Below are 476,841 nucleotides of genomic sequence, written 5' to 3' on the forward strand. Positions count from 1 at the left end.
CATTTTCGTCAGTGTAGTGGAGAACTTGGCACAGGCAACATCTTCAAGCTTTTTTTTCAAAGTAATGGAAATGTCAGTTTGTCATCAGCCTCTTACAGAGTGGTTTGCCTTCAATAAATGCTCACAAAGTATTTCTTGGAATTTTAAAGCACCATTATCACCATGTCTTAATTTTAGGAAAAATGCATATGCTGCAGCTTCTAGAATTCATTCTATGCTTTTAAACTTTATCCCTCAAACTTCATTAACAAGAAAACCATGATGTTTAGCTGGAATTATGCTTGACACTCCATTGCTCCCATTGTCTAAAGTACCTTTATACCTTTGGCTGCATAGTTTGGATACCACTCCCTTGTGGTGGTTACACTAGCCCAGCATACATGAAGGAATGAGTCTTTAAGAAATAGGATATATTGAAAATGAATCTTTTCTATGGGGAAAATTACCTTCACTCTAGCACAGTTTCACAGGTTGTTTTGAGTCTTAGGCTGTTATATCATCAGCCTGTGTGTAAATTCATCCCAGATATATGGCCAGGGAAGAATGAAAACACCCTTCGTATCATCAAATAAGTTACATAAATAAAATATGAATTAATTTAAAAATTATCCATTTTTAAATTCAGTTACCAAATGGAACAAGTCGAAGTCATCCGTGGGTTGATATTTCTTTCCACTGGTGAGGCTGATGATACCCACTCATAAACATTTAATTCATGAGCTGTTCAGTTAGCCACACTTATAGATATCATAATTAATTGATGCTTATGACATTGTATTTCTTCATACAACTAATATTTTGATAAATCCTGTTATAAAAGAATATTGGAACACTCCAGCGATATGAGATGGTGTGATAACACTGTAGCCAGAATTATTCATTCCTTCACCGCTGTTACCCTAAAACTGTCAAAGTTATTCAATTTACTACAGCCAGCCTTATACCCAATAGTGCAGAATTAAAGAGACAACAGCACCTTTTGCTACTGATACCAGTGATCATGAATTTGCCAAGATATTTATCTGTTGTCATTGTATGGACTCACAAAGCTAATATTGATTCTTACCCATGCCTTGCTGATTGAAAAAATAGTCTTAGGGCTGACGCAGACCATTAATTTCACACTCAGTCTCTGCCCTGGAGATTTTCAAGATGATGGCCAATCACATTTAGAGGAAGAAAATGAACAGCCCATGTGACATACTGGAGGAGTATTAATTAACCTTTAATACTTATTATTAATTTCCATAAAAACTAGTCACACAATACATGAAAAAAATTGATTATTTTGTTCTTAAAAAGGTACCCCTGTGAATTCCCCAGCACTGGACTAATTTTATATATATATATACATACACACACATACATACATATACTCATCTTTACAAATACCTTTTGTAATACATTAATTGTAAGAGGATTATTTGTATTGCAGGCTATATTGACCAATACTGTTTGGTGTAAACACTTGGAGTACATTGTAGATAAACATTGATTATGTGCCTGCCTTTTTCATTTGTGTATTGTGGCACGTCCAATACTTTTGATGAGCAGCAAAAACCTAATAATATGAATCCAAGGGTTTTTAAAGAAATAAACACAAACAGAAAATAAAGCAATTTAGATAAAGTGTACAACATTACACTTGCTGTACACTCCTGAACAGACTTGTTACAACTCACCATAAATTAGGCAAACAATGAAATAATGATTCCACAATAGAAAAAAAAGTGATCAAGTGCTCTTACATTTAAAAAAACTTGACTTGCATTCATCCATTAGTGTTTGGGATTTATCCCTGCTGAGCTGCAAAATCTGAATTGCCAATATTAATTTTTCAATTCTATCATCCACCCTGTGTTATTTACTTGCATCAACTACTTTTATCTGACAGATTATAATTATACAGAAATTCATTACTCTGACTGATCTCAACAATATGTTCCACTGTGGCTTGGGGCTACGACTGTGGTCTAGTGATAAAACAAGAAATAAAGTAGTTTGGTGCCAGTACATTTTCCCATGTTGTCATTGAATCATGTTTAATAGCTTCCTTCATGGCAGTTTTACCAATTTACTTGCAATGACACCCCTTTCACCTCATGGTTCCAGATGCCCCAAAGCTTTATGTGAATGACTTACTAACACACATGCTGTTTAAAAAAGGCATTTTTCATTTCCCCAGTTCACTTTTTGTAGGCTGCATTGCAATTAATATTTACAGTTTACCATAATGCATAATAATGAGCAAACAGTCTCATTATACCCCAGCTTTCATAAATGAATGACATTCTATTAGATTATGACTCATTAGTATTAATAAGTCCCTTTAATGAACTGCAAAATGGTGAAATCTATTGCCATTCCAATTAACTTTACAGTTTAAGAGTGTGTTCATGGATAGATCCTCACAAGCCATAGTCTGTGTCAAAGTTAATTATTTGAAACCATGAAGATGTTAGACACAGGCTTACTTTTTGTAATTGTTGTAAGTTCTCATTGTTTTGAACCGGTCAGCAAACGTAAAGACCAGTCTATATAAATTTCATGTGAAGCACGTGTGTTATTCATTCTGATGATGTCGCAGAATAACAAAGTTCCAGCAGGATTTTGCTCTGTTAAGAGCATGGAACCTGCAGTCATACTGGCATAGTTACACAATTACACTGAAAGTTGAGCTTTGAGCAGAAATCACGTATTTTTGTAAATGTTCATTGGGATCAGTAAATACTGTTTTAACATTTATTATTTTTGGCAAACTTTTTTTAAAAATCACATTTTAATTACGACTACAGTAGGAACATAAGAATTGCTAGATGAAAAAAGATCAAGCTCTAGTTCACCTTCTGCCATCCTGGTAGTTGCATAATGGAGTTGTTGACCAATCAATCAATTAATCTACAATAGACTCTGACAAATAGTGAAAGCTTTGGGAACCATAGGTCCAAAGTCACCTGTTCCTCCCAAGCTATATTTAGCATATGTCATGTCTTAAATTACTGATATACTGTATCCCAAAATATTATTTTCTGAAAGAAATATATCTAATTTGCACTATCTGCTTCCACCATCTCCCTAGGGAGTCTGTTCCATAGATTTACTGAAATAATGTTTCTGCAGATTAGTTCTGAATTTACCCAATTCAAGTTCAGGCTGTGTGCTGTGGTTCTACTGCTCTGGACAAGGTGAAACAGCTTGCCATGGTCATATTAGAATCCAAATACAGCAATCATATGACCTCTCAACCAAGAACATGCCCAATTTACATGATTGCTCCTCATAATCCAATCCCTCCAGCCCCTCAATCTTTCTGGTTGCTCTTTTCTGTATCCTTTGAACAGCTGCAATATCCTTTCTGTACTGAGGGGACCAGAACTGTACACAGTATTCTAAGTGCAGTCCCACCAATGATTTATAAAGTGGCAGGATTACCTTACTATTTCGGCTCAATATTACCCTTTTAATACATCCCAACGTCTGATTTACTTTACTCACTGCCACTGAGCATTGTTGCGATTAGTCGAGTCTGTGTGCGAGGTTAGTTAGGAGTGGGTAGCGTTGAGAAAGCACATTTTTAAACGATTTTATATATGTACACACACAAACCCTTATGCTAGTGTCCCCATATATTGACAATCACATTCGGATGGTGTGCATCAATTGGTCAATAACTATTCAGATTTGCCACCTTAACATAGTGGAAAGCGTTCGTATAAACTCTAGCGTGTTATATTACAGCGACAATTGCTATAATGAGTGGCATATTGGCGGTATTTTAAAAAGCCCCAATTTAAGTGCAGACTCAGGCTGTAGAGTAAATGTATTGAAGTCCCAAAATGCTCCTCAAGAGTCTGCTCGCGCACAGAGATCTGAAGTGAATTGTTCCTTATTCACAATCTCTAAACGTTTTGTAAGAGATATTAGCTTTTGAAAACTGCAGTATTTTACACATTTCCTTAATACATCCTGTTGCATTTTAATTGATGACTGTCAACTGTTGTTTAATGTATCACAGGACTATTTACTAAAACGTCATCTTCTTGTGACGCCTACTTTGTTCCTTATACATTTTACAAAAATCAATGGGAAATACAATTAGAAATGATGAATAGACAGCAGCTCAGATTAATCTTAAAATAATTGATTTTATAAGTAACATTTGACGTGCCATCAGGACATCGAACCATTGAGTGTCCGAGTGCAACGTATTGAAGAACAACTAAACATCAATTTTCCCACATTTCCCTGGCGATTCTAGGAGAATATAAATACCATGTCTTAATGGAAACATTGATATTTTGTTTCAAGGAACCTATAACAGGATGCACCTGCAAACTCGAAATGTAACTCCGCAACTTTAAAGCTGCCAGTAATATATCTTTCAGTGGAGCACGCACACCAGATCGCACACGCAATTGTAGTCATACAGTATAATGTTTCTGGATCCTGGGTTGAATTACTGTCCAACTATCCCTGGTTAGTATACAGGCACTATTTCTGGATCATTTGGGGGTTTGTAATGATCCCTGATGCTTCACAGTGTCCGTTATAAAAAGTGCAGCGAGTTCCTGGCGTTGATGCACACCAGCTTTAAGCAAAAGTTAAATTACTTAAATCAAAAAGCAGAAAAGCCTTTCACACCTCAACAGCCGATTCTGTACGTAAGTTTTTAAATACCATTTTTTGTTTTGTCACAATGCTGGCAATAGCTACAACTAGTGCACAGTCATTCATCAACTGACTGTACATCCAATCCGCCGAGACTGCCGGGCAGAGCCCCCGGGGAAAATCATCTACAAAGATACCAGCCTTAGATTTTCTTTTAAAGATATTTCCTATGCGGAAAGGCGTATATTACTGGCGGGAGGAAATGGTAATTGACAACTTGACTAATTTCTGGCTTTAGCAGACAGTCTCGCTTTAAGACGCGGTGCTACTTCCAATGAAGAAAGATGCATGAAATTCAAACAGTGATAAGTACGAGAGGGGGCAAGGACAGTGCAAGCAGCTTTCTTTTTGGATTCGGGTGAAAAGAGAGCGAAAAAGGACGGCTTGCTGTTTTGTATTAGTTAGTCTCCTTATCTGGTCGCTTTTAATAACGAATTAACGTGGTAGGACTATATCGACTTTCTCAAGTGAAATGCATCGAGAGGGATGATTGGGAGGTGAGAAGGAGCGGGATGCTGCTGGCGTCCTTGACAGGGTAAGTGACAGCCATTCCTCGCCTGCTCTAAACGCTGCATGGATATAATCCGTGGTCGGGCTTCCTGTGAAAGTTCATGGTTCACATTTCACTGTAACGAGGGAATGCTTGTGACCGTGACGGAGGAGGCCACTCCATCTCCCCGATGAGCCCTCTCCCCGGGGCGGTCAGCGCTCACACCTCTCTCTGCCCCCTCCCCCCCCCCCCCCATTCCAGGTAAGAACCGACCGACCGAGTGGCGGGAGAATCAAAGGCCAGAGCCGGTGGGCGCGGGAAACAATCCGAAAGAGCTCTGGACACTGAGGTGATGGGTTTTATCCGTTTATATTGGCAGAATGGGGTCAGGGGAAAGATTGGAGCTTAAAAAAGAAGTGAGGGAAGGGAGGGGAGTTTCGTAGTCCAGTCAGAACTAAATTAATTCATCTTAAACGATTGAAATATGACTTCATTAATACCCAATAAATAAATCGACCCCCCAACCCCTTCCACTTGGTCACATAGTAAACTTGTGTTAGTTACAAGGTCTGATAATAAGGACATTTCTCTGTCAACTTTGACATGCAGATTTACTCTTTGACCCCAATATAACTGGTAGCTGGTCCCGTGCTGACAAGGATGGGCACTAAAGTTCCTGGTGAACGGATTGTGCTGGTGAGGACGCGATGCGTTGGGTCATTCCGCTCGTTCAGTTAAATGTCTAGTGGATGCAGTTTATTTCGGAGAAGCGGAGGGGATGTTGATGAAGGAAGGTGCTGAGGCATACGCTTTGCATACTGGTCAGGAAGGGGGTCCTTTGGGGGAAAAGGTAGAGAGCACAAATGTGCAGATCGCCCTTTGGGTCGGGAGTGATGGCAGGACCGAGGTGTAAGCCGACGGCTTCAGGACGCTGCTGCTGAACACCATGCGCCCCCCGTCAGAGCGAATGATGCTCACTCGAATCGTCCCGACTCCCGCTTCTCAGCATCTGAGCAGTGTTCAGCACTGGTCTCTCACCAAGCAGCTCTGGAAAATTTTCTGGGAATACCTCCTGTCACAGAATTGGTGAGACGTAGCCAAAAGAAACGGCAGCTACTTCCGGGGGCTAATCTGATCTTTCGGTTCATTTTCAGATGACTTGTATTTGCCCTTTTTAATAACCAGGACTACCTACGGAGCCGAATAAAGTGATGTCCCGTCTGTTCTGGAAATGCCTCCACTCGGAACATGAGAGCAAATAATGCCAAGTATTTTCTGATAAACAATTACTCTGTTGCAATTTTGATGGGGAAAGCAGTGATGAAGAATCGGTAGCTGCAGCATTCCCACACATTCGTCTGTTCCCCATAGGTGAGTAGTAAACGCGTAGGAGGGCACCGATCCTCGAACAGGCTCCCTCCCAGCTTTTAAACCCAGTTTGCCAATCGGCAAGAAACGAACAAGCAAATGTTTATTTATAAACTTTCTCGGCAGGTACTCGGTTAGCCACCGACCGGGACTGAGCCCGGGGTTTTGCCTGAAATCTTGCTCTGCTTGATATACAGGGTTTTTTTTTTATTTCAGCATTAAAGCTTGTAGTTTGCTAGGTGCTGCAGTTTCCGAGAACTGAAGGCAGTGTAAGTTTATTTAATACTTCCTGCTTTGCAGAGAGACGCGATGGTATCTACAATGCCTGTGCTCCTGTATATCTGGATAACAGCCTGCGCCTTGGTGTTCAGTCACGGAGCTCTTCGACCGACACTTGAGCAACTTTATCTCCACCGGCCAGGTAAGAGCACTTTCGGCTGTGTGTACAGGTAACCCGTAATCGGGGACGGAGGGCGAGAGTCCCGCCAAACAATGGCAAGGGTCACATCTGACCCGATTTCTCTTGGAGGTGACTGATGGCAGTTGCACTGGAATAAGGAGGCGGGCGGGATTGGGAATGAACTTTTAGTGCATTTACCACAGTGTATTTTCAGGAAACAGGTAGGGTGTAAATGAATGGAAAGATCCAGAGACATTGCTGGAAGGACGAGCTGTGAGTCACACTGGTCGGGACAGCGTACGGTGGGAGTGACGCAAATAGATGGGAAGAATTTGGGAAGGACCGCGGCCAGGGGAAAGGCTTGATGGGGGGGGAGGAGGAAAGCTGGAGAGAATTAAAATGCTGGAGCACTAGGAAGAATCAGCAGACATGCAGTGAGTGGCGGGTGGATCAAAGCGCCACCGATAGATTTATTTTGTGTGTGATGCTCTACATGCCCGAAGAGGCCCCTTTGTAACGGGGACAGACTGAGAGCTGGGCATGCGGAGCGAAACGGGAAGATGACAAATGTCTGGGTGCAGCACCGCGTTCAAAGCATCACAGCTCGAAGCTCAGCGCTTCCTCCTATGAATCTCCGGCAGACAGCCGCTCTGCACCAAGAATTACTGAGATTGATGACATTCAAATCCCATGCAGCCCCTTCCAATCTCCCAAGATGTAATCTACTACATTGACAGATGAGTGGAATTTGACGTGACGTAGATCCCATTCAAATCGCCCTCCACCTGTACAGTAAAGAAGCGAGTGGCAGTTCAATGCTAACCCATTGGTGCCAGCTCAATCTCTGATGTCAAATCACCAGGACCGTGTAGGCGCCTGTGCCACGCACGGAGATGGATCAAGCAACGGATGTAAACCCTTCTGAGTAAGAACCTTCCGTCACAAAAAAAAATCACACAACAGGGGCCGATGGTGACTGATCGATGACAACAGTGTACTCACAGTGCATTTGTTCCAACAGATAGACCTCTTTAAAACAGAGTCCGCGAATAAAGAGCTTCAATTAAAATATTAAAAAGGTCGGCATTGCATTTGTGAGAGGTTTTACTATATCTGAACTACAGGTTACATGTTATATAATAATCTGTAAAAGGAAAATGTAATGAAAAGAAATATACTATAACTGATGCTACTCAAAGCATTGGAAATAGCAAGATCAGAAGGTTGCAATTTGCAGAGTAAACTGGGTGCGAGTGATAATCTAATGAGCCCCCCCTGATCGACGTTATCGATTTTCTCGCATTAGGCGGGATTGGTTTGTATTGACATCACATGTCCGCACAGCCACAAGAAACTTTGTACAACGGGATTTAGCTGGGGAAATAATCGGCGACTGTTGTCCAGTAAAGCTTCGTAGTTTTATTAGAATAACAACATTTTAATGTGCCTTATTTAGCATCGTAAATGTCCTCTCCGCCCAATAAAAACAGGCTTCAAATGTTTACAGAATACCAGACAAGTATGAAGCAACATGTAGAATAGCAAATACTGCAACCATGTTAACTAACGTGTAACTATTGCATGACAAATGGGTAATTGGTGAGATCTTTACAGTCATAAGATATCCTCAAGAAATAGAAAATAAAGCTGGCAAAGTAATTGGTACGGGCAGATTAAACTTTTCTGTTTCTATCACTGATATGATGGAACATGTTATAAAACCGTACTTCCCCGTATATGTGCGCCTATATATACACATATAGATCAATATATTTGCGTCATCGAGGTCCAAGCTGTACAACTTAATCTACACGAATCTACATATTGAAGACAATTACTGCTGCTAATATAGTTCAGATTATCAATTAGGACATTTGATGAGAATCACGTTCACTTACCTTCTAAACTAAAAATGTCAGGGTTCCCATCACCTTTTCGCAACGAGAATCAATGAGAAAATCGAGTCTGAGATAAACTGGATTTACAAACACCCCATACTAGTGCACTGAGGTATCAGAGTGAGGCCTGGAAACCGATGCGATTTTCTCTGTTAACGCAATAAAAAAGGCAGAGGAGTATTCAGCTTCGTGCAGAAAGTTTGAGGTAATCAAAGAACGAAACTGTAAAACTTAAAAACCACCAGCATTCGTTCATGACGTGCCTGCCTGCTACCTGTAACTCCGGCGGGGGGACGCCGAGCAATGTGGAGCGCTGCTACCTGGGCGGATTCATGTGAAAGATTCCCTGAAATACTTTTTCCCTCCAACGACGTAAGTCAGCCGTGCCCAACTTGTCCCATTGTCAAAATTATACGGCCACGTTGACATTCACTATGACAAATGATATCATTACAAAAGCCCTATATATTTGTTTGCACCGAAGGATATATTTTAATTATACACAATATTTGGCAATAAGTTACAAGGCAATTTTTCAACCAGCAGTTCTGATGATGCCATAACTTCCAATAAATCACAGAGTAAATTATATTCACTGCCATGGTATTATAGATGAAAGGGTATCAAGACTAATGGTGATTTAGGGGTCTGAAGGAGTTTGGCATCATGTAACAAGTGCTGTACTGTTAACATTTTGTGGAGTCACTTCTGGCCAACTTCAGTAAGGGGCTGCAGCTAAGCAGTCCAACTAGCAACCTGCCCGTTTCCTAGTCAGTTAATGGGATAGAAAGGGTGGGTTGATTTTCTAATCTATCACTGTGCCTGACCTTGAGTCAGAAGAGGTATGTGGAACTCCTTGCATTGAGGGTTAGGGCATTCTTGTGTGACAGTCAGTGGGGGGAGTAAATTGAAACAGCATTTAAAATAAAGCAGATACAGTCCTAAAAAGATTATTCTATCAATGCTTTGATTCATAATCTTGGATTCATTCTATGTATTTAGATTTGAGAGACAGTAGGAGAGTTTTGTTTTTACGCAGAGGCTGTGAAATGCACTATCGGAGTTAGTGATTGAAGCAGAGACCATGTCAACATTTAAGAATAGGTTAGATAGGTGGTTAAAGGAAAGGGGAATAAAAGGATATAGAACAGGGTGGAGACATGGGATTAGGATTACTGTTTGTGTGGAGGATAAACACCGATGCAGACTGGTTGGATCGAATATCCTGTTTCTGTATTGTAATTGCTATGTCATTCTTTGTAATTCTACATATTGCCTATATACAGGGTTACTGATCCACTAACATAAAATGTGATGCCACCGTGGTTCAAATAGCGGGTACATAAACCATCCCAGGAATTTTTAAAAATACTTTTAGTAGATGGAATAATCTCATTCCCAGAAGCACCATTTGGTTATATTGTATAGAATAAAACCAGCTGTAGTGTGTTGCAAGGACGTAATACATAATAGGATTGAGGTGATGTTAATAGTCACTCCTGTTTCACTGTGATAGCAAATGACTTGATTATTTCCTTAATATGTTTGCAGTGATTACGACAAAATTGTTACATCTTCAGTGTGGATTTCATCATGCATCAACAACACTGAGCACAGATGTTTACTGCATATACTAAAAAGTAATAACTATGACTTCAAATATAATCTTGTCTCCAAGTTCAGATGACAATTCGAAATTTAAATTTTCCTGTTGATATTATGAACACATTGAAGAGAATATTACTTTGCAATCGCTCTCAGGTATCCATTATTCTCAATATGATATTTTTCAAGACGTTTTAATTAGGGATTAACAAATCAAAGTTTAGACTCGCTCACTTTAGAGATCAGGCACAGTATTTTATCATAAATGCTTACCAATCAGAACTTAGAAAGTTTTCCTGGGTAGTAGAGAATCAGTGCCATATGATTACAATTTTACAAAGGTGATTTTGTGGCAGTAAAATAGACTATCAGCTCAGAAAGGCTTGAAGTTATTTTGAGACCTCTTGTCATTGAAAACATCTTGCATGTTGGAAATAGTTAAGTGATTATTGCATCATAATGACATTACAATTGAAAACAAACAAAGTATGTGATGGTAGGCAACAACAAACTTGCATTTATATATAGCACCTTTAACATGGTAAAACATTCCAAGGACTTCACAGGAGCGCAATCTGCCAAAAAAATTGACACCGAGCCAAAGAAGGAGATATTAGGACAGGTGACCTAAAGCTTGGTCAAAGAGGTGGGTTTTAAGGAGGGTCTTAAAGGAGGTGGAGAGGTTTAGGGATGGAATTCCAGAGTTTAGGGCCTAGACATCTGAAGCCACGGCCGCCAATGGTGGGGCAAAGGAAGTCGGGGATGCACAATAAGCAGGTCTGGAGGAATGTAGAGTTCTAAAAGGGTTGTAGGTCTGGAGGAGATTTCAGAGATAGGGAGGGACGAGGCCATAGAGGAATTTGAACACCAGGATGAAAATTTTAAATTTGAGGCATTGGTGGACCAGGAGCCAATGCAGGTCACTGAGCAAAGGGGTAATGGGTGAGTGGGACTTGGTGCGAGTTAGGAATCAGGCAGCAGAGTTTTGGATGAGCTCAAGCTTATGGAGGGTGGAAGATGGGAGGCTGGCCAGGAGAGCGTTGGAATAAGTCTGGAGGTGACAAAATCAGTGTGATACTATAAGTGAAGATGGCAGGATAACTTGTATGTGTCCAATCCATGAGTTGGTTATAATCAGCCTCAGTGGGAATATTTATCATGCCTCACTGCTGAAGCTGCTTTGTGAAGTCATACCAGTGAAAATCTGACTTGTCGGCGGTGTTTTTTCATTTCATTGTTATAAAGAGTGAACACAATAGCTTTTGTTTATTTTTATCTGTGTTTAATTTTTATCTGTGTTTAATTTTAAAGATTTAGCATGTGATAGCATGCCAATAAACCAAGAGATACCGGTGAGTGTAATAAAAAGCTCCTCTGCACATTTAAGAGATAAACTATTACATTCAAGCATCTGATTGTCGAGAGTGGTGACACACAGTGACGGCCTTAGAATGTGTATCAGAAGCAGTACCACACAAATTGTTCATCTGGAACTGCTGGCTCTGTTTGCTTTTGCACAAGCTTCAAATTTTTTTAATGAAACTAAAGTGTTTCATGTTGGAAAAGAAACCTTGAGTTTTGTCTTTTCCTTGAATCAGCTCTCTGTCCCTAAAACAGTGTTAAATATGTTGGAACATTTATTACCATATTCCCTGTTCTTTATTGCTTTGCATGTTGGAATTCCTATGTTTATTGGTTAATTAGATTTTGCTTACAACTCTGATAGATACTGAATATATCAGGACAGCAGCATATGATAGAAAGCTCCACAATTGAGGCTGACCAAATGACTTTATTGGTAACCTAGTCCACAAGTGGTTATAGTTACCCAACCGTAGAAATATTTATTCTATCTAATACAGGCATCTAATGATTATCGCACATGTCCAATTGGCTGAGCCAACTGAATAATTCTTGAGTGATATAGTCTCAAGAACACTATAACACAAAATCTGCTTGTTTGATAAATATTATCCCTAATAGTCGCATGTTATATACTGTACATGGCTAATGTCTAAAATGTTAGAAAACGCTTTATAACACAATATAAACAAAGCAGATGTGCTGGCAGATTGATATGATGCAGCGTAAAATATGATGAATGTCACACAACCGTTTGCAGCATATTCATTGGTGGCTGTGGAATTGCTGAGGCAATGTTTGCTCTGCGGCAAGTGATTCATTATAGCATATAGATGTTTTTGAAACAGCTGTTAGACTTTACATTGGCAGTGCAATTCTTGCAGTCTTATATAAGGAGGAAAATTTCAGAAAAAGTTATATCTCATGCTGTCTAATAGGCAGCTTATGGTATAAATTTAGTTTCATTCAGTGTTAGAACGTTTCGTTATTCTGTAGCAGAGTTGCTGCTGTCAATTCAAAAGAATCACAGGAGCTAAAATATACTAAAACATTAAAAAAATACATTTAATGGCAATAATGAACGCGTGTGAAGGATATAAGGACAAGTGTAGACATAGACTACTGTGTCTATACTTATATAGAATACTATAGTTCCTGTGTTCTGAGAGCAAGAAAACATTGTCTTATGGAATATAACGACTCAGAGTTGGATTATATGAATTGAAATGTTGCTTATCTTTGAGAATCAGGGAGAAATTTCACAGTTTTAATGTCTTGAAAGTTTTATTTAATCTTTTATTTATCTCTCGCAGCAAATTGGAGGCAGTCCATGGCTGTATGGATTGTACATCGTCCCTTGGAAGGGGCAGGCTTGATGGTTTATATGTTTTTATTTCTTAGTCTATACTTATGAACTGAAGACTGCTGTCTGTTTTAACACTGGGCTTCTTCTTCTGGCAAATGGTAGCTGATGATTCTTTCTACTTCTACTAAGTGAAATATTTTCGCAATGGTATTAGATCATGGGAAAGATGACTTAAGAATTATACTCTTTGATCGTCTTCTCTACTTGTCGCCTTGTGTGCTCTGTCTATGAGAGTGAGGTGAAGCATCTTAGTGTAAAAGAAATAATGGAGAAAGAGGTGATCGAGATGTGCAGGAAGATACTTTAATCTTACCATTTGGTGCTAAATGGTCTTGTTCTCTAAGTAGATTATTTGTTCCACTAAATTATCATATTTTCTCACATTCTAAGATCTCAATGACATGAGAATCTTTTCAGTTTGTCTTCGACGCTCTGCATTCCTAAAGAGTCACTTTAATAACTGACTTTCATTATCTTTTATAATGTATTTATCTGATGTCGTGGCAACACATGCTGTTGCACCTCACGATATGTCATAAATGGGACCAACAGCCGTATACACAAACCCGGGTATTTGGAAGTCAGGTGTTTTATACTGTAAAATATTAGCAAAAAAAGGAAAATTGTAGCAAATAAAGTGGAAATGGCATTGATATCACTAATTTTTTTTTAATCTTCTCTTAGAAGAATCTCAAGCAAATTTGAATCCCAGGAAAATTATATTTGACAGATCCTTTATAATTGACCGATTACATTAACTGTTTTGGTGCTGTCCATGGTTCCAAATACAGCCCTCCTCTCAATAAATCTAGCTTTCCAGTGTAGCACACATACAATTTATTACGGATCAAGTGAAGCCATTTGTCAGTGTTCAAAATATCCCGATGCTCTGATCAGTTAGTAGAATCGTAGGCAATGTTATGGCTCCTTCTATGTCAAGTTGTCTTCTCTCATATCCTTAGCACTCGCTTAGGGAGAGTAAGAGTGACAAAAATGTACCATTTGTTTACAGCTTTAAAATAATTGACATGTCTCTGCAGAATCTAATGTAGACATTAACATTGTTGAAATGTTAGATGTGAATATGTTAGAATTATAAATTAATAAATCGTGCAACAAATATTAATGACCCCAGAAATAATTGATCCTATCTTAGCTAATTCCCTTAAATAAATGAAAATGATATTTCTATGATGCTCATCCACTTAAAGGAGCCATACACATTTTAAAATGCAAATTTAATGCACCCTTCCCTGAGCAAACAGTTTTCTTAAATATTTTAACAATTTTTATGAATATAATTGGGAGAATTTATTTCCCAATTTAGTGGGTTACAGATTAGCTGGTGTGACAAAATCAATAGTGGGGCCTGTTTTACCTGTCCGTTAGTATACTATATACTGCTAAGGAAATGAGGCCAGATGATAAGTGAAGTGAAATTGTGCAGACATTGTTTATTTAATCTCCACCTGCAAAATAATCTTCCTAGGAGTGCTACCCAATTTCCAATTTGAATTTTTAAAAACATGTATATTTTTATTTGGTAGGCTGCTGATGGAAGAATCACGATATGAGTGCATTTGACACAAACAATCCAAATAACGGTCCATCATGGTCATATTTCTGTCAAAGTTTCATTGTTAGGAAAATAGAGATGTCAGAGGCTATACGTCTAAAGTTGAATTACTTCTCAGACAATAGTATTAAGTTTCACCTGTTAGAAAAATCAGTTGTGTTGTTTACTCACTGGTGCTTTGCATTCATGAAAGTAATCCATTTCTGTTAAGAGTGGTACTTGTCCCCGAGGTATAGGTTTTGTGGTCGAATTTGATCTAAAATAGCATAGGTACAGACGCTATTGTGATGGCACTACAGATAGGGTCTAGGAGTAATTATGCATAAGGCAATACTTTGTTATTCATGAAGCAAAGAAAAATATTGGCATATTTTGGTGAATTCCTTTTCATTGTATTTTGAACCATTCTGATTTTTAAAAAATGTATTTACGGTCGTTAGTCTGGAAAATGTACATTCGGTATATAATTTGTTAATGATAACAAGCTTGTCAATATAATCAATGACAATGGAATATGCACAAAGTTATGTGGAAGAAAAATAGCACAACAAGTTTGTAAAGTACAATAGGCACAATTCCTAATAATAATGTTTTAAAGTTGAGACTCCTGTAATGGGAGCAGAGTCATGCTTTAAACAGAAACATTTTTATATTTTTCTTTTTTATGGCTTTGGATGAATAGAGCAATGTGTTTTGAAATTGACTTTAATTAGCCGTATTTTAAGAGCTCTTTCGTCTTAGTGTGGGAAGGTGGCCAACCTTAGATAGTGGTACTACCTGGTCAATTTCTGATTAGGTCAAGTTTGGGTCATCATATGTTCGAAGTGTTAATGTATGCAAGCTCACAGTTTGGGAGAAAACAGTCCTCGGGGTGAATTTTCAACCAGTTACATCACCACTGATAGTGTGAACTGGGCAAATGAAATCACAATTATGGGCAGAGACTGTTCCCACTGGATCTCCACTAATTCAGCACATAGTGACTATTTCCAACAGTTCTGTCACCCATATTACATGATAGCCTCTTTTAAGTATTAAAATGGGCATGTAATGTATGCAAATGAATGCATGCACAGGTTCCCGGCATATGTATCAAGAATCCAATAGGCACACAGCCTGTCTCGATAAAATGGCCTTTTGTGGGTTATTAGGATGTTGGCTGTTGAAAACATTTAAATGGCAGCTGCCATTTTTGTCAGGCCAATTTTATAAGACTCCAGAAAAGGATTTTTTTGGTGTGTTTTTCTGTTAGCCAACTTACTTGAGGTCACTTTTTATACTGCCAATTTCAATTGGTGCAATTTATATTGATACCATAGATTACCTGTAGAAATCCTGTTCTACTTTGGAGGAGGAGGGTGGGTGTGTGGTGGGGGGGGGTGGGGACATCAGCAACATCAATCAATCTGCAGTACAGAGATGTATTAAACAGATGACTGATGCCTTGTTTACCAAAGTAAGCAATTACATCACTTTCCCCATGGTCAACTGACAACAGCATGAAAGAAAGAAAAAACTTGTGTCTATATAGCAATTTATTATGCCTCAGTTTAACAACTCAGCCAAAAGAAGTTCCAACAATGCAGCACTCCATTAGTACTGCACTGAAGTGTCAGCCTGGATCATGTGCTCAAGTCCTGGAATGGGGCTAGTGAACCTTGAACTTTTTCCAAAAGGCAAGATTCCCAAAAGTGCAAGGCATAACTGATGGCATCCATGTTGTATTATGGTTTCCTGTCCACAATGGCTTTGCCTTCATGAGCCACAAAGGCTACCGCTACATGAATTTTCAGCTATTCTGTAACATCAGCACAGGAGCAAGCGTCTTTTTGCTTGTTCCCAGGCAGCAGTCATGATGTTTTCATTTTAAATAATCCACCTTGTCCCCATTATTTGACCCACAAAGTTGAATGCAAGGTAAACTAATTTGAGACCAAGGATACCTTCTTGAGCTCTGGCTAATGAAATCTCCATGATGTCTACAAACAGCTGCTGGGCATAGATACAAAGGAGTGAATGCTGCTACCAGAATAATTATTGAACACGCCATAAACATGTTGAAACAATGCTGGGCAGATCAGATACTGTCCTATTATTTAGGCAAAAGTTTCCAGGAACATCGTGGTCTGCTGCATGATGCAAAACTTCATGATCCTAAAAGGCATATTGAATTTTTTGAGGAGGTAATAAGGAGGGTCAATGAGGGTAATGAGTTTGATGTAGTCTACATGGATTTTAGCAAGGCTTTTGACAAGGTCCCACATGGCAGACTGGTCAAAAAGTACAAGCCCATGGGATCCAAGGGAAAGTGGCAAGTTGGATCCAAAATTGGCTCAGTGGCAGGAAGCAAAGGGGTAATGGTCGACGGGTGTTTTTATGACTGGAAGGCTGTTTCCAGTGGGATTCCACGGGGCTCAGTACTAGGTTCCTTGCTTTTTATGGTATATATTAATGATTTGGACTTAAATGTAGGGGGCATGATTAAGAAGTTTACAGATGATACAAAAATTGGCCGTGTGGTTGATAGTGAGGAGGAAAGCTGTAGACTGTAGGAAGATATTAATGGACTGGTCAGGTGGACAGAAAAGTGACAAATGGAATTTAATACGGAGAAGTGTGAGGTAATGCATTTGAGGAGGGCAAACAAGGCAAGGGAATACAAAATAAATGGGAGGATCCTGAGAGGTGTAGAGGAAGAGAGGGACCTTGGAGTGCATGCCCACAGATCCCTGAAGGTAGCAGGACAGGTAGATAAGGTGGTTAAGGAGGCATACAGAATACTTTCCTTTATTAGCTGAGGCATAGAATATAAGAGCAGGGAGGTTATGCTAGAACTGTATAAAACACTAGTTAAGCCACAGCTTGAGTTTTGCATACAGATCTGGTCACCACATTACAGGAAGGATGTAATTGCACTAGAGAGGGTACAGAGGAGATTTATGAGGATGTTGCCAGGAATGGAGAATTTTAGCTATGAGGAAAGATGGGATAGGCTGGGGTCATTTTCTTTGGAACAGAGGAGGCTGAGGGGTGATTTAATTGAGGTGTACAAAATTACAAGGGACCTAGATAGAGTGGATAGGTAAGACCTTTTTCCTTAGCAGAGAGGTCAATAACTAAGGGGCATAGATTTAAAATGATCGGTAGAGGGGAGCTGAGGAAATGTTTTTCCACCCAGAGGGTGGTAGCGATCTGGAACTCACTACCTGAAAGGGTGGGAGAGGCAGATACCCTCATCACATTTAAAAAGTACCTGGATATGCACCTGAAGTGCCATAACCTACAAGGCTATGGACCAAGTACTGGAAAGTGAGATTAGGTTGGGTAGCTCATTTTCAGCTGGCGCTGATGTGATGGGCCGAATGGCCTCCTTGTGTGCCATAAATTTTCTATGATTCTATTGAGCACCCATAGGAGGCGGACAACCAGTCATTGCAGACAGATGAAGATGATGAGCTGGTGGAGCTAGAAGCTCCTACTTCTGAAATTCCTATGGTGGCTTCTCCAACTATATGCCAGACTCGTTGCCTGGGATTGATAAAATTACCCAATAATGTCATGTTGGGTACCTTGGCTGACTTGATGAAATCTGTAAACTTCTTCCTAACTTGCTTCTAGGTGCTGTGAATTTTTGACTCAGCACTGACGTGCATCATTTCTTTCCATCATGTATTCTGTGTTGTTCATCTATGTGGCTGATGCTCTAGGCTGCCAAAGACGCCCTCACTTAATTGGCACCTGAAGCATTGGTGAATCGTGGTCACTTGGTATACCTGCTCTGGAAGCTGACATTTTGACACTAACATTAACAGCAAAATTTTATTTAGTTTGTCCATCAAAAATTAACCTCTCCTTCAAAATCATGCTGCAGGACCTTAAATTCTGCAGTAGCACCAGATTTCCTGTCTGTCTCCAGTCAGCGGCATTATGCCAATTTGGGACTTGCTCAAATTATTACAATGAAACTGATTCCAGAAGTCAGTGAGTGATAATTCTCCTCCAATCAGATCCACACAGGGGCCCCAAATCAGTGTTATTGTCTTTAATGCTGAACCATCAAGAAGTTTTATTCCAGTTCAAATTCCAATGTGAATTGTTTATACCTTAGTGGGTGTGAGACCTCAGTGTGTGTCAGATTGGTCATTGACATACCCTGTCCCTACTATGCCATAATGTGTTTGTTGATATCTGAGAAAATTGTATAAGAGCAGACTGTTTTCTCTGAAGATTTTGGTTCCCTGCTTTGCACTACCCATTCCACGTGAGACAGTGAAGAAACACTACACTGGGGAGGGGTGGGGGGTCATCGTTCACATAATATTTTATCAGAGGCTCAGTTAAAAGATTCTGGAAAGAATTTCAAACCTTTTAGCTTGTTATTTTTGGAAGAATTTAAGTATTGTGCAAGTCAAGTATTGCACTACCGGTTACTTGCTCGTGTGTCTTTTCTTCTGTGTAATTATCTTGCTTTTAAATAAATTGAACTATAAATTTTAGCTTGAATGTTTGACAGTGTGATATTTACTAACTTTTGAAGTGGACAGGAGAATGTGGTGATCATCCCATATAGTCTTCAATGAAAAGTACTTTGGTAAAAGGGTAATTGTTGAAATAATGCACATTGATGCTGGAATGATTATCATCAATAGTCTCAACCATTTTCATACCCATCTTTTTTTCTAAAGATAAAAAAAATCTCCAACTCTTTTTTTATTAAGAGACTAAAACCTTATTGAAAAGGCCTTCTTAGGGTGAACTACATGTATATTATGTTTTCTGAATTAGTACCCTCTAAGAGGAATTCTGAAGGCTTCTACTGTTGTGGTGAGCATCAGTGTTATGTACTGCCATATACACTTGAGGCTAAATGCCCAAATACTAATCTGTACTTGCTTGTGAATGTTTTTAAGGATGAGTGAAAGTTTGTCGGTTAACAAAAGATTATATCAGAAATGTCAATGAACTTATTACGAAAACTATTTATTTTAAATGTTGGTGCCACTTTCAGGAATTCGGACAAAAAACTGAGGTTCTTGTGAAACTGGCACAGCCTGACCATTTGTCTGAAGCATTTAAAGTTGCTCAGGTGAAAAGCTGGCCTAATGGTTCACTGATGTACTTCTGTTGCATGACCTTAATATATCTGATCCTGGGTCTTAGTTTCCTTTAATACTGGCACCATTTTAAACATCATGACAGTTGGGGCAAGTCACTGGCCCTCACAGACTTTAAGGAACTTATGGAATCATATATCCCTGTCTGAATCAACTTCATCCTTCAATGCCTGTGCTAGTGTGCAGCTTGGGATTATTGCAGAAATCAAAGCATTATGTAAGAGAGACTTTGGTGTGAGATCTCGAACGCATATTAAATGACTATTTGAAATTTAAAAAAAGTTGCATTTATAGAGCGCCTTTTAGAACTTCAGGATGTCCTAAAGCACTTCACAACCAATTGCGTACTTTTGAAATGCAATCACTGTTGTAATGTAGGGAAACACAGCAGACCATTTGCACAAGGTCTCACAAAAAACAATGAGACAAATGACCAGATAATCTGTTTTAGTGACGTTGATTGAGGGATAAATGTTGGGCAGGACATCGGGAGAATTCTTGTGCTCTTCAAATACTGAACCTTCCGCCTCAAAGGCGAGAGTGCTGCCACTGAGCCAAGGCTGTGCTGTAAAGTGGTAAAGGTGTCTACTTCACGTATCCACAAGATATTATCTTCCATGAAAGCCTGACTAAAACCTCATACAAGATAGATATATGGCTCCATGATTGGAATTTTGTGGTCCCAGCAGTGTGTTGGAAAGGAGTGGTGGGAGAAGGCACTTAGTAATGTATCATTTGGTGATGGATGATGCGGTGCCTGTTTTGGGAGATGATTCAGATGCAGGTCTAAACTGTCAATGAAAATTGCATGGAAACATTTCTCTCAGTTTTCCCAATAGAAATGCCATTGCTTTTAGACCTGCGACAATTGTTGGGGGCGCCTGCTCTTCAGCTAAAATGATCAGTTGCTGGGATTCAGCTACGTAGTCCAGGTTGAAAAGGTTTGTACATGCACCATGTTTAGAGTAAGGAATGTTTTTCTTTATTTAGCCCCTGTCATGTTTTAGGATTTTTTGACAGGGGAGAAGGCAGCTAGGTATGAAGTGTATTTGGTTGGACCTGTAGTTGTGTGACCTTTGAGTGTACTGCCAATGTTGTCGATTTTCTTCTTTGGAATAAAGAAATGTTCTGGACCAGAAATTACCATTTTGGTCTATCTGGCCAGCCCAAGAGTTCAAAATTAGAACTAAATCCCTCAATTGATTTTCTTGCTTCTGCAATATAAACATTTTTATTTTTGTGTGTTTATTGCAGAGCTTTATAGTCATAGTAAATTAAATGAGAGGTTTTGATAGAGTAGATAGGGAGAAACTGTTGCCACCGGCAGTAGGGTCGGTAACCAGAGGGCACAGATTTAAGATAATTGGCAAAAATATCAGGGGGCAGATGAGGAGAAATTGTTTTATGCAGTGAGTTGTTATGATCTGGAAGGGTGGTGGAAGCGGATTCAATAGTAATTTTCAAAGGGAATTGGATATATACTTGAAAAGGAGAAAGTTGCAGGGGTATGGGAAAAGACCAGGGGAGTGGGACTAATTGGATAGCTCTTTCTGTGCTGTATGATCCTATGATTCTAAATATAGGCAGAGTTGAAACGTAATTAGTTTAGTGTTTTGTTCTGGCATGTTTTGAATCATTCCGGACTGTAAATGTTCAGATAGTCTCCTCAATGAGACTCAATTTTGTGCAGTAAGATGAGAATTGAGACTATTTTGTGAGCCAGTGCTGGTATGGAAAAGTGGGCAGTTACTCAGCAGCTGAAGTGAGGTTTGCAGCATAGCTGAGACTAAGATCACAACCAGATTTTGTAACATGAGCGAGGTTAGGACCAGCAGATGGAGGAAGCATCTCTCATGAAAACAGACGGTATACAAATGTGCCTTTGGTAATCAACTGACCAGAAGTGCATCAAATGTAGTTTCTTGTAAGATTTTTTTGCCAACTCTATTTGGTAATTGTTTACTTCTATTTTGTGCTTGGCAACTTGTCATACAAGTTAACCCTCCGATAGTCACAAGGATGGGAAGGATCACCCGTTAGACTTCACAGATGCAGACAATCTTTCCATTCAGACGTATACTTGTCTTTAGTACACTTGAATCTAAATAGCTGTGACTGTATTAATTGCTTTTAAGGAGAGAGTTCAAGTGTATTGCTTGAGGATTACAAATGATTGAACATATTTTGTGGGTTTATTACATTTTAGAGACCATTTGAATAAGCTGAGGGAAAAGCATTATTGGTTGAAATATGTAATTAGCATTCCATTTATAACAATGCACAACAATAGTGGGCATGACATTAGAAGAAGAGATCAAAAAAGATGTAAAGACATTTAAGATAGAAGGGGGGGAGATAATTGATAAACTAATCAAGCTTAGAGAGGATAAAACCCCTGGACCGGATGGATTGCACCCACGCATATAGAAAGAAGTTAGGAAGATATAGCAGAGGCACTATTACATATATATAAAAATTGATTAGAAAAGGGAATAGTGCCAGAGGACTGGCGGACAACTAATGTTATTTCTATATTTAAAAAGGGAAATAGAATAAGTCCAGGGAACTATAGACCAGTTAGCTTAACTTCGATGGCAGGAAAGATAATGGAATCTTTATTCTAAGATGTAATAGAAAAACATCTAGAGAATGAAAATATAATAAAGGGCCAGCTAGTGCTGGTAATAGTTCTACTGCTGTCATTTACAGCTACTCCTGATCAATCTTTTGTTTCTTAACCTGTCCCATTACCACCTTCCTTGCCTTGCACCATCATCCTTTTTGTCATTTAATCACTCCTGCCCTCTACCCTATCACAGACCTTCCCTTTTATTCTTTCCTGCCCTCCCCTCCCTCCCCCCGCCTCCTTTCCCTGGCTCTGTACTTCCTCAAAAAGGTTAACTCTTTTAACATCTTCCAGTTCTGACGAAAGGTCTTCGACCTGAAACGTTAACACTTTCTTTCTCCACAGATGCTGCCTGACTTGCTGAGCTTCTCCAGCATTTTCTATTTTTATTTCAGATTTCCAGCATCCGCAGTATTTGGCTTTTGGTATAATAAAGAGCAGTCAGCAAGGATTTCAGAAGGGAAAGTCATGCTTATTGAATTCTTTAAAGAAGTAACAGAACAAGTAGACAAGGGTAATGCAGTAGATGTTATATATTTGGATTTTCAAAAGGCCTTCGATAAGGTACTGCATTGTAAACTCATGACTAGGGTCAGAGCATGTGGAGTCAGGGAGCAGAATGGATAGCAAGCTGGCTACAAAACAGACAACAGAGAGTAGGGGTTAAGGGTAGCTACTCAGACTGGCAAAAGATGAGAAGTGGTGTTCCATGGGGATCCGTGCTGGGACCACTGTTGTTCACAATTTGCATTAATGATTTGGACTCAGGAATCAGAAGTACAATTTCAAAATTTGCAGATGACACCAAATTGGCGGTGTAGTTAATACAAAGGAAGAATGCATCAAAATGCAAGAAGACATTAATAAACTTGCAGAATGGGTGTGTAATTGGCAAATGAATTTCAGTATATATAAGTGTGAGGTGGTGCATTTTGGTAGTAATAAGGAGGCCACGTACTGCCTGGATAATAGTCTAAATAGGGTAGAGGAGCAAAGGGATCTTGGGGGTACAGATACTCAAATCACTAAAAGTGGAGACGCAGGTAAATAACGTCACAAAAAAGGCAAACCAAACACTGGGGTTCATTTCTAGAGGGATTGATTTGAAAAGTAGAGAAGTTATGTTAAACTTGTATAGAACCTTGTTTAGACCACACTTGGAGTACTGTGCACAGTTCTGGTCTCCATGTTATAAAAATGATAGAGGCATTGGAGAAGGTGCAAAAAAGAGTCACAAGGATGACATCAGAAACTGAGCGGATATAATTATTAGGAAAGACTAAACATGCTGGGGCTCTTTTCTTTAGAAAAGAGAAGGCTGAGGGTAGACCTGCTAGAGGTCTTTAAGATAATGAAAGGGTTTGATAGGATAGATGTAGAGAAAATGTTTCCATTTGTGGAGGAGTCCAAAACTAGAGGTCATAAATATAAGATAGTCACTAATAAATCCAATAGGGAATTCAGGAGAAACTTTTTTACCCAAAGAGTGCTAAGAATGTGGAACGCGCTACCACAAGGAGGCAAATAGCAGAGATGCATTTACAGGGAAGCTAGATAAGCACATGAGGAGGAAAGGAATAGAAGGATATGCTGATAGGGTGAGTTGAAGTAGGGAGGCAGGAGGCTTGTGTGGAGCATAAACGCTGGCATAGACCAGTTGGGCTGAATGGCCTGTTTCTGTGCTGTAGACTCGATATAATTCGATGTTACTGTAACAATGAATTTCTGGAAAATAATACCAAATATCTGCAATTTACAGAAAAGACTTGTAAGTATTAATATAAGCAGCAAATGAAACAATACTTCATTTTGGCTGTGCAAGTACTCAAAGCATTTTCACGTGATTTTTTTTACAGCAAATTTGTATATATCGGTGGGAAAAAAAATCAATTAAGATTTTCACTGGCAAATCTAGCAGGAGGTCTAGACCACAAAATACTAAATGCAATGATTTCCCCATAGACATATGAATTTTTCAATTTAACATAGGTCATTTATGAGGCCCAAGAACGACTCCAGAATGTTAATAGCTTTGATGGAAAGCACGGTATTCTAATTTAACATTTTACATTAACAGCTATTATTTTAAATTTACATAAACGTCCGTTTGATTTTTTTTTGAGCCAGTATTGGGTTGCAGGAGAGTTGAAGTCCTGGCCATAGTACATTCATCTTCTTGGATACGTTTCTCCAAAATATGACAGGATTGTGCTGATGAGAGTCTGATTTTCTTTACTATCGGGTTTATTCTGCCTTCTTCTAACATGACTTATTTAAGACTTTGCTTTGATGAAAGTGAATTAGGAGGCATTAGTAAAACTATTTTTGGCACATGATTGCTTTTACAAGCAGCCGCATTTGAATTCTAACCCCCCAGGGTATAATAAAGATGTATTGATATCATCCATTTTGCCCAGGTGAAGGACAAAACAGCATCAAAATATTGCTTAATATATATTACATACCCAGCAATATCCTTGTGTAGTTATCCTAAATTATATTCCTTTAATTCAAAAGTAACTCAAATACACACCAAAATGACAAGGTTTCCAAGATCTAAACAAAAGAAAACACTTGAATATTTGATTAATTATATTTACCAGTGTTGAAATTATGTTTAGTTTTAAAGTCTGAATTGATGAGCCAACAGGAGATAGGCAGAATGTTTTGCCTTCCAGTTTCATCCTGAATAAATACAATGAGACAATCAGATACCAGTCTTTCACCTATTTAATAAAAATATAACTTGTACGTACTCACCAAAATTCAAATCCTATTCTTGGGTATTTCTTCATTCCATAATATTGCACAAATATAATTCTAAAAGCCGGTTGCTTTCAGAGTGATGAATAGTATCAGCGTACAATACTACTTTTGATTTTTCCAGTTTAAAGTTAGTTGAACTAGTAACTTAAACAGGTTTAAAGTGTGCACATGGAATTGATAAATAAAAGTAAGGATCTGTATTTGAAACAAACCTTGCAGCTAAACTTGTTAGAAACCTATTAGGTGTAACTATCCTCAATTAAACTGCAAGAACAGTGAAGCAATGACAATCAGTAGTAATGATAGATAGACAGAATACTGGTATGAAATGAATTAATTGAGCAGAAACTGATAAGAGTTCAGATTTTTGCCCCCCATTTAACAGATGTGTAAGCTTAATTCTCTGATGCAAGTAATATCTGACAGCCTCAGTTAATGGTTTGAAGCCACATCCTTATTTGCAGTTTTTATTGCCTGATAATAAATTAAACAGGATCCTTTTTATGCATGCAGTTCATTTTTAAGCAGTTGATAACTGACTAAACTGCGAAGAGGTGTTGAGTGTTGCATCATGCTCAAATGCTGCTTTTATTTCTGAAATTTTTTAAAGGCAAAGTTCCCTTCAAAGATCTAGTTTACAGGGTTAAACCATTGTATCTTCTCAAGCAAAGACGAAAGTGTCATCTGAAAACAACAGGGCAATAGCAAATAAATAGATAAAATCTCCACTGACCCTTCCATGGTGTGTCTTTTGGTGTCTTGCTTTGAGAAGTCTGCAGTAAAAGAAATGGAAACTATTCATAAAGTTTAACTAGTGCTAAATGGAAAGGTACCCTATTGTGCAAGAAAATGCTTAACATAAATTATGATCTAATTAACATTTGCATAATGATATAGACGTCCTACTGCTTGTAGTGCTAATTAGCAAATGACAAATGAGTAAGCATTAATATTTCATTAAGATCTAAGGTACTATAAGAAAGATTCAAAATGAAAAATAAAACTGGCCTGAACAACATGCCTGCAAAAAATATATTATGGACAAATGTTTAATATATTTTTGTTGGTGTTATTCTTTCTGGATTTATACCTTTTCTCCCTTAATATTTACTGATTAAAATAATTACTTTCTCCATTTTAATCATTCTGATGAATAGTTAAAGTCCACAATTCATCAAACAGATCTGCCTCAATATTATACAATTCCCAAAGGGTAGTTTATAAAAGCTAATACTACAAGAAAACTAGTCATAATTAAAATTACATTAGATATTATTTATTATTAACCTACATCAAAACAGAAGAGCTGTAATATTACAAAAATAATAAAGCAAAGACATATTCAAATTAGGTCAGTTATACTTTTGCATTGATTCAATGAACTTTTGGTTTTGCATAATGTGGTTTATCTTAAGTGTATTTTTCAAGTTGCATTGAAACAAACAGTGTAACATCATCCCGAGGATGCTTCAGCTCTGCACTGGCCTCAGTATAACTACAACTGGTGCAAAACAAACTTTAAAAAATTCCAGCAGATGTGTTAGACCACCTGGGAACATTTCATTTTTCTTTTAGCCTTTTAATATTGTCTTTTGCTAATATTAAATTTTACTGATACTTAATTGCCAGTATATGAAATAGTAGACACGTCTAAGCACATATGCACATAGTTCTGTTTTCCTTGCCCAGAGAGCAATGAGAAGTCAAGGTATAACTTTGGTATGCCACCTCTGTATGGCTCTGGTACTTGTAGTCTAATTTGCCTTAAAGTACTTAGCCTTATCATAACCATAGAGCGATGCATTCTCTCCGAGATACTGAATGATATTAACACGCCTTTTAATCTACATGGTATTTTACTACTTCTGGCCAGAATATAAACAAATTGGATCACCTTTCTTTACAACCTAGTTATTAACCAATAGCAACAAAACCTACACCAAAATGAATATTTGGAGACTTTCCTTACTATTAAGTATTTTTGGAAGTTTCGGAACATTTTACTGTTAATGTTTGTTGTAATATTGAGGACGGCCTCAACCAGGATCTTGGGACCCATGAGGACGGCCTCAACCGGGATCTTGGGTTCATGTCACGCTACATGTAACCCCACCAGCGGGAAAAAAAGGTTATCTATTTTTAATACAACTGGTCATTCTCTCTCTTTCTCTTCCTTTCGGATGTTTCTCTCTCTCTCTCTCTGTCTTTGGTTCTGGCCGTTTGTATATTCGGTAGTCTTGTATCTAATGTCGCTCTGTCTGAACACTATTCAATTCCTTTGATTGCCTTGATAATGGGCAGTTGGAAAGATTATCTGTAATCACCAGGCATTGTTCTCTGTCTATATATGCGGTAACTTTCAAGGAATTCCACACTCACCTGACGAAGGAGAAAGCCTCGGAAAGCTTGTGATTTTCAAATAAAACTGTTGGACTATAACCTGGTGTTGTAAGATTCCTTACATTTGTACACCCCAGTCCATCACTGGCATCTCCACATCATATCAAAAACCAACTAACAGACACAAAGAAGCATTGAAGGGATGATTTAAGTCCTTCTGTATGAATATCTTTATTATCAAATGCCTCATTTGCAAGTGGAAGTTGGTAGATATTTGCATAATTACGAAGAAGGTAAATAAATAATGCACTAAAAGTCTTTGTTAGAAAATGACATATCAAAATTATCTGTTTTCCTACAAAATACATCAGCATAGGTTTTCTACGTCCCCCCATCAACTGTTTTTTTTAATGGCAGCCGAAGGGCAGAAGGCAACTTGGTGATGGGCTCTGTTTTGTCTCTGCCTCCATGTTATTTTCCATGGCCAAAGCTTGCCGGGGCAAACTACACTAGCCCGTACATGGGCAGATGAACAGTAAAGACCATCCCAAGTATGGCATCCTAGTGATTATGATACTGGGCTAATAACCCAGAGGTTTTAAGTTTAAATCCTGCCGTGGCAAGTTGTGAAGTTGAATTCAATAAATCTGGTAATTTGTAGTCTAGATCCAGAAAATGACCATGAAAGTTTCTGGATTGTCATAAAGTCCCAACAGATTCAGTAATGCCTTTCAGAAAGGGAACCTGCCACCCCTACCCAGTTTGGGCCTAAATGGTATTCCAGTCCACATTACATGGTTGATTCTTAATACCTTTAGGGTAACTACCGGCAGGTAATTTATAGGTTAGCTAGGTTAATACTGCCTTGCCAATGTCATCCACATCCTAACAACAAGTACGTTAAAAAAAAATGAAAATAAGAGAAACGCAACTTCTGCCTTTTCTCATGCCAGGAATTGATGTAGTAAAAGCATATAGACACGACGGAAGTGACAGCTGTTGTCCTCACAACAAGGTGAAAAATATATAGAAAAAGACATAATTCAATAACCCACAATACTCAGAAGCCACTGACAGTAGAATGGCTAAGAAATGTTAACTCTTCACTGTTAAGAATGTATTTACTCATTCACTGTAAACTTTTCCTTTCAAATAATGGTGAATATATTTTTGAAAGACTTGAGATATCCTATTTTTTCAACATAACTTCTTGTCACCTCGATGAAAAGGAGATGGTCTTCTACTCCAAGAATGCCAATATTTGTCACCAGCATGAGCACAGTAGGGCAATCTTGACCTAAGTGGGTTACTTGGGTACCAAACAAAGTATATACTAAAAGCTGATATGCCAGTACTTGCCTTCACCATCTGCAACTTAAGTCAGAAGATAATTATGTTCATGTCTCAAAATTGACCTTTATGCATGAAGGTCAATTTTGACCTGCATCATAAGAAAAACAACAACACTTTGATACTCTTTCAAATATGACGTCTATGGGATGGGAGAATATGATAGATTAGAAATGGTCCCAAATAAAGTGTACAGTAACAGCAATTTTTGAGATCTGAGTCTTACTATGAAAATGTAACTTTGATAATGAGCAGTTACAGAATCTGAATGAATCTCAGAAATCATGGTTGTACAAGATAATGTTAATAGGTTTAGAAGTTTAACTATATCAAGGAACTGGAGATATTGTTTATGAGCAGATTGGCGCCTAACAGGAATCTATTTCCCACAGTGATCATTGTTAGATAATTAAATAATGTGAGAAGAAAACATTCTATATAGAATTCCTAAGAGGTAGAGTTCCTAAGATAATTTGGTCAAATGGAAAACTTGAAATGTTTTTCGAATGTTTGCAAACATTTGAATTGATTAAACAATTAATTGAAAGGAAAATTGAAGAATAAGCAAATGATGGAAGATTTAGACTATTTTGAACATTTTTCTACTAAGCTCTGAAAAAGCTTATTGAATATTTTGTTGGTACAGTATTTCTTCAGAGCAAAGCAGCTATTTGAAAATCCTCTACAAAGGTACAGTCAGAGATGAAACACATGCTTAAAACTGAGTCTGCCACAATGTTGATTGAAGATAAATCATTGGGGAGAGAACTGGCATCATGTACCTTCCCTAAATTCTTGGGAAAAACCCAGAGACTGGTCTCGGTGTTCAGAAGGAAGTCATTAGAATCATTCACTGTCTGTAGAATACCAGGGAAGTTTCCCCTTGATCACCATGAGTGGACAGATCAGATACATCTATCCATTTCAGTATGTCATTCCAGAGGTGTCTCTTTGAATTAGTGATGGAGAAGGGAGCCAGATGACAAAATCAATCTTCTGGTCCTTGTCACAGGAAAATCATAAAATGCTGGCCTGACGATTGTTGAATGTTAAAGGCAAGATGTGGGTCTTTGAACATTGTTTAACCAATGCAGCACACAAAGCAAATGGCCTAAGTTTTACAACTAGGTTTACAAATATATGTACTATGAATAAGATAGCTGACATAATTTTGTACCAAGACTCTTGTAGGCCTAACTTAACATCCATGTGTTTTTTTTCAAATATAATAGATCCATTTTACGGCTATGTGATATTCTGTAACCTTTCACAAAATAAGGATTGTGTATGCCTTCCTTACTTATGGAAAACCTATATAATGCACCCTTTTTTATAACAGAATTTTTCATGACTCCAAAAACACCATTATCAATTACATCTGTTGTTTATGGTTTAATTTTACTTAAAATGGATAAAGGTAATTGTTACTTATACCTTTTGCCCAATTCACTTTTTTGTTTGAAAACATAATTATGCCTTGTGGGACCAAAGGAATCTTTATTTCCGATACTATCAACGCAATCCACATTTCTCAAGATAACAATTAAAATATTAGTTCACTGGTTACCAAAATGACATGAGTACAGTATATTGTTTAGATTCCCATCCCTTTCCTTAGAAAGTATCCAATAGATTATTTCCCTTGCACTATTGCATCAATTCAAATTTCTAGACATGCTTTGTAAAGGCATCTCTTTTCAGTGATTTATATTTTTTACAGGCTTAAGTCATGCAAGTAATAAGAGACGAGGCAAAATGTAATGAAGTGACATGACTAATGTTATAAAATTACCAATTTAATTATAAGCAATGAGCCTCTGAGAAATTCAGCGCCTAATCTAAGTATTTTACCACAAATAGCCAGGTTTAGAAAGTACATTTGCTGTAAGAGTCTGAGGGCTCAATTTTCGCACCTGCGATCAGGTGCATTCGTGGCAGGGGGGCTGCGAAAATCCGGGATTCCCGGGGTGGGTCTGGAGCCCCCGCATGTGGGACTCCCGCCGGCAATTAAAGCTGGCGGGGTGCCACTTAAAGTACTTACAGGTACTTCAGGTTGTTTACAGACCTGATTGACTTGATATTTTAGGAGGGGTGGGATTTTGAAATGAACTGAGACTGTTTCCCGTACTGGGGGAAACACTCCCAGTTCAAATGGACGTGTTGCAGCCATCAGCCTGTGGCAGCTGCAAAGGTCCATTTGACAGGTGTGGGGGGGAGACCCTCACTCATTGTAGGAGGCCACTCTGTCACTTTGGACAAAGTTTGGCCTCCACCACCCTCCTCCTAACAATAAAATTCACAAACTTGCAACTTCAACCCCGGTGTGCAGACCCCCTCAAACTTCCGGATGGGGGCCGCCGTAGCTGCAGTCATGACCTCCTCGGAGGGCGAACAGCATCACCGGCCTCACCGGCCACGCCGTCCACCTCTGACACGTGGAGCTCCACAACACAGTGCAGTGACACATCCACCTGCACAGCAGGAGGGAGAGCTACCACAGAGAGAGATGCGTCGCAGAGGGCACTACCCTCGCCACAGGGTCCACAGACTGAGGCTCAGCTTCCTGGACCTCTCTGAGCAGCAGTGCACACGGAGGCTCAGAGTCACTCGACATATACTCGTGGACATCTGCAGCCTCCTTCATGCTGAGCTGCACCCGGCTGGCCCAAGCACCACCTTCTTACCTGTCGCTGTCAAAGTCACCACTGCCCTCAACAACTTCTCCTCCGCATCCTTCCAGGGTGCCACCAGGGACATTGCTGACGTCTCCCAGTCGTCTGCACAAAAGAGCCCTGCAAATACACCTACACCCACTCTGCAGTGACACAATGGGTGGCATCAAGTGTGTGTGTTCATGGTGAACCTCATGAAAGGGACCTATTCCACAAGCCAGTCAAGAATGGGCAAGACGTGGCAGTAGTGGTGATAATAATAAGATTTATTGTGCATGTGAAATAAAACAAATATAAATAAAAAACATGACAAATCGTCAGACACCCTTGTGCATTCCCTTTGTGCTCACAAAACCTTCGGCTTGCGTTTCCGGGAACCCCTACGTGGTGCTACCCCTGTGGCTTCAGCAGAGGTTGTGGCAGGTTGCTCTTGTCCATGCCCTGACCGATGAGATGCTTTGGGCTGATGCCCTCTGGGTTTGGGTGCCCGTGAGGGCCCCTCCAAAGACTGCTCCACCTGCACCTGTGCAGGGGCAGACTCGGCCACCTGGAAAGGGGGCAGCATTGCGGATACTGGTTGAGAGGGGGGCAACGGGTGAGACTTGGAAGCGCTTTGAGTGGCATCCCCACTTCCATGTCCCCTTTCACCATCATCCCTCTCCTGGCCCAGGCCCACATCACTCCTTCCACCCTGCTGGGCTGCAGTTTGGAGGACTTGTGTGAGGCCTTGCAAGGCCACGTGTAAAGTATCTGTCAGCCTGTTCAAGGCGGCAGAATGTTGCTCACCCTGAATCCGAACGGCCATTGTCAGGGCCTGAATGGACTCATTGAGCCGTGCTTGACACTCGAGGGAGGCTAGCCTTTCCTCCATCGCAGACATTCCCACACCTACCCCGACACTATCTCAGAGATGCCTTCACATCCCTGCGACACTATCTCGGAGATACCCTACTGTACCTGTGCCACCATTCCCCTCATGCAGGAGTTGGACTCCTCCATCCTCTGCGCGATTGTGGAGAGTGCGCGTGGCACCTCTTCCAGTACCTCGGCAACGTGCTGCTGCCCCTCGATGACTCTCCTTTTCATGGCTGGCCCCCAGGGTTCAGCATCTGGGTCCAGCTGAGCAGAGCCTGGAGAAGAGTGCTCCCACCGACGCGGACTCTCCACGGCTGCCCCTGCCACCAGAGTCTGCTGGTGCTTACGTGTGTGGTGACTCACCATGTGCAAGCCCAACTAAGTGAGGATGGGAACCTATCGAGGTGTATGTATCTGTGCTGGTGGATGCATGGCTCAGATGTGACGATGGACCCTCAGAGGCCGGCAGGTCCTCTGAGGAATTGTCCTCCACGGTCACGGTGCTCGCAGATGGCCCTGCAAGAGAACAGAAAGCAATATTTAGCATGTGGACAGATGTTGAGGTGCTGCAGATGCCAAGTGATGCTAAGATCATTCACTATCATGAGTGCTGAGTGTTAGCTTTCTGTAACCGGCCGCTTGTGCAATCCCAGCCTCAGCATCCGCCACGGACAGGCACTCCAGTGTGCGGCTGATGACCAATGCCTGCTGCTCCGCGTCCGTTAGGACCACCTGGTGTCGCGGGCCCCCTCCGGTCCGTGCCCTCTCCCGGGCGTTCTGGCATCTCTTCTACTACCAAGGCAAAACACAGAGGCGTGATTGAGTGATGGTTGCATGGTGAGCCGCTGCATACATTGGTGTGGGTGGGGTTGAGCATGAGGGAGATGCATGGGAGGGTGCATGTGCAACATAGCCATGAGATTGTATGAAGATTGGGTTGCGTGGTAGTGTTCGAATGGGGACAGGGGCGATGAGTACGTGCAGGCAAGGTGAGGATGATAGTTGAGTGGATATGAGGAGTGATGCGAGAGCGTTGTGGTGGCAGTGCAGAAGGGGTTGTGTGGTGGTGGAGGTGATGTGGAAGACGGAGTGTTGGAAAATGCGTAAGTATACTCACTTTGCCTGACCTGGTTAGGTCATTAAATCTCTTCCTGCACTGGACCCAGGTTCATGGCACATTGCCGCTGCTGGTGACCTCATCGGCCACCTCCAGCCAGGCCTTCTTCCTGGTGGAGGGAGGGCACTTTCTCCCATCAAACAGGAAAAAGATTTCCCTCCTCCTCCTCACCCCATCCAGCAGCAGCTGGAATGAGGAGCCTGAAAATCTTGGGGCAGCCTTCCCTCTGGCCTGCTCCATAGTTCAGCATTGGTTGTTTGCTGCAGGAGGAACATTGGTGGACTGCCCCTTTAAATAGGGCTCCTCCAGCTGACAGACCTTACTGCGCATGCGCAGTCAGCCCACCGCGCAGCTTACCAGCGGGAAACCCGGAAGCAAAGGTAAGTTGTTCCAATTACCCTGCGATTGCATGCGGAGCACACTGATTTCACTGGGCGCATTACCCACGCGCCCAGTCGACCCCCCCCTCTGAGAACCCGCCGCCCTGCTAATATCGAGCCCCGAGTGTACCAATAATTCTTGACACTGTTAGGAATCAAAACACAGCTCAGACTATTTATAAATTTGTCATGATACTTGAATTGTCTATTCTTTGGAATTGTGATGCCAATTTATATCTTCGGGTAAGTTGCATTGTTAGATTAACACGCAAACAAATGAAAATGACTGGCAGGAAAAGACCAGCTGCTTTATCGAGCCTGTCCCACACAGTCATGGGACAATTAAGCATCATGACTCCCCCCAATGCCCATATACACCAGGAGCTATATAATCTCCTGGGAGAGGTAAAAAAAAAAGGTTTCAAAAAAACTAGCGGGAGCAAAAGATTTCTGGGAAATTCCTCTCCGACTTCCAAAGGCGATCAAAACGTGTTCCAGGAGACCATAGTGATCATGAAGCATATTATCCAACGTCCCACCTACCTTTTGTACACAGCAATATTGGTGTAAGCCAGGAATGCATCAGATCCCTTTTAAACATTTTCAGTGAATCTGAACTCACTGCACAAGCCACAACTTGTTCCAGAGGTCATTGACCCTTTGCAGAAAGAAAAACCTCCTGTCATCTAACCCAGTCCTTTGCTGATGTAACTTATATGCATGGTCCCTGGTTCTCCGTGACCTATCTAATTCAAATAGTCTATGCACATGACACAGTCCAATCTCATCGCATTTAGATCTGATTGTAGTCTTTGTTTCTTAGTCAAGGTTTTAACACCAGCAAAAATGCTTGTGTTATCCCCAAACTTGCTGACAGTTCCTCCAATGTCTTTATCCATATCATTATTATAGATAGTAAAGAGCAGCAGTTCTAATACCGTTCCCTGCGGTACTCCATTAGTAACTGGTCTTCATGCAGAACCACTACCATTAATAGTAACCCTCCTCCTATGAGAATGCACCAATTCCTTATCCACCTTAGGATCTGCCCTCCAATCTCACAGTAAATTAGTCTTTGTGTGACACCTTGTCACAAGCTTTTTGAAAATCCAAGTACACTATGTCGACCGGGCTACTTGCATTCACCAACCTCATCAAAAATTAAACGAGTCAGACGTGACCTTTTCCAGAAGCCATATGGAGAATCTCGACTAACCCCTTCTCTGTCCAGATGCTGATACGTAGTATCTCTAATCCCTTTTAGCAACCTGCCTATTACTGGAGTCAAGTTAATGGGTCTATAATTTACCAATTCTGACGTGTACACACATTAGCCTCCCTCCAGTCCATGGAAACAACCCCTGACTCTAGCGAGCTGTTAAATACATAAGCAAGGGGCTCATAGTACACCTCTTTGGGCATCCTCAGGTGAATGCCACCAGGATTAGCAGCCCTATCTGATACCCGATATTTTTTCCTGGATTACATCTGCATCCACTTTGACATTTACAACTTTAGCATCAACTGTATATAGCATTAATGGCAACTGAGCATAGTCTACTGGAGTGAAGATTGATACAAAGCAGCCATTTAAAACCTCTGCCAGGTCCTGGGAGTTCAACTGAATCTGCCATGAGGTATCCTTTAACAGCCCTATATGGTCTTTTACTGGCCTCTGATTCCTAACGTTGCTACTGCAGTTATTCACTAAACTTTTGGCTGCTCTAACAGTGGCTTTTGTTGGCTTTAGATGAGATTGGCACTTATCCCTGTCCTCCTGAGTTATTTTCTTTTAGTCTGTAAAAGTATATTTGCTTAAGTCAGATTTGTCCTTGCATATGACCAGTTTTACCATATGCCCTTTTTTGACTCTAGGGACAAACATGGCTTCCTTTTCATCAGAATGGTTTTAAAGGTTTTTCTTTTGTGTTGGTAATTTTCCCTCCTAGTAGGGTCGCCTAATCGACCCACTTCAAGTCCGTTGCCATTTATGCAATTATGCTGACCTGCAACTAATAATAAAAAGCAATTGAGCAACCCACTATATTTAGTACTGAATTAGGAGACAGGAAGCTATTTTAACAATGAGAAGACAGCCAACATGCTTTAATTAGCTATATCCCCTACCGTAGCATTGAACATAATCCTAGTGATCATCAACTGTCTGCTCACCTCCCTCCATTAAGCTTAGTATTGGGGTAGAAGCTGCTCAGGACTAATCCAAATAACTGGAGAAAATTCATAACAGTTAGGAGATTATAAAAGTTTATCTTTAAAATTCTAATTCTAACTGTTTCACAAGAGCAGCTCTTTAATAATGCTCAATGACAAATCTTTTACAGTTGGTTCCTTAGCCTGGTCTTTTCAGGCATAGTTTCACATATATTCCTGATCGCTGGAATTTAAGTCTTGGATCTTGCAAGGTTTTGCCCAGATGCTCTCAGAGCCTCACAACCGAGTTGACTTCAACTGTTAACATTAACTTCACTGTCTTAATTCAACTGACCTCCAATGGAATTTTAAAAAATCTTTCAACTCATTTTAAGAAGAGCAAGCTTTATTATTGCCAATTTATTATGAAAGCACCCAGCTGATCAGTGATTTGATCTGGCCTCCAGATACCTAAGTCATATCACCACATGGGGTTTTACTAATCTTGTGTTTTTTTAATAAATGTTTTAGTCCAAGTTAATTGTGTTTTTTAACCATTGAAATGTAGCCTTGCTTTTCTGAATCTGATGGTAAATCTGATGTTACAGCAGTTAGCAAACTGGCTAGGATGAGACATTTTTAGATCTACTGGAGTATTATTTGCCCTATTTAGATAAATGTTTTTTTAATTTACTTTTCATGTTGCTTCTTTGTGGTGATAGAAATATAGATGCAATATTAAGTTTATGTTGACAACTTGGAATTTGTCTTTAACCCAAACGTCTTTCCAGCAATTAATGATGGCTGACCATTCAAATCAGATTTTAATAGTCTATCTATTGATTTTTAATAATCAGTATCAATCATCTTATTTATGCAAAGCATGAGATGTGATGTATGCGTAACCTTGGTCTCTGACCAAGCCCCCTCATATAAAATGGCCCATTGAGGGTTAATTAGGAGTTTTATTTTTCTGTGTTCGAATAAGTTGTTGAACTGTCTTAAAACAGAAAACTTATGTTTTCCAATTTTGACATTCTGTGCCATTTTAGATTTTGTGTGTTTATCTGTTGTAAAAGTAGACAACATACAATTTTAGTAATACAAATAAAGGTGGTACAACTGCTAAACTCCTTAGAAGGGATTGTCTTCATTTAAATACTGTAAATGAATCCGTCCCCTTTATATCTCCATATGATGTATCCATTGTGTGGATCATTGGAGATCAAACGTTATAGCTCGGTGATTAGTTTGCTGGGGAACATTTACCTTGGGCAAATTAAGCAAATGAGTAATATATGTATAATAATGTAATATGTTGCTGACTTGCAGCAGATTGTACCTCTGTTGTATTGTCACTTCTCTGATTTATTTTCCTACCTCCAGTTTTAGTTTGCTTTGCCGTACTGTATTACCTGCTAGCATAAATTTAGACATATTTAGACATGACCATTTTTCATCTTTGTGCCTATTTCACAAGCTTGGGTTGCATAACCTGAGCAGCACGCCGTGCTGATGTACTCAGTGTGATTTAATTTCATCTACAGTTGTAAAATGTGAAGAAGTGATTTCTAAGGTTTAATATGGGTCTGTCAAGATGTCATACAAATATCTCAATAACTACTGATTATAGTGCCATAAAACATCCACTTGATTGGCTGTGATGTGTTAGCTACAATGGGGTGTGCCACTCTAGTCAAATGCAACGCGTAAACACATGGCACAGAACTCAATACCCTGCTGCTACTGCTCACAGGCAATTCTAAAATTCAATTTAGTTTCTGCAATGTGCAGCGTTCCACTGTAAAATGTACTGAATTTTAAAATGTATCCAGTTACAGAAATCAAAATGAACATCATATTTGTGAAAGCTTAAAAACGCAAATTAGTTTTAACGAATGTCCGAAGCATTTACATTCATTACAACTACTTTGTTTTCTAATTATTTTTAAGCTTTGTGTGAGTATTTGAGTTTAAAAATAGTCCTACCGATTTTTATTCAAATGTTAATCACAAAACTGTGTCTATTACCTACTGATGCTTCACCATGTTGACATTTTGTTGGGTTATCTAGTGTAAGTGATAGAGCACTTGCTTCCGAAACAGATTGCCCTGGATGATTGGAGTCTGAAAACAACCTTCTCATGAATATACTTGTCATTGTTAACATAAGTTTGACATCATTCTTTATCATTAAGTTATATACAGTTTCATGAGAGGAGAGGTTATAAATTTAGTGTACAACTGGTGCTTAACTGTTCGATCTGAGTTGAGTTTCTGACCCTGTGAGCTCCCCATCGCAAAGACCAGCTACTTCCATATCTGCACCATTGCCCACCTCTGCCCCTAATTCAGTCAATCTGCTGCTGAAACCCTTATTTATGTCTTTCTCATCTCCAGACTCGATTACGCCTATACTCTCCTGGATGACATTCCCATCCTCCACCTTCCATAAACTTGAGCTCATCCAAATGCTACCCATATCTTCCACATCAAGTATCATTTGCCCATCACCCGTATCCTCAATGACCTACATTGGCTCCTGGTCTCCCAACACCTCAAATTTAAAATTCTCAACCTGTGTTTAAATCCCTCCATGCTTCGCTCCTCCCTATCTCTGTAACCTCCTCCAGTGCTATAACCCTCCCCCTGAAGTGATAATGAAGAAACGGCAATATATTAAGAGTAAGGATGGTGTGTGACATGGAGGGGAACTTGAAGGTGATGGCTTTCCAATGCACCTGCTGCCCTTGGCCTAAGTGGTGGAAGTTTGAGAGGTGCTGCCGAAGAAGCCTTGGCGAGTTGCTGCAGTGCATCCTGTAGGTAGTACACACTGCAGCCAAGGTATGCCAGTGGTGGAGGGGGTGCATCTTTAGGCTAGTGGGTGAGGTGCCAATTAAACGGGCTGCTTTATCCTGGATGGTGTCAAGTGTCTTGACTGTTGCAGCTGCACCCATCCAGGCAAGTGGCGAGTATTCCGTCTTACTCTTGACTTGTGCCTTGTAGGTGGTGGAGAGGGTTTGGGGAGTTAGGAGGTGAGTCACTCACCACAGAATACCCAGCCTTTGACATGCTTTAGTAGCCATGGTATTTATGTGGTTGGTCCAGTTCCCCCCTCCCTTTACCCCACTATTGGCAGCAGTGCCTTCAGTTACCTAGGTCCCACACTCTGGAATTCCCACTCAAGACCCTCCACCTCTCTACTTCCCTCTCCTCCTCCTTTAAAACCAGCCTTTTTGACTGAGCTGTTAGCCACCCCTCCTAATCTCCTTTGGCTGGGTGTCCATTTTCTCCTAACGCAACTGTGTAGCACCATGAGACTTTATCAACATGAAGACACGATGCAAGTTGTGTTGTTAACACAGTAAATGCTGTGAAAAGTAAGCAAAAACAACCATTTTGAATGATCTGTGACGGGTTGAATCATAAATTCTATTTGATATCTAACTATAAACAAAACTATCTGGGTGATCAATAATAGCGGATGCACAGCATCAGGTTCAGTGTGAATTTTGACTTTGAAATGGTTATCCCATATCTACCTTTAATTCCTATACCACAGTCGATCAGCCTAATTAAAAACAGATATTTTTGTAGCTTTGCATACTTTCAAAGAGTTAAGTGTTATGATGGTTTAATGTAGAGATAAGGCAGTTATGCAGTAAACATATCAGAGAAAGATTTCCTCTGGTTACGATGCGTTAGCGACATTGCAAACCTTGGAGGAAGATTTCCCATGTTTCATACTTCTAGCAAAATTGTAAGTACATTCTAAAAAAATGGATTTATGATTTTGCTGTAAATAGCAATCTGAGAAAATCTTCCTCCTGTGCTTATGATGCTGCTAACACAAAAAACAGAGAAAATCGTCCATTATGGAAAATGCATGGTCATTATGCCAAAGATTTCCATCATAAAATGACATAAGATTGGTTCAGTGCCAGTAGACTAAAATATCAACTTGGGTAAAGGGTCCTGTACATGCTATCTCAATATGCATCTAATATCTTCAGTGCTAAGCACAAATTAGTACTGGAAACATAGATTGCTAGGCATTCATAGAGAAAAGGCTCCATACTGTAAATTTAGATGCCTGTAATTGCTTTTGAAATATAGTTTCAATATTTGGACATTAAAAATGCAAACATCTAGAATATAATTTGTATTAACATTATTCAGAAATTAATATTTTCCCTATAGGTTAGTGAATGCAATGTGATAAATTAAGCATCCTTGTGGAAAAAAATAAATCACATTTTAAAAGCCATATTAAACACAAAAATTCTGAGAGCATCATTGCACAAAATAGCACAGGAGCAGGAGTTAGGCCCCATATGGGTCATGAAGAGAGAGGGGGGCTGGAAAATACGTGGTGGGTAATTTTGACTTTATGCGGATAGTGTACAATGGAGATAGTGAATTAGCAATCCATTTTACACCACTCACAATTTTAATTTCCATTGAAGTCAAAATTGGGAGCGATGTAAAACGGGCTGCCGATTCGCTATTGCCTGTTTTACACTATCGCACAAAGGCAAACTTACCCCTGTGGAGTGGGGTGGGAAGAGAGGACAGGGTATGAAGAGGCACTAGAAGGGTGGGGAAGGGAGATGGGAGCCAGAAAATACTTATAAGAGACACAAAGACTTGGTGCAGAATATAAAACCTGTTGCCTAAAAGGGCAATGGGAGCACTGGAAGAAGGAGGCAAGCTAGGTGAAAAGGATGGCCACCAGATCGAAGAAACAAGTGGCAAACTTCAGGGAGCATGTCCTCGTAATGGAATTATGGAGCAGGAGGGACGGTGAGTTAGGAATTGGAGGTCAGAAACCCACCAAGAATCGTGGTACACCCTTTGTGGAGACAGGTGGCTGTGTCAGTAATTGCTACCTCCTTAAAGCCCAGGACCCCTTTGCATTGCAGGCAGAAGTTAACAACCTCACCAGAACAGCCAAGGTAAGCTCCCTGCTCCCCCTGATCTTCCCTTGAAGTTTCTTTATGTGTAGCACTCCTAAGTTCATTTCCCAGAGGAGTCCGAGATGAAAATGGAATCTCATAGTGAGGAACAGAAGCTCTGCAGAAGTTCCTAGCTCCCAAGCCTGTGGACTCAGATCTCTGGGGTCCTGCTCTAAGAAGAAGGATGTTGGATATGCACCACATTTGCATCAAGGTACTGATTACCATCCTGGAGGACCAGAAACAGATGACAGGTGTCACATCATGGTCCAATGCCATTCTTAGTGTCAATATCCAAGAAGGATTTGAGACGGATCAACACTACTTTGAGTGAGTGGTGACACCATGAATATCTGCATCTGTCCTCCTGACTGTGATGCCTCCAACTCTCAATGTTGCTTGTAGCCTGAAATGGGTATAAGTACAGTAGTGCTGAATAAAAGCACAAAGAATTACTGCTTGCTAGGATTACGAAGACCCGTGCTAAGAAACACATGGGGCTCGATTTTACCGTCGGGTTTCCTGTGGGTTTCCAGCGGGGGGGCCCCGAAAATCCCGATATCCAGTCACATGACCGGATCGCGCCACGATCCCGCCCACTTCTGGGTTCCCCGATGACGTGCGGGGGTGCGTGCGTGGCCCCCGCTGGTGGGAATCCCGCAGGCAATTAAAGCCAGTGGGATGCCACTTGAGGTTATTTATTTTGCTTGTTTAGGTCATTAACTGACCTGATTAAGGGACTGTGTGTGATTTTGGGGAAACATGGGACTGTTTCACACACTGGGGGAAACAGTCCTAGTTGAACTGGACGTGTTGCAGCCATCAGCCTGTGGCAGCTGCAAAGGTCCATTTGACAGGTGGGGGGGGGGGGGGTGGGGGAGACCCTCACCCATTGCAGGAGGCCGCTCTGCCACTTGGGACAAAGTGTGGCCTCCACCACCCCCCTCCGGACGGTCACAGTCACCAACCTGCACACTCACCCCGGGGTCCGGAGACATGTGCCTACCTTGCGGACCCCCTCAGATGTCCATATTGCGGATGGGGGCCGCCGTAGCTGCAGTCATGACCCCCTGGGAGGGCGAACAGCATCACCAGCCTCGCCATCCACGCCGTCCACCTCTGACACGTGGAGCTCCACAACAGAGTGCTGTGACACATCCACCTGTACAGCAGGAGGGAGGGCTACCGCAGAGAGAGACGCGTCGCAGAGGGCACTACCCTCGCCACAGGGTCCACAGACCGAGGCACAGCTCCCCGGACCTCTCCGAGCAGCAGTGCACATGGAGTCGCAGATTCACTCGACATGTAGTCGTGGACATCTGCAGCCTCTTTCATGCCGAGCTGCTCCTGGCTGGCCCCAGCACCAACTGCTTACCTGTCGCTGCCAAAGTCACCACTGCCCTCCACAACTTCTCCTCCGCATCCTTCCAGGGTGCAGCCGGGTACACCGCCGATGTCTCTCAGTCGTCTGCGTGGAAGAGCCCTGCAAATACACCTGCACCTACTCTGCAGTAACACGATGGGTGGCATCAGTGGTGGCTCCTCATAGTGATACCCAGGAGCGGGCATTATTGGACACAACAGACAGGATTCGGGGAGACATGGCAGTGGTGGTGCCAATATAATGTGTGATGTTTGTTGCTCCGAAATTCAATATAGGTAACACCCATGGCAAACCCTCAGACACCCTTGTGCACCCCCTTCATGCTCACGACACGTTTGCCTTACGCTGCCTACTGCACATATGTGATGCATGCCCTGTGGCTGCAGCACAGGTGGTGGCAGGTTGAGTGAGGCTGGCCGTGAGGGAGATGCACGAGAGGGTGAGTATGGGATAGAGCCATGAGATTGTATGAGGATTGGGTTGAGTGGTAGTGGCGGGGTGAGTACTCGCGAGGTGAGTAGGTGCAGGTAAGATGAGGATGAGGTTTAAGTGGGTATGAGGGGTGATGTGACAGAGTAGTGTTGGCGGTGCCGAAGGAGATGTGGGGTGGGGGCAGTGTTGTGGCAGACGGAGTGTAGGGGAAAGACTACGTGTTCTCACTGTGGCTGACCTACTGAGGTCATTGGAGCGCCTCCTGCACTGTATGCAGGTGGGCGATATGTTGGTGGTGCAGGTGACCCCCTCTGCCACCTCGAGCCAGGCCTTCTTGGTGGCAGAGGCAGGCCGCTTCCTCCCACCCGCCGGGTGGAAGATCTCTGTCCCCCCCCTCCTCCTCACCCCAACTGATGATATCTGGGGTGAGGCATCATTAAACTGAGAGCAGCCTTCCCCCTGGGCTGCTCCATGCTGTAATTTGTTCCATTGGTTGCAGCATCTGTCAGTGGAGGACTGCCCCTTTAACTAGAGAGCCTCCAGCTGACAGATCGTACTGCGCATGCGCAGCCCGCCCGACGCGCAGACCAGCAGCGCAGAGCCCGGAGGAGCAGGTAATTGAATCCCATTAGTGTGTTGCCTGCTACGATCGCGCGGGCAACCCACTAATTTCACCGGGCGCGTTGACCACGCTCCCGAAACCCAACCCGTCGGAAACCCGCAGGCCTGCTAAAATCAGGCCCATGCAGTTTTGCACACAAGAGGGAATAGAAATGGGAAGCACACCCTAAACTCCCATTCTGTAACTTCATTTTGTTTTTCTTTTTAAACAACACATAAAATTGTCCTACTTCAAGACAAGTGACTTCAATGGCCAGCTATAAGGATAAAGTTTTTCTCTCTCCTGCCAACTCCACAGCTGACTGAACAAACTTGTCGGCACTTAAACCAATTAACAGGACATAAGGGTGACTGTAAAAAGTAAAACTAGCATTATTACAAGTGTGTCATGATTGGCTGGCTGTTTTATCTACCCACTATCAAATTCATATTTTACAAATCCTTGCAGGAAAGTTGCTGCTAGCTGCAATTTTAATTGGCAGGTGTTTAAAATGTTCTTACTAAAATACCAAAAAAAAATCCTGTTGACCTTGAAGTTATCCTGTGAGATACTAGCATATGAATGTTTAAGATGCTTGCATGGAATTTTCTCCTGCTATTTTGACAGAAGCATTAACCACTTATTTTAAGTTTCCATTAAAATAGTAAAGGAAAGAATGTCAAACAAATCAGTTAAGCATTCATATGATAGTATCCCATGGTATAATTTCAAGGCCGTAGTTCTTTACTTGAATCTCTTGTGTTATGTAAGCTTATGATTCTGCCTAACTTTTCCATTATTTTAGAGAACTTTGAATGGATTTTGGGCACAAAATACATATTTCTAATCTAATTACTTCTAATCTAAAATTTGAATGCATACTGCAATGCTTTAATATGAAAAGCCATGTCAAAAATGGTCTCCAGAAATGTTTCCTGATCACCGTGGGATTTTTGGGAGACAATTTTCCGATGAATGGAAAAAAAATGTTTAAAACAACAACAATTATTTGCATTTATATAGCGTCTTTAACATAGTCGGACAAGCAGTGTGACAAATGAGAGACAGTGGAGGGATCGAGACAGGTGGTGGTGAGGTAGAGCTGGGTGTCGTCAGTGTACATGTGGAATCTGATGTGTTTTTGGATGATGTCGCCGAGGGGCAGCATGTAAATGAGAAATAGGAGGGGGCAAAGGATAGATCCTTGGGGGACTCCAGAGGTAACGGTGTGGGAACGGGATGAGAAGCCATTGCAGGTGATTCTCTGGCTACGACTAGATGGATAAGAATGGAACCAGGTGAGCGCAGTCCCACCCAGCTGAACGACAGAGGAGAGGCGTTGGAGGAGGATGGTGTGGTCAACTGTATCAAAGGCTGCAGACAGGTTGAGGAGGATGAGGGGGGAATAGTTCACCATGGTCACAGTTACATAGGATGTCATTTGTGATGTTGATAAAGGTCGTTTCAGTACTGTGGCAGGGGCAGAAACCTGAATGGAGAGATTCAAACATGGAGTTGCAGAATTTTTTATTTTGATCAGAATAGGAGGCTTAGTCTTTTTATAGTACATCCTCCAAATTAATATAAATAAGCTTGGCCTGAACCTTAATTACTATGTGTTCTGTAGCACACCTAGATGCTGATAATGGGTTTTCATTAGAACTAACTACTCCGGCTGCCAGTTGGAATTTTTTGGAGTACATTACAATTTTATTTGGAAGGAAGCGGTCTCTGCTCCATCCCAAAAAATCATTACATTTTAAACTCTGCATCTGTTTGACGTGACAGATGTTAAGTTGTTTCTAATAGAATTCAGATTTTATAATGGCAAAATGAAATAAAACAAGTATGTAAGAACTTATAGTTAAAAGGAAAAATGGTCAATTATTCTTTCTGACTTGAACATTCCAAATATGGTGATTACAGTGCTTATTGCAGCCTGATGCTACATTATAGCACTAATTCATTGCTGCTTTGAGATCTGACTTACTAACATTTTGTTTCATTTTGCAATGTTTCTGCAGGTATTTCAATCTATTTTTATGAGTTGTGAATTTTATTATAATTATCTATGTATGGGAGACATTCTGGGCTAGAAATTGGGCTGTGTAGAGCCCATTGTTTCAGTGCTACGCGGCCTCCCGAAGTGCCAAGATGGCGTCTTGGCTGCGCACGCACATTACCAGCGTGACATGCGCCAGACGCCATCTTTGTATAGGTATTTGCACTTGTAAAGTAGGGAAAAAATGCGTATAGTGTGCAACGCTGATTTAAAGTGATAGACTCATTTTGGGACTTAACGCTCAACTCAACGCAGTGTCTTAACCATGCACAGCTGAACATGTCTTAAACGGCCCGGAGGACCCCCCTACCAGCGCTATTTAAAGGAAACATGCAGGCGTTGCAGTTTAGTTGCTGAATTATTGCTTCTGGCTGCTGGTAGAATAGGACATGTTTTTTGAAGCTCCCTATACTTACTGAGAGTTGCTACAGTACATTTGAGAGTGGTTTGGCACGTACTTACTGCCTTACAGTTCGGAAAGTTACAACCGTGGTTGAACAACATTCCTGGTAACCATGGGTGGTCTGCTAGGGCTCTCGGTGGGCATTGATCACAACTGGGCGCGTACAGAGAGGCCACGCAGAGCAGGTCAAGCTGCGCGAGAGGGAGGAGGAGGCGGCGCAGGGCACTGAGCAGGAAGCCGTATCCAATGAGGGCCTTCTGGGACCAATTTTCTTGTCTCAACATGAGCAAGGAGCATTGCATCCGATGGCTGAGGTTCACCAAGGAGGCTGTGAAGTAGATCTATCAACTGGTATGGCCACAACTACAGCCTCAGAGCAGGGCAAGGACAGCATTGCCTGTGGCTGTGAATATCACCGTGGCGCTGAACTTCTACGGCTCAGGGTTATTTCAAGCCTCTGCTGGTAATATGTGCAACATCTCGCAGTGTGCAGTGCACTGCTGCATAAGGGAGGTCACAGACACACTGTATCAGATGAGGAACAGGTTCATCACTTTCCCTTTTGACAGAGACAAGCAGAATGAGTGAGCACGGTGGGGTTCGCTTGCATTGCTGGCGTCCCCATGGTGCAGGGTGCCATTGACTGCATGCACATTGCCCCTGCATGCCCCGCATATCAACACGGCCATCTTCGTCAACCGAAAGGGCTTCCACTCCCTGAACGTGCGGCAGGTGTGCGACCACACGCATTGAATCATGGAGGTCGATGGCTGCTACCCTGGGAACAGTCACAGCGCCTTTGTTATGCAGCAGTCCAACGTGCCAGCTATCTTTCACCCGGCTTAGCAAGTCAAAGGCTGGCTACTGAGTGACAAGGGCTATCCCCTCCCGCCATGGCTCATTACTTTTCTCAGGAAGCCATGCACATGTGCACAGCAGGCCTACAATGAGAGCCATGCCAGCCACGTGTAATGTCGTGGAGCACAACATAGGCCTCCTAAAACAACGCTTCCACTGCCTGGACCATTCTGGAGGAGCCCTCCAGTACTCCGCTGAGCAAATGGGAAGATTCGTGGTAGTACGCTGCATGCTCCACAACCTTGCCATCATGAGGGACCACCCCTTCCTGCCGATGATGGGAGAAGACCCTGCGCCGGAGGCTGAGGAGGAGGAGGTAGAGGAAGAGGAGGAGGAGGAAGAGCAAGAGGAGGAGGAGGAAGAGGCTGAGGGGGAGGAGCCGGAGGAGGAAATGAAGGAAGACACAAGGGTGCAACAGGGTATACATGCCTTGTCTGCCAGGGCTGTGCGTGCTCGCCTGATCCTTGCCCGCTATCAATAATGTCAACTACATCCCCCAACTCACCAACAGTCCGACACTCCCCACCTGTCCGCTCCCACATGACCATCAAATCGCCCTCCTTCTGATTACGCATTGGTTTCACCCTCAGCTCATCGCACAAATTAAAACCACCACCAATTGCAAATTCAAAGTCACATTTATCAATGAACAAAACAAATTATGGAAACAGAACAGAACTATTCACCCTTGAGCATTGCCTTAGTGCCTTTTGTTCATGTGCCTTTACCTATCCCAGTGCTCCTACGAGGTGCAGCCCCAGTGGCTGGAGCATGGGTGGTGGGAGGCTGCTGGCCTTCAATGGAGGAGTGTGCAGATGGCCTTGGAGGACGACCTGGAGCAGTTCTGGGCCGGGAGGGCCCAGCTTCAGACTGCACCATCTCAGCATGGGCTGCAGCAGTCTGGCCTGGCTGGCCGACAGGCAACAACATGCACACTGGCAGAGTGGCAAGGGTGGGATCAGGAATGCTGTCGTCCTGAGAGAGGCAGCAAGTCCGACTGCCATGCTGCCACTGCCACTCTCCCGGGGCGACGCCTCAGCAATCCTGGTGATCAGCTGAAGAACGGATTGCTGGAGTGCTGTAACACCCTGGAAGCCCTGTTCCACAGTGGTCCCCACAGCCACGATAGCAGCAGTCTAAGCTTCCATTGCAGCAGTCTGAGCTGCAACTGTAGCTTGCAGACCTTTGATGACGTCGGTTTTTGCTGCAATGGAAGCTGCGACATCGGCCATCAGGCGCTGCATCATAGTGGGTTCCACAGATGTGCTGATGCAGGTGACCACCCATTCCATGTGGAAAGGATGGGCTCTAAGCTCTGTGCAAAGCCAGGCCAAATTGGAGCTGGACTCCTCCATGCCCCTTGTCATTGTGCGCAGGCTTTCTGGCAAGCTTTCCAGTGCTCCAAACATTTGGTGGTGTAAGCTCATCGGCCGTCTTCCGTAGCCTGGCCCATCGAAGGCCTCATCTGATTCCTCTACAGCAGAACTAGTGAGCGACCTCGCCCTCTGACGAGCTGGCACCTATGGCATCCACTCCCTGCACCACCCCCCCGCCCCGGCTCCTGTGCGCTTGTGCCCAGTGTCTCACCATGTGCAGATCCCTCCTCTAACCTAGCCTCTGAAGGACACGTAGTTTCAGTCTCTGAGCTGGTGGATCAGAATGTCAGATTGAGTGACGGTGTGCATTCAGTGTCCCCCTCCTCCTCCTCCTCCTCCTCCTTATCCTCGGATGATGCCGCCATGTGTTCTTGGGTATCTGCAATGACAAAGGAAAACAGGTTGAGTTGTCGAGCGGGGAGAAGAGCAAGTAAGACGTGCGCGCAGACAGCATCTGCAGCACATGAGTCAGAAAAGATTATGAGAGGTGGGAGATGTGGGAAACGAGAAGGAGCATTAGATATGTGGAGACCCCCTTCATCGGGATCTCCAGCGTGGCATGTGGTCACGGCTGCAGCGACAGCCCAGCCAATGACCTGAAGCACAGTCTCCTCCAAGGGGGTGAGGACGTGTAGGTGTGCCTGTCCTCCCTCAGGTCTGTCCTGCTGCTGGCTGTTATGCGCCTCCTTCTCCTGCAAGACAGAGAGCAGTGTGTCAGTAAGTATCCTGCAAGGTGTCTGGGTGATATGCCTGTCATGGTCGAATAGCTGCCAGTGTATGCGTGTGACCTGTGAGTGGTGGTTGTGTGGCCTGCAAGTGTGGTACTATGTGTGGGTGAGATGAAGCATTGCATATGGATGGGCATTGTTTGTTGGTGGGTGGGTGACGGGGGGTGCGATGCATGGAGCAGTGTTGCAGTTGGTAGAATGTGCCACTTGACACTTGCATTCACTCACCTTGACTACTCATGTCAAGTTGTTGAACTTCTTTCGGCACTGCACCCACGTGCTCCTGGCCTTGACTTCCTGTGCCACAGCCTCCAATTCCTGCGGAGCTGGAGTCTGGAGGGTCTCCTGTCACCCTGCGGGTACATGTTGACCCTTCTTTCGTCCACCTCCTCCACCAGGGCCTCCAGTGCATCATCAGAGAAGCGTGGGGCCCGCTCTCGCGCCGCTCCTGCCATCCTTCCGGCTATCTTTCCCTCCTCTGAGTGGACTGTGCATGTCCCATTTAAAATGTGTACCTGCATCTTTAAGAGGTGCAGGATGCCAATGATGTGCACTGAGCAAGCCCCATTTCAGGCTTCCTCATTCTTCGTGCAGCCTCTCAGCAGCATGAGTAGCACTGGCTGCACGGAGCTATCTTTGTAAGCTCGCAATTCAGCTGCCTGCATAGGGGCCATCGGGCGTGGGTTAATAGCGGATCGCGCTTCCTACGCCCGATAATAGGCCTTATCGAATTTTTCGCCCTCTGTTCTAAGGATTAGCCAGAACTGAACCACGATAAAAATTCTCACATCTTGAACAGAGTCAGTCTTCATTACCTTCTTATTAATTTTATTTCTTTTATTATCGGCCATAAAATGTCACTTCCACGGAAGTACATGATGTACTAAAACAGCAATGGTGAAACCATCCTGTCTGCGGCTGTTAAGACTGTTTGGGCAGGAATGCACGATAATTACCTGGATTTACAACTAAATGCTAGCGGAGATCTAGCTGCATTTTCATGACTTTATTTAATATTGGTGGTAGGTTAAATCATCCAGCAGAGTAGCAAAAGTAAACGTTGGTCCCTTAGAGGCTGAGACAGGAGAAATTATAATGGGGAATAAGGAAATGGCAGAGACCTTAAACAAATATTTTGTATCTGTTTTCACGGTAGAAGACACAAAAAGCATAACAGAAATAGTGGGGAGCCCAGGGGCTAATGAGAGTGAGGAACTTAAAGTAATTAATATTAGCAGAGAAAAAGTACTGGAGAAATTAATGAGAATAAAAGCCAATAAATCCCCTGGACCTGAGGGCCTACATCCGAGGGTTCTAAAAGAGGGGACTGCAGAGATAGTGGATGCATTGGTTGTGATCTTCCAAAATTCTCTAGATTCTAGAACGGTCCCAGTGGATTGGAAGGTATCAAAAGTAACCCCGCTATTCAATATAGGAGGGAGACAGAAAACATGGAACTACAGGCCAGTTAGCCTGACATCTGTCGTCGGGAAAATGCTGGAATCTATTATTAAGTAAGTGGCAACAGGGTACTTAGAAAATCATAATATGATTAAACAGAGCCAACATGGTTTTATGAAAGGGAAATCGTGTTTGATAAATCTATTAGAGTTTTTTTGAGGATGTAACTAGCAGGATAGATAAAGGGAAACCAGTGGATCTAGTATGTTTAGATTTTCAAAAGGCATTCGATAAGGTGCCACATAAAAGGTTGTTATGCGAGATAAGGGCTCGTGGAATTGGGGTTAATATATTAGCATGGATAGAGGATTGGTTAACAGACAGAAAACAGAGAATAGGGATAAACGGGTCATTTTCAGGTTGGCAGGATGTAACTAGTGGGGTGCCATAGGGATTGGTGCTTGGGCCTCAGCTATTTACAATCTATATTAATGACTTAGATGAGGGGACCAAGTATAATGTATCAAAGTTTGCTGACGATACAAAGCTAGGTGAGAAAGTAAGCAGTGAGGAGGACACAGAGTCTGCAAAGGGATATAGACAGGTTAAGTGGTCAAGAAGGTGGCAGATGGAGTTTAAATGTGGGGAAATGTGAGGTTATTCACTTTGGTAGGAAGAACCGAAAAGTAGAATATTTTTTAAATGGTGAGAAACTATTAAATGTTGATGTTCAGACAGATTTGGGTGTCCTCGCACAAGAAACACAAAAATTTAGCATGCAGGTACAGCAAGCAACCAGGAAGGCAAATGGTGTGTTGGCCTTTATTGCAAAGGGGTTGGAGTGCAAGAGTAAGGAAGGCTTACTACAATTGTACAGGGCTTTGGTTAGACCTCACCTGAAGTACTGTGTACAGTTTTGTTCTCCTTATCAAAGGAAGGATATACTTGCCTTAGAGGCAATGCAATGGAGGTTCACTAGATTGATTCCTGGGATGAGAGGGTTGTCCTATGAGGAGAGATTGAGTAGAATGGGCCTATATTCTCTGGAGTTTAGAAGAATGAGAGGTGATCTCATTGAAACATATAAGATTCTGAGGAGGCTGGACAGGTTAGATGCTGAGAGGTTGTTGCCCCTAGCTGGAGAGTCTAAAACTAGGGGGCATACTCACAGGATACGGGGTTGGCCATTTAAGACTGAGATGAGGAGGAATTTCTTCACTCAGAGGGTTGTGAATCTTTGGAATTCTCTACCCCAGAGGGCTGTGGATGCTGAGTCGTTGAGTATATTCAAGGCTGAGATAGATAGATTTTTGGACTCTGGGGGAATGAAGGGATATGGGAATTGGGCGGGAAAGTGGAGTTGAGGTTGAAGATCAGCCATGATCTTCTTGAATGGCGGAACAGTCTCGAGGGGCTGTATGGCCTACTCCTGCTTCTATTTCTTATGTTCTTATGTTGTTAACATTTGTACAATTAAATTTAAAAACAAACACAAATGAGTCATGTAACTTTGGTAGTCAGCTAGACTTAACTTTTGATAGTGGCAGAAGGAAACTAGCACATGAAACTCCATAAGTCATGTTTAATAGAGCAGGAGCATAATATTTTAGAATTTGCTAAAAGAGGCTATCATTCGATTAAAAACTGAAATGGCAATAGCGAGTGAGCCTCAAACGACCCAGACTCAAAATTGCCCCTCCTTACCCCAACTATTCAAAGTTGTACAGTAAATGGCAGGAAGCAGCTAAATGACCACGTAATTGGTCTGCAAGGCCAAAGGTGAAGCTGCACCACACAAAACAAAAATATTTCTTCAACTTTTCTCCATGAGCAAGGAGGAAGCACATTCCAACTAGCCTTCTAATTCTGATAAGTTTCATTTTACCAGCATACATATGTCTTTCACTGCTTAAAGCATTAACCTCAAGTAATTTAGATTAAGATGCTGTAGATGCCAAGTCAGGAATACTCTCCACTTGCCTGGATGAGTGCAGCTCCAACAACACTCAAGAAGCTCGACACCATCCAGGACAAAGCAGCCCGCTTGATTGGCACCCCATCCACCACCCTAAACATTCATTCCCTCAACCACCAGCGCATTGTGGCTGCAGTGCGTACCATCTACAAGATACATTGCAGCAACTCGCCAAGGCTTCTTTAACAGCACCTCTCAAACCCCCAATCTCTACCACCTAGAAGGACAAGGGCAGCAGACGCGTGGGAACACCGCCACCTGCACATTCCCCTCCGTCACACAATCCTGACTTGGAAATATATCACCCCCAGTCCATCACCGGCATCTCCACATCATGGAAATATATCGCCATTCCTTCATCGTCGCTGGGTCAAAATCGTGGAACTCCCTTCCAAACAGCACTGTGAGAGTAAATTCACCACATGGACTGCAACAGTTCAAGAAGGCAGCTCATCACCACCTTCTCAAGGGCAATTAGGGATGAACAATAAGTACTGGCCCTGCTAGTGCAAACATCAGCGAACATCCCCATTTCTGACCTTATGATGGAGGGAAGGTCATTGATGAAGCAACTGAAGATGGTTGGGCCTTGGACACTGCCCTGAGGAACTCCTGCAGCAATGTCCTGGGGCTGAGATGATTGGCCTCCAACAACCACTACCATCTTCCTTTGTGCTAGGTATGACTCCACCCACTGAAGAGTTTTCCCCCTGATTCCCATTGACTTCAATTTTACTAGGGCTCCTTGGTGCCACACTCGGTCAAATGCTGCCTTGATGTCAAGGGCAGTCACTCCCACTTCACCTCTGGAATTCAGCTCTTTTATCCATGTTTGGACCAAGGCTGTAATGAGGTCTGGAGCCGAGTGGTCCTGGCGGAACCCAAACTGAGCATCGGTGAGCAGGTTATTGGTGAGTAAGTGCTGCTTGATAGCACTGTCGACGACACCTTCCATCACTTTGCTGATGATTGAGAGTAGACTGATGGGGCAGTAATTGGCTGGATTGGATTTGTCCTGCTTTTTGTGGACAGGACATACCTGGGCAATTTTCCACATTGTCAGGTAGATGCCAGTAGCTGTACTGGAACAGCTTGGCTAGAGGCGCAGCTAGTTCTGGAGCACAAGTCTTCAGCACTACAGCCGGGATGTTGTTGAGGCCCATAGCCTTTGCTGTATCCAGTTAACTTAGCCATTTCCTGATTTCACGTGGAGTGAATCAAATTGGCTGAAGACTGGCTTCTGTGATGGTGGGGATATCGGGAGGAGGCCAAGATGGATCATCCACTTGGCACTTCTGGCTGAAGATGGTTGCAAACGCTTCAGCCTTGTCTTTTGCACTCATGTGCTGGACTCTGCCATCATTGAGGATGGGGATGTTTGCAGAGCCTCCTCCTCCCGTTAGTTGTTTAATTGTCCACCACCATTCACCACCATTCAAACTCGCCAAACATAGAGGACTAGGCTTTCTGTTCCTCATCCCGTTGATTTTTTTTTGTTGGTAAATTGGGGATGGGCAGGGCCTGAAGGATGTTTCAATTTTTTGGGGACTGGTTTCACTGGGGCACAGCACATCCACCCATATGTGGGTTGGCAAATCGCAACAGTATGTCAATGAAGGAAAAACAGCCTTCATCGTGCTTCCTGCCATTTGCACGGTTTAAGCACTGGATGTAAGGGTGACTGTTTGTCCCAAGGGTCCAACCTTTCAATCGGCAGAAGGTGAAGGAGAAACCTTTTTGCAGCCATGGCCTTTGCATACCCTCAGGAATCACTGTCTTGCACAGGTTGGTGGAAGGGGATTTTTTTTAAAGAAAACAGTATTTTGCAGACAGTATTAAGGCTGCATCAAAACTCTGTCCTATTTCAGCAGAACTCCCCACCAGAAGCTGAGGACACCTCCAATAGGATAAGTACCCTCAGACCAGAGAGTGCCTGGGCTGCTCATGTGGAACACCTCAACCCAAAACATGCAACCCACATCAAGTGGGGATGTAAAGCCTTGGCTAAAATGTCTGAGGGACTGGGGCACCTAAAATGTAATTACTATGTAGTCTGGTTTCAATCAGCTACATAGAGGTCTACATCTTTGGATCATAGTTAAAATTGGCTAGCCACAGTAATCTGCACAGGTTGGCTATAATCATTCTGTTAACCACTTGAGGCTACCACTTGCCATTTTACTCTGCACAGCTAAGATGCTACCAGTCATGCTTGGGAAACATAACAGAATTGTCAGGACAGCCTTCGTTGTAACTATGATGCCATCACCTGTCTTCGGAACGAACCATTTCAAGGATCCTTGTATGGATGGCACCTCCCTAAAGTTTTACTTTAAGTTGTGTTTTGTATTCTATTAGTGTAAGCCACACTGAAACTAATAACCAATCCTTTCTTTTCATAATATAGTTTTGTTTATTTTTCCTCTTATTATTGACTCTTTAAATAAATAGTGTTGTTTTTCATTACTTCTACCTCATTATTCTTTATTCTTTTTCCTTTTTAACTTACGATTATGATTTAAAAAATAAATTAAAACATATTAGAGCGGCAGTGTGCCAAGGAGGCTCACGACCTTGATGTTTTTTGTTGGACTATTTTGATGAATGCTTTTATCCTTTGGGTCCCATTTCCTTAATATCCACATTTAGAAGATGACTGATCTTGTGCTTAAATCATCAAAATAGGTGGATAAATTGTAATTTCTTTTTGCTGTTTCTTTAAGAATACTATCGTATACTTTAATTACTGTTGCAACTTTGGAAAGTTACACATTTCTCACAAATCCCAAAACTACTGTGATGCTGAATGTTAATAAATTACAATAGCTTTTCAAATCATACTATTTTCATGTTTAGTGTAAGTTAAGTAGCAAATGTGCAAACTAGTAATTTCTCTTATAGAGGAGAAATATTAAACCTTATTTCAAATGCACTTTAATTGCAATTTGTTTAACACGCTGGTGTGAATTTATTAGTGGGCATATTTTAGTCTCCTTTGTCCTTTAATAATTGGGTTCAATTGGTGATTTTCTACTTGGGCAGTAATACATTATGCCTACAATTAATTAGCAGTGCTAAATGCAACTTAATGGCATTTTGTATTTGTAATTACAATTAAAAATACGACATTTACAAGACGACAATTCCATTCCAAAGATTTTGGAGTGAGTGTACTACCAGAATTCAGTATCATTCTGCATGCAAATTCTGTTTACTCAACAATAATTCCTAATATATATGAGAGAGTAATGCTTAAATTGTAACCCATTTCTTCACTAGTTAAGTACTAAAGTTTTGTTTGCTTTGCCCTAGTTCACTAACTAAATCATGATGGCTTGTTTTGTTGGCCTAGTTTGTTCTATATTCTTGGCACTTTATGTATTTCATTTAATTATGTCAGGTACCTACCTATGGTGCACTTCAGAATGATGGTATACTTCAGGAATCCCATGAGCAAGCATCACTGACAGCTGACAGACAAGGGCCCAATTTTACAGAGGCAATTTGGGCCAGCATTAGTTTGACTTTAAATATGTCTCTTTGGGCCTATGAGGATATTTGCATATTATAATCCTTTGTGACATAATTTAAGTAAAACAATTGTTCTTAAATGCATCTTGTATCTTGACATGTCAAAGCTGCAATTTTGAACTTGGAACCTTCCCTCTGATTTATTCTGTGGGGAAATAGTCCATTTGTCTCCTAGGATTTTTGTCCTATCATCTTTTTTTTGTCATAATACTTTAAATTTGAATCTCTCTATGGCATGTATTGTCCTCAACTGAATGAACAAATGAGCAGTTCGCCTTTGCCAATGCTGTTCTGAACTTGGACACGAGGATATGAGATGGCTTCCTTTCTAGTTTTCCAGTCACTTCTTAGCCTCCATCTTATGCATGTTTAGGACAGCACAGCTGAGATTGATTACACATTCTGAGGAAGATGAGTCACTGAACCCAAGATCTCGTGTGATATAATGCAATGGGGTTTCAATATTGAGATTCACCTGATTGATGTGATAAGTTCCACTATTGGCGTTATAGTGTAACTTCTCCTATCCATCAACAGCTTGGTGCTTCCACTAAAATGATTTTAAAAATATTTTATTTTATTTTCAACCACATATGTATCAAACACAAACAAGTGGAGTCCAATAAAGTCTAAATAAGCCCCTTTGGACTGTGTGGCATACAGCAACCAGCAATAGGGCACAGTTGGGCAGCAAAGCAAATCGATTTAACATTGAATAGTAATTGAATACTGGTTTTGATTAATCATGTATAGACTGTGAATTGTAGCACTTTTATTAAGCACTGCAGAAAGCGCAAATACAGATGCATAAAAATGCATCTTGACTAAATCCAAAATAATAATTACTGAAAGCTCTAACTATAAAAAGAGGTACAGTATGTAAATTATCTAAACAAGAAGTCAAGACTGTACATATTAATTTCTCACAAAATAGTAGTGGTGTAAATTATCTGTATGCTGCAGGACAAAGGTTGTCTTATGAATGTAAATAAGATTGAGGAGTCCTGTGGAGATTAATTGAAAATAATTAAACCGTGACCTTTATCCACTGTGAATCAGATAATGAAACTTATCTCGAAGCACAGTTGCAGTTGCGGAGCTATTAATTTTTTTTTAAATTCTGAAATTTCAAGAATAAAATCTAATTTCTAGCTTGAGATGGAGACAGATATTTTAAATAAAGATAATTCATCTTTTCCTTAAGCAGCTGTTGCAGTCACATGCACTTTGTCTGCTATTCTGAGTAATCTAGAAGTCCCTTAAGTCTTTACAGTCCTGTTGTCCTACACAATTTTTTCTGTGTTTTCAGCTGAAGGACTTACTGTGCAAATGTGAGACCGAGGACCAAGCTGGGAGATGGATTTGTGACAAAGAGGGGAAATGTTTGCAGGAAAGCACAGTTCTGACCTATCATTTAGCAGGTTTCAGGACAAGTCAGGCTCATTCTCTCACATGAAAATCTGATTAGGAACAGGCTTGGAGGTTTTAGTAATAGGTGTAGACTGAGATGCTGAAATAATCCCTGGGACACAATAGTTCCTCTGCTGTTAGGGACACGGAGCAGGGAAAGGATGGCGTTGCATCTGAATGGCAGTGGAAAATGTTGAGTAGCAGAGATGTGAGAAAGGACAAGTAATCTGGAGCTCTGTTTGATTACTTTTAAGCATTGGGAATACTTGTGCAGAACTTTCAGATTAAATGGGTGTAATATTGTCTACAACAAAGTAGAGCAGGGCTATCCAAACTTTTCCTCTTAGAGGCTTATTGTGAGGCCTAGAGGGCCTCGTATAAACAGTTTCAATGCAAAATACTGAATTTTCTTATTTCTATGAATATGTATTTCAAATAAATATGTTGTTTGAAATACAAATTCATAGGAATAAGAAAGTTTTCAAAAATTGAGACTATTTTGAACAGTAGAATGATTACCTTTATCTCTGCAGTTCTGCACTGATGATGTTTCCAGACATACAAATAATCAACTATTAATGAAAAGCAAATAAAGAATATGACTTGATTTGTGATGTGGTACATATGCGGGTCAAGCAGAGCTGGAGATTTTGTAATAGATAACTGCCTCTGGATTTGAGTGATCCCCTTTCCTTCATAGCATGCATTGAGACAGCTCTCATGGATATGAAAGTCGGGTGGGTTCTGTAACGGGCAGACGATCCACTCTGGTGGTTTACCACCCAAGTGATGATGATGAAAATTATCCGTGGGGCTTGAACCCTCAAGCTTGTGACTCGAGGGTGAGAGTGCTACCACTGAGCAAGGCTGATGCTTGTTGGGAATAAATGGGCCTTTTTCTGGGTGGCAGGCAGTGACTAGTGGGGTGCCGCAGGGATCAGTGCTAGGGCCCCAGCTGTTCACAATATATATCAATGATTTGGATGAAGGAGCTGAATGTAACATTTCCAAGTTTGCAGACGACACAAAGCCGGGGTGGAATGTGAGCTGTGAGGAGGATGCAAAGAGGCTCCAATGTGATTTAGACAAGTTGGGTGAGTGGGCAAGAACATGGCAGATGCAGTATAATGTGGATAAATGTGAGGTTATCCATTTGGTTGTAAAAACAGAAAGACAGATTATTATCTGAAAGGTGATAGATTGGGAAAAGGGGAGGTGCAATGAGACCTGGATGTCCTTGTATACCAATCGCTGAAAGCGAGCATTCAGATGTAGCAAGCAGTTAGGAAGGCGAATGGTATGTTAGCATTCATTGCAAGAGGATTTGATTACAGGAACAGGGATGTCTTACTGCTGTTGTACAGGGCCTTGGTGAGACCACATCTGGAGTATTGTGTGCAGTTTTGGGGCTCAATGTTACCAGGGCTGCGGGTTCGCGGCAGTGGGGGCCACGCGCCCGGCAAAATCAGTCTGCCCCCCGCGCGATCGCAGCCTAATTGGATTCACTTACCTGGTCTTCCGGGTTCCCCACTGCTGATCTGCGCGTCGGGCGGGCTGCGCATGCGCAGCATAGGCTGTCAGCTGGAGGAGCTCTATTTAAAGGGGCAGTCCTCCACTGATAGATGCTGCAACAAATAGCAAAAATTACAGCATAGAGCAGCCCAGGGGGAAGGCTGCTCCCAGTTTAATGATGCCTCACTCCAGGTATCATTAGATGGGGTGAGGAGGAGGGGGAGGACAGAGATCTTCCCCCCCCGGCAGGCGGGAGGAAGCGGCCTGCCTCTGCCACCAGGAAGGCCTGGCTCGAGGTGGCAGAGGAGGTCACCTGCACCACCAACATATCGCCCACCTGCATACAGTGCAGGAGGCGCTCCACTGACCTAAGTAGGTCAGCCAAAGTGAGTACACTTACTCATTCCCCTACACTCCATCTGCCACATCACCGCCCCCACCCCACATCTCCTTCTGCACTGCCAACACTACTCTGTCACATCACCCCTCATACCCATTCAAAGCTCATCCTCATCTTACCTGCACTTACTCACCTCGCCAGTACTCATCCCGCCACTACCACTCAACCCAATCCTCATACAATCTCATGGCTCTATCTCATACTCACCCTCTCGTGCATCTCTTTCACAGTCAGCCTCACTCAACCTGCCACTACCAGTGCTGCAGCCACAGGGCATGCATCACATATGTGCAGTAGGCAGCGTAAGGCAAACGTGTCGTGAGCATGAAGGGGATGCACAAGGGTGTCTGAGGGTTTGTCATGGTTTTTACTTATATTGAATTTCTGACCAACTCGCATTACATATTATATTGGCACCACTAATGCCATGCCTTTGCGAATCTTGTCTGGTTTGTGCAATAATGCCCTTTCCTGAGGATCACAATGAAGACCCACAACTGATGACACCCATTGTGTCACTGCAGAGTGGGTGTAGATGTATTTGCAGGGCTCTTTTGTGCAGACGACTGAGAGACGTCGGCGATGTCCCCGGTGGCACCCTGGAAGGATGCGGAGGAGAAGTTGTTGAGGGCAGTGGTGACTTTGACAGCGACAGGTAAGAAGATGGTGCTCGGGCCAGCCGGGAGCAGCTCGGCATGAAGGAGGCTGCAGATGTCCACGACTTCATGTCGAGTGACTCTGAGCCTCCCTGTGCACTGCTGCTCAGAGAGGTCCAGGAAGCTGAGCCTCGGTCTGTGGACCCTGTGGTGAGGGTAGTGCCCTCTGCGACGCATCTCTCTCTGCGGTTGCCCTCCCTCCTGCTGTACAGGTGGATGTGTCACAGCACTCTGTTGTGGAGCTCCACGTATCAGAGGTGGACGGCGTGGCCGGTAATGCTGTTGAGGCTGGTGATGCTGTTCGCCCTCCGAGGAGGTCATGACTGCAGCTACGGCGGCCCCCATCCGGAAGATGTACATCTGAGGGGGTCCGCAAGGTAGGTACATGTCTCTGGACCCCGAGGTAAGTGTGCAAGTTGGTGAATTTTCTTGTCAGGAGGAGGGTGGTGGAGGCCAAACTTTGTCTCTGTGTTTGGCGGTCAAGTAAATTTTGGTGATGTTTGTGTCAGGAGCACATTCCGATGTTGCATTCCAAGTGTGAGTGGGGGTTTGATGTGGGTGCATGGATACACAGGTCCACTCAGCATCAGGACTGACAGATCAACTGAAGATCCTGTGCTTCTAAATATTAAAACACAGAAGCAGTAGGAACTGTGATTGAGAAATGAGTTGATCTGCATGACCTGACAAAGCTGCCAAGGGCTCCAGAGGGAAAAATATATGCAATATTAAATAGGTTGCCTTCTGCTATAATCGCTAACTCTGTGGGTTAACTCCAGTATCAATCAAGGCTGCAATTCCTCAGTCCCAATGGTCTATGTAGGATCAGCTGTCCATCAAATGGAGCAGTTATTCGCGGACCAGATGGCCATGCCCCAAGGACTATATTTTGGATACCTTTGGACTAGATTTCATGTGGTCTGTAGAAGATGGGCCAAATGGCCTTTTCTAGTTTTGTGCTTCATGTTCTTAACTAAATTATGGCCAGCAGATATTAATTTACAACATTAAAGAGGCAGTGAATATGAAAACTAGTTAAATATGAATTTTGTTTTGTTTTCTTTTCTTTATCAAAATGTGAAATTCAATGATATAAAAATTTGAATCTGCAGTATTTTGCAGATTTTTGTGTAGAAAAACTATTCTAAGTTTTAAAAAAAATAATCGTTGTTATCTTTTATGAAATTCTAACCCCATTAAGTGAAGCCTTGGCTCAGTGGTAGCACTCTTGCCTCTGAGTCAGGTAGTCATGGGTTCCAGCACATAATCCAGGTTGACACTTTCGTACAATACTGAGGGAATGCTGCGTTGTTGGACGAGCCATTTTTTAGAGGCCCTGTCTGCTATCTCAGGTGGATATAAAAGGCACTACTTGAAGAAGAGGGGAATTGCCATTGGCCAAGATTTGCCCCTCAAGCAACATCACTAAAAACAGATTAGCTGGTCATTTATCTTACAGCTGTTTTTGGGACCTTACTGCAAATTGGCCATTGTATTTCCCTACATTATAACAATGACTGCATTTCAAAAGTACTTCATTGGCTGAGAAGTGCTTTTGGACAACCTGAAGTCATGAAAGGCCTTATAAATGCAAGTTTTTCTTTCTATTTGTACCAAAGTACAGGTGTTATCTTATTGCTTGTGGTTTTGGGTCCTGAATGGAAGTTTCAAAATTGAATACTCTCTTGGGTATACTGGACAATATGTGCTCCTTCCATCCTTCTCGGTTACTCATCCTTGCCTCATGATTTTTTTTTAATATTGAACTAATTAATGCAGACAACTGCTCGAAAGCTGGCTCGGCTTCCACTGGCTTCATCAAGTCTATGGGACAAAAAGTAAATAATACAAGATCACTGCAGCCTGGAGGCTGCTTAAGTATAATACAAAGCTACCAAGTGTTACTGCAACACTGGCCTACCAAGTCAAAATAGCAACCCAGCCAATGCAACTCTATAGATAATAATTAATGATGTGGAGATACCTTCGGGTAAGCGTACTCCAAGGCGGCCTTCGAGACTCACGACAACGCAAAATCGTCAAGCAGAAATTGATAGCCAAGTTCCGCACCCATGAGGACGGCCTCAACCGGGATCTTGGGTTCATGTCACGCTACACGTTACCCCACCAGCGAACAAATGTTATCTGTTTTTAATATAATGGGTCATTTGCTGGCTTTCTCTGCCTTCCGGATGTTTCTGCCTCTCTCTGTTTTTTTTTCCTGTTTGTTTTTTTGTTGAATGTGTATTCGGGGGTTCTGCAGGTGACACCTCTCTGTCTGAACACGGTGATTGCCTTGGCAACGGGCAGTTGCAGGGGCAGTCTGTAAACACCATGTATTGTTCTGTGATGTATAAATGCGTAGGCTTCAAGGAGCTCCTGAACATTTACCTGACGAAGGAGGAAGCCTCCGAAAGCTTGTGAATTTAAAATAAAATTGCTGGACTATAACTTGGTGTTGTAAAATTGTTTACGATAATAATTAAGGAATGTTTCATAACTGAGCCAAAAAAGTACTCTCAGATGCGATGAGAACAAATTAGTTTACCAATAGAATAATTGCCATAAATAGAGAGCGTTTACATTTTCATTCAGCGATGCTGAATTTGATTAAATGCTCTTATCAAGTTCCATCATTATATCGATATTACCCCCCTCCCCACCCCCATTGACGAACGGGAGAGTTAAAAATTAAAAATCGCAAAAAGCAACCCCAACCCACTGTGTACGTGCCTGCTGCCATTTTTACGGTGGCAGATTGTGGCTGTGTCCACGTCCTGCTCTCGAGAGGTGGGACACTTCATTATAATATTTAAATCAGGCTCCCACAGTGCAGTTGGGAACCTGATTTAAATTTAAGGCTGGCTGGCTTGGTTTCCCAGGGCTTGGGAAACCTGGCAGCGAAATGGAGACGGGAGCTGCAGGATCAAGCAGTTAGCACTCCTTATGGGCCAGGAGGAGCAGGTATGCTACCCCTGGCCCCTCAAGCTAACCTTCTGCTGATTGCAGCCTCTTCTCACTGCTGCAATCGGCCGACCCCGCCCCTCCAAACCCAATCTTTGCCTCCTTCCCTCCTGATTGCCAGGCTCCGACACCCCTTCCCCATCCACCAAACTCCAATCTTTGCCTCCCACCCTCCCGATTGGGAAGGAGGGAGGTGGGGGTGGGAAGGCTCTGACCTTCCCACCTCCACCAAGCCCCGTCTCCAACGATCCCCAGCTATGGCCTTCTACTGCTGGCTTTCCCACCCGGCAGCCAGCCAGCCTGTCAATCTGTCGGGTGAGAAACAGAATTAAAAAATGATAATGAGGTCCTGCCGTTAAATTCAGCAGGACCTCCGCGTTCCCGGGATCTCTGGCATTCCCTGCTCCCTCTCTGCAAATATCGGGGCCTATAATTCAGATCTTCAATAAGTATTTAAAAGCACCTTTCTTTGAAAACATCAGTAAAATGCCAGATTAGTATTTGCATCATCAGTACTTGTGTATAGAATGTCAAACTGTCTTCCCGAATGAAAACTTATTGTTTAATAGTACTTTGGGAATCACAGTCAAAGGTGTATGTGCCTATTGCTTAATTGCCATATTTAAAATATTAAATTGCAGAAGACTTCTCTCTGAATTATTGTGATAGTTAAGCACCACCACACTTTATTTCCCAGGTATTAGAGCCACAGATGCTATTTACTAGCCCATCTGTGATGGCAGATGTGTTGGATATAAATTGTGAATGAAATTGATGAATCTCCTCATTAAAGGTTGGGGAAAAAGTCTAGTAATCAACAACTTACATCTCCCTTCCAAATATCCAAGTGGCACATTTACCAGGATTTACTTTCTATAGTAAATGTGAAGGGTTTATGATTTACAATCCATATTTGGTTATAAAAAGAGAATCTTGTGGTCACACAGCAATCTATTCTGCGACTGTTTTCAAAGATTTACAAATTGTTTTAAACCTTCCCAGTTTACCGGTTTAACAAACAATGATTACTAGAAATGCATTTTTGCCCTCTTGTTACCAGGTGCTTTTTATCAGTTAAAGGAATAGGTTTTAGCCAAATAAGTAGATATTCCTTATCTTAATTTCCTTAAAGTGTTTCTTAAAGGTCTCGCTTGCCTTGGCGAGGAATACAGACAGCTGGTCTCTAACCAGAAGTCCTCCTCTCTACATGAATTCACCAAAATGAGAAAATGTAGCATTTATCTACATTCCAAACCAGTCTTGAAGACTTATTTCAAATGCAAATAAGAAGTCACACTGTGCCTATTAAATTACATTCTATTTTCACTACTGAAGTCTGAGGTTGATTTCATTCTAGGCAACTCAGCAAAAATGTGACCATATTTGTCATTGCAGCATCAAGTAGGAAAGCATACAGTTTTTCTGACCATTTTTTGGCCTGCAAAGCTACTCAAAATTCTTTCACTGCATCACCTCAGCCTTTGCTTAGCCAGTGGATCTTATTTTCCCCCAGTAGATCATTATAGTTATCAGATACGTCATACGTGTGCTGTAAACCTGACTCAGATCAATGATCTCGATCACCATTTGCATAACATCTTTGTGATAATGTGTTCCCCAAGCCCTCCTATTGGACAAACTCATTATTGTGACAGATAACTTTTACATCATGTCAATATTCATAAGCGATATGAAACTAGTCATTCACTTCAACAAATCTTCACCTGCAACATGATTTTAGATAGGAATCGGTATTAGCAGATTCTCAGTGTTATTAACTTGGAAAGAATTACATTTCTACAGCATCTTTCAAGTCCTCAGGATGTCCCAAATTGTCTTCACAGCCAATGAATTACTGTTGTAATGTAAAGAAATGTTGCAGTCAACTCACACACACCAAGATCCCACAAACAGCAATAAGATGTGAGCACATAATCTGCTTCAGTGGTGTTGGTTGAGGGATAAATGTGGACCAAAACACCAGGAGAACTCCCCTGTTCTTCTTTGAATAGTGCCACAGGACACAGAGGGCAGACGGGGCCTCAGTTTATCTTCTCAGCCGAAAGACAGCAGGTCTGAAGTGTTAGCCTAGATGACGTGCTCAAAGTCTCTGGAGTGGGACACCAACTCACAGCCTTCTGACTTACAGGCAAGAGTGCTACCAATGAGCCAAGGCTGACAGTTAATATAAAACTAGAAAAGATTTCAGAGTTTCAAAACAGGTGCTGTGTATTAATCTGCCATTTTTACACACTGCACTTCCTGTACTAAATGTTGGATACAAAGCTACAGCAATACTGATACAAAAAGAATATTCAATGGGGCAATTTTCAGTGTTGTACAACTTCTCTACAGGAATACAAAATGTCCTTTTTTGTCAAATGCTAATGTCCAAAATTGCTGGACACTCACTGACTTGATTAAAGGTTTCTGCAATACCTCTCATCCTCAACAAACAGCGCCTTTACTGTTGCCCCATCTACTCTTTGATCATGTCTGTGTCAGGTATCAGTTTTCTAAAATCCACATAACATTCACTGTTTTAATTGCTTTTTCCATTGTATTCAATAGCACATTTATGCAAGCTGCTTTCAATTCTAAAATTTTGTGTAACATGCAAATAGATTCTTGTGGATACTGTCGGTCAAAATCTGCACATTTTGTGCTGTGGTGTGGTTTCATGTTTGTATTCTTCACAACAGTGATAGTTTCCAGAAAGATCATCCATAATAGTCAAAGATTTGATCACTAAAACCAAACAATGTGGTTTGCATCATCTACTTTTTTTTATTTTCTATTGATATCATCTGCTTTTGAGTTGTTGCCTCAATGTAAAATCTGGGAACACCTGAGGATAATCATATGACCTTGTCGACAGGAAATGATCCATCCCATGTAGCAGACAGAACTCGGAAAGGTTCTCCATTTAGTTTGCGGTGTTGTGGTACCATTCTTTCAACATGTCCAAGAAGCTTATTTCTTTATTGGCCATTCAAAATGAATTTGTTTCAATTACCTTATTTTGATTGCACCTGACATAGAGAAACAGATGCTTTAAAGTATATTAAATGACCACATTCAGTAAGTTCTGTATGTTGTCAACTGTGAGGCTGAAGCTCAAGCTGTTTCTGCAAGTCATCAGCACCCTGAATTGTGTTACCCACAACACGCTTCAGAGCAATTCTTATTTTATGTAGTATTTCATCCATATATTGCCTTGCCACTTAGTTATGTTGCTGTGAGGTTAAGTTGGGTTATAATTTCGCACTGATGTGTGGGGTCTGTTCAGTTTGCTATTGTCGAGCATAAAAGTGAATTCAAGTCACCTGATCAGATGAGAGTGTCTACAACAGCTGGAACAAAAGTCTGTATATCACAACTGGTGAACAGTAACGGTCAGAGATACAGAAATGTTTTTTCTCTACTGTTATGAACCATTATGTAAAAGCAGTAGATGCTGTACTATACTAATGGTTTGTGCATTTTAGCACATTTCATAAGAGTCTACATAAATCAGCAACATAAATCATATCCTTTAACTAACCCCTATTGAAAGAGCAGATTACATACAATGTAATAATAATACCTTTTTACTCTGCTTGCCGGAGGAGCCTCCAATTTCCATTCACTCCAGGATCTTTTTGGATATTGTATTTAACAGTAGTACTATAAAGAAATTTCAATTCAATCATTCTTATAAAATGGATTGTTGTACTACCATACTTCCATACTTCAGACAGACAGATGATTAATATCTTCCACGGTTCAAGTTTTCTTTCTCTGAACTTTCTCCACTGGTAATTGAAAGACTATTCAATGCAAAAAAAATTGGGTTGGTAATAGAAAATTCCATTTAAGAGAAAGCACGCTGACTAACCCAAAAAAGAATCAGTGGACAGACCAGAACTCATTTTGTGCTAAATTTAAAGGCTAATGCTTTGTATGTAGGCTTGCTAATATGTTATTGATTTTAAATATACTGAAGATTAAGTTTAAATTTTTTACTTGCCTGTATGATTCAGAAATGAAGGTCAGAAGGGATTCAAATAGCTCAGTGATTCTTTGCTCATCAGTTGTTTTGAGGTCTGACCTTCTGTTAAGCTCTTTTCAGCTTAACTCTGGACTTTATGACATTAGTGTGATGAAATATGGATGAATTCATAAATTGAAACCTGGCAGAAAGGAAACAAGAAATTGACCTCCTTTAACTTGAATCAAACAATTTAAGTTATTAGGAGAATACATACCCATACAACACTGGAAAAGTGTTTTCGGCCATGTTTTTAATTTTTTTTATTGTAGTTGTACTTCAGTTACAGTACATCATACATTCACATTGTTTCCATAGTGTACGGCATATATGGTACAATGTACAGTATACAGTATGTCAGATGGTGAGCCTAGAAGAATAGCTTTCAGATCTGGTACATGATTTGGTACCTTGGTGTAGCTGCCTATTACATTAATGTTTACTGGTATTTTGGCTCCAATCGATAGTTTGTGAGCTTTAACAGTCAGATGGGTTACCACATGTCCCTCTCAAATAGTGCCTAGGTTATATTGCTGGCATTGCTAATAGACCAAGAAAAGGACCACATTTCGGAGAATTTTCTGAGTCTTTGCAAGTATGTGATTTTTGTCCAACAAGGCTGTTTTCCATAGTGTTTTAACCCGCATTGGCCAGGTTTGGGGAAGGGGACTATCTATCACTATCTCATTTTTCAGGCACTATAATTCAGCAGTTAGAACAAAACTCAGGAGTTTGTCCATTGTCAAACCGGACCTTTTGTCTTTGTGTCAATACAGTTTATGTCTCTTGAAATGTGGATGGTTTTTCAACTTGGCTGCCTGAGAAATTATGTTTCAGGCTAGAGTGTCTCTAAGATCTGATTTTCTATGTCAAGCAGTTAAATAATCTGGCATTGGTGCATAAATTGGTACCAATAAAATGTTACACACAAAAATATATGACAGAATGTAAAGGAACAAAAATTCATGTACAAGGCAATAGTTTGCATCAAGGCGAATTGCAATTTTATTCAAAGCCATTTTGATGGCTTTCATTACCACACTTGATTGAAGGAAGGGCTTCATTAGATAGAAAAAAATGCAAACTTTCTTTGATGCATTAAACAATGAATCTCATAAAACTGCAAGCAAATATCAGGCATTTGAAAAGCATGCTTGGATTTGATTCTATCAATCATGCATATGTGCACATCTCTAAACAAAATTGGTGCACAGAAGTGCGTGGATGTGGTTTTTAAGTGATTATTCAATTCAGTGGAGTGGATTACATTCATAATTATTTCCTGGCAGAAGTAACTTTGTGAATAAACTGTCAAATTTGAAAATTAAGTTATTTTATTGCACATTGAAAATCATAAATCTCAAAACAATAGAGCCAATGCTCTTAACAAGGAAGTGTTTACAACTGAAATGGGTTTAAAAATATGAAGTTCAAAATCCTCAAGTAGGCCTGATGGCTCAGTTCGTGAGTGCACTGCCTAGTGTGGAACCTATTCAGGTTTGATAGTTGGTTTCTGCTCAGTGGTTGGGGTACTGCCATTGGTCTCTGTATGCTTGGTGAGGGGGAGACAAAATCAGGCAGGGTTCCCACTCCTGATCGCTATGTGGTGAGATCTATTGGAAACTATTCAAGTGTGGACATTAGGGATGGATATGCCTAGTCTTGCCCTTCATTTCACCCTCAGTCACTTTATCAACTCTGACTGTACAGCTTCATACGCAAAGAATGGCCCCTCAGAGAAAAATGGTGCCCATGGAACTGTACCCCAGCAAGTGTAACTCATCATGAGAAGAGGAGAGGAAATTGGACGAGACTCTTGTTTAGATGCTTTATTCTGGATTTATTTCTTTTTTAAATGTGCACATAGATTAACAGAGAGCAACCTTGTAGAGATTTGCTGAAATAAACATACCACTCATACTCATTGTGAGATAATAATCTGATTTACACTCTGAAACAAATAATTGTAATTCCATAATTTTGGTTCAATAAGTACTTTGTTTGATGGGTTAAAGCAAGAGTCGCTATAAAGTTAAGTGGTGAGACCAACATTTTAATCCTATGAAAATTAATACAAAATTCATTTATATCCCAGCGCTGAATGAAAATCACATTACTAGATAAACAATTATTCTCTAAAATATTACTTTTATGCTTGGATTTTAGACAAGATACATTGGTTGGGTGAGGGAGGAGGGTGAATGTAAACGTTCAGGTCTGAATTATACAAATTTTAACCTGTAGAATTAAATAGTTGGTTATTAAAATTTCATGAATTGGTTTAAAACTGAAAAAGAGAACACAGTGATATAACAAAGTGACATTGTAATTTCTATTCCAGCTGCATGATGGAATTATTAATAATTGAAAGGATGCCAATACATTGGTGGCCTCAGAATGTAGGGTAATTAACAGCACTGAATTGTTACCACCACTTTTTAAAGAAGCAGTGGCTTTAGTGAGAAACATAAAATACAAAAATAACAACCAAGGGTCTAATGAGAGTGAGGAACTTAAAGTAATTATGATTAGTAAAGAAAAAGTACTGGAGAAATTAATGGGACTAAAAGCCGACAAGTCCCCTGGACCTGACAGCCTACATCCTAGGTTTTAGAAAAGGTGGCTGCAGAGATAATGGGCTCAATTTTACCACCCGCTATCGGGTGCGTTTCCCGCGGGGGGGCTCCGAAAATCGGAGAATCCCGGCGCGGTAGCGGAGCCCGCCCCGAACTCGCGGACTTCCGGGTTCCCCGCTGACGCGCCGGCGTGCGCGCGCAGCCCCCGCTGGTGGGAATCCCGCAGGCAATTAAAGCCAGCGGGATGCCACTTGACAATATTTAGTTCGGTATTTCAGGTCATTAACTGACCTGATTAAGGGACTATGTGGGATTTTAGAACAAAATGGGACTGTTTCCCACACTGGGGGAAACACTCCCAGCTCGAATGGACGTGTTGCAGCCGTCAGCTTGTGGCAGCTGCAAAGATCCATATGACAGGTGGTGGGGGAGACCCTCACCCATTGCAGGAGGCCACTCCGTCACTTGGGACAAAGTTTGGCCCCCACCACCCTCCTCCTGACAGTCAAAGTCACCAACCTGCACACGTACCCCGGGGTCCGGAGGCATGTACCTACCTTGCGGACCCCCTCAGATGTACATCTTCCGGATGGGGGCCGCCGTAGCTGCAGTCATGACCTCCTCGGAGGGCGAACAGCATCACCAGCCTCACCAGCCTCGCCATCCACGCCGTCCACCTCTGACACGTGGAGCTCCACAACAGAGCGCTGTGACACATCCACCTGTACAGCAGGAGGGAGGGCTACCACAGAGAGAGATGCATCGCAGAGGGCACTACCCTCGCCACAGGGTCCACAGACCGAGGCTCAGCCTCCTGGACCTCTCTGAGCAGCAGTGCACACGGAGGCTCAGAGTCACTTGACATGTAGCCATGGACATCTGCAGCCTCTTTCATGCCGAGCTGCTCCTGGCTGGCCCGAGCACCATCTTCTTACCTGTCGCTGTCAAAGTCATCACTGCCCTCCACAACTTCTCCTCCGCATCCTTCCAGGGTGCAACCGGGGACATCGCCGATGTCTCTCAGTCGTCTGCGCAGAAGAGCCCTGCAAATACACCTACACCCACTCTGCAGTGACACAATGGGTGGCATCAGTGGTGGGTCCTCATAGTGATACCCAGGAGCGGGCATTATTGCACAAACCAGACAGGATTCGCGAAGACATGGCAGTAGTGGTGCCAATATAATGTGTGATGTGAGTTGTCCTGAAATTCAATATAAGTAACACCCATGACAAACCCTCAAACACCCTTGTGCATCCCCTTCATGCTCACGACACGTTTGCCTTACGCTGCCTACTGCACATATGTGATGCATGCCCTGTGGCTGCAGCACAGGTTGTGGCAGGTTGAGTGAGGCTGGCCATGAGAGAGATGCACGAGAGGGTGAGTATGGGATAGAGCCATGAGATTGTATGAGGATTGGGTTGCGTGGTAGTGGCGGGATGAGTACTGGCAAGGTGAGTAAGTGCAGGTAAGATGAGGATGGGGTTTGGGTGGGTATGAGGGGTGATGTGACAGAGTAGTGTTGGCAGTGCCGAAGGAGATGTGGGGTGGGGGCAGTGCTGTGGCAGACGGAGTGTAGGGGAAAGACTACGTGTACTCACTGTGGCTGACCTACTGAGGTCATTGGACCGCCTCCTGCACTGCGTGCAGGTGGGCGATATGTTGGTGGCGCAGGTGACCCCCTCTGCCACCTCGAGCCAGGCCTTCCTGGTGGCGGAGGCGGGCCGCTTCCTCCCGCCCGCCGGGTGGAAGATCTCTGTCCTCCCCCTCCTCCTCACCCCATGTATTGATACCTGGAGTGAGGCATCATTAAACTGGGAGCAGCCTTCCCCCTGGGCTGCTCCATGGAGTCATCTTTGCTATTTGTTGCAGCATCTGTCAGTGGAAGACTGCCCCTTTAAATAGAGCGCCTCCAGCTGACAGATCTTACTGCGCATGCGCAGCCCGCCCGACGCACAGATCAGCAGCTGGGAACCCAGAGGAGCAGGTAAGTGGATCCAATTAGTGGTTTGCCTGCTACGATCGCGCAGGAAACCCACTAATTTCACTGGGCGCGTTACCCACGCGCCCGATAGCCCACCCACCGAGAACCCGCAGCCCTGCTAACATCGGGCCCAATGGATGCATTGGTTTTGATCTTCTAGAATTCCCTTGATTCTAGAATGGTCCCTGTGGATTGGAAAGTGGCAAATGCAAACCCGCTATTCAAGAAAGGAGGGAGAGAGAAAACAGGGAACTATAGGCCAGTTAGCCTGACATCAGTAGTAGGAAAAATGCTAGAATCTATTATTAAGGAAGTGATAACAGGGCACTTAGAAAATCATAATATGATTAGGAAGAGTCAACATAGTTTTATGAAAGGGAAATCTTCTGTGACAAATCTATTAGAGATTTTTGAGGAAGTAACTAGCAGGGTAGATTAAGGGAAGCCAGTGGATGTAGTATATTTGGATTTTCAAAAAGCATTCGATAAGCTGCCACACAAAAGGTTGTTACACATGGTTAGGACTCACGGAGTTGGGGGTAATATATTAGCATGGATTGAGGATTGGTTAATGGACAGAAAACAGAGAGTAGGAATAAACAGGTCATTTTCGGGTTGTCAGGTTGTAACTAGTGGGGTGACGCAAGGATTTAAAATCTATATTAATGACTTAGATGAAAAGACTGAGTGTAATGTTAGGTTTGCTGACAATGCAAAAGTAGGTGGGAAAGTTAGCTGTGAGGAGGACACAGAGGCTGCAAAGGGATAAAGACAGATTAAGTAAGTGGGGGAGAAGGTGGCAGATGGAGTATAATGTGGGGAAATGTGAAATTATCCACTTTGGTAGGACAAATAGAAAAGCAGAATTTTTTTAAAAGGTAAGAGACTAAGAAATGTTAGTAGTCAGAGGGATTTGGGTGTCCTTGTACACAAATCACAGAAAGTTAACATGCAGGTACAGCAAGCAATTAGGAAGGCAAATGGTATGTTAGCCTGGAGTGTAAGAGTAAAGAGGTCTCTGCAATTATATAGGACTCTGGTGAGACCACACCTGGAGTAATGTGTACAGTCTTGGTCTCCTTACCTAAGGAAGAATATACTTGCCTTAGAGGGGGTGCAACGAAGGTTCATTAGATTGATTCCTGGAATGAGACAGTTATCCCATGAGGAGAGATTGAGTAGACTGGGCCTATATTCTCTGGAGTTTATAAGAATGAGAGGTGATCTCATTGAAACGTATAAAATTCTTAGAGGGCTTGACAGGGTGGATGCTGAGAGGCTGTTTCCCCTGGCTGGAGAGTCTAGAACTAGGGGTCATAGTCTCAAGATAAGGGGTCGGCCATTTAGGACCGAGATGAGAAAAAATTTCTTCACTCAGAGGGTTGTGAATCTTTGAAATTCTCTACCCCAGAGGCTGTGGATGCTCAGTCGTTGGGTGTATTCAAAACTGGGATTGATAGGTTTTTGCACATTAAGGGAATCAAGGGAAATGGGGATAGGGCTGGAAAGTGGGATTAAGGTCAAAGATCAGCCATGATCTTATTGAATGGCGGAGCAGGCTCGATGGGCCATATGGCCTACTCCTGCTCCTATTTCTTATGTTCTTAACAACCCATTATTCCTTTATGATGTTATTGTGACAAAAATGACATGCAACTATTCTCTGTCTCTGGTGACAAAGACTGTGGTTGATTGAAGTAATGTTTATTGATATTCGACACATAGTGACAACATTGTTAACAAGTCAGATTTCAGCATTTCCTGTTCACAATATCTTGCCTTACAAAGAAACAGTAAACTTAGCCATAGACTTTCTGACTCACTGGTCATTGAAACTCAGAGAAAAGACCAAATGTGATGACTGCACTTTGCATAATTAGTAGCTTAATAGAGTATCATTAATGTTTAAGACATGTGTGGTTATTTTCTACCAATTAGCATTTGATTTATTTATTAGTAGTGAATGTCTAGATTTCACACTGATCTTATTGTGGCAATTTAAATGTTTTTTTTACAGTTTTAATGAATTAATTATCTCTCTGCTTTCTTTTTCACAGCCCAGTTATTCAGGTGACACTTTTATTTTGTTGAAAAATGATGGTTTTGAAATCTTCAAAATAAAATATGAAAATTGAAGTATATAATCATAAAAATATTTTTTCATATATGATTGCAGTCGTTAAATTATTTACAATTATATCTAATAAGATGTACAAACCACAATTATTCAAATGGTCATTATACTGGAGAAGTATCATTACAAATCAGGAAATGCAAATAAATTAAAGCATTTAAGTGGAAGTTGGGGTTAGGCAGTTTTATTATCAAATAATACACTATTTGCAATCAATATTGTTTTGTAGCATTAGAATTAACTTAGTACAGAAAACCCAATATTTCTTTTATATTTTACTTTCAAGTGTTAATGCTGACAATTCAGCAATCTAGTAGGTCCAAGTAAAACAATAAACACAATTTTATAATTAAAAGACACTCGGTTATGGCCTTCTACATTTTTATATATGCTATTCCTTTTATTTTGGTGAACAGTGAGGGAAGTTAACATTGGAAAATGGATCTTTTTCTCATTTTGTGCGTTGAGCACTCACAGGTCAGGTACAATATGGTTAAACGCAGAGTACAGCAGGTAAAAGCAGAGAATCCAGAAGTGTGTTTCTCAATGTGACTTTTTTCATTTCTCAAACCATCCATCCTGCAGGAGCAGTTTTATGCACTGGGCTAATGCCCATTGAGTTTCAAAAGAACCCTCAGTGGAGACTTTCATTCCAACAGCCTGGGCTGGATTTGAACCCAAGTCCAGCGGCCTAACCCACTACACTGTTCAACACTCCAATACTGCAGTTTCTTTTTGCTTTAGATTTCACCTTTTAATTCAGTATAGGGTGGAAGAGCAAAAGTTACAATATGAACACTTATTAAACTCTACCATTCCTCTTGATCCAATGTATACATAAATCAAAACATGTTACCTCGCACTGGTTAGGTTCACAGACTGATCCAACAGTTTCTTTTTGCTTTCTCTCACCAACATACCCTAGTTTATCGGCATAATGTTCTTATTTTTTCGTTAAGTTGAGTTCTCTAGGACTTGTCTCATCAGATACTGCCATTCCCATCCATCAGAACTATCAAACTTGATTGCTTTACGCAATTTGAAAATGTTCTACGATAATGATTGTCAGGGCTGGTGTCCAATATGGGCCTAGCTCAGTCATTTCAAGGCATTGGGCAGTCTTTGAAAGAAGATCTGTGATAATTAAATTCAAAGCAAAGAGCACTGCTTTTTCTGGCCTGATCTCTAAGGAGTTCATGGAGAAGTACTGACTCCGCCTATGGCTCAGTTGGTAAGCATTGCCTGGTGTGGAACTTATTCAAATAGTCCATAAAAGTCCCGAGTTTGATTCCGGTCTGCAGTGAGTCATCTGATTTTAGCTGCAGTAATATAACGGTGCAACAATTTGGCTTCACTGCCTCTGGATTTGGAAGGAAAAAGAATACAGCTGAGGTTCCTGTTCCCAATTGGTAACCAATGCCATATCTTGGAAAGTATGCATGTGTAGATGGAGGATGAGTACAGGATTTTGCTTGGCCACAATGACAGCCATAGGAAAATACCTGCTAATGCTCACTAACTAGATTCAAAAATGAAGAATGGCCTCTTGTGCGAGGTACTGGAGCGCAGCTGTATGTCTGTGGAACTAGAACTCAGTCTGAATCAGCTCATTCAGGAGAGGAAAGCAGGGGGAATCATAAAGGAAAAATACAAAAACAATATTTACAATATTATCATAATCTCATGTAGTCCCTATGCATCATAAAGGAAAAGTGGGTGAATGATACAAGTTTCAGGTCTGCCTTAGATATTTTCTAGGTTACAGTCGTGGTAGTCGTTCTTGAAAGTAGTCTGAGTGTTTTACATTCAGGAGTGTGCCTGTTCTGCCCAATGTCTAACTATATGATGCGTGACCCAGGGGTGTAACATTAGGACCCCTTGTGATCTTAAACCGAATATCAAATAAGAACATAAGAAATAGGAGCAGGAGTAGGCCAATCGGCCCCTCGAGCCTGCTCTGCCATTCAATAAGATCATGGCTGATCTGATCCTAACCTCAAATCTAAATTCATGTCCAATTTCCTGCCCGCTCCCCGTAACCCCTAATTCCCTTTACTTCTAGGAAACTGTCTATTTCTGTTGTAAATTTATTTAATGATGTAGCTTCCACAGCTTCCTGGGGCAGCAAATTCCACAGACCTACTACCCTCTGAGTGAAGAAGTTTCTCCTTATCTCAGTTTTGAAAGAGCAGTCCCTTATTCTAAGATTATGCCCCCTCATTCTAGTTTCACCCATCCTTGGGAACATCCTTACCGCATCCACCCGATCAAGCCCCTTCACAATCTTATATGTTTCAATAAGATCGCCTCTCATTCTTCTGAACTCCAATGAGTAGAGTCCCAATCTACTCAACCCCCAGGTCCCTTTGTACTGCAGTACTTTCCAGTTTCTCGCCATTAAGATAATAACTTGCTCTCTGATTTTTCCTGCCAAAGTGCATAACCTCACATTTTCCAATATTGTATTGCATCTGCCAAATCTCTGCCCACTCACCCAGCCTGTCAATATCCCCTTGTAGGTTTTTTATGTCCTCCTCACTCTCTACTTTCCCTCCCATCTTTGTATCATCTGCGAACTTTGATATGTTACACTCGGTCCCCTCCTCCAAATCATTAATATAGATTGTAAAGAGTTGGGGACCCAGCACTGACCCCTGTGGAACACCACTGGCTACTGGTTGCCAGTCTGAGTATGCACCATTTATCCCAACTCTCTGCTTCCTGTTAGATAACCCATGCCAGAATATTACCCCCAATCCAGTGATTCTTTATCTTGAGCAATAATCTTTTATGTGCCCTTGTTCACTTCTCCAAACTTTCCAAACGTGGACTTTGAAACACTTGGTGAGACAAAGCCAGATACAAATCATTAAGCTGCAAACAGCAAGTGAATGTATAGAATTACAGTCAAAATAAATTCAAATTACTTAGCTCAATCTCACTTCTTTCTTTGAAAAATAATAAACCACATTCTCTGCCCCTTTTGTAGACTGACTGACTTGTTCTTTGCATTACTTTTTTTTTCAAACTGATTCTAACTGCACAATCTTACCACCTGTATCATAGTTTCTTGTTTAAAAATGTTCCTGCCCATATATCTGTTTGTCGTTTCTCGATGCTCCCAATGAATGGGCTATGACACTGACTTCTCCCTTGTCGTTAATTTACCAATCAGTCTGCCAATAAAACTGGATATCTCTCCACCACACTCATTCTCCCCCGGCCCCCCACCTTCCAGTTTTGGGTTTAAAGAAATAATTTCCTGCTAATCTCAAAATAAATGAGGGCCATCCTGGAATGGGCCTCGGAAGAGACAATTGACAGTGCATCAGTTTGGAATCGATTGAGTTGTGACATTCCAAAGGTTGGCCCATCTGGCTTTAATGCACATCTTCAATGCCTGCAGCCTATGGCTTCTTTTTAAACCTGTGCAAATTCTGTTTCCTAAATCAATCCCTAAATTCTTTCCACAAATAATTTTTTTAATCAAATGTCCTGAAACTTAACAATGACATTGAGCAGAAAGTATCATAACTAGGTTCCTTGTGATTCCTTTAGGCTTTGAGTGACCAGTCTGTTATTTAACAAGACTAAGATTAATTCAAATTGTTTGTTTCCTTCAGAACTGGGATTATATCTTCAATTCACTGGTTGGGTGGTTTGTAGGCCTCTTGAGAATTTGGAAACATTATTAAACGGTTAATTTCATGGACTAATACCCATAATGTGCAATGAAACGTTGTTCTCTGCAATTTTACATTCAACACACATTGTATATGCAAAAAATATAATAATCGCGCTGCTTCCAGACCATTCAAATCCTCCATGCATTGTACCTCTGAGGCACTGTCATAAATAATGGTGGAATGCATATTTGCACTTACAGATCTTATGGCACTATTTGGAAAAAAAATAAGGAGTTCTCCTGCTATTCTGGCTAATATTGCACCATTAATAAACACAACAAAAAAAGATTAACTGGTCATTCATCTCATTGCTGTTCATGGGACATTGCAAGTAGGCAAAATGGCTGCTGCATTCACCTACATAACAGTGACTACACTTGAAAGCAATTCATTGTGTGCGAAGCACTTTGAGGCATTTCTGAGAGAAGTAATAAGACATTATATAAATGCAAGTTCTTTCTTCCTTTCTTTAATTCCTTGTATGTTGAGTTCCAATCATAAGAAAGCACCAATGATAGGTCGAGCCTTTCTAAGACAGTTTCACGCATTTCCTTGTGGCCAGCTGTAGGTTGTCATTGGCAGAGATCTAGACGATGTCTGGTTGCCTGACGTCTTGGCCTAGTGTGCTGCGTGGTATGGAGCAAAAAACCTTGCCACAAAAAAACAAATTTCAGTAGGAGGAAATTAAACTTTTTTTTTACACTTTTTTTCTAATATGGAGGAAAGCATAATAACATTGCTGCAGACTCAACACTTAGATAAGGTAACTTATCAAAATCTCATTGTATAGGTGCTCATTTGACACAAGAAAACAAATGAGTGCAATTTTCTCATTGTGCTAGCATCTCATTGTAAACAAATAATTTTGACCGAATCAAATCTGCTGCAACATTGTGACAAATAAATGATACAGCAGATATTTTTAAATATCCTCAATAATGAAGTACCCTCATTTTTGCCCTTCTATTCTGAAATGCTTTGGTTCACCATTTCCATTCTAATCTATAAGCATAAATGCAAAAGGTGAGATAACGTGATTTTAGAACATACTAGATAAATTACACCAATTTGACAACGTTAAAACAATCCGTATCTTTACCGTAGATAATATAACAGCAGAAAAAGCAATACGGCAGGTCCTTCTGTAGCTCACAATTTTAAATAGCAATAAATTGTTTTAATGTCTTCTGACGTACAGTGCCCCCTGGCAAATGCACTAGTGAAGATTACAATGTCTGGAAGAGAGAAATTAATTTTCCGTAATATTTTATTTGATAAAGATAGGCTATCAGGGGCAAATAAATCATCTTGCAGAGTCTTTGGGCTTACGTGATGACATAAACATTGCAACTGTTTAAAACCTAGTGATATTTCTTTATAAGTGTGATACCAAAGTCTAAAAATGTAATGTTCTGGTTCTCTGCTGATCAAATTAGCACTGGATGCTACATAGGAACACAGAATGGAAGGATGAGAAACGTTATCGCTGTATCGGACTCTCTCTGTCTTTCAGGTCCATTTCCAATCTGATTTTTCATATTTTTCCTATCCCTATCCCAAATCCTTTTTATAGCTTTCATTTTTTTTCCCCAATTCCTTTTGAACACATCATTTAAAAAAAATCCTAGATATAATTTCCCTAGCCTCTACTGCCCAATAATCTAAAATCCAGAACCATTGTTCATAGCATCATGGTATGGTACAGCGCAGGAAGAGGCCAATTGGCCCATCGTGCCTGTGCCGGCTCTTTGAAAGAGCTATCCAATTAGTGCCACTCCCTTGCTCTTTCCCCATAGTCCTGTAAATGTTTTCCCTTCAAATATTTATCCAATTCCCTTTTGAAAATTACTAATGGATCTGCTTTCACCACCCTTTCAGGCAGTGCATTCCAGATCATAACAACTCGTTGCGTTAAAAAAATTGTTTCCTCATATTGCCTCTGGCTCTTTTGCCAATCACCTTAAATCTGTGTCTTTTGGTTACTGACATTTCTGCCATTGGAACAATTTCTCCTTATTTACTCTATCAAAACTGTTCATGATTTTGAACATCTCTATCGAATCTCCTCTTAACCTTCTCTGCTCTGAGGAGAACAACCCCAGCTTCTCCTGTCTATCCACGTAACTGAAATCCCTCATCCCTGGTACCATTCTAGTAAACCTCTTCTGCACCCTCTCTAAGGCTTGATATCCTTCCCAAAGCGTGGTTTCTAGAATTGAACACGATACTCCAGCTGAGGCCTAACCAGTGTTTAATAAAGGTTTAGCATAACTTCCTTGCTTTTATACTCTATGGGGGTGATTTTAGGAGGCAATTGTGGGGGCGGGGGTCTCCGAAAATCCCATTTGGGTTTGGAAGCCGGCTCCAACCCGCCGACTTCCGAGTTTCCCAGGGACCCACCTATGTGCACGTGGGTGACCCGAAAACAGAAGCCTCGCCAGCAATTAAAGCCGGCGGGATGACAGTTAGAGTCAAATGTACCTCATTGAGGTACTTAAGGCACTTTACCTGCCATAGATTAAATACTTAGAACGATTTTTAACTTACCTGGGCGGCTTGCCCACCGCTTCTGATTCACACCTGGTGAAACAAGACATGAAGGGCCGGATCAGGGAACAAGAAACTAAAGAAATTAAATAAAAAACCATGGAAGTGAAAACACTAAATGAACCTACCTTTTGATGTCTCCCGCTCCGATGTCCGATGTCTCCCACTCTGATGTCCCCTTCTTTACCCCCCCTCAGATGTCCCCTTCTTTACCCCCCCTCAGATGTCCCCTTCTTTACCCCCCTCAGATGTCCCCTTCTTCACCCCCCTCAGATGTCCCCTTCTTTACCCCCCTCAGATGTCCCCTTCTTTACCCCCCTCAGATGTCCCCTTCTTTACCCCCCTCAGATGTCCCCTTCTTTACCCCCCTCAGATGTCCCCTTCTTTACCCCCCCCAGATGTCCCCTTCTTTACCCCCCTCAGATGTCCCCCTCTTCGCCCCCCCTCAGATGTCCCCCTCTTCGCCCCCCCTCAGATGTCCCCCTCTTCGCCCCCCCTCAGATGTCCCCCTCTTCGCCCCCCCTCAGATGTCCCCCTCTTCGCCCCCTTCAGATGTCCCCCTCTTCGCCCCCCCCCTCAGATGTCCCCCTCTTCGCCCCCCCCCTCAGATGTCCCCCTCTTCGCCCCCCCCTCAGATGTCCCCCTCTTCGCCCCCCCCCTCAGATGTCCCCCTCTTCGCCCCCCCCCTCAGATGTCCCCCTCTTCGCCCCCCCCCTCAGATGTCCCCCTCTTCGCCCCCCCCCTCAGATGTCCCCCTCTTCGCCCCCCCCCTCAGATGTCCCCCTCTTCGCCCCCCCCCTCAGATGTCCCCCTCTTCGCCCCCCCCCCTCAGATGTCCCCCTCTTCGCCCCCCCCCCTCAGATGTCCCCCTCTTCGCCCCTCTCAGATGTCCCCCTCTTCGCCCCCCACCCCCGGTCTTCCAGTCCAGCGCTGGATGACGTCTCACTCTCTCTCTTTCTCGCCGCCCCCCCCCCCCCCCGCCACTGCGTTGCAGCTCCCGAGAGCAGCCAGAATGTCAATCAGGCTAGCTGCCGGGCGCGAAACCCAGAGAGGATGTTAATCATCATCAATCAACATGTGAACGCGTCGTTATCGGTAGGTTTTGTTCGTGCAGGTTTACCACGCGCACCTTCTGCTACCAACCCGCCACCATTGTAAAATCGAGCCCTATGCCTGTATTAATAAAGCCCAGGATGCCATATGCTTCTTTAATAACCTTCTCTTGTCCAGCCACCTTCAAAGATATCTGCACTCTCTTCAAAGATTCCTGCACTCCCTTCAAAATTGTACCATTTAGTTTATATGGCCTCTCCTCATTCTTCCTACCAAAATGTATCACTTCACACTTTTCTGTGTTAAATTTCATCTGCTATGTGTATGCCCATTTCACCAGTTTGTTTATGTCCTCCTGAGGCCTGTTACTATCTTCCGCATTGTTTTCTACATTTCCGAGTTTCATGTCATCTGCAAACTTTGAAATTATACTCTGCATACCAAAGTCCAGGTCATTAATATATATCGAAAAGAGCAATTGTCCTAATACTGACCCCTGGGGAACACCACTGTATACTTCCCTCCACTCTGAAAAACAACCGTTCACCACTGCTCTCTGCCTTCTGTCCCTTAGCCAATTTTGTATCCACGCTGCCACTGTCTGTTTATTCCCATGAGCTTTAATTTTGCTAACAAGTCTATTACTTTATCAAATGCCTTTTGAAAGTTCATACACAACATCAACCGCACTACCCTCATCAACCTTCTCAGTTACTTCATCAAAGAACTCAATCAAGTTAGTCAAACACGATTTTCCTTCAACAAATCCGTGCTGATTTTCATTTATTGGCCCATACTTTTCCAAGTGCCAATTAATTTTGTCCCGGATTATTGTGTCTAAAAGTTTCCCCATCGCCGACGTTAGACTGACTGGCCTGTAATTGCCGGGTTTATCCCTCTCCCCTTTTTTGAACAGGGGTGTAACATTTGCAATCCTCCACTCTTTTGGCATTGCCACCATATCTAAGGAGGATTGGAAGATTGTGGCCAGAGCCTCTGCAATTTCCACCCTTACTTCCCTCATTAACCTAGGATGCATCCCATCTGGACTGGGTGACTTTTCTACTTTGAGTACTGCTAATCTTTCAAGTACATCCTCTTTATTTTTATCGTATCCAATATCGCTACTACCTCTTTATTTACTGTTACATTGGCAGCATCCTCTTCTCCAGTGAAGACCGATGCAAAGTATTCATTTAGTACCTCAACCATACCCTCTCCCTCTATAAGAAGATCTCTTTTTTTTGTCCCTAATCATACCCACCCTTCCTTGACTACCCTTTTACTATTTATAAGTTTATAAAAGACTTTTGGATTCCCTTTTATGTTAGCCACTAATCTATTCTCATACTCTCTCTTTGCACCCCTTATTTCCTTTTTTAGATATCCTCTGTATTTTCTCTATTCAGCCTGGTTCTCTACTGTATTATGAACCTTTCATCCGTCATAAGCCTCCTTTTCCTGTTTCATTTTAATTTCTACATCTTTAATCATCCAGGGAGCTCTAGCTTTGGATGCCCTTCCTCTCCCCCTCATGGGAATGTGTCTACTCTGTACCCGAACCATCTCCTCTTTGAAGGCTTTCATTGTTCAATTACTGTTTTGCCTACCAATTTTTGATTCCAATCTACCTGGGCAAGATCCTTTTTACTCACTGAAATTAGCTCTCCTCCAGTTAAGTATTTTTACGCTTAATTGTTCCTTGTCCTTTTCCATAACTATTTAAACCTGATGATAGTATGATCACTGTTCCCCAAATGCTCCCTCACTTCCCCTGCTTTATTCCCCAGAACTAGATCCAGCATTGCTTCCTTCTGGCCTGGAAACATACTGATCAAGAAAGTTTTCTCGTACACTTTTCAGGAATTCCTCCCCCTCTTTGCCCTTTACTCTGTTACTATCCCAATCTATTTTGGGATAATTGAAGTCCCCTATTATCACTACTCTATATTCCTCACATCTTTCTGTAATTTATCTGCAAACTACAGGCCAGTTAGCTTAACATCTGTCATGGAGAAAATGCTAGAATCTATTATTAAGGAGGTTATAGCAGGGCACTTAGAAAATCTCAATGCAATCAGGCAGAGTCAACACGGCTTTGTGAAAGGAAATCGTGTTTGACTAACTTATTAGAGTTCTTTGAGGAAGTAACAAGCAACGTGGATAAAGGGGATCCTGTGGATGTGGTGTACTTGGATTTCCAGAAGGCATTTGACAAGGTGCCACATCAAAGGCTGCTACACAAAGTAAGAGCTCATCGCTTAAGGGGTAACATATTAGCATGGATAAAGGATTGGTTAGCTAACAGAAAACAGAGAGTTGGCATAAATGGGTCATTTTCAGGTTGGCAAGAAGTAATGACTAGTGCCACAGGGATCAGTGCTGGAGCATCAACTATTTACAATCTATATCAATGACTTGGATGAAGGGACCGAATGTATGGTTGCTAAATTTGCTGATGACACAAAGGTAGGTAGGAAAGTAAGTTGTGAAGAGGGCATAAGGAGTCTACAAAGGGATATAGATAGGTTAAATGAGTGGGCAAAAATTTGGCAGATGGAGTATAATGTGGGAAAATGTGAATTTGTCCACTTTGGCAGGAGGAATAAAAAAGCAGTATATTATTTAAATGGAGAGAGATTGCAGAACTTTGAGGTACAGAGGGATCTGGGTGTCCTAGTACATGAATCACAAGAAGTTAGTATGCAAGTACAGCAAGTGATTAGGAAGGCAAATGGAATGTTGTCATTTATTGCAAGGGGAATGGAATATAAAAGTAGAGATGTTTTGCTACAGTTGTACAGGGCATTGGTGAGACCACATCTAGAATACTGTGTGCAGTTTTGGTCTCCTTATTTAAGAAAGAACATAATTTCTTCAGAGGTGATTCAGAGAAGGTTCACTCGACTGATTCCTGGGATGAAGGGGTTATCTTATGACGATAGGTTGGACAAGTTGGGTCTGTATACATTGGAGTTTAGAAGAATGAGAGGTGATCTTATTGAAACATATATGAACCTGAGGGGACTTGAAGGGGTAGATGCTGAGAGGATGTTTCCCCTTGTGGGAGAGACTAGAACTAGGGGACACCATTTAAAAATATGGGGTCTCCTATTTAAGATGGAGATGAGGAGAATTTTTTTCTCTCAGAAGATCATGAGTCTGTGGAACTCCCTTCCCCAGAGAGCGGTGGAGGCAGGGTCATTGAATATTTTAAAGGCTGAGTTAGATAGATTCCTGATTAACAAGGGAGTCAAAGGTTATGGTAGGTAGACGGGAGAGTAGGGTTGAGGTCACAATCAGATCAGCCATGATCTTATCAAATGGCAGAGCAGGCTCGAGGGGCTGAATGGCCTACTCCTGCTCTTAATTCGTATGTTCGTATTTTCTCCTCTATCGCCTTTGGTGGCCTATAGTAGCGTAATAGCCCCACTATTGTTCCTTAATTCTAACCAAATGGATTCTGTCTTTGATCTCTCAACTACATCATCCCTTTCCAATGCTATAATAGTTTATTTGATCAATATTGCCACCCCCCTCCTTTCTTTCCTACCCTATCTTTCCTGAATATCTTGTAGCCAGGAATATTAAATCCCCAATCCGCCCTTCTTTGAGCCAAGTTTCTTTTATTATCACTATATCATAGTCCCAAGTGGACACTTGTAGCTCACCAACCTTATTTACCACGCTATGTGCATTTACGCGCATGCGCTCCAAACTCAGCTTAGACTGCCTCGCATTTGCCCTCTGTCTGATCCCTTTATTTCTGAACCATTCTTTACTCTGGTGCTATTTGTCTCTCCCAGTCCTCTGTGCACCTTGTTTCTCCTCTCTAATGTTTCATCCTAGTGCTCATCCCCTTGTCACCTTTTTGGAATCCATCCCATTGCCTTTTTGTGCATCAGTTTTCTTTTTATATGTACAGTGACCATATCTAGTGCTGGTGCAAGGGAGCACAATTTCAGGCCTGTAATGACTTTTTCCAGTGGTTGTACAATTTCAGTACTTACATTCCTTTTCTACCTTCTTATTCAATATTAAATAGTTTTGGGGATTCATTTGGCCAGTCACTAAGTCACTATAGACATTTTTGAATGTTATCCCATTCCTCTGAACATCCTGCTTTCTTACCAAACTTTACATCATCTATTTGATTTTCAATAACTTCATCCAGCTCATTTTCAAATGTTTTGAACAGAGAACCCAGAACTAATCTTTTGGGTGCTTCACTAGTCATAGCTGACGGATGAGAAACACTATTATTGATCACCAATCTATTAAGTTTCCAATTTACACATCCTTCTTTATTCTACGAACTTTCATTTCACTTACAAATCTTTTAGGCATCTTATCAAATGCTTCCTGAAAGTCAAGATATTTGATATCTGCTGCATTATCATCACCCATGAATTCTGTTACATCGTCAAAGAATTTCAATAAATCTGACACCTGACTTTCATAAACCAATGCTTTGCAATTATTCTGTTCACCCTCTTTAAACATGTTTGAATTGGTTTCTTTATAATTGACTCCAATATTTTCTCCCCCCCACTGTAGATGTCAAGTTAACAGGCTTATAATTTTCAGCATCATGCTTCATAATAATTGGAAAATGTTCCAGTTTTCTAGTAGCATTCTTTAATGCAGTAAAATGCAGCAACTTTCTGTCGCAGGTTCTGCTTATTCCTACTCTAATTTCTTTAACTATTACATGGCTGTTTTTTCTGACAAGTGGCACTTTGTTATGCAGCAGTTTTGATTTTTGACTGCTAATTTACTGGGGGAAGATTATAATCACCAGAAAGTTACAGTAGACAAAGGGGCAAGGCCATTGTCTGAGTGATGGAAGAACCTTTGACCTCTGATTTCACTCAATGTTATTTTGTGCTGAGGTATTCACTGTGGTGGAGATATTTTAATGTGAACTGAATTATTTAAGTTTAAGAAAAACTGAATTAAGTGTATGGGAGGCACACTCCTGGGGCTTTTTTCCTGTTTGGCAGCAGTTCCTTTATTTACTATTGGTAGGCCTTATAGAATATCTTCCAAAACCTAACCTGTTCATTTTCCTCACTAGTACCCGCAAACAGAATGAACGTTCCAATAGGCTGATATTTGCCCTACAGAATTCATGGGTTTCTATATCCATGTTCCTGGTGTAGTTAAAAAGCTGATCATCTCACAGGAATTTGTCCCATTTTTTGTTATTTTGCCAGTTTTTAAAATTATTCAAATGGCTGGTTAGAGCTATGCTGTGGTGAGCTGTGTAGCTCCTAAGATACGAATTAGATCCATTTCTAATTGACTTTGTTCCCAGTCTTTGTTAGATTGAACAAAAGAGAAAGAAATCATGTGGCAGGTCACCATGCATTTCAACCCTCGCCTTATAGATCAGTCCAAGCACTTGCCTGAGTTTTTGTGATTGCTCCCTACCATAGGTACTTGTGAAAGAGGAAAGACTAGGAACCTGATGGGTAGATATTATCAATATACTTCGGTGACAAATGTGACTGCTAACAGTGACACTATTCTTGAGAAATTCCATTTGGTAGCTCTTCCCATCCCTAAGGAATTGTGTTAGAAAAAGGTATTGAGGTTGAGTTACTCATCTTTGTGATCAGGAATTGAATCAAAGTCCAGCTTGCCAAGAATAGAAACGGCCTACAGCTTTGGATCTTACAGGTTGCTTGAACTTTGTCACTGAAATTATTAAAGTTTTAATTGGTAATTTTTTCTATAAAAATCAAGTGATATTACTTCAAGGTGATCGATGTAGCCAACGTCTTGCTATTGACATTGAACAAAAGTAAAAGCACACCAAGCTCTTCAAAAATATAAAAATTGTTTTTTTCATACAAAAATAGTGCCATGGATGTTGGTGTAATCTCTCTCTGAGGTGCAGACTTGTTCATTTGTCATTATTAGCCTCATCCATCTGTGTGGTGTAGACATGCTAATGATTCATTAACATATTATAGAAAACATTCTAATCAGTGTTTCTAACCTTTAAATGTTTCTAAATGCCACACAGCCCTTGGAGATGTTGCTCATGCTCTACTTGGGGATCACATGACTATTTTGTCTTATTTGTTGTCATAGAAAAAAGTACTTCACCAACTACCAGCAACCATGCACTGTCACTTAAAAAGGAAAAAGAAATATGAATAAAGCAGTGAATTCTTTATCACGGACAGTTAAGCTCTCTATTCCTGATTAATTAATTCCTGTAAATTTCACTATTCCATACACTTGTGACATTTTCAGTATTACCATCCCTCACCTTGATAAACACATACATGCACACCAAAATATTTAGAAACGAAATAAAATAATGCACTAGCTGGCCGGCCTGCACAGTTTTTAAAATTATATTCTTCATCACTAGCAAACATATAATGCTCAAACTGATTGCTACCATGACTTAATATCCAGAATAAGGAAAGTTCAGAATGTTAACCGTTACAGCCAACTTTCAATGAGCGGATCTGTTGGTGGTGGGACCGATTTTCAAAAAACAATTCTTTTCAATTATGAGAATACTGTCGATTTCACATCTAATTATGGGTGTGTTGGAACATTCTGATGACCAAAGTATCTCAGTGTTAATATCACATAGATGTGCACACTAAAGATCAGCATTGATTGATTTACAATGTGTTAATTGCAGTCCTTTTAGCACAGCAGTGACCAGCTTGCAGCACACAGACCATATACGACCCTTTTTAATACTCAAATGTGGCTGTTAAACCTCAGTGGCTCTCTGGGTGGCTGTAGAAGTGGAAGGCACTGCACTCAGAGCAGGGAACATATTTTCTGTGAGTTTGCAAGAGAGTTTTAAGACCTACACTTCGTGGGGAGGGCTGCTGGAATTTACCGGTGAACAGGACTGGCATATCCAAGTTGCCAGCATTATCCGCAGAGCAGAGAACAGCAGGCACGGTGAGAGAGCAGTGCGCCAAGGGAGCCATGGCATTGATAGAAAAGCAGCAAAGAAATGAGTGAAATCTGATGACTTTGTTGTGGATCAAGGTCAAGATAATTTTAACTTCAAACATATGACTTGTTGCCGATAATGGTTTGGGGGAATTTCAGGCTTAACAATGCTGCTGTGCTGAAATTTTCTGAGATGTCAAGTACTGTTTAATTGGATTCTTTTTTGAGGGTAGGGAGTGAACCGAAGCCTATTGTGAAATAATGTGTTTATTAAATAAAAAGTAATTTAAAAAAAAAACACTTTCAAGCTATGAACTACTCTTTACCTGTCCAATTTGATGTAATAATGAGTTGTCCTTGGAATAGATGCGGGTAAAAGACAAATGAGGTGAAATCATGTAGGCTGTGCCAGGCTCGTGTTATAAAGATGCTGGTCCCCTTTATGCAACCATGGTCAAGGGTGTGCCATGAAGTGGCTTAAAAACGTTGGTGCTGAATTGAATATTGGAGTTCCCAGCTATGAGATGAATATCGAAATATCAAACCTGCTGCCCTATGCCTGGTTTTCTATGTTTAGTCCCACCTGTGTGTGAATAATTTTTTTCAACTCTCCAACATGTGAAATCAGAGTACAAATCTGTTCTGACTGACGTTCACATTTCAAAATTCATGCACAATGGAGTTAGAGAGAAAGAAAGAACTTGCATTTACGGAGTGCCTTTCACGACCAGAGAATATCCCAAAATGTTTTACAGCCAATGAAGTACTTTTTGAAGTGTAGTCACTGTTGTAATGTAGGCAACGCTGCAGCCAATTTGTGCACAGCAAGGTCCCACAAATAGCATTGAAATAAATGACCAGATCATTTGTCTTTTTTGGGTGTTGGCTGAGGGATATATGTTGGCCAGGACACCGGGAGAATTCCCTTGCTCCTCTTTGAATGGTGCCTTGGGATCTTTTACGTCCACTTGAGAGAGCAGACAGGGCCTCAGTTTAATGCCTCATCCGAAAGATAGCACCTCTTGACAGTGTAGTACTCCCTCAGTGCTGCACTGAAGTGTCAGCCTGGATTATGTATTCAAGTCTCTAGTTGTATTGTTCATATAAATTGATTTGTGTGCCTGACTAACTAAGATAATGCAAATATTTTTGCTGTAGGTACAGTGAGATTATCATTGGTCACACTGCTACTATTTACTAATGTTACATTTTATTATCAGAAATTATTTAATTTTGTTTCTTATTAATTCTTATTGTTAATTCCTGGGATAACTGCATTTTTTGGAAACAAATGAGCATTAATTTAAAAAAATAGCTGAATTTCTATTGTCACAAATCTACTGAACAATAAGTGCCATAAGCTACACTGAAAAATGTTTACTAATTTATCTAGTAATATATTGTAATTTCAGGCACTTTGATCGTAATGGAATGTTACAAACTGCAGGTTCTCTTGGTGTTGCTCCTGAATATAAATTGTCTGACCTCTGTGGAGTTGACGATAGCAGAGATCCACTTTTGGATTCATTTTCCTAGGATCCCAGCTGTAATCCAAGACACTAAATTTGTTTGTGTTAGGGGTGCTAAAATTATTAATTCACCCCCTCCCTCCTCCTCGCCTCTTCTCCCCCTCCCCCAGAAAAATATAATGGCAAGTTTTGTAAATGGAGTTCAAAGATCCCTGATTGTTTGGAAATACCGGTACCTTGAATTTACTATGTATTCTTCCACAAGTATCATACCATTTGTATATTGATATCACAAAGTACATAGAAGGACTTCCCAAAACATGTATAGCAATGTAATTCTTCGTCTCTTCCTTCAAAAAAATCACTCACATTGATAGTAGCCTTGCCTTCCACAAAATTAATGGTAATGAATTTAAAGTTTATTCACTAATGTTCCTTTGAGTCTTCAACAATTAGAAACCCAACGGTAGTAATACTTAAACAGGGGTTAGATCACTAATGAAGAACTAATAAGAACATTGGTAATTATTTTAGGATGGATTACCTGACAGGCTTTGCTATAGATTTCTATATGGGAAATACTGATTTTAGTGAATTTCTAATGATACAGAGTTGAATACCTTTTGACTGGTTTGCACTGAATCAAATGAAACTGAAAAACTGAGCCATGGCTAGTTTGCTTAGTCCAAGTTCTTCTCAAAGTACGAATGTTATCATCCAACATTAGAAGCTATGATTAAGTGGACTTAACAATTCAACAATTGAAGGAAACAATTGAATTGAAATCTTCATTCAGCTTCCTCCTTATAGTGCAGGATCTGTCCTTCGTCCAATTGGTCCTTGGGAGTCACATGCAGAAGTTAATGTTATAACCATGCTTTTTGAAATATAATTGGCTATTCCTCTTCTCTTTAAAGGAGGCTTCCAGATTGTGATGTTAATAGTTAATGATCCAGCTTTATATTTTCATGTTGTACGCATAAGTTCAGAGGTCTGCAACTTTCTGAACTTCAAAGGACTTGATCCAACAAATGTAAAAGAACACTTGAACTGACAATCAGCAAGTGAAAAGTATCTGCTTTGGACTCTAACTCGACCTCAACTTCCATACTTTCAACAAACATATTGCTTTATTTTAATAATTAACCACTGTTGTGTCCAAAAATGCTGACAGTGTAACTTCTGAGCTAAATAATGTCTCTTGTCGCCTTTGCATTTTAAAGCTCAAAAACAATATCTACAACTCTAGTTGGCATCATTAAAATCCCACAATGATCTTCTTGTGTCACCAAATCTAGGGACATACGTCTCCTGCTGGTTCCAGCCAACCCTGATGTCTCCAGTTCTGATTAACATGAAGAAGTTCTCAATTGGCACTGATCTCTCAGCTTCTATATTAGTGTTGACTCTGAGCAGATAAGCTTGAACTCGAGGCCCCACTCCCAATTTTTTTATCTCTTTCAACTCTTCAGCACTGGTCCTCCTCCAATTATTTTATCCTACTCTTAAGGCCCTATTCTAATAGCAGTAAAGTCCCTTAGGCAGGTAACTGAATCGATTTTTTTGAATACATCTGCAGCTCCTCGATTTCAATTTCAACCTGTCTTCACAGATCAAGCCTCCACCAGTGGTGGTCACTGGTACTAAGAGTGCTTCTATCAGCATTGCCCCTTGACTTAGCAGGTATGGTTGCCCAAACCCTTAAGATTAAGCACCTTGGTTATCTGTTGGATAATAGTCATCTCACATTTCTCCTTCTCTTTACAGCGCCAGGGTCTGAAGAATCTATTACCTCATTTCTAGGCCTCAATGTCCAATAGCTCCCTTTCACATACCAGCTCCTTTGCTTTGATTACAGAATACCATCAGCATGAGTGATTGATGGCCTGCCCTTTTCACAGATACAAAGATTACCATATGCATTTCTTCTTTCCCTCTAATCCAAAAAATTCTGAAAGCTAGAGCAGAGGGGGTGACCAGGATACTAATAACCCTTTATTGGCCAAGCAATATGTTATCGTTTGCCATTCTTTCTCTCACCCATGATTCCCTTTCCATTCTCAACAGCTGATATTTGTTCTCCTTACTTCATGGTCAAGTTTCTCCCTCAGACCCTGACATGCTCCTGGCCTGGCAATTGAGAATTCCCACTTGACCTAACAAGGTTTCTTGGGTCAGGTGGTAGATACTCTAATGGTCCATCTGATCTCCTGGACTGATTTCGATGGCCTGAGAGGGTCAGAAAGGAATTGTTTCCCTTATTGGTCCTGTTTTTTTTTCTCTTTTTTTGCCTCTCCCAGGAGATCACGTGGCTGCGTGGGGTGGTGTGGGGTGGGGGGGGGGGGGGGGGGGAAATGAAGGAAGTGAGGAAGTGTTTAGTTATGATGCTTTGGCCATCATGTGTTTGGGGCAGGCTTGATGGACCAACTGGTCTTTTCCTGCCCATCAATTTTGTATGTTCATCATGAACACCTGTAGAGCATCCACTATCAAAAGCAGAAAATGGAAAATGAAAAACATTTGTCTGAAGGTGTTGCACTCAATTGGTCAGTCAGTATTTATTGGGGCAGAAATTGCTCGGAGTGACGAACCAACACTGCTCGCTGCTCCATAATTTTATACTAACCCACTAACTTACCGTGGTCTTTTGTTTGGGCACTTCCTCAAATAGGAAGTGGAGAAGAGCCCAGTGTCAGTTCAAGCAACACTAGGACCCTGGGAAAAGCAAGAGGATCACACACTCCCCTCGACTAATCAGATCGCAGCATTTTTGACATGCTGCATTAACTGTCTCTGCCAGCTTGGAACGTTAAATCAGGAAATGAAAGGTGCAAAATTAAAATCAATGTAAAACAGGTATAGACAGTGGAAAAAAGAAAGGGTAAGAAATAATTTAATTAAATAAAAGATACAGAAGGGAAAAGTAAAAAAAAAGTTTTAATTTTTCAATGTAACTTTTTTTAATTACCTAAAACTATTAAAATAAGGAGTAATGAGACTCCACATTTTTAAAAGTTAATTTTTAGTTATTTGGCAGTCATTAAGACCTTCCGTGCTGTTAAAACTTTGTTTAGACCTGGTATTTTTAAACGTACCTGTTGTGAGGGGTAATTGGTTTCTTTCCAGCTGGGCAGGTGAGCAAGTTGGAGCTTTTTCAATGATTTCTCTGATTGTAGCGGGTGATATACCTTTAATGCGAAGAGTGCTTATCGCCAGCGAACCACTATGAGCAAGTTCCGGATTTTATTGCACATGTGCGAACACTGGAACCTGCTCTTCCATTTCGCCACTAACAACAGTGAGCACTGTTCAGCTCATTGTTATTTCGCAAGCAATTTCTGCCCCATCATGTTAGCTTTTAGAGTTTGTTTCAAGTTGGTTTGAAACCCAGTTCTCTTGAGGCTCAAATCGCTGCCATTTTGTTTTTCCATGAACTCCTACTTTCTAGTTTATTAATGGATTACCCATTGGCATCCTGTTTTATGAAGGCTATCTGGAAATTATGTCCACCTAGGCCTTAGTTAGCTCTGAATTGGGACCTTAATTTAGTTTTACAAAAAATAATGTGCCCCCCTTTAAACCATTAGCTGCATGTAATCTCAAGTTTCTTTGTTGGAAATCTGTGCTGCTATTAGCATTAGTTTCAGTATTTAGAATGAATGAATGGCAGGTTCTTACCATATACTAAATCTACCTTATTTGTTCCCTGACCAGATATTTCTCGGACCCCATCCTAAATTCTTACCAAGGGTTGCGTCTCACTTTACTTTAAGACAGGAAATCGTGATTCCATCATTTCATACCTCCCCATGAATCCAACTGGGAACAATAGCTTCATTGTCTCAATGCCTGTAGAACCCCTCTGTTTTGTGACAATTGTTCATCTCCTACGGCACTAAGACCTTTGCAAAACCATTATAAACAGCGCAGTTAAATAATTGATGGAAAGTATCATATGCTGTTATCATTTGGAAAAAGGACCCAGGAATACGATTAAATGCTATTCTATACAATCCACAGTCACAGATTGGGTTTCTCCCAGTCACATCATGGGCTTTTCCCAGTGAAGTGTCCACTGATGCTGTCTGTAAGGTCACAATGAGGATCAATCCCCACATGTTCATGAAGTGCTGTTTCATGGATTTATCAGCTTCCTAAAATCTAACCTTTGGCAGATTCATCCCACCAGAAAATGTTGAAACCATTGTAGAGGCTTCTCTCCTCCTAATTGCTTTTAATTTTGGTATAGTCTTGCAGTGTGTGCAGTTTGCTGACTGAAGAAGAAAGATAGATTCCCTACCTTGGTAGAGTCTTCTTCATTGTTTGAATGGATGCATTCTCCACACACTGCACCCTCTCTGTCCACCCTTACAGGCTCCAATAGGATTGTTCAATTCCAAGTCGGGGTATACTGCCTAATTAGATTCTATAGCTATAGGTCAAAATGAACTGATAATCAGGTACCTAAGCCTGTCACATCTCAATGAGTGTGCTTATGGCATCATCTTCTGCAATGTTGAGGATATCACTCCCCAGGACTAATTGGAAGAGAGACATACCCCATAATGTGTGCAGAATGCACCTATTTGAAGAATGAAGAACACTCTTTCAAGGTACGTAATTTAGCTTTCTACACCATTCCCCCACCAACAAAATAATTATTCCTGTAAAAACTAATGAGTAGCCAAGGTGTGTAATTTCCCTATTGCAATACTATTCAAATCTAACAAATTTGCATAAGTCCCTAAAACACACACTGTAGACTAATGGCATGACACAGACAGATATTTGATTTTTGTATGTGAACAATGTAGTTTTTAGAGCTTTTGAAAATAATGCATAGATGCTTGACATTAATGCATTATTCAACATTTTCTCGTTGCATAATTTGTAACATCATTTTCTAGTTTTATTTCTCTAATTCGTGATCTAATTCAGTACACCATATTAAGTAAATGATTTGGCAATAATGCAATCAAATCAAAAAATAATATTTTTTAATATTTTAAGGAAAACAATTCAACACTTGGACATTACCCCCGAATCTGCTAGAATAATATAACAATGCTGAATAATTACAGACCTCTCCAGCAAGTTAGCGACCAAGAAGCTTTCATGTCGCAGGACTGCGTGTCAGTCAATCTGGTTTTGAATCTAATTAGGTTCTTCTTAGCATTCTAGTCTAAGGTATAATGAGAAAATGCAATGTGATGTGATGCAAAATAGTGCAACACAATCCTGACTATGGGGAGAAACCTGGAAATAGAGTATTGTGCAGAAACATTGAATGCTACCTGATTACATCCATTGTGTTGACTAATAATGAATTAATGCAAATAATCTGATAGAAACTGCTTATTTGGGATTGACATGTTTCATCATCAAGAACAGATGAGCATCTAACCTGCAAGTGGTTAGACGATCGCTTTAAACCGAATTACTGAAATGTTTTTTGTGGATTTAAATTGAATCTGCAAGATACACTTTTGAGCTAAAATCGTTGTCCATTAGTTGTGTTCTGTCCTAGGGCAGATCCTAATTCAAGTCTCACACATGAGATTCTTCAGCCACTTACTGGGGAAGAGTTGCTGAGGTGGTTTCTCATTGACTTCCTCATGGGTTTCTTTCTTTGGAATACCTAATCCTAGACGGGCTGCAACCAAGGCTAAAGAGTACCATCTACCCTTTATGATGAGGGGAGTGGGGTGGGGGGCCATAGTTGGACATCAATTCAGTATTCAGAACTGACCCACTAGGGTTGTCTGGAATGTGACTTGTACCCAACCTTTCTGACAGAGGTGAGAAGACTACCACTGAGCCAGTGGTCACTCCATCTGGATGTGAGTACCCCGCTGGATGTCAACACAGTAATTGACATGTTCCACCGGGGCAGGAACATTGCGAAGGAGGGGTTAAAATCAGGCGGGTCGACTTACCAGCCAGAGATCACTTCATTCCCAACTGGCACCATTTTCTCTTCACCGACTTTCAAGTTGGCTGAGGTTCCCACTACAGGTAGCCGGGGCCTAATTGAAATGTAAAAGTCACGACCCAATTACATCATCGGCACTGCAATGCTATTTTAACGACAATTCGGCAAGGGGAGGCCTGCCCGGTAGCAAACCCATCAGAGAAACCTAGTGGGAAGCAGCAAAGTGACCAGGAGAAGCCAAGGTAAGTTTTATTTTTTAATCTTTGAGAGGATTCCTTGGGGGCTACTTGCCAGGGCTGTCTGGAGTGGGGCTCGCAACCATCACCTTCTCATTCAGAAGTGGGAATGCCTCCACTAAGCCAGAAGTTCACTCCAAAATCACCATAGTAATAAATTTTCTTCTCTTGACATATGACAACTCTTTGGATAGTGATAAGCTAATGCCCATTCTTCTTACGTACAATTTCAAAACCCATCCTAGAATTAGGATGAAACATTGCCTAAACTTGTTGGTTAGCCCTTCCATATGGGTGCAGAATTAATGGGCATCCAGATGGCATGTGCTCTTCTCCCATTAGCACTAGAAAGACAATGCTACAAAATTAAACTAGTGATGAACTAAACCTGTATGGGCCCAACCTTTTGGTGCATCCTCCCAGTACTGGAAACAAGATAGCATATCAATGCTGGACTACCACATCCTCAAAAAGGAGTGCTGTGGTTGCTCTTCATTTTCATGAATTATCAGATGGAAGAGAGGGACTGCCAATAGAATGACAATTCTACTCTTATGTCGGGCTCCAGCCTGTCCTTTCAGAAATTTCTAAATACATCCTGTTCTATTTCTGCCGAGCATTCACCTGACCATTTATACAGACGGACAAGTGAATTGGAAATCAAGCTGTTTTATGGGGCTCAATTTTAAAATGGAAGTGCGGGTGCGTTGGGGACGGGCAAAGAAAATCGTGCTTTTTTTGGAGCGAGCAGAAATCCCAGCTCCATCACGCTGAAGAACGTGTACGAACCAGAGTCATCTGGGTGTGCACGCCGTTCCTGGACCCAGAAGTCCCAGGACGATATTTAAACCAACAATTCAAATACTTAAAATACTTGAAATGTGCATGAATGTGATTTATTATGCTGGCAAGCAATTTCAACGCTACCTCAGTGTGTTTCCTGTGCTGTGTGAAACACGTCATGGTGAAGGAGTCGTGTTTCAGCCAGCAGCCATTTGGACATTTAAATGCCTGTTTCACAGATGGGGATAAAAAGTGAGTTATTGCAGCAGGGCACTCAGTTCTCTCAGACAAACTTTTGGCTGGGAGATCTTTGCATTTAGACTGAAAATTCTTGGTTTCCGCTCAGAGTTGTTCTGTTTGCACATATGTACCAACTTTTCGGACCCCATCAAACTGACACCATCAGGATGGGGGGGGGGCGCGATGGCTACATTCACCACTACATCCAAGGTCGAGCAACATCACCATCCTCGCCAGGCACAGCGTGCACTTCCTCCACTTGGAGCTCCACAACACAGTGCTGCGCCACAGGCACCTGCACAAGAGCACAGAGGGGAACAACAGAGGGAGCAACATCGCAGGAGGCACTACCCTCGTCAGAGGGTCTACAGACTGAGGCTCTGCTTCCTGGACTTCTCTGAGAAGCAGTGCATACAGAGGCTGAGAGTGAGTCGCCAGGTGGTCGCAGACATCTGCAGCCTCCTTCATGCCGAGCTGCTCCCAGCTGGGCCTGGCGGCATCTCATTACCTGTCGCTGTTAAAGTCACCACTGCCCTCAACTTCTTCACCTCCGGATCATTCCAGGCTGCCACTGTTGACATCGCCGGGGTCTCTCAGTCGTCTGCACAGCAGTGCATAAGGCAGGTCACCGACGGCTTATTTCGCAGGGCCTCGCAATAAGTCAACTTCCCCATGGACGACCTCAGCCAGACGACTTCCTTCGGGTACAGGGTGCAATCGATTGCACACATGTAGCAATTCGAGTACCTCCACACGAGCCAGGACTGTTCATCAACAGAAAGGAGTATCACCCCATCAACGTTCAGCTCATTTGTGACCACTGCAAAAGATTTCTTCACGTTTGCGCAGATTCCCTGGCAGCTGCCACGATTCGTTCATTCTCAGGGAATCCAACATCCCGGGCCTCTTCCATGCACCGAACACCCTTAAGAGCTGGCTCCTCAGGGACAAGGGATACCCCCTGCACATGTGATTTGTGACACATCTGAGGAACCCCATCAGCGAGCAATAACTTCACTACAATGACAGCCTATTCGCCACATCTATAATTGAACATGCAGGAGGACTGCTGAAGATGCGATTTTGGTGCCTCGATCATTCTGGGGGAGCGCTTTAATATGCACCAGTGAGAGTGGGTCGCATTATAGTAGTGTGTTGTGTCCTGTACAACATTGCGCAACATAGAGGGGTACCGGTTGAGGAGGCCCCATCCCCTCACTCACCATCCACATCTGCCATCCACATTGATGAGGAGGAGGAGGAGGAGGAACCCATGGGCAGAGCAGCAGCTCACCTGGCTGCTCGTGAGGCCAGGAAATCACTCATCATGGTTCTCATAAGATCAGAAAGTGAGAAGAGAAGAGTCCAGTCCTCACACCACCTGGAAAGACCAGCGCCAACACCAAATGCCACCCCCCCCGGCACATAACAGTCCCTCAACTACACAAACACCCACTGTAAAGCATCATGTGTCGCTGTTCATGATGTAGCACGTGAAAGGGTGCTATCACAAAAGCCAGTCAAGAATGGGCAAGACATGGCAGCAATGGTGACAATGATAACATTTAATGTGGCTTTAACAAAAACCAAATATAAATGAAAAACATGACCATTTGTCAGACATCCTTGAGCATACTGTTCGTGGTCACAAATCCTTAGCCTTTCTCTTCCTCCCGCTTCTACGTGGTGCATCCCCTATGGCTGCAGCAGAGGTAGTGGCAGGTTGCTCGTGTCCATGGCTGGACTGCTTAGATGTTTTCGGCCTACACCCTCTGGGTTTTGGAGCTTGTGAGGGTCCCTCCAAAGACTGCTGCACCTGCACCTGTGCAGGGGCTGACTCAGCCACCTTGAGAGGAGGCAGCAGTGCGGGTACTGGTTGAGAGTGGGGCAACGGGTGAGACATGGAAGCGTTTTGAGTGGCGTCGCCACTTCCATGTCCCCTTTTACCATCATCCCTCTCCCGGGCCAGGCCCACATCACTCCTACCACCCTGCTGGAGAACAGTTAGGAGGACAGATGCTTTGGAAGCCCAGTTGTAAAGTTTCTATCTGCCTGTTTAATACGGCAGAATGTTGTTCACCGTGAATCCGAACGGTCGTTGTCAGGGCCTGAATGGACTCATTTGTGAGCTGTGCTTGAAGCTCAATTGAGGCTAGCCTTCTCTCCATCGCAGACATTCCCGCACTTACCTGCGACACTATCTCAGACAGTTGCTCACATCTCTGTGACACTATCTCAGAGATTCCCTCCCGTACGTGTGCTACCATTCCACTAATGCTGGAGTTGGACTCCTCCATCCTCTGCGCTATTGTGGAGAGTGTGCATGGCACCTGTTCCAGTACCTCGCAAATGTGCTGCTGTCCCTCGAACATTCTCCTTTTAAAGGATGGCCCCTGGGGTTCAGCATCTGCGTTCAGCTGAGCAGAACCTGTGGAGGAGTGCGCCCACCGATGTGGACTCTCCACAGCCACCAGTGTCTGCTTGTGCTCACTTGTGTGTGGTGACTCATCAGGTGCCAATCCAACTGACTACTAGGACCCATCGAGGTGTGAATATCTGCGCCAGTGGATGGCTCGCTTAGAGGTGATGGTGCACCCTTAGAGGTCGGCTGATCCTCTGAGGAATAGCCCTCTGCCATCACTGCGGTCGTTTAAGGGCCTGTAAGAGAACAGAAGGCAATATTAAGCATCATCACAGATGTATCATGTTGCGATGAGCAAAGTGAGGTGTTCCACATTGCAACCTTTGTTAACATCAATTCATGTTGTGTTTGATGAATGTTAAAGTTGTGTCACCAGACGTTTGGGGGTGCCAGTCTTGGCATCCCCGACGGACAGGCACTTGAGAGTGCGACTGATCTGTAGGGCCTCTTCCTCCGCGTCTGTGAGGACCACTATTTGTTGTGACCCCCCTCCAGTCCTCGCCCTCTCGCGTGCATTTTGCGCTGTCTTCTAGAAGAGGAGAAAGTACAGACGTGTGTGAGTGAGGGTGAAGTGGCCAACCGATGAATGCATTGCTTAGTGTGAGGCTGACCTTGAATGATGTGCATCAGAGGGTGACTATGAGGCAGAGACATCACATTGGATCAGGATTGCGGTGAGTGGTAGTGGTGGGGTCACAAATGGGGAGGTCAGGAAGTGCAGGTAAGTTGAGGATGAGCCTTAAGTGGGTGTGAGGAGTGATGTGATGGAGTAGTCTTGGCAGTGCAGAATGAGTTGGGGATAGGGTGATGTGCAACACGGAATGTAGGAGAATCAGTAAGTGTACTCACTTTTGCTGACCTAGTTAGGTCATTGAAACGCTTCTTGCACTGGACCCAAGTGCGGGATATGTTGCTTCTGCTCGTGACCTCCTCTGCCACCTTGAGCCAGGCCTTGGTGGCAGAGGCAGGGCACTTCCTCCTGTTGACTGGGTAAAATAGTTCCCTCCTCCTCCTCACCCCGGCCAGTAGCAGCTGAAGTGAGGCATCGCTGAATCTTGGAGCAGCCTTGCCCCTGTGCTGCTCCATTGTGTCTTTTGGCATTTTGCTCCAGCAAAATCCATTGGAGCAATGGCCCTTTAAATGCAGATGCTCCAGCTGACAGCCTGTCACGTGGGTGCGCAGTCCGCCCACTGCACAGCTTTCGGACGGCAAACCTGGAAACAAGATTAATGGCCACCAATTAAGTCACGATCACATGGGGAAGGTAAGTTTTTATTAGTCGGGTTTACCCTGTGCCCATTGACACCCCCCCCACCGCTGCCATCCCGCTGCCCTTTTAAAATCGAGCCCTTGAATTCTTGTTTTTGGACCTATGTCTCAATTCTTTATTTGTTCTCCAACCCATTCTAATAGGATATCACAAAGGTGAGCAATTCTGACAATGCTACTTTTCTTTTTGGTGGCCTGCTTTCTATTTCTGCAATGACTCTTCCTTTTGTGAGTTGTATTAATTTCCTCTGTGTAACTTTGGTCACTGTTCCCCAGGGAGCTCATCCTATTTATCAAGTGCTGGGTCAGCACGTGTAGGCGTTGATGCCATACCAGCTATGGAATACTCAACCAACCAATTTCTAACCTGGAGACATATGAAGAAAATTGCAAATGCTGGAAATCTGAAATAGAAATAGAAGTGTACAGCAAACTAGTCAGTATCTGAAAGAGTAAGATAGCTTAACAATTCAGGGGAGCCCTTCATCAGAACTAACCTTTTTGATTTTTAATAAGCAGTACCATAGCTTTGAATTCCTTTGTCTGCTATTTTAACAAAGGTCTAACCCATTTAACATAAATGGATGAACACCTCCATTAAAATAGCAAAGGAATTGTTTATGAACGCATGAAGCATTTGTACACTAATATTCACCCTGTGTAATTTCAAGCCCTGTATTTTTATGTTTCAATTTTGTAGATGTCAAATGTAGGAAAATATGTTCACCGATTGAAAACTGAAAGCAAAATTCAGTACTCAAGCTTATGTTTTATATAAGGCCTTTGTAATAAAAATTTAAATGATTACATTTGCAACTCATTAAACGTGACTCCGAAGATGTAGTATTGCTTACAAGTGTGTGCAGACTATTTGTGCAGTCTAATTAAAAGGCTCTCATTAAAAAAGAAATAACTGACAATTAATACGAAAAATCATTCCAAAAACCTATGTAAGTAGGATCATTCCCTATATTATTTTATGTCTAACCTCCTGTTGGGTCCCAGTGGTAGCAGTCAGTCATTTAGAAAATTCCTGCTGCAAGAATCTTCCATGTAATTTAAGGGAGTGAAATAAGGCTGGTGGGTCTGTTCCCGCCCCTTCCCAACATGCTTACATCACTGCAGTACTTTGTATTCATGATTTCTTTATGGAAAACAGTGACTAGAGGCAGAAATATATCTCGGGAGTCAGTGGGCTATTTCAATACACATACTTTGCAGTTACATTTAAATTACACTTTTATTTCAAAACCACAATTTGCAATAAGAAGAACGCTAAATCCGTAACCAAAGCAGAAGGTTCCTCATCAATGCAAAGCTCTGACCAATATTTGAAAAAAAATATTTGTGAAATTTCAAGTACTGCAGGATTTTCATTATAGTGTTGGTGTCTGATAGGCATGCCTTTCTTAAAATATATCTTATAGAATTCTAAAGCTTTTTTGTTTTCAATACATCAGGCTTCATTGATTATCACTGCATCCATATGCTACATACAGCCACATAAATTGATTTTCAGAAGCATTTACTGCAAGTGTCATAAGAGATATGACAAAATACAATAGGACAATCTGAAGCCTGCAATACAAAAGGGCAAAATGAGTTTGCAATTCTTTGGAATTGCCTATAATTTTCACATGTATGCTCAATTTGGTTCCTCCGATCCAACCATTCATTTGAATCAAACAGAAAGTAATACATCAAATCTATTGAAAAGTCAATCTGTTTATATTTCAGAAGCAACTTTTAGGTAAACTGCAATGCTCCGATAGGTAGAACTAAGAACTTTGGGAGTATCAAATTAATGCTATTTCTGCAATAAATGCATAACATAGCAAATATATATCATAGAATCATACTGCACAGAAGGAGGCCATTCGGCCCATTGTGTCCGTGCCGGCTCTTTGAAAGAACCATCCAAATTTCTCCTTTTCAAGTATATATCCAATACTCTTGAAAGTTACTATTGAATCTGCTTCCACCACCATTTCAACTAGTGCATTCCAGATAGGTAAAAAAACTTATCTTCATTTCTCCCCTGGATTTTTTGCCAATTATCTTAAATCTGTGTCCTCTGGTTACTGGCCCTCCTGCTAATGGAAACATTTTCTCCCCATCTACTCTGTAAACCCCTCATAATTTTGAACAGCTGTATCAAATCTCCCCTTAACCTTCTCTGCTCTAAGGAGAACAATCCCAGCTTCTCCAATCTCTCCACATAATAGAAGTCCCTCATCCCTGGTACCATTCTAGTAAATCTCTTCTGCACCCTCTCTAAGGCCTTGACATCCTAAAGTATGGTGCCCAGAATTGGACACAATACTCCAGCTGAGGCCTAACCAGTGATACATAAATGTTTACCATAACTTCCTTGCTTTTATACTCTAGGGCCCCGATATTTACTCGGAGCTGGGTAGAGTGTAAGTTTCCTGCACGTCCTGCCAAATGTTATGGCAGGATGTCTTAAAATTTTTTCAACAGGCTTCCCGCCCGACATCCAGCCAGATTAACAGGCTGGCTGTCTATCGGGCTGGAAAGCAAGCAGAGGAGCGGATGTCAGGTACGTCTGCCATCCCGTGGGGGGTGAGGGGGTGGGGTCAGACATTGCGGGGGGGTGAATCGAACATCGTGGGAGGGGTGAATCGGATATCGCAGTGGGCATGAATCAGACATCGTGGGGGGGCGGGGGTGCGGTGATGGGTTCAGACATCGTGGGGGGAGGGTGATGGGTTCAGACATCGTGGGGGGAGGGTGATGGGTTCAGACATCGTGGGGGGAGGGTGATGGGTTCAGACATCGTGGGGGGGAGGTGATGGGTTCAGACATCGTGGGGGGGTGATGGGTTCAGACATCGTGGGGGGGGTGATGGGTTCAGACATCGTGGGGGGGGTGATGGGTTCAGACATCGTGGGGGGGGTGATGGGTTCAGACATCGTGGGGGGGGTGATGGGTTCAGACATCGTGGGGGGGTGATGGGTTCAGACATCGTGGGGGGGGTGATGGGTTCAGACATCGTGGGGGGGGTGATGGGTTCAGACATCGTGGGGGGGGTGATGGGTTCAGACATCGTGGGGGGGGTGATGGGTTCAGACATCGTGGGGGGGGTGATGGGTTCAGACATCGTGGGGGGGGTGATGGGTTCAGACATCGTGGGGGGGGGTGATGGGTTCAGACATCGTGGGGGGGGTGATGGGTTCAGACATCGTGGGGGGGGTGATGGGTTCAGACATCGTGGGGGGGGTGATGGGTTCAGACATCGTGGGGGGGGTGATGGGTTCAGACATCGTGGGGGGGGTGATGGGTTCAGACATCGTGGGGGGGCGGGGGGGGGGGGTGATGGGTTCAGACATCGTGGGGGGGGTGATGGGTTCAGACATCGTGGGGGGGGTGATGGGTTCAGACATCGTGGGGGGGGTGATGGGTTCAGACATCGTGGGGGGGGTGATGGGTTCAGACATCGTGGGGGGGGTGATGGGTTCAGACATCGTGGGGGGGTGATGGGTTCAGACATCGTGGGGGGGTGATGGGTTCAGACATCGTCGGGGGGGTGATGGGTTCAGACATCGTGGGGGGGTGATGGGTTCAGACATCGTGGGGGGGTGATGGGTTCAGACATCGTGGGGGGGTGATGGGTTCAGACATCGTGGGGGGGTGATGGGTTCAGACATCGTCGGGGGGTGATGGGTTCAGACATCGTCGGGGGGTGATGGGTTCAGACATCGTGGGGGGGGGTGATGGGTTCAGACATCGTGGGGGGGTGATGGGTTCAGACATCGTGGGGGGGTGATGGGTTCAGACATCGTCGGGGGGGTGATGGGTTCAGACATCGTGGGGGGGGGTGATGGGTTCAGACATCGTGGGGGGGTGATGGGTTCAGACATCGTGGGGGGGTGATGGGTTCAGACATCGTCGGGGGGGTGATGGGTTCAGACATCGTGGGGGGGTGATGGGTTCAGACATCGTGGGGGGGTGATGGGTTCAGACATCGTGGGGAGGTGAATCGGACATTGTTGGGGGTGGGGTGAATCAGACATAGTGGGCGAGTGAATCGGACATAGTGGGGGAGTGAATCAGACATCGTGGGTGGGGGGGTGAATCAGATATCGTCGGGGGGGGGGGGTGAATCCGATATCGTGGGGGGGGTGAATCAGATATCGTGGCGGGGGGGGTGAATCAGACATCGTGGGGGAGTGAATCAGACATCGTGGGGGGGGTGGTGAATCAGATATCGTGGGGGGGGGTGAATCAGACATCGTGGGGGGGGGTGAATCAGATATCGTCGGGGGGGGGGGTGAATCAGATATCGTGGGGGGGGGTGATTAGACATCGGGGGGGGGGTGAATCAGACATAGTGGGGGGGGTGAATCAGACATCGTGGGGGGGGTGGTGAATCAGACATCGTGGGGGGGGGTGAATCAGACATCGTGGCGGGGGGGTGAATCAGACATCGTGGGGGGGGGTGAATCAGACATCGTGGGGGGGGGGTGAATCAGACATCGTGGGGGGGGGTGAATCAGACATCGTGGGGGGGTGAATCAGACATAGTGGGAGGGGGTGAATCAGATATCGTGGGGGGGGGTGAATCAGACATAGTGGGGGGGTGAATCAGACATAGTGGGGGGGTGAATCAGACATAGTGGGGGGGTGAATCAGACATAGTGGGTGGGGGTGAATCAGACATAGTGGGGGGGTGAATCAGACATAGTGGGTGGGGGTGAATCAGACATAGTGGGGTGGTGAATCAGACATCGTGGGGGGGGGTGGTGAATCAGACATCGTGGGGGGGGGGTGAATCAGACATAGTGGGGGGGGGTGAATCAGACATAGTGGGTGGGGGTGAATCAGACATAGTGGGTGGGGGTGAATCAGACATCGTGGGGGGGGTGGTGAATCAGACATCGTGGGGGGGGGGGTGAATCAGACATAGTGGGTCGGGCTGAATCAGACATAGTGGGTGGGGGTGAATCAGACACCGTGGGCTCGATTTTAGGGTCGGGTTTCCGGCGGGTTCCCAGCGGGGTGGCCCCGAAAATCCCAATCTCCGGTCACGTGACCGGATCGCGACGAAATCCCGGCCACTTCCGGGTACCGCGCTGACGTGCGGGGCTGCGCGCGCAAGCCCCGCTGGTGGGAATCCCGCAGGCAATTAAAGCCAGCGGGGTTCCACTTGAGAGTACTTAACTTGCTCGTTGTGGTCAGTTAATGAGCTGAAGCAGCTGTCAAAAGAGGAAGTGTGGGATTTTAGGTTCAAGGCAGTCAGTTTCCCACACTGGGGGAAACAGGACCTTTCAAACCAGGCGTGTTGCAGCCAGCAGCCTGTGGCAGGTGCCAAGGTGCGCTCCACGGGGGAGAGCCCTCACCCACGCAGGAGGCCACCGCGTCACATAGGGCAACCCCTGCCCCCCACCACCCCCAGCCAAGCCAGAGGACAGACCGACACGAAACCGCAGCCCCAGTCCGAGGACCCACACACCTACCCTGCACAACCCCTCAGACCAACACCTGCCAGTTGGGTGGTGTGTGGAGACCCTCGGAGGACGAAGAGCATGACCAGCACCAGCAGCCTCGCAGTCCACGCCGTCCGCCGCAGAGACGTGGATCCCCCCAACACGGTGTTGTTGCACGCCCACCTGCACAGCAGGAGGGAGGGCTACCGCAGAGAGAGACGCGTCGCAGAGGGCACTACCCTCGCCACAGGGTCCACAGACCGAGGCGTAGCTCCCCGGACCTCTCCGAGCAGCAGTGCACAGGGAGGCGCAGATTCGCTTGACATGTAGTCGTGGAGATCTGCAGCCTCTTTCATGCCGAGCTGCTCCTGGCTGGCCCCAGCACCAACTGCTTACCTGTCGCTGCCAAAGTCACCACTGCCCTCCACACCTTCTCCTCCGCATCCTTCCAGGGTGCAGCCGGCTACACCGCCGATGTCTCTCAGTCGTCTGCGCGGACGAGCCCTGCAAATACACCTGCACCTACTCTGCAGTAACACGATGGGTGGCATCAGTGGTGGGTCCTCATAGTGATACCCAGGAGCGGGCATTATTGGACGCAACCGACAGGATTCGCGGAGACATGGCAGTGGTGGTGTCAATATAATGTGTGCTGTTTGTTGCTCTGAAATTCAATATGGGTAACACCCATGACAAACCCTCAGACACCCTTGTGCACCCCCTTCATGCTGACGAGACGTTTGCCTTACCCTGCCTACTGCACATATGTGATGCATGCCCTGTGGCTGCAGCACAGGTGGTGGCAGGTTGAGTGAGGCTGGCCGTGAGGGAGATGCAAGAGTGGGTGAGTATGGGATGGAGCCATGAGATTGTATGAGGATTGGGTCGCGTGTTAGTGGCAGGATGAGTACTGGCGAGGTGAGTAGGTGGAGGTAAGATGAGGATGGGGTGTGAGTGGGCATGAAGGGTGATGTGACAGAATAGTGTTGGCGGTGCCGAAGGAGATTTGGGGTGGGGGCAGTGTTGTGGCAGACGGAGTGTAGGGGAAAGACTTTGTGTTCTCACTGCGGCTGACCTACTGCGGTCATTGGACCGCCTCCTGCACTGTGTGCAGGTGGGCCATATGTTGGTGGCGCAGGTGACCCCCTCTGCCACCTCGAGCCAGGCCTTCTTGGTGGCAGAGGCAGGCCGCTTCCTCCCGCCCGCCGGGGGGAAGATCTGTGTCCTCCCCCTCCTCCTCACCCCATCTGATGATACCTGGGGTGAGGCATCATTAAACTGGGAGCAGCCTTCCCCCTGGGCTGCTCCATGCTGCAATTTGTTCTATTGGTTGCAGCATCTGTCAGTGGAGGACTGCCCCTTTAACTAGAGAGCCTCCAGCTGACAGATCGTACTGCGCATGCGCAGCCCGCCTGACGCGCAGGCCAGCGCCGTGGACCCCGGAGGAGCAGGTAATTGGATCCTATTAGTGGGTTGCCTGCTACGATCGCGTGGGCAACCCACTAATTTCGCCGTTCGCGTTTTCGACGCTCCCGGAGGACCACCCGCTGGGAACCCGCAGGCCTGCTAAATTCGAGCCCCGTGAGTGGGGGAGTGAATCAGACACCGTGAGTGGGGGGGGGGGTGAATCAGACATAGTGGGTGGGGGGGGGGGGGTGAATCAGACACCGTGGGCTCGAATTTAGCAGGCCTGCGGGTTCCCAGCGGGTGGTCCTCCGGGAGCGTCGAAAACGCGAACGGCGAAATTAGTGGGTTGCCCACGCGATCGTAGCAGGCAATCCACTAATAGGATCCAATTACCTGCTCCTCCGGGGTCCACGGCGCTGGCCTGCGCGTCAGGCGGGCTGCGCATGCGCAGTACGATCTGTCAGCTGGAGGCTCTCTAGTTAAAGGGGCAGTCCTCCACTGACAGATGCTGCAACCAATGGGACAAATTGCAGCATGGAGCAGCCCAGGGGGAAGGCTGCTCCCAGTTTAATGATGCCTCACCCCAGGTATCATCAGATGGGGTGAGGAGGAGGGGGAGGACACAGATCTTCCCCCCGGCGGGTGGGAGGAAGCGGCCTGCCTCTGCCACCAAGAAGGCCTGGCTCGAGGTGGCAGAGGGGGTCACCTGCGCCACCAACATATCGCCCATCTTCATACAGTGCAGGAGGCGCTGCAATGACCGCAGTAGGTCAGCCACAGTGAGAACACAAAGTCTTTCCCCTACACTCCGTCTGCCACAACACTGCCCCCACCCCAAATCTCCTTCGGCACCGCCAACACTATTCTGTCACATCACCCTTCATGCCCACTCACACCCCATCCTCATCTTACCTCCACCTACTCACCTCGCCAGTACTCATCCTGCCACTAACACGCGACCCAATCCTCATACAATCTCATGGCTCCATCCCATACTCACCCTCTCGTGCATCTCCCTCACGGCCAGCCTCACTCAACCTGCCACCACCTGTGCTGCAGCCACAGGGCATGCATCACATATGTGCAGTAGGCAGGGTAAGGCAAACGTCTCGTCAGCATGAAGGGGGTGCACAAGGGTGTCTGAGGGTTTGTCATGGGTGTTACCCATATTGAATTTCAGAGCCACAAACAGCACACATTATATTGACACCACCACTGCCATGTCTCCGCGAATCCTGTCCATTGTGTCCAATAATGCCCGCTCCTGGGTATCACTATGAGGATCCACCACTGATGCCACCCATCGTGTTACTGCAGAGTAGGTGCAGGTGTATTTGCAGGGCTCGTCCGCGCAGACAACTGAGAGACATCGGCGGTGTTGCCGGCTGCACCCTGGAAGGATGCGGAGGAGAAGGTGTGGAGGACAGTGGTGACTTTGCCAGCGACAGGTAAGCAGTTGGTGCTGGGGCCAGCCAGGAGCAGCTCGGCATGAAAGAGGCTGCAGATCTCCACGACTACATGTCGAGCGAATCTGCGCCTCCCTGTGCACTGCTGCTCGGAGAGGTCCGGGGAGCTGCGCCTCGGTCTGTGGACCCTGTGGCGAGGGTAGTGCCCTCTGCGACGCGTCTCTCTCTGCGGTAGCCCTCCCTCCTGCTGTGCAGGTGGGCGTGCAACCACACCGTGTTGGGGGGATCCACGTCTCTGCGGCGGACGGCGTGGACTGCGAGGCTGCTGGTGCTGGTCATGCTCTTCGTCCTCCGAGGGTCTCCACACACCACCCAACTGGCAGGTGTTGATCTGAGGGGTTGTGCAGGGTAGGTGTGTGGGTCCTCGGACTGGGGCTGCGGTTTCGTGTCGGTCTGTCCTCTGGCTTGGCCGGGGGGTGGTGGGGGGCAGGGGTTGCCCTATGTGACGCGGTGGCCTCCTGCGTGGGTGAGGGCGCTCCCCCGTGGAGCGCACCTTGGCACCTGCCACAGGCTGCTGGCTGCAACACGCCTGGTTTGAAAGGTCCTGTTTCCCCCAGTGTGGGAAACTGACTGCTTTGAACGTAAAATCCCACACTTCCTCTTTTGACAGCTGCTTCAGCTCATTAACTGACCACAACGAGCAAGTTAAGTGCTCTCAAGTGGAACCCCGCTGGCTTTAATTGCCTGCGGGATTCCCACCAGCGGGGCTTGCGCGCGCAGCCCCGCACGTCAGCGCGGTACCCGGAAGTGGCCGGGATTTCGTCCGAATCCGGTCACGTGATCGGAGATCGGGATTTTCGGGGCCCCCCCGCTGGAAACCCGCAGGTAACCCGACCCTAAAATCGAGCCCCGTGAGTGGGGGAGTGAATCAGACATCGTGAGTGGGGGGGTGAATCAGACATTACGGTGGGGGGGAGTGAACCAGACATCGTGGAGGGGGGGGCGAGAATCGGACATAGTGGTGGGGCGGGGAGCCTCCATGTGTTAAAAATAAAAATTAAATTTAAATGGAGGCACGAAGCCTCCTTAAAAGATTTTACTGACTGACCCGCCTCCTGAGAGTGGGTTGGTCACCCAGTCCCCACCCCACCGACCAACCTACATTAAAACAGGAAGTGGGTGGGTTGGAGGCGTGTTGGGTTCCGGTTTGAGAATTTTAAAATTTTGACCTTCCCAACCATCACCAACCCACCCATCCTTGGAGGTTAAAATTCCCCCCAATGCCGCTATTTACAAAGCCAATATAATATATAATTCTAGAAGTCAAAAAATTGTGTTCAGAAATGTGCATCAATATGCAGCTCCCTAGTTCTTTCAGCGTTCAAATTTCTCAAGCAAATCAACCATGCACATTTGGATGGTAGAGTATATGTGCACATCTGAAAAGAAAGTAGGAATTCAGCATTCAATGAGTTAAATGCTAAAGTATGTCATTTTCTATTTCAATTCACTTCTTACTGGCTGAATATTATCAATGTGGGTTGATTTTAATGACTTAAAATCAGAACCTACAATGAATTTCACAATTCACATTATATTTACATTAAGTGTCATTACAGTTACAGCGTACTTTTTAAAATGTTGATATGTGATACTTTTAGTCACTTCAAAGTCGTAAAAGATTCTATGATAAAAATTGAAAATAGTGGAAGCAAAAAAAATGCTAACTGTTTTTCAAAGGTTATAATTGAGAAAACTATATGTGGGACATATATTGATTTTATATTATAATTTAGTTAAAATAAACTCAGATATCCTGTATTACATTAGTCAAGCAAAGAGCTCCCATTAAACAAACCAAAATGTTCAAGAGCAGGATTGAAATAAAGATTTAAGACATTCATACATCGGCTCTTTTACTGCGGTCATGAGTTAAGTAGTTCTTTCATGAATGATTATAACTCAAAACACAAATCAGTCATCATGGTGTGGGACATAAAAACATAGGAACAGCAGTAGGCCATTCAGCCCCTCAAGCCTGTTCTGCCATTCAAATAGATCATGGTTGATCTGCATCTTTAGGTTGTAGGTCCAACCTAAAACAATGATCTATCTTTCGCTTTCAGATTCCATCTGTCTTTACTGTACGTATTCATTATTTCAGGTTTCTAGTGTTTGTGGGCTTTCCTCTTAATCTCTCCTCGTTGACTTACTGCCACTTAGGTTCCAGGTAAAGTAGACCTGAACAAATTCTGTTTCCCTCTCCATTGTAGGTTCTGACGAAATGTGAACCAATCTTCCTCGTTTAGATGCTGACTGATCTATTGTGCATCTCCAGCATTCTGTTTTATTTCACTAATCATGCTGTTTTGCATGAGTCAAAGAATACTTTGAAGCTAATGTCACCAGTGAGATGTTGCATGTATTTTGAGACAGGTGGCTCTTGATAGAACTTTATGAATTTGAGAGTATGCTGCTGCTGACTGTGCTGCTATGTGAAACATTGATTCTGTTGCCACTGAAATTACAAATTATGCCCATAGTGTAGGAATCAATATGCAGGAATTAAGGAAACCCCAGTGTGGACAATCAGTGCATTTGCAAACAAGAATCTGTCAGCTTTCTTTTGAAGTCAATACATCTTTTACGTGCAGTAAAACTGCTTACTGTGAAGTTTGCTGAAGAAATGGTGCCCAGAATTCTAAAAGGGTTACAATATGCTTTCTGTGGTCAAATATATGGTGGTGAAAGCAAAGTAAAAGTGTCTAACTTCTTTGCTGACATTACTGCAAACTTGTTCACTTTATATCTCCAAGCTAGAAAAAAATCTCAATAATATCTGTACAAAGACAATGCATCTGCTATATAAACACAGTGAATATGTTTAATGATATATTTTGGTTCACAGTAAGCTTAGTGTGTGTTCCATCTTTTCTTTTTCCTTGGCATTTTTCTTCCCGCCCCTCCTCCAGATAGCATATCTTCTTGTTATAATTCAGCTCCATGGCATTGGTTGCCCTCCAGTAACCTCATCCAAATGACCACTACTCAGGTCTAACCCTGATGGTGAGTGTCCACACCCACGCGTCCAGCAGTGGTAGCTAGAAAATGATCAGCAGAGGCCCTACCCAATGTTTCCCTTGGCTCAGTGGTAGCACTCTCACCTCTGAGTCAGAAAGTTAAGGGTTCAAGCCCCAATTCAGAGACTTGAGCACATAATCCACGCTGACACCTCAGTGCGATACTGAGGGAGTGCTGCACTGTCAGAGGAGACATTAAACAGGCCCCGTTTGCCCTCTCAGTTGGAAGCAAAAGATCCCATGGCACTATTCAAAGACGAGAAGGGGAGTTCTCTCCCATGTCCTGGCCAATTTTTATCCCTCAACCAACATCACTAAAATAGATTATCTGAATCATTATCTCATTGCTGTTTGTGGAACCTTGCTGTGCACAAATTGGCTGCTACGTTTCCTACATTACAACAATGACTACACTTCAAAAGTACTTCATTGGCTGTAAAGCGCTTTGGGGCATCCTGAGGTCACGAAAGGTGCTATATAAATGCAAATTATTTCTTTCTCTTAATTGGGGCACTGAGAATAATTGTGGTGCTTCTATTGAGATCAGCTAACTCAACATAGATTGGGGATTGAACCTAGGATCTTTCTGACCTGTATGGTTTACCCACTCACTGGATAAACTTGCTGAGCCATTAGCAGAGCTGCAAGTATATTCTCGGTCAGGTTGGATGTGTGATATTTGCTGCAAGTTGGACAGTAGAAATTTTTGAAAACACAGGAGATATTTGGAGAAGTCAAAATACATGCACGGTGTTTCCAAAAGGCCGCTATGCTTCACGGCTGCTTGTTCTGCATTGAAGAAAACATATTCCCAGGCTGCACTGTGCCACTAAGTACACTCCGAGCAGTAATAAAATAGTTGCAGCGCAAAGAAAAATAATAGCAAAATGAACAAATGACCCCAGCTAGTGTCCTACACATTTAACTTTTTGGTAACAGTGTTATAATTCAGCATGCATCAAATGATAATTTCATTTATTAAACATGGAAAATCCGTGGCCCTCACAAAGTAATCATCAAAGAAATTTCCTATCAAGTATCATGTAAAATTTAACATGTAGCTCTTCTGGAATGTTTTACTTCATAATTTTCAGAATAAACCAACTTTAGCATGATATCATAAGTAATATCAGTTCAACTCAAGCATGATATTGTAAGCTATATCAGTTTCATAGTTGTCCTAGTGATGGCACAGTGCATTGGATTTCCAAATCATTGGCTGGTTGAATGTACTTGCATTGTGTCCTCAACTGGCCCAAAATATAACCTGCCTATTTAGTGTCTTTAAAATGATTAAGAAAGATAAAAAGTGAGAAGCTTGTTATCAGACATATGTAACAATTTAATATTAACTGGTGTACAATAATATATGTCTTAAAGCCCACCTATGCCGAGAGCCCACCTAGATCGTGTTTAACTAACACCCATCCAATGAAGCAATGAAAATTATTGATTTAGACTCAAATCTATATTTGGAGACCATCTGTACTCCGAAAGTTCCTGAAGTTATTTAAAATGTTTTGCTTTTTTTTACATAAATATCTACATTCCCATCTGGATGGAATGTGTATGATGCCAGCTGGATATAATCCCAAGCTTAACTTAATGTTATATAAATATAAATAACGGGTGCAAAGGGAGGGCTGCTACCCACCCAAAATCACTAGTTTGCTTCAGTTGACAGCCCTCTCGACTCAAAGGTTATTGGTTCAAGCACCACTCTAGGATTTGAAAATATAATCTAAGCTGAAACTCTAGGCAGTGCTGAGGGAGTGCTGCATTGCCAGAGGTGCCATCCTTCAGGTGATACTTTAACCTAAGATCTGTTCTGGTGCTTCAAGTAGATATAAAAGATTCCATGGCATCAATAAATAATAGGGAGTGCTGGTGCTCTGGCCAACATGCTTTTATCAAGAAACTAGAGTTAACATTTCAGGTCGAAGACTTTGTCTGACAAAAGGTCTTCGACCTGAAATGTTAACTCTAGTTTCTTGATAAAAGCACGCTAACTCTGTTTCCCCATAGATGCTGCCTGACTTGCTGAGTATTTCCAGCATTTTCTGGTTTTATTTCAGATTTCCAGCATCTGCACTATTTTGCTTCTGATTCTTTTATCAACCAACACTGCCAATTTCAGATTTTCTTTTTGTAAAAACAATGCTGCCTCATTTGCCTACACACCAGCAGTCACTACACTTTGAAGTAACTCAATTAGGGATGCTTCTGAGATTGTGACTAGGTGCTATATAAATGAAAATATGTATTTACTATCTCTGCAGCCCAGATGCGACTTTGGTCAATGTAAGTTGACACACAAATAAAAGTCAACCAAGGACCTTGTCCCCAAACACTCCTGTAATTAATCTGCCTATCATCCATTATGATGTAAAATAGAATTAAAATTTGCAACAATTCCTGCAAAATAACAAGCACTGCACAACTGTGAGTGAACTGCACAGATAAAGAAGGTATTTTAAAGAACGAGCGGTGAGACATCACTGAGGCAACAACAAAGCAAACATTTCAACTCAAAATTTCAAAATTACTGGAATTTCTCATCCACTGATTCATTTCCACAGATCCTTCAAAATTTGCTTAATAGAACAACTGGATGAAGTGAATGTTCTGTGAGGCACAGCTGATCTCCAATTTACAGGAATGTGTTGTCTAAATGTTGATTATTTTTTTATAAAGGTAGCCAGTGTTGCATTAAGTTGACAACACAAGTAAACACAAGTAATTAGATCCAAACGGAAGACCAGTGGTGAAGCTTCACACAGCACGTCTTCTGCTTATGAAACTCTTGTGTCATTTTCCAGAATTCTGTTTCCCATATATAGAAGTTTAAATGCAGAGTTAACCATCACGTCCTCAACAAGAGTTGCTGGAGACACATTAGGAGATGAGAAATCTGGTGCCTCTTTATAACCCAATAAAATTTTTCTGTGCTTTCAGCAATCATCTAGGCGAAGACACCTGCCTTCATTACAGTTGTTTCTAGCTGCACTGTGTTGATATGTCGCTTAAAAAAACAAAAAAGGGCAATATGTGTCTAAATTCAATATATGTGAAAATTACAGAAAAACTCTTGCATTGAATGGAGGAAATACAGTTTTTTTCAATAAATGCAAAGGGATTCAACATCTTGTTTATCTTATCTCTAGAATAATAGATGTAATTGTCTTAAAGCTAATTAAAGCTGAGATTTTTATATAATACATAACGTATAGTTATTTTATCCCTGGAACATAGACGTGCATTGCTTTCATGAAAGCAGCCTGGTTACCAGTCACATGTTTGTTAATTTAATCTTTTGATTTCTCAATTAAGGTCTGGCAGATGATTACAAAACAATTTTCCCCAAGTAAGTTAGGTACCTTCTCTACTACATAAATTATACACCGTATTTGTGAGTGCCACTGCGTCAAATCTTAAATATAAATCTTAAGACCAAAATAAAGTCGCATGACATTAGTTTTTATTACATCCAACTTGTCATCCTCAGATCTTCTTAAGTAGAGAATGTTGCTTTCTGATATCATGAAATAAGGACAACTGACTTTGGAAGTAGTCATTGAACTCAGTGTATCAATTTTGGTTAGTTAGAGCTGGGTGATAGGAACTCTAACATAATAAGATACATATTGACATCAGCTCTGGCAACAATAGGAAAATATTTGCCTTAATTCATGGCAACTCCTTCAAATGCCATAAATAGCCAGCTTTAAGACCCCATTTCCATCAATAGAGATCAACAATCATGTAATCAATACTGCAAGAAAAGCACATTTATAAATATGAACAGTGCAATATATATCATTGTTTCTTGATGAAGACTTGGTTTATTTGATGCATTATTAATATAACAATACACCAAAATAATTGCAATTACATCATTTACTCACTCATACACATTTACTAATAGTTAAACTAATTAAACTGTTGTAAACAATTTTACAACACCAAGTTATAGTCCAGCAATTTTATTTTAAATTCACAAGCTTTCGGAGATTTTCTCCTTCCTCAGGCAAATGTTTCAAGAACTCCTTGAAGCCTACGCATTTATACATATAGAACAATACATGGTGTTTACAGACTGCCCCTGCAACTGCCCGTTGCCAAGGCAATCACCGTGTTCAGACAGAGAGGTGTCACCTGCAGAACCCCCGAATACACATTCAACAAAAAAACAAACAGGGAAAAAAAACAGAGAAAAAAAACACAGAGAGAGGCAGAAACATCCGGAAGGCAGAGAGAGCCAGCAAATGACCCATTATATTAAAAACAGATAACATTTGTTCGCTGGTGGGGTAACGTGTAGCGTGACATGAACCCAAGATCCCGGTTGAGGCCGTCCTCATGGGTGCGGAACTTGGCTATCAATTTCTGCTCGACGATTTTGCGTTGTCGTGTGTCTCGAAGGCCGCCTTGGAGTACGCTTACCCGAAGGTCGGTGGATGAATGTCCATGACTGCTGAAGTGTTCCCCGACTGGGAGGGAACCCTCCTGTTTGGCGATTGTTGCGCGGTGTCCGTTCATCCGTTGTCGCAGCGTCTGCATGGTCTCGCCAATGTACCATGCTCTGGGGCATCCTTTCCTGCAACGTATGAGGTAGACAACGTTGGCCGAGTCACAGGAGTATGAACCATGCACCTGGTGGGTGGTGTCCTCTCGTGTGATGGTGGTATCTGTGTCGATGATCTGGCATGTCTTGCAGAGGTTACCGTGGCAGGGTTGTGTGGCGTCGTGGACGCTGTTCTCTTGAAAGCTAGGTAGTTTGCTGCGAACGATGGTCTGTTTGAGGTTGGGTGGCTGTTTAAAGGCGAGTAGTGGAGGTGTGGGGATGGCCATAGCGAGGTGTTTGTCCTCATTGATGACATGTTCAAGGCTGCGGAGAACATGGCGTAGTTTCTCCGCTCCGGGGAAGTACTGGACGACAAAGGGTACTCTGTTGGTTGCGTCCCGTGTTAGTCTCCTGAGGAGGTCTATGCGATTTTTTGCTGTGGCCCGTCGGAACTGTCGATCGATGAGTCGAGCGTCATATCCCGTTCTTACTAGGGCGTCTTTCAGCGTCTGTAGGTGTCCATCGCGTTCCTCCTCGTCTGAGCAGACCCTGTGTATTCGCAGGGCCTGTCCATAGGGGATGGCCTCTTTGACGTGGTTAGGGTGGAAGCTGGAAAAGTGGAGCATCGTGAGGTTGTCCGTGGGCTTGCGGTAGAGTGAGGTGCTGAGGTGCCCGTCTTTGATGGAGATTCGTGTGTCCAAGAAAGAAACTGATTCTGAGGAGTAGTCCATGGTGAGCTTGATGGTGGGATGGAACTTGTTGATGTTATCGTGTAGTCTCTTTAGTGATTCCTTGCCGTGGGTCCATAGAAAGAAAATGTCGTCGATGTATCTGGTGTATAGTGTTGGTTGGAGGTCTTGTGCAGTGAAGAAGTCCTGCTCGAACTTGTGCATGAAAATGTTGGCGTATTGGGGTGCGAATTTGGTCCCCATGGCTGTTCCGTGTGTTTGGGTAAAGAACTGGTTATCGAAGGTGAAGACATTGTGATCCAGGATGAAGCGGATGAGTTGTAGGATGGCTTCCGGAGATTGGCTGTTGTTGGTGTTGAGTATTGATGCTGTCGCAGCGATGCCGTCATCGTGGGGGATACTGGTGTATAGTGCCGAGACGTCCATCGTGGTGAGAAGTGTTCCTGGTTCAACTGGTCCGTGGGTACTGAGTTTTTGTAGGAAGTCTGTAGTGTCACGACAGAAGCTGGGGGTTCCCTGTACGATGGGTTTCAGGATGCCCTCGATGTATCCAGAGAGGTTCTCACACAGGGTTCCGTTGCCTGATACGATGGGACGTCCGGGTGTGTTGGCTTTGTGTATCTTTGGGAGGCAGTAGAAGTCTCCCACGCGGGGATTACGTGGGATGAGAATGCGTAGGATGCTTTGAAGGTCTGGATCGAAGGTCTTGATCAGTTTGTTGAGCTGGTGGGTGTGTTCTTTGGTCGGATCTGCGGGTAACCGTCTGTAGTGTTCCTGGTTGTCCAGTTGTCGGTATGCTTCTTTGCAATAGTCTGTGATTTCTGTGATCTGACTTATTTGAATTTTTTACTTATACTATTATCATTTCTGACTGTACTTTTGCACAAGTTAAGGACTGTAAGGTTATTTTCTGTCCTTTCCAAATCTTATGTTGTTTGTATTTTTTGCCATTTTGAAAATTAGTTTCTTGACCTTTTCGTTCCCCAGTTCAGCAGGGCCATTAAGAGGCACGAGAGTGCAGTAGCATTGATTTATTCTTAGGTTTTCACTCCATTCCTATGAAAAGAGCCTCACATGAACACAATATCTCAAATAAGCTGGCTGACATGAGGAATTCACTCTGAGAGGAACCATGGTTGTCGAGTCACATCCTACCATCGCGTGAAACAGCAAGTTAATATACTAATGCACTGGTCACCAGGGCAATTCTATCTATACTTTATTTTTAAATCATTCACAGGCAAAGCTGCACGTGGCAAACCACTTTCAATTTTGCTGGAAGCTGAAAATATACCGACTATCTATATTCTGCAGACATGAGGATTAAATGATATTGATAGTGCAGTGCAGACATGTTTACATCTACATGATCCGCTATGAAGCAGCAGCATTTAGAGGAGATAGGGGTTACTTTTCTGGACCATAGTGTATCATTCTCTGTTAACTTATCACTAACATATGAGTTTTTGTGATAATGTCACCCCTACAAACAGCACCAAAACAATGCAAACATTTAATTTTTCTTCACTGCACATTGTCACCATCCTGAAGTTAATAAACAGGATTAACATTTAGATTATTTTCTTTCTGGTGAAAAACACATACTAGTGGTAGATATTACAGTGGATGCCTTATTTATAGAGTAGCTGTATAATAATCTGATCTAATTTCAATAAAATAACATTTGTCTTTCACCAAATAAATATTTTGCATTACTTTTGCTTATCTATGTATATTGAAATTGTTAATACAATAACGGCATACAAATTTGATTCGTTAAACTATGCAATAAACTATAAAATAAACACAAATAGAATGTGTTATTGTATTTTATCACTATGCAGTAATTGAAATTGAATATTTTTAATATGCTGCTTTAGGTTAAAAGGTAAATTTATTCCTCCTAATGGATTTAATTTAATTTTGTCTGATATAATTACATGTTCAACCTAGTCTTAATTGGAGGTTGTATAGTAAAGCTGTATTAGACAAAAATAACTTTGCCTATAATATTCTGATTCAATGTGATGATTTCAGACACTAAAATAATGAAGCTTCTTCAGATGCATATTTGAATGCACCATGTTTTAAACAGAAATAAATATAAGTGACTCTCAAAAACCAAGGCTTCTATCCAATGCCCAAGGCTTGTCAACATTCCTGAGATATGCACTTCCTCTTCCAATAAAGTACTACCTTGTAAAAACTAACAAATCTTAATTCCTGTTATGTACTCAATTGGCTTGTGCATTGCATATTAAAACATACAGTGCTCTGTAACTTTTTATAGATGCCAATTATTCACAAGGGCCAGTTCAGTTTGACATGATACATTTGCCAACAGTCTTTGCATACAGCTTTTGCATTCTGTTTTGTCCATTAAATTATGAGTCAGAGCAGAGGTTAATGATGCTTAATTGGACTTCATTAAAAAGGGTAATGTAGCATCTTGAACCCATAATTAGGCATAAGTATTGAGAAGCAGTCAAAACATTGCAAAATAATGAAGTAGAAGGTGCATATCATCATGTGCTTCAGTAATCGGTTTGTTTGCCCTCTGCCACATGGACTCAGATGGATATTGAAGTGCAGTGCGTATAGATGTGTAGCTTTCAGATTAGTGTCTTTATTAAATGCTATCATTATTACGTTTTTTGATAGGAAAGTGGTTTTAAGCTAACAAACTCAATGGATTTTATGGACTGAATTTTCTTCTGTGCATGAATTTTTATGAAAAGTTAATGTGCATAAGCAGGAGTACAATAGCAGCAGAAACCAGTAACCGATTATTTGCGTTTAAGCCGATACACTTGAGTGTTGCTCCCATCCCAAAAATGACTTCACAGAAATGGGCAAAAACAAAAATAAACAGATTTTTGCTTATTTTCCTTATTAATGCCCATTAATGACCAATTAACAGCAACTCATATAGAATTACACAGGTTTGGGGGAGGAGAGATTATTGAAAAATCAGTTTTGAACTCCAGATCAGACCCACCTTTAGTTCAAAATCCTGTCCTTCCTGAAACTAACACCACAGCACTGACAGAAGTGAACAGTACAGAGGAGTTTTCTGTCCCACAGCGTGGGTGCAAAAGCCATGGTTGGATATCTCTTAGTGCAGCTGGAGGTCTGACACTGAAGTGGGGACTATCATACTGCTGGCAACTCAAACCTGTTAAAATACCAAGGTGTTTGATAAAGAAACAAGCAAACCATCAGTTTGTGATGTGTCACCACTACAGTTGCCACAAGGCTTGCTCCCTGCTGAATAGCAACTGCAATGTAAACAACTGTTTTGTCCCACATAATCGTGCCATCTTCTACTGCTATGTGTACGGAGGCAAGTGACTGCTCAACATAGAGCATGTGGTATAGCACCTTTTTACAAAGTAGCCTCACTAGGACAACTTAGTCAGCACACCAAATCTCCACCCTGCATTTACTGGCCTCTGGCAATTTCCCCCCTCTGCTGTCTCTTCATCACCAGTACCCTGTGTTCCTCAGCTGCTTCACTAATTGTTGTGAGCTGTCTCTATCTATGCTAGTCCTTGGTGCAAATGTAAATAGTGATAATTGATGAGGCAGTGATTCTTTCTCTCTGAATGTGAACCCCATGCACTGAAGAAGGCAGATGGGACAATATGAGGGCAAAGCAAGCTTATCCATTTGGGTACTGTATACTCGTTACATGAACCTGTGCACAGTGTGCATGTGTATGTTCATTTGCGGTAAATTTTTGTCTTTAGGTGTCCCAGCATAGAGTCTCATCTGGTGAGAGTGTATATTGGCAATTAAGGCACACTCACACCATAATTTCAGTACTGCCCAAAACCCTAGAGACAACCATTTACCTATAATTTCTGTTGCAAATTACAGAATATATAAATAATGTGCATAACACATGGGGCTCGATATTAGGAGGGGTCGGGTTGGCAGTGGGGGTTTACTGGACCCGTGGGTAACGCGCCCAGTGAATTTGGGGTGCTCCGCATGCGATCGCAGCCTAATTGAAGGCACTTACCTTGGCTTCCGGATTTCGTGCTGGAAAGCTGCGCAGCGGGCAGACTGCACACCCGCATCATAGGCTGTCAGCTGAGGAGCCCTATTTAAAGGGGCAGTCCTCCACTGACTGATGCTGCAGAAAGGACCCATGGGGAAGGCTGATCCCAGGTTTAATGATGCCTCACTCCAGGTCCTACTGGATGGGGTGAGGAGGAGGGGGAGGACAGAGATCTTCTCCCTGACGGACGGGAGGAAGTGGCCTGCCTCTGCCACCACGAAGGCCTGGCTCGAGGTGGGAGAGGAGGTCACCAGCACCACCAACATATCGCGCACCTGCATACAGTGCAGGAGGCGCTTCAATGACCTAAGTAGGTCAGCCGAAGTGAGTATACTTACTCATTCCCCTACACTCCGTCTGCCACATCACCGCCCCCACCCCGCATCTCCTTCTGCACTGCCAACACTACTCTGTCACATCACTCCTCACACCCACTCAAAGCTCATCTTCATCTTACCTGCACCTACTCACCTCGCCAGTACTCATCCCACCACTACCACTCAACCCAATCCTCATATAATCTCATGGCTCTATCTCATACTCACCCTCTCATGCATCTCTTTCACGGCCAGCCTCACTCAACCTGCCACTACCTGTGCTGTAGCCACAGGGCATGCATCACATATGTGTAGTAGGAAGCGTAAGGCAAACGTGTCGTGAGCATGAAGGGGATGCACAAGGGTGTTTGAGGGTTTGTCATAGTTTTTACTTATATTTGAATTCTGATCAACTCACGTTACATATTATATTGTCATCACTACTGCCACGTCTTCGCGAATCTTGTCTGGTTTGTGCAATAATGCCCTTTCCTGGGGATCACTATGAAGACCCACAACCGATGCCACCCATTGTGTCACTGCAGAGTGGGTGTAGGTGTGTTTGCAGGGCTCTTTTGTGCAGACGACTGAGAGACATCGGCGATGTCCCCGGTGGCACCCTGGAAGGATGCGGAGGAGAAGTTGTTGAGGGCAGTGGTGGCTTTGACAGCGACAGGTAAGAAGATGGTGCTCGGGCCAGCCGGGAGCAGCTCAGCATGAAGGAGGCTGCAGATGTCCACGACTACATGTCGAGTGACTCTGAGCCTCCGTGTGCACTGCTGCTCAGAGAGGTCCAGGAAGCTGTGCCTTGGTCTGTAGACCCTATGGTGAGGGTAGTGCCCTCTGCGACGTATCTCTCTCTGCCGTTGCCCTCCCTCCTGCTGTGCAGGTGGATGTGTCACAGCACTGTGTTGTGGAGCTCCATGTGTCAGAGGTGAACGGCATGGCCGACGAGGCTGGTGATGCTGTTTGTCCTCCGAAGAGGTCATGACTGCAGCTATGGTGGCCCCCATCCAGAAGATGTATGTTTGAGGGGGTCCGCAAGGTAGGTAAATGTGTCTGCACACCGGGGTTGAGGTTGCAAGTTTGTGAATTTTATTGTTAGGAGGAGGGTGGTGGAGGCCAAACTTTGTCCAAAGTGACAGAGTGGCCTCCTGCAATGAGTGAGGGTCTCCCCCCCACCACCTGTCAAATGGACCTTTGCAGCTGCCACAGGCTGGTGGCTGCAACACGTCCATTTCAACTGGGAGTGTTTCCCCCAGTAGGGGAAACATGCTCAGTTGAGATGAAAATCCCACCCCTCCTAAAATATCCTACAAATCAGGTCTGCAAACGACCTGCACAATCACATTAATTGCCTTAAGTCGGATCCCGCCGGCTTTAATTGTCGGCGGGACTCCCGCATGCGGGGGCTGCGCGCGCATCTAATCGCGTTACTGGGGAACCCAGAAGTGGGCGCGTTGGAGCCGGGCTCCCGACCCACCCCGGGAATCCCCAATTTTTGGAGCCCCCTTGCCACGAACCCACCGGCTCGGACGTCTGAAAATTGAGCCCATGATCTGTCACAGGCCCTCCTCAGGCCCAGCACCTTCCAACCCTCCACAGGCCCAACACCATCCAACCCTCCACAGGCCCAACACCATCCAACCCTCCACAGGCCCAACACCATCCAACCCTCCACAGGCCCAACACCTTCCAACCCTCCACAGGCCCAACACCTTCCAACCCTCCACAGGCCCAACACCATCCAACCCTCCACAGGCCCAACACCTTCCAACCCTCCACAGGCCCAACACCATCCAACCCTCCACAGGCCCAACACCATCCAACCCTCCTCAGGCCCAGCACCTTCCAACCCTCCACAGGCCCAACACCTTCCAACCCTCCACAGGTTCAGCACCTTCCAACCCTCCACAGGCCCAACACCATCCAACCCTCCACAGGCCCAACACCTTCCAACCCTCCACAGGCCCAACACCATCAAACCTCCACAGGCCCAACACCATCCAAACCTCCACAGGCCCAACACCATCCAACCCTCCACGGGCCCAACACCATCCAACCCTCCACGGGCCCAGCACCTTCAAAATCCTCCCTCCTGAATAATTAATTTATTCTTTGTTTCTCGTGGCAGGTTCCTCCACTCTGCCCCACCCTGTCCTCCCATTACACAGAAGTTTTGCTTTCAAACGTAAGAACGGTGCAAATGAAGACAGCATGATTTGGCATGGAAATTCCTTCCTGCAGTACATTTTCTTGATGCCTTGTATCATTTGTATTAGTCTGCTATTTTACCTTCCTCTGCTACATGCTTAACATTTCTCTTTGAGTAGTTTTTTTTATATAATTGTCGTGACTCCAATTTTCCTTCCTGTGCTACTACTTCACATTAATATCTTAAGTCCTGCAAGTTTTTCTGGATGTCCCTGTACGTCCTCACAGTATTTGACATATTTGTGTAACATATTGACATGCTTATTGGCTCCAGAGCCCTCTTGAACCAGTGAAAGTCAGCCCCTTTCTCCATTAGCAGTTAATAGGACCTGCAGGGTTCGGTCAGTGTAAATCTCTTTAGGGAATGCGCTGCTGAGCTTTACGCAGAAATATTGTGCTCGCCCCAGCTGGACCAAAGACTTCTCAGAAGTTATACTGGTTAAGTGGCTTGTTAACTGCTTGAGTAATATTAAGGGTTCATTATTACAGGGGAATCATTTTTCTGTCCTTCCTGCTAATGTGATTATGGTGGATTGAATCACCCACTGCTAAACCAGATTTATTTTGTGGGTTGTAAGTATTTTATATGTTCTGTTTTATTATTAATTACAATCAACTGTCATATGGGAATTTATGAAATCTTCTCATTTCGCTGACCGAGCCCTGCAGGTCCTATTAACTGCTAATGGAGAAAGGGGCTGACTTTTACTGATTCAGTAGGGTTCTGGAGGTAATAAACATGTTAATATGGTACACAAGTGTGTCAAATACTATAGGGACTTACAGAAAAACTTGCAGGACTTAAGATATCAATGTGAAAGAAAATTGGTGTCATGACAATTATAAGCAAAAAATGCTACTCAGTAGTGGTTCAGTAATAGCACTGTCGCTTTGAGTTAGGAAGGTTGTGGGTTCAGTTCCACTCCAGAGACTTAAGTGCATAATCTAGGCTGACATTCCAGTGTAGTACTGAGGGAGTGCTGTATTGTCAGAGGTACCGACTTTTGGATGGGATGTTAAACCGAGGCCCTGTCTGCCCTCTCAGGTAGATGCAAAAGATCCCACAGCACTATTCGAAGAAGAGCAGGGGAATTCGTCCCGGTATCCTGGCCAACATTTATCCCTCAACCAACATCACTAAAACAGATTATCTGAATCATTATCTCATTACTGTTTGTGGGAGCTTGCTGTGTGCAAATTGGCTGCTCCGTTTCTTACATTACAATAATGACCACATTTCAAACATTCTTCATTGGCTGTAAAGCGCTTTGGGACATCCTGAGGTCATGAAAGACACTATATCATAGAAAGAATCATAGAATATTTACGGCACAGAAGGAGGCCATTCGGCCCATTGTGTCCGCGTCGGCCAAAAATGAGCCACCCAGCCTAATCCCACTTTCCAGCAATAGAATCAAATATCCTTTCTTTGTTTTCTAGATTATTGAAAGATTTTGTATTTATTGGCTCTATTCATTCTCATAATTTGAATGCCAAATGTCAGTGTTTATAGCCCTGGTGTTTTTACATCAATGTACAGTAATATACACATAAATTCCTTTAGAAATCTAGTTTTCCTCAAAGCTATATGCTTGTATGTTCTTACATGAGAACATACAGATTATTTTCCTGCAGGTGTTGCACCTCTGACATTATCTAACCAGATTCTTCATCTGCGAAGTCAACTCACCTGGCCATTTTTCATAAATGTATGTGAGGAAGAACAAAACTTGTGTACACACAAGACAGTAGCTGTGTGCAGAATGAATAACAGAGAAGTACTGGAAGCCTCATTGATTTGATGCATTGCTTACAAACTATTTATCCCTGATCATTCACTCCTAAATAAACATGCAAATAGACACTCACAAACACATATGCACAAGATATCTGATGAATAATGATATATTAGTCAAAAATCCAAAGTAAGACAATATTACTCTCTAGCTTTGTGTTTCTCATATTTGTGGAAACTTTATTTTAAGGTTCCTACACAATGTGGATCACTGATACTTGCTAGCTGGTGACAAAAATAAAGGTGCACAAACATGAATGTGTTTCTTTTCAACTTATTTTATCTAGTCAGTAAAATCTATTCTAATTGATTGCACTCCTTAATCTGGCAACCTTTTATCAGAGAAGCCCTTGTTTAAAAATTCTCCTTTCAACCCCAGCATAATCGTGACCCATTTCTGAAAACACAGAGGGAACAAAGCCAAACGGATGTCAGGTAGATTTATTTATTTGGCCAATTCAAGTTGGAAATCCTGAAAAAAATAAAATAGAAGTACTTAATCTAAATAGAGTCAATGTTCATTTTGTTGTGTGACTTGGCTTTCCAGAACGACTACAGCAGGGAAACCTTTAAAATAATAATTGCATTTAGGCTATCCTACTATCACTTGCTAGTTGACTCATTATAAAGTTAGAAATAAAACTCGTTGTTGTCTAAAGTTACGCAAGAGTCATGAATTCAAACTGTCATGTACTCTTCCTAAGAAAATAATGGGAAGATAGTTAATTTTAAGGAAGGACTGTACACCAAGAACCACATTTATTCAGTTCCTAGATTTATCTATAAATTCCATTGTACTTTATTGCATTCATTAATAGCACAAAATTGCTAAAAAAAAAATTCAAGTATTTATTCCTTTATTAATTTACAGTAGAATTATTAAAGCATTTGCATGCATCCATTATGCATTAATTTATCCTCTCAGAAGGACATTCTATTTGCAGTTTGCAAAGAATCTGATTTTCTTTGTAGCTTAGCAATTGAATTTTCACACACTAAAGGGGCAATTTTAACCCTACCGGCCATTGGAAACCAGACGAGCCGGCAGTTAAAATTGGCCAGGTGACTTTATCCACCGACGAACCACACAGATCTTGCATTCTTCAATTTTAACCTGCTTTTCTAAACAGATGGCAAGGTGGGTGGCATTCTTCTTTAAATATGCAGATTTTGGGATCCAATGATGTGACCTGACGACGACTGCAATTTTAACTGTGGCCTGAGCAGGAAAGTCATTGTGGCTTTCCCGCCAGATGAAGGTAGTGAGAAAAGGACCTGGGACCAGAAGAGACCATTTAAGATCCTCTGGGCCCCATAAGAAAAGTTTAGGCTTCCCCTGCCCGGGGCTCCCCACATCCCTCCCGTGAGAACCTCCCAAAACCCCCTCCCCCCCCCCCCCAACTTACCTTCTTGCTGACGTGCCTTCCTTTGGTGCAGGCCGGCGGCCTCCTGCCAGTCAAACTTCCACTCTGACCTGCTGGCCAGCTGTCGCTGGCTGCCTATTTTGGGCAGGTAACTGACCCAGATGAGGCCCAGGAGCTAAAATCGCTTAGGCCTTACATTGCCAAAATTGGGGGGTTAGGGGTTCTGATCATTTCACCCCCTCCCCGCCCTATCTACCCGAATCCTGCTTCGGGTTAAAGTCGAGGCTTAATTCAATATTTTTTCATCTGTCAGTAATTTTCTCATACTTGTTTAGCTGGGACCACATTATACCCATCATGCATCTCCTCCAGGATACCAGTGGTGTTTTGTGGACTAGTCAGCTGAAGCTGTGCTTTCAAGGATGAGGAGGATGTGTTTTCACATAGGCAGAAAGCTAGGAGTATAGTTGTCAATAAAAGCACCTTGTGTTATTATATTATTCATGGTTGCTCACCATCTTTTCCATTAAAAAAAATCTGCATTTAAGGCACACGTCTCTAGCAAAAAGTCATTCTAGCTATGATTTAGGCGACATACCTATTAGTCTGACCCTTACTGGATTTGACATAAAGTATAAATATTTTAGATTTAACCAAGAGCATCAGTATTGTGCATTATTTGTAGGTAGGTCAAAGGGAAAATAAAATCAGCTAATCTATCAAATATAAAATTCTCCCCTTGGGCACTGTTTCCCCCTGTTTAGCAATGGTGCGATGGACATTAAAACTGGCAAGCTACCGCAGTAGAAGCTGAAAACATCAGTTTATTTCCATTTCTGAACTGCTCAATTTTCCAACCAAGAAAAAAAGTGGAGTGAAATTGGCAGCAAAAGGCTACTATTGCTGGTTAAGTTCTGTGAAGGCTTGTTGATTAGATTTACGAAAAAGATGAAGTAGTCTTTCGTTGAGACAAATGACAATGACTAGGTAGAAGTTAGCGCATTGACTGAGCTGGAGTTAATTCAACAATGGAGCTAAGCTGTTTGGCAGGGTACCAATTCAATGTGGATTTTGCTACGCTTGCTATATTGACTGGTTCAATGTCAACACTGTCAGGAGGGGGCTGCGTGGAGGCACGTGCTCTCCAGAAAACTAATCACCCACGCCACCAACTACCATCAGGGCTTCTAAACAGATCCCCTGCTGCACCTACTGGTGTGTTAATCAGCTGAGCAGATTTCCGCCCATGGGCACTTTAAACAAATGAGGTGTAAACTGTTTAAAGCCCTTGATGGTAGTTAGTTGTATGGGTGCTTAACTGCATAGTTCCAGCTCCCTCATGGGAAATTGAAAATCTGAAGGTACGGAAGTATAAATAAATTATTACAGGTGCAAAGAAGGCCAAAAACAATGAAGAAATTAATTTAAATATAATTTTTAATACCAGCTGCACATGAACATTTTTTTAAATTTCAAAACTCAAGCTTATTAACTCGCATAAGGGTAAATATTTTGGTTGTAATGCCATTGATCAATAATTCTTTTAAAATGGCCATGTCAGTGAATCAGGCTGTACACATTTCCTCCTCTTATAAATTATCCTTGACTAGTTAAGTGGCACTCAATGAGCATTGTTAGCAGGTGAGTCCTGCTGGTAAGGCAAGCAAAATCCAAAGAATTAACTCACCCTGTGGACAAATTTATTCACTGTTTTTAAAAGAAAATGGCAAGATCTAATTTTCCTGGCTCAACTAGTAAATGCATTCTCCAGTGTACAACTGAGCCAACAGATTAGTGTTGTCCAATACGTCGACCGCTAGCCACATGTGGCTAATTGGGAATCCAGATGTGGCTAATTGCATTTCTGATCAGTAAATAACAACGAGTAACAGACACCGTCCTTGGGCTTGTGATCTCAATACTCATATTTGCAAAGTGTATGCATGTGCACTTTAACCTTTTTGTGCATTTGTTGGTAAAATGGTGAGACAAAAAGCTGAGTGTGTGAGTGTTTTTTGTTCATTGTGAGTGCTTTACTTCCTGAATGGTGGTATTTATCTGTATTTGTGTATGCAAGGCATTTTCTACTAAAATTAGTACGCGGGGCTAAAACTGTGTCACCGCGGGCACATTTGTGAATAGTTAGGAATTTACATTGGACAACACTGCTATAGATCAGCAAAGCACTAGGTATAATCTGTGATGTATGCTGAGTTAGCAGATTGCACCTGGGTGGCAGTAGGACTGCTGAACTTGGCCTCAGTTCACTGGGTGGAAAAAATCAGCCTGTATTCCCTCCCTTGATCATAGTTGCTGTAGTAGTGTACATATATGTACATATTGGGCAAGGACAGGATCAGATTCGGCTGTGATTTTCCCCCACAGTAAATAGCTTGTCAACACTCACAGTCTAATTTCCCATACGAACAATAGAGTGTTGAGTGAGATTGAAAGGATGTCTGGCACCTGAGGAGCCATGCCCTCGGAAGATCCAGCATCTTTAGGAGAGCGGGAACGATAATTGCAGTGTGGTGGAAGATTAGCATTCCTTTACCTTTTAAGTATATGGTTCCCAGCCTCTTGTAAAATTAAACAAGCACAATGATATTAACAAAACTGGTATTTATTGGGCACAGCATATAATCTACATCTCCTAAATGGCTCTGACTTTTAAATAATGTTTTTTTGTGTTAAGCAAAGGAGTTCCAAAGGTGGATTGACAATTAAATTACCAAACTGTCAGTCAACATACATTCTGGGACATGTTACATTCTCTTCAAAAAAGGGGGAAGCGATCCTGAGGCAGGTAATGTACTAATTGCTTTTAGAAAGTCTGTGCCTCAAGCCTTTGAATTTGCACTTGCATATTATGAGAAATATAGATGAGGAAGGCTGCTCGACCCTGTCTTAGCTCAATCATCAGAAAAAGCCTGAAGACCCACATAATGGTATCCAACCGTTTTTAAATGATTCCAAGGCTTTTCTGTCCACTACCCTAACTAGGAGTCTATTCCAAACATCGAAAAAAAAATTCGAGCAGTTTTTGAACCAAGCTGCCACCTGAAGTCTAACCCACTGCATCACCCAGTCGCCCAGCCTACAGGAACCATGGTCAGTTTATGAAATACTTACACCGCTCATGGGAATAACATTGAAAAGTCAATCATGCAAACAAAAAATAAATGAGGTAAATTTAATAGCTTCAAAAAACGAGAAGACTACTCTGCCGGTTTAAGAGCTGCCCCCAGGCCAGCTGGTACCGCTGGTGCAGGAGGACTCTGTTTAGGTGCTAATCAGACCCCTTTACAAAGTGGGCCAATTTCACGAAAGATGCTTATTGTCTTCAGGAGTCGAGGCCAGGACCCAGGTACAGACCCCCAGGCGGGCCCCCTTATTCCAGATATAAGATTGATATGCCCGCTTAAGCTTGACATCACCAGCCATTTAATGTAACCCAATCTAGGGTTAAGGAAAGTCCAGGCATGGGAATTTCCTCCCCTTGGCCCCACCATTTCTGATGTCAGAGGCCACATGTAGGGCAGAAGGAAGGTTCTGTTCAAACAAGTTCCCCCTCCCCATCCCCCTCCCCCCCCCCCCCCAGAAACTTGGAATAAAGGCTGAGATGCGGCATATCTGGGTACCACTTGAATGCCCAGGCTTCCCACTGCACTCCCAATGGACTTATGTGAGGAGTACGGTGAAAAGATTTGCAGATTTCCCAGGCCAATCTATCAATATTCAAAAATTTTGCATCTGGAGCAGAACCTTCACAACACACCATTCAAAGATGTCACACCTCAGGGCATCACACATCTATAGGCAAAAAAAATCATAATTGGCTCAAATGTGAAATGTGAACAAATCAAAGAAGGGCATAAAGTACCAAGGAGAAAGGAATAACCAGCGGAAAACCAAGCAATCAAATCCCTCAATTTTTCTTTTCAAAACTACCATTCATTAATCATCAACTACCATAAATTGCTCAAATAAATTCTTCACATAGTTTTTGTTTGCCATTTTCCTTCCTCAGTAGGCGAGATTATACAGCTATAAGTCACATGCTGTATTTTCTGTTTTGGCAAGTCACTGTGGCAGGCTAAGCATCTGCCCAAGTTAGGTGTTGACCCCAGCGAATTTTCCAGGGTCTGGCTAGTTTTATTTATTTTTGCCGGGAATCTGGCAGGATCCCTGCCTGGGCCGGGGAGGTAACTAGCTGCTGCGCACTTAAGGTACACGCAGCAGTGGAGTTGGTCTACCACCTGCAGAGGGTGGACGGAAAAGCCCAAAGTTGGATGAACTGTTGCACGGTACATTAGTGTTTCAATACAGCGTGTCATTGAGCGACAGGATTGAGGATTGATTGCATCCATGATTCCCTAGGCATCAAGATTTTGAGTTTGACTGTCATCAGGGTGAGGTGCAGGTTCTGTCTGGAGAAGGAGAAAAAAAATCAAAGCGTGAATCAAGCCAGACTGCTTTGCAGACTTCTTAAAATCTGTTTACAGAGTATCATTGTTAGAGGTCCAAAGCAGGTCACTTGACTGTACTCTCAGTTAGGGAACAGTGTGAGGCTTAGAGCAAGAAGTTGAAGGGCTAAAAAAAACCTAAAAAATGTTGAAAGCGTAAGTCTGTCTTGAAAATGAGATGTTCATGCAGTTTGACATTTTATTATGTCAATACTCCATGCAGTGACCTTCAATTTCTGTCATTTTCCCTCCTAATTCTCTACCTTGCATGGGATCTAATAGTATCTGTATTTGTGTAGTAGTGGATGCTCCAGAATCTGCCTTTAGAGAATGTGGTGGGTGGCTAATCAAGCAGATATTGTAGCTTAAGTGCAATTATCTATCTTTATAGCAGAATTAATCAAACCAGGTTATTTGTGGATACTGGCCATAAAGTTTGATGAGTCTTTCTTTGATGAAATTCTACTGAAGCATCTTGGGTACATCTGCAAGATACCCACGCGTGGATGCTGAAGAGTATTCTAGCAGCAAGCAGGTGATGTTTAACCAATTTCCCAAAGCTCCTGTGGTATTGTTCTTCCATATTGGTTTCTGGTGCAAGTGTTCTGAAGCATTGAAACAAGACATTGCATCAGTGATTTTGTTATTAACATTAGAGGCATATTTGTACTTGAATAAGATATGACTGACCAAGCATGCCACTGAGTTGCATGGCCGACTCCAAGCTGCTGCTGTTGCTCTTCCATTAATGAGTTGTGCTGCTGCCTGACAGTGTGCAGAAAATGACCCTTTTTATTGACAAGTAGGTTATCTCATCCCTTCACAATGGGAAATAATTCAAGTAATGTACATTAACGATGCCTGAGACCCATACTCGTTGCAGTGTTATGTCTGTGCAACTGGGCCCTAGATAATAGGATTACAAGGCTACAAGCCAAGCAGTTCTATTGTATACAGCTCCCATAAGCCAAAAGTGCATCAAAAATGTTTTCCAAATTAATATGTTTATAATTATAAGCAACAGCATATTTTATTCCTCCCGCAACGGCACTTGCTCTAAAATCAGTGAATTAACAAAAATGCAGGCTTTGATTGGGTTCTCCTAAATATCACACAGAAATATTGGGGGTAATTTTAACTTTTGGCAATAGTATAACATGGGCGATACTTTAATTGAAAGGAAAATCGGGAGAGGTCTATAACGAGCAGCCGATCCGATTTCGCCCATTCTACTCTATCGAAAAAAGTTAAAATGACCCCCAGTTGCCTTTAGAAATGTAAATTGTGTACAAATTGTGTTAAAAAAAATATTGGAGTAGCGCCATGAATTGGAGGGTTGTAAATTTGACCCAGACTCTGCTGAGGTCCTGACCTTTGTTGCACTGCTATGGTGAAGTGTTGAGCAAGAACTGGACAACTCCACATCGGAGGGAGAAGCAAAAATCAATGGCGATCGTCACAAAACTGCTTTTGTATGTGTGTGGGGTGGGAGAGGGAGGGGGGATGGGGAAGGGCTATCTTCATCCAAAAATTCCGAGTTCAATGCAATCAACCAGATGGCAGCAGTTGGATGTGGATTTAAAGAAATTGAATGAAGTTTATTTACAACCGTATAGACAGTTTCTCCCTAACATCGGCCCAGGCACCAGCAACATTATTATTAAATTCTCGAAACCTATGAGGAAGACAGACAAATTTCTGCCCAGAGACATAGGGGAGGGCTTTTTTTTTAACATTGTGCCCAACCTCTGACAGTAGTCTTTCCACTTTCAAGAGATCAAGCAGTACATCTCTTTCCCCCACTGCCAGTCTAAGCCAATAAAATGAATGTACTGCCCTTGGCCTGCGATCTATTGTCTGGAGTCTGTTTCACTTGAAGCCTGTTTGAAGACCACCTTGGGCAGATGGTGATGCACCCCAGGCCCTGAACTGCATTCAAACATTATTTGAAAACAATAACAAAGGAAAAACTGTTCAAGCCTCTTTAACTGTAACAATGTAATACAATGCTGGTGCCTGGGCTGATGTAAGCTTGGGCACAGAGCTTGGTGAAATGGAGTGAATTGCAATCAGAATGAAGACGTTAAAAACGGGAATTTGGTGAGAGCAGGAATTTGGTGCAAAGGGGGAAGGAGGTGCTAAGTAATTTAAACCATTTCTCGAGGGCAATTAGGGATGGGCAATAAATGCTGGCCTCGTCAGCGACGCCCACATCCCATGAACGAATAAAAAAAAAACCAAGGGGCAACAGTGAATAAGTAAATATGTAAATAATCAGAGTAATTAATTAGATCTAAGGGGATAAAATTGACTAAGTATACCAACGTTAAAAGGATCCGAATTGCATTAAATAAAAATCTGGTATACATAAATAACAAATAGGAGTTATGGGTATACTAAACCAAAAACGTATATATAACATAAGTAAACAGACTTTTAAGCAAAATGATGGGACAGCTGAGACCCATTGCCTGCAATTCTTGTGCCAGGAGGGACGTGTACAAGATGGACAGGTTGCACCTCAACAGGGCTGAGACCAATGTTGTCGCAAGGAGGTTAACTAGTGCTGTCGGAGAGGGTTTAAACTAATTTGGCAGGGGGAGGAGCACCAGGATGAAGCATTAGGGAGGATAAACAAGGTGCACAGAGGATTGGAAGAGACAAGCATTAGAATAAAGAGTAGTTCAGAAATAAGAGGGATCAGACAGGGGGGGAAATGCGAGGCAGACTAAGATGGGTTTAGAGTACATGTGCGTAAATGCACAGAGTGTGGTCAATAAGGTTGGTGAGCTGCAGGCACAAGTAGCCACATGGGATTATGATTTGGTGGCAATAACGGAGACCTGGCCCAAACAAGGGGAGGATTGGGCACTTAATATTCCTGGCTATGATGTATTCAGGAAAGATAGGGCAGAAAAAGAAAGTGACAGTATTGATCAAAGATAATGTTGCAGCACTAGGGAAGGATGATGTACTTGAGGGTTCACTGCTGGCTGTATACTATAGGCCATCAAATAGTGGGAAGGAGATAGAGAAGCAAATTCAGGCAAATTGCAGAAAGCTACTAGAACTTTAGTGTGATGATAATGGACTAGTTATCCTAATATAGACTGGGAAAATAACAATATAAAGGGCAAACAGGGGGAGGAATTCCTGAACTGTGTACAAGAGAGCTTTCTTGATCAGTATGTTTCCAGCCCAATAAGCAAGGAAGCAGTGCTGGATCTAGTTCTGGGGAATGAAGTAGGGTAAGTGGAGCATGTTTCAGTGAGGGAGCATTTGGGGGACATTGATCATAATATCATTAGATTTAGAGTAGTTATAGAAAGGGACAAGGATAAATCAAATGTAAAAATACTCAACTGGAGGAAGGCTAATTTCAATGAGTTGAAAAGGTATCTGGCCCAGGTGGATTGGAATCAAAGACTGGCAGGTAAAATGGTAAATGAGCAATGGGAGGCCTTCAGGTACAGACTAGACACATTCCCACAGTGGGGGAGAGGAAGGGCACCCAAAGCTAGAGCCCCCTGAATAACTAAAGATATAAAAATTAAAATGAAACAGAAAAGGATGTTTATGATAAATATCAGGTGCATAATTCATAAGAGAATACAAAAAGTAGAGGGGAAATCTGAAAAAGGAAATAAGAGTTGCAAAGAGAGTGTATGAAAATAGATTAGCAGCTAACATAAAAGGAAACCCAAAAGTCTTTTATAAATATATAATTAGTAAAAGGATAGTCAAAGGAAAGGTGGGGCTCTTTAGGGACCAAAAAGGAGATCTTCTTGTGGAGGCAGAGGGCATGGCTGAGATACTAAATGAATACATTGATCTGTCTTCACTAAGGAAGAGGATGCTGCCAATCTCACAGTAAAGGAGGAGGTAGTAGAGAAATTGGATTGGATAAAAATAGATAAAGAGGAGGTATTTAAAAAGGTTGGCAGCGCTCAAAGTAGAAAAATAACCTGGTCTGATGCATCCTCAGTTGCTGAGGGAAGTAAGGATGGAAATTACGGAGGCTCTGGTCACAATCTTCCAATCCTCCTTCGATATGGGAATGGTGCCAGAGGATTGGAGGATTGCAAATGTTACCAATTAACTGATAAAACCAGGTAACCTTTGTTCCTACTTTCCTCTCCCCATGAATTTTCCACTCTCCGCTTTTCAAAGTCACCTTTTTCACCCTTTTCGGAGAATCCAGTCGAAAAGGGGGAGTAGGATAAATCCAACAATTACAGGCCAGTCAGCCTAACATCGGTGGTGGGGAAACTTTTAGAGACATTAATCCACGACAAAATTAATTGGCATTTGAAAAATATGGGTTAATAAATGAAAGCCAGCATGGATTTGTTAAAGGAAAGTCGTGTCTGACTAACTTGATTGAGTTCTTTGATGAAGCTACAGAGAGGGTTGATGAGGATAGTGCGGTTGATGTGTATATGGACTCTCAAAAGGAGTTTGATAAAGTACCACATAATAGACTTGTTAGCAAAATTATAGCCCATGGGATTAAAAGGACAGTGGCTGCGCGGATACAAAATTGGCCAAGGGACAGAAAGCAGAGAGTAGTGGTGAACGATTGTTTTTCAGACTGGAGGACTTGGGTATAGAGGGCATAATTTCAAAATTTGCAGATAACATGAAACTGGGAAATGTAGTAAACAGTGAGGAGGATAGTAATGGACTTCAGGAGAATATAGGCAGACTGGTGAAATGGGCAGACACATGGCAGATGAAATTTAATGCAGAGAAATGTGAAGTGATGCATTTTAGTAGGAAGAATGAGAAGAGGCAATATAAACTAAATGCTACAATTTTAAAGGGGGTGCAGGAACAAAGAGAATTGGTGGTGTATGTACACAAGTCTTTGAAGGTGGCAGGACAAGTTGAGAAGGCTGTTGAAAAGGCATACGGGATCCTTAACTTTATAAATTGAGGCATAGAGTGCAAAAGCAAGAAGGTTATGCTAATCCTTTATAAAACACTGGTTAGGTCCCAGCTGAAGTATTGTGGAAAATTCTGAGCACCATGCTTTAGGAAGAATGTCAAGGCCTTAGAGAGGGTGCAGAAGAGATTTACTAGAATGGTACCAGGAATGAAAAACTAGATAAACCGGGTTGTTCTCCTTAAAGCAGAAAAGGTTAAGGGGAGATTTGATAGAGGTGTTCAAAATCATGAAGGGTTTTGATAGAGTAAATAAGGAGAAACTGTTTTCAGTGGCAGAAGGGTCAGTAATCAGAGGACACAGATTTAAGGTAATTGGCAAAAGAACCAGAGGCAACATGAGGAAAAAAATATTGCTGCAGCAAGTTGTAATGATTTGGAATGCACTACCTGAAAGCAGATTCAATAGTAACTTTCAAAAGGGAATTGGATAATTACTGAAGTGGAAAAATTTGCAGGGCTATGGGGAAAGAGCATGGAAGTGGGACTATTGGATAGCTCTTTCAAAGAGCCGGCACAGGCAAGATGGGCTGAGTGGCCTCCTTGGGAACTAGGGCTGAACCATATCAGCATTACATATTATATAGTTTTTACTGTCTGATAAAGAGCGAAGCACATTTGACATATCTGACAAGCTTCATATGAAGCCACCCACCACCCTTGGCTTGAGAAAATCTAGTAAGAGGAAGAGGTAATGCACTGTTACAAAAGGTTATGTAATCTCAAAGAAATGCAACACAGTGCTTCTATATTAGAGCTACGCATCTGGCTTCCCGGATGCACTGTAAAAGCACTCCAAAAACCTCTGCAGCAGAGTTCCCATGTCCTAAGGGCAGTTTGTGCTGCATCTTTGGATACCCCCAACTGCTGCCATAGAAGTTTGGGCTGTCAGAGTGGAGAAGGCTCTAAACTTTCAGCTTCCAAAGAGTTGAGGCTGGGCTGCAGGTTATCACATGGGTCTTCACTGATCTATATGAAAGCATTACCTTTACTTTCCTGCAGATGAGTGGCCATGCTCAGCCAATGCCTACTAGTTGTCTGATGCTACTCTCTCAGGATAGCAACACATGCGGGCCCTCCCATAAGCCCCCTCTGCTGCCCGAGCACGTGGCAGGAAGGATGCATGTCAAAGCTGCCCATGCAGCAGCACAGGAGTTTCACCCTGCAGCAGGTCCATCTCAGGACTTAGTTGCTGTGAGGTGAAGGCCGCCTCAGTCATTGGAGGTTCCTTTTCCAACACAGCAGTCAGTTACTTCATGCACTGCTGCACTGAGGTAGCTCTCAGGATAAGTACAAAGTTAAAATAAAGAGGACATAGTTCATACAAGAAGAAGCACTGTGGTAAGAAGCACTAGGCACACACACAGTTTCTCAGTAAAATTATGGCTGCAGTATAGTTTTTTGTGTGTGCAGGCATTGTGCTTGGAGTGACTTGAAAGTTGCTTTCATCAGTTGCCATGGAGCCAAGTCAGATACATTTACATCATGATAAACAAGACCCCTGTTAATCTTCCATTGCAGCTAGCTATGAGAGAGAACAAATCCGACAACACGCATCAAAGCCGCAATAGAAGATATAGATGTAAACACCAGCATGGCATGGATGTCTCTTGCAGCCAACAATGCGTTGTCTTTCACATCTTCTTCAGGTTGCAGCTGCTCCTGTTGCTAATCCCCTTGTTCCTCGTGGGGGTCTTCCTCCTCCAGGGCCTCAGTGATGAGGCCTGTTTCTAAGGTAACATTGTGCAGTATGCAGCACACAATCATAATCCCTGAGACCCTTACCAAACCATATTGTAGGACATCCCTGGATTGATAGAGGCACCCAAAGCATGCCTTCAACATGCCAATGGTGTGCTCAGTTATTATCCGAGTACATCCATGCTGCTCATATACTGGTGCTCAGTTTGTATCCAGGAATTCTGCACAGATTTCATGAGCTGTGACTTGGAGGATAGCGTTGATATTCCAGAGCCACTCAGACACTTGGCTTTCTGGGTCAAAGAATGGTGGGACAGTTTACTGCCTTAAAATGAAGGCATTTTGTGTCAGTTCCTATGGAAGCGATCATTCACTTGCATCATGCTTTGCTGCCGATCATGGACAGGATGCAGGGAGAGTAGAATCCTTTCCTGCTAATGTATGGCATTGAGCAAGGGAGAACGTGTGGCCACTTGGGTACAATCTGTCAGCAGTGGTGGCCTGAAATGAATCCTTAGAATGAAATTTCAGGATTGTTGTGTCCTTAACAGATGCTGTCTGCAGTGGAGGTGGGCTGTAGAATGTGGCCTATCTCAGTTATGACTTCCCTTTTCAATGAAAGTTTCCATAGGCACTGCCGCTTGGACAAGTGCAGATAGAAGTACCTCTGCCTGTATATTTTGGTGCTGGCAGGCAAGTGTCATCTGCCTTGGGTGCCATACGACCAGCCTGGCAACCCCTTGTTTTGCCTTCTCTTTTTCTTTCAAAAAGAAAAGATACAGGGAAATTCCCAATGGGAAATGTCACTAACGTCACAAAGTTGGCAACAGCAAAAAAAAGAGAAAAATCTCCAAAATTTAGTCTAAAATAAACTTCAAATTAACACAATATACTTTGATCCTGGACTCTTTCATTTCAATTTTTTCTGCCTTCTACAGAATGCCTAGAAACCCTAGAAGAAATAGCACAAGTGAGACTGAAATGATGGAGAATGCTGTGCATGATATCATGATATTATTGTCATCTCAGTCGCATGGTGCAATCCAAAACAAAAGCGGGCACTTCCAGCAGGGCCCAGAAATGACAGTGGATAAAGGGAACTGGGTGCAAAAGTGGGCAGAGACAGTGTTTGTGACTAGTTTCCTTACGGGAGGTACCCAATTTGCACTCACAAACCAGCCGATCCCAATCATAAAATGGTCCTCCAGTAAAAAATAACTTCTAGTTCAATATGTAGGCTGAGTAAGCTCATGAGACATTCTTGCCACTGTATGTTTCTGGGAAACCTAGAAGGAGAAAATAATTGTGGTAATGTGGAATGTTTTTTTCATCTAATCTGCCTATTCCTATACAAGCAACATATGAACTGACTCAAAGCACGAGCAGGCCAAAACCCATAGGTATACATTTATCACTACTTGTTCATTAATTTAAAGTGATTCAATATAAATTCAATTGTCTGATCTATGTTAACTTAAGTAACAGAGGAAAGGGCAAGGACAGTGTAACAGCTGATAGAATTTCCTTTTGGATAAGATATCTTTTCCTAAAAAAGGTTCTGTAAAAGGTGCTTTTTGGATTAGCTAATTAGATTCTTTGTCATTTTTTTTTGCTCCACAACTCCTGTATGTGAGTAAGTAAATTGTTTGATCTCATGGTTGTTCCACCTTCTTTGAAATGAATTCAGAAAATCCTGTAAGAAATACTCAAACGAAGGACCTGAGTTTACTTTATCAACTTATCACCTGAGGAGGGAAAGGAGGGACTGAAGTTTAATTGACCTTGTTGACTGATCTGAAAACCATCTTCAACCTGCACAGATATCAGCTTGGCGCTTTTGGTCACACTCTTACCTCTGCTTCAGATAGTTGTGAATTTTTACACACTATGATAATCTAGGCTGACACTCCAATGCAGTGCTAAGTGAGTGCTGCTTTTAGCAGAGATTCTGTCCTTCTGGTGAGACATTAAATCGAGGTCATATCTGTCTGTGGATGTTAGAAATCCCCCAACACTGTTCGAAGAGGAGCAGGGAGTCCTATTGTTGTCATTGACATGGGCTGGTACGGAACGGCTGCTGCAATTGCCTACACAACAACAGTTACTGGGCTCCAATAAATAATTCATTATGTGAAGTGCCTCAAGATATTTTGATGATGCGATAATGCAATTGTAATAAGCCAAGTAATCATTTTTTCATAGTTATGAGTACAGATGAGTCACAACTGACTCAATGCATGATGGATATTCATGCTCTTGAGGGATCAATCTTATCTACAAGAAACTTTATTTAAATCCCAGCAATTTTCATAGTTGTGGTGTTCTGTATTTCAAACAGGCTAAAACACTAGGATGTATGGGGTTAAAAATAAGCCCAGTTATGTCACATTCCTGTGTTGGCTCCTAATACAGTCTAGAAAAGCCAAGAATGAATTAGTATGTTTTTCATATGGCATCTAAGTTGCTATTCATTGGCCACTGTTTTTGTTACCATACCATGATGTTGCCAATTAAATCTCATCAATGCCATTTGATGAAAGAGCCATAAGACTGATCCCTGGTGCCAAGGGTCTGAATTATGAGTTATGAGAAAAGATGGAGAGACTTAGGCTTTTCCGCCTTGATAGGAGATGTCTGAAAGGTGATGTAAGATAGTAAATGGTATGGAAAAGGTTAATCCAGAATATTACTTTAAACTGTGAGAGTAGGATCTAGGGGAGCACAGGTCCAAACTAGTAAAAGGTAGCTTTTGAACTGATACCAGGAGGTTCTTCATGCAGAGAATGATCAACACTTGGAATGGACATTGGACAGAGTGGTGGAGGCAAAAACCCTGGAACCATTTAAGAAAGGATGTAGCAATGCAGGGGGAGGGGAGTGTCTCTAGATTCTCCTGAACAATTCTCCTGCTGTGTACAAAATCCAGTTAATTTAACAACGTATTTTTTTTAAACAATTACTCTGGTTTCATGATAAGGCTAATTCAATTACTGCTATGCATTTTTAGAAAAGGAAAAAAATATTTTAAAATTTCATGCGTTCTATCTTTCCTGTTACAGTAAGCATGGCATTGTGCCTTATGGGCTTCTTGTTCTTTGCAGCTGATTCAAAGATAGAGGTGAGCCAAGCAGAAACTTGTGGTGATTGTCCTTTACTGTCTGTTAGGGATTAGTCATCCTTGTACCAAGTGACCTAGGTTTCATGCTAATTTTAGGGATAATGGAGGGCTCTACAATTTCTCGCTGGTTAAATATTTCTTGAGTTAATGACAGCTCATAAATTGAGATATCTGATTATTTAAGGTAACTCATCACTTTGAATTAAAAGTTCAAGAGTTCCATTATTACGGAAGATTCAATTTATTATTAAATAGAACAATGAGCATTTTAATTCTACAGGGAACAATAAAAAACATTTCAGCTAACAAGGAGATACTCTGATCTAACATTTCTAGAAACTTCAGATAATAGAAGAATTATGACATTCCAATCAGAAACGCAGTGATCTGTTTGGAGGTATTGCAAATAGTGAAGAATGCAGGTATTCTAGTCATATTTCCTACTCTGGGCAACTTCACAATACTATTGACAAATATGGTTACATTCTGCATATGTCTGCCATTTTACTTCCATGTGGGAGCATCTCTGAAAGACTCTCCAATAAATGTCTGATACGTAACTATGAATTTGTTCAAGTGACACTCAACAATGAGAAAGAAAACATCCATCTATCTTGAACTTCTGTGTGGGAGTTTATATATCCTATATAAAGGAGTCCTACATTAATGGATTTTGAAATGGTCCCCTGATATCCTGCAGCATTCCTCTAATAAAGCCTGTAATCACCCTGCAGTATGCCATCAGATGTTTTAATTGTATGCTTAAAGATTTTCATTGCAATGCTGAGGAAGGTAATGGTTTTATGAATATAGTGGCTGTCACAGTGAACATTTTTAACTACACTTTGCTAAATTATAATTTATGCAGTTACATGCTTCATTAGGTTTGGTATATATACAGTACAGGATTGTTGCATCAACCATTGCTCGAAAAGGTGACTTTTGCTATTTTTGAAGCCTGCTGTAATATAACATTAAGTATGTCACCTTATGTATTTGGCACGTAAGATAACACTTAACTTGACTTCAATGGAAATAAAAATCAGGAGAGATGTAAAATGGGCTGACGATTCACTATCATCCATTTTACACTATCGCACAAAGTCAAAGTGACCTCCAATGTGTCATGTACCTATATTTTGTTGGAAGTGGTGTTACTATCTGGGATACTGAATTAGTGTTAGAATTCTTAGTCGTGATTCCGTGTTATCACTGTTTCTGGTCTGAGTGAAAAAGACAAAGAGAAAAAAAAATGTGAGAAGTGAATCTGGGACTGAAAAGCTGGAGGCATTGTGCTGCCACTGAAGGGTAAAATTAAAATGAGGCAAGTCTGATTAAGTTCACATTTCAAAAGTAAAAATCATGCTATGTTTTATCAAAGAAACTCAAGGAAGTGGGTTTTATTATCACACTGTCAATACGCTAGTTCCTCCAATGATGTCATCAACATTCACTATATTTTGATTGAGAAGTGTAAATGACTCATCAAGACCCACAGTGCAGGACCCCGCCAAGGTTGAAAACGGCAGGAGAGAAAATAAGATCAATCAAGAAATAATGGTTATGTGACCAAGCTTGAGGATTTAATCCCTTGCAAATGGTAGAAGGAAGGGAAGACTGAGGTAGTTAAATATTTAAAAAAATAGAAAGACAGTCTGTTAATCATAATTCTCTAAGCTTAATTTCGAATTAGAGGTACTGATAGTGTTGTTTGGTCTTTAAAGGCCAATGTTTTAAACTGAATGTGTAAAACTCATTAAAGTAGCAGTACAAGAACAATCCATGTTAAACAAGATTTGAAATTTTGTTCAGCTGAGAAAGTGTGTCTGTGTTCCTTTTGAGCTACCACATTCAGCATTTTTTCAGATTATAATTTTAAATATGCTTTCAGAAAATATGCCTTTTTCTCAGATAATAAAGCAACTTCCAGTCCTCAGTGATTAATAATAATGTCAAATTGTGAGAAGTCAAGCCAAATCAATTTGACTTGCCCTCTGACATAATAATTAGCTGCACTGTACTCGAGTCATCAGACTGGCAAAAATAAATTAGTTTAAGTCTGTTTTAATTGTTGTATCTAGACCTCCCATAGACAACAGCAATGGATTTCCTTTCATTAATAAAATAAAGAACTGCGTCAGCTTTGTGCTTCAGAGAACTGAACTTATGTCTACACACAAGGAATTATTTTTTTCAGTTCAGTTTGATTGATCACACTATATAAAAAGAGAACCAAGTATCTTCACATCTATTTCTGAAAAGCAGTACAATGAAAGTTATTTTAGTTGCAAGTATATATAAAAAAAATACAGGCTAACATTGAAGCAAAACTTCTCAATTGAGTTATTTTAAGAGAAATAGAATCACTTCTTCAAGGTAATGTGCATACAGTTTCCTGGAGAATAGATCTTGCTATAGAAACAGGGTTAAATAGATAGCAAAACATATAAAAAGGTCTGAGGTGAATCTCATTACAATGCTCAGCTATCACTTATATGGATTTGAATAGAACATATTTAACTACTAACTGGGATTTGAAAAGAATCAGTATGATCAAGTCTTCTTTTTGTTGAAAGTGTGAGAAGGAGGCTTTCTTGGGTTTGTTTAATACTACTGATGGCCTTGGTTCAGTTGGTAGCACTATTACTTCTGAGTTGGAAGATCATGGGTTCAAGGCCCACTCCAGCACTTGAGAATCAGTTAACACTCCAGTGTAGCATTGCCATGGATACTGTCTTTTGGCTGATATTAAACCGAGGCCCTTTCTGCCTGTTTAGTTAGACTCTTCTGTGCCTATTGGCATATGAGGCAACCCATTTTTTCCATTGCTGTCTGTCCAGAGCAAGATATTTGACTCTGATGGAATATAATTTTGCCTTGCATCCAGCAGATTGTGGTTTTCCACTGTTGATGTTTTTACTTGCAAGGTTGTTTCCGTAACGCAATGCATTTTTACATGGACAGGTTTAGTCACAGCAACATGCAAGCCTTCCCATCACATCAAGGTGCATTTACTAGGGAAGGCATCTGCCTGTTTTGGTGGATGGAAAAGATCCCATGGCAAAGATTTCTTTTGGTGTCTTGCCAACATTCCTCCCTCAGCCAATACCAAAAGCTGTAGTACAGGAAATCAAAGGCGATTTTGAGGGCCGGGCCTCCCACCAGCACTATCTGGCTGGCGTGCTGAGTTTGCCTATATAATAACAATGATTATACTTCCAACATGTAGTTCATTGGATGTGAAGTGCCTTGAGGCATTCTGAGGATGTGATGAGCTGCTGTATAGATGCAAGGAGGCAAAAATTAGACCTCATTTTGCCCATTTTTTGGCTGCAAAATGGGTCCAGAAACTACCAATTTGTGCCTCTGATTGCGTACGACTGAAGTGCACCAGAAAAAAAGAAAGAACTTGCATTTATATAGCGTCTTTCATGACCTTGGGACGTCCCATAGCACTTTATAGTCAATGAAGTACTTTTGACGTGTCCTCAGTGAGTGAAAACTAATTGTCAGATACTTATGCTGTCAAAAGCATATTTTTATGTACATAATTATCCTGCACTTTGAAAGGTTAACAAAACAGAGTCAGCTGGTTTAGTGTGTTACGCCTTTAATGATGTATATCACTGCCCTAAATATACATGGTTTAATGAAGGAAAATCCATACGCAGCTTTATGATTCTGCTTAAAGTTTTACTTCCCTCAGTAAAAAAAATGTCAAGTAGCTGCTCCTATATAAGGTGCTCTTTTCTGGATGGGTTTGATTACCTTCTCTGGTACAAGATTGTTGACAGGCTGCCATGAATTGCCACTGGGTTTCACTGTGTCTAAGATAAAGGCACTTAACAGTGTAAACATGAAAAGGGGGAGGGAGTGGGGGGGAAGACTTGATTGTCTATCATTCACAACCTTGATTCAGCACAATTACATTGTTTGGAAGTAATTGCTTATGATTATTCAGCGTTTAAAAACATTGTTGCTCAATGCTTGTGTATTGTTTCCAAATGTAACCCAACACAACACATTGATGAAAATGTTAGTCAACCAATTATGTCTGGAACAATATCACCCAATTAAACTCTGTCAATACTGGCATCAGGCCACGATGACATTCTTTTTATAACCCAACCATGAAAGAAAACAAGCCTTCGTATAAGTCAAATAACTAGCGGAAATAAATGCAGTGCATCATTTAAAATGATTAACTATGTAAAAGAAATGCATGAATAACACACTTATTCCTTCGTGTCTTAGAGAACATCCAATTTTAAATTATCGGCCGAACAGTGTCTTAGATAACATCCTATTTAAAATTATCAGCAGTATCTCCAGCTAAACCTCAGAATTGATCTCATATGGAAGGTGGTAACTGGGTATCACACAATTAAAGCACAAATTACAAAACAAACATTGAAAGGGAACTCGTTTTATTTCTGTAGGTTTAATAATATAAAATAAAACATATAGAATTAGACCTTTGAAGTATCTATTTCTAATTTTATGGATTCTGAAATTTTTATTGACCAAACCGCGAATAGCTATCAGATAACTGAATTTCAATTGTGAGCTCATAAAGGGAATTAAATTATTGCTGTACAAAAACAAACAAAAAACCTGGAGCTCGATTTTAACAGAGCGACGGAATGGAGATGGGGGCGGGGGGGGGGGGGGGTGGGGGTCAATGGGCGAGCGCCAAAAACTTACCGTGCCCCACACAATCGCAATTAATCTTGTTTCCGGGTTTGCCGTCTGAAAGCTGCGCTGTGGGTGGACTGCGCACCCACATGACGGGCTGTCAGCTGCAGTGTCTGGATTTAAAGGGCCATTGCTCCAATGGATTTTTCTGGAGCAAAGAGCAAGAAGGCCCAATGGAGCAGCACAGGAGCAAGGCTGCTCCAAGATTCAGCGATGCCTCACTTCAGCTGCTATTGGCCAGGGTGAGGAGGAGGAGGGAACTATTTTATCCGGCCGACAGAAGGAAGTGCCCTGACTCTGCCACCAAGAAGGCTTGGCTCGAGGTGGCAAGGAGGTCACCAGCAGGAGCAACATCTCCTGAACTTGGGTCCAGTGCAGGAAGCGTTTCATGACCTAACTAGGTCAGCAAAAGTGAGTACACTTACTGATTCTCCTGCATTCCATGTTGCGCATCACACCCCCACCTCCCAACTCATTCTGCACTGCCAAGACTACTCCATCACATCACTCCTCACACCCACTTAAAGTTCATCCTCAACTTACCTTCACTTCCTGAGCACTTTCTCACCTCCCCATTTGAGACCCCACCACTACCACTCACCCCAATCCTAATCCAATGTGATGTCTCTGTCTGATACTCACCCTCTGGTGCACCTCTTTCACGGTCAGCCTCACCCAAAGCAATGCATTCATCGGTTGGCCACTTCACCGTCATTCACTCACACACGTCTGTACTTTCTCCCCTTCTAGAAGAAGAGAGCACAAAATGCATGCGAGAGGGCAAGGACTGGATGGGGGCCACAATAAATAATGGTCCACACCGATGCGGAGGAGGAGACCCTGCAGATCAGCCGCACCCTCGAGTGCCTGTCCGTCGGGGATGCAGAGACTGACACTCCACAAACATCTGGTGATACAACTTTTAACATTCATCACACACAATATGAATTGATGTTAACAATGATTGGCATGTTGAACACCTCAGTATGCTCATCACAACATGACACATCTGTGATGATGCTTAATATTGCCTTCTGTTCTCTTACAGGCCCTTCAACGACTACAGTGATGGCAGAGGGCGATTCCTAAGAGGGCCTGCCGGCCTCTTAGGGCGCACCATCACCTCTTAGCTAGCCATCCACCAGCACAGATACTCACACCTCGGTGTGTCCTAGTAGTCAGTTAGTTGGGATGGCACCTGGTGAGACACCTCACACAAGTGAGCACCAGCAGACACTGGTGGCAGGGCCAGCTCTGGAGAGTCCGGGTCAGTTGGCATACTCCTTTCCAGGCTCTGCTCAATTGGACGCAGATGCTGAACCCCCGGGGGCCATCCTTTAAAAGGAGAATGATCGAGGGACAGCAGCACATTTGCGAAGGTACTGGAACAGGTGCCATGCACACTCTCCATAATAGTGCAGAGGATGGAGGAGCCCAACTCCTGCATTAGTGGAATGGTGACTCAGGTACGGGAGGGAATCTCTGAGATAGTGTCGCAGGGACATGAGCAACTGTCTGAGATAGTGTCGCATGTAACTGCTGAAATGTCTGAGATTAGTGTAGCAGATAAGTGTAGAAATGTCTGCGATGGAGAGAAGGCCAGCCTCCTTTGAGCTTCAAGCATGGCTCACAAATGAGTCTATTTAGGCCCTGACAACGGCCGTTCGGACTCACGGTGAACAACATTTTGCCGCCTTAAACAGGCAGACAGTAACTTTACAAATGAGCTTCCAAGGTATCATACATGTCCTCCAAACTGTTCTCCAACAGGATGGTAGGAGTGATGTGGGCCTGGTTCAGGAGAGGGTTAATGGCGAAAGGGGACCACTCAAAGCTCTCCCATGTCTCACCCGTTGCCCCCCCCTCAACCAGTTCTCGCAATACTGCATCCTCTCGAGGTGGCCGAGTCAGCCCCTGCCCAGGTGCAGGTGCTGCAGTCTTGGAGAGGCCCTCACGGGCTCCAAAACCCAGTGGGCGTAGCCCAAAAGCATCTAAGCAGTCCAACCTTGGACAAGAGCAACCTGCCATTACCTCTGCTGCAGCCACAGGGGAAGCGGTAGGAAGGGTATGCACAAGGGTGCCTGACAGACTGTCATGTTTTTCATTTATATTTGGATTCTGTTAAAGTCACGTTAATTGTTATCACTCTCACCACTACTGCCATGTCTTGCCCATTCTTGACTGGCTTTTGTGATAGCGTCCTTTCATGTGCTTCACCTTGAACAGCGACACTTGATGCCACCCAGTGGGTCACTTTACAGTGGGTGTATGTGTAGTTGCAGGACTGTTTTGTGCAGGGAGTGGTGGGGGGAGGGGCTGGTGTTGGCGTTAGTCTGTCCAGGTGGTGTGGGGAGTGGACTCTTCTCACTTTCTGATCTTATGAGAACCGTTCACATATGAGTGACTCCCTGGCCTCATGAGCAGCCAGGTGAGTTGCTTCTCTGCCAATTGGATCGTCCTCCTCCTGCTCCTCCTCCTGCTCAATATGGATGGCAGATGTGGGTGGTGGATGAGGGCATGGGGCATCCTCAACCGGTACCCCTCTCTGTTGGGCCATGTTGTGCAGGACACAACACACTACTATAATGCAACCCACTGTGTCCATTAATACACTGGTGCGTAATAAAGCGCTCCCCCAGAACGATCGAGGCACCAAAATTGCATCTTCAGCAATCCTACCGCATGTTCAATTATAGACTAGGTGGTGATGTGGCTGTCATTGTAACGACACTGTTGCTCGCTGATGGGCTTCCTCAGAGGTGTCATGAGCCACATGTGTCCCCGAGGAGCCAGCCCTTAAGGGTGTTCGGTGCATGGAAGAGGCCGGGATGTTGGATTCCCTCAGAATGAACGAATCATGGCAGCTGCCAGGGAATCTGGCGCACACGTGAAGAAATCTATTGTGGTGGTCACAAATGAGCTGAGTGTTGATGGAGTGATACCCCTTTCTGTTGATTAACAGTCCTGGCTCGTGTGGAGGTGCTCGGATTGTTATATGTGTGCAATCGATTGCACCCTGTACACGTGGGAAGCCAGCCACAGAGTGGAATCCAACTGCCCTCTCCATCTGGCTGAGGTCGTACATAGGGAAGCTGATGTATTGCGAGGCCCTGCAAAACAAGCCGTCAGTGACCTGCCTTTGCACTTGTGTGCAGACGACTGAGAGACCCTGGCGATGTCAATGGTGGCACCCTGGAATGATCCGGAGGCGAAGAAGTTGAGGGCAGTGATCAGTTTAACTGCGATGGGTATTGAGATGCTGCTGAGCATAGCCAGGAGCAGCTCAGCATGAAGGAGATTGCAGATGTCTGCGACCAACTGGTGACTCACTCTCAGCCTCCGTATGCACTGCTCCTCAGAGAGGTCCAGGAAGCTGAGCCTCGGTCTGTAGACCCTCTAACAAGGGTACTGCCTCCTGCAACGTTGCTCTCTCTGTTGTTCCCCTCCGTGCTCTTGTGCAGGTGCCTGTGGCGCAGCACCGTATTGTGGAGCTCCAAGTGGCGGAAGTGTACGTTGTGGCTGGCGAGGCTGGTGATGTTGCTTGACCTCTGATGTAGTGGTGAATGCAGCCATCGTGCCCCCCCCCCCACAACCACATCCTGATGGTGTCAATTTGAGGGGATCTGAAAAGTTGGTAAATATGTGTAAATAGAAGAATTCTGAGTGGAAACCAACTATTTTCAGTCTAAACACAAAGATCTCCCAGCCAAAAGTTCGTCTGAGAGAACTGAGTGCCCTGCTGCTCCCCATCTGTCAAACAGGCATTTAAATGTCCAAATGGCTGACACACGACTCCTTCACCATGGCGTGTTTCACACAGCAAGCTGAGGCAGCATTGAAATCACTTGCCTTCATACCTAGTTGCATTTTTAGATTTTTAAACGAGGTTAACTAGTTGAATTGATGCTTTAAATATCATCCTGCTGGCTTTAATTGCCAGCGGGACTTCCGGGTTCGGGAACGGTGCACGCAACCCGATGGTTCTGGGTCGTACGCGTTCTTAGGCGTGTTGGAGCTGGAATTTCTGCCCGCTCCTCAAAAACACAATTTTCTTTGCCCCCCCCCCCCACCCCGTCCCCAACGCACCCAGATTTCTTTTAAAATCGTGCCCCTGGTATTTGATTGATGGGAAAATTGTGTGATCCATTAGCCCCAGGCATCTCATTCTTTACCCATTTCCCCTATGTGCTTTTAGATCTGATAAAATTAAAAACAAAGGGTCAGGTTGAGACTCAAAATGGAATGATTTTGTGCCACTAGCTAATGCTATTTCCATGTATGTCAGACTGGTAGTTGGTTTTGTTTGACATGCTTTGGCGCCCTGTAGTACAGGAAATTCAAGGCCATCAGATCCTACTTCTTTCCATTGTCTGTATCCTTCCTTCTCCTTAATCTTTTCACATCAGTAACCCAGAAGGTAAATTCACTGTAAATCAAAACAGAACCAACTGGGTATGGCTCAGAATCTATTATTTCTGTTACAAAATCTCTATTCCGTTCTAAAGTTGTACATATGTAAAACATTAAGTCACAATATAAAAAAAATACATTTTTAGAACATATTCAGTTTAGTATAATATTTCAAAGTAAGGTGAAAGAATTAATTTTCAACCCTGCATTCTTTATCTCCCCTCGACACTGCTCCATATCTTGATCTTATAGCTGGATCTTTCAATCAATTTCTGTTTGCTTCGAGGCAGGCCCATTCAGCCACCAGCATTCAGTATCAAAAAGTGTAAGCATTCTCATCACGCAGAAAGTTCCTTAGCATGATGTTCAATTACAGGATGAAGCAGTAAAAGTCAAAACCAATGGAATTGAAAAAAAAATTAATATTGATTCACTTTCTAAGATGTTTTTGCACAATTTAAATGAACTCCTTAATTATTCAAGGCTGCAATGAAATCAATAGAAATGAAAATTGGGTGGTTTCCAAAATGGGCACCCGTATCGCATCGCCAGTTTGATGTCCAGGCGGCAAATTATATGATGATCTGGTCAGAACACACCTTGTGTCCAGGTTTTGGTCACTAAGATGCAAGACCAATGATTACGCCATAAAGGCAGTGCAGAGAAAAGCCATGAGGTTGATGCTAGTGTCAGAGAGTTGAGTTATAAGGAAAGACTGGAGAAACTGGGGTTCTTTAGCTGTGAAATGAAAACTCTGAGAAGTGACTTTATGCAGGTGTATAAGATCTTAAATAGTATAGACAAGGTAAATCTGGATCACTACTTCATGATAAATCAAGCTAGGATGGATGCGATAAAATGGACTAAATGACCCCTCTCATCTGTATCTAGTTTGAGATTTTGTGACATGGATCAGTCAGATTGCATAAGAACAACAATGGAGGCAATTCAATCTTTTCTAATGATATAGAATAGATGGATTGTTGATGTGACAGTTTTTGAGTATGAAGCTTGGGAGAGGAAAGAATAAAACAATTTTAATAAATGGTACTAAAAGCAGCAAGAAGCTTAAATATGCTTTTGTAATGGTCCCAAAAGATGAATATTGTGTTGGACATTTTTAGATATAAGAAATAAAATAATAGAGAATAGAGTGATATCCTAGTGATTTACCTATGCTTTTGACTATTTCTTGTCAGTACTGCAATAGAAGTAGAGGCTTCAACACTTGACCTTAGCAGAAATTGCATTATTATCTCATTTAAATACTTATATAAAAATGTCTGGAATTTAGCACTGAGTAGGACTAATATTAGCTGCTATATTAGCAGTTCATAAGTGAGTTCATTTTACTGAGTTTCTTTAATATAACATTTTGTTTAAGCACCACAGTCATGGATTGGATGGCAATTGTATGCTGCTGGTGTTATATTATTTTAGTAGTAATAAAATATAAAGAGGTTACACAATTTCACTAGCACACGTATACGGTGTTGTGCGATTCAAATTACAGAAAGGTAACTTCAGTTATATTGGATGTATTTTTATCTTTCATTAACAAATATCAAGCTATATTTTCCTTTCTTTCTATGGGAATGAAAAATATTTATCACAATGATACACTTTTAAAGATTCTGTGTCATTATACTGCACAGATGTTTAGAAAAAGTCTCAACTATTTCTTTTCATCATTGCCAATTTGTTGTAGACGGGTAATCATGTGCATCCACTGTGCTCAGCAATACATTTCGGAATGACTTGTGTGCAGCCAATGGCAAAAGTGAGATTCCAGACACTCATCAGATCCTTTATTTACAAAAGCCATGAAGTACACAATAACCCAAAAATGCCTTGTGCTACACATTCATTGCAACAGGGTTCAGAATATTGCCTCTGTACCTTTACACTTTACAAAGGACCTTTTAGGTAAGTAAATCTTAGCTAGTAAAGCCTGTTCAATGATAATAGGGCATATAAAGTAATGTAGCACAGGGATCAAATCACATCAGGTTTGGATTCTCAACATGTTTTATTGGTTTTGGACAAGTTTTCGTGGAAAGAATGTAAATTGAAGAGGGTTCCCTTTCCACATTCCTTCATGGGAGGATGGAAGGAAAGATTATATGATATCAGAAAACTAATAAAAAGACAAAATTTAAGGCTGGGGTGTACTAACCTAGTCTCTGAGTCAAGAATCCTAGAATTTCTAACCCAGCCCTTCTGAATTACCTCAGATTACTGAATAAATTAAGAAAAATCAAAGACCTTCCAGAATTTTTAAGCATAATCCTTTTGAAAATGTCCTGTAACTGGTTTCCTCAAGTTACAACCTATCTAATAATTAAGCTTTCTACCCTCAGCATGGCAGAAGTGCTGAAATTAATTTTAACTCTCCAATAAATCAAATGCAAAATGGTGCAGTAATGTAATTTCTTTGAATAGTAAAATACGTATCAGCAAAATAAACTCATTGTTTAATCCAAACCAGCCCACGTAAGAGCCCACTTAGATAAATTGAAGGTACAATGTACACAAAATATTTATTCTGAAATCAATCTCTGCTAACTTCAACTTTCATTGATTGAGTGCAGAAAGTTATTCTGCATGATATCGAAATCTTAAGAAAACACAGCTAAGGTACAAGAAAGTAATCACAGTAAAAATATGAAGGACATTAAAGGGCAAGTGGATAATAAAATTTATAAGTATTATTAACAAAATGCAGAGAAATGCTATACTCTGTGAGGAAGAATACACCTGAGAATAAGCAATAAATTATGTTGAACTAATCCCCACTGGCAATATTCAATATTTTCAGTAGTTATGTCTCATAATGCACCAACACACTAAAAATTAGCAAACTACTTTTGCAACACTGCTGCAGCCTGTCCACTAATCATGTTCCAGAGGATTTTTTTAAAAAGCAAACAGCAGGACAAAGTTATCCCATGGAATCTTCTGCCAAGTGATGTGGAGTTTCTAGAATACTTAAATCTCACAGTATGTTTTCCTTTTTGAACTATCAAGAGAATCTTACAAATGTAATTAAAAAAAAACTAATGATTTTTCAGCAAGGGTTGACTCTGAGGTAAAGTCAAACATATCTCTGCTGATCCTGAAGTGTATTACTCACCAAGAATGTACGTGTTATTTTTCACATTGCTAGTTCTTAAGACCTCATGTGAACCATCAGTTAGTAAAGAAATAAATCAAACTATTCGGCTGCGGAATAAGATGAAGACCATTACTACACACTATCCTAGCCAGCTGTCATCCTTGGAAATGCATAATTAATACTGTATTAGTATAATCCTTTAATACTTTGATGTATATTGTATTTGAATTGCCAGAAACAGAGGCAAAATATCTTTTTAAAATTCTCTCTTATACAGGACTCAGTGCCATTAGTATCCAGGTCACATTGTAATGACACAGGGAAAATTGTTCTATCTGTGCCCTGCAAATTCCTTGGTACAATAATTTACAGGCCATGTAGTAACAATCCAACATGGTAAAATGGTGCCTTAACCCCAAGGTTTAGCAGCAGGTCTGATACAATTAAGCTTAAGATTTGTGAAGGTGACCTTCCTGATGCTCATTCCTTACTAGCATCAATGTTTGCCCAATATGACAAGGCAGGTAGTAGCTTGCAATGAGACAGCTTGATTGATCAGAGACTGTCACATTAATGCAACTGGAGTGTAGCCAAACCAAAATACAAAACTGCATGGTATAACAAATAGATGTACCATTTTGATACCTCTGAATAGAGCAGATACCACGATATAAGGCTTGGATAGTCTGGCATGCAGTGCTAGAAAAGTACGAGACAATGAATTATTTGTCACTCAGAATAGAAATGGGAGATGTTTCACAGTGAATGGTTTTAGAAAAAGAGAAAAAATATATATGCAGGAATTAATTGGGAAATTTAAAAAGTGCATTCATCTCATACGATGTAAAATCTCAATAATTAAAATAAAACCAATTCCAACATGTAAAGATGCATAAATTCTGAAAAACCTGCTATTTATTGTTTGTATTTTTAATATTTTATGGTACTCTTATGAAAAGAATACCAGGCTTTCTGGCAGAGATGTCAACAAGCTGTGGCTGTGCAGATATGTGTCAGTGCTTTATTTGTTTAAGTTATGATGTGGTGCTCTGCTATGGAAGATGCTTCTTGTCTGTCACTCACTGCAGTAGCTGTTTCTCTATTAAACTCACTGTAACTCGGTAAAAAACACCATCTGTGAGCATCCTATAATGCTTTTCGACTACCCTCCTTTTATCTCACTTGTGTATCAGATTTCCAGTGAATAGTAAACCTAAGTGGCGATGTGCAATCTTAGAATTGTCTTTGGATCCTCCAAAATCTGAAATATAAAAGATCTGCTGTGCAGGTCTAATTATGGAATTTTCACAGAAGTAACTGTACTTGTTTCGTGAGGTTGGTCACATCTCTGACGTAAATAGTAGTTTAAATAATTTTCTGTTATAGACCCCTTTTTAAAATCCTTGTATATATATATATATATATATATATGTTAGAACAAATTATTTTAGTTAATTTCTTTAGATATGAATCATTTGACCCAGTAGAAATAACACACACTTCTGAGTAGTGACTTCTATTACCTAGAACATCCCTAGAGACCTATGCTATCTGAAAAAGTCTGAAATATGACTCAAAATAACATCTTCACTCCTGGAGTGTAATACAACTTTTAAGTTTTCATTTCCGATTAATTCCAACTTTTAAGTACAGCTGCTGATGATTGTTTTTTTGCTGAAGCTGTTGTGCAGAGCCATCAGAATAACACTGGAAAAGATTTGTTTCCTATTGAGACAAATGGAAAATGAGACACTGAATGGGCAACATGTTGAACCTACCTTCCAGGCAAGAAAAATCACTGCAGGACCTGCCTGGCAAGTACATGAGGACAATTGCATTATATTAACAAACATCTGCTATTTCCAAGATATTAAAAGTTATTATAATGTTTCAAAGTGCTCCCATACCAGGGATAATGACAGAGAATTAATTTCAGTGTTAATATCCAGTTGTGTGACAAGTGTGTGTTTAAACTAAGTGTACAAGGTTGTTGACCTTGAATAATGTAAAACTACTGTTGCATTAAAATAAATCTCAAACTGAACTGATAACAGATGCAACACTATTGTAACATTTTACAATATTTCAGTTCTGCCTATTTCAGGTAATTGGTTGGGAGAAAGTGGTCCAGCTGTTTCTTTCTAACTTACTGCCAAAAGATGGTAGAGGCTGAAATACTGTGGATTACAACAGTGGAAAGTTTTATTTACAGTCATTCTTGATCATCTATAATGAAGCCGATTACAGATAAGAGGCATTCAAGTTATGGTGCTACAGACCATATTGAAAATTAGTTCGACAAGTAAATAGGTCATGAGAAGGTCCTTGAACTAGCACAAAGAAGAGTTGATGAGGAAGATGACTTGGTGTAAGCACATTATGAAAGAGTCACAAAGAATGTTACTGAAGTTGTTGTCTGAAAATGTTGATAGCAATAGACCAAGAAGAAGGTAAAGAAGAATGGGTATTATGATGGGATGGGCAGGTTTAATTTCAGGCACTGATAAAGTTCACCTCTGCAAAGGCTGTAAAGTATGGAGTCCAATAGTTATTAGCCTCCAGAAGGAAGAAGGCACATACAAACAAAAAGAGATCATAAGATAAGGACCAGAGAAATTATTTAAGGGATAGGTTGTGATGAGATGTACAGGATCAGGAAATTACAGATGTGTTAGATTCTTCACACTAGTCGTCACAGATGAAATTTGCAGTCTATTTCCAAATCCAGTTATTTTATAGGGGTGATTCTGCAATCCTACACTCCAAGTAGGGAGCCATGTTTACAGGTGGTGCAGGTTGAAGATAGAGCTCCAATGTTGTAGCCCCAATTCTCTGATCCACGTTGTTTTTTGGGTCGCGACCGCAACCTAGCTTTATTTCCGGGTTTAACGTCAGCGGGTAAAAGTACAGGCTTCCCACTGGGAATGCAAAGTCTGAAAGTTTTGCGGTTGCGACCCAAAAAAACAACTATTTTCAAATCCCACCCGCCCCCAACCCACCTAATCTTGGGGTTTAAAATCAGCCCCAATGTGTTAAGAAGAATTAAATGCTGACAACAGAACTTGAACATTGTTCAACACTTACTAGCACTTTAAACAGGAAATACTGCGCAGCTCATTAATCAGCTGTTTATAATGATGTGCATTACTGCTTATCTGCTCAACAGTGCTTCTGATTGACACTATCAGAAGCTAATACACCAGAAGTAAGCAATTGGGTGAAACCAGCACAAACTGATTAGTATAACCGATGGAAAAGCCATAGATTTAATATAAATGGGTTCTGGACATTGCAATTTGAGCACTATAACTGCACTACAATTGGTGACCATTAAAGGTGGATTCCACTGTCATCTTAAAAAAAAGATTGAAACATGAACCTCGAAATTGTAAACCAGTCAGCCTAACATCTGTAGTGGGGAAAAAACTTGAGAGCAATATACGGGATGCTCTTGATGCTCATCATAAAATCAGAGAGGCCATAAGCAGGGTCATTAGAAATCCATGGGCAATGATTTTCCTTGGAAAATGTAGATTTTTAAGCCCTGAATCTTTCCAAGGATTATTTTTTTTTTAAATTAAAAATATATATAGGATCTTACCACATACCTCAGGCTGTCCTGGAGTGCATCACATACCATGTATTATTTTGAAGTAAAGTCATTTTGCTATGTAGTTGAAAACTGTAAAGTGGCATGTTAACAGGACGTTTTATTGTTGAGATACCAAATTGCATTTTGTTTCCATTGTTACTGTGGCTTAAAGCATTCTCAATTGATCCCATCATCTATTTGTTTTCATGCATATACTTTGTGGTGATTATCCTGTGCAGTGCCTATGTACAATTTTCCAGCTCATTGCTGTTTTCTTACATAGTAGTGCAGGCTGCAGCTTATCTTTGGTCCTCAGTCTCTTGGTCCATAGAGTAGCCATCCCGTTGTCTATCTCCTTGGGGTTCGCTGCTGTGTGCTCTTGGGACAGTATGTTAAAATGTTGGCTTCTTTTCCCAAATGGGGTTGGTCAACCAGAGCCATCAGTCCAGCTATGTGGCCTTAACAGTCATTACATTACGATGATCGAGATATAATCATTGTAGTTGGCAGCAGTAATGTTGGAACCGTGGGCAACCTGCATGTCTATAACACAAGTGAGAAAGCAACAAAAAAGCTGTTCATGCCAGTGTTAATGGTATTGGCCAGTTTGTGGTGGGCATAGAATGGAGTTTGAAAAAATCAAAATTGGAACTCAAGAGTGCCAGCCACAGCTATGTGGAGCAAGGGCCCGAGTTTCAGAGTAGAGATGGGTGGGCTAGTTACAGTGTCAGCTTCACCGGCATCCCTGCAGTTTCAAGGATTTCTATCTAGTTTGCTTCAAAATTTCCAAGTATTTTGATTCAGATTTCTATGGATTTCTAATGATGTTAGCTACAAGAAGTGGTGCCATGGATTAAGGAACCACAGTGAGTATGCCTCACTAATCTGCTGAATTCCTTGAGGAGGTAACAAAACTACGGATGAGTATTATCTGAATGGATATAGTTTACTTGGATTTTTAGAAGACATTTGATAAAATTCCACATGGGAGACTTTTAAAGAAGATTGGAGCTAATGGCAATTTAGTTGGCTGGATCGAAAACAGGCCGGACAATAGAAAGCAGCAGGTGATGATAAAAGGAAAAACCTCAATGTAGAGGAGAAGTAACCAGCAGAGCATTATAATATTTGCTGATATACCCCAAAAATGGGTATATCAGCAAATATTATGTGACCAGGTCACAAATATAGATGAGATAAACACGATCAAAGAGATTAACAGCATTCAAATAAATATCCATCAATTAAATGCAGATGAGCTAAGGAATGGCAAATAGATTTACCTTCAAAAGGACATTGATATAACAGAAAGGGTTTAGAGAAGAGGAGCAACAATGACTCTGTGTAGTACATCAGTTTGATATAGCCGCTGTAAAGAATATTATCATCTATATATATATAGTTGATACACCTACAGATACCAGGGTCAAGCATTTACACGATGTGCACTGTAAGTTAGATTTTTTATACTGTATTTCTTTCACAAAAAATTGAACTCCTCTAAACTTTGACATGTTCTGACTGAATCTATTCATCTGAATGATTTTCAATTATCTTTACATTATTGAATGCATTTTGAGATAACATTAAAAGAAATAACTTGCATTTATACGGCACCTTTCATGACCTCAGGCCGTCCCAAAGTGCTTCACAGCCAATGAAGTACTTTTGAAGCATAGTCACTGTTATAATATAGGGAAATGCAGCAACTAGTTTGCACAAAACAAGGTCTCGCAAATGTCATTGAGATAAATGACCAGATAATCTGTTTTTTTATGTGATGTTGGTTGAGGGATAATTGATCAAAACAACTTCCCTGCTCTTCTTCAAGTAATGCCACAGGGTCCTTTATGTCCATCTGAGAGAGCAGATAGGGCCTTGGTTTAATGTCTCATCCGAATAACAGCACTCCCTCAATACTGCACTGTAATCTTAGAGTGTAAACTCAAATCTCTGGGTGGAATTGAATCCATGATCTTCTGACTCAGATACGAGTGCTACCACTGAACTAGGCTGATACCTAGAACTCTTAAAGTCGGTGTTGGAATTGTGGTTTAATCATCATCAATTACACAAATTGGGGTTGTATTCTCAAGAGTTTAGAAGGTTAAGGGGTGATCTGATTGAAGTTTGTAAGATATTAAGGGCAACAGATAGGATGGATAGAGAGAAACTATTTCCGCTGGTTGGGGATTCTAGGAGTAGGGGGCACAGTCTAAAAATTAGAGCCAGACCTTTCAGGAGTGAGATTAGAAAACATTTCTACACACAAAGGGTGGTAGAAGTTTGGAACTCTCTTCCGCAAATGGCAATTGATGCTAGCTCAATTGCTAAATTTAAATCTGAGAGATAGCTTTTTGGCAACCAAAGGTATTAAGGGATATGGGACAAAGGCAGGTATATGGAGTTCGATCACTGATCAGCCATGATCTTATCAAATGGCGGAGCAGGCTCGAGGGGCTGAATGGCCTACTCCTGTTCCTATGTTCCTAACAAATTAAACTGCCTCACTTATTAATTTTTCACAAGATTAGTTTACCCTCGGTTGTAGTTGTATAAAAATTCACCAACCTGACATACATTTCGCGCTGAGCCTCCATTTAACTCGCAGGGCTTTGGTGCTGATGTGAAAGTTAGATTTATTTAATTTTAAATTGAAGTAAAAAGAATTAGTGGATACTTTTAGTCTTAGTATGTTGCCCATCAGCAACACCCACATTCATTTAGATAGCAATGAGAAAAAGAAAAACTGCAATTGCAGGAAATCTGAAAATGCCAGAAATGCACAGGACAATCAGCATATGAAAGAAGATAGGTCAACGTTTCAGGCATGGCCTTTCACTTATGATTTTGATCGTATTAATTCCACACACCCGTAGTTCATATAGTTTCAAAGATGGTATGGGTATGAAAAATTATAATTATATATTATAGTGCTATTGTCTGCAGTCAAACAAATACGTTCCTGAATAAAGGTTTTTTTTAAACACCATTTGTTCTTCCTATGGACATTTGGAAGAAAATAAAGGATTCAAATGCAAAGGAATTTGCACAATAGTCATATTAAAGAATACTGTTCTGCCAGAAGTATTGATAACCTTTAGGTTTCATTCAATAACAGTAGTATGGAAAGATACCCTTGGAAGACGTACAAGGTCAAAATCTTGAGAGATAGCTAATCAAAAGTCTTTGGAATAATTGTTATTCCCAACTCAACCTTTTGCATCTATATTGTTGGAATGGGCCAGACAGTGTACTCTACAGGAATCTTAATGAAATAAGTCAGGAGATGCATTCATAGAGGAGGTCCATTCCCCCATTCCACCCCTAGTTCTTCCTCATTTTCTTAAACCAACTCATCAAGAATTGGGTAGAAAGATCCTAACAATGTGTTTGTTGAATTCTGGGATTCTCGTGAAGAATTGGATGCTCGGCTCTTGTTCTTGAATTAACCAGAATACTTTTAATGGAATATCAATTCAAGCCTTTGCATATTTTTCAAATATGTTAGTACATAAACGACAGAAAATACATTTTTATGAACTTAAAATGAACCTTCCTTGTCCCTAGGATATGGGATTGCACTGCCATACTGGGCAGTGTAAATACCACTTTCCAGCAGCATTGTATTAGTCTCCTGCTGAATTCACTAACTGTTGAATACCATTTATTCCTTTGCAATAGCTCCAGCTGACCATGTATATCATCCTCATTGGCATAGCAGGAGACCCTTAATCATTTCACTTAGTTCTTCACAGTCAGATATGATTTCTGAACAATTTCAGCACGGAACAAGAGTTTGAGAAAATAGGATGTACCTATATAGCAGTAGAAAAAAAATCTTATTTATTTTATACCTGTATAGTTCTGATTTGCTATTATTCCCTTCTTGTTGAATTTGTTCTTAATTTTAGTTGTTAAACCAAATGGGGAAATGCGTCAGTCCCATAGGAATAATTTATAAAATGCCAGTTGAAAATATCTGACTACATATATGTTAAAATTTTGAGACAAGTCTATCATGCTTCAAGTGCCACATGTGCAAATTCCTGTTCATACTTATTTTTATATATTAAAAAAAAGAAAACTAGTCCTTTTCTCCTGGATTTTTTTCTCATCTCAAGAAGGCACTGCAATTAGATGTTGTGACCCTAGAGGAATGCGTTAGATTATACACAGCCATACCTTAGTCACATATCAATACACTTGGTGTTACATGGTGTAATAATCTTGCCATTATTAAACTATGGCCCAGATTTTGCTGTCAAAATAACGGTGAGGCTAATGGCATTCACCGTTATTTATGCGCAAATGGTACAGCAACTTCAGGCAAGGGGCAGATGCGGTTAAACGTGAATATACAAAGGTTGCTTCCGAGATGCCTCCACTCCGCCGTTAGCTTCACGAAAACGGCATCTCGCTATCTGCCTTTCAATTGAAATTCATTGACTGGCGTGAAGTTCCTGTGTTTGCACGGTGGATGCAAAATAAACTCGCCGCAGAAAGTTAAATCTTGTCCATTTCAGTCCTTTTAATGACGTGATAAGCGTTAATTACTGCCAATCAACCTGTCCGCCACTGAAAATTAACTATTACAAGTGTGGAATCTCATTCCTTCAGGTAATAATTGTGGTTGGAGATTTTAAAAATGTTAATTGTTAATTTTTATTGTTAACTTTTCTTTTCTTTCTCTTTTTTCTCTCTTTCTTAATCCAATCTTGCTTTCCCTCTCTATTTCTCTTTCTGTACCTGATTTGACCTTGAATTCACCCACTCTAATTTACACTTCCTCCTCAGTCCTTGTGCTGTTAATTTCACAATCCTTCAATCTGATTTTTTGAAGAGATACACAGTAGCTTGTCCTGTTCACTCAGGTCCCAGATGCCCTGTTTCCCTCGCTGTGATGTTATCAGCTCGCACTTTCAGCAACTTGCCACACAAAAAATTTAAAAACCTAAATGTGCAAGGGCAAGTCTAACTAACGGCAGATGCCATTAGATGCCTTGTTACAGCAAATTAAGGCCCTATGCGTCTTCTGACTTACCATCAGCAGCACCACAATAGGTCTGCTGTTTTATATAATATTTACATCCATAGATTGGAAAAATAGCTCATATGGTCACTATCCTCATTAGTGCTAAAACGCATTTGTAATAATTTTCCAGTGTTTAATACAAATTACTATTTTGTATTCTTCGTATACTTGGTGTTAGATTCCACTGCTCAAATGTGTGTTGTGTATCTGATTTACAGAGGTGTGCAGATCTGGGAAATTTGCTGTGCTTATTTCAATATACTTATTGAAGTATATATGCTGGTGAACTGAAAATTCAAACTGCTTTTCCTCTAATCATTGATGTTTTAGTCCAATATGTCATTTAGTGGCATAACCATTTATTTTTGATTATTCTTTGTGTTGAGTATTATTGTCTTCTATGTGATATCATTTATTCAACATTGCACAACGGAGCTTTGTTGAATAGGATTCCTGACATTTTAAAGGATAACAAATTGCTGATAGTTGCTCCTTAAATCTTTTTTAGGCTATCAGTATGTTTACATAAATGCAATAAATCAAGATCACTTTGAAGGTGCTATATCTCCACTGTACATCAAGATTGTTTACAAGAGTCATTGCATGTGGTGACAGTTGTTTTGCATCAGACTAGATGGACTGTTTGTACCAGCCTGACATGAATCTTCTATTTTGCACTAAGTTTATGAAGTGGGAGTTTTTAAAAATTATCAGAAGGGATCAGAGTAAATAATTCCACCTCATTTGTACTTGGCTTTATAAAATGTATCAGCAGTAAGTTCAGCACAAATTCACACTTGCAGTTTATGGAATAAACAGTTTTATACAGGTTTAGGCAGAGATTAAAATCTGCTGCTCAAATGTGTGTTGTGTACCTCATCTACAGAGCTGCACAGATCTGTGAAACGTGCTAGGTTTATTTCTATATACTTTACCACACAGACAGAAAAGTCTGTATTTATAAGAAGAACAAATAATGACCATTGTTCTGTAAGATTACATTGGGCCTCCAGATTGCGATGTTACAATTAGGACTCTCAATTAATCGCAGTTAACTTCGGCAATTAATGTGTTAATTATTTTGTCGATTAAATTTGGAACTTAAGCGGAGAGGAGAGAGCAGGGGAGGGCAGGAATGAGATATTGGGAGGGAAAAGCATTTGGAAGTAGAGTTGAGGGTTGAGCAGGATGCCATCCACTCAATTACACCAAACACTCTACTCAGAAACTCAATGCCCCGTAAATTGTTCTGAGCGGCTCATGAGATTTAAATTCACCCACTAAGCCACCACGTTCTTTTTGGCGGCAAGTTCCTTGAAATCCAAGTTCAAAAGGCAGCAGCACTCTTTCCCGGGCTGTGTGAGCGGGGAAAGGATCGCTATGTCCCCCTCAACCAATCAGCTTGAAGCAAGCCACACTGCAAGAACCAGGACGTGAAACTCAATTGGCAGACTAAAAACCAGGAAGTGCCCGATAAGGTTAGTAAATGTACTATAAAATGAAATAGAAAAAGCTAAATAAAGACAGTGTAAGATTTAAAGACTAAGATAAAAGAGACAAAAAGAAAAAAAAATATTTTTTTTAAAAAGATTTTAAATGTCCAAAAACTATTAAAATCAGAAGTAATGAGACAACTACATTTTTAAAAGTTACCACACTGTTAAAAGTTAGTTTAGACCTAAAAAACTCAGTGTACCTTTTTTGTGGCATGGTTAGTTAGTTTCCAGCTGGGCAGAAGAGCAAGTTCTTGCTGGTCCATGGATTTTAGCCGGCGAGGTCCCTTTAACGCGAAGCTTTCACATCACCGGTGAATCAGGAAGAGCAAGTTCTGGATTTCCATGTTTGACTGCACATGTGCAGTCACCGGAACTTGCTCTTCGATTTGCCCATTAATAATGGGGAGCGCTGTTAGGCTCACTGTTATTTTATGAGCAATTTCCAGCCCATTTCCTTTACTAAAGGCTGGGAATGACTTGAAAAGTAACTTTTCCTTACTTTTCCTTTAGTTTTCAGAGATTTTTGAGTACCTCTGACTGTCTCTGTATTATGTTGTTAATTCTAACATGTATATACACCAATGCTCCTTGTTCTAATTTATCCATCTTATAATCAACCTTTGTCCAATTGCCCCCTGTTAACAGTCTGACATATTGGCACACTGTCCAAAACACACGCCAATATAACCAACATGCCAGCCAGAAACGATAATAGTAAAGCTGCCACTTAAATGCTTAGCAATGCCAGTGATAACAGTATCAATTAAAAACGTGATTAAAACCAAGAGTAACTGAGATTAAAATTTTTAATTGCAAGATTAATCGTGATTTAATATTTTCATTGCTTGACAGCCCTAGTTACTATGCCATGTAATGTGTCCCCTTAATGCCACAAAGTCTAATTGGTGTTAAGCAAACACTGGGTGAGTTCATTCAGAGGTTAATTGCTATTAAGGCTGCAGGGCCAAACCCTGGCTTTGTGTGCCATTTTTTAATCTGTTGTTAAGATCAATTAAGAAGATGCAGACATTCGGACTCCAGTAGTTTCTGTTCCTGGAGAGTTTCTCTGTACTTTCCAATGGACTGCCTTTGTTTCATTAAACTTTTTTTTTAAGTGTCTCATAAAAATGTTGAGTGTTACACTTGAAGCATGATGGACAGGAAATGGAGATGAATAACAGACAGGAAATAGGTATACCTCACCTGGAATTTCAGTGGAGGTTCTCTGGTGGGAGATCAGTGAAACCTCCAGAGAAACAACATAAATGGCCATTTTTAGCAGCTTACTCCATTTCTCTAAAAGTTCTGCCAAGATTACAGTAAAGGACCGAGGGAACCCCCATTAGAGATGGATGGTAATTTTGAAGTCTGTCAGTCCATTTTTACAGGAATGCTCCAATTAAAGATTTTTACATACAGAGCTGTATCTACTATTGAGACAACTGCAGTAGGTGCCTGGTTGAAAGTGCCATGAATAACAACATTAACCTGAAGAACCTTCAGACAGGAGTTACATGAATTGTGCAAGTGGGATTTGATGTGTATTATTTTCAAGTCTGATTATGGATCTAATTGGGTCACCGACATGCAGTGAAAAGAATTACGTAAGAGTTTAACATCACACTCGATTTATGTCAGCCTTTTCTATAACATTTCTGGTATATTTGACAATCAGAAGAGAGCAATATCTACAGCTATTATTTTAGATATATTCTATAAAATAACATTATAACCTTTAAACACAATTGTTTGAAAAAAATGCAATTGAATTTTAATGTAAAGGCTGGGACATTTATTTTATTTTTGATCATTTTGAGCTGCATTACATGTAGACTTAAGGATACTATACAAACTTTATAAAGGGTGTCATTATTTTTCAAACACTCTATCTTACTGAAGTGCCTGTCTTGTATCAGACAGACACCAATTAAGCTACAGGAATCGAACTCGCTGTGCGGTGCATTAAATGCAGCACATAAACCAGGAGTAGAGGTGCTCGGTGAAAATCTTCAGCAATGCAAACACAGTGCATTGGCTAAGCTGGGACTGTTTTGCTCATATTGCATTATATTGATAGCTGTGACTCCAACATTGAATATTGGAGTTAAAGATACTATCTGTGTCACTTACTTTTTTGGGAAATACACCTTTGTTAAAAGTTGTTTTTTCCCATTAGAGACAATAGCAATTAGTAATTAATATCAATCAGTAAATTCAATCTTGATATCTTGCCTGATAGCAACCAAAACATTTGAAATGTAAAGAGTCTGCACATTTCAATATGTGATAATGAATAATAGCCACATCGCCTTGGCAGGGGGTCACTGGTGGGATGCCACTGGAGTAAGTGTAACGCTGATTGCTGTTTCCAATGTATATAACTGATTTGGAGCTGAGGACAGAATCTAAGTTATCTAAGTTTTCAGATGGTACTAAATTGGATGTGGGTTTCAAATAGTAGGGAAAAGGCAAACCAATATAAAGAGATCTAGAAGGATTGGGCAGATGGGCTGATAAATGGTAAATGGCATTTAATGTGGACAAATGCAAGGTAATGAGACTATATAGTTGGTATATAAACTAAATGACTATAGGCTGCAGGGCACCACACAAGAGGGATCTGGGGATAATGGTGGATAGCTCACTGAAACCAACAGCGCAGTTTGAGGCAGCGGGGGGGTGGAAAGCTAACCAGATCTTGGGATATATAGCCAGGAGGATAGAGCACAAATTCCAGGAGGTGATAATGAGTGTGTATGAGGCATGTGCAACCACACCTAGAGTATTATGTACAATTCTGGTCGCCATACGACAGCGTGGGAAACCCAGGTATTGGAAGAAGTGCAGAAAACGGTAACCAAATTGATAACAAGCTGAAGGCTACTGAGCTGTAGGAGAGGTTGAAGGTCCTTGGATTTTTTTACTCTGAATAAGAGGTGTAAGGGAGATATTATTTAAGTATTCAAGGTCCTTAAGTGAGTAGATAAATTGAACCTTGATAAAATGTTGAAGATTACAACAAACTCTAATAGCAGAGGAGATAGGCTGAGGCTTAGAAGAGAAGAGGCACACAGACAGTTTAGATTTAACTATTTTACACAGAGGGCAGTGAGTGTGTGGAAGGGACTGACTGGAAGTGACGTCAGATAGTGTGGAAAAATTTAAGGAAAATTGAATAGATATTTGAAGAAGTAGAAAGTGAGTGGTGTCAGTTTTAGAGACTGGATGGATGGACTATGGAGTCTTTTCCAGTCCTGAACTTCCCCATGTTCCTGTAACACACGGTTAGAGTGTATTCTAGGGTGGTAGCACATCTCAACAGTTGCTCAATCATCATTCTTGAAATTCATATCACTTCGGCCCCTCATTCTGATACTGCTTGAAAACCAATTCTGGACTGTGTGTTGCCATATATGCTAAATGGCTAAATAAAGAAAATTCAAAGTCATATTAATTCTGTTTGTTCTATATTATCCTTTATTTGGTCCATGATGTTACTCCAGATCAAGCCTCAGATAATTTACTTCAGGTAAAGACTCAATTCACTACAAAACCTATTCCTTAAAGGTACTTTTTCATGCATTCAAAATGTGCAATTCAGAAGAGTTTCTATACATGTCCTGTGACAGACTTACAGAGGTTCTATGTTCACTCCAGCATGAATATAACTAGACAAAACTACAGCTGATCACTTGCGTTCAACTCAAAATTTTTCATTGTAACGCTATAATATTTATGCCAAACCCACTGTCTTTATGAAAAATTGCAAATCTTTTTGTTTATGAAGGCAGAAGAGCCAGACATCAATTTCTTTACAATTATGTCATGCTGAAATGGTGTGATTGTGTAATAATATTTCATATGATTAGGTCATGTGTTTTTAATCAAATCATCAGTCAATTTCACGAAGAGGCTGCCTCTTTAACCCTTTGTTTGCTAGCTGCATTACTGTAGAGGTGCAAATATAAAAGGATATAAGGCACTGTCTAATCTTTCCTGTGTCACTTAATCAGAGAGTACAGCTCCATCTTCACGTGGTGGTTCATTTTACACACAATAACTGGTGCCAGTAGTCATCTGAAATAAAAGCTCTATCATTCAATTTGTGGTGGATTGAATTCAGCAGGGACTCCACTGTGGAGGAAACTGCATGGCGTAAAACGTTCAGTCTGGTACAAAATTTCTACTCTCATCTCGTGTTTTTTTACCAGCGATCAGCGTTGCAACATATTAACGTGTAAATAACTACTGTTCTGGTATAACACTAAAATCAACTTTGACTTACACCACATTTCTCTAGGCAACAGGATATCAGTGTAGTAACATGATATTTATGATGTGTGCCTAACTGCTGCAGTTAGTGTAAATGGAACAGACCTCTGAACAGCAGTAGAAACTGAATTGGTGTATTTTTAACCCCACACATAAGATTAAAAATTATGTTTGTAACATACAATGAATCAGTTATGCCTAATTTAACGAGCTCATTATTCAAATAATTAAAATAGCCCTCACAGGGGTTGATTTTAAATTCCAGTGCATCATCAGGTGGCTGGTGGGTGGAGTGATCACACGAGCCAGTGAAAGTAGGAAAAGGAGTCGGCCATTTAGCTCCTTAAGCCTGTTCCTACATTCAGTGAGATCATGGCTGATTTTTTGTGTGACTTATACCTGCCTTAGCCCCATATCCCCTAATACCTTTGGTTACAAAAATCTATAAATCAGCAACAATTACCTGGATATGGCTTTTTAGATGACTTCCCCACTTGAGCAATGGCACTAAAAGGACATGATGTGGAGATGCCGGTGATGGACTGGGGTGGACAAATGTAAGGAATCTTACAACACCAGGTTATGGTCCAACAGTTTTATTTGAAAATCACAAGCTTTCGGAGGCTTTCTCCTTCGTCAGGTGAGTGTGGGATTCCATGAAGGTTACCGCATATATACCGCACCAGGCATTGTTCTCTGACTATATATGCGGTAACCTTCATGGAATCCCACACTCACCTGACGAAGGAGAAAGCCTCCGAAAGCTTGTGATTTTCAAATAAAACTGTTGGACTATAACCTGGTGTTGTAAGATACCTTACTAAAAGGACAGACCAGGTTAAGCATAGCTCCATCTTAGCAACTAAGCTTCATAACTTTGCTCCAGACTCCAGACTACCCATGAGCAATGCCACAGGAAATCACTGGATATTATATTTATCTTTGTTTAAAATAAGTATTTAAAAATAGCTGAAATGCTGCAGAAAATGCAGCATCCAATATAGAATAAGCTATTGTGACAGGGTGGCAAGAAGGTCTTGGAAAGATGAAATAACATTCCTTAAAGTCGTACTTCAGTCAATGAAGAAAGAACTTGCATTTATACAGTGCCTTTCACATCCTCAGGACATCCCATAGGGCTTCACAGCTAATGAAATACTTTTTGAAGTGTAGTCACTGTTATAATGTAAGCCAGCACAGCAATTAATTTGAGCACAACAGGTCCCACAAACAGCAATGAGATAAATGAGCAGATAATCTGTTTTCAGTGGTGTCAGTTGAGAGATAAATGTTGGCTAGGGCACTAGGAGAACACCCCTGCTGTTCTTTGAATAGTGCCATAGGATATTTTAGGTCCACTTCAGTGTAATGTCTCATCTGAAAGACAGCACCTCCAACAGTGCAGCACTCCCTCAGTACCACACTAATGTGTTAGCCTAAATTAGGAGCTCAAGGCCTATAGTGAGGCTTGAACCCATGACCTTCTGACTCAGAGGCAAGAGTGTTACCACTGAGCAAAGATTGACACTAATAGTTAAGGAATAATAAACCCAGCAAATGAGTAGCATTTCCTTCATTGCGAGAGTGGAAGGATGGTTGCATAAAAGCCTGTTGCAGCCTTACCATTGTGTTCATTAGAGGCAATGTTTGATGCTTAAATATACCATGAAAGATCCGGCATATAACATAAATGCAATGGGAGGAAGACGCTCTGCAAACATCCCCATCCTCAATGATGGCGGAGTCCAGCACGTGAGTGCAAAAGACAAGGCTGAAGCGTTTGCAACCATCTTCAGCCAGAAGTGCTGAGTGTATGATCCATTTCGGCCTCCTCCCGATATCCCCACCATCACAGAAGCCAGCCTTCAGCCAATTCGATTCACTCCACGTGATATCAAGAAACGGCTGAGTGCACTGGATACAGCAAAGGCTATGGGCCCCGACAACATCCCAGCTGTAGTGCTGAAGACTTGTGCTCCAGAACTAGCTGCGCCTCTAGCAAAGCTGTTCCAGTACAGCTACAACACTGGCATCTACCCAACAATGTGGAAAATTGCCCAGGTATGTCCTGTCCACAAAAAGCAGGACAAATCCAATCAGGACAATTACCGCCCCATCAGTCTACTCTCAATCATCAGCAAAGTGATGGAAGGTGTCGTCGACAGTGCTATCAAGCGGCACTTACTCACCAATAACCTGCTCACCGATGCTCAGTTTGGGTTCTGTGAGGACCACTTGGCTCCAGACCTCATTACAGCCTTGGTCCAAACATGGACAAAAGAGCTGAATTCCAGAGGTGAGGTGAGAGTGACTGCCCTTGATATCAAGGCAGCATTGGACCGAGTGTGGCACCAAGGAGCCCTAGTAAAATTGAAGTCCATGGGAATCAGGGGGAAAGCTCTCCAGTGGCTGGAGTCATACCTAGCACAAAGGAAGATGGTAGTGGTTGTTGGAGGCCAATCATCTCAGCCCCAGGACATTGCTGCAGGACTTCCTCAGGGCAGTATCCTAGGCCCAACCATTTCAGCTGCTTCATCAATGACCTTCCCTCCATCATAAGGTCAGAAATGGGGATGTTCGCTGACGACTGCACAGTATTCAGTTCCATTCGCATCCCCTCAAATAATGAAGCAGTCCGAGCCCGCATGCAGCAAGACCTGGACAACATCCAGGCTTGGGCTCATAAGTGGCAAGTAACATTCGTGCCAGATAAGTGCCAGGCAATGACCATCTCCAACAAGAGAGAGTCTAACCACCTCCCCTTGACATTCAACGGCATTACCATCGCCGAATCCCCCACCATCAACATCCTGGGGGTCACCATTGACCAGAAACTTAACTGGACCAGCCATATAAATACTGTGGCTACGAGAGCAGGTCAGAGGCTGGGTATTCTGCGGCGAGTGACTCACCTCCTGACTCCCCAAAGCCTTTCCACCATCTACAAGGCACAAGTCAGGAGTGTGATGGAATACTCTCCACTTGCTTGGATGAGTGCAGCTCCAACAACACTCAAGAAGCTCGACACCATCCAAGATAAAGAAGCCCGCTTGATTGGCACCCCATCCACCACCCTAAACATTTACTCCCTTCACCACCGGCGCACTGTGGCTGCAGTGTGTACCATCCACAGGATGCACTGCAGCAACTCGCCAAGGCTTCTTCGACAGCACCTCCCAAACCCGCGACCTCTACCACCTAGAAGGACAAGTGTAAACAATTTTACAACACCAAGTTATAGTCCAGCAATTTTATTTTAAATTCACAAGCTTTCGGAGGCTTCCTCCTTCCGAAAGCTTGTGAATTTAAAATAAAATTGCTGGACTATAACTTGGTGTTGTAAAATTGTTTACAATTGTCAACCCCAGTCCATCACCGGCATCTCCACATCATAGAAGGACAAGAGCAGCAGGCACATGGGAACAACACCACCTGCACGTTCCCCTCCAAGTCACACACCATCCCAACTTGGAAATATATCGCTGTTCCTTCATTGTCTCTGGGTCAAAATCCTGGAACTCCCTTCCTAACAGCACTGTGGGAGAACCGTCACCACACAGACTGCAGCGGTTCAAGAAGGCGGCTCACCACCACCTTCTCGAGGACAATTAGGGATGGGCAATAAATGCCGGCCTTGCCAGCGACGCCCACATCCCGTGAACAAATAAAAAAAACACTAACAGTCTTAACATATGGTGCACACAAAACAATCCTTTGATTTGTATATTCTCCTTGATATGGACTTCATTGGACTCTCCCCCTCCAAATCAATAGTGCAACAATACACTGAAGAGAAATATTTTATTATTTTATATTCAAATCAAATTTTACTTTTTGTAAAACTGAAGACTTTTGTTCAGATTAAACAAATGACACTTAACTGAAAATATAATAGAATAAAAATTTATTCGGCCAGAAATTGCTCACCTCTGGATGCCTTGCCATAACGGCGTCCTCTCTCTCCGCTGGCGAATCAATGAAGCAAGTTCACGAATGAGCACATATGCACTAAAACCCAGAAATCATGAATTTGCTTCCATTGGTTCACCAACAGTTTGACAGCTGTGAATTAAAGGGGCATGCTACATTTCAATCACTGAAATCATTCAAAAATCATAAACTTACCCATCTGCCAAGCTGGAACGAAAATACTTATGCCGCCAAAAGGTATGCTGAAAAATACAGGCTCTACACTACTTTTGAAAAGCATGATGACTCCTAATGACTGCGTAAAAACTAAAAATTACATTTTAAAAATGTGGGATGTCATATTACTCTTATTTTAATATTTTTTGATTATTAAAATTTAAAAAAATATTTTTTTTTACTTTTAACTTCTGTCTGTTTCATTAAATTAAATCATTTGCTTGTTTTTTCATAAGATATGTTAATTTTTTATTTACCCTGACATACAGAAGTTTACTTTAAATTAATGATTTCTACTTGCCTGCTTGTGGGTGTGGCTTCCATTCCCACAGACATTTCCCATGCGAATCAACCCACTCTGCTCAGAAGCTGGGCTGATGTCGCGATTTTTTTCAAAGCCTCAAAATCACTCAAGTCTATGCCACAGATCCGCAGTAAGTAAATTTGTACATTTTATTTGCAGGAGCTGCTGTAAAAGTTGCCACACAGATGTGAGCAATTTCCAGCCCATTATCTCAAATACAAATGGGTGTCTTTAATGAGGAGAATGTCTTTTCTTTGAGAGAGTTGATATTGAGAATTTGGCTCCATACACCCAGACTCAAAAACAGTACACAAGTGTCTCTGATCTGGATTTGTGCACAAAAAGTAAATTTTCATGTCATCAGGTGCTGACATTGGCCTAATTGTAAATACTAAATGATGTGGAGATGCCGGTGATGGACTGGGGTGGACAAATGTAAAGAGTCATACAACACCAGGTTATAGTCCAACAGCTTTATTTGAAATCACAAGCTTTCGGAGCTTTCCTCCTTCGTCAGGTGAGTGACTCACCTGACGAAGGAGGAAAGCTCCGAAAGCTTGTGATTTCAAATAAAGCTGTTGGACTATAACCTGGTGTTGTACGACTCTTTACATAAATACTAAATGGCTGTATAAATGAAATTGTTACAAATTGGTGCATGCATTGTTTACAGAAGAGAGCATGGATTTGTAGCATTTATCCCTGGTAAATCACAACTCATTTTTGCTTTTTTAAAAAGTTAAACCCTGCTACCTTGATAGACTCCTGTCTACGTATCCACTGTTGTATTTGGTAAAAGAAAAATACATTCTAAACCTAATGTGGATATATAAAACGTAGATAAAGCTGAGACATATCTGCACATCTATTTTGGCCAGAGAAGAGAGATGAAAATCTGCTGCTGTTGTATAAAGGGACTCCATAATGTCCCCTTTTGCCATAAGATACCTTGTGCACATCGTCATATGAAAAACTATGCACATTAAAAAATATTTTAACCCACTGATTGAAATACTTCATTAGAGTTTCATGTTGTTGCTATTTGGGTATCATATAGCACACATTCATCTGTTATGTCAAATAGATGTTTTATAGTACAACATATAGTTTACAATGTTTACAGAAAAAGAAACAAGTGCCAGATTAAACTACTCATACAGTATAATGAAGGGAAAATTATCAGTAAATGGCAAAAATTTCAGAAGAAGAGGATGAAGATGGAATCCCAGAAGTTGAATTAGTGGCTGTGCTGGCATCTGGTCACCTGATGTCATCCTACTATAAAAGGATTGTTAAGTAAGCAATTTCACCTTGACTAGGCAGAGAACAGCAGGTTTTTAACACTTGTGTTTTATTATTAGACACACCAATAAGTTCTCTTGGGAAGAATAAATGTTCTAAAGGAAGTCTATGGGGAAAGTTAGATGCCAGATGCTAAATTCAGCAGAGCAAAATGTCTTATTAAAATAAAACCAGCAACTTTATTTTTACATTTAGTTATATTATCTGACCCTACATTTTTTGAATCAGTACTCAGTAATATCAAAAATGAGGAGCTCTTTTCCTTAACATTTCCTAATCAAAGTCAGTTATTCAAGTAACAAATATGCATGAGCTGTACTTGTGACTTTTTTATACAGTAAAGCATGTGGTTCATTTAATCATTTGAAAAACTGAGAAGTCTAAGAAATAGATGGATTTCTGGTTACATATCTGTAATTCTGCAAAAAAAAGACTGATTAAGACCAAATATAATGGAAATAACAGTGTTAAAAAAATGTGCTGAATGCATTGTCACACTACGAAATATCCAGCATAGCGTGGATGTAATGACATTACTATAAAGTAATTGAGTCTATTCTACACAGAGTGTAAAAGATCTTGAATAATATTAGTTATTCATTTTCATCTTAATACTCATTTTAGCTAGAAGCAGGATACTATCAGTACAAATACTAAGCATTTTTTTTAGATTTAATCATTTGATCGCACAAAAAAAAATCAAGAGCAAAGAAAAGTAAAAAAAACCCTCAAAAATGCGATACCCACTTCACATAGTTCTCATCTTTAGCAGTGGGAACATGTCCGCTTTGCCCCACCACATTGCATTCTGACATCCTCCATAACAGACTTAAGACAAATCTCCTGTGAAATAATATGCCAATCCAAGCAAGTAATGCATAGCTTCTGCCTGGGACCAGAAAGCACTAGGTTGTGTAGACCTCCTTTGTAAAGATTATTTTATTATTTTAACTGGAGTCTATAATTAAGGATAGGGTGACTGAACACCTCGAGAATTTTCAGTTAATCAGGGAGAGCCAGCATGGATTTGTGAAAGGTAGGTCGTGCCTGACAAACCTGATTGAATTTTTTGAAGAGGTGACTACAGTAGTGGACAGGGGAATGTCAATGGATGTTATTTATATGGACTTCCAGAAGGCATTTGATAAAGTCCCACATAAGAGACTGTTAGCTAAGATAGAAGCCCATGGAATCGAGGGAAAAGTACGGACTTGGTTAGGAAGTTGGCTGAGCGAATGGCGACAGAGAGTAGGGATAATGGGTAGGTACTCACATTGGCAGGATGTGACTAGTGGAGTCCTGCAGGGATGGGTCTTGGGGCCTCAATTATTCACAATATTTAATAATGACTTAGATGAAGGCATACAAAGTCTCATATCTAAGTTTGCCGATGACACAAAGATTGGTGGCATTGTAAGCAGTGTAGATGAAAACATAAAATTACAAAGGGATATTGATAGATTAGGTGAATGGGCAAAACTGTGGCAAATGGAATTCATTGTAGGCAAATGTGAGGTCATCCACTTTGGATTAAAAAAGGATAGAACAGGGTACTTTCTAAATGGTAAAAAGTTAAAAACAGTGGATATCCAAAGGGACTTAGGGGTTCAGGTACATAGATCATTGAAGTTTCATGAACAGGTGCAGAAAATAATCAATAAGGCTAATGGAATGCTGGCCTTTATAGCTAGAGGACTAGAGTACAAGGGGGCAGAAGTTATGCTGTAGCTATATAAAACCCTTGTTAGACCGCACCTGGAGTACTGTGAGCAGTTCTGGGCACCGCACCTTCGGAAGGACATATTGGCCTTGGAGGGAGTGCAGCGTAGGTTTACTAGAATGATACCCGGACTTCAAGGGTTAAGTTACGAAGAGAGATTACACAAATTGGGGTTGTATTCTCTCGAGTTTAGAAGGTTAAGGGGTGATGTGATTAAAGGTTTATAAGATATTAAGGGGAACAGATAGGATGGATAGAGAGAAACTATTTCCGCTGGTTGGGGATTCTAGGAGTAGGGGGCACAGTCTAAAAATTAGAGCCAGACCTTTCGGGAGTGAGATTAGAAAACATTTCTACACACAATGAATGAGAGGACCCTATGACTCTATGACTCTATGACAAAGGGTGGTAGAAGTTTGGAACTCTCTTCCGCAAATGGCAATTGATGCTAGCTCAATTGCTAAATTTAAATCTGAGATAGATAGCTTTTTGGCAACCAAAGGTATTAAGGGATATTGGCCAAAGTCAGGTATATGGATTTAGATCACAGATCAGCCATGATCATATCAAATGGCGGAGCAGGCTTGAGGGGCTGAATGGCCTACTCTTATACCTATATTCCTATGTTCCTAACTTAATCGTACAATCTTCTGGCTTTTAAAAGACAAATTTTATATCACCTAATCACTATGTTCTCATTTGCCCCATCTTCCCTCCTATTCTCTTCAACTTTGGTGGTGTCGACACAAAACAAACAATAAATGAAACATGTCAAGTCTTTCCTTTAATAGCTGAATAATTGACTTCTCAGAAATTAGTTGAGCTGTAATCTAAACCAACTGGATCTTTGCCTTATTCAATTTAACATCAACATGTTACTGCAAAATCCACTGAATTTGTTGCACATTTCGGCAGATAATGAGTATGATGTATTTGATTATTATTTGCTATTTTTACGATGGTTTAATTGTCCAATAAAAAGAAATGAAGTTGTTATCACATTGTGGGTTCCAACAAATCATAAGCTATTTATGAAAGAGTCAAAGCCAAATTCTAAGCCAGGTGTTTTGTTAAAACCTAGACGCGATATTTATTTTGTTTTGTCATCTGTCGTTCTGGTGATTTTGTGGGGGAGGGTTAGCAGGGGTACGGTATTGCTCAGCCATTCATAACACTTTATCCTTATTCATAACCCATTCAACCAAATATTTATTAACAATATTAAATTAAAATCAATCACATGGGGCAATTAATTAAAAGAAGCAAATTGGATAATAACACAGGATTGTTGATCATGTGAAATTATATTTTTGGATGTGGGGTGAAGTGCGTTATGCCTCTGAAGGGGTTAAACTAGTTTGTGAGTAGAGTATGATGCTCGTACTTCAATATGAATTTTCAGTTTCATTTATGACTTAATACTTCAGTTAAGGTCCATTAGGCAGCTAATGCCTTATGCCATACCATTATTTGAGTCATGCTGATCTGCATTTTCTCTTGTATTCCTAGCCAGATGTATCATTTTATCCTAATGTTCTGCAGCATCAAGATGCTATTTGTTAATACCACATGTGTGACACCTTCTAAAATCTGAGATAGATACAATACAGGGCTGGCTCCAGAAAAGAAGAAGTAACATACATAGAGACATGTACAACAGCATGTTACTGCATATTTGGTGGATATCTTTTTTTACTTTGGTCTTTATTGCCATTTGTGCTCCTAAATTTAGATGTAGAAAACTATTTGGCCATTCAGGCATCTTTAATATAAATGCATTTCTGCTTTAATGTAACAGTAATAGAATACTTTAAAACAAAATGGTAAAACCTTGTGGCAAATTGAGAATTTTTATAATGTCAAGTTACATATCTTTGAAAAAGCTATTCTGTGTGCAGTCTCTCATGCATATGATAATAATTACTTACTGATTGGTTTATTAGGCTTAGGACAGACAGCTAGGTTGAACTCCTGTTTGAGATGTCCACTGCAATCTCTATTTGGTTTATCTGGGATAATATAAATTATGAATAAACTTAGGGTCTTATTATGACTTTAATGCTGTTCTACCCAGGTCCCAATGAGATTTAAAGGGCAGTTTGAGCAAAACCATGTTGGGATTACTTGTAATTTATTTGTCTGCAAATAACATTGAATCACCGCATGAAAATGTCAATTTATGGTTTTATACAATCTTCTATGCAAGGCTATATATTTTTTTGAAAACATAAAACCATAATGCACAGTTAAGAACACCAAAGGTGATCAAGTGAGCATTGAACGGGTTGGTAGACAAAGAATAATACTATGAACATTCTAGCTAATAAGACAACAAGCAATCTGATTAGCAAAATATTGAGTAAACAAACAACTTAATAGTCGGTAAGGCAATGTGACAACATATTGACAGTCTAGTTACTAATACATTGAACAATCTGGTTAACAAAGTATTGGATAATTGAGTGAATTAACTCACTGGGCATTCTGGTTTCTCCTGTGTGATGTAAATTTTCGCAGCATAAATTAGTATTTTATTTGAATACATTTTCAGGAGACAGGTCTGTGTTTTCTAACATCATGCCAATCCATGTTGCGTATTCATTTGCATATTTTAGATTCACCCACAACTTCACAGATTCCATTTTTAACTGACCTTTCACAAAAAGCTTAACATTCTTCAGTCAATATGGAGAATGCTTGCAAACAAACAGTGGATATAGAATTTTAAACATCTCCCACCAAAATGTGATTTTTAGAAAAACAAACTTTTTCCCAGAACAAAATTCCCAATTAACAGAAATTAGATGCTTTGTAATATTAATAGCTCAAAATCTTAAATATGTGCTAGCAACTCTTAGACTCATTTTTATGTACATTGTATGTACAGTATCTTTTTCCTTTTTTTCTCTTAATATTTCCTTCTTTTCTCCTGCTCCACAAACTGCACCTGGAAAGGGAGACAGAGCTAATCTGGATAATTACAGGCCAGTTAGCTTAACATCTGTGGTCGGGAAAATTTTAGTGTCTTTAATTAAGGATGAAATTACCATGTATCTGGATGAGTGAAAATAATTAGCAGCAGCCAGCGTGGATTTCAAAAGGAACGATCATGTTTGACAAACCTCATACAATTCTTTGAGGAGATAATAGATATGGTAGATGGGGTAAATGAAGTGGATGTAGTGTACATGGATTTTAGGAACGGTTTTGACAAGGTACCACACGTGAAATTACTAGAGAAGATTAAGGGTTATGGAATTAGAAAGAAGATAGCCAAATGGATTAAAAATTGGTTCAAAGGGAGAAAACGTAGTAGGAGTTAAGGACAATTTTTCAAAGTAGTTAGAAATGGGTAGTGGCATTCTACAAGGTTAGGTTCTGGGGCAAAAATGTTCATTGTGTATATCAATGATTTGGATATAAGTTTAGAGAGAGTGGTAACTGATACCAAAATAGGAGGTATAGTTAATTCCTTAGGAAACTGCAAAGGGAAGTTGACAGGAAGGAGGACTGGGTTAAAAAGTGGCAGATGGAATTCAATGTCAGTAAATGTGAGATGATACATTTTGGTAAAAAAAAATAACAGCAGTAATTATACTCTGAATACTCTTATACACCCCAATAGAACAGGCAAGTGGTGTCAGTGCTGTGGCCAAAATGCCATAGTTATTCATACAGCCTGGTCATGCCCCACTGTGACACAAATGTAGCATGCTTCTTTGCTTCTTTAATTCCATCTCAGTACATAAGGGGTTAAAAACCAACTTTATTCATAGAAAGACGCGCTGTAATTTTTTTGATACAACTATTACCAATCTTAGTCACTTTACTTCAGCCAGCTGTTTGAGGGCAGGAGCAAAAGCATTTAATTCAAATACAAAAATCATATGGGATTTGTTCGGCTATATGTTTGATTGAACAGACAGTTATTTAAATTTATTTGGTAAATTTCTGGAAAATATTTCTTGGCCTGGCTGGCTCAAAATGAAGAATTTGTATGAAGCCTTCGGAAAGTGATAGTAAAGCTAGATAGCTTCCATGGATGATGAGAAAAGGAAAAGAACTGCCACATGAGAATGTATAAGTATTCCCTATCTCTGTAACTTCCTCTAGCCCTACAACCCTCCGAGATCTCTGCACTCCTCCAATTCTTGCCTCTTGTGCATCCTCGATTTTAATTGCTGCACCATTGACGGCTGTGCCTTCAGCTCTGGTATTCCCTTCCTAAACCGCTCCACCTCTCTACCTCTTCCTCCTTCTTTAAGACGCTCCTTAAAACCTACCTCTTTAACCAAGTTTTTGGGCACCCATCCTAATATCTCCTTATGTGGCTTGGTATCAAATTTTGTTCGATAATCGCTCCTGTGAAGTACCTTGGGATGTTTTAATACATTAAAGGCGTTATATAAATGCAAGTTGTTGTTGTCATAAGAGGTGATTTTAACCCTACCCACCCAGCAGAAAATTGGGCAGGTGAGTGACTTACCCAATGCTCCCGCTGTCTTCAATTTTCACCTCCTCTTCTGAACAGGCGGCAAATGCACCCTCCACTGGGGTCCTTCTTTAAATATACAGATCAGGGTCCGAAGATCATTTGACAAATCACCTGAGAATTAATTTGCTAATCCAAGCAGGTAATGCATAGGTTGTGCCCGGGACTGGAAAGCATTATGTCGTGTAGACTTCCATCGCAGGTGCAATCCACCCAGCCTCCTTCTCTGACATTCAGTCTTTCTGCTGAAAATCTTCTGGGATCAGTGGATGAAGATGGAACCAATACCACCTCTGCAGACCACATACTAGGCAAAATGCATCTATACCCAATGCTGAAATAAGCCCATCAATCATCATTGCTTGGCCTCAGACTTTGGTAAGGAAATAGAGAAAAAAGAAAGAACTTGCATTTATATAGAGCATTTCGTGATTTCCAGACATTTGAAAGTGCTTCACAGCCAATTAAGTATTTTTAACATGTAGTCACTGTTGTAATGTAGGGAAACGCAGCAGCCAATTTGCGCACACCAAATTCCCACCAACAGCAGCGAGATAAATGACCAGATAATCTGTTTTTTAGTGATGTTGGGTTGAGGGATAAATATTGGTCAGTGCACCAAGAGAAACCCCCTGCTCATCTTCAAATAGTACCATAGGATCTTTTATGTCCACCTGAGAGGGCAGACAGGGCCTTAGTTTAACATCTCATCTGAAACATGGCACCTCTGACAGAACAGCACTACACTGAAGTGTCAGCCGACATTACATGCTCAAGTCTCTGGAGTGGGGCTTGAACTCACAAACCTTCTGACTCAGAGGCATGAGAGCCACTACTGAGCCACGGCTGATATCTTAATCTTGTTAATGTGTAGCCTACCTAAAAGTATATGACTGTGTAAGATGCTTAGGGTATGTTTTTGTAAGTGTCATGTAGTCTGCCATAATCCAATGAACCATTTGAATTTTACATTTTTTTTAAAAAGAGAATATTCTGCTTTTTAAAAGAAAATCAGTGCGGTGTTGTGAAATGTGTAGAAATTAATATTGAATGGATAATAATGCAACACTATTGAGATTTCTCATGAATCTTTACTGATAATCAATGAAATGGCAGCTCCTGCATCCATTAGATGTTGTATATGCTCAATATAAAGACAGAAATATTGTGAAAAATTCCTGTATGACCTTTCACTAATTCAATAAATAGCAACCTTGTGGAAACTACAGCCTACACAATGATGCAGTAAATTAGATAATTGAACAATTAGAATGTTAATGATGATCAACATGGTCTACTTCTTAGTGATCTATTTGTCCACAGTGAAGTTGGAAATGGTTTCCATCCATTCCAATCTTTGCCTCCTAATGTGATCCAGTAAGTGGCTGCTGAGTGTTACTTGCAATGATCTCCAGGCCTGATAAGTCTGTCACTGAGGAAAATGGTTCTCTGTCCAGAGTTTCAGCAGTGTTACATACTCTGCACAACATTCCTCTGTCCCAGACTGAGATTGATAAAAAGTGGCACACCATTTAAAACATACCTTCCAGCTAAGGAAATATTTATTTCTGTTTGCAGTGTTCTGTCTGATAGCTGTAAACACACTTGAGATGTTCTTTATTTCCTTACTTTGACCTCCTTGCCACATCCTGCAGCTGATAGATGAAGTCCATTTGTGCTCAGCAGACACTGTATGTAAATCACTGTGAGCAGCCAGACAATTTTGGTCAGACTTGACAAGTGAATATTAAGAATGGCATCTTTATTTCTGCAACTATGGAAGTGCAGCAGATCTGACATGTGTTTTTGAGATCGTCAATTTTAAATGACACTAGGCATTTATGATAAATAACTTTCGAACCACCTGCTCTATTATTCAATATTTAAAAATACACCTGTAACAAAATTATTTTAAATCTAGTTTCCAATGAATGCGCTTATTGCATTTTGTCTTTTTAATATTTCAAATATTTGCAATAGTACATGTTAATGTTTTAATACTTCTAATAACTTACCTCAGAGCGAGTTTAAATAAAGTTTTTGTTATATTGATTACAGAACAATAGCCTAGAAGTGTGCTGTATATAATTGAGGGGTTTATAGGATGTCATAAACAGTGAAAGCAAAATGTCAGTGTGTTATGTTATTGACACTGTGGAGATTCTGCTCTGTGTCCACTGGTACATTGTGATGGTGCACTGATGGTGCACAAAGTGATATTGTTGGATTAGGTGAATGGGCAAAACTGTGGCAAATGGAATTCAATGTCGACAAATGTGAGGTCATCCACTTTGGATCAAAAAAGGATAGAACAGGGTACTTTCTAAATGGTAAAAAGTTAAAAACAGTGGATGTCCAAAGGGACTTAGGGGTTCAGGTACATAGATCATTGAAGTGTCATGAACAGGTGCAGAAAATAATCAATAAGGCTAATGGAATGCTGGCCTTTATATCTAGAGGACGAGAGTACAAGGGGGCAGAAGTTATGCTGCAGCTATACAAAACCCTGGTTAGACCGCACCTGGAGTACTGTGAGCAGTTCTGGGCACCGCACCTTCAGAAGGACATATTGGCCTTGGAGGGAGTGCAGCGTAGGTTTACTAGAATAATACCCAGACTTCAAGGGTTAAGTTACGAGGAGAGATTACACAAATTGAGGTTGTATTCTCTGGAGTTTCGAAGGTTAAGGGGTGATCTGATCGAAGTTTATAAGATATTAAGGGGAACAGATAGGGTGGATAGAGAGAAACTATTTCCGCTGGTTGGGGATTTTAGGAGTAGGGGGCACAGTCTAAAAATTAGAGCCAGACCTTTCAGGAGTGAGATTAGAAAATATTTCTACACACAAAGGGTTGTAGAAGCTTGGAACTCTCTTCCGCAAACGGCAATTGATACTAGCTCAATTGCTAAATTTAAATCTGAGATAGATAGCTTTTTGGCAACCAAAGGTATTAAGGGATATGGGGCAAAGGCAGATATATGGAGTTAGATCACAGATCAGCCATGATCTTATTAAATGGCGGAGCAGGCACGAGGGGCTGAATGGCCTACTTCTGTTCCTATGTTCCTATGTCTATGTTCCTATGTAATGTAGCTGGTCTAACATTTAGTTGCATTTTGCATGGAGCCCTTTATTGAGGATATAAAATACTAGTTTTAAAAGCCAACTGAACTTTCTTTTTGTCTTTCATTGACAGATGATGGTATAAGAAACCACCAAATTTAAATGTACTTTTTTAAGCCAAAACACCTCAAACGACAATACTTTTTTTTTGAAGTGCAGCTATTCTGTTCCAGTAACATGTGACAATATGCAGTGAGATGAATGGCCAATTAGTCTGTTTTTGGTTGGGGGAGGAATGTTGGTCAGGATATCAAGGAGAACTCCCTACTCTTTTGAAATAGTCTTAGGAGATCCTTAATTTCCATGGGAACCACGGAACAGGCAGGTGGGATTGTAGTTTAATGGGCCAGATTTTGCTGTCAAAATAGTGATGAGATTAATGGTACTCACTCTTTTTGATGTGCAAATGCTACAGCAACTTCAGGCAAGGAGCCGATGTGAAATCAAACTCAAAAATCCAAAAGTTGCTGTCCGAGTTACACCACTCCGCCATTAGCTTCACGAAAATAGCAAATGGTGTGAAGTTGCTGTACTTGCGCGGTAGATACGGACTAAACTCGCCACAGAAAGTTAAGTCTTGTCCATTTCAGTCTAAGTACCCTTTTAATGACAAGATAAGTGTTAATTACAGCCAATCAACCTCTTTGACACTGATAATTAACTATTGTAAGTGTGGAGCCTCATTCCTTCAAGTTTTAATTGTTGGAGATTTCACATTCTTTTTATTTTTCCTTTCAGTCTTTTTTTTCTCTACCTTAATCCAGTTTTTCTATCCCTCTCTCCATTTCTCTTTCTGAGCCTGATTTGACATTGAATTCACCCACTCTAATTTACACTTCCTTCTCAGCCCTTGCGCTGTTAATTTCACAATCCTTCAATCTGATTGGCTAAGGAGATACACAGTTGCTTGCCCTGTTCACTCAGGTCCCAGATGCCCTGGTTCCCTCACTGCAATGTTATCAGCTCACACTTTCAGCAACCTGCCATGCAAAAAATTTAAAAACCTAAACGGGCAAGGCGCAAGTCTTTCCAGCAGTAGATGCCATTTGATGCCCTGCTACAACAAAATCTGGGCCAATATTTCAACTGAAAAAGTCTACCTGTGACAGTCTAGATTATGGGCTCAAGCATTGATGTGGGGATCAAACCCAAACTTCCTCAATTTGAGGCAGGAATGCTAACAACTGAACTAAGCTGACACATTGTACCAAATAAGAAAAATAGCTACTGTTAGAGTTTTGAATAACATTGTTATAGGTAGTTTTTTGCTCAACTCTATTGTCTTGCATTCATTGCAAAACAAAAGTTTCTGTAAACAGGCCGAGAATCTTATAGTAAACATTTTTGTCCCTGTACGTGCCATGCATGGTTTAGAGTGCCGGGGTTTAACAATTAACTCCCAATCATTGTATGGCAATTACTTGAGAATACATGGGATGCCTTCCACACTCTTTTGCCCCTTCTGAAACGCAAAAAATACCATGCAATCAGACTAACGTATACAGGCTAAAACTAGTCACCCAAATTTATTTGCAGGTTGAACGATAAACAGAAGCCAAATAGAAACATAGAGAATAGGAGCAAGATTAGGCCATTCGGCCCTTCGGATCTGCTCCGCCATTCAAAATGACCATGGCTGATTGTCTAACTCAGTACCCTGTTCCCGCTTTTTCCCCATATCCCTTGATCCCTTTAGCATTAAGAAATATATCTATCTCCTTCTTGAATACATCTAATGACTTGGCCTCCACTGCCTTCTGTGGTAGAGAATTCCACAGGTTCACCACCCTCTGAGTGAAGAAATTTCTCCTCATCTCGGTTCTAAAGTGCATACCCCGTATCCTGAGACTCGGTTCTAAAGTGCATACCCCGTATCCTGGTTCTGGACTCCCCAGCCATCGGGAACATCCTCCCTGATTCTAGTCTATCGAGTCCTGTTAGAATTTTATATGCTTCGATGAGATCACCTCTCATTCTTCTAAACTCTAGTGAATATAGGCCTAGTCGACCCAGTCTCTTCTCATACGTCAGTCCTGCCATCCCAGTAATCAGTCTGGTAAACCTTTGTTGCACTTCCTCCATGGCAAGGACATCCTTCCTCAGATAAGGAGACGAAAACTGCACACAATACTCCAGATGTGGTCTCACCAAGGCCCTGTATAACTGTAGTAAGACATCCCTGCTCCTGTACTCAAAACTTCTTGCAATGAAGGCCAACGTACCATTCGCCTTCCTAACTGCTTGCTGCACCTGAATGCTCGCTTTCAGCGACTGGTGTACAAGGACACCCAGGTCTCGTTGCACCTCCCCTTTTCCCAATTTATCAAAATTCAGATAATAATCTGCCTTTCTGTTTTTACAACCAAAGTGGATAACCTTACATTTATCCACGTTATATTGCATCTGCCATGTTCTCATCCACTCACCCAACTTGTCTAAATCACATTGGAGCCGCTTTGCATCCTCCTCACAGCTCACATTCCATCCCAGCTTTGTGTCGTCTGCAAACTTGGAACTGTTACATTTAGTTCCCTCATCCAAATCATTGATACATATTGTGAATAGCTGGGGCCCAAGCACTGATCCCTGCGGTACCATTGAAGTCAATGGGAATCAGGGGGAAAACTCTCCAGTGGCTGGAGTCATACCTAGCACAGAGGAAGATGGTTGTTGGAGGCCAATCATCTCAGCCCCAGGACATTGCTGCAGGACTTCCTCAGGGCAGTGTCCGAGGCCCAACCATCTTCAGCTGCTTCATCAATGACCTTCCCTCCATCATAAGGTCAGAAATGTGGATGTTTGCTGATGATTGCACAGTGTTCAGTTGCATTCGCAACCTCTCAGATAATGAAGCAGTCCATGCCTGCATGCAGCAAGACATGGACAACATCCAGGCTTGGGCTGATAAGTGGCAAGTAACATTTGCGCCAGATAAGTGCCAGGCAATGACCATCTCCAACGAGAGAGTCTAACCACCTCCCCTTGACATTCAACGGCATTACCATTGTCGAATCCCCCACCATCAACATCCTGGGGGTCACCATTGACCAGAAACTTAACTGGACCAGCCACATAAATACTGTGGCTACAAGAGCAGGTCAGAGGCTGGGTATTATGCGGCGAGTGACTCACCTCCTGACTCCCCAAAGCCTTTCCACCATCTACAAGGCACAAGTCAGGAGTGTGATGGAATACTCTCCGCTTGCCTGGATGAGTGCAGCTCCAACAACACTCAAGAAGCTCGACACCATCCAGGACAAAGCAGCCCGCTTGATTGGCACCCCCATCCACCACCCTAAACATTCACTCCCTTCACCACCGGCGCACTGTGGCTGCAGTGTGTACTATCCACAGGATGCACTGCAGCAACTCGCCAAGGCTTCTTCAACAGCTCCTCCCAAACCCGCGACCTCTACCACCTAGAAGGACAAGGGCAGCAGGCACATGGGAACAACACCACCTGCATGTTCCCCTCCAAGTCACATACCATCCCGACTTGGAAATATATCGCCGTTCCTTCATCGTTGCTAGGTCAAAATCCTGGAACTCCCTTCCTAACAGCACTGTGGGAGAACCTTCACCACACGGACTGTAGCGGTTCAAGAAGGCGGCTCACCACCATCTTCTCAAGGGCAATTAGGGATAGGCAATAAATGCTGGCCTTGCCAGCGATGCCCACATCCCATGAACGAATAAAAAAAAACCCCACTGGTTGCTGCCTGCCACCTGGAAAAAGACTCGTTTATTCCCACTCTCTGTTTCCTGTCTGTCAACCAATTCTCAATCCATGCCAGTATCTTCCCCCCAATCCCATGTGCTTTAATTTTGCACACTAACCTCTTGTGTGGACATTATCAAAATATGCCCTTCTGAAAATCTAAATACACCCCATCCACTGGTTCTCCTCTATCTAGTCTACTAGTTACATCTTCAAAAAACTCCAGTAGATTTGTTAAGCATGATTTCCCTTTCATAAACCCATGCTCACTTTGTCCAATCCCATTAATGCCCTTCAAGTGTTCTGTTATCACATCTTTTATAATAGACTCTAGCATTTTCCCCACTACTGATGTTAGGCTAACTGGTCTGTAATTCCCTGTTTTTTCTCTCCCTCCTTTTTTAAATAGTGGGGTTACATTTGCCACCCTCCAATCTGTAGGAACTGTTCCAGAGTCTATAGAATTTTGGAAGATGATCACCAATGCATCCACTATTTCCAGGGCCACTTCATTTAGTACTCTGGGATGTCGATTATCAGGCCCTGGGGATTTGTTAGCCTTTAGCCCCATTAATTTCCCGAGCACTATTTTTTTACTAATACTGGTTTCCTTCAGTTCCTCCCTCTCACTAGACCCTTGGTTCCCTAACATTTCTGGGAGGTTATTTGTGTCCTCCTTTGTGAAGACAGAATCAAAGTATGTGTTTAATTGTTCTGCCATTTCTTTGTTCCCCATTATAATTTCCCCCATTTCTGACTGTAAGGGACCTACACTTGTTTTCACTAATCTTTTTCTCTTGACATATTTATAGAAGCTTTTACAGTCAGTTTTTATGTTCCCTGCTAGTTTACTCTCATACTCTATTTTTCCCCTCTTAATCAATCTCTTTGTCCTCCTTTGCTGAATTCTGAACTGCTCCCAATCCTCAGGCTTGCCGCTTTTTCTGGCAATTTTATATGCCTCCTCTTTGGATCTAACACTATCCCTAATTTCTCTTGTAAGCCACGGTTGAGCCACCTTTCCTGTTTTATTTTTGCGCCAGACAGGAATGAATAATCTTTATAATTCCTGCACACATTCTTTAAATATTAGCCATTGCCTATCCACCGTCATCCCTTTTAGAAAAGTTCCCAATCTATTATAGCCAACTCGCACCTCATACTTTCATAATTTCCTTTATTTCGATTCAGAAAGATACTGAATCAGCATAAAACTTAATAAGAATAAAATAAAAATAATTCAACAAGGGGTTAACATATTCTTTTTAGAAAAAAAATTATTCCAGTACTGATGAGCAATCGAACTTCTAAATGTCTTTTGGCATATCATCTAGATGCAACGTTTTATGTGGGCACTGCAAACCCAATTCCATGCACTGAAGTCCGATCTCCTAAAAGACCTGAAGCTGAGCAATGGTTTTCATGATATATCCATTTCCTTAACATAAACAAACAGACTGAAAGCTTGACAGATCTCACACCTTGTGACCTGATGTGTTAATATCAGAATTCTTACCCCTTTCCCTTAATGGCTCAGTAATCAGTTTATAATTGTTTATTCCACTGCCTGTCCATTTGCATGTGTTAACATTTCAAGTAAGTTGTATTATTCTCCAAGTAATATTTTGACTTTTAAGCTCCTATTTTAACCCAGACTGCCCGGCAGAAACAGTGCGGGTGGGGGGTTAAAATGGCGACCAGACAAGCCACACTATTCCCATCACCCTCCATTTTAACTGCCAGGATTCTGGCAGAGTGGGGGCCACCCACCACAGGCAGGTGAGGACCTAATTAAAAAGTGAAAGTTCCAGGTGTAGGTCCCTCCACTTGGCAACATCGCACAGTGGCATAGTGAAAAGCCAGGACCTCACCACATGGAGAATCTCAGCTTCAGGCTTCAAATCTCACCACTTCATAACACACTATACTCCAGCATTCCAGACAATGGCAATCAAGCAAAGCATCGATTGTTCTGACGAAAGGTCTTTCTCCACAGATGCTGCCTGACTTGCTGAGCTTCTCCAGCATTTTCTGTTTTTATTTCAGATTTCCAGCATCCGCTTTTTGCTTTTGATTTATTATTGATTGGGATTGTTGTCTTTGACAAAAAAAAATTAGAAAGTCATGCTACTCAGGCATCCACTACAACTTCTTCTTAAGATATAAAAATAAGAATAATTCAGTGAAAACTTCAACAACAAATACAAATAATATATTATTATTATGAAAATAATTAAAACCTATGCTTTGATAAGGTTTTGTTAAGTAAATACAGAAAGCTGGTGAACAGGTTGAACATCACATCTTGTTCCGGCTGCATTTTCTCAAGGGCAACTCCCATGAGCCAAAATAATTGAAAATTAAGAATTAACAGTCATGTAATTAAAGTGTAGCCTTTGAACCTTTAGAGATTAAGGTAGAATATTAAATTCAATTCACAAGGCGCTTGAATGGCAAGGAAATTCCTAATGCAAACTGCAACTGCATAATATAATAGGCTTTGACAGGCCCCTAATTACCAGACTATCTGGCATGTTAAAAATCATAAATAGTCTGGCAATAATATGCACCACACAAAATTAAAAGGTACGATTATCTACCTACATAATCAGTGTGTGTAGGGATTGTGGAGGAATGCCAAGGAACTCATTTAACACTGAAGATAATTAAAGAAACTTGACTTAGATGGTATCTTCAGAGGAAGGAATTTAGAATGCTACTATATTCCTGTTATATTATCATAAAGCTATTAATAAATTGTAGACAAGTACTAAAACGCCAGTAACATCTATTCGGGCTCATTAACTCAGTGCCCACTAGTGAAGGCCTGGTAGCAGTAACATTAAAACATGCAGAACTGAAAAATAATAATGCATTTGAACCTGTAGATCAAAGGCTGCAGTTGTTTTATTACAGTAATCTTGTAATTATTACTTCTTCTTTGACAGTACAACAATGGAGCCAGCATATGTGGAAACAATCCTGTTGCAAGTCTGGCATCTCTACCGATTAGGAACTAAATAATAAATTGGTACAGGGTAATATTAAAATAAAATGTCACTTTATCATGATGATTCCTTATCATTGTTTAAATAATTGAGAGTTCTGTCATAAACAGATGTGTAATTTATATCATCATTTACATCTTTTATTTCTGACTGCCAATGAACACTGCTCCCTAACAGGCTGCATATATACAAAAACAGTTGTTATTAATTAATGTTATATTCAGGGACTATAACCATTGGACAGCCCTGTTTAAGATTGCTCTGTCTCTTCACGTCATTAGTTGGTTAATGTGTTCTCTAAATGAGCATTAACTACTTATGCCTAGAGGCCAACATTGTTGTGTACCTTTTGTTTCTGATGAAGACTGGTTTCAGGGCCTTCACAAACAGTACAGTAAAACAGCTGGAGCAACCTGCTTCTTCTGCTTATTTCTGGAAATTAATTTCATATTCTAAATTTCTTTTCAGGTTTTAAATTCTGTGTGCAGTTGCTCTCCTTATACAAGCTGCTTGCCAGCATGCATCTTCTCCCACTGAGCAGGTCAGAAGTATCGGAGGCACAGTTCAGAATTGTATTTCGATATCCTAATTGACTTTGTTTTATTTTTAAATTGATCCAAGTCTAGGAGTGCAAGTCATTAGCCTGCCTAGAATGGAATACATTTTTAAAAACATTCTACTGGACTTACTCAAATCTTTTACACTGTTATTGTAAAACCAATAAACCAAGCACTGCAGGTCCCTGGTGGAAATTAGGTTTTCTTAACTAATTGGATATTTTGTTACTTCTGAGGTGCATAGAAGCAGTCAACCAGCCAGGATATCCAAAAAAAAATTGGCCAGCACCAGCTCTCATATCACTACAGGGAAAGGGAAAAATAACCCGATCTGCCTTTTTATACATTTATATCAATTATACATAAATGGTTCTATAATGAGGAAGAAACTACTTGAGCGAAATAAAAAGAGTACATTTATTTTTCATGGAAAGCAGCTCAGAACCATGTGATGTCAACTGCCTTTGAGCCTTAAATTTGAGCCACTTGATAGCATCTTCTGTGATTTTATTTTACTTTGGAAAGGACTGATGAATATCCACAGAAAAAAGGCGTTTGCTGTTTTTGACCTATTTCAGTTCAAGTTGCCAATTAAATAGCATAATAACTCAAAGCCTTTGGCACAATTCTGCGTATCAGTAGTACAGACCATACAGTGCTCCACGAGATTTCATTTTTTAATTATTTTTCATTTTGAGCATAATAGATAACTGTCTGATGAAAACTATACTATATGCATTACTTAACAATCTGACAGATATCAATTAAGCCCACGTAATTATTTAGGTATGAGATGCATTGAATCGTTTATATGGCAATGCAACAAAATACAGTATTGGACAGGATAATACACAAGATGTTCCCCAAGCCGTGCCTTAGTAGCTGCAGCCATGACAAGGTTGGGCGCAGGAGGGAGGGGAATGAATTGGATTTATGTGCACAATACAGGGTTACTGGCCTGTTTTATTCCTCAGTATACACTCTAGTCAATTCTCTCCTTTCCCTTCTACACGTTGGGTGCAGACTCGGTTCTGAACATCTGAGGACTAGATCTTCTGGAAAATATCCTCTGAAAAGTTTCATTCCTGCTTTGGATTCTAGAAGAAGACTTTCCATCATTGTGATTGCTTTCATTGCATTAATTGCAGGAAAGTTTACTATCTACAGCATTTAATTCTTTGGAATAAACAGGCTTGTTAAAAATATGTATTGTCAGCTGGTAGGATTAGATCACTCAGAACCACCAAAGTTCAAGGAAACATACTCAAGAATGGCCAGTCTTGATTCTCATCATCCAGCTTTCCTTTGCGTGGTAACTCAACCCGCATGTATACTTCCTAATGGCTGATCATGCAGGATCTGGACTTCATAACCCATGAGCAATGATTCCATATATATTCCGATACCTATGGCATAACAGAGGACACATAAATATTTGGAAACATTTTTTGAAACTCACTAAATGAATGTAATGACATTCAATGTATGGAATATCATTTCATCAGAATTTCTAAAAGGTACTGATAAAGTTACGTGTTCAAAAATTTATAAAACATGGGGCGCTAAATTGGGCCTTCCAGCGCACGTTGTTTCGGCGCTACGTGGCCTCCCGAACATCCAAGATGGTGTCTTGGATGGGCACGCACACTTCTAGCGTGATGTGCGCTGGATGCCATCTTGGTAAAGGGTTTAGCGCATACCCAAATGATGAACGCCGGTACCATGTAAAGTAAGGAGAAAATGCGTACAATCAGTGTGCAACGCCGATTTAAAGTGATAGACACCATTTTGGGACTTAACGTTCCACTCAACATACTGTCTTAACCACGACCATCTGAACATGTCTTAGAGTATCAGAAGGACCCCCACTAGTGCTATTTAAAGGGACCATGCAGGATTTATAGATTAGTTGCTGGATTATTGCTTCTGGCTGCTGATGCATTTGTACCTGTTTTTGGAGATCTCCTATACTTGAATACTGGGATTAGGGGACATTTAGAGCCAGGACGTGCGGGAGTGAAGTTAGGAAACGCTTCTATACGCAAAGGGTGGGAGAAGTTTGGAACGCTCTTCTGCAAACGGCAGTTGATGCTAGATCACTTATGAATGTTAAATCAGAGATTGATAGATTTCTGTGAACCAAGGTTATTAAGGGATGTGGGGCTAAGGCGGGTATATGGAGTTAGGTAACAGGTCAACCATGACCTTACTGAATGGCGGATCAGGTTTAAGGGGCTAAATGCCACCACCACTTGCTGCCTCCTGTTATGCGCCACTTTCTCCTGCAAGAAAGCGGGCTGTGTGTCTGGGTGATGTGCCTGCCATGGTTGAATAGCTTCCAGTGTGTGGCCTGTGAGTTGTGGGTGGGCAGCTTGCAACTGTGGTAATGTTTAAGGGTGAGAGGAGGCATCTGATTGGCAGAGTTGTATACCGATGGAAAGAGTTTGTTGGTTTGTGAGTGATGGGGGGGTGCAGTGCGTGGAACAGTGGATGTGGCTAGTGGTGCAGTTGGTAGATGATACCATTTGACAGTTGACCTCACTCACCTTGACCACTGATGTCAAGACATTGAACTTCTTCCTGCACTGCATCCATGCTCGTTGTGCTATGCGCCTGGCAATGACTGCCCTCCCTGCTACCTTTTGGGCATATGTCTAGAGGACCTCTGCCCGCCCCCCCCCCCACCCACTGTAGATATAGGATGTCCCTCCTTCTGTCCACCTCTTGCACCAAGGCCTCTAGTGCATCAGCAGAGAACCTTGGCACACGCACTCTCGCAGGCCTGGTACAAACTCAGATCGGCAGATTGGAGAGATCTGGCATGCAGATTGGAGGATGTGAGATTTAGTAGTGCGCAACCTTTATTCAATGTTTTAACATAACTCATCAGTTTTAAACATAGGGACAGAACCTGCATCTGTGTTTTACATGTGCGATGTCTGATCTCCGTTGAAACTCCGTGCAGACAGCAGACTGTTATTTTTAAGCAAATAACAGGTATTGGCTACCTTTAAGAGAGTTTGGCAGGCTGTCAGAGAGACAGCCTGCCTTTAAGAGATTGGGGCACCCCTGCTGCTGAAAAGTGCAGATGTCATTCAATCCTAGTGGCAACGCTGATTTGGAACGCTGCTTTCAGGTGAGTGCTGAGGCTGGATGAAAGTTTCGTCCTCCATGCGAAGGAAGCACCGACGCAGGTTAATTGTGGATCGCGATACCTGCGCCCAGTTTCGGGCCCTATCCAGTTTAACCCTCACGATCTTTTACTTGCTACTTCTGTAGCTGTCAATCTGCTCAATCACACCTTCACCTCTGCATTTGATGCCCTTGTCCCCAGTAAAACACTTGCTGTCTCCCACCCATGGTCGCTCCCCCTGGTACGGCCCCCATCTTCACTCCCTTATGTCCAAGTGGTTCAGACTTGAACGGATATGGCGCACAGCTGATTTAGCCATTCCTCACCAGATCTGGTTAGACCACATCAAGCGATATTCGATCCTGCTTTCCTCTGCCAAAACTATTCAATACTCCAGGATCATCCTGGAATATTGCCCGTATTATCACCCATCTCCACCCCTGCATCGGCTCATCTGCTTCTGAAACCTTCATCCATGCTTTTGTTACCTCCAGACCCATTGGACTCCTAGCCTGGATCTCATCCAAAACTCTGTTGCCCATATCCTAACCTGCACCAAGTTCCGCTCACCCATCACCCCGTGATCGTTGACTTAAATTGGCTCCAAATCCACCAATGCTTCGATTTGAAAATTTTTATCCTCATGTTCAAAGCCCTCCACAGTCTCGCCCCTCCCTATCTCTGTAACCTCCTGCAGCCCCACAACCCTCCACAAACTCTGGCTTTTTGTGTATCCCCCACTTCCTTCGCTCCACCGTTGTTGGCTGTTCCTTCAGCCGTCTAGGCCATAAACTCTGGTATTCCCTCCCTAAAACTCTCCGCATCTCCACCTCTCTCTCCTTCTTTAAGACTCTCCTTAAAACCTACCAATTGACCAAGCTTTTAGTCACCCGTCCTTATATCTCCTTCTTCGACTTGGTGTAAATTTTTGTCTGATTATACACCTGTGAAGCGTCTTGGGACGTTTTCCTTTGTTAAAGACACTATATAAATGCAGTTGTTCCTTGACAAAGAGTGGGCAGCTAATATACTTGGAGGCCTTTACCAATCCTCCTCTTGAACCAGTCATTAGGACCTGCAAGAATAGTAGACAATATGTAGAAACAGAGAAACATAGTAAAATTTACAGCACAGAAGGAGGCCTTTCAGTCCATTGTGTCTGCCCAGCCGAATCCCACTTTCCAGCACTTGGTCCATAGCCTTGTGCGTTACGGCACTTCAGGTGCATATCCAAGTACTTTGTAAATGTGATGAGGGTTTCTGCCTCTGCCACTCTTTCAGGTAGTGAGTTCCAGACCCCTACCACCCTCTGGGTGAAAACATTTGTCCTCAGCTCCCCTCTAATCCTTCTACCAATTACTTTAAATCTATCCCCCTGTTTATTGACCTCTCTGCTTAAGGAAATCAGTCCTTCCTATCCACTCTATCTAGGCCCCTCATAATTTTATACATCTCAATTAAATCACCCCTCAGCCTCCTATGTTCCAAAGAAAACAATCCCAGCCTATCCAATCTTTCTTCATAGCTAAAATTCTCCAGTCCTGGCAACATCCTCGTAAATCTCCTCTGTACCCTCTCTAGTGCAGTCACATCTTTCCTGTAATGTTGTGACCAGAACTGTATGCAGTACTCAAGCTATGGCCTAACTAGTGTTTCATACAGTTCTAGCATAACCTCCCTGCTCTTATGTTCTATGCCTGGCTAATAAAGGAAAGTATCCCGTATGCCTTCTTAATCACCTTATCTACCTGCCCTGCTACCTTCAGGGATCTGGGGACATGCACTCCAAGGTCCCTCTCTTCCTCTACACCTCTCAGTATCCTCCCATTTATTGTGTATTCCCTTGCCTTGTTTGTCCTCCCCAAATGCATTACCTCACACTTCTCCAGATTGAATTCCATTTGCCACTTCTCTGCCCACCTGACCAGTCCATTGATATCTTCCTGCAGTCTACAGCTTTCCTCCTCACTATCAACCACACGGCCAATTTTTGTATCATCTGCAAACTTCTTAATCACGTCCCCTACATTTATTTCTAATTTATTAATACATATCACAAAAAGCCAAACATCGCCTAATTATTTCCTTCCCTCTTTGCAGAGAAATGCCTTGACTCTACCTAAAGCAGATTTCTGGCCACATGGCCAAGGATTATGAACTCACCACACAGGAATCTACAGGTGCATACCTAAATCCTATCATTTCATTACAAAGGGATTGAAACAAGTATAAGCTTTGCCAGCAAACTGCCTATATGCAAATTATTTTGGTTCTCTGTGTTACATCCACTTCCTGTAGTTGCATTTCAAGGTTTACTTTCTGTGTCTATAATGTACCTTTTTTGGAGGGACTGATATGAAGCATATTGTATTTTGGAATTTCCTTTTAAAGTATTGTATTTTTGTTCAATCTAGCATGTTTTGTGCTTGTAATTGTCAATATGGCCACAACAACAACTTGCATTTATATAGTGCCTTTTGTGCAGAAAATGTCCAAAGTGCTTCACAGAGGTGGAATCAAAAAAATGGACAATGAATCAAAGAAGGAGATCTTAGGGAGGGTGTCCAAAAGCATGGTTAGAGAGATGGATTTTAAGAAGGATCTCAAAGGAGAAGAGGGAGGTGGAGGGGTTTAGGGAGGGAATTCCAGACTGTGGGACCTGATAGCGGAAAGCATGGCTGGCAATTGTGGGGTGAATTGAGGGGGGAGTGCACCAGAGGCTGGAGTCAGAGGAATGGAAGGTTTGAGATAGGTTGTAGTGCTGGAGGAGTTTACAGAGATAGGGAGGGGCGAGGCCATAGGATCAAAGGAACAGGAGGTAGGCCATTCAGCCCCTCATGCCTGCTCCGCCATTTGATAAGATCATGGCTGATCTGTGATCTAACTCCATATACCCGCCTTTGGCCCATATCCCTTAATACCTTTGGTTGCCAAAAAGCTATCTATCTCAGATATAAATTTAGCAATTGAGCTAGTATCAATTGCCGTTTGCGGAAGAGAGTTCCAAACTTCTACCATCCTTTGTGTGTAGAAATGTTTTCTAATCTCGCTCCTGAAAGGTCTGGCTCTAATTTTTAGACTGTGCCCCCTACTCCTTGAAGCCCCAACCAGCGGAAATAGTTTCTCTCTATCCACCCTATCCGTTCCCCTTAATATCTTATAATCTTCGATCAGATCACCCCTTAACCTTCGAAACTCCACAGAATACAACTCTAGAGGGATTTAAACATGAGGATGCAAATTTTAATTTTGAGGCATATGGAAACCGGAAACCAATGTACGTCAATGAGAACAGGAGTGATGGGTGAGTAGTACTTGGTGTGGGATAGGATACAGGCTGCAGAATTTAGAATGACCTGGTTTGCAGATGGTGGAAGATGGGAAAGGAGCCTATATTGGAAGTTGAATATTACAATCGTTGAGTCTTGAGGTGCCAAAGCCATGAATGAGGGTTTCAGCGGCAGATGGGCTGAGGTAGAGGTGGAATCAGATGATATTATGAAGGTGGAAGTAGTCAATCTTCGTGATGGAGAGGATATGGAGTCAGAACACAGATTGTGGTGAATAGGACTCTCAGGTTGGAAGCAGCCTGGTTCAGCCTGAAACAATGGCTGGGAAGAGGATAGAATTGGTGGCTAGGGTATAGAGTTTGGGGCAGGGGGCCGAGGGCAATGGCTTCAGGATTCTCAATCTTTAGCTGGAGGAAATTGTGGCTCATCCACGATTTAATATTGGACAATCAGTCTGAAAGGACAGAGGCAGTGGAGGGGTCAAGAGAGGTCTACATGTAGAAGTTGACTCCATGTTGCAGATGATGTTGTGGAAAGGCAGCATATAAATGAGGAAGTGGAGGGAGCCAAACATGGAGCCTGCGGAACTGCCGAAGTGACGGTGCAGATCTGAGAAGAAAAGCCATTGCTAGAGAGGTTCTGGCTATGCTTAGATAGGTAAGAGTGGAACCAAATGAGGGTAGTCCCACTAAGCTAGACAGTGGAGGAAAGGCATTGGAGGTGCATAGTATGGTTGACTGTATCAAAGATTGTAGAGAGATCAAAGAAGACAAGGAAGGACAATGCTTCAATTGCAAAGAATGACGTTTATGGCTTTGGTTGAGGCCATTTTGGTGCTGTGGGAAAGACGGAAACGTCATTGGAGAGATTCAAACAGGCAGTTGTGTAAGATATGAGCATGGATTTGGGAGGCAATAACCATTCAAGGATCTTTGAAAGGAAAAGGGGGTTGTAAATGTGGCAATAGTTGGTGAGAATCAAGTGTGGGTTTTTTGATGATGAGTGTGATAGTGGCGGTTTTGAAAGGGAGGGTGACAGTGCCTGAGGAGAAGGAACCATTTACAACATATTAATTATATTTGTTGGCATGTATAAAAATAGTCAAAGTGAAAGGCAGATTCTAGTTGATTGAGCGTTTTCTGTGTGAAGTGTCACAATTTTTGTTGCTCTTTATGAGATTGCGCTGTGTTGATTAGTTGTTCCGCTGGGTTTATTGGTGTGCCTGCAGTTGCTAGGGAACGGAGGGTCTGGCGGGAACAGGGAGCACCGTCGGGTGTAGTCGGGATTCATTAAGGCTGAGTATGTCAAGTGCATAAAGCTTGCACCAAATTTCTTGTGTTTTGTTGAAAATAGTTCTAGATGTCTTGTTATTTAATATCAAGGTATAGTCTTGAACCCTGTAGGCTTGCTATTAAAAATAGATCATCAAATGTGCTTTTACACAAATTATCACAACCTCTTGAAGTACTGGAAAGGAGTAGCATTTTGTATAATAGATCTTGTATGTAAAAGTGGCTGTATCTATTTTCTGATGATAACAATTTAGCCCTTAGGACAGTGGCATTTGTCTGTGTTGGTTCATTATGACAGCACTGCTATCATTTTGATGAACTGCTTAAAGTCTACAATAGTTAGCTGCTTAATATTTATTTAACATTTTGATAGTAAGAGAATGCTGTAATGTTATCTTATCGTAACGGCAATCATTAGTGCGCATCAGTGGAATTCCATTTCCAATTTATCAACATCCTGTTTCTAAAGTAAACACATTTTAATATTAAATGTACTTGTAGCTAATTATTTCATACGTTTAAAGTGACAATAATGAACAATAATTTATTGTATATTAAAGTCAGCCCATAATTATAATGCATGCTCTCGTATCCATAATGGTGCTAGAAATTATTAATCTTGTTAAACTGATTTTTGCCTGAATGACCTAGTTGAAGGCCTGTTATTGAATTCACCTATTGTAATAACCACAGATATGAGCTGCACCAATACTGAAGACCACTAATCACTGGGAGTGCAATGGGAGTGCGCATGCAGTGTTTCCTCATAGACTTCCAGTCTACATAGAGATCTGACAAATCAAATCATGTTAATGAACCACAGCAAACAACTCATGTTGAAAGATCTGTAACCGCAATATGCAAATTATGTCTATCAGAAGATTATACATGCGAGAGATAATAGTCAGCTGTTTGCAGAATTCGAAAATGTATTTTTTATAAACTTTCTTCTAAACATCTGTCAACTATGTTCAGCCATGAAATAAAATGCTCAACATATGAAATAAAATGTTGTGTTTTCACCTGATAACATTGATTGACAAAGGATTTGAACAATGTTGAGCCATTCAGCTGGTCTGGTGACATACATCTGAGGTCTTTTTGAGCAGTGAAAGAATGAAGGTCAGCGTCATTTGAATGAAACCAGAGACAGTGCAAAGGCTCAAGAGAACGCAAGCCATAATAAAGGTGTGACAGAAGATGATTAATTATATTTCACTGTGATTATCAAGAGAATATGCATGGTGAAATAATCCTATAACCTGTCTCTTTGCAATAAAGAAAAATATATCATGATCTAGATAGTCTTTAGTTATTAAGCCAAGATGTTACTTAGCTGCACAGTGGAAATAGTAGCCTGTTCTGAGATTTAAACGTTTTAAAGGATTAATTTAATTCTTTAATAATTTATTACTTACAGAATCATTGTTTTATTTCTAAATGAAATATAGCAGATAATCCTATTATACATGGATTAGTCCTCTATGTTAGTGACTATAGGTCAATACCCCAAAGATTAATTACGCTTTCCAGTAGTACTCAGTTGCTTGTTATAAAGATGACACAGTTCCACGGGTTCTGGTTCATGTGAATTAAATTCTTTACTGGGAAATCCCAACACAGATTCTGCCTAGGCTCTCTTGACAAGAGGTCTCCAGCAGGAGATACTGCAGAAATACCCATCAATAAAGCATTACTAATAGCAATTGTAATATTCATAATTGTAGACCTTTAGCTTTGATAGTTATCTAAGTTTTTGAAATATGGCAATTTTTATGTAGAGCATTGTTTATGCCAGGACTCTGGTGAATAGAAACCGATTTAATAAGATTGGATATCAAATCCAACTGAATTTGAAGTACTTTAAAATAAACTCATTTTCATGTTGGCAAACTCAGCTACTAATTTGGCTTGTTGCAAACACAAATCAAGGAATTTAATGGGCCCGATTTTGCTGTCAAAATAACGATAAGGGTAATGGCGTCGCCGTTATTTATGTGCAAATGCTACAGCGACTTCAGGCGAGGGACAGATTTGAGGTTAAATGCAAATATCCAAAAGTTGCTGTCCGAGTTGCGCCACTCCTCCATTAGCTTCGCGAAACAGCATCTTGCTGTCTGCCTCACCATTCAAATGCATTGAATGGCGTGAAGTTGCTGTATTTGCGCAGTAGATACGAATTAAACTTGCCACAGAAAGTTAAGCCTTGTATTTTCAAGTCTAAGTACACTTTTAATGACGTGATAAGTGTTAATTACCGCCAGTCAACCTCTGTGGCACCGAAAATTAACTATTACAAGTATGAAGTCTCATTTCTTCAGGTATTAATTGTTGGAGATTTTAAAAATGTCAAATCTTAAATTAAAAATTTTTTTTTACTTTTCCTTTTTTCTCTCTTAATCCAATCTTTCTTTCCCTCTCTTTATTTCTCTTTCTGTACCTGATCTGACATTGAATTCTCCCACTCTAATTTACACTTCCTTCTTAGTCCTTGTGCTGTTTATTTCTCGATCCTTCAAACTGATTGGTTAAGGAGATACCCTGTTTGTCCTGTTCACTCAGGTCCCAGATGCCCTGTTTCCCTCGCTGCGATGTTGTCAGCTCGCACTTTCAGCAACTTGCCACACAAAAAATTAAAAAACCTAAATGTGCAAGGGCAAGTCTAACTGACAGATATGCCATTAGATGCCCTGCTACAGCAAAATCTGGCCCAATGCATTTTGCATGTGGTTTGGCAGAACCATTTATTTTTGCTCACTAAAGTTCTGTTAACCAGGTCACAAGCCTGCTGATTAAGAAAAGGTTCTAAATGTTCACATTTGTATCTCATTCATCAGGAAGCTGCTTTCTGCAGGCCATACGATATCCCACTTCCTAGTGGAGCAGTAAAAAGCCAACTTTATATGTTGCATCTATTTCAGTTGAAGTTTAAGTCAGATTAGAGTGTAAAGTAGCACTTCCTCCAATGGACAAACTGTAAATGTTACCAAAAAGTCACATCATTTCACAACATACATCAGTCAGTTTTGGTTTACTCTTGCTTTACTTCATTCGCTCACACTGCTCTTCAACATCCTGGACAGTGTTGCCATCATTGTTACAGTTGTCCAGAGGACAGCAAAGTAAAAGTAAAAAAGCAGTGTGTAGAAAAGAAGTTAACAATTTCCTGAAACCAGCATTATAGTCACAGGGTAGCTTGGGTCCAACTTCTGTAATTTTCGCTGTTATTTGGCCGTGTTTTAGAGTAGTTGAGTAAACTGCCTCCGTCTCTGACTTATTTCAAGTGGATTCCAACTTAAATTCCACCCTTCATGTTTCAGATCCACCCATGATTACAGATATCACCATGATATTCAGCGTTCCTCGAACCGCTGCTTTCGGCGCTTCCTGTTATCCACACTCAACGCCATGTGCGCCACATGCACACTCTCGACCTCTCTCTTCAGCAGCACCAACTCACTCTATTTCAGAGTTTTCATGGTCCACAGTTCCATTTCATTCTTTGCCTCATCCGGTGCTTTAACAAAAGACTTTTTTTCTTCCTTTCGGGTGTCAAGGACCGCAAGCTTCAACAACTCTCAGATACCAATGCCTTTCCTGATCCTTCTTCCCCTTTACTTTCCTCTGAATCCATCCCTCCTTTGAATCTCACCCTTTGTCGTGTTTTCACTATCCCCTATGACCTTCGCCTTTCTGACCCCGAGCGATCAGTCCTCAGCAAAAGCCTCAGCTTCATCCTCTTACGCCCCCACCTCAATAAATTTCGAGCTCGACATGATGCTGAGCTCTTCTTCTTACGCCTTTGCCTCCATGCCCACCTCTTTGGCCAAGAGTCCTCCCCCCACAGTGGACCCTTTCTCTCAGCTTCAGAATTCTCGTTCTACTTGGACCCCTCTGGCCTCTTACTCTTTCTTGATCTTTTCATTGGAAACTGCCGGTGTGACATCGGCCATCTCAATTTCTCTACTCCCCTCACTCACTCTAACCTACCTCCCTCTGAACTTGCAATACTCTGTTCTCTCAGGTCCAACCCTGACAATGTCATTAAACCTGTTGACAAGGGCGGCGTTGTTGTTGTTTGGTGAGCAGCCCACACCTTGCGGAGGCTGAACGCCAACTCTCCAACACCTCCTCCTACCTCCTCGTGGACCATGACAGCACCACCAAACATCGTTTCCCAGACCGCCACTGATCTCATCTCCTCCAGAGATCTTTCCCCCACGGCCTCCAACCTCATAGTCCCTCAACCCCACACAGCCCGTTTCTACCAGTTCTGACGAAAGGTCATCGACCTGAAACGTTAACTCTGTTTCTTTCTCCACAGATGCTGCCTGACCTGCTGAGTATTTCCAGCATTTGTTTTTATTTCAGTAAAGTTATAGCTGGCACAAGTCCTGCTTATTGATGATTAAGTAAACATAGTTATTGTGCAAATGTTAATTTTTATTCAGTATCTGACTAGGCCAAAGCATTTACAAAAATTAATTCTCAGGATGCGGGCGTCGCTGACGAGGCCAGCATTTATTGCGCATCGCTAGTTACCCTGAAATGTGGTGGTGGGCCTTCTTGAGCTGAGTGGCTTGCTTCAGAGAGCAGTTGTTAACCACGTTGGTGTGGGACAGGAGTCACATATAGGCCAGATCGGGTAAGGGTAATAGGTTTCCTTCCCTAATGATCATTAGTGAACCAGTTGGGTTTTTATGACAATCCGACAGCTTCATGGTCACTTTTACTAATAGTAAAGCTTTTCATTTCCAGATTTTTTTAAAATTGAATTCAAATTCGCAAGTTGTCATGGTGGAATTTGAACTCGTTCTCTGGATTATTAATCCAGGCCTCTGGATTCTGGATTCCTAGTCCAGTAACAGAACCACTACACTATTGTACCCACACACCTCCAGTCACAGAGCGGAGAAGGATTCTTACTCACCAGACTTCGAGGGAGATGTCATCTGTTTATTATATTATTATTTGCTCTCAGGATGTGGACGACTCTGGTAAGACTACATTTACTGTCCTGTTCCGAGAATGTAGTGATGGACCTTCTCGTTGAACTGCTGCGGTCCTAGTGGTGATAGTGCCGGCAAGATGGCATTAGGAAGGAATTCCACAATTTTGACTCAGCAACAATGAATGAACAGTAATATACATCCAAGTCAGGAAGGTGTGTGACTTGGATGGGAAATTGGAGGTGATGGTGTTCTGTGATAGGTTGTTGCTCTTGTCATGTTACCAGGAAGTGCTGCTGAAATAAACAATGAGTTGTTGCAGTGCAATCTGAAGATTGTACATACTGCTCTTGTTGCCACAGTTTTGATATGATTGATCCAGTTAAGCTTCTGGTCAGTCGTCAAGATGGATCCACTTCCTGTCTCCAAGGTCAAGGCACTGCCAGTGGCAAATCTAAATGGCTGCCAGAACTTCACTGGGTCCATTATTTTGTTTTAGCTGCAGACTAGTTGAGAGCTGTTGCCAGCATTTAAAACATATCAGACCAGCAATCCGGTTTTCACAATGCTGAAATGAAATTGGGACTTTTTTCTACATCAAGAGTGGTCTGTAATCGGTAGGGAATGTGGCTTTTGTGAAATGGCATATGCAATCACTTTAAAGTCACCTTAGTGACTTTTGAACAAGACTTGTGTTCCAGTGTTGCAGCTGCTTTGAGTCTCCTCACTGTATCAACAGGGCGACTTCAGAATACAGGCAGTGAAAATGGTTCTGCAATATAAAAGGGGTATTAATAGGTAAAATCTGAAATACAAACTCCAAATTCCAAAACTCCAAAGCATAATGCACCAGTAAATGACCTAAGTGCCCTTGTGCATCTTTCTCCAATGCAGGGGACTTGTGAGGAATCAGCTATGATCTGACATTATTTCAATTATTGGTATTGTGCTCCAGGCATATGTCTGTCAAGTTGCAAAACATCAGTGGTTGTGCTCAGTGTGTTAAATTTTTGCCATCCTATTCGTCCTTTACATTATGTGCAGAAACTTTGCAATCAGCTCAGATTTAAATAACCATAATATTATTTCAAACACTGTAGATCCTTTTAGAATGAGATTTGGCTTTAGCACTGAATACCTTTCACCCGTAGGAACTGATAACTCGAAGATAAATTTTCACAGAGATTGATAGATTTTTGGAGAGTAAAGCTACTGGATAGATTACACTTTTGTCAGATGACATTGTTAAATCCCAGGCTATCTTCAGCAGCTTTTGAAGAGAAGAAACCAATGGTGTTTGCTTGTCTTGCATACAACAATTTAGGGAATGACACTTAAATCAAAGCTTTCACTAAAAGTATGGGATTATAAAACCATTCACATAAAAAGTAGATTTACTACCAAATGAGTCAGCCAGAAAACACTGTGTTCACTCTGCATCAAAGCGTGAAAAATATAGTTCAAACAGTTTTCTGTAATGTAGCAAAAGGGCAATTAAACTGATAAGTCTGAATTATATTGTAAAGCAAAACTGTCTTCTGGGAATATGACTATTGTACTGAAGTTCATTAGCAAATATTATATATAAATATATGAAAGTTTTACATCTGTATGACATTAAGCCTCATTAAGCATGAAGCATACTGAGTGGTTCAAATTCCCATTCACTATAAAGTAAATCAAAATTGAAAAACATTATCTCTAAAACAATTACTATCTGTAAAACTATTTCTATTCATTAAAAATCAACCAAAAATCACAAAAGTAAACCATCAAATCCCTCAACTAATAATATCAATGTGATACAAGCCACCATGACAATTTCTCATCCACTCCACTGTACATGTCAAAAAATATCTTATTTATAGCATTAGCACATAAAAAATGTGACAATTCTGTAAAATTATTACAAGAGTTATCCATGAATTTACCATCCCTTCTTCCAATCTTTCCGATGTCTTTCCTTAACATGGCCCTTGCCCCTCTCTGTCTTCAGGCATTGCTTCTGCTCCATTCTCCCAGCTTGGAGCCTTTAGCTGAATCTAAGCTCAACAACAACAACTTGCATTTATATAGCACCTTTAACATAGTAAAATCTCCCAAGGCGATAACAGGAGAGTTATCAAACAAAATAAGGAGATATTAGGACAGGGTGACCAAAAGCTTGGCCAAAAAGGTAGGTTTTAAGGAGTGTCTTAAAGGAGGGGAGCGAGGTAGAAAGCCAGAGAGGTTTAGGAAGGGAATTCCAGAGCTTAAGGCCTAGGCAGCTGAAGGCACGGCCACCGATAGTGGAGCGATGAAAATCAGGGATACGCAAGAGGCCAGAATTGGAGGAGCACAGAGATCTCAGGGGGTTGTAGGGCTGGAGGAATACAGCTATGTACTGGGATCCAGTTTAAGCTCAAGTTCAAAGTCGAATCTCAGCTCCAACCTGCAATCCCCATTAGCAACTGTTCCATTGTTAACCATTTCTGAGTGCTGCCTGATAGTGCCCTCAACCAGGGATGTCACCACTACAACACCCAGCCGCCTGCTGCCATATCCAAACTGACCATTATCATGACCATCAATAGTCAGTCATCAGGTAATTTAAAAAATGGAATAAATGGGGGAGGGGGAGAAAAATCAATGATAACTAAAGTTTTCCTGCTTGACTTCTCAATTAATTTTTTCTGTGGTACTCAAATTCTTTCATGTAGTTCTCCCACATTTCAGACCACCAGGCTTTCAGACTGTCTTCCAGGCCTCCCATATTATAGTTCTTAATAGTGTTCCCAGATCCCAGACCTTCTGTAGTGTATCCAGAACCCTCCAGAAGTGCTCCCACACTCTAACACCTGAGTACTTCCTGTCCTCAGATCATTTACTATGATCAAAAATCCTGGCTGCAGCTGGGTCTCGGTTCCTGAAATTTTTCACTAAAATATAATACTAAAATCAGGCATTAGTAAAAGTTAAATAAAACATAAATAATTATAGATCAACAAAACGGCTAGCTTCCTTGTGGGTTTTTTTGTGTGCTCCCCAGCTCTGCATTTGTCAAAAGAAATGGCAAAGACAAATCCCTGACTTCAGGATCCATAAGAACATAAGAGGTAGGAGCAAGAGTAGACCATTTGGCCCTTTGAGCCTGCTCCGCCATTCAATGAGATCCTGGCTGATCTGATTCTGGCCTCAACTCCACTTTCCCGCCTGTTCCCCATATCCTTTGACTCCCTTGCTGATCAAAAATTTGTCTAACTCAGCCTCAAATATATTCAATGATTCAGCCTCCACCATACTTTGGGGCAAAGAATTCCAAAGGTTCAGAACCCTCTGAGAGAAGAAATTTCTCCTCACCTCTGTCTTAAATGGGCGACCCCTTATTCTGAGACTATGCCCCCTGGTTCTAGATTCACCTATGAGGGGAAACATCCTCTCAGCATTTACCCTATCAAGTCCCCTCAGAGTCTTATATATTTCAATAAGATCTCCTTTCATTCTTCTATACTCCAGTGAGTATAGGCCCAACCTGCTCAAACTAACCTCATAAGAAATCCATCATGCTACATCATCACAAGCCCAGCCTTTTTCTCTCCCTGCTCCTCAGCCCCACCCCCACAGTATCTCTCTTAATCATGCATTTTGCACAAGCTTCTAGATATCTTCTCCCCACCAAATCCCCAATATTTACCTCCAACCCAGTATATGTGGGCTGCCATCTTGCTGCATACCTTGACTTTATAAAAGGTAAGAGATAAATATTGAGTATACCATAGGATCATGGAAATTATCGCATAAAGAAGGTCATTTAGCCAGTATCACATCAGTAAAGGAGCACATATGAGAGTGGAGACGTATAGAGCAAAGCGGAGTCACAAGGAAGGAGAGCTTTACAGAAATAAGTGATCAGGAGCTAGAAAAAGAGTTGGACACAAACAAAGAAATACAGAGTCCACAGCAAGGAATGTGTGAGAACCATACAGGAAGAGAAAGTGTGGAAGACAATCAAAGACTGGGAAAAACACATAAAGATTTAGAGAGCAGAGACAATTACAGCAAGAGATACATAATTTTTCTTAGACTGTGAGCAATGCCATGGAAGATCACCTAACTAAATATAAAATGGATGAAACAAAAGAACAGAAAAATAATTTATTAATTGGATTTGTCTTTGCCATTCCTATTGACAAACACAGAGCTGAGAAAGCTTGATGATGACACAATGAAACCAACTGTGCTGTTGAGGTATAATTACTTACATTGCCCTTACATCTAGGAATGCCTTCTTTTCCTATTATATTGTAATAACGTGACATCCTATGTGACTGTGACCGTGCTGAACTATCCCTCCTCATCCTTCTTGACCTTCCTACAGTCTTTGACACGGTTGACCACACCATCCTCCTCCAAAGGCTCTCCCCCGTCTTTCAGCTGGGCGGTACTGCGCTCGCCTGGTTCCATTCTTATCTACCCAGTTGTAGCCAGAGAATCACCTGTAATGGCTTCTCTTCCTGTTCCCGCACCGTTACCTCTGGAATCCCCCAAGGATCTATCCTTGGCCTCCTCCTGTTTCTCATCTACATCGGAAAACACGTCAGGTTCTACATGTACGCTGACGACACCCAGCTCTATCCCACCACCAACTCCCTTGACCTTTCCACTGTCTCTGATTTGTCACAGTTTGTCCGACATGAGCAAAAATTTCCTCTAACTAAATATCGGGAAGACCGAAGCCATTGTCTTCGGTCCCCACTGCAAACTCCATTCCCTAGCCACCGACTCCATCCCTCTCCCTGGTCACTATCTGAGGCTGAACCAGACCATTCGCAACCTTGGTGTCCTATTTGATCCTGAGATGAGCTTCCGACCACATATCTACTCCATCAATTCGACCGCCTACTCCCACCTCCGTAACATCGCGCGTCTCCGCCCCTGCCTCAGCTCATCTGTTGCTGAAACCCTCATCCATGCCTTTGCTACCTCTAGACTTGACTATTCCAATGCTCTCCTGGCCGGCCTCCCATCTTCCACCCTCCATAAACTTGAGCTCATCCAAAACTCTGCTGCCTGTATCCTAACTCGCACAAGTCCTGTTCTCCCTTCACCACTGTGCTCGCTGAGCTACATTGGTTCCAGGTCCAGGATCGCCTCTATTTTAAAATTCTCATGCTTGTTTTCAAATCCCTCCATTGTCTTGCCCCTCCCTATCTCAGTAGCCTCCTCCAGCCCTATAACCCTCCGAGTTATATTCCTCCAGCCCTACAACCCCCTGAGATCTCTGTGCTCCTCCAATTCTGGCCTCTTGCACACCCCCGATTTTAATTGCTCCACCATTGGCGGCCGTGCCTTCAGCTGCCCAGGTCCTAAGCTCTGGGATTCCCTCCCTAAACCTCTCCACCTCTCCTCCTTTAAGAAACTCCTTAAAACCTACCTCTTTGTCCAAGCTTTTGGTCACCTGTCCTAATATCTCCTTATGTGGCTCGGTATCAAATTTTGTTTAATAATCGCTCCTGTGAAGCACCTTGGGACATTTTACTATGTTAAAGGCGCAATATAAATTCAAGTGCTTGTTGTCATTGTTGTAAACACCAGTGTAAATAACTAAAGTCTTATTTCATTACAATGTATGATTACTTTAAGCTGATGGCTTCAAGGAGCGGAATTAAATTAGAAATTGTTATGAGCATACAACTATTGTTTTTTTAAAACAAGTCTTGCAAGAAAAGATAATATTCCTTTAACCATGATAATCACATTATACCAATAAATCCATAATGTGGACCGCATTTTCTTCTAGTTTATACAAACATAAATTAAAATAGAATTTGCCAACACTTTTTCTCAGTAATGTACCATCTGAATCAGCAATGCTTGATGTCAGTATATCAGGGTATTATTATGGAAATGATTAATGAAGTATAATAAAATAGGCTGTATTATTTTACCTCAGTCCAACAAATAGATTTAAGGAATACTAATTAATTTGATTAATGGACAACCATAAAGATGATTCAATCACAGGGTTGAAAATAGAACATTTTGATTAGCTGAATGCTGTGTGTTCAAACTTGATTGAGCACATTCAGGACCAACATGTGATTGGCTGTCAAGCAATCATTCCTCAACAATGGAGAGATCCCTGCCATTTCCTTTCAGTCAGACAACTGATTTCTTCTAAAATCTTCAAAGGACCAGAAAAATGAGGTAATGGTTCAAAAAGTAGATGTGACTGCAATCAATTAGTAATGAAGGATCTAGACTGCAAACTTTCACCATAACTCATATTTTCAAATCAACTTGTGTATTTCCCTGTTGCAGTACAGGTATCACCCAGTGTTACAGGACATTTGTAAAAGTAGTCGATCTTAAAGATACATACAAAAATACTCACTCATGAGGAAGCTAAGATGGTTTATGAAGGAGAGGCTAGTAGGCAGTGAGATTGTGAAAATTGACAGAAAGCACGGAACTAATGGTATTCACCATATTAATTATATATTCTGTGAATTGGGATCCAAACTTCAAGATGCAGTCGTATGGTTTCAGTCCTCTTGGGGGACAGTTACAAGCAACCATGATTGAAGGATTCTGAAACTTCATGGATAGCTACTGTCCTATATTCACACAGGTAGCATGGAAAAATTCCCCTATCAAATGGAACAGCATGGGAGCAACCGTTTGGTGCTCATATCAGCAGCAGCTTTATGCCATCACATAGCTTTGCCCAAATGCCTCTGAAACCATTGAGCCCATTTTGACTACAACAAGTGTCCCTGGCACTGATGCAGGTCCATCAGGGTTAGTTCAGTTACAGGTATGATATAGTAGACCTTCTGTATCTCTTGCATCCTACCAATTGGTTATACAGCCATCCAACAATGCTATTATCTCAACCAAAATAACATGTGGTAGTAGGGAACAACCACAACTAACAAGGAGACGTTCTTAACACAAGGGACAATTGTAGCAGCAAAACACATTTGACATGTACACTACCAGTACTGCACAGCTCATGTCGTTCAATATATCTTTGATTCTGTCATTGTGCAGAAAATGAAGCATCAGCTGTTCAAAGGCCAAAGAAAGTGGTCTGAGTCCTGAGATGTCCCTTTAAGATGCGTGAAAAGTTCCTGTGGTATGAAAGTTGAGGGCAGGGATGGTTGACCATTTGGAGTCTGCCATAGATACCTTCTTGGGACCAGTAGCGTCAGTCACTCCTATAATTGGATCCCATATCCCATACACTTCGTAGTTGTCTTACACTGCCCAATATCTACTTGAATGAGAGCATAACCCAGGGGATGTAACAATGCATCTCCATGACATACGAACTGATTCTGTGAACACACGCGGGCCCCCACATGCGCTTCTCCAATATTTCAATAAGTGGAACTGATAAATATTCTGGTAAGACAAGGTCGATGACGAATCAAGAAGTCAGTTTATTTTGCACAACTTGTGTAACTGAACAAAAGGAGCAATTTTAGACTTTTTAAAAAATAAAACCTCCTATAACACTTCCTGGAACAAAATAAAACAACAGAAACAACACTACCCTATCCCGAATAGTTGATGGAATATTCACTTTCTTTTTCTTTTGGGTCAGCTTCTAACTTGAAAAACTGCCCTGTTAAATCTTAATTCCAGCTCAGGCCAAGATTTGACTTCTCTCAGCCTTTGTTAGAACTGACTGACCCTGAACATGGCTTTTTCTCTTTTTTGTCACCTCCGACCCCAGACTACACTGACAACTACCCCCGCTGAACTTAAATAAATCAAGTCATCTCAAACAGAATATTGTGAACGGCCACTGAAATGTCCAAACTACCTTTCTTTGCACCACACTGGTTTAGTCACCTTATCTGAAGTCTAATCTACATATTACACCCTGCTATGCTGTAAATTTAATTCTGTGAGGGCTAAGTTTAACTCAATAGTAGCATTTTTAACATATATTACAGCCAGGTTCCCCATTGTGGCATAGTCACTAATCCCAAAACATGATAACTGATGTAGGTCTTTGTGGATCAAATGGCGCACTTCAGTCACAGTCCCTATTGAGCTGCGCTTCCTCGTGCAGTGCTGCTCACTATGTGCTGAGAGATGACCCTGTTGCTGTACACCTGCTGCCTGGGGTAGTGTCTGATGTGAGCTGTGCATCTCCTACACCCTCTATGCTCCTGGGCTGCCCTTCTTCTGCTCCTCCATTGTTGGTATGTTAGCCCCATAGCTATTTATTAATTTTGATAAATATCACGCTAATTGTTTCTTAAGATATTCAATGTTATCCGGTTGCCATAACTATAGGAGGGTTTCACTTCACTAAGCAGTTGTCTGAAATGGAAAAAATGTTTTGCTCAGTCCTGGTTTAATCAGGTAAATGGTAGTCAATAGCCAAAACTGCCTCCAAAAAGTTAATGTTTCCACTTTGTTGCCAAATACTTCTTTTCCTCTTTGTCTGCAAAGCCCAAATCTGGCCAACACTTGAAAACTACTTGTACATCTGAAATTACTTACAGATCCTCTCTTTCACTCCCAAACAGTATGGAAGAAAAAGCTTTCATCTTGTAGGTGCTGCTCTGATCTCCAACTCCAACCTTTCTCACTCCTTCTCAATCTTTCTTATTTTTCTATATTTTATTGATACCACCATCATCATTGCTCTTCTGAACTTTCCTTTCTTGTTATCCCATGGTCAAAATATACTATTCTGCACCATGTTCCTTCTCCCTGCAAGATTTATCACCCTGCCTACCATATTAACTCATTCCAGCCAAAAAAATAGTCAAACTCCTTAAGTCCTTCCATGTATAATCTACAGCCGTTTAAAACCCAAGATTTATTTCATCCTTTATTCTTTTCTGGACTTTGGTGGTATCCTGCATGAATAGGTCTTGGCTCTTAGAGTTCCCAACAAAAAAAAAGAATCAAATTCCTCCGTAGCTTGATGGCCTTGTTCCTTTATGAGCCCTTTTTTTACTTTAAATTTTCTGGGCTCACCTTTGTTTATACTTTAAAGCTCTTTTTTATTGAAACAAGACATTACTCAGACTGCATTATATTGTACTGCCTGAGGTAAAAGTACAAAGATTTAAATTAGGCTGTTAACATCAGTTTGACTTACTTCCATGGATTTCAAAGCTAGTGTCAATATGTGGGGGTGGTACTTAGACTGACATCAGAGTGATTACATGTGCCCCTGTCATGGATTTTTAATGCAAAGAAATTCAGAATTATAGATATTGCATTAAAAATGCATTTCTATAAGGAAAGCTAACCCAGCATCTTGTCTCCAGTGAGAATGAACACACACCACCTGCTGTCAGTACCAACAACCCTTTAATTAAAAGCTTTTTGTCAGGCCTAGTATCTCAATTACAAAAAACTGTTTATTGTAATAGCAGTGTCAGATTATTAAATAGCTGATGGACGTTGAAAATTAAATAATACTAGTCAACCATTCATAAAAACTAGACATCAATCTGAGTAGCAGGATTACTTGCCCCAAAATACATGTTCCTACGTGCACATAAGGTTACCTTTGGATTGTGGAACTCCTGTGTTGAATGGAATTCATTTATTGTAATTGGTATCGTGTATTTGACTTCATACAAAAGCATTTTTGATGTTCCTAACACCTTCAAGAAATAATGATCTTCATGGTATTTTACCTACAAATATCATAAGGAGCCAAGATCTGTGGAAGAGAAATCTGAATTGTCTTTGTGTGGAATTGTCATGTAAGACCTTGGATGTTCAAAGTTTCATGTCATCTGGTTTAAAATCAGGTCAGCTTGACTTAGTTGGTAGTACATTTGCTTGTGAGGCAGAAGGTTGTGGTTTAAAAACCCACTATTAGATTTGAACACATAATGACCCTGACTGAAGGATTGTTACACTGTCGGAGTTGCTATCCTTTGTATGAGATATTAAACTGCGGCCCCATGCACAGCTGGACATTAAAGATCCTGTACTATTCAAAGGAAAGTAAGGAGCTGGCCAATATTCCTCCCTCAATCAAACTACTAAAATTGCTTAACTGGTAATTCATCCTGCTGTGCAAAAAATAGCTACTGTATTTGCATACGTAACAGTCACTGCACATCAAAATAATTCTTTGTCTGTGAAGCACTTCGCAACATTTCTGTGAAATATGATAAGATACTATATAAATGTAAGCTTCTTTTATCCAGAACAGAACTAAGTGTAAGTACTCCAGATTTTCCTGAGAAGCAGGAGATGGGGCTTGGAACCATTACATCCCAGGCCACTTTAACGCCAGGTCAAGTTTCCACTGTCTTTCCAGTAGTCAGCAGAAGCAGCCACTCTACAATGGGTCAGAGTATTTAAATGAGGCTGTGATAATGTAGTGAAGGGAAGCAGAGATGTTGGCCTCCATATTAGCGTCCCCCCATGACGGGCAGGAGAGGGTCGGAGGAGTTAAAAAGCGAAATGTGCGAAACGCGACCCCATCCCGCTGCAGACGTGACCGCTGCCATTTTTACGGTGGCAGGTATCAGGACGTCCGAGTGTCCCACCATGATGAGGTGGGATGCTTAATTAACATATTTAAATCGGGCTCCCACAGTGTAATAGGGAGCGTGATTTGAAATTTACTGCTGCCGAATGGGTTTCCCAGTGGTCGGGAAACTCAGCAGTGAAATGAAGGCAGGAGCTGCCAGCTTCCCAAGGTTAAGTGCCTCTTTCAGCACTCCTTGAGGCCCAGGAAGAGCAGCACTGCTCCCCCCAGGCCTCTCAAGGAAACCTTTGGCCTTCCCCAGCCCCAATCATCAGCCTCCCACTCTCCCCAGACCCGATCTCCAGCCTCCCCCCTGCCTTCCCAATTACTGATCTCACTCCCCCACCTCCTGATCGCAGGCCTCCCCCCACCACTCCCCCAATTGAAGGCCTATCCTCTCCAGCCCCGATTGCCGACCACCCCCCCTCCCGATTGCTGGTGGCCATCCTCCATGGTCCCCGGCTGCGGCCTCCTGCCACTGGTATTCCCTCCTGCCCGCCGGCCGGGCTGTCCATTTGGCCGGTTGCTGGGCAGGAGATGGAGCTACAAAATCTTAACGAGGTCCTGCTAGTTGTAATAGCACAGTCAGATTGTTAAATAACTGATGGAGGCTGAAAATTAAACAATACTGGTCAACCACTCATAAAAACTGGACGCCAAACTGAGTAACAGGATTACTTGTCCCAAAATACATGTTCCTACGTGCACATAAGGTTACCTTTGCATTGTGGGAGCCCTGTGCTGAATGGAATTCATTTATTGTAAATGGTATCATGCATTTGACTTCAAACAAAAGCATTTTTAATGTTCCTAATATCTTCAAGAAATAATGATCTTCATGGTACTTTACCTGCAAAAATCCCACTACCAGAAAAGCCAAGATCTGTAGAAGAGAAATCTGAATTGTCTTTGTGTGGAATGAATCAGCAATGTCATTTAAGGCTTTGGATGTTCAAAGTTTCATGTCACTGGTTTAGTACCAGGTCAGCTTGGTTTCGTTGGTCGTACATTTGCTTGTGAGGCACAAGGTTATGGTTTAAAGCCCCACTACTAGATTTGAATGCATAATGCAGTCTGACCCTGACTGAAGGATTGTTTCGCTGTTGGAGTTGCTGCCCTTCACATGAGATATTAAACTGTGTCTCCGTGCACAGCTAGACATTAAAGATCCCATATTATCGGCAGGACCTCCACGACCCCGGCCTTGCCGGATTCTTCAGCCATTTTTGGCCTCACCTGCACCTTCCCCTCCTCGCCGTAAATACCGGGGCCACTATCTCAACCCTGCACCTGTCCTCCTACTTCCCCCTCTGACTCCTTCCATTGCCTCCCTCCCAACAACTCCAAAGCCTCTCATGGGGGATGGTAGGGACGATGTTTGGAGGGACACCAGCTATACCTGGTCTCTCTTGGCTGTTATGCACTGCATTGCCCTAGTAAAAGAAAAGTGAATGGGCCAAATTAGCTTCAGTAACCTTGAAATGCAGTAAAATCCAGGGTTCTGCATTCAATTTGTAATGGGGGTGCTGACAGATGAATATACAAGCAATAATATTGCTTGTGAACCTTTTAATAGGCATGTAAAGATACGAATGAATGAATGGTTACAGGTGAAGGCCTGAAGTGCAAAGAGTACTGTGCAATCTCATGGGCATTGGTGATAAGCTCTTAAAACACTTTAACACAGTGAGGAGAACATGGTTGTAAGTGGCAGATATGCTTAGTTAAGTGCATTCTTGGAAGGTGTGGCTGGTTGTTCTTACTTTAACTGATGTAGTAACAACAACAACTTGCATTTATATAACGCCTTTAAGGTAGTAAAACATCCCAAGGCGCTTTACAACAGTATAATCAGACAAAATTTGACACCGAGTCACATAAAGAGATATTAGGACAGGTGACCAAAAGCTTGATCAAAAAAATAGGTTTTAAGGAGTGATTTAAAGGAGGAGAGAGAGGTAGAGAGGCAAAGAGGTATGGGAGGAGAATTCCAGAGCTTAGTGCCTACGCAGCTGAAGGCATGGACGCCAATGACGGAGCGAAGGAAATCGGGGATGCACAAGAGGCCAGAATGGGAGGAGCACAGAGATCTCAGAGGTTTGTAGGGCTGGAGGAGGTTCCAGAGATAGGGAAGGGGGTGAGGCCATGAAGGGATTTGAACACAAGGATGAGAATTTTAAAATCGAGGCGCTGACTGACCGGGAGCCAATGTAGGTCAGCGAGCACATTGGTGATGGGTGATGGGGGACCGGGACTTGGTGCAAATTAGGATACAGGCAGCAGAGTTTTGGATGAGCTCAAGTTTATAGAGGGTGGCAGGTGGGAGGCTGGCCAGGAGAGCATTTTCAGTGGCTAGGGAATGGAGTTTTTGGGGGGGACCAAAAACAATGGCCCGGAATTTGCTCCAAAAATAACGGAGAGCCGAATATTGCTCACTGTGATTTAAGGGCAAATGGAAGAGCAACTAACTTTTAACAGCGTGGTAAGTCTTAATGACTGCCAAACAACCTCTCTGGCACTGAAAATTAACTTTTAAAAATGTAGTCTCATTCCTTCCGATTTTAATTCTTGTTGGAGATTTTTTTTTAATTTTAAAAAATTTTTATCTTTTTATTTCTGTCTCTTTTATCTGTCTTTTAATTTGGTATTTCTTACCCTCGCATTATTTTGCTTTCTCTAACTGATTCGACATTGAATTTACTGTTCTAGCTTTCACTTCCTGGTTCTGACTCTGCGCGGCTTGTCAAGGATGATTCAATCTGATTGTTTGAGGGGACAGAGACCCTTTCCCTGTTCACACAGCTCACAGATGCCCGGGAGAGGACGCTGCACTTTTTGCAGCTCACCATTAGAGGAAGTTCCACACCAAAGCCCGTGGATCATTTGTGGGCAAATTTAAATCTAATGAGTGGTGGGCACCTTTCGTTCACCGCTCACAGCAAATTCCAGGTCAATAACTTCAGTCTTCCCAATATTTAATTGGAGGAAATTTCTGCTTATCGAATAAACTTCTTCCTTTGTGTGGCTGGGTGCCAAATACTGGAATTGGCATTGACTGCCTTGACCACTCTGTTCCAGCTTTCTGCTGCTGTTCTCCTTGGGCCCTCCATCTGTCAGTGTTAAAAAGTGCCTACCTCCTGTCTCTGACCTCCTGCAGGATCACTTCCATATCAACATCTGTGAAGCGGGAGGCTCTGTGCCCTGCAGCAGAGCTGTCTGTATTGTACAAAACAACCAAACTCCTAGTATGCAGCAAAGCATTTTCTGATGGCGTTTGTCCCCCTTTAAGCAGCTGCAACCATTTAACTCCTGCTGCAGCACATTATTTCCCACAAACTGAAGGATGTCCTCATGTGAAGATGAGACTTGTCTTTGAAAGAATTGTGTAGTGGTTACTCCTGCCAATGCTATCATCGACAGACGTGTCTGTGGCATTGAATATGAAAGTCATGGGATATTCATTGATTTAGAAACTACTTCCTTAATGTATCCAATATAATATGAGTGCACATGACATAATACACGTTTATTTCATGATGTGATTGGCTACATCTGTTGTGTAAATAAGTTTTCATAAGGTGGGGATCTGTGAAATTTTTCTGCCAGTATTTCTATAAGTCATATCATAGAATCATAGAAATTATAGCACAGGAGGCCATTCCACCCCTTGCACCTGGGTATGCCAATGCTAGCTCTGGAACTAGAGCTATGTACTCTAATCCCATTTCCCTGTTCTTTCCCTTGACCTTTTCTATTTTTCCTTTTCAAACACTTATCCAATTCCCTTTTAAATAACATAGGGACCAATTTTTGTCTTCATAGAACCCCCATTCCAGCTGGTTTAAGGCCACGCTCTATCTTCTGGTCGGGCCTGTGAGAGACATCTGAACTCCTGCCCCAAAGTAGACAGCAGCTTCATTACCATATGCAGAAAAGGGCAGGGAAGAGTACCGCACTATTTTCTGGCCCATGGGCATATTGAATGCTGAGTCTCCAACATACCTTGTGAAACCTGGCAGGAACTAGCCATTGGGCATTCCTGGGTACAAGAGGGCCTTTAACAAATCCACAGAATTTAAAGATAAGGGCTTTTAAAGGCCCCTCATAGTTGGATTAGTTAGTAACCATCTATGGGTAACAAGGACAGAAGCTGTGAAGCTCTACAACAAATTCCGTGGCCCTACTGGTGTTTATAGTGGTCTTGAAGGATTGGTTTCACTGTCTGGACAGGTCAGGAGGGACATTGCAATCTGCTGCAAAACGTGTCTCCCACATAGTGGTAGCTGGCTGTGCTCTGAACAACTTTGCCAGCCAGAAAGGCCTGAACATGGAAATCCTGGGGGAGATGGTCCCAGCTGCTTTGGAGACAGAGAAGCATAGAATGGAGCCTCATGAAAACAGTTACTCAGCTGCTGCAAGGAGATATGCTAATAATTAGTGTAGCCATTTCATCTTTTAACTCTCTCCCTTTGTCACCACTGCCATTACTCCATTTCCCCCACTTTCAGGTCAAGTCCAATCCTTTAATGCAAAACATAGCTTAGACTCTCACTGTACATCAGACGTCTTTGCCCCTAACAGATCCAGCAAGATATTATAAGCCATGAATAACTGAGCACAAAATAAGTGCTCCTTTTCTTTTACTACAACAATCTTGCACATGGATACTAGATTTCCTACACCTTCTTCACACCCTTCTTTCACTTATTCTTGTGTTTCTCCTGGGTGAAATCTGAGGGCTACTATCGTGAGAATTGGTTGGCGGCTCTTGTGTTACAAGAAGCTCATGAACCTGAGGTGGCCCTGCTCTCATGACAGCTTGGTTTTGGGAAGGACCCGCTTACCTTGAGTGTCTGGACAGCCTAGTTTTGCCTCCCAGGTGCCATTTGCAGCTTTCCTGAGAAATGGCAGCCTCCTGCTGGTCGACACTAGCTGTTACCATTATGCTGGGCCCAGCATTTGTGTCCATTGATGATTGGATTGATAGTTGCTATCAAATCCTAAAAGACCTGAGGGACAGCAGCGTGTACCCTGGACCTCAGTGTCTGAAAGCCAGAATGCAGGGTTTTGCCTTACTATCCCCTACTTCTTCCAGGCTGCAGTCTGTACTTACTTGGAGGAGGAGGAGGAGGAGGAGAAGAGACCGACTGGTGCTGAACCACTTCTGAGGTGGGGGACTGTCAAAGATTTCAGTGTAGTTGTCAAACGCTCCATTAATGTCTGCAATGAAGAAACAACTTCCCTGATGTTACCTGTAAGAGTAGATGCACTAGGTAGAATAACCGCATTAGCAGATATACACATTATACTAACTCTGTAATAGTTGTAGGAGTTAATATGGATAAGGTCAGTCTCTGAGTGCTGAGAAAAGCAGGTCTCATAACCAGACTGTGGGAAGATATGAGAGAGGGAAGGTTAACAAGCGGGAATGGTGCCAGATAGTCTGGGGACAGAGGGGAGTGTGAGTAATGAATAGCTTTCTCTGTAATCAATATCTAACAAAGATAGGTAATACTAAGCATGTGTGACTGGGGGAAGGGAGTAGTAACGTCATTTGACGTAATGACATATCAAACCAATGTACTCACATACTAACTACATGTAGAAGGCGCTTAGGTAGTGACGTCATGTTAGGGAGAAGCAATTAACCCTATAAAGAGATAGAGCGCCCCAGAGCACCTTAGCGACTTTTACCTAGTCTTGGTTAGGCTAGCGTGGCAAACAAAACGACAAGCTTACGACACCAAATGAGTCTGTTGCACGTGAGTGGCTTTTGGTACCAGTCTCATGGGCACTGCATGTAATGGGCTATATCAATGTTTAGATGAATGAAGCTTATTAATCAGATGCCTCAGTGTTTCCTGGTCCTCGAACTCATATTAAGAGAATGGAAATATAATGATATCCTGCAGTAAAAACCAACAAGTGAGGGCTGTAGATTCCAGAGTCACAGCTGTCAGTTGTTGCATATCCTCAGAGACTGACCTAATTGCTTGCATGTAGATGTGATATGCGTTGGTGCCCATAGTGACTGAGAGAGAAAAGCAACAATGCTCTTACCTTGTCTGGCCTTGTCAGATCATTGAAGTGGTCTTCAGGTCTGGGGATGCGACAAATGGCCACCTCCCTCTACATGGCACTTTTATTTGAGGTTTCCGCCCAGCAGTACCTTTTGCTGAATTTCATCTAGGAGAGTCTGGAGGTCAGACTTATTGGGCTAGATTTTGCTGTCAAAATAATGGTGAGGCTAATGGCACTCGCCGTTATTTATTCGCAAATGGTACAGCAACTTCAGGCAAGGGGCAGATCAACGGTTAAAGTCAAAAATCCAAAAGTTGCTGTCCGAGTTACGCCACTCCTCCGTTAGCTTTGCGTAAATGACATCTCGCAGTCTGCCTCGCCATTGAAATGAATTGAATAGCGTGAAATTTCTGTATCTGCACGGTGGATACAAACACCACAGAAAGTTAAGTCAAGTCATTTCAAGTCTAATTTCAAGTCTTTTAATGATATAATAGGTGTTAATTACTGCCAATCAACCTCTCTGACACTGAAAATTAACTATTATAAATGTGGAGTCTCATTCCTTCAGGATTGATTGTTGTTGGAGATTTTAAAAATGAAAATTTTTTAATTTATTTTTTACTTTTCCTTTCTGTCTCTTCTTTCTCTCTCTCTTAATCCAATCTTTCTTTCCCTCTCTCTATTTCTCTTTCTGTACCTGATTTGACATTTAATTATCTCACTCACATTTACACTTCCTTCTCAGTCCTTGCACTATTAAGTCCACAATCATTTAATCTGATTGGTTAAGGAGATACACAGTTGCTTGTCCTGTTCACTCAGGTCCCAGATGTCCTGTTTCCCTCACTGTTATCAGCTCACACTTTCAGCAACTTGCCACGCAAAAAATTAAAAAACCTAAGCATGCAAGGCCAAGTCTAACTAACGGCAGACGTCGTTAGATGCCCTGCTACAGAAAATTATGGCCCATTGAAGTTTTGTGCTCTTCTGCCTCCTTTTTTGGGTCCTTCTGCCTGATCCTCCAATTGAAATCATAATTACAAAATTGAAAAAAACTCTCTGTTGCGACATCCATGCACGCAAGCTGACTTTCACTGCATTCGGGTAGAAGTTTCAGTACTTACCTGCTGTTTTCCCAGTCGACTGCTGCTCCCTTCGGTAAACGCTGCATTTTAAAGGCTGCTCCTTAAGTTTGCACCCACCTCTCAGTGCAATATTCCCATGTTACGTGAGAATTGCGCTCCATCAACTCCAAAGGATATTTCAATTAGCTGGCCCCACATTTTATGGTGAGACCAGTGCTGGGAAGCATTGGTAGAAAAATGTTTCAGCTTTGCAGCACAAAAGCAGAGCAACTAGCCACGTCAATCTCCCACCAGCATTTGTGCAGCTTTAAACAGGTGGATGGTGTGCCCATCCCGTTACTGGAGACAGACGACACTATAAAGATGAACCTTCTCTCCACTTTTCTCATTACCCCCATATTTTTAATACTATTGTTTTGTTTTCTTCGATATTTACAAAATCTAGCAAAAAATTAAATTTGGATAACATCTTGAAATATAATATTGTTAAATTGTGTTTAACCAGCCATCATGCCACACACTTTTATCCCACCAGCTACTTTCCAAATTAAAAGAAATACTTAAAGCAATAAATCGGTAAATATATTCATAAAAGTATATTATTCTACATTTTAAGAAGTTTAAGTTAAGTACCTGTTTTAGAGTCACAAACTACACTCTCTAAATCTGGTTGCAGTGATTCATTGTGAATGAATGCTGATGATCATTTAATCTTTACTAATCAAAAGACAGATTATTAATTTGATGCAATCTTTAGCAGCAGTGATAAGAACATAAGAAATAGGAGCAGGAGTAGGCCATACGGCCCCTCGAGCCTGCTCCACCATTCAATAAGATCATGGCTGAAACCAACATATTTTATCAGCAGCTTGCAATAGTAATGATTATAAATTATTTCCTGCTTGTTTTGTCACTAATAGGGGGTGATTTTAACCCTACACACGCAGCAGATATCAGGCGGATGGCCAGTTAAAATCGCCCAGGTTACATACTCACCCTGGAGACACTGGAGCTGTCGGTTCCCGATTTTAATCTGCCCAGCTAAGCAGGTGACAAGGACACCTGGCCAAAGCCGGCCGCGCCCTTTCTTACATATGCACATCGATATCGATGATGTCATCAAGACCTAACTGCAATTTTAACTCATCAGCTTGAGTGGGAAAATGAGTTTCTATTCACACTGCTGAAAACTGGCCCCGAGTTAAAATCAGGCCCCTGATTTCTGTATACCAATGGGCTGATGTATATCCAGGATCTGGTCTTTCCGTTGCATTTGATACCTATTACCATCTGGCTGTTTGTAACTAAATAAAGTCATGGTATTACATTATTTCTCAACAGTATGTATGAGGCCCGTCTGCCCTCTCAGGTAGATGTAAAAGATCCCATGTCACTATTTCAAAGGACAGCAGGGGAGTTCTCCCCAGTGTCCTGGATAATATTTATCCCTCAACTAACACCACTAAAACAGATTATCTGATCATTATCACATTGCTGTTTGTGGGACCTTGCTTTGCGCAAATTGGCTGCCGCATTTCCTACATTACAACAGCGACTACACTTCAAAAAAAAAGTACTTCATTGGCTGTAATGCGCTTTGAGATGTCCTAAGGTCATGAAAGGCGCTATATAAATGCAAGTTCTTTCTTTCTTTGTATGTGTCAGGTGTTTCTCATTCAATGATCATTGTAATTTGTATTGAATGACAGGTACCTTCCCGACACCCTTAGAGCAGACATGATAGTTGTAGTCAAACAACATTGACAAATGCACCCCAAACTCACCCTTGCAAATTAGGAGAGCTTAATCTTTATTTCATGTATGCTTTCCTTAATCCCAGTGCTTAATGTACCTAATAAGTACTCAGGTATATATTTATAAGTCAATATTTGTTTCCTGCAGGGCCCAAGTTCTCTGAGAGTTAGTCCAAGACTTAATTCTCTGGGTGAAATAACCTGTGTTGGAAATGAAAGGTACTGACTGAGACTAATGTCTTCACCAGCTGTACAAACCCCCTAGTGCTGTACATTAGATTCAATCAAGTGTTTCTCATTATAGTTTTAGTATCCAGGGAAGGTGCCAAAGAAGGATTGGCTTTGTTAGCAGGTGTACTTTAGAACAACATTTGAGGGAAAAAACAATTCTCTATACACTAATGAACCTCCTGCTGTTGTTCCCCTCGTGGCTCAGTTGGAAAAGATATGGGCCTCTATTTGAACTCCCCCCGGCAGTTAATGGAGCGGAAGACTTACTCCCTCCTTTCCCGCCACAATCTAGCTGACACCAATTTTAAACAGCAGGCAGCAAGTTCACCCACCCGAAGCCAGCCCGAAATTGCCCTCGACCCTCATCTAAATTATCTTGGCGAACTGCCGGCACCTGTTGTGTCTCCACAGGCAGCTCGCCCTCCTGCAGCATTGAATTTTGGGCCGCCTGTCTCACCGGCAGCAGCCTCAGGTAAGTGCTGGGATCGGGGTGGTGGGGAACTCAGCAGTAGGGGAGCCGATTGCGGATGCCACCAGCTGTCAGGAGTGCTGTGGAGCAAGGAGGAACACTCTTGCTTCACCTGGCTGCACATAAAAAAAATTTTTATAAATGAATTACCATTTTGGTGGCCGCTACTTGCTAGGCTGCATCCATGCCAGCAAAACCAAAGCAGAACAAGCCCGGCACCTGCTCCACTCAGGGCAGCTCAATTTCCCAGAGGGGTCCCAAGACAGGCACTAGGCCTTTCATTAGCATATGCAAGAAATCTAATGCCTCTTTTAGGCAGCTGCCCTTGACGCCCAACCCACTATCAGCTCAGACGTCTTGGAGCGCAGACAATCGGTTCCCAAAATTGGCCCTTGTGTATACTTTACACCCATAAAACAGAGCAATTAGGTCCAATTTCTAGGCCTTAATCTCAGTGTGAGAAATTTCAGGAAAGAAGTAGAGAAAGTCAGAGAGAGGAACAAAGAGGAGTTCATGTTGACCCCACTCGTTCAAACTCTTCAAAATTACACTCTTTCTCATTCCAAAAATATGCATTCCAAAAAAAAGGTTACATGTGCTTTCTTTATAAGAATCTAAATTACAGAAAATATTTTTTATCTGTGTTGCATTCAACAAAAATGTGCACAATTTATTAAAGGCATATGGAGCATTCAGTACTCAGCGTTAAGGAAGAATCTCAGAAATTATTGTGAAATTCATTGTAAATAAAGGTTTTCGCTATATTTGTCCTGGCTGTCGTGTTTTATTTATCGGAAGCCAGGCTCCAGTTGTCCGCTAGCAAAATGAACTCTGAATAATTTCCAAAGCATGTTTGCATGAAATACGATCTGGTCCTCCTACCTTCATGGTTTTGGAGTGTATAATATGTCTAGATGGTTGAATTAAGTCCTGAGTACTCTAGTAAGGGATGCTTGCACATTGCTTAATCTGATTTCTCATTATGATGACTTCCTTGGGCTTTGGCAGCAGTAAGTGATTTGACTCATCAGTCTCTCTTTCCCAAAGGTATTAATATCATTTTAGAGACTACAAATGTAAGACCACACTCAAGATAATGCTCAGTAACCGGATGCCGACTGGAGTTGTCAGCAAACAAATGTTGATGGTTATTTTGACTGCCAGTGGAAGAAAGGACAAAACTCACCTCATTAAATACTCGGCAGGGTTGCCATTTAATATGATTTTTGTCACAATGACCACTCAGCAGGTTTTTATTTTCTCAAAATAATCCTACAATTGATATCACTGATATCACTCTGCAGGTTTCAACCGTTGAAAAGCAATCTGTGACACAAATTTGCTATTGAATTTTGAGTTTTACTCCAGATAGAGACACATATGCTAGAGTGGGTGATTTATATGAAATGCATGAATGTTCTGCCTGGAGAAAAAAATGCATTAGTACTGTGACAGCGTAGTGTAACTGAAAGATTTAGGGTTATTACAACCAATGAAAAAAACAATTTATAGCTTCATCCATCATATATTAGCAGCTTGTCAGTAATGGCACAATATTCAAGAGGGTCGAAAGCTTATAATCTGTCAGTATAGAAGGCCTGGTAAGCACTATCAAGTGAAGAGGTTTGTTATCATTTAAAGTTTGTCATCTGAAGTAAAAAATTTAATTATGTGAAATAATGCAAAGAAATTTTAAAAATGGAAAACATTCTGAGTTGTTATGCTTCGGGTTTTACACAGTTAGGGCCATATTTTCTTCTGTTTGATCTTATGGTGAAAAGAGCAATCATGAGAAATGGGAATATAATGTCAGTAGAAAGCATAAATGGACCACAAAATGCAAATTGACTATTTATCCTTGCTGAAAGCTAATCTGAGAATGTATAACCCCTCCAAAAATGGGCTAATGAACATTACTAAAATGTGAGAAAATTAGCAGATTTTTTTGTTAAGACCCTTAATGAAGAACTCATAAATTGCATGGTCAAATCAAAAAGTGAATGTTTTACTTGGGCTTAGACTAGGCAGTAGTGAGCTTAATTAACGGAACACTTTTAAAGTACAGCATTGAGAGAAATGAATAGTACACAGCAATTTACTTCAACTCCTCCCTGATCGGCTGTTGCCATCCAGGCTCCATTAATTGCCAAGGTAACGATTAGACTATTTATTATCAGATTCTGTTCTTCATGGTAGAAACCAAAGATGATGAAAAGCTGTGCTGTATAACAAAAAATAGTTCAGGAACAAACATATGTAAAACTACAAATTTTAAACTTTACATTTTTAAAAATGCATACTCCCCAAATCTTATTACAAACAAAAATCACATTCAAATAGTGGAAATGTGATTGTGTTTTATTTAGTTTGAAAATCTGTCCTTTTCCCCCCTCTGATTATCTGTGTACAGAAATGTTAATATAACGCTATAATATATAAAAAATATAGGTTATGGAAGAGAGAAGATGTCACAGCAACCGAATGCCAGGAGAACCTGAATTATAGATTAGAATGAGAATGAGAATGGCAATGGCACAGATAGATGAAAACTAACATTTATAAAGCAGGAAGCATCCTCAGTATTGGAAATATATTCCAAATAGAATCTTACAGCACAGAAAGAGGTCATTCGGCCCATCGTGCCTGTGCCAACTCTTTGAAAGAGCTGTCCAATTTAGTCCCACACCCCAGCTTTTTCCCCATAACCCTGCAAATTAGTCCTCTTTTTAGTCCTCCAAAATTGCCTTTTGAAAGTTCCTATGGAATCTGTGTGAAAAAAATTCTCCTCATTTCCCCTCTAGTTCTTTTGTCAGTTATTTTAAATCTACAACTTCTGGTTACCAGAGGAAACAGTTTTTCTCTATCTGCTCTACCAAAACCCCTTATTATTTTGAATACCTCTACCAGGTCTCCCCTTAATCTTCTCTGCTCTGAGGAGAACAATCCCAGCTTCTCCAATTTCTCCACATAACTGAAGTTCCTCATCCCTGGTATTATCCCGGTAAACCTCCTCGGTACCCTTTCATCCTTGACATCCTTCCTAAAGTGTGGTGCCCAGATTGTACACCAGCTAAAACCTAATCATTGATTTATAAAGGTTTAGCATAACTTCCTTGTTTTTGTATTCAAAGCCCCTATTTACAAAACCAAGTATCCCATATGCTTTCTTAACCAGCTCTTCAGCGAAAATACATTTATTACCATTGAGAATATTTAAGTTCATAACCAATACACTTTTTAAAGTTAAAGGTCTTTGCCACAAGTTGTGAAATTTATACTGTTTTATTTTAATAATGTACATAAAAATACCAGTAGTATTTCATTTTTCCAAATATGGGTTTAAATAAGGGTGACTTCAGTTGTCACATGTTAAAATGATTGGCTGCAATGTATAAAAGTCACATGGGATGGGTAACCATTTCTTCCCACTGTATCATTGATGGGCAATGTTGTTACAGGATTTTTAGTTTCTAAATCAGTTAAATTGCTTTCTTCTTTAAAGGAATTAATGGGGATAAAAGTAAAAGTTATTTTGTGGTCCCTTGCATTTTGCTGCATTTCTGAACTATGTTCAGAATAAAGAACACTTGTAGATATTTCTAAAAACTTCCTAACTGAAAGATGTGGCAAAAAAACTTTTTTTCCCCGAGACTATCTGTAAATAGTATTCTGGGTATATATAATTTTCAGATACTGCCTGTATTTTCAAGTGTGCATCCAATAGGGCTGATTTTAACCCTGCCCACCCAGCAGAAACCAGCCCATGTGTCTTATCTGCACTAATCCTGCTGTCTTCTCCCATTGTGATCTTGACCTGCTTTTCTGAACAGATGAGAGGGACATGTGCCAGACGGTAGCAGGGTCCTTCTATAAAAATGCAGATCGGACTCCGATGATGCCATCGAGCCCGACTACAATTTTAGCCTGAGGCCTGCGCGGGGAAGCTGTTGCTGCTTTCCCACCAGGCTAACCTGGCAGCAAGAGAAGCCGGGTCTAGAAGAGGCCCAGAAAGGTAATTTTTTTTTTAGTTTCCTTATGGGCCAGGAGGAACAGCAGTACTCCTCCAGACCCCACAACAAAGCTTGGGTCACCTCTGCTGCTGGCTTTCCACCCCCTTCTATGACTGTGAGGCCCTCCCAATGCCCTCCTAACTACTTACCTGAATCTGGGGACCGTTCCTTCAGGTCCCCAGCTGTGGCTTCCTGCTGCTTGACATTCTGCTCCCGCTCGCTAGCCAGCTACACTGCCCACCGGGTTCAGGCAGGATACTGACTGGGCCTATGCAGATGAGGGTCTAGAGTTAAAATCTCCTGGGCCTCATGGTGCGGAAGGTTGAACAGTTTGCGTCAATAAAACTTGATTCATTACTCAAGCCTATATAAATCTAGCTCAGCGTGATATTTTCCACCATACAAAACGTAATTGAGGACCAATTTCTCCCCCCACCCACCCCATCCCCACCATGCCTGAGCATTAATCAAGCAGAACACATCTGAAGTATGCACTGCCTGACATGAACTGAAGCTGCCTGGTTATTATGTTGAGCCCAGCACTCCCCAGTCCAGGCCTACTCCCTGGCACGGCCTCATTCGTGGAAAGATGGACTGAAATCTAACCACTGCTGCAAGCCTGAGAGGGCTGCAACACCAGTAATAACTGCTGGCTGCTGGGTAGGGCTGCCGATGTTAAACCGAGGTCCCATCTACTCTCTCAGGTGGACGTAAAAAAGTCCCATTACACTATTCGAAGACCAAGATCACTAAAACAGATTATCTTGTCATTGTCTTATTGCTGTCTGTGGGCCCTTGCTGAATGAAATTGTGAAAAGTAGCTACACTTCATTGGCCGTAATGCGCTTTGGGATGTCCTGAGATTGTAAAAGGTGCTATAAGTTATTTCTTTCTTTATCCCTGTACATATTAGAGATGGTAGAATGTTAAGAAGTGACAGGTAAATATATTGAAATCTTGTTTTTTATACAGAAATGAAAAAGAACATATACTTTTAAGTTCATCTCATCATGCTCATTTTAAACATACTTGGTAATGTGAGTGACCTCAAAAACATACAGAAAATGGAAGTCATCAGTCCCCTGGGTGATAGTTACCACAGCAGTTGGATATGATTTGAGATTCAATACTGCCAAGGACCAACACTCAGATATACAATTTTTTAAAAGGCCAAATAGTAATATATGAGGGATGAGCTAAAATAAATTGACTGGGGGAATCATTTATTAATACCTCAGTACAGGACAAATGGCATACCTTCAAGGACATACATAAGAATACTTCATTAAATTAGTGGGGTAGAGTCAAAAAAATGAATCAACAAGACTGTAAAATAAGAAATAAAAGGAGCTTTGTAAAAGGTTGATTCGGAAGAATACAGGAAACTTCAGAAGCATGTCAAAAGGGTGATCAGATGAGCATAGGGGGAAATGGAAATGAGCATAGCTGCACACAAGAGGAAGACTTTCTTCTAGTGCTATTAAACAAGAGGACAGTCATGGAAGAAGTGAGACTCTAAAAGAAGATGCCAAGGGGAAGAGATGTAGGGTGAGTAGAAAATAGTTAATATATATGTAATTAATATTTTCTTGAAGTATTTGTAATGTCACATGATCATAGGTCACGTGATCAAAACCTCCAGGAATATGCACAACCAGAGTTGCAACAGCAGCCAGAAGGCATCCAGGCCCAAGGATGGTACCTGATACCTGTGAAGAAAAGATACTTACCTATTCACAAGCTCCATTTTCTTGTTGTCTGCCTCTTTCAGATCCTCCAATATGCGAGCCGCTGGGTGCAGGGCCTAAAGCACACTCCATCTGGGAACTCTCCGACTTGGGCACCTGTCTAGTGTTGGGAGAGGAAAATGATGTGGCAGGGTTGATTACACCCCTTCCCGCCTTATTTGCATGGTTGCGCTTTCTTGGAGGTAATTGCTCCACTCCACCCCAAGCAATCCCCAGGAAATCCCTAGACAATGTAGAGGGGCCAGAGGCCTAGCGTAATGGTTTTCCACTCCTTTTACCTCTGTTTTGAATCTGGGAACTTAGCATTCCCCAGACGCAAAGCAAAGGAAAATCAACCCCAAGATGTAGTGGGAATCCTGTATAAGTTGCAACATACAATTTACCACAATCAGGGTTAATTGTTAGCCCAGGGCTATGTTATCTTTACAAGGGCAGAAAGGGAAGATTTCAGATCAATAAGATCGTGACCTGCTTACAGAAATTCTCCTCAGGAAAATAATGTATTAAAAACCCAAATTGTGATAATCTTAACTAAAAATATATTTACTGCCTCCTTAGTGAAACTTGAACAAATATCTTTAAAAGAAAATGAAGAAAAATAATTGAAGATTACAAGCAGCTAATTTTATTCTGTGAAGAATATATGTGCTTCCATCTTACTATAAAATAGAAATTAGTAAACTGGAACATAACTAAACAGCCTTTTATTAAAGTGTGTGTATGACTGCAAACTGGCAATAAGCCCTATCACCCAAATATCTAGGAGTATGCTCCAAAACTATAATGTAAAGATAGGCAGGAATTTTATCAATACAAAAGGAAAGTACTGCACAGGCTGACATTTGGACAACAGGGCCAGATATAGGCTGTTTAGACCTGGAAGAGGAGAAACAACACTAAGTTGGCAGAGAATTGAAAATGATTGTCATCAAGGGTTTGACTGACTCTCATTCGCCATAATATAACAATGGCTTATTAATTTAAACTATTGATGAACAAAAAAAACAGTACTGCAACTATGGGCTTGATCATATGCATGCTCTTAGAATCGTAGAATCACACAGCACAGAAGGAGGCCATTCAGCCCATCGTGCCTGTGTTGACTCTTTGAAAGAGCTATCCGATTAGTCCCACTCCCCTGTTCTTTCCCCATAGCCTGCAGTTTTTTTCTTTTCAAGTATATATCTGATTCCTTTTTGAAAGTTACCACTGAATCTGCTTCCATCACCATTTCAGGCATTGCATTCTAGATTATAACATCAATGTAAAAAATATTCTCCTCATTTCCCCTCTGGTCCTTTTGCTAATTATCTTAAATCTGTGTCCTTTGGTTACCGACCCGCCTGCCAGTGGAAATAGTTTCTTGTGGATAAATCAGGATTATCTCAATTTTCACAAAAATTGCACACTTTACAGCTGCATTAATAAACTTTTCAACATTTACAAAGATTAAAGTGGTTTGATAAATGCTTCAGAAGTGTTGAAACATGATTATGGAGGTGTCATGATTGGCTTCTAATTCTTAATTACCATTAACAAAATGTCATTCTTAGTGCCTATTTCAAAACTATACATTCCCATGATTTTGTTAGCAGTTTGTTAATCACAATACCTGTCCTTCACAAAAAGAAGAAAACATGGCCCCAAGTGTCTCTAAAACTATAAGCATGTCAAAACTACTGGAACATCGAAGGCAACACAAGTGGTGTTAGAACACCTGGCATAACCAATGTAATACACATACAAATACAAATCACTCTAATTATGGCCGTAGCTTACTGAAGCTGAACATGTGTTCTATCTGCTTCACCAACTCTCTTGTTAAAATTTGTTATTTTATTTGCTCAAACAATAATTTTAGAGGATTCCATTTGCAGCCTTTCTCGATCTTTGTTGAAGTTAATGTCATCAACGCTCCTTTTTAAAAAAAATGATGGCATCTGTTGTGATTAAACATAAACCTCACCTGCATGCTTAAATTGACCAAAGAAATAGGAAATGTCCTCATTCATCAAAAACCCTTGCATGCAGAGTGCAGCCTAAATGTTTCCATGACATGCCTATTTGCTCATGCATTCATGCAAGTGTTAATTTATTATACTGACCTGCCTAGGGAAGGTCCATTAAGTGAAGCTCATTTGAAGCACAGATGGTTCAAAATAGCTTAATGTCTGCCTGGTGGCCAAAAATAAGTGACTTCTGGAAAGCCTTAGCCTTTTGGAGAACAGAAATGTAACCAGGGAGGAATGAAAGACATGTTTATCACTTTGATAAACAGCTACTCCTTTTGCTGCAGGATACTCTATGTAACTCAGCAGAAAAAATACTACTTAATGCACATCAGTGTCAGTAACCATAGTTATCCTGTTCCGTTACCTGGGAGGGGGGAATTCCTCGGTCATTACGTTCATCCAACACGCAAACTAAATATTAACAGTGAAGAATTGCTTGATTTTATGCTAACAAAGCATTCATCTTCATTGCTTCTCAAAATTCCTCTCTTGCATAACAAATAGTAACAGCAATTCCCAGGGTAATTTATGCTTTGCGCATTATTGTAGGGAACCTTGTGAAAAATTCCACAGTGTTAGCATACTCACGAACATTGCTTGTATTACACCCATTGAAAGCTAACACTAGAGTAACAGAATTCCAGTGAACAGAACAGCCACCCAACTCTTGATGGGGGAATGTTTTAAATGTGCAACATCATGGGTGCAACCTCCAGTGCTCCATTGGCAGACGTGTTGGAGAAGGAGGAACAACAGGAACAGGAGACGTCAGCCCATGAGGTCAGGAGACATAGGAGGCAGACCACCAGGACTCAACAGTGCCCATGCACTTGGTGTACCACAACATAGTGAGCAACCTGAGCTTCATAGAGGATCAATGTCCAAGGAGGCTTCAGGTTAGCATGAAAGTTGTCACTGATCTCTTCCATTTGATAGAAAAGGAGCTTCAGGTATAGTCCACCATCCACACTGTGATACCAGCGGCAGTGAAAGTTACCATGACCCGCAACTTCTTTGCCTCATCTGACACTTAATGAATGACTCAGCAACATTATTGCAGGTGCATTCAGATTGGCTGATCGATTGTGCATGCATCCTGGCGACATCCATCTTACAGGAATCACACTGTTCAAAATAGTACATTCCAATGAATTTGTTATGATGCTAAAAAAGCACTGTTTTAACACATTATTAACATACACAGAGGATTTTCACCTCTTTGTAGCCTCAAGATTATTAAACACAATTTAATGGGGGCTGGAATCACTTGCAAAATAACGGAGAGCTCAACAGCGCTCATCATTGTTAGTGGCAAAATGGAGGAGCGAGTTCCGGTGATCGCACATGCGCAGTGAAACACAGAAATTGTGAACTTGCTCCTTGTGGTTCACCGGCTGTATGACAGCTTGGAATTAAAGGGCCATCGCACGCTGCAATCAGAGAAATCATTGAAAAAGTGCAAACTTGCTTATCTGCCCAGCTGGAAATTAACTAATTACACCACAAAACAGGTACGTTTAAAAGTACCAGGTCTAAACTAAGTTTTAACAGCACGGTTAGTCTTAATGACTGCCAAACAACTAAAAATTAACTTTTAAAAATGTGGCCTCTCATTACTCCTTATTTTAATAGTTTACGGTCATTAAAAAAATTTTTAAAAATTAAAGAATTACATTTTTTTTACATTTCCCTCTGCCTCTTTCATTTAATTCAATTATTTCTTACCCTCTCTTTTTTTCGCTGTCTACAGCTGTTTTTACATTGATTTTAATGTTGTACCTTTCACTTCCTGGTTTAACACCGCAAGCCTGCAGAGAGAGTTAACACAGCTGTCAAAAATGCTGCGATCTGATTGATCGAGATTAGAGATCGATCCTCTCGCTTCTCCCACAGGTCCTAGCTTCATTTGAACTGACGCTGGGCTCTTCTCCGCTTCCTACTCGAGGAAGTGCCCGAAGAAAAGACTAAGTTAGCGGGTTAGTATAAATCTATGGAGCGGCGAGCTCTGTTGGTTCGTCGTCCTGTGCAATTTCTACACCAATACTGTTTGGGTTTTATAATATTTGTTTGCTTCCAGCTATTTGACTGCTACATTATAACAATGCTCAATTATATGACCACATTTGGACCACTAAAATGGTTGGGGATTTGAATTTTCTCTTCACATGGACTGTGTAATCTAAAGAACCCTAGCTGTCTGATAACAAACAAAATATTTTGTGAAGGATTCAGATTTCTCAATAAATGTAGATCAATACAGTGCACATTGTTTGACTCAAAGCTTATTGATTGTAAAGATCTTCGATCTAGGTCAGAGGTTTGGTAAATATATCGAATGAAAGTGATTAGTGATTTGAGTACGTTCATGTAATTTGATCTAAACACAGCTGCACTGTCAAGGGTGAATATTGACCCGACAACATTTTTTGAATTGAAGCACAGGGTCTCTTGCTCCGAAGGTTTTTGTGATAGCTGAAGCCTCAGGATAAGCAACTTGACACATGGAAGCAGGAAGTCAATTTCACTAATAACACAAATTTCTACTGATCTTTTGTACCAGAACAACAGAGCCCAGGTTCACTGACGACCTGTACACTCCATGCATACTGGATTAGTAACATATATGATTGGGACAGTTAAAGTTTTAAAAACAAAAGGAAAAATAAAATATCAAGGGCTCAGATGACACAGAGTCAGCAGTCTGGGTGATTGCAAAACTCACAGCACAAAAGGGCCATTTCCTCAGAAGACCCATCAACTTGCAAATGTAATCAAAGAACAGATCATTATAACCAGCTCAAATCAGTAATCTGGACTCCAAAAAAAGTCAATTTCTTAAACTTGCATATGACCTTGTAATACAATAGAGTAAATTTTAACCCCCGAGAACGCGTGGGTTGGGGGCAGGTGGGTAGTAAAAATACTCCGCTTTTGGAGCAGGACCACATCCCAGCTCCAACATGCCCACTTTCGGGTTTGACCCAGATGTGTTTGGATGCATGCGCTTCTGACACCCAGAAGTCTCCCCCCTACCAGTGGGCCAATATTCAAAGGGCCAATTTAGGTCTTTAAAGTAATTAATCAACCTGTTAACTTTTTGTGTATTGAGTTACACAAACCATTTTAACTTCTCCTCAATGTGTCTCCCATGGCCTCTGAAACATGCCACGGAAACAGAGGCGAGTTATAGCCGGCCCTCATTTGGACCTTTAAACCAGTGATTGACACATGTGAAGAAAAGGTGAGTTTTTGCAGCAGGGCACTCAGTTCTCTCAGATAAACGTTTGGCTGGGAGTTCTTTGTGTTTAGACTGAGATTTCTTTGTTCACACTCAGAATTCTTGTACTCAGACATATTTACCTACATTTTGGACTCCATCAAACTGACATCATCAGGATAGGGGGACACAATGGATTTATTGTACTGTACATCTGAGGAGGAGGCACATCACCATTCGCGGCAGGCATGGCAGGCAGTTCTGGGAATTGCAGGTCCACATGACAGAGGTGCGCCACATGGACCTGCAGAAGAGCAGAGAGGGGACCAACAGTGGGGTCGAGACCGCAGGAGGCACTACCCACGTGAGACTGAGCTTCCTGGATCTCTGAGGAGCAGTGCCTACGCAGATTGAGTCGCCAGGTGGTCGCAGATATCTGCACGTTCCTTCATGCAGAGCTGGGGACGTGGTGGGCACACATTGCCCATCGCACTCAAAGTAACCACTGCCCTCAATTTCTTCGCCTCCAGATCCTTCCAGGGTACCACCGGTGACATTGCAGGGGTCTCTCAGTCGTCTGCACATAAATGTATGACAGGTGACGGATGGCTTGTTTGCCAGGGCATCCGACTACATCAACTTCCCCTGCGACGACATCAGCCAGACTGATAGGGCAGTGGGTTTCAACTCTCTGGCTGGCTTCCCACGGGTGGGGGTCCTCCTATTGCACACACGTAGCAATACGAGGACCTCCGCATGAGCCACGACTGTTCATCAACCAAAAGGGATATCACTCCATCAATGCGCAACTGGTTTGCGACCACCAGAAGAGGTTTCTGCAGGTATGTGCCAGATTCCCTGACAGCTGCCACGATTCCTTCATTTTGCGTGAGTCCAACATCCCGGCCCTCTTCCATGCACAAGACAGACTTAAGGATTGGCTGCTTGGAGACAAGGGATACACCTTGCAGACGAGGCTCATGGCATCTCTGAGAAGCCCCACCAACGAGACACAGCAGCAGTACATCACCCCCAGATCTGTCATTGAACAAGCCATAGGAATGCTGAAGATGCGATTCAGGCGCCTGGATCGATCTGGGGGAGCCTTCAGTATGCACCAGCAAGGGTGTGCAGTATAATAATCGTGTGTTGTGTCCTGCACAACATCACTCAACAGAGAGGGTTATAGGTGGAGGAGCTCCCATGCGCTCATGAAGCATCCGCATCTGCCGGCAACATTGAAGAAGACAATGAGGAGGAGGAGGAGGAGGACAACAAAGATGGGCAACCCATCAGCAGAGCAGCAGCACACATGGCTGCTTGTGATGCCAGGGAGTCACTCATATCTAATAGGTTCTCATAAGGAGATGTGCAAAATGAAGTTAGTGAACTATTCAGACCACCTGGAACAACCATCACCAACACCAACACCAGCCCCCAACACCCCCCACTCTGTTTGCACAAAACAGTTCTTCAACCACACATGCACCCATTGTATACATGTCCAATGGGTGACATCAAGTCTCACCATTCATGATGAAACACATGAAAGGGCACTTTCACAAAAGGAACTCAAGAATGGGCAAGACGTGGCAGTGGTGGTGACAATTATAACATTTAATGTGCATGTAAGAAAAAACAAATATAAATGAATAACATGACACTCTGTCAGACACCCTTGTGCATACTCTTGATTACAAAACCGTAGCCTTCCTCTTCATGGTGCATCCCCTGTGGCTTCAGCAGAGGTAGTGGCAGGTTGCTCAGTCCCTGCCCTGACTGCTTAGATGCTCTCGGCCTATGCCGTCTCAGTTATGGAGCCCATGAGGGGCCCGCCAAAGACTGCTCCATCTGCATCTGTGCAGGGGCAGATTCGGCCATCGGGAGAGGAGGCAGCATTATGGGTACTGGTTGGGGGGGAGGCAACGGGTGAGACATGGGAGCGCCTTGAATGGAGTCCCCACTTCCATGTCCCTTTTCGCCATCATCCATCTCCTGGGCCACGACCACATCACTCTTACCACTCTGCTGGACAACAGCTTGGAGCACATCTATGACACGTTCTAAGGCCACGGCTAAAGTATCTATCTGACTGTTTAAGGTGGCAGAAAAGTTGGCATCCTGAGTCTGCACAGCCGTTGTCATGGCCTGAATGGACTCATTTCTGAGCTATGCTTAAAGATCAATGGAGGCTGCCATTCTCTCCATTGCAGACATTCCCACACTTGCCTGCGCCACCAATCCACTAATGCTGGAGGTGGCCTCCTCCATCTTCTCCTTTATTGTGGAGAGTGTGTGTGAAACGTTTTCCAAATCTTTGCAAAGGTGCAACTGTACCTCTATCATTCTTATTCTCAATGATGCATCTGCGTCCAGCTGAGCGGAGCTTGGAGAGGAGTGCACCCCCCCAGCGCAGACTCTCCACAGCTGCCCCTGCCACCAGTGTCTGCTCGTGCTCACTTGTGATGGTGAATCACCAAGTGACAACCGAACTATCTGCCTAACAGGACCCACCGAAGTGCGAGTATCTGTGCATGGCTGGCTATGATGTGATGGTTTGTCCTCAGAGGAATGGAGCTCTTCTGAGGAATCACCCTCTTTCATGGTGTGTGCCTCCTCATCAATCCATGAAGGCCCTGGAAGAGAACATAAAGCAATATTAACAATCATCGCAGAAGTTAGTTTGCAATGCGCATCTAGAGGTGTGCAACAGGTCAATCATTGCTAACCTCAATTCATGATGTGTGTGAAGGATGTTAAAGTTCTGTCCCCAGCCGTTTGCGGGGTGCCAGTCTCGCCATCTCCGACGGCCAGGCATTCAACCGTGTGGCTGAGCTCCAATGCCTCCTCATCTGGCTCTGTCAGGGGCACTATTTGTGGTGGCCCCCCTCCAGTCCTACTCCTCTCCCGAGCATTTTGTGCTCTCTTCTCCTACGAGGGGAGAAAGAACGAACACGCAAGTGAGTGAGGGTGACGGGGTCATCCTATGGATGCATTGCTTTAGGTGAGGCTACCAATGAAACAGATGCATCAGAGGGTGACTATCAGACAGATTCATGACTGGGGTGAGTGGGAGTGGTGGGTTCACAAGTGGGGAGGTGAGGAAGTGCACAGAAAGTGAAGGTAAGTTGATAATGAGACTTAAGGGGGTGTGAGGAGTGACGTGATTGTGTAGACTTGGCAAGACGGAGTGAGAGGCGGGTAATGTACACCACAAAATGTAGGTGAATCAGTAACTGTACTCACTTTTTCTGACCTGGTTAGGTCATTAAAGTGCTTCCTGCATTGTACCCATGGCCTTGCCGCCGTGCTCCTGCTGCTCAGCTCCCCTGCCACCTCGAGCCAGGCCTTCTTGATGGCAGAAGCAGGGCGCTTCCTCCGATCAGCTGGGTACAATATGTCCCTCCTGCTTCTCACACCAGCCAGTAGCAACTCAAGCGATGAATCGTTAAACCAGGGTGCTGGCTTAGTCCTTTGATCCTCCATTTGTCAAATTCCTCCTTCCTCCCTCAAAATCCATGGTTGCAATGGCCCTTTAAATGCTCCAGTTTCCAGCACGTCACTCAGGTGCGCTGTACGCAAACTGCGCAGCGTGGACACGCGAAACCTGGAATTCACATTAAGGGCCTTCAATTGAGTCACGATCATTTGAGGCACTGCATGCAAAATTTTTCCAGGTTTCCCACGGTTGACCCCCTGCCCCCTCCCCCCACACACCCCCACCCCCCGCCCCCTCCCCCCCCAACACCGCCCCCTCCCCCCACCCCCCCCACCACCCCCCCACCCTTCCCCCACCCCCCCCCACCCCCACCACTGAGTTCCTGCCGCCATGTTAAACTTTACCCCAATGTCTCTGTAAACTTTAAAGTTATTGCAATTAAGTTTTAAGAATGAGAAAAAAGAGCAAGGTCTCAGGGTGGTCAGATAACACACTGTTGGAGTGCTAATGCTCAGCACCACCAAATGAGAAGGTCTTGGGTTCAATCCCTATTTCATTCAGATTCCAATTTTGAGTCATGCCAGGATGCCAACAACATATCAGGTTCCTGACCATTCAGAAAAAATTGTCCTGCCTGGTAGTAACTCATGCCTTCCAGTGGCTATCCAAAGAGGGAGTAATGTTGGAGGCAAAGCAAAGACATTAACAAATTAACAATTTATGCATAGCCACACCAAATTTACTACAGCATGCTGATAACTTGGTATTTCTCTAAATGGTTCTGTGCAGTCTGTTAGAACCCAGAAGCTTCTGGTTCAGTGAGTAAATGCACTGGGTAGTATGGTACTAAATCATACAAAGCAGAAGATTCCAGGTTTGAACTTCCATCTGAGCTGGATTAGTCAACCTCAGGCAGAGTGGCACGACAGTTGGATGGAATATCCTATGAAAGGGTAGGTTGGAATCAATTTGAATCCATCCTCCTTTTCATTATCAAGTGGCTTCCGCTAGACGTGCATTTGTGTGGACAACAGATGAGGACAGGATTGGGTTTGGCTAAAATTCTCCCTTCCATGATTGCTGATCTACCGGTTCTCACTATCCACGTTAAGACATGAATAGCTACTTGGCTGAGGTAGCAGAGGACTGCAATGCCATTGTCATCAACTTTAGTAAAGAAAAGGTCAGAAAGGAAAATTGGAGAGGATTTCTTTTATGTATACAGTCTAGTAATTATCTTGGCTTTCACTTGGGCATTTCACTTTTGTAAGCAACCCTGTCAATAAACTTAAGGGCAAAATCTAGAGTCTGTTGAGAAAATTCAAATGTATCAGATATTATCTAGAAAGAAACACACGACACTTTGAACTCTTGTATTGTAGCTCATTTTGATTCAACAGACATCGTGTGGCCAACTTCTGGTCAACACTTCTTTTGAAAGAACACCAACCAGAATTAAATTGCGAAAAAGTATTATCAGTCTGTGGAAGCAATGTTCAGTAATTTAAATTGGGTCTGTCTAGACTATGCCACTTTGCTATTCATCTCTTCTTTCTGACTTGTGATAAAATATTGCAGAGTACCTGACATTCATTTCTATTGAACAAGTAAATCAATGATCAAAATGCAATGGATAAGTAAATTCTTTTACTGACCATGCAGTAAGCAACCTGGCAACCTGGAGTTGTGAGTGGCTCTTCTTAGTCTCAGACACATGTACCACCATCTAAGAATTTATAATATTTGGTTGCCAATATTACACCTCTCATCTTACATTCAAGAAGTATTCAAAGTTTGAGTAGTGGAACTTGGTAAGTTCCTTCACTGGTGTAGAATCACTATCAATCACAGTAGCATGCATTGTAGAAACTGGTCCCTGATGATGTATTTCACTACTGACTATTCAAGTGGGGATAATTTGATTTTTATGTGGGCATTCCCAATGGACTGAACACCTGTGGTTCTCCATTTTACCCACTTCAGTACCTTCCCTCCTACCAAAAATAGCTCTGATTCACAAATTTGCTTTGACAGTAAGAGGACAAGGTATCTCTGAATACTCTGTTCAGTGAAAGTGTGCAGTTAATGCAAGGCTGATATCAATCTTAATAATCAAATTCTGGGATGTATCTCAGGGGATTTTGATTATAAATTGAGTCTGTTTTGACCTTGTTTGACAACTTGTTAAGTTGCATTTGGAATATTTGGAGTAATTTTACAAATTTGTGCTCTTAATGGGGAACACTGCCCGCCAAGAGTGCATATCAGGAAATTTGGGCATGGAGGTCAGTGAGCCCTGCAAGACTTTCTGTTCATTCCTTACCTCGGTGCCTGATATGTGCTCTCAGCAGGCAAAACTCAGCACCCTATTGTGTACAGTTTTGGGTACCCTCTCTTCAAAATTATGCTGATGAATTGAAGGTAATTCAGAGAAAGGTCATAAGGATGATTCCACAAGACTGAGAAATCTAATTTATCAGGAGGCACATACTGAATTAAGAGGGGACATGACTGATTTTTGTTTTAATTGAGAAGAGCACAGATATTGCAGATTTAATGTGGTTAAAAATAACTTAAATCATGACTAGAGCACTAAAACAATTATAATAATGTCAAGGCTCAAATTAGACTAGAAATTAGAATAATTGGTTCCAATGTTATCCTCCCCCTACACCTGAAATGTGCCCCCACTTAACATGGACTGGGCCCACCTTTGTTTCTTTGTCCATGTCATTAATCTGGCACCTGAAAACGGCAGTCAGTTTGGGAGGAACTGAAGTCATTTGGCTAGGCCTTCCCCCTGGAAATGGGGAGGGGCTGGTTTCAGTATTGGTTTTTCAGTTGGTAATTTCGATCATAGATTGGATTGTGACTACAATTATTTCTCCATTTGTTGCTTTAAGCTTTTCCTCTGTAGAATTGCTTTCAAGCAATAGCAAACTCATTTATAATTTCTCCTTCACCAGTTTCAGCTTTTAAGCACTTCAAAATCCATTGGATTAGGCCAATTATGGAAATTTGGAGTTTTGTTCTCACTGAAATCATTGATCCAGATTATCAGTTTATCCCCACAGTTTGCTGCTTTCTCAGATGAATGAAAATCACCAAAATTTATACTTCTCTGAAACAGTAGAAACATCCCACCCTCCATAATTGCAGAGTAATTGGTATTTTTCGAGTAACCACACATTCACAATGTACTATTTATAAACAGTGCTGAGGAATAAGCTTATACATGATTTTCAGTATGGATTTAGACCATTACATTTGACGATCAGAGTATTAGTGAAATTCAGCAAGACAATTGTTTTTCTGACTTTGATTGGAGGGGAATGTGATTGCCAAAAGATGTCATTTAACCACACCATCGGATTTGTATTAATATGCTTATGTCATTGTTATCCTGATTTGGCAGCTATCTGGGAGTGGCTTTAGGGCTGTGCCACCCATACAATTACATGGGGCCCTGAGCCAGTCAGAGATCCCCAAGAGGATCCAGTGAAAGGACATCTACGCTCCATGGAACACCCTGGCATGTAGATGGTTGACAGTTTGAAGGACTGGATGAGAAAAATTCCATCTTAGTTCTCAGAGATTACGGTTTAGTAATCAGGGCAGCCCAGTAAATTATGAGTCATTATTTAAATGAGAAAGAAATCTTAATGGTTTGTGGGAGACCGTTCAAGAAGTTGTGGTGCTGCCAAACTTTGACTTTAAAAGGCTTTGTTTAGAGGAGGAAGGGAAGAATGAAGGAGTTACAGAATTGACCCACTTTCAGATCCTGGTAAATAATGCTTTTGAGTAAGAAATGATTGGATGTATCTTGATTTCAACTCACTGGGAATGCAGCAAGATAGGAGATTTACATTTGGAATTAAGAAGCAGCAAGAGGGAACAAGTAAAGGGAATTAGGGGTTACGGGGAGCGGGCAGGAAATTGGACATGAATTTAGATTTGAGGTTAGGATCAGATCAGCCATGATCTTATTGAATGGCGGAGCAGGCTCGAGGGGCCGATTGGCCTACTCCTGCTCCTATTTCTTATGTTCTTAAGAGAAAGATGTTCAAAGGAGGAATGGCCACATCATGTTTAACAAAATAGAGGTAAAAACGTTTGGGAGCAAGATAGAGACATAGGCAGATTTTGGAGCACAGATTTTTAGAATGGAATGCCTCCTCAGAATGTAGCCGTGGGCATCAGAGCCCCAGTAGCCGTGACTTCTTGATGTCTTTCAGAATGTTGGAACGGGCTAAAATCGCAGATTTAACAGGTTCCAGAATCAGTTGATATTCAGTTTACGGGGGAGTGGGTTTGCACACACTTTGCTTTTAATAGTAGCAAATATTAGTAGTATTTAGTATCATTGTCTAGTAAAATGAAGGGGACTCAAACTGAATCTTTGCACAAGACAAATGCTGTCCCTACAGCTATCTCAACAAATGCATGAGAATCTCCCTCAGCTAATACCAAATTAGACTTTAACTCAAGTTACTCTGGGGGCTAGGGTTGATAATTAGGCCACTGCTATATCTGATCTATGTCAGTGACCTTTCTTGTCCATAAGAATATAAGAGATGGATAAAGCTCATTTGGCCCACCAGGCCCATCTCCTCCAAGTATTTAGAATTAGAAGTCTATAAGTATGCAGACAATACTATACAAGTATTACACTAACAAGATATTGTCCAAAACAACCCAACTCCTTAACAATTATCACGACATATCGTTATGGCTACATGTTTGCCACTTAATTTAGATAAACATCAAATATATGCTAATGTTATCCACACCAATTTTGAAACATCATCCTGATAATTTTGCTTTTGTTATGGTTCTGTGCACTTTGTGAAAGCTACAACTATTATATTCTAGCACGTTCTGATTTTCCTGACATTGTGTGGCCTAGTTGTGATAAACACTCTTTATGAAAGGCACAGGTTCTTCAGAATAAAGCAACCACAATGGAACAGGTAAAGGGCCAATATAACTCTCATACAAATCTTTAAAAGTTTAAATTGGACCCCTCCAGAACACATATACTAATTTCACCTTTTATCCTTAAATCTATAACATTTCTTATCTCTGACTACATCATGAGAAGATTCAACGAGTCACGACGTTGTATAATTAGCAGTTAAAGGAATACTCCAGCATAAGGTCCAACAAAATTTATTGCCAAAATATTTAAAATCATCTGATATCCTGAGCAATTGAAATAGATCAGAATATATACTGCTGAATCAAAATTACCTAAAACACTATTTTGAAATAAATTCCTGCTTGGAAAATTGACCAAAGCTGAATTTTAAGAACATAAAATGATTTCAAAGCCTACATGACTTCTCCACAACAACGTCACTGTCACACCAGAAGGCTATGTGGGTGGGAAAGGAGGAGTCCCGGGAGCTTTTGAGAAGGTGTTGGAATGTCTCATCTCAGAAACTCAGCCTCCATGTAAGCAACAAATCTGCTGGAAAGTTTCGGGGGGAGGAATTGGGGTGGTAGCAGGACGATTTTTTAAAAAATCTCCTGCTGAAATCGCACCCAAGCCCTACCCGACTCAATTTTTGAATGGGCCGTGAAATGGGCAGCCAGCATTTCCACATCAAACATGCGGGATCCTTAATTAAATATTTAAGTCAGGTCCTACACCAGTTGTAGGACCATTACACAAGTTTCAGATGCCAATGGATAGAGTGTGCACCACGCACACTCTGCCCAATAGTACTCAACGTGCAGCGGCCTACCAGTGGTCCTTGAGGGGACCGCTACAGGCCGCTCTGAAAACGGAGCAGAAACCATAGTAACACCAATTGTTATGGGGCCAGAAGGAACATGAATGCTCTTCCTGGCCCCACAAAAATCTTTCTACCGCTGCCAGCTACTCAGTGGACCCCTCCCCTCGGGATTGCCTCTCCCTCCCCTTTAATGTTGAACTTCCAGCTCAATTCCATGAAGGAGCTGCTGGATTTCCCCCTCCCCACTGTGATCGATAAGCTGCCTGTCAGTACTCCTTGAGCACTGGCAGCTCGCCGATGCAATTCAAATGTGGCCTAACCATGAAAATGGTTTGGGGCTCTTGCTACTGCCATCAGGCAGGCAGTGCAATCACTCTGCCTACCACCCACCTCAATTGAAAATTGGCCCTGATTAATTTAGGGTAGCCAATGGTGCCACATATATGTCTAGTGAACTTATATACTAAAGCATGCCAGGGTGACATGCCGCACAATCCTCATCATAGCCAGGCAGAAGTATGCATTTCTTAAAGGATGTGAATATGGAAGAATTCCAACAACACTCAAGAAGCTCGACACCATCCAGGACAAAGCAGCCCGCTTGATTGGCACCCCATCCACCACCCTAAACATTCACTCCCTTCACCACCGGCGCACTCTGGCTGCAGTGTGTACCATCCACAAGATGCACTGCAGCAACTCGCCAAGGCTTCTTCGACAGCACCTCCCAAACCCGCGACCTCTACCACCTAGAAGGACAAGAGCAGCAGGCACATGGGAACAACCCCATCTACACGTTCCCCTCCAAGTCACACACCATCCCGACTTGGAAATATATTGCCGTTCCTTCATCGTCGCTGGGTCAAAATCCTGGAACTCCCTACCTAACAGCACTGTGGGAGAACCTTCACCACACGGACTGCAGCGGTTCAAGAAGGCGGCTCACCACCACCTTCTCAAGTGCAATTAGGGATGGGCAATAAATGCTGACCTCGACAGCGACGCCCACATCCCATGAAGGAATAAAAAAAAGAACAAATAACCCTCACGCTGTCTCTGCCCATTCCTCTAAGATCCATTACAGACTGACTTTAGCAGAGCAACAATAAAGGAGGACACAAAATAAATTCTAAAAAGTGATTAATCCAAACAATCTAATTCTTAAATACAAGATTTTAACTAATGTATCAAACTTACCTAGTTTCCAGTCTTGGTTATAAACTTGCTATAAGTGCATATGTTCTCCCACTCCCTTTGTCTTCTGGGATCTTTTTCTGCTGTTTGCAAAACTTTTTCCTCCACCTGCTGAACTGGCATGACTGAACAAAGGACATACAATTCTCCAGGAATTCTGAATGTTTTTTGTGTTCCTACATAAAGAATTATTTACAGTTATTTAAGTGTATTCTTCTGTATTCAGTACATTTTCAATTATGTGTGTGGATTAATTTTTCATTGGTGTTTTAATACTCATTTTGCACTTATTTTTTTTATTTTCTCACCAACTTCAGTTCCTACCCTCCTCTCCTGAAGGCATTAACTTCTGACTGGGGTATAATTAAATAGTTGCCAGGCACCTCTCTCAAGTGGTTATTCTTCTTTTGTGAGCCTTGGTAGGAACGTAGGAACAGGAGTAGGCCATTTAGCCCTCGAGCCTGTTCCACCATTCAATGAGATCATGGCTGATCTGTGACCTAACTCCATATACCCACCTTAGCCCCATATCCCTTAATATCTTTGATTAACAAAAATCTATCAATCTCAGATTTAAAATTAACAATTGAACTAGTATCAACTGCTATTTGCGGAAGAAAGTTCCAAACTTCTATCACCCTTTGTATGTAGAAGTGTTTCCTAACTTCACTCCTGAAAGTCCTGGCTCTAATTTTTAGACTATGTCCCCTAGTCCTAGACTCCCCAACCAGTGGATATAGTTTCTCTCTATCTACCTTATCAGTTCCCCTTAATATCTTGAAAACTTTGATCAAATCACCCCTTAATCTTCTAAATTCCAGGGAATACAACCCTAATTTGTGTAATCTCTCTTTGTAATTTAACCCTTGGAGTCCAGGTATCATTCTAGTAAACCTACGCTGCATTCCCTTCAAAGCCAATATACCCTTCCCAAGGTGCAGTGAAGAACTGAACACAGTTCTCCAGGTGTGGTCTAACCAGGGCTTTGTATACCTGTAGCATAATTTCTACCTCCTTGTATTCTAGTCCTTTAGATATAAAGGCCAGCATTCCATTCACCTTTTTGGTTATTTTCTGTACCTGTACAGGACATTTTAATGATCTACATACATTGATACCCCTAAATCTCTTTGGACCTCCACTGTTTGAGTTATTCACCATTTAGAAAGTACCCTGATCTATCCTCTTTAGGTCAAAAGTGGATGACCTCACACTTGCCTACATTGAAATCCATTTGCCATAGTTTTGCCCAATCACTTCATCTATTAATATCTCTGTAATGTTATGCTTCCATCTACACTGCTTACAATACTGCCTATCTTTGCGTCATCGGCAAACTTGGATATGTGGCTCTCTATCCCATCATCTAAGTCGTTAATAAATATAGTGAATAGTTGAGGCCCCAACACAGATCCCTATAGGACACCACTAGTCACATCCTGCCAATTTAAGTACCTGTCTCCTGCTGCTCAGCCAATTTCCTAATCAGGTCAATAATTTGCCCTCAATTCCATGAGCTTCAACTTTAGCTATCAGTCTCTTATCAAATGCCTTCTGGAAGTCCATATAAATAACATCCATAAGCATTCTCCTGTCCACTACTTTAGTCACCTCTTCAAAAAATTCGATCAGGTTCGTTAGGCATGACCTACCCTTTACAAATCCATGCTGGCTCTCTCTGATCAGCTGAAAATTTTCAAGGTGTTCAGTCACTCTATCCTTAATTATAGACTCTAGTAATTTCCCAACAACAGATGTTAGGCTAACTGGTCTATAATTCCTTGGTTTCTCTCTCTCACCTTTCTTAAATAGCAGAGTGACATGTGCAATTTTCCAATCTCAAGGAACAGGTCCTGAATCGAGAGAACTTTGGAAGATTATAGTTAGAGTTTCTGCAATGTTTCCTCCTCCTTCCTTTAAAAGCCTGGGATGGAAACCATCTGGTCTTGGGAATTTGTTGCTCTTTAGTGCCATTATTTTCTTCATTACTGTTAATTTGCTTATGTTAATTATGGTGAGACCCCGTCCCTGATTCAAAATTAGTTTCCTTGGGTCATCCGGCATGCTATTCTCTTCATCTACTGTAAATACTGACGCAAAGTAATTATTTAACATGTCCGGCATTTCCTTATTTTCATTTACAATATCACCATTATCAGTTTTTAAGGGGCCCACATTGCTCTTGACGACCCTCTTTTTCCTAATATAATTGTAAAAAAATTTTGTGTTGATTTTGATATTCCTTGAAAGTTTCTTTTCATACTCTCTTTTTGTGGCTCTGTTTTGTCACCCTTTGCTGCATTTTGTATCACTCCCAGTCACCAGGATCTGTGCTACTTTTTGCATTTTTGGAAGCTTTTTCTTTTAGTTTTATGTTGTCTCTGACCTCTTTTGTCGTTCATGGCTGTTTTTATTTTGGCAAGTGGAGCTTTTGCCCCTTAGGGGTTTAAACTGGTTCTGTATCACATTAAATTCTTTTTTGAACACCTCCCACTGATCTTCTGTCATTTTAACCATTAACAGATTTGCCCAGTTTACTGTGGACTGTCTCTGTCTTATCCCATTGAAGTTTGCCTTACCTAAATTTAGAATATTAATAGCTGATGCAACATTGAACTCGATCGTATTATGATCGCGATTAGATAAATTTTCATGTACCGTTAGGCGGTTAACTAAATCTGACTCATTACTCATTATTAAATCTAATACGGCCTGCCCCCTTGTTTGTTCTAGGACATATTGTTGCAGAAAGCTGTCCTGAACACACTCAAGAAATTTGTTAACTTTCTGACATGAGCTCATCTGCTAATCCCAATCTATATGAAAGTTAAACTCCCCTAATAAAACCACACTGCCTTTGCTACATGCTTGTCTAATCTCTGCATTTATTCATTCTGCCACTTCACAACTGCTACCAGGCGGCCTATACACAACTCCCACTACAGTCTTAAATCCTTTTCTATTTCTTAATTCTATCCATAAAGTCTCCACTGCCTGCTTATCTCTCGTTATAGCCTCTCTTATCATTGAAGTAATTTCATCCTTAATCACTAAGGCTATCCCTCCTCCTCTACCAGTTTTCCTTTCCTTCCTGTGGACCTTATGACCTGATATATTCAGTTCCCAGTCCTGACCGTCTTGCAGCCATGTCTCAGTAATGGCTGCCATGTCATACCCTCTAAATTGAACTTGTGCCTGCAATTCATTCAATTTGTTCCTTATACTCCGTGCGTTTGTATAAAGAATGCTTATTTAGGCCACACACCCTAACCTGTCCTTCTGCTCTAATGTTGTTTTTCTCACACATTTCTTATTTCTCTCTCCTGATTTAATTACTTTACATTTTTTATTTTTCCCTTTACCTGCAGTACCTAAAGCATAATTTCCGACTTTAACTCTACTCACTTCCTTTTCGTTTGTTTTAGAATTATTATTTTTGTTACCTTTTCCACCTGAGCCCTCCCCCCCCATTTACTAGTTTAAAGTCCTCGTGACTGCCCTATTTATCCTTTCTGCCAGCACCATGGTCCCAGTCCGGTTCAGGTGGAGCCCGTCCCAACGGTGCAGTTCCTTCCTGTCCCAGTATTGGTGCCGGTGTCCCATGAAATGGAACCCCTCTTTCCCACACTATTCCTTCAGCCATGTGTTTACCTCCCTAATCTGCTTATCCCTATGCCGATTTGCACATAGCTCAGGTAATAATCCAGAGATTATAAATCTTGAGGTCCTGTTTTTTTAATTTAGTTCTTAGCTCCTGGTACTCTCTGAACAGGACTCTTTTCTACGTTGTTGGTCTCAACATGGACCACAATGACTGGCTCCTCCCCCTCCTTCTCCAATATCCTTTCAAGCCAGTTCAAGATGTCCCTCACCCATTACCAGGAAGGCAACATACCATGTGGGACTCACAATCCTGCTTACAAAGGATGCTACCTGTCCCCCTAATTATTGAATCCCCTACAACTACCACATCATGTTTCTCTACCTCCTCCTCTAGTGGGCTTCTCAATCATATAAGACATCATAGCTAAGACTGATCTAGTAGGTACACTTCCCCGCCTCCTCCCCCCAAGTAATTTAGACCTATTTTTCAAAGGATTTATGCCTCTTGTTCATCAGGCTTTATTCAAATAAACTGACTCCGTGAATTCTAGCAGGATCAGAATGCACATTGCTGGTGGCTGGAAGTCCTGCCCCGCCAAAGTGCCAACATTCCAAAAGGCCCCAAGAAAATCTCGGACCATTATGTCCAGAAAATTGCTAGATTTACTTTAGCAGTCTTACTTCTGCACTCCTCTTTAGTGACCTACTAGTGAATATCCTACATGGTGGGGAGATAAGCGGGATCATGCAGGGCTATGGGGAAAGAGCGGGGGAATGGGACTAACTGGATTGCTCTAACAAAGAGCCGGCAGGAGCTCAATGGACCGAATGGCCTCCTTCTGTGCTGTAACGATTCTATGATTCTATCTCTTTGTGGTCGAAATGGCTCCAAGATGACATACCTGGTGATGGAAGTTTAAAACTAAGCGATCCCTGAATAATCTAACATTTGAACTAATAAGGTCTGCAGTAGTCCAGGGCACTGTTGATGATTGACTAGCCAATTTAGCTCAACAACGAAACTTGGAGACTTAGACCCGAAATTAGGGGCTGAAATTCTTCCCAGTCAGCCCAGATAACCCTGCAAGCCAAGGTCCATGGGTCATCAAGCAGTGAAAAGCTTTATACTGTAGACTGCACAGTTTAAGCTGGCTAAACTCCAGCAATATCTCTGCACACACTAAGCTTTCTAGATTTAGGTATGTGTTCTTATGGGGAGAGGGCGTGTACCCTGTATGAGACAAACAGAAATTCTACATTTGGAGATTATTCAATACTTTGTTTTGGAGCTGCTTAAACATGATGATATCTGTTATGTCAGATACCTGGCTGACCCTAAAAAAGGAGACTTCTCACTTCACACTATCCTGTACTCGCCATCCTCGCTGAAATTTCTTCACTTCTCTGCTTCCCACACAGGTCTTTGCATAATTTAACACTTCTTAATTTCTCCTTTCTTTTTGTATTCATTTGTACTTAGTGAACTATATTCAAAATAACAAGTTATTCCTTGATGCTTGGGGTGTTCTCTAGTCTTTCAATGTTGTACAAAAACCCTTGTATCTTCTTGTGGACAAAGCAGTTGATATTAAGGTTAAAAAGTGACATAATGATTCCAAAAGACAACCAAATGAAAGAACATATTAACTTCCTCTTTTTGCTGTCACAGTGTAAAATGTCATATTTCATCTGGACAATTAGATCCATAGAGTGTGGATGGTGACCTTTGTAAAATCTATTTGGCAGAATTTTGAGAAAGTGCCGTTGAAACTGAACTTGGCTTTATATTTGATAGACCAAATTGAGTGAGATTAGCTAAACCTTTCAGTCTTTCAAGGAGAAACGTGAAATCTTTTTAGTTATCGGTATCAATGTTCTCCAAACAACAAACTCAGCACACTCCCTTCTTATATTAAATAGGCAATTGCGACAGTAAGATAAGATTTTTGTTTATAAATTGATGATTTGAAAACATTTCCATACAACTAACATTTTTAAAGCTACTCATTCTGTATCAATGAAAAAAGACAAATTGACTATGATCATATTGGTCTAGCTTAAACCACTGAAGAAATCACAACTGCTAGTTGGCGCATTAACCACAATCATTACTGTTGCTCACAGTACTGAGCTGGTGGCTGAAATTATGTCAATATTGAAACCATTTATTTAGTTCATCAAAAAGCCCATTAAGGTCAGTTGTAAAGGTTCCATTGCCACAGTGCACCTATGTGGGAACGTCCTACTGAGGTGCCAAAGAAATCGATCTAAGCAGGCAGCATGAATAAAAGATTGACTTGCTAGCTTAAGCAAACCATGGTCTTTTATATGGTCCTTGAGTTTAGAAGTAATGATGTGCTACAAGAAGACCTGAATTTTCCATCATGTAGTTTTAGAATTATATCTCACTTAATTCAAAATACTGCAGATTTCTGTCACGTACAGTCTCCCTGGAATTGCTAACGATGCTTATAATGAAGGGGAACATACTTCACAAGGGAAGTAAGAATTAGAGTATTATTTAAATAAGAAATAATTATAATAATATTCTCATGCAATCCCACTCTCTCGGCAATCTCTAGATCTCCAACGGTAATATGCACCAAACTCTTAATCACCTACATGATCCTAGAAATTACTGTTTGCAATATTAGCATACAAAAGATTAATGCCTTTATATGACTGTCCTCTGACCACTATTTTAGCAGAGGTGTTAACCTATTAAATAGCAGACAAAGAAATATCATATGAATGCATTAGATTTTTGCACATTGATATCATAAACAATCATTTACAGGGTTATATTCCTAAAACATATCAGTTAATTTATGATATTTTGTATGGGACATAAACTTCAATATGCAATGAAAAACTTTGGAACAACTTGGAAACTAAATGTATAATGGCATTTAAACAAAATAGAATTTTTAAAAATTCGTTCATGGGATGTGGGCGTCGCTGGCGAGGCCGGCATTTATTGCCCATCCCTAATTGCCCTCGAGAAGGTGGTGGTGAGCCGCCTTCTTGAACCGCTGCAGTCCGTGTGGTGATGGTTCTCCCACAGTGCTGTTAGGAAGGGAGTTCCAGGATTTTGACCCAGCGACAATGAAGGAACGGCGATATGTTTCCAAGTCGGGATGGTGTGTGACTTGGAGGGGAACGTGCAGGTGGTGTTGTTCGCATGTGCCTGCTGCTCTTGTCCTTCTAGGTGGGAGAGGTCGCGGGTTTGGGAGGTGAAAGATTTAGCTGAAAGATAAAGATTGTCAGCAATAAAGGGAAATTTTCAAACTGTATGTTATGCAATAAATCACAGAGCTTTTCTTTATGTTCAGACTCAACAGTTGATGAATTTGTTGATGTATTAAGCGCATAGTTTACTATGGAATATACTCAAGATTTCCCCTCACTATAAAGTTAAATATTCTATGCAAATCTTTCTGCCTAACAATCAAGACTAGTTTTGTAGAATATAAAAGTCATAGGAAATGTCTATTTGCATTGCATGGAACTAAAAGACAGAGGTTCATGTATAACATGATTTCTGCAACTTCTTTGGTAAAGCTATTTCTTTTCTACTTCCATTGCTTCAGATTTTGACAAGCTTTACTCTCGAATCGGAGGCCATTGGCACTGGTTTTAGAATTAGTATGCATGCTACAAATGTATTCAAACCATTGCAATTTTTTTTATCAAATTGCAATTTAACCAGTTCCTCTATTAGGATTTCTCTTTTGTCTTTATTGTACTTATATATCTGGGTTAAGTAATAAGTCCTTTTCTGAATTATAGAAAACAAAATTGTTTTTTTACTATTGGCAGACAATGTAATTTCTTTTTCTTCCCATTTAGATGGAGGTACATGTGAAGTAATAGCAGCACACAGATGCTGTAACAAGAATCGAATTGAAGAACGATCACAGACTGTAAAGTGTTCCTGTCTGCCAGGGAAAGTAGCTGGGACAACCAGAGCCAGACCGTCTTGTGTTGATGGCAAGTAAATTAGATCAATAATAATTCAATTTAAAAATCACAGACACAGATGTGTTAAATATAATGCTAGTCAGATTTCAGGCAATGTAATGTATTCAGCGGCCTTTTTGATTAAATTGCAAACTTATACTTAAATGAATTACCGACATAGATGAGTCTTCAGTCTTTGTAATTAATCAGATAAATACTGACCTCTGAAGGACCAAACAACAAAACCTAATAAAAATAGTCATTTATATTTTATGTGTATTACAGCTAAAGCACAATAACTTACTTTATTCCAAATTGTCTGCTGTTATCATCAGTCTCCTCATAAGATGGAAGTCACTTTGAATCACTCTGTAGCCACAGTACCAAGTGTTTGAGGCTCATTTCAATTTGCAGGGCAATGAGTGTTTAGTACATAAAGTTTTCACAGAGATATAAAAATGGTCCAATATTGCCATCTTGAATGCTAACATATCCAAAGAGTATGGTGTTAATTTAGGAGATGCTTTGCTCACATATTGTGATGACCACTTTGTTAAACTGAGAAACTAGTGTGGTTTTCCACAAGAATCGTTCTGCCACCTCTTTGTTACTATTCAAACTTCATCTTCTCTTCTTTTAATTGAATTAATTTTGGTTTCTTTTTCAAATTGATAATGCCAGGAATATTTCATAGTCTCCATCCATAGTACAAAGGACACACAAGCACCATCCACACCTATTATTTGCTAAGTATAGCTATCCTACAGATAGCAACAATAAGTATTTTAGATAATTATTGTAAAATAATGTTTTGTTATCATAAAACTTCTGCTTTAATTGCAAACTAATCTATGGTTGTTTTGCTAAAAATGCTTTGTGCCTGATTTGCCTGTCGGACTCTTGATTTAGCATGAGGAAGAAAGATGTTTGCTGCCCAAGCATGCGTCAGCTGCAGCCAAGAATGCACGCAAGAAACTTGCTTCCGTATCACCACCCCCAATGTCAAATTAAACCTGCAACCAGGTGGTCCACTAAGAATGAAAGACAACATTGAGAAGATGCCATTCTTCTTCCTGTATTGGCAGCAAGCAAGCATTCCATGTTGAATCAAAAGTATGACAAAAACAGAAACCATGGCAGCCTTTCTAGTTGTTAGTTATGGATAAAATTGACAGAACCCTGGAAAAGTAACTGTCCTCTTAGCTACAATTAGCAAATAGTCCAGTGAGATGAAGGAGTAGGGAGAAAAGATAAAGAGGCTCACCCTCAAATCTAAAGAAAATCAATAATAGGCTTTCCATTAACTGGAGTTTTATATGTCTGTTCTGGAAGCATATAAAACTAGAATCTGTCCTATATTTGGTCTCAGATATTTTGCTTTACTTAACAGGTACAATCAGTTCATCTGAATTCCATTACATTGTGATCCTCAAACATTTTATACAATTCACATACAAAGGCTTCAGGAAGTGAGGTAAATACAGGATCAAAACACAAGAGTATCAAAAACAAGAGTACACTTTTTTTTATTCGTTCATGGGATGTGGGCGTCGCTGGCGAGGCCGGCATTTATTGCCCATCCCTAATTGCCCTTGAAAAGGCGGTGGTGAGCCGCCTTCTTGAACCGCTACAGTCCGTGTGGTGACGGTTCTCCCACAGTGCTGTTAGGAAGGGAGTTCCAGGATTTTGACCCAGCGACAATGAAGGAACGACGATATATTTCCAAGTCGGGATGGTGTGTGACTTGGAGGGGAACGTGCAGGTGGTGTTGTTCCCATGTACCTGCTACTCTTGTCCTTCTAGGTGGTAGGCGTCGCGGGTTTGGGAGGTGCTGTCGAAGAAGCCTTGGCGAGTTGCTGCAGTGCATCCTGTGGATGGTACACACTGCAGCCACAGTGCGCCGGTGGTGGATGGGGTGCCAATATTTGACAAGCTATGTCAAAGGTGTTAAAGGTAAGGTAGCCCCATGGCACAGTGCACTGTCTTATTGACACTCCTTACCATAGAGTACCAGAATACAGTTTATATCTTCTAATGTCCCACAATGTGTGCAGTAAATTTCCTTTGTGTGCGAACTCTAGTAAAATTGTAAACCATCTTACAAAGAACAGAGAATTTCACCATACCTAGCACACAAAGGAAATCTTCCCCACAATTAACGAAATATTTCCCCATGTTGAATTATATTTCTTAGTCAGTCTAGATAGTTGGAGAGAAGAGAAGGGGGGAGAAAAAAAGTCAGAGGAAAAATTATATTCCACTTTCACATTCTTTCCTTCTGGTTAAGAAACTGTGTATGAGTTGGGGATATTACAATTTTAGGTTCTTGCCTTAGATATTCTCTCAGGTACAGTGGTGCTCGTCACTCCCTATTTAGTCTGAGCATCTTACATTTAAGGGTGTGCCTGCACTTCTCAATATCTAACTATATGATAGCATAACTCAGAGGTGTAACAAAAGTATCCCCTCATGATGTGAACTGGATATTCATGTCTTTCTCTTGTGTGCTTCTTCAATTTCTTCAAAGGTAGAGTGATGAAGGACTCGATTTTCGCACCCCCGGGCGGGTGTGTTCGTGGCGGGAGGGCTGTGAAAATCGGGGGTTCCCGGGGCATGTCTGGAGCCCGGCTCCAACCCGCCCACTTCCGGGTTCCCCAGTGATGCGCTGACATGCGCGCGCAGCCCACGTATGTGGGACTCCCGCCGGCAACTAAAGCCGGCGGGGTGCCACTTTAAGTACTTAAACAGGTACTTCAGGTCGTTTACAGACCTGATTGACCTGATATTTCAGGAGGGGTGGGATTTTGCAAACAACTAGGACTGTTTCCTGTACTGGGGGATAAACTCCCAGTTCAAATGGACGTGTTGCAGCCACCAGCCTGTGGCAGCTGCAAAGGACCGTTTGACAGGTGGAGTGGGGAGACCCTCACTCATTGCAGGAGGCCACTCTGTCACTTGGGACAAAGTTTGGCCTCCACCACCCTCCTCCTAACAATAAAATTCACAAACTTGCAACCTCAACCCCGGTGTCCAGACACATTTACCTACATTGCGGACCCCCTCAAACGTACATCCCCAGATGGGGGCCGCCGTAGCTGCAGTCATGACCTCCTCGGAGGACGAACAGCATCACCAGCCTCACCAGCCTCGCCGTCCACCTCTGACACGTGGAGCTCCACAACACAGTGCTGTGACACATCCACCTGCACAGCAGGAGGGAGGGCAACGGCAGAGAGAGATGCGTCGCAGAGGGCACTAGCCTCGCCACAGGGTCTACAGACCGAGGCTCAGCTTCCTGGACCTCTCTGAGCAGCAGTGCACATGGAGGCTCAGAGTCACTCGACATGTAGTCGTGGACATCTGCAGCCTCCTTCATGCCGAGCTGCTCCCAGCTGGCCCGAGCACCATCTTCTTACCTGTCGCTGTTAAAGTCACCACTGCCCTCAACAACTTCTCCTTCGCATCCTTCCAGGGTGCCACCGGGGACATCGCCGACATCTCTCAGTCGTCTGCACAAAAGAGCCCTGCAAATACACCTACACCCACTCTGCAGTGACCCAATGAGTGGCATCAAGTATGCGTGTTCATGGTGAACCCCATGAAAGGGACCTATTCCACAAGCCAGTCAAGAATGGGCAAGACGTGGCAGTAGTGGTGATAATAATAGGATTTATTGTGCATGTGGCAGAAAACAAATATAAATAAAAAACATGACAAATCGTCAAACACCCTTGCGCATTCCCTTTGTGCTCACAAAACCTTTGCCTTGCGTTTACGGGAACCCCTACGTGGAGCTACCTCTGTGGTTCCAGCAGAGGTTGTGGCAGGTTGCTCTTGTCCATGCCCTGATTGATTAGATGCTTTGGGCCGATGCCCTCTGGGTTTCGGTGACCGTGAGGGCCCCTCCAAAGACTGCTCCACCTGCACGTGTGCAGGGGCAGACTCGGCCACCTGGAGAGGGGGCAGCATTGCGGATACTGGTTGAGAGGGGGCCAACGGGTGAGACGTGGAAGCGCTTTGAGTGGCGTCCCCACTTCCATGTCCCCTTTCACTATCATCCCTCTCCTGGCCCAGGCCCATATTACTCCTTCCACCCTGCTGGACGGCAGTTTGGAGGGTTTGTGTGAGGCCTTGGAAGGCCACTTGTAAAGTATCTGTCAGCCTGTTTAAGTCAGCAGAATGTTGCTCACCCTGAATCCGAACGGCCGTTGTCAGGGCCTGAATGGACTCATTGTTGAGCCGTGCTTGACGCTCGAGGGAGGCTAGCCTTTCCTCCATCGCAGACATTCCCGCACCTACCCACGACACTATCTTGCAGATACCCTCCTGTACTTGTGCCACCATTGCCCTCATGCAGGAGTTGGACTCCTCCATCCTTTGCGCGATTGTGGAGAGTGCACGTGGCACTTGTTCCAGTACCTCGGCAATGTGCTGCTGCCCCTCGATGACTCTCCTTTTCACGGCTGGCCCCCAGGGTTTCAGCATCTGGGTCCAGCTGAGCAGAGCCTGGAGAAGAGTGCACCCACCGACACGAACTCTCCACGGCTGCCCCTGCCACCAGGGTCTGCTCGTGCTCACATGTGCGTGGTGACTCACCATGTGCAAGCCCAACTAAGTGAGGACGGGGACCCACCGAGGTGTATGTATCTGCGCTGGTGGATGCATGGCTGAGATGTGACGATTGACCCTCAGAGACCTGCAGGCCCTCTGAGAAATCGTCCTCCACGGTCACAGTGCTCGCAGATGGCCCTGCAAGAGAACAGAAAGCAATATTAGGCATGTGGACAGATGTTGAGGTTCTGCAGATGCCAAGTGATGCTAAGATCATTCGCTATCATGAGTGCTGAGTGTTAACTTTCTGTCACCGGCCGCTTGTGCAATCCCAGCCTCAGCATCCGCCACGGACAGGCACTCCAGCGTGCGGCTGGTGTGCAATGCCTGCTGCTCCGTGTCCGTTAGGACCACCTGGTGTGGCGGGCCCCCTCCGGTCCGTGCCCTCTCCCGGGCGTTCTGGCATCTCTTCTCCTATCAAGGCAAAACACAGAGGTGTGATTGAGTAATGGTTGCATGGTGACCCACTGCATGCATTGGTGTGGGTGGGGGTGAGCTTGAGGGAGATGCATGGGAGGGTGCGTGTGCAACATAGCCATGATATTGTATGAGGATTGGGTTGCGTGGTAGTGTTCGAATGGGGACAGGGGCGGTGAGTACGTGCAGGCAAAGTGAGGATGATTGTTGAGTGGATGTGAGGAGTGATGCGAGAGCGTTGTGGTGGCAGTGCAGAAGGAGTTGTGTGGTGGTGGAGGTGATGTGGAAGACAGAGTGTGGGGGAATGCGTAAGTATACTCACTTTGACTGACCTGGTTAGGTCATTACATCTCTTCCTGCACTGGACCCAGGTTCGTGGCACATTGCCGCTGCTGGTGACCTCCTCGGCCACCTCCAGCCATGCCTTCTTCGTGGTGGAGGGAGGGCACTTCCTCCCATCAGACAGGAAAAAGATTTCCCTCCTCCTCCTCACCCCATCCAGCAGCACCTGGAATGAGGAGTCCAAAAACCTTGGGGCAGCCTTTCCTCTGGCCTGCTCCACGGTTCAGAATTGGTTGTTTGCTGCAGGAGGAGCATTAGTGGACTGCCCCTTTAAATAGGGCTCCTCCAGCTGACAGACTTTGCAGTCCACCCGCTGCGCAGCTTTCCAGCGCGAAACCCGGAAGCACAGGTAAGTGGCTCCAATTAACCTGCGATTCCATGCGGAGCACACTGATTTCACCGGGCGCGTTACCCACGCGCCCAGTCGACCCCCCGCTGAGAACCCGCCGCCCTCCTAATATCGGGCCCAAAATGTTTAATGAAATATGGCCAGATACGATTATGAAAGTATTTCATTTCAGTGAGTGAACATGCAGAGCAACAGTTAAGACCAGGTTCATTTAGTTCAAATAGTACAGTTTATCTTTGCATAATAATAGAAAATAATGCACATGCTATGGTTCCCTACATCAGTGGGTTGTCTTACTTGACTTGAACAAAATAATTCCTAACTGACATCTTACATTGTCCTTGTGAGATGGCCAAAGCTTCCCCTTGCAGCTTTCTGTTTTAAAACCCTGACTGACTTTGCGGCCCTTGCTGGACCTGACTGCCTGTGTCTCTCTCTATGTTTTTTAACAATCTCCATTCAAAGCCATCAGGGACCAGAGATTGTGAGGTGTTTATTGATTGCCAAGATAAGCTAATGAATTGCTTATTGTTTATAGTCTTTAGGAAAAACAATTCACATTAGCATATTAACCACCTTTTGTCTAGGTGCGTTTTTTCCTAAATGTTTGTGAATACACTTTGCTTTAAAACCCCAACATTTAAAAAGCAACACTTTGTCCAAGTTCTTTTGGTGGAAGAATGATTTTTTAAAAATCCCAGTAAGTGACAAGGATCTACCGTAATTGTCATCCAGAGGCTATTTCAACCTGGTGTATCTGATTAGACTCCATGCATCTGTACAAGCCTTGACAATCAGATCCTCTCTCATAATATAACAGAAGGTATTAATGGTGTTTTTCCCATAATCAGGGGAATATTTTACTGAGTTAATGTCCCAATTAACTAAATGGGAATAGATTCTCATGCCCAAAATCTACATTGTATTGAGAGATTGAAGATTCTCTGTTGGGGAGAAATGTAGGTGGCTACATACAAATGAATACATTTTATCATACATTATATTCTTTAATAGGACAGTGTGCCGATTTCTAAGGTGTCTCCTGGGTTTCAATTACCTCTGAACCAGCCTGCATTCCCAGCTTCTGCAAAATTGCTGGTTTAGATGAGTAGCTAAACTATATATGTTTTCTGAATTGCCACACCAGACAATTTTGACTTTCTGTGCCACTCTAATCAGGTAAACTCTTGACATAACCAAACCGGTGAAATTTACAGCAACAATTTACATTGATATAGCATCTCTCATGTTAAAGAACATCTCAGAGTGTTTTACAAGAAGAAAGCAAGGTAGAAAAACGGAGGAATTTAGTCAGGGAGTGTCATGGCATTCTGCATTAAATATAGAAGCCCTGAAATTCCTCTGGGGTTCTACGATTCTCCCATCATAACTGCAGTAAGTGATTGACGGAACCTGCAGGGAAATGTTGCGAATGGTATTTATGCCTTTTCCCTGCAGGTTCCACAGGTTTCCTACCAGAGTTATGGCAGGTGAATGGTAGAATCTCCATGAAATTTCGGGGCCAGCATATCATATTGCTATTGACTCAGGTCTATATTTCTGGGCATGGTTATGAGGTTTATATTGCCTAAAGTACAGGGGGTAATGTCATGCAAAAGCACAGTTCCAAAAGATGTTTTTTCTCAGGAGGCTTTTGAAGGCAGTGAAGGGATAGCAAGAGAAGTGGATCTGAAAGAGAATTCCAGAGCATAAGGACATAATGACTGAAAGATTCATTTCTGATGGTGGAGCTTAGGGAATGGGGAATGACCAGTAATCGGGAATCAATGGAGTGGAGGATGTAGGCTGGGATGTATCGTGGGGAAGGCTATAGAGACAGCATGGAACGAGACTGCAGAGGATTTTGAAATTGATTCATTGGGGCACTTGGAGACATTGGAGTTTGGAAAGGATGGTGTGCAGGAGAGGACATGGGCCACAGAGTTCTTAATTAGCTGGCATTTGTGAAAGGCAGAGGCAGAGAGGCTGAATGGAGAGCTTTTGAGCAATCAATCCTTGAAGTGACGAAGGCATAGATTAGTGTTTCACCAGTAATGGGAGAGGTAAAGGTGTAAGCAGGCAGTATACCAGAGATGACAGGATGTGGTTCCAGTAACAGATCAGACATAAGGTAAAAAGCTCCATGTTGAACAGAACACCAAGTTTGCTTCGATTCAGTCTAAATTGGTAGCAAGGGAAGTTGATGGATTGGAGCCAGAGGCATGTCAGTGTAACACAGAGAGGTCTATTCCTGAGCATCAAAATTTTTTTGAAGTTTCTGAGCTCAGTGCTGTGAACATCTCTCACAACATTATTGATCTCACCAAATAAATGCTCAAACAGCTTCATGCACCAATACTGAATAGTTTGTATTAGGGGCTCAGTGGCAGTATTACTATTCATATTTTTCCTGTCTGCATAGTTTTACCACTATTGCGCAGCTTCCCTAATTCAGGTTGACTGTTCCTTAAGATACTTGTATGGAACTCCAAAGGTAGAAACTTTCTAATTTTTTTTAATTGTGGAAAGAATGCATGCTTTCTTGGGTCAGATTACTGTGACTTCTAGCTGCACACATTGAGGGTTTTACACAGTTCTGCACATCTGGGATGCACTATATACTTCCAAATGGTTGTGTGTGTTATTTGTGGTGTGTATGTTCGGTTTGTAGGCATAAGACTATTGAGTTTCTGTACTTATTTGTCAGTGTTGTGCTATAAACATGTCTAGAAGTCAATTATGTGGAACACTTTGGGCATGATTTTGACTCTGTGCCAGGAAGGGGGCGGGGGGGTCAAATTGCGGACGGGAAACCCGGAAGTACGAGTTTCCCGGACGTCCTTACGATTTTGATGTAAGGACGTTTTTTCTTTTTTATTGTCGGTTTGTCGTCCAACTGACCGGCCTGATTGACAGGCTGGTCTCAGTAGGATGGGAGAGCAGCCAGGGAGAGGATGTGTTCAGGTATGTCTTTGATTGTATTGGGGTGGGGGGGGCCATGGGGGCATGGGTGGACATGGAGGCATGGGTGGGCATGGGAGTACCAGTGGGCATGGGGGTCGGGGTGGGTATCAGTCATGGGGAGGGGAGTGTCGGGATCGGGGGTCATCGCGGGGGTCCGTGATCATTGCGGGGGAGGGGGGGTTCCGGGGGTAATCGCGGGGGTCTGTGATCAATTGGAAGGGGAAGTCGGAGATCGGAGGGGGTTCTGCGATAGTTGGGGGATCATTGCAGGTAGGCTTGTTGGGCCTGGGGGAAACACTCCTGCTCCTCCGGGCCCACAAGCTGTGCCAGAAAGGCACTTACCTGCAATTTCGGGCCTTCTCGCCTCCTCTCATGAGGCGTGAAGGAGAAGACCCGGGAATCCCAGCCCCCAGGAGTTGAAATTGCAAAATCTGCAAAGATTGAAGCCCGCAGCCTCCTTAAAAGGTTTTAGTGACCAACCCGCCTCCTGGGAGTGTATTGATCACCCGCCCCTCGTCCTGCCCCGATGAAAACCGGAAATGGGCAGATTGGAGGTGGGTTAGAGAGGGGTTGGGGGTGGGTCTGAAATGGTTGTGATTTTGAATGCACCCCCTGCCCCCAACCCACCCATTTTTCAATGTTAAAATCGTGCCCTTTATATCTGCTGTTCTGCTTCTCCTTCAGGAAGCAAGCAATGCTGATCTACTCAAACTTTGCCAAGAGCAAAGACACATAAACAAATGACAAGGATGAACATTATCATATGCACTGCCTTCAGATCTAGAGTTACTGTTTCATTCCATCGTTCATTTGCCAGACTCCTGCCTCTCTTTTAAAATTGTTCATATGGGTAAATGGATGTTACACTTACTGAGCAATTGATGGGGTTCATGTTAAGTTCATATGGTTTGACTTTTAATGGAAAAGGCATACATAATACATGTTTTAGAGCTGCCGTTGGAGCTGCAGAAAATGGGAAGGTGCACAAGTGGCCTGATACAGAGGAAGCCAAGCATGTGGGAAAGTAGGGAAGCTGAGACAAATGCAAACCCAAGCTATCCTGATGGGAAAATGTTCTATATGCTGCAAATACCTTGGGGGTGAATTTCTGCAGGGGTTCGCCAGCTCCTTTGCTGTAGCTTCAGTGGAAGGGCAGCAGAAACACCGGAAAAATGGTGCACCCACTGTTTATGCCATTTTTCTGGGGCTTCTGCAGCTGTCCGCTGAAGTTATGGTGGACAAGCAAGAGAACCCCCACAGAAATTCACACCCCTGTGTGGGTGCTAAGGGCACGTGTTACCATTGATATCAAAGTTATCAGTTATGTTTCTGTGATGAGAAAAGACAGAACTGAAAAGCGATACCACAGAATTCTATTAAAATATCATTATTATTGTGAATGATTATATACACATGATCAACATGCCACCATCAGGAATGCAAATATTTACAACACCTGCTGATGTTCAACCTGCAATTAAGATGGCAAGATTGAATTTTACTTTCCCATGCTGGCATTCAAATTGTGAATTTAAAAAGGATGGCAAAAAATTAGCAGGTTGTCGTGTATCAAAAATGTTTGCTAATGCTATGATTTTGTATCCAAATTTATAAGGCATCCCAACACAACAGGCATTAATTAATTGTATTCCCTGTATATGATGGCCCAAAATTTCAAACAACTAGCAGATGCCTCCTGCCAAAGCAAGTTACAGTGGAATCTAGTTTTGGTGATCATGGCCTGCAGTAAACATGAGAACCATTATGCAATCTGTAGCGCCAGTACCAATCAGGCAAGCGAAGAACGTGTTACCAGGTGACCAGGCCTTAGGTCTGTTTTCTCCTCCAAAGTGCACAAAGAATCAATCTGCAATCAGACCAAGATTTAAGAGTAGAGGGCAATTGTACTTTCAATGCAATTCCCTCAGTAAGACGTTGAAAATTATGCAAGTTTATTGCAAGTACCTGTTGCAGCAATTTTGCATGTTCGTCGCCAGGAAATTAGCTGAAGTCATTCAAAGCGCATTTAAAATGGGTGTTCTTTTGAAGATCCGTACAGCCATTTTGGACATACTAAAAGGGGAGTCCTATTAATAATTGTAGAACTTTGTGCTGCATTAACTGTTGTATGTTCAGTTTTTTGCATTATTTTCATTGCATTTGTTGTTGGCTTCAGTTGTGGCCAAGCTTTGGTATTTTTAGCAGCTCTTTATAATCTTTGGCTTATTGGTAGCTGTAATTTAAGTTGCCACAACCACAATTTTCAAGATAGGCAACCCATTCAATATATCTCTATATTTGCTGATTTTGGAGGAGGAAGAGGAAGATCTGAGGAGGCACGAGAGCAAATTGAGTAAACACTTGACGCCATCTTGCCCTTACCCAGCCACCCAGAACTACAGCCCAAGAAATACCTACCTAGACATGTCTAAAGATCAACCTTCATTGTTTACCCTTTACGAGGAACGCAGCAATGGAACTATCTATCTCTTCAAACTATAAGTGAGTCAATAGGGGAGAAAGAATAGTAAAGAATGACACTAGCCATGAGCTTGTGGGAGGCCTCTGCCCTCCCCATTCCCTCATGGTCTCCTGCCCGAGAATTTGGAGTGCACTCCATTCAAAGCGAGTAAATGCTGAATGGTTGCAGGTTCCTTTCTTGGCTGCATTTGTTCCTGCCTGTAATATGCAGTCCTGGCACCCAATGGAACTCACATCAAAAATTTCTGCATTCCGGCCACTGTCACACATCCTCCCAGCCTACAAGTCCCTGAGTGGACAGCTTGCAAGTAGCTGCTGTTGGAAGCCTGCTTGGTGCTCCTAACTTTCAAGATTTATGTATGACATTAGAAACATATTTCTGTGCCAGCCACAAAGGGTGCCCTGCAGCAACAAGGACACGCAAGTGTCAATTAGCTGAAAGCTTGTCCAAATGCTTTCTATCCTGTCTCAGTGAAGCGACACCAAGGTGAGAGTGAACTCTTGTTGACATTCATCATAATGGAAAACACTGCAAGTAGGCTAAGTGTAGGCACTCTTACCTTGGCAATCTTCACGAATCCAGAACATTTCATCTGCATCTGCTCCCACAACCTGTGAGAGACTGTATTGACATGCTCTGCCACCTCCGCGCAGGTATTTTCAAACAGCCTGCTGATTTTAGGATGCCCCTCAACTCCAAAGAAGGCAGCACTCATTTGCAACACCTTCTGGAACATCACCTCCAGAGCTGCATCCTCAAAAGAAGCAATACTGCTCCTCTCCCTCTTTGTTGTCATATTTAAATACTGTCAGGAAAAGTTGAAATTGTAAATTTGTGTGGCTCACCTTTAATTGTGAGTAGTAGCTCTTCAAAAATTGCTAGCCAGATTTTTCTCTTTAGTGTTTAGGCATAAAGCATCACATGGATGGAGTGGTCAGAGAGGATTGCACACCCACAAGGCAGCCCACCCGATTTTCCAAATAATTAAATAGATAGAAAATCAGGCTTGTGATCCTTTCCATCTGATTATCCTATCTACGCACCATCCATGCAAAGTTTTATGCCAGAGCGCTAAAGAGGAAAATCTTCTCAGCTGACTCTGATGTGCCCACTGTAAAGCACTGTGTCGGATTAGTGTAGGCTGAAGCCCTCTTTCCCTGCCACCACTTCCCCTTTTTGCCGCAAATCTACCTCATACATTAGTCCCAGATGTCACACGCGGATTGGAGGAAGCCTTTCTATTACATATCAAAGAGTTCTGGACAATGAAGGGAAACTTCTTGAACATGTCCTATATGCTGCAGGCTTAACTCCCATTGGAACTTTTGCTGAGGAGAAAGAAAGATCAAAGTGGAGTTCTTCCCTTTTCAGCGTAGTCCCAAAGTCTGTATCTAGACTCAAGTTGGCACAAACCAAGATTCCCAGGTGTTGATAAAAATCAACATTTTAACAGGTGGCCCTTGTATCCTCCAGTAAATACCACTGAGGTTCCCTTTTGAACCATGAAAAAGCATAATACTGTACTTGAGGGTATCTATGACCATATGTCACTCATTAGACCATTTTTCAAGATATGAATGCGGCAACTACACATCATCTGCGTAAAAGGGGCCACAGTACTCTCAGAAATGCCTCGAAAAGACACTTCAAATCCATCCTTTATGCTGCCATCCTACAACATTATTGCTGAAGGCATCAAATAGATTATTTAAGCAGTTACGTTCATTCAGAATATTTGTGAAAAACTACAACTGGAGGTTGCAGATACCTGCAAAAAAGCATTAGTCCAGATATCTTTAGTAGGGTCCGGGCTTAAGAACTTTGCCCACTGGGAGTGCATAGCACAAATTTGGGCACCTGCTGCTCTGATGTTACATCCATTAATTTTAATGGATAGAAAATCATAGGAAGTTTATTTTCCTATTTTGCGATAGGTGTTTCCGGCAGGTGAAGTGCTTATGCTCAAGAGCTGAGGAGGAAAATCTGAGCCACAGTTTGTAAAATAACAAACTCAGCTCTTTTTGGATTAATATATTTTGCATCACATCCAAGAACAGAGGAGGAGTGGAAATTTAAAGTCAACATATCTGGTTGGGAAAAGATAATAATGAAAAGAAAACAAAAGTTCTTCTATTTGCAGAGGGTTCATATTAAGTTTCCATGTATTTCTCTTTCCACCATTACATATTTTTAACTAATTTTCTCTCCTCCTCTCCCAAAGGTAACAACTCATGCTGAGGTAGGGTTCCATGAGTCACAGCAGCTTTCCCAATTCATCCCTAATAAAAATGTGTAGGCCTAGACAGTGAATGTCAGCGTGCTATTCGACTGCAGATAGCATCACAGTCGACACGGGGCCTGTCCTTATCCAATCTTCACGCAAACATGCATCCATACACACACTTTCCGATGGTGGTCTCCTGTTAGGGAGCAGGAAAACCCAACTGATTTTTCCACCTTTTCTAAAGCAGGATTATTAAGACCAATTGTAGCATCCCTTAGATTGACTAAAACAACATAGAGCAGGGATAAAACTTGGGAGCTTCCTAGTTTGTATGGCTTCGTTCCACACTGGGGAGTGCACTTACCAACCGACCCATCAAGTGGGCAGATTATATGAATGCACGCTACCGACAGGTTGCCTGACCCAATGACTGCAGATATAGGGAAACCACAAGTGCTAGTATGCATGATTTTTCATTCACTTTCACCTCCTGGTATTCTATAAAAATCTAAAAGGACATCATAAATTAATTTTGACACTTACTGTATCATATTAAGCAGTGCATTGACACTGTAAGCTATCAGGGGAACTCTTTGTCATTGCTATCGTTAAACAAACATTACTCAAGAAATTAAATGTTGTTTATATTTTCCATTTTGTTCTCTGGTTTTCTTCCCTCAATCTTTCTCTCTCAGTCAATAACATCAGCTCTGGTTTTCTTCCCGCAATTTTTCTCTCAGTCAATAACCCCTGCTGGGGTTTGATTCCACAGTTGATGATAACCTTTCAGAATCTCATCCAAGATGAGTGTGGACAGTGAATTTCACCAGGCTGTCAAACTGAGACTGTTACCACAGTGGAACCCATTCCTGTCCTTGCCCCAGCATCCACAGATGTCCACCCCTAACACTCACAGGAGTTACTGGATAGTAACTGGGATTTGTTGATTTTTTTTCTCCACCCCCTGAGATAATTATGGAAACTAGTAATGTTGTCCCAACAAAGACTGACTAACCCGACATAGACCAAAGATCAAATATGAAACCTATGTGACTCAGCGCTAGAGCACATGAGGATAGATTTTGATCTTTAGAAATTTCTTACCCTGAATTGGTATTTAGGTGCATGACCAGTTTATGGCTTCCCACAATTTTCCATCCATTAAAATGAATGGATGGCAGTCATGGGGCTGTGATGTGGGCAATTACCTGAATTCCTGATATGCATTCCCAATGCATAATGTTTTGTGCCATTGTACATACCTACAAACGAAGAGTAGCCCCTGGTTCTTTAAGATGCCGAACTATCAAAGTGATTTAATTTCATTATTTTAAGACTAAAATTGAAATTTTCCTGTCAACTGTATTCTGTTGTGAGTTTATTATTTTGAGTTCCCTGCCTTAATGTGGCTGTTGTAGGTGATTTACTTAGCCACCTATTTATGTATTGTTAGAACTTTCCACAGCAGACCAATAGGTGAAGCAGACTCCTTCTGCCTGAGTGTATGCATTCACACGTGCAATACACTTTTAATACAAACAGAGAAGTTTGGTTCTGCTGTTGACTAGGAAAAAGTCAGAACACCAATCTAAAACCTAGCAGCATTCATTGGCTCGGCATTATTTCTAGGTTGCCCGCATGAATATTGTCAGCCCTTGATGATCATAAGGCATGACTGTATCTGAGAGCTTTGTAGTCACTTCAGAACTTGTATAGTGTTGCTCTACAGACCATGTATTCGTCTCTGAGATCCTCCTTGTCATGTTATCAATCTGCCATTTACACTGAAGATCTATAGAATTTTGAAGATGGTAAATCATATTTTGAATCATAACTGTATGACCTAATTAGGACCCAGTTGTAATGACATTTATGCATTTCACTGATGTAAGCTGTCTTAATACAGCAGATTTCTGATTCATTTTGGGCAAGTATTGGTGCAAAGATGAAACCTTTAAATGAAGCTCTTTGTATTCTACGCATCATGTCCCAAAAATGTATCAAGGTCAGAATTGTGGAATGGTGCCAGTGAGCTACTATTTGACATACTCTTTCTTTTATTCTTATTTGTCTGCATTGCTGGCTTTTTGAATGCAATTTCTAAATCAACTCCTTACACTTGTAAGCCAAAAAGAATATTTCAGAATAAAAATAGTATGTGTGAGCTCCTAAGATAAACCAGGCTGGTGGGCCAAATTTACTTTTGGTTGCTGAGACAAATCTAATACTAGATCCATCTTTTTTCTTTCTCTTTCGTTGTATGTCTTCTCTTGCGTGTCTCTTGCTTCTTGTAATAGTTGTTTCCAATATTCAAACCTTGGTGTAATCCTCACATTTTTCCATTAGAATGTCGCACTCGAACCCTTGAGTAGCATCAAAATGAAACATGATTGATGAGATGTCAAAATATTCCAAGAATTCTAGCAAAAATTAAAGGATTGACTGAAAAATCTATCAAATCTGCACAATGCAATCAAGTTATTAAATATGGGAATATAGAACAGGCCAAGTAAATTTGATATGGCTCATGCAAGGAATTTATTGCTGATACAAACTAGTTTGTAGAGATTTTATTAACCATTTATATATGATCATTAAAAGTTCAAGTATAAAAGGTTACCTAGCATAAAATAATGCCTCAAGTGGCTGTCATAATTAAATAAATGAGTTATGCAGAGCCAAATATTTTATCAGATGATTTTAATGAAGGTAGACACAGAAGATTTTTTTAATTAAGCCATAGCACACTGCTTTCAATGGGAACCAAAGAAAGATTTTAATGATTTTAATGAAATATAACATTCTTTTGTGGTGTCCCCTGGGCGGTTGTCCCATTTGAATTATAATGGGATTTTTAAAACCCTCTTCAAATTTTGGCAGCGATTTTACACCTTTATCCATAATTTAACAAGACCTCATGTGTACAGTTGCTCAGACTGTACTGTAAAGCCTGTTGTATGGGTGTGGCAGATGTCCCACTTTTCCTCTGTTTGCTATTGTTAGCAAAAAAAAAGTGAATGTGAGTCAGAGATCACTAATATTTGCTTTAAAAAATCAACAGAGAAAATGTACCCCATTGTTTTATAATTCAATACTTACTTCTGTGTTTTTGTGCTTTTTGCCTAATAGAATTGAATTGGGCAATAAAGTTTTTTGCCCCGCCTCAGCTCACCTGCTGCTGAAACCTTCATCCATGCCTTTGTTACCTCTAGACTAGACTATTCCAATGCTCTCCTGGGCGGCTTCCCATCTTCTACCCTCCATAAACTTGAGCTCATCAAGAACTTTGCTGCCCATATCCTAACCCGTTCACCCATCACCCCTGAAGTTGCTGACCTACATTGGCTCCCGGTCCGCGAACGCCACGATTTTAAAATTCTCATCCTTGTTTTCAAATCCCTCCATGCCCTCACCCCTCCCTATCTCTGTAACCTCCTCCAGCCCTACTACCCTCCGAGATCTCTACGTTCCTCCAATTATTGCCTTTTGCGCACCCCTGATTTTAATCGCTCCACTATTGACAGCCGTGCCTTCACCTGCCTCGGTCCTGAGGTCTGAAATTCCCTTCCTAAATCTCTCAGCCTCTTTACCTCTCTCTCCTCCTTTAAGATGCTCCTTAAAACCTACTGCTTTGATCAAACATTTGGTTACCTGTCCTATTATCTCCTTATGTGGCTCAATGTCAAATTTTGTTTGTTAAGGCTCCTGTGAAGCACCTTCGGACATTTTACTATGTCAAAGGCGATATATAAATGCGAGTTGTTGTTATAAAATGTGTACAAAAGAGTCTCTTCTCATCTCCAGTCTCACATGAAACATGTTCCCTTTGAGCCTGTGTTCTATGTTCTATAGTTCTATGCTCACTGTCTAATTCAAATGTACATCATTTCTTACATTACAACAGTGACCACACTTCAAAAAATACTTAATTGGCTGTAAAGCACTTTGGGACTATAAATGCAAGTCTTTCTTTCTTCTTTCTTTCTCTCAACATTTTAAAGGTCTGGATGATGTCCCCCTAATCATCTGTTCGCCACTGAAAGCAAATTCAGTTCACTGACCTTATTCTCGTTAATATTGTTACAGTTTCCCTATGTAGATAAATGATTTTCCCAAAACATGCTGGATTCAACAATAACCTTATACGCATACTGTTAATTCGAGGCTTCAGTGTGCACCTAGTTTTGAAAGTTGAAAAAAAGAGCTCATTTAAATTCCCCTTTGTATGTGCTTATTTCTGGTTTGACAGATATGGCATATGTATATTTAAAATGTTTAATAAAAAGATTATCAATGTATGTCTTAATTCTAAATTATGCGCATTCGCAAAGCCAAGCAAATTCCAATTTATCTGTTTCAAAGTGTAAAAGTCTTCTTCCATGATTAATCTTCAAAAGTACTGTGATCAAATTATTTATTCCTTTGGAATAAAAGAATGTGATTTTAAATCCAGAGAGTCAGTTCCTCATCCCTCTCGTTTTGCCCTAGCCTAGATAACCAGAGATCTCTAGGCCTGATATTATTAATGTGCTGTCCATATGAGTAACGAGCATGCTTTGTGAATTGTTTCACACTCCTGGGAAAATCTATGGGCCTTGTCCTAGTGGAACACTATTGGAAACAGTGGAAGAGATCCACATTTTTCAACTTTGTAAATCTGGATAACTTCATTTATAAAGTCCACACTGCTTCTTTATGTCATTACACAAAATTTCCCCTACTATGCAAAGCCCTACAATGTGTGTTTGTTTTACTGAAACATTCTACTGAAGAGTTCTATTCATTGTTGCATTGACTCAGAAAATCCATGAGAATGGCTGTTAATTAATAAAAGTAATTTATAATTCGGAACAAACAGCATGTTTTTTCTGCAAAAGTGACGATCAAGTTACCAATAATTATGTTATAAGCCAGACAACAGATTGAGATTTTCCTTCATTGTTAAGAATTTTAAATATAAGGAGCACTACAGAGTGCATCAGTAATTTAACATGATTTAATTTAATGCACATTTATTTATCCTTTTAAAATCATTCTCGATTTCTGTCAAATTATTAATAAAATCATTGCCTTTACCATTCCAACCTATTGTATTTTACTCCTGCTAGAGCACTTCACTTACCCAATTATGATGTTTATCCCCTTAAAAATAAATGTTACGGCTATGTCTGAGGATCCAAAATAGTACAGGCTGTCAGGCTGGCCATGGCTGTACATCTTCATAGAAAATTGTAACTATAGTGATATTTTTTAGAATGCATTTTGTAAAAGTCATTTTCTTTCTTACAAATATTCTCATTGTTACCTGCTTTAGTAAGCATGTGCTATTGTTTTGCACCAAAAACCAAACAATTTGTTCTATACATTTTGAAGTGCATGCTTGTGCATGTGTGTGTGCATGTGTGCATATGTATATATGTGTGCAAGTGTGTGTGTATGTGTGTGCATGCATGCCTGTGTTTGTGTGTGCATGTGTGTGTGTGCATGTGCATGTAAAACTATGCTTTGTCAGGTAAACCCATGCCTTAGCACCAATTTTTCTCCTGCAGATGAAAGTTCATATTTCCTACTGAACAGATCAAACTACAATTTTAATTTTTCAAATAGCTAAGATGAGTAATTGTAAACAATTTTACAACACCAAGTTATAGTCCAGCAATTTTATTTTAAATTCACAAGCTTTCGGAGGCTTCCCCCTTCGTCAGGTGAACGATTCACCTGACGAAGGGGGAAGCCTCCGAAAGCTTGTGAATTTAAAATAAAATTGCTGGACTATAACTTGGTGTTGTAAAATTGTTTACAATTGTCAACCCCAGTCCATCACCGGCATCTCCACATCATAAGATGAGTAAAGCCACTGTTGCAGCCATGTTGATCTACCAAGCCAATTCTAGAAGATGTCTGCTGGGTTTGGTTAGAAATCAGATTGGAGCTTATAGAAATAGGTACAGACTGAGATAGTAAATACTCCAAAGGACAGAATAGTTCCTGTGCTGTGGGCAGGTGAATGCTGTCCAGTGGACAAAAGGCCAAGATTGAGTAGTGGACATGGGAGGGTGCATGAATATTCTGGAGTTTTGTTTGATCATTTTTGAGGATTAGTAGAATTTGAATTTTCGCTCAAGCGAACATGGATGCACTTATTTTGCAGCTACCAGTATGAACCACTTTTATATTGCCTAGCTGCTGCCTGGCTGGCACTTTAACCATCCTGTCCAAGAGAGAGCTCTTTATGTGCCTGGATATTTTCATGCACAGAACTCTCTCACAACAGTTATAAATTTACATGTTTAGAAAGTCTAGAGGGGAGAATCACTGCTCTTCAAATGTTTAAATCAAGGATAAATGGGCCTACGAAGTATCCAGCATCCAATCGACACTTGATAACTTTGTAAATCAGGTGTAACGCCACACTAGATTTAAAGTCCATGTGGTCACAAAGAGCCAAAGAGCTATGACTAACTCCTCCAGGAATCTCTGCTTCACTGCCAGTTTAGTACTGGTGTGAAGCCACAATCTCCACACCGACACTAAACTTGCAGTGTAAATGAAGTGTAGGTGGGATAGAGCCCATGTCGGGGTAAATTGAACATATTCTGTGGAAGAGTGTGTTTAATGGGCTGAATAATCTTTTCCCCTTCTGTGCTTTCTTATGTTCTTGTGACATTTATATCCAGTGCAGTATTCACCTACAGAAGTCTGGAGGAAAATTTTGAACTACAGTTTATGTAATAGTAAAATTGTTCAATAATTAGTGAGACATGTATATCAGACATGTTGTTTTATTACAACAATGATTGAGGTGGGTGCAAGGCACAGTGTAATGACAAAGCAAGCAGAGGTGCGGGAAGCCTCCTCACAGACAGATACCTTCTCATGATTGCATTAAGCCTCTTTTCTGTAATAATAATTTACAAAAAGAAATGTTATATAACAGATAAAGCGCTAAACAGATTTTAATCCTCCATGACTAACTCAGAACAAAATGTCTATACAGGACTTCACAGAAATCAAAATTGTTCTCAGTGCAGGAAGAGTTTAGTAGGTTTACAGCTTGTTGCTCTGATAACGTTGTAATTCAGGTTTGCTGCCAATGAAAAAGCAATTCTCTGAATGATTTTTCTACATGCAGAGAGTATTGCACAATGGGTATAGGATTTTCACGGAAATGAGAATTAATCATTAATAGAATATATTTCATAGAAAATGTCAAAATCTTGTCTCTTATTTTAACTAATTATTAATTAATGAAAGATTTAAGCAGCTACGATATAACCTCCAAAACAATTAACATTTGCTGTAGTAAACAGAGAATAATGGGTCATACTTTGCTGTGAAAATAATGGTGAGGCTAACAGTGCTCACCGTTATTAATGCGCAAACCGCCGAGCGCACATGCGTAGATAAGCGTGAAAATGCGGAAATTGCTATCCGAGATGCGAGAGCTGTGCGAAAACAGCATCTCACCGTCTGGCTCACCGTTCAAATATATTGAACAGCATGAAGTTCCCAAACTGACGTCATAGGTACGGACTAAACTCACCACAAAAAATTAGGGCTTGTCCATTCCAGTTCAAGTACCAATTTAACGGCGTGGTAAGTCTATTAATTCCTGCCAAACAACCTCTCTGGCACTGAAAATTAACTTTTATAAGTGCAGAGTCTCATTACTTCAGCTTTTAATTATCATTGCAGGTTTAAACATAGAAACATAGAAAATAGGAGCAAGAGTAGGCCATTCGGCCCTTCGGGCCTGCTCCGCCATTCGATATGATCATGGCTGATCGTCTAACTCAGTACCATGTTCCTGCTTTTTCCCCATATCCCTTGATCCCTTTAGCATTAAGAAATATATCTATCTCCTTCTTGTATACATCTAATGACTTGGCCTCCACTGCCTTCTGTGGTAGAGAATTCCACAGGTTCACCACCCTCTGAGTGAAGAAATTTCTCCTTATCTCGGTTCTAAATGGCATACCCTGTATCCTGAGACCGTGACCCCTGGTTCTGGACTCCCCATCCATCGGGAACATCCTCCCTGCATCTAGTCCTGTTAGAATTTTATATGTTTCGATGAGATCACCTCTCATTCTTCTAAACTCTCGTGAATATAGGCCTAGTCGACCCAATCTCTCCTCATACGTCAGTCCTGCCATCCCAGGAATCAGTCTGGTAAACCTCCGTTGCACTCCCTCCATGGCAAGGACATCCTTCCTCAGATAAGGAGACCAAAACTGCACACAATACTCCAGATGTGGTCTCACCAAGGCCCTGTATAACTGCAGTAAGACATCCCCGCTCCTGTACTTAAATCCTCTTGCAATGAAGGCCAACATACCATTTGCCTTCCTAACTGATTGCTGCACCTGAATGCTCACTTTCAGCGACTGGTGTACAAGGACACCCAGGTCTCGTTGCACCTCCCCTTTTCCCAATTTATCAAAATTCAGATAATAATCTGCCTTTCTGTTTTTCCAACCAAAGTGGATAACCTCACATTTATCCACGTTATACTGCATCTGCCATGTTCTTGCCCATTCACCCAACTTGTCTAAATCACATTGGAGCCTCTTTGCATCCTCCTCACAGCTCACATTCCACCCCAGCTTTGTGTCGTCTGCAAACTTGGAAATGTTACATTTAGTTCCCTCATCCAAATCATTGATATATATTGTGAATAGCTGGGGCCCAAGCACTGATCCCCACAGTACTCCACTAGTCACTGCCTGCCACCCGGTAAAAGACCCGTTTATTCCTACTCTCTGCATCCTGTCTTTCAACCAATTCTCAATCAATGCCAGTATATTCCCCCCAATCCCATGTGCTTTAATTTTGCACACTAACCTCTTGTGTGGGACCTTATCAAAAGCCTTCTGAAAATCCAAATACACCATATCCACTGGTTCTCCCCTATCTATTCTACTGGTTACATCCTCAAAAAACTCCAGTAGATTTGTTAAGCAAGATTTCCCTTTCATAAACCCATGCTGACTTTGTCCAATCCCGTTAATGCCCTCCAAGTGTTCGGTTATCACATCTTTTATAATAGACTCTAGCATTTTCCCCACTACTGATGTTAGGCTAACTTGTCTGTAATTCCTTGTTTTTTCTCTCCCTCCTTTTTTAAATAGTGGGGTTACATTTGCCACCCTCCAATCTGTAGGAACTGTTCCAGAGTCTATAGAATTTTGGAAGATGATCACCAATGCATCCACTATTTCCAGGGCCACTTCCTTTAGTACTCTGGGATGTAGATTATCAGGCCCTGGGGATTTGTCAGCCTTTAGCTCCATTAATTTCCCTAGCACTATTTTTTTACTAATACTGGTTTCCTTCAGTTCCTCCCTCTCACTGGACCCTTGGTTCCCTAACATTACTGGCAGGTTATTTCTGTCCTCCTTTGTGAAGACAGAACCAAAGTATGTGTTTAATTGTTCTGCCATTTCTTTGTTCCCCATTATAATTTCCCCCATTTCTGACTGTAAGGGACCTACATTTGTTTTCACTAATCTTTTTCTCTTGACATATTTATAGAAGCTTTTACAGTCAGTTTTTATGTTCCCTGTTAGTTTACTCTCATACTCTATTTTTCCCCTCTTAACCAATCTCTTTGTCCTCCTTTGCTGAATTCTGAACTGCTCCCAATCCTCAGGTTTTGGAGCAGTTTGGGGAACTTTACTAAAAATCCCTTTTAGTAAAGTTCCCCAATCTATCATAGCCAACTTGCACCTCATACTTTCGTAATTTCCTTTATTTAGATTCAGGACCCTAGGGCTCGATTTTACCGTCGGGTTTCCAGTGGGTTTCCAGCGGGGGGGCCCCGAAAATCCCGATATCCAGGCACATGACCGGATCGCGCCACGATCCCGAACACTTCCGGGTTCCCCGATGATGTGCGGGGCTGCGTGCGCGGCCCCCGCTGGTGGGAATCCTGCAGGCAATTAAAGCCAGCGGGGTTCCACTTGAGTGTTGAGGTCATTAAATGAGCTGAATCAGCTGTCATAACAGGAAGTGTGGGATTTTACCTTCAACGCAGAGTGTTTCACACACTGGGGGAAACAGTCTCCCTCCAACCAGACATGTTGCAGCCAGCAGCCTGTGGCAGCTGCCAAGGTGCACTCCACGGGGGTGGGGGGGGGAGAGCCCTCACCCATGCAGGAGGCCACCGCGTCACATAGGGCAACCCCTGCCCCCCACCACCCCCCGCTAAGCCAGAGGACAGACCGACGGGAAACCGCAGCCCCAGTGCGAGGAACCACCCACCTACCCTGCACAACCCCTCAGACCAACACCTGCCAGATGGGTGGTGCGTGGACACCCTCGGAGGACGGACAGCATGACCAGCCCCAGCAGCCTCGCGGTCCACGCCGTCCGCCGCAGAGACGTGGAGCCCCCCAACACGGTGCTGTTGCACGCCCACCTGCACAGCAGGAGGGAGGGCAACCGCAGAGAGAGATGCATCGCAGGAGGCATTACCCTCCACACAGGGTGTACAGACCGAGGCTCAGCGGCATGGACCCCTCCGAGGAGCAGTGCATACGTTGGCTCAGAGTCAATCGCCAGGTAGTCGCCGACATCTGCAGCCTCCTGAACGACGAGCTGCTCCCGGATGGACCAGGCAGCATCCCCTTACCTGTCGCCGTCAAAGGCACCACTGCCCTCAACATCCTCGCATCCGGATCCTTCCAGGGTGCCACCGGGGACATCACCGGGGTCCATCAGTCGTCTGCACACAAGTGCATAAGGCAGGTCACCGATGGGTCGTTCCGCAGGGCCTCGCACTACATCAACGTCGCCATGGAAGAGCGCAGGCAGATGGAGAGGGCGGTTGGCTTCCATGCCATGGCTGGCGTCCCACGGGTGCAGGGTGTAATCGGCTGCACCCACATCGCAATACGGGCACCTCCGCATCAGCCAGGGCTGTTCAGCAACAGGAAGGGGCATCACTCCATGAACGCCCAGATCATTTGTGACCACCGCCAGAGATTCGTACACATGTGCGCCAGATACCCCAGCAGCTGCCACGATGCCCTCACCCTCAGGGAGTCCACGGTCCCGCACATCTTCCACGCACCCAACGCGGGCAACGGCTGGCTCATCGGCGACAAGGGGCCTCCCCTACACACGTGGCTCATGACGCCTCTAAGGAACCCCATCACCGGCCCGGAGCGTCAGTACAATGACAGCCACACTGCTACCAGGTCCACAATTGGGCAGACCATAGGGCTGCTCAAGATGCGCTTCATGTGGCCTGATCGTTCTGGGGGAGCGCTGCAATACACACCATTCAGAGTGGGACGAACCATAGTTGTCTGCTGTGCCCTGCACAACATGGCACAACAGAGAGGGGTGCCGCTGGAGGAGGCCCCAGCAACACCCGCCACCCACATTGAGGACGGCGATGAGGACGAGGAAGTGGAGGAGGAGGAGGAGGAGGAGGAGGAGGACGCGCGCGAGGATGAGGAATGACCCATGCGGCAAACCCCGACTCACCGGGATGGTCGCCGGGCCAGGGAGGCACTCATATGTCAACGGTTCTCCTGGAGTCAGACAGTGCGAGGCGCTCGCATCTCCTCACCTGCACATGCGAGGGCCCATACCAGCCCCCTCTACCGAAGAGTGTTGCCAGTACTCCTGCACCCACAGCAGTGTGCCCAATGGGCGGTAGCAGGTGTTCGCCGTCTTGATGGGCTGCACGGAGCGCACCTATTGCACAGTCCGCGGAAGAATGGACGAGAGGTGGCAGGAGTGGTGAGAACGATAGTGTTTAATGTCGACAGGGTTCAATACGATAAACAAAAAGTGTACAAATTAACAGACACCCTGGTGCATACCCTTTGTGCTTACAACACCTTTGGAGTTTTTCTCCGGGTACCCCTACGTGGTGCTACCCCTGTGGCTCCAGCAGAGGTAGTGGCAGGTTGCTCGTGTTGTTGCCCTGACCGGGTAAATGCTCTGGGCGGACGGCCGCTGGGTTTCGGTGCCCGTGAGGGCACCTCCACAGACTGCTCCTCCTGCACCTGTGCAGGGGCAGACTCGGCCACCTGGAGAGGAGGCACCATTGCGGGTACTGGTTGAGAGGGGGGCAACGGGTGGGACGTGGGAGCACCTTGAGAAGTGTCCCCGCTTCCATGTCCCCGGTCACCATCATCCCTCTCGTGGCCTCGGCCCACATCACCCCTTCCACCCTGCTGGATGGCAGTTTGGATTGCATGTGTGAGGCCTTGCAACGCCACCCCTAGCGTATCCGTCAGCCTGTTGATGGCGGCGGAATGTTGCTCACCCTGGATCCGTACAGCCGTTGTCAGGGCCTGCAAGGACTCGATCTGGAGCTGTGTGTGACGCTCGAGGGAGGCCAGCCTGTCCTCCACCACAGACAGTCCCGCACCTACCCGCGACACTGTGTCGCCGGTACCCTCCTGTGCCTGCGCCACCAATGCCCGCATGCAGGAGTTGGACTCCTCCATCGCCTGCACGATTGCCGACAATGCGCGCGGCACCTCTCCCAGTACCTCGGCAATTGGCTGGTGCCCCTCGACGACTCTCCTTTTCACTGGTGGCCCCCTGGGTTCAGCATCTGGGTCCGGCTGAGCAGAGCCTGGAGATGAGTGCTCCCTCCGTCGCGGACCCTCCGCGGCTGCCCCTGCCACCAGGGTCTGCTCATGCTCACACGTGCACGGTGATTCACCAAGTGCAACCCCAACTAGTTGGCAAGGGGGACCCACCGAGGTGCGTGTCTCTGCGCTGGTGGATGGTTGGCTCACATGTGACGATGCACCCTCAGAGACCGCCATGTCCTCTGAGGAATCGCCCTCCTCGCACGAAGCGCTTGCAGACGGCCCTGCAAGGGAACAGAGGACAATATAAGGCATGTGCACTGAGGTCGCGGTGCGCCAGATGGCAGGTGATGCTAAGGTCATTCGCAATCATGAGTGTTGAGTGTCGGCTGTCCCTTACCGGCCGATGCTGTAGCGCCAGACTCGCCATCGCCCACCGACAGGCACAGTTGCGTTCCGCTCAGCTCCAGCACCTCCGCCTCGGCGTCCGTGAGCTCGAGCACGTGCGGCGGGCCCCCTCCAGTGCGGTCCCTTTCCCGCGCGTTCTTGGATCTCTTCTCCTGTGAAGGCAAAACACAGATGCGTGAGTACGTGCAGATTGCATAGTGAGACGCCTGAAGCATCGGTGTGGGTGGGTTGCGCGTGGGGCGGATGGATGGGAGGATGCGTGTGCCACATGCCCGTCCCATTGCATTGGGGTTGGGGCGTGTGGTGGTGTTCCAGTGGGGACGGGGATGGTGGGTGAGTGCAGGCACGGTGAGGATGGTGAGTGAGTGGCTGTGAGGATTGCTGTGGGAGCGCTGTGGTGGCTGTGCGGAAAGGGTTGTGGGGTGTTTGACGTGATGGTCGAGACGGGTTCTGGTGGGGGGGGGGGGGGCGTTCGTGTACTCACCTTGCCGGACCTCGTGAGGTCGTTGAAGCGCTTGCGGCACTGCTCCCAAGACCTGCTTGTGTTCGAGCTGCTGCTCACCTCCGCCGTCACCTCTGCCCATGCCCTCCTGGTTACCGAGCCCGGGCACTTCCGTCCGTCCCTCGGGAAGAGGGTGTCCCTCCTCCTCCGCACACCGTCCAGGAGGAGCTGCAGCGCGTGGTCGGAAAAGCGGGGCGCAGCCTTACCCCTGGGTTGCGCCATGGTCCGCTTCCTGGTGCTGGATGCAGGGGGGGGCTCTGTGGGACTGCCCCTTTAAGTACGGCTCCAACATCGCGCTGGCCTGCGGTGAACCCGGAACCACGGCTCAACTAGATCAATTATCCCGCGATCGCGCGGGGGGCGCCCTCAATTAACCGGCCGCGTTTTCCACGCCCTCGGAGGACCACCCGCTTGGAACCCGCAGGCCTGGTAAAATCGGGCCCCTAGTTTCAGATTCAACTACTTCACTCTCCATCTTAATGAGGAATTCTATCATGTTATGGTCGCTCTTCCCTAAGGGACCCTGGACAACAAGATTGTTAATTAATCCTTTCGCATTGCATTAAATATTTTTTTTACTTTTTCTTTCTGTCTCTTTCATCTCCCTCTCTCTTAATCCAATCTTTAGTTCCCTCTCTTTAATTCTCCTTCTGTGCCTGATTTGACATTGAATTCACTCTTCTAACTCACACTTCCTGGTTCAGACTGCGCTGTTATTAACAATGCTTCAATCCAATAGGTTAAGGGCTGCTAGCCCTGTTCACACAAGTCCCAGATGCCACGTAGAGGACGCTGTGCGGTTTGGATTTCTAATTTGTAGTAACTTGCGGCGCAAAACCCCATAGAAAGTTTATGGGCAAGTGCAAGTCGAACGAATGGCCGCCATTTGTTCATTGCTCACAGCAAAATCCGGCCCTTTAATTCACTTCAGTTATATTTCTATAATGGAACATCAGAATGATAAGACAAATGGGGGGTGAAATTCGACTCGGGCGGGGATGTAAACTGGGAGGTGTCACATCTGCCACCAGTTATACACCTCGGCCAATATTCGGTTTCCTTGATATCAGTATCGGACGGGACGTATAACTGGTGGCAGATGCGATACCGCGCGTTTTGCATCTCCGCCCAAGTCGAATTTCACCCCCATGGTCTGCTGTTGTACTGCTATAGAATTATAGAAATAAGAATTAAAAAGGTCATCCAGGCCATCAGGCTAATCCTCTGGCTAACATTCAGGTTCACAGTCATTCTTTTCAACACCTGTTTGTTTTGGTGTCAAGTTTATATCCTTCTGCTTCCAAAGGAATCAGAAATTAGTTGATTTTTTTTTTCAATGCTTCAATCATGGGAGCACTATCACCAAAGGTACTTCAAGAAGGTGGGTCCCCACCAACCTTCTCAGGAGAACCAGAGACGGGCAATGCAGTCTTGCTCGCCTGGTCCATTGTGAACAAACTAAAAAAGAAAATCAAGTCAATGTTCACTCAATTAGGTGGCAGAATTTTGTAATATAACAACTCTGGGGGACTGAGATTCCTCAGTGCACTACAAATTATGTTGAGGTGTCAAGTTGTACACAGAAGTATTATTGAATAGTCCAGTAAGAAGATTATTAAATTATCAGGCCATTTCTCAACTTTTGTTCTTGATTTTTTTTTCTGTTGAGCTTTGTGGCAGTTGTTGTGCTTCTGCCTTTTCTCCTTAACAGCTCCTACAGTGCCACAATAGGTTTTCCCAAGGGAATTCCTCTATATCTCTTGTTTTTGAAGGAAGAAGAGGAGGATCAATGGAGGGATGCCAGCAGGTCAGGCCATACCAGAAGCCCTCTGCACCCACCCACCAGTATCCCCACACCAGAAACTACAGGTAGAGATAGACATACCTCCATACTTTTCAGAGGAATAGTGCCTGTGGAGACTGCAATTTAGAAGTGACATGGGCACAGCACTAGCGGTGACTGCTTTGAGATAATTTGAGCCTTCCATTGTAGACATCAACAACATAAGCATAACATAGATGTGCTAAGCAAGTGACTGATGCTCGACCAAGCAATTTCACCTCCTTCCCAAATGACAACTCACAGTGGCATGACAAGGCTGTGTATTTTCATAGAGTGGCAGTTTACCCAAAATTCCAGGAGTTATAGTGTGTACACACAATGCCATTCATGCTTCATTGCACAATACCACTACAAAAGGGGGAAAGATTCCACTTTGTCAATGTTCAGCTGATCTGCAGCCACCAGCACCAAATTATCAAAGTCAATGTTTGCTTTCCCAAGCAGCTGTTCCACTGTTTTCATCTGTGCCCATTCCAGACATGCCCCTACTACTGAACAGTGCCTCAACATTGGCCATTGGTCAGTACCTCAGCAGACCTAAGGCACCAATGGGATCAGTGAAGCTTTGCCTCATGATTTTCTTTAACTGATTCCCAATTCTGTCAAAGCTGGAAGAGATAGCCTGTTCCATCCACTCAGGCCTCTGAGCATTTGTGTGAGAAATACTGACTGGTCCAAGGAAATATCCTTTTCAAAACAAGTCCTCTGAGATCCAGAGCCCAGGCTCAGCAGCCAGGGTAGAGCACAAGCTGGTCCTCTGGACAGCAGATTCTGCTACCTGTGCCATCACTATCTGCACCTGTGCATCTCACTCAGTGATTTCCCTTCAATTGCCCAAGATAGATGTATCTGAGCTGGTGCATGTGAGATAAATAGTGAGTGGCAGTGTATGCTGAGAAGTGCTGCTATGGCTGGACATACTGGCACCCAGCTCGCCTTCTTATGACATATCTAAATATAAGAAAAAAGGAAGACAGGTTACAACGATGCCCTTATGAGCAGCTTCACGTATATCTTTCAGTGGAAAGAATGACATGATAAAGATCTTCATTTAATGGCTTGCTGCCATTTAGTAAATATTTTTCCCCAGAATTTTGCTGCTTCCAAAATTTCATAAGTCACATTCCTGCTCTGTTTTGCTGCCGAGGGGCTTTAAATCCTGCAGGAGCATGTCATTTCTGCCCATTAATGGATAAGCTCCCAAACACATGTGTTATCCATGCCTGCATTTTACCTATAATATTAAAATTAGGATGACCATGGAAATTCACTGGGTTCAGTGCACTATGGGTGGGTGCAATTCACACCAGATTTAAGGCCAACTGGAAAATTTATACTTTAGAGGCTAAACTTCTTTAATGTATCAGCACAATGTTCCTCCTGTGCAGGTATTTTTTTAAAATAGAATTAGAATGTAGAAATTCAAGGTTAAACTTTCCATTCACCAAATGATCCCATTTTCTCTCCTTAATAGGAATTTCCATTTCTGCGAATATTTCTTTCCAAGGGAGAATTCTGAAAGAAATGTATTTTCTGGGCAGTATTAACTTTGTTCTTTTTTCATAGGTTAGCAGTAGCAGGTCAAAAGTGCTCCAGGCCGTTCTCTTGAGGTTATTCTAACCACTTATGTGAAGCCTTGATAATAGGGGTGTCCAGGTTAATTTACATTTTTGATAAATATAACGCCCTGCAGAGCCTGTCCTTTGCAGCCAGTATAAGTCATCCTAGACAAGCAATGGACACAGTCACGAAAATTATTCACTTAATGATAATAGCTTAGTTTAAAATAAACCTTCAGAGGCCAGATCCATGTTTTACAATTTAAAAACAAAATGTTAAAACCAGCCTCAAACACCATTTGATTTGTCGCACTGTACTATAAGTAGACTAATATGAATGTTTTATACCCAAAATAGCATCTGCTAATTTTGAAATAACTAGCATGAAAAGCAAAGTGAATTATCAGAAGAAAATAACTGGCTTGGGACCTCACATACTTTACCATAGAGAGATAAGATTTACATCTTCATGAAATAACAAATAACATTCTTTTCAATTTTATATTAATTATAAACCCAAGTACTTCATACCATTTGAGGACAAAGTATGAGAAAGAAATTTTTAATGAAATTATGGGTTATTTTGGACTAGATGTTAATTTAGCATGAGATCTATAAATACATGTTGTAATTGTGTAACTTAATGCATAACAACAATCACATAAAGCCTCGATTTTAATCTAACCCGCCTGGCAAGAGCAGGTCAGGTTCGGGTCAGAAGCACGATTTACACCCAGCTCAATGGAGCATTAAAATTGAGCATTCAATCCAAGCCCACCCCATTCTTGCCGGGCAGCTTCGGTTAAAATCGGGGTTTAAGAGTTCTAAAGCAATTATATGAAGTGATCGAGATAGTTGTCAACCCTGCCTGGTTCACCCTCTCCAAAGTGGGATGTGTTCAAATCATTTGAAGCTACTAAAGCAAGGGGAGAGGAACATTGGGTCCCCATCCACTATAAGAGTGTGGACTGAGACCAAACCTTTTCAAAATATAAAAAAGGCATTCCCACTTCTTGCTGTCAATAGGTTTTCTGAATCTAATGATTGCACCAATGATTAAAATTCTAAGCTATTATCTTTAAGTGGATGTTCTTTTACAAAGCTAGTCTGATAATGATGAAAAAATTCTGCAAAGAAAAGTTAGGTAAATTCAAACAAAGAAGACCCTTCAGCCTATTTGATTTTACCTTTCCAGCATTCCAACACTGATGTCTCTCCATTATCGATTTAATATCTAAACAGATGAATAAGACTTCAGTTTAATATGCATCCAAAGTCAGCACCTCTGAAAATCCAGCACTCCCACAGTACTGCACTGAGTGATAGCCTAGATCATGCACTCAAGTACAGATGTGGGGCTTTTTGTTTTGCCACAGATGTGGGGCTTGAACCTAGAGTCTTCTGTTGCGGACGGGTGAGTGCTACCAACTGCACCAAGCTTCTACTATGGACTGTGCTTGGAATCATAATCCATAAACTAGCATGAAATAAAATCAGAAAATACTGGAAATATGCAGCAGGTCCATCAGCAACTTAAAGAGAAAAGACAGGTTACAGCATTTCAAGTGTAGACTCCTTAACAGACAGAAGGCTAAGAGATAAACAGGTTGTTTATCTATAACATCTTCCAGTTCTGACGAAAGGTCATCGACCTGAAACATTAAGCCTATGTTTCTCGCTCCACAGATGCTGCCTGACCTTCTGAGAGTTTTCAGCATCTTCTATTTTTATTTTAGATTTCCACCATTTACAGTATTTTGCTTTTCATTTTAGTATGGTTGGAAGAATAGAGTGAACAGAATGGACGGGGAAGTGAACCAACAGAATCAGTGGAATGAATGTGTTAAATGACTTGCAAACTGCTTTACAGAAAACAATTAGGTGACATAGAAGATCATCAGTGAGATAATGGAAACATTCAAGAATACGAAAATAGTAGGGTGATCGGTGAAAAGCTACAGGAGAGGTGCAACAAAAGCAAGAGAAATAAAGAAATAATTAAAAAATAAAACATAAAAGCTGCAGTCACAAGAGTTTAAATAACTGTTAGCTAACAATGGCAGGACAGCTGGAGCCCGTCATAAATACATCCTGTGCCATGTGGGAACTCCAGAACACTTTGTGTGTCCTGGAAAACCACATGTGCAGGAAGTGCCGGCAACTGCTCAAGCTCGAGCTCAGAGTTTCTGAGCTTAAGGGGCGGCTGGCATCACTACAGTGCATACAGGAAGCTGAGAGTTTCATGGATTGCACGTTTCAGGAGGTGGTCACCCCGCAGCTATAGAGAGTTCAGGCAGAGTGGGAGTGGGTGACCATCAGACAGACTAGGAGCAACAGGCAGGCAGTACAGGAGTCTCCTGGGAGTGTGGCACTCAGTGAGGGTGTTGACACCTCGGGGGAGTGCAGTCAGGAGCAAATCCATGGCATCATGGGAGACTCAGCTGCACAAGGGGGCAAAAGAAATGCAGCTGCTATAGGGGAATCGATAGTCAGGGGGATAGTCAGGCGTATCTGCATCTGCCTACATGAGACCTGCATGGTGTGTTGCCTCCCTGGTGCCAGGATAAAGAACAACACTGAGAGGGTGCAGAACATTTGGAGAGGGGAAGGGGACCAGCCAGAAGTCGTGGTCCATGTGGGAACCAATGACATGGAAAGGAAAAGTGTTGAGGTCCTGCAGTCAGAGTTTCCGGAGCTAGGGAGGAAGTTAAAAAGCAGGACGTCAAAGGTAGTAATCTCTGGGTTACTCCCAATGCCACACACTAGTGAGTATAGGAATAGTAGGATAAGATAGGGAAATGCGTGGCTGGAGAAATGGTGCAGGAGGGAGGGCTTCAGATTCGTAGGGCATTGGGACCAGTTCTGGGGCAGGAGGGATCTGTTAAAGATGGACAGGTTTCACCTCAACAGAGCTGGGACCAATGTCCTCACGGGAAGGTTAACTAATGCTGTGGGGGAGGGTTTAAACTAATTTGGCAGAGAGATGGACACCAGGATGAAACATTAGAGAGGAGAAACAAGGTGCACAGTAGACTGGGAGGGACAAATAGCACTAGAGTAAAAAAGAATTCAGAAATAGAAGGGATCAGACAGAGGGCAAATGCAAGGCAGACTAATATGAATTTGGAGTGCATGTGCATAAATGCACCTAGCGTAATAAATAAGGTTGGTGAGCTGCAGGCTCAAGTCACCAAATAGGACTATGATATAGTGACAATAACAGAGGCCTGGTTCAAAGAAGAGGAAGGTTGGGTACTTAATATTCTTGGCTACAAGGTATTCAGGAAAGATAGGGAAGGAAAGTAAGGAGGTGGGGGGTGGCAGTATTGACCAAAGAAGTATTAAAGCACTGGAAAGGGATGATGTAGTTGAGGGGTCAAAGACAGAATCTATTTGGATAGAAATAAGGAACAATAGAGGAGCTATTACACTACTGGGTGTATATAATAGGCCACCAAATAGTGGGAAGGAGATAGAGGAGCAAATTTGCAGGAAAAGTACAGAAAGATGCAAGAACTATAGAGTAGTGATAATGGGGGACTTCAATTATCCCAATATAGACTGGGATAGTAACAGTGTAAAGGGCAAAGAAGGGGAAGGATTCCTGAAATGTGTATAAGAGAACTTTCTAGTACAGTGCGTTTCCAGCCCAACAAGGAAGGAAACAGTTCTGAATCTAGTTCTGGAGAATGAAGTGGGGCAGGTGGAGCATGTTTCAGTGGGGGAGCATTTGGGGAACAGTGATCATAATATCATTTGGTTTAGAATAGTTATGGAAAAGGACAAGGAACAATCAAATATGAAAATACTAAACTGAAGAGGGCTAATTTCAGTGAGTTAAAAAGGGATCATGCCCAGGTGGATTGGAATCAAAAATTGGCAGGCAGAACAGTAATTGAACAATGGGAGGCCTTCATGGAGGAATTGATTTGGGGATAGAGTAGACGTATTCCTACAAGGGACAAAGGAAGGGCATCGAAAGCTAGAGCTCCCTGGATGACTAAAGATATAGAGATTGAAATGGAACAGCAAAAGGAGGCTTATGATGAATGTAATATAGAAGAGAACCAGGCTGAATACAAAAAGAACATTTCCAGCCTACTTCAGGGCATACCACTTTCCAGAATATATCCTCTGAGTGTCTTTTACTCCTAGATCTTTGTAAGATTCCTGTAAAAAGGCCTTCCCTCTCCTCTGTACTCTGTAACAGTGTACCTCATGAAACATCTATTAATTATGTTGTGCAGTACTTACGTTGTTCACTTCTCAATAGATGGCATTACAGCTTACCATCAAATGCAAGCATTAAAGCCCCGATGGGGTGTTGACTTCACCTCTTACCTTAGTGCAGAATATATGAAGATTTGTAGCTGCGGAGGGGTTGACATGAAAGTGTCTTTTTAAAAGGGATGCACAAACCAGTCTATAAAAACCTCAGAAAATTGCAGGTTAACAAAGGAAAGCTAGTGAAACTTTATTTTATCACTTTTTTACAAACGAAATGGAATAATTTCCTTGTTGTGGTGATTCATAGAATTTCATAAAGAGGATTGTGCTAGTTTCATGTGATGTTTCATAGCAAATTTGATGGATTCCTCTAGACCTTTTCACATTAAATCTTGAGAACAGTGCTTCTTATATTGCAATGTTTGGTTAATAATATCTATATAATAGGGTACATTGTAACAGCAACACTTCTAGCAAAATATCTAGAATGTCTTTTTTTAAAGTTTACTAATTGAGGCTTTAGAGAGGGTCTAACCCAGATTCACTAGGATTCTGCCTGGTATGAAGAAATAGAAATGCAAAAAAATGGCATGAAAAATATGGTCTCTTGTCATTAAAACAATACAGATTACGGGGTGCTATGGCAAAATGATAAAAGGATGGGATAAGATAAATAGCAGCAGATTGTTTCCAGTAATTAAGGGGTCTAGAGTGAAGGCCAGAAGATTAAATGTAAGAGATTTAGAGAAATTTGTTTACACAGAGTTATGAAGCTGTGGAATCCACTTCCAGGGTCAGTGGTTGAGGCAGAATCTATGTCACATTCAAGATTAGATTGTATAGGTGCATGAAGGAAAAGCGGTTAGGGATTTGGGAACAGGGCGCTTAAACGTGATTGGGACTATTTGCTCGCATGGAGGGTAAACATCACACAGGCCGAAAGACCTGTTTCCAAGCTGTGACTTCTATGTATTTTTACGTAGGAATCATTTTAGTGTTTTGAAAATGTTAACCTGTAAAATGTTATCCAATCTTGTGCACTGGTCATACCACATAAACTTTTTCTTACAATTTTGATGTTGATGACCAACCAGAAAAGCATCAACAGCATTGGTGTCTGTCATAGATTTAAGTTTGCTTCTTGCGGAAGACCATCAGAAAAGCTAGAGGTGAGTAAAGGGCCTTTAGCCCATTGAATCTCATCTCTCTTGTATCCTCTAAGTCAAGAAATTTTCAAACTAGGGTACCTGAACTCAAGTGAACCTACAAAGGAATCCTAGGGGATCTCCAGGGTCAGATTCTATCCATCTGTCTGCCATTAGATTTCTTATTTCTATTTGTTTGTTGACTTACTAGCATATTATTTCTGTTGCTTTATACTAATGTAAATGATTTCTGCAATTATAGCTCTGTTCCCCTTTGGGATGCTGATAGTCTGTTTCAGAATTTAAGGCATAGCGTCCTCAGGAGTGTGTAAATATCTGTAGGGAATCCCCAGGAGCAGATCAATATTTACAGTAGGTCTCCACACAAAAAGCAAAAAAAAACACTGCTCTAATTACCATCATCACTGCAACACAGTACAATTTCTACATTGGATTTTATAGTAGTTGACACATGGAAGTTTTTTTTCAAATTTGTTCAAAATATAGCAATATTATTTGCATAACAATCCTTTGAATTTTTGAGTAGTCACTAACTACTGAAGAGTCGTGCACTATTCATGAGCAAAAAGGGACACTCAAACACCTGTCAGTGGTATTCTTGCAATACACCACAAGTGGCCGAGAATGGCTTGCAATCCTATTTTTCTCTACTGTCAAAGTACCTGAGGAAAACTTTAACCCCCAAGAATAGGTAGGTTGGAGTCAGGAGGGAGGTCAACATACTAGTTTTTGTGATCGCGACCGCCATCCGGCTCCAACACTCCCACTTGCAGGTTTAACTTAGACGTGTTTGGATGCGTGCGCGCAGCCAAGTCACGGAGGTCGCAGCCCCAATTAGAGCCGGCAGGCAGGTACTCAGCAGGGCACTTAACGTCCTTAAGAGACGTTAAGTAGCGTTTATTTAATTAAATGTAACTAAGCTTTAAATTTAACGCCTCCAGGACGGCTTTCCCGGGGCTTGCGAGCCTCGCCAGGTAAAAGGAGGCGAGAAGGGCCGCCTGGCAGGCACCCAGTCTGTCAATCTGGCTGGCTGTCGCGCGGGAAACCCGGAAGTAAAATTGTAATCATTCAGTTAGGTCGCAATTGCACATTCCGACCCGCCAACTTTACTTCTGGATTTCCCGGGCGAAAATCTACCCCTGCCCACTCTCATCCCGGCTCCAGGTAAAAATCATGCCGCTGGTTTGTGTTCATGTCTCTTTCTGACGAAAACTGAAAAGTCACCATGTGGTGGCTATGGGGAGTCTATGGGGAGAGCCCAAGTCCTGTTACAAATGGCACGGCATATTGGAGCACCAACATAGTTGTCTCCGTGCCATCCTCACAAAATAACAGCATTTTTAAAATTTTAAATGTAACAACCTACTGATGCTTTGGCTCCAGATGGCAGATATTTACTCATTACTTGCTACCATATTAGAATCATAGAGTCATAGAATCATAGAAGTTTACAACATGGAAACAGGCCCTTCGGCCCAACATGTCCATGTCACCCAGTTTATACCACTAAGCTAGTCCCAATTGCCTGCACTTGGCCCATATCCCTCTATACCCATCTTACCCATGTAACTGTCCAAATGCTTTTTAAAAGACAAAATTGTACCCGCCTCTACTACTGCCTCTGGCAGCTCGTTCCAGACACTCACCACCCTTTGAGTGAAAAAATTGCCCCTCTGGACCCTTTTGTATCTCTCCCCTCTCACCTTAAATCTATGCCCCCTCGTTATAGACTCCCCTACCTTTGGGAAAAGATTTTGACTATCTACCTTATCTATGCCCCTCATTATTTTATAGACTTCTATAAGATCACCCCTAAACCTCCTACTCTCCAGAGAAAAAAGTCTCAGTCTATCCAACCTCTCCCTATAAGTCAAACCATCAAGTCCCGGTAGCATCCTAGTAAATCTTTTCTGCACTCTTTCTAGTTTAATAATATCCTTTCTATAATAGGGTGACCAAAACTGTACACAGTATTCCAAGTGTGGCCTTACTAATGTCTTGTACAACTTCAACAAGACATCCCAACTCATGTATTCAATGTTCTGACCAATGAAACCAAGCATGCTGAATGCCTTCTTCACCACCCTATCCACCTGTGACTCCACTATCAAGGAGCTATGAACCTGTACTCCTAGATCTCTTTGTTCTATAATTCTCCCCAACACCCTACCATTAACGGAGTAGGTCCTGGCCCTGTTGACAGAAAGCTTGTGGGAAGACAGAGGAAATAGCATTGCACAACTTCAGGAGGACATTATTGGTCCGGTTATACTGCCTGTTTTCACAGCAAAGCCGTTTTGAGTGCACATCAGCACAAAAGTGGAAATATAACTGATAACTTAGGAAACTACCGTGAGAGGTGAGACTCCTCCAGGAGGCCATCTGACTGATTCAGTTTGCACAGATTGTTGTAGAACCCAGCTATTGTTCCTCAGTGCATGTGTACATGGATTCATTTTTAAAGAGCTGATAATCTCTGAAATTGATATAATCCAAATCTGAGCCAAATTGAGGTCAACATTCCAAATTGGCCAAATTGAAACGTTTTTTGATACATTGCTCATCATAAAGGAAGAATTGTAGTTATGCAAATTATACTCAGTTAGTGTTGCATTAGTTGCATTAAATGAGAGATTTGTCAAAGTACAATGAGATGGAAAGTGTCTTTATTTACTGCTTGCTACAAAGAATGTTCTGTGTTTCAGCAGGAAGTACATTAGTGTCTCACCCACACTCTAGGAAAAAAGCACTAATACCCACAGTGATACATTGATTAGTTCTAATAGTAAATTAGCTGCAGTAAAAATCATTAGACTTTAAACATAATTGCTTTCTGTTGTTAATTTGTATTACAATTAATCAATAGAACACAATGGAAAGTTAAAGTCATTACCAGGCTTTTTTAAAAAAATGCCATAATGGCAAATCATTTATTGATATAGTTGGTTCAATCAAAATGTTATTACTTCATTCTTGAAAGGAAATTATTCCTACTTGGTATCGGTCATCTTGTGATTTTATTGGGGTTCCTCTGGCACACCTAAAAGCTTCCACAACTTTGCAAGACTCATCAAAGTGTACATTTTAAAATACATTTCTCTGGAACTTGGGAACCAGAGTAAATCAGAATATTGTTCCAGTGTTCTTACTACTATGGTGAATGAAAGGCTTCGCTGACTTTTTCAGCTAGCATTTGGAGTATTTAATATGGTGATAATGTCACAAAAGGATTTTGGGGGTAAAATTGGACCGCATTGTATGGAAAACAGGTGCAAAGAGGTGCAATTTAGGGGGCCAGCCTACATTGTCTGATGCCACATTGGTTTGATCTGTTTAAAAACATCTACATCTTATGGTAATATTTTGTCTTCGCTCTGCAAATTTGAGCATCCCATCCATGATTTTTTGGTCGTATATAAAGATGAAAATTTATGCCTTTGATTTATGCGAGTGAGGATTACTACCAACACCAGGGGTAATTTATTACTTTACAATAGGTTGTGTACGGTGACTCTCAGCTCTTTCTCCTGTAGTCATTGCTTTCATCTTGACTATTGAGGTTAGTGCCTAACTGTTAGATTCTGGTCATGCTATCCACACGTATGATGTGGCATATGTTTATTCCACAGATATTGCATGAATTTAGAAACAAAGAACTTGTATTCATATAGCACAATTCACATTCTTAGGATGTTTCGAAGTGCTTCACAGCCAATCAATCACTTTTGAAGTGTAGTCACTGTTGTTTTTTAGGCAAATACATCAGTCAATTTGCACACAGCAAAATCTCACACACACAGTGAAATAAATGACCAGTTAATCTGTTTTGGTGGTGTTGGTAGAGGAATAAATGTTGGCCAGTACTCCGGGAGAACTCCTCTGCTCTCTGAATAGTGCCAAGGGATCTGCCTATACATCTGAATAGGCAGACAGGGTCTCCATTTAACGTCTCATCCGAAAGACGGCAACTTTGACAATTCAGCACTCCCTCAGTACCACTCTGAATTGTCAATCTAGATTATGTGCTCAGGTTCTGTAGATTTAGATGTAGAAAACATTCCCTAGCGGGTTTTTCTGCATGTAGGCAGAGAGAAACTGGCCTAGAAATTGGATCACACCCGAATCTGAGTCTGGGTGGGGTGGACAATAGGGAGGAGAGGGGTGTGGTAGCCGGCAGCGAACCGCAGTGTTAATGGGGAGCCAGTAGGAGTTGCTTTTTCTAGCTCCACATTCGGATCACTATATATTTTTGATGGCGGCCTCCAGCAACCTCTTTAAGGACTGCTGGTTAGACCACGTGCAGTCCAGGTAATCCTGAACGCATATTCAAGGGGCATAATGCCGCCGATATGGCTGCGATCGGCCCACCTCCAAGAATCTACTTTTGTACTAGCCAGCGCGGTGTCTGGACTGTCCAATATTGCATTGGCCCGAAGGCAGGGAGCTGTAATGGGACGTCCATTTGGGGCATGCAGCTTGCCGGCGGCATGTTAATGAAGCCCGGGTCTCGAAATGACTCAGGCCTCCCGACAGAGAGATCAGGCGGACAGTTGGCACGTTGCGCCGGTCAGCCACCTGAAAGTTAAAATCTGCCCCACAAGAGTGGAAAGAAAATATACAATCACAGCGTATTTCAGACAAATTGACCCAAAACACATTATTCTGCACCCGCACCGAAATGCTTCATATCTGTAATCCCAATAAATGGGACCTGCTATTACTTACTGCATATGTCCTTTCAGAAGAATTGACTTACTTGATTTCTGCACCTTGCTAAAAAGCCAAAAGTAACAAAAAAATAAAAGACAGACAGAAAGTGAAAGTGAGATTAGAGATATTGGGGCTAAAATTCAACTTTAACAGGGACGCAAATCGGGCAATAGTGGATTGGCCACTCATTATACCCTGCCCGATATTACTTTTCAATGAAGTCAGTGGTTAATAATGGGCAGCCGATCCACTTTCACATATTTTGTGCCCCCACCAAAGTTTAATTTTAACACCCCCCCCCCCCATTTTGTTTATAGCAAAGTACCACAAAAAAAGAGAAGTACAAAAACTGATGAGGAACAGAGGAACAGGAGTAGGCCATTCAGCCCCTCGTGCCTGCTCTGCCATTTGATAAGATCATGGCTGATCTGTGATCTGTGATCCATATACCTGCCTTTGGCCCATATCCCTTAATACCTTTGGTTGCCAAAAAGCTATCTATCTCAGATTTAAATTTAGCAATTGAGCTAGTATCAATTGACGTTTGCGGAAGAGAGTTCCAAACTTCTACCACCCTTTGCGTGTAGAAATGTGGAAATGAGGAAAGCTGATAGTTTTCATACATTTACTGGGAACTACACTATTTCTATCTCCTGTGGTGTAAAGTACTGAGATGTAAATTATGTAAGCAGAGCGGGGAACAAAGCTGTTGAGGACTTGTTAACTGCTTGTTAATGTCTGGGATGCTTGTTGAAGTTGATACAAACATTTGGAGTTTGCTTCATGGATTATATTCTCATCCAGTCAGACCTGCCATTTCATTTCAAACCGAGGTCAGGCAGTCCGAGTCTCAGCAAAAAACATTATGAAAAGCTGCCAGGCTGCTTTCAGTGGGATGTAGTGATGAGCCTGCTGCCATTTCCAACTCCTCCCTCGCTCCCACACCTAGGCCTCAAAATTCCTGGTGCTCCGTTCCACCAGTGTAAGTCAAATGTAAGGAGTCTTACAACACCAGGTTATAGACCAACAGCTTTATTTGAAATCACAAGCTTTCGGAGCTTTCCTCCTTCGTCAGGTGAGGACCTGACGAAGGAGGAAAGCTCCGAAAGCTTGTGATTCCAAATAAAGCTGTTGGACTATAACCTGGTGTTGTAAGACTCCTTACATTTGTCCACCCCAGTCCATCACCAGCATCTCCACATCAGTGTAAGTCAAGCAGAGCAGAACATTTGTTCCCTCGAGCCCCAAGCCAGAGATCTTTCTCAATTCCCAGAGGTAGGTTTCTTTGCAAGGCTGGGGTGAGTCCATCAGCAGCACCCACCCCAAACCACCACCTGGAATGTTGGTGTGGTGCCATGCCACTGCAATGGCAGAGAGGAAGCCCAGTGAGAGCTTGAAACAAATCATCCCCTTTCCCACCTTCTGCACCAGTGGAGCAAGTAGGCCTCTTGGGAAGGTAATCAATCCTCTCCAGGATTGATTATGTTTCCCCAGTAAAGATTTTGGGCCACTTCCATCCCTTAGCAGGACTTACTCTCAGTTGGCATATTCCATAACGCAGTTTCAGTTATATTTATTTTGACTGCCTGATTACCAGGCAGACAAATTTAGTTATCCCAGTTGTATGTTTTTTTCTCCTGAAATATCCCCTCACCAGCCCCCACTTCTTCTAATACCCTTGCGCCATACCACAATCCCCAAATGACTCTCACTCACCAAATCTTGAAATGCTAATTTTTTTTTATTCGTTCACGGGATGTGGGCATCGCTGGCAAGGCCGGCATTTATTGCCCATCCCTAATTGCCCTTGAGAAGGTGGTGATGAGCCGTCTTCTTGAACCACTGCAGTCCGTGTGGTGACGGTTCTCCCACAGTGCTGTTAGGAAGGGAGTTCCAGAATTTTGACACAGCGACGATGAAGGAACGGCGATATATTTCCAAGTCGGGATGGTGTGTGACTTGGAGGGGAACGTGCAGGTGGTGTTGTTCCCATGTACCTGCTGCTCTTGTCCTTCTAGGTGGTAAAGGTCGCGGGTTTGGGAGGTGCTGTCGAAGAAGCCTTGGCGAGTTGCTGCAGTGCATCCTGTGGATGGTACACACTGCAGCCACAGTGCGCCGGTGGTGAAGGGAGTGAATGTTTAGGGTGGTGGATGGGGTGCCAATCAAGTGGGCTGCTTTGTCCTGGATGGTGTCGAGCTTCTTGAGTGTTGTTGGAGCTGCACTCATCCAGGCAAGTGGAGAGTATTCCATCACACTCCTGACTTGTGCCTTGTAGATGGTGGAAAGGCGTTGGGGAGTCAGGAGGTGAGTCACTCGCCGCAGAATACCCAGCCTCTGACCTGCTCTTGTAACCACAGTATTTATATGGCTGGTCCAGTTAAGTTTCTGGTCAATGGTGACCCCTAGGATGCTGATGGTGGGGGATTCGGCAATGGTAATGCCGTTGAATGTCAAGGGGAGGTGGTAAGACTCTCTTGTTGGAGATGGTCATTGCCTGGTACTTGTCTGGCACGAATGTTACTTGCCACTTATGAGCCCAAGCCTGGATGTTGTCCAGGTCTTGCTGTATGCGGGCTCGGACTGCTTCAGTATCTGAGGGGTTGCGAATGGATCTGAACACTGTGCAGTCATCAGCGAACATCCCCATTTCTGACCTTATGATGGAGGGAAGGTCATTGATGAAGCAGCTGAAGATGGTTGGGCCTAGGACACTGCCCTGAGGAACTCCTGCAGCAATGCCCTGGGGCTGAGATGATTGCCCTCCAACAACCACTACCATCTTCCTTTGTGCTAGGTATGACTCCAGCCACTGGAGAGTTTTCCCCCTGATTCCCATTGACTTCAATTTTACTAGGGCTCCTTGGTGCCACACTCGGTCAAATGCTGCCTTGATGTCAAGGGCAGTCGCTCTCACCTCACCTCTGGAATTCAGCTCTTTTGTCCATGTTTGGACCAAGGCTGTAATGAGGTCTGGAGTCGAGTGGTCCTGGCGGAACCCAAACTGAGCATCGGTGAGCAGGTTATTGGTGAGTAAGTGCCGCTTGATAGCACTGTCGACGACACCTTCCTTCACTTTGCTGATGATTGAGAGTAGACTGATGGGGCGGTAATTGGCTGGATTGGATTTGTCCTGCTTTTTGTGGACAGGACATACCTGGGCAATTTTCCACATTGTAGCTGTACTGGAATAGCTTGGCTAGAGGCGCAGCTAGTTCTGCAGCACAAGTCTTCAGTACGACAGCCGGGCTGTTGTCGGGGCCCATAGCCTTTGCTGTATCCAGTGCACTCAGCCATTTCTTGATATCACGTGGAGTGAATCGAATTGGCTGAAAACTGGCTTCTGTGATGGTGGGGATATTGGGAGGAGGCCGAGATGGATCATCCACTTGGCACTTCTGGCTGAAGATGGTTGCAAACGCTTCAGCCTTGTCTTTTGCACTCACGTGCTGGACTTCGCCATCGTTGAGGATGGGATGTTTGCAGAGCCTCCTCCTCCCGTTCGCTGTTTAATTGTCCACCACCATTCACAACTGGATGTGGCAGGACTGCAGAGCTTTGATCTGATCCATTGGTTGTGGAATCGCTTAGCTCTGTCTATAGCATGTTGCTTCCGCTGTTTAGCATGCATGTAGTCCAGACCTTTCTGGAGTGAGATTAGAAAACATTTCTGCACACAAAGGGTGGTACAAGTTTGGAACTCTCTTCCACAAACGGCAATTGATACTAGCTCAATTGCTAAATTTAAATCTGAGATAGATAGCTTTTTGGCAACCAAAGGTATTAAGGGATATGGGCCAAAGGCAGGTATATGGAGTTAGATCACAGATCAGCCATGATTTTTTCAAATGGTGGAGCAGGCACGAGGGGCTGAATGGCCTACTCCTGTTCCTATGTTCCTATGAGTAGTTTCACCAGGTTGGCACCTTATTTTTAGGTACGCCTGGTGCTGCTCCTGGCATGCTCTTCTACACTCCTCATTGAACCAGGGTTGTTCCCCGGCTTGTTGGTAATCGTAGAGTGAGGAATATGCCGGGCCATGAGGTTACAGATTGTGCTGGAATACAATTCTGCTGCTGCTGATGGCCCACAGTGCCTCATGGATGCCCAGTTTTGAGCTGCTAGATCTGTTCTGAATCTATCCCATTTAGCACGGTGGTAGTACCACACAACACGTTGGATGGTGTCCTCAGTGCGAAGATGGGACTTCATCTCCACGAGGACTGTGCGGTGGTCACTCCTACCAATACTGGCATGGACAGATGCATTTGCGACAGGTAGATTGGTGAGGACGAGGTCAAGTAAGTTTTTCCCTCGTGTTGGTTCGCTCACCACCTGCCGCAGGCCCAGTCTCGCAGCTATGTCCTTTAGGACTCAGCCAGCTCGGTCAGTAGTGGTGCTACCAAGCCACTCTTGGTGATGGACTTTGAAGTCCCCCACCCAGAGTACATTCTGTGCCCTTGCTACCCTCAGTGCTTCCTGCAAGTGGTGCTCAACATGGAGGAGGACTGATTCATCAGCTGAGGGAGGACGGTAGGTGGTAATCAGCAGGAGGTTTCCTTGCCCATGTTTGACCTGATGCCATGAGATTTCATGGGGTCCAGAGTCAATGTTGAGGACTCCCAGGGCCACTCCCTCCTGACTGTATATCACTGTACCGCCACCTCTGGTCGGTCTGTCCTGCCGATGGGTCAGGACATACCCAGGGATGGTGATGGAAGAGTCTGGGACATTGGCTGAAAGGTATGATTCTGTGAGTATGGCTATGTCAGGCTATTGCTTGACTAGCCTGTGGGACAGCTCTCCCAACTTTGGCACAAGTCCCCAGATGTTAGTGAGGAGGACTTTGCAGGGTCGACTGGGCTTGGTCTGCCTTTGTCGTGTCCGGTGCCTAGTGGTTCGATGCCGGGTGGTCCGTCCGGTTTTATTCTTATTGTGACTTTATTTAGCAAGATTTTACAACTGAGTGGCTTGCCATTTCAGAGGGCAATTAAGAATCAACCACATTGCTGTGGGTCTGGAGTCAGTGGATTTGTGGAAAGGCACAATTGTGCAAACTTAAATGGTGATGTTGGGTGCTCTGGTGTATGGTGCTGCTCTTGTCCTGATGCAGATCACTGGTTTCTGCCTCATCATCATGGAAGAGAGTAGAGGGTACATTTGTGAGTACATAAACACACTTTTACACTTCGTTATTACCCTTGAATGTAATGAGCTGAAAATTTGTTATACTCAGAGTGAGAGGATAAAAACATTGATGATACTTGTTCTGCAAATCAGGGGAAGATAGCATGAATTCTGTACATACCCATCTGGTGTGCGCCTCCCTGACAACTCATCAGGAAGGGTATCTTCAACTATCTCCACCCCGATGAAGGCTAATATCCTTTGTTCTGCCATGGTCTTTAGCATATTCTTCCACCCGCCCAACAAACCATTGAACTCTAGCTTTTAGCTGGTTTTGTTTTGTGACAAGACTTTTTTTTAAAACAAACCTTATTGGAACAACTTTGTTCAATTATATCTGTAGCTTCTGATGCCATAATTAGGAACGCCTTGAGCCATCATTGTTATGTTTTTTTCAGGTCTTTTCTGGCATCCTTACTCCAGATATTTTGGCTTCTGTATTTTAGACTACTCTCAAAGGTAAGTTTTAGCTCCTTACAATCTCAACAAGATGTTCACTATCTCTGATATCCAGGGAGGTTTTGATAGAAAGCCCAGGAAAACAAACAGAAATCTTTCCTTTAGTTTTCTTTAGCTACAATATCCTGTGCCTCTACAGAATTCACTTGACATCTTTGAAAATAACAGGGTAACAATGTTTCAGGCTTTAAGTGCCAAAAAAATTATTGAATGATAGGTAAACAAGTGAATAAATTATGGTAATATAACAAATATTTACAGTAGCTGTTAGACTATACTAACTGCTTGAAATAAGAAAAACAAATGGTTCAAATCTCTAATACTAACTATATTTTATAATTAACTTTTGTTATTTGTTATTATTCTTTTCTTATTATAGTCCTACCAATAATGGGAGCTAACTAGTCTGGCTAGTCTCTTTAAAGATTCCAGATCGACACTCCCAGATTTGCACAGTCCAAGCTAATTAAATACTGCCCAGTTATCAAGTATTATGAATTTGGATAACTGTCAGTTAAATTCAAAAGGAGCTGTCAGTCATACACATTACTGAACAAATTGTACAGTATATTTTTGTTTGAATTGTGTAGCTTAGTTCCTTCCGCAGACTAACAGGGGTCCTTGCAACTTTGTAATGAATTAGACTGGGATATGACTGAATGCAGCTGGTTTTAATCCTTTATCAATTTTGATTGAAAGAAAGGTACAATTACCAACTAGAACTCGACAAAAGTGCTTCAGTTTTGTCACAGTCACATTGAAATTTGTGCTAACAGTCCTTTAAAAAATCTGCAGCATTTGCTATTCCATGTTCACATTACTTTGATGGCTGTCCCTAGGTTATGATACTTCATCCTAATTTTCTTCCAGATGAGCCGAATGGCCTATTTCTGAGCTGTAGTTTTGATGTAACTTGATGTAATCTTTAGGTTTCTGAGCCAGTTTTGACGCAGTTGATAATTCAAATCCAGGTAACCTGAAGTAGATTAATTGGCTGCTATCTGAACCCAAAAAAGCTATTCTGCTTTCCATGGAACTTGTCAAGAAGAGTGGTGAGGTTGCATTCTGAAAACCAGGGGTTTGTGAACAGTATGAAGAGCCATTGTTTGATCATTTCGATTTCCTCACTGGACATGTGTATTTATGGCTCATTCAAAAGAAATGGCGATTAAACAGTTCATTAGCCGCATGAAGTGTGAAAATGGTCATCAGTATAAGTACACGCTAATTGACCAGTTTCTGCTGAGTGAGATTATTGAATTCATGAGGCATGAATCTAACCAGAGGAAGCCCAGATATATCCACCAGCTTAATTGACCACAAACATATGAACATTAAAGCTTATTCCCAAATGTGGACTGAAGGGTTACGGCTTCGAAATCCGATGGCGCCACGCTCGTCTTTCAGGCCTAAACAGGCAGGAAGCTCACATACCTTTCCATTCGGAAGTGCGCCACGGCCATATTGGATTGGGCTGCTCCCTTGGCGTCAGGAGCACACGCCAGAACGATTTAAAGTAACGAATAACGTATTCAAATTCGTGATCTGCGATCCTTGGAGGCCCCTTTTCCCATTTTGTTATGCCTCAACATCTGATTCTCCATGTGCAAAACTCATCCAGCAACTCATGACGCTAACCAGCGAGAAGAACTCTACACCAGCCCTATTTAAAGGGATTATGCAGTACTGACAGCTCAATTGCTGCTTTGTCATTTCAGGCTGCTGGTTAACTTCTTGCTGTTTTTTGGTGTGTTTTCTGATCCTGGAAAGTTCAGTTTGACTGAAAGATTTTGCTGGTGTTGCACTGTTGTTGGCTGCCTTATAAACATTTTGACTGCAGGGCTGCTTTCGGAGCTGGAGGAGGAAGGGGAGCAGAAAGGAAGACAGCAGAGGAGCTGGAGCAGCTGCCACAAGAGGAAGGAGATGGGGGAACTACGCGGGGGGCCATTACCGCAGCAGGTATTCAGAGAGCACTTCTCCGACATGAACTTCTCTGAGGAGCAATGTATGAGGCGCCCTCGCTTCACAAAGGAGGCTGTCACCGAGCTATGTCACCTGCTGCAGCCACAACTCGAGCCTTGCATCAGGGCATGGACAGCACTGCCTGTGGCTGTCAAGGTCACTGTGGCCTTTATCTTTTATGCCACGGGCTACTCCCAGGCTGCAGCAGGTGACATCAGCGACATTTCACAGTCCACCACTGTATCAGGGAGGTCACCGAGACTATGTACACCATGAGGAACTTGTTCCTATGGACAGGCTGAAGCGGGATGAAACAGCACTAGGCTTCGCCTGGATGGCAGACTTCCCCAGGGTGCAAGGTGCCATAGACTGCACCCAAATTGACTTGCGTGCTCCCCACCACCAGCCTGACATCTTTATCAATGGAAAGGGATTTCAGTCTCTCAACATACAGCTGGCTTGTGACTACAGGCAGCTCATTACACATGTGCCTGTTATCCTGGCAGCAGCGATGACTCATTCATTTTGTGCCAGTCCTCTGTGCCACCTTTATTCCAGCCAGGCCATCAAATTACAGGCTGGCTACTCGGACAAGGGATGTCCCATATCATGAACATGGCTCATGACTCCTGTGAGGAAACGAGGCACACCTACAGAACTGGCTACAATGAGACCGATGCCACCAAAAGAAACATGATTGAACAAACAGTTCTTATGCTCAAGTAATGCTTCCGCTGCCTGGACCATTGCAGAGGAGCTTTGCAGTACATCCCTGAGCGGGTATCCAGGTTTGTGATCATCTGCTGCACGCTCCATAACTTTGCGTTATTGAGGGACCAGCCCTTACCACCACCTGGGCAACAAGGAGTGCAGCAGCAGGAGAAGGTGGAGCATGAAAAGCAGGAGGAGGAGCACCTGAAATGAAAGAGAGGGACGTAGGTTAGTTTTTAGTGTAAAGGGAGAGCAGAGAGAGAGAAGTGGCTGATGAAAGCATCTGCAATTTGTCAAGCAGAGTGAGATAGAAGTAGCAAAGGAAAAAGAGGGTAAGGTGTGAAGAAAGTCTGTGCAATGTCTCCTTCAGCATTGCCAGTCGCCACGGCCATGACTCTGCCCCTGCCCGTGATGGCCAGAAAGTATTCTTCGAGGGGAGAGAGGGTGTGCAGGTGGGCTCAGCCTCTTCCAGTGGTAGCTTCCTGTCTTAAGTTGTGTGCCAGCTTCTCCTGCAAGAAAGAAAGGAGTGTGTTAGTGACAGTCTTGCGAGGTGTTTCGAGAATATGCCTACCATGATTAAATAGCTGGTATGCAGTGTGTAACATGAGGTTTGGGGAAGTGAGGGTTGCAATAGTGGTGAGTGTGTGAGTCTGAGGAGAAGAAGGCGTAGTGAAGTGTGGTGTAGTGATGTTCGGAGAGTGAAGGGGAATGGGGGAGGGGAGTATTGTGGATATTGTGAGTACTGAGGGTGGAGGTGTGAGCAGAGAGTAAGAGAGCAGTATTCTTACCTCTGGTAATTTACAGCATTGCAGCCATGTCGTTGGAGTCAAGCTCCTGGCATTGACCTTCTCAGCGACATCATCCCATTGGCGACAGAGTGGTTGCCTGGAGAGCTTTTCTGCCCCCTGGGAGGAAGAGAATCCCCTTCTGCTGTCCACTGCCTGCACCAAGGCAGCATTAGAGAATCTTGGTGCCCTCGAAGTGCTTACTGCAACCATTTCTCGGTTCAGAGGTTTTTTTCTGGTATCTGCAGCCTCCCCTTTAAGAGGTGCTGGCTGCCTTTAAGTGGCGTCAGAGACGCCCAATATCCACCAAGCAGGTGTGCAGCCGATGAGTGGCGTGGGTAGCACTGGCTGCATGCCTGACTCAATATAATGAGCAAGCAACACAAATATTGGGCCTGAAATTACTCATAAAATAACGGTGAGCCTAACAGCGCTCCCCATTATTAATGGGCAAATGGAAAAGCAAGTTCCGGTGACCGCACATGTGCAGTCAAACATGGAAATCCGGAACTTGCTCTTCCTGATTCACCGTGATGTGAAAGCTTCGCATTAAAGGGATCTCGCCGGCTGCAATCAATGGACCAGCACAAACTTGCTCTCCTGCCCAGCTAGAAACTAACTAACCACGCCACAAAAAAGGTACACTGAGTTTTTTAGGTCTTAACTAACTTTTAATGACGTGGTAAATATTAATAACTGCCAAACAACCTCCCTGGCACAGAAAATTAACTTTTAAAAATGTTACTCCTGATTTTAATAGTTTTTGGACATTTAAAAAAAATTAAAATTACATTTTTTTTTAAATGTTTTCTTTTTCTTTCTGTCTCTCTTATCTTAGTCTTTAAATCTTACCCTCTCTTTATTTTGCTTCCTCTATTTCATTTTATTGCACATTTACCAACCTTATCGGGCAATTCCTGGTTTTTAGTCTGCGTGGTTTGTCAAATGAGTTTAATTTCCTGATTCTCGCAGCGTGGCTTGCTTCAAGCTGTTTAGTTGAGGGCACATAGAGATCCTTTCCCCGCTTACACAGCCCGGGAAAGAACGCTGCTGCCTTTTGAACTTGGATTTCATGGAAGTCGCCACCAAAAAAAACGCGGTAACTTCGTGGGTGAATTTAAATCTCATGTGCGGTGAACACCATGAGTTCACCGCTCAGAGCAATTTACGAGTCATTATGTGTTGCCTGGAACAGCACCAAAAGTCATGTCGTGCTCCCGCCCCACCCCCTAAACACTCATTTTTGGGCACGATCGCATTTCTCGGCATATGTTCTTAAGTATTAAGACCGAAACCCCTAGCCACAAGGGCCCTGGATTTCCACCCAATATTAATTGGAATGTGCAATCCAAGGGAAGGTTGTCCCGAATGCCTAAGGAATGGAAGCCGTACTCCATATATTTTAGAAAGTAAATTCATACTTGTTTAAATGATTTGCCATTATTATTCATGCTGTAAATAACCTGTCCTCTCAAGCAACCTCCTTCATCTATTCTAACTATTCCTGGAAGATCATGTCCACCCCTCCCTTATCTTTAATGGCAGTCATTACTCCCACTGACTCTACCTTGATTACTCGGTGTGCCAAATGATTTTTCTCCTTGCTGGAAATCATGATCTAGAATTTGTGTGGTTTAAAAAAGATCAGTACACAAAAGTTGTAGAACTCAATCTACAGGAATGTAGTTTCATTTCTTAGAGCCATAAACCTGAACTTACAGGCGCAGAGATATTTTGAAAATAAAATTATTAACATTATATTTACACTCAAAATATGAAGGAATAACAATGTCGTCTTTCTAAGGAATTTCAAATTAATTTTTTTAACTTAACCTTTGATATGTTTGAATATGGAATATATTCTGTGGCAAAAGAACTTAAATAAGCATTACAATGAGGAAAAGAATCATCAGATTTATTTTTTTATCACTGTTTCGATTTGGCCCTTCATTTTATGAGGCTGGCATACATAGGAACCTTAACGTTTGAGAATATAGATAGGTAACAAAGCAGTTAAACTTAGTTGACAGTTAATCACAGCATGAGATAAGGATGTACAGAAAGCACAGCTGTGTGACTTTTATTCACAAAGCAGGCTGTAGTGTTTTTTCCCTAATCTGTCATGTACGTAACATCAATAATGGGTACGGTCGTGTAGAGGTTATGGATAGTAATCCAAAGGCCTGGACTAACATTCCAGGAGACATGAGTTCAAATCCCACCATTGGCAGTTTGAAAACTTGAATCCAGTTTTTAAAAATTCTGGAAATAAAAAGCTCCTACCAGTAAAAGTGATCATGAAGCTGTCAGATTGTCGTAAAAACCCAACTGGTCCACTAATGTCCTTTTGAGAAGGGAACTTGCCGTTTGATCTATATGCGACTCCAGTCCCACACCAACATGATAGACCCTTATCTGCCCGCTGAAGAGGCCGAGCAAGCCTCTCAGCTGCATCAAAACCACTGGAAAGGAAAAAAAGAATAAAACCAGACAAGACCACTCAGCTGCAACCGGGGCACTGAATCAGGACAAAACAAAAGCACAATCAACCTTGCAAAGTACCCCTCACTAACATCTGGAGACCCGTGCCAAAGTTGTAGACGCTGTCCCACAGACTGGTCAAGTCATACTCCCAGAAACATACATATCAGCCAACCTCCCACAGTCCTCCATCACCAGTGGGGGAGTGGCCCTCGGAGTCCTCAACATCTGCTCTGGACCCCATGAAGTTGTTTGACTTCAAAACAAACATGGGCAATGAAACCTCCTGCTGATCACCACCTACTGCCCTTCCTCAGATGATGAATCAGCATTCCTCCATGCTGAACACCACTTGGAGGAAGCACTGAGTGTAGCAGGAGCACAGAATGTACTCTAGGTGAGGGATTTCAAAGTCCATCACCAAGAGTGGTTTGGTAGTACTGACCAAGCTGGCCAAGTCCTGAAGGACATAGCTGCTAGACTGAGGTTGCAGCAGGTGGTGAGAGAAACAACACGAGGATAACCTCCTTGACTTTGGCCTCACCAATCTACCTGTCACAGTTGCATCTTTTCAATGACAGCATTGGTAGGAGTGACCACTGCACAGTCCTCATGGAGACCAAGTCCTGTCATCATACTGAGGACACCCTACATCATGTCATGTGGCACTTGCATCGTGCTAAGTGGGATAGATTAAGAACAGAATGTTCAACGCTATGGGCTATCAGCAGCAGCAGAATTGTATACCACCACAATCTGTAACCTCATAGCCTGGCATATCCCTCACTCCTCCATTACCATCAAGCCAAGTGACCAACTCTGGTTCAATTAGGAGTGCAGAAGAGCAGCACCAGGCATACCTAAAAATGAGATGCCAAGCTGGTGAAGCTACAACACAGGAATACATGCATGCTATATAAAGAAAGCTGAAGATCTGTTGTCCAGAACTAGCCACGCCCCTAGCTAGACTGTTCCAGTACAGCTACAACACTGACATCTACTCAACAATGTGGCTAATTACCCAGGTATGTCCTGACCACAAAAAGCAGGACAAATATAACCCAGCCAGTTACCACCCTATCAGCCTGCTCCCAATCATCAGCAAAATGATGGAAGGTGTCATCAACAGTGCTATCAAGCAGCTCTTACTCATCAATAACCTGCTCACCGATGCTCAGTTTGGGTTCCGTAAGGACCACTCGCCTCCAGATCTCATTACTGCCTTGGTCCAAAAATGGACAAAAGACCTGAATTCCAGAGGTGAGATTGACTGCCCTTGACACCATGGCAGCATTTGACTGAGTGTGGCACCAACGAGCCCTGGTAAAACTGAAGTCAAAGGGGATCGGGGAAAAAATCTCTAATAGTTGGAGTCATACCTGACACAAAAGAAGACGGTTGTGGTTATTGGAGGCCAATCATTGTAGGAGCTCCTCAGGGCAGTATCCTAGGCCCAACTATCTTCAGCTGCTTCATCAATGACATTCCCTCCATCATAAGGTCAGAAGTGGGGCTGTTCGCTGATGATTGCAAAGTGTTCAGCCTCATTCGCAATTCCGCAGATACTGTAGCAGTCCAGGCCCACATGCAGCAAGACCTGGACAACACCCAGGCTTGGGCTTATAAGTGCTGAGTAACATTCGTGCCACACAAGTGTCAAGCAATGACCATCTCCAAGAAAAGAGATCCTAACCACCTCCCCTTAACAGTCAATGGCATTACCATTGCTGAGGTCCCCCACCATCAACATCCTGGGGGTCACCATTGACCAGAAACCCAACTGGACCAGTCACGTAAATGCCATGGCCACTAGAATAGGTCAGAGATTGGGTGTTCTGCAGTAAGTGGCTCACCTCCTGACTCCCCAAAGCCTCACTACCTGCTACGAGGCACAATCCAGTAGTGTGAAGGAATACTCTCCATATGCCTGGATGGGTGCAGATGCAATAGCACTCAAGAAGCTTGACACTATCTAGGACAAAGCAGTCCACTTGATCGGCATCCCATCTGCTAGCTTAAACGTCCATTCTCTCCACTAATGGGATAGCATGGCTGCAGTGCATACTATCTACATGATGCACCGCAGCAAGTCACCAAGTCTTCTTCGGCAGCACCTCCCAAACCCACGGCGGACAAGGGCAGCAGGTGCATGGGAACACCATCACCTCCAAGTTCCCCTCCAATTCACACAACATCCTGATTTGGACATATATCACCATTCCTTCATTGTTCCTGGGTCAAAATCCTGGAACTCCCTACCTAACAGCAATGTGGGAGTGCTTTCATCACACGGACTGCAGTGGTTCAAGAAGAGGACCCATCACACCTTTTTAAGGGCAACTAGGGATGTGCAATAAAAAGCCAGCAATGCCCACATCACAAGAATGAATATATTTTTTTTAAACTTACATTCACTCAGGCTCCGAGTATTTTGGAACCTTTGGAGACTGTTGCTCTATCTATATATGGTGTTTCTTCACAAAGATTGATTTGTTTTTGTTGGCAGTATGCATACATTTTCAATTTTGTTGGTATCATGAATAAAAACATTTTAATAATTGTTACAATAACATTTGATAAGTTGGTGTATAAAGAGCAGCAGAACTTCTCAAATAATTGATAAATCATTTGTCAACAACTGTAGGCTGAGGAAAATTACTTCTATTGCATAGTTGTTGGCAAAAATGAATTTATTTTGAAGTAAAGTGTCATAAAACAGGGTTAAGTAGATTAAAATTTAGTCACAAAGCAAATATATGTAATGCAATTAAAGCAGTTACTTGTACCCAATCAAAGACCAAGTTTAATGTCATACTGGGGGCAGTTTTTAAACATTTTACACAACCAAATATTGTTTTGTATTGGTGCTGAAGCAACAAGGTTTTTGGACAAAATTAGAGAATTCTGTTTCATATTAATGCAAAATAGTTTCAGGTACACATCAACGTTAAAGTGGCAATCAACTCTGGTGACAGATAAGAGCATAAGAACATAAGAAATAGCAGCAGGAGTTGGCCACATGGCCCTCGAACCTGCTCCGCCATTCAATCAGATCATGGCTGGTCTTCGACTTCAACTCCACTTTCCTGCCCAACCCCCATATCCCTTGATTCCCCTAGAGTCCAGAAATCTGTCTATCTCAGCCTTGAATATATTCAACGACTCAGCATCCACAGCCCTCTGGGGTAGAGAATTCAAAAGATTCACAACCCTCTGAGTGAAGAAATTCCTCTTCATCTCAGTCTTAAATGGCCGACCCCTTATCCTGAGACTATGCCACCTACTTCTAGACTCTCCAGCGATGGGAAACAAACCCTCAGCATCTACCCCATCAAGCCCCCTCATAATCTTATATGTTTCAATTAGATCACCTCCCAATCTTCTAAACTCCAGAGAGTATAGGCCCATTCTACTCATCCTCGCCTCATAGGACAACCCTCTTATCCCAGGAATTAATCTAGTGAACCTTTGCTACACCACCTCTAAGGCAAGTGTATCTTTCCTTGGATAAGGAGACCAAAACTGTACACAGTACTCCAGATGAGGTCTCACCAAAGCCCTGTACAATTGTAGTAAGACTTCCTTATTCTTGTAGTCCAACCCCCTTGCAATAAAGGTCAACATGCCATTTGCTTTCCTAATTGCTTGCTGTACCTGTATGCTAACTTTTCGTGTTTCTTGTATGAGGACACCCAAGTCTCTCTGAACACCAACATTTAATAGTTTCTTACCATTTAAAAAATATTCTGTTTTTCTATTCTTCCTACCAAAGTGAATAACCTCACATTTCCCCACATTATACTCCATCTGCCACCTTCTTGCCCACTCGCTTAACCTGTCTATATCCCTTTGCAGACTCTTTGTGCCCTCCTCACAGTTTAGTTTCCTACCTAGCTTTGTATCATCAGCAAACTTGGATACCTTGCACTCGGTCCCTTCATCTAAGTCATTAATGTAGATTATAAATAGCTGAGGCCCAAGCACCGATCCTTGCAGCACCCCACTAGTTACAGCCTGCCAGCCTGAAAATGACCTGTTTATCCCTACTCTCTATATTCTGCCCGTTAACCAATCTTCTATCCATGCTAATATGTTACCCCCAACCCCATGAGCCCTTATCTTGTGTAACAACCTTTTATGTGGCACCTTATCGAATGCCTTTTGAAAATCCAAATATACTACATCCTCTGGTTTCCCTTTATCTACCTTGCTAGTTACATCCTCAAAAAACTCTAATAGATTTGTCAAACATGATTTCCCTTTCATAAAACCATGTTGACTCTGCCGAATCATATTATGATTTTCTAAGTACCATGTTACCACTTCCTTAATAGTGGATTCCAGCATTTTCCTGACAACTGATGTCAAGCTAACTGGCCTACAGTTCCCTGTTTTCTCTCTCCCTCCTTTCTTGAATAACGGGGTCAAATTTACTACCTTCCTATCCAATTGGACCGTACTAGAATCTAAGGAATTTTGGAAGATTATAACCAATGCATCCACTATCTCTGGAGCCACCTCTTTTAGAACCCTCGGATATCGGCCATCAGGTCCAGGGAATTTATGAGCTTTTAGTCCCATTAGTTTCTCAAGTACTTTTTCTCCACTGATATTAATTACTTTTTCCTCACTCTCATTAGACCCATGATTCCCAACTATTTCTGGTACTTTTTTGTGTCTTCTACTGTGAAGACAGATACAAATTATTTGTTTAACGCATCTGCCATTTCCTGATTCCCCATTATAATTTCTCCTGTCTCAGCCTCTAAAAGGGACCAATGTTTACTTTTGCTACTCTCTTCCTTTTTACATACTTGTAGAAGCTCTTACAATCCGTTTTTATATTTCTTGCTAGTTTACTTTTATATTCTATTTTCTCTCTTTTTATCAATTTTTTGGTCGTCCTTTGCTGGTTTCTAAAACTCTCTCAATCCTCAGTCTTACCACTCTTCTTGGCAACATTGTAGGCCTCTTCTTTTAATCTAATACTATCCTTAACTTCTTTCGTTAGCAGCGGGTGGATCACTTTTCCCATGGAATTTTTATTTCTCAAAGGAATGTATATTTGTTGAGAATATTGAAATATTTCTTTAAATGTTTGCCATTGCTTTTTAGCCGTCATAACCTTTAATTTGGTTTCCCAATCTACCTTAGCCAACTCTCCCCTCAAACCTATGTAATTGACTTTATTTAAGTTTAAGACTCTAGTTTCTGACTTAAGTATGTCACTCTCAAACTCAATGTGAAATTCTATCATATTATGATCAATCTTCCCCAGAGGATCTCTTACTGTGAGTTTACTAATTAACCCTGTCTCATTACATAATACAAGATCTAAAATAGCCTGTTCCCTGGTTGGTTCCATGATGTATTGCTCTAGGAAACCATCTCGATTGCATTCCATGAACTCATCCTCCAGACTACCTTTGCCAATTTGATTTGTCCGGTCTATATGAAGATTAAAGTCCCCCACGATTACTGCATTACCTTTGTAACAAGCTCCTATTTTTTCATGATTAATACTCTGTCCAATGGTATTACTACTATTAGGGGGCCTATAAACTACTCCCACCAGTGTTTTCTGCCCCTTGTTATTTCTTATTTCCACTCATACTGATTCTACTTCCTGATCTTCCGAGCCAAGATACTGATCATTTACTGGAAGTATCCAGTCAATATGAAAGTGTTATCAACAAGTCTAGTCAAGTAGTGGGATGCATTTCACAAGCATTTGATTAAAAGTCAATCATGTTATTTTAATGCTTGTACAGTAGGTGGTGGAGCCATGTTTGGAATATTAGTTCAAATTCAGCAAGGCTCCACTCCTGGAGCCTCGCTAGTTGGGAGTGAGGAGCAGAGAAATGGGGCTAAAGTGTTATCCTTGACTCACACTCTGCCCTGGGAGCGCAGCCTCACTGAATGTGCCCTAATGTGTGCTGGGTATTCTAACTCCAGAAGGACGTTGATACATTGGTGATACATTGCTCACAGACTCAGAACTGAATTTTTTCAGTTTTCATTAGAGAAAGAAAAATTGAAATGATACATGATCCAATGTCATGAGGAATTAATAATGTAAATCCAAATAAATTTATTTAACTTGAACAGTGAGTACAAAATACAGGATGTTAGTACAAAATTAACAAATCTTAACTTTTACTAGAGATTATTTGGAAATACAGAACTGATTTCCAGCAAAATATTAACATTAGGAATGGGTCGGAAGGTTATACAGATGAGTATAGACAGAGATTGCCAAATACTCCATGATGAAAATTACTCCCCTGTTGCTGGGACAATGCAAATGTTATCTGCAGAAAGCAACCAACTAGAATTCAATAATGTACATGTAATGATACATAGAGTTTTGCTTGAATACTTTTGTTACTGGGGAGAAATCTTGTGAATCTTTCCCTCAGGAGTCTAAATAAATGGGGTAGATTCTAGTCCATGATACATGGCCCATTATGGATGGAGTGGGTTTCATGAGCTGAGTGGGCTTTTATCTTACTGTGTTTACTTATGTTCATCCTTTCACAGTTGGGTACAACTACACTTTTCAATACCCACTTTTTAATTCAGATGTGCTAATCTCACGATCATCTTCACAGACTTTGTCATTCAGTGATGTGGTATAATGCCCACTTAAGAGGTATTGTCAAAAGTGCTATGTTTTGTACAGAGAGGAGAGCACAATTTCACATTGACTCACACATTGCCAGTCATATCTCTCACTGAAAATTATTCATTATTACCATTAAAAAGTTGCTGAAATAATAAAAAAAGTAACTACAGCATAAAAGTTTGGTTCCAACCGGTGCAGATTCTGGTGTTGGGCAAACTTTTCCTGGCAGCCAACAGGACAGCATTTGAGGTCAGCATGGGTTATTCATGACTGCTGCAATGTTAAACCTTCCAAAGACGCCCCAGTAGAATCTTAGAAATTATAGCACAAAAAGAGACAATTTAGCCCAAGGTGTCTGTGCAGCTGCAAGATCTGAAAATATCTACTTTAATCCCATATCCCTGCAATTTTCCAATATCCTTTTATATTTTCCTTTTCAATTACATCTCCAATCCCATTTTAAGTGATGTTATAGTCTCCACCTAAATAGCCCCATGGTAAAGAATGCCAAGTGCTGTGCGCCTACTGTATGAAGAATTTCTTCGAAGTTTCCCCTTTGTTCTTCTAATCATAATCCTCAGTCTATGCCACCTTATTACCAATTTTGCCTAACAGTAGAAACAATGATTCACTGTTTACACTCTCAAACCCATTCATAATATTGAAAATCTCTTTTCCTCCCCTTTAATTTTCTCTGTTCTAGTGAGAAAAGTCCTGGTGTTTTGAGCCTTTGTTCATAACTGCAACCCAGTATTATTCGAGTAAATCTTCATTGGCCCGGAATTTGCTGGATCGGGGCATCTTGCAGCGTGCCCCTTTAGTTAGACTTCTTTCCATCACCCTTCAGCTCCAAAAATGTTTGCCCTGTAACTTGCTGGAAGTGCGAGCTGATAACGGCACAGGGAGGGCAATGGGTCATCTGGGACCTTGGTGAATGGCGGGACCAACAGTCTATCTCGTTAACCAATGAGATTTAAGGATTCAGAAAGACGCTGAGGTGGGTGAATTAGAGTGGGCGAATTAGAGTCAAATCAGGAACAGAAAGAGAAATAAAGAGGAAAAGAAAGAATAGATTAAGAGAGAGACAAAAGAAGCAGAAAGAAAAAGTAAGAAAAAAGTTTCAGAAACTTAAATTTTAAATTTTAAAAATCTCTAACAACAATTTACTACCTGTAGGAATGAAATCCACAGTTTAAATTGTTCCCTTTCTGGACTGGAGATATTGATTGGCATTGCAGGAACATAAACCTCCTCATTAAAAAGGTACTTGTGCTGTTAAGTACCAGCCCTAGCTTTCTGGGATGCGTTTAATTGGCAATTAATGTGCAAATGCAGCAACTCCATGAAACTCACGGGGCAGTTGAGGGCGAGCTGTCATTTCCGCGAAGCTAACGGGGAGCGGCGCAAATAGTGGCAATTTGCAATTCACGGGATATCTCTTCCTCGCCAGGTTACTGGATGATTTACACATTAGTAACAGCAAGCACCATTAAACCTGCCTTTATTTTGGCAGAGGATTCTGGGCCACTGTGCTCTTTCCATTTCTCTAATAGTCTTCCTATAATGGGGTGCTCAGAACTGCATATGATACTCCATCCGTAACCGTACCAATTTCTTGTATAAATTCAATAACATGTCCTTGTTATTATATTCAATACCCCTTTGTATAAAACTCAGAATCCCATTTACCTTTTTATGGCCTTTTATATCTGTGCCCCCATCTTTAAAGATCTATGTATCTGTTCCCCGAGATCTCTCTATTTCTCCACCTTGTTAAGAAATTTATCATTTAGGATATACAGCCTTTCATTGTTCTTTTTCTTAAAATGTGCTACTTCACATTTTTCTTTATTGAACTGCCCTTGCCATCTATCTGCCGACTCCACTGACATGTCTATGCCCTCCTGCATTCTTCGTCAAAGATTTCCCATGTCCTCTAATTTGGCATTCTCTGCAAACTCTTGTGACTATGTCCAAGTTATATATATATAAATGTAAAACAAGAGGTCCCAGCACAGGTTCCTGCGGCACACCATTACCCACATCCTGCCAATCTGAAAAACATCCATTTATCACTTCTGTTTTCTGACTGTCATCTAGCCACAATTTGCCTAGTTTTAGATTAGTAATGGTTCCTTTAATTCAGTCATAATATATAAAGGCCTTGAAATTCTGGTACTGGTACTACTGGTCTCCTACTGTAACTCCAGATAGAGACTGGGAAAACCCCACAAAATTTCACGGACAAGCAGTTCAGAAACAAGTACATTCAGAATTATTCTCTCTGCCTTATTTGATACAAATGTTGCAAAGATTTGTTCAGTTGTCTCTGAGGCTACAAGCTGGAGGGAGGAAACAAGACATATTCAAACAAAAAATACTGTGTCATTTGCTTAGTTTTGTGTATGACTAACAGTTACTATTGGATTTAGCTGACAGTTATTCCAATCCATAACTGTAGGGTGAATATTTATGAACCTGAACTATTCAAATCATCGAATCAGTATGGAACTTTTAAAGAGATGGGTTGGGCCAGTTAGGTCCCGCAATTGATAAGACTATAAGTAGAAGAGAAAAACTGTGTATATAAAGGTTAACTATAAAATAGTTTAAGATTTATTATTTTTTCTTTTGAGGAGTTAATGTAGTATAATATCTAATATAAATGTATATCTTTTAGATTACAGTTATTTATTTTCTTGTTCATCCATTGTTCACTTGATAGTTAAAGTCCGAAATGAGGTCTGATGTTAGGACACTGCCTGTTTTTAAAGATGTGAGAAAGGTTCTGCGGAGGCACAGAATAAATCCAGTAGCCAAAGAAACTTTTAAAGAAAAGTTTTCTGTTTGTTATCCTGGGCACTTTACTAAAACTTACCTAAATATCAGGGCCAGTGAAAATACATTTGAGACTATAAGGAGCTGAGAAATCACCGATGAGGATAATCTCATAAACTATGGAAGCTGAAATATCTAGGATAAGAAAGGGAAAGAAAGGCACAAATTCATAACAGCTACCTGTCTATCTATAAGTCTGCATTTCCTTTAGTACTATGTGGTCTAATGTGCCAGAGTTCCTCGACCCAAGCATCATCAGCTGCTTCATCAATGACGTTCCACCTGTCATAATGTCAGCAGTGGGGCTGTTGTTAATGATTCTACAATGTTCAGCTCCATTTACAACTCCTTCAATAATGGAGTTGCCCATACTGGACTGCAGCAGGATAACATCCAAGCTTGGGCTGACTCGTGGCAGGTAACATTCATGCCACATAAGAGCTAGACAATGGTCGTCTCCAGCACAAAAAGCCCCAAAACCTTCCCCTGGCCTTCAACAACACCACCATCACCAAGTGCCCCACCATTAATATCTTATGAGTCACCAGAAGCTGAACTGGATCAGCCATATCAACACCAATGGCTACATTTACACTTCAATGACTAGCTCACCTTCTGACCTCTTCACACTCTTCACCATCTATAAGGCTCAAGTCAGAAGTGTGATGGAATACTCACCACTTGCCTGGATGGGTGCATCCACAACAACACTGAAAAAGCTTGACACCATCCAGGACAGAGCAATTCACTTTATTGACACCCTACCACCAAACTCAATATCCATCTCTTGGACCACCGGCACACTGTGGCTGCTTTACCACTGTGTCGTACACCATCCTAACTTGGACATATTCTTCTGTTCCGTCATCATCTCTGGGTCCAAATCCTGGAATTCCCTGCCATTGTGGGAGCACCATCACCACAAGACTGCAGTGGTTTAAAAACCTGCTCAGGGCAACTAAGAATGGACAGTAAATTTGGCTGTCACCAACAACCCGAGAATATTTATTTTATAGTTTTCAAAATAAACTTCTTATGTGGCACCTTAACAAATGTCTTCTGAAAGCCCATGTATACAATGTGCCTTTATCTATATTATACCATGACCTTTTCAAAGGAACTGTTTCTGGAAACTTTGAACATTTCTGTTCTTGGGAACCATTTAGTTGGTCCAATATTATATCTCTAAATCTTTGATTCTTAAAACTATGCCTATCTTCTATCATTTGTAGGTATTACATAGAGTACATGTTGCTGTTAATTCTAAGCTGCAAACTGCAGTAAGCACATTACTCATGGGGTTGGTCTTACAGGTCATGACCTTTGAAATTCCCAAGTTCAAAATCGTATAATCCGCCCAGTAGCCAATGTCAGCCCAACGAAAGGAGGAAGCTTGGTGTCTCACTCTATTCAGCAATGTGCAGATTCACATTTATTTTCCCTGGAACTAAAATAACACAATCTTTAGTGCTTTGCTGCATCTTCTTTTAAAATCCTCAAACAAAACCAAAAGCATCTTAATGAGACTGTGAGAACCTTTTCCATTTAATCGAAGGCATTACTAAATTAATTACACTTTTATCAAAGAAAGGCAGAAAAAATGATCGAGTCTCACATCTTTTCCTAAGCCGTTCTTAACTGTCTCCCTACTGCTGCCTGAAATTCTGATTCTTTATTTACATTACATTTCAGCACGGCAATTTTCTGTTGTGGCAAGTGGAGCAAAACCGTAAAAAAAAGCTATTACATATTGCAATTGCTGAGCCAGGGAACTTCTGTTATAGAACAAATCAGTAATAAAATTACAATTTCTCTATTCTGATAGCTTATATAAACCATATGTTAGATGCCAAAAGACCGGACATCACTCCCAGTTTTGGAATACTAAAACTGAACAAATCACTGTAAATTATAACATTGTACTTTAAACATAATATAAAAGCTTATCTTTCAGACATTTTTAAGACTAATAAATCTTTACTGCATATCAAAATTAACTGAAATATATTTGTATTATGAATACCCTTTGGGGTGTCATTTTGTTATCATCTCTCTCTGTTACAATGAATAATGGCTTATTCACATCATCATGATAGATTTCAAAACCCATGTGCTATGTTTCTTCAACATTATTATCAGTGGTGATAGGTTAAATGTTCAAAATGTACAATGGAGGGAATATTGAACTAAATCTCAGTTTAAAAGGTAACCCCAAAGTACATAAGGTTTAAGCAAGCCTTTTAATTTTGTCCTGTTTTCTTTGATTTCAAACTATTAATAGGACAGACCTAGTACATTGGGATGTAGTTCATTCTTGTTTCATGGAATTTGTAGTGGCCGAAACAAGGCTATTCTGGTCATTGCAGCAGTTGTTCATGACTCTCAAGTGTAGTGGCTATACACCACCATCCTGTTGGACTCCATTTCCCAATGACATGTGTAGAAAATAGGCAATTGCAATTTTAATGCAGATGCTGCTGGCTGAAAATAACTTCACTTCCTCTTTCAAGTTCTACTCCTTTCATGCGTAAGTATGATCTTGAAAGATATCATTTCCTATTCTCATTGCCATTTGGAGACGGCTGGTGACACAAGTGCATCACTTCAGCTATATTCCAGGCTGTACAAAATGTTGCTGAAACTAGCAGAACAGACATATTGCCAAAAGGAAATCACTAATATGAACAAATGCAAGACAGATCTATAGTGATCTTAGTATCCTGTTTTAAAGGGGCTGTGAAAAAGAATGTCTTTTAAAGTAAACCTGCACTTCTGACTATTGGGTTACATTCAATTGAGGGATGAAGGTGTTGACAAATGGATTATATTCATCCTACAATAATTTAATCCACAGTATAAGTATTGGTTGACAGTAATGCTGGGTTTTGCTGTACTAGCTTTGCAATCCTAGTCTCATATGAGTTGTTCCCTCTACTAGGTGACTTTTCAATCCTCCACCTCTGCTATAGGTAACAAAATGAGTATTACAGTTTGGGGTAATGATACGCTGGCACTTACATTATCCATTGAAAAAGCTGAGCAGCCTAGTGTGTTAATTATATCCATGTGATTTATATCAATTAGTGTTAATTGTATTCAGGTGGTGTGTATCAATTGGGGACTCCCTTGTATCCATTTATATGAGAGCTGATCTACGGTGTGGTGGTGGTAATGTTGATCTCTGTGAATAAAGGCATGGAAGCAACTGAAGACCAGGCTCTAGTGTTCTATCCTTCGCCACCTGGCTACCCAGTTTGTAACATAGTAATCCTCATCCATCCATCATTTGCAACAGACCACCCAGTCTGTTTGAACCCAGGTTTAGACCAGGGCTCGGAATGTAACTTTTAGTATCTTCTAAAATAAAAATCAAATTAAAGATCATTTTTTATTTGCCTTTTGAGGTATTGACTCACACAAACCATCAGTAGATTGTTACAGTTTTTGGAATGCTTTGCTTAAATCCAAGCTTTTTTATAATTACACTACTCCAATAATGGAAATAAGCCAACTTTTAATCTTTGTCTGTCAATTGGGACAAAAACAGATTTACTTGGATATTCTATCATGACAGGCTTAGATTTATAGCGGTATATTTACCTTACTATGCAAAATTTGGAGCAGTTTATGGCTAGTGATTTAAATATGAAACGTAGTAGGACTTGGTAGTAAGTTTAGGGTAAAAGAAAACATAGAAACATAGAAAATAGGAACAAGAGTAGGCCATTCGGCCCTTCGGGCCTGCTCCACCATTCAAAATGATCACAGCTGATTGTCTAACTCAGTACCCTATTCCCGCTTTTTTCCCATATCCCTTGATCCCTTTAGCATTAAGAAATATATCTATCTCCTTCTTGAATACATCTAATGACTTGGCCTCCACTGCCTTCTGTGATAGAGAATTCCACAGGTTCACCACCCTCTGAGTGAAGAAATTTCTCCTCATCTAGGTTCTAAATGGCATGCCCTGTATCCTGAGACTGTGACCCCTGGTTCTGGACTCCCCATCCATCGGGAACATCCGCCCTGCATCTAGTCTGTCTAGCCCTGTTAGAATTTTATATGTTTCGATGAGATCACCTCTCATTCTTCTAAACTCTAGTGAATATAGGCCTAGTCGACCCAATCTCTCCTCATATGTCAGTCCTGCCATCCCAGGAATCAGTCTGGTAAACCTTCGTTGCACTCCCTCCATGGCAAGGACATCCTTCCTCAGATAAGGAGACCAAAACTGCACACAATACTCCAGATGTGGTCTCACCAAGGCCCTGTATAACTGCAGTAAGACATCCCTCCTCCTGTACTCCAATCCTCTTGCAATGAAGGCCAACTTACCATTAGCCTTCCTAACTGCTTGCTGCATCTGAATGCTCGCTTTCAGCGACAAGGACACCTAGGTCTCGTTGCACCTCCCCTTTTCCCAATCTATCACCATTCAGATAATTACAACCAAAGTGGATAACCTCACATTTATCCACATTGTACTGCATCTGCCATGTTCTTGTCCACTCACCCAACTTGTCTAAATCACATTGGAGCCTCTTTGAATCCTCCTCACAGCTCACATTCCACGCCAGCTTTGTGTCGTCTGCAAACTTGGAAATGTTACATCTCGTTCCCTCATCCAAATCATTGATCTATATTGTGAGTAGCTGGGGCCCAAGCACTGATCCTTGCGGTAACCCACTAGTCACTGCCTGCCACCCGGAAAAAGACCCGTTTATTCCCACTCTCTGTTTTCTGTCTGTCAACCAATTCTCAATCCATGCCAGTATATTCCCCCGAATCCCATGTGCTTTAATTTTGCACACTAACCTCTTGTGTGGGACCTTATCAAAAGCCTTCTGAAAATCCAAATACACCACATCCACTGGTTCTCCCCTATCTATTCTACTGGTTACATCCTCAAAAAACTCCAGTAGATTTGTTAAGCATGATTTCCCTTTCATAAACCCATGCTCACTTTGTCCAATCCCGTTAATGCCCTCCAAGTGTTCTGTTATCACATCTTTTATAATAGACTCTCGCATTTTCTCCACCACTGATGTTAGGCTAACTGGTCTGTAATTCCCTGTTTTTTCTCTCCCTCTTTTTTTAAATAGTGGGGTAACATTTGCCACCCTCCAATCTGTAGGAACTGTTCCAGAGTCTATAGAATTCAAGTCTATAAAAATGTTCATATAAATTTTAAATATTTCTCTTCTCTTTTGATCAATCCAGATTATGTACTATTCCCCTAACTGAAAGAAAGGGAAATAGTGTGTAACCTGGCAACTGCCTCCTAGCCCACTGTCAATATTGCTTTCAATGAGTTGAGCAATAATGGCCCATGGTGAGCCACCCTACAACTTATCTTGCTTCCCTGGGGATAAACACTTGTTGGAAGTTGCTGTGTTGAAAACCACATTCTACCATTCTGTGGTATGGCATGGTATTAATGCACCATGCCAAGCACCAAAGTGCTTCCTTAAGAAGTGATGTTTTACAATTTTACCTAATGCAAATTGAGCTTAAGGGAAACAGACCCTCCTGTTGACTTAAGACAAGATCTAAAGTGTGCAAATGACAATGAATGATGGAATTGTTTACAGGTGGATGGATACCTTAGACCCTACATATGCACCATGTGATGAAGTGCAGGGACTCTGAAGGGACCAGTTTGAAATAAAATGTATGCATTGAATGATTCTCTTCCCTAAAAGCATATGAGCTGGAAATACCAAAATCATTCATAATGTTTTAAAACATTAAATATGTTTAAATTTTACACTGCTGTTAGGTTCATTTTTGTGGCTTCACAAAATTGTATCAAGAGGACTGTTTAGAAAGAGTACAGAACATATTACAGTGCGTGAATATTCTTCCTTGTACAATGTTTCATTAGCCATTTCTTTTATCTATTCCATGACCTTCTGTAGCTTCCATTGTTATTGGGAAATGGTGGTGTGAGATGGAACCCTGTGTAGAGGGAGAGGAGTGCAAGACATTACCAGATAACTCAGGATGGATGTGCGCTTCTGGCAATAGAGTTAAGACCACAAAGGTAAGAATCTGAGACTATCCATTTAGGTCACATAGAAATTTCTCTGGCATTTTAAAGTTAAACAGAAAACCTTAAACAATTGAATAAAAAGATGAATAATTGTAGATGAATGCATTTTTCCTATGTAAATAGGTATTGTGATGTTTTAATAGTGAGTGGCTATGTCATTTCTTCTTTAAAGCTTTTAAAGTAGAGTGAAACTTTGTCTCTCAAATTCTCTACTTTTCTTCTTTTTAGCTTTTCTCATTACAGCCCTCTGCCAACACATTTCGTCTTTCAGCACTGGGAGCAGTGGGATACTTCGGTCACAGAGTACTGACAGAAAAACTGGTGGGGTGTGGTGGGTGAATAAAAATATTTCACTGATTAATATTGGGAAGGCATAACTGTAGAATTCCATATATTCAAATATTAGAAAGGGATTTATTTTTACATATCCTACTGCTCCCAACAGTTATGCATACCACATGTGATATGCATATGTTATTATGATTATAGTTAAGAAGAGCTGATTGACATTTACAACCATTTCTGAGTTATGAAATGACTACACTATTTTCTAATCAAGGTGGATTCAGGAGGCATGAGCACGGGAAAAAATAGATTTTTAACACTTCATTTGTTGCATTTTCAACATTTTGGAGTAGACATAATGGTGAACAATATACATTGTGGTAACCAAATATTAAAAAAATAATATACTGGCTTCTTGACACTAGTTTCAAGTTGTTCTTGTCCCTGGAGCGTGAGGTCCAGGAGATTTTAACTCCCAGGCCTCATTTACCTGCCCCGATACTGACTCCCACCCGACTCCCACCCTGTCATCACCAGCGGGCAGCAGCCAATTTCATGGGGGGATCCCACAGAACTGGACTCCAACAAGGTAAGTAAGGAACCTGAAAGGGGAGGAGGAAAATGGAAAGTCTGCGACTGGGTTGGGGAGGTGATGGCTGGGCGAGCAGAGGAGGTCCGAGGTATTCTTGTGGGACCAGGAGGAGCACACCTGCAGAACCTTTAAAACATTTTTAAAAGCCACACATACCTGGGCCTCCTATGGCCAGGAAGCTGTTGGATTCAAGACTGTGCAGGCCTTAGTTGGGCCCACAGTTAAAATGGCATGCGCACCCAATGATCTCATCGAGACACAACTTTGCCATTAAAATTTGGCCCCCAATCCTCTGGGGCAAGTGTAAAATGGTAAGGGGCAGGAACACCTCAGGAACACAGTGCGAACCCTCTACCATCTTAACTCCTGCCATCTTAATGTCCCTGTCCGCAACATTCCCTCCAGGCGGGTTGGGTTAAAATCAACCCTGTTGCATGGCACAACCTGCTCTGAAAATTCCCCACTAAACACATGGAGCTGTCTTCTTCACAGCTCAGCTGCCAACTCCCTTGCTCTTGTGCCAATAGACTCAAATGGATGGAAGACAGCAGATCAGATGAGTTGTACAGGAGGCTGCTCTCGTAGCAGGTCAGGAGTAGGGAATTCTGAACTCTGCACCTTGTTCACTTTTGTTTCTCATTTTCTTACCTCCACTTGTGTTTCTTGTGTTGCTTTACTTCTGTTTTTTCTCTCTTCTCTCTTTTCCCTGTCCTGTTTTTCCTCCCATTATTACTTCTGTTTTGCCGTTTTCTCCTATATGTCTATGCAACAGTTTTTCTGTATTTTCTGACGTGCTTGTGATGTTACATGGTGGGTCACAGGAAGGAGCAGGTCACTGAATCCTACATTTCTCGAGAACAAAGGAGTTTGCATTTTCCCCAAGCACATATTTTTCTCTGGTGTATTTGTTGCTAAAAGCAACTTTCACTTTACTGATCATCTTGCTTGGATTGTTCACAAGAGGAGGTCATTTCCTTATAGGGAGCATGAGCGATTGGGAAGGAGCATGATTGACACAAACTGCAGTCAATCAGCAGGTACCACAGCAGCACTGCTTTAGTACCATTCAGACAAGTTAAAAATAAAGCATCAATTCTGGCTCCTTGCAAGCCCTATCCTCGCCACACCCAGACAGACCTTGTATCAACTAGTGGTATGGGCCCCACAGTTTGAAATATAGTGAGATCACATATACTATATGAGCAAGAATTCTGTTATCACGCTGATGCTAATGGACATCTGCAGTGTACAATGCATAATTTTAAAAAATCTATCCATCTAAACAACATGCATTAATTATCATCAGCTAAATACGGAAATTTTCATTTATGTACATTTCCTCCATCATCCACCCACCATCCCTCCCCCCGCCCCCAAAAAAAAGCAAATGTCAAGTTTGCATAAATACACTGCCACTGTGGAGAATGTTGGCCTAAAATTAGATAATGGAGGGAGGGGGATTATCAACTCCACTATGCCACTATCAGAGTGGTTGTAGTAGATTTGTTTTATTAAAGTCCATGCAGCACCAGAAATGAAATAGAATGGTGGCAGCAGTGTGCACCCTGCATTAATAGCCCTATGACGCTGCACACTTTGTACATTGCCACTAATCGAAGAATAAAAATCAATTCATCTGAGTGGTGCATGTATATAATTGCCCTCATTTATTAAGAATAGTCATCATGAAATAATAATGGTATAAATGGGAAAACTGATATCTAATTTTAGTTTTTCTGAGTAATATTACAACGGTAAGGAAATAGGGAAACTCAAAATCCAGGTACCTATACTTCCCTATTGGTGGTAAGTATATTGTCAAGTTTATGAAAAATCCCCTGATGGTAATTATGTATCATTGAAGGGGTACAACAGTTGGAGTCCCGTATGCTGGTGCATTCAATTAATCCAACCTGACACCATATTGGTTAGAGAACTGAGGTTTTTATTGTAGGGTAATCTGGAGTAGATTTATAAACTGATTTCTAGACCTTTTTTGAGGGAGGGGAGATTATTATTGACAAATTAAATTTAAAAATGGAATTGAATTTATAGCCTTAGTATGAAAACTTTACAATATGATTTTTGAGATCAATTCATCTATCGTGGTTCCTTTATCCTAAAAACATTTTGATAATTAGGAACATAGGAACAGGAGTAGGCCATTCAGCCCCTCGAGCCTGTTCCGCCATTCAATTAGATTAGGATTGCTCTGTACCTCAACTCCATTTACCCACCTTAGCTCCGTATCCCTTGATACCCTTACCTACAAAATAATACTCTAAATCCAAATTAGTTTTGAGTATTTAGATTTTGAATGCTATGATTCATCAGAATTTAAAGACTTTTTATTCGAAATATACGGAAATGGGAGATTTCTCTCAAATCCATCATTGAGGCTGAATTTTGCTACACCCAGCATTGCGATGTCAGGATAACCATCTCACTATATTGTGTATACAAGTATGGAATTTATTGTATAAAAGTATATTTTTATATAGTATTTGTATTTTAGTGTTGGATAGTCTTTTAATTATAAAGTACATCCTAGAACATTGTCCAGCAGAATGTCATAGGTTTGCAAAAAAAAGTCATAAGTTGGTTGTAATGTGACAGAAATTTGGGCAAAGTTGCATGAAAAAGGCAAACTTTGAAAATCAGGCCAACATCTCATATGATATCCTAGAAACCAATCAGAAAAGGTATAGCACAGGATGCAGCCTTTCTCATTTAATCACTTAATGCTTCCTGACTGCTTCTCTGCAATAAAAATAGTAAATGCTGGAAAATGACAACAAGTCCACCTGCATCTAAAAAGATACTTTAATGTTTCAGGTAGAGATCGTTCATCATACAAAGGTTCTCCACATGAAATGTTAACCTATCTCTTTTCAGATAATGACAGGCTTGTTGTCTACAGTAAGCATTTCCTGTGTTGTTTTTAAGATTTCCAGCTTTGTCTTTTTTCTTTCTATTATGGCTCTTTTGTGAGCTGTGACTGAGGACACCTAGTATTTGATAAAAAGGTCATTCAAATGTCCACCCCCATAGATTCCCATCTACATAATCTTTTTACTGAAACAGCGTGTAAGTGAATGTTTCAAGGAATTGCAGGAATGTAATAGAAAGGTTCTACTGGGATTTCAGAACCTTAGAGCATCACTCATAATAATTCAGTGAGTGGTTCAAGGAGTGTCAGTTTGTGCTCAGGACGTATTCTTTGAGGTACCTAGTGGACATTACTACTCAAAAGTCACAAACCTTTTGATGCATTGAACTTAATCAGGATCATGTTTAATCTCACTTGTGGATCCTGCAAGACCAACTGGTAAGAGATGAGGTACACCATCACTTACTGGAGTCAGGAAGATCACATCTCTATTTACAAATAACAAAGGAACACTCAGTTCCAATATAGTGTCTAATGACTGTCATGCATTTTACATTTCAGTTGATTGCAAAGGACCACTTTATGGAAAGAGTTGAGGAACTGTAACCCAGTGTGAAATGAGGTGGTTGGAGTGATTGCCATCATCACAGAAATTAGTTTACCTATCATGATTTCATCTAATAGTAAACCATGTTCCAATGGGGACCAAGGTACTGTAGGGTGAACAGACCATTTTTTTAAGCAATTGCAAGTAATATTGTATGTAATTTGATTATTTGGGGAAAAAATACATTTGTGAAAAATGAAAGTACATATTTTCCTAGTTGATTACCACAGATGAAATTAATCTATTATCATTTTATAAATATTCATATGTTTGCTCGCAATAATGTGTGAAATTTCACTCTCAAATATAGTTACACTGTACATTTCAACAATTAATAAAGTATAAAGTATAGTGGGTACATTTTAAAACCTGCTTCTGGTATTTAAAGGAAGCACAACAGAGAAAAAACAATTTCTGAGCAACATGGTGAGTAATTGGTATGCATTAAATATCTTGTATTACTTATGGTTGCTACATTTAATTATTGAACTCCAGATGCCAGAACGCTCAGCAGAATTTTTCTTTTCGAACAACTGCTGGGTATCAGGTTAAATGAGTTGTCCTTTATATCGGATATACAAATTACTAATTAGGGTTTAAAGAATTAGCAATGATAAACTACCCTGCAAATTTATAGGATGAAAAAACATTAATAAAGAACATTGGAAACTTTAATGCAATACTGTCATTTTCCAAGCATTTGTTTAAGTATTGTACAAGCATGATTTCAGACAATTCTTCACAGCATCTGTGACAGTTTGTGCCCAACATGAATCATTGTAAAAGATATTTAGATGTTTTATGTAGTCAGATTCTCCATTCATTTTTGCTTTCTTGTACTCTGTTTATTAAAATGGGTAAATCACAAGGCAGGCACATTAAACTAATGAAGGGAAAAGAACGTTCTTTTTAAGGTTCTGTTAATGCTGAATTTACATTTATACAGTTAACATCTTATATCACACATTATAGTATTTTCAAATATCAATAAACCTATTTAATTTGTAATACAAAGTTCAACAGAGACATTTTAACTTGATATAGCATGCCTGTGTCTGTCTCATTTCAGGAATAACACTTCAAGCGGTGGACTACTCTTGATATACAATGTATGTGTCTCTCTTACATTTGTTTGCCGAAATTTCATAGTCACAAAACTGCAACAAAGCTCAACTGGTAGGGGACATAGCAACGTACCACATTAGACTCACCACAAGAAAACACCATTGGAGATTAGCTAACATTACCAAAGTTAAACCATTCATTGAGAAAGAAGGTGTCAGCTTCACACAGAGTAAAGAAACTCACTTTACTAACTGTGTACATCCTGCCTATTATTTAGGATTGAGAACTGAATTTGATATTTTTGCATTGCTGCTCAGCCTATTGGTATCTGTTACTGGCGTAAATGCATTTTCCCCTTTGCAAGTAGTTTTTTGAGGAATCGGAACTAGTTTTTACTGATGTGCTTAGATGCTGGAAGTAGGGCATCTTAGCAGTTTTGGAGTGGGCAGTTTTTGAAATGGTAAAGCATTGTACATATATTTAAGAGCTTTTATAATGGCTCCAGTGAGATTAATCATACAGTAATATTAGGACAAAAAATAATTTGTATCTACAAAAAGATTTCCATTCCTAAAGCAACAAGATTCTAAAAAAACAGCCTTTTAGCCAAGAGAACAATTTGGAAAAAAGATTACATGAAGGAAATGATGCCCCGGATTTGCTGGCACTGAATGCGACCATTTCTCTGCAGTGCTGCAGTTGAGAATCAGCTTCAGTCTCTGAATGCGTTTGAAACTATATTGACACGTCATTTAAATATTTATATAGTGCCTCACTGCTTTGTGGGATAAAGAATATAAAGTAATTTTTCACTGAAGCAAAGAATGGTCAATTCTGCATTTAAATTAGTAGAATTTGTCATTGGTGGAAATTATAAATAGAAAATCCAAGGCTCTCCAAAAAAATTATACATTTATTTATCAGAAAAATGGCGAGAAGAAGAAAGAAAAAAAAATATTTCTTCATTTTGGGTGCAATGTGGATTGATTGTGATCCATACAGAAATGTAATTGCTTACTCACGAAAACAAAGATATTAACAACACATGTGTGCACCAACTGTTCTTCTGTTTAATGTTAGATATTGTAACCTAAACAATGGCATCTGCGGCCATCTTCTACATGGAAACTCAATATAACAGTGGAATATTACATAAAAAATTGTTGTTCATGCATCAGATGTCACTTCAAAAATGTTTCTTGACATAAGACATGTCTACCCTAATATCTTGTTTCATAAAGACCACTTGGAGATTTGGGATAAAAAGATATGTAACAGCATTCACTAACAAATCTACAAATAAAAAAAGATTAGTAGAAAAAAGAAACAATGGTGTAACACAACAAATTCTCATAATTATATTAGCAATCTGCCTTTTCTCATCAGCTCTGTTATTTTTGTGGAAAGCGAATGATTCTGATGTTATCACATTTATCTGCCACCCATCTATTTTTATGGATGAGATGAATATAAAACATGATAGGTTAACATTAAAGAAAATCTCTGGGTTCCAAAACATATTTAATTTTTAGCCTGCAGCTTGAACTACCATGACATCATCATCCAGCAACAAAAGATCACTATGTTAATGGTTCCTCTAAAAGTAGTTAATGGTGCTATGAAGTAGGTGGCAAACATCACTTTAAAACCTTGTTTACTATGTGGATAAAATGATGAAAATGGATCAGTGCTAGGAATGAATATTTTGTGCACTAATTATAAGTTGTCTGAAGCTTGGTTGTTTCCATTCATTGTGCCTGCTGAGTGTCTCTGTTGAATACTCAATTCAATACATTTCTAAAATAAACTGTAATTTCTCCAAACTGCAAAGAGCTTCAGACAACATTGACTGCTCTGTAAAACTCCTTTTCCTCAATTCAACCCCTTGGAGGGTTTTCACGGCCGTCAAAATGATCTTCTGACCAGAACTAATCCTGATGAGATGTTTGCCTGGTTTTCCAACCTTAAACTTTATTTTGAGTGACAATTTGTGAGAGCTGATTACTGCCAAGCATCCTCATTAATACTCAGATCAGAGTCGTTGCTGACAAGACTTGTCAGTTCCGTGCTGTTCCTCACTTGCCACTAGGAGGAAATACTATAATCAAAGAAACATTACCACATTTCTATCATGCACCCTTGGGTGTCATATTAATTAGTGTGTCTGAATCTCTGTATATCTGTGTGTGTGTGAGTGTGTGTATGTGTGTGTCCATGTATGTCTATGTACATGTGTGTGGGAAAAGGAAAGTACGTTAATACTCAATGAGATTTCTTACTATTCAGATAACATCTTTATCTGTCAATAAGATTGATGTGGTTGAATTGAACTACTTTCCCTGCAAGTTATAATTTTTCATTCCCTCACTCCCTTTGTTATTAATTTGCAGTTATCTATTTGCTTTTGCAAGTAGAACCACATCTATTTATAGGTTAGGATCCAATAATTGGAAAAATAAGTTGCACATATTTTAATGTTTAATAAGAACACCTGGCAAGAATGTATTACTTTTGTTGAATTTAAATAGGAGCTAAAATATTCTTGCTGTTCTATATTCCAAGCTATATTCCGTCTTTTGCTGCAGGCATTGAAAAGCCTTTGTACCACCCCTATCTTAGATCACCTCTCTCAGGGGAGTGGATTTGTAACAGTTCAGGTACTCTGATGGTATTTTAGAATACTGAATCCTGTCGCCCATATAGTTTCCCTGCTGTTGCATCTATTTGGGGAAATAGCCACAGCTTTGGGATCTATTCATGGCACACTACACTTCAAAAATACTTCATTGGCTGAGAAGTGATTCGGTACGCCCCTAGATAAATGCAAGTTCTTTCTTCTTTCTTTCACTAAACATTTTAGCTAAAATATCACTATCAGATATGTTATGTAGTCAAAAGGTCAGGCTTGAAGTGCTTTTGTATTACACATAACTACTTGAGATAGAAGAAATTCTGTATGTCTTTACTCTTGGTGCTCTGCTGTGCACACCATTTACATTTGGAGAATTTCAGAGCATCAGAGCCAACAGATTTATATCACAGCTCTCATTTCCTGGCTACCCTTGTTTGCTGGCTGGGGATGTTTGTACAGGCCAGTAAACTGAAAACTCTATTGTTGACCTGTATGGGTAGAACACAGTCTCAGCCAAAAATAAATGGCAGCTGGCAACAGTGTAATTCACCAGCAGCAGCTGTTTATGGAGCTACCACTAATGGTGCAAGGAAAAAATATGTCTTGAGATCTTGCTCCATACTGCCACTGATTGCAGCTCTACTTCATTTACATTATAGCATTGCCATTGAAGTTGGGGCTGCCAGCAATCACAGCTGTATAATGTAAATGCAGCATTAGAAGATTGCTTCTCTCATTGCTGACACTCTAGCTTTAGGATCACTTGATAAAAAAATCCTCTTAACCATTAATCATGCCCAGTGTACATTAAGAAGTCACTACCAGTAAACGCACCCAAGTTTACATAAGTAAAGAATAAATGGCAAAGATTACCAATGTCACACTGTTATATCAGGAAAGTTACACATACCCACGTTCTCCAATGAAATAATAACTGTAATTCCAATGATTCATATTCAACCACAGTGGCCAATAATACATCGGTGAAACATTGATCTGTGTCTGTCTCCAGAATTTTTATTGTAATGAAAATTAGTGTTATCCTATTCAACATAAAGGGGAAAGAAACATGAGTAGCAGGAAAGAATTATAGGGCTCATTTTTGGACGTCCAAGTGGGTGGGTTCGTGGCGGGGGGGGGAGCTCCGAAAATCGGAGATTCCCGGGGTGGGTCCGGAGCCCGGCTCCAACCCGCCCACTTCCGGGTTCCCCAGTGACGCGCATAGATGCGCGCACAGCCCCCGCATGCGGGAGTCCCGCCGGCAATTAAAGCCGACGGGATCCCACTTAAGGCAATTAATTGGGATCCCGTCGGCTTTAGCAGACCTGATTTGTAGGATATTTCAGGAGGGGTGGGATTTTCATTTAAACTGAGAGCTACCCTTCTGGGGGAAACACTCCCAGTTGAAATGGATGTGTTGCAGCCATCAGCCTGTGGCAGCTGCAAAGGTCCATTTGTCAGGTGGGGGAGGGAGACCCTCCCTCATTGCAGGAGGCCACTCTGTCACTTTGGACAAAGTTTGGCCTCCACCACCCTCCTCCTAACAATAAAATTCACCAACTTGCACACTTACCCCGGTGTGCAGACACATTTACCTACCTTGCGGACCCCCTCAAACGTACATCTTCCGGATGGGGGCCGCCGTAGCTGCAGTCATGACCTCCTCGGAGGACGAACAGCATCACCAGCCTCGCCGGCCACGCCATCCACCTCTGACACGTGGAGCTCCACAACACAGTGCTGTGACACATCCACCTGCACAGCAGGAGGGAGGGCAGCCGCTGAGAGAGATCTGTTGCAGAAGGCAAGACCCTCGCCACAGGGTCTACAGACCGAGGCTCAGCTTCTTGGATCTCTTTGAGCAGCAGTGCACACGGAGGCTCAGAGTCACTCGACATGTAGTCGTGGACATCTGCAGCCTCCCTCATGCCGAGCTGCTCCTGGCTGGCCCAAGCACCATCTTCTTACCTGTTGCTGTCAAAGTCACCATTGCCCTCGACAACTTCTCCTCCGCATCTTTTCAGTGTGCCACCGGGGACATCGCCAGCGTCTCTCAGTCATCTGCACTAAAGAGCCCTGCAAATACACCCATTCTGCAGTGACACAATGGGTGGCATCAGTTGTGGGTCATCATGGTGATCCTCAGGAAAGGGCATTATTGCACAAACCAGACAAGATTTGCAAAGACGTGGCAGTAGTGGTGACAATATAATATGTAATGTGAGTTGGTCAGAAATCAAATATAAGTAAAAATCATGACAAACCCTCAAACACCCTTGTGCATCCCCTTCATGCTCACGACACATTTGCCTTACGCTTCCTACTACACATATGTGATGCATGCCCTGTGGCTGCAGCACAGGTAGTGGCAGGTTGAGTGAGGCTGACCGTGAAAGAGATGCATGAGAGGGTGAGAATGAGATAGAGCCATGAGATTGTATGAGGATTGGGTTGAGTGGTAGTGGCGGGATGAGTACTGGCAAGGTGAGTAAGTGCAGGTAAGATGAGGATGAGCTTTGAGTGGGTGTGAGGAGTGATGTGATAGAGTAGTGTTGGCAGTGCAGAAGGAGATGTGGGGTGTGGGCAGTGATGTGGCAGATGGAGTGTAGGGGAATGAGTAAGTGTACTCACTTCGGCTGACCTACTGAGGTCATTGCAGCGCCTCCTGCACTGTATGCAGGTGCATGATATGTTGGTGGTGCAGGTGACCTCCTTTGCCACCTCGAGCCAGGCCTTCGTAGCATGCAGAGGCAGGCCACTTCCTCCTGTATGCCAGGGAGAAGATCTCTGTCCTCCCCCTCCTCCTCACCCCATCCAGTAGGACCTGGAGTGAGGCATCATTAAATCTGGGAGCAGCCTTCCCCCTGTGCTGCTCCATGCTGTAATTTTGTCTGTTTTTTGCAGCATCAGTCAGTGGAGGACTGCCCCTTTAAAAAGGGCTCCACCAGCTGACAGCCTGTGATGCGGGTGCGCAGTCCGCCCGCTGCGCAGCTTTCCAGCACGAAACCCGGAAGCCAAGGTAAGTGCCTTCAATTCGGCTGCGATGGCGTGTGGAGCACCCCGAATTCACTGGGCAAGTTACCCACCCGCCCACTCGATACCCTACTGCCAACCCACCTCCCTCCTAATATCGAGCCCATAGTATTCAAATGGATTTTACTCATTTGTTATAATTTATTATTGAACAATTAATGAACATTAAATGTTTAGAACTTGAAAATACTTTTACTGTTTTTCATTAGTCTTTGAAAAAAGATAAAAACAATTACAAAAAGTATGAGCAAATACATTAGGTAACAATAACGAATCACATCTACAATGTAACAGTACGGACATCTGAGAACCCCTCACCCTCAATAAATGATACAGGTCATAATTGTTAATGAACCATTATGAATCTCTTGGGTGTATAATTATAATCTTAGTGCTTTAGTCATGAGAAGATATCCACCATCCTCATTATTTCGATCCGGGAGCATGGCCAGTTTTGTGGGCGGGGACAGCTTCAGGTGCAATGATTTTTAAACCAACGTTAAAGATTGCAGAAACTCGATTTACGCTTGACGTAACTTATGCTTGAGTTTCCGCAATCTTTTTCACTGGTTTGGCCAATTGCTCCCGGATTGCGCTGATAAAACTAGAGCAAACTAGCGGAAACTCTAGACCAAGATACTTATGGATGAGGAAGGTCATTCACCCACCCATCCAGAACAATCCTACAGCTCCCCAACTGCTGTATCTAATTGTTTCTTAAATGATTCCGGGGTTTTTACCTCCACCACTCTGCCCAACAAATGTAACCAACTAGATCACTTTTTATTTTGACTTTTAACTCATTCAGAATTTTCAAACTTAAAATATTGCTATCAGTTTTAAATTTCGCCCTTGTCTGTGAGGTATTATGAAAGTGATCTGCTTCGTTAGGATTATGATAATTACAAATCAAATGGAAGAGTTACTTGTTTCCACAGATTAGATGCACATGATTGCACATTATTGTGCCAGTGGTGGTGATATGAATATTTTTTTATATATATATATAAAATGTGACAACTGGAAGTCAAGTTATGCAGAACAGGATAATATATATATGTTTATATATTTTCCCATTATAATCTCCTATGTTCACATTTATTATGGGTTTTGCCTATGTAAACTCATCAATCTGATCATGCAATCTGGCCATCAGGTTTCCACAAATTGCTCAAAATGTTTTATGAGAAAAGTTTTCATCTGCCATTTTTGTTTCAGAACCTGAAATTCCTAAAGTCCAAAATAAGAGTTTAAACAAAATAAACATATCAAAAAATTATGGGGGTAAAATTCAACTTCGGTGAGGGCATGATTTGTGGTGATAGTGTAAAACAGGTGATATTGGAACAGCCGCCCATTATACATCTCTCCTGATTTTCATTTCCATTGACTTCAGTTGAATGCACTGCCTGAAAGGGCAGTGGAATCAGATTCAATGGTAACTTTCAAAAGTAAACAATTTTACAACACCAAGTTATAGTCCAGCAATTTTATTTTAAATTCACAAGCTTTCGGAGGCTACCTCCTTCCTCAGGTCCACATCGTTCACCTGAGGAAGGAGGTAGCCTCCGAAAGCTTGTGAATTTAAAATAAAATTGCTGGACTATAACTTGGTGTTGTAAAATTGTTTACAATTGTCAACCCCAGTCCATCACCGGCATCTCCACATCATAACTTTCAAAAGGGAATTGGATAAATACTTGAAAAGGAAAAAATTGTGGGGCTATGAGGAAAGAGCAGGGAAAGTGGGACTAATTGGATAGCCCTTTCAAAGAGGCAAGATTGGTCAAATGGCCTCCTTCTGTACTGTAAGATTCCATAAAGGAATATAAATATACATCAATCATTTACAGTTTTCATGGAATAGTGGACAGAGTTGTAAAATTTAATCCTGAAAGCACCAGTAAAAATCTGGAATACATTTAATAAAGATGAAATTTGACTAATTCGGTCACTGTAAATTCGTGGTCCTGATGTTATTCCCTACAACTCTGTTGTCATAAAACAACAAATCCTCTGACCCACTACGAGCAATACCGTGGGATATCTACTAGTAATATATTAAAAATGTTACGTCTCTGCACACTTTTAATGTGAATTCCTATCACCACATTTATATTGGAATCTGCCTATATAAGCTTGTCACAATGTTATTAGTGGTGGTTCTGTAGTATCTCCATTTAATATCACACAGCTTCTCAGCTTCATCAATGACCTTCCCTCCATCATAAGGTCAGAAATGGGGATGTTCGCTGATGACTGCACAGTGTTCAGATCCATTCGCAACCCCTCAGATAATGAAGCAGTCCGAGCCCGCATGCAGCAAGACCTGGACAACATCCAGGCTTGGGCTCATAAGTGGCAAGTAACATTCGCACCAGATAAGTGCAAGGCAATGACCATCTCCAACAAGAGAGAGTCTAACCACCTCCCCTTGACATTCAACGGCATTACCATCGCCGAATCCCCCACCATCAACATCCTGGGGGTCACCATTGACCAGAAACTTAACTGGACCAGCCATATAAATACTGTGGCTACGAGAGCAGGTCAGAGGCTGGGTATTCTGCGGCGAGTGACTCACCTCCTGACTCCCCAAAGCCTTTCCACCATCTACAAGGCACAAGTCAGGAGTGTGATGGAATACTCTCCGCTTGCCTGGATGAGTGCAGCTCCAACAACACTCAAGAAGCTCAACACCATCCAGGACAAAGCAGCCCGCTTGATTGGCACCCCATCCACCACCCTAAACATTCACTCCCTTCACCACTGGCACACTGTAGCTGCAGTGTGCACCATCCACAGGATGCACTGCAGCAACTCGCCAAGGCTTCTTCGACAGCACCTCCCAAACCCGCAACCTCTACCACCTAGAAGGACAAGAGCAGCAGGCGCATGGGAACAACACCACCGGCATGTTCCCCTCCAAGTCACACACCATCCCGACTTGGAAATATATCGCCGTTCCTTCATTGTCGCTGGGTCAAAATCCTGGAACTCCCTTCCTAACAGCACTGGGAGAACCGTCACCACACGGACTGCAGCGGTTCAAGAAGGCGGCTCACCACCACCTTCTCGAGGGCAATTAGGGATGGGCAATAAATGCTGGCCTCGCGAGCGACGCCCACATCCCGTGAACGAATAAAAAAAAAGAATGTTCAAATTTGGGGGTTCAGGATAAGAACATAAGAACATAAGAAATAGGAGCAGGAGTAGGCCAATCGGCCCCTCGAGCCTGCTCCGCCATTTAATAAGATCATGGCTGATCTGATCCTAACCTCAAATCTAAATTCATGTCCAATTTCCTGCCCGCTCCCCGTAACCCCTAATTCCCTCTACTTCTAGGAAACTGTCTATTTCTGTTTTAAATTTATTCAATGATGCAGTTTCCACAGCTTCCTGGGGCAGCAAATTCCACAGACCTACCACCCTCTGAGTGAAAAAGTTTCCCCTCATCTCAGTTTTGAAGGAGCAGCCCCTTATTCTAGGATTATGCCCCCTAGTTCTAGTTTCACCCATCCTTGGGAACATCCTTACCGCATCCACCCGATCAAGCCCCTTCACAATCTTATATGTTTCAATAAGATCGCCTCTCATTCTTTTGAACTCCAATGAGTAGAGTCCCAATCTACTCAACCTCTCCTCATATGTCCGCCCCCTCATCCCCGGGATTAACCGAGTGAACCTTCTTTGTACTGCCTCGAGAGCAAGTATGTCTTTTCTTAAGTATGGAGACCAAAACTGTATGCAGTATTCCAGGTGCGGTCTCACCAATACCTTATGTAACTGCAGCAATACCTCCCTGTTTTTATATTCTATCCCCCGAGCAATAAACGCCAACATTCCGATGGCCTTCTTGATCACCTGCTGCACCTGCATACTAACGTTTTGATTTTCTTGCGCTATGACCCCCAGATCCCTTTGTACTGCAGTACTTTCCAGTCTCTTGCCATCAAGATAATAACTTGCTCTCTGATTTTTCTTGCCAAAGTGCATAACCTCACATTTTCCAATATTGTATTGCATCTGCCAAATCTCCGCCTACTCACCCAGCCTGTCTATATCCCCTTGTAGGTTTTTTATGTCCTCCTCACTCTCTACTTTCCCTCCCATCTTTGTATCATCTGCAAACTTTGATATGTTACACTCGGTCCCCTCCTCCAAATCGTTAATATAGGTTGTAAAGAGTTGGGGACCCAGCACCGACCCCTGCGGAACACCACTGGCTACTGGTTGCCAGTCCGAGAATGAACCATTTATCCCAACTCTCTGCTTCCTGTTAGACAACCAATCCTCCACCCATGCCAGAATATTACCCCAATCCAGTGATTCTTTATCTTGAGCAATAATCTTTTATGTGGCACCTTGTCAAATGCCTTCTGGAAGTCTAAATACACTACGTCCACTGGTTCCCCTTTATCCACCCTGTACGTTATGTCCTCAAAGAACTCAAGCAAATTTGTCAGACATGACTTCCCCTTCGTAAAGCCATGCTTTGTCCTATTAAATTATGTTTATCCAAATGTTCTGCTACTGTCTCCTTAATAATAGACTCCAAAATTTTACCCACCACAGATGTTAGGCTTACTGGTCAATAATTTCCAGCCTTCTGCCTACTGCCCTTTTTAAATAAGAGTGTTACATTAGCAGTTTTCCAATCTGCCGGGACCTTTGCCGAGTCCAGAGAATTTTGGAAAATTATTACCAAAGCATCCACAATCCCCACTGCCACTTCCCTCAAGACCCTAGGATGTAAGCCATCAGGTCCAGGGGATTTATCCGCCTTGAGTCCCATTAATTTACTGAGTACCAATTCCTTAGTGATTTTAATCGTATTTAGCTCCTCCCCCCCTGGAGCCTTCTGTTTGTCCAGTGTTGGGATATTCTTAGTGTCCTCTACCGTAAAGACTGAAACAAAATATTTGTTCAGCATTTTTGCCATCTCCATGTTTCCCACCATTAATTTCCCGGTCTCATCCTCTGAGGGACCTACATTTGCCTTTGCCACCCTTTTTCTTTTTATATAACTATAGAATCTCTTCCTATCTGTGATGGTATTTCTGCACCCCATTGGCCCTACCCACCCACTCCTTTTGTCACTGCCTGCCCTATATTTTAATTTCAATGTAATGAGAAGCAGGCGGGTCCTACAACGGGTGATCTGCTCCTCCAGGTTCTTGTCCAGATGGTGAATTAGAAAGTCCCCAACTCCCCCATATATATAAATATGTTTGTTCTTCCTTTTTGCACCTAATTTTTTGCACTTCTCTTCACTTTGTGGGATTGCCATTCTTTGTTGGGTGAACTTTCACTTTTATCACTGACTGAAAAACGGGTGGTGGCGAATAGGCCGTCCATATTACACACCACTATGTGCGAGTCTGAACAATGAGTGTCAGTAAACTGCGGAGGGCATCGTAGCTAAGTTCCATCTTGTCCTCGCCCAATGACACCTGTAATGCTCCAAATTCTGCACCACCTGAGATCAGCCAACTCAGTGCAGACCAGAAATTGAATCCCGTACCTTCTGGTCTATATATTTCAGTGCTACACCATACAGTGCATTTACTCACTGAACTAGCACAGGAGCCACCTGTCTCATGTTGATGGTTTTGTGCTATCTACTAAGATTGCTGTATGAATATAAACTTGCCAAAACATTGCTAGCAGAACACCAGATAAACTAAGTCTATATCGATGGCATGCAATATGGAGAGTATCCCATGAAGACCTGGCTGCACAATTCATGAGCAGAAAAGAAAATGCATGTATTCACCATTGGATATATTCTGTATGTGATGGCCACATGCCAAGTTCTCTGTTAATGCTGTGAAAGTGTTTTTAAAAAAAAACACTTTCTGCACTTCAAGATTATTTATTACAGTTAGTCAGCTCCTCAAATGGGGACTGGACCTGACAGTTCCATGTGATGGGTCAGATGCACTCAATTGCACTGTTGGCAAGTACTTCTGCCAGCCATCATTTTTAATAAATGTTATTCAGCAGGTTGTAGGACCACTTTCACACTGAAGTATTGTTTAGGACTTATCTTTAACCTAAATAGCAGTCTATGCTGATGAAAGTGTTAATTATATTGTTTAATTGTGTTTCATTCTAAAATGCAGGCTGTAAAAAGATTTGACAACTTGTGTAGTGTGAAGTCTGTGATAATTATTAAATATGCTTTATCCACCATAATTGTAACAGATTACCGGCGTAATGTTGCATTTTAGTCAATACTGGCTGTTGCACATTTTGTACAGTTGTCAGTATAATCAATAAACTAATACATACTTGCTGCACTGGTGAAGTGCATGTGTCTTGGTCAATAAAACACACATTCATAAGACATTCAAACTGTCTATTGTTATCAAGTAAGTGAAATTACCTCTCAGTCTTGTTTTCGATTCAGCGCTCACTCACAGCATATACAGAATCAGGAATTCAATTGGAATTTAATTTGTCAGCCTTCACCTTCTAACCTGCTTTTAAATGAACAGACATATTCCAAGATATTTGAAACCTTGTTCACAATGGGGACACAAATTTCTGTACAGGGTTGTGGATGTTGTTTCACTTCCCAGTGTATTTATTGTTCTTCTGGAACCATCTTTACCACCTTTCTTGTTGGTGATATTACATAGTAATTTCTGTGGGATATATCTTGTTTTCTTGTAGTTTAATGGCCTGTGTCCATCATGCTCCCTACTGGTCTAATGGTGAGTATCTGGGGCCCTGGCTCTCTAATGGTTTTATGCATCTGACTCCCTGACAGTTGTGCCCTTGTATATTTTCAGTGCAATCTTCAAGTTAGAACTCTGTACTGGGCAATATCAGGTGAACCCATTTGAAAACCATCTGGCACAGAACAATTCCCCTATGAATATTTAGAAATCTGCCAGCTCCCGAGTCTAACACAATGGCCAGTATAAATAATTATAGTATTAATTGGTTCATTTATAAAATGGCAACTTGAGAGTACCAATTTACTAAATTACCCTAAAATGTAATTTGTCTTGAAGCCATCCTTGATAAAAAAAAAGACAAAAAGCAAACAATTTCAAACTGGCATAGATATGGAGGTAAATACACCCATTCTGATGAAAACATTATTGCTGGTTACTGATGTATCATTACCACTGTAAATTGTTTCTTTTCCAGTTTCCCTGTAGTTTACTCAGATTAAAGATTAATATTCCAAGTTCAGCTTCTTTTGCTGAAAGCTTACTTCTCCAAAAATGGATTGCCTTTGCCTTATTTGACTCTAGTCTACAAATGACAACCAGTGTATTACAGCCTCTCTTTGTGTACTGCAGCTCCAAATGACAAGCTATAAATATACACAACTGTGCAATTGTGGAAAGTCTGAGAATATTGTACTTCTATGGCAAAAATGCAAAAATCTTCAAACACAATATTTTTTCTGCCAATAATTTCAGATATGCTCTTTATTTTACCACAATTAAAATAAAACACAATTAACTGTTCATTAAAAGGATCCTTACTTTAGCTATTATTTTGTAGCATTCATGAATGTTGAAGCCCAGTTGTGGCTATGGGTTGTCTCAAATAACATTCAATTTTACAATTCATTTTCAATTGAATACAGCTGAATCACGATGGTGATGCCTGATAGCAGAAGGAAACCATGTGTTTATGTTACAAGGCCAACCCATTGTTTTTTTTAAAGGAAGTGGATTGCAAGGGAAGATTACAAATACCTTGTTCTTAAAATAACCAAATATGTGTACTCCTTCAAAGAAAAATGTTGAATGTCTTCTACATGTGGTATAAATAAAATTTGTTGACGATAACTATGGAAATATGAATATAGCAAAGGCTTTCTATCTTTATGTTATTGGACTACTAATCCAGAGAAAATTAGTCCAAATCCCACCATGGCAGTCTGAGAATTTGAATTCAGTTTTAAAAATCTGGAAATAAAAAAATGTGGTAACAGCTGTAAGAAAAGCACTATACAAACTATCTATATTATTATAAACCTAAGCTTCATTATTATAAACCTTATGTCAAAGTAAAATACATGCTAGTTTAGCAGTGATAGCTGTGAACAGAGAAGGGCTGTCTGTCTTTATCAAAACAAACTTTTTACGACCTTGTGAAAGAGAAGCCTCCTTTGGCAATTAGGCACCTGGCGCCCTCCTTGCTCATTAGTTAGGAAGGGGAGTCGTCCCTAGCTATGCTTGAAGATGAGGGTTAGTGCCATCTTAGAGGCCACTAATCATTAGGGAGATGATAGCATCACCAGTGGAAGGCACAAGGAGTTACCCAGAGCTATATCATACTTGGTGTGAAGATAAGGCATCAATAGAGGGTTGTTAGTGGCTGTGGGAATCAGAAAGGAGAGTTCCTATGCCAAATGTTAGGAGGAAGGGAGTACCGATAGCCGCCCTTTTAGATGGAGAGGAGATGATTGATGGGAAGCTTATACAGACATGCAGAGCTTATTGTTTTTAAAACATATATAAGTGAGGTGCTTTTCGGTAACTAACTGGAAAGTTCTAGGGGGCAAGGCTGGATGCCCATTAATTTGGCCTTTGGTGGTGTGCTGTGGCGTCTGTGGTTTCGTGAACAATAAGCCAGATTGTATCAATCTAACCAGCACACTTGATTGTATTTTAAACATCTTTGTTACTTGTTATAACTTCTTAATAAAGCTATTATACTTTGGAACCAACAGCTTCACGGACTTTATTAAGGACAAGAATAGTTTAAGTAAAAGGCATATTGGCATATATATTTTTAGTTACAACAGCAAAAGTGACCATGAAGCTGTCGGATTGTCATAAAAACCCAACTGGTTCACTAATGTCCTTATAATGGCCTATATGTGACTCCAGTCCGACACCAATTTGGTTGACTCTTAATTGCCCTCTGAAGTAGCCAAGCAAGCCTCTCAGTTGTAAGTATGGATGGGCAATAAATGCCAGCTTTGCCAGTGATGGTCACATCCTGACAATGAATTAAAAAATAATCTATCACAGGAAGATTCTGTTCTCGGCTATATTATACCTCCAACATAAAGCACTATGCTTGTCTGGGACATGGGTTATTTCCTAAAGCTGCTGACATGGGTTATTTCCTAAAGCACTGATCTTTCACCTCCCTCCAGTTACAATTCACCACAAATTCAGGTTTAGCTACCTTTCAAAGTCAAACCCATGGATAGAAAAGCATGTTGACAGGGCAAAGAATAAAAGTACATTTCCTTTTTATTCCAGTTATTTATTACCTGATAATGTTTTATTTTGTCACGTTGATTATCTTTGTGTAGAAATGCTTTTGCAACTGGAGTGCTAAACTAGGTAAAAGATCGTTCAGTTTGGTGAAAAACGGTTGATAATATATTTTTTAATAAGTAGACTAAGAAATAGACTTATTTCACAGTAAGTAGAATTGTTAATATTACATTTGAAAAAAATAGCATCAACCACAAATCTGCACAAGATTAGAAATCTCATATATCAAAATCAGTAAAGATATAAAAGTCTAAAGTGTGGCAAAATACTTTTATACCACAATCTATAAAAGTACTGATCACAATTGAACATCAAAAGTATTTAACATCAGGTCTACATATCATATCAACCAACAGTTAATTTCATTGATTTTGCTCTTTAGTTTACAAATTATTTTTCTGTGGGGCAGGTACAACAGGGGAGACAAGGGCCTTAATTAATCTGGCAGGTGGTAAGACTTGGTTATCCATGCATCTCATTAACTTTGTTGTGGTATCAACATTTGCAATGATCCATTTCACAGTGAAATCTAGCAGACACCTCTTGCAACTGGCTGGAAATGTTTTTGAACATCTACGAAATGAATCACCTGTACATTGAATTATATCCCATATTTAAAATTGTTTTCGTATTGTGTTTTGGACTGCAATCTCCACCATAGAGGGACAGCTTTTGTAATCCTCTTCTTTTCCATGATGTCACCCCTTATTCCCACAAACATTCACTTTTAAACAATAAGATGATTTTTCAGTGGGCCTCATGTAAAGGAGATTTATTTATATTATCACTGGGTGTGCGTCTATATATGCTTGCACAAGACTAATTCTTACTAATATAATAAAAAGACAGGTTTAGAGAGCATTTATAATGTTATGAAGATGAAAGTAGTGGGACATCTACCTGCTTAAAATCTGATATAATTTGAGAGGTGGTATGGGAACTATTTTTATTTGAAATGTTTAAAGGTTTCTCTCATACCTCGTGTGATTTGTCAGAGAGGAACACTGGCCCACTGAAGAGCCTTCGGAGATATGCATCAGCTGCACATACACAAACCTTTCAGTACGGCCACAAAGCTCGCTTGTAGGAGAGTCCAGTTGCAGCATTGTTCTTTTTGTGCATGTACCATTGAACCAGGAATGAGGAGGGACATGCAGACATATGCCAAGAAATTCGACTTGCGCCCAAAATGGACGTAAAATCAGCAGAATGATGGCTCCGAGCATCGGTCCATGTCGGCCTGGCCAAATTCAGCATCGGGCCTCATTTAAATGCCACTGACTAGCTACGGGCGCACCCACTACTGCTCGCCCATGGGGGAAGGTGGGAAATCGGCCAGCTCCTACACTGAGCCGGCCGGTATGTCAGATCTGGAGGGGAGATGATCCTGGAGGGTACTTCGAAAGTGCCGGCAGTGGAAAGGATTTTTTTGATAGGCCTAGGAGGAGCACTCCTGCTTCTCCTTGACCTACAAAAATAAAAACAGAAACTATCTTTGGTTGTTTTTTGGAACACCTCCAGCAGTCCCTTAAGGATCTTTAAGCCGTATGCCAATTTTCTGCTGAAAAAGCGGGCCATGCGTTAAATTTCTCCCCCATAGATATTACAGACATATTACCCACATATGGACAGCGACAGGGACAGTCAGAGATACACAGATACATATAGAGAAAATTAGACAAAGTGGAACAAAGAGCTAGACAACCATAAGTACAGAATCAGATGGGAGAATTAGTATTTGACAGGCTTGCCCATGTGTTTTTGTGTTCAAAGAAATCCATCTGTACTGCTTGAACTTTATTGTCGTAATTTTGCTTGTTGTCTAATAATTTGCATTCAAAAAATTATAATTGTGATCTTGCAGCAGCTCAAGAATCCAGGTAATGTTCCAGTTACTAAATTTGACCAGGTTTTAGTGTTCTGTCTCACTCTGCCATCTTGCTCATTTTGCCTGGTAACTTTTTGGCTAAGTACCCAATTCAAATTTTTGTTCACATGCAAATACATATTCGCATTTATTTCCAAAAGGGTCCATTGAAATTTTATTGCGTGTGCAATTCTGACTTTACGCTGAAAATCGAATTGCATGTGTAATAAACAGAATTTGTTTTCATAACTTTGAAAGTTACTCAACACAGCTACACCTTCATTAGAACTAGGGGCAAAACCTTTCAAAACTTCTTATTCCATTAACAGCCCTTCATAAAGTACCTGAACATAATTGATCTTTTAGTTATCATCAACTCAAATCAAAGAGTATAAGAATTACCAAGAACTGGTGCTGTAGTTGATATTATAATATTGCTGCAGAAATGGGATTTAGAATGATATATACAAGACTCGTGATATGTTGTTTAGAAATATCATGGACATATATATAAGGTAGCAAATGAAGAGTGAAAACAGAAAATAGGTGATCACAGGCACGTACACAGAGTACAGTAATGGTTTATCAGGGTGGTTAGCAACATGGCACAGGAAATATTGTTTAGTCTCATTTCATTTTTGCTCTTGCAAAATTTGTCATGCATTTTTATTCATTCATGGGATGTGGGTGTCGCTGGCAAGGCCAGCTTTTATTGCCCATCCCTAATTGCCCTTGAGAAGGTGGTGGTGGTGAGCCCCCTTCTTGAACCGCTGCAGTCCGTGTGGTGACGGTTCTCCCACAGTGCTGTTAGGAAGGGAGTTCCAGGATTTTGACCCAGCGACGATGAAGGAACGGTGATATATTTCCAAGTCGGGATGGTGTGTGACTTCGAGGGGAATGTGCAGGTGGTGTTATTCCCATGTGCCTGCTGCCTTTGTCCTTCTAGGTGGTAGAGGTCGCAGGTTTGGGAGGTGCTGTTGAAGAAGCCTTGGCGAGTTGCTGCAGTGCATCCTGTAGATGGTACATACTGCAGCCACAGTGCGCCGGTGGTGAAGGGAGTGAATGTTTAGGGTGGTGGATGGGGTGCCAATCAAGTGGGCTGCTTTGTCCTGGATGGTGTTGAGCTTCTTGAGGGTTGTTGGAGCTGCACTCATCCAGGCAAGTGGAGAGTATTCCATCACACACCTGACTGACTTATGCCTTGTAGATGGTGAAAAGGCTTTGGGGAGTCAGGAGGTGAATCACTCGCCGCAGAATACCCAGCCTCTGACCTGCTCTTGTAGCCACAGTATTTATGTAGCTGGTCCAGTTAAGTTTCTGGTCAATGGTGACCCCCAGGATGTTGATGGTGGGGGATTCGGCAATGGTAATGCCGTTGAATGTCAAGGGGAGGTGGTTAGACTCTCTCTTGTTGGAGATGGTCATTGCCTTGCACTTGTCTGGCGCGAATGTTACTTGCCACTTATGAGCCCAAGCCTGGATGTTGTCCAGGTCTTGCTGCATGCGGGCACGGACAGCTTCATTATCTGAGGGGTTGCGAATGGAACTGAACGATGTGCAATCATCAGCAAACATCCCCATTTCTGACCATATGATGGAGGGAAGGTCATTGATGAAGCAACTGAAGATGGTTGGGCCTAGGACACTGCCCTGAGGAACTCCTGCAGCAATGTCCTGGGGCTGAGATGATTGTTCTCCAACAACCACTACCATCTTCCTTTGTGCTAGGTATGACTCCAGCCACTGGAGAGTTTTCCCCCTGATTCCCATTGACTTCAATTTTACTAGGGCTCCTTGGTGCCACACTCGGTCAAATGCTGCCTTGATGTCAAGGGCAGTCACTCTCACCTCACCTCTGGAATTCAGCTCTTTTGTCCATGTTTGGACCAAGGCTGTAATGAGGTCTGGAGCAGAGTGGTCCTGACAGAACCCAAACTGAGCATCGGTGAGCAGGTTACTGGTGAGTAAGTGCCGCTTGATAGCACTGTCGACAACACCTTCCATCTATTTGCTGATGATTGAGAGTAGACTGATGGGGCGGTAATTGGCAGGGATCGGATTTGTCCTACTTTTTGTGGACAGGACATTCCTGGGCAATTTTCCACATTGTTGGGTAGATGCCAGTGTTGTAGCTATACTGGAACAGTTTGGCTGGAGGTGCAGCTAGTTCTGGAGCACAAGACTTCAGCACTACAGCCGGGATGTTGTCGGGGTCCATAGCCTTTGCTGTATCCAGTGCACTCAGCCGTTTCTTGATATCACGTGGAGTGAATCGAATTGGCTGAAGGCTGGCTTCTGTGATGGTGGGGATATCGGAAGGCGGCCGAGATGGATCATCCACTCGGCACTTCTGGCTGAAGATGGTTGCAAACGCTTCAGCCTTGTCTTTTGCACTCACGTGCTGGACTCCGCCATCATTGAGGATGGGGATGTTTACAGAGCCTCCTCCTCCCGTTAGTTGTTTAATTGTCCACCACCATTCATGACTGGATGTGGCAGGACTGCAGGGCTTTGATCTGATCTGCTGGTTGTGGAATCGCTTAGTTCTGTCTATAGCATGTTGCTTCCGCTGTTTAGCATGTATGTTGTCCTGAGTTGTAGCTTCACCAGATTGGCACCTCATTTTTAGGTACACCTGGTGCTGCTCCTGGCATGCTCGTCTACACTCCTCATTGAACTAGGGTTGATCCCCTGGCTTGTTGGTAATGGTAGAGTGAGGAATATGCCGGGCCATGAGGTTACAGATTGTGCTGGAATACAATTCTGCTGCTGCTGATGGCCCACAGCGCCTCATGGATGCCCAGTTTTGAGCTGCTAGATCTGTTCTGAATCTATCCCATTTAGCATGGTGGTAGTGCCACACAACACGTTGGATGGTGTCCTCAGTGCGAAGACGGGACTTCATCTACACGAGGACTGTGCGGTGGTCACTCCTACCAATACTGTCATGGACAGATGCATCTGCAACAGGTAGATTGGTGAGGAAGAGGTCAAGTAGGTTTTTCCCTCGTGTTGGTTTGCTCACCACCTGCCGCAGGCCCAGTCTGGCAGCTATGTCCTTCAGGACTCGGCCAGCTCAGTCAGTTGTGGTGCTACCGAGCCACTCTTGGTGATGGACATTGAAGTCCCCCACCCAGAGTACATTCTGTGCCCTTGCTACGCTCAGTGCTTTCTCCAAGTGGTGCTGTTATGCCTCCATTAATCGTAGCATTTTGTGCCACCAATGGAGCTTAGCTCTCGTTGATATCATGGATAGTATAAAGGGTGCAGTATGAGAATAACAAGCTGTTTGCATGTGCATAATGAGCAGGCTGTTTATTTTGTATGAAATCATACTTATCAAATTGTGTGCTTTCCACAACTGTTGAAAAGAACCCTGCACAGTGGACTAGAGCATTGTCACATCGACTTAAGAGCTGCCTTTGAATCAAGCCCAGCCTTACTCTGCCAACTATAAGGATCCTATGTGAAATTAGATTGGTGGGCATCTGCACACCACACAAATCTGCCCACAATTCAGCACAAATGAGCAATGTCATTCTAACTGGTTATAGAGATGGCTGGCATGGGAAATGGAAAGCTTTAATAGTAATACAGTAAGTCTGGTGTTAAGATTCTTTCTAGTACCTCTATTGAGGGAGCTTAAACCTGTGTTCCAAAAAAAGTTTAACATTTAAAACAAAAGATCCCTGCTTATATTTTTAGTTTGATCCTAAAAGCATTTCTCTTTCACTCAGAGTTAATGAGTGAAATACAGCAATCATGTCGATGGCCAGTACTTATTTGGTTATTTTCAATCATTTCTACCATTGACAAGTTATTATTCCCAGATCCCAGAATTTTGGGATATCACAGGGAGATGAAGGAGATAATAAAGTTTCATGATTATATACAGTTTATAAATCTTTGATATAATCTTCTACTATATTTACAATGCTTTGTCCACATTGAATAGTTAGTATCCATCATTCAAAGATTGAAGACAAATGGTCTGACATCACACTGTGTGATATTGGTTAAAAACACATTGGTCGGGAAATTCCTCGGAGCTGCTCCCACTCCGCTACCATAACCTCGTCGGAAGCTTAGCGGAAACCTCATTTACATGCGTAAACGGGGTTTCTGCTGCACTTTCAGTGAAGATATGGTGGCGAAGTGGGAGCAGCTCTGAAGAATTTCCTGGCCGTTAATGCCTTTGCATGAAGTTCCTTTGTCCATTATTTAACAAAGGAGTTAACTTATGGATTGTAAACAAGCTAAGATGTTTGGTAAAACAGTGGACAGAGGAATTTTGTACTATCGTATTCATATGTTTTTTTACTAATATCACACAGTGCAATTTCATGCATAAAATCATGTAATCTACTATAACCCTCTGATGACTACAATAGCATTTCAGCAACACAATAATACAATTTTTAGTTTTCTCAAATTATCATGACTCAAAATTTTTCATGAGTCTAGGGGGTCATTTTCAACTTACCACCGGAGCGTGAAACCAGCCTTGCAGCTTGGGTGCCTGTTGTAGAAACCGACCTATTTTCCTTTGCATTGATTTGAATAGAAAGGAAAATCAGGCAGTTTTATAATGGCCGCCCAACCCGCATTTCCAGTTTAACATTCCAGTGGTAGGTGGAAAATTACCCCCTCTATGTTCCGTAAGTTTATTTTAGTTATCAATATTAGAAATTTAGAGAAGTTAGAGATTCATGAAAACAAGCATGCTTATTTTAAAAGCTGAAATTGTGTTTAGTCCTCAAAGGGTTAAGAAAGCTTTAATTAACAAAGATTTGTTCAACACAATAAAAATGCTAAGGTATTAGGCACATGTTAATAGAACGGGAACATTTCTGGAAAACATTAAATTCATTTAAAATCACCTCATTAACACATGACATTATCATTAACACTGCTTCATATTTTTTATGTGTTTTGATGCAATTTATTTGCTGGTCTGTAACGATTTTAATCCGGCAAATATTTTAACTTGTATTAAATAAAATAGATACTGTGTTTACACTCAGTAGAAAGCTCATGGGTTTTCTTTTCTATTTAATTATCTAGATCCATCCGAGAACCTAAGATCTGGCACTATCCTCAATGATCCGAGATGGAAGACAGCCATTATGAAGGACAGTTAGTTGAATCACTGCAGTCATATCAGAATTTACAATATAAAAGTGTAAAACCATCTGAAGCATTCCTGGGCCAAGTAGATTTGGTACTTGCACACTGACTGATCTACGCTCTTACTGATGATGGTATATAGACAATATAAAATCCACTATTCTTCAGTGAGCGACAACAAGATCAAATACCCAATGGTCATGGATTTTACCTTTTACCCTGGAGTTCTACCCTATGATACAATTTTTACATCTATCATTAGTGGTTTCTCTCTGATCTGGCATCATTGTGGCACTATACACTCAAGAAAACAAGTTGCCATGGAGTTGCTAGAGTTCCTCTCGTCAGCGGGTATATGTTGCTGACTGAATATATTAAATTCTGTTTCAAAAGAAGTATCACAGAGCAGCAAGCTGAAATAGGAAATAACATCCAACACACTTGGAAAACAAATGCTTTATTTCTATAGAAGATGTGGTTCAATTCTGCAATCAATTACAGCCATTTATATAAATCCCATATGGTTCAGTTCCATCAAGCACTAATAGCATGCTGGCTTTGCTCAATATACTCTGTCTGACCAGTGTACAATGGTATGAACAACCACACAAAAATCACTCCGGGCATTCACATGGGATGTTACAAAGAATCCATTCCAGCCTTTCCAGATGTAAAACAGCAGGGTTATAACCAAAAGATACTGATGTGCATTGACAGTACCAGTTACTTGGCGTGGTCATTGTAATCCATGGGTTTCTCTCTTTGTATTCAAGAGAGCTGTACATATGTCTGATTACTTTGTATTATTAGTATGGTCTACAGTAAATTAAACTGTTTACTCTTACAGTGGTTGCTCATTTTTACTGAGAGATTAAAAAATAAATTACCCTAAACTTGAAGCTTGCAGGAAGCTTGAACGTGCAATAAATGATATAGTACTCGCTGAATCACATTCAAAGGAAGTCAATCTACATTGGAACAACTTGCACATGATTGAAGTGATTCAAGTGGGAACAGCTGATGGTGCTTTATCCACCCAATACATTTATCATCCAGAGTCATTTTGCTTAATAGAAAGGTGATGTCCTGTGTAATATTTGTATTGCTAAGCAACAGAAAGCATATGTGTTGAAACAATATGGTTTTACAGTAGTTTGAGCTTTCCTTAACATTCAAGCAGAGTTAAATTCTTATCATTCCTTTCAATAGACTATTTAATTATTAAATGTTTTTTTCAGATTGAACATTTGACATTATTGTATTCTACATACATACAAACATATAGACACTTGCTGCTTCTATCTATTAAATATTAAGTTCTTGAGGTGCGCACTTCATTGAAAATGTCATATATATACACCTGCAGTACCTGCTAGTCCTATAGGGGGCGCCATAACAGGCCTTTTCAATGTTAAACGTGTCGCACAGAATAGCTGGTATTTTATAGTAAGAGTATAATCACCCTGTGTTTGCGCAATTGAGCCACCAGGTTCTCACAAATTGCTTTAAATGCTTTCTGAATTTTTCTCAGCCACCATTTTTCTCAGTAATTGAAATTTCTAATGTCCAAAATTAATATTTAAACAACATAAATGATTTAAAAATACATGTATCACAATAGCATGGTTACATTTATTCATTGAATTGTCTTTTATGTCTTTTAATGCCTTTATTAAAGCTTTGACTTGAAGATCTCTGCCTCTCCCAAAAGCCTGGATTTGAACTTAATATTTTTGCTCACACCTGTCACTCTGGATTATGCAGTGTGAGATTGCAGTGTGCCTAATTTGCAGATTGCATCAATAGCATTCAGTTAGTTATGGATGGAATGCTTTTCTTTAACTTCTAGTGTTATTTACTTAGTAGTTTTTCTTCAAGTGATTTTTTTAAAAGGACAAATTTCAAAAACTTTATTGAGATGAAATGTGTGTGAAAAACACAAAGAGGCTGCCTGTGTGCATGTGTGTGTGTGGTGTCTACGTGTGTTTGAGAAATAAAATGACAGAGTTCTGATTACTAACCTTTTGTAGTCGGAAGGGAAAGTGAAGGGGTATGAGATGCAATGGAAGTGAAGGATGTGGGGAAGCACAAGAGATGGAGATGATGACATTTTCCCCCATAACCCAACCCCAAATGCAGCCATGCCTTACCACCCACCATATATCAACTGAAAGAAGAAAAGGACAGAAAGTGATGGAGAGAAGCACAAAAAGGTTAAGGAGTCAGAAGCAGTAGAGAAGAGAGAAAGAGAGACAGAAGAAGAGGTGAGACAGAAAGAAACAGCAAAATGAACCCATCAGAACACAGGTAGGAGAGTGACCATATATTTTCTGACTGGCCATGTGCAATGCCACTGGAGATCAACTATTATTTATTAAACTTGGTTTGTGGGGCTTGCATTTCATCAAAAACTCAATATATGCACCTGCAGTATCAGTTGCTCCTGCAGGTGGTGCTGTATTAGGCATTTTAATGTTAAATGTGTCATACTGAGTGACACACATTAGCTTCTAATCTGGCCACTAGGTTTCCATAAATCATTCAAAATGCTTTTTGACATTTTTTGCAACCCCTCACTTTTTCTCAGTAACTGATATTCCTAATATCAAAAATGAGGGTCCAAACAAAATGTTTTTAAATTACATATTTCACACTAACGGGGGTTACATTTATCAAGTGAATTGTCTTTTATATCAAGGTCTCTCCCAAAATCATGGTTGATATTTTTGCCAAGTACTTTGACTCTGAGTTGAATTTGGATTGTGAAGTCTGAATATATGTAGGCTACCTAATTTCCCAGGATGCATCAATACCACACAATTAGCTGTACTGATGAGATTTTTTTTAAGCTCCTACCACTTTCTACCCAGTAGTTTTACTTCAAATAATTTTGAAAAACCAGGGAACACATTTCAGAATCTTTGCTGAGATTGCATTTACACTTTTTTTTATAAGGAGGCTGAAAGGGTGTGTGTGTGAGAGAGAGAGAGAAATGGCAAGTATTCTGATTGCACACCTATTGTAACTTTTGTTTTGTGTTCTGTACGCTTAAGAGACATATTCTAAAAGAGGGGAAGAGAGATATTGGAGTCAGCAAGACTGGAGTCAGAGAGAGAGGGTGTGTGGAAGGGACAGACAAAAAAGAATTTTTGAAAAATTATTTTTTTTAAAATTTAAATTTGAAGCCATCTAATCATCTCCACCTGTGCTTTGTTGAAAAAATGGTCAACTGCTTATCACATATACCTGTGAGATTCTAATTTCCAATGTCTGCGACAGAAAGAGAGAAAGATACAAACACAAACAAAAAAGCAGACAGTATTTCCTTCCTCATTCTAATTTGATTTTTTTTTAAATTTTGAAAACAAAACAAAGCCTCTTTGAGGTAAACAAATAGGAATGAAAGGGAAATTTACGTTTTTCTGAGTGTTTAAGGATTGCTTGTTAGGCCACTCAACACAAGTACCAATGGGCAGAGCATGAGTATTACACACTCCGCCCATTGGTACCTGAAAAATGCATTTGGTTCCTACTGATATCATAGGAACCCGATTTGCATGTGCTAATGAGGTACCTGCCTGTTTTTGGTGGGCTCCTGGGCCACTCATATTAAGGACCAAACAAAATGGCAGCAACCTAGTGTCAGCGGGAATAGGGCGTTAAGGGCCGCGTTGTGTTTTTCGTTGGGCTATCTCCTGGGCAGTAAAGCCGAAAATTGGAACCATTGTTACAAATTTCATGTTTGCTGTAGATATTCTTTTGCATTGATCATCACTCACCTCTCCCATAAGCAGACTCCATGGGGTAAATTTTAACATACCGGCGGGAAGTCAGTGGAGCGGGTGAATACGGGAGCTGGAGCATTTAAAGGGACATTGCAACCATGGATTTTGAGGGAGAAAGGAGGAATTTAAAGACATGGAGCAACAAAGGATGAAACCAGCGTTCAGGTTTACTGACTCTTCACTTGAGTTGCTACTGGCCGGTGTGAGGAGCAGGAGGAACATACTGTACCCGGGGGACAGGAGGAAGTGCCCTGCCTCTGCCACCAATAAGGCTTGGTTCGAGGTGGCAGAGGAGCTGAACAGCAGGAGCACCATCACAAGGACATGGGTACAGTGCAGGAAGCGTTTCAATGACCTAATCAGGTCAGGAAAAGTGAGTACATTTACTGATTCACCTACATCCTGTGGTGTACATTACCCCCCTCCCTCACTCTGTCTTGCCAAGCCTACTCCATCACATCACTCTTCACACCCACTTAAGTCTCATTATCAACTTACCTTCATTTTCTGTGCACTTCCTCACCTCCCCATTTGTGAACCCACCACTCCCACTCACCCCAATCCTGATGCGATGTCATGAATCTGTCTGACACTCAGCCTCTGATGCATCTCTTTCATTAGCAGCCTCACCCAAAGCAATGTATTCATTGGGTGACCATGTCATCTTCACTCTCTCACAGGTCTATTCTTTCTCCCCTTACAGAAGAGAGTGCAAAATGCACAGGAGGGGATTAGGACTGGAGGGGAGCCACCACAAATAGTGCCCCTGACAGAGCCAGAGGAGGAGGCTTTGGATCTCAGCCACACGGTTGAATGCCTGGCCATCGGAGAGAGTGAGACTGGCAACCCGCAAACGGCTGGTGACAGAACTTTAACATCCTTCACACACATCATGAATTGATGTTATCAATGTTATCAACCTGTTGCACACCTGAGTATGCTCATTGCAAACTAACTTCTGCGATGATTCTTAATATTGCTTTATGTTCTCTTCCAGGGCCTTCAGGGATTGATGAGGAGGCACGTGCCATGGAAGAGAATGATTCCTCAGAGGTGCTCCATGCCTCTGAGGGTGCACAGTCACATCATACCCAGCCATGCACCAGCGCAGATACTGGCACTTCAGGCCTATTAGGCCGATAGTTGGGTTGTCACCTAATGATTCACCATCACAAGTGAGCATGAGCAGACACTTGTGGCAGGGGCAGTTGTGGAGAGTCCACCGCGGGATGTGCACTACTTTCCAAGCTCTGCTCAGTTGGACCCAGATGCTGAACCCCGGAGGCCATCATTGAGATTCAGAGTGATAGAGGTACAGCTGCATCTTTGTGAGGTACTGGAACATGTGCCATGCACACTCTCCACAATAGCAGAGAGGATGGAAGAGTCCACCTCCAGCCTTAGTGGAATGGTGACGCAGATAAGTGCAGAAATGTCTGCAATGGAGAGAATGGCAGCCTCAATTGAGCTTCAAGCACGGCTCACACAAGAGTCTATTTAGGCCATGACAATGGCCATGCAGACTCTCGATGCCAACATGTCTGCCGCCATAAACAGGCAGACAGATACTTTAGCCATGGCCTTAGAACGTGTCATAGATGTGCTCCAAGCTGTTATCCAGCAGAGTGGTAGGAGCGATGTGGCTGTGGCCCAGGAGAGAGATGAAGGCAAAAGGAAACATGGAAGTGGGGACTCCACTCAAAGTTCTCCCACGTCTCACCCATTGCCCCCCCCCCACACCAACCAGTTCCTGCAATGCTGCCTCCTCTCCCAATGGTCGAGCCTGCCCCTGCACAGGTACAGGTGGAGCAGTCCTCACGGGCTTCAAAACCCAGAGCGGGTAGGCCAAGAGCATCTCAACAGTCAGGGCAGGGACCTGAGCAAACTGCCACTACCTCTGCTGAAGCCATAGCGGATGCACAATGTAGGAGCAGTAGGAAAAGGAAGGCTAAGATTTTGTAATCACCAATGGTATGCATGTGGGTGCCCAACGAGATGTCATGCTTTTCATTTATATTTGTTTTCTCTTACATGCACATTAAATGTTATATTTGTCACCACCACTGCCACGTCTTGTCCATTCTTGAGTCCCTTTTGTAAAATTCGCTCTTGCTTGTGCTTCATCATGAATGCCAAGACTTGACACCACCCATTGGGTGCATTTACATTGGGTGTACATGTGGCTGACGGACTGTTTTGTGCAAGCGGAGGGGTGAGGGCTGGTGTTGGTGATGGTGGTTGTTCCAGGCAGTCTGAGTAGTTCACTATCTTCAGTTTGCAGATCTCCTTATGAGAATTTGTTAGATATGAGTGAATCCCTGACATCACAAGTGGCCATGTGCGCCGCTACTCTGCCGATGGGTTGCCCATCTTTTTCTTCCTCTTCCTCCTCCTCTTCCTCATCTTCTTTATTGTTGGCAGCAGAAGCAGATGCTTCATGAGCGCATGGGAGCTCTTCTACCTAGAACCCTCTCCGTTGAGCGATGTTGTGCAGGATGCAACAGACGACTATTTTTCTACACACCCTCGTCGGTGAGTACTGAAGGGATCCCCCAGATCGATCCAGGCACCTGAAGCGCATCTTGAGCATTCCAATGGCTTGTTCAATGACAGACCTGGTGATGTGACTGTCATTGTACCACTGCTGAGCCTCGTTGGTGAGGTTTCTCAGAGGTGTCATGAGCCACGTCTGCAGGGGATATCCCTTGTCTCCAAGGAGCCAGCCCTTAAGCCTGACTTGTGCGTGCATGCATGCAACATGCACAAAATGAAGGAATCATGGCAGCTGCCAAGGAATTTGGCACACACCTGCAGAAACCTCTTCTGGTGGTAGCAGATCAGCTGTCCGTTGATGGAGTGATATCCCTTTCAGTTGATGAACAGTCCTGGCTCATGTGGAGGTCCTCGGATTGCTACGTGTGTGCAATCAATTGTGCCCTGCACCCATGGGAAGCCAGCCAGAGAGTGAAAACCCACTTCCCTCTCAGTCTGGCTGATGTCGTCACAGTTGAAGTTGACGTAGTCGGATGCCCCTGCAAACAAGCCATCCGTGACCTGTCATATACACTTATGTGCAGACGACTGAGAGATCTTGGTGATGTGACCGGTGGCGCCCTGGAAGGATCTGGAGGCAAAGAAATTGAGGGCAGTGGTGACTTGAACTGCGACGGGCATTGCGTGGTCACCAGGCCCAGCCGGGAGCAGCTCTACATGAAGGAGCGTGTAGATGTCTGCGACCACCTGGTGACTCAATCTGGGCCTTCATAGGCACTGCTCCTCGGAGAGGTCCAAGAAACTCAGCCTCTGCCTGTACATCCTCTCACATGGGTAGTAACTCCTGTGACCTCGGCCCCTCTGTTAGTCCCCTCTCTGCTCATGTGCAGGTCCTTGTGGTGCACCTCTGTCTTGTGGAGTTGCAACTCCCAGAACTGCACGCCATGCCTGCCGCAGATGGTGATGTGCCTCCTCCTCAGATGCACTGTTGAATAGATCCACTGCCAGTTTGTCAGTTTGAGGGGGTCCAAAATATAGGTAAATATGTCTGAACACTAGAATTCTCAGTGTGAACAAAGAAATCTCAGTCTAAACACAAAGAACTCTCAGCTGAAGGTTTGTCTGAGAGAACTGTGGCATTGCTGCAAAACCTCACCTTTTATTCACATGTGTCAATCACTGGTTTAAAGGTCGAAATGAGGGTCGGCTGCAACTCGTCTCCATTTCCATGGCGTGTTTCAGAAACCACGGGAGACACGTTCAGGAGAAGTTAAAATGGTTTGTGTCAATACACAAAAAGTTAACAACTTTAAGTAGTTTAAATACCGAAATTGGCCCTTTAAAAATCATAAAGCCGGCGGGACTTCCGGGTGTCAGAAGCGCACGCGCACCCGAACGCGTCTGGGTCAAACCCGGAAGTAGGTGTGTTTGAACCGGGAAGCGGTCCCACTCTGAAAACGGTGGATTTTTATGACCCACCCACCCCCACCCCACCTGTTCTTGGGGGTTAAAATTTACCCTCATGTTCCTTACAATCAGGGGTTTACTTTCATTACTCAGTATCTTGTTAAATGATAGCATGATCCAGGGAACCATAATAATTAAGACGCCCCGGTTATATGAAGTGGTTGCCATAAACTCGCACGTGCCCTCGTGCGCTTCTCCAATTTTCTGACAGGTGGACTGATTAACCACCTGACTGATGAGATCAGATACGAATCAATGATGCTTATTTTTACAGTCAGTGAGTGAATGTAAAAGTAATAGTTATGACAAATCCTACCCTACTTTAACTTAATTTTAGCCTCTCCTCATTATAAAGAAAATAATAAACCACACCACACTGTCCCAGTTAACGGGCTAAGTAACACCTTCTTTTAGTCATCTCTATCACTGAATCAAACCAAGGCATGCTTTGGGACTGGTCACTGTTTTGTTAAGGTAGACGAGCCTAGGCCCTTACCTGTCTCTCTCCGCAGAACTTACCAGCTGAACTGTGTGTCCTCCTGTCCTTTTGTCCTGTCTCTGGACAAGAACTTGAGGGCTGGACCTCCAATCTCATTCGTGACTCGGGTTGGCAATAGACCTGACAATCAAATTAGCCAACCCACTCCCCTCTTCCCTCAAGTGGAAGCCCCTTGCAACTAACTCCTATTGTGTTCAAAGTTATGAGGGCTAATCGAACAGAGTGAGCCTGGATGGTTCAAAGGAGAGACTTAATGATCCTCATTGTTTGCTCGGAAGACAGGCCAGATACAAATTCATTCCACACACTGGCCTATCTAGCTTTAATATACATTCTCCCTGCCCCCCCCCGCTCCCCCCCACCCGCAGCTTCATGCTACAGAGGAGGTTTTTAAACCTGCAAGAGTTCAATTCAACTTAAAAGTAACATTTCAATATAAATCATGTCCAGATCTCCTGCAGCAAAATGGTCAAGGATCCCAAAGAATGACATTTGCCCACAACAAATGCAGTGATGAACAATTTAAGGGTTCCGTACAGGATATTTAAAGACTCAAACCAAAAACCTAGTGCTGCAGGGGAGTGAGAAAGAGAGCTTAGTAAATGGTGAAATGCTGCATGATGGCACATGTAATGGTGATGTTTCCTGAAGCCTTCCTTGCTGCTTTTGCCCTAGATGTGTTCTCATTCAGTAGAGATGATAAGAACTTCAGACAAAGCTCAGCACTTTATAATAAAATAATAATGGCATGTACAGATTGGGAGTAAATTGAATAATTCCTTTCTCACTCCCCTCAATAATAGGTTCTTGAGTTTAACTCTAGAAATTCTGGTAGGAAAACGCGCTGGTGAGTTAATTTCCTGCCCTCCGAAGACCACCACAAGGTAGGTGGTGGGATTGGGTTCTGGTGGTGTCTCCACCTCCTGCTCCTCCTGGCCCTACAAAGGTAAGAAAAACACTTACCTTTTTTGGCCTCTTCTGGGCTGATCCCCTCCTGTCCAGGTAAACTGGGTGGGAAAGCTCAGCAACTTCCCTGACCAGACCAGAGTTAAAATTACAGTCGGGTCCTGATGACGTCATTGGATTGTGATCTGCATATTTAAAGAAGGATCCCGCCAGCTTTGTCACCTGCTCAGGAGAGCAGGTTCAAATCACGGACCAAGGGCTGTTGGTGGATGCAGGATGGGTAAATATCTCAGGGCATTTTAACTGCCTAACCACCTGAGCGGGTCAGGTTAAAATCGCCCTCTAAGCTTTTGTTTTGAGAATGAAACTTCTGCTACGTTAGCGCTTAAATTATTAGTCACTACGTTTACTGGATCTTAAGGTTAAGGTTGCAGAAGATACACTAGAAGCTTTTAGCGAAGTTTAACACATTCTTCTCCAGGCTGAGATGTTAATAGAGTTTTACTCCTGCAAATTCTCTGAGCTGATGTTATGAATCTACTTAAGAATTATAGGACACTCAACATTTCTCAAATAACCTAAATTAATCTCTTCCTTCATCTTTGGTTCTTACAGTTCTTTCTAACTGGTTTAATTATTATTCATCGATCCGAATATAGGTTAAGGACTGATAATAAAAGAACTTAACTCACATCTAGACAAACCAATAAATGGTACTTTATGCATTTATCATTCAGTTATACTTTAAACTCACATGAAGTAATAAACACAGTTTAAAGCCACATTTTATGACAGCAGTAAAATTGTAGCCAGCTTCTTAAGTGCACAATTATTTTTATATTCTAGCAATTTAAACACTTTTTGTCAGACATATTGTCAGCACTGTGTTACAATTTGTTGTCATTCTCTCTATGTTCCCATCCACTGCTTCAACACACTTCTGATTACAATTATCTGGATATTTTTCATAAACTATTATTACGAGTTAATATTCTATCAGTTTGGAGCCTTCAATCTGCTTTTATGTAATTTCTCAGCTGAACTGTCATGTTCAACCAGTCACCAAGAAAATAATAACTGCCTGCCTGGTGTATAGAAGTGAGCTTCACACTGGTTGATCCATTCATTATGGTGTCAGATGCCATTGTGAACTATTCAACCTGTTTGTCTGTACTACACTGTGGAGAATAGTGTAAATTGAGTGGTTATGACCTATAAGGGAAAATTATAAATGACAAATAAGTCTTCAGACTGATAATATAGCTGATCCTCTCTGATTGTGTCTGATAATGAGCAGATGAAGGTGTTTTTATAGATTCTTTTTTGAAGCGTGAGTCTAAGCAATGGGTGTTGCGTTCGAGGTTGTTGTAATTAGCATTACAGCAAGAGGCTGCTTTATGCTCTAGAAAATGGAATAAGAAAAGGAGACTGGGGAGCATTAAACAAGAAGCTGCTCCAATTCAAGGGAACAAAAGACTGCAGATGCTGGAAAGCTGAAAAAAACCAAACAGAAAATGCTGGAAACATTCAGCAAGTCAGGCAGCATTTATGGAGAGAACAGATAAGGTGATGTTTCAGATTTGGACCCTTCATCAGAACTGGAGGTTATTACAAATGAACAGCATTTAAAAAGGAGGGAATGGGGTGGGAGCGGGAGGGACACACACACACACACACGAGACAAAATATGACCTGTAAAGTGGAAAAGAGGAGATGGTTAAATGATGAAAGTAGTACTAGCACAAGACAACAGGAGACAAAAGAAGAGCAGGATCCAGCAGCCTAAGCTTGGGAGAAGCAAAAAGCAGGTCAATACCAAAGGTTGCACACTGCCCCGCCGGCCAGGTGTTCCTACAGAGGGGCACCACTGCAAGCACCAGCGTGTTTGCTCCCTTCCCAGAAAGGTCAGCACGCCCATTCTATATCACCAGCATTTCTTGTCACTTTCGCACCTTCCCCGGCACTTTCCCATGCAAGCACAGGAGATGCAACGCCTGCCCATTCACCTCCCACACGACTGTGCAGAGCCCCAAACACTACTTCCAGGTGAGACACTAATTTAAGTGTTTCCTCAAACTCAGCACACTGTATTGGCTGCTCACGGTTCAGTCTCCCCTATACTGGGGAGGCCAACAGAGGCAGAGAGGGACTGGGTGACCGCCAGACAGACAAGGAGGAGCAGGCAGGTAATGCACGAGTCCCCCTGGGGGCATCTTACTCTCCAACCAGTAATCAGTTCTGAATATTGGTGAGGGAGAGGGTTCCTCTGCAGAGTGCAGCCAGAGCCAAGTCCACAGCACCATGGGTGGCCCAGCTGTACAAGGGGGGAGGAGAAAGGTAAGGAGAACAATAGTGACAGGGGATTCCATAGTTGGGGAGCAGACAGGCGTTTCTGCGGCCGCAGATGTGATTCCAGGATGGTATGTTGCCTCCCTAGTGTCAGGGTCATGGATGTCACCGATGGGCTGCAAAACATTCTGTGGGGGGAAGGTGAACAGCTAGAGGTCATGGTCCATATCGGTACATCGGTAGAAAGAGGGATGAGGTCCTGCAGGAGCTAGGAAAGAGATTAACAAGCAGGACCTCAGGGTTGTAATCTCCAGATTACTCCCTATGGCACGTGCTAATGAGTATAGAAATAGGAGGATAGAGCAGAGAATGTGTGGCTGGACAGATGGTGCAGGAGGGAGGGCTTTAGATTCCTGGGGCATTGGGACTGGTTCTGGGGGAGGTGTACAAGTTGGACGGTTGCACCTCAACAGGGCCGGGACCAATATCCTTGCGGGGAGGTTTGCTAGTGCTGTTGGGGAGAGTTTAAACTAACTTGGCAGGGGGATGGGAACCTGAGAGGAGATTCAGTAGGGAGAGTAACAAAGCTGGAAGTGGAAGGCAGAAAAGTAGTAAATGAAATTGGAAGGCAGTGGAAGCATAGGCCAGCAGCAAAAAAAGGTCAAAATAGGAAAAAATGTTAAAAAGGCAAAATTAAAGGCACTTTATCTGAATGCACACAGCATTCGCAATAGGGTAGATGAATTGACGGCACAAATAGAAGTAAATGGGTCTGATCTAATTGCCATTATGGAGACATGGCTGCAGGGTGACCAAGGCTGGGAACTGAATATTCAAGGATATTCAACATTTAGGAAGGACAGGCAAAAAGGAAAAGGACATGGGCTAGCGCTATTAATAAAGGATGAGATCAGTATAGTGGTGAGAAAGGATCTTGGCTCAGAAGATCAAGATGTAGAATCAATTTGGGTGGAGCTAAGAAACAGCAAGGGGCAGAAAACATTGTGGGAGTTGTTTATAGGCCACCAAACAGTAGTGGTAATGTAGGGCACGGTATAAAGCTGGAAATTAGAAGTGCATGTAACAAGGGTAATACAGTAATCATGAGGGACTTTAATCTACATATAGATTGGGCAAACCAAATTAGCACTAATATTGTGGAGGATGAATTCCTGGAATGTATACGAGATGGTTTCGAGATCAGTATGTTGAGGAACCAACTCGGGACAGGCTATTTTACATCTAGTATTGTGCAATGAGAAAGGGTTAATTAATAATCTTGTTGTAAAGGAGCCCTTAGGGGAGAGTGACTATAATATGATAGAATTCTTCATTAAGTTTGAAAGTGATGTCGTTCAATCTGAAACTAGGGTCTTAAATCTAAACAAAGCAAACCACGAAGGTATGAGGTGCAAGTTGGCTATGGTTCATTGGGGAACTACATTAAAAGGTATGATGGTAGACAGGCAATGGCTAGCATTTAAAGAATTAATACATAATTTGCAACAAATATATATTCCTTTAAGGCACAAAAACCCAACAGGGAAAGTGGTCCAACTGTGGCTAACAAGAGAAATTAAAGATAGTACTAAATCAAAGGAAGAGGCATATAAAGTTGCCAGAAAAAGCAGTAAGCCTGAGGATTGGGAGCATTTTGGAATTCAGCAAAGGAGGACCAGGAAATTGATAAAGAAAGGGAAAATAGAATGTGAGAGTAAACTAGCGAGATACATAAAAATGGACTGTAAAAGCTTCTATAGTTATGTAAAAAGGAAAAGACTGGTGAAGGCAAATGTGGGTCCCTTACAGACAGAGACGGGAGAATTTATAATGGGGAATAAGGAAATGGCAGGGAAATTAAACAAACACTTTGTGTCTGTCTTCACGGAAGAAGACACAAAAAACCTTCCAGAAATACTAGAGAACCAAGGGTTGGCAAGAATGATGTACTGAAAGAAATTAGTATTAGTAAAAAAATAGTACTAGAGAAATTAATGGGACTGAAAGTCAATAAATCCCAAGGGCCTGATGATCCACATCCCAGGGTTTTGAAAGAGGTGGCTATAGAGATAGTGGATGTTCAAAGGGACCTGGGTGTCCTTGTACACGAGTCACTGAAAGCTAACATGCAGGTGTAGCAAGCAATTAGGAAGGCAAATGGTATGTTGGCCTTTATTACAAGAGGATTTGAGTACAGGAGTAAAGATGTCTTACTGCAATTATATAGGGTCTTGGTGAGACCGCACCTGAAGTATTGTGTACAATTTTGGTCTCCTTACCTAAGAAAGGATATACTTGCTATGGAGGGAGTGCATCGAAGGTTCACCAGACTGATTCCTGGGATGGCAGGATGAGGAGAGATTGAGTAGACTAGGCCTGTATTCTCTAGAGTTTAGAAGAATGAGAGGTGATCTCATTGAAACATACAAAATTCTTACAGGGCTTGACAAGGTAGATGCAGGGAGGATGTTTCCCCTGGCTGGGGAGTCTAGAACCAGGGGTCACAGTCTCAGAATAAGAGGTAGGCCATTTAGGACTGAGATGAGGAGAAATTTCCTCACTCAGAGGGTGGTGAATCTTTGGAATTCTCTACCTCAGAGGGCTGTGGGGGCTCAGTCATTGAGTACATTCAAAACAGAGATCAATAGATTTCTAGATATTAAAGGCATCAAGGGATATGGGGATAGTGTAGGAAAATGGCATTGAGGTAGAAGATCAGCCATGATCTTGTTGAATGGCGGAGCAGGCTCGAGGGGCCAGATGGCCTATTCCTGCTCCTATTTCTTAAGTTCTTATGTAACACAGATTATGTGACCACTTTGCCAAATACTAATGTTCTGTCTACAAACGTGACCCAAAGCTCCCTGTTGCTTGCCACTTCAATTCCCCATAACACTCTCACTCTGACTTCGGCCTTGTGCAGTGTTCCAATGAAGATAAACCCAAGTTTGAGGAATAATACCTTAGGGGGAATTTTAACCCACCATGTCCAGTGGAAAAGGGGCGGGCACACAGTTAAAATAGCTGTGCAAAGACTTACTGTCCCATTCCTGTGCGATTCTCGCCTATCGCCATTTTAACCAGGCCCTGTTTTGAGCCAGCCCAGGTGTCCACTAGACTCAGGCAGGTGTCTCATTGCTACATGAAAATTGGGGTCTTATAACATCATCAGGAGCTCAAATGCGCCTGCTCAGTAAAACCTGGTGGGGAAGAAGAGGAAGCCCTCTAAGGTAAGTCAAAAACTTTCCTTTTTGGGGCCAGGAAAAGCAGTAGTGGGTCTCTACTGCCCTGGGTTCCCACCTGCGAAACTGCCCCGATCCAGCCACTGCGCAACTTACTTTGGTACCGGCAAGCAACCTCTAGGCCTAATGATTTTGACCTGCCTGAAGCCAAACTGCTGCCTCTTTCTTTCCATTTCAGACGTGCAGTCGACCAGCGGAATGCAAAGAGACTCAGGAGTTAAAATAGCCCGGGCTTCAAACTGATGACATTGGGCAGGCTTGACGCTCATCCCGCCCCGAGTCTGCCTAAAATCCCTTACCAATCAAAATCTCCCCTTATCTTTCTAATAGACATTTGCAGCCTACTGGCCTTAATATAAACTTTAATAACTTCAGATCGAAACCATGGTTCCCACTTTCTCTTCAGCAGGAAGTACTGATGATGTAGGATGGGAGAGCTGGCATTTCCTGGAGGGAGAAATAGGAGGGGATGGGAGGGGTTGGTGCTTCCCTGGAGACCCTCTGTCAGAACACCATGCTGGCGGGACAGTCTGAACCCTTGGCATTCACCTGCCATTTTCGTCTCCTTCACGTCCTGTTCCCTTTGTCTCATAAATGTCTTTAATTTCTTTAATTTTTCTCATTTTGCCTCCTATTTTCTCATGCTAATATCACTTGTGCCATTTAGTTATATCTTGTTTTGTACTCAAGCACTTTACAGGTCATTCTGTTTCTTCTCTCTTGTGTGTGCGTTTTTCCACACACCCTTCCCTTTATCCCTTTTTTAATGCTGTTCCTCTGCAATATCCTGCAGTTCTGATGCAACACCTGAACTTGTCAGTTCTTTTCACAGTTGCAGCCTGACTTGCTGAGTGTTTCCAGCATTTTCTGTTTTTGTTTTAATTTTGAAGGATGTCTTTGAGTTATCTATTCTATCATTTAACACTTCACTGATACCACCAAAGTATCTCTTCTTTGGTATTTCAGCCTTTTGCCAATGCTATCTTAATTAAAATCCTAATGAGCACAGTCTCTTTTCAGATAATAGTTTGTACCAGTGCACTTTGTTTTTATTAAGCATTGGTAATGGTCTGATCAAGCCATTGCAATGCTAGTAGAGTAAAATAGAGAACAAATGTGTTAATTGCAATTCACAGTGGAAGATATGGTACTAAAGTACATGAAAAGATATGGTGAAAGTAAAAAATTAAATCCTGTAAATGTACAGCAGGTCAGATACCATCCGAAGAAAAAAAGGAAGGTTAATGTTGGATATAACCTTTCATCGTAACTGAGACATGATATGCTGTTAATGTGAGCTTAGGCCAGTAATATTAATCTTCTTGAATCAAGTCTGCTCCAGCTGCTTCCACTGTGTAAATCTAGAATGACAAAACTCAAGAGTTTACTTAACTTTTAAACATGAATGGGTATATTTCAATTCAGAATAGAATGAGGCCTGAATTGTACTGTGTATGTAAAATGTGACCTGTTGAAGTTGTCATTGACTGCATGTTGCCTTAAGATTAAATCATTATTATTAACAATATGAATGTAAGAATTAGAACTCTTTCTGACATTTTGTAGAAGAGTATTACAATATTAGATTGTTGGCACAACACTGTGACCGAAGACCAAATTACCTTTTCCTTCATACTTTTAATGCGTCACCTTGTGCGAGCCTGTTGAACATTGCTGTAGGTGACTTGGCCGGACCTCTTCTAGTCCAAGTTGACCAAAGAGACTAATTTGGCTCTTGAAGCAAAAATTAAAGCTGAATTAAGTTTAAAAAAAAACAAATAAAAAGGTTGGGCTGAGACCAAGAGTGGTCACTTAAGTTTGTAAGTCATAATTAGCCGGGTGTGTGCGTCAAATAGAACCTATTAAAAAGTCACTGTGGCGGGATGTGCCAAGTTGGACATTGAACAATGAAGATATGCGAAGCAAGACCACAAAGCTGCACCAGTTGTATTCTGGAAATGATTTGGTAATTGTTTCATTTTGTAACATTGTGGAGGTGCTGATCGGAAGTAAGATAAGATCAGCCATGGTCTAATTGAATGGCGGAACAGGCTCGAGGGGCTGAATGGCCTATTCCTGTTCCTATATTCTTATGTTGCTATGGAGCTCAACTTGACTTTGTCTCTTGATTATTATTTTTTATAAAATCACGAGGCTAACAATTGGCTGGAATTTCTGTTGGTACATCCAGGTAGAATTAATTGTCCTCTGAGGTTGGCAACTGCATTTCTGTACCACTATCTAAACTATAGCAAAATATTGGGTATCATAACAGCAAGATTCAGATAGAGACAATTGTAACACAGACAGATATCACACAAATTTTGCTCTGGTGGCTGCTGGGAGCTAAATAGACTTGGAGAATTTGTACACGGGTATAACAGGTAAGTCACGAATTTCCCATAAACGTATGCATGCTCCAGCAACCTTGATTAATAGTTGATGTTTAGCCCCTTAGTTCCAAAATGAATTGAGAGATCACAAGGGCAATTTTCATCTGCCTATCACCTTGTTCACGCTAAAAAATGGAATGGTTAGCAGATGATTTTTTTTTTAAAACCTAACACCCAAAGCATCTTGCTATCAGTCCTGAATTTGCATTTTACCACTTTGAAGTTGTGTTGCTATGTCCTACTCTCACAATTTAATTTAAAGTAATTTTCCAGATTTATATTTTGCATAGTATTATATACTTCTGTATCGTCTCTCAGAGACCTATTTTCAAAGCTGAAAAGCTTGAGTTTCTTCAGTCTATTCTCATAATTCTAACCTCGTGGCTTTTCTCAGCACTGTCTCCAGTGCTGTAACGTCTGTCTTCCTTGTGTCTCAGTGACCAGAACTGGAAATAGAAGTCAAGGTGTGGTCTGACCAGTGCACTCTACAGTTTGTTCATGGCTCTATATAGACCAAGGCTCTGTACAATTGAAGCATAACCTCCTCCCCTTTGTAATCCAGCCCCCTTGAGATAAAGGCTCTCCCACTCCGCTGGATTTCTACTTTACCTTGCATTTGTGTAAGCCTTTTCTTTTAGCCTGATGCTACCTCTTACCTCATTTGGTGAACGTGGTTGCTTAACTACACAAATGGAGCTTTTTCCTTTTAGGGGTATGTACTGGTTTTGTATTGCACCAAATATTTCTTTGCCTGAGTATCAGATATCTTTTCGGCTTGTGATATGAAGTGGATAGAGTATTGTAACTAGCTGAGCATAGTTAGTGTAACAGCAAATAGTTGTTCAGCATTGCAGTGTTATACACATAGTGGCAATGTTCTGCTGAACTGATAACATTTTCATGTGACCTCTAGAATCCTATATGGGTCGTTAATTATGTCACTGGGGCAGCAATTCGACTTCTGCGTGCCAAGCAGGTACGCAAAGTTGGTGGAGTGACAGGTCTGTGCCGCTCTGAGGCCCAAGCCAAATTCGGCTTCAGGCCTCATTTAAACACCGCCAGAAAGCTGCAGGTTCTAAAAGGGTGCACTGCCGCAGCTCACTGGTCAGGGAGGACGGAAAATCGTTGGGTCAGAGGGGGGATGCAGTCATGGGGAGGGCCTCAAATGGACCGGCAGCAGACCGGGGGTTTTGTGGGCCCAAAAGGCTCACATCTGCTTCTCCTGCACCCACAAAAAAATTCAAGATTTCCTGGGCCTTTGTTTGAAGACCACTGGTTAGGTCGCTCAACGGTTGATGCAACTCGGTGGAGTGTGCACGTCGCAATTGGAGTCCTACAACTGGCATAAGACCCCGAATTGCATATTTAAGTAGCCTAACACCTGACTCAAGCAGGTGCCCAGGACATCTAAAAGTCGCCTGAGTTAATATGGCATCCAGTGCACTTCCAGCGCAGATCAGGCATGGCAGAGGACAAGTGAAATTCGGAGATCTAATGCCAATTTTATGCTCGAAAAACGGGAGACCATAAATTGAATTTCTCCCCATTGTGTTTTATGAAATGAATGCATAAAGATATTGACCTAGGCTCCCTACTCACCTGTACATTGGGGTGCATCACTGAAGGGGTGGAAATTCTGTGCACAACGGAGAAACGCCCCCTAACCCTGGATGGTCTTCTGACTTTGAGGTCATTTACATCAAGGAGGCAGGCTCCCTAACCTCCATCAGGGAGTCTCGATGAAATGGTCGCAGAGCTTAGCTGCAACTGGCCTCCAAGGCTAATCTCAATGCGGGGCTTTTTCTTTGTCCTTTACAAGGCCACGCTCTGTAAGTGCTTGCATAGGTCCTGGTACCAAAAAAAATGAGAGTCCCAACCGCCTGGAACTTGCAGTTGGCCCTTCGGTCCAGTGTTCAAAGGTTGTAAACTTTTAGCATCTCATTTTCATATGCCCACCCATGTATGGGTGTGCACACCCTTTGCTAATGGCCCCAGCTGCGAGGCAATGAGAAGCAACAAAGAGATAGGAGGAGAGCATTCCCAAACACTTTTACACCTCTGCCCTTTCCCTCCATATTCACCACAAAATTAGCGGAGAGTACGTAGAAATTCTGGTAAATTAAGTTTAACTTCTTAAATAGGAATACTTTTAACCATACTTTGTATGGTTGCTTTGTAGTGATGCTGAGGCACAGATTACTAAAAGGCCATATAGAATAAAACCTGTAATTTATGATGGCAGGTTGCAAGCTTCAAACTTATTTTATTTTATGTCCAATTGCATAATGTGGTTCCATATGACTGAACAAAATTATGGGCATAAAGCAAAGCAAAACTGTAATTATTTATTTTGCACTACATATTTCATTCAAGTATAATAAAATTTGCATGCTTCATTACTTTTTCTTTCAGTGCAACATAATTAGCATTTTTAAGATACCGTGAATATGTACTGAAGCTCTTAAAACATCTGAAACCGAAGAGGCGCAACTGAATTATATTTTCTCTGTTTTAGAGTGCAAAATTTTCCAACACTATCGCATGGGGCTCAATTTTAGGGGGCAATTGTGGATGCGTTGGGGGCAGGGGGGCTCCAAAAATAGGGGAAATCCCGTTCGGGTTTGGAAGCCGGCTCCAACTTGCCGACTTGCGAGTTCCCCAGGGACCCACCTGTGTGCGCGCGGGCAACCCGAAAACGGAAGTCCTGCCGGCAATTAAAGCCGGCGGGATGACAGTTAAAAGCCAAATGTACCAAATTGAGGTACTTAAGGCACTTTACCTGTGACAGATGAAGTAATTGTAACGATTTTTAACTTACCTGGGCAGCTTTCCCACCGCTTCTGATTCACGCCTGGCGAAACCAGGTATGAAGGGCCGGATCAGGGAACAAGAAACAAAATAAAATACATCAAAAACCATAGACGGAAGTTTAAACACAAAATGAACCTACCTTTGCACCCTGCTCTGTTGTCCGATGTCTCCCTCTCCGATCTCCCCCTCTTCACCCCCCCCGATGTCCCCCACTTCACCCCCCCGATGTCCTCCCGAAGTCTCCCTCTTCACCCCCCCCCGATATCCCCTCTTCACCCCCGATTGACCCTCTCCCCCCCCGATCTTCCCCTCTCATCCCTCGATCTTTCACTCTCCCCCCCACCCCGCACCAGTCTTCCATTCCACCGCCGGATGACGTCTCACTCTCTCTCTTTCTTCCCCCCTTCCTCGCGTTGCAGCGCCTGTCAATCAGGCTGGCTGCCGAGCACAAAGCCCGGAGAGGACGTTATTCATCAGCAATCAACATGCAATCGGTGAGCGGCGGGAGAGAGCGAGACCAGAGCGGGGATATAAACAGCGCGGAGAGAGCGAGAGTTCAGTCGGTGAGCGGCGGGAGAGAGCGAGACCAGAGCGGGGATATAAACAGCGCGGAGAGAGCGAGAGTTCAGTCGGTGAGCGGCGGGAGAGAGCGAGACCAGAGCGGGGATATAAACAGCGCGGAGAGAGCGAGAGTTCAGTCGGTGAGCGGCGGGAGAGAGCGAGACCAGAGCGGGGATATAAACAGCGCGGAGAGAGCGAGAGTCCAGTCGGTGAGCGGCGGTAAAGAGCGAGACCAGAGCGGGGATAAAAACAGCGCAGAGAGAGCGAGAGTCCAGTCGGTGAGCGGCGGGAGAGAGCGAGACCAGAGCGGAGATATAAACAGCGCGGAGAGAGCGAGACCGGAGCTTACTCTGAGAGCGAGACTCTGAGACCAGCGGCAGTTCGGGGTGACGTCACCAGTCAGAAAGTGACGCCGCACAGGGGAGGCAGCTGATTGGTGAGTAGGTTCAGGTGAGTATTTCTACCATTTTACTGTAAGTAAAGTAATAAGAAAGGGAAGATCTGCAGGTTTTATAGCAGATAGTGTTTTTTTTTTATAGTGAACCTAGGTCCCTAGTATAGTTAACATTTTTTAATTTCAATGTAATTTAAAAGGGGTAACTAAGCTAAGGCAAGTCATGGCAGCAGACCTCGCACCCGTGATATGCTCCTCCTGCAAGATGTGGGAAGTCATGGACACTACCAGTGTCCCTGCCGACCATGTGTGCGGGAAGTGTGTCCACCTGCAGCTACTGACTGATCGTATCTCGGAGCTGGAGCTGCGGGTGGACTCACTGTGGAGCATCCGCGATGCAGAGAAACTCGTGGATAGCACGTTTAGCGAGTTGGTCACACCGCAGGTAAAGGGTATACAGGCAGGAAGTGAATGGGTGACCACCAGGAAGAGTAAGAGATGCAGGCAGGTAGTGCAGGGGTCCCCTGTGGCCATCCCCCTCTCAAACAGATATGCCACTTTGGATGCTGTTGGGGGGGATGACTTATCAGGGGAAGGCAGCAGCAGCCAACTTCCTGGCACCACGGGTAGCTCTGCTGCACAGGCTGGGAGGAAAAAGAGTGGCAGAGCTTTAGTGATAGGGGACTCAATTGTAAGGGGAATAGACAGGCGTTTCTGCGGCCGCAACCGAGACTCCAGGATGGTGTGTTGCCTCCCTGGTGCAAGGATCAAGGATGTCTCGGAGCGGCTACAGAACATTTTGGAGGGGGAGGGCGAACAGCCAGCTGTCGTGGTGCACATAGGCACCAACGATATAGGTAAAAAAGGGGATGAGGTCCTAAAAGCAGAATATAGGGAGTTAGGAGGTAAATTAAAAAATAGGACCTCAAAGGTAGTAATCTCAGGATTGCTGCCAGTGCCACGTGCTAGTCAGAGTAGAAATAGGAGGATATTTCAAATGAATACGTGGCTAGAGGAATGGTGCAAGGGGGAGGGATTCAAATTCCTGGGACACTGGAAACGGTTCTGGGGGAGGTGGGACCAGTACAAACCGGATGGTCTGCACCTGGGCAGGGCCGGGACCGCTGTCCTAGGAGGAGTGTTTGCTAGTGCTGTTGGGGAGGGTTTAAACTAAAGTGGCAGGGGGTTGGGAACCTGAGCAGGGAGAGAGAGGAAAGCGTAACAGGAAGGGACAGAAGGTATGGAGTAATAAGTAAAGTGTTAAAAAAGGAAAAAGCAGGAACTAAGCGTCACAAAACAGATTTGAAAGTTCTTTATCTGAATGCACGTATCATTCGTAATAAAATGGACGAGTTAACGGCACAAATAACTACGTATGGGTATGATCTTGTGGCCATTACAGAAACATGGCTGCAGGGTGACAACGACTGGGAATTAAATATGCCAGGGTATTTAACAATCAGGAAGGACAGGCAGGAAGGAAGGGGAGGTGGGGTGGCTATGTTAATAAAGGAAGGAATCACTGTAATACAGAGAAATGATATTGGGACAAAGCATCAAGATAATGAAACAGTTTGGGTGGAGATAAGGAATAATAAGGGAAAAAAAACATTAGTGGGCGTAGTATATAGGCCTCCTAATAGTTGCAACTCTGCTGGAAGAAGTATTAATCAGGAAATAGTCGGGGCATGTAATAAGGGAACAGCCATAATTATGGGGGATTTTAATTATCATATTAACTGGACAAATCAAATTGGGCAGAGCAGCCTTGAGGACGAGTTCATTGAGTGCATCAGGGATGGATTTCTTGAGCAGTATGTAACTGATCCTACAAGGGGGCAGGCAACCTTGGACCTGGTCCTGTGTAATGAGTCAGGATTAATTAATAATGTCCTAGTTAAGGATCCCCTTGGAACGAGCGACCACAACATGGTTGAATTCCATATCCAATTAGAGGGTGAGAAGGTTGATTCTCAAACAAGCGTACTGAGCTTGAATAAAGGAGACTATGATGGTATGAGAGCGGAATTGATTAAAGTGGACTGGGAAAATAGATTAAAGGGTAAGACGGTACATGAGCAGTGGTGTTCATTTTGGGAGTTATTTTACAACTTTCAAAATAAATATATTCCACTGAGGAAAAAAGGGTGTAAAAGAAATGACAGCCATCCGTGGCTAAGTAAAGAAATCAAGGATAGTATCCGACTAAAAACAAGGACATATAAGGTAGCCAAACTTAGTGGGAGGATAGAAGATTGGGAATTCTTCAAAAGACAGCAAAAAGTAACTAAAGGATTGATTAAGAAAGGGAAGTTAGATTATGAAAAGAAATTAGCAAAAAATATAAAAACAGATAGCAAGAGTTTCTATAGTTATATAAAAAGAAAAAGGGTGGCTAAGGCAAACATAGGTCCCTTAGAGGATGAGACCGGGAAATTAATGGTGGGAAACATGGAGATGGCAAAAATGCTGAACAAATATTTTGTTTCAGTCTTTACAGTAGAGGACACTAAGAATATCCCAACACTGGACAAACAGGGGACTCTCGGGGGGGAGGAGCTAAATACGATTAAAATCACTCAGGAGATGGTACTCAGTAAAATAATGGTACTCAAGGCGGATAAATCCCCTGGACCTGATGGCTTCCATCCTAGGGTCTTGAGGGAAGTGGCAGTAGGGATTGTGGATGCTTTGGTGATAGTTTTCCAAAATTCCCTGGACTCAGGAGAGGTCCCGGCAGATTGGAAAACTGCTAATGTAACACCGTTATTTAAAAAGGGTAGTAGGCAGAAGGCTGGAAATTATAGGCCAGTTAGCTTAACATCTGTGGTGGGTAAAATTTTGGAGTCTATTATTAAGGAGACAGTAACGGAACATTTAGATAAGCATAATTTAATAGGACAAAGTCAGCATGGCTTTATGAAGGGGAAGACATGTCTGACAAATTTGCTTGAGTTCTTTGAGGACATAACGTACAGGGTGGATAAAGGGGAACCAGTGGACGTAGTGTATTTAGACTTCCAGAAGGCATTCGACAAGGTGCCACATAAAAGATTATTACTTAAGATAAAAAATCACGGGATTGGGGGTAATATTCTGGCATGGGTGGAGGATTGGTTATCGAACAGGAAGCAGAGAGTTGGGATAAATGGTTCATTTTTGGACTGGCAACCAGTAACCAGTGGTGTTCCACAGGGGTCGGTGCTGGGTCCCCAACTCTTTACAATCTATATTAACGATTTGGAGGAGGGGACCGAGTGCAACATATCAAAATTTGCAGATGATACAAAGATGGGAGGGAAAGTAGAGAGTGAGGAGGACATAAAAAACCTGCAAGGGGATATAGACAGGCTGGGTGAGTGGGCGGAGATTTGGCAGATGCAATATAATATTGGAAAATGTGAGGTTATGCACTTTGGCAGGAAAAATCAGAGAGCAAGTTATTTTCTTAATGGCGAGAGACTGGAAAGTACTGCAGTACAAAGGGATCTGGGGGTCCTAGTGCAAGAAAATCAAAAAGTTGGTATGCAGGTGCAGCAGGTGATCAAGAAAGCCAACGGAATGTTGGCTTTTATTGCTAGGGGGATAGAATATAAAAACAAGGAGGTATTGCTGCAGTTATATAAGGTATTGGTGAGACCGCACCTGGAATACTGCATACAGTTTTGGTCTCCATACTTAAGAAAAGACATACTTGCTCTCGAGGCAGTACAAAGAAGGTTCACTCGGTTAATCCCGGGGATGAGGGGGCAGACATATGAGGAGAGGTTGAGTAGATTGGGACTCTACTCATTGGAGTTCAGAAGAATGAGAGGCGATCTTATTGAAACATATAAGATTGTGAAGGGTCTTGATCGGGTGGATGCAGTAAGGATGTTCCCAAAGATGGGTGAAACTAGAACTAGGGGGCATAATCTTAGAATAAGGGGCTGCTCTTTCAAAACTGAGATGAGGAGAAACTTCTTCACTCAGAGGGTGGTAGGTCTGTGGAATTTGCAGCCCCAGGAAGCTGTGGAAGCTACATCATTAGATAAATTTAAAACAGAAATAGACAGTTTCCTAGAAGTAAAGGGAATTAGGGGTTATGGGGAGCGGGCAGGAAATTGGACATGAAGCTGAGTTCGGATCGGTCAATGCCCTGTGGGTGGCGGAGAGGGCCCAGGGGCTGTGTGGCCGGGTCCTGCTCCGACTTCTTGTGTTCTTTAGATTTGTGGTTGGGATCAGATCAGCCATGATCTTATTGAATGGCGGAGCAGGCTCGAGGGGCCGATTGGCCTACTCCTGCTCCAATTTCTTATGTTCTTATGTTCTTAATCGCTTCGGAAACGGTAAGTTTTGTTCATGCGGGTTTGCCGCGCACACCTTCACCCCCACCCCCCCGCTGCCAACCCGCCACCATTGCAAAATTGCCCCCATGATGCCTGTTGAGTCAAGGAATATAATTTTTTTTTATTATTCGTTCATGGGATGTGGCCGTCGCTGGCAAGGCCAGCATTTATTGCCCATCCCTACTTGCCCTTGAGAAGATTGGTGGTGAGCCGCCTTCTTGAACCACTGCAGTCCGTGTGATGAAGGTTCTCCCACAGTGCTGTTAGGAAAGGAGTTCCAGGATTTTGACCCAGCGACGATGAAGGAACGGCGATATATTTCCAAGTCGGTATAGTGTGTGACTTGGAGGGAAATGTGCAAGTGGTGTTGTTCCCATGTACCTGCTGCCCTTGTCCTTCTAGGTGATAGAGGTCGTGGGTTTGGGAGGTGCTGTCGAAGAAGCCTTGGCAAGTTGCTGTAGTGCATCCTGTAGATGGTACATACAGCAGCCACAGTGCGCCGGTGATGAAGGGAGTGAATGTTTAGTGTGGTGGATGGGGTGCCAATCAAGTGGGCTGCTTTGTCCTGGATGGTGTCAAGTTTCTTGAGTGTTGTTGGAGCTGCACTCATCCATGCAAGTGGAGAGTATTCCATCACACTCCTGACTTGTGCCTTGTAGATGGTGGAAAGGCTTTGGGGAGTCAGGAGGTGAGTCACTCGCCGCAGAATACCCAGCCTCTGACCTGCTCTTGTAGTCACAGTATTTATGTGGCTGGTCCAGTTAAGTTTCTGGCCAATGGTGACCCCCAGGATGTTGATGGTGAGGGATTCGGCACGGACAGCTTCATTATCTGAGGGGTTTCGAATGGAACTGCACACTGTGCAATCATCAGCAAACATCCCCATTTCTGACCATATGATGGAGGGAAGGTCATTGATGAAGCAGCTGAAGATGGTTGGGCCAAGGACACTGCCCTGAGGAACACCTGCAGCAGTGTCCTGGGGCTGAAATGATTAGCCTCCAACAACCACTATCACCTTCCTTTGTGTTAGGTATGATTCCAACCATTGGAGAGATTTCCCCCTGATTCCCATTGACTTCAATTTTACTAGGGCTTCTTGGTGCCACACGTGGTCAAATGCTGCCTTGATGTCAAGGGCAGTCTCTCTCACCTCACTTCTGGAACTCAGCTCTTTTGTCCATGTTTGGACCAAGGCTGTAATGAGGTCTGGAGCTGAGTGGTCCTGGCAGAACCCAAACTGAGCATCGGTGAACAGGTTATTGGTGAGTAAGTGCCGTTTGATAGCACTGTTGATGACACCTTCCATCACTTTGCTGATGATTGAGAGTAGACTGATGGGGCGGTAATTGGCCAGATTGGATTTGTCCTGCTTTTTGTGGACAGGACATAGCTGGGCAATTTTCCACATTGTCGTGTAGATGCCAGTGTTGTAGCTGTACTGGAACAGTTTGGCTAGAGGCGCGGCTAGTTCTGGAGCACAAGCCTTCAGCACTACAGCTGGGATGTTGTCGGGGCCCATAGCCTTTGCTGTATCCAGTGCACTCAGTCATTTCTTGATATCACGTGGAGTGAATCGAATTGGCTGAAGACTGGCTTCTGTGATGGTGGGGATATCAGGAGGAGGCCGAGATGGATCATCCACTCGGCACTTCTGGCTGAAGATGGTTGCAAACGCTTCGGCCTTGTCTTTTGCACTCACGTGTTGGACTCCACCATCATTGAGGATGAGGATGTTTACAGAGCCTCCTGTTCCCGTTAGTTGTTTAATTGTCCACCACCATTCACGACTGGATGTGGCAGGACTGCAGAGCTTTGATCTGATCCGTTGGTTGTGGAATCGCTTAGCTCTGTCTATAGGTTGGCACCTCATTTTTAGGTATGCATGGTGCTACTCCTGGCATGCTCTTCTACACTCCTCATTGAACCAGGGATGATCCCTGGCTTGTTGGTAATGGTAGAGTGAGGGATATGCCGGGCCATGAGGTTACAGGTTGTGCTGGAATACAATTCTGCTGCTGCTGATGGCCCGCAGCGTCTCATGGATGCCCAGTTTTGAGCTGCTAGATCTGCCACACAACACGTTGGATGGTGTCCTCAGTGCGAAGACGGGACTTCGTCTCCACGAGGACAGTGCGGTGGTCACTTCTACCAATACTGTCATGGGCAGATGCATCTGCGACAGGTAGATTGGTGAGGACGAGGATTTGCTCCTTATAGTTTTAAAAAAATTATCAAACTATTCCAGAGGTGGGAGGGTATGTTTATTTAGACCTGGTAATGGGTCTTTATAAATGGCCAGCAAGGAATGTTGTGGAAAACAATAATTTTAACACAGGCTACATTAACTTTACTTGCAAAAAACAGAAAGGTTACTTTAAAGTGTCAAATGAACACGGGGCTTCTGGGTATATCAGATTTCCTAGAAGCTCAGCTAAGCCAATCAGAATAAAATGCAGTCGAGGCGTTCACACTGCACAGCGCCATTAACAAAGTTTTGCAGATTTCAACTCATTAGTTGCATTGCAGGCACTTAATGAATGGCTCAGCAGCATTATTGCAGGTGTGTTCCAACTGGCTCTTCAGTTGTGCATCTGTTCTAATGCACTCAAACTCGCACACGTCCAACTATATGAAATCGCACAATGTAGCATCTGAGTTATAAATCATGGCAATCAAAAGTAACCCATATTTAGTGCGCAAAGAGAAATTTCCAGCAACTAGTCTTTATAATTCATAGTCATCACCTCCCTTTTTTTAATGAGTCTGCTGTCAGTATGTCACGTTATATGGCAGCAGAAATTTATCATCCTCTGAATTCATTTAATTTGTCTAAATTCCTAATTTGGCCCTTTCTTCCAAACCACGACATCTTATTTTATACTTTTAATCCTTCAGAAATAACTTCTTAATCTCCATTTTATCAATTCCTCTCACAACTTCAAAAACTTCATGAACACCATGTACAGACAAACTGTTAAAATATGTTCAATGATGAGACTTGTACTGGCTGCATTCCCAGGAGTGGTCCAAGTGCACTACCATTTTAGTAATTGGCTTTGTATTTTTGTGACTGAGAAAAGATGAGAGTACTCGCGCATTAGGTTACATTTATATTTTATAACAAAGATCATTAAAATTCTTGGCCTCAATATTAACCACCAACCGCCCCCCCCCAACGATGGACGGGAGAGGGTCGGAGGTAAAATATGAAATCTGCATAACCCAACCTTAACATAGTGCACACCACCATTTTTACGGTGGTGGATATCGGGGCGTCCAAACGTCCCACCGTGGAGAGGCAGGACGCTGATTAACATATTTAAATCAGCCTCCTACAGTGCAATTGGGAGCCTGATTTGAAATTAACTGCTGCTGCACAGTTTTCCCAGGGGTCGGGAAACTCGCCAGTGAAACGGAGGCGGGAGCTGCCGGCTTCCCAAGATAAGTGACTCTCTCAACACTCCTATTGGGCCTTCGGCCTCCCCAGTCCTATTCTCCAGCCTCCTTCCCCCAGCCTTCCCGATCACAGGCCTCCGTCCCCCAGCCTTCCCGATCACAGGCCTCCTCCCCCCAGCATTCCCGATCACAGGCCTCCTTCCCCCAGCCTTCCCGATCACAGGCCTCCTCCCCCCAGCCTTCCCAATCACAGGCCTCCTCCCCCCAGCCTTCCCAATCACAGGCCTCCTTCCCCCAGCCTTCCCGATCACAGGCCTCCGTCCCCCAGCCTTCCCGATCACAGGCCTCCGTCCCCCAGCCTTCCCGATCACAGGCCTCCTTCCCCCAGCCTCCCCAATTGCAGGCCTCCCAGCTTCCCAATCACAGGCCTCCTCCCCCCAGCCTTCCCAATCACAGGCCTCCTTCCCCCAGCCTCCCCAATTGCAGGCCTCCTTCCCCCAGCCTTCCCAATTGCAGGCCTCCTTCCCCCAGCCTTCCCGATCACAGGCCTCCTTCCCCCAGCCTTCCCAATCACAGGCCTCCATCCCCCAGCATTCCCGATCACAGGCCTCCTTCCCCCAGCCTTCCCGATCACAGGCCTCCTTCCCCCAGCCTTCCCGATCACAGGCCTCCTTCCCTCAGCCTTCCCGATCACAGGCCTCCTTCCCCCAGCATTCCCGATCACAGGCCTCCTTCCCCCAGCCTTCCCGATCACAGGCCTCCTTCCCTCAGCATTCCCGATCACAGGCCTCCTTCCCTCAGCCTTCCCGATCACAGGCCTCCTTCCCTCAGCCTTCCCGATCACAGGCCTCCTTCCCTCAGCATTCCCGATCACAGGCCTCCTTCCCTCAGCATTCCCGATCACAGGCCTCCTCCCCCTAGCCTTCCTGATCACAGGCCTCCTTCCCTCAGCATTCCCGATCACAGGCCTCCTTCCCTCAGCATTCCCGATCACAGGCCTCCTCCCCCCAGCATTCCCGATCACAGGCCTCCTTCCCTCAGCCTTCCTGATCACAGGCCTCCTTCCCCCAGCATTCCCGATCACAGGCCTCCTTCCCCCAGCATTCCCGATCAAAGGCCTCCTTCCCCCAGCCTTCCCGATTACAGGCCTCCTCCCCCTAGCCTTCCTACCACCGGCTAGCCAGGCTGTCGATTTGTCAGGCTGCCTGGCGGGAGGTGGAGCTACAAGATGCAAATGAGGCTCTGCTATTAAGATCGGCAGGGCCTCCGCATTCCCAGCTTTGCCGGGTTCTACGGCCGATTTTGGCCTCACCCGCACCCTCCCCGTCTCCCCATGAATATCAGGACCCTTGTTGCTGTAAACCCAAATGTTAGTTATTACCTAAACCAACATGGGTGTTGTTAGCAGTATATATGTAATTGCAATTCCATGAAATATTTTTTTTACATTAGATAGATTTCAATTTGGATAATCATGATGTTTAAATGTGCAATTGATTCTGCAGATAAGATCTTAGGATGTATATCCAGGATGAATGGAGCATAAATCCCAGTAGGTAATCATGAGCTTATCTTGAGCATTGGTTTGAATCCAGCTGGAGTAATGTGTACACTAAACCATAATGGAGATAAGCTGGTTTTGGAGAGAGGACAGCTGGACAGGTACTACAGATTAGGCACCTGAGGGAATTGTTACACCACATTTAAAAAGTCTCTGGGGGAGAACTAACTGAAGTTTCAAGATTTTAAAGAGTATAGATTAATTGAACCATCATAATATTGTTTGACACAACCACAAACTTGATAGCCAGAGGCCATGAACTCAAACTACTTAACACAATATAGCATGTGAGTAAATGTGACAAACAGGCTGCCTAGGAAAACAGAGAACGTGGATAATATTAGCAAATTCAAAATGGAGCTGGAACATTTTTTGGTGAAATTATTGAGGATTATTAGAGGGAGGAGGACAATACGGTCATTTTTGAGCTTTGGGATCAGCCTGATAGATCTGCGAAGGTCTTTTCCAGTCCTACACATTCATATGTTCCTATGTTGTGCAACGACATTCTCAAATGATCAAATGAAAACACTTTAGATTGAGGTTTTTAACTCAGTTATTACATCCACTCTTTCAGTTTCTTGCTACTTGTGCACTCTACATAAAATATTCACGTTGCATCTATTCTCTGCAATAATTTGGGATATCTATAATTCTTTGGACAATCACAAAGTCTAACTGCACCACTAGGTCCACTACATGGGGGTTATACCATTTTTCCAGGCTAGTCTATCCACTTCAGTGTATTTCAACTAAAAAAATCCAAGGTTTTGATTCATGCTGTCACACAAATAGAAAGTGGGGCTGACTTTCATCCTTATTTTTGGGTGAGAACAGGGCAATAATGCAAGAAAAATGGCAATGTACGACTTACCTTCCTATTCTCGCTGCAATCCACCCACTGCCATTTACATCCAGTCCTAGAAATGGGCGGACAGAGCACCCACCTGTTTCAAGCAGCTTCATATTAAGGTATAAAAGTTGGGGTACGATTAAGTACAGACGACCCCACTGCAATTTACATTTACCAATGGGTGGAGCATGTTACTGATGCTGAAGAGCTGGATATATTCTCTCTTGTGGAGAAGTTAATTATTGTGGATACAAAGTATTCACTTCTCTTCAGTCAGTGGTGAACAACTTTCTGGATAGGTCAATGTAGTTACTAACTGTGAGAAAGTTCTCCCAACCACTGATAGTTGTTTTCAAGGGTGACCATCATAAAAATATTAACCGATTCAATCTGGTATTTACAAGATGGAAATTACTTCATAAAATATAGTTTCTGTTTCTCTTCAGTTTTCCTTTTGGGACATAAAATATTTATGTACTTGCCTATTGAGAAGGCTCTTTTAGCTTGTTATTTGGAAGAGTTGAATCTTGGAGTTTCTCAGTTTTGACCTGAATTGTGGACTATGGCCTAGAATTTTCATGCTATTTTTGGTGTAATTTCAGCAAATAATCAGGGCAGGTTACATTTTTGGCAACATGATGAAGTGAAAGCCGTTTACGCCAGTTTTCCACCCCAAAACCGATCCCCAGCATTCCTTCGTGCTTATTTGGTCCTCCTGCAATCCACTCAAGTCCAGAGTGACCTCATTTAAATATATTATAATGAAGGCCAGTGGTGCTGCAGCTCTGAGGTTCACGTTTTTACACTTGCAAAGCAATTTCTGCAGCTGGGAACAACTTTTTGCAGTGATTTCTTTTGGCATTGTGCCAACACAGACTTGCTTCTTACTAGTTCACACAGTGTGAGACCACCAGTTAATTTACACCTGCACTTTGCAGGAGAGCTGGGAAATTCATTTCCTTTGACATCACAGCAAGGCAGTAGCAAAATAGCCATGATGTGGAGATGCCGGTGATGGACTGGGGTTGACAATTGTAAACAATTTTACAACACCAAGTTATAGTCCAACAATTTTATTTTAAAATCCACAAGCTTTCGGAGGCTTCCTCCTTCCTCAGGTGAATGTGGAAATGAAATCCTCGAACCTATCGCATTTATAAATCACAGAACAATGCCTGGTGATTACAGATAGTCTTTTCAACTGCCCGTTGCCAAGGCAACCAAAGTGTTCAGACAGATAGGTGTTACCTACAGGGCCACCGAATATACAAACGGCCAGAACTAAAAAAACAGATGATGTGGAGATGCCAATTAAAAAAACAGAGCGAGAGAGGCAGAAACATAGAAACATCCGGAAGGAAAAGACAGCAATTGACCCGTTATATTAAAAACAGATAACATTTGTTCGCTGGTGGGGTGACGTGTAGCGTGACATGAACCCAAGATCCCGGTTGAGGCCGTCCTCATGGGTGCGGAACTTGGCTATCAATTTCTGCTCGACAATTTTGCGTTGTCGAGTGTCTCGAAGGCCGCCTTGGAGTACGCTTACCCGAAGGTCGGTGGCTGAATGTCCTTGACTGCTGAAGTGTTCCCCGACTGGAAGGGAACCCTCCTGTCTGGCGATTGTTGCGCGGTGTCCGTTCATCCGTTGTTACAGCGTTTACATGGTCTCGCCAATGTACCATGCTCTGGGGCATCCTTTCCTGCAACGTATGAGGTAGACAACGTTGGCCAAGTCACAGGAGTATGAACCATGCACCTGGTGGGTGGTGTCCTCTCGTGTGATGGTGGTATCTGTGTCGATGATCTGGCATGTCTTGCAGAGGTTACCGTGGCAGGGTTGTGTGGTGTCGTGGAAGCTGTTCTCCTGAAAGCTGGGTAATTTGCTGCGAACGATGGTCTGTTTGAGGTTGGGTGGCTGTTTAAAGGCGAGTAGTGGAGGTGTGGGGATGGCCATAGCGAGGTGTTCGTCGTCATTGATGACATGTTGAAGGCTGCGGAGAACATGGCGTAGTTTCTCCGCTCCGGGGAAGTACTGGACGACGAAGGGTACTCTGTTTGATAGCCAAGTTCCGCACCCATGAGGACGGCCTCAACCGGGATCTTGGGTTCATGTCACGCTACACGTTACCCCACCAGCGAACAAATGTTATCTGTTTTTAATATAACGGGTCAATTGCTGTCTTTTCCTTCCGGATGTTTCTATGTTTCTGCCTCTCTCGCTCTGTTTTTTTAATTGGCATCTCCACATCATCTGTTTTTTTAGTTCTGGCCGTTTGTATATCCGGTGGCCCTGTAGGTAACACCTATCTGTCTGAACACTTTGGTTGCCTTGGCAACGGGCAGTTGAAAAGACTATCTGTAATCACCAGGCATTGTCCTGTGATTTATAAATGCAATAGGTTCGAGGATTTCATTTCCACATTCACCTGAGGAAGGAGGAAGCCTCCGAAAGCTTGTGGATTTTAAAATAAAATTGTTGGACTATAACTTGGTGTTGTAAAATTGTTTACAAGTAGCAAAATAGGGCCATCAAGTTTCATAGGGTTGCAGACTTGCCCAAGGTCCAGGGTGCAATCAGTGGCATAACATTCTTATATCCCTCTATAAGACCTCTCAGATGCCTCTTTCCAAGACTGAAAAGACCAAGGGATAGATTTTCAACATCCTGGTGATCAGAGCTGGACACAACATTCAAGAAGTAATTTGACCAAACACAATGCAGTGCGGGCATGACTTTCTCCAACTTGTACTCTATTGTTTTAGCTGTATAGTTCAGCATTCTATTTGCTTTGTTGATAGCTGTTTTGCAGTGATTAAATATGCTGAGTATTGAGTCTACTAAAACCCCTGGATCTATTGACCTTTTGCTATTTCAACATCATTCATTGAGTACTTACATCACCCATACACTTCTCCCTAAATGCAGCACTTACACTTGAACATAATGGGCCGAATCTTGTTGGAGGGGGCCCCTCGCGGCGTGCGCTGTTAGTTAGATTTTTCCCTCACCCTTCAGCTCAAAAATGTTACGCGCCATAATTTGCTGGAAGTGCGAGCTGATAACAGCACGGCAAGGGCAACGGAGCATCTGGGACCTTAGTGTATAGCAGGATCAATAGTGTACCTCCATAACCAGTGAGATTTAAGGATTGAGAAAGAAACAGAGGAATGACAGAGAAGGAGGGCGAAGGGCAAGACACTATTCGTGCAAAGCAAACAGTGGAACAGCAAGTTCTGGAAATTCGCAACTCTTGGCGTATCTCCTAATCCCCTGAATTTGCTGGCCGATTTGTGCAATAATAACGGTGGCATCATTAACACACCATTATTTTTCCAGCAAGATCCGGCCCATTAAATTTCATCTGCCACTGTTCCAACTACTTACATATTTTGTCTAGCTCAATTTGTAGCTTCTGAGCTGCCTTCTTGGATTCAACTGCCCTCTCTAGTTCAGTGTAATCTGCGATTTTAACCAGTTTGCATTGGGCTTCAGAATTCAAAGCATTAATGTCATTAGATACAGTACAGATCTTACATTATCCCTGGGACACCCACTAAACACCCCAACCCCAGCATAATTCCTCTCGGAAGTACCCACTGCTTCCTATCCTTCAGCCAATTTCATCCATTCTCACTCCAAGTCGCGACTGCTTTAAACTTAAATAATCTTTCATGTACAACTTTGTTAAATATCTCCCATAGTGTCAAAGACAAAGAAAGCCAGTCATTGCCTTTTTTTTAATCTTGTTTACCTGGCCTATCCTCAAAGGCAGGAGCCAGGAATTTGCAAGAAACTGCCCTCAACAATTAGTCTCCAATTGATTTCAGGATGAGCCTATTTAGATAACTTCCCTAAGCAGTGGCCTTAACGAGACAGGCGGGGTGGAAATTAGCCTTGGGCGGTAGCACAAAAAACGCATCAGCCGCCCATTACACACCACACCTGATATTCAATTCCATTCACTCAATATTGGGCAGGGCGTATAACGGGCGACCAATGCAATAACACCCATTGTGCATTACCACCCAAGACAGTTTTCTACCCCACCATGTTAAACACAAGCTCCATCTTAGCAGCTAAACATCAGGATGCTGCTCTAGGTAACACCCCCACCTCCAAGTCCCCATGAGCAATGCCACCGAAGATCAGCTATACTCTACGGCCCAGAAATTGCTCAGAGCGGCAAATCAACACTGCTCGTCGCTCCATAGATTTATACTAACCCACTAACTTTACTGGGTGCACTTCCTCGAATAGGAAGCGGAGAAGAGCCCCAGCGTTAGTTCAGGTGAAGCTAGGACCCAGGGGAGAAGCAAGAGGATCTATTTCTCCCCTCGACCAATCAGATCGCAGCATTTTTGACAAGTTGCAAACAGTTTCTGCAAGCTGGAATGTTCAATCCAGGAAGTGAAAGGTACAACACTCAAATCATTTCTAAAAGCAGTTTTAGGCAGCGAAGAAAAGAGAGGGTAAAATATAATCGAATTAAATAAAAGGGAAAAGTAAAAAAATAACTTTTACATTTTTTAATTTTTAAAGAATTATTTTTTTAATGACCAAAAACTATTCAAATAAGGAGTAATGAGACTCCACATTTTTAGAAGTTAATTTTTAGTTGTTTGACAATCATTAAGATTGTTAAAACTTCGTTTAGACCTGGTATTTTTAATTGTAAACAATTTTACAACACCAAGTTATAGTCCAGCAATTTTATTTTAAATTCACAAGCTTTCGGAGGCTTCCTCCTTCGTCAGGTGAACGATGTGAAAAGCATCTGATTTTCACATCGTTCACCTGACGAAGGAGGAAGCCTCCGAAAGCTTGTGAATTTAAAATAAAATTGCTGGACTATAACTTGGTGTTGTAAAATTGTTTACAATTGTCAACCCCAGTCCATCACCGGCATCTCCACATCATGGTATTTTTAAGCGCACCTGTTTTGTGGCGATATCAGTTACTTTCCAGCTGAGTAGAAAAGCAAGTTGGCGCTGGTCCATTGGTTCCAGCCGGCGATATCCCTTTAAGTCGAAGCTGCCATGTCACTGGCAAACCAAGAGGAGCAAGTTCTAGATTTCCGTGTTTCACGGCGTATGTGCGAAAGCCAGATCTTGCCCCTCGATTTCGTCACTTACAACGGTGAGTGCTGTTGAGCTCACCGTTCTGTTTTAAGCAATTTCTGGGCCAATGTATTCAATTGCAGTTCAGAAGGGCGAAATGGTCGACTGGTTCTGTATGTTTTCTCATTTGTTGAAGAAAGCAGGCATGAATGCAACTTGTTTTCACTGACTAATGCAATTCATATTCATAGCAATAAGTACTTTGATCAATCATCACTTTCAAGGACATTTTATTCTTTCAGTTGCAACAACGGACAACCACACCAGTTTGCCATCTACAGTACATCAGAATAAAATATCAACTTGACCCCTTTTTCTGGAACAAACGTATTAAGGCTGACAAATGCCGTCTGCATATCAAAAAGCTCTGTCATTGTTATCTTCTTTTTGGTTGAGCATCTGTGCTGCATTTTTATATTCCTTCTCCAGCAGTATCAACCGTCACTAATTTTACTCTGTAATATAACGACAGGAGGCATGCTTGAGGCAAAACAAGAAGGAAAATGTAAATTCTTTGCTCCTCCCAAGGTGAAACACTTTTCTATCTTGTGGTGTTCCATTTACAGTGGGTTCAGATTACCTTGTAAAATCGGTCTGATTTCTGAATGGAAATGTTTTTTGTTGAGTTGAGATACATTTTGAGTGCCTCTAGAGGCAATTAAACAGTACTGTAATGGGTTGACTTCACCTAGTATCTATCTACAAAAGTGCAGTGAAGCAAGATTTGTCAACATAACTGTGCCTCCAAATAGTGATGTAATTACATTTTGATTTGACTATTAAAGCACTTTAAAGTAGTTAAAGTACCAAGACTGATTCAGAGTGTTCAATATAATCGGTGTAATTATAAACATAACAGTTAATCACTGGTAACATTTTTATCACACATATTAATGGGAAGAGATGGCTTTAACCAATAGTTTGGAACCAGACACCATCTGCCACCAGAAGATCTCCATCTCACTTTTTTAAAACTCCCTCTCATTTTCCTTCTGACTCTAGCTGGGGTAGGGGTGGCAGTCAACTCCAGTACCACTCCCAAGTGCCTATTCTTCACTTGTGTGCCCAGACAGTGAATGTCAGATGACTATTTTACACACATACACAGGGGTTAGTGGATAGTGATCAGGAGGAGAAAACTGGGCCAATTTTTCCTCTCCCTAGTTCAGGATGCTGAAGATAATCCTAATGTGATATTCCTGGCACGAATGAACTCAGCTAATTCAACACCAACCAGTGATTGAACCTGGGACTTCTCCTGTCAGTATAACTTAGTGCTACACCTGAGAGTGTAGTTACCCACTGAGCCATTGTCAGCAGCATAGAGATCTACGTCTTAGAATTTTTTCCATACGTTTTTCTATATTAAAGGTACCGCATAAATGCAAGTTGTTGTTTTGTATTGACCATTCACAATAGTTTAGAAGTAGTTAATGTTTATGCGTTTAAGTGTACAAGACAAGAAAAGGCCATCAGCCCAATATGTGCTTGCCCTCATCCATTACACCAAGAATCTGCCCCCGTCCCCAGCTCTCATCTCCTGGGATGAGCAAGAAACTAGAGACCTGTAGCCATTTCAGGAGTCCTCCAACAAAAATTCCTTTCCAACCCCTCATACGTGATCAGGCAAGCTATAGGATGCCCCAGCCCCTGATTATTATCCAGGAATAGTTTTCCCTTACCTTCTATATGATATGACAACCTTGCATTCTAGAAATCTATATAATGTCTTCATGAAGGATTGTAAAGAATTAGTTTCTACCAGCTCCCATTGAATCCTGTTCCACTGGTCGATACCATCTGGGCGCAGTAAAACTTCTGGATGTATGACCTCACTCCCTGCTTCCTCAGTTTGTATAGGTGGGCCCCTAGTGCTACCCAACCCCATCACATCAAACACTTTGGCCCCGATATTACCAGGGAGGCGGGATGGCAGCGGTGGGTGGGGGGCGACTGGGCGCGTGGGTAACCCGCCCAGTAAAATCCGTCCATTCCCCGCGCGATCGCGGGTAAATTAAAGGCACTTACCGTGGCTTCCAGGTTTCCCATCGCCAACCTGCGCAGCAGGCAGACTGCACACCCGCATCACAGGCTGTCAGCTGGAGGAGTCCTATTTAAAGGGACAGTCCTCCAATGTTGCTGCTGCAGCAAACAAGCAAAAGTACAGAATGGAGCAGACCAGGGGAAAGGATGCTCCCAGATTTAACGATGGCTCACTCCAGGTCCTACTGGATGGGGTGAGGAGGAGGAGGGATACATTCTACCCAGCGGACAGGAGGAAGTGGCCTGTCTCTGCCACCAATAAGGCCTGGCTCGAGCTGGCAGAGGAGGTCACCAGCAGCAGCAACGTCTCTCGCACATGGATCCAGTGCTGGAAGTGCTTCAATGACCGAACTAGGTCAGCCGAAGTGAGTACACTTAATCATTCCCCGACACTCCGTCTTCCTCATCACCGCCCCCACCCTACAACTCCTTCTGCACTGCCAACACTACTCTATCACATTACTCCTCACACCCATTCAAACCTCACCCTCAACTTACCTGCACTTACTCACCTCCCCAGTACGCATCCCACCACTACCGCTCAACCCAATCCTCATACAATGTCGTGGCTCTGTCTCATACTCACCCTCTGATGCATCTCTTTCACGGTCAGCCTCACCCAAACCAATGCATTCAGCGGTTGGCCACGTCATCATCCCTCACTCACGCCTCTCTACTTTCTCCCCTTACAGGAGAAGAGAGCCCAGAACGCGCGGGAGAGGGCGAAGACCGGAGAGGGGCCGCAACATCAGGTCGTCCTCACGGACGTGGAACAGGAGGCTCTTGAACTGAGCCGTACCCTCGAGTGCCTGTCCGTCGGGGACGCCGAGACTGCCACCCGACAAACGGCTGGTGACAGAACTTTAACATTCAGCACTCATAATAGCAAATGATGTTAACGTGCCTTGCCATCATCAGCACCTCAACATCTGTCACCATGCTTAATATTGCCTTCCGTTCCCTTACAGGGCCTTCAGCGACCGCCGTGACGGCGGAGGGCGATTCCTCAGAGGACCTGCCGGCCTCTGAGGGGGCACCATCACTCTGAGCGAGCCATCCACAGCGCAGATACACACACCTCGGTAGGTCCCCGTCCTCTGTTAGCTGGGGATGCACATGGTGAGTCATCACACACATGTGAGCACGAGCAGACACTGGTGGCAGGGGCAGCTGTGGAGAGTCCGCATCAGTGGGAGCACTCTTCTCCAGGCTCTGCTCAGCTGGACACAGATGCTGAACCCTGGGGGCCATCCTTTAAAAGGAGAATGATAGAGGGGCAGCAGCACATTTGCGAGGTGCTGGAACAGGTGCCACGCGCACGCTCCACAATCGCGCAGAGGATGGAGGAGTCCAACTCCTGCATGAGTGAAATGGTGGCACAAGTTTAGGAGGGAATCCCTGAGATACTGTCACAGGGACGTGAGGGCATCTCTGAGATAGTCTCGCGGGTAAGTGCGGGAATGTCAGTGATGGAGGGAAGGCTAGCGTCCATCGAGCTTCAAGCACAGCTCACTGATGAGTCCATTGAGGCCCTGACAATGGTCCTTCGGACTCAGGGTGAGCAACTTTCTGCCACCTAAAACGGGCAGGCGGATACACTACCACTGGCCTTAAAAGGCTTCACACATTCCTCCAAACTGTCGTCCAGCAGGGTGGTAGGAGTGATGTGGGCCTGGCCCAAGAGAGGGATGATGGCGAAAGGGGACATGGAAGTGGGGACGCCACTCAAAGCGCTCCCACGTCTCACCCGTTGCCCCCCTCTCAACCAGTACCCACAATGCTGCCCCCTCTCCAGGTGGCCGAGTCTGCCCCTGCACAGGTGCAGGTGGAGCAGTCTTTGGAGGGGCCCTCATAGGCACTGAAACCCAGAGGGCGTAGGCCCAAAGCATCTAATTGGTCAGGGCACGAACAAGAGCAACCTGCCACTACCTCTGCTGCAGCCACTGGGGAAACGCCATGTAGGAGTACTCGTAAGCATATGGCAAAGATTTTGTGAGCACAAAGGGGACACACAAGGGTGTTTGATGGTTTGTCATGTTTTTTATTTCTATTTGATTTTTGTTAATGGCACGTTAAATATTATTATCGTCACCACTACTGCCACGTCTTGGCCATTCTTGACTGGCTTGTGTAATAAGTCTCTTTCAGGATGTTCACCATGAACACCCACACTTGATGCCACCCATTGGGTCACCCTACAGTGGGTTTATGTGTAGTTGCACGACTATTTTGTGCGGGTGCCTGTGGCGCAGTACTGTGTTGTGGAGCTCCACGTGGCGGAGGCTGGTGATGTTACTCCTCGGATGAAGTGATGAATGCAGCTATGGCGCCCCCCCATCCTGACTGTGTGAGTTTGAGGGGGTCCACAAAGTAGGTAAATGTGTTTGCACAGCAGAGTTTAGGGTATAAATTAATAATTTTGAGTGGAAAGACAAAGGTGTTGCAGCCAAAACTTTGTCTGAAGTGACAGAGTGCCCTGCTGCAATAAATGAGGTATTCCCCCCACCTGTCAAATAATCCTTTGCATCTCCCACTGGCTGCTGGCTGAAACACGTCTGCTCCAACAGGGAGTGTTTCCCACAGCATGGGAAACACGCTGAGGATTCTTCAAAATTGTACCCCTGCCAAAATCTCCAGTCAATGAGGTCTGTCAAGTACCTCAACTACCTAAATAACTATCTAAAGCAGCATCCCGCCGGCTTTAATTGCCGGTGGGAGTCCCGCATGCGGGAGCTGCGCACGCACCCGAAAGCGTCATTGGGCATTCCCAGAAGTCAGTGGGTTGGAGCCGCGCTCCGAACCCACTCCGGGATTCCGCCATTTTAGGAGCCACCCCGCCCCCAACGCACCTGCTCGGCCATCCGAAAATCGGCCCCTTTAGCTCTGAAATTCTGGGGCTTCTGCACCACTGCCAAAAGAGCAGCAGAGCAGGATTGTTGGCTGCCTGCAGCAAAGGATGTTAACCCTGTCTCTAACCCCCAGGAATGGGGTCATTTTAATAATCAGGGTGATGGCCTGCAGCTGTAGATGATGCTGCAGAGGCACCCATCCTGAAGAAGTGCCAAAAAAAATCAGAGCAGTAAGTATGCTTCCCTCAAGGACATTAGTGAATCGGGTGGGTTTTTAAAAAGTAGCTCACAAATGACCAAAACTATGGAATTCAATTTCACAACTTGCTATAATAGGATTAGAACACATAATTGTTGGATTTCTAGTCTACTCCCATAACCACTAGGCTACTATTTGCATCTCAGATACTGTGTAGTTTCAGTTAAATGGCTAAAATTACTGAATCATGTGCTAGCACATACATTTGTGTCACAGGGAACACAATTTTAGAACATAAACGTTGCACATACTGTGTTCAGTTCTACAGGCATAACACTGGTAGCGTAACGCACAGTAATATAAGTTTAACATCACGTTTCCTCCTATTCTCCCAACTTAATGAGACCTAGTCAGTGCCTAATACTAGAGCTCCTTTCTAAAAATGCAAGAGCTATGGTAATGGAGCATGATCAGAAGTATTTATCCCTGCAGGAAAAAGAATACTGGGAGAATCCACTACATCACAGCGCCCAAATGATTATGTGTTGGTGCAGCCAAGATGGGACCCCATATTTTATAATACCCGAGGCTCGATGTTAACCTCCTGCGCTCGATGAGTATGGAGAGAGGGGGAGGGGGGGTTAAAATTGATGTAACGTCCTAGTCACCAGATCCACATCAACTTCACGCCACATATCATTTTTACTAGTTCGTTTTGGCCCGTCTGCGACGCGCAGTCACGCATTCAGCACTTGTCTTACTAGGGTAACTTGGTGCCACGCAGGAGCAGACTCAAAGGAGGACCGAGAAGATAAGTAATTGTTTAAGGTTTCCTTGTGGGTCAGGAGGAGCAGGAGTGCTCCCCTGCCGTGGGATTTCCACCCCCCCCCCCCCACTCCCCCGACCACGATCACCGGCCGATTCTGCCTCCCGATGCACTTACCTGACTGCAGGTGACTGTTTCCTTGGGAGACTGGTGATGGCCTGCTGCTGCGTGTTATTCTGCTCCCACCCGCCAGCCTCCACCTCATTCCCACCAGGTTCTGGCAGGAGTCAGTTCTGGGGTATTGTAAGGAGGTCTGGGAGTTAAAATGGCCCAGGCCTCAAGCCAGCACAGCTGTGCAAGTTTGTCACTTGTCCTGCCCCCCTCCCCCCCCCCCCCACTAAGGGCACTCACACCCCGAGTTAAAATCGAGGCTTCAGTCACATTGAGGATGGTATTCTGCCAAGAGGAACCACTGTGCCAATCCACCGGGATAACTTTGTTCCACTTACAATCAGTCTGAATCAGTCAGCATATTTCTTATCGTAGTTAATATAGGCAATATATCCAGTAATGTAAAGGTATGGATGTCCAAGATAGTATGCCAGTAGAATCCTAAGAGACTGAGTTTTAGTCTAATTGGGTTTGACTTGCATAACCTGTTGTACAGTTGATTGCTCTCCATAAGGGAATCGTTATTGGACAGATCCAAAACACATGGAAGAACATGTCATGCTGTGTGACACATCTGGGACAGCTGGGGACATTTTACTCAAGATAACAGATGTATAATAAAATCTGTAAAGTAACTCGAATTGGATTTCCATCTGCTCAATACAGGTTGAAGTATTATGGACACAAAGCTACGTTTCCTCCAATCCTTGTTTTCAATCATGACAGCTCTGCCTTTCTCCCATGTTCCTCTCAGGGAGTTGGTAATAGGGTCTGTACTTGATTTGAAGACAGAAAGTGACAAGAAATATGCCACAGATTCTATATTGTATTTTTGCATCATTCATTAAAATAGGTTTATCAGCGAGATGTGACAGTGAAGGGAGACAAGGAACTTGGCAATTTGATAAAGAGAGAAATTAAAGCTTGTAATGATGATTTTGAAATTGTGAATGATTTTATAGCTGACAGTTTTACAGGATAATATTGTGCTACCTCCCCCTCCTCCCAACTTAATGAGACCTACTCAGTGCTTGAGAATTGAGATTCTCTTTTAGAATGCAAATCTCCTCCACAATCCAAGTAGAATTTATTTAAGGCTCTTTTTCTAATTTATATCCAAGGCTAGTCTTACTGTTTCAATAATTATGTATTTCCTATGTAATAGTAAGCAACTGAATAGTATTTTTAATTACAGGAGACTCCAGAGACTTTATCAATGAGCCCATTCCCACTCCCAAACTATGACATTTAAATGCAAACAAAATAAATTTAAATAGTAAAATTTGTGAAATCTATGACTGATGCCTTTTCTCGTACATTTCCCAGCATATATGGCAGATTAATGATATTAATGACCTGACCTGAACTTTGGTGCAATCATCTTCAGCCAGAAATGCCGAGTGGATGATCCATCTTGGCCTCCTCCCGATATCCCCACCATCACAGAAGCCAGTCTTCAGCCAATTCGATTCACTCCACGTGATATCAAGAAATGGCTGAGTGCACTGGATACAGCAAAGGCTATGGGCCCCGACAACAACCCAGCTGTAGTGCTGAAGTCTTGTGCTCCAGAAATAAACGCGCCTCTAGCCAAGCTGTTCCAGTACAGCTACAACACTGGCATCTACCCGACAATGTTGAAAATTGCCCAGGTATGTCCTGTCCACAAAAAGCAGGACAAATCCAATCCGGCCAATTACTGCCCCATCAGTCTACTCTCAATCATCAGCAAAGTGATGGAAGGTGTCGTCGACAGTGCTATCAAGCGGCACTTACTCACCAATAACCTGCTCACCGATGCTCAGTTTGGGTTCCGCCACGACCACTTGGCTCTAGACCTCATTACAGCCTTGGTCCAAAAGAGCTGAATTCCAGAGGTGAGGTGAGAGTGACTGCCCTTGACATCAAGACAGCATTTGACCGAGTGTGGCACCAAGGAGCCCTAGTAAAATTGAAATCAATGGGAATCAGAGGAAAACTCTCCAGTGGCTGGAGTCATACCTAGCACAAAGGAAGATGGTAGTGGTTGTTGGAGGCCAATCATCTCAGCCCCAGGACATTGCTGCAGGAATTCCTCAGGGCAGTGTCCTAGGCCCAACCATCTTCAGCTGCTTCATCAATGACCTTCCCTGCATCATAAGGTCAGAACTAGGGATGTTCGCTGATGATTGCACAGTGTTCAGTCCCATTAGCAACCCCTCAGATAATGAAGCAGTCCGTGCTCGCATGCAGCAAGGCCTGGATAACATCCAGGCTTGGGCTGATAAGTGGCAAGTAACATTCGCGCCAGACAAGTGCCAGGCAATGACCATCTCCAACAAGAGAGAGTCTAACCACCTCCCCTTGACATTCAACTTCATTACCATCGCCGAATCCCCCACCATCAACATCCTGGGGGTCATCATTGACCAGAAACTTAACTGGACCAGCCATATAAATACTGTGGCTACAAGAGCAGTTCGTGGCTGGGTATTCTGCGGCAAGTGACTCACCTCCTGACTCCCCAAAGCCTTTCCACCATCTACAAGGCACAAGTCAGGAGTGTGATGGAATACTCTCCACTTGTCTGGATGAGTGCAGCTCCAACAACACTCAGGAGACTCAACACCATCCAAGATAAAGCAGCCCGCTTGATTGGCACCCCAGCCACCACCCTAAACATTCACTCCCTTCACCACTGGCGCACTGTGGCTGCAGTGTGTACTGTCTACAGGATGCACTGCAGCAACTTGCTAAGACTTCTTGGACAGCGCCTCCCAAACCCGCGACCTCTACCACCTAAAAGGACAAGGGCAGCAGGCACATGGGAACAACACCACCGGCACGTTCCCCTCCAATTCACACACCATCCTGACTTGGAAATATATCGCCGTTCCTTCATCGTCGCTGGGTCAAAATCCTGGAAATCCCTACCTAACAGCACTGTGGGAGAACCTTCACCACACAGACTGCAGCAGTTCAAGAAGGCGGTTCATCACCACCTTCTCAAGGGCAATTAGGGATGGGCAATAAATGCTGGCCCTGCCAGCGACGCCCACATCCCATGAACGAATAAAAAAAATGTGGGAAGGGGGTGGGGGAGAGAGAGAGAAAGTAAGAGGAAGAAAATCAAAAGAATAGTCTTGTAAAATGAGCAATGCATGTGTGGGGAGGCAGACCTCCATTTCACGCTGATCAGGGATATCACCCAGTAATAAAATCACATCCTAAATATTGATTAAAAGACGGATTATAATGTGTAATTTTCCATTTAAAGTATTGGTGGACTTTTATTTTACACTTGAGATGGCAAACAACTGTAAGTACACTCGGGTATTATGCTTTCTGTGTGGTGTTCCTGGAATTTACCTTTAAGAGGTAATCTAATTCTGCTCTTTCCAATTTCCTTCATTTATCAGGGGACGATTAAACTTTTTAATGGGCATCCAGATAAGCAGGTTTCTTTTGCACTGCAAGCCTTATTTTGCTGAATTTGGTTCATTGGCCAAATCTGTTATGAGTTCTTAACAGATCATTGGAAACCTTAGATTTTAAATCAACACATTCATATTAACATATCTTAATTATTCTCTGATAAATTTTATAATTTTAGGAACCCACAGAAACTATAAATTAAATTTTTATTTTTTTCAAAGATTCATATATAGGTAACAGAGCAAATGAATGTGGTCCAAAATGGTTCTGGAGCAGCAGAGCCCTCTTCTTGTTAAGGGCATGCAGAAAAAATAATTTATGTGCAAAAACATTGGTAGAGATTGAAGAAAAATAAACCTGATTCTTTGAATAAAAACCTCCTACCAACTTCCAGAGCAAACTCAGAGGCTTGCATCTTGAGGGTTTGAGACTTCCGGTGTTTGACCTCTGACAACCGCAGCCATCTTCCTTTGTGTCAGGTTTGACTCCTGCTACAGGAGGGTTTCCCCTTTGACCCCTATTGACATCTGTTCTACAAGGGTTCCTTTGTGCCATACTCAGTTGAATGCTGCTTTGATTTCGAGGACAGTTACTCTCACCTCTCCTCTGGCAATCATCTCTTGCATTCATGTCTGGATCAAGGCTGCAATAAGGTCTGGAGCTGAGTAATTCTTGCAGAACCCAAACTGAATTTTTGGTGAGCAGGCTATTGCCTGGTGACACCTTTGATGACTTTCTATCACTTTATATTTGAGTGGGAGAATACTGATAGGGCAGTAATTGGCTGGGTTAGATTTATCCTGTTTTTTGTGACTGACATACCTGGGCAATCTTCCACATTGTTGGGTAGATGCCAGTATCATAGTTGTGCTGGAGCAGCTTGGCTAGAGGTGTGACGAGCTCTGGTGCCCAGTCTTGATCACTACAGCCAGGCAGTTTTCAAGATCTATAGCTGTTGCTGTGTCCAGTGCACTCAATTGCTTCTTAATATCACGTGAAGTGAATTAAATTGGCTGGACACTAGCATTCATGATGGTGGGGACCTCGGGAGGAGGCCGCGTAGGATTGTCCACTTGGCCCTTTCAGCTGAAGATGCTTGTAAGCACTTAAGCCTTCCCTCTTGTTTTCACATGCTGGGCTCAATCATGATTGAGCACAGGGATGTTCATGAAGCCTTGTGCTCCTGTTAGTTGCCTGGTTTTCCACCACTATTCTTGATGGTTGTGGTAGGGCTACACAGTGTTAATCTGATCCATTGGTTGTGGGATACTAGTTCTGTTTATATGATCATTGGAGTGCTAGTGGGTATTTAAAATTATTATTTGTTGTAACAAATAATCACCATCCCTTTGAAAGCCACATGAAAGATTAACTGGGCAGGTCAATGGACCCTTGAAATAAAATTAATAATATATCAGCTGTGAGCTGCTTACTCTGTACCTGAACGCTTTCTGAACCATGACATTATGGCCCCCTTCAAGGTGATGCAGTGAAAACAAAACAAAAAATGCATTCTGAGCTTCTCAAGCTGGTAACTATGCCAAAGAATACCATAAATGACAAACTATTACATAAACTCTGATCAACTTTAGTACAGAAATTGGCCAAAGTCACACTGAATTCTAGGCTAACATACAGCAGAGCTACAAACCCACTCTTATTCCCTTTTTCAACATCTTTATGGAGAATGCCAAAAATACTACAGAGCAGACTGATTCAGACTCACCCTATTCAGCTATTACTCCTTTGGATAAAAGATAGATTAATCCAAACTAACCTAGGATACAACCTTTCACAGTGTCTTGATGCTACTGATCGCAAGGTCACGTTCCTTATGCACTCTTTGTGTACAGGAGATTTATAAATCATGGTAGGAATGGTAGGAAATCCTTATGCTTATTGTCCCTCAATAGACAAACATTTTCTATAATCTCAATTCTAGCTTTGTTTCATTTAATCTTCCATTTCTTCTTTTTAGCTGCTAAAATATTCTTGTCAAACTGTTTGGTCAATCTGACTGTGTTGCTGTGGGTGATTCATTATGAGACTTGCTACTTCAAAGAACAGTGAGCACTCAAATTTTTAGGGGAGAGAAAAATTTTCAATTGGTAGGATAAAAAGGAATAGATTCTGCATATATTGTTACATTTGTATTAGTGTGAAAAGATTTTGGGTGCACATCAATGCAAAAATGGCAGTGTAACTCAGGAGACTTTTGAGCGCATAAAAGCCCTGAGGCATGAGACAACTTCAGGAGGTCTTCCCACATCAGATTGAGTTCCCACTGAGTGCTGTATAACTCCAGCCTTAATCATCTCTTCTTCCTCTGGCATTCCAAACTATCCATGATTTTTACAACGTCTTCAAGAGTTGGGCTGTTTCAATTTTCTTTAAGAAAAATCACTTCTATCATATTAAAGAATTCATTCAATTCCCAAAGCGTTTCCGAATCACTAATGTAGCCCTCAGCATGCCATATGTGTGCATGTAGGATGTAGATATTAGAGAAGCAACCCGAGAATAAGGAACATAAATTTGCCTGCCTGGAATCTAAACTTTGAGAATGAACATAATTTCAGCCATAAAGTTACCACCTGACACCACTGATCTGTAGTTGGAGGTGATTTGTGATGATGAAAGCATTTAAGTTGGCACTTTTTCTTATTTAAGTCTGTACCACTTCTGTTTGATGAAATAGAGAAATATATATATGTATGTACTTTACCATAATAATTAATCATCCTAATTTACAAGATGAACGAAGTTTGACTTATCAAGAAGCCATTTTACCTCTGGGACCTGGAATTCATATTTAGATCAGACTGAAGGGGCTGGACCTTGCTGGAAAAATAATAGCTTGTTAATGATGCATGGCGTTATTAATGCGCAAATTGGCCAACAAGGTCAGGGGATTAAGAGATACGACGTGAGTTGCGAATCTCCAGAACTAGCCGTTCGTATTACGCCACTCCGCCGTTTGGTATCTCGCCCTTAGCCTCCCTGTTATTTTTAAGAACTTGCTGGATTTCCACATTAATTGCCCATTAAACTCACCACCAAAAGTTCAGTCTGGTAATTAAGAGCGTAAATACCCTTTTAATGACGTGATAATTGTTAATGCAATGCCAATCAACCTCTCTGGCCCAGAAAGGGAACAATTGAAATTGTTCAATCTCATTCCTGCATGCCGTCAATTGTTGTTAGAGATTTTAAAAATGTCAAATTTTAAAACTTTTTTCTTACTTTTCTTTCTGTCTCTTTTTTCTCTCTCTCTTAATCCAATCTTTCTTTCCCTCTCTTTATTTCTCTATCTGTACCTGATTTGACTCTAATTCACCCACTCTAATTTACCCTCCTTCTTAGTCGTTCCTCTGTTTCTTTTTCAATCCTTAAATCTCATCGGTTAAGGAGATACACAGTTGTTATTCGCTAGGGTCCCAGATACCCCATTGCCCTCACCACACTGTTATCAACTCGCACTTTCAGCAAGTTACGGCGCAAAAATTTTTCGAGCTGTAGGGTGCAGAATAAACTCTAACTAACGGCACGCTTTCGAGATGCCCCGTTCCAGCAAGATCCGGACCATGGAGTTTCTCGAATCTGCTGGCTGTTGTGATCCTACATGTAGACAGTTTAAGGAGGTTCCTAATGGACATGTGCTTACAGCACAAAACTCATGACAACTTGGCACAATTAATAATCCTACTTAAAGAGATCGTAACAATGTTCGGTAGGCTTGCCCTTCAAAAGAATAAATTATATTTTATAGGGGCAGAGTAAAGGAACCATAACTTTGTATCTGTCTCTGCTCTAAGTGACCTAGAAGTGTTACATGCTTACAATGGGCGCTGAAGTGTTCCAATGTATTGCAGCACTAGCACCTTAACTTTGATGAGCATAAAGCTGTTTTTTTTAAAACAGCAAGAATCTGTGTTAACATCAAGAAGAGGTTAGATCAAGTCTATGGCTGATTTAGAGGTACCAGATACAAAGCACTCAGTGGCCATATTGGTCTTAAATAGAAGTTCAAAACTAAGACCAGTGAAAAGATTCATGACACAAGTTATAGGCTAATATTCATATTTGTTATTAAGAAGATTCTGTAATATTTCCAATTAGGCAAAAGTGTAGATTAAATAATGTTTTTTTACTGTCAGTTGGGAATTATACACATTTGACACAGGTCATTATTCAAAATTGAATGACAAGTTGGCAAAAGAGACCTTATTCATAGCATGTCAACTTTGATCGACCGGTCTCCAGTTCACTTACTCAGACCCTGAGACAAATATCTGACCTTATTACCATAACCATGTAAGGAAATCTCTACATCAGCTCACTTTGTATCTAAATAATACAATAATCACCAAATTATATCCAGAGGTCATTGGATATATGTCCCCACAGTCTTCCAACATAGATACATTGGCAGCCACAATGAAAACAGCAATAAATCCAAATTCTGATTGCCAGGTAGCTTATAGCCTGTTCATCTTGCTCTTAATTTTTAATTTGTATCCAACTGAGAAAAACATATTTTTCCCCTTTCTGAAGTAATGATACAACAAGAGGCAGGATTTTTTGTTGTTGCAGACACTTCATGTGTTGGATATGGCCATCCAAAATAAAATCAATTGTTTAAAAAGTCTTTGATTTTAATATGTATGATTCAGGATGAATTAACTTCAATAACTGAGAGAAGGAAGTTGCTGCAAGATAAATGCCTCCCCTGGAAAGTTTTAGCAATTAGAATGTACTCTCCTTTGGTTACATTATCACCTTTTGATAACCAATTTTGTGACACAGTAGTGATGGTTTTGTTTCCTGGACCTAAGTTCCTGTATGTAGTTTGCAGGAACAGCAGTCCTCTCCGCTGGACAAAACTAAAAATTGACTCCAGAGGTGCAAGACCTTTCAGCTTGCACACAGTTGTAATTAGGGCTTAGCTTCCCTTTGAAGCATACTCACCAATTTGCATGTAGCCTTCCAATTAACATGTGTTTTAATGCATATCAACTGGAGTAAACTCCCTTAATTAAAATTTCTGGAGCCATTAATTATCACATTGTCCACTTAGATGTTTCAATTTCAAAGTTAAAAAAACTTTCAATTAAATAAAACTTTCAATTAAATAAAACCTATCATATATTAATTTACAAAAATTTGCATAAATGCCAGTCTTTTTTAACCATCCCATATCCATTAGTGTTCTAACAAACACTAGTTAATAATTATTTTTAAAAATTGAAATATTTGTATTTGATAACCAGGAATATAAGATGAGTGCATTAATTATTAAAACTAATATTGTGTGAATGAATGCCAAATTATACATACAGCAGCATCTTCAATGACTACAGGGGCAATTTTGAAATTTGTGCTTAGAATTAAATACACTTATCATTGCCATTCAAAATAAATATTCTAGCGAAAGATCTGCATTGAATGTTAACTTGTCTTTTCTCTTTTCAATTGCTGACAGATCTGAGGGGTATTTTCAGCATTTTCTGTTCTTCAGGTTTTCACCATATACAGTTTTTTAAAAATTTAATCTCAAGAAAGCAAAGTTAATATCCTAGGCCTCAAGGTTACATCCAGCAGTTATTTTTAAATTATTGAAATTCACTGAATGGAAACGTAAGAAATATATTTGAATAGATTTATTTGGAATTTGGTTCAGCTAGATGATGCTGCCTGCTTGATGATCAGTGCTTTTACCAACTGAGGCAGTAAGGAAGGTCCTCCATACTCGATCAGTGCTGAGTCAGCTGATCTCAGCCAGAGCAGCAGTACTGACACTACAATTGTCCTCAGTGTCCTTGGGGCCACAGCGTATGAAAAAAACATTACGCAGGGTGTCTGCCTCTGATTCCTATCCAATTGACCACTACTGCAAATGTAACCATCTGTAGATGTTAGGCAAGAACAGGATTGGGCTAGGTTGTGATGCCCACCTGAATATATAGCCTGCCAATGCTCGCTATCTCAGCTCAAGCTTGATTTGTAACCTTTCAAGTGACAGGACTTCAGTATAGAAGTGCAATTCATATTAATTTATCAAGTAATAATTTCAAAATCAATCATGATCTGTTACAATAATTTGAAACCGAAGTGATCAGTATTAAGATTATAACTGTTTTTTATTACTGATATAATTTGTTATACAACATATTAACGAGGTCAAGGCATGAACCTTGAAAATGTGAAATTTCACTCTAAGACTCAGTGGGGTAGATATTCGGTGGCGGAAAACCGGCAGTAACGGATTGCCCGCCAGTTATATATCTGCCTGAATTTCCTTTCCAATGACTTTAATAGCAAAAAAGAAAAACAATTTGGAATTAAGTGGCTTTTTCCTTCATGTACGATCATCAAAATAGGATCATCTAAAAAAAATCGGAATTACTGTTTATGACAGGATTTGGACACAAGTCAGGAGACAAAATGACATTGGCTTGGCAACGAGAAACCTGCTATATTCATGTTTTTGCTTTTTTTAAGTTAGAACCAATGAAAGCAACCTTTCAGCTTACCCATAGTAATTATGTTTTTTAAAATTCTGGGCAACATAACTATTAGAACACATATGTATTGGGGAAAAAAACACATTATCTTTATTTTAGCATCAGTGTTCATTCAGCTTCTGAATTACAACATTCAATTTACCACAGATTGATAGAAATATTACAATAAAAATGGAAATGCTGAAAAGATTTATATAGATTGTACTTTATGGTTTGCAGTTACCCAGTTCTTAGCTTTTCAAGCTTCACAGGTGACCAATTTTCCCCACTAAGGTTGGTATGCAGCATGAACAATTCAATACTTTTTTTAAATTTCATTCATTTTAACAAGGCCAGTGGAACAATTTATCAATTCACTTGTCCAATTAATTCAATAACCTTTTCTCGTGATGAAATGCCTGCCTTCCTGTATATGTCTGTGTTTAACAGTTTTTGTCTCTTGTAGGAGAGCACTAATACTGGAGTTGTTGAGACTTTGTCACACTTCAATGAATAATTTTAATGCTTTATTGAAGATTCACGGAGCCACCTTCAGCATCAGCCCACTGATTAATTGGACTTGTACTGTGCCTCTGGGTGGATTCTTGCTCGGCTGTTTCTCATGGCATAGCACACACAGTGAAACACCTGTGGTAAAAGGTATGTAAAGGTAAGCCTTTCAGGTGATAGTGACTTCAGTATAAAAATGCAATTCATATAAATTTATGAAATAAGATGGCAAAATCAATAATTATCTAAGTTACAATCATTTGAAACCAAAGTGTTCCGTATTAAGACCATAACTGTCATTTATTACCAATAACAATTTGATGTATAACACATAAATGAGGTCTAAGACATGAATCTTGAAAATGTGAAACTTAACTATATGACTCAGTATTTATGAAGTCTGGAGAAGAATTGTGTCAGTTACCATGAGCTGTCTCTCCATTAATCTCTTCCTTTCTCCAGAAAACTATTGCAGAAAATACTGATCATTCTACATTCATGTGTCATAGGTCAACCCCTGCTCTCCCTGATGTTTAGAAAAGAAGCCTTGCAGTAGATGGATGTAAAATACGGTTCAAGCATGAATAATGGCCATTTGGACAAGTCATCGAAGGGTGTTTGATGCCCAAGGCATTATATTCCAATAGAGTCGGTGTCTTCAGGAGGAGAAAATTAGAGATTAAGAAAAGATAATCAAAGCTGTCTGTGTCAATGTCCAAAACTGCTGGAAGGTGAAACTAAGAAATATCATTATGTTTGCTTCTAAAGCATTCCTGGAAATTACTTTCTGTATTTTGTTGGCATGTTGCAAAAAAATTGTTGGAACTAAGTGGCTTTTTTATTCATGTATATTCACCAAAATGGGTTAATCTAAAAAATGAAACACATTCCTATCTCAGCTAACATTAACTGCATTGTGATAGTTTTAAATGGTATACTAATTGTATGATATAATGAAGAGATTGGGGTGCTCTGGGTTGATGTGTTCATCATAAACCTAGACCTGTCAGTTACTATGTAGCCTGACATTACAAATTGAACCTACGGCAGTTTCAGATTGATGCCATATTAAACAGTTACAGTATCTTTGTATTACATTTTACCACCTAAATGTTAAAATCTATTCATAAATAAATCACCAACATATACATCAGTGTTAATGAAACACCTAAGCCTGATTTATCACACAATTCATTTCTTCACTACTTGTGCAAGAAGACATATTTTTTAATTTTCATGAATCAGAATACTGAAGTAGTTGGATTTCTTTTCGATGGTATTATAACATTTTAAAATTTTTTCACAAGATCACAAAATATTTATGGATGAGGAAGACCATTTGACCAACTCAATTCATCCATTCAGAACAACCCCACATTCCCCCATTTAAGTTATTCCAGGGTTTATTGCCTCCACTACTCTATCTGCAAGTCCATGCCAAGTGTTGATCACTGTCTCCGTGAAGAATCGACTGATATCAGTTCTCAAGTTACTTTTTAATAGTTTGAATCTGTGTCTCCTTGTCCTACTCCCACTGTTTAATTTAAAATAATATTCTGGATTAGTCTTTTCCATACCCATTACTATCTTATAATCCTCTGTAAGATCACCTCTCAGATGTCTCCTTTCCAGGCTGAAAAACCCAAGTCTCACCGGTCTTTACTCACAAGTCAAAACCCGACACTAGGGATCAGCCTCATGGCTCTTCTCTGCACTGCTTCCAGCACTTGAACATCTCCCTTGTTTCTCAACTATCAGATCCAGACACAGTACTGAAGGTGAGGTCTGACCAGAGCACAGCACAGTTTGATCACGACTTCCTCTGACTTGTATTCTACTGTTTTGGCTGTATAGTTCAACATTTAATTAACTTTGTTGATTGCTGCTCTACGTTGGCTCGTCATGCTGAGCATTAAGTCTACTAAGATACCTACTTCTCTTTCAACTTCATCCTTAGCTATTTCAACACCATTCATGAAGTATGGATTGCCTATTTTTTTTCCTCTATGCAATACTTTGCATTTGACTGCATTAAATTTACTCCATGATTGTTTGGTCTACTCACATATTTTGATTAGCTCATTCTGTAGTTTCTGAGCTGCCTCCTTTGATTCCACTGTCCCTCCCAGTTTGGCATCATCTGCAAATTTAACCAATTTGAATTGGCTTTCGGAATCTAAAGGACTGATTTTAATTTTCAGTGGTCGTGGAAGTTGGGTGGTAGCAGATTGGCTGCCCATTATACATCCCATCTGATTTTCCTGTCCCTTGAGGTAAATGGAAAGGAATATTGGATGCTGTGTATAATGGGCGGCTGATTTACTACCATCCATTTTACACCCCCACCAAAAGTTCAAATCAGACCTCAAATCTTTGCTGTAAATTAGCAACAATAGTGGCCCCAACACTGAGCCCTTGAAATCAAGGAAGTTAGTCAGGCAGGATCTTCCCCATTGAAAGCCATGTTGACTGCTGTTTATTAGGTTGTTATTGTACAGATAATCATCAAATGTACCCCTGATAATCAATTCCATTGTTTTACATGGAATTGAAGTAAAACTATTGGATCTGTAGTTGCCTGTGTCTGTTTTGTCACTGCTTCCAATCTACTGGTATTTCTCCAGTGTCCATTGACTCCATCATAATTATTGTCAGTGCCTCGCAAATCTCCTCACTAGTCTCTCTCAACAATGTGGGATAAATGCCGTTTAACCCTAAAGATTTATTTATCTGAGGATCAATTTGTCTAGCACTTCACTCTCATTTATATCGAAATCTTGAATTATGCCTTGGTACTCTTTTTTGGCGGAGGGCATGTTGTTCATGTCTTCTCTTGTGAATGCTTTGAGGAAGTAATCATTCTAAATATTTACTATCTTGTGCTTATCATCAGTTTCAAACCCAGGTGTGTCTTTTAACGTTCTCAGCTCTTCTCCAACAGTCCTAATATTGAAAGAATTTTTATTGTTACATTTTGCTTCCGCAGTTATGGTTTTTTCTAGTTGTCTAGTTCTAGCCCCTCCAATCATCCTTTTAACTTGATTCTGCATGATCCTATAGTCGTCCCAATGAGCCCCTGCTCCTTTCTGCCTGCAGGATTTGTAGAGATAATTTTTCCTCCTTATTTCACTTTTATTTTGTTTGTTAATCAATTTAGGACCACATTTGTTTAGTCTGAGCTTGCTGATCTTATCAATGTACTTGTCCTTCATGTCCAGCATTGTTCTTTTAAAGGTGTTGCATTTGACATCTACTGAAATGTTGACAAATATTCTCCTCCAATCCACTTGTTTCAATTCTTCCCTCATCTCTTTGAATTTAACCTTTTTAAAGTTATAAGCCTGGCTCCTGGTCTTTGGTATAATTGGGTCCTGGATCATGTTAAACTTGATCATTCTGTGGTCACTGTCCCCCAGGAGTGCTACAATTCTATTTCCTGTACATTGTCTGAGTCACTTATAACAATCAGGTCAAGATGAGCACTGCCTCTCGTGGCTTCTCTTACGCACATAGTCATAAAGCAGTCATGCATTATATCTACCAGCTCTGATGGCTTTCCCAATTTATATTGGGTTGATTGAAGTCTATTAAATTAATTTTCCTATTCTCAAACACACTTCTTATCTTAAACTGTCCTTTTAGTGTTGACCTGGTGGTCTGTAGCAAACACCTAGTGGTAGTTTGGATTTATTCTCATTAGAGATTTCTAACCAGAGTATTTCTATCTGTGGCTTACCCTCTCCCACAGGATCAACTTTATTTTTCTCTCAGTTGTCCTTGACATGTATGACTACACCACCTCCTCATCTGTCCTTTCTCAAAAATCTGCCTCCCTGAATATTAAATTAATTTCTAGATTCTGGCTTTAGCCATATTTCTGATAATTCGAACAGAAAGCCAATGAATTAAAAGCAAGAACATTTCCCCTGTATTGCTGTCCTCCATCTAAATTACTACTATTCGTCTTTCTATCTTTCTTCAAGTGGAAGTCTGTTCTACTGAATACTCAACAGCTACTGACACAACTACTGGACTTTGGATTGACCAGTATGAAGTACACATAAATTGGATAAGCAGACAGAACACCATGGGCACAATTTTAAAAGGGAAAAACAGGTAGGTTGGGGGTGGGTGGGCAATCAAAATCACTGTTTTTGGGAATGGGCAGACAACCTGGCTGGAACCCACACATTTTTGAATGAGATTCAGGCAAATCTGTGTGCGAGCGTACAGCAGTCACCAGGAAGTCCCGCCCCCACTTAAATCCGGCGGGCTGATAATTAAAGGAGCAAATGTACCTCATTGAGGTACTTAAGGTAGTTTATTTTTTGTGTATTGGATGGTTAAAAAGATTTTAATGTTGCCTGGGTGGCTTTCCCACGGCTTCCGATTCACGTCTGGTAAAACCAGGCGGGAAGGGCCGGATCATTGAAAAATAAACTAAATAAAATTGTGTTTCCCATTGCAAACAAATTAAATAAAAGTACCTTAAAAAACAACATTGCCTGGACCCCCCTCCCCCCCGCACTCTGATCCCGATGACCAATGTCTGCCCTCCGATCCCGATGACCAATGTCTGCCCTCCGATCCCGATGACCAATGTCTGCCCTCCAATTCCGATGACCAATGTCTGCCCTCCAATTCCGATGACCAATGTCAGCCCTCCGATCCCGATGACCAATGTCTGCCCTCCAATCCCGTGTCTGATGTCTGCCCTCCGATCCCGATGTCTGCCCTCCGATCCCGATGTCTGCCCTCCGATCCCGATGTCTGCCCTACGATCCCGATGTCTGCCCTACGATCCCAATGCCCGATGTCTGCCTTCTGATCCCGATGTCCGATGTCTCCCCTCTGATCCCGATGTCTTCCCTCCAATCCTGATGTCCAATGTCTGCCCTCCAATCCCAATGTCTGCCCTCTGATCCCGATGTCTTCCCTCCAATCCTGATGTCCAATGTCTGCCCTCCGATCCAGATGTCCGATGTCTCCCCTCTGATCCCGATGGCCGATGTCTGCCCTCTGATCCCGATGTCTGCCCTCTGATCCCGATGTCTGCCCTCTGATCCCGATGTCTGCCCTCTGATCCCGATGGCCGATGTCTGCCCTCTGATCCCGATGTCGGACGTCTGCCCTACTTCCCTTCCAGGTTTGGCGCCCGCAAATCACCCCCCTCCTGGACTCTTCCCGCCGGCATATTAAAATTGTGCCCCATGTTTTCTCCATGACAGGGTACCAGAACCAATACCAAACAGGTCAACTGAGAAATTTTAATCTCGCACAAATTAAAAGGTGGAAAGACAGGGTTTCTGCTTCCGCTTGCTATCCAGCAGCCCCCTGCTAGAAAATGTACATGGCTGTATATTAAAACTGTGAAAATCTGTGAGTTGTAATCCAAACAGAACCACTGGGACTTGCACTCCAATGCAGACATAGATGTTTGTGGGGCCAGCTGGAAGGCACTCATTTACATGGGGCTGGCAGGTGCCCACCCACTACAAGTGTATCTTTGGCATCCATCTGCCCCATGCAGCCAGAAAATATGCCATCTGCCCCCACCATTGGGGGAGGGGTCTCAGCCAAACACCCCCACCCCAAGACCCATCGTACCCAACCCCCACCCCCGACACCCCATGCAAGGGGGCCAATCCATTTAAAAAAAAATAAAGTTACTCTTTTCTTCAACTTAGGACCCACTTACGCCATTTGCAGGCCGTTACACATCATCTCACCCAGCATATCAGCCACCAGTAAATACAACCTCACTGAAGCAGGAGCTCCCAGTGCAGGGAGTCCCTGTTCCCAGGGCTGCCCTGTGACATCATTAGTCTTGTTTAGCCCCTTACAAGGGTGACTGGAAAATCCTGCGGTTGGCCGGGACCTGGTGCAATCAGGTTCTTGCTGTTTTCTGCTGGGCTCTGCCGTAGTCGCAGAGGAAGCTCTGCGGAATTTTGGAGCTTAAATAAGAACAGAATTGGGCTTCTCACCTGAAAGTTATAATTCATGCTGGGGGCACAATTCTACAAGCACTGGTCCTCCTTCAAATAGCCCACTAACACTCATTGCCCGTGCTCATACGTGAAAAATGGAGGGAAGAGAGGTGAAGAGGAAAGAATTCAGATATTAATACACAAATACCATAGTCAGCTTCACAGAGGCAGATATCGCTCTTAAAAACAGGGTAGTGGCATTAATGCTGAGGATTTTGTTCTCTCTTTTTGTTTATGTCCACTGTTTATACATCTTTCCCAGTCAATCGCTGCTTGGTTTAACTGTAGTGTCAGACTGGTAACAGTATTAGGCCTGGATTTGTTGATATGCCTGTGAGTAATGAAAATGAAGTCTACCACTAAAGAATGGAGTGCTCCATTTTGGTGGCCATCTGTCATTTTTTACCTTGGCATAAAAACATAAGAACATAAGAAATAGGAGCAGGAGTAGGCCATACAGCCCCTCGAGCCTGCTCCGCCATTCAATAAGATCATGGCTGATCTTCTACCTCAACTCCACTTTCCTGTCCTATCCCCATAATCCCCTGATTCTCTTAGTGTCCAAAAATCCATCGATCTCAGTCATGAATGTACTCAACGACTGAGCAGCCACATTCCACTGGAATAGAGAATTCCAAAGATCTTACAAATATGTCAGAAGGCTCCACAATTGAATGAACACCATCACTATTTCTTTTTCTGGTCTCTATTTAAGGAAACACTCTTAACATCTGATACAACAAAGACCACTGGGACTGCAAAACTAGGATTGCATATCTTTCCCAAGTTAAACACTACTTCAAGGTTAATAAATCTGTGCATCAATCAGAAAGCAGTGTTCTGATAGAAGGCACCGTGAAACCTCTTTATAAAATGCTTGAATGTATGTGTGAACAAGTAATTGTAAATTTACTTTTGTAGCATCTAAAGTTAAAATCTTACAGTTTACTTTGTGATTCAGCACATAAACTTATTTTTAAACTCACTGGATGCAGCATTATGATAAATCATCGGTCATTTTCATTATTGTACATCAAACACTAATGATTTTTAATAACATTATTAAATATGTGACACTTATGCTCTTCAGTTATAAATAAAAAATAGGGGAAAAAACTACAGGAAATATTCTTTTGTTATATTATACAAGTTAGAAACTGAAGTAAATTTAAAAACAAAAAGTATCATTTCTGTGAACAAATATTGATATAAAATGCAATTCTGTAGACTTTATTGTCCTCAGAGTAATGAATAGTTCAAGGTTCTGGAGAAAAGAAGAATTTGTGAAGTCTAATGGTTTCCATGATAATAATATTTATACCATTGTTGTGTGGGAGTAAAGTATTGAACTATATTTTGTTACTTAATCGTTTCTCACTGGTATAATTTATTGAACCATTGAAACGGGGATACTTTGCTAAACTCAGTACAATTGCTAGCACAATCTCACTATATACTTCAAAACTATTAATCATTTGTAATTTTCTAAATGTACATTTTGCTAACTATTCAATTCTGTAACTCGTAAAAATAAAACTGTTTTCGAATTAGACTTTGGGAAATTTTCATTACTGGCAGTTAGTGGTAACACCAAATGACAGGATGGATTAAATGTACCTGTGGTAATCTGTAGGATGATGAGTTGTCAGGGAAATAAAAATCTAAAGGAGCTTTGTGACAAATTATTAAAACGTTAGGGATATACTTGCTTATATTTCGAAACATTTAATCCCTGCTAATGGAATTTTCAAGATGGTAGACAAAGTTTTCTGGGTGTGGGGCAATAGCTACTTTACATGAAGCGATCTTCAATAAACAGGGCAACAACATACCAATAATGGGCAAAGATTTCTCTGGTCAAGTTTGCAATTTTGTTAGAAATCCCAACAGAGGAATTCTGCACAAACGCCTTTACGATGTCACTATACTTAACAATCAGAGGAATGATTATCCCAAATTTTTCTTATATATTAATACACATCTATAGTATAAACAAAATATTTGGTGGCAATTTGCTGTCTGCAGAATTCATCAACAAGACCTCATATGTAATGATCTCCAGCATATTGAGGATAAACTATCTGTTGTTATATTCTCAACTTGGGCTCTGGATTGGTACTTAAATCCAAATTCATAACCATTTATAATACAGACTAAGGCTGTTGTCTACCGTTAACTAGGGAAAGTTTTTTCAGTGCCAGTGTTGAGAATTTGTTCATGTGAAGCAAAATGTCAAGATTGTCAGCGGAGCTGTTCTACATTGTGAGAGGATCGAGGGTCTGCTTTCTCTTCCCCAAATTTTTATCCTCCTCTCCTGAAGACACTGGTGCATGCTGGGGTATGACTTCCATAGATACTTCATCCAAGTGGCCATTCTCCATATGTGAGTATAAACAGCAAGTGCCAACACCCTGTTTGACATTGGCTAGGGGGGAGGGAAAAGCTGAGTCCAATTCTGTTCTTGCTGACATCCTCACAAGTACATTTTACAACAGGACTCACTGAACAGCAACCAGAAGCAGGAATGCTGGCTGATTTTCTTCCCCTATCCAGGGGATCTGAGAGCAATTGCAACAGCCTCTATCACCACCCCAGCAGTAACCATTTAATTTAGCATAGACCAGGGATCAAATTGGGTCTGGTCTGTATGGCTCAGTTTCACACTAGGCATGAGAACACATTTTAAATACTATTATAAACTGGCCAGTTTCCTAACCCTTTCAATCTCCCAACATACCTCTCACCCCAGCTCATGGTCACTTTTCCTGGCTTTCTTCAGCCCTGTCTTGGTCTCCTTAAATGATAATAGCAATTACTTTGCACTTATACAATTTTGTCACAGTCAGTGTATAAAGTACCATCAGATAAAGAAATTACATTAAAACTGCTGTCTTGCAGCATATTGGAACTGTAATCAGCTAGATGACTGGCAGGTTTAATAGTGGATTGAATGTGTTGACCAGCAACTAACTTTTATAACCTTACTATAACATATCATTAGGAGATAGTGTTTTGATATTTGATTAGTGATTTAATTAATTGAATTAATTACAATACTTGCCAAACTGTATAAAACTATCCAGCTGGGTACAATTAAAATGTCCATTTTAGCTTGCACATTCAAAGGCAGGTGGCTGCTTTAGATACCTTTACTACCTTTAATGAGGAGAACTACAAGGTTAAAAATGAACATGACAGCATCCTTACCACTTTGACCAATATATACAATCTCCCAAAAAGATACATCAAACATTAAGCATTTGTAACTACCTCCATTACACAATTCAGCCTATACATGAAATTAAATTCATTTTAAATAAACCATTTCCTTAGTGCATACAAGTTGTTGCATTCAAAATTATTTTCAAAGTAGACATTCAGATAGAACTGTGAATGATGCATGTTAGGAGTTATGTGGAATAGATCTAATCAGTAATGCATAGACAGATACATATTTGCTGAAGTGTGTAAAATTTTCATTTCCATCAACTATTTTCACATTTGGTTGTGTATATAAAAAAACAAATTAAAAAAGTTAAGCCAAAAAACCATTAAACCGCAACTTTAGCATATGACAAACATGAAAGGAATGTATCTTCCAGAGAATTCTTCAGCGTTAAGAAATTAAAGGAGTATTGTCACCTCCATAGGGGTTCTCAGGGCAGATTGTTGCCATGCACGGCTCATTCTGAAGTATCTCCTATTGCGTTTACCGTAAGTTGAAGTTACAGTGTAAACTTTTTTAAATTATTTTCCTCGCCAATTTTCTTCCATCACTCATGATGTCATTGTCACTTCGCTCAGGTACAGTTCCATGACCACCCTCCGGTACCTCACCCAAGTGTCCATTATTCCTGTGTGAGCTCTGACGGTGTCAGCAGGTTATTTGACGTAGGGTGCATCACAGCCGTAGGGTGCATCATAGCCGAGTCCAAATCTGTCATCATCCGACGTCTACACATGCACGCAATTTCCAGTAGGGGGTTACTGAAAGATGATTAGGATCAGGAACCTTCACTAATTTTCCCCTCCTTAGCCCAGGGGTAATAATCCATTACCACCAAGAATCAGTTCACTCAGCAAAGATTACACAGCGGAATCCTCCTCCCTATACGGGGCAGTTGCACACTGGAAAATCTGGCTAAGCCATCGGTGAATTTCAAAATTTAAATACAGTTTTTGTTCATCTTGATTTTAATTACAAATAAGAAAATAAATTATAGCAGCAGACATTGTTATGGCACCAATTGGACCATTGTTTGCACCTCTATTTATATTAAGAAGCAAGATAAAGTGTCTTTCAATACTTTACCTTCACAACCCTGCACTTTACCCTAAGGATTCCAGGAATTTCAACTACTTTTAAAGGGAATTGATCAGACGAATAAATAGAAAGTCCCACATCCATGGCCTTCTCTGCTTGTTTAATTTTTGCATTTTGGGCCAATTACATTTTTTTTTCACTAATAATTATGGATAACTGACGCCATTGAGAAAAGATCATTCTTGTATAAAGTTCTCCTACCTATGAAATAAAAATAGAAAATGCTGGAAATACTCAGCAAGTCAGGCAGCGTCTGAGGGGAAAGAAACAGAGTTAATGTTTCAGGTCGAAGACCTGTCGTCAGAACTGGAAGACGAAAGGTCTTCGACCTGAAAAGTTAACTCTGTTTCTTTTCACACAGATGTTGCCTGACTTGCTGAGTATTTCCAGCATTTTCTATTTTTATTTCCGATTTCCAGCATCCGCATTTTGCTTCTCCTATGAAATCATCCTAATTTAAAGTTTTGCCAGACACACATAATGGAGTATGTTATGTTGAAAAATAGCATCATGTCACTTTGGTACAAATAATGCATGACAATTTTCTCTCCTCAAGCAAACAAAAAAGAGGTTTGCCAAACATGTTATTGTGAAGGCAATGCCTCTCTAATCAAAAGCTGTCTTATGTATGGATTTGATTGATGTTTCTGGATGAATACAGAAAAGCTCAATGTTACATGGAGTTTGTGGAAAGCTCAAGGAGAAGAAGGTGTTTCAGGGGGCTCCTGACTCTGAGTTCATGGTTGAGAGAGCAGAGTTTTCTTCCTCTTACCCAGTCTTGTAAAGTTAGGCAGGATGATCAATCAAATCAATCTTCGAATAAATGTGATTGTGTTTTATTATTTTTAATTCCTCAGTCCTCAAATCTTTTTTCAGAGGTTTGGTTATTTCAGGAATTGGAAAAGTTTGGAAGAATGGGACTTTCATTTTGGTTTAAGTGATATAGAGTAATTTTTCCTTTCAAAATACCTTATATAAGAAATATAAAATAGTTTAGATTTGGGTGGGTTGAAGACATCTAATGTGATTGCAAAATAACTGAAAATGTTAACAGCCATTTCTAGCAGACTTTCCAGAATGTCAGTCAGTATGATTAGGAAAAGAACATTTATATTGAGTTGCAGTGACAGCATTGTAAAACACCTTCTGGCTTTCGTTTGACAAGAGGAAACCACGGATAAATGAATTATGTACAAATCCAGTATTCTATTATAAGCCATGGTTTGCAATAGTTGCAAGTGCCCATAGTTCTATGGAGTTTTTTAAGTTCCCTGCTATAGGACTAAGGCACTAACACTTCTCAAAGTTATCTGCACTTTTTGCAAATTCTAGTAAATAGGAATACAACAAGATTAACCATTGATTATTTTTTATCATTAATGGCAGCTCAGCTACATATAAATTAAGCGTAGAAAATGCTGTAATTTCACAGCAGGTCAGTCAGCATTCTGAAGGAGAAAGGTTAATGTTACAAGTGGGACCATTCATCAGGACATTAACCTGTGTTTTTTCTTTCAGATGCTGACTGACCAGCTCTGCACTTCCAGTATTTTCTGTTTTTACTTCAAATTTCACTGTTTTTCTTTTCAACTCTATAAATTAGTCTGCAATCCCATAATAGAAAAATCAAAAAAACAGCAAAGACTGGTGAGCAGTAACAGTTATTACAAAACATCTCGACAGGAAACAATTCCTTATTACCGTAGTCAAAATATGTTTCCCATAATAGGTGTAGTATGTGAAAGACGTCTTGGTAAGTGGCATCTTCACGACACCAAATTACTTATTGATGTTTTGTTGAAGGTTGATGAAGATTGCTCCAATATAAGGAGATTAAAACATAGGGAAAATAAATAGTTATTATTTCAGTGTAATCCAGAACATTCAACACAGATGTTACCAAATCTATAACATTCAGTACTGGGGAATACTTTGCAATATATTCTGCTTGTTTTACAACAGATGTACAATGTTTTAAGCTGCGATCCCTGGTATGCCATTCCTCAGGCAGTGGAAGGATTGCCAGTGTAGCATCATTGTTTCGGATCTGTCCCAGGCACAGTTACCGCATAGATGCAGCATTTGTACAGAGATATTTGGCATAGATGGAATTGCTCTGATCCCTACATACGTTGCAATGGGCTTGAAGGACTAATCTGTAAAACAGTGAAAAGGAAACATCATGAAAGTGAGAGGAAGCAATTGAGCAGATCTCATAATGGACTAATTCTAAACTTCTTAAACAAAGAAAAATAAGCAGCTCCTTCACTACAATATCTAAGCTCCCAATGGCGACACTGCTTAAACCAGCAGGGAAAGCACACAAAGGGTACAATTTGAATCAGTGGCAGTTTACCTACTCTGGTTCCTGGTCCGAGTTTCTCATAGCAGGCTCTGACCCTTATATTGTTACAGAATTCATATGGGCTGCTTGACACAGTTTGGTAAAACAAAAACAGTTCATTAATACACAGAAAAGCAGGTTATCACATCACTACAGTCCAGGCAACATGCCATGCTGGAAACCATCTCAATAATATGTATAATTAAGCCTGTTTCAACAGGCTTCACTCCATACACAATTAAGCAAGGCAGTTTAAACTGCATAACTGTTACTCTACAGATGCTAATCAAGAATCCAAGATTATAGTTGTGTATTTTTCCTACAGCCCACAGAAAGGGAGCCTAAACCAACAGCAGCAGAAATCCTGGCCAGCAAAACCTTAACTGTCTCCTGGCTGCAGAAGGAAAGAAGAGGTTGATGCTACATTGACATTACAGAGACCTGCTTCAGATGTCTTTAATGAATTTCCATCAGCAGCAAAACCTCAGAACTCAAGCCCACGATCCCATCCCGTGTTGTGCCTCAAGCCCACCACCTGTCCGGCCTGGACTTGACAAAAATTTCAGAACATTCAGGAATTCATTTCATTTAAAACACAGAGCAGTAATCTCAGGAAGCCCTTTTTAAAAAAATAATTATGCTATAGCACTTTGATTATGCCAGTTATGATGAAGACTTATCTACTAAAAATGTACACTCAAAAATTACTTATTGAAAAAAACAGAGGATTTGTTGCTTTGACTTCCTTCAATCCAGCCGAAATGCCTCTTCAAAGCTGTTTAGAACTAGATTCCTAATACCACACGAGCAGAATAATGACAATCAACATTTATTGTTCACAGGCACGAAGGAAACCCAATTTCTGTGCCCCTATTGATGCTGTCAGATTAGAACCAGGCACAGTGAAACGAAGCCACTGCACTGAGCTGTAGTAAAGCGATTCACTGTTCAGATTCACCAGCCAGCGGTGGCCATTTAACCTGTTCTCTCACAAATCCCTCCTTTCAGAGACTGTGAATCTCCATAAGGTTGTAGTAAATGAAAATGGATATCGACACCTAGCAGGTGGTAGAAAAATCTGACACACTGTTTGCACATACAAGTTGAACCTGAGCTCTGTTGGGATATGAACCTATGGCCAGAAATGTGACCAGAGTCTGTAAGCACTGTACTGCCTCATTGTGATACAGTATCTGAGAATGTGCACCTATTGTCCACAAAATATTAACCATTTAATATCATTGATTCCTCCGAGGCTCTAAATTCACCACAATTTAGCTGTTTGAGCCATTATTTTGACTTTGGCTCATAAACCCTTACTAACTGTGAAGGTGACATCTCTGGCACAGCTGCAGCAATGAACGTTATAATTGTTTATTGGTTTTTATAACATAATAACTTTGGATGCATTATTCTATGGCTTCTAAAGCCCCTTACAATCAAGTAGAGCTTCTTTTTTTGGATGCACAAGCTAAATATAACAGAAATGGGAATCAGATAAGAACCATTTGATAGTAAAGAGTTGATCATTAAAAGATAGCAAATGAGCTGCTAAATAAACGAAAATTGTCTGTGCTGCTTCTTGTTATTGAAATTTATTATACCTTTAACTCCAAACAAGATAACCTTTTAACCCAGCAAAGCTGTCAAAGGGAAATCAGCTTTCTTTGTTCTATAAATTATTCAGCTGTTACATTACATTGCCATGTTTCATCTATAACGCTTGACTGTTATTCTTTCAAATGGCAGATTTCTTCAAGGAAAAGGCCTCTAGTCTGGATGTAGGAAAAATATATTAAATTCAAGGTCAGCTAATCAAGACCATCTATTTCCACCTTAATAACATTGTCCAATTCTGGTCCTCCTTCACTCCCACTACAACTGAAACTGAAACCCTTATTCATGTCTTTGTCACTTAGAGTCTCAAATTCCCCAATGCTCTCCTTGCCAGCCTCCCACACAGCACCCTACATAAACTCCAACTTGTCCAAAATGATACCGTCTGTATCCTATCCCATACCAAGTGAACTTAGTTTGACACATGGGGCTCAATTTTACAGAGAAATTGCGGGTGCGTTGGGGGCGGAGGGGGCTCCGAAAATTTGGGAAATCCCATTCGGGTTTGAAAGCTGGCTCCAACCCGCCGACTTCCGGGTTCCCCACGGACGCACCTGTGTGCGTGCGAGCGTTCCGGATCCGTAAGTCCGGATGATAGTTAAAGAGCCAAATGTACCTCATTGAGGTACTTAAGGCACTTTACTTGTGACAGATTACATACTTAGACCGATTTTTAACTTACCTAAGCAGCTTGCCCACCGCTTCTGATTCACACCTGGTGAAACCATTGCACGACGTTAAAACATAAAATCAACCTACCTTTCCACCCTGCTCCGATGTCCGATGTCTCCCTCTCCGATCTCCCCCTCTTCACCCCCCGATCTCCCCCTCTTCATCCCCCCGATCTCCCCCTCTTCACTCTCCCGATGTCCCCCCGATCTCCCCCTCTTCACCACCCCGATGTCCCCCCAATCTCCCCCTCTTCACCCCCCCAATCTCCCCCTCTTCACCACCCCGATGTCCCCCCAATCTCCCCCTCTTCACCCCCCCAATCTCCCCCTCTTCACCCCCCCAATCTCCCCCTCTTCACCCCCCAATGTCCCCCCAATCTCCCCTCTTCACCCCCCCGATCTCCCCCACTTCACCCCGATCTCCCCCTCTTGACCCCGATCTACCCCTCTTCACCCCGATCTTCCTCTCTCCTCCCGATCTTCCCCTCTCCCCCCCGATCTTCCCCTCTCCCCCCCCCAATCTTTCACTCTCCCCCCCCACCCCAATTTTCCATTCTCTCCTCCCCCAATCTTTCATTCCAGTGCCGGATGACGTCTCGCTCTCTCTCTTTCTCTCACGTTGCAGCTCCTGACAGCAGACAGCCTGTCAATCAGGCTGGCTGCCGGGCGCGAAACCCGGACAGCACGTTAATCATCATCAATCATGATGCGATCGCGTCGGAAACGGTAAGTTTTGTTTATGCGGATTTGCAATGCGCACCTTCACCTCCCCGCTGCCAACCCGCCACCATTTCAAAATTGAGCAGGTGATATGGGAAATGGAATTGTGGACAAGTTGGAATTTGTGTAAGGTGGAGCTTGGATGGCTAGCAAGGAGAGCATTGGGGAATTTGAGACTGGCTTTCCATCCACAGTACATTGATATCAAATCCTCAACTACAAAGCCCTCGGCAGTGTCTCCTCACCTCTATCTGGAACTGCCTCCAGTCCTATGTCCCAGCTCCCACCTTCCACTCTTCTGACTGTGGTTTGCTGTGCACCCCCTTCTTCCTCTGCTCAACCATCAGTGGCAGAGCCGTCAACCATCTGTCTCTTCACTCTAGATTTCCTTTGTTAAACATCATCTCTTGCTCCATCTTGGTCCACCTTCAAAAAAGGCTTTCTAAAAACCTCTCTTCAACCACGCCTTTGGTCATCTTCCCAAACTTCTTTAATCTTACTCTTTTTTTCTTCCCCTAACAAGAACCTTGTGATATTTTGGTAAATTAAAGGTGTAATGTAAGTACAAATTCTTGTTACTTGGAATCTAAACTGAGGTGTCGCATATCTATAAAGCTAGTAAGACATCATACTTGAAATGAATGGCAGCAAGTAAAAAGCAAAATAATCATTTCATGGTAAAAGACTTTCCTTTATCATATGTGAAACATGTTCAGTTGTGAAAGGAGTTCAGATACCATTTTGTGTAAAAAATCATTTGCAGGCTGCCATTTTCCTGGCTAGTTCTTAACTATTTCCCTTAAGTATTTGTGTTAAATTAATTGCAAGCATATTAAGACCCTCACTCAGTGACCCATTTAATGAAGTCAGTATTATATCTGCCATACCATATCTTTCCACACACCAGAAGCAGTCAACCATTAGACAATGGCTAGCAAAACAAACACCTTGTTCATGCTCTAATTAAAAACGCAACCAGGATCCTCTAGTTTACCGTTGAAATTTTAATAGGTGCAGACTTCGAGACTCTCAGAACTCTATTAAACAAAAGAGTGCTATTGTGGGCCAGTCTCCCGGGGAACTGCATCTTAACATTCATGCCCCAAGTTCTGACAAGCAAGAGAGCCCTGATCTGATCTCTTCTGACTGATGACAGAACTCGCATTAGGAGAGATAGGATTCAGATGAGTTAAAGGGTTCATATCCACAGTATCTGCCCATTCTTCTGCTTCTTAATAGTTGTACATTATATTTCTGGCCCATAACATGTAACAAAAGATGCTCTTTTCCGCATGCAGAGTGTATTAACATTGAAAAAGCTTGTTGTGTTAAACCATCACTTTTTTTTTCTACTTAAAGATAGGTGATAAATGCTCTTGGTAGATTTACTTACATAACGCACAGAACTCAACAGCAATCTTTCTCAGACTAAGTAGATCTGGGAATTTGCTGGTCAGAGTTCACTTCAGCAGGTTTTTATAACTCAAAGCAACCTTTTTGGCCTGAAATGATTCTGTATGTCTGAGAGCTGCTGCACTCCTGGCAATTGTATCTCCCTAGGCTACTCTTTCCATTTGTTTTCTGTACAAAGTGGAGCACAAAGTTTTTAATTGAATAACGTCAATTGTGAGCAAACTCTTAGAATCCATAACTCAAAATAAAATTAGTGAGCATTTAGAGAAGCGTTGGTTAGTTAAAGCCAACTTGGATTTGTAAAAGGCAAAGTTTGACAAATTTAATTGAGTTTTTCAAAGAGACCAATTGGATAAATAGAAGGAATGTAGCAGCTGTAGTGTAAATAGATTTCCAGAAAGCATTCAATAAGGTATCTCACAAGAGGCTTGTCAGAAAAATTCAGGCATATGGTATAAGATGTCACAGGTTGGATAGAGAGTTGGCTGATGAACAAAAAACAAAGAGTGAGGAGAAGTGTGTTTTGCTCAGATTGGAGAAGGGTTGGAAGTGGTGTACCCCAGGGGTCAGTGCTGGGTCCACTTTGTTCTCTGCCTATGTACATGGCTTTACGAAGGGGAAGTCATGTCTGACAAATTTGCTTGAGTTCTTTGAGGACATAACGTACAGGGTGGATAAAGGGGAACCAGTGGACGTAGTGTATTTAGACTTCCAGAAGGCATTCGACAAGGTGCCACAAAAGATTATTGTTCAAGATAAAGAATCACTGGATTGGGGGTAATATTCTGGCATGGGTGGAGGATTGGTTATCTAACAGGAAGCAGAGAGTTGGGATAAATGGTTCATTCTCGGACTGGCAACCAGTAGCCAGTGGTGTTCCGCAGGGGTCGGTGCTGGGTCCCCAACTCTTTACAATCTATATTAATGATTTGGAGGAGGGGACCGAGTGTAACATATCAAAGTTTGCAGATGATACAAAGATGGGAGGGAAAGTAGAGAGTGAGGAGGACATAAAAAACCTACAGGGGGATTTAGACAGGCTGGGTGAGTGGGCGGAGATTTGGCAGATGCAATACAATATTGGAAAATGTGAGGTTATGCACTTTGGCAAGAAAAATCAGAGAGCAAGTTATTATCTTAATGGCGAGAAACTGGAAAGTACTACAGTACAAAGGGATCTGGGGGTCCTAGTGCAAAAAAATCAAAAAGTTAGTATGCAGGTGCAGCAGGTGATCAAGAAAGCCAACGGAATGTTGGCGTTTATTGCTCGGGGGATAGAATATAAAAACGGGGAGGTATTGCTGCAGTTGTATAGGATATTGGTGAGACCGCACCTGGAATACTGCATACAGTTTTGGTGTCCATACTTAAGAAAAGACATACATGCTCTCGAGGCAGTACAAAGAAGGTTCACTCGGTTAATCCCGGGGATGAGGGGGCGGACATATGAGGAGAGGTTGAGTAGATTGGGACTCTACTCATTGGAGTTCAGGAGAATGAGAGGTGATCTTATTGAAACATATAAGATTGTGAAGGGGCTTGATCGGGTGGATGCGGTAAGGATGTTCCCAAGGATGGGTGAAACTAGAACTAGGGGGCATAATCTTAGAATAAGGGGCTGCTCTTTCAAAACTGAGATGAGGAGAAACTTCTTCACTCAGAGGGTAGTAGGTCTGTGGAATTTGCTGCCCCAGGAAGCTGTGGAAGCTACATCATTAAATAAATTAAAAACAGAAATAGACAGTTTCCTAGAAGTAAAGGGAATTAGGGGTTACGGGGAGCGGGTAGGAAATTGGACATGAATTTAGATTTGAGGTTAGGATCAGATCAGCCATGATCTTATTGAATGGCGGAGCAGGCTCGAGGGGCCGATTGGCCTACTCCTGCTCCTATTTCTTATGTTCTTATTTGAACTTGGGTATAAGGAACTCAATCTGGAAATTTGCTGATGACACAAAAGTAGAAGGTTCACTAGATTGATTCCTGGGGTGAAAGGGTTGTCCTATGAGGAGAGATTGAGTAGAATAACATAGAAACATGGAAAATAGGAGCAGAAGTAGGCCATTCAGCCCTTCGAGCCTGCTCCACCATTCAATATGATCATTGCTGATCCTCTATCTCAATACCATATTCCCGCTCTCTTCCCTTTCCCCTTGATGCCTTCTGTGTCTAGAAATCTACCTATCTCCTTCTTAAGTATATTCAGTGACTTGGCCTCCACAGCCTTCTGTGGTAGAGAATTTCACAGGTTCACCATCCTCTGAGTGAAGAAATTTCTCCTCATCTCAGTCCTAAATGTCCTACCCCGTATCCTGAGACTGTGACTCCTCGTTCTCGACACCGCAGCCAGGGGAAACATCCTCCCTGCATCCAGTCTGTCTAGCCCTGACAGAATTTTATACGTTTCAATGAGATCCCCTTTCGTTCTTCTAAACTACTGAATACAGGCCGAGTCGACCCAATCTCTCCTCATACGACAGTCCTGCCATCCCAGGAATCAGTCTAGTGAACCTTCGCCGCACTCCCTCTATGGCAAGTATATCCTTTCTTAGGTAAGGAGACCAAAACTGCACACAATACTCCAGGTGTGGTCTCACCAAGGCCCTGTATAACTGCAGTAAGACATCCTTGCTCTTGTATTCAAATCCTCTTGCAATGAAGACCAACATCCCATTTGCCTTCCTAACTGCTTGCTGCACCTGCATGTTTGCTTTCAGTGACTGGTGTACAAGGACACCCTGGTCCCTTTGTACTCTCTGGAGTCTAGAAGAATGAGACGTGATCTTATTGAAACAGATAATATCCTGAGGGGGCTTGACAGGGTCGATACTGAGAGGTTGTTTCCCCTGGCGGAGAGACGAGAACTAGGGGGCATAATCTCAGAATAAGGGGTTGACTATTTAAGACTGAGATGAGGAGGAATTTCTTCACTCAGAAAGTTGTTTGGAATTCTCTACCCCAAAGGGTTGTGGATGTTGAGCTGTTGAGTATATTCAAGACTGAGATTGATAGACTTTTGGACTCTAAGAGAATCGAGGGATATGGATATCAGGTGGGAAAGTGGAGTTGAGGTCAAAGATCAGCCATGATCTATTGAATTGTAAACAATTTTACAACACCAAGTTATAGTCCAGCAATTTTATTTTAAATTCACAAGCTTTCGGAGATTTTCTCCTTCCTCAGGTAAATGAGGAAGGAGAAAATCTCCGAAAGCTTGTGAATTTAAAATAAAATTGCTGGACTATAACTTGGTGTTGTAAAATTGTTTACAATTGTCAACCCCAGTCCATCACCGGCATCTCCACATCATGATCTATTGAATGGCAGAGCAGGCTCGAGGGACCGTATGGCCTACTCCTGCTCCTATTTCTTATGTCTAGCAAACAGTGAGCAGGACTATACAATACTTCAGGAAGACATAAACAGTTAGCAGAATGGGCACACAGGTGACAAATGTATTTTAATGTGGCTAAGTGTGAGGTAATATATTTTAACAGGAAATGGTAGTATAAGCCAATTTAAGGGTGTGGATGAACAGAGAGACATAATTCCCTGAAAATGAAAGTGCAGGTAGATAAAGTCGTAAAAAGGCTAACAACATTTTGCATTACATAAATAAGGGAATACGGTATAAGAGTAAAGAAGTAATCAATTTATACAAATCAATGGTTAGGTCAGAACTGGAATACTATGTGCAGTTTTGGGCATCACATTATAAAAAGGACCTTAAAACCATGGAGAGTGTTACAGCATAAATTCACTAGGATGATGCGAGGAATGGAAAACTATAGTTTATGAGGAAACACTTAAGCTACTGGGACTATTCCTACTCGAGCAGAGAAGGCATAAAAGGAGATTTAATAGAGGCTTTCAAAATTATGAAGGGCCAAAATTTTAAAATCTGGTAAGGAAAGACATTTTCCATTTTAACTCAACTATTTTAAAAACACTGGCTAGAAATTTGCTCACGCCATGCCTGTTTCTCAGGCATTAAACGGGCGCATAAGCCTCCAATATGGCAAGCAAGAAGCATGTACTCATTACTGGATCAGGCTTCTCCTTAGGATTCCAGAGTGCACACCAGAACTATGGGAAACACTGAATAACTTATTCAAATTAGGGTCCTGTGCTTGTTGGAGGACCCTTCTACGATTCCGGTATACCGCATCACCTGACCTGCTACATCCTGAGCTCACCCAACAACTCGTGGTGCTAACTGGCCGGAAGCACTCTTCATCAGCGTTATTTAAAGGGATCATGCAGTACTTACGGGTTAGTTACTGGTTTGACATTTCAGCCTGTTGGTTATCTTCTGGGCGTTTTTTTAGTCCATTTACTGACTCTGGAAAGTTAAGTTTGACTGCTGAGAAGAAGATTTTGCTGGTGTTGCATGCTGTTGGCTGTCTTATAATCAGTTTGACTGCACTCATGGGTGGTCTGGTAAGGCTGACTTCGGGGCAGGAGGAGGAGGTGGAGCAGCAAGGAAGACAGCAGAGAGCAGCAGCAGCTGCCACAAGCGAGAAGGAGGAGAGCACTGCACAGGAAGCCATATCCACAGCAGGTATTCAGGGAGCACTTCTCTTACATGAATTTTTCTGAGGAGCAATGTTTGAGGCGCCTTCACTTCACAAAGGCGGCTGTCACTGAGCTATGTCACCTGCTGGAGCCACAACTCAAGCTTCGCACCAGGACATGGGCTCCTTTCAGGCTGCAGCTGGTGACTTTAGCGACATCTCACAATTCGTGGTACACCGATATATCAGGGAGATAAGCGACGCTCTCTACACCAGGAGGAACGCCTACATCTCATTCCTCATGGACAGACTGAAGCAGGATAAGAGAGCTCTAGGCTTCACCTGCATGGCAGGCTTCCCCAGGGTGCAACATGCCGTAGACTGCACCCACATTGCCTTGCGTGCTTCCTATCACCAACCTGGCATCTTTATCGATCTAAAAGGATTCCACTCCCTCAATATACAGCTGGTTTGCGACCACAGGCAGCCTGTCATGCAGGTATGTGCCAAGTATCCTGGAAGCAGTCGTGACTCTTTCATCGTGTGCCAGTCCTCTGTACTGCCTTTATTCCAGCCAGGCAGTCAAGTTGCAGGCTGGCTGTTGGGCAACAATGGCTGTCCCTTCCAGATATGGTGCGTGACTCCTGTCAGGAATCCGGGTACAGCTGCAGAGCAGGTCTACAATGAGAGCCATGCTGCCACCAGAAAAGTGATTGAACAAATAATCGGTGAGCTCAAGCAATGCTTCCACTGCCTGGACCGTTCTGGAGGAGTTTTGCAGTGCATGTCTGAGCAGGTATCCAGATTTGTGATTATCTGCTACGTGCTGCATAACTGTGCCATCATAAGAGATCAGCCCTTGCCACCACCTGGGCAGCAAGAAGCGCAGTAGGAGTAGGAGCAGGAGGAGGAAGAGGAGTTTGAAGAGGAGGAAGAGCAGGAGAGGCATCGACCACATGTGCCCCTAGCTGCCAGAGCGCTTAAAGACAAGCTCATCGAAGAATGCTTCAACAAAACCATCTCTCCTATCTCCAGTACACCAAAAGTCCGGCAATCCTTACCATTGTCCTTACTACCACCATCCGATTGCCTTCCTTCAGTCCAGCGTTATGGGTCTTGCCCTCACTTCACTACAAATATAAACACCAACTCCAAATCCAGAATGAAAAATAAATTAAGCAAACAACTCAATTCCATCTGAATCTAACAGTGAACAGAAATAATTGTGAAACCTCTTGTACAAGCCCTTAGTGCGTGTTGTTTGCACTTGTTTACCTATTCTAGTGCTCCTACAAAGTGTTTCCCAGTAGCTACAGCTTCAAATTCTAGACCAATTTTTTGGAGTGCTATAACATTTCAACTTTAAAAATTATGGATTAAAAAGCAGCTTTAACCAAACGGGCTTCCAATTGTGGATTCCTGCCAGACCGAGGCCTACGTGTATGAATCTATTATCTCAGTCAACGCTCTACTTGACACTCTTGTCATTTGTATACTCATCTAACTGTAAAAAACGCACGGATGATTTGAGTAGGAAATGAAAGCATACAGGAGAGATCTCCCTTAGCCTGTTTTTTGGAGAACTAGTGCAATCATTTTGGAGACATCTAAGCATTGCTGGAATATTTTTGGTCTGGGTGTGAAATCGCCAGTTTGCTCTGAATATAGCAGATTGGCTTTTCTTGCTTTGAAATAATCTTTGTCACTTCCTTCTTACCTACAAAATGACCCTTTCACAAATATTTTTATATGATTTTTAAAAGCACACTTTAAAACTAGTCCCATTGTGAGTATAAAAAACAAAGCTACAAGAAAGCTTGCTTTAATGTAAGGTCTTTTAGTTGCTCTAGAATATATATATATATATATATATACGTTACTTAAAAGTAGCTGTCTGCAATGGATATCCCATTTACTTTACAGGGTTACCTTCAATTGCAGATATACTGTCAGAAATATGCCTATAAATAAAGCAACAACAGCACCGTCAGACGCACCAAGACTCCCTTTGGAAGAGGCTTTGATTAGTGCCACCAACCACGGAGTGCTGGATCTTGGCAAATACAAACAGCAGTCGCCAGTGCCATTTAGGTAGAGTCCACCATTTTGTGTCTGGCTATGAACGGGCAGACCTCTCAATCTATATGTACTGGCCAGCAATGCACTTCCAGCAATGCTCAACCATATAGACCTTCCCTTATCATTAAATAACAGCCTGGCAGGAGTGGCAAAATATGATTTTGGGCATAAGTAACTGCTTTAAAGTCATGATCAGCTGCCTGACATTGAGCAACTGTATGGTGCTATCCAAAGTAGTCCGATGTTACTGAGGAGGTGACAAGACGTTGTTCACAACAGTTCCTGAGAAATGAAGAAAGTCATCAATGAGAATTCAGATCAACTGAATATGACAAATCACAACTATCGTAGCTATTCATTGAAGCTGAATTTGCATCACAATACAAACAGGGCAGGTTCAATAACAGGGAAACAAATTATGTTACAGAAACATTTCCAGCGGAATTAGTTCTGTTGTGTAAAAGGGGTTTTAGAGGTAGATATCATTTTATAAGATCACTATTTTAAGGATCACCTATGACAGAGATGTGAATATTACTGTATACTTGAACTGGCATAAGGGTTATAGTCAAGCGCACGTCTTTAGATGAGCAGTATTCAAAATGTAACTCCTTTGACAGATATTCTTCTAGATAGCTCTCCATATTTATAGGACTTTAGTGTCTCTTGGTATGACCAGAGCACTGTACAGTTTGATCATGACTTTCCATGACTTGTATTCTACTGTTTGGATTACGTAGTTCAACATTCTATTTGCTTTGTTGGTTGCCTCTTCCAGTCCCTCACTCAGAGCAACTTAGCACCACCTCCAACCCAAGCCAAAAACCTACCCTCTGTAATGTCCCCCCACATGACAAGAAAAACATTAACCTCCCACTCCTCCCCCACCCAGGAGATGGAATTACGCACTGGCCCATTGCATCTCCACCCCTACTGAGAGGAAAATTGGCTGTGGCCCAGTGCTACTGTTGCCCCATCTCCTCCACCTCCATCTCCTTCCTCTTTTACCTCCTCTTCTCCCTGTGCTTCTCCCACTTACAATCTGTCTCCCTCTAGCTCCCCAGTCATTTCCCCCTTCCCTCCTTCCCCCACCCCCTCAAACACCCTCCCCCGCTGTGAAGAAGTGAGCCCTGGCCAAATGCCACACACCACTCCCTCTCCTATACCTTGTCGTCTTATTTATTCCCCTCCTGTTTCCCATTCCCCTCCACATCCTCCCCTTTCCTCCTCTCCTTATCTCTCCCTCCTTCTCCCATCTGTCTCTTCTCCCCTCCCTCTTGGGCCAATTTATTCTACTGCCCACTAACCTGCTTGATCTGAATACTGGACTTAGTCTTGGCTATTCTTATTGAGAACAGGGGTACGGTTCTACAGGCTCCAATGTTGAAATGCTGCAGCCTGTACCCCTGTTCTCAATAAGAATAGTCAAAACTAAGTCCTGTATTCAGGTCAAGCAGGTTAGTGGGCAGTAGAGCAAATTGGCCCAAGAGGGAGGGGAGGAGGGGCAGATGGGAGAGGGAGAGATAAGGAGAGGAGGAAAGGGGAGAATGTGCAGGGGAATGGGGAGATGGCTGGGGAGCTAGGGCTTGAATACTGCTGGAAGTTAAAATTAAAATATTTAAATAAGGTATTGTTGATCTGTCTGGAAAATATAAAAAATGATGGCCATACATCTAACTACCAAAAACTCACCTTTCTATTACTAAATGGCAGGTTGGGATATAGACAGCAAACTGGCATATTGATATGTGGAAAGTACCTGCTGCACTCAAATAATTTTTTACATATAACTTGCAATTTATCTAAGATTCAAATATGGTGTAGCACATGTGGTTTATGCCATTTCTACCATTTGTTGACCAAACCATTATAATTGATGATACCATTGGGTTCACTTCCGGTGAAACATAAAACATTACTAGTTACCAAATAACTTCTAAGTCTGTCTGATTTCTTGAATTTTCAGCCTTGTACAATAAGAGAAGCAGTCCAGGTTATTGTAGCTGTCTCTTGCAATGTTTTCCACACTGAGAATCCTCGTTTCTTTGAAGGAGATGTATATGGTCAACAACATGTACACTGACATTGCAATGAATACAAGATGAAAGCAATCGTTTCCCACTGGACAGTAGCCTGCCCTAGTGTTTGGTTTTACAAAGGTGCAGTGACTACACAGAATAACAGAAAGACAAATGTAGAAATCCCTTTCTAGGCATAAGAGGAGAAAGAAGACATGTCTGTTACTCTCTTACATTCTGTACAGAGAGAGACTGCATCTGTTTTTGGATGTCTAGTGTGAATATATATTAGCTGATGGCTATTCTGGTTAGGCCAATAAAGCCTTAATTTAAATATTTTAAATTTATCACTGGTGGAATTTAGATGTTTAATTCCTGATAATCATACATAAAACCAGCATGAGATTTATGGAATGATATTTGGCCAAATGATAAAATATGAGCTGGAAGAATCTAAAAACAAAAAATCAGAAACAGCCCCCCAGCTGTGGTCATCTTTTTTTTATATATTCGTTTATGGGATGTGAGCGTCGCTGGCCAGGCCGGCATTTATTGCCCTTGAGAAGGTGGTGGTGAGCCGCCTTCTTTAACCGCTGTTGTCCGTATGGTGAAGGTTCTCCCACAGTGCTGTTGGGAAGGGAGTTCCAGGATTTTGACCCAGTGACGATGAAGGAACGGCGATATATTTCCAAGTCGGGATGGTGTGTGACTTGGAGGGGAACGTGCAGGTGGTGTTGTTCCCATGTACCTGCTGCTCTTGTCCTTCTAGGTGGTAGAGGTCGCGGGTTTGGGAGGTGCTGTCGAAGAAGCCTTGGCGAGTTGCTGCAATGCATCCTGTGGATGGCACACACTGCAGCCACAGTGCGCCGGTGGTGAAGGGAGTGAATGTTTAGGGTGATGGATGGGGTGCCATTCAAGCGGGCTGCTTTGTCCTGGATGGTGTCGAGCTTCTTGAGTGTTGTTGGAGCTGCACTCATCCAGGCAAGTGGAGAGTATTCAATCACACTCCTGACTTGTGCCTTGTAGATGGTGGAAAAGTTTTGGGGAGTCAGGAGGTGAGTCACTCGCCACAGAATACCCAGCCTCTGACCTGCTCTTGTAGTCACAGTATTTATATGGCTGGTCCAGTTAAGTTTCTGGTCAATGGTGACACCCAGGATGTTGAAGGTGGGGGATTCGGCGATGGTAATGCTGTTGAATGTCAAGGGAGGTGGTTAGACTCTCTCTTGTTGGAGATGGTCATTGCCTGGCACTTGTCTGGTGTGAATGTTACTTGCCACTTATGAGCCCAAGCCTGGATGTTGTCCAGGTCTTGCTGCATGCGGGCTCGGACTACTTCATTATCTGAGGGGTTGCGAATGGAACTGAACACTGTGCAGTCATCAGCGAACATCCCCATTTCTGACCTTATGATGGAGGGAAGGTCATTGATGAAGCAGCTAAAGATGGTTGGGCCGAGGACACTGCCCTGAGGAACTCCTGCAGCAATGTCCTGGGGCTGAGTTGATTGGCCTCAAACAACCACTACCATCTTCCTTTGTGCAAGGTATGCCTCCAGCCACTGGAGAGTTTTCCCCCTCATTCCCATTGACTTCAATTTTACTAGGGCTCCTTGGTGCCACACTCGGTCAAATGCTGCCTTGATGTCAAGGGCAGTCACTCTCACTTCACCTCTGGAATTCAGCTCTTTTGTCCATATTTGGACCAAGGCTGTAATGAGGTCTGGAGCCGAGTGGTCCTGGCAGAACCCAAACTGAGCATCGGTGAGCAGGTTATTGGTGAGTAAGTGCCGCTTGATAGCACTGTCGACGACACCTTCCTTCACTTTGCTGATGATTGAGAGTAGGCTGATGGGCGATAATTGGCTGGATTGGATTTGTCCTGCTTTTTGTGGACAGGACATACCTGGGCAATTTTCCACATTGTCGGGTAGATGCCAGTGTTGTAGCTGTACTGGAACAGCTTGGCTAGAGGCACAGCTAGTTCTGGAGCACAAGTCTTCAGTACTACAGCCGGGATGTTGTTGGGGCCCATAGCCAGTGCACTCAGCCATTTCTTGATATCACGTGGAGTGAATCGAATTGGCTGAAGACTGGCTTCTGTGATGGTGGGCATATCAGGAGGAGGCAGAGATGGATTGTCCACTCGGCACTTCTGGCTGAAGATGGTTGCAAACGCTTCAGCCTTGTCTTTTGCACTCACGTGCTGGATTCCGCCATCATTGAGGATGGGGATGTTTGCAGAGCCTCCTCCTCCCGTTCGTTGTTTAATTTTCCACCACCATTCACGAATGGATGTGGCAGGACTGCAGAGCTTTGATCTGATCCCTTGGTTGTGGAATCGCTTAGCTCTGTCTATAGCATGTTGCTTCTGCTGTTTAGCATGCATGTAGTCCTGAGTTTTAGCTTCACCAGGTTGGCACCTCATTTTTCAGTACGCCTGGTGCTGCTCCTGGCATGCTCTTCTACAATCTTCATTGAACCAGGGTTGATCCCCTGGCTTGTTGGTAATGGTAGAGTGAGGAATGTGCCGGGCTATGAGGTTACAGATTGACCTGACTGGAGTCCTGTTCCACCTAATTAAGCACGAGACTGCAGGGTTTATGGGTAGATAGTTGTAAGAAAATAAGTTTTTTAAAAATAAGTTACTGCAGCAGTGTTAAGGGCAGCTTCAAACTGTACTTTATCTCTTTTCAGGTTATTGCGTCATTTCCCCAAGTTACATAGCAACAGATACTGGAGCATTAAACCACCACCACTTCTACAAATGCACATTACAAAACACCACACCAAGCACAGGCCAAGGGCAATCTGAAAATGGGATGTAATCAAACTACACACCAGAAAATAGGCCCCAAGAAGTTCAAACTACCACAAAAAGCAGAGTGTATAATTTCTATAATTTTAAATCACTCCACAGAAGCCAATAGAGTATCCAGAAATGAAAGACAATCCAAAATGAATAAAGCTAATACTACACTACAAAAGGCTATAAGATTGAATGAAAAAGATTTCTGAAGATTGGGAACCCACAACTGATTTTCTGTGCATTCAAATTTATGTAGTACAGCTTTATAAATGCAAGTTCTTTCTTTCTTTTGAAATTCATAAGCTCATTAACTCCTAACCAATGATCCTGAGATTTCAATAAAAGACAAAAGGTGTGTCCATTGCATAAGGAACTACTGGACTATCTGTTACCCAAGGTTGAAAAGTAATACAATAAATGCTTCCCTAATGCCTTAACATGTTTATCCAGTGCATTACAGCATAGAAAAGTACCACCTTGGATCCACTGATCTCTGTTGAGTTAGCTGATCTCAACCAGAGAGGTATTAAAACTCGTCACCCCTCCTAATACCTCCTTCTTTGGTTTGGCATCCATTTCTTCCTTACAACTCTGCAAAGCACCGTAGGCCACTTTTCTACATTAAGGGGGCTATATCAATGCAAGTTGCGGTGGTGGCATTAGAGTGCCTCAGTGTCCCAGATTAGGAATGAGAATATCAGCCCAGTTTGCCGTTCCCTGATTGCTATCCAGAAATCCCTGCTGGAAATGAATGCGTGCACATCAGATGAGGACCGGATTTGGCTTCTCCCCGCCCTCCGCAGTCAAACATCCTGGTGATACTCACTGTCAACGTTCACACATGATTAATAGTCACTTGCATGAGGTGTTAGGGGTGACTTGTGCCTGTGAAACTGAATCACATCAAAGAGTTAACATCTTCAGGAGAGAAAGAGAACCATTTGGATTTGTGTATTAGACCTTCAATAGTTTTGAGGTTTTTTTAAAGCCTTGATATTACACAGTGAATATATCAGCACACAAATTAATTTGACACAGCAGAGGATCCAGTGTGATGGCTATTAAACAAATGACTTCTTTTGCACTTTGTATTTTCTTTTTAAACCACACATCTGCAAAATTATATGGGTCAAAGTTATATCATTGAACACTAAGAAGGGATATACAAACTAATCCAACATAAAGAAATTACGCATTGAATAACTTGACAGCATGTCAACACAACTAGGTTCTTTTTTTTTTAAAGAGTGTCAAAATACTATCTACACTATACGATGTACACATTCCTATGTTCCTAATGTATATGTTGTTAGAGTTTCCCAAGGATCTATCTTTGGCCGCTCCCTATTTCTCAACTACAAGCTGCCTCTCGGCGACATCATCCGAAAACACGATGTCAGATTCCACATGTATGCTGATGACAACCTGCTCTACCTCACCACCACCTCTCTCGGCCCCTCCACTGTCTCTCATTTGTCACACTGCTTGTCCGACATCCAGAACTGGATAAGCAAAACTTTCCTCCAACCAAATATTGGGAAGACGAAAGCCATTGTCTTTGGTCCCTGCCGCAAACTCCATTCCCTAGCCACTGACTCCATCCCTCCCCCTGGCCACTGTCTGAGGCGAAACCAGACCGCTCGCAACCTTGGCGTCCTATCTGACCCTGACACGAGCTTCCGACCACATATCCGCTCCATCACAAAGACCGCCTACTTCCATCTTCGCAACATTGCCCGCCTCTGCCCTTGCTTCAGCTCATTTGCTGCTGAAACCTTCATCCATGCCTTTGTTACCTCTAAACTGGACTATTCCAATGCTCTCCTGGCTGGCATCCCATTTTCTACTGCCCATAAACTTGAGATCATCCAAAATTCCACTGCCCATTTCCTAACTTGCACCAAGTCCCGCTCTCCCGTCACCCATGTGCTCGCTGGCCTATACTGGCTTCCGTTCCGGTAATGCCTCGATTTTAAAATTCTCATCCTTGTTTTTAAATCCCTCCATGGCCTCATCCCTCCTTATCTCTGTAACCTCCTCCAACCCTACAACCCTCTGCGTGCCTCCAATTCTTGCCTCTTGCGCATCCTCGATTTTAATCGCTCCACCATTGGTGGCCGTGCCTTCAACTGCCTAGGCCCTAAGCTCTGGAATTCCCTCCCTAAACCTCTCTGCCTCTCTACCTCTCTCTCCTCCTTTATAACGCTCCTTAAAACCTACCTCTTTACCTGTCCTAATAGCTCCTTATATGGTTCAGTGTCAAATTTTGTTTGATAACGCTCCTGTGAAGCGCCTTAGGATGTTTTACTACATTAACAGTGTTATATAAATGCAAGTTGTTGTTGTTGTAGAGTTGGAACTGGTATCCATGCCTAGAAATGATACCCAACCTCACTCAATATAACCAGAGATGTCTGCTGACAGACTTATGGCATAAAACTACTTCAATCAAGTCCAGAGGCCTGATAGAGTAAAGCTCCAAGTATGTAGCTTAAAGCTCTGAATGCTGGAAGTTTCTTCTCAGATAGGAGATAGGAAAAAACAGTGGGACCTGAAAAATCTGTCGGGCATGATCCCAGCAGTGTTTGAGTGGGTGAGTGGGAAGATACCAAATTTGCATGAGACCACCAGGAACCCACTTTGGGCACATATAGCTGGAAATTGGCCCACCTGCCTATCGTCGCTGGGTTCCCAGATCCCTCTGTCCAAGACCCCAACTATCATCCCTTCAACCCTGTGTAAGGGGGCTGATTCAGATTTTTGTTAAAGAAAATATTTTTGGACACTCACTCCTTTCCTCCCCGAGGCGTCGACTAGCATCCATCTGGAGGCTGGTGCACTTCATCTCACTCACCATTCCAGCCTCCAGTAACATACCGACTGAACCAGAGAGATGGAAACTCCCAGTATAATGAGGCCCCTCCCTTAGGCTGCTACCTACATCATTGGACTTGTAATGAGCCAGCAGAGGTTCTGTCCCTTACGAGGCCGACTAGAAAATCCCGGAATCAATTGAGAGAAAGAAAGACTTGCATCTATATGGCGCCTTTCACGACCTCAGGATGTCCCAAAGCGCTTTACAGCCAATGAAGTACTTTTGAAGTGTAGGCACAGTTGTAATGTAGGGAAACACGGCAGCCAATTTGCACACAGGTCCAACAAACATCACTGAGATAATGACCGGATAATCTGTTTTAGTGACGGTAGAGGGATAAATATTGGCTAGGATACCGAGAGAACTCCCCTGCGCTTTTTCGAATAGTACCATAGGATCTTTTACATCCACCTGTATCGCGCTTCTATGGCGCTGGAACTAATATGACATTGGATATGTATCCAATGCGGTTTGGGTTCGCGAGGTAGGCCCCCTGAGTTGGGCCTCCATGTCCTCATTTTTCGCCTGAAAAATGGGCTCAACAAATCCAATTTCATTACCCTTATTCAGATTAGTGACTTTCAGTTTAGAAAAATCCTTAAGAATATTAAGGGAAATACTTTGACCACGAAAAACACATCATATTTATTCAACAAGCTGTTTTATATTTATTCAATAGGCTGTGAGCATGAGCTTTGTCATCAAATAAGACAAACAAAAATAATGGTATGGTTGCATCAGTTCTCGAACATCAAGGAGCTTCTTCAGCAGAATATTTCCACTAGAGAGTAAAATTGCAATTAAAACACATAACACCTAGGAACATCACAAAGAACTAAGCATTATCTTTATACCAGTTAATTGGCATGGGTTGAAACCTATCCAAATTTTTAATCTATAGAGTTGGATTCAATAATCTCATATTGTCTTTCCAAGGATTTGCCAGCTAAACAAAGCAGCTGTATTACCAAATTTAATTTTTAAAATAACCAAATGCCTGCTCATGTGCCTTTGTTGAATTAACAAATTGTGGCAGCAGAAGGAAATGGCTTTTAATTGAACAGATCTATTCTTTAATTTATATTGAGAGGAGAGATGATGGAAAGTGTTCAAGTGAGGTCTGTGCTTCATGCTGTTTAAACTTCAGGGCGCTACTCAAAAGCATGATAAAATGCTATCTGTGCAACGGTTTTAGGTTCATTATAACACGAAGATCAGAAAAAGATAACTGGTCTCATCTATTTAAATGTCCAACAAACCAATCCACTTACACTTAATCACAGTCATTTCCTGTCTGTGGTGGAGACAAGAATATGTGGATAATCCACAGAGATCTTATTGTAGTCTCAATGAACTTTTGAACAGCTTAATGACTTAATTTATCTTTTCTACTCATCAACCTGAATTGCTATTGTACAAAGCAAAAAGGTTTTCAGTAGGAAACGCAAATCAGTGATAGCAAAGGTTTAACATTACTGCAAGTTTAAAAGTGCTTGGCGATCAAATATGATAGTACGAAACCAAGTTTCTAGACAATCGACCAGAAAAAGTAAACAGATAAACAGAAGCGAAACATCAGTGGAATGACACATATGTGTATGTAAATATATTCTCTTCCCCTTTTATACTCATACTAATATACCCATCTGTATTTTTTCAGTTCTGAAGAGAAATATGCAACCAAAACGTAGATTGTCTTCAGTCCCCACCACTAACTCTGTTCCCTTGCCACCATCTCCATCCCTCTCCCTGGCCACTATCTGAGGCTGAACCAGACTGTTTGTAACCTTGGTGTCCTATTTGATCCTGAGCTGAGCTTCTGACCCCATATTCTCTCCATCACCAAGATTGCCGACTTCCACCTCCATAACATCGTCCTTCTCCGCCCCTGCCTCAGCTCACTTGCTGCAAAAAAACCTCATCCATGCCATTGTTACCGCTAGACTTGACTATTCCAATGCTCTCCTGGCCGGCCTCCCACCTTACACCCTCCATAAACTTGAGTTCATGCAAAACTCTGCTGCCCATATCCTAACTCGCACCAAGTTCCATTCTCCCATCATCCTTGTGTTCGTTGACCTACATTGGCTCCCGGTCCAGCAATGCCTTGATTTTAAAATTCCGATCCACGTTTTTAAATTGCTCCATTGCTTCACCCCTTCCTATCTCTGTAACATCCGCCAGCCCTACAACCCTCTGAGATCTCTATACTCCTCCAATTCTGGTCTCGTGCGCATCCCCGATTTTCATCGCTTCACCACTGGCGGCCATGCCTTCAGATGCCTAGTCCCTAAGCTCTGGAATTCTCTCCCTAAACCTCTCCACCTTTCGACCTCTCTCGTCTCCTTTAAAACGCTCCTTGAAACCTACCTCTTTGACCAAGCTTTTGGTCACCTAATACCTCCTTATGTGGCTCGGTTGTTTGATAATGCCTTGGGACGTTTCACTATGTTAAAGGTGCTGTATAAATGCAAGTTGTTGTTGTTGTCTATTCTCTCCACAGATACTGATTGACCAGCTGAGCGTTTCCAGCTTTTTCTAATCCTGTACGATTTATTGGGTAAATATTGTTGCACTGAGCTGTATAATCTAGCAATGTCCCAGATTCAAACTCTTGTCTGTATCTCTAGCTGATCTCAGCCAAAATAGCAGCTGCACCATGGCTGGCCATAGCACCACTGGGCATTGGAGAGGAAAGAACTGCCAGGTTGCTACTCTTGATTGCTAACTAGTAATCCCTTCTGGAAAGTGCATATGTGTGGATCTTGCGGATGGAGTTGGGGGAAAGACAGGATCATGCTCAGTTCTTTATATCCACCATGGTGTTCAGCCTGCCAGCACTCAATGTCTAAGCTTGCATGAAGAATGACCATTTGAGCAAGGTACCAGAGGGCTGCCAGTGCCTGTGGAACCTTATCCCAACATGAGTCTGTGCCTTTAGCACAGGGGGTTAGATAAGTGCACAAATAAATAAAGCATATGAAAAAAATATGTACCCACCTACAAACAAACTAGCAAAGTGTCAGCTTGAATTAAAACTGATTGTATTTTGGAAGTCTAAAGATATTCTTCAGAAGCCAGAACAGATCTATACATGTACACTTTTTTTTAACTCCTGGTAGACTCAGACCTCAAGGGATTAAAATTCAGATGTACATCAAAACAATAAGCTTAACTGCTTCCTGTTTCACACCACTGACATCAATGCCAGGGAAGCCCCTCTCTATGATGTGCCTATGGATCATGAATAATTTACATGCACGTCTGTAATTTCTTTTCCTGTTTACAAGGTTAATATGTATATATACTCCGTACTTCTCCCGTGAATCCTTTTTGATAACATCTGTGCATGTAGATTTTAATCTTGTCAGTAAATGTGAGATGATGGTTTGTATCCACAGAAGGTTATTCATCATCATGTCACAGGGTGTGACCTCTGTGCAATATAACTTGTTTTTCTACTTATGCAATTGTTTTTCTTGCTAATTTTCTCTCTTTCTCTCCTCACTTGGAAGCATTGAGTCCTTGTGGGGGTGGAGTTGCGTAGGTGCTGGATGCCCTCTGGTACCTTGCCCAAGTGAGCATTACTCATGTGTGAGCGTTGGCAGCCAATTCTGTCCTCACCTGATATCTATGGATGTGCAGGATAGCAGACAGGGGTCAGAACCCCCATTGATTTTTCTCTCCCAAACCCAGAAGCACTTTTGCCATATGTACCGTTGGAGAGATGTAAAATGGGCTGTCGATTCGCTATCACCCGCTTTACACTATCGCACAAAGTCAAGATCTACCCCCTATATGAAGCAATTACTTGGAATTAATTATCGGTCCAACTCACGATTGTGAATGACCCTTGCAAACAATTAACCCTTACAGCCCCAAATTCCTTTTATGACTTTGTAAAATTATGCTGTAGAAAATTCCAGAGCACATTCTATGCATCAATTAAATATTTAAAACATTAGTATTTGGATGAACATTACAGAATGTAGATCTTGATTCCCAACCCAGATTAATGCAGGGAATACTAGAGGGGTAAAATATTTATTCAGCACCACAAATATGACTTATGTTACTTGAGAAAATCATTAGACTGCTTAGCTCCAACTTAAAAGATATAAAGGGAAACCTGGAGGAAGAATCATCCCTGGGCTGCAGCCTCCTACCAGTTGGCTCTCAGCAAATCAGCCACTCACCCTAGCAGATGGTGTATGGCCCAGGGAGAAAGAAAATATGAGAGCCAGGAATGGGGGTTGTGGGGCCCACATTGGTTGTCTGGGCCTGAGTTGCAGTTTGGACTTCAAAGGAGGAACTTCACTTTTTAAATTTTTTTTTAGAGTGGCCATCTTGTCAAGAGGTTTGCCAAGGCACAGTCAGAAGGTTTCTGGGGGTTACCCTCACCTGATCACAAAGGCTATATTTTGCAGCCTCCTGGGACAGGTAGGCTCCCAAGATATGCCTCTAATAGCACGAGCACCTGGTGGGAATATTTAGGTTGGGTGATCTCCCCTGACCTTACCTACTCCAGCAGGGTCAGCGGCAGAGTTCACCAATGGGCACATTCCCAATGTAACTCCTAGGATTGCTGACATGCATTTTTGGACCCAAATTCTTGATGCTATCAGTTGATGATGGAAGCAAAGAGCAACAGAAGCAGAGCTGCTTTTTTTAAGGATGCTACCCTTAAGAACATTGTGCAGGAGATTCTGTATTTGGGGAAAATGGCCTCTCTTGAACTGAGGGGCACCTTCCAATCAAACACATTGTGACAAATGCCTGGGTGGAATTGGTTGAGTTAATCAGTGCAGACACCCATATCTGTAAGTCATGGAAGCAGATGCAAAAGAAATTTGCTGGACTCATGAAAATTGCCAAGTCTTTAAAGCTACCACTGTATATAGACACATTCAGATAACGGCAGCTAATTATAAACTGCTGAGGTCAGTTGTAACTGCTTGTAAAGTGTGGGGTCCAGGACAATGATTGGCTTTCTTTCCCATTTTTTAAGATTGTTTTGTATCTGTAAAAGTATGACATCTTAAGTGTGGCACGCAAATGCCTGATCGCACAACTTTATACATAGATAATACTTTCATAGAATCACAGAATGGTTACAGCACAGAAGGAGGCCATTCGGCTCATCGAGTCCATGCCGGCTCTTTGGAAGAGCAATCCAGTTAGTCCCATTCCCCTGCTTTTTCCCCGTAGCCCTGCAAATTTTTTCCCTTCAAGTATTTATTCAATTCCTCTTTGAAAGACACGATTGGATCTGCTTCCATAGAAACACAGAAAATAGGAGTAAGAGTAGGCCATTCGGCCTTTCGGGCCTGCTCCACCATTCAAAATGATCATGGCTGATCGTCTAACTCAGTACCCTGTTCCTGCTTTTTCCCCATATCCCTTGATCCTTTAGCATTAAGAAATATATTTATCTGCTTCTTGAATACATCTAATAAGTTGGCCTCCACTGCCTTCCGTGGTAGAGAATTCCACAGGTTCACCATCCTCTGAGTGAAGAAATGTCTCCTCATCTCGGTTCTAAATGGCATACCCCGTATCCTGAGACTGTGACCCCTGGTTCTGGACTCCCCAGCCATCGGGAACATCCTCCCTGATTCTAGTCTGTCCAGTCCTGTTAGAATTTTATATGTTTCGATGAGATCACCTCTCATTCTTCTAAACTCGAGTGAATATAGGCCTAGTTGACCTAATCTCTCCTCATACGTCAGTCCTGCCATCCCAGGAATCAGTCTGGTAAACCTTCGTTGCACTCCCTCCATGGCAAGGACATCCTTCCTCAGATAAGGAGACCAAAACTGCACACAATACTCCAGATGTGGTCTCACCAAGGCCCTGTATAACTGCAGTAAGACATCCCTGCTCCTGTAATCAAATCCTCTTGCAATGAAGGCCAACATACCATTAGCCTTCCTAACTGCTTGCTGCACCTGAATGCTCGCTTTCAGCGACTGGTGTACAAGGACACCCAGGTCTCGTTGCACCTCCCCTTTTCCCAATCTATCACCATTCAGATAGTAATCTGCCTTTCTGTTTTTACAACCAAAGTGGATAACCTCACATTTATCTACATTATACTGCATCTGCCATGTTCTTGCCCACTCACCCAACTTGTCTAAATCACATTGGAGCCTCTTTGCATCCTCCTCACAGCTCACATTCCACAGCTTTGTGTCGTCTGCAAACTTGGAAATGTTACATTTAGTTCCCTCATCCAAATCATTGATATATATTGTGAATAGCTGGGGCCCAAGCACTGATCCCTGCGGTACCTCACAAGTCACTGCCTGCCACCCGAAAAAAGACCCGTTTATTCCCACTCTCTGTTTCCTGTCTGTCAACCAATTCTCAATCCATGCCAGTATATTCCTCCCAATCCCACGTGCTTTAATTTTGCACACCAACCTCTTGTGTGGGACCTTATCAAAAGCCTTCTGAAAATCCAAGTACACCACATCCACTGGTTCTCCCCTATCTATTCTACTAGTTACATACTCAAAAAACTCCAGTAGATTTGTTAAGCATGATTTCCCTTTCATAAACCCATGCTCACTTTGTCCAATCCCGTTAATGCCCTCCAAGTGTTCGGTTATCACATCTTTTATAATAGACTCTAGCATTTTCCCCACTACTGATGTTAGGCTAACTTGTCTGTAATTCCCTGTTTTTTCTCTCCCTCCTTTTTTAAATAGTGGGGTTACATTTGCCACCCTCCAATCTGCAGGAACTGTTCCAGAGTCTATAGAATTTTGGAAGATGATCACCAATGCATCCACTATTTCCAGGGCCACTTCCTTTAGTACTCTGGGATGTAGATTATCAGGCCCTGGGGATTTGTCAGCCTTTAGCCCCATTAATTTCCCTAGCACTATTTTTTTACTAATACTGGTTTCCTTCAGTTCCTCCCTCTCACTAGACTCTTGGTTCCCTAACATTTCTGGCAGATTATTTGTGTCCTCCTTTGTGAAGACAGAACCAAAGTATGTGTTTAATTGTTCTGCCACTTCTTTGTTCCCCATTATAATTTCTGACTGTAAGGGACCTACATTTGTCTTCACTAATCTTTTTTCTTGACATATTTATAGAAGCTTTTACGTTCCCTGCCAGTTTACTCTCATACTCTATTTTTCCCCTCTTAATCAATCTCTTTGTTCTCCTTTGCTGAATTCTGAACTGCTCCCAATCCTCAGGCTTGCTGCTTTTTCTGGCAACTTTATATGTCTCCTCTTTGGATCTAATACTATTCCTAATTTCTTTTGTAAGCCACGGTTGAGCCACCTTTCCTGTTTTATTTTTGCGCCAGACAGGAATGAATAATTTTTGTAATTCCTGCACACGTTCTTTAAATATTAGCCATTGCCTATCCACCGTCATCCCTTTTAGTAAAGTTCCCCAATCTATCACAGCCAACTCGCACCTCATACTTTTGTAATTTCCTTTATTTAGATTCAGACCACCATGCTTGCAGGAAGTGCATTCCAGGTCATAACTACTCGTTGCGTAAAAAAGTTTTTCCTCATGTCGCTTTTGGTTCTTTTGCCAATCACCTTAAATCTATGTCCTCTGGTTCTCCACCCTTCCACCAATGGGAATAGTTTCTCTTTATTTACTTTATCCAAACCCTTCATAATTTTGAACACTTCTATCAAATCTCCTCTCAAACTTCTCTGCTCTAAGGAGAACAACCCCAGCTTCTCCAGTCTATCCACATAATTGAAGGCCCTCATTATTGGAATCATTCTAGTAAATCTATTCTGCACCCTTTCTAAGGCCTTCACATCCCTCCTAAAGTGCGGTTCCCAGAATTGGACACAATACTCTAGTTGTGGCCGAACCAGTATTTTATAAAGATTCATCATAACTTCCTTGCTTTTGTACTCTATGCCTCTATTTATAAAGCCCAGGATCCTATATGCTTTTTTAAACCGCATTCTCAACCTGTCCTGTCACCTTCAAAGATTTATGTACATATACCCCCAGGTCTCTCTGTTCCTGCACCCCCTTTAGAATTGTACCATTTAGCTTATAATGTCTCTCCACGTTCTTCCTGCCAAAATGTATCACTTCGCACTTCTCTGCGTTAAATTTCATTTACCATATGCCCGCCCATTCCACCAGCCTGTCTATGTCCTCCTGAAGTCTGTTACAATCCTTCTCACTGTTTATTACGCTTCCAAGTTTTGTGTCATCTGCAAATTTTGAAATTGTGCCCTGTACACCCAAGTCCAAGTCATTAATATATATCAAAAAAAGCAGTGGTCCCAGCACCGACCCCCAGGGAACACCACTGTACACCTCCCTCCAGTCCAAAAAACACCCGTTCACCACTACTTCTGTTTCCTGTCACGTAGCCAATTTTGTATCCACATTCCTATAGAAGCTAGCTGCATACAAGCTACTGCTCAAGACATTATCATAGTTACTACAGCTTAGGCAGTGTGTGGTGATGTCCTTGAAAGGTTGAGTTGTAAGTATCTCTTCACTTTTGTTGAATGTATCCCATAATAAAGTACTCTGCTTTCAAGGAAACTCTGTCCTTTATTCTCCACTAATTTCTTTCACCAAAAAGACATTGCACATCAACAATTCACGTGGCAGGACAACCAGGCATATTGTGAGTTTGGACAACAATGGTAGTTGAGGTCTGCTTTGTTTCTGGGATTTTTTTTATTCCCACGATGTCTTGTCATTATTGGTCTGGAGGCAATGAAATCTTTTATCTCAGTATTGTCAAGAATTCATATTTCAATGCTTCATCCTCCATCTGTTCTCTGACTGTCCATTATATCAGGAAAGCAGTCAACCAAGAACACAGAATTTGTCTCTGAAAATGATTCTGTTTTCCTAATACACAGCTTATGGGATTTTATGTTGCTCTCACAGTCTACAAGAAACAGATTTTTGTTTAGAAAATGTTTGCAAGGTGTAACATAGGACTTTTTTTAACCAAAGACAGAAGGATGGAAATTTCCTGTTCTTCTCCATATTCATTTGCTTAACAAAATACTACCTCATAATCTACTCTGTCAAATGTAATGTTAAGCAAAAAAGGCAGGTGCAACGTTTTAAAATTTATTTTCCAGAGGTAGATGAAGCTGACAAGGCCACATTTATTGCCTTTGTCTAGTTGCTCTGTAAAGATGATGTTGGGCTTTCTACTTGAACCACAGCAGTCTTTGTATTGATGGTGCTCCTATGATGTACTTAGGTAGGGAGGTCCTGTTGAATGTGTTGCTTTGATAAACTTTCACAGTACTCAGGACATTTTTTGTGTGTGGAGGCTTGACCGCTTGTTGGAACAAATTCAAGAATGGTAGGAAGGGCATGTTGCAGTAATATAAAAATACAGGTGAAAAGTCACTGACCTCACATTAGTTTGAAAGTTCTAGATTTTTGTATTTTGTTTACTTGCGCTCCTGAAGTAAAACTCAGAGATGATCACCATGTAACTTGATGACAATTCAGCCACCTTATTTGCAGGGTATCAGCAGCCACTGTGGATGGTTTTATTCGCCATGATTGTATTTGTTCATCACTCATCCTAAAGCAGTTTAACGCATTGACAGGTAGAAATTGGATGTCATCATTGAAAACTTTTCAAGCATCATGTGTTACATGGCAAACAACAAATAGTTAAAAGTTATTGAATATTTGCTGTTAGCGCCTTGTTGCACACACTAAGGAGTTCAGCCCTTAGGCAAGTGTGAACTCCCAGATATGATCTATTCAGCTTCTATTTATTTATCATTTTATTGTTTAGTCTTTGCCATAGCCTCGCTCATAGTGCCAGTGCCATTTGATTTTCTTTTTGATGCTCTACTTCTGTTTGTCAGAGTTTTGCACTATGATTGGAGGACTCAGTCTGGCTCCCTGCATATGCCTTGATATCAAAGCACAAACCAAACTGTCACAGACAAGAACTGGGAAGAAATGGGAAGTTGCTTTTTTTTCTAATTCTGTCTTTTGAAACACTCCTGTTTGTCAATGGTGCTATTTTGACTTAAATGTAAGTTCTCTTCCAGAACCCAGTACAAGTAAAAAATGTTGCTTTTTCTTTATACAGGTATGGAATTCCATATAGTATGAGAACCTCTTATAGATGGGAGTGCTAACGATGAATATTGACTACATAAGAAATTAATAAACCATTGAATGAGAAAGGATCCTGTGGACCATCAATTCTGCTGCTTCCACAATCTATTGTAACTTGGACTCTGGTTCACCCATTTAATCTCCTGAGACAAAGACCTTCATAAATACTCCCTGACCCTGAAGCTAATCGAAGGAACTTCCAGACTATTCATCCATTCTCATATTTTCCTCTATTTAACCATCATCTGAAGTCCTCCATACATTATCCACTCCTATCCCAACACCTGATGAAAATCAGGCAGTTTCTATAACCAGCGGGGGATCTACAACACCAGCTTTACGCCCAGGTTGTAAGTTGAAAATCTACCACAATTTGTCTTATGGAAAATTTGGTCATCTCACTCATCATTTATCCCTATTATACCTTTGGCCTGGGGAATTGGTTATGAAGAGTTATTGAGCCTGGTAATGTGAGATAGTTAAATTAACGTGCACTATCAAAAATCACAATTGCTGAAGTACCCTAGGCTAATGACTGCATTTAAACTTGTTAATTCAATATCCTTACCCTGCTGTACTCAATAGCTCCTCCCAGTCAGTTTCCTGATTTCTTCTGGTAAATGTTGATCAACTAAATAGAAACAATTGGAAAAAGGAGGCACTGTCTTCGTGAAAAGGTTGTTTTTTTATTTAAGAGGAAAGAGAGCTATGTCACAATGACATCATCCACAAGCAACACAATGACACCTTTCAATGTAACTTATATCATCAATTTGTGTGTTTGTTTACAAATGAGCAAAGGATTGTTAAACATTTTGATATGAAGATAAGAGGATAGATTTTCCGATTGGTTACATCTGATTAATGGATACAACCAACTGGAAATTTAGGTGTAGGTTCATATCATCAAATTTCTGCCCATTTAGCACTTCATCCAATTTTCTGGTTGGGTTTTGCACTGGTGCTGGAAGGGTCTCACAGTTTGCAGTTAATTATATTAACATTAACCCACGTAACGTAATTGTGATATCCATGCAATTTACCGTTTTTTTACTCCAGTATCGCACTCAGTCATCTAGCCGCCCTTGTAAAAGGGACAACCAGGGCAGCTAGGGTGTACCGATTACAGAAATACATTTAAAGAGTCCTATATTAAGATTTACAGCAGCATTTTGGAGTTTCTTCTCAACCTTGTTTCTTGCTATTTCTTGGTTCTTTCCTATTTCCACTTAATCGGTCAGGAGACTATCTTAGGATGGAGAAGGCCTATCAGTGACAACTAACATAGCTTCTGGAAAAGAAAGTCTTTTCCTGTCCGTCATTTTCTTATGTTCATATGTTCGAGACTTTGTGCCAAGTGTTCTGGCACTGCCATTTTTTTGATACATCCACAATATTGGGACAGTGGGTTTCCCAATGGGAATCTTCCTTTATTTATACTTTTTTGGAGGATGAAGAGGAAGAGTAAAGGAGATATGAGAGGCAGGCAACACGGTGCCAGAGGTAAACTGCGCCCATCTGCTTATACTGTCCCATCCACAAACACAAGTAGAGGTGCACCTACATGCCAATTACCTTTTGGAACTGGTTACAAAGGCTGCGGGTCAGTAGAGAGCAAGATGCAGAGCTGAGCCATCTGTTACAAGGTCACCTGCAACTAACATCCATCTTAGGGCTGGCATTGTCAGTAGCTGTAACACTCAACTGTGTTTTTATGTCCTCTTCCTTTTCCTCCTTCCCAACATGCTGCAATGCTGTCCTAAAACAGGCCACCCTCCTCACTACCGTCTCATTTGCACCAGCTCCACTTCACCAGCCAATTTCTGCACAGCAAGGTTGCACAAATAGCAAATGAATGACAAGTTAAACTGTCTTTGGTAATGTTGTTGAGGGAGAAATGTTGGTTAGGTAACCAGGAGAAATTCCTGCTCTTCTTCAGTGACATTGGATCGTTTATGTCCACCTAAGCAGGCAGAACCTCAGTTTAATAACTCATCTGAAAGACAACACCTCTGACAATGCAGGGTTACCTCAATACTGCACTGCAATGTCAAGCTAGATTATATGCTCAGATCTGTAGTGGGGCTTGACACTCAGAGAGGAGAGTGTTATCAACTGAGCCAAGTTGACACTATTGTAACAGTTTAATTTTTTTTAAATGTGGGTACTGTTGCTCTTTAATGGAATGCCCTTTGAATATGAGAAGGTTAAAGCGTAATTTGTTTTATTTTTCTTCAAACTAACAAAATGACCTTTCCTGCCTGGAGAGGTCAGCAGTATTCTTTGAACTAAACTTCCAGCCACTGTGAAATGCATTCTACAGCTGAACCTATCAGCTGAAAACATTACTGCAAAAGCCAAACTGACCACAATATGTTGTAAACTCTTAAGAGAGGTCTAAGTGTTCCATTAGTTGGTTATATACTGCCATCTAAGCTTAAAAGTCATTTCCGTGGGTTGCTAGACAGTACAAATTGCTGAAAGCCTGAGCCCATAAGTTCCAGGGAAAATTCTGAACTGCAATGGTTTAATTTTCCAGCCTAGAGCTGTGTTGTCAGAGCCCAGCTACTGAGAGGAATCATGTTTCTTAAATAGTGCACAATACAAACAAGAGGGGAAAAATGTGCATTTTTACCCATTAAATGAGAAAAAACGCTTCTGATTTTAAAAATGGAAAATGGATTTTAAGGGTTTATTAGCTTGCATTTTTACATGCCTTATTGTGGACATGATTTTTTTTTGTTCCAAATTATGTAAATCTATTGAATTCCATTTTATCACTCAAGCTCACATTTGCACCTTAGGTGCTATGTGCTTGCAAAGAGGATGCTGTCTTAATATTTCTGGTGACTCGAACAATCATTCAGGTCAATAGAGCCTCTAGTAACTAATTACATCAGGGAGCCAATTTAGCCTGCCATCCTTTAGTAGTGAGAGTAAATACATAATGCATGCTCCACTGGCAGCCAATCAAAAATAACAAAATTGAGCAACACAAGTCTGCCAAAAAAACAAATTAAAAATAATCAGCTCCGAGTGTTCTTTTTTATTTACAGTACATTTTTGGTGCATAAATTACAATTTTAAAATTATCTCTTGGATCCTCTAGAAACATGCTTAAAATAAGTTCAACAAATAATTGTAGAATTGAGTGAGTAACATTCATTTTATTGACATTGTTTTAATTTGCACTTACCCATAAAATTGAAATTCATTGCTTTGTAGCCTATAAGCATTCCAATTCTACTACCTGGTGTTTCTGGATCAAGGTAAATGTTACCACTGTGAGAGATTTTTTGAAGATCATTGCTGCTGTTTAAAATGTTAACATTAAGTGGATCTGTTTACAGTGAATTACAAGAATCTTTATGACTTAAAAAACCTCAAGTCTTTTGCATCTTTCCAAATGTTGCTTCAAAGACCTGGATTATTTGACTAAATGAAGGTGCAACACCTCATGAATAATTCATGAAAAGACATTTGTTATCCTGGATTTTAGCACGTCTGGGTATGTTTACTAAAAACCAATATGAATGCTTGAAGTCGCCTTAAGTGATACAATTCACCAGAATGCACATTTGTACATTTAATTAACACTGGTCTTATGTGCAGGTAGAAGTCGGCAATCTACTTTTATTTAATCAAGCATCTTTCATACATTGCACAAATCCTTTTTTATATTTTTGTGGAAATTTAATTTGCTAATATAGGATTCAAGCAATCTGATTTAGCAGCTCCATATTATTAAGCATCTTCAGTGTTCATGCCTTTACATAATCTGTTTTTGTCTTTGCCTGTGTAAATTAGACTTGCAAATCTGGCCACCTAGTTTAGGCAACAAATTTCTTATTCACAGATATGGTTGTATGTTAGATTGAATACAATGCTAAAAAAACTGTTGCCGTAACTACCATTCTGTTGCTGGATTACAATTTATGCAGTAGTTCAAAACACACAGGGTAGGACATTTCCCATTTAATTAAAGGTTCTTCATCAATGTTCCACTGTCTAATGCACTAACAAACACTACACATGAAGTAATTCTGGGGAAATTGAGTCAAAGCCCATTAGTTCAACCTGCTGTTCATTTGATTCTATAACAGTTAACAACGCTGTTTCATGCAAGATGGAACCCATTAACAAACAGAATATTTCCAGGAAAATATGTTAAAATATTGTTGAGACGATAGTATAAAAGTATTTAAATATCTTGAAACCCAGGTTTTCTTGTTGTTAGAAGTTTTATTATCAGACCCAAATGTCTCATGTATTGTGTACTAGAAATTCTTAGTCCGTGGCCCTCACAAAAAGAGATGATTTATTGATCATCAATATATGTTGGTACAGGATGATACTCAAAAGCACTGATGCACAGATATGTGTTCTGAACTACAAAGCATGGTGTGCAACTTTTATGACTAGCACAACTCCACTGGTCCCATTTTAGAAAATGCATTGTTCAGTGAACATTGTACAAACTATATTAATGCAAAAATCTATATGCCAGCCACTCAGCTTCCTCCTACAGGGGGCAGCTGCCATCACACTCTCCAGTCAAAAAGACATAATAATGCACTCATCAGTGTGCTTACAAATCTCCAAATCCTCTCTTCCAAAAATGATTATATAAGAAAATGTTCAAACAACAAACAAAAAGGTTCTATTGTCGTAGGCTGTATTATGGCAAACCGCAGATGCATGTTAGCACTGAGTGCCCTTTCGTTTCTAAACTACAGATGTGTCTGTCCTAATGTAAATGTACTTTTGTAGCAGTTACTAGTGCCAATTGTGATACTAGAATGAGAGTGAAGTATCAAATCTGAAGACATCATGGTGTGGAAATTCATCTTGGGCAATAGCACAAAACGGGCCGCCCAATATTCTGTTCCATTGGCTTCAATGATGAATTTCTACCCTGATATTCTCTCCCTATATATTCCATATTTTCATCAAATTGTACATCATTTTGTACAGAAACGCTTCTGTAGTCGTAAGAGGGCACTTTCTGGATTCTGAAAACATTCTTGCATTTAAAAGACTGGTCATACATTTTCAGTGACCATACAATTCAAAACATGTGCAGTCATTGCGTGCCTTTCTCTTATTCACCTTTATAACAGCTCTAATCTACACAAAGTCATTTCTACAGATGTTAGGAATCTGAGCATCATCTAAAATCCACATAGGAAATTAAGCGCTAAATGAGTTACATGCTATTTCAAAGGCGAGCCTATAAAGACGCATCAGGTAGACTTCACCGTCTCAGAAATTCTGTCATTGATTAGAGTCGCTACTTTCTTGGGGCAATCTGTAGATTTATCTCCTCCCCCAGGACTCCAGTGTCAATGCTAATCTGAATTTGTGGACAGAAGCTGTCTGACTATATCCAGTAAACCTGTGGCATCATCAGTTGTTACATGCACTAATAGATTCATTCTCTTGTAACTACATATCAAAGAGTGCCACACAATTGGAACATATACAATGGCATTAAATATTTTTCTTTCAAATCTGCATATTTCATCTTGTGACTAGAGAAAATCAAATTAATTTGCAGCATGCTTTCCAATTGTAGGACTAGATTTTTGTAAATTTAAAATGACACAGCACCCCAAAGGCCTTGTGGGTAAAGGTGCTGTCCAGTGTAGCACTAATCCATGAATAAGAGGAAGATATCCAGCTAATCTCAACCAGATAGCATTAGAGGCTCTACAATTGGGCAAGAGAAGGGAAAAATCAGCAGGGCTCCTGCTTCTGATCATTATTGACTGATCCCTTATGGAAATAGCATCTGTACTGATAACAACTGAGAAGAGGAGTGGGTGAACTTTATGCCCTTCACAGTCAAATAGCTTGTGACATTTACTGACGAGACACACACATAAAGAATGGGCACTTAGGCAAGATACCAAGAGCAGGTAGAGTCAATGGCACCCTACTCAAGCATGAATATCACGTTACAGAAATGAAAGGAGAACATTTGGACAGGAGAAAAAAACCTGCACATTTTTAAAAAAGAATTCCAGGCAAGCAATTTCAGGGCGAATAACTAGTGTTAGGTGGTTGCACAAAAATAAAAGATAAAGGTCTCTACCATAAAGTTTTATTCAACATCGATGATCAATTTATTTGTAACACCAAAAAGCCTGTGACAAAAAATGTATCTCTCAGTCAAAATCAGCAATGGTTTTAGACTATTGCATAAGAAGAGTTACAATGAAGAAAAAAAGGAAAGGATTCATTTGTTAATGGTGACTATTCACAAATATAGCTGATGTAAAAGGTAATATTCCCAATGCAAGAATGTTTATGATTACTGTGTGATTTTTATCCACAGATAAAGGCACCAATTATTAGACTTTGTCAGTAAGGATTGTAGTCTGTTACTGAATCTCAACTACATCACACAGTTTGTACTGAGAAATAACAATGAAGCAATGTTATTCTTACCTCATAATCTTTACAAGTACTTAAATAGCTTTTCCTGGATATGGACATGAATCTTTTTGTTCCATTGTGCATAATTTAATAAGCTGCTTAGACAGTGTGACCCAGCAAAATAAATTGATTATCAGCACAAACTAGCAGGACAGCCTGCTAATTGATACATAAATCAAGATCATTTGGCAAGACTTAATTGAAAGTTTTAAAACTGACTGCAATTAATCAAAAGTGCAATTTTTTCTAAATACTGTAAAGAAATGGCATCTTATCTACAGCAAAACTAAATAATTATTTTTTCAGCACTGATTTCTAAAAGTAAACCAATTGATCTGTATTTATTAATTTACAGTCGAGTTGTGTTTGTTTAGCAATTAACTGAAATGATAGTGAGAACTGTTTTACAGGAGCAAACTCTAATATTGTATAAATAATAACCTCGACTTCCAGGATAGAATATAGGAAATTACACAGAAATAAGCTAAGACCACAAAAAAAATCTTTGTCATTATTATAATTTTGTTCCCATTAATAATTTGCTTGATATTAAAAATGAAATCCAGTATAGATAATAAAATTAACTGTATTTCCAACATGATTCAAAGCACTTTACATTGCTTACTGAATACTCAGTACATGCAATTATTAATTCCTTAAAGAGTTACTGTTCCCATCAGTAATCCTTTAAGAAAAAAACTATTACAAAGAATTAACATTCACTTTAACATCCTTTGGTTATTCCTGCTACCTTTTGTTTCATACTGTGATGGCATCACTGGGGGAGGGAGAACTGGCATGTTACAGAACCCAACTATGAATGATGGAAGCTGAAGCACTCTGGGTTAATGCCTGTATCTTTACACTTACACTCCTTACACTGTCAGACAGCAATGCCTTAAATCAGTTTCTTCAGCGATGTTGGACAGTTTAAAATTCTTTAAAAAAAAATCAATGGAAATAGGCAAAGGATATTAAAGAAAAGGATAAAGCCATATAACCAAATATTTTCTAAAAGATGACCTGATGGTGAGACTTGTGGGGCTAGGAATTCAGTCGTGTAGTGCCCGTTGTATAGGCACTACGCGGCCTCCTGAAATTCCAAAATGGCATCCGGAATGTGCACGCACGCTTCGTGCCCCGGACGCCATCTTGGTAAAGGGGTTCATGCAGATAACGAGCGCTGGCTGCATGTAAAGTAAGCAGAATATGCGTTAGATCAGTGTGCAACGCTGATTAAAAGGGATAGACACCATTTTTGCACTTAACGTTGCAGCCAATGCACTGTCTTAACCGTGACCATCTGAACATGTCTTAGATGGCCTGGAGGACCCCTCACCAGCACTATTTAAAGGAACCATGCAGGATTTACAGGTTAGTTGTTGGCTTATTGCTTCTGGCTGCTAATGCATTTGTACCTGTTTTTGGAGGTTTCCTATACTTGAATACTAGGACTAGGGGACATAGCCTAACATTTAGAGCCAGGACTTGCGGGGGTGAAGTTAGGAAACGCTTCTACACGCAAGGTGAGAGAAGTTTGGAATGCTCTTCCGCAAACGGTAGTTGATGGTAGCTCAATTGTTAATTTTAAGTCTGAGATTGATAGATTTTTGTTAACCAAGGGGATTAAGGGTATGGGGCTAAGGTGTGTATATGGGATTAGGTCACAGATCAACCATGATCTCATTGAATGGTGGAACAGGCTCGAGGGGCTAAATGTCACTGCCACTTGCTGCCTCCTGTTATGTGCCACCTTCTCCTGCATGAAAGCAGGACCTGTATCAGTGAGTGTCCTGCAAGGTGTTTGGGTGATGTGCCTGTCATGGTTGAATAGCTGCCAGTGTGTGTGACCTGTGAGTTGTGGGTCTGCGGCTTGAAACAGTGGCAATGTGTGAGGGTGAGAGGATGTATCTGATTGGAAGAGTTGAGTACTGATTGAAAGAGTTTGTTGGTAGGTGGGTGATGGAGGTGTGGTGTGTGGAGCAGTGGATGCAGCTGGTGGTGCAGTTGGTAGGAGATGCCACTTGACAGCTGACATCACTCACCTTGACCACTCGTGTCAAAGCATTGAACTTCTTCCTGCACTGCATCCATGTTCGTGGTGCTATGCGCCTGGCATTGACTTCGTCCCCTATTGCCTCTTGAGCGTATGTCTCTTGCCCCCCTGATGATATAGGATGCCCCTCCTTCTGTCCACCTCTTGCACCAAGGTTTCCAGTGTATCAGCAGAGAACCTTGGTGCACGATCTCTCACAGGCCTGGTACAAACTCAGATCGGCAGATTGGTGAGGTCTGGCGTGCAGATTGGAGGATGTGGGATTTAGTAGTGCGCAACCTTTATTCAATGTTTTAACATAACTCATCAGTTTGTAAACATAGGGACGGGAGCTGCATCTGTGTTTTACATGTGCGATGTCTGATCTCCATTCAGACTCCGTGCGGACCTGTATCTTATATTTTGCACATATATATGGTGCAGGCCGCCTTTAAGAGCTGCAGGCTGCCTGTAAGAGGTGCAAGCTGCCTTTAAGAGGTGCGAGCAACTCACATGAGATTTGGGACCCTCTGCTGATGGGAAGTGCCAAAGCTGGAGAAAACGTGGCAGCTTGGCCTCCATACTGTGCTATGATCAGGTACCTGGTTGTGAGCAAATTGACTGCCACGTTTCCTACATTACAACAGTGACTATACTTCAAAAGTACTTCATTGGCTGTAAAGTGCTTTGGGACTTCCTGGGGTCAAGAAAGGCTCTTTATAAATGCAAGATCTTTCTTTTCTTTCTTCAGTGCCATATGTGTTTAATTAATTCAGCCAAGCTTTGGGGATTTTTGGTCTCTTTTCTAATGATACAAAACATCTTGGGCTGGAAATTGGGCCGTGTAGCGCACATTGATTCGGCGCTACATAGCCTCTCGAAGTGCCAAGATGGCATCCTGGTTGCGCACACACGTTTCCAGCGTGACGTGCGCAAACGCTACCTTGATCTGGTATTAGCGCATGTGTAAATACCAAACACAAGCAACATGAAAAGTAAGGAGAAAATGGATACAATCAGTGTGCAACGCTGATTTAAAGTGATGGACAGCATTTTGGACTTAATGCTCAACTCAACGCATAGTCTTCACCATGACCATCAAAACATGTCTCAGAGTGCCTGGAGGACCCCCCCCCCCACCGCCATCAGCACTATTTAAAGGGACCATGAAGGATTTGCAGGTTAGTGGCTGGATTATAGCTTCTGGCTGCTGATGCATTTGTAACTGTTTTTGGAGGTCGCCTGCATTTGAATTCTGGGACGCAGGGTCATAGCCTAATATTTAATGCCAGAACATGCAGGAGTGAAGTTAGGAAACGCTTCTACACGCAAAGGGTAGGAGAAGTTTGGAACGCTCTTCTGCAAACTGCAGCTGATGCTAGCTCAATTGTGAATTCTAAATCAGAGATTGACAGATTTCTGTGAACCAAGGGTATTAAGGGATATGGGGCTACAGCAGGAATATGGTGTTAGGTCTCAGATCAACCGTGATCACATTGAATAGCAGAATAGGCTCGAGAGGCTAATAGCGGATTGTGCTACCTGAGCCACTTGCTGCCTCCCATTGTGCGCCATCTTCTCGCCATCGCAGACATGCCAGTTACCCGGGTCTCAGCAAGGAGCAGTATCTCCAGAGGATGCACCTCGCCAGGGACACAATTAATGACCTGTGTTATCTCCTGGAATCAACGCAAGAAGCAACATCCAGACTACCAGTGGAAGTGAAAGTAACACCTGCATTAAACTTATATACTACTGAGTCATTACAGGGGATGTGTGTCTGGGTGATGTGCCTGTCATGGTTGAACATCTGCCAGTGTGTGTGGCCTGTGAGTTGTGGGTATGCGGCTTGCAACAGTAGTAATGTGTAAGGGTGAGAGGAAGCATCTGATTGGAATAGTTGAGAATTGATCGGAAGAGTTTGTTGGTATGTGGATGATGGGGGTGTAGTACGTGGAGGAGCGGATGTGGCTAGTGGTGCAGTTGGTAGGAGATGTCACTTGTCAGTTGACCTCACTTACCTTGACCACTCGTGTCAAAGCATTGAACTTCTTCCTGCACTGCATCCATGTTTGTGACTTCGTCCCCGCTGCCTCCCAATGCCTTTTGGGCATATGTCTGGAGGGATTCTTGCTCCCCTGCGGATATAGGATGACCCACCTTCTGTCCACCTCTTGCACCAAGACCTCTAATGCATCATCAGAGAACCTTGGTGCATGCCCTCTTGCAGGCCTGGGACAAATTCAGATTGGCAGATTGATGAGGTCTGGCGTACAGATTGAGGATGTGGGATTTAGTGGTGCACAAATTTTATTCAATGTTTCAACATGACTTATCAGTTTGTAAACATAAGGATGGGACCTACATCTGTGTTATACCTATGCGATATCTGATCTCTGTTCAGACTCCGTGCAGACATTAGACTGTTATTTTTAGCGAGTAACAGGTACCATCTATCTTTAAGAAATTTTAAGAGACAGCCTCCCTTTAAAGGATAGGGGCTCCTCTTGCTGGTGGAAAGTGCAAATTTACTTCAATCATCGTGCAAGGCCTGGATTTCAAAGCTGCTTGAAGATAAGTACTGAGGCCGGACAAAATTCTCGTCCTGCCTGTGCAGGGGCCATTGGGCGTGGGTTAATAGCGGATCGCGCTATCCGCACCCAATAATAGGCCGTATCGGATTTTTTTTTTTTTTCTTCCTCCCCCCCTTTTCTCTTAACATCTAGAGAACAAGTTTCCTCTGTGCTTTAGAGGTAGTGTTCTAAATAAGCATCATCAGTTAGCAAAAAGTGTATCAATGCAGAGAAAAGCAGGAGATATATTACAGAAATACTGAAGAGTACATTAACTTTCACAATTAACATTAACTTTACCATTATTTAAGTTCAATTAAAAAATTCAGTGAATATAGCAGCATGGTTGCACCATCAAGCCTATCATTGCTGGGCACATCGATAAAGGAGCAGGAACAGCAAGTGGGGATGGCCTGGGAGATTTGAGAAATCAGGGGCTGGACCATAAGGTCCTAATGTAACTGCAGTATCGCAGACATGCCAGTTACCCGGGTCTCGGCAAGGAGCAGTATCTACAGAGGATGCACCTCGCCAGGGACACAATTAATGACCTGTGTTATCTCCTGGAATCAACGCAAGAAGCAACATCCAGACTACCAGTGGAAGTGAAAGTGACACCTGCATTAAACTTATATACTACTGAGTCATTACAGGCCCCAGCAGGAGACATCACAAGGGTCAGCCAATATGCAGTTCATCACTATGTCACAGCCCAGTTTCTTAGGCATTGCCATATATGAAGTACAGAAGAGCATCAGCTGGAAATACACACCTTTTTTTTAAAGATGTGCAGCATACCTAGGCTAGAAGGCACTGCTGATTGCACTCACGTCACCATTCATGCATCTGTAGACTATGCTCTCCCTTTTATCAATAGAAAAAATTAAACAAGTTAACGCTGGTTTTTTTCCTCCAGAAAGCACTCACGACACACACACCCATCTAGATGAGATGAAGCCTTGCCCAACTATTCCCGATTCAAACAGAAGTCTTGGGAGCTGTGAATTATCTACTTCAAACGTGGCTGTAAACATCAGTATGGAACCTTCATATGCCTTAAGAAATGGCCAACGAAGGCACACATTTACGGGATAGAAATATAATAGAATAGACCATTTAGCTCTTAAAAAAATGTTCTCAATGTTTGAACCACTTTTTGGGTGTCTTGCAATGAGGTCCAGAGTGAGTTGGCAAAGTAATTGTAGCATATTGCATAACTGGAAAAGCACGTGGATGCTTTCAGAGGAAAAGTAGCAACAAACCAGGCCTCGAGAAGGGGATGAGAGGGAAAAACTAACACTTGCATCAGAGCACCAGAGTGTGTCTGGCAATCATCCAAGATTTATTTCCTTAAGGCCTGCACACGGCCCTTATAGTAATCAAGGAGACAAATTTCAGAATGTTGCTATTACATTTTACATTAAATTGACCTGCAGTTTTCCATTAAGCATTTCTTCAAAACAATTCTACATGCTTTTTCTAGAGTTCTTTAAGTAAAAGGAATGACTACAATCCTTACAATGTTGAGCCTTTGCTTTCATTTATACAACAAATCATATGTAGGATGTATTTAACTTGATTTGGTGCTATGCTCTCTCCTTGTGCTACACATAATGTTTGCCGTGTTTTTTCTTGTGTACTACTCCTAACTGATTGGCTATTGTACTGAGTACGCATAGAGACCACCTGAGAAGTTTCCTGAGGAATTGCTTGTGGTTCCACTGGCCACCTAACTTTATGTGCCTCTTCCTCTGCCTCGGGCTCAGGGTCTTGCCGGATAGACAGTGGCAAGGGTTGTCCTCTCATAAGGGCGAGGTTTTGCAGCATGCAACATACAACATCGAATCTTGACACCTGCTCAGCTGAGTACTGCAGGGCTCCTCCAGAATGGTCCAGGCAGCGGAAGCTTTAGGACATCTATGGTGTGCTCGATGACATTTTGTGTGGCCACAAGGCTCTCATTGTAGGCCTGCTCTGCACATGTACTTGCGTTCCTGACCGGAGTCATGAGCCACCTCATGAGGGGATAGCCCATGTCGCCCAGTAACCAGCCTTTGACTTGCTGAGCCGGTTGAAAGATAGGTGAGATGTTGGACTGTCGCATAATGAAGGAATCATAACTGCTGCCAGGATAGCGGGCACTGACCTGCATGATGCACTGGGTGTGGTCCCACACCAGGTGCACATTGAGGGAGCGGAACCCATTTCCGTTCCTCATCTCAGTCCTAAATGGCCGACCTCTTATCTTGAGACTATGACCCCTGGTTTTATACTCTCCAGCCAGGGGAAACAGCCTCTCAGCATCTAACGTATCAAGCCCTCTAAGAATTCTATGTTTCAATGAGATTACCTCTCATTCTTCTAAACTCCAGAGAATATAGGCCCATTCTACTTAATCTCTCCTCATAGGACAACCCTCTCGTCCCAGGAATCAATCTAGTGAACCTTTGTTGCACCACCTCTAAGGCAAGTATATCCTTCCTTAGATAAGGAGACCAAAACTGTACACAGTATGCCAGGTGTGGTCTTACCAGAGCCCTATATAATTGCAGCAAGACCTCCTTACTCTTATACGCCAACCCCCTTGCAATAAAGGCTAACATACCATTTGCCTTCCTAATTGCTTGCTGTACCTGCATGTTAATTTTCTGTAATTCGTGTACAAGGACATCCAAATCCCTCTGAATATCAATGTTACTTAGTCTCTCACCTTTTAAAAAATATTCTGCTTTTCTATTCTTCCTACCAAAGTGAATGATTTCACATTTCCCCACATTATACTCCATTTGCCATCTTCTCCCCCACTCACTTAATCAGTCTATATCCCTTTGCAGCCTCTTTGTGTCCTCCTCACAGCTTACTTTCCCACCTAGCTTTGTATCGTCAGCAAACTTGGACACATTACACTCGGTCCCCTCATCTAAGTCATTGATAAATATTGTAAGAGCTGAGGCCCAAGCACTGATCCTTGCGGCACCCCACTGCTTACAACCTGACAAACCGAAAATGACCCGTTTATTCCTACTCTCTGTTTTCTGTCCATTAACCATTCCTCAATCCATGCTAATATATTAACCCCAATCCCATGAACCCCAATCTTGTCTACCAACCGCTTGTGTGGCACCTTTTTGAATGCCTTTTGAAAATCCAAATATACTACATCCACTGGTGCCCCCTTATCTACACTGCAAATTACACCCTCAAAAAGCTCCGATACAGTTGTCAAACATGACTTCCCTTTCATAAAACAGTGTTGACTCTGCCTAATCATATTATGATTTTCTAAGTGTCCTGTTACCACGTCCTTAATAATAGGTTCTTAAATTTTTCCTACTACTGATGTCAGGCTAACTGGCCTATAGTTCCCTGTTTTCTCTCTCCCTCTTTTCTTGAATAGTGGGATCACATTTGCTATCTTCCAATCCACAGGGACCATTCTGGAATCTAGGGAATTCTAGAAGATCAAAACCAATGCATCCACTATCTCTGCAGCCACCTCTTTTAAAACCCTAGGATGTAGGCCATCGGGTCCAGGGGATTTGTCAGCTTTTAGTCCCATTAATTTCTCCAGTACTTTTTCTTTATTAATCTTAATTACTTTAAGTTCCTCGCTCTCATTACACCCTTGGTTCCCCACTGTTTGATATTTTTTTGTATCTTCTACTGTGAAAACAGATACTAAATACTTGTTTAACTTCTCTGCCATTTCCTTATTCCCCATTATAATTTCTCCTGTCTCTGCCTCTAAGGGACCAATGTTTACTTTCACTAATCTCTTCCTTTTTACATACTTGTAGAAGCTCTTACAATCTGTTTTTATATTTCTTGCTAATTTACTCTCATATTCAATTTTCTCCCTCTTTATCAATTTCTTGATCATCCTTTGCTGATTTCTAAAACCCTCCCAATCCTCATGCTTACTACTCTTTTTGGCAACATTGTAAACATCTTTTTAATCTAACGCTATCCTTAACTTCTCTAGTTAGCCACTGAGCCCTACCAATCATCCTCACTCATTGTAGCTTGTTGAAGGCTGTCTTTTGCAAAAAAATACAGCATTAAGTTTTGTCGCACAGCATGTATGCCACACAGCTGTATTTTGAAGAGTAAATTGACTGTTTTTGTGCTGACCTGTCTATATGTTACATTAAATCATTTTTTCTTATTGGCAAGTTTGCACGTTTCTCTTTTCTGGCCTATTCTAAAATGCCTGAAATATCCTCATTGCTTCTGTTTTGAGATATACCTCCATCACAGTACTAGGTAAATTCAGACTAACAACAGGCTTTGTGAAACTATTCAGGCAAACATGTCTGACACCAGCAAATTCTTTGACTATTCACATAGAGCAGTGTAAGATAATTGACCATCATTCTCATTGGATACCTTTGGTCCAAATTGGAGATCTATTTTTTCCAAATCGCAGACCTTTTTTCCAAATTGGGGACCACCTTCTGCACAACCTTCCATGTGCAGTGGGTGGGAAACACCGCACTCCCCTCTGCGTGGCTTCCTCCTATGATTTGAGGGTTGCCCTTTCTCACTCAAGAGGGCATTTCATCATTCCCTTACACTTTCCACAATAACCTGCAAGGTCTCATGAATGAAGATGGCTTTTCGCATTCTCCTTGTTTACTCCATGAACTCTTAAATCTGCACATTCATCTACATATATTGATTATATGCCCATGTGGATGCTTAGCAAGTGATTCAGCAGCATTACTCCTGGTATATTCTGGTTGACTCCTTTGTTATGCATTAGTTGCAATGCACCTGGCATCAAAGAAAATGCAATGACCAAGGTTTTGCTTTCTGGTGAGTGCACTGAAATGGCAGAGAAATTAATTCTCATTTAATGCAGTCTTAGTAAACATAGAAGAAATTCAGCCCTAAATTTCTCCCCTATCTTTTTGTTGTAGGATTAACTAAAAAAAAATCATGAAGCTGAGATTTCTTTTGAAAAGGGCTTTAATTTTATTTGATTTTTAGATGACCTTATTGAAATCCACAAAACCACTTTCACTTGATAGAGACCACAGCAGCGATTTAGAAATCCTTCCTTAATTCACAGTCTCAATAATCCAACATTCTTCCGCACAACATTATTTCTCACTTTTTCTTCTATGATGGTAAGGCTATTTGAATGTCATATTGACTAAAGTATCATTTGTATCACTCGACAAGTTATTAGTGTAATCCTGGCATCTTTTCCATTTCAACTGTCTCTTTTGGAGTTGTAAAGAGCTTCTCTTTATTGTTCTGTTTTCCCACAGATCATAATTCTTACTCATGCAATTAAAAGATAGCAAATGTAATACTTCATTGGACTACTAAATATGCAGTGTTGTCCACCCTCTCTTTTTGTATTATCAAAAGCACAAGTGTCTTCATCAGTATCTTGTCAACCAACACAAGAAGTGACAGCACAGAAGTGCCATTTCTCCAATCAGAAAGTTCCTCAACCGGTAAATTAGAGTTCAAACCACATTGGAGCGGACGACTGCATTGACCTTGCTTCGTGCCTGTATAAAAAAGTCTCAGTATTTGTGCCCATGCTTCGTTTGTTCCAGGAATCAGGCATAAGCATGACATCCAGGGAAATCTTTGACACTCAACAAGTCTTGTATCTGAAAGGAACTTGTCAGCAGCAGCTCTCATGCTACCTTGTAACCTGCAAAACAAGGCCAGGGCGATGTCTGTCAGTCTGAGAGAACTGAACTCTTCACTTTTACAGTATGTTTCAGAGCTCAAATGTAACATAATTGAACATCTCTATTCTGTATCTCTGTAAAGTTCAGGAAAGGTCTTTGTAAGGTCAACTCAATTAGGAATGCTTGAATGTGCTAAGCTACTTTTAGATATATATATGAAAAATAACTTCCTTATATATAATGATTATATTACTCCCTTCAAGAAATTATCTATGTGAATCAGACCTTAATTATATTCTAGACCAGGAATGGGCTGAATATAGCAGAGGAGCATGTTTATCTTCTGTATGTTCTAAGAGCACTAACAAGCCTCCTTTTCAGACTTAATAGTGCTATGCTCTTCTATGTGGAATCACATTTTCCATTCGGAAAAATTACCACTTTAGTTTTAGTGTTAATTCCAGATATCTGGCCAATCCCCATTTAACTGTGATAATCCCAGTTTCACATTGTTCAAGTGGCTTAATAGCCATTTAGCCAGTATACGCATCATCTGCTAATGTTAAACCATCTGCAGAGGCTGTAATTTCAAGGTTACTATGGGCATGATTTTTGCCTGGAGCCGGGAACTCAGCAGGTGGGTAGATTTGCGGGTGGGAAACCTGGAAGTAAAGTGAGCGCGTCAGAATCTGCGATCACAACTCAATTGAAGGCACTTAATTTTACTTCTGGGTTTTGCGTCTCCAAGCTGTGCAGCGGGCACCTGAATGATATGATCTGCAGTCCACTATTCAAAGGCCCAATGCAAAAATGGATTTTGGAGGAGAAAGGAGGAAGTGAAGCGACGGATTCCAAGAAAGTAAAGGCAGCGCCCAGGTACTCGGATGCTTCACTTGAAGTACTGCTGGGTGCAGTGAGAACCAGGAGGGAGGTAATTTATTCAAGCGATGGGAGAAGGAAATTTGGTTCTGCCACCAAGAAGGCGTGGCTGGAGGTGGCAGAAGAGGTGACCAGCAGGAGCACGGTGCCCAGGACTTGGCTACAATGCAGGAAGCAGTCAGGTCAGGAAAAGTGAGTAGATCTGCAGAATCACCCACATCCTATGGTGTACAACACCCTCACTCTCATTCTGTCTTGCCAAGCTTACTCCGTCACATCACTCCTCACACCACTTAAGTTTCAGCAGCAATCATCCTTCACTTTCTATGCATTTCCTCAACTTCCCATTTATGCACTCACCACTGCCACTCACCCCAATCAGAGAACATAGGAACAGGAGTAGGCCATTTAACCCCTCAAGCCTGTTCCACCATTCAATGAGATTATGGTCGATCTGTGACCTAACTCCATATACCCGCCTTAGCACCATATCCTTGGCTTGACAACAGAAGACAGAGGGTGGTTGTAGAGGGTTGTTTTTCAAACTGGATGCCTGTGTCCAGCGGTGTGCCTCAGGGATCGGTGCTGGGTCCGCCGTTATTTGTTATTTATATTAATGATTTGGATGAGAATTTAGGAGGCATGGTTAGTAAGTTTGCAGATGACACCAAGATTGGTGGCATTGTGGACAGTGAAGAAGGTTATCTAGGATTGCAACGGGATCTTGATAAATTGGGCCAGTGGGCCGATGAATGGCAGATGGAGTTTAATTTAGATAAATGTGAGGTGATGCATTTTGGCAGATCAAATCGGGCCAGGACCTACTCCGTTAATGGTAGGGCGTTGGGGAGAGTTATAGAACAAAGAGATCTAGGAGTACAGGTTCATAGCTCCTTGAAAGTGGAGTCACAGGTGGATAGGGTGGTGAAGAAGGCATTCAGCATGCTTGGTTTCATTGGTCAGAACACTGAATGCAGGAGTTGGGATGTCTTGTTGAAGTTGTACAGGACATTGGTGAGGCCACACTTGGAGTACTGTGTACAGTTCTGGTCACCCTATTATAGAAAGGATATTATTAAACTAGAAAGAGTGCAGAAAATATTTACTAGGATGCTACCGGGACTTGATGGTTTGACTTATAGGGAGAGGTTAGACAGACTGGGACTTTTTTCCCTGGAGAGTAGGAGGTTAAGGGGTGATCTTATAGAAGTCTATAAAATAATGAGGGGCATAGATAAAGTAGACAGTCAAAATCTTTTCCCAAAGGTAGGGGAGTCTATAACGAGGGGGCATAGATTTAAGGTGAGAGGGGAGAGATACAAAAGGGTCCAGAGGGGCAATTTTTTCACTCAAAGGGTGGTGAGTGTCTGGAATGAGCTGCCAGAGGCAGTAGTAGAGGCGGGTACAATTTTGTCTTTTAAAAAGCATTTGGACAGTTACATGGGTAAGATGGGTATAGAGGGATATGGGCCAAGTGCAGGAAATTGGGACTAGCTTAGTGGTATAAACTGGGCGACATGGGCATGTTGGGCCGAAGGGCCTGTTTCCATGTTGTAACTTCTATGATTCTATGATTCTATGATTCTATATCCCTTAATACCTTTGGTTAACAAAATTCTATCGATCTCGGATTTAAAATTAACAATTGAGCTAGCATCAACTGTCATTTGCGGAAGAGAGTTCCAAACTTCTACCACCCTTTGGGTGTAGAAGTGTTTCCTAACTTCGCTCCTGAAAGTCCTGGCTCTAATTTTTTAGGCTATGTCCCCTAATCCTAGACTTCCCAACCAGCAGAAATAGTTTCTCTGTATCTACCCTATCAGTTCCCCTTAATAGCTTGCAAACTTCGATCAAATCACCCCTTAGTGAAATGGATGAAGGGACAGAGTGTAATGTATCCAAGTTTGCTGACAATAAAAAGCTGGGTGGGAAAGTAAGCAGTGAGGAGGACACAAAGAGTCTGCAAAGGGATATAGACAGGTTAAATGAGTGGGCAAGAAGGTGGCAGATGGAGTATAATGTGGGGAAATGTAAGGTTATTCACTTTGGTAGGAAGAATAGAAAAACAGAATATTTTTTAAATGGTGAGAAACTATTAAATGTTGGTGTCCAGAGAGACTTGGGTGTCCTGGTACAAGAAACACAAAAAGTTAGCATGCAGGTACAGCAGGCAATTAGGAAAGCAAATGACATGTTGGCCTTTATTGCAAGCGGGTTGGAGTACAAGAGTAAGGAAGTCTTACTACAATTGTACAGGGCTTTGGTGAGACCTCATCTGGAGTACTGCGTACAGTTTTGGTCTTCTTATCTAAGGAAGGATATACTTGCCTTAGAGGCGGTACAATGGAGGTTCACTAGATTAATTCCTGGGATGAGAGGGTTGTCCTATGAGAAGAGGTTGAGTAGAACGGGCCTATACTCTCTGGAGTTTAGAAGAATGAGAGGTGATCTCATTGAAACATATAAGATTATGAGGGGGCTTGACAGGGTAGATGCTGAGAGGTTGTTTCCCCTGGCTGGAGAGTCTAGAACTAGAGGGCATACTCACAGGATAAGGGGTTGGCCATTTAAAACCAAGATGAGGAGGAATTTCTTCACTTAGGGGTTGTGAATCTTTGGAATTCTCTACCCCAGAGGGCTGTGGATGCTGAGTCATTAAGTATATTCAAGGCTGAGATAGATAGATTTTTGGACTCAAGGGATATGGGGATCAGGCAGGAAAGTGGATGTGAGGTTGAAGATCAGCTATGATCTGATTGAATGGTGGAGCAGGCTCAAGGAGCCATATGGCCTACTCCTGCTCCTATTTCTTATGTTCTTAATCTTCTAAATTCCAAGGAATACAACCCTAGTTTGTGTAATCTCTCCTCGTAATTTAACACCTTGGCGTCCAGGTATCATTCTAGTAAATCTACGGTGCACTCCCTACAAGGCCAATGTGTGGTGCCCAGAAATGAACACAGTACTCCAGGTGTGGTCTAACCAGGGCTTTGTATAGCTGTAGCATAATTTCTATCCCCTTGTATTCTCGTCCTCTAGATATAAAGACCAGCATTCCATTAGCCTTTTTGATTATTTTCTGTACCTGTCCATGACATTATAATAGTCCATGTACATGGACCCCTAAATCTCTTGGGACACCACGAGTCACATCCTGATGCAATGTGATGCACCTGTCTGATAGTTACCTTCTGATGAATCTGTATGATAGTTAGCCTCACCCAATGCACTGCATCTATCGGGTGAATACGGCATCTTCAGTCACTCACAAGTCTGTTCTTTCGCCCCTTATAGGAGAAGAGAGCACAAAGCACGAGAGAGAATGAGGACTGGAGGTGGCCCACTACAAATAGTCCAGCGCACAGATGCGGAGGAAGAGGCCATGGAGACAAGTGGGACAGCTTCATCCCTATCCATCAGAGATGGAGAGACTGGGAACTTGCAGATGCCTGGTGACAAGACTTAAACCTCTTTCACACACATGATGATTTTATTTAATCAATAACTGAACTCTGACAGACCTCAGTATGGTGACTGGCAAGATTGTTACTTTTCCAATTACTAATTCATATCGCTTTCTGTTGTCTTCCAGGGCCTTCACAAGAAGAATGTGGCGAGATGGAAGACAAGCGAGAGGGTGCACCATCAAAGAACATACAGCCATGCACCAGCATGGTCCTTCGGTGGGTCCTGTTAGCCAGATAACTGTATTGTCACCTGGTGATTCACAGCTCACAAGTAAGCATGAGCAGACACTGGTGGCAGGGGTAGCTGTGGAGAGTCCGCGTCAGAGGGCGCACTCCTCTCCAAGCTCTACTCAGATGGACACAGATGCTGAAACTCAGAGAATGAGAATGATTGAGGTACAGCATCTCAATGTCTTTATTGTGACACTTTTATTATGAGAACCTGTGAGAGATGAGAGATGAGGGCATCCCTGCCATCCCGGGCAGTAATTTGCACGGATGATCTGGCGAAGGGTGCCCCATCTGCATCGTCCTCCTCCTCCTCCTCCTCCTCCTTTTCAATGTTGTTGCCAACAGAGGATGATGGACGAACGCCTTTGTCCTCCTCCACCTGTAAACCTCCCTGCTGCGCTGTGTTAGGCAGGATGCAGCACACCACGTCCTGCTGGCGAATACTGAAGGATGCCTCCAGACCACCTGAAGCACATCTTCAACGTGCCTATGGCTTGTTCAATAACAGACCTGGTGGTCATGTGGCTCTGGTTGTATCGCTCATGTGCCTCATTGATGGCATTGACCCATGTTTGCAGGGGTCTCCCTTGTCTCCAACGAGCCCGCCCTTAAGTCTGTCTCCTGAAGAGGTCTGGAATGCTGGACTGGCACAAAATGAAGGCATCATGACATCTGCCAGAGAATCTGGCACACACCTGTAGAAATCTCTTCCTGTGGTCACACAACAGATGTGCACTGATGGAGCGATAGCCCTTTCAGTTTATGAAAACTCCTGGCTCATGCGGTGATCCTCGGATTGCCACGTGTGCGCAATCGATTGCGCTCTACATCCGTGGGAAGCCAGCCAGAGAGCCGAAACCCACTGCCCGTTCATTCTGGCTGCTGTCGTCGCAGAGGAAGTTCACGTAATCGGATGCCCTGGCAAACAACTCAATTGTCACCTGCCTTATACACTTATGTGCAGACAATTGAGACACCTTACAGATGTCACCGGTGGCGCACTGGAAGGACCCGGAGGGCACTGGTTACTTTTACTATGACAGGCAATACGTTGCCACAAGGTACAGCGGGGAGCAACTCTTCCTCAGGAGGCAGCAGATATCTGCGACCACCAGCTGACTCAATCTGAGCCTGCGTAGGCACTGCTCCTCAGAGAGGTCCAGGAAGCTCAGCCTCTGTCTGTATACCCTCTCATATGGGTAGCGCCTCCTGCAATGTTGGCCCCTCTGTTGTTCCTTTCTCTGCTGTTCTCCAGGTCCTTGTTGCGCACCTCTTTCTTGTGCACCTGCAGATCCCAACACAGCACAACGTGGCTGCCATGGATGGTCATCTTCCTCCTCCTCAGATGCCCTCTGGAATACATCCATTGCGCACTGCATCCTGATCTTGTCTGTTTGAGAGGCTCCAAAGTTTTCCAAACGCTGTCTCAACAAAGAACTCTCAGTCTCAACACAAGAACTCTCAGCCAAACGTTTGCCTGAGAGAACTGAGAGACCAGCTGCAATACCTAAGCTTTTATTGAGGTGTCAATCCAAGGTTTAAAGGGCCAAATCAACTTCGGCTGCATCTCACCTCTGTTTCATTCGCAAGATTCAGAAGCCATGGGAAACCTGTGCAGGTGAAGTAAAATTCATTTCAGGTTCAGAATCAACACAAAATTACCTACCTCAAGTATTTCAAGTAGGTAAATTGCTCCTTTAATGATCCGCCCGCCGGCAGTAATTGGGGACGTGACTTCTGCATTTTGGCTGGGTGCGTGCATCCAAACTGCCCACGTTAAACCCGGAAGTGGGCGCGTTGGAGCTTGGTTGCGGTCGCGCTTCAAAAAATTGTTATTTTAACCTCCCATCTACTCCCAACCCACCTGTTCTTTGGGCTTAAAACTCCCCTATGTCTCAGCTGCGCATTGGAAAGCTCAATTCAGTCAGATCTCAATTTGAATGTGCAGATGTGGTCCTAGAAAGGAGAGAGGCTTTCTTACAGCAACAGAGTCAGCACCACCAAGGCCAGGCATCAAAGCGCCTTGATCGAAGTTGCCAACAGCCTAATCATTGTTTCCATGAGCCCCAGGATCTTTGATGAGGTCAGGAAGAAGTTTAATGCCTTGCACAAAGTACAACGGTAAGACAGATTAATATGAGAGTAAATTTTAATTTACACTGGAATGAAAATCGGCTGGGTTCTGTAGAGTGGCCGATCCATTCTGCCAGATCACCACCCACGCGGCGAAGGCAAAAATCTACTCCATGGGTTGTGGGGAACATTTGACAAGCTGTTTGTAAGAAGAGTGTTTTGTTGTTATCATGATACAAGCCAAATATAACATGACACTAAAAATTAACATGAAAATCATCTACAAATAGAGATGGGCCCCACATATGGGGAAAACTCAACCTGCTATTATTGTAAATCCATAAGTATAAGGAAAGCACAGACTGACCAGCAAAGCCAGGTGACTCTCAGGAAATGGAGAGGGAGGCATTTTATAAAGATAATATATAGACATGCAATGTCATTCATGTCGTGTGTATGAAAATATACCAATTATTTGAATGCCCTATGGATGATTTGGCACAGTGGAATGTGATTGGCAGATGTCCTGAAATTCAAAAGTTCCACCTCTGACATCAGTGCAGATAAAACAGGTATATCTGTGTATCTTATTTTATTAGCACCTTTTGTAATGACAGAATATTTGGTTTGTTCTAGCCAACCCTGATGTATAATGCCAATGCCAGAAATGGCACCAGAGGGAAAAGATCCCAAGAGAAGGCTGCTGACCTGGGAGGACAGTTGGCTCTCTTTCAAAGAGCTGGCACAGGCACAATGGGCCAAATGGCCTCCTTCTGTGCTTTATTATTCTATGAGTCTATGTTGCTGGCAATCCTGTTTGAACACTAAGTCCAGCACAAGTATCAGTGGAACACACCTCTGAATACACAATGAAACACAAACTTGTCACTCTTAGACTTGCTCATGGTCTTCCCTCACCGTGTCACATGCTATTGTCTGTCTCCAGGCAGCCATCCAAATTGCATCATTTCCCTCTCCCAACACTTACGCCCTCCAGTAACCTGTCCAACCACCTCCCCATGTCTCTCTTTTCCCTCCACACCCTTCCAGGCCTTTTTCCAAATTTCCTCCCAAGTATCCAGCTGCCTCATGTAGGGGCTTCATTAAAATGAGGGAGGGGAAATGTAATTACTTTGACCTGCATGCTATTTTCCAATTATTTTGATCATGCATGAAATCAGATGCAAGTCATTCCATACATAATGGCTCTCCAGAGTTGCTAGATGGAAGTTTATTTCGAGGGCATAGTAAGAAGAATGAATTTACAGTTTTAAAGCCAATTCTGGACTGCTTTTCATTTTCTTTCAACTGCCAAGTGAACTTTCACAAGCCCTTGTAATAATTGTTCTGCTGCTTTTTTTTCCCTGACAGCTCCATTAGTGACACTAATGGGTTTCCAGTGGGAATCTCCCTATGTGTGAGATTTCTGGATGATGATAAGGACAGGGATTCTAAGCAAGACGGGCTGCACCAGAGATGTACTGTACCCACCCGCCAGTACCATTACATCCACATCCATAGGAAAGGGTGCCTCACTTTGGCTGAGGATTACATATTACATTACTCAGAATTTACAGCACAGAAACAAACCATTCGGCCCAATAGGTCCATGCCAGTGTTCATGCTCCACATAAGCCACCTCCCACCCTATTTCATCTAACCCTATCTGCATATCCTTCTATTCTTTTCTCCCACATGTACTTACAAGCTTCCCCTTAAATGCATCTATACTATTCGTCTCAACTGCATGTGATAGATTGTTCCACTCTCTGGGTAAAGAAGTTTCTCCTGAATAACTTATTGGATTCATTAGTGACTATCTTATATTTATGGCCCCTAGTTAATGCACAAGTTGTGACAGTAAGTCCGATGGCACAAATATGATAGGTGAAGAACTGACTAATCATAATGCTGAATGGTTCTTCGGAAGCACGCCAATCACCATATGTTAGCTGATATTGTTAACGGTTCCCTCTCCTGAGGTACTGTCCCCTCCCCTTCAAAGCTGCCACTATCTCTCCCCTTCTCAAAAAAAACACTCTTGAACCCTCTGGCTTGCAAACTACGGTCCCATCTCCAACCTTCCTTTCCTCTCCAAAGTCCTTGCGCCTCCCAGATCCGTGCCCACCTTTACCGCAACTTCACGTTTGAACCCCTCCAACCAGGTTTCCGCCCCTGTCACAGCACTGAGACTGCTCTTATCAAAGTCACAAATGACATCCTATGTGGCTGTGACCATGGTAAACTATCCCTCCTCATCCTTCTCAACCTGTCTGCAGTCTTTGATACAGTTGACCACACCATCCTCCTCCAACGCCTCTCCTCCATTGTCCAGATGGATGGGACTGCCCTCGCCCGATTCCATTCCTATCTATCCAGTCGTAGCCACAGAATCACCTGCATTGGCTTCTCTTCCCACTCTTGTACCATTACCTCTGGAGTCCTCCAAGGATCTATCCTTGGCCCCCTCCTTTTTCTCATCTACATGCTGCCCCTCGACGACATCATCCGAAAACACAATGTCAGATTCCACATGTAAACTGTCGACACCCAGCTCTACCTCACCACCACCTTTCTCGACCCCTCCATGGCTTTTGATTTGTAATGCTGCTTGTCCGACATCCAGTGCTGGATGAGCAGAAATTTCTCCAAATAAATATTGGGAAGACTGAAGCCACTGTCTTCAGTCCCCACCATAAACACCGTTCCCTGGCCACTGACTCCACCCGTCTCTCTGGTCACTGTCTGAGGCTGAACCACACCGTTCGTAACCTTGGCCTCCTATTTGACCCAGAGATGAACTTCTGACCCCATATCTGCTCCATCACCAAGACCGCCAACTTCCACCTCCGTAACATTGCCTGTCTCTGGCCTTGCCTCAGCTTATTTGCTGCTGAAAGTCACATCCATGCCTTTGTTACCTCTAGACTCGACTATTCCAATGCTCTCCTGGCCGGCCTCCCACCTTGCACCCTCCATAAATTTGAGCTGATTGAAAACTCTGCTACCTGTACCCTAACTCGCACCAAGTCCCATTCACCCATCACCCCTGTGCTCGCTGACCTACATTGGATCCCGGTCCGGTTATGCCTCGATTTTAAAATTCTCATCCTTATTTTCAAATCCCTCCATGTCCTCGCCCCTCCCTATCTCTGTAACTTCCTCCAGCCCTACAATCCTCCGAGATCTCTGCGCTCTTCCAATTCTGGCCTCTTGCGCATCCCCGATTTTTATCGCTCCACCATTGGCGGCCTTGCCTTCAGCTGCCTAGGCCCTAAGCTGTGAATTTCCCTCCCTTAACCTCTCTGCGTCTCTCGCCTCCTTTAAGATGCTCCTTAAAACCTACATCCTTGACGAAGCTTTTGGTCATCTGTCCTAATATGTGGCTTGGTGTCAAATTTTGTTTGATAGTGCTCCTGTAAAGCGCCTTGGGACGTTTTATTACGTTAAAGGTGCTATATTGCTATATAAATTGCTATATAATCTTCCAGACGACCAACCCTACCATCTCCCCATTACAGCATCCAAGTGTTTCTTAAATTAGTCTAATTTCCTAGCCTCAACCATGGTTCTTAACAACAAACCCCTTCCACCTGTTAATCACCTTCTGTGGGAAAAAAATATTTCTGGTATCAGTCCTAAACATGCCCATCATAACTTTGAACCTGTACCCTGCATCATTGAGGAGTGACTAATTACGTACCAGTATATTGGCACTAATAGTTTCTGTTTTCATTGGGCAGAAAACTAAGCAGCTAACTCCTAACTTCCTCCCCTCCCCCCGGTTCCCCCTGCCCCCTTTTAATGCCAATTTCTGTGTGCAGTAGATGAGAAATTAATAGCAGTCTGAATTTACTCCTGTACACACTACGCAGGAAATACTCAAACAATTTCAGACTGCATTGTTGGATTCATGGATGGAGGAATATTGTCCCTTTTTAAACAGGCAGTTCACAACACCTGATCACTTAAAGAGAAGCAAATACATGCATAGTGACCCCAAATTGTCACTTTTTGGCATTACACTATGTACATGTCATTTTTGGATACATGGAGTATTTAAGATATATTAAACCCAGCAAAGCTTACACTGGAAAGGTACACTTCTGGTAATACAAAGGGGCCAAAAAGGAGCAGATAGGATTTTACACTGATTACAAAATTGTTGAAGTTTAAACTATATCTCTGAGGTACAAGCTTGACTGAAATATCCTAACCAATCTCATCCCAGTATAAGATGTAGAGTGTAAATGGAGCTTTATACTTCATGGCAGGTATGAAATCACTTTCATCTAGGGATGAGCCTTCGGATTTTAGTTTCATCTTCAGCCACTTCAAACGATCTGATGTTAAAGACCCAAGTACTGCTCCCCGCTTTCTTTACGCGAGGTACTCTGGTGCATTGTAATGAAAGCTGCCTCTGTGTACACTTCACTTAACAGCAGGCTACTCTGTTCCCCGGGAGACATTGCACACAAGCAAACAATAGCAGAAGTCACAGAATTTGCACCGTGATGTACCTGTGCATCATGAAGCAAACTTTATTTCTACACCAAAAATATCAAGATTACGCCATGGACCCCACACCACATCAGGTCAATTTTTAGACCTGTTTTATATCAATATCTGTGTATTGATAAGATTTACACTGCCAAACTTATTGGGGTATGGTTTAGGTAAAATTTGATAGCATATAAAGTTGGCAAAGTAAACAGGATCAATCTTACACAAAAATATGAAAAAGAACTTGCATTTATATAGCCCTTTATTCTGTCCTCATGACATCCCAAAGCACTTCGCAACCATGAATTACTTCTGAAGTGCAGTCACTGTTGGTTTGTAGGCAAACATGGCAAACAATTTGCCCACAGCAGAGTCCCACAAACAGCAGATGAGCTTAATCTGTTTGTTCTCCCAGCTAAGACACTAGGAGAATTCCCTGCTCTTCTTCAAATAGTGTTATGGGGTCTTTTATATACAGCTGAATAGGTAGACAGGACTTCATCTGAAAGATGGCAAGTCTGACAATGTAACACTCTCTTAGTATTGCACTGTCAACCTGGATTATCTAGGGGAAGCTAGATAAACAGCTGAGAGAGAAAGGAATAAAAGGTTATGTTGATAGGGTTAGATGAAGAGGGGTGGGAGGAAGCTCTTGTGGACCATAAACATCAGCATGGACCAGTTGGTCCGAATGGCCTGTTTCTGTGCTGTCCATTCTATGTAATCACCACCACCTCCCTCGACCCCTCCGTTGTCTCTGATTTGTCACACTGCTTGTCCGTCATCCAGTACTGGATGAGCAAAAATTTCCTCCAACTAAATATTGGGAAGACCAAAGGCTCCGCCACAAATTCCGTTCCCTAGCCACCGACTCCATCCCTCTCCTTGGCCACTGTCTGAGGCTGAGCCAGACTGTTCGCAACCTTGGCATCCGATTTGACTCTGAGATAAGCTTCCGACCACATATCCACATCACTGAATAAGAATTGTATCTTCTCACCGCTAGTAGCAAAAGCTTTGCTAGCCTATGTGTTATGTGGAGATGGGAGGCTCTGTTCTGCTAGCAACTGGCCACACAGTCAAGGAGGTTGGGCTTGAGCGATTTGCTGGGCCATTCGTGGTTCTTGTGGTCTCCAGGTCATTATCCAGAAGGGCTAGAGACAGGACTATGTGCAAATGTGTCATGTATCATTGTGACTGGAGTCTCTGCAACATTTGTTGGTCAGAAAAGGATAGAATGTAAGGGGCACACGTAGTGAGTCTCTTCGTTACTTTCCATTTCTGTGTCGTTGTTCATCACAGAACTTAATGAGCATTTTTAGAAAATCACATACCACCATTTTGGGTAACTTACCTACTTTGTTGATGCCTATTCTGGAAGTTTTCATACTATGGCCTATGGGTTATTTTCAGCCTTTGAGCCCAGGCAACCCAACACAGACAACTTAGCCCAGGCAATTCAGCTCTATTTGTGCTTATATTTCTAACTTATTGGTTTATCATTCATAGTTCTGTGAGCCCAAGGGTCTGAAATGGGCTGTTTTAGTACTGTTGCCTTTTAGGGAATAAATTATAAATCAGGACAAAATCTAAAAGTATCTGTAGCTTCAGATTAACACAAATTAAACTTTATGCGGTAGATTTTGAGGCCTCCTGCCCAAAAGTCAAAATCTACCCCACAACGTGGCCTGCAGTTTTAAGATATGCACATAAGCAGCCCATGAAGACTAAAACCCAAATTGTCCTGTCCTATTCTTTCCACATTTGAATCTACCATGGAAAATATTTATTGATGTTTGCAGCTCTGACAGTTTAGGGAGAGGGGTAACATCAGTGAGATACAGGCCTTTTTCCTGATTGCTAATAATAACACTGCTACAGAGATTTCCAAACCCCTGTTTATGTTTTCCATGAAGGGTTGAATATGTAATGAGACTAAAATGGAAGCTTCACTTAGTGAGAAAAAGGAAAACTAATTATTTATCTTCCAATTGAATTGGAATGCAATGGTGTTGGTTTAGTATAACTGCTTGGGCCAGTTAAAACAATCAAAATTCATTTTTAGAAACCATAACATTAGTGAAAGTAATTGTTTATTTATAGGTGCTTTTATCTTGCTGCTAATAAAAATCAGGTTTCAGGAAAGTGGTATTATACCAATCTCCATTTGCTTCTCTTTCCCCATTTATTTAATTCACCTAGCGCCACTCTCTGTAGGCCCATTGGCTTTGATGAGATATAAGGCAACCTGTTGATTACACAGCCAAGAAGCATAATGTTTATATGCGTGTCTCTTTTTCAATCTAAGCATTTTAATTGGACAGCTTTTTGATGCTATTACTACTAATGATGGCATGATGCTACTGACATCATGATATCAGACACAATAAACCAGCTCCATGCATTTAGTGAACTAGAAGTCGAGGCAGCAAAAGACCCACAAAAAGTTGGGCTTCACTTTACTTCACATCTTATATTTCTGAGTGCAGCCAATGGCAAGAGAACCGCACAGTAGCCATTAGCCACACTTTCTAATGTACAAGAACCCCTTCAAGAAATAGTTCCGCAATATTGCCCTCAGCTTCTGATGCTGTGAAATACACTCCATTTATACTGTGGGGCAGTATCCACCACACCAGAACATATGCATGTATAGTTATTTTAAAGTCTGTAATGTTGATTTCTGTCTGTCAGATGTTCTCATGGCTGGGAAGGCCCACACAGGCTAGCAGGTGAAAAGATTCATTGCTTGCCTGTACAGGTACGCTGAACCACTGAGTGTACTGATGGCCAGTAAAGATAGTGGCCTCTAATTGCTGCTTTGGGGAGCACCACCTCCAGCGACACTGGGGCAAACCATCTCTTTCGGTGGGTCTCAGAGCTTCTGGAGCCAGTAGCACCACCTCACTTACCTTATAGCATTACACTGAAGTACCAACTGCCATCAGCAGCAAGATACAAAGGTAAGTGGAGCATAAGTCCATGGGCCAGCTCACTTGGGATTTCTGGATTTAGCTAAACTGATGCATCTATTATTTTTCCACATCCAGGTCTTTAAAGGTTGTGAGTTGATTTTTTTCCAGGTATTCAGGTTAGTTCCATCTCCACTTATTCATGAATTCAGGATTTGTCTGTACTGGCTGACAATTATATCAACATTGTCCAATATGTTTGCCACTAGCCACATGTGGCTAATTGGGAATCCAGATGTGGCTAATTGCATTTCTGATTGTTAAATAAAAAATGAGCAGTAGACACCATTGTTGGGCATCTGGGAAGTAATTTTAACCCCAAAGAACAAGTGGGTTAGGGGCAGGTGGGAGGTTAAAATAACAGCTTTTTGAAGCGTGACTGCAACCCGGCTCCAACGCGCCCACTTCCAGGTTTAATGTGGCTGCGTTTGGAAGCGCAGCCAAAACCCGGAAGTCGCATCCCCAATTAATGCTGGCAGGCGGATCGTTAAAGGGGCAATTTACCTACTTGAAATACTTGAGGTAGGTAATTTTTTGTTGATTCTGAACCTGAAACAAATTTTACTTCACCTGCACTGGTTTTCCATGGCCTCTGCATCTCGCTATTGAAACGGAGGTGAGATGTATCTGAAGTTGATTTGGCCCTTTAAACCTGTGATTGACACATAGAAATAACAGCTCAGGTATTGCAGCTGGTCTCAGGTCTCTCAGGCAAACGTTTCACTGAGAGTTCTTTGTGTTGGGTCTCTATTCACTCTTCCAGCCATCACTCAATTAAATTAAAGGTTCAGAAAATAATCAATTGTTAACATCCTGAATCAATCTTGAGCATGTGCACAAGCTTATACTTTTTAAGAATGATGACAAAATTTGAAATATTGGAATATTCTGCAGTCATTTTATAAGAATTTGGCTATTTTACTATTATAAATTCTAGCACTCCAAATATTTTTCCAATTCTCATCCATTCTTTGCCTTTGTGTGCTCCATCTCTTCCCTTCTTTTTCTGGCTTTCTCTCTCTCAAACTTTGGCAATAGGCTTGCCAATAGATTTTTATTACATGCTCAGACTCCCACAACTATTTGGATTGTGTTTCTTTGCTCCCCATTTCCAGTAAATACTTCATCCCTTTCTCCAATTTTCTCCTTCTCTCTCATATCTGCTCTAATAAATCTACTTTCCACATCAGAGTTCCTAAAGTTCCTTCTTTTTCCTCAGCTGAGTCTTCCCTCAGCAGTGGTTGACAGGCCCTTTGATTGAATCCACCACATTTCCCATATGCAGCAGAAAATAACATCCATTATGCTTTTCATCTTTTAATGCTTATGCTAATGCTGGTGCTGTTAGGAAGTTCAAAATATAAATGTTACTTACATTGTACTGATCATCAAATCGCTTCTCTGCTGCTCACCCTGGTATATGTTCCTTATTCCTGGCCTGAATCTGGAGCCAGCTCTTCATGCCCCCCTCCCCGTGCAACCTCAAGGCAGACTGGAGTGGGTTAGAGATGCTGGTGGCTCCCGTTGACTCCCTGCTCAACTTCAGTACATTGGTTGCACGTCTTTCCTTGTTTAATGTTGGTATATGTTGTCTGCTGGCTTCTCCCCACCAATATATGGTCAGTAATAAAAAATCTAAAGTTCTTTGTAAACATAAGGAAGTGGAGAGTACCTTAAAAAAATACAGCAAGATGTGTAACCTGCAAAGAGTAAACGTCTGTGGAAATCCAGGATAGGAAAAGAAAACTTCTCCTCCCCACCACTGAGCAGAAACTCTGGCATGGGATCATAAACTCTCATTCACCCCCAACCACCCCCAACTCAGAAATTGCTGGTTAGGATTTAAACCAACATTCACCCCGAGACACCCCCCATCCCCCCCCCCCCCCCGATAGCCAAGACCCCCCCCACCCCGCCGCAATGTCTTCAATCCCCCACCACCACCGCAATGTCTCCAAACCCCACCCCACCCCCATCTCCTCAGTTTTCCCTCCCGATAGGCAGCCAGCCTGTCAATCCGGCTGGCTGTCGGACAGGAATTCCGGAAACAAAAATATTTGCCTTCAATTGAACTGCGATCGCAGATTCCGACGCACTCGCTTGACTTCTGGGTTTCCCACGTGAAAATCGATCCACCCACTGAGTTCCCGGCTCCAAGTAAAAATCATGCCCCTGATATTCGCACAGCGTATGCATGTGTATTTTAACCATTTTTGGGCGTTTGTTAGTAAAATGAAAAGCAGAGTGTGCGAGTGTTTTTTGATCGTTTGAGTGCTTCACTTCCTTGGTTACTGAATGGTGGTAGATGTTTGTTACATACATTTAACTATATTGTGTGAGTGTGTGTAAGGCGGTTTCTACTAACATTAGTGCATGTGGCTGAAACGCTGCCACCATAGCCACAGCTGCAGCTAATCAGTGATTTCTATTGGACAACATTGAATTATATCTACACAGTAAACTGGTCTCTGGAAAACTACTGATATCACCTCATCAGAGTGCTTTGTGACTCAAATATAACCTGTCAAAGTAGCAAATAGGATAGAATACTTGATACAATAAAGGAACATTACAAGATTGGCAAAGGATTCTCCTGTTTTTTGTAGCAAAATCATGAAGTGAGTATGAAAGACAGGCTTGTGATTTTGTTACAAATAATGAAAACAGGAAATCTTCTCTCATTATTGTCTGATATATTATATTTAAACTACTTAGAATGCTAAAGGGATTGTTGCTGTCTATGTTTTGGAACAGATAATTGCAGGTTTTGTTAACATGATGTTGATTTGAATCTCTTTAAAACAAATCCTTAATCATTTCAGGTTATGTATTTAGAAAACTTTTAATTACTGTAACTCGGATATATATTTGTAATTAGAGCAAGTGGAAACCCCACAGTAAAACCACTCATTGAGCAGAAAGTGTCAGATAACATTTTCATACTTTTACAGGTTTGAAAGGAATGGCTCGGTCCCACATTTGGCAAGTAACTTGTGGCAAGTAACATTCGCGCCAGGCAAGTGCCAGGCGATAACCATCTCCAACAAGAGAGAGTCTAACCACCTCCCCTTGACATTCAACAGCATTATCATCGCCGAATCCCCCACCATCAACATCCTAGGGGTCACCATTGACCAGAAACTTAACTGGACCAGCCACATAAATACTGTGGCTACAAGAGCAGGTCAGAGGCTGGGTATTCTGCGGCGAGTGACTCACCTCCTGACTCCCCAAAGCCTTTCCACCATCTACAAGGCACAAGTCAGGAGTGTGATGGAATACTCTCCACTTGCCTGGATGAGTGCAGCTCCAACAACACTCAAGAAGATCGACACCATCCAGGACAACACAGCCCACTTGATTTGCACCCCATCCACCACCCTAAACATTCACTCCCTTCATCACCAGTGCACAGTGGCTGCAGTGTGTCCCATCCACAGGATGCACTGCAGCAACTCGCCAAGGCTTCTTCGACAGCACCTCCCAAACCCGTGACCTCCACCACCTAGAAGGACAAGGGCAGCAGGCACATGGGAACACCACCACATGCATGTTCCCCTCCAAGTCACACACCATCCTGACTTGGAAATATATCGCCGTTCCTTCATCGTCGCTGGGTCAAAATCCTGGAACTCCCTACCTAACAGCACTGTGGGAGAACCTTCATCACACGGACTGCAGCGGTTCAAGAAGGCGGCTCACCACCACCTTCTCAAGGGCAATTAGGGTTGGGCAATAAATGCTGGCCTTGCCACGACGCCCACATCCCATGAACGAATAAAAAAAAATTGTTTACTACCATGAAATCCAGTATCACCTGAACACAGATCTATTTAACTGTAAGAATTGGATTAATCTGTAGTTCTACAAATTCATTCAGATCTGAGCTGCTCTTAGGTGTCTCTGGACTCCCAGTTAGTACTTCCACCGATGCGTCTTGCAAGTTGTATGATGATGTGTGTACATAATGTGTGTGATGACATTACTAATGCGATGTGAATGCATCCCATTTTTCGGTGCCAAATTCTGGAAGTGAAAGCAAGGCAATTTGAGGTAAGCACTTAGAAGAGTTTGAGAGAGAGAGGTTAAGTGCTGTCTCACACCTGACCTGTGGTGCCAAAAGGAAAATGAAGATGATATTCAAAGAGGCATTGTGACAACCTTTAATCGGCTCCCACACTTAATAGGCTGCCCAGAGAGCTGCCCGACGTACAGCACTGATCAACATCTAAGAGACTCAATTAAGCATAGTAAGAGCATCTATGATTCATAACAGAGATGTAACAAGACAGGAATGAACAAAAAAACAAAATAATGTAGGTTTCGGAAATCTGAAACAAAAACAGGAAGTGCTGAAAATGCTCGGCAGGTTAGGCACCATATGTGGAGAAAACAGACAAGTTAATGTTTCCAGTGTGGACCGTTCATCAGAAGTGATGTCTGTTCTCCCCACAGATGCTGCATGACCAGCCGAGTGTTTTTGTTTCAGAAAGGAAGGAAAATTTATATCAAGACGTATGTCCATCAACAGCTTTTATACTGTGGAATGATGATAGGCTCTGAAGCAAAATAAAGTCTATCTGGCGAGCCTTGATAGTGACAACAACTATGTTATTAACAAAACTAATACACTGCATACAATGATCACAATATACTTTTATAGCACATATTGCAAAATTAAATTTTAGCATCAATTATTTCATATTTGTCATACTTTTAAAAACATTTGTGCTTCCAAGTACTACAGTGGTGATGTGATACTTTAACTATTCATTTTAACTGCCAACATTTTGCAACACACTGTTTATTCACAAATACTGTAGACTTATTTTACTGCTAAACTAGCTTGACAATATTTTGTCATCATGAAAATATATATTACGTTAGTGATCAAAATAAAAATTGATCTTTACTCATTTTCCCTGACTTTTTGGGGGTTCTACTTTCTGCCCTGAAAAACTGAAAAACACCTCCCAAAGAAACAGCTTTTTAAATTGACAGTAGAAACTTTAAAAGTCCTTATTTATACTTGTGTGGATTGCAAATTGACTGACATGGCTGATGTCCCCTGTGACAGCCTGGAGTGAGCCACAGCCAAAAATTTTGAGGGTTGCAGTGACCTTTCAGCAACAGGCAGCGTCATCCCTGCCCTGGAGGCTGGCTACAGATCACCTGTCAGGACCAATCTCTGCTGATTTCTGGTGCATAACCGATATTAATATTGACCCCATTTTTTCTCCACATAAGTTTGTTGACTTCCAAATTTGCAAATCGCCATACATGCCACTTTAAGCTGCTACTACCCTTTAAATCCTGCAGCATTAGCTGATTTCCTGCCTACCAACTTGCAAGCTCCCAATTATAGGCATTTTTCATGTCAAGAGCCCAATCAGAAAATCCAGGCTCGAAAATCTTATCACTCATATGGCCAGGCAGAGACAATTTGCCTAATCTAATATCTTTGGTGAATGGTTCATTTATCCCCTTTTACTGTCCCATATGTTTATTTATTGTCATTCAATAATTCATCACTTTCCATGAAAACTTGGAGCCAAATTAAAAAGAGATTATATGAAATTGGATTCATGAGTAGTAAACATTAATCATCTCAAAATTAAAGCTGCACTAACTAATTTTTGCTTACAACATATGGATACAGTCATGGCTGGGAAAGATATGAAAGTGTCAAAATGGCTGAGAGTCTGTCCTAACTGCAAAGGTAAAATTGAAGATACTATATACTATACATTATACACCTAGTGCCTTATGTTTGCCTGTATAACTTACTCGATATTGATGTTTTAGGTCCAAATCCCTGCTTCAGTGTGCTGTGAAATTATATACTACAAAGATTTAACTGGTAGGAAAATATTCTGTTATCAGGAAATAAACTTTCAGTAAGCAGTA

General features: G+C 42.2%; 2 protein-coding genes across 4 annotated transcripts; both read left to right on the top strand.

Moving 5' to 3' along the window:
- Positions 1–6,244: 6,244 nt before the first annotated feature.
- LOC137334417 (chemokine-like protein TAFA-1) lies at positions 6,245–346,887 on the top strand. 3 transcript variants are annotated; one of them, XR_010966142.1, is made up of 6 exons: positions 6,245–6,529; positions 6,827–6,947; positions 251,149–251,289; positions 318,584–318,708; positions 323,046–323,194; positions 346,013–346,887. XR_010966142.1 is itself a non-coding variant. In XM_067999128.1 (5 exons), exons 2-5 carry the CDS (start codon positions 6,836–6,838, stop codon positions 323,088–323,090), a joined length of 423 nt encoding a protein of 140 aa, XP_067855229.1. In that variant the 5' UTR covers positions 6,245–6,529; positions 6,827–6,835; the 3' UTR covers positions 323,091–323,709. The 3 variants fall into 3 exon arrangements, 2 of the variants coding, with proteins under 2 accessions (XP_067855229.1, XP_067855230.1); XM_067999128.1 differs by lacking the exon at positions 346,013–346,887 and having other exon boundaries at positions 323,046–323,709; XM_067999129.1 differs by lacking the exon at positions 323,046–323,194 and having other exon boundaries at positions 6,248–6,529.
- Positions 346,888–420,358: 73,471 nt separating this feature from the next.
- LOC137333924 (putative nuclease HARBI1) lies at positions 420,359–421,114 on the top strand. The gene has a single exon (XM_067998279.1). The coding sequence runs from the start codon at positions 420,359–420,361 to the stop codon at positions 421,112–421,114; it is 756 nt and encodes a 251-aa protein (XP_067854380.1).
- Positions 421,115–476,841: the final 55,727 nt, after the last annotated feature.

The sequence above is a fragment of the Heptranchias perlo genome, chromosome 17 (genome assembly GCF_035084215.1).
Source record: "Heptranchias perlo isolate sHepPer1 chromosome 17, sHepPer1.hap1, whole genome shotgun sequence".
In the NCBI taxonomy this organism is placed as follows: domain Eukaryota; kingdom Metazoa; phylum Chordata; class Chondrichthyes; order Hexanchiformes; family Hexanchidae; genus Heptranchias; species Heptranchias perlo.

Coding starts and splice junctions, on each gene's coding strand:
- LOC137334417 (XM_067999128.1), top strand. CDS start 6,836: ATGGTATCTACAATGCCTGTGCTCCTGTATATCTGGATAACAGCCTGC. Junction 251,290..318,583: donor CAGACCGTCTTGTGTTGATG/GCAAGTAAATTA, acceptor GACCTTCTGTAG/CTTCCATTGTTATTGGGAAA. Junction 318,709..323,045: donor ATAGAGTTAAGACCACAAAG/GTAAGAATCTGA, acceptor TTTACATTTCAG/TTGATTGCAAAGGACCACTT.
- LOC137333924 (XM_067998279.1), top strand. CDS start 420,359: ATGTCACCTGCTGGAGCCACAACTCAAGCTTCGCACCAGGACATGGGC.